The following is a 523,394-nucleotide window of genomic DNA, read 5'->3' as shown; positions in this document are numbered from 1 at the left end:
TTCACCGAGTATGATTCTCCATGACATTGTAAATCCAAAACTAGACCCGAAGACTTCTCTTAGATAGCTCCATGAGAAAATTACTGTTACTTGCGGTGATTCACGTAATCACGAGACCTGCTCTATCCATGAACGGTATAATATGGGATAAAAAGAGCAAGGATTTCGTGTCGATTTACAATATTCCTGCTTTCGCGGCGTGGAATCAGGAGCTACTGAACCGGAGTCGAGAGAAAGAGACGTACAACTTTCAGGGTAAAGTCATCGGGCTCTCCTATTTCAAGGTAAAAATGTTCAACCAAATTTTTTCTAAATTAACATTCACGGGGATTTCTGTATCCGCAAGGTGCCTAACGTTATCACTACGGGGAACGAAACGAAGATCACGGGGGCCATCGGTGACATTTGGAACACCTTGTCGGATTACCTAAATTTCACGTAAGGTGCATCATTTACTGAAACTGAAATTACTCGATCATCGAGGACGCAGATGTTTCAATCAGGTTCGTTTCAGACTGAACCCAACTGTGATCGAAACAACCACTCTGGGATTTAGATACGACAATGGTACATTCACCGATGGTTTGTTGAAGATTATTCTTAATAATGAAACCGATGTGATACCGAGGATGGAAGCCATGGAAGATCGACTCGACGCAGCCCAGTTTTCGGTCCCTTTATGGCGAATCAAGCAAGTCGAAATTGAAAATGTTTTGAAGACTTACACACGACTGATTGCGATTCGTTTGTATCCTTATTGGCACTCGTTAATTAACCCTTTGACTACCACGCTGAAATTACATGTTTTTCTCTGGGCGCCAAATTCAAGATTTCATAGAAATTAATCTTCTATTCTCGATGTTCTAATGAACATTTTTAATTGCTCAATAAGGCACTTGTTGTTTCAAAGTATCTTCTAATTAGCGATTACGTTTAAAATGCACTGAGTATTAATTTTCATTAAACTCTTACAATTGACCAACGTGGCGATCAAAGTGTTAACAGCTTGTATAATTTGCATTCAGTTACCAACTGATCATTCGAAAAGAGAAGGAACACGTATTGACATGGATGCTGAAATTATTTTCCCAAAGAGTCTGGATCGCGACTCTTGCGACGTATTTTCTTCTAAGCTTCTCCAACTACCTAGCCCAAACGATGAATTCGAAGACTCCGGAAACGATGTCCGAGACGACAGCAACCCTCCACGATCACCTCTTCTATAACTTTGGCATAATCTGCGGTCAAAGTAAGAAAAAAAGGAATTAAAACACTTACATTGAAACGAACCAGCAAATGAAGATTTAAAGGAGTACATCACTTACAGGCTACATGCCAACTGGTTTGAGCAAAAGCTCCAAGATCGTGGAACTATGGCTAGGTCTATTCTCTTGTCTACTGAGGACAGCTTTTGGCGCGCTCCTAGTAGTTTACATGACGCAACTTCACAACAGTCCACCTCTCATCGACAGTTTCGAATCCATATTCAATCGTACATCGTACATCCTCCTTGTGTCGAAGGGCTCTCTGCATGGTATGAGATTTCAGGTACAAACATATGGTGCATCATCAATTTTTCGTGTAAGCATGTACTGGACAGTGATGACTTGATGGCTAGACACACCGATTGGTAGCATAATAGCAACGCCTGCTCTCACACGCATTATGATTATTGTGGCTGAGTTGCTCACAACTGCAATTCCATCGCGTGACAAAGGACGTGAACGAAACGTGTTTGGGACAATGTGGGAGTAGGATTGGACAAGTCTGAGAGGCATTGGAGTAACCGTACGCTCAAAATACTAGCCATGAGTAGAACAAAAGTGTATCTCTCCTAGTTATGGAGACCCTACTACTATGTAGACTCTATGGTGGGAATAAGATGGCGCGTAGACCTTCTTTCCTTACTCTTGCCCCGTTTAGTTTGTAGGAGCCTAGCCAACAAGTCATCTCTGAATAGTACCAACCTGATACCATTTCGTTTTTAGTACCGTAACGATGGTAAATATATAAAGTACCGTGAAATGAAACGGGTCGAGCATAGCGACGGTCGTGAGGAGATGTACAAAATGTTATGCTCGACGCAAAAACCGTACGCCATGTTGGAGGGCGAAGACTTGAGACAGTTCGCCGGGTTAGATTTCTGCGAAATAAGCACCTTCGGACTCCCTATAAACCATTTGTCTGTAGTTTCCGCCATTTCAAGGAACTTCACTAACAAAAGATCCATCGACATTGGGTGAGTGATTTACAAAATATTTGAATTTTCCTTCAAGTATGCTATTTTTATTGCACAGGATAATCAAGATGCACGAGGTCGGCATCATACAGCGATTTAAACATCGTTGGACGAGAACGAGTTACAACGAAGAAGCTCCACTGTTGGATGCGGAACCACTCGTTATAAACAAGCTCTATTTAGTTTTCTACATATGCGGCGGTGCAGTGCTCATCTCATTCGCAACCCTAATGTTTGAGACGTTCATGTTTAGTTATAATAACTAACAATATTCGCGCAATTTAATGGAAAATTTCACGGGTTTCTTTGTAGCACTTTACTTAACAAGAAATAATAATCAAATCGAAATCTCAAAGTTATCTCTTGAATCACATTTTCCAGCGATGAAAGCATTTCCAATTGTCGTTTTTAATAAATATAAAACTTTTTCCTCATTACCATAATGGCTAGGGGCTGAGAGAGTGGGGGGATTCCCGGAAACCACTGCACTTAACCAAATCGAATCTTTCACAGATATGTACCTGGATAAGCTCATAGCGTGAAAACTCAACAAAGATACAAGATGCATATCGTTGTAATTGGGGGCCGAGTCGCGTGTTCGTTAAACCTTTTAAAACATCCTAAGGCGATGCCTCTGGAATGCAGTAAGATTGCGTGATTATTCGTAATGTTGTTTAAATACCTACAATGGCGTGCAATTTTGCGTATGCAATCGATGACGAAGCAGAGAAACGATAGAAATTTGTTAATGCTAGAGCGAATAAAATTACATTAATCGTTCGATGCTGTTTAATTTTGCCTTGTAACTTTCCCGATCTAAATTCTTTCAGCCCAACAGTACCGGTTAACTGATATGGCAGGAACGCGGAAATACTATCCCCAACATGTATGATAGATAAAAAATAAAACGGAATATCGATGTCAGGATATTCGTGTCGCGTTAAAACGCAAGGTAACGCGATAATCTCAACAGAATCGCGGTTACCAGCCATTTATCTCGGCCAACGCGGTTTGGTAGGCTTTGCTAATACGAGACCAGACTCTGCCAGTGGCGATTCTGCCAGACTCTTCGCTTCATGAAAGAATTACTGTTAATTGCGGTGATTCACGTGGTCACGAGACCCGTTCAATCCGTGAACGGTGTAATATGGGACAAAAAGATCAACGATTTCGTGCCGATCTTCAGTAATTCTGTTTTCATGGCTATGAATCAGGAGTTACTGAATCGAAGCCGGGAAATGGAGACGCACAACTTTCGAGGGAACGTTGTCAGGTTCACTTATTTCGAGGTAAAGAAAATAAATGAATTCTGTTTTACCGACCGCGTTACGTGAATTTATGATTACGCGGAAATATCATTGTAAAATGGACATTGACGCTATTTGTGTCACTATCGTTCGTAGCATGTATATTTTTGTTTCTCTTCGCCCTTATTACGCTAAATCGCCAATGTTTATTCACGTTTGTGCCCCCGTGATTGATTCGAAATAAATCACTATAAAATTAAGTCGATGCGTAGGTAACAAACGTAACACTTCTTCGTATTTTCAGATAAAGAACCTCATCAACAACGAAAATAACGGGAGGGAAATTAGTGGAGCCATCGGCCAAGTATGGAACACCATATCGGAATTATTAAATTTCACGTAATGAACAACACTTACTGAAATAGAAATTGTTCAAGGGAAGGGGTCTCGAAATGTGTAAATTGTAATCGTTTTAGATTGAAGCCAACCCTCGCCGAAGAACTTACTTTGGGATATCAAACAGACAATGGCACGTACATGAATGGGTTGTTGAAGATTATACAAAATAACGAAACAGACGTGATACCTAGGATAGAAACTCACGGCAGCCAACTCGCGGCTGTTCAATTTTCTATGCCTTTATGGACAACCAGGCGAGTTCAAACTCTGGTGTTTTATCAAGTATCATTATTGAGTGATTGTTCTCATAACGACCACCTCAGAAAACTGTGAAACTTTGTTACAATTTGTGTTTAGCTACAACCTGTACATTCAAGGAGGAATGGAACCCGTTTCCACATGGATGTTAAAATTATTCTCCTGGAAGATTTGGTACGCGATTCTGATACTATATTTTCTGCTCAGCCTCTGCAGCTATCTGACTCAAACAAAGTCAACTGCCAGCCTCAATGACCATCTCTTCTACAACTTTGGCTTAATCTGTAGTCAGAGTAAGAAAAAAAATAAACTTTCACAAATAAGTTCTAAATTATTTACAAATGATAAAAATAATGCTGAATGTTTTTAAATAACAATTTAAAAGTGTAAATTAATTTTACAGGCTTCCTGTCGAGTGGTTCGAACACAAGTACAAAGATAGTGGAATTATGGTTGGGCCTATTTTCGTTGCTAGTACGGACATACTTCAGCGCACTTTTAATAGGTCACTTGACTAAAACCATTCCAACATATCCTTTCCACGACCTGCAATCCTTATTGCATAACAGTTCGTACAACATTGTTGCTGTAAATGGAACTCTTCTCACATTTCAGGTACTAAAACGAATAATAAAATATTCCGTAGTAAAAATATAAACAGTAGATTATAAAGAATGGTTTCCCTCCATGCTACTAGCGTAGCCAGCGGCGAAACAATGAAACACTGTTTCACCGCAAGTGGCGCTACTAGTAAGGACAACTACATTTTGGACCAACGCACTTACCGATACCAATTTTATTTCTAGCTCCTGTACAATGATACATACCAAAAAGAAATTGAAATGAATCGAATAAAAATTGTCGGCAATGATACAGAGTTGTACGCAGTGGTATGCTCGCCCAATGAATTGAACGCGATGCTAGAAACCAAGGATGTAACACTGACTGGCGATCCACATATCTGCCCCTTGCACACTGTAAAAAAACCCATAGCTGTTATACCTATAGTTTCCGGTATCTCGAGGAATTTCACTTACAAAAGATCCATTGACATTGGGTAAATAATTCTAATAAATTAAATTAAAAATAAAATAACTCGTATGATAATTTTTCTGCGAAACATGAAAATTTTTTAGTTGGATCTCATATGTATAATTTTTATTAAGCAGGATACTGAGGTTGCACGAAAGCGGTCTCATGAAGGAGATAATATCTTATTGGATAGACATGAACGACCCCAGAGAAAATAAACCAAACGTAATAGAACCAGTTAATCTAAAACAGACGTATCTAATTGTTACCACATTCTACTGCGGAGTGCTGATCTCTTTTATAATTTTTATATTCGAAATCGTGATATTTTACTATTGCAACGAATAAAATATTTATCTACACTTAATATAAAATATTTGTCTACGTGTCTGTAGCACTATCATCTCTGTGACTTTGCATAAAATTGATGAATAGTCTGTTCCATCTTCTTCAGATGGTCACTATAATATAATCTAAGCTGCATTAAAATCATTCGTGGCGTTATTAACGCCAATTCAGTTACATTATCGTGCAACCCTTAGTACACGTTAGTTGGTGTCACGGATATATGGAAATGCAACTACATATAAAAGATAAAAGGGAAACGTGAGATCGATATCGCCGTATTCGCGTTGCATTAAAAAGCAAGATATCGCGATCATTCCAACAGAATCGCAGCTAGAACCGTTTATTTAAACGAACATTGTTGGTGCCTAATGTTAATGCAAAACTAGTCGCTACTAAGCACGCCTCACTTAAACTCGAAAGTCTAAAACATCTCTGTTTCATGAGATGGTTACTGTTGCTTGTGATGATTCACGTAACACTGAGATCGGTTCAATCCGTGAACGGTGTAATATGGGACAAGAAAACCGAAGATTTCGTGCCGATCTTCAGTATTCCTGTCTTCGCGACGATGAATCAGGAGCTACTGAACCGAAGTCTGAAAATCGAGACGCACAACTTTCAAGGGAACGATGTCAGGTTCACTTATTACGAGGTACAATAACATCAATCATATCCGAAATATTCTATTTCTCTGGTCTACTGAAGATCAAGACATTTTATCATTGACTCTGTTGTGTGAATTTATGACTGCTCAAAATTTTCGTTCTTCGTTCTAATTATCGCGTAGCACGAATAAGAATCTGTATAAGTGGTGGTTTTATTTATTTAAAACTTTAATGGGAGACTCTAGAGGTCAAAATAAGACGAAAATCAAGAATATCAATTTCTTGATTGAAGCTTCATTAAAAAGCTATTAAAAAATTAAATTGAAAAATTTCAAATCGTTCTGGAAAAATTATTATTGGTTGCAGGGGTCCATTACAATCATTTTTTGTCAATAGACATACCACCGAAATCCTACGCACTTTCGAGAAAAAAATTCCTTACCCAAAATGTCTGACCATACATTGATGTTTCCCTGAAATTTTTAGGCGGAAAAAAAAAATGTCAAATCGTTCTGGAAAAATTATTTTCGGTTGCGGGGGTTAATTACAATTATTTGTTATCATTGAACATACCCTCGAAATCCTATCCACTTTCGAGAAAAAAATTCGAGAAGATGTGAAATTTTTCGACAAAATTAAAAAATGTCAAATCGTTCTGGAAAAATTATTTTCGGTTGCGGCGGTCAATTACAATAATTTTTGGTGAATACACATATCCCCGAAATCCTACGCATTTTCGAGAAAAAAATTCGAGAAGGTGTGAAATTTTCCGACGAAACTAAAAAATTTCAAATCGTTCTGGAAAAATTATTATCGGTTGCAGGGGTCAATTACAATCATTTTTTGTCAATAGGCATACCCCCGAAATCCTACGCATTTTCGAGAAAAAAATTCGAGAAGGTGTGAAATTTTTCGACGAAATTAAGAAATTTCAAATCGTTTTAAAAAAATTATTATTGGTTTCAGGGGTCAATTACAATAATTTTTGGTCAATAGACATACCCCCGAAATCTTGCGCATTTTCGAGAAAAAAATTCAGTACGAGCGGAACTTTAAACGTTAATAACTTTTTAACGAAGCCTCGATCAACAAATTAGTATTCTTGATTTTCGTCTTATTTTGACCTCCAGAATCTCCCGTTAAAATTTTAATTTATTCTTTATAACATAATACCAGCCTTTTATATTCTTGGAATACACACTTGTTTAACCTTTTCTAACGAGTTAACTCTGCATTGGAAACTTGGAAGACACGTTTAAAAATAAAAATTTCAACATCACGGGGTCGAGTTTTCAGATAAAAAATATCATCAATAAAGAAAGTAATGGAACGAGAGTTTCCGGGGCCATCGGCGAAATATGGAACACCATGTCGGAATTATTAAATTTCACGTAATGAACAACACTTAATGAAATAAAAATTATTCGAGGGAAGGGGTTTTGAAATGTGTAAATTATAATCGATTTAGGTTGAAGCCAATGATCAGCGAAGTACCAACTTTGGGACATACATTGGGAAAATCATTCATGCCCGGTTTGTTGAGAACGATACAGTTTAATGAAACGGACGTGATACCGAGGCTGGAAACTCGCATAAAACGGCTTCGGGCTGCTCAGTTTTCCCACCCTTTATGGAAAACCAGGCGTGTTGAAACTAGCCTTTTATCAGATGTTATTTATACTGCGATTCGTTCGTGGCTTTTGTTCAATTAAACATGGCACTTATTGTTAGATGAAAACCGAGTTGAATAACGTTCTATATAATTTTCATTCAGCTTGCACATGTACATTCCACTAAATGTAAAATACATTCGTACATGGATGGTGAAAGTATTCTCCCCGAACGTCTGGTACGCGATTTTGGCAACGTATGTTTTATTGAGCCTCTCTAGCTATCTAACACAAACCATGGACTCAAACTTCACGCAGACAAAGTCGAACGTGACCTTCAACGACCACCTCTTCTACAATTTTGGCGTGATCTGCGGTCAAAGTAAGGAGAAACCAATTTTCAGAAAATGCTAATAAAATCTATTAAACAACGATTTAAAGAAAATACTTTAATCTTACAGGTTTCGTGTTAAGTGTTTCTAGCAGAAGCTCCAAGATCGTGGAATTATGCTTGGGCCTATTTTCGTTTCTAGTGAGAGCAGCTTTCGGTGCACTTTTAATAAGCTACTTGACGCAAACGAACACGACGCCCCCTTTTCATGACGTAGAATCCCTATTGTCGGATACTACGTACGATATTGTCACTGAAGAAGGAACTTACGGAGATATGCTGTTTAAGGTAGAAAAATGAATAACACAAAGGTTTATAATTCCTTACCGAAAGTCTAAGTGCCCAAATTTTTCGACGAAATTAAAAAATTTCAAATCGTTCCAAAAAAATTATTATTTGTTGCAGGGGTCAATTACAATCATTTTTGGTCATTAGACATACCACCGAAATTCTAAGCAAATGACCGCGGGCGGTCGCGAGCTTGGTCATTTATGTGGGCACTACTCTACTTGTTAATACCATTTTGTTTCTAGTTTTTTGGGGGCGAACCATATCGCACAGTACGTATACTAAATCGACACAGAAGTTTTGACACTACTAAAGATATGCATGAGATGTTGTGCTCGGGGAAAAAATTAAATGCAATGACGGAAATGGAGGACATGAAAAAGGCTAGCGGTCAATATATCTGCAAACTAAACGAAGTAGGAATGGCCTTATGTCAAACGGATATAGTATCCGGAATTTCATGGAATTTCACTTACAAAAAAACAGTCGACAAGGGGTAAGTAATTTTAATAAATTAAATTTAGACTAACATAATAATGCACCGCTCGACTCGCAAACGTTGCCGAGATTAACAAATATATAAGTAGTACAAACTTGCTTTCTGAACATAAGGATGGAATACCTTCTCTTTTGTAATATTTCTTACACAGGATGATCAAGTTGCATGAAGTTGGTATCATAAACAGAATAAAAGACGTTTGGATAGAATCGAAAAACGTCGAAGAAACTGTGTCAGATGAAGCAGACCCGATTATTTTTGAACAAGTGTATCTAATTATCTTAATATTCGGTTATGGAGTGCTGATCTCTTTTATAATCCTCATATTTGAAGTCTTAACATTTTGTGTTACACGAAGCTGTTGTGTTAAACGAAACTGTTGTATTTAACAAAATGTTTATCTGTAATATTAGGCAGCCATACTCGATCTTTTTTTTAAATCAGGCTTATAATTACTACATGCTACCTCTCAATATATTATCAAAACGTGGATTGAAAAAATGATAAAATTTTTCTAAGGAAATGTGTTAATGCAACCCATAGCCATCCATCAAGTTTAGCAAAAAGAAAATACTGCTATTTCAGATGAATAAAAATAAAAATTTAACTGTTCGATGAAATAAATGTTATAAAATGTTGCTGTACATTGGATTTATTTCTTATCGATTATCAGAATGAAATTTTACCCATCTCTGTCCATGCCATTGCGAATGGCCAAAGGAACAAACAATGCCATGCAACTTACCAATCGTAGAATGCGATAAAGTGGTACAATAGGCCAAAAAATCATTGTTCCCCTTACTAGTCAGTTCTATGGACCCAAACAGATTCGGGATTCTGGGGAAAATATATTACAATCAGTTTTTACAATAACAGAGACTTTAGTTTCAATGTAAAGAAACACTTTCTAATACTTTATAAAATTTTTTACTGACTGTCGTAAAAATGAACCAAGCATCTAACGAAATCATTTATATTTATTAAATGCATCGAAGTGTACGAAAAATATTGGTCTTTTATTCTTAATACTGACCAGACATTTCAATAAAAAATCGGTAAAAATATGTGCACATATGTCAATTGCTTCGATTCGATGGATTAAAAAAAAGCGTTCTCACCGTGTCGATGCATTCTATTTGAATTGTACAATGGCGTCCATGGTGTCTATGGCGCCCATGGTATGGCGCTGGCATCCAAATTTTCATCGCGGTCCTGTAACAAAAAAAACTAACAATATTAAAACACATTTATTGAAACAAACATAACCATGCTATAACCAAGCAACAACTTAAATTAAAATGTCTGACAAAGAATTGTAATTTAATTTAGAGAGCATCGAATGGAGGACGAAAGGACGCGTGAAACTGATGCAACTTTTTTCTCGAAGCAGAACAAATTTACGAGTAAGAGAATATTAATATTCAATGCAAGCATCGATAAAGACGATTAGATGACAATAGGTAAAGAATACACACCAGATATTCGTAAAATCGGTGAGAAACCTCTTCACGAGTTGTGAATCACAACGCTCCACAGAACGAGTAACGAGAAAAAGGAGGGAGGAAGTGCAGTGCACTGTTGCCAGGCGACAAACCAGCATGCTCTGCACCAATGGAACGAGACTTCCGCTCCCGCTGCAAATCACTAAGCCGCGTACACATGTATAATATACGACACAACCAATCACGTTGGAAAGAGCGTGATCAAATGATTTGTGATTCGCAAGTCGCAATTCTAGCCATCTCTGATAAATATAACAGAAATTGTTCGCACTTTTACACTATTTAAACGAATATTATTACGATGACATCGAGAGGAAGATAATATTTTACTTTGAAAAATTCTGATGAAATATAGAATTTTATTTGTAATACTAAATCAAATAAATTTACGTCATACACAGAGAATGTAACGTAATTTAAGTTTTAGTATAAGTATAAAAATATTAAAAATGCTAAATTCATTTATATCATTATGCTAGATAAATTTCAGTACTAAAACGTTCCTAGACAAATGAACCTACTTGCGATGTAATGTCGCGATATTCGTGACAATGAAACATTGCAGTTATTACTTTTATTACTGAAATTACTTTATTCTACACGAGTTTAAAAGTAATTAAACGTTATATAACAATCGACTGCATAAAAATAGACGAAAAATCGTTACATTGCCACGATATTATCTCCACGCGAAAACGTATTTTTAGTTACTAGTTACATCGTATGTATTTCGGCAACTTTTCTGATTCTATATCTATATAACCTAGGATCATAGTCGCTAGATAAACAAGCAGGGTTATACTTTATGATTAAAACAATAAACAATAAGATTAAATAAAAGATATATGCTATTTCGAGCAGAACTTTTAAATATAATACCGCGACTATTTTTAAATATTTAAGAAGTAAAATTAAAAGGACGGTGCCCCTTTTAGAGAGACTACTGAAAAAAATTTGGCAGAACGGCAGTGAAAATACATGATGATTTCAAAGTACAGAAGCGCAATTTGTATCTTTGGAAAGTACATGCAGGTTGGCTTGATTCTTGTCAGTAATTTTATAAACATTTCTAGTTATTGAATAAGCTTCAGTTTCTTTCAGAATAATTCACCTTTGATGTTAAGTCCTATTAACTATCCATGCGATACTTCTCAACAAGTTAGAAACATACAAAAACATTGGAATCCAAAGTTTCGCAAACAAAGAAGAGAAAAGGTTATTAAAATTGAATTGCCAGACAACGACGATGATAATATTGATAGTGAAACATTATCAAAGGAGCAAATGAGGTCAAAAATGAAGAAGCATGGATTTGTACCATGTAGAGAGTGGAAAGAAAGACCTGCATTTATAGCTTGTACACCTGCAATATTTGAATCGTATGTTGTTCCAGAAGGTGATGGGAAATTTTCTAGTATCACTAAAGAGGTATACAATATGTATTTGTCCAATGTATCATTATTACAAAATACTAAATAATTATTATTCTTACTGCCGTGTATGTTCAAATCCAAAGAAATTGTTAGAAAGTTTTATTCTGTTTATTTAGGGGGCAAAACAGAAAATTGAATTTATACAGAAAAAGAGTAGATCTTATATGGCTATTAAAAAGATTAAGTCATACGATGAAAATTTCTCACCCCGTTTATTTGAGATAGAAGCACTGGATATTTATAAAAAGGCACATGAAGCTTTAGTCGCGTAAGTTCTACTTATAAAAACTAATGGACAGAGTAACCTTTAAAATACATATATGTATTATATTAGGTTTGAAATAAAATTTAAGTAATAAATTTATAAATGTTCTCAGCAAAGACCAAGATACAATATTACGGTATGTTACGGAGACTGCATATCCTGTAAGTTTCAGAACATTTAAATTTAGTAGAATTTTTTCCTCGTTCTGTAATACTATGAATATAGTAATATATACCGTACAATTATAGCAAATGATCCATAATATGATGGATAAAACAGTTCACTGGACATATTTGGAATCATTGGAACCAGCACGTTTGGTGTGTGCAAGGTGTACAAATTTGATAACAAAAGAGAATATATTTGCACAAGTTACTGTCCGTTTTCATTCTCAACAGGTTTGGCAATATAAATCTAACTGCTATCGTACATTATAAATATTGTGTTTGAATTATTACATGAAAAATCAATTTTTTAGATTTTGTGCATTTACGATAGATTTGGAAGGTTATTACACGGAAGCGAAATATTGAAAAAAGATGTATTAGATTATGTAGTGTTTGAGAAACATTTGTCTAATGTGTATGGAACTTGGAGGATACATGGAAAAATTGTACCAAGATGGATGCCACCGGAAGAGATAGCAGCAAAGACTTATGTATTGCCGAAAGAAGATGAGAAATTATCTTCAGAGACTGCTGTTGAATCGGTTGCTCAGACAGTTCCTCCTGAAACCTTAGATAAACAAACTAAGAACGAAATCAGATGAGGAAATGGCTCAATGATATATTTAATGTAAAGATTATTATTACTCGTTAAATAAAGTGATATAATAAAGATACGTTTATATCTGAGGCACCCTTAACTATGTCTATCAATTATTATTAAAGACTCGGTGTTTAACCTTACTTATAGAGATATGAATTGCAATGCCAGGTTGAATCTTTCCTTATTTACTAATATAATTTGCTGCCTGGTGTTGATAGACGAAAACGGATAGAAATATGAAATAGTGTAGCTCGTTATTTTTTCAGTCGTGTTCTCAAATTCTTTTCTGTTTTCTCGGGGAATCCCACGCCATATTTGCAGTTGAGTTAAAAAAAAAATCTTTCTATTTAGATCATTAATTTTTATTAAATAAAACTCAAATTAATAGATCGTTAATAGTTGAAAGCTTGTCTATTTGTTATAAATAATACAATCTGAACAATGATAATGATAGAAACTCGTTGCTTAAAATTATAAATCCTTGCAACTCGTTTTACTTTTTGCATATTTTTATCAATTTTGTGAACACGAAAGAGTATAAATGGCAGCAGAGGCACTTTCTCACACTATGCCAGACCACGCGTACGTGAGCTCGTAGAGTTTCGAAGAGTCGACAAAGGAAACTTCTATTTACGATAGAAGTTCTATCTTAACTGAATCACGAACTTGATTACTTGATACCGGTGATTCTTATACTGGTATAATGTTAGGAAAGTTATATCGAAACCGATTACTATCGAAATAACGATATCGATAATTTGCTGAAACTACAATAAATACGGATTATATTAATATTAAAACATTAATTCTCTTACTATTTCATTTAATACGAAATGGCGTTGAATATTATTAAGCAGGTAAATGTATATTTTTTGTCAGTTATGTAAGTGTGTCAATAAATAAAAAAAATGTACCGTTGTTTATGAAAAAATAATTTAATCGGATTATGTATTTAGGTTTCAACGTGCTGTCGTAATTCAGTAATTAACAAAACATTAAGGTCTTACAGTGTATACGAGCCTCCTTATTTAAAGGTTATTTTATCAAATATTATAAATGATATGTATTGTATTTATAATGTGTAATATAATAATATTAAATAATTTATATGTTGTAGTTGAAGGAAAGTGGACCGCCACATTATCCTACATTAAATATACAGATTAAAGGATACGTATTTTCTCTCCTTGAAAGTTATCAAACTTTCATTCATAAAATTGCAAATATATTGGATGTTGATATTATAAATAGGTAACATTATATCACGTATTATTTAAATTTAATATTTTACATTTTAGTAATATCTGTAATTTATTATTTTTATAGTTATCCTGTCCCCTATCAAGAATACAAGATACAAAAATATAAAAAATCAAGCACACAAGTTGAAAGCGAATATATTCTTAAACTGTATGAAAGAGATATGGTAGTATCAAATATAACATCCATAAAATGTCCCATTTTAATTCGATTATTAGAAGCAACTTTACCCGAAGGAGTCCAATTACGCATAGATACGTTCTCCCCTGAAATGGAAAATATACGTTACATTCCTGATAAAGATTTACTTGACATGCAAACTGAATTAGAATCTCTGAAAAAGCCAAAACATTAATATAAAATTTGTATGCGAGATCAGAAATATTTAAATATCACCGATCTATGTTACAGCAGATAAATTATTTAGTAATACAACTGCAAAACAATTTTTATTGTATAAAAATTATGTACAAAATAAATGTATAAAATAAGTTCGTATAAAAAAATTCAAATGTACGTAAATACAGTCTCGCATTCGTTTTCCAGTAATATCGGAATATTTTCTTTATTTATAAAAGTCCAAAGTGTACAACTTTTATTTTAGAACCTTCCTCTGATTTTGAAGGTTCTTTTACTTTATCATTAATATCATCTTCTGTAAAACATAATATTTAGGTATTACGTATTTAAAAAGTTTTTTAATTACGGAACTCTATCACATACTCGATAATGGTTGAAAATCCTTAAGATAATCTTCATTACCAAGGCACAATGGCAGGCTTTCTGCTAATTCACGTTTTGGGTCGGTCAAGTGTACTTGAGTAATCGTAGAACGTTTTTGTTTATGTAATGATTGACCCTGTAAGAGAATACTTAATAAATAAAATTATCAACCAACGAACACAATTGTGTTTATTATTTCGTGTGAATTTTAGCATTTAATATAAATACAAATATACTTACTGTGTCGGGTACAAATATGTGCGTTACTGTATCTGAAAATTTCACCTTTGGTTTTTCGTTTGACGTTAATGTTGTATCCGTAAAAGTAGAGAATGGAGAACAGGACATAGAACTAGAAGTTGGGGTGGATATAACAGGTAGTGGTGGTATATTTGAAGATATCTTAGTTTCTTTACTAACGCTAATATTTGTACTATTTTGCGATGATACTAATTTCGAATGCCTATTATCAAATCTGTTCTGTACACTGTATGTAGAAGGAAACTGTGAAGCACCAAGTTTCATACTATTAGTAGAGGAATGTATATTAATATTATCACAACTTCCATGGAATGAAATGTAATCGAGATCATAATTAAGTCTATATCTAGAAGGCTTAATATTACTATATTTATGATGAACTTGTAGAATGTTAGATGTGGAGTTTTGTCTTTGCAGTAGGTGCGACGTGACATTTCGCGTTCTAATCGACGAAAATTTTTGAATAGATTCATCGATATCTGCTAAGCCAGATGTACTTCTGGATAAAGGAAGATTTTTTCTCGGAAGATTCTGAAAGTAATTTGTAAATGAGTTTGTTAAGGAAGGTGGTGGTGGTGGAATGCTGACATCCCCGACCTTTTTTCCAACCGACTGTTGTAACTTGATGACATTATGACTATCGCCATTAATACTACTTTTTGAAATGCAATTACGAGAATCTTGTACTTGATTATCAAGAAAATTAAACGAAGTCGACATGAAGTTACTATGACTGCTATGAAGATTGGATGTTAATTTGTTCGCAGTGATAGAATCGGGAAGTGTTTTAGGCGTGAAGTCATTCATTGCAACAGATGATTTTATATTTCTTAAAGAAGATGAAGTTATGGTAGAATCAGCTTTACTGGTTATTAAATTAGTAAAAGAACTATCATACGGGCTTGGAATATTTGTACCGAGCGTACTAAAAGATGTTGACATGATATTGTTATCTACATTATCCAACGAAGATCGTAATAGATCGGAAGGAACATCCAATGTTTCATATGTTGGATTGTTAAAAGGGGTTGATGTAAAGCCATTGTCTTGCGTTAAAGTAGTTGTTACTGTATTATCAGATACACTGTCAAGAGAATAATGCATTTCACCAAGTAGACCTTTGTTTAATGTGATATCTACCGAGTTTTCAGTAAGCCGATTAGACACTACGGCCTTTCGTTCGTTCATGGACAAACTTCCAAACGAAGTTGTCATCAAGTCGTCAGAAATATTATTAAAAGACTGTGAACTATTTGTAGAAGTTACTGTCGATGTTGTTGTTGGATTTGTATGAGTTTTGTACAATGGTTTGTTGAACGATGTTGATGCAAAAAACGTATTTAAAAGCGAAAGATGCGACGAATGATTAAAAGAAGTTGTAGTAAGTGCGCTACTGGGTATATTAAAAGATGTTGACACTAGATTGCAATCAGCTTTTTCGCTAGCCGAAATATCCGATGTAAATGAGGAAGGTAACAGGCTTTTGTTAAGGTGATGGGGATCAAGAATTGGTAATGGTGGAATTTGACTATTGGACTCTTTTCTGTAACTATGATTTTTGGAATGCTTTATATCAGTTTGATTTCCTTTGGAGGAATTTTCACTCTCGTCGCTAAAAGATTCCTCCCCTTTGTCGCTCGTCGAATCAGAGCACAATGAACACGATGCTCTAGAGCACGTAGAATCTAAAAAATTTGTATTATAATATTTTTCAGGTAACAGAATGTTTCTGAAACAATGTATTCCATTAATTCTTACGTGAACTATTACAACTGTTCGATCTACTCAGTATACGTTCAGCGTTTTCTTTTGCTGCGGTTGCCATTGCCACATCGTTTACAACTAACGCGTAAAAGTGTATATCCATAAAAAGGTCATGATCGTTTAGATCTATAGCAAGCCTAAAGGCTTTTTCAAACATTTGATACCTACATTATTTACAATTAATATTTTACACGAGATAAATGATTTTTTTTAGAAATGAAGGCATACAATACCGTAATAAATGATGAAAAAATCTTCTTGTTAAATCTCGTATTTCGTCTCCATATTCTTCTTCGATAGTTTGACTTATTGGTTTAATTGGAACATGGAAGCTACCTAGTGCATTCTGTATAAAATCTGAAAAATTAAACTATTTGTATTATTAACAACAGTTGATCAAAGTACAAAACTGAATCTTACTTTCACGTTCTGGTGTTAAGGGTAATTTAAATAAATAATTCACAATTTGATTTAGCGCGTGCATACACGCACGAGGATGGGTATCCCAATTCATAGACAATAATAATGATGTTGCTTGTTCAACTTGACACAAGGATAAATATCTTTTGACTAATACATCGCCAGAGAGAGAATCTCCTTCCAATACTTTTATAACACCTATAGGGCCTCTGTTAATATATTATATAAATATTACTCATTTTTTAATATCTTATTTATTTTATAAATGGTATTGTTATAGTATACCGTTGAAAAGTAAGTAACAATAGAGAATTTCCACGATTGTGCAAATCAATGTAGCAATTCAAATCATTTTTTTTATTCCATTCCATACGCATTAACGCCGGTTGAGTTCTATATTGTAAATAAATTCCATATTTTACAGACACGTTGCTAAGTTAATTATTTCGGAAATGACAAGGAAATAAATATAAGACAATACCTGAAATATGAAGATAAATCAAGAATATTGGCCGGTGTTATTTCTTCGCTTAACGTCTGACTTTTAATACATGACAGAGAAATATCAAAATGTTGAAATTGACCTTTGTCATTTCCGATCATAAATATTATTCCATCACTGTGCCATGATGCTAATGTAGGTATCTTGAAAATGTATATATTACTTTGGGTATTTTAAAAAGTAAAACAAGTAAGAGAAACTTTGTTCTAATCAAGCTTATACTGAATGAAGCCTGAATAAAACTGAGTTTATCTTTTCTCATGTATACATATTTCACTTACAAAACCAGCTTTTACGCTGGTAGTGGTAGCTCTGATTTGATCATAAATTATTACAGAACCATCTATGCAACATAATAGTAACAATTCCTGATTAGGGGAGAATTTCACACAGCTTGTATGTGTAGGTAAAGGCACGGAAATCACTGCTATTCTTTGCAGTTTATCTTGCTGAGAAACTTCGTACGTTCTCCATTCTATAGTCACCTCCCCCTATGACATACTTATGATGTAAAATGCTCGCTTACAAAATTAATGCTATTAGGAATGATCATATAACGTAGAACTATTACCTTTCTTGATACTTTCTGTTCTACAGAATGAATAATATTATCATGACATGCATCAAATATTATACACAAAGGATCAAACTCACTACGTATATAACAAATTAATTCTAATTTTACTCTGGAAAAAAAATACATTGTGCTCAAATACTCTTATTGTACAAACAGGAATTAATACTTTTACTAAATATTAAAACTACAATGTTCAATAAAATCTTAACATTTTGGGAAAGGAATTTTATACCCTATTAGACGATACAGGTGTATATTCGCACGGTCATGCTCTTTGACAACAGGACTCCACGGATAAACTTCATTCATTGTGGATTTCCACCAAATTAATATCTATAATGTTCAAAACTTTGTTATAAATTCTCAAAGGCCTTCTTGATAAACCATGTAGTATAAAAAAAAAACCGAGGAACTTTAATATCTTGCCTATGAGTACAAAGGAACGCGTAAATAAATGAATACATATTTACCAAGTCATCACATTTATTAGTTTGTACTTTTTTATCCAACCTACGCCCATTAGGACCAAACAGATCGATCGTGGATAATTTTGGTTCAAGTTTATTAATTTTATCAAAGACATGTCTCTTTGATCTTGTGAAATGTACAAGGCTTACTTGATTATCGTTATATGTGCAAAGTATATAATTTTTAGTAATTATCACTATAAATGTAAATGATAAGATATTTAAAAATTGTTCAGCATGCAAATACAAATTGTGTGAACATAATTTAGCGTTTACCGTCAGATATATGTTCCGAAAGTTTTCCGACAAGGTACTTATCAAAAGTTATTTTATATATATCACCGGTAGCAACACTGACTTGTATTTGTATTAACAGGGCATTATTCAACATCAACTGGAAAACACAATCATCGTACCATCGGCAATATATAATTGTATTGTCTTTCAATTGTTCCTATAAAATTAGTTCAAGATAAAAAACAAAAATATTCTGAATTTTGATCAGTAGTTTATTAAAATTTTACCTCCAAATATTTTATAGAATCTTTTAATTTATTTCCTTTTTTATTTGTTGGTACATATATCATACCACGTTTTTGACAATACGACCTTTTCCCTTCCTCGTGTAAATTATCAATACGTTTATCATGATACCTATGACAACATTATAAGATATAATTTCCCGGCATTTTTTACGTAGTATGTTACACGAACGGAATTATATATTATTAAAGTTATTCCATGTTTTAAAATACGAATATTCAGTACTATTTAACTTTATTGATATATATATATAAACATTAACGTAATTTATTTATCTCACCGAAATGCACCAAAGTCTGTACTTTTTATATTAATGTTGTCATCGAAACTCCATAAGTTTACTTCACCGAATAATGTAAACATTATAAAAAACAACTACTTCAATTGCATTGAATATCGATCACCAAACTGTATATAAACAAACTCACGTTACACTCGAAAGGTTATGTTGCAATGCATTAGAAAAAAAAACTGCGGTATGTAAATGAAATATGCACGATATACATAAAAACGCGACGGTAATAAGATTTACAATAATCGAGATTTGTTCTTCATCACTTTGTTACGTTGTACTGTATTGTCGATGTCATTTCGATTGCTATTGTTGAGACACAGCGTCATTCAACGTGATGTAAGTAGAAAACAGTAGAAATTCTACACCAGTCACTGGTGACCAGTGTTATCCAGTGTACCAGTGTTACCAGACGGCAGATGGGTGCCGAAAGGACACTATCTCTCTACTTACGCACGCTAATGTAGAACTACATGTAAGTACGTGAGCTTAGATCTCAACGTTTATTTTCTTGAATCCCCGAAACTGTCCGAAGGTCAGAGTTCACGTACATATGATTGTCATCAGTGTGAGTAAGTGGAGGGGCAGTTTCCCCTGGGCGCTGATCTGTTTGGTAACACTGCTCTACCCCCTTTATTTTCTACTGTTGAGTACTGATAAGTTTTGGTCGACCGGTGTACACAAATGAACACGTGTGTGTTTATAGTACATGTTACCCAACTATTTTTTCCCTGAAACGAAATCGTATTTTTTAGTTCCGTACATACTTTAATTTTTGTGAGCTATTTCGAAGATAATACGTATTCCCTAAAATGGTGAGAAACACAAGTACATTTTCAAATTATGAAGACATAAAGGTTATGTTGCCCATAGTACGTGACAGTTTGCGAAACCGTATTCGACATTTTTTCAGTATTCCTTAATTAATAAAACAGAAAATGCTCACGAAGACAGTATCTGGACCTGTGCTTGGGGTTGTCCTAAGAAGAAAAAAGAATCACAACCGGAAAATGACGATTCACGGTAGATAATCTCGATACAGCGTTCGTTGCTCGTTCCCCGTTATTCATGGTTTTTATATGATGTTATAGCGATTCTATGCGATCTAATGACGAGGAAACAGTAGAATACATAGTAACTGGTTCGGTAGATGATACAGTTAAGGTCTGGGAACAAAAAGATAAAAGTTTACAGTTGAAACATAAGTTAACTGGCCATTCTTTAGGAGTGGTGTCTGTTGCAGTAAGTTCGGACGGTTCGAGTAAGTATGTTAGATCCTTGATTACTCGAAATTGATTTCTTTAAATTGAAACCCTCTGTAATTCAAAGCTTTGGTTATTCATCATTAATAATAACATATTTGCAGAGTGTGCATCAAGTTCATTAGACTCTAGTTTGAAGCTATGGGATTTGGAAACAGGAGAGAAAATATCAAGTATAGAAGTTGGTCCTGTGGATATTTGGACAGTAGTATTTTCTCCTGATGATAAATTCATTGTGTCTGGCAGTCATTCTGGAAAAATACATTTATATGGAACTGAGAGTGGAAAACAAGAACAAACTTTAGATACCAGAGGTGGAAAATTTACATTGAGTGTTACCTATGTGAGTATACTCATTTAAATTGTTAATCAGAACTCTGTTATTTGTGCAGGATGTTTGGATATCTTTCAGACCTTTGTCAACCCTTGAGAGAGACAAAAATAAAAAATTACAATATTTTGGTAGAGGCTTTATTGTAAAGTTATTAACAATTAAAAATTCGTCTAAATCACGGCAATTTTCATAAGCTATTCACCAGTGTCCGTGTATATGTATGTGTCGCGTTCCGTATGTGACCGCATTTTTGCCCACTTAATTGTCCGCGGTCGGTCCCGAGCGTGGTCACTTATGTGGGCACTACTGTATTTCGCGCACGCAGCTTTTCGCAAATTGCCATAATTCAGGCGGATCTCGTTAATAATTTCAAGATTTTTGTGTTATTTTCCAAACACCCTCTACAAAGCCCAATGTGGACGAGCGAGATTATTACAGGGAGACATACGATCGTGTGTAAAAAAAAAAAAAAAAAGATCGCTGAATCGAGCCTACGAAAGAAAGCATACAATCCTTTTTGTTTTGCATTATTATATTTTCTACTTTAGAGCCCTGATGGCAAATATATCGCAAGCGGCGCAATAGATGGAATTATCAATATTTTCGATGTTACTTATGGGAAAGTGTTACGCACGCTGGAAGGTATCTACGGAAATTCATCCTAATAGTTTTTACTTATCAAACGTTACATAAATGTATTATTCCAGGTCATGCAATGCCTATCAGATCTCTATGCTTCTCGCCCGATTCTCAGCTGCTTCTTACTGCATCAGATGATGGACATATGAAAATATACGATGTGTGAGTAATATTCTTTTTTTACATCGAATCGGTTAAAAATACAGTTAAAAGATCGATTATACTTTTATTTTTTCCGTACAGGAAAGACGCTAATTTAGCAGGAACTATGTCAGGTCATGCTTCGTGGGTACTCGGCGTTGCTTTTGCTCCAGACGGACAACAATTTGCATCTAGTAGTTCAGATCAAACAGTCAAAGTTTGGGAATTAGCACAACGACAGTGTTTATATACATTTAATGAACATAACGATCAGGTAAAATTTTCATGTCGCATGCAATATTTTCGACGTTTTATAATAATATTATAAAGCAAGCAAAATATACTATAGCGTTCGTACATGTTTTAAAATTGTTTATGAACATTTATAGGTAGTAAAAAGCATAATTCCTTAAACAATTTGTTTTCATTAGGTATGGTCTGTGAAATATAGTCCACAGAGGAACAACATAATTGCATCAGTGTCTGAAGACAAGTCCATTAATCTGTACGAATGTCCAATGTATAATAAATAAATTTTCTTATAAAGATGGATGAATAAATGCTCATATTTATTATTTTTCCTTAAAATATTTTACATTTTGTGAAGTATTATTTTTCTTTGACATGTATACCTTAATAAAACAACTGTATTATTCTTACCTTGATAAAAATATCAAACAAAATAGACATTAGTAGCTATAAATTTTATTGTACTGCAATTATTAATATACAAATTATTAAGATGTCTGCCAAATCTAAAGTATAAAGTAAGAAGATGAATTACACTTAAGATCTAAGTAAAAGGTAAAGATAATTACAGAAGAACCGCGAAAAAGAATCTGGTGTACAGACCAAATCTCGTATAAAGAAAACATAAAACTACCCTGATGTGGTTCCAAGTTGGAAGGGTTAAATCTAATTAACTCGAACTGGAACAGGGTAAAACACTCATAACAAATCTCTGTAAATAATGCGCAATAAAATCTACTCTATATTGCGTCAAACATTTTCCTTCTAATGAGGTTTTAGGTTATTTCGATACATATAGAAGGAAAGATGACGCGATATAGAAGAAAACTTAAGTATTTATTTTGATGCTTTAAATATGCAGCGAATTTCTCAATAAAATTAGAAGAACAGGAACGTATGGAATTAAAATTGATAAATTCCATGCCAAAGTTTTCAATTTTCAGACCTATGAATACATAATTGATCCGTACACACTCCTACCCGTAACCTATATGAATTTTAGAAAGGGTAAACGGTCGAATCCATAGACATTTCTTACATGCAAATTGATTTCACGTAGTACATATGACCAAAATAGAAACTACTTCACCTGTTAATTTTTAAATAGACTAGAAACTTAAAGTAAAGTTTACAAAATTTTGTTTCTTTATATAATGCCAGTTCAGCGTTACTTAGACCGCTACATCGATACAAATGTTACTACCATTTTTTTTTATCGTAACATTCTGTTGCGTCGAAGATGTCCAAGCTTTATCCGAATCTTCATCGTGTTTCTATCAGTCTTTAAAAGTAATTAGACTTTGTATTCGTCGAATGAATACAAATCAGTTACGATGGAAACAAAATACAGATCTCATTCCTTGCAAATTTATCTATTACGAAGATGTACAGCGATATATCTTCTGCGATATATACCGTGAGCCGTAATATATATCACTAAACTTTCTACAGTTTTCATTCACGATCAATATATACAAAATTGAATAAATAATCAAAGGTAATCACTGCTACATACTACAGATTTTAAATTTCTTCCTAATTGTGGAATTTCTCAATATAATGTATGTATATACAACACGCAAAGTGAATAGGAATGATATCAGAATTTCCGGCTACTATTTCACACTTTGTCCGTATCCCTTAAAAAACTTGCATCGCAATGCGACGAACAAATATATCCGAGTGACCATTCTATATTTAAAGTGTAAAAATCAATGAAATACGATGGAGATTTTCAGTGCCATTCGAACAATGAGGTAAAACGAAATCGTTAACTTACTTACTGAGAACTTGTAATGTATACTGTGCGTCGACTCATGATCAACACAGTGTAAAGCAAATATACAATGACTAGCCTGCCTGAAACAAAAAAGCGATGCTACAAAAAAAAAAAAGATTAAAATTAACATTTTTCTAATTGATTCAAACAATCCCTTGATTTTTTTTTTATCCTTTATTTATCAAAACGTTTTCAAAGTTAAATAATTATAAGAAAAGAGGTAGAATAAAAAGAAAAGAAAAGAAACTTTTTGTTTTACCTTTCTCCTTATAATTATTTAATTTTGTATTCTTTTTGTAATAATTATAGATAGTCGAGGGATTATTTGGATCAACTATAGAAATATTAATTTTATTTTTTTCCCACAAGCAAGAATCAATTTTCAACAAAAAGAAAGTTGTTATTTTATAAATATAACGGGCTCTCCTATACTGTCGTTACTCTCGTAGAAGCTGTGACTATGTCGCTGTGACAATCCGTCGCCCCAAACTTGTTTTCGCTCTCGTTCGGTGTAACTTTGGTTGTTTGCGAGGGAATGTCTTGCTTCGGGTTGTAATTGAAAGGCGGTACAATGGCGGAGGCGGGTGTGCGCACGTTACCATTCACATACGTTTGTGCAGAGCTTTCTGCGTTCGCAGAGTCTACTCTTATGAAGGAACCAAGACGTGATATTCGTTTCGTGGGGTCCACCTCTATTGCGGAAGACTCGATGTTTTGTGGTTTCCGTAGAATCACTGACGCGTCTCCTACCTGTACAGAGTCTTTCCTGTACGCTGAAGTATCGCCGGACTTTACGGGTATTTTGCAAGGTGCGTCGTTCGCGTTCATTCCGCTCAGATCGCAAGAGTTCCTGTACTTTGCCTTGCTGGGCGGTACACCCATTACCAACGGTCTCTTCGATTTCGACTTGTACAAGGCCGATTCGGGATGATCGTTTTCCTGCGGTACTCCTTCGAACGTCGAGCTACGGAACAGTCTGAAAGCTGGCGGATTACTCACTGGAGAAGGTGCATCCACGACATTGGCACAACTGCCTGGTTGCACCCACTGTCTGGTGTCCGGTTTCTCGAATCGTTGCTTGTTTTTGCTTTCCTCCACCTTTTTCCAAAGACTCGCGATTTTGCTAGTCGCCTCCTTCGCTAACCTTCTGGTCTGCATTCCTGTCGACGAGTTGGACACGATGCTGGAATTACTATTGGACCTTTGCCCGAGGGGACCTACTTTGCGAAAAATCTTACCGTTTTCGGTTTGTACAGATTGATTGCCAGCTGGAATTTTCGATGTTGCGGCTACTTTTCCGGTAGGCAATCGTTTTGGTGCCACCAGCAACGGCAATGCCTTAGGTGGTTTCTCCGAAGCGACTTTCGCGATTTTCGATTGGTGCACCTGATGGGACTTCGGTGCAATTTTAGGTTTCACCATCGTAGGGTACACCTTGGAAGTGGCACCTTTGATAGGTTTCGCGATTTTTGTCTTTATCGGGGAGGAGGACGAAGAGACCACCATGGGCGCGTTTTCTACTTCCGGCTCGTCTTTAGTGAACGTACCTTGTCGTTCCAAAGGCTTGACATCCGACTTGCTGTCGTTTTGGAAGTTTGAGGAACATGTTGGGGGCGTGCTGTGTCTCTTCACGGATTTGGTAAAGGTCAACGACGACCCTTTCTGAGGAACGGATGCTCTTTTCGCAGCAGCTGATAATTTCTTCGTTCGTTTCTCTCCGTCTATCAAAGAAGGAATTTTAGGATTCGAGCTAGTCTTTGGGGACTCTTTCGTTGCGTTACTTGGACTGTTGTTGTTCTGCCTGAGCGTGGTAGCTCGTGTAGCCCTCACAATGGGCGAGGTGTTGCTGCGACCTATGGGAATTCCACTGACAGGATTCGGTTGTTTCAACGGGGACGACTGTGGAGTCGGCTTTCGCGTTATGGGATTCGAGTAAAGAGCTTTCCTTCTGCCACGAATGGCTTTAGGACTCTCCGGTTCAGATCTGTCCGTCGCGTTTGAATCGTTGCTATGATCCCTCGTCATTCCTGGTTTAATTATCCTTGGTCGCTTAGTTTCCCTAGGTTGTTCCTCAGCGTTATTGGACTCATTTTCACTTTCACTCTCTATAGTATCTACGAACCTAAGGTCCTCCTGTGACCTATTGGTTTCAACTCCGATCGTCTCCTTGTGATTCTGTTCAAGTTCTAGCGCTTCGTCCATCTGCTGACTGCACGCGCCTATCAGTTTCTTCGAAACACCGTTCAGGAATCGCATCCGCAGAGTCCGTTCAGACTCTGACTCATTCGACACCAGACTTATCGTCTCGCAGTCTAACAACGGTTCTTCCCCATTCTCGTTAACTTTGCTCGACTCGTTCAAGGTGTTCAGCACGATAGTAGCGTTCTGCTCCAACATAATCTGAATTTCCTCAGACTGGACAGTGTGCGTCACACTAGACTGACCCTCTTCCGTTGCATTCTCAGCGGCGTTGTTCTCTGCCTCTCTGAATATGGATTCAGAGTCGTCCAACGTCCTCGTACGATACCTTTCACGATTTTTCTTTTGCTCCATGCGTTTCTTTATCAACATTTTGCAGGCGGGCAACTTCGTGAGCGTGGGAATGGCAGACTTAACTGGCGACGTTGCTTCCGTTTCGGGACCTTCTTGCTCGCAAACATCGATCTCTTGCTGATCTTGGCACAGTTCGGGAAAAGGATTCTCCAACACCTGCGTCTGAAATCTGGCTCTGTCCTCTTGTCTTCGTTGCTTGGGAGTCAATTTAGAAAAAGGCGAACACTTCCCACGTGGAATTTTACCTTCCCTTGCGCTACCATTTGCTTGTTTATCCCTTTCTTCTTCCTTTCTGCTCATTTCCGCGGCTATGGTGTACGTTTTGTACCTCTCCTTGGCCAGAGTTCGTTTCTGTTTAGGCGTTAGGTTCCTGTGCAGTCGTTTTTTGGGCGTGGATTCTGCCGAACTGGTAAAGCAGTACTCCGAAGAGATTGGAGTGATCGCCTCGTCGGTGTCGTTGGCACCTTCGTCGATCTTCTCCACGACGTTAGGCTGTGGAGCTTCCTCGGTGCGTAGTTCAACGTCGATGCAACACAACGTGTCGCTGCAGGCGGTCTCCGTGGCCTGCTCCATCGTCGACTCATCCATTTCGCAGACTTCGTTGAACAACGACGGGGGATTAATATTTTCCAAACACTCGTTTAAGCTGTTGTTCGCGCTGGTCTGCATGGCCTCGGCATAACGCATGCAAGTTATGGAGAGGACGTTCGCGACAGGCTTCAGTAGATCGAAAACTGCGTCGCTGCTAGTTAAACTCTGATCCTGGTCTTTGGGATCAGCTATCTCTGATGTGATACTAGCGACGCTCACCATGCTGTTCTCCATATCACCAACGTCCGGTAGCTCGTCCATCATCGACGGTGGCTTCACGCTGTCCAAGTGCGACCCGCTGCACTCGTTCAATAAATTTTCTAGACTCCCAGTGTGAGTCTGAGGCTGATTGAGAGCTCGTTTAGCCACCACACCGAGGGGCAGGGACTTTTTGCGACAGCTTCTGGAATCCGTGAGGGACATGGTCTTTAGCTGCATCGGGGGAAGAGACGTGGAATTGCATCTGTCTCGATTAACAAACGTCTCGTTGTAATCGCCAGAACCCGCGTAACTGGCCGTCAGAGACAACAAACTTCCCATCGTGGATGGAGGCTTGATCGCTTCCAAATCCATGGACGTCATGCTCGTCATTTCTAATTCGTTCTTGTTCATCTCCGCGTCGACAGCTTCGGCCAGCTTGATAGCTTCTCGTTGGATGATTTTAGAGTTCGTCATGTGTCCATTGTCGCTGTTCGTTGTTTCAGACGTGATCGTAGCTTGTTCTTCCGGCACGTCGCTCTTGAACGAGGCGATGATCGGAGCACTTATGCTGATACTCGGAAAAGAGACTTCGTTAGGGGAATCCTCGTTCCACGTGTCGCTTAATATACTCTGTTTCATCGCGCTGGAGTCTCGTTCTCGTATCGCTTCCGTCTGTTGCACCAAAGCTGCAGTTAATCGATCCAACGAGGCGATCATGGCGTCGGGATCTCTCTGACGCCGATACATTTCTTCCTGTTTCCCGTGTTTTGGCGTGTCGGGATGCTTCTGTACTGATTTTTTATTTCCGTCAGTTTCATCTCTCGAAATTCCACCCACTTCGCACGTGTCGTACATTTGATTGTTCTCGCCTGAATAGTTGATTTGATTCGGGCCAGATTCATCGAGGGCTTTGTTGGACTTCCACGTAGCTTTATTGAGTTTGGTATTCTCGATGGTTTTCGTTAGTCTAGGTTGAATGCACAGTTCTAGGAGCGCGTGTTCGGACTGCTCAACCGAATCAATCAATTCGCTGCTTTCAGAGTCTGTTACTTTTGTGTAAGACTGCTGCATAGGGTTCTCTGTGATTTTATCTTTTAAACACTCTGACACTTTGTCAGTTTCGCTATCTTCTGCGATTTTTTCGTCTTCGAGGAAATCATTGTGAATCAAGGACGACATATCTTCGTTCGATTGAGTATCTGATAAATATTGCTGTTGACTGGGCTCCGTGTTAAAAATTACGGTCTCGTGTAATATTGGGCTGTTTCTCAAGTTCGAAGGCAATGAAAAGTTGCAAAGATTATCATCGTCTATTACTGAACTAAGTTGCGCGTTTCTGCTTAGTTTTCCCAGTTCATTGTGCAAAATTTTCGAATGCTCTACTGTGACTAAATTTTCTACCACCTGCAAAATAAAGCGGATGCTCGAATCTTTAAGAATGATTGCTCGTGTTATCAGGATAATAGACGCCTTACCTTTTGATTCAACGTTGTTGTATTCTGGATATAATCACACGCAATATTTATATTTGGCGAACTGTTTGCAACTTTGTTTGTACAAGCATCAGGACTCATTGCTTCTTCGCATGTTATTCGATTTGTGTCTAAACTGTTCATGGTTGATTCTACCAATATATTGCACTCCATTTGATCTAGAGCAACGCTCGTTTGATACCTGGCTAGATTACTTTCATTTCGTGGAAGCTTATCAAAATTATTTCCTATAAATGAATGCCTGTGCCTGGAACAATAAATATAAATGGAAGATAAGTTGCAGTTACTCTTAATTAACGAGCACAACGAAATGTCAAATGAACAGTTGTTACATTAAATTTATTCTATATGAAAATATTCACCTATTATTTTGCATTCCAATATTAATGCAAGCTGTAAGCAAATCTTCATCATCCTCATCTCCATCACTGACTTGATCTAAACATTCGGAAGAGTTGTTTATATTTAATGTACAAGGCATGTGACGTGTATCGCCTTTTAGTTCAAATTCCTTACATCCTGAATCGTTAGAAGCCTTGAGTGCACTGATCACGTACGAATTAACTCCGTTTGTAGAAAAATTTTGATTGAATTTATCGGTTTTTCCAAAAATTTCATTTTGAATGTCATATCTTTCTTCCACGTCTGTAATAATACGGATTTATATATAAGAAAAATATTTATATCATTTTAAACGGCAATTGTATAATAATTCAGAATACAATTCTACCTGATCTAATTTTTGCAGAATTGGATGCCATATTGCTTCTTTCATCGTAATGCAAATTGTTGGAAGATACTTGTGCTAATGTCGTTCTCAAACTATTAACAAAAAACAAACGAGTTTCAATTTTTTTCTTTAAGCAATACAGAATTATTTAAAACATTATCTTCCAATGTGTTTTCATCAAAATTGTAGCACATTTTTATTTAGATAAAATATTTTTATTCAAAATGATGTTACGCCCAACTTTGGGGTTTTCATATAAAAAAAAACAATAAGTAAACAAACCTTGTCGGACTTTTGGTGGAGGAATGTCCAACTTCTTCAATGTCATCACTCTTAATGTTCCCCTCAAAGTAATGCAACGGTTGGTTCCTCTTCTTCTCATCAGAGAGCTTCGTCGTGCATTCCAAACTGAATTCTTCCTTATTTCGCAATTTCCTCTGTTCCTGCACCTTCTTCATCGAACTCCTTTGACGATTATCCTCCTGCAGATCGGAAGCAGATGCAGCTCTGGAGGAGTTCAAAGAGATCCCATGCGGCGTTCCCTCCGTGCAATAAGTCTTCACCGTGTCTTCGTGAATGAGTTCCTGCTCGTTGGTCACAAAGTAATGAGAATGTTGTTTGTCCTCGTCGTCCATACTCCGCTCGGCATAGCGTAGACTGTAGTCGGTTGGTTGATCCAAATCGGTCTCGGCGTAGAACAGATTACCTTCGGTGCAGTGACTGACAGTCGGAGAGATGGCTTTTTGTATCGTGTCCAGTGGATTCAGCACGTTCTTATCGTACATGTTACCGAAACCGACATCTTTCGCGACGGAATCGCTGCTGACGAAGGACAACGACGACGGTGTATCGATCCCGGATTTGGCAATGCACTGGTACTCTGTTTTCGTGCACACGTTCAATTCTGTTTCCTCGGACATGCTAGACTGGCTGCCAGCCTTCGACGAGATGCTCTGAGGCAAATTGTCTTCGACCGAAGAGTGGAGCAAGTTTTGCGAACAGGCGGATTCTTGGTCTGGCGCCGACGACCACGAAATCGTGGAATTAGTGCATCTATAATCGGCAAGACCGTTGAAAGTGTCCGACGACTTCAAACGATCGGGGATCGCGTTCTTATATCGCAGCGTGTACTTTTTCTCGGAGGTCTTTGTATGGCTGTCGCTGGTCGTCCCGGTGTCAAAGCCAACAGCAGAGTGCAACGACGAGGATTGTTGCTTGATCTGGCAATCGGTGGGAGACAGTCCATTCAACACGTGACGATTCACCCTCTCGAACATGGTGTCCGAGTGAGTGCTCGTTATAGACCTCATAGAGTCTCTGCTCTCGCTCCTAGCGACTCCGTTACACTTCACGCCGGACGTGCTAGGTTGATTGTGCAATTGATAGGTGCGCAGAGCTCGCGCGTTTATGCCCAGGAAGCTGTGGTCCACCTTGAACAGGAACTTGTCGTCTTTATTCGTTGGGGACGTGCTGGGCTCGATGTTGTCGCAAGTCTCGGCCAAGTTTTGATCGATCTCCTGCTCCAGCGCCCTTTGCCTGCGGGCGACCAAGGTGGGCAGTGTCGGAAGCCCCAGGCCGCGAGCGGTCGAGTCCAAGTGAACTAGATTGTTGCAACCTGGCCTGGAGCTTAACAGATTCTTCAACGCCGCGCTGGAACCCATCGAAATCATTTTGTGCTTGGAATGCATGAGGCTGCGTAACATGGAGACCGCGCCCAGATCGAACAACAACTGTTGATCCTGTGCACATCGAGCCGAAAGGTTCCAGAGTGCTCCACAAGCATTGCTGACGACTGTCAGACTAGGTGACCGTAATTGTTGCAACAAAACCTGCAGACATCCTCTTTCTCTCACGATGGATCGGTAGTCCTCCCTAACGGCAATGTGGCTGGATACGTTTCTCAATATACCCCCGGCATTCTCGACGATCGCCAACGTCTTGGACGGTGCTTTGTAGCTCAACATGTCTACGAGGAACGCGAGGGCACCGTCCACGGCGCAGATGTCTATTTTATTTGTGCTGCAGTGCGCCGAGAGGTTCCAAAGCGCTGAGAGAATCGACTTTAGCGTCGATTCTTTTCGACCTTCCATCGCTGCTTTCATCAACCCAGTCACGGCTCCGACTTCCCTCAATGTCTGCTTGCTGCTGGTGTCGGCTCGCCACGACAAATTTCTCAAGACACTGGCTGTCACCTGTCTCAAATCGTCGCTTGGACTTCGTAATTGCGAAACCAACGCCTTCATAAATTCGCGGAATGAACAAAGGAGCGCTTTGTTGTTGCCATCTCCGAACGTCAGATTCGTCAATGCCATACCAGCGTATCTGCGCAGAGTAATGCAGTTCTGGTCGTCGCATTCGCTCCCGTGAGCCATGTGATCCATCTCGATGAGCTCTGCCACCGCGTGGAGGCCACCTAGTTGGCACATAGCGTGACGATGGGCCTCGTCGAAGGAAAGCTTCATCAGCGCGGCTATCGTGGGACCTGGATGTCTTTCCAAGTCGTCGGGGACCTGTCCAGTCTCCAAGGACGATCTCAGCGCCTGGCAATAGTCTCTCAACTGTTCCAGAAATCGTAGAACCCTGGCTTCTCGGCGTCCAGCTCTCTCGTCACTTTTGGCATGCACTATGTTATGCAGAGCCCTCGAAGCTCTTTCTCTAGTTTCTGGAGCCTGTCCAGGGGCGTGAATCAGTTGCACCAACAGTGGCAGACACCCCGATTGTCTCATTATGAGACAGTTGTCTATCGAATTGCTCATCGAAAGCAACGTGGCGCTCATGTCCTCCCCGCCTTCGGTGCTTCCCAGCATTCCCAGCAGGTTGTACACCACATCCACTTTGGCTCCTAGCCGTCGATCGCCTTGCATCTCCGCGGAACAGCTGAGCGCTGCGCCAGAATTTGAGGAAAAACTCATCACGCTGGCTACATCCTGCGGAACAGATTATTTTTCACATTAAAATATCTATTCTTCTATATTGTTACAAGACAGGTGGCGATATAAAAAGGATGCACATTACTTTTGTGTTAATTTTACTTGATAATAGCAGTATTTATCAATATTTTTTCATCAACGTGTGTATTCAAGCTTTTCAGCAGTAATGTAACGTATAAGGAAAAGTCCCTTACGTTATGTACAGTGGTTGACGTGCTTTGTTGAGCGGAAAAGCCCATTTGTTGATTGGCCCATATGTCTCTTCTGATGGGCCAAGTCCCTCGATAAGAGGAAGGTAATCTGTGACTCTGTAAAGATGTATCTGACTTATTCTCTTCCTCGCTGCTACCACCTTCATTGTATCGTTTATTCCTCCTTGCATAAATCTGTCCAACATAAAAATTGAAAAAAAATCCCATGAAATTACAATTTATTTTGGAGTTTTAAAACATAAATGGAGATCCTCCATCATCGGACATCAGCATTCTCTTCAACCCCGAATGTGGTGTCCCAAAACTATTCTAAGGTTTAAAAGTTTCACGCCCTTGAAGTTCGTAACGTGCATCGACCCGATACGGTGTTTAAAAAAAAGGGACAAGCGCTTCCTGCCGCACACGTTCGATTTGGATTCTCGATGAGAAAAAAATACTGTGCAAGGTCGTTTCCAATAGATTCGAAAAATAAATACAGTTTCAAAGTGACCGAAACTGTCTTACGTTTCCGCGCGAGCCGCAAAAGGAGCATAAATTCTTGGGGGTAAGGTTTAGGGCGGCAGGGCGAGTTAAAGGGCGGCGAAAGAGAAAGGCGGTGTGATAAGGAGAGAGAAAGAGAGAGAAAGGGAGAGAGAGAAGTAATGTACGTGTGCGTAAGCGTGCAAAGCGGAGGCAGAGAAAGATAGAATGAGCTCTCCGTAAAATCAATACGTGGCTACGCTGGTGGGACGTGTATATAGTCAGGGACTCGTGCTCTACAAGCACGAGGCAACACCAGTGGTATCCAACCATTTCTTTACCGTTGGAGCATGATCTCTCGTAAAAAAAACAAAAAGAAAACAATCATCGAATGTCAGCTAGCCAGAGATCGAACGAAAAATGCAAATACCGATCGGCATGCGTTGGCCCAACGATGGAATTAACGCGCGTACAGCGTTACATAACAATGCAGTAGTTCGTCTGAACACTTGTGTAAACAGAGAGGGATTTGTTGCTCTTTTAATAGATTTGCAAATCGCGCGCTTCGTTTACACGGTTCGAGCCTCCTAATACCACTGGCTGATTCACTTATTAAAATACATCGTTTAGATTTGATTTTATACGAAACTATCGTCACTGAGATGTCACTCGATAGCGATCGTTCGATCGCGTTGACACGAGAAATTGAGACGAATTACCAAATGATACCATCAATAATATTGACCACGCAATCATTCGAGCGTTTGAAATTCTGGATCGTTTTTCAAGCCATGCGAACGTTCAGATATGCGCCATAACAGGGAGTGCGAAAAATCTGCACGATTATCGTCGTAAAAAAAAAAAGAAACACTTCGTTCAGAAGCTACTGGCATTCCTCCGATGACTGCGATGCACCTGTTCTACATTCGGGCTCCATAATAAAACAAAGCCACGTATTCCGTCGTTTAACGGAGATAAATAACGACAGAGAGTGGGTGTTTCGGATCAATTTCGACGTTGGCTTGTTTTTCACGGTGAACGTCCTAAACGGGGAGTACCAGGTAGAAAAAGGGCAACAAGAACGGAACGGCGGGGGATGGAGAGGGATGACAGAAAATCGAAGCGACCGATGAAATTTACCTCGGGGCTCGGCGTGGACGACCTTCGCTCGTCCTCCTCCTTGACTTCCGGCTCCATGGCATCCTCCTTGCTGGTCTCAGCGATCGCAGAGCCTAGGTAGAACCTCGATCTGGAGCTGGCTGCATTGGCGGACGTTGAGGAGCAGGACGATGGCGTTTTCAACGCGTTCCTCGGCGCACAACATCTCGTGGATGTCACCGCCGATGCAACGACGACGGGGTTGAACGCTGCGCCGTCCACGGACGACTCCAGTTCGTGCGCCGCGACGCTGGCCAGGGGCGTAGGTATCTGGATGCCGTGGGGGCGTCGCTGGCCCCTCCAGGAGCCGACACCTTCCACGCCGACGCCTACTGGCTCGTGGGATACGCGACACTCTTCCGAGAGCAATCTTTCTGATCTCTTGTAGCAGGGCTCCGAGTCCTCCTGGAACAATGAAAAGAATAATTATGAAACGCTTGAGGGAACCAAGGATTTACATCGACGAAGGCACAGTCGACGGACAGTAATCGAGCAATTTCATTTTATCTCTCCCGGTGAACGCTTCTGCCTGGATTTTTATTACACCGTTATTGGCAGGCACGAGACATTCAAGTTTAAAATTGTCCTGTATCAAACTTTTTCAATGATATCAGACTTAATTACGCCTTAACTTAAATGGAATAATTTTCCCCGGTAATATGAAATGGAAATCAACCCCGCCGCTGTGAAATTTTTCATGCACATTGGGAAACGAGCCTTTTTATGCAATTACGATTTTTTTATTAATATAAACCTCGAAATCTGTGTGTTTGTGAGTCCCCTGCGACCCAACTGTAAAAGTACTAAAACTTCAGAGTTTCTTGCATAAAAACTAGCGTTAATTTGACACTACCACTTGTTAGTGACAATCAGAATAATTCTCCGGCTATAATTTGTTATGCAACGAAGCGTAGGCAGTGCGTTCTTATCGTATAACATCCACAAGCAGACAAGAATGATGAGTAATGCAGTGTCACTTAGGATTGCCTCCACTAAAAGTACATACTTATCTTGAGAAGCATTCTTTGAATTAATATCTTACTGATATCGTGCGTAATTGACAGTGATTCATCTTTCATTCATATACTTTTTTAAACCAAACACTCAACGCTACAGAATCAAACAATGCACTTGATAATTTTTAACAAGTACTTTGGTATTCTATATATTCTGTCTAACCAGCAAATTCAACAAACTTCTTCCCCTCAATTATCTTGTCTCGGAGGAGTTCGGAGTAATCAACGTGAAATAGAGGTATAATTACGTACTCATGGCTACCAAGTTATTTTAGTTAATCATTTTCCATTTTAAACGTCAGGGCTGTAATTAAACTAACCATCTAATAACAATGATTGATGCGGTATTTCCTTGTTTGTTTAATTCCTGTCAAGAACAATTAACGATTACCTTTTTTTTATAGATGAAAGGGCAAACAAAAAACAAAGACAATAAAATCCACTTCGATTCGCGCCACTCGAGTTTAAATGGGGGAAAAAATTGAAACCAATCGCGCTGCGAAAGAGATTGCGCTCGCGAAATTCCGTGCAGTTCATTCATTTTTATCTCAGTCAATTTAGGTTTCGCCCCTTTTCGCCGCGGTCCGTTCTCTTTCAACAAACCAAAACAAACACGGCCAGAGAAAGGAGTATCGCGGCGGATCCGTTCTGAAAGCCGTGGCAAAACTTCAGACATCTCTCCCTGGCACTTTCTCCCAGGTTCACGGACGTTCCCCGCTGCTTCCCGGTCGTCGTTAAAACACGATCGCGGTTAATACTGGTTCATTAGGCGCGGCACGAAACGTAGCTGCGTGCAACAAGCAATTAACCCAAGGCATTCTACGGAAACAAAAGGTCATCGTTGCGAACCTGCATCGTTCTGTGCAGCAGGCTGCATGCCGCAGGACTCCCGGCAGCATCGTGAAAGGCAAATATTGAATCTGGGCAAAAGTTTCAAAACGTTTCCCGGTACAGATGCCGCAAACGAACGATTTGCAAAGCCCCGGCGAATAAATATCAAGCTTCGTCTATCGCTGTCGTTGCGAAACTAAGAATTATTTCGCAGTAAACGAGCACCACGAAGCACGGAAGGATCTAGGGCGTGTTCTATCGACGAAATGCAGTACTGTCTGGATCAGTACCCGGATAGATGAAACAATTTGTACCCGCATATATGAGAAATTTTCTAATTTCTTATCTTAAAATATTAAAAATTAAAATAATAATTTAATTTTACTACTGTCACTGAAATTTTAGTATCAGTTCAACTGATTTTTTTTTTTAGTTTTTGGAAATATTTCGAGAACTGACTGTACAATTTAAAAAGAATTATAACTAGCATTGACATAGCGAGAAATGGAGAAAATTTGCACGTAACGCTAGAATTAACGAGATCGGTCCGCGGAAAGCATCATCCCTTACTGCATGCATAATTAAAGACATCGCGGATCGTCGAAGCAGGTATTGTTACTTATTTACCACTTTCTCCCGGTTTTCTCCAATACCGAAAAAATGCTGGAATAATGAACGCGAATAACTGCGCGCTACGTTGCACCGAGAATAATAACTCGGAATGCATTTGAATTGTGGGGCAAACGCATTATTCGAGGATAGTAGTCGAAGGTTGCTGGAGTATGGCGTCAGAGAGAGGATTTTGGAGCAAGATTACTCGAGCCAAACTAGATTAAACCAGGATCACTTTCAAATGCTTTGTGTACTTCCAGTCGACCCTCAAAGTTTATTAATTATTGATCAAATCTATTAATTAGAACAGCAAATAGAAGTTGCCATCGATGAACATAGTTTCCGTAGTAGATTCTACAAGGAAGGAAGTTAAATAATTACGATGTTATATTTTGGAGGATTTCAAGAAACTACGATTGAAAAACAGAAAAGATTTTAAATGCCTTAATTGGGTTTCAAGTATTTGTCGAGGAGCACGGGGAACACTAGAACGTACTCGAGCGTTAATGCAATTACAAATGCAAGAGTAATTAATGCACTTGAGAATATTTAATATTGGGTAAACGAAATCCTTGAAATTAATCTTTCCTTTAAAATAAAGTATACGCAAAACTAGTAATAAAGAATTTCATTTTAGACTCGACGTTTTCTGAAAAAAAGCAAATAAATTGTAACTAAACGCAACTGCATTCGTTACGAGATATATTATTTAATTTATAGTTGTATATATTAAGTAACGCGATAACGTTCTCCCATCGTGCTGAATCATTCTTAATTGCCCGATGATTCATAGTACATTCATTCACAAACACTGGCCATAAGTGCGAGGCTTCATTTTCTTGTCTATCTAAATATTTCTGACAATATTTATCTACTATATTAAGAAAATTTTTTAAATAAATTGTCATTTATAAAACGATGGAGATGAGAGACTCAATGATGTCATGCAATTCTCGAACCACGTTAGAGGGAAATCTTGTTTGCAAAAGTACCGCGTTGTACGGGGGTTGGACTTGTACCGCGTTTATCATCTTCTTTCCGCAAGCAAGGATCAAGTTTAAAAAAATAAGCTACAGACGCGAGCAACGGGGCATTTATTTAGCTTTCACCCTGCAACTTCGTTTCCTTTCTCCTGTCAGCTTCTTATCCGGCGATCTTACGCCATCATCGGAACGATAAGCGGTTCCACGTAAATAAATGCAGAGACGGAGAAGGCTTCGTCACGAAGCGTGTCCGTGACGAAGAAGCGACCAGGTAAACCGTTTATCGCGAACGGGCAGCTGTTTTTACCACCATCTTCGACGTGTAAAACTCGAATCCACCGGTAAATCGGATTCTGTGTCGCTCAATCGTGTGCCAGCCGTCGCGTCCATCTCAATGGACGGGGAATTAAGATAAGAGGCTGCATTCAGAAGCGGAAGAAGCTGGGGAACGCGAAACGGAAATTGATTCGACAGTTCGGGTTAAAGTTCGGGTCTGGAGGCTTCGAAAGTGATTAGAACCTGTATTTGACGAGTAAATTACAATATTTTTCCAATATACAAAATGTTCAGCTACCCATGGGACAACAAATTTAAATGGGAGATTCTAGAGTCCAAAATAATACGAAAATTAAGAATTTCTTAACTGAGACTTCATTACTAAGTTATTAAAAAATTTCAAATCATTCTAAAAAAATTATATTTAGTTATAGGGGTCAATTACAAGCATTTTTGGTGAATAGACATACCCTCGAATTCCTAACCAGTTTCGAGAAAAAAATTCGAGAATGTGTGAAGTTTTTCGACAAAATTAAAAAATTTCAAATCGTTCTGGAAAAAATATTTTTAGTTGCAAGAGTCAATTACAATCATTCTTGGTGAATAGACATACCCCCGAATTCCTATCCATTTTCGAGAAAAAAATTCGAGTAGGTGTGAAATTTTGCGACGAAATTAAAAAATTTCAAATCGTTCTGGAAAAATTATTTTCGATTGCAGGGGTCAATTGCAATCATTTTTTGTGAATAGACCTACCCCCAAAATCCTACCCACTTTCTAGAAAAAAATTCAATACGGGCGGAACTTTAACGAAGCCTCCATCGACAAATTAGTATTCTTGATTTTCGTCTTATTTTGGCCTCTAGACATCCCTCTATCTACTACACCTTCTTCCACAAAATGTATAAACATCTAACATGGTTTTGTATAAATTTGTTTGATCGTACTATGAAGATAAATCAGAAAATATTGTATAGACGAACTTCGAGAAATGCATTGTTATAAAGTTGCATTATAAATGCATTAGAAACCACGCGATGAATAATATTTCAACGGTAAATCAAATTCAATATTTATATAGGAATGCACGACGATTCTAATTGACCCAATTTTCTGTTTCCAAATCGGTGGTTCGGAATCCGCGTAAGACCGTAGCCTTTCAGCAAATGATCAATTTTATACGGATTATAGTCAATTGCAATTTCTGCTTTATTATCAAATGAAGAGAGGAAACAATTATTTCGCTTTCGATTAAATTTTATTACCGAATTTCAACGACATCGACGCGTTATTTCGCTTCTGCCGATTTCGGAACACTGGAAGCGATTCTCTGCAAGTCGTATTTTTATTTTCGACACGGCCAAGCAAGGAAGCGTATTTTAGTCACGTGCACTGTACACTCCAACAGAACAGAGAACACCACACGTTCGTCGTTGAACGTTGGTTAAGTTCAGAAAGGAAAATCACTATCATCGATATCGTCGGAAATTAAATATAATTTCCAAAGAATCGTTTTCTAAAATTCCGTAAACTGTTCTTGCAAATATACGAAGTTGCTTGAGATGTAGAAAATAAACGATTGGAAATACAGGGTCAAGCATCCGAAAAGCAAGCAGAAAATCGGTAAATGAATGCTATTCTCGATCGGTGGACCAAAGAATTTTCTAGCGTCTTAAGCGTGAACACTAGCGCGACAGAATTACCCCTCGAGAGGTCTTCTTTGCCCTATTTCGGTCCAATTGTAAGAAATAAAGCGACAAAGCGAGCGAACGTGCTGTGTATTGTGACGAAACAGTGCCATCGTGAGAAGCAATCAACAGTCTCCGCAATACGTCGCGACGGCATGTTAAACTACTTCGCCAGACAGTTTGGAGGCTTGGTTTCTAATGAATAGTTTCCATTTCGCTTCTGAGCAAACATTCCGGCGTCATATTATATCGCAACGTTTAAAATATTTTTACACTTCATATGATTATATCAATTTTATTCTATTCATTATGTAACTTTCTCATTTTCCTCTGTTTCAGCTACAAAGAAACAGAGATAAACTTTCCTCGTTTCTGAGAAGACGCACTTTTACATTCATCGAAAAGTTATACGAAAATTGTACAAGTTTGAACCTAAAAATAATTATAAAAAATTATATTGTATTTATAGATGCAATTTATAAATAATTTAAGAACTTTGTTGTTCGATGGAAAACTCGGGTGAACATTGTACTCGGTAATTTATACAAAGTTGAAGTCGATTAGTATCGAAAAAATACTTTCGACAGTTTGTTCGACACTTGTTAACGAGTACGGCATTAACATATAATAATCATGAGTTGGATTATCTTTATGAACACGATGAAACGAGCATTCCAACGTAATATAATAGTAGTTTATATGCAGAAACCCTTGGGGGATCGTTCTCGTGTGTTTATATGCATAAACAAACTTCAATTAAAGTTAACTTTCAGTTTTAATTCATTTTCTGGAACGAGAAATTGTTTCCTGTTAGGTTGTACTAAAAATAACGTTTCTCCCTGTATAATTACTATTTAAATATATGAATTAAATAACACTTTATTTGACCAAGATGGTGCAATTATCATTTATTTACTTTATAGATCTATAGATCCAATGCCACGTGTTTGGTAGATGCATTGACGTTACGCGAAATTTTAGTCACGTTTTCACAACAAAACGATTGAAAATTTCTTGCATTGATTTTGAAGCATCGAGGAAAACAAACATTAAATAATAAAAACCAGGTCATTCGTCTTGATATATTAATTAAAGAAGTTATGAGATTAAATCTTTCGTAAGTGGGTAAAGACTTAATGTTGTAATGCTGTTAGAAAACAGAGCATGCTAAGCAGTGGTGCGAGAAAGACGAAAGCAACCTTCTGGTCGGTGTTTCGAAAGATGCGATGATAAGAGTGATTCATTATCAGACGGAAATATTAATCGATTCGATTACAAATACATTGCTATCGGCCAAAGATACGTCGAAAATGTGACTTAAGAAAGTCACAGTTATTTGCAGTCTGAGTCAGAACAGGTGAGTTTTATGCAGAAAATTTTCAGTCGGAATCCTATACAATACGCCTAATGAATTTAATTAGATACCATGTATGATAATTGAAGAAATCAAGGCAGGAGAGAGCCAACCCACATTTTGGACGAAATCTTATCGTTTTATCTATCTGTTTTGTACCCCATTTGAAGTTATTAAGGAATCGAGAAAATCCTAAGCCATATTACTTTCATGTAATTTTCATAAAAGCAGAATTCCGATGTAAAACGAAATTTAAATTTAATGGACATGTCGAAACGGCAGAGAGAATATTAAAATAATATTTCACAAATATCGTGGGTACGTTTTAAAAACCAATTTAAAAAGTACTTTAAAAAAAAAAATGTTTATAATTATAAAAACAACCTAGAGAATATCATTGCAAACAAAAAATTGCAACAAATTTAAAATTCTTTTAACAAAAAATTAACGAACATGTAACAGCGATATAGAAAATACTATAAATATGAGTCCGAAAATACTGTAAAAAAATTCGTCGGAAACGAATTTAAAAACTTCTTTACGCAAAAAATTAATGCATATAAACACATGAAAGCAATCTAGGGTAATATGGGAATAGTAATAAAAATGTGAATCTGGAAAAAACTATTCAAATAATATTTGAAAGAAGAAACGTCATATTCAGAGTCAACTGAGATGGCAGTTATAAAAGTAAAAGATACTATAAATATTAATATAAAATTCTAATACAAGACAAACCTAACTGTAAAAAGTACACAACAGTTTACAAATAAAAAAAATACATTTAACAAAAAATTTTTTTAAAATACCTGTTTCATCGAAAATCAAACAGAGCCAGCAAAGCCACAACTATAAACAAATAAATACCTATATCGCACTCTGCACAAGATTTTCCGGATTGACAACCTCGTAAATCTCCATTTGCAAACTATACGTGTAAAACAAGGGTTGACACTGCCCCCGTCCCCCTCCCCCCCTGACCCCCTCTGAATTCTATTTTCATCGATGATCGATGAACACCTTAAAGCAAAACAACAACCTCCGAACGCAGAGAGTCACCTTTCTCGCAGGACATCGATACGTGTTGCAGGACGGGTCGCAGTATCTTGATTCCCTCGTGCAGGACATCCGATAGTCCTTGGACGTGTCCTCGTTGATCTTCCTCTCCTTCTCGTAGACGTCCGTCATACCTCTGTTCTCCATGATCAGCTTCAAACGATTCTTCTCCGTTTTCACTGTCTTCGGGTTCGCCGTGGCGACTTGCATCGCTCGCGGAAGAGGAATCATAGACGCGCCGCGAGTCCTCGGGTCAAAATCCTTCGAGGCGTTCTGCTGCCCTTCGGCCGTCCTCGAATGCTGCTCTCTGTTCTCGCCAGGCATAATTTTTGTCGACGGGCGTGCGCGAATGTCAACAAAACACGACGTCCGACGGTACGACGATACGAGTATGGTCTTTTAACACGAGGCTGTCGGAGTCACGTCGATACGACGGCTCCACGCGTCGCGACGACCGGTGTCCTGGCGTGCCTGACGTTGGCGCACACCGTCAGAAACTCTTCTCCGGGTCTCGACCCTTCTTCATCCACCGCGGGACAGCTTCATCGCGCTCCATCGGGCGTCGAGTGCCGCGGCGCGCATGCGTCAAACCAAAGATTTTCAAAATGTCCCTCTGGCATTTCAGCTCCCTATCTGCCCGCGCGGCGTGTACCTCTTCACGATTTTCTCGTCCCACTTGAATCTGTTGTCAATTTCGAATGAGCCGACCGAAACAATTCGTAGAACGTGTGTGCAGAGGAATCGTTTCTCGAATGTGAGCTCCTTGAAACACGTTCAAACAATAAACGCTTTCGTACGATCTGCGAAATTGTTTAACCGTTGCGGTTAGTAGCCGCTACGAACCGTACAACCTTGAAATTAGGTTTACATCATAAAACGCAACGTCTTCTGTTTCGTCACACTTGCGAGTTTTCAAACTCTGGATCGAATATCTACCCGAAATATCGTGTCAGAAATTTTTGGATTTCTAGGTTATCGAGAATACGCACGTGTACTTAAGAAGAATTCTAGCTTCAGATTCATCGATTTCTTTCGACTTTCTCGTCTTCGTTTTTAATTTTCCTTGTCACATGCTTCAGCGACGCAGGTTCCATTTATAGTTGTACGCCCGTTACTTGTTTGCAGCCCACGTTTTCCCATTCGTTTCGTAAATCGACCGGACGCACCTTTTGCGGTGACAGATAAAGAAGGGAAATCTATTTTCTTTATTAGTCTGACGTCACTGTCTTGCTACTCTAATTTCCCTTCTAACGATGCCTTCCGATTTTCCATTCGAGGGTACCTTCGATATTTGAATTTTTTCACTCGGGGAATCTTGATTCAGCAATAACCGTCCCGGATAATATTCAAATTTATTCGCATCCTTCGTACCTTCCTTCCTCGACACTTTGATATTGCTGTAAAAAATTCTCGATGACTCTTTGCTTTGACATTTCTCGAACTACACTTCGATTCACGCAGATTTCTAAATTCGTGCGAACCTTCGATTCTCGATCATTAAAATATCGTTTCCCTTTCAACCTCGATTACAAAGATCGACTGTCGCGCCGTAAAAACGCGTCGCGTCGAGAGCCTGCGCTCGGAAACGCTTCATGGAATAATCCGTATCGTAATGTCACGTTCGATTCGTTATTTTCTCGGTTGAACGAAGCCGGGAGGACCCGCGGGGGCAAAGGGTCCTCGGTTCAAGGGCTAGGAGAAAGAAGGACGATAACGAGATCGGCTGCACGCCGAAAGCTACGCACAGTTTCCCCGCGGTGTGGAAACCTCGCGTCGATAGGTCGACGGGGGCGATACGTTTCGATGCATGATCGAGTCGTCGTCACTGTTGCTTCGAGACGCATGGAAAGGCCACAAGACGCGAACACGCCACTCACAATCGACTCATTGTTCCACGCAGACCGAAACGTTTCTTGCGGTCACTTTGTTTTTGTTGTTCCCCTTCGTTCGCTCGCGCAAGGATCGACGCGAACGACAAAACACAAAAAAAAAAAGAAAAGAAGAGACGATAGGAGAACGATAGTACTGGAAGGTCGTCAGATAACGAAGCTTCGAGGGACCACGAAGCCGTTTGGGATCGCGTGGTGTTGGTAGCTGAAATAAACTGGCGTAGGTTAGGGGATCGAAGAACAGCTGGGCTCGGCCTGGCTGCTGTACGCCATCACTGACTCACTCGATTCCCTCCCTCTCTTTCTAGCCTGCTCCTTTGTGCGATTCCTCTCCTTCTCTTTCCACTCTCCTTTTATCCTACTTCTCTCTATTCTCCCTCCCTCGCTTGTACCTACTCGCTCGAGCTATCGTATGCACTGTTCCTCGTGCTTTTGGATAAATTGTTTTCTTCTAGAGCGAAGTAAACAGCATGAGTCAGTATCGATTACCGTTTTAAGTAACCCGTTTATAGATTTCAGGACAAATCGAAATAATTGCGTATCGGTATCTGCCAGCCTCGACATTTTGAAATATTTTGAGGTATCTAAAAAACTGTTCGTACAACGATTTGCAACAACTCTGTTACGAGCTGTAGCTCCACCTTGATCTTCCATACGAAATTACTATTGTCCTCGTCTCGCTCTTCTTCCTGTTTCATCATATTAAACTGTTCCCTCTTGCTCGCATGAAATTCCCCCCTATCTGTATCTGTACCAGTCAAAGTAATTAGAGATTCCCCGGCTAAAATTACTTTATTGCTTAGTAAGCTATCCAATTCGTTAAAAGCTTCGATATACTTTATAAAATAAACATTCGGTGCAAATACTGTTACATCAAGTAAACAATATTCCTCCACTATAATATAACATTTGATTAATTTTCCTTGGGTATTTTTGTCTCGTTCCCCGCCGTATAAATTATTCTTTTCCGTCTCTTTCGCTCGTTCTCCCATTGCAAAATTATTCAACCTCTCGTTGAATATTTCCTGCGAAATTGTCCTTTCTTTTCCATGCAAAATGTGCTTTGTTTTAAATAAAATTTGTCTCTTTTCATAGAAAATGCATGACGCGGAAGTTCTCGCTCTCTTTGTTTTTCAAAACTGATTTACTTCTTTTTCGAATTTATAATAATCTAACCTCGCGATTAAAAAACTACAAATTATAAATGAAAGGTGTAATCGATTTATAGAATAGTATAGTAATACACTTTTTTTACATTTACTCTACGATTGTTGCCGTCTTATCTCTTGTATCTAATCAGATTTTCGTGTTTTTTCCCCCCGTTAAAGATTAGTGCTTGGATGTTTCTTGATTAAACAATGGATTGCTCCTCTGTGTATATGTATAATAGAAACTACAAACTAGTTGCATTCAAGATGCTTTTTTAGTATTATCTCTTATCTAGTGGCTCGTAATATATGTGTAGTCTTCCTCTTAAGATAAAACCAGATTTGCCCTTATCAGTGGTTTTGCAACTCTCGAGTGGTATATGTCGTCTGCATTTTACAGACAAAATGGCAAGTTCGAACAATGCAAGTAATAATACAAAGTAAAAGAAATATCAAAATTTTGAAGAATAAAAAAAGAAAACTGCAATTTAAATAATTCTTGCCTCCGATTAAAATGGTATCGATGTTGGAAAGTAATGCGTTCGGTTCTGTTAATTTTTATTTGCCGTTGCATTTTGTGGTTGCACGCGCAGGATGGAAAAAATCAAACCTCGATGCCCCATGGCGTGATACACTTGAGCCATTTCGGAGGGAAGAAGAAGCTCTGATCAATAACATCGCCCCAAAGAGAGGCAACCCCTCTGCAATAACTCCCCTATGGTTGTGGCGCATGCTCACGAATTAAATGCCATCCCTTCTTGCAATTTCACCGTGTTCTCGCCCCCTTCTGCACCGTTAGGGGCGAACGAAAAAAAAAAATAAATACACGGAAGCGCATACGCAAAGGGATGCCGCGTATAAATACGCGGCGTTCATTGATGCTGGGGCGAGCTGCGGTGACCTTGATCGTGAAAATATTACGCCAAAGGGACTAACTATCGCGGCTAAATTTTTGTTATCAATTCTTTTCGACGTTCAGAAAAACTATGGAGCTTGGAAAAGACCTTTCAACATCTATACGGACACGTTTCTTTGTACTTTTGATGGATGATACGAAGCAATTCGCGATGGAGCACAAAAGACTGGCTCTCTGTGATAAAACAAGCGGAACACGAGGGATGAAAATTTTTTGCTTGACCTTTCGTTTTCATGGAAAACGATTTAATAACAAATTTAGATTTTAAATTATTTGAATCCAAGTGATTTAACAATTTAAATATTTTTAATTTGCTTTAATTTGCACGAAGGATAATCCAACCGTTTTATCCTTTGATCCGTTTGTGCATTTTGAGAGCAACCTTTGATGACACTCAAGCATCACTCGCAGCGAAATCAATCCGCGAATATTTTAATTAACACACCTGAACTCGTTTTTTGTCGTCGCGAAATATGAATTTTCAACGATGGTTGGTCGCATATTCCAGTGGGACAGTTTAGCACGGATGCTGCGTATTACCTTGTTCGCCACTTCAGCGTATCATCGTCATTAATGCACCGCACGGCATGTGCATCACTTATAGCATAAGTGCATTAATGCACAATGCACGAGGAGCTTTCAGTAAAATTTAGGAAATAACGAACGAAAAAAAGGGACATGAAAGTGCTCGCCGCGAGTACCAATTTTCAAACTAAATATCGCCTTGCAATTTTTTTTTTTTACTGCGACGGAAATTAAAATTTTTTTCACCGGTAATAATTTTTTCTCAAACCGTTTCATTTTTCGTGACTTTCGCTGTACACGTAATTTATGTTTGCCCCGCGAACCACTTTCCATGCAGATTTACTCTGACAGAAAGAACGTATTAAACTCACCTGCTGAATTATTGCACGATGATTCCGACTCCTCCAAGACAACAGACGACTGGTCAGCTCTCCGGCATGCACGCCTTCGCTGGTGTCCAAGTTTTGACACAATCGCGGACGAAAACGGTAATTACTATAAAATAAATAAAGAAATCTAATTATACAATTCAAACGAGCTTCAATATAAAGACAAATCTCGATTAAAAACCGTTTACTAATGATGATAAAATATATAAACGAGCATATATTTATTTATTCGTATAATATTTATCCTACGATGTGCTTGTTTGGGGTACACAATGTGTATAATATTTGTTTCGACCGCGGCAAGCAACGCGTACAGTTATACGAAAATAATTATTTAAATAAAAATTTATGCGAACGTTCGCTATAAATGTTTGGTGGTCGTGATATTCGGTAGAGTGGAACGACATGCTAGGGATAATTGCACGCATTAAAAGACACTCTTCTGCCGTGGTGAATGGAACTTTGAAGTAAACGCGGAAGCATCTTCAAAGGCACCGTTTAATGCTGTACTCACTTGCATTCAGCCAGGGGAGTTTGTACCGCTTCGTTTTTCTTGCTTTTCTCGCACTGCCGTATCACGTTATCTGTCAGGTGTTTTCCTGAAACACACCGTTTTGTGGAACGTTAGGCCTCCAGTCTTAAAATCGGGACGCATTTAAATAATTATACCAGACGTTCCAAAAGTGTAGGCACAAGCTTCACTTGTACAGCAAAACTCGTACAAAACAGATAAAACTCCTAACAAACATGGATAACCAAACCATAAAAGGTGACAATTTTATTTTAAAAATAATGGTTAAAATTTTATTTGAATAAAATAATAGAAATTTTGTAAACCATAATTTAATAATAAAAATATTGATATTCTGTACAATTTATTTCCAAAACTTTGGAGCTTGTTACACCGCTCTTTTTTTCTACACGTCCAATAATTTTTTCTTCCTTCATTATTCGATGCAGTCAACGCAGAACGGTTGCACGTTTCTCAAAGTTTCGAGTGCACTCGTTCCGCCATTGAAGTTAGCTCCTTTTTACCTAGCAGCGCGCCACGCACAAAAATAACCAAATTCCTTCCGGGGAGAGGGGGGAGGAACGTAAACCGTCAGAAGACGATGAACAGAAAAGTGCAGTGGGTCGTGACGCAAATGGTAAGAACCGGAAAACAGGGCCCATCACCCCCACACGTGTTCACTAGGGTGGACCTTATTTTTTGACCAACAAAATTCGATAAAAAAATATTATTTTTGCTTTAGAAATGGTACGTTTGAATTAAATTTAATTGACGGAAAAAGTGGAAAACTTTCAACGATCTTTCGTGAAATTCCATTTCTGAATGTTTCGTAACGATTTCCTATCGTTCTGCAGTAACATCACAACCCAATCTCCTAACGTGTATCGCATTCAGGGTAATCGTATGTTAAGTGTTTGTTTTATAGAGTGATGATTGATTTCCTGTTTTAATATTCATTCGTCGTAGCCTTTTCTAGACAGAAACCGTAGTGCATTGTATGTTAAACTCGTTAGGATCCTCGCACACGGCGTCAGTGACGAAAGCGCATAAATATGCAGTGCATTCACACGTTCGTGTAATTGAATGCAGTTACAGACGACAACAATACCGGCGTTCTTTAAATAGAACAATTCCCGATGGATGAATTTGCCAATGATACTGTGATTGTTTCACAAACTTTGCTGGCGATAGCAAACTGATAAAAAAATATTATCAACAGTCTTTGTTATACGCTTCTAAATGCACGCGCAAATATTGTATTTATATTAATTTCTGCCAACAAAATTATTTGATACAAGTGGATCAGTTAGAAAGAATATAATCCATAATAATAATAAATATAAATTAAATTGTTAAAAATAAAATATGTTTTTATATTAGAAAATAACAGTTATTGTTCTGCCACCCACATAGAGTTTGAATAATTATGAACAGTACTCTACTATACCTCGCTGTTATTAATTATAATCGACCATAAACGCTCACTTAAATAATCCACGAGAAACGATAGGCTCATATTCAGGCGTGCGTGCAGCACGCTTAATGAAAATTCCTGCGGATCTTTCCTCTTTTCACATCTCTCGTGTTTCCTTGGAAAAACACGATAACCTCTTCAACAAGCTTTCCAGACAAACAACGAACTGCACCGGCTGTTCATCGTTAACGTCGAGAGGCTTGATATTTACGGCAACACAAATTACAGAATCGATGCTGAATTTATTGACCGACCGAATATAACCCCAAAAAAATAATTCGCGACCGCCCGACCAACGCACGAGCCGAAATTCTTTCTGATATTCAAACTTTGACGGCCACATCATCTCGCAACTGTTTCGCGGCTACGAATACGTAAGCCAATTATGCAACGGTCCGAATCTCGTTATGTAAAACTAGAGAAGTATAGTGTTTTGTGTTGGGACCAATCCGGGCGTACAATCGTGCGTGAAACACATTATATTCTCGGTAAAGAATTTTTTTCTCGAAAATCTGTAGGATTTCGTGGGTATGTCTATTCATAAAAAATGATTGTAATTGACTCCTGCAATTAAAAATAATTTTTTCAAAACGATTTGAAACTTGTTAATTTTGTCGAAAATTTCACACCTTCTCGAATTTTTTTCTAGAAAGTGGGTAGGAATTCGAGGGTATGTCTATTCACCAAACATGATTGTAATTAACCCCTACAACTAAACATAATTTTTTTAGAACGATTTGAAATTTTTTAATTTTGTCGAAAATTTCACACCTTCTCGAATTTTTTTCTAGAAAGTGGGTAGGATTTCGAGGGTATGTCTATTCACAAAAAATGATTGTAATTAACCCCTGCAACTAAAAATAATTTTTCCAAAACGATTTGAAATTTTTTTTTCCGTCGAAAAATTTCACACCTTCTCGATTTTTTTTCTCGAAACTGGTTAGGATTTTGAGGGTATGTCTATTCACCGAAAATGATTGTAACTGACCCTCGGAATTGAAAATAATTTTTTTAGAACGATTTGAAATTTTTTAATTTTGTCGAAAATTTCACACCTTCTCGAATTTTTTTCTCGAAATTGGTTAGGATTTCGAGGATATGTATATCCACCGAAAATGATTGTAACTGACCCCTGGAATCGAGAATAATTTTTTTAGAACGATTTGAAATTTTTTTTCTCGCCGAAAAATTTAGGCACCTACCCCCGTTGAGGAGTTATGATTTTTTATACTTTCGGGGAAAAATTTCTCAAGCAAAATTTTTGCAAGCATACTACTGCCTGAAGCTACTGATATTTTGCATTATATGCACTATTCTATGATCATTGCTGACTATGGCTACTATCTAACATATGATTACTACTTTCAATAGTTACTACCATCTACGACGAATGTTACCTAGGACGAATGTTAGCTAGGATTAATACTACCTACGCTCGATGCTGCTCAGGATTCCTACAACCTACGTTCACTAGTACCTATAATTACCTACTACTTGGTAGTTCCACTTCCAATTTCACCCATTGTTAAGTCACCGCCCGTTCCACTTACAAGCACTATGAAACTAGGAAGGTTCCCATGCAATTATCGTGGTTGTATTTATAGAGGGCTCGGTGTATTTAATTCCGAGGGACTAATCCATAGCCGCCTAAATACGTGAGCTGCATTACCGTATAAGAATCCCAGTCGACGGTGTCGTCCACAATAAACTCACTAAAATCAGAAAGGTCTTTGCCCCCGTCCGCTCACCGTGCGCCGTAACAAGATCATTTGTAAATAAATCGTACAACAGGCATCCGACGTGAGTTGGCACCATCATGCAATATCCCTCCACCGACCCAACATTCTTCAGCGATCAAGACTCCCGCGAGAAAAGAAACAAGCATTGCTCAAACACGTTGATTGCGAACACTCCGTGTAAAGAGAATTATTGAACCACAAAACCGACTGGTACACGATGAAACCAGGCGGATCGGTATGCACCTCTTATTGCTATATATCGTGATCAAAGTATTTGGTTATTGTTTCGTTCCGTGAATCGAGCTATTATGCAAAAATGAGAAACATGGTATCGTTTCTAACTAATCGGAATTTATTTTTGCGATCAACGTCGGGGAACAACGATGATATTGTTCGAAACGACCACCTTTCGTATCGATGAATGCGAACGACGAAACCAATTGGCTATTGCGGCGCGCACGGTCTTCGCAGTTATTTCCGAAGCTGCTTTTTTTAGGGTGCTCTCGTCAGTCTATCCGAGTGTCTATTAGAGGTATCGCAGACTGCATAGCAATTTATAGTCGTTCGTAAGTGGGTTAAAATCCGATGGAAGACCACTAAGTGTTTTGCGGAGTTCTATCGAGGTTTAATGGGTCTTTGTTTCTGGAGGAAGGCGTTAAAAAATGGGTTCAAAGGCTACCAAAAATAATACAATTCCATTGAAACGTATCAATCTGTTAGGAAATCAAGAACTGTCTGTCTGAATACTAGGTTGAAACAAAACGGTGCATCGTCATGCATAAGTCGCATGCGATGTGCATCTAATGGAACTACGTTCAATAATTCATGCACAATCGACTACTCAAGGAACTGACGTGAAATTATTGAACATTGCGTACTAATAGTTTTGCTGAATCGGTTATACTATTACGCAATATACTATAATAGATCTAGGCGAATAGATCCAAGTGTAAGTCGATTTGGGCTCAAAATGTGTGCCCACATCTTGTGGCTGGGCCGGTAGACGAGGAAATCGTGCTCGTCGAATGAAACATGCACAAAAGCAAAAGACGTTCGCGACCCAGGTGCAGTGTAGCTTTTACTGTAGCCTGTGACAGATCCGACGAACGCGTTTTTCTCTTAGTCAGTCTCGTTCCCGAACGATGAGCGCTTTGGCATCGCGTGGCACAAGTCCAACCCGTTGGCCCCTCTCGGATCCACCAGACGCCACTTGCCAGACATAGCACAACCGGGTCCCTGAGACGTTTTCTCATTCGTCTAACGCTGATAATACCGAGGAACTATCCGAGAAATGGAAAACGATTGCGTTCCGTCAAACCGCGACGGAAATAGACGCGCGATCCTAGCCCAGAAAAGATTCCTTTGGCGCGACGTTTCAAGCAGGTTCCACCGACGATAAGCGAAAATCTTATCTGTCGGTTGTCTGCTCGAGTATATCATGAAATTAGGATGCTTGAATATTCGAACAGCGATGTTCAAACGGTGAAATATTCGAATTTTCTGCAAAACCAGTGGTTGTAGTAGGCTTGGGACGTTTAAGAAGCATGCTTCCTGTTCTCAGGTGGTGTTGCCTCTAAGCGATTACCTGAACCGTTAAACAGGAAACCCTCTGACGATGTGTTGGTGTTTAACTATTTTTTCCTCTTTCCTATGAATAATTATAAACGAGTAAAATCGTATCGTGGGATCCGTATGAATCGCTCCGAATAAAATAGGAATAAACTAATTTGCAAGTGTACTTAAACGTTTATCGCAAGTTCAATGTACTGGTAATAACTAGTTGAATATTTTAATGTAAAAACTATCAAGAGACTCGAGGTCTTATTCTGTCCCAGTTAAAAATAGTAATTTTGTTCTATTACTTTCACTAGTGACTTCCAATTTTTGTAAAACGTTAATGAATTCATTTTTACAGCGAATATTTTAATGGCTCAGGAAATTCCACTGTGGAATTACTACTTTCACAAATAAATTCATGCACGGATCTTGAGAAGCAAGACCAAGATCGACTGAAATTTATACCTCGTCTATTTAAAATGAAAACGAAATGCAGATTGCAGTAAGATTTTTTTTTACTCATTTTCCTCGCTATTACTTCCTTCGCTGAGAAGTTAGCGGTATACGTATAAGGTTAATGTTTATCACAAGGTCGATGCACTTGCGGTAATGTCGCGGCGCGCGTTTCCAATATGGCGGCGAAAAATTGGCGGCAATACGATCGTTACAGCCCGCATCTTTTTTATTGCACAGAAGCGTCGCTGAGAAAGTCTTGCATTACAGGAAAGAAACATTTGGTCACTGTCGGTAGACATTACTTTTTATCGTGCTATACTTTAAACAAATGCTTAAAAAATTAAAATGTTAAACTTGATGCGCCAAGCTCCTTACCTAGCGGACTGAATAAATCGTGATAAACGATATTTATGAATATTGTTTGTTTACACGTACCCTTCTCATAGTTCTTCTGACCAAGGGAAAAATTGTGATTCACATCTGGAGGGTCGACATTGTCGAACAAGTCGGAGGACAGCTGTCTCTGCAAGCGGATCGTTTCATGAGTCAGTTCTCGAACTTGAATAAGGAGTTCCTGATAATTCGATACCGGAAGCGTCATTGCTGTGCTCTGTGCCCTTCACCGCGCCCTTGGGCCCAGTTTTTACACGAACAGCCATCCGATTTGAATTCTGCGAAAAAAGAAATAGTACTAGTTAGTATTGGGTTCGATCATTGCTCAAGGTACAGTCTCCATTTAGGCTAAATGCATGGAAAATTATTTGAAACGCACGTAGACGCCGGAAGACCATTCTCAGAATCAGAAATTTCGTGAAAAATTATTGATATAAAAATGAATTCTATTATATTGAAAATTTCTAATTGTAGAGAAGTATCTGTATAGATGAAAAATTAATTTTATTATGCCCGTATAATTATTTGTTTCGCGTTGAACGAACAATGGATTGTCTGAATATATTCTACTCGTCTCTGGACGATGATCAATAACTTTGATGCATGAAAAATCGTGTAAATGTAAGTAATATACAGTCACGAGTCGCTTCTATCACGGAGCCACTCAAAACTCGTCTATGCGAGGAACCCTTGCGGTTGAATAACTCCGAATCACGAGTCGTTGCAATCGCAAGACTCTGTTGCGCGTGTGTATGCGCGTGTACGCTTAAGTGTAGCACTTGTTCGGGCTTAAAAGAGCTTTTGTCGACGGGGAGGAAATGCAGCAATCCCTTCCCTTCCCGTCGGCACTTGCACAGCACGTGAAAAGCGTGCACGCGAACAAAGGGAACCCCAAAGTTGCATTCGCGTCAACTGGTTTGTTTGTGCGTCGTCCAACGCATGGCAACCATAATAGGTGATACGTCGTCTTCTTTTCGACCAGTTTTTTGGTATGTCATTGGAACGGGTCGAATGCCGAGCTGGTTCTCGCAAATCAGAAATGGTAAAATATCTAACATTTATTTTTTTTTTTACTTAGTACTTGTTTGAAGTTTTTTTATTATTTTCATGGAGTATGATCATTGGATTGGTGAAACTTTCCCGATGAAAATAAGTCCAAACACGAACTTATTCGAACTATTTTCATTTTGAATTCTTTTCATTTTTTGTGTAAATGGATCGAGTAACTTAATAATAAAAATAGTCCGAATATAGTCGTGTTTGGACTTGTTTTCAACCACGCAAATCAGTCGATAATATTCTCATAAAAAACAACAAATATGAGGGCAATTCCATTTATGGCAAGCGAGAGATATTGTAGAGACCCGACTTCTAACATGTTAGTCAAGCTGTACATGCTCGTATGACCACCAGATTACCGATTTTCTTAACCCTCGCGCGAAATTAGCAAATCAACCCTCTTTAATGCATTATTTACCATGGGGTGACCCAACACCATGGCTGTTGGACTTTCGTTGATTGAATTGGGTGACGCCATTGCTGTGGCCTTTCGTTGCTAACAATCCCTGTCGCGTGTCACAAAATTATAAAAGGTGTTGGGAAATTTGAATAATCATCAGAAGCAACCGGAATATTTTACGAACACTGTAAAATTGCAATATCAATAAAAAAAACTCTCCCTAGGTAAAATGCACGAACTTTGATTTGGACGTCTGGTCGGCTCTGGCGCATTAGATTTCAATTACTTCGTTCTTAATGTGAAAAGTTTGAGTTGTAGGCGAACTCGTGGAGGGAACACAGTTCACAGAAAATAATATCGCGGAATGGTGGCGTAGCGGGTCTGCCAGAGCGCGTCTGTCTCGCTTCGTGGTCCATGGCTGGAACCAGTCTAGATTGCAACAAGAAATGGGTAGAAACTTGACTGAATGCGTCTCTTAAAAAAAAGAAACCATTTCTACCCCTTTAGAAGAAACAAATCAATGCAGATCCCTGCATTCGCACTTCATTAATATAGCAATAATAAAATGAGCTCAGAAGTTTCATTAAAGCCTTTAACCATTCTCGAATCAAACGGTAACGCGTAGAAGGGTTATGACCTCTTTAAGATCCTTGTTTTGTATGGTTAAACTTTTGTCGATATTTGGAAATATACTGAAATTATTATTGCATTTATACATCATTTTTATCGGTCTACTTGGCTGACACGTCGCCAATAAGTTGAGGACGCAGCTATGCAACTATGCAATGTTCAGCTTCTTACAGCGAAACCATTTCAGTGCTAACGTAATGGAATCATGTAAGGGTTCTTCATAATCACATATAAATGCAAATTATTTATACTATACATTCATGAAAAAATGCTGCAAATAAAATATTAATAAATTCATAACATAATTAATTAAAAGGTAAGCTATACAAAATTATTGTTAATATTAAATTTAGTGTCGTGAACAATTTGTTTTCGCTTGTGCCAAGACTGAAGAAAGTAGTCTTTGTTCCCTGTATCCTAAGCTTTATATGAAACTAAAAAAATATTATGTTTAACTGCTAGCTTAGTTATTAGACAATGCGTTACGACTCCAAAATCATTATAGTTTCTCGAAAGCTAGGCCTGACCAGGTCACGCATGCAAAGTGCGTGCGTAAGAGGAGTTAGGTACCCGAAGACTCCATTTTACAAACGTATAATGCTAAAACCGCGCGCTAAAAATATATTTCAGACGTCGTTGTCCCCTTTACTGTATTACGTGGAATTTATTAATGCGGTCAACACTCCATCATACAGACATTACACGTCAATTACATGTCGTTAATAAGCTTTCGCTCCTCGAAGACCTCAAAACGTATAAATTTCCTCCAAATTAAGGACACTTGTGTCTCATTACACAGATCTTGGCAAATATTTGTATCTTTTAAATCCAAAGACTGAAACATAATGATCTACCATGTACATTTTCACTCCGTATATCAATTTAACAAATTTTTTATTTGTTATATCTCTATCGTGCACTGTACGATCGTTAGTCTAGATACTATGTTTTGTTTCAAAGAAAGATGCACTGGCCACGTCGAGTTATTAAAAGCCAGGCTAGGTAAATTTGGAGGTGAGTGTTCCACGAATCCGTTTTTGTTGATTAGCTCATTGTACCTTACTCTATGGGACTGACTACTGCAGATTATGATTTCTGGCAGATGTAACCGCTTTTGTGTACCGGGAATTCAATCGAGGGTGCAACAATGCCACGGTTTCGGAGCCAGGTATCTTTCAGTTTTCCCTTAATTTATTTAATCTATTTTACCCGATCGCATTGGAGTAAAATCATTGAAATGCATTGCAAATTGCTAGAAAATTGTGTTCCATTGCGTGAACAAAAATTCGACACAATTTGACAGAGTCACTCGTGTGGCAAGACGTCTTAATTTGTTGCGAAAGTTATCCATAACGAAGCAGGTCCCGATTTATAATTGGCATCTTTCGAGTAAACCACATAATCAGGAAACATTAATTATGTGCCCATGAAGCTAATTCTTTGAGAGACGCGAGTAATTAAATGTTCGAAAATTGTGCACCACCGTGTAATAAATTTTATAAGCGTTCAATATAATCCACTTATAAATATAATCGCTTGAGTATTATTTTAATACATTTGCCAAGTAATATAAAATTGACTAAGGGTATCGATGCAGCAATTAACAAAATTCAACGGCAAAAATAATTAGAGGATCACCTGTGAATACATCGTAATCTACTTTTACTATACGGTATAAATATCCAATAAAATTCCAACGATTTTAATCTTGAATTTCCAATCCTACCAAACAGCATGTATGGCATATTAATTTGGTTCATTCAAGCTAAGCTCCAGATAGTAATAATTAATGGAAAAATTTAGGAATATGAACAATACCAATTTTCTAGAAGATACTAATTTTATATTATAATTGCCAATTAAGAAGTGAATATACAGTACTTCTTCATTCAGAATTTCCTGCAATTATTTGGGGCAGTATATTTGAATTAATTTGTCACGCAATATTTCGAAATTATACGAGGCATATCGTAATAGGCTTCTTCGAAGTTGTGGCAACTTATCCGAGCTAACAAAAATGTTTTAATAAATGCATTATACATTATAACGATATACAAAAAAAATATTGACTCGACCCACATTCGAAATAACTGATACATCTGTGGACCAATTTATTTTCATACGCATATTTATTAAGACCCTTCTTCCCCTTTTATGTGCCCCATTAACCGGTCAATTTCGTGTCCATAACTCCGAGATTTCCCATAGAGCACCAAAGGAACGTCACCCGCCAGAATCGTAAACGAAGAGTGTATTACAAAACAGTACACGCTATTATTATCCACTCGATACTTTCGACCAATAACAATGCTTTTTATCGGACGATTTCTCTTACAAATGCACGGTAAAACAAACGATGTTGATATTTGGACAACGATCGTCTTAGAACCAAGCAAGTTTACCAGGAACACGAAGATTAGAACCAGTTACCTTTCAGACATCGGCCACGAGGACTGTACGGGATCACCACGTCGCGAAGTATATCCTAAATATTCACCAAGAGACCGTACTTCCCTCCGCACATAACGTTCAACGATTAAAACGCACACTTCGTGTCATAACGGAAGAAATAAGAGAGTCAATAACAATACGACATCAATGAACACACACGGACAGTGAAAGGTGAACGCAAGAAGAACCTTCTCCTCCCGCTGCCGTTCGAAAACTCATGGTGCACGCTCGACGCGGCCACCACGACGCTTCCCCCCCTCCCCAAAACCTTATCCCCACTCCTACGATGGAAGTTAATCGTGGCGGAGAAACCCCTCGTGTCGTTTCTAACTATACAGGGTGGGGTGTAATTCACGTTAGAATCGAGAAGAGGACGAGACACCTGAGAAGTAGCACATGTATCAAATCAATTTGCTGATTTCCAAAATTTTGAAAATTAATAACAAACCCCTTAAAGAGACAAATAATGTTGGGCACAACATTTTCGTTACGTTTAATGTCAATTTATTGTGATTTTAACGAATACAAACACGCGTTAAAATTAACTTAATGTAATTTTAAAGAAAGCCCAAATTGATTACGTGTAATTTCGAAAAATAGAACATTTCGCGACTCTCTATCGAGCACCGTCGGATGGCAATTTGTTTAAACCGTTTCCCACGACCGTTTCCCACGACACAAGCATGCCTTCAATTTTGGTCCTCTCATCATTTTAAATATATTAATCTGCCGGAGAAAGTGCGATATAAATTTCTGAGATACTCTGCATACCTATCTGGGAAATCAACGTCCCTCGATAACCACCATTACGAGCGTGTTGCGCCGTTTAAAATAATTTGAATTAAGTTACTTAATGGAAAAATTGAAAACCGCGGTAGCGAAAGTAAACATTTATTTTCCAGATATTCGTGTTTTAAAAGTTATTTGGAACGCGAACACCTGCTTCGAATCAACTCCGTGGGATTCTTATATTGATTACAGCCGTATATCTGTACAGATACACGGTATACATATAAAGTTAGCGGTTAATGTGGCTTAAGAAATTGTAACTCAACCTTCGATTCTTTTATTTTGTTAATTGGCGAACCGGTGTAAACACGATTGCTGGCGTAGTTTCGATTCGAGAACATGAGGTTTTCAGTACTTTTGTTAAGAAAAATAGTACTTTTAACGACAAGCTATTAACTCGTACATACACCACTAAATTCATTTGAAAATGTATAATCGTACGAATAATTTTTAACTATTTTTTAAAAAGGTAGAACGGTGACCTGAGAATTTCCAAGACCTTCACAGATGTAAAGAACTCTTTCAAGGTTCCTGCAAAAGCTTTTCAACCACATTTGAAGTGATTAGAACCTTTATATGGATAAATTGCTTGGAAACTTACAAGAGGGAGAACTTGAATGCCCATCACTACTTGTATTCCTCATTCCAAACACTGAACACTACTACCAGCGCAGAGAATACACGAATACGATGTTCTGGGAGGTTGTCATAAGCTGGAGATAATTATCTACCACCCTTTAATGGCTCCCCTTGCTATACCCGAGAAAAGGATACAGAGTGAAACACGAAGACGAGTAAACATTAATGTAGCCAATTATGCTTAAGCAATTTCAAAGATGAATGACTTTCCACGACGTTTAATAAACTTTTGCATTTGAATACAATTAAACGACTCTACATTTATAATAATTTGAATTGTCGCTCGGTGAGGAATTGCTTAATTCTCAGACCCTGCTTCTGTAATTCTGTAAATTCTACGTTCAATTTAGGTGAAATGTCAGACAATTTGAACTGGTCTGAAATTGTGATTCAAATAGGAGGTATCATAGTAAACGCACGATGAATATAACATCAGATAGAGGTAGTTTCACTTTCTTGAAAAATAATTCTTTCTCAGGCGGCAGATTAAATTATATGACGCACACTCGCGCAAGGAACGCCGAGCAAAGAGTGAAAACTAGTTCCACTTTCATCTGAATTTTTTCCTTGATATACCGAAGGTCGTAAGTGTACCGAATGACTCATTACGTTTTCACGTTTTAACGTTTGAGGATGCAATCGTAGTAAACTAAGTGCGTGCGTGTATAAAATTGCAGACTGTAAGAACATCGGCGCAAGAAAATCGTGTGAATGTGAAATTGAGGACAACAATGATCAAAGCTGCTCTGCAAACAAAATGAAATAGAACTGTATCAATTTTACGTTTTCGAAATTAAATAACCGTAAAGAAAAATCGATTCGACTCGAGGATTTTGGGCGTTTTTCGTTAAATACGAAAGAGTGTAAACATCATGGAATTCCACAACGGTTAATTATAGTCACAAGGTTTGAGACAAAAACAAAAGATGCCTTGGCGAGAATGTCCACCGGTTTTCGAGGAATACCATAAAAGTACTTACAAAGCTCCATGTGTGACCCGCGTCTGGTTAGTCACGATAAAAGGTGCGCAAGTTTGCCAGACCTTGATGCGTTGCATTCGTAAACACGTGCTAGATGCAATTACTGCAACACATTGCATCTACATAAACGGAGTAAAAAATATGGCGCGAACACCAGAGCGTGTAACTTAAGTAGTTGGTGTTCTTTATCCGATATATTAACTTTACTGGATGAGGCGTGACAAGGTGGTACAACCGTCGGTGAGGGTGATTTCTCCAATATACAGGGTGTCCCATCTTGAAAATTGCCCGAGGCATATATACAGTGTGTTCAACCACCCCTGGAAAAAATTTTAATGGGAGATTCTAGAGGCCAAAATAAGACGAAAATCAAGAATACCAATTTCTTGAAGGAGGCTTCGTTAAAAAGTTATTAACGTTTAAAGTTCCGCCCGTATTGAATTTTTTTCTAGAAAATGGGTAGGATTTCGAGGGTATGTCTATTCACCAAAAATGATTGTAATTGACCCCCGCAACTGAAAATAATTTTTCCAGAACGATTTGAAATTTTTTAATTTTGTAGAAAATTTCTCACCTTCTCGAATTTTTTTCTAGAAAGTGGATAGGAATTCGGGGGTATGTCTATTCACCAAAAATGATCGTAATTAACCCCTGCAATTAAACACAATTTTTTTAGAACGATTTGAAATTTCTTAATTTTGTAGAAAATTTCACACCTTCTCGAATTTTTTTCTAGAAAGTGGGTAGGATTTCGAGGGTATGTCTATTCACCTAAAATGATTGTAATTAACCCCTGCAACTAAACATAATTTTTTTAGAACGATTTGAAATTTTTGAATTTTGTCAAAAATTTCACATCTTCTCGAATTTTTTTCTAGAAAGTGGGTAGGAATTCGGGGGTATGTCTATTCACCAAAAATGATCGTAATTAACCCCTGCAACTAAACATAATTTTTTTAGAACGATTTGAAATTTTTGAATTTTGTCGAAAATTTCACACCTTCTCGAATTTTTTTCTAGAAAGTGGGTAGGAATTCGGGGGTATGTCTATTCACCAAAAATTATCGTAATTAACCCCTGCAACTAATCATAATTTTTTTAGAACGATTTGAAATTTTTTAATTTTGTCGAAAATTTCACACCTTCTCGAATTTTTTTCTAGAAAGTGGGTAGGAATTCGGGGGTATGTCTATTCACCTAAAATGATTGCAATTAACCCCTGCAACCGAAAATAATTTTTTCAGAACGATTCGAAATTTTTGAATTTAATTGTTAATAATTTTTTAACGAAGCCTTCATCAACAAATTGGCCTCTAGAATCCCCCATTAAAATTTTTCCCAGGTGTGGCCGAACACCCTGTATATTATTATCACATAAATCCATCGAGCATAAAATAGGTGATTTCAATTTTTATCATCCAATAATTAAACTGCGTTCTTATGTTTTCTTTCTAACATCAGCGTGTACCAATACAAGTTAATCGTATGGTGGACTTTCTGCGCTCAAGGTCATTTGAAAGACATGTGGTCGTAAGTCGTTGAACTTGTCTTGGTGCCCGGTTGTAATGTCGCGCGAACAAAAACACGTTTCCATTTAAAGAAACCATGACTGTCCTTGAAATATCTTTCAAAAAGGGCCCGCGAAGACGTAAAGAAACTTTATAATATTTTTTCGTATCGTCGAAGGTAACAGAAATATTTAAAAGTAAAGTCTCTTTTTTTTTTTGCTCGAGAAGGGTCGTCTTCGCTAAACTTTTGCTCGACTTATGATACGGAGATCCCGTATCGTTCTCATAATTTCCCTCCTGAGGCAGAGACAGGGGAGAGCACTATTCACGTGCGTGAGCTCTCCTGCGTACAGGAAATAGAAATCCAATACGTTCACGGTAGTGTTGACCGAGAGAGCAAGACTGTTTCACCTTATCCTGAGAACTGAAACGCACACGTCTCACTTTCACGAGCAAAAATATATCCAGGCGTTTCTTAACGACACAATTTTATCCGCGGGATTTTTTCTGACTCGAACTGAGTCTGTCGCGAGCAGAGATTTGTTTTATTAAAATTATATAAACTTAATTACACGTTTCTGTCGATCGTTATTACGATAGAGAACTGTCGAAGGACGCGCGTCTCTGCCAGGAATAATTACACGCGAGCGTGAAGCCGAAGAGAATGCATTCGCGGACCGAAGAATTCACCGTGTCCATATTGTCTGGGTTTGTTATCGCTGGTACTTTAATTACGTGCTTCAAACGAGCGAGGCATCGCGATACGTTTGCGTGTACTGTTCCAGGAACTTGACATTAATAAGCAATTCATTAAATCGGCAGCTTCTCTGGCAGGGCTCGAAATCAATTCATGACCCACATGATCATAAAGTTCTTTCAACTGCAAATACACAAATTGGACGAGATAAAAGAACGCTTCAATTAACTTTCCATGCACGGGGGCATTGTAGCCATTAATTACAAGGCGAAAGCTCCTCTAATTACGCGAATGTATCGATTAGACGATATACGAGCGTTGACGATAAACAAATGCAATAAGAGAACTGTTCTGTTTAAAGAGATACGAACTCACGGACGCGTGACAACGGCTAATAACCGATGTCTGAGCGAACTCACGGGTACATGACATTGGCCAATAATCGGTGAACTCGCGTACGTGTAACAGCATCCAATAACCGATGGCTAAGCGAAGTCACGCATACGTGACGTCTGCCAATAACCACTGGTTAAGAGCAACCACGTATACGTGACAATGGCCATTGACAGAGAGAAGTCATGCTTACGTATGTCGCGTATATTTTTTTCTATAATTAACATTCATCTCGTATTATAATGATAATTTTACCCGACTCTCTAGTCAAGATATACAAGGTCCAACACTCTGCAGAATGAAAATGTAAATAATTGAAGAGCAGGGAAACAACGCCATGATAAATTGATATACTGTGAAGTAAGGTTCGGTGAGGTGCTGGATGTAACTAGATACGGAACTGGAGTTTTGCCATTCTTATTAAAATTTTCTCGTTTGCATTACACGATGGGATTTCACGACGTTTGTACAGAGAGAAAGTCTTCCGCCGCGAAAGATAATGCATTAGATGTCTGATTTCAGCTATTCGCTTAATTGTACGTGTCGCTTTCACACTTTTTGTTTAGGTGAATAACTTCTCCGTTGCGTATGCATTGGTCTTGGTCGGTTCGTTTGTTATCGACGTGCATTTACCGAAAGAGTCTGAGGATTGATTCGATACAATAATTTCGGGGTTAAGACTTAACGAGTCCATTTGTACAGACATTAAACCAGACAAGTTGTCTGTGAATTATTAAGTTAATTAATTGCAAACCACCATTTTGTATCGGAACAATGGACCCCGGTGAAGTAATTTGTTAGCAGATAACAGCAGAATAAAGGTATTGCGCGTCTAGAATGCTTCGTGGTCCATAACTGAAACCAGTCCAGGACTGCACGGAGGAACAGGTAGATATGTTAACTGGACATGCCTCTTGAAAGAGGATCCCTGCCTGTTTCCATCCATGGTTGGATGAATGGGGAGAAAAAAAGTCATGAATCTCGTCGTCTGCAACGTCTAATAATAGCAAGGTTCGATGTTTCTCTTTCTAGGGAGGGAACGAGCTTTTGGTGAATCGATAAAAGCCCTTTACACGTGTGGGAACATTCCTGTTTTCCTACCATTCTAATAACATTTTATGTGAATTAATTTCGAAGGTAGGCCTTTGCTTTTTCGAATGGAACCGATCTATGAAAATCTACGGACCAACCTGTGAAAATGGAGGATCTGTAAACAGTGTCCGTTTGTTGTAACGTCACGGGAAAATGGCTAGAAAGATCGCGATGAAATGCGGAACGTATGTGTGAGATAGCTTGACTTAAGTCTGAGCAATGTGACGTAGCAAAATTCTTACCGCCACGGCGGGTTATGGGGAAGAGAAGCGAAGGCACCAACCATAAATCCATATAAGCTATCTCGTTAATCTTGCAGCAAAAACTGTTGAAACTTAAGTTTAAAATCTTTTTCGTTCGATGTATTCGTGACCCAAAAAATAAAACTAAAAACATCGTACGTCGGGACGTTAGATGAATTAATCGTTGCATCAACAATGGTTATTATGGTAAATAACGTCGCGTAACTTGGCTAGTTCTACGATAAGTAAAAGTAGGCAAGATGTTAAGCTCATGGGAAGGGAAAGTCGGAAACCTCACCCACTATCCCCCAAACCCATCCAATGAAACACATCGCTAAACACGTCACGCCCATAAGTACAAAAGCACCAATCGCATACGAGTCTACAACTAGCAATTTGAAATATTCCAATCAGAAAATTTTATGATTCGCTAAAGATAGTAATGGCGATAATGATAGCAATCAAAGTTACAATGACTTATCATTATTATCTTTAATAATATAAATAATAATGGGTCCAGCAATTGCAATAAAAATAAATAACAGTATCGCTGCACTAAAAGCAGTAATGTAAAAACATTGGAACAGCGATAACAATAATAATAAAAAGGTATGTAGTAATATCAATAGTAATAGTCATTACAACAAGAACAGCTATGGTAATACTATATCGAAGCTGTTAATGGTAATATTGTTAGCAGTCACGGTAAAAGTAACAATGCTAATATTAATAGTAGTAATAGTAACGAGGTAACAATGATACTTCACACGAGCAAATGATAATTAGAAAACGCAGAAAAAAATCTCGTGTGTACGTGGTAGCGTACAGAGCGCCGTGTGCCGTGTTTTGCACTAAATTAGTCTGGCTAGAATAAAAGCTGGCAGCGAAGCGTTACAAATGGCACGTTTCTTCCAATCCACATTGGCAGATTGCCGGCTAATTATTAACCGAGAGATTCTCAATTATGCGTCAGGCCGTTGACCCGTCCATTCGTGAATGTCGCCGCGGTGAAAACTAGAGTTTATCGGACGGACAGTAAGATCGATCGAAGTACGTATGCACTATTCACGTGCAACCAAGTCTAGACAGTTGACTGCGCGCGTTTTATGGTCGTCTTATGCCAAAATCGTATTCCAAGAATATATCTGCACGGACACGGTACACCCTTTATGACTTATGTAGAATTTATTTTCCTGCGGGCGCGACATTTCTATTTCTATGAATTTCGTGCAATTTCGAAAACTGTATTTTCCCAAACTCGAAACGTCGAAACGATCTGATGAATGTTTTCAGAAACTATACGAGCTAACGTTAGTTTCAGTTTACATGCGAAATGAATTGTTAAGAATTATTTGTAAGAATGTCGCGTCGCTGTTATTTCAACTACACCGGTAGCATGACAAGAATATTATTAATATAGTTGGATATATTCAGCAACGCGTCCGTCAACCTTGCTTCGTTTATTTGCTATATTCGACTATTTTTGACTTTCGTTACAGCACCCGCTCCCTCGTATATAATCCCGTCGCTGGTTTCGTTCGTTAATCGTGGAAATTAGTAAAGAAACCGAAGAGGGCGCGCAGCACGATTGAAACATAAATATTCGCCAACTGCGGTAAATCAATTGGTTATTTTAATCAAGTGCAATCGTTTCAATTATTTAGCGCGTAAGCTTAATAAAAAAAAAATGCAACGTCCCCTCCTTCTTTACAGATCGAAAAGCAAGATTTATTTTACACCTACAGACCAGGCGGATTTTACAAGATAAAAAGTTTAGAAATGTTACAAATCGAGCAGACAGAGAAGCACGTTTCACGAAACTTTCTGTTAAAGTTCTGGTGTAAATCCGTTCATTACTCTGCAGTGTATATTTCAAAACAATAATTCGACAAGCAACACGCTTTTGCCCGCTACGAACTCAATTACGTGTAAGACAATGTACAAGTTTCAAAGGTCAAAAGGTCGTTAACTCGCTAGGAACGAACTTTAACCTTTGAAATTAAATTTAATTAACAGTGACTATTTATTACTACGACCCATTAAAAATAAAACACTCGACACTGCCACGCGAGTCGGAATACTAATTAGATCCTTTCAAGTAAATCATATATGTAATTAAGGTCTATTAATTATGTTTTTACGGTGAGAATACTTCAAGAAATGTATGCAAGAAACTATTCAATAATTATGTAGCGTTCGAGTAAAAAGTTCCTTGTAAGTTAACACCGTTAAAGCTGCAAATTGTTCCTTTACTAACTTAATTTTGACCAACAAATGGGCCGCTCGTGCGTGCAACGACAGTAACGCAATCTATCTGTCACAAAATATTTGAAACGCTGTTATACTCTCGCCCTTTTACTGTTATATTCTTTTCTTCTCGATCTATCCATCTTCCTCTCGTATTCTTGTTCTCTTACGTTAGTCTCTAAACGATTCTGTATATACGAGATCACATACAGCGTTATACAAATATTTGAATGAAGAGTGCACGGTTACAATTGTGCTCACCTTACGGATATCCACCACGAGGATTTTTCGAGTCACCGACCTACGTTACACTGGATCATCTTTGGTCTTGAACAGCAAGAAAGCATTTTCTCCTTTCACACGCGTCACGACTTTACGGAGCCCACTCGACGGAAACACAATTCTACGCGTGAATTTCTTCCGACCACGCGAAAGGGAAATTCGTGAGTAAAAATAACGCTGGCAATAGACCGAGAGAGGTGTACAGAAAGAGATCTGCCTCCTGCCGTTGTCGTTCGAAAACTCATGGTGCCCAGCTTGATGCGGTCGTGTGCTTCTCCCCCACTCTGATGGAGTTAATCGTGGTGGAGAAACCCCTCGTGTTGTTCGTATTTCGAACCTGACTCTGCGTGTACACACGGATACACGTGTACATACACCAACGTTCAAAAGTTTGGTGCACGCGTCAGTGAGAAAGACGTTCTTAAATTTCACGCCACCCGGGGTAGGATCGATACTACTCTTCCGTGCACGTTTTTAAATTTACACGTGCACCTAGATGCGAATCAAACATTGTTAACGAGTACGCGCACCGTATAGCCATTTCATTAAAAATAAATAGAACTCTTGCAAACCGACTAACAGATTATCATCTGTTGTGGCCTTTATAAACATAGGAATTACTTCTAAACGTTTCCTTGTCGATAATACTGATTTTAGATACGACTACAACTTTTGACCGATAGTGTATACAAGTACAGCAGTGTCAAACGGAACATAGCCATTATACATATATACATATACATATTCGCGAACCGTGTATACGTACGAACAGAACAGATGCTCTAAGACCTTTTTATGGAGTACTGTAAATAAATGTTGTGCAAAATATATCAATCGAATAACAATCTACCCATTACTACGTAACAAAGTGAAACACTATAAACTGCAAGAATTTTGCGTGATAAAACAAAAATGGTGCACAATCGCTTCGATCGAATCTCTCTATATCGATTTCATCCTCGGCATAGAAACATTTTAAATTTAAAGTGCCATGAAGATATAGCTAAAGATCGTTCAAGCACGCTATGCATATTATCAAAAAATTCACGGAGGTTATTTCCGAGCCAGCAAGGAGTCCCGATTATACGATAAGACATATACACCGTAAAGTACACCGTATTGCGTTACTCGAGTGTACATGGAAAATATTTCACCTGCATCGGCTATCTATATAATTTGATCTACGTAATCGCAATTTCATTTTCCTTCGCTTCTCTAAAATCACATCTTGGGTCTGTGAAAAGTAACAAAAGAACTGAAGTATGGTAGGAAAACGTATTTATAACCTCTTTTCCTGATCGTTTTAATTTGACGAACCAGCACATTTTGTTAATTATAATGGTCTGGGTCGGGTATTCGTACTTGCTGATTCTTGAGGTAGGGTAAAATTTTGCCTGGTATGTCGTGCCTGGCTTTCTTTTCCAATGAAAAGAACCTTCATATTGCTTTCCCTCTCGTTTGGGCGCCCTCTTTGCCCTTCGATACACGCGACTTGTTCTGCAACACACTTCCATGAATAAGTAACATGACAGACAAGGAGACTCTATTAGAATAGTAGGCGGGACCTTAGGGCGCCTCACGCAGCAAACACTCTTATGCATACATACTTGCTCCTTGCAGTATTAAAACCTACGAACAGGAAGTATGTCTACACGAAAACTGCGTATCATTCACAAGATTGATCAAAACTGTTTAAAACGAAATAATTACGTCAGTTGTCAAGTAATAAGTATGCGTACGTAGTCGGTAAATAATTATTTATCGCGAATAAAAACTGTCACGCATTGGTTTTATTCTTTATCCATTGTTTTAATAAAATTTTGCCCATCTCTTTAGATTCCACTCTTAAATGAATTAACTCTCACATTGTTCCGATCACGTATTCAAATATTATTAATCGAAAGTCAACAAAATTGTAAATCACCGACTTCGTTAATTATTTTGTCGGTCCTCGAGTATTAAAATCCGATACTCACAAAATACACTTCCGGTTTCCTGGATCATGCGGTACACGTAGAGGAAACACGTAGAGCACATGTACTTAATAATACGAAATAAAAACGTGACAAAACTTCTGAATTTATCAATCAGCTTACATCAATACCGGAATTGCATAAAATTTATTGATCCTTGTACCATTAATACCTCGATATGTCAATCCTACATAATCCTTTACACGCACGTAAAAAAACTATTAACATATTTATATGTTTTGTATAATTTTAAAAGTATCAGATGATAGCAAATTTTATTAAATTGTTCATTCACGATAAAATAGCTTTACATAAAAATCAAGTAATAAGGATTTCGTAATACTATTCAATAACAAAAGTTAATTTATTATGAAATAATATTAAATAAATCTCAACAAGATCCATGCAACTCTGCTTTATATTTATTTTTATGCATTACTTTAATAAAGACTGTATGATCATCTAAAGACATAGATCATCTCTTCTTCTGTTCATATAAGTTATTTAAACAAAATATTTGTTGAATTATTTACCAGATTTTTTTATATATTATTTGGCTAGAACGACGTAGACGTTTACAAATTGGACGGGATTGTAGTCAGTTCCGGCGCTTCGGTCGTATTCACGCAAGTAATTTCCGGCCACGTTAAAATAGCTTGTTTAGATGAAATTTTGACCGGGACGTCGATTGATTAATTAGACATTATTCGTAAATTCATTCTGGTTTAAATGTGTCGAAAGTAGTGTACTAAACAAAGAACTAACAAAGAATGGACTACTGGTCGATCTGCCTGTTATTCGTCTCGCTGTTTGGTACAATATTACAAACTGGTGGCGTCGAGCTAACCTTTGAACTACCCGACAATGCGAAACAATGTTTTTTTCAGGAAATTGAGAAAAATGCAACGGTTAAGCTCGAATTTCAGGTACGCGACTCCTGTGTCATTCAATGAACTTTTTTTTTTACGTACAGTATGTGGTTAAAAAATGATATTTGTAATTCTGTTTGCCACGACGTAATATAAGTAGCCACGTTCACACTTGTTGGTAACTTGTCGCAATGAATCCAATATGTTTCAAATTGAATAATCGCTAAAAATTGTGCGTGTTTCTTTCATAAATTGCCAATATAAATATGTTTTAAGGTAAATGAATGCCTTTCAGGTCGTGACTGGTGGACAATACGATGTAGATGTAACTTTGGAAGCTCCAAATAAAGAGATCATCTATTCGCAAATAAAAACACAGTTTGATTCGCGGCAATTTACAGCCCCAATGACCGGAGCATATCAAGCTTGTTTCAGCAATGAGTTCTCTACATTTTCACACAAGCTTGTCTACATGGATTTTCAAGTAAATGACCAACTACCGCTTGCTGGTCTTGCAGAACATGTGACTGTTATGACTCAGGTAACATTTTTTTTATATATGACTAAACATTATTAAGACAAATACATTTAAATGTGAATATTTTTTTCCAGATGGAGTCTTCTGCGCATGAGGTGCACGAGAATTTGAAAAAGATTTTAGATATTCAAACACATCATCGATTAAGAGAAGCACAGGGTCGTAAACGTGCAGAGGATTTGAATGGTCACGTACTCATATGGTCTGCTATGGAAACAGTAACAATTTTGATCATATCGGTGGGGCAGGTGATGATTCTAAAGGCTTTCTTCACAGAGAGAAAGGCTTAGTACATTCATTAGTTTATCCGCGAATGACAATGTTTTTTTCGTTCGCAATAAAATAACTTATCCATCCGGACGACACGAAACAACGTTGTACGTAATGATCGAAAACTTCTAACAATCATAGTGCCATGTTAATATTGGCCAGTTGTTTCTTACGTCCGTATTTTATTCTGGACGTTGCAGTACAACTCTGTAAACAAACAGAATATTCTAGTAAGAGAAACTTACAGTTTCCGCGTGTATGAGAATGTTGTGTATGCGCGTTCATGTGTGTATCATTTGAATATTAAGTTATGTGAAAGATAGAAGATTTCAATACGAGCTGTAATAGAGAAAATGAGAACAATTGAACTGTTGTATCTCTTCTCATGGTAAAATCTTAAGTTTTAATTATACTTTGGAACTGACAATATAACAAACATTGTCCTAGAAAATACGCTTTTGTTACCATGAATGTATAACAATAAACTAAAATATTTGTGCGTATTACTCGTTGTATTTACTGTGTACTTCTTCCTTTTTACTTTCTTCCCTTCCTAATTTCCTATCCTTTATTAATAAATTAACAAACGTATTTAAAAAATTTTCTTAAAATGTTCTTGAAGATATTTTTTAAATTTATATACAACAAACGATAAAAGTTTAATGACCTGTGAATATTTAAAACTAATAAAAACAAAACAGAAAGATAAAAGTATGAGCTGTGAAAATTAAAAATTATACCAAATAACTTGGAAAGCTTCAAAAATATGACTAATGAAAATTCTCTTTCTAATCTTGGATTATTGGGCACCTATTATTTCTTAATGTTGAAATACGTGGCACGTATGTGCATTCATTCGACATTCAATGGAGGTAAATTTAAACGCAATTTTTCCGGAAATACGTCAATGTCACTAAGACAGCCGGTACGATAGCCTAATCGTTGCAACCACTTCAAAATACTGAACTATACTCGAAATAAACGACAAGTATAAATAAAAAGTAACAGCTGTTACAACCTACAAGGAAAGAGACGCAGGAAAAATTAGAATAAAATATTACGAACGTTTCGTATTATGGAGGCAAATATCAAATATCTAGTTTTGTAACAATAACAATTTTTTTTAAATTGGGTAGAACATGAACACTTTGATCAGTGTGACAGAATGCCTAGAACATTTTTCATTACAAAGAAATGTTAATGAAAGTATTTTGCGATTAAAAGAATGTATATTATCGGCTATTAAATTTTACTTCAAATCTCTAGATAAATTAAAATTATTCATTCCATTATATAAACTTACAAAGACTCAATGGTATAACTCGAGTTGCTACTAATGTTATGTATTATTTAGGAGCAAAATATTCCAATTGATATAAATACTGGAAAGTTATTAGAATGGTTGATTAGCAGACGGCATTGTAATAAGGATTGGCATACAAAAATCTTACTTATTAGAGAAAAAATTAACAACGCTATACAAGATATGCCTGCACACGATGAAATTGCAAAACTGTTATCCGGTGCTTGTAAGTTAAACTGTGCTTTGTATTTTAGAATGCTGATTATTTAGTTTAAATTTATCTACATTCTTGCAGATATAAATTACTTTCACTGTTTAAAAATAATAGAAATTTTGAAGGAAACTGAAGCAGATACAAAAAATATGTTTGGGAGGTATGGATCACAGAGGATGAAAGACTGGCAGGAAATAGTACATGCATATGAGAAGGATAATTTATATCTTGCAGAGGTTGCACAAATACTTATAAGAAATGTTAATTATGAAGTTCCAAGTACTAAGAAGCAAATTCAAAAATTGGAGCAAATACAAACTGTATGTCTATTTGGCAAATATTATTTGTTCTTATTTTGTTGTAAAAATATAATATGTATTTACAGGACTTGGAAAAGAAAGAAGCAGAATATAAAGAATCAGAAAATACAGCCAGATCAGACTTCAATACATTCTGTAATCGATTAGGTATTTCTGGCAATCAAATTATGCAAGAGCTATCTGAGAGAGTAAAAGTACTTCCAGAAATTTATGAACAGATTGCGAAAAAAACGAAATTATTAGAAAAAGGTGTAGAGTTTTATCGCGATTTTTTAAATTACACTTTGAGTATGGGGAGTGATGGTTGTGTTCCCATGATAAAATATGTAATTGGTATGTTAAAATATAGTTGATGTATGTAATAATGATGTCTCTTATTATATTATATATTACAAATGTATTAGACAATGGAAACACCACCACATATGAATGGGTTTATGGAGTAGCCCCATTATCAATTAACGAGCCACCTTTAAATATATGTTTTTACGACGCTGATATAGAGAAGAGGAGAAAGGAATATGTTGATAATCTTGTACGTACTACCCCGTTTCAACGTTTTCTACGTTATTTAAATTAAAAAAACAAAAAAGCTGGTAATGTTAGAAAACCTTAGTTTGACCATTAACGATCGTTTTATTTCGTAAAATTTTAGAAAACTGTTTACGGCGATACTGACTTAAACGGAGATAATATAGCTTTGGACAATAACGTTCATTTAGAGGTCGGAGGTGAAATTGATTGGGATGATGGAAATGTAGAAGTTGTACCCGAAAATATAGATTGGGGTGATGAAAATATAGAGGAAGTAGTACCTGAAAATATAGATTATAATATTTCTTTGGAAGAATCTGGTATAGTCGTAGAAGCAGCTGGTCACGATGGCGGAATTGCGAACGACACAGAAGCGTACACAATCCTTGATAATCCATCTACCAGAACCGATTTTATCGATCAATTGTACGAGGTATATATGTTTTATTATGTTTCTAATTATATGCACATTGATTTCAGTGATAACTGAGATTCTCTTTTAAACGCTACGATTGTCTTTCAGTTAGAAGCATTCTTTACATTTCGTTTACGCGAGTTGAAAAGCGACGATAGTGTTAATTTTTTAAGCTTCAACAATCAGCTGCAGTTATCATCTTCTGTTTTACAACATTCTACGTTAGAGAGCACACAAGATATGTTAAACAACGTTAAAATTATTTTATCTGAAATTTTGGATACTAAGGTCCAATTATTACACCACATTAAACATTCGAAGAGGTAATTAAATGAAAGAAACGTTATTTCTGCGCATTGCACAAACGAAATTTAACTATCTGTTCATCTTTGCAGACACGTAATCGGTATAGTTAACTCGATAAAAGAAAATTTATGCTTAATTGACAAAATGGTAGTTTTGCAAAAGACTGTGAGACAAAAAAGGGAAAAAACTGCAGAAGAAGCAGATGCTCTTCGTCCTCTTCTGCAGCTTGTTATCCAAAGGACAAAGGAATTGCAAGCAGAGGTATTTATAATATAATTAAAAATATTAAAGGAACAATGTCTTAATGTATAAATATTTTTTCCTTTTCTCTTACTTACAGATAGAACAAGATATTTCGAAAAAATATAAAAACAGAATTGTACATTTAACGGGAGGTATAAGTACTTTGTAAATAGTAGAAATAAAAGAATAGAATGTGTATAATGGAAATATGATTCTACTATGTGGAAAGGCGCGAATGGTATTATGCTGATTTTTAATGTTACAAACAAGTTTTGTACCTTTAATTACGATTATTAAAGTATATATACTCTTGTTATCTTTGGCATATTTACGCAACGGTATTCATTTATTAATCAATTTCCGATTCCATTATTCTGTAATTCTACCATAACAGTAATCACATAACCATAAAAAGATTTTGTACCAATCTCCAAGGCGACGAAGTGCACACAGCCTTTGTCGTTGGACAGGGGAAACGTTTTAAACATTCAGCGAACGAACGATCGCATTCGCATAACCGTTGGGCACATGATCCAGATCCTCCCCAGTTCCCGTGCTCCACAGCTACAATGCAAAAGGGGATAAATATGTATGGTATTATACAATTTATAACAAAATGTAAATATAATGAAACAAACCGCATACGGGCTTATAACCATGGTAACATCTCCAATAATATGGTACAAAGTACTCTGAAAACATTGGGCATTCCGTAGCATCATAGCACCAGTCATGCATTTTACAACACCTACAACAAGGTATTAACTTGTAGTTTAAATTAATTAATCTATATTTCTAAAGCCATCCGATCTGAAATACATTTTTAAAATTGCATTTATTTTATTAACACTCTACTGGCTTCGACTTAAGAAATGCAATAATTGTTTAACAAAGTTTTTTTTTTTTTTTAACATTCAGACTATTAAAATTAAAACTTACCTGTCTATCCCATCTATGACATATCCTGAACCTAAAAAACCACAATAACATCCATATCCTTTATAGGACAAAGGATTGCATCCAGTAGCACAAACTACCATGTTATAAAGATGTATCACACCCCTTTTAAATCTTTTATGAGATAAAGTCTCTTCATTATGTATTCTAAAACAATATAGATCGTATTCCTTACAAAACATGTCTCTTGGAATCAAACAATGCTACATGCAAAATTAATTTCTTTCTGTGTTTTGAAATATTTGTTCAGAATTCATGTCTCTGAATAATTCAACTCCAATTTTATAAAAAATATCAAACTTACAATAATTGATTACTCTTTGTATCGTTGGAGGTAAAATTAACAGAAGGGAATTCATGAACATATACATTTTCCTTCTGCTGTTGCATAGATACTGAATCCCATGGTTTCCCATTTCGTCCTATATGAAGATTTCCTTCTTCCCATTCATGTTCTACGTAATTAAAGGGCGATTCGTCATTGTTTAATTTGTACACTCTGCTACTTTTAATCGATCTTTGAACACTTGGTGCTTTCCTAGCTGTACCGCAAAAGTAATATTATGTATTGTTTATGTTTATTAATAGATATAATTTCTTGACGATCGAATTATTTTTCAATCGATAAAGTAACTTTTAAAAAAATGGTGGCGATCTTCAAACGATTATAGAGAATACTGTAACGATTTTATAATCGGTCGATTTGGTAATTTAAGTGTGCTCGAAAACACGATTTTTTTCCCCGTTTTTTCAACCGTGCATTCCCTCCGTTTCACGCTAGTTGCACCGTGATCCGTAAAAGTGAGACACACTTCCGTTTGCAGTGTGTCACGCGGTACACTTATGATATTGAAAGAACTATTTATTGATTGCCAAAGTTATGGATCTCGTTACATAGACATTACGTTGGAATTTGTTCACGCTTATAATGACAATTTCGTTTCCTTTTTTTCTTACAGTTCAACGAACCCATTCCCAAAGTATTCGTCGTTTCTTTTAACTTCTAAATTTGAAATCATAGTATTGCAAATGGCGCAGTGTTTTGCTAATTAAATGTACTGTTCGCGACTGATATTGTTACATACCACGACCAGCGCAACAAGACAATGTCACGAGTATCGCGAGCGATAAGACGAAGGATCTCCATCGACGTTTCGATCGAGGCATTCCAGAGCCATGAAGAATCGGTGCGATATTTTTATAATTCATCGAGCACGTTCTCATGTCATATCAGCTACGAATCGTTTTGAACTCGTTCGACATAGTCAGAGTTAAAAGTCCTGGTATCGAAGGATCGTCGCCTTTCGTACGAGACATCATCGTTCGTTGCACGAGGCCGATGCAATAGAAAGATCCATCGAGGATCATCGACCGTAGATCATCGTCGATCGCTTCATCGAGCTCGAAGTCCCGTGTCTCGGAACGATATCTTCGTATATTTGATATAAGAAGTATGAAAATTCAAGTAATTACGTTAAAATAATATGTTTTTGGTTGCTCGAGGGAGTTGCATTTTTCACGAATTACGATAACGAATCAAAGTTTCGCGCACTTATACAGCCTGACGGAACGCAGTCTCTGTTTTCCAAAGTCGACGCAGGAGTCTCTTCGCGGCAGGAGAGCGAAACGGGCACTAAACTTATCAAAGGCACCTGGTCCAATGGTTCCCACTATTATTCCTCCTACCACCGTGCGCACACGACCCCAGATTCACTGTTCTGCTGAACCTAAGTGACCCTCGTCCGTCTACCTAATCGAGCCTGCTCCGTAACATTAGAGGAATGGCACCTCGTCTGATCAGAATCATCCAGAGAGCGGCGGAGTTCTTAGCTGCACTCTGAGAAACCTACTGTTACACTTTCGACCATTTCCGTGAAGAAAAGAGGATTCGAGACGCGTTCACCTCTCATCCTACCTCCTCAGCCCCGTTGCTACGGTTTCCCATTGTAGTTTAATGTCCTATCTCGGTGGTCAAGCTCCCCGGGACTTCTATTCGTCCATTTTTAGGATATACCAGAGTTACGCGTGGAATGGAGCCTTTGCCAGTTCCTAAACACGATTAGGACTTTATCTTAATCAACCATCTACTTTCACACGAGTCTTTACGTTTCCTGATAATCATTTACAAAAGAAAGAACGTAATAAATAATTTAGATATCTATTGTCGGCGTGAGATGGAATCTGATCTAAAACTGCAGATACGATCTGAGTTTTTAAGTAGCTCGTGTCTTTCTCGGACAAAGCTCAAAGGGCAGAGGACAGGCCGTAAACGACCGTGTTAAAAATCTCTCTTGAAAACGGTAATTAGGGCAAAAAGATATGTTACAAGCATTCGAGTACAACGAATAAACATCGAATATTTGAGCACGATCGTTTCTATTTAAAATCTAAATTTAATTCGAAATATTTTATTAAAATATTAAAAAAATTATATTCGGGCGCAGAAACATTTGACAAGTAGTCCGAGACCTAATTTCAAGATCTGGCTGATCAAAGTCCAGAAAACGATGTGGAAAACCAAAGTATGAAAGTCTAACTAGCAAGTCTTGATAGATTTTTCTGATCGATGGGGGGAGACTCGAGTCACTGTAGTCTTAGCTGAATCCCTGTTTCTAAACCTAGCCTCGATCGACCAAGTATCAGCCCAAGTATTGAGAACGGCAAATTCAGCGACTGACCGACTGTCCATCGTAGCTTGCAATAGCAAAATAGAAGAATCATACTTGCTGGAATTTACAGTGAGTGGATCTGGTGTGTTGCATCTAGCGGTACTTGACTAGCAGATGTGATACACAGTTATCGAGTTCTGTTAGATAATTCCTTTACATTTTTCTATTTTTCGATGTATGATTCTACTTTTCGCGAACGATTCGAGTCTTTTCTCCCTTTCTTAAGTCGTTAACGGCTCTATCGTATTTTAAGATTGCAAGCAATTAGGCGGAATAAGAATCGTGATTAATCTTCGCTTACGTGCAACGATACCGCGGGAGGGAACAATCTCGACATAAATATTCGCGGAGACGAGATGATGTTAACCGTAACAAGAGATTTCGCTTTCAAGGAACTGGAAACTCGCGTCTTTGCACAATCGATACGCACCAAATAGAACAATGGCCCGTCGCGAAATGAACGCGGGAAATAGTTTCACCCGCGTTAAATATCTTTCGTTCGTGTTGCAGGTGTCGTTTCCTGAATTGCGACAGTTCTCCCGGAATTGATCTGAAATTATTTGACCAACCGCGACGATCGATTCCGACGAAATTCTTCACAGTTTCTTGGAATCGTACTGCACACAATACTCGACAAAACTTTAAAGCACCTTCATTTCTATATTTTGTAACACCAAAGTTTGGTAGAGGAACGCTTATTTTTTATTGAAAAATAATTTAAAAAAAGATTATTTTACTTATTTCGAAAAATTCTAGTTAAACAGTCCTATTGATACAATAAAATGTCTAATTATTGCATTTTCAAGTTGATATTTTTCTTGCGGAGAATAACAGTTTTGTCCGCGGACAAAACTAGCAATTTTCGATGTAAGAATGCGCGCTCAATTTCGACAGTGTCCAAGTAAATAAGCCCTCTTATCCCGACTACAAAATGACGGCTTTGTTCCCCAAGAAAACGACCAACCTTTTTAAGTTGTGCAACTTTAAATGGATAGCTTGCGTGCAAACTAATCGTCTCCTGTTTTCTTGTGATTCACATTCTTCGGAGAGCACTTTCTCACGATGCACACGCCCATGTCTATGAATCTCTAAAACCATTAGACCGTGTGGAAATAAATGTCGATAAAAATACCTCCAATCAGTCTTAGAAAGCGTTACGTAGAATTCAAAATGAAAAAAAAAATACTACTTTAAAGGACAAATTATTTAAAGATTTTTTAGGAAAGAATGTGAATCAGGATGAAATGCATCATCGTTTGAATCATTGTTTTCAAATAATTGACGAATATATCTTTAAATTTTATATCGCGAAATATATTCTAAATTCTAAATTTCTTCGAATTCCTCCTCTGTCGCGATCGCTTAGCTTGAAAGAAGAGTTTGGTTCGTTTAAATATGTAAATTAAACTTTAACAGCCGCGAACAAAAGTAGAACATCTGTGAAGCCGAGTGTATCGTAGCGTAATTTTGCAAAGTGTATCAAGGCTGCACTCTTCTTACCCTGAATTCAGGGTAAGCGTAATGCGACAGAGGATCCTAACGTCACGTTATCGTGGAATCGATTGCATACTTTCACCAAAAGCATTATCAATTTCAAACTTGCCTTCTTTTTGTGAAATAAGACGAATTACAAACAAAACTTGTACATTTTATATACTTTCGAACGCCATAAAAGTGGCAACGTTTTAATCTAAAAATTTTAATTATTACTATCCAAATGGTTTTTCCAAATATTTTTAAAAATTTACCCTATTTCGGTATGACGAAACAAAATTCAGGCGATATTTTTCTATTTATTACCAAGGACTATATTTTTAAAGTTCTACAAAATTTGGTCCATTCTCTGAATTAATTTACTCCCGAATTATGCAATTTTCGTGCATTTACTTTCAATGTCGAGGCACCGTAATGACCACAGCAACATTAACTTTCGTTCTTTTTCAACGCTTTCTCGGCCCTCCGTCTACCAGGGGAGAGGTTGGTTCTTTTCACTTAACTGTTATGTACGTTCTTAGAAAATGTTTCGGTCAGGCAGAGCGACGATTGCTTAGGTATGTGTTAAACATGGAACGAGGAAAAAAGGGTTAGCACGAAACCGGGAACGCGGACTGTAATCTTGCGGTAAAGTGTCTCGGAAAATGGCGGATTTGCAAATTGTTTATGGTAACGAAAGTGCCCTGTTGAAAGTGCAATTTGTTACCATTCTTTATCTTTTAATTTTACTTAAATGATAATAAATTTAATTACTTTTGAACTTTCTAAAGCGAATTTAAAATTTGGAACATTTTTATCTATTCAACGTTTCGATCTATATTTTGAGATTTCCAGAGATATGTTAATAATTAAAAAATCAAGTGTATTCCCCACATAATTTTCCAATCATTATTCTATTTATTCCCACAAATGTTCATCGAACAATGAATATAAATGGCTTGTAAGTATATAATGATAAATTAAATCTTTCCCCGTATAATAGTAATTTACAAAGATACAAAGTTCTTGTTCACGATTAAATGTAGAATATTTCTTGTTCGCTTTGTTTACCATATGCACCAAGAAACTCAGGCTTGGCAGGATGTGAATTTTTCCCGAAAGAAAATGCACAATACGCATCCATGAAATCCGTGGGATCTCGTTATCAAAGAAAATTACCTTATCTGGCCTGCACATCATTCTCTGTCGTAAGAAGTTCAACAATGAACGGAGACAACATTGTCCACTACTTACTTTCATTAAGCCCTACTCTAAAAAATGATTCATTCCAATTTAAGTGGATTCTATTAACAAATAATATTATATTACATTAAATAATTCAAATTGAATTATCTTAATGATCAAAACGGAATTTGTTTCTTCCAGTAAAAGTACCTCTGCGCGCCTACGCGGTGCGCCGCGTAAATTTAAAAAAATTTGTCAGCAATTTCAGGGGTCATCGAGATTCTCAACTCTTAATCTTCCTCGAGTTTACGTAAGTCTATATTTAAATCGTTTCTCTCATTAAGAAATAAAACTCAGCTACTCCAGTTTCGAGATAAAAAGTGTTAAGTTCAACCCATATTTTTATACATTAGTACATTAGAAGTACGTTGTTGAAATAAATTTATTAAATTATTATTCGAAATATTCAATTATCCTTGGTCGATTATACATCATTAATTAAAGAAACGATCGATACTTAATAATTATATTGGTGTACGAATTATTGTATAATGGCATAATGATATTGTATCTATATTAATCGACATTCATATACTACTCGAGCATATGATTAATATAATGTTTTCACATTATATCAATTCATGTAAAGTTAATGAAAATATTTTACATATTTTATAAAAATTATTTATCACATTGAGAAGATTAAGAAAAAATACGAAGTATGTTCATCCTACAACATGGTTGGGAACCAGAGGAACATGAATGCCATACGACTCACTCAATCGTAGAATGTAAATACTCGGATGACAATGTTGCCAACTTGAAGTCGTCGGCAAAGTCGGCAACGAAGTTATCGACCAAGTCCATGGGGGTGGGTCCATAATTATGTCGATGAAATATCCTGTAAATATCCTGTATCAGGATCCTGTAAAAGGAAGTAGAAAATATAACACCCTATTTTTTAAATTATAGAAATTTGAATTTTAATAAAAAGATTTTTGCTGATTTTGGAAATTTTAAGTACGATGATGCTTACATTTTTTGCTCGTGGGCATCGCCAAATATTCCACTTCGGTGATGCACTGAGTCTAATACCGATAACGAGGAGTTTAAATTTAAAATAGAAAAGATAATGAAGTTTATTAGTAGATATTAACATAGATTATCGCGACCGAGAATTGAAATCGGCGAACAAATGATTCTATTTACGCGATCCATAAAACAAGGAGAGCCACGATGCTCGTGAAATAATTTATAATTGCGTAATAAACACTGACTCTATTTTCGCGTTTGCCTAAGATGTAAACAAGAATTTACTCAGGGTCATTGCACCCTTAAAAACAAACTTTCTACGTAGCAAACACTGAAGCTATCGGCCGCATTGCGCGCGGTCAAAAAAGAAAAAAAAAACCTGAAAAGAAAGGGACAGGAGAGAAGAAATACAACAAGCACACGTGTGCTTTACCGAATAATGATATTAAAAAATAAATAAGTAATATTAAATTCGGAATAATATTCCGAAATTTGCGAAAATTAAAGTTTGTTAACTATTTATGCTTCATCAGCATATTCCAACTACACAATTTCTACGTTTTCCTTAATTTGCATCGAAATATGTATGCAAATTGCAATTACGACCAGAATCACGATTAATATCTACCAACGCCATTTCAAAGTATCACGAAATTCAAAATACTTTAATATAAAAATTCGTTAACCATTTTTATGTTTCATCTTAACACTGACCGATTATATAATTTTATATCATACTTGCAACGTAAAAGAACTCGATAAATAAACAAAAATATATGAATATAAATGTTACTTGTTGTAATAATTGAAAGGTTACCAATATTCCGTTTGAAATTTCTTCGAGTCGTTTACCTAACATGGCGTCGTTTACGCGCCAATATAACGTTCCTTGACTTCGTATCGCTGGAAGAGACTGAAACAGAAACGAAATAAAAATGCGTTAAAGTACATGAACGATTATTATAGTTGAGTAACGATTAAATCCAAATTGTATTGCAAGAAATCGTAATTAAATTCAGAGAGACATGTTAATAATTAATACCGGTCGAATGTCGAAGAAAAAGTACGAAACCGATTCAATATTTGTCACGATATTAATTGAATTTATGATCAAAAATATATTAATAGTAGGCGAAAGCACCGATAGAAAGTAAATACGACTAGTAATGGTGATAAAATATCAACAGGATATAAATACGTACCTCGTTGCTCGCGAAACGAAGACAAGTCCAGACATGTCTCAACACGTCCTCCTACTTCAATTTTTCCAGCACCAATGACGACCCCTCGCTGTACCCAGCGACGCTCGTGATTGGAGGGAAGTTCTGCTGCTTGGCAAGAGGCTCGTATTTCGATTCGAAAACCGTTGATTTCAAATTCCAATAAGACACTGTAACAGAATCGAAATAAAAATGCATTAAAATACATGAACGATTATTATAACTGAGTAATGATTAAATGCAAACTATAATTGCAAGAAATCGTAATTAAATTCAGAGAGACATGTTAATAATTAACACCGGTCGAATGTCAGAGAAAAAGTACGAAACAATCGATGTCGATTGAATTTATAATAAAAAATGTGTTAATATTATGCGAAAGTAACGATAGAAAGTAAACGCGAGTAGTAATAATGATAAAATATCAACTGGTAGAGATCTCGTTTGTACCGAAACGGAGACAAGTTTCGACACGTCTTACCACGTTAATTTGCACAGTACGAATGACCAGTGATGGACGTTCGTGAGAATTTGGTCATGCGCACTGGAGCGCGCTTACGCTAATGTTATCTCATTTCGCCGACGAAGTTGGTGTAATGCCAAAAGTTCAATATTTTTGGATATTTATTCAATTTATTAGTCGAAGTCAGTAATATAAGCATAATAAATTGAAATAGAAGGAAAATTAAATAAAGTAGAAATCGCCCTCTAGCGATACATACAGAAACAAGAGGTACCCTATACTTTTATACGAATCAGAAATATCAACATAAAATTTGCCAGTAGTTTCTTGTTCTTTTATCTACATGATTAATGATCAAAATATCTTGCGAGTGACTGTGAATGGCTATGCAATAGTATCAGTTATGATCATTTGGTATCAGTATATTTGAAGTAGTAAGTGTCAGAACATGTAAATAGTGTCAGGTGATTGAAATCATTAGTGATTTTCAGTTTCGTGATGTATTTTTTGTTTGTGGATTCGTTCTGATACTCTTCTGACACAGTAATGTTACTTTTCTACAAATTATATGATTAACGATAGTTATTCATTTTTACACCCTGTTTGACCTTGGTCTATATTTTTTACAAATGCGTTACGTTTGGATAATGTAAATAATTACATAAATTTAGTAGTGTTAACAATGGTCGATAGTTGACATTTAATGTTTCATTTGTTTCAAGCGCTTATCTATTTTAAAATTCGCTTTCTTATTTTCCGTTTATGATATTATGATTGTATCACGATTTAGGAAATAGTTTATTGTAATTGATAGATTATAGTAATTCTCTTAGTTTATTATAAATGACAGGAATATCAACAATGTCAGAAAGAATTCCATCTAATCAACCGCAGCCTATTGTTAAGATAGGTCATTACACACTTGGGCAAACTTTGGGTGTGGGAACATTTGGTAAAGTGAAAAGTGAGTTATTATTATTTTTTACATAAATTTTTGTTAGTCTTTATATCAGGCTAATTGCATTATTTAAGGTATAAGTATTTTGAAATTTAATTGTCCAATTAAAAGATCAATAATGTTTATTTATTTTTCTAGTTGGAGAACATGTTCTAACAAAGCATAAAGTTGCTGTAAAAATTCTGAATCGTCAGAAAATTAAAAGTCTGGATGTAGTTGGAAAAATTCGAAGAGAAATACAAAATCTTAAACTTTTTAGACACCCTCATATTATTAAGTTGTAAGTAAATGATACTATATACCATGATTTTAAACAATTGCCATCTAAATTATACTTTTTAAATCAGGTATCAAGTCATAAGTACACCCACAGACATATTTATGATAATGGAGTATGTATCTGGTGGAGAGCTGTTTGATTATATCGTGAAGCATGGAAAACTTAAAGAATACGAGGCACGAAGATTTTTCCAACAGATTATTTCTGGTGTTGATTATTGCCACAGGCACATGATAGTTCATCGTGACTTGAAACCAGAGAATCTTCTGTTAGATCATAATCTACATGTAAAAATAGCAGATTTCGGTATTTGGATATAGTTGGGATTTTATTGCACATAAAATGAAAGCTTTAATCGAAATGCAAGACATTCGTAAATTTTACTGAAATTTATTTTTTTTTAGTTCATTTATACGTTTGTATTTAACGTCTTACGAAAATTATACTGGAACAGTTTTAAAAATAAATTACGTTTCATGCAGAATACATGAATGTCTTGTATGTTAGATACAGTAAATTGGTACTGTATATTTATATGGAATTTAATACAACTTCAGGTTTATCAAACATGATGATGGATGGAGAGTTCTTACGTACTTCTTGTGGTTCTCCTAATTACGCGGCACCGGAAGTAATTTCGGGTAAACTTTATGCTGGTCCTGAAGTAGATATTTGGTCTTGTGGTATAATACTGTATGCTCTGCTTTGTGGTACTTTACCATTTGACGATGAACATGTACCGACACTTTTTCGCAAAATCAAATGTAAGTAATATTTATGTAATTCTTACTTCTAATATTTTATGTAAAATTCGATATGAAAGGATTTTTGTTTCAGCTGGAATTTTCCCCATTCCAGAATACCTAAATAAAACTGTTGTCAGCCTTTTATGTCATATGTTGCAAGTAGATCCTATGAAAAGGGCCACCATCGAAGATATCAAGTATACCAAATTTTTAACATTTAATTTATATGCCCTGTAACTAATTTAAAATAATTACAAGTGTTGACTTTGTTTTAGAAAACATGAATGGTTCCAAAAGGATTTACCTTCATACTTATTCCCGTCGCCCGTTGAACAAGATTCTTCTGTAATCGATATAGATGCTATAAACGAAGTTTGTGAGAAATTTAATGTAAAGGAAGCAGAAGTTCATTCTGCATTACTAGGGGGAGATCCCCACGACCAATTGGCAATTGCCTATCATCTGATAATAGACAATAAAAGAATTGCGGATGAAGCCGCTAAAGCGGAGTTAAAAGATTTCTATGTGGCATCTAGTCCACCTCCTGTTGCTTTTAGTCCCAATGATTCTAATAATAGCCCTCTAAGACCACATCCAGAGAGAATAGCACGTACGTTTTTGCTGATCATTTACTTTGGTCATGAGTTTCGTAAAGTCTATAGAATTCTTAATACCATATCATTGTAAAAACTCAATATACCTTTCATGCAATTTCAGCATTTCGAGAACGGCAGAGTTCTCAAGGGAGCACATCATCTCAGACACAAGGTAATCGTGGTACTCCCGTAAAACGGGCTAAATGGCATTTAGGAATCCGTTCACAATCTAAACCTAATGACATCATGAATGAAGTCTATCGTGCTATGAAAGCCCTCAATTTTGTAAGTAATTTCCTTTTGTTAATTTTTATACAAACAATTTATTGAGTTAACTGTAATATTATAGTTTTACTAATAAACGCTGTCATTGTCTTAGGAATGGAAAATCATAAATGCTTACAGTGTTAGAGTACGCCAAAGAAATAAATTAGCTGACAAGTATAGCAAAATGTCATTGCAACTTTACCAAGTTGATTATAAAAGTTATTTGCTGGATTTCAAGTCTCTGTCCAGTGAAGAAGGAGAGGATATAGGACGAGGTAAAGAATTGCATTGATATATGGTATTTGATTTTTTTTTTTAAATTAGTTGAAAGCAGGTACATGTTTTTATGGCATGTGTTTTTTCCCCGCAAAGTTCTCAACTGTATTCATTATTTCAGACCCTACGCTTCCACCGCCTCAAGCAACAGGTCACCATACAATGGAATTCTTTGAAATGTGCGCGGCATTAATCACACAATTGGCTCGATAAATTTGTTACACAATACGAGGCGTTGTTTTCCCAGAATTGTGTTAACCAAAACTGCTGTCAAGTTTTATTTTAATTACAACACATACCATACAATACCTAGGATAATGGGTTCTTTTAAAGAAAATACAAATGAATATCAGTTTCTCGAAGAAGTTAAGTACAGGCAAATGAGAAAACAATAAATTTATGAAAAGTGAAATAATATTTTTCTTTTCAGCCTTACCATTTTATTGTCTTGTAAATAAATTTTAGAAATATTATAGGACGTTTTCATTAAAGAATATTATGACGTGTTGCAAAAAAAAAATTTGTATTCGTATTTAAATATGTATCATAACGTTTTGACGATAAATTCCATTACGTATAATCTAGGCACGACTGCCTACAAAATTAAATCTGTCAACAACTCGACGATATTTTTAACTTTCTAATAAGTTATCGATGTAATTAATAAATTCCTATAAAATTCGTTTCACATTATTTCGAGAATAAATTCTATCAGCGATATGTATTGATAACCTATTGTACAGCTTAAATAACTAACGTTTCATCTATACGACACTATTTAGAAGCTTGTTAAAAAGAAGAAGGTAATGCATTTGATGTGCCATATTCCCTTTGTACGGCAAACTGACGAATGCATGCGTGTACATGAAATAAAGTATATTATTTAAAAATGTGTACTGAATTAATGGAAGATTCTAGTTCTTCTATTAAGACGTTAGGTAGCGCTAAAAATATCTTTTTCCCAGGTCCTTGCAAGAGTTTCCACTCTCTTAATTCCATATCTAGTTTGCAAAACTTCAACAAACCATTGGCCTCTGTTTTTATGTCATAGGCTTAAGTAGAATATGCTGGCGACCATTTTCGTGATAGTGCAAGTTCAGAGAGTTTTTCGAGGACTATTTGTACGTAAATAGGTATATCATATATTTGCGTAACTTCTAAAGAACGGGAAAGTGCAACATATTCGGCGTGAGGTGAAACTTATTAAAAAAAAAAAAAATATAGAGGAAGTAAGGGGGCTTGCTTCGAACACATCTGCAATCGTTCAAACAGACACGAAATTTCGTACGGAGGCTCTGATGAAACTCTATTTTCAAAGGCGATTAATGACTATTGGCGAAAGGTTTTTGAACGTATTATTTACGGAGATAGCACGTTCCTTCAATTTGAAGACCGGTTTTAAACGCTGCATTGAACTACACCAGCTTTGAATGCTGTTTATTTTTACTATGCAGACGTTTAAGCCACTTCGAGAACGGTGCTCTTTGATATTGCAGGATCCGCGGAAAAAGAGAGGGACTTGGGGACTTGTTCGGGGATTTGAACCCGGGCCTCCTCCGTCCCATACAAGAGCGCTATTCGCCGCGTCACCGAGGCCCTGTTGCGCTTTTTACTTTTTCCGGGTCCTTCTCTCGCACACATAGAAGAGGCGCTCCCGATTTCACGATATATTGATCAACAAGTATAATTCAACATTACTGATTTTGACGGATTTATTCCCGATTACTTGTAAAACAATGGCTGCTACTTTCGATCAATATGATAAGTCCAGGTAAATAGAGATGCATTTTTATTCGTATAATATCGATCTTTAATTTGAATTCCTCGTGTGCTTTGAAATAATACACATCGCACGATCGATTATTAACCTTTAAAGTTACAATGCGACGACTATAATTTATTAGGCTGATGCAAGTGAAATCGTCTTTAAATCTTTAAAGGCATGTTTTTCCAAAGTAAATGTTTTAGTGTGTATGTATATATATATATATATATATATATTTGGTAATTTAAATTTTGAAGAAGTAACAATTCATGTACATCAACCTAATACTTAATTTTTATATGTTTATTAATTTTGTTAGTAGTAAAAGGAACAATAATTTTATTGAAGATTATGAAAATATATGTTGTTACTATATTTTTAGTTGGTACTTCGGTGCAATGTCACGTCAAGATGCCTCGGATTTACTAATGGGTGAAAAAGAAGGCGGTGTATTTTTAGTACGTGACAGCACATCGATACTTGGAGATTTTGTTCTGTGTGTACGAGAAGACAGCAAGGTTAGCCATTACATAATAAATAAAATTCAGCAGGGCGATCAAATACGTTATCGGATTGGAGATCAAATGTTTCCTGATATTCCCAATCTTTTGGCTTTTTACAAATTACATTACTTGGACACAACGCCATTGATCAGGCCTGCTCCTAAAAAGACACAGAGGGTAATAGCTAAATATGATTTTGAAGGGAATGATCCTGATGATTTACCTTTTAGGAAAGGTTTGTGGACCTTATTTTATGTCTAATTTAAGCAAACTTTATTCCAGTGTTGACTCTTTGAGCATATATGCATATGTTCTAAGCTACTTTGCTTGATGTTTAGTTGCATGAAATAAATTCATAAATTTTCAATCTAAGCTTAAAATTTAATTTACACATGTGGTTGTACCATATGAAATTCATTTGTCAAAATATACACTATTAGCATCTGTAGTTTCCTCTAAATAAGATATTAAATGTTGTATAAATATCTATAAAATTTGGCATTTTTAAGTAATTAAATATAGGAGCTCCAAATGCTAAAAAAGGTGATTGTTCATTGGAGAAAAATTTATTAAGTTTGCTGGGTGTGGCACCCTAATGCAGTTTGAGAACATTGTGACTTTTCTATTATGATGTATAATATGTGCTTGATTTTTTTTGGTATGATATCATCTAAGAACTCTTAGAAAGTATTGATACATTTACTTTATTAATTGAGATTAATTTTCAACCATTTAAATATCGATAATTTCGTGTGGTACAACCTAATATTGTACTTTTGATTTTTCATTTAGTAATGATCAGTAACTTAGTTAAACAATGATATTGTTTAATCTGTTACAGGTGAAATTCTCACAATAATATCAAAAGATGAAGAACAATGGTGGACTGCTAGAAACAGCCTTGGTCAAACGGGTTCAGTTCCGGTTCCGTATGTTCAGAAATATGAAGAGGACAATCATTCGGTTATGGAGAACAATTCACGCCCAGAAAGTGGGGGAAGTTCAACTTTGAATTCCAACTCTGTACAGGTTTCTGCTTCGCAAATGCCTTATCTAGAAAGTGGACAAGGGACCACTCGCAGATCAAACATTCAGCGAACGTTGCCTGCCTTTGCAAAAGTAAAACAAGCAAGGGTACCAAACGCATATGACAAAACTGCCCTGAAACTTGAAGTGGGAGACGTGATAAAAGTAACAAAGACTAACATAAATGGCCAGTGGGAAGGTGAATTACATGGCAAGGTCGGCCACTTTCCGTTTACACACGTTGAGTTTGTAGATAATGAGACTGGAGAAGACAATCAGGAGATTTAACAAAGGTCTTCCAAGTGTGATGAGCAATGAAGTTGACTTGGAGAATTCTACATTGACGATTTAGGTTTATATTAGCAGCTATCCAATGTACCGGTACATAGAATCGGTCTTGTTAAAAATCCTACATAGAATTAATAAACTGGAATTATTTTTATTATATTTTAGTACTTTGTTCGTGCTTTAAACAATTTTCTCCAGTAAATTTCATAAATCATAAACTCATATTGTCAATATGTTCATCCAGTTAAATTCTTCTATTTGAGTTTATGTTGAAACTTAATTTTCACGAGGATATATTTTACACAATGTGTGAAAAGGACGACAGTATTCATCAAAAAGGACGGTAAACATATAGAATATAAAATGTAAGAATATTTTTCTTATTTAATACCATACTAGGTACAAAACGTGTTAAATATCAAATATTGGATATGAATATCAAAATGCTCCTATTATTTCGATAAGTAAATATATTACTTTTCCTGAAGAAATGTTCTTTCAGTAAGCATGTAAAAATATAGTATTGTTACAAACAATTTTTCTGGTAATTATTATCATTTATTAATGTAACTAAAGTACGTGTAATGTTTACATATAGTTTGTTTCCTTCAAGTTAATAGTAATTTTATTTTAATGTCTCTAGTCATAAAGTGACATTAAAAGAATGGTACGATCATAACATTTATTGATCAATACTGTTTTCTTTAAAAATTACAAATCATTCCATTCTTTTTATGGAAATTTTGTACCGGTACATATTGTGCTGCTTAGCCATAGGTTGTGCCACAGGTGGAGCGACATTTTCTACTAGAACATATTGTATTTAACAAAGGAACTGTTAACCGCATTACAATTGTAATTATACACGAAACACATTAACTATATATTAATATGTAATTATATATAAGTTGCGATTACCATATATGTTAAAAAGAGCAGAAACTGTGAATTTACGTTTACAAACGAACTGTATTATTATTATGATTGTAAGTTACGCGAATTACTTGTTAATATGTAATTATACCGTTCGTATTAGCATTTTAGTTTTGTAAAAATAGTAGCAATTTTAAAGTTCCGCTTTATACTATATACGTTAATTTTACCGTAGTCATAGTCATATTTGAGTTAATTAATGTAAATTATATACCATTAATATATAATTATGTAAGTCGACTATAAGCGATTTTTGTAAGAATAATGACTTCAAAAATTTCTTTAAAATTCTGTTTAACGATACAATAAATATAAATGCAGTTATGTATGTATAAATACATTTTAATATATATTTACATATTAGTATATATTTGTATAAATTGTAATTTTATCTTACAGTTCAATCGATCATTTCTCCGATATTTTTATACAGAAACTACTAACTTTAGAGTTCTGCTCGTGATGTTATGTATTAATCGCATTTAAGTATAATTATATGTAAATTGCGTATCGTTATGTATAACCATGTGACATGTAATTTTCTGCTTTGCTAGAAGTGTATGTAAATCGATTTGATTTTCTTTTCTTTTTTTTTTTTTAATCTGGAAAAGATATTTCTATCTTGAAATTTGCTTCGGTAATGAGCGGTATAATTATGGTAGTATACAAATTGTACTATTACATATAATTATCTGAATTATGGTTTATAGAAAATTCTTATAACATGATTAATTTGATTTTTATTACTGAAATTTAGTTATACAAGTTTAGAACTTGAAAGAAATTTTTATTATATGATTTTTTATAGTATATTAAGAAAATTGGAAATTTCTAAATAATTCCATACAAATCATTAATTTTAACAGGTACAATGTAGGTTATCCTCCGTTGTAGAAGAAGGAAATTTTACGTAAGACAAGAAGATACATTTCACACACTTTCGTTTACTATTACGAGGAAATTTATCCAAAATTTTGATACGAAAACTACGAGAAAATGTAGCAAATTGTTCATTATTCGTGTGCGCAATTAAATGCATGCAAACAAGTACTATAACAATTGCGCGAATGTTTACATAAAATTTGTGGCATTTTCGTATAATTTATACTTTAATTTAAAAAAATTGTAGTAATTGAATTTGTAATAAACGAAAATCTAAAATAGATTATATAATTCTGAACATATCCTAATAAAAATCTAAGGCAATGTAATTGTATCAGCCCTTTTAATTCTATGACAATTTTCTATTTAATAAAAGAAATCAAATGAGAAGATGTGTACGAGTCTAATGAAATAAATAAGTTGGCCTTAAATTGTGCAATAAGCTTTTACGAAAGCGAATTTCGCGAATGGTTAGTTTTCTTAACTAAAAATAATTCACCAATGAGAAGAATGAAACACGCGCATGTCAGGTAATTCTTGTTTTTTCCGTTATGTGCCTCGGTATTACTTCCCGCCAATTTCCATTGTTATAGATGGCAAGGCACCAACAAGTGGTGAGGTCAGTTGTGACAGCGACTATTGGCGGCGAAACTTATTGCAATTCAGCTGCTCTTTTATTGATATTAATAAATGAAGTAAACTCTTTATTTCTGTATTTCGTTTGTGAATCGATGCGTTAAACGAACACGAATTTTTTAGTTAATTGCAAGCATTTGATTAAAAAAACGCATCAAAATGTACGTTAAAGTGAGAACAATGGATGGTAAACAGGAGGCACTATTGACTATTTCCAAATTAACGGAGGTGGAAGATTTTAAGGTATTCCTATTGTGCATGTTTAAAAAGTACAAGCGATATTTTTTAATACAGAAAGGAAATCTTAGTCTATATATGTAATCTGCACTCTTATCTTCGATACTTATTGTAGATAATGTTAGTCTTCGTTAATAAGAGAGAAAAATTTATTATATTTATTTACTTGCTTTATTATGCATCTAGAATGATGGTAAGTGTATTATATTTAGTAAACTTTATGTTATATTTCAGCGTCAAATTGAGCAAGAATTTAATGTGAAAGTCAATTTGCAAAGATTGTTTTTTCGAGGAAAGCAATTAGAAAATGGTTATAAGCTTCATGATTATAATATTAATCTGAATGATGTAATTCAGTTAATGACCAGAGTAACTGATGAAACAGAAACAGAAGCTACCTCCAGCAGTAGTAGCAGTAGTAGCAGTAGTAGCAATAATAATAATAATGGTAGTAGTACTAACGGTAGTACTAATAGTACTACTACTAGTTCTAATAGTACTACTACTAGTTCTAATCCCAAAATAGAAGTTATAGATAATTCTAATGAAGATGAAACGCTTGTTGAAACTGAAAGTTTGTATTATAAGATTGGAGATGCTGTAGATTGTCTTGACCAAACTTATGGAGCATGGTTCGAGGCAATAATATTAAAAATATTTAAAAAGGAGGACAAACTTATTTATAATGTACGGTGGGAGTTTGATGACAGTGCTCCAAATTTTAATGTACCTGAATCATCTGTAAGACCACGTGCAAGGCGTCTTATACAGTTTGATGGCTTAAAAATAGGTCAAAAAGTAATGATCAATCATAATGTTGATGATCCAAAAGAAACTGGACTCTGGTATGATTTCACAATATTCAAAACAGATAAAAAGAGGAGAGCTCAGGAACTTGTAGGAACATTGCATATTGGAAGGTAATTTTTATTATTAATTAATTACGAAATTAATCTCAATGGATTTGAAGTCAATGTAAAAAATGCTATGGAAATATTGATAGTATTGAATGAATAAAAGTATTTATTTTTATTTTTACGCAGGGATCAACTGCTCGAGAATCGTAAAGTGAATCCTAAAAGCGAGATTTTCGCAATAGAGGAGCCAAAACTTCTTGGGGAGAGAACACCCGAAGATGAACAGCATATGATTAGTAATGGTACACGAAGACGCGTACAAGCTAACTGTAATGCGTGTTCGGATAATCCTCGCGCGAAGTGTAGGGAATGCGGTTGCAGAGTCTGTGCTGGAAAAGAAGACGAACATAATCTTCTATTATGCGACGAGTGTAACTCTGCGTATCACTTACGATGTTTAAATCCCCCCTTAACATCTATACCGGAAGAAGATTATTGGTATTGCGCGGAATGTAAAAATGACGAAAACGAGATCGTAAAGGTTAATCATCATGCAGTAAAATTTACTTTCACGGGAAATTCTCCGAATTATATAAATGATGATTCTTTTAAAGGCAGGCGACAAACTAAAACAGACGAAAAAAAAGACTACCGAGAATAGTAACAGTAAGCGAGACTGGGGTAAAGGAATGGCGTGCGTGGGAAGGACAAAAGAGTGCAGTATTGTCCCACCAAATCATCGTGGACCCATTCCAGGAGTAGAAGTTGGAATGTGTTGGATATACAGAGTACAGGTGATTAAGAAATTGGAGTAATTGTTAGTTTTAACAATTGTTAGATATATAAACGGAAGATAAATTGTAGGTATCCGAGGTTGGTGTACATAGACCGCACATTGCCGGAATTCACGGACGAGAAACTGACTGCGCATATTCTATTGTGTTGTCTGGTGGTTACGAGGATGATATTGACAATGGCGATGAATTTATGTATACTGGGTCAGGTGGAAGGGATTTGTCAGGTAGGATACTTATTCATAAATTTATATATTGTATTTTAATCGATACGTTGCATTTATGAAGGGAACAAAAGGACGGCCGAGCAAAGTTGTGATCAAACATTGACGAGAATGAATAAAGCGTTAGCTGTAAACTGCAATGCCAAACTCAATGCAACTAATGGTGCTACGGCTGAAGATTGGAGAGGCGGTATACCCGTAAGAGTAGTAAGGAACTTTAAGCTTGCTAAACATAGTAAATACGCACCTGAGGAAGGTAATAGGTAAATCAATGATTATTTTTACTTTAATAAATAATGAGGGTGTGCGGGCATCTGATTATTATTGATTCACACGAGCTAGGGTAAGAATATTTTAAATATAAATACGTAATTGCGAGCTATTAAATAACCATGAAATGATTTCATTGATATCGTCAGATAATATGAGAATTCAGATACTACGTTACTGCGGATCTCTGCTTCTTTCTCTTCTAAATTGTGAACGTATCAGTCAGTATGAGACATGTTCAAATGTCTCGGGTACTTCGAGAAATATCGATGTATCGAAGTATCCGCATATTCTGAAAAAAATAACGATATTTGATAAAATTTCATTGCAGGTACGATGGTATATATAAGGTAGTAAAATATTATCCAGACACAGGGAAAAGTGGTTTTCGTGTATGGAGATACTTATTGAGGAGAGACGATCCTGCACCCGCGCCATGGACCAAAGAGGGTAAAGCACGAATAATCGAATTGGGCTTCAAGCCAATGTACCCGGATGGATATCTAGAGGCGATGGCAAAGAATAAAACAAATAAAAAACGAAATGAGCTCACGGAAGAAAACTCTGTTGCTTCGATAAAGTCGGAGCCACCTAAGAAGAAACGAAAACGCGAGATTTATAAATTAGAGAGCAAAATAGAGAAGTGTATCGATGAGGATGAAGGAAATGCAAAATTATGGGACGAATGTCGTACAGCTTTATCAAACGGGAAGGCTGGGTTTTTGCAACATGTTTCAGAAAGGTATTGTGGCATTTTGTACATATAATAAGTTGTACGTTTCGATTTTTAATACCTTTGTGTTACAGATTCACGTGTCCTTGCTGTTTGGAAGTGGTTTATAATCCAGTTACAACTCCGTGTGCGCACAACATTTGTATCGGTTGTTTGAAGCGCAGTTTTTCGTCTGGTGTGCATTGCTGTCCATCGTGTCGTCATTTGTTAGACAAAAATTATAAAATGGAAGTTAATCAGTCTTTATCATCTTCACTGTTATTGCTTTATCCAGGTTACGGAGGTGGTAGATAACATTAACTTTTTGTAAAACAATGATTCTTTTTAAAAATAATGAATTAATGAATTTGTGCCTTGATCGTATTAAATCATGTTTTTTTGTAATTGACGGCACTAAATTACGAGAAATTTGTTATAATATTTATATATACATAAACACAAAAGTGTGACGCAGATACGCTCACATTGTAGCAAATTTGCCTTTGTAATCCATTGAAGTAACAACTTTATTATCATCATATATTTCTGTTGATAAAATGACTGATAATATTAATAACACCAATATAAGTGTAACAGTTTCATTACAGGGAAATCGGAATTTTTAGGAAATTAAAAATATACACATGATCAATAATTATAGTTCTTATTTTCGTATCGACTCTTCGATTTATATGATTTTTACTCATAGTATAAGTCTTATAAATACATAAGTAAATCCATGTTGGTTAGTTCATACTTATGTATATATAATAATGTGTTCAAATTTAAATCAATTATAATACTTTTAATTTTATATTTCAATAAATGAATTTGTTTCTTGGTAAATGCTGTAACACAATTTTTTATAAAAATAAGTGGTCCTTAGAAGTACTTTTCAAACGCGTTATTTTGGTGCACATTAAAAGTAAATGGTTCTACTATGACCTAAGATTTTTTTTAATCATTTACAGAAAAGGAAAATTTAATCTGTTTTTCCTTGTCTCTGATCAATGGGTGGAACTATTTCACCGATCCACTGAAGATACTTTTCATTCCCATTTTGAATCTGCATGAAGAATATTATATTTAATTGTTTAAAATCTAAATGTATTAAAGTACAAGCGATACTTACAGGCAAAGAAATTACTTCACATACTTCGTATGGATGGTTTTCCCTATTCAGAAAGAATGTAGAATATATAACCCATTAATTGGGGATAATGAAAACTGATTAATGGACTTAACTATAGAGTTTCTACTTACTTTACGTATTTGGTCAAAGAATCCACAGTATCTGTTCTAGTTTTTATCATCTGAAACAAAAATAAAATATTAGAAATATCTATTATAATTTCTTTTATATCATATACACTCGTACCATTAGAAGTTCACTGTCTTCGTTAATTTTATTCTTCCATTCGTATCTGAAAATGAGTGATTATTCCTTTTAAATTGCACCAATTTATTCCGTTTGTATATTTTCCCCCGATGTTACGTACTAAATTACTTAGCGTTCCACAAGAGTGTTCTTACACGAGAAATTTGTTTAATTTTTATTAGTAATTCGTGTATGAAACTTTTATTGGTTATTGTACGTGTAATACTTACACTGATGTGATCGATGGTATGATATTGACGCACGCAGCTAACTTATTTTTCACCAAGCCGCTGTAAAATTGTACAAAGATTGTACTTAGAAAAAAAATTGGTTCGCGGGTTAAATTAATACGTACTGCGCTATTGTTTTGGCATCTTCTTGCGTTGGTACGGTAACGTACACTACAGAGTGAAGTCCCGCAAGACTACTCATATTTCTATAAATCTGTGTACTAACGCTTCTAGATAAACAAAAGAACATAAGTACGCCAAAAATTGATTTGCACGGTAAACGTAACATTTATTCCAATTACGCAGGTATTTCGAATTGTTTAGAACCGGCAGCGCCGTCCAGTAGATTCCAGAATATGCAGATCAGTGATACTGATGTTTGCCACTAGGGGCGCTGAGATCTTAACAGGCACTTTCAATTTAACCGTTACCAGTCGAGAATTATATTTCAAAGAAGAAAGTTGTACACTCCTGGCAGAGAGTGAAAATGTTGAAAGAGGCGTAGTTATTTCGCATTCTCTGGGACAATTTTTAACAGGAAAAGAAACATTGAAAGTACAGTTACCAAAAAAGTATCCATTCAACGCGATACGTTTAGTTTAAACGGTAATAATTTTAGCCATAGAAGGTTAGTTGGCTACGGCGGGAACATAACACAGCATTCAGATAGTATGAATTTTATTATGACTTAAATAAAAGTACAACAGATAAATCTCAAATCTTGAACGAAGCAACGAAATCGGTATAAAAGAAAGTACTGATTCGTGTGCCAATCAATGAAAGTTGAATTTATCGTATTCACTCTATCGAATGCAATCGTGGTGATCATTCGATGACATTATATTTCACGGTGTAATGCCATCGAATACATAAAAATAACACAACGAGCACCAGACGTGTAAAAGTTGGAAAGTTCTTTTGGAGAAATATATGCAGACACACAGGCGACACTGTTTGTACGTCTTATATTTAAATATAATGACAATATATAATACGCAAATTTTTCATAAATTACGGAAGACACGGATTTTTACCTTACCTCGTAAAATCACATAAACATTAAATGTTAATTAATGTTTTCTTTTTTTCGGGACATTTCTTAACTATAGCTCGTTTAACACTCGGTCACAAAACCTACGTGCGGGCATACGTTAAACACAATATGTTTGACGCGCGGTTACATTTATATACCGCGTTCATTTCGCTTAACTTGAATACGTGCGAAATTAGATCCTTATTACATCGTACATATACATTCTTAATATTATAATACTTTTGCGTTCATTCTTATCAATCGCTTACTTCGAGAAATTTACTTACCGATGAACTTAAATTATTTGTTCGTAGTTTACGTTTCGAGCGTCTCGAGGAGCATTCAAATCCCCGCCGTTTAGTCAAATTACTCGGGATTCTTGATTTAATTTGGCAAATAATATTCTCTTGGTATGTATTCTGGCTTTGGACTGCTTGGCTCGATCCCAAGCAGCTCTCCCATAAACGCGATGTAGGTGATCGCTAAACGTAAAGTCTCGATTCTCGAGAGCCGTTTTTCGTACGCGAATGTTGGTACCTAGAGACGCAAAACCCATAAGATTATTCCGAATTTTCACTTTATCACGAAGTAATTTTGTACACGTCCTTCCACGAGAAGAAGGCACAGCGTACTAACATCCCCACTCTTGCTGCAGTCCGCTGATTGGCTGTCACAGATCTTCGTCACCGAATTCGACCAATACCTGTGAGTCAGTCGACTGCAACAGGAGTGGGGATGTAAACACGCTGTGCCTTCTTCTCGTGGAAGGACGATACAACGAACAGTCAACGAAGACAACAAAATGGAAATTACTATTATACGAGCAATAATAAGTAATTTTAAGCTTTTTAAACGGTAGTGATCATTCCAGATTTTGTGGACACTCACTTTTCTGCGTAGCTTGTCGAAAGCTTCGTTCAGATTAAACATCCTACGCCTCTCGCGAATGTTCGCTGCTCTTCTTTGCGAAACGGTCGCTACGCGGCGTCTTGGCTTTTTCGTTGTGGACGATGGAAGGTTTGGCGATCGACCGTTAGGCGTATATCGGCTGAAATCCAAGTTTCTAACAGTGATTGCTTAGCAAATACCATTATAAACGCGAGCACAACGTGTTTATCCTTAATTGTCAATATTTCATCTTCGATGTATCATTTATCGAGAGAAATATTATACAGAATATACAGTTACAAGATTGATCGTACGTTGGCAGCAAAATATGGCGGAAAAATTAACTTCGACATTCATATTTAAGAGTGAAATAGCTTAATTTCGATTAGACCGAGGTTTGGTGACTGAAAGGGCGTAATAACTCCACAAATTTTCTCAAGTTTCTTTTTAAGATATTTAAAACGTGACTAAAAATTGGAATCGTGTAAGTTGGTCTTAAAGACTGATGATTCAGTAATGAACGTATATTTCTTTAAACGAAACTAGATAAAATTAAACTTATAACGTTTAAGGGAGGAGTCTCGTGTGAATGATAGAAAATTGAACCATTCTTCTTAATTGTTTTTAAGGAAATGTTACATCTAACGTTATGATTCATTTTCGCAATTTACTTAGCTATCCTTTGGGAATCCTCTTGGCGATTTTTCTTAAAAATTTGTTTTTCATTTTTAATAAATTTGTTTCACGCTCTACAGAAAAGCAGTCTAATACTTTTTTGTAGGTACCCATGGGCTCTGCGTCAGGAAAAAGTTTCATTGAAATATATTCACTATTCTAGGAGTTATGGTCGTTTGAAAATTGGACCATTTCTATGGGGATTTAATATCGCCGAGAAATTTGTCGACCTGGTGGAATTTTTTTCTCGAAAGTGCATAGGATTTCGGGGTATGTGTATTCACCAAAAATGCTTGTAATTGACCCCTGTAACTAAATATAATTTTTTTAGTATGATTCAAAATTTTTCAATTTCGTCTAAAAATTTCACACCTTCTCGAATTTTTTTCTCGAAAGTGGGTAGGATTTCAGGGGTATGTGTATTCACCAAAAATGATTGTAATTAACTCCCACAACCAAAAATAATTTTTTCAGAATGATTTGAAATAAAAAAAAGAATTGATTTATTTGAGGTCTCACATGAGACTCCACCCTTAATGAAGAGAAGTTAGACAAATTTTGATGTGTGCTATCTTTTTGTCCCACAGTGTAATACAAGGTATCGTTGGTGGTTTTCAATTACCTTTGATGGAGCAGTGCACAGGGTTGCCTGTATAATCCGTGATCGTTGACGTGAGAATGCGAGGGTGGCGGTGCTTGATACAAAACTGAACTGTCCCACACAGGATAGCTTCCGAGTTCGCCGCTGACGTATTGCGACATATCCGCTGTAATCACCTGTTTCATTTACTAGCGTTTATTTTTATTTGCGTCGTGCTTGTTGCATTGCATTTGCATTACATCGCTAAATTTTTTTTTATCCAATTTAAGTAAAAATATTTCAAAAACCATTTATAAACTTAATTTTTTAGCAATTTGTTCTCTGCTACCGCTATTCGGTATATTCTTTGGTGATAATGTATATGTACAATAATTGTAACCGCTATCGAAGCTTTTAACTCTCCCAAATCTATCAGTCTTTGATACTCGAAATATTTAAGGCATTTCGCGTCTTTTATGAATTACAAATCTCGCACAGAACACTTTAAAGTTTTATAACCGTTGAACTATCAGGCTTAGGGCGTAAGTAATACTTTTTTGCGGAGATTAAAAAACAACTTACAAAGAAGTTGTGAGCACCCAAACTTGTGGAAGTATTTGTAAAGAAAGTATTTACTCAAATGTAATGTTAAGATCGACGAAACACTATATTATCACCTCATGTATACCCTTGTTCGACACAGAGTAGCTTTAAAAATCTCGTTTTAATACACGATCCCCGAATCGTCTCGACAACCGTGCAACAGCGATTCAAACAAATAATTCACTTTAAATGGTTTATACCCACTGGTGCTTGATTTCCATTGATCTCCCACAGCGGTTCGGTGTAGCTCATATCCCGCGTTCTGTCCAGCGGCGAACGAGCTCAGGACACTTTGATGTTAACGAGAAACAAAAAAAAAACGAAAGAAGGCTGTTCGTCGCGTCAGATCTACGAAACGAAATCTGCTCGCTGACACTAATGTCGCCTTCGATCTGAGGACGCCGAGGAGATCCACGTCCAGAGATTCTCGGTATCCAGTGACTTTGAACCTGCCCCTTTCGAAACCAACCCCTCGCGACCACATTTATTCGTCGCTCCTGGACGCCTGCGTTCCGGTCCCGCGTCCCGATTGGCGTACCACGTCCTGAAAAGAGCTTCCACGAGCCACCCTCGTTGGACGAGGCCACGAAACGGGCGGAGCTTCGCGAACAACCCCCATGGCTCCTCTTGTTTCGCGAGGGTCGAACGGCGATATCAGGACTATCGACCGTGCTATTTCAAAGATAGACATACTATTTGTTCGAAATTTTTGCGGCCGATATCTCTCCAACGGCTCTCTTTTTAACCCCTCTGTTACGTAATCGATCTGGAACACGATGGAAAAATGTACGCGAAATACAATGGCAGAAATTGGCCAATTTTGTGTCCGTCGAGCAAAGAATCTTCTTTACTCATTTTGCTAGGATCCTCTCTCAATCAATTTTAAATATGGCGATTCGAGGTTCCATTTTAGGGACGAGAACGATTTTTAAATGCTTCCTTTCGTTAGAGACATGATATTATAACCGGAATTATGGATCATACCTGTAGAATGTATCAAACATTAATTTTGGAATTTTAAATATGGCGATTTGGGGCGAGACGAATTTTTTAAAGCTTCCTTTCGTTAAAAACATGACATTACACCTGTACAATGTATCAACTTACATTAATTTTGGAATTCTCTTTTATAAATTCTTCCAAAGAAACTGCTGGTAACATTTACTTTGTCCTCGTGTTTTAGGATAGCAAATTTCTGTAAGAATGGAAAACAATTTATCAGTGATGTAACATCTACACAGACGTTCACTTGCACGAACAACGATAGTTTTAAGAAGGATCAACAGACTCTTTGTCCCTCAGAGATGTACAGTGTACGACACGTGTATTCAATGGAGCGTAACCGCCTGGTTTTATCCTATTAATGTTACAAGGGTGAAAACTAGTACTTTAAAATTAAGTATAGTATTACAGAAGTCTACGTAAGCTTTATTTATTGTATATTTTTGCGTCAGATAATGCAGTGATGCTGTACTATGAGACAAATTGCGAGACAATAAAAGTGAAATTTGTATTATTTATCAAAGATTCTCAATCGCGTGATGATCAATTGCAAATTCAATAGCTATGTTAATCATGGATTTGGAACTAAATTGAACGTTAACACTTTGACGGCCGCTGTCACATATACGTGACTCTGCGAGCTAGCAAACGTTGGCCACTGTCACGTGTGCGTGATCTACCGTATCAGTCACCATTTTATCATACATTAAACTTATTAAGTTTGTTGAGGTTACATTTATATTCCTAGCATCTTCATGTATCTCACTTTGGTGTACGATATCAGTGATACGCGCGGCCATTAAAGTGTCAAGGTTTAAGTGAATTAATGTTTCACGAAAAAGATCGCGGAGATTCGTATTCCGCGTATGTCAGAATTGTACTGTGCCCATTTCGAGACAAATTGCTCCATAACAGGATCGGTGAAAAGACTTGAACGGGAAGGGTAACATATTGTCAAACGTGGGGTGTGCTACCCCAAATTAATTAAATAGATATTAGCCGATTCACTTGACGCGAAATGTCTCCCTCCTAACGCGTATAAACATCGCGCGTTCTCTCTGCGTGTCGAATCGCATTGTGTTTGCTTCGAGAGGCGGGGAATGCATAAACTTATTAATATTCGGCCGTCGGCCAATATTGGGATCATCCCTTTCCCCTGTCATTCTCTACTGCCACTGTATTATTGTTGCAGTTAAATACTTAGGATAGCTTCGCTTTGTATTTTCCTTGCGGAGGTATTCCAGTCGGGAATTGAGATGAAATCGACTATTTTAAATTTCATTTTCTTCGAGCAAAAGGCTTCGACAATGATGGCTGCAAAGCAATTTACTTTGATTCGTAGAAACAAAGAAATTATAGAGGTATAAATACATTTGATACCCATAGTTGTGTTGCAACATACTTAACTTTCGAACACCGTCATTTTTGTATTTATCAAGATTTTAACATTTTCCTCCATTTTTTTGCAGATTAGCAGAAGAGCTAAATTCAGCGTTCGTCTTTAAACCAATATAAAAAATAATAAAAAGAAATCCGTACGCTTGATACAAACTATACAACTTCTCCATTGTTTATTCCAGTCATAGCTTTTAATCAAATCAGGAATCATGTACCGCAATTAAATAGATTTGTGGATAAAATTACATAGCTATCGTCGAACGAAATTATTCTATTTGTAGTGGTAATACAACTTATTATAACGCGTTTGGGAATATTTATTAACAATCACGATAGAGACTTGGTGTTTTTTTTTTTTGTAGAATATGTATTAATACACGTAATATGTAATATACATCTTGCTGGTTTGTACCCACTAACGGTGTCGGTGGATCTTTAATTCGAGTCTGGTAATATGCGCTATATCCATAACTGCAAGCTGACGCTTTGGATCGATGCTCTAAGCGTCGGCGCCGAAATGCTTCATGGCTGAATTTCAAAGCTTCCCCGGAATGAAGGATATTCGACGCAATATGAAACCCAAAGTAACATTTTGGTCCACGATATTCCGTAAAACATCTGAGCGAAGGATAAGCCTCGATTTATGCAATAGAATTCTACACGAGTACACGGTACTATTATCATTGCAATTTTGGAAAACGGAAATAAATAGAATATATCTGCGATGACGTAAAAGGTGTCGAAAGTCAAACTATCGCGATCATCCCCTCGTGCACGTGTTCGTTTGATCTAATTCTGATGTGATTCTAACAATGGACGAACCCTACGCATCGCGGCTTCCTCAACAGGGTCACGCCACTGACGGAAATTATGCAATTTCGTCACAGGGGTTTCTACTTTTATCAACGGCTCGTTGCTTATTACGAGGATTTGTCACGGGGGATTTCCCCAAAATAGGGCATATTTGCTTGCAAACCTGTTCCTTCCAAACAACTCTGACAAACGCCTCGCGTAAACGGTCAGAGGTCAATTTTAGATTTTTCAAAATTCTCTTCGTTTAATCAGCTTCAAATTTATCCATATTATCATTGCTATTATTTGCAGCAATTACTAAACATTACAATAAAATTAAAGATCTTAGACTCTTAATTTTAGCCCATAGATAAACAAAAATATAGATACTGGGCTCATAGTTCGAACCCCTTAGACTATCTTATAATAGATTTTTAAAATATTAAGATATATTAATCATAAATATAGAGCTTCTTCGCTAGGTTAGTTTTGATTCATCAAAGATTCTAGAGTATTGTCAGAGACGAAGTATACGAGTAGATCTTTCACCTAATTTTTTTTTTCGACCCATTTTTATGGGGTCTCGAAACCCCATTATCATTTTCGTGTCATTTACAACGTTACCAACAGATTCAGAAATGAATTTTAATCCCTTCCATAGTCAACTCACATATATTTACAGTGTATCTGAATTTTTGTGAGAACTTGGCACACAATGAAATATTTTTGTCGATTGTTACAGAGAAATAGACTAGTTTCTGAAGAACGTATGTGAATGCATGTCATACTATTTACTATGTAATTAATTGTATAATAAATAACCATGATTCCCAGGTCTCATTATATAGAGCTTGCTAAGAATGGAAAACTCGCCCTATCCTCATCTCAACCACCCTCCATTGATGCGGAATTCTACTATCGTTGGATATTTTCCAAGTTCGACTGTTGTTAGAAACGAATAACATTCTGAGGAGGTTTGCAAGATGTCGCCTGCTGTTCTGTCAGCGATCCAAACGACTGTCCCGCCACAATTTTAATACCGATAGCGCCATCTACGAAGGAGACGCGACACCAATAACAGCGCGTGTTTAAGAAATCAAATTTTAAAATCATTTATTCAAATTACATTTGAACCAGAGTTGAAAACTTTTAGATTCATTCGTGAACATTCATTTATGTTTAATTTTTAAAGACATACGTAAATTAATATCTATAAGCGAACGTTTTAAACTAAATCTAGTTTTAGAATGAATCTGAAAATTTTATTTGTTAGTCATGAATAAACTTTATCCAACTCTGATATGAACCAAGGCAAACTATAATATCCGGAGATTTTTTAAGTATTACAATTGCAGTAATTTTGTACCCTACTGCCCTAATCCCAAGATTTTTAAGTTCAATTTTCAAAAACTTTTAACACTTGTAGAAATTGGAATATTTTCTGCTAGGACAGGTAATACTTGAAATACTTTCATAGGCTGTTACAATATATAAGACATATTTATATAATTCTTTAGACACGATTGTCTTTCCTGTATTAATTTTTAGTGATAGATGTATGCATTACTCGTGGACTCGACAGTCGCAAACGAAGCGATTCTTCGGGCCATGAACTCATCAGTTTGTTGAATCTTTGATCATCGCGAACGGTCCGACCATAGATATTTTTAGTATTCATGATTACATTTGTAAATAACGCGCGGTCTGATATGCTGGACAAACGCAGGTAAGTAGAAAAGCCTAAATCGAGCGAGACACTTGGCAGAAAATTAGAGAGTCGAGAAAAGAAACGTAACAAGTGCGAAGGTTCCGTGATGTCCACGTTCGTATTAACAGAAAGTACCGTAAATTATCGCAAGAAACGGAAATTATACTAAATTAAATTTAATATAAAAAGCAATAAATTTTAATCAAAAATGTTCTCTCATTAAATTTGTTGAACTTTACAGACATAATCGATCAGCTATTTAATTTTTAAGAGAACGAACGATTTCCAATATTTGTTATTATAATACAAACAACTATTTCTTTTCCTGTTAATACGGAAATAATTTATTTGTGTAATTTATTCCTGGTTTCACTGCTGTAAATGCATTTGTGTCCTTGAACACAATACACCACGGCGTGTTTAGCATTTTCATTCTTTTTTCATCGACAATGACATTTTTCCAACGAAACGTCGGACAAACGATAGATTTATGGGACTCGCGTGAAAATGATCCGGTTCAAGCTGTATCAATATTCGTCGGTAAATAATAATAAACGTAATCGTTTGGAAATAAACGCGTCGCGGAATAATTTGCATCGTACGTCATTTTTGTTTGAAACCTTTGCCCGATTATTGTTTCGCGAAACGTTCTGCACGATTAATGTCGTTTATTAAAAAGACTCGAGGATTCTTTATTAAAATCGTCGACTCGCGTCCGTGGCGAGTATTTTTGCCAACGAAGGCCATTTTTTTTTCTTTTTCTCGTCTTCGTGTTCGAAATAGAGGCGCTTCGCAGGTTTGTACTTTCTATTTTTACTTAATTTACATGGGTAATCTAAATATGCCACCGCATCGATGCTAAGTTGATAATTGTTTCGTATCACCAATCACCCTACGACGAAACGCTCGCCGCAGACGCGGTTGTTTCCATTTCATTTTCCCCCCCCCGAGATTACGATATTTGGTTACCCAATTATTTAGTCTCGTTCAGACTTTTCTTTTTTACAAATCTCAACTTACAAAATTGGTATGTTTTTATTATTAAAGATATCACGTAATGTAAAAACATAAGGATCATAAAAAAAAAATTATTTTTGGTTTCGGGGCTCAATTATAATCATTTTTGGTCAATAGACATACCCTCGAAATCCTACCCATTTTCGAGAAAAAAATTCGAGAAGGTGTAAAATTTCTCGACGAAATTAAAAAATTTCAAATCGTTCTGGAAAAATTATATTTAGTTACAGGGGTCAATTACAAGCATTTTTGGTCAATAGATATACCCTCGAAATCCTACCCACTATCGAGAAAAAAATTCGAGACGATGTGAAATTTTTAGACGAAATTGAAAAATTTCAAATCATACTAAAAAAATTATATTTAGTTACAGGGGTCAATTACAAGTATTTTTGGTGGATACACGTACCCTCGAAATCTTACGCACTTTCGAGAAAAAAATTCAGGAATGGGGACAAATTCGACAAAATTAAAAAATTTCAAATCATTCTGGAAAAATTATTTTCTGTTACAGGGGTCAATTACACTCATTTTTGGTGAATACAGATACCTCCGAAATCTTACGCATTTTCTAGAAAAAAATTCAGTAGAGGTAGAACTTTAAACGTTAATAACTTTTTAACGAAGCCTCCATCAACAAATTGATATTCTTGATTTTCTACTTATTTTGGCCTCTAGAATCCCCCATTAAATTTTTTCCCACGGGTGGCCGAACACCCTGTATATAAACAAGGTCTTCGTAGTTCAAGGTTTCTATTCGAAAGTTTGCCTTATTTTACTTATTCTTGGTAGAATTTTTTCTTCTATCAACTGCGTCACTACGCGAATAAAAGTGTATTTTATTTTGCACAACTTCGACGACCTTCAAATTCCGTAAAACATTACGGTGGAAAATAATTTTCGAAATATTTCGATGCTTTAAAATATTCTGATACTTTGACGTCGTTGAGAGCGGTAAAAACATTCTGAAATATCGAGCCAATGCATTTTTTATCGCGACTTTTGTTCCAACTGGCCTAAAACGTCGAGCGTGTCAAGAAAATACAAAAAGCTATCGAGTTTTTCGAGCGAACGTATTACCGGGCACGAACGACGTTGGAATGCACGATACATCGTTATCCAAGAACACAAAATGTCCTTGTAATTTGTAGCATGCACACCACGCTCGTTGTAAATTATATCCTTTTGTTGATAACTTTTTCTAGTAGCTCGCATATGTAGTTTCACGGGCTTGCATTGTTCTTGTTCAATTTTGGTAATGAAACAAGTTGCCGATATGTCTTTACAGATAACAAAGTATCGTTATAGAGATCCGCGATGTACTCGACAGCATTTCGTGAAAGGTTTTTCATGTCTAGAAACCGTTTCGAAGCCTGAATAATAACGGTAGTAGAACCTGTATGAGAGATATAGTTCTCTGTAACAGTTATACAGAATTTTTCGAAACTATTTCAAGGACCAATAAATGTTCACTAATTCAGAATCGTGCATAAAATTATATTGCAATTAAACGAAACTGTTAATTCGCGTTATTAGGTATTTCCAAATTAATTTGATAAAAAATATTTTCAATATGAAACAATGAATATTTTAAATTTGTTATTAACAGTTTAAGATATTATTGCACAGCATAATAAAATTGAGTAACAAACAGTATATTGAAAAACTGAAGCTATATTAACTAAAGCTATTCATAGTTTATTTGCTCAAACGATAACTATGTAGAGCAGGTATTGTTTAATGTATAAAGTACATGTAAAATACACATTTACATATATAGATATTTTTTAATATATACTAATAACGATGAAATATGTTAATATTAATAGTAACGATAAATAAAATAAAAGAACTTGTTTTTATTTTTTTTCAAATTTAGATCAAACAGAGAAGTAGAAGGATCCGAATAAAGCAGCTAATAACATTCCAATGTTATTTATTGGAAACAATGACTCTATACGTATGGGGAAAATATTTGAGGTGTAACTACTTTAGCAAAAGTATACTTTAAAGACAGAATCGATAAAAGTTGACACAAAACTATGATGCAACAAGTTTGTACTTGGGTTTTACCAATACAAACATAGAGCGAACTCGTATAAAGAATGTTCGTTACTTTGAAAAGTGCCATTTCGTTTAATTTTGCCCGCGTTTCGGACGCTTTTGCGACCTTTTGAAATAGCTTCCGGGATAGGAAACGGCCAGCAGGAAGCCAGCGAGTGCTCGAACCATAAAAGAACGAGCAATTTGATCGTTGAATTGGCGATGATCTGTGTGTTTGCCGAACCCAGTGACCGTTTGGAAGAAGCACCGACACGACGCATGCGTTTGCAACCTGGACGAATGTATCGGCGAGTCCGCGAAGTGGAGGGAGGCCCGAGCACGTGTGAAACAGCTGTAGATTTAATCAGTGTATAGAGCAGGTACGAGACGACGCATCAATCGGTAAGCCTCTCCTTCCCAAGGATCCTCGTCGTCGAACTTTAAGCTCCGCGAACGCGATGAAAAGTGAAATTCGAACAGAGAAAGCAAGTGACACCAGTGGACACAACGACGTTTCCGCTCCGATTCGAATTCTACGTTTGTTCGCGCGACAGTCGTCGATCTTTCGATACTACTTCGACGATCGAGCCATCGGGCAGATGACATCGAAAACGAGACGCGAAACGCGGAAACTGATACCGCGAATAGCGAACAGGACGATCACGTGTGCCAAATCGTTCTCACGTGGACGACCATCAGCCGACCGACGAGCGATTCCTCGTCGTGAAAAGATCGTTCGCGACATCCGCTAATTGCCTCGTAGAGGTTTCGCTAATTGTCGGGTTGTTCGACTGACAGTGAATTCAAACGACGGTTAATGGAACGCTGGTTGCATAATGGACGAAACCGATGCTCGGACCCAGAACCGACTGCATCCTATGTCAATGTCAAATTCGTATTCGGGTGTTTCGTAATTCCTGGTACAAATCTGGGTCAGGTAGATTTCATGCAAGTGAGTCGTTCTGGTGAAAAGTCAATTTAAATATCGGTCAGACGCAAATGTAATTTACTAACAAATGATATTTACGAGTTCTGTAACTTCAAATGTACGATCTAAGGAAACGGACATTTTCTTATTAAGTATACGTGTACTCGACTGATATTCAAATTGAATATTTTCAGCCATAGAATCTACTAGACCCAATTTGTATCATGAATTGTTTTATTAATTATCAAAGACCTCGTATATGCCACGTTCGCGTTTGTCGTTACAGGACTCCGATTGGCGCGATGTGCTAGAAAAGGGAATACGGGGTCGACAAAACACTTTTTCGGACGAAGCATGATCGAATTCAACTTGAAGAAGCTGCTCAAGAGCAGAGTACCTGTTCTAAAATGGCTACCCCTCTACAAAACGCGCGACGCATTGGGTGACCTAGTTGCGGGCCTGACAGTGGGCCTGACCTTGATACCGCAGGTACTTTCCAAGGCACATAATTTTATCACCGCGTGCTGTTGCACTGACAATTTGATAGAGCTGTCTCGATCGAATAATTCTAACCCAGAGCCTCGATTACTCAAACTAATTAGGAGACACGATGCTCGAACGATCGATTCTGAGCAGTTTCTCATCCAAGGATCATTCATAATGATCAGTCCTTGTTTTTTAATCTTCCTCATCTACCACCTGATATATCTTTCTTAAGCGTTAATGTATAAACTTAAAACCAGAGAAGGTATAATTTAAAAGTCAAGAGTTAGACCCTCGTTTACGAGTTACGATCTGATGTTGATTCGACGAGAAACGTGGTCTAATCACGAGATACTGTATCTAATTGTGGCTACTTTAATTACAGGCGATCGCGTACGCCGGATTGGCCGGACTGACGCCTCAGTATGGACTTTACAGCGCGTTCGCGGGCAGTTTCGTTTACATTGTTTTTGGTACATGCCGAGAAGTCAATATTGGACCGACCGCGTTGATCTCTCTATTGACATACACATACGCAAGGTGAGAGACTGAACCAGCGAGAAATTGATATTTGGATACGACCGGGTGTGAGCACAGTGATCTAAAACGTCAAAAAGTTGATCAGATTAAAATTAAATACTTTTCTAAAAATACCTTATACAGAGAGTATAATAGCGATCGAGTTTACCTAAATTTTCAGATACATGACACACGGCCATAAGGATAATAATAACGTTATTCATCCCTTATTTGATCTCAAGAGTCACAAAGGGTTTAACAGTTTCGTAATCAAGTTTCCCCTACTTCTTAACTATCAGCTTTCTTATAGTTTGAAGCATTACTTGACAATAGCGTAACTTGTCCCAAACATGTCCCAAAAATAGAATTTTGGCCAGCTTTTCGGTGTTACGGAACACTGTGCGCGTTCCTCGAAGTTGCGCCCGCGAACGAGTGATTTTAATCGCTTAATGCGACAGCTGAATTCAGTCGTATCCATGATTACCAGCAATTGGGACGACGGCCAATGTAATTTAATTGAGGCTGAAAGGATGCTGTTATCCCTTGACGTGATTATCGCGAGAGCGCGCTGCGCCAATCCGAGCAATTGCTAGCTTGCACCGAAACCTTTCATTAGTCTCTCTCTCTCTCTCTCTCTCTCTCAACAAAGTTCAAAGTCCTGCAACTGGAAGACTTCTGTTTCGACTCCACTCGTGTACTGATTTATAATGAATCTTCAGTGTCATTTACGGATTCTAGATCTTTGTAATTCCAGAAAACTGTATCCAAGTTTCGAGGGTAAAGAGTTCGACGGTGAACAACAAAAACCTTAACTCTTATTCGAATGTACCTGTTATACATATAGAACCTGTAACTGAAATAAAACCGAAAAATAATTATAGAGCTGAAATGTTCACTGTTTCGAGAACATAATTGTCTTCAACCCCTAAAACAGTATGGTTACGCTTACTTTTATCGTTCGAATCCTGTTTTCTAGAGGCAATCCAGAGTACGCGGTGCTCCTGTGCTTCCTATCAGGCTGCGTAACGATCATCTTCGGGATACTCCGGTTAGGATTCCTAGTAGAGTTCGTGTCCATTCCGGTGGTATCTGGGTTCACGTCAGCGGCCAGTGTGATCATCGCCTGCAGTCAAATAAAAAGTCTGTTAGGCCTGAAGATACGCGGGGAAAGTTTCGTGGAGATTTGGAAGGAGCTGGCGAACAACATTAGCCAGACCAGGATACCCGATCTGATCTTGTCGTGCTGTTGCATTTTAGTTCTCCTGACCCTGAAGGTAATTCACCGTGGACGTTTAACGCGAACATAACTAATTGCCGGTAAAAAAAAAAGACGCTATGAACGCGTAAAAGAAATCGTGGATGTAGTGGGTCTCGTTCATGCAGCCTTGTCGTATTTCCTTATTCTTTCAGAAACTGAAAGACCTCAAGGTCTCGAACGAAATTTTAAAAAAGTCCATCTGGTTTCTGGGAACCGGTAGAAATGCTCTCGTTGTCATTCTGTGCGCAGTGGTTTCTTACGTCTATGAGAACCAAGGTGGAGCGCCGTTCATCCTCACGGGGCACATCGACGCCGGACTACCGTCCGTTGGGCCGCCATCGTTCTCAAGAATAGCTGGAAACAGAACAGAAACGTTCGTAGACATGTGCAAGAACTTGGGCACCGGCATCGTGATCGTTCCTTTGATATCGATAATCGGGAACATCGCTATCGCCAAAGCGTTCTGTAAGTTAGAGCTGGTCGAGTATTCCAACGCTTGGATGTACATTTAGAACATTAAACGTGTACTTTGAACTAAAGTGTTTAAAACGATATGTATTAATATAAATACATGAACAGTCTAAAAAATAATCTCAAGGATAGTGACCGGAATTTAGGATCATTGGAAGATTTCCACTTCCAGCAGAAGAACGATCCCAAGTATAGAGCTTGGATGTTTCATGTGCAAAAGGTTGTAGGTCTAAGCGTTCGAATACTTTCGTTAGCCACTGTACGCCTCTCGTAGGGAACTAATTAGTGATTTTGTTAAGCGCGGGGCCAATTTCTCGACGCTACCCAAGAAATGTTGACCCTGGGCTTGTGCAACGTGGTCGGTTCGTTTTTTCGTTCGATGCCGGTCACCGGTTCCTTCTCAAGGAGCGCTGTGAACAACGCGTCCGGAGTAAGGACGCCTCTGGGCGGCGTGTACACAGGTAAACGACGTCTTTCGTAACTCCAACTATTACAGAATTACGTAAAACAGAAACTCAACGCAAAGTTAATCTCGCGCCGTAGGTATTCTAGTCATTCTCGCTCTAAGTTTGCTTACTCCATATTTTTACTACATCCCGAGAGCGACGCTTAGCTCGGTGATAATTAGCGCAGTGATATTCATGGTCGAGGTCAAGATTATACAACCGATCTGGAAATGCAGCAGTGAGTAGAATTGATCGAACATAATGAAAATAATTAACGTTCGGTATGGCTCCTGATTGTACCGGTTATTACGAAAGTGGCTTAAGTAATATATTTCCCGCATCGAGATACACGAACGTTTCCGTTTCGCTGTGTTAAAAAATACGATAATTCTTTCCTCGTTCACGCTCGGAGAAAAAAAAACTTGGCAAAAATTCTTAATAATGAAATATAGTTGATACGACACGGTACTGAATGAAAATCTCGGTTATTTTGGCTTCGTGACCAAGGCGACTTTCATAGTAATCGGCTCAATTATTTAAACGATAATGAATCTGTTTAATTTACGATATATCGTTCCAGAACGCGACTTGATTCCAACGTTCACGACGTTCTTCGCGTGCTTGTTCGCTGGAGTCGAGTTGGGGATTTTAATAGGGGTGACCATTGATCTGGCTATATTAATTTATTTCAACGCCAGGCCGACAATATATATCGAATACAGAAATGTAAATACATAACAATGACCGACGAAGGCTTAGAGATTGTAATCGTTAAAAATATCCTATTATTTGTTGTTACCACAGACTCCCACGTCAAGTTACACTCTCGTGCGTCCCAGCGCTGGGCTGCTATTCCCAGCGGTAGATTACCTGAGGATATACTTAATAGAGCACTTGGCCAATGACCACAAGCTGCTGAAAACCTTTAAGAACTCGAAAGTCGTCGTCTTAGATTGCAAGCACATCGATAAAATTGATTTTACTGCGGCGCAAGTACGTGCAAACACCTATAATATCAAATTTTTATCTGGATTTTACGCCCTTCCGTGGACAGAGAACAATTTGCAACCTAAACGCAATGGTTTTTATAATTCACGAAAAATGATACAACGCTCGAGGACGTAAAATCCAGGATTCGAACGGCGTTTCGTCGTTTTCGCTCGTGTTCTTTCACTTGCGACGTATTTCCAGGGATTGAACATGGTGATGAGAGACTTTAAGGAAAAGAATCATCGCTTGATCATGCTACGACCGTCCAAAGAAATCCTGCGAAGCGTTCAATCGCTTTGCGAGGAAACGATCAAAGTGGTCAATAACGACATCGAGCTCGTGGCTGCATTGAAAAAACTTAGCACGGGCAAACGAACTCAAACCATCAGCACGGAAGTCATAGACATGTCGAGTTTGAAAGCTAACGACGGAACAAGGGACGAGCTCACGTGCACGAAACTGTGAAACGATCGTTGCATTTAACAGAATCAGGAAATTAATCGAACGTTCGGATTATATCGAGGATCAAGGAGAATTCCTACGGGTTACTTTGCATTTTTTTTTTTTTTGTCTTATTTCATTTTTTTTCTTCAATACATATCGAAAATCGAGTTATAGGACTATCAACGATGTCGTATAAAATCGTAATGAACATTAACACCTATTTACGATCTATTTATGAACTGTATGATAATTCGTACGATTTTGTAACTTTTTTTTAAAGATATACCGAACCGACCATGCAATGATGTAGTTCATAAGAAAATTACTTGCTTTATTCCTATTTAAGAGTCTATCGACGCGTGCAATTCTCGTTACGAACGAAGGAATAATACTGGTGTTTATAAATGCATATCAGAATATGTTGTATAGTGTATATAACATCTACCAAGTACAGCAAGTTTACGTTTTATTTTGTAAAAACTTGTAAGTTCTCGAAAAATAAACTATATGATATTTCTTAACAATATAAGTAATATTTAAACAAAAATAAATTATCACGCTCGAATGTACGACCGTTATATAAAACGTTTGGCCTCCAAATCAGTCGAGGAACGATAACAAAAAAGAGAAAAAAAGAAATCGAAGTAAAGAAAATTTGCGTGCCGGTATCGCGTTATAAAAAATTAATTTTCAAATTTCTATGACTCGTCAGTATTCAAATCATAATTATAACGATACAGCTACAAGTATTGCGCGAGCTTCCGCTTAATTTTCATTTAGAGAGAAAAGAAAAAAGAAACATTCCCGTAAACGCGAACTAAACCCTAAATTGTCGTAATACTTTCAATCGTAGGAACTTAAAAGAAATGCGATTTTTACACGGCGCGAAATTTATCTCGGAAGCAGCGCTCTTTTATTATTATTATATTACTATTATTATTATTAAAAGTACGCATAGAATCCAAATAACGAGTAACACAGATTTCTAGTGAATGCGGATATTATAAACATCTGAAGAGAATCTAGAAAATAGACTCGCTACTTTCACACTGTTACGAGAGGAAAACGAAACGCGCTAACGCGTAATACTTCCGATAAATGGCAGTTATTATACGGTAAACTTCTTTTAAAGCTTCATTCAACTTTTGACAATCTATGTTTAACGATGCGAAACATTTAGTGCGTAGCACGTGAAAATGTATATGTCCTAAGTAGATCAATTAAAAAACTGACTTTTACGGATATACGTACACACATATAAATATATATATATATGTATATATATACTACATTATAAAGGTAACGATGATAGAAACGTATGAGATATCGTAAAGTGAACGTGCAACGATTTTGTGCTGTGTAATTGCAATAATCTTATCTTGGACACGAGAAATATGTAATTGTTGCTCGTTACTGTTATTGTTGCCTTTACTGGTCTATCGTTCTGCGTACGCCGCGGCTCACGGTTGCCCTGGACGCGAGCTCCTTCGGTGATGCGTGATGGTAAGTCGCATTTTTATGAAACTGAGGTGCGTGGTAATGTTGGGAATTCCCAGTGTGCATGTAAGACACGGGCTTCGCGATCGAGCGCAAAGATGGATTCTGAACGGTATCGATCTTCCGCGAATAATTCACTCCGTAGTACATGCATTCCCGCGGCGATACCATCGGCGGTGTACATTCAGGATCGTTTTTGGATACGTTATCCTTTCTGTTCCCGAACTCCTGATTGTTTTGGAACGCTGAACAGGCGTCCGGCATTCTTTGGTAATTGGCGGCGGTCGCGGCGTGCGGTGTATACTTTTGGTTCACTTGCATGTGTATGCTAGGGGGGCCATTCCTCGCGACGGGGTCCATTGTGACCGCGTACGAAATTGGTACCATTACTTGGCCGTTTTGGGAACAATTCTGATACTCGTTCGTCGCGGCGCCTCGGTAACGATTGTTCTTCGTGTGAACGTCCATGGTGTTTTCTTTCATCCTGACGTTGCTCGACTTGCAACCTTGCATGTTCCCGGGGACGTTAACGGGACAATTTATCGAATCTGACAGAGCGTTCGATGGCAATACTTGGTTGGGATACGTGTTGCAGTTGGTATATGGTGTATTTTGAAACAGAGGAGCGGGATACTGTATCAGCGGATTCCAGCTCTGCATGCATTCCGGCGGTACGTAAAACAGCGGATGCTGCAGGTAACCCGTTTGCGGAATGTTATTGAAATCCGTGCTGCATACGTGCCTGCAGTTCTGAACTTGCATGTTCAGGGGATGCGTAGAATTCATCACGTTTCCGAAGAGTAACATGTCCAGAACCGGTACGTTCCACTGATTATGTTGATTGGTTGCGGGATGATTATGATAACCAGGCGATGGTTGCGAAGAAGTCTGGGTGTTGTGCATGAGAACGTTGGAAGGTTCGTTTTGCATGATGTTTTGATTCGCCACGGTGTAAAAGCTGTTTGGAATTAATGCATTGTGAGAGACGATTGTACTGTCGGGTGTTTTCCTTGGTACCGTTTGCATGTTACTGTATTGATTTAAGTACACCGGAGACAAATTTTGATAGGGTGAACCATTTCCTATTGAAATAGCCGGATTACAATTGTTGTGTGGCGATATATTTTGAGGAGAGACGTGCGACGTCTGATCTGATTTGTGTTGGATCGCATCTACCAGATATAAATCCCTTTCGGAATTCTGAATGTTGCCAGACGTATTACTATATTGAGCATTATTACTATGATGAAAATAACTCTTATTTTGTACGTTTTGATGATTCTCCATTTCTTGAGCATTAAACGGAAATTGTAAGTTGGAGTAAAATGAATTTGTTGGAATTACATCTTGCTGAATGGAATGATCGGTATAGGATGTTGTAGGATGAATTGCGACATTCATTTCTTGAACGTTGTCTGAAAATTTCACCGATTTTGTTTCGGAGTTACTAGCACTTGTTTTATTATTGCTATTATTATTACTAGCATCTTGTTCAGTCTTCGCGAATTGTACTTCAGTTCCATTACAAGAAGCTTGCAATACCTGTGGTTCTTGCGATGTATGAGTAGATGTATTTATAGTAGTAGAATCTTTGGTACTGTTTGAACAAGAATTCAATGACTTTACAGACTGTACAGTATTTACAGTGCTTGAATCCGATGTATCAGTCTTGTTAATATTATTAGCACCATTAACTGTCTTATTCGGATATATAGTTATTTTTGAGTCTTCAAGTTGAGAACGCATGTTTGTGTCTACCGAAGATGTACGATTTATTTTATATTCCTTTCCTGAATTATTATCTGTAACATTCTTTTTATGATCGTCTGCTTTTTCCTTTTCATTTAGATCTTTGAAAGACGGTTGCAAGATGTCCGAAGAACGTCTATAAACGTTAGAATCTTTCTTGAATTTTTGCGTATACCCTTGGTCATCTTTCGTATATCTATCGGTAGTAGTCTTTAAATGAGATAAATTCTGATAACTTCTTTTGCTTGATATAGATCTCGTTGATTTTTGTAAACTTTTATCATTTATACCACTTTCCGAAACGTTAAAATTGTCGGAATTCTTTCCTGAAGTGCCTTGATTCGTTTGTACATTATTCACTTGTTTACTTGCAACATTCTGTTGATTTTCACATTTTTTCTTTGATACGTTTTCACTTGAATCGGATATACTAATATTATTGTTAGAACCAGAAATACTTTTAACGGAATTCTCTTCTACCGGTTTGGTTGAATTTCTTAAATAACGTTGTTGTAGGTTTATTAACGACTTATTCCTATTATATTGAACATTGTATGATTGAGAGCGTATTACTTGAACTCTGTGACACTTCTTTGTCTCATTTATTTCGCTATCTTTTTTATCTGATTCGTTTCTAGACGATGTCATGTTCGTGGTAAGAAATTTATTTTTCTCATCTAATCTTTCCACAAAGGATTTGTTTCTGCTATTACTATCGTTAAGCATAGAAAAATGTTGTTTATAAAATTGTTGCTCCTTTGTTTGTGGTCTCTTTCCCCCGTTTAATTGCCTATTATATCCGTCAACCTTACCACATTTATCAATAAATTTAGAACCGATTCCTACAGCTATCTTTTTTGAATTTGTTACAGAGGCTGAAGTTTTATTATCACTACTACACGAATTCAACAAATCATCTTTATCTTTGCTACCCTGTTTTAAAATGGTGCAAGGTTCTTTTAAAGAATTTCCTGCAAGTAAAAAGATATTTCTTTAATACAGTTTTCGTTTAGCAATGTTAAAGATAGTAACATTGCTAACATTAACAAGTTCAATTCTCACCTATTTGTTTTTTAATCTTTTGATCGCTTAATTTTTTAGCGCTAATCTTTGTAGTCGGCCTTTGTATACTTTTCTTTACTTCGGATGTAGGTTGAGTTTTGGATTTTGCATTATTGTTATTGTTGTCATGACACTGTTTCAAACTAACTTGACTACCTATGTCGCTATCCAACTTCGAAGAGTCAGGAATATTATGAGGTACAGTACTCCTAATTATATGAACAATGTATGTACAAGATACACAATACAACATAATATTTCTTACAACTTAAATTATTTAATTACCTACCATTCGCTATTAGGTTCGTTATATGACTTGTTTGGTTTACTTTTTTTTTCTTCGTTAAGTCTAAATTGTTCTAATTGAACTGTAACAATATTCTCAGCTAAATTTGTGCTTGTTTTCTCTTGTTCATCCACTTTTTTCATAGCCACAGACTGAGAATTTGAAATCAATGTACTAATTACATTAGCATCTTTATTCCAAGTATTCTCCATACTGTTTTCTTGTCTTTCAGATTCAGAAAAACCAACTGTTAATGTTGGATGATGTGTAGTTTTATTTATACTAGTACCACTATCATCTAAATTTTTGTTTGTAATAAGATCATTCTTTTGTAGCTCTGGACTGTTTGTAATACTGACTGTTGAAACAACTTTAATGATTTTTTTTGTTCCTTCATTTATTTTACTTTCAAGTGGATTATTTACTGATTCTTTTCCAACTGGAATTGTTTTGGTGCTATAATACAAAGACAAATACAAAATATTAGAAAACAAACTTATAGATAGTTCTCTTTCTAATATTTTATGTTTTCTTTGGTTATGAAAGATTCTATTGTAAATTAATAGATTTTATTACTAAAATTATGCTTCCATTTCCATGAGAAATAACACTTTAACAATATTTAACAACATATCTACGACTAATGATAATGAAGTACATTTGTCACTTAAGCGTATATAAAATTTTATTAAAATATTTATAATAAAAGGAATAGATGTTAAAATAATAATGTCAAATAATATAGGGATAGATAGAGAGAAATAAACCAAAACATGTAAAACAGAATCAAACGTACTGGCCTGATAACTGAGAATTACTTTTCAGCCACTGCAAATTATGCATCTTGCCAATTATGGCCATCTGCTCTATATTGTTTGGTTTTCTTAAATCTTTATCAGTGGAATCCATTTTACCTATTACAAATGTTGTTACTTAAACTAAGTATACTTTTTGATACAACGTAACTGCTTAATGGTACTCTGAACAAAAATCAAATTAGAGGGTTACATGCTTAACAAAGTTCAAAGAGTATAAGGATGTTGGGTAAAATATTACATTGATTACAATTAAATACAATCAACTTCATCCCTAAACATAAAATGATAAGATAATATTAGAAATTTAAAAGGGAATAATTATCGTTAACTCTTTGAGTAGTTAACAAATTATGAACAAAATGCAATGAAAATAACAATTACTTAATTCTTTTAACAGAATTCATGGACCCTTTTTGTGCAATGTTTCTCAGAATAATGTTCTTAAATCTTGGTTAAATCAATATTTTTCAATTAGTATTGAAAATCCCAACTTGCTCGTATCAAATAAGGTGAAAACCTTAGAACTAACTATTTTATTCTATAGATTTGTCTTATTCATGGAAAAAGATCAAATTTTATACTCATATTTTATTAATATGTAATTTCTTTGTCATCTTTTGCCTGAAGTTCTTCTGCTTGAACATGCAAATATCATGTTACATCACCAGAAACAAACAGTGTATCCAATTTAGAAATAAAATTGCTTTTCATATATATTAATACTTTATCGCTATCTTCTGTTACAGAAACTGCTGATAACATCATCAAAGTTTACGGTAATGTCAGCTAATATTCTCTTACGTATATCTAAGCATACTTCTCGATTTCTTTATTTGTCTTTTATGCAATGTAAATGGCAAACTTTGAGGAAATGCATATTCCTTTTAATTTTATGTTTGCAAGACATAGTGACAAGTTGAGGACACTGAGTCGAAAGATTTATGTTAATCTAACTACCTAACCAACTAACAGTTATCATAATGCCAAAGTATCAAAAAGATCAGGTTAATATTTTTTGCACATAATGTATGGAACGAAAATAAATGTTTAAAATTTCTACGTGAAAATTCGCACACCAGATATTTATCTACGATCCTCTTGGAGTCTTTGGACCACAGGTTAAGAACCATTGACTTAAGCCAACTAACATATCTTTAATACACATAGTGTTTAATTAACACAAGGACTCAAAACAATTACAATAAAGTACGTTCACGATGTAAGTAATACTGGATGAATGCGACGTAAAATTGTGCGTAGCATTTAGTTCAACAATGATTATATAGTTATATATAAGATCGATAATTTATCTAGTTACCGTACATTTAAATTTCTGATGGTGACGCAAATGTTAAACCGGGATCTTTCGCAGAAACAAGTTTTTCTCTTTCGATACACAGAAATTAGAAACAATGCCCGACCATCGTAAAGGTCGCCATAATACTGACTGACAGTAGAATGCGCAAATGCAAACGGAAGAAAATTCTTCAAATTAAACTAAATAAAATTAATTTTCACGCACCTTATTTATACGTTGGACATTATTTGGAGGATTTTTAAGCACAATGAACTAAACACCGATCAACCGAGGATATACTGTTTTACGTCTGTGGCACGTTTATGAAATTTAAACAACGCACCCTTTAATGATCATTTTGAAATGCTGCGTACTTATTGGTTGTTACTCGACGAAGCTGCCTGAACCGGGTTCGTCGTTCGTCCGTTCTAAATTACCGACTGCACTGCAGAATTGCAGTCCCTCTATTGACAAACTTGCGAACTGCACTTTCCCTCGAATTGTCTCAAACGAAATGCCGGTTCCTAAGGTCAGTTTATGGTGAGATCGTGTACGGCGCGTATATTGGTTCTTCCTTCTTGTTGAAGATAAAGTTACGCGTCGTATCGTCGACTTTCGTTCGCAACTTTTGCGTACACGAATTATTAAAAGTACGGTACAGTGTAACGTTTGTAACAGGTTATGCCAGCCGACGTGTGTGATCGATATTTCCGCAAAGAAACTGACACGTAGGAATGAAAGTCTTCAAGATAATTTTGATGGTATGTCCTGTAATCTATAATAGTATACACTTGAACGAACATTTGTTATCGTATTTTTACTGTCAAATAATTATCTCTTTTGCAAGAACCGTTTAATGCTAGAAATTAATTACAATATAAATAGGTATAAAATATCATTGTCCGTTTGATAGCTTAATGCTTTTTTAATGCGTACGTACACGATAGCTATCAATGAGATGGGTCAAGTAGCTATTGTTCTTTAATAAAGTTAATCGACATAAACGGCGTTTGAAGGATATTGAGAAATATCGTGCTCTAATAGACGAAATGTCCAATGATTCGTAAAACAACAAAAAGGCACCTTCGCTCTCTGTAGCCTTAAACGCCGATGAAATTATTATAGAACTTGTGCGTTTATATTATGCAATTGCGATACGAAGGCTAATGTATTACTAATTTGTATTTAAATGATAATTTTTGTCGCGCCAAATAGGTTTTAAACGACAGAAAACAATTTTAACGATAGTTACGAAATAATTGGTTTTTGTGAGATTATAATTTTTGCGTTTGGGACGTTGTCCCGCCTATTTGAATTATAATTTATTCAACGATTATTCTTCTTCACGCGAAAAGAACGATAAACCTGTTTTCGTCCACAATCTGTATTATTAAACGTTTTTGAATCCACGAGGCGTTAAGATTATTTGTATAAATTCGTATTGAATTTATATTGTTCGCGACCCGGGCAAAAAGTATGAAGGCTAGCAGCGACTTTTCCTCACCGACGTGAGATAAATTTCGCGTTCGGTCCGCGTATATAAGCGGCTAAAAGGCTTTGGTCACTTTCAGTTCTTTACTGTAACGTGAAACGTGAATACCGTAAATTTATACAGGTGTACTTATTGTTTCTTCTTTTATTTATCAATTCATGGACTGACGAACTGAAAATACGTACGCGTGGGCAACCGTTGCGCTACGGTGAAAGTTGAACTTTCACAGGTAAAAATATTTTTTTGCGCTTTTAATCGGCGAAAATGTTCTTAATCAATAAAGCGAATTTTTTCAAAATTACATGTACTTCTATCGTTAAAAAGTTGAGGGTGTTTTGTAACGAAAATTATCGCAGTATTAAATTTTATATTCTTTTTGGAGGTACTTGATATAAAATGGCCTTCGAAATGATAGATCGAAGGAAGTGGCGATCGAAAGGTAGCCAGTTCAATAAATTTGTTAGAAAACGAATACCGATTGTTGACTGGTTGCCAAAATATAATTCCGACAAATTTTTAAATGATGCTATCGCTGGCATTACCGTCGGACTTACTGTTATGCCCCAAGGACTTGCTTATGCGACACTGGCTGGATTAGAACCGCAGGTGGAAAATGTTCTATAAAAAATTCTTAATTTAAAATTTTTTGTTACATCGTTGCGTACGATTTGCAAAAGTAGAAAATTACATTAAATACCTAAAATACAATATAACGCACTTTACAGTACGGTCTCTATTCCGCGTTTATGGGGGCCATGGTGTATATAATATTTGGATCGTGTAAAGATATCACGATTGGACCAACTGCACTTATGGCACTCATGACTCACGAATATGTTCAAGGTAGAAATGCGGATTTTGCAATATTGCTTACATTTTTGTGTGGTTGCTTGCAATTGTTAATGGCTTCTCTACGTTTAGGTAATATATTGCGTGTTTGTTTAAATTTCATGGTAAATAATTTATTTTTAAATAGCTATTTACCTGAGTAAAATTATTTCACAGGAGTATTAATAGATTTTATATCAATACCGGTTACAGTCGGTTTTACTTCTGCAACGTCTGTCATAATTGTAGTTTCTCAACTCAAGGGCCTTTTGGGATTAAAGATCTCTTCTCAAGGATTCTTAGATACTTTAACAAAGGTGTTTGGTAACATTCATAGGATTAGCGTATGGGATACAGGGATGAGTTTCTCTTGCATTGCTATTTTACTAATGTTTAGGGTAATGTATACACATATAATTCTTTTTTAGTTGCAGTTTAGTTAATTATAGCATTAGAATGTATTGTATTAATTGTCTAGAAAATGAAAGATATCAAATTTGCCTCCAATGGTGAAAAATCAAACAAATACCAGAGGATATTAAAGAAAATGATATGGTTAATATCAACAGCACGAAATGCTATCATTGTTATTGTTTGTTCTGCTATTGCCTATAAGTTCAACTCTGTTGAATCTGGTTCTCCATTCATTCTTACCGGTCCAGTCAGATCCGGTCTTCCACCTATAGGTTTACCTCCATTTTATACGCAAGTTAAGAACGAAACTCTAAGTTTCACTGAAATGTGTTCAGAATTAGGTGCGTCCATAGCATTAGTACCCATAATTGGGGTTCTTGGAAACGTAGCAATTGCAAAAGCTTTTGCAAACGGTGGCAAAGTAGATGCCACTCAAGAACTAATTACGTTAGGAATTTGTAATGTTCTTGGGTCTTGCGCAAGTGCAATGCCAGTTACTGGTTCTTTTAGCAGGTCTGCTGTGAATCATGCAAGTGGTGTAAAAACACCAATGGGTGGTTTGTACACAGGAATATTAATATTACTATCATTGAGCCTGCTTACACCATATTTTTTCTTTATACCAAAAGGTAAACATAATTACTGTTTCCCTTATGTGTACATAGCGCATTGAAATCATGTATATTTACATGTTTGTATTCTCTCTGTAGCTTCTCTGTCAGCAGTTATTATCTGTGCAGTAATATATATGATTGAATATCAAGTTGTAAAGCTCATATGGAGAACCAGTAAAAAAGATTTGATTCCAATGTCCGTCACATTTTTATTCTGTCTTGGTATCGGTGTGGAATATGGAATCTTGTTAGGTGTTGGAACAAATCTTATATTTTTATTATATCCTTCTGCGCGTCCAACAATACATGTTGATAAGTGTACGGTAAGTAGTAAATTAAATTGTTTGTGTGTAATATATATCTTTGAATAAATGTGCCTTTTTTTTTGCATATTTTAGACTATTTCTGGGGCCGATTATCTTTCAGTAACGCCAGGAAATAGTCTTTATTTCCCTGCTGTAGATTTTATTAAAAAATCCGTTGGCAATGCTGGAATAAAACAAGGCTCGAGTCAAGTTCCAGTTGTAGTTGATTGTAGATATATATTGGGGGCAGATTTTACCGCTGCTAAAGTAAATATTTCAATTTCGATGATGTTCGAGAGATACACGCAATAATTATATCATATTTTTGCATTATAGGGAATAGCGACGTTAATAGACGAATTTAATAATCGAAAACAAGGTCTTTATTTTTATAATCCGCGATCAGACGTTATCGCAGTACTGAAAGGTGCATGCGGAGAAGAGTTTCAATACATTTCCACCCAAGAGGAATTATCGTACTTGTTATCGACGCATCAAGGTTATTATCTAAATAAAATTTTATTCTATGCATGCTTTAATTTTTTCAATTATTTCTTCATTTTCAGACAAAACGTCGCAACAACTTTTAGAAATAACACGTGACAAATCTCACGAGCCTTTAATGCTAGGAAATGGAAATCGAAATGGACGTTCGTGCCATGAACTTAGCGAAGTTACAACCACACTGTTGCACGCAACAGCTAGTTAGGAAAATGGGAGACAATTTCATCACGATTTAAAGGTTCTGTTCCGATCTTTTCAAACTCTTGCACTCTTAGTTCGAGTTAAGACTTTGACAAGAATTTTTCAAGTATTTGCTATATTTTATTGCAGTTGTTCGTATCAACTGAAGATTTTATTTTTGCATTTTATTTAAGTAGATATATTGTTATAGAATTTCATTCAGTACTTTTCAGTATTAAGTAACTTAATATCTGTAACGTTGAGGATCAATATTTATTGAGCATGAGTTACTAGAAAAATCATTAGTCACATAATACAGTTATGAGTGTGTAATACATGACAGCTTTTATATCAATTGAAAATGTAAATATATATATATATATATATATACATATATATAAATATTGTTATATGTCTTGTTTTCTATGTTTGTTGTGCCAATTAGAAATAAATAATATGGTATACCGTGAATTTAGTTGTGTAATTATTTATGAATATCACTTCTCATTTTTTGTTGTAACAAAAGATAGCTGTTATCTCAAAGCTAACAGTTTTATTTATGTTTAGAACGTAGTTACAATATCATTCCAGCATAAATGAATAAGTTAAAAGAGAACGTTTATGTACAATACGATAACAGCAAAGTCACACGTACGAAATATTTTAACGTTGGCAATTTTTGTTCTTATTTTGTAACTATTTCGATGCCTCCCGTTCTAATTTTTCCTTTCTTTCAGCAGTATATTATGTACATTCTTATATAAACGTTTATAAATTACAGTCTTCTTTTTAACGTGATATAATTACAGAAATATAATTACGTGTAATGAAAAATATATTGCACAATTCATCGAATAGGTGTGACAGTCCATCACCGAAATATCTATCTACATAACTAAAACGGGCACACGTTTATCGCATATTATCGACAATATTAATTACAACATAAATTAGATTTTCAATTTTACTGATAATGCTCGTAAGTATTGCACTGTAGTTACGTGTTCATTCAATTACGATAAATGCATCAAACTTAACAGTGTTAGTTTTGTTGTTTGTTTACACCGAACGCGATATGAGAAACGTACGAAACACGCGAAGATTCGGACGAAATTCACGCATTTAAATATATTTTATCGCGTGCGTATATAAAATCCGTTTTAATAAAGTCCCGATACTACGTCAGTGACCTTTCCGCGATTCCCAATCACGGACGAAGTCGTGTTCCTCCTTCCAATCGGATTCTCTTTAATTTGTTGATTTCCCGAATATTTGCCGGCATTGAATCGACTCTTCCCCAAACCGAACGTGTCGTAAGTTCGTCCAGCAAAGATTCCCGAATCCTTGGACCGATTTGAAAACTTACTTCCCATATTCTCGTTCTGGCTGAACGAGTTGTGCCTCACTCCGTTCTTCGTCAGTATCACAGGGGTACAATCAACGTCCAAATCACTGTTCTTTCTACCAGAGTTCAGCTCGTTCTGACAATTCCATTCGTGATTTCTCTGCTCCTCGTACAACTCGTCGTTTCTCAGTTGTTTATTGTTGTTGTTCCCAGAATAAAACTCATCGTTCCTCAAGTGTTTACTCCTGGACTCCTCCTTTCTTCCTTTAGTTTCCAGCTCGGAGCAACTCCTTGACTCCTCGAGTCGGCTCGATTTCGACCTGATCAGTTGCCTTTCTTCCCTGGACTTCTTCGTTTTCGACTGGTACTTGCTCGAGTTCCATTGATTCTTCTCTTCCGTGATAACGATATCGACCATCGAGTCCAGGCCCTCGTCGATTCTGTCCAAAGATTTGGTCAGAAGGCTGGGCGATTTCGGGGCTTCGATGGACCTCGGTTTTTGCGTTACGAGCGGATCCAGGTTGAAATCGGTCACGTAAAACAATCCACTGTCGCTTCCGCCTCGCGACGAGCATTGATCCTTTTTGCTGACGTGCGACACGTGATGGAAGGACTCGGATCTGCGCATTCTGGTCCGGGAGCCTTCGTCGCCTAAGAATTGCTGTTCCTGTTTGTTCAGGTTCTCCGAGCTGCCCGGTCGACCGTAGCTCTGGAGACTTCGATGCTCGTCGAACGAGTTCAAGCTCTCGAACTTCCTGATGTGACTCTCCACTCTGCTTCTGCCGGATCGTCTCGATCGCGGACTCGAGGCGCTCGATTCGAGGTAATCGTGACTGGCGGATCTGCGTAGCAGCTTCCTTTTCTCCACTTCGCTCCTGTGTTTCGTGCTGTGCCTCTGAACGAATCCGTCGGTCGCCCTGTAATTCGACTTGGATTCGTTCGTCGCCCTGTTCTCGAAGCTTCTGACCGACTTCTTGTCCTTGGCCTCGCTGTCGTTGAAGCGTCGAAGGTTGTCGAGCCCTTTCTTCGATTTATTATTACCCACGTTCTCCGTTTCTTTCGCGGACGATTTCTGAAAGCGATCGATCTCGGTATTTGGGATCTGTTCCTCGTAAGATTGACCCTTTCCGTTGTACTTCAACCGCGAAGCGCTGAGAAGCGAGTCGCTGCCATCGCCCAAGGTCTCCTCCTCTATGTCCTCGTCGTGAGAATTGTACGTTTCTTCGTGATCGACGAAGTCGCCGTGTCTCACCGCCATTATGGCCGACAGACAAGGCGGCGATCTTCTGGGCGGTTGAGGATAGAGAATAGTCGGTACGATGGCGTCCTCGACGTCCGGTCCTTTCACGACTATCTTCACGCTGCCTTCCACGGATGATTTCGAAACTCTTCGCCTCGAGTCCACGCTGTAGTCTCGATCGTTGCCAAAGTAAGTCACCTGCTCGCCTTTTATCACGTTCTGAGACACGTTCGAGTCCGTGTTGGACTTGGTGACCTTCTTGCTCGTTTGCTGATCTCTCTTCAGCACTTTGTCGAACAGATACGTGTAGGAGTTGTTGTACAGCTTGGCTTTGGACGCGTGATCGTTGCAGGATAGATCCTGACTCTCGACGTGCTCTATTCGACTCTGTTCCCGATTCTTGTCCCCGAATTCCTCCTCCGCGTCCTTCACGATGATCCTCAGCTCCTCGATCACGTCGTCTATCGTGGTCTCCTGATCGTTGTCCGGCGACATGTTCAGCTTCTGATGGTTACCGCGCATTTGGTGCTTCGTGTTCTCGGGGCTGCTCGATCTCTCCGACGAGCTGATACCCTCGTCCTCTGCGTTCGAGGACACCTTTGGCGATTGCTTCGCCCCGAGAACAGCCACCTTCTCGCGATCCTCCAGGTTGTAATTGTTCAGCTTCTCCAGCTGCAACTGCTGCAGCTCCGTTTGCAGTGCCGATACCTTTTTGCTGAGGATCCTACATGTTTCCTCGGCACGTACCACTCTTCGCTGCAGGACATCCACGTCCACGCAGTTGTGGGTCCATCTCTGAACCTCCTTATGCAGAAGATCGTTCAACGCGTCCTCCTCCCTACCGTCCAATTCTTTCAGCCATTCTTGAAGGACCTGCGGCTCTAGTCCAGCTTCGCAGGCTTCAGCCTGCTCGCACACGAAACACGGAATTTACCAAACTGAACGTTTCGTTAAGTTTTACCCACGTATTTTGAACACACTCACTTGAATATATAATCTGGTTTGCGTTCGCGGTGCAGATTTCAGGAAGGCGTTCAGGAACGACACTCCTGCGACTCTCAGTGCAATCGCTGCTCTGGGAGCCAGAAGCGCCCCAGCCAGGAACCGGAAACGTCCGCCCTCGCCGTACTTTAGCCTCAACGTGGACACTGCCTCCGAGACGGCCGCGTGACCACCCGGAGCTTGACACACCTTCGTCAGTAACTGCAAAACAGAAACAGTTCCGAGGATGTTGCGAGGTATCGTGTATACACATCGTCGATGGTTCGTAGAGAGACGTTATTATAAAATTAATATTTAATTGGGTTGATAGAAATTTAAACGATTTCGAAGAAAATATATCGTACAAGTTACAATTTTTTGAAATCGTCTTCAACATATTAAGTACTTTTAAATCTCTATGTAACGCGCATGTGTGTACCACCGGCGGTACACTGGGCTTGTATGGAAAGCTTGACGTGCACCACCGGTGGTACACGCGGCTGGGAACGTATCAAATGACGTCAAACAGTTCCAACGCTTATTTGCTTATCACGATCTGGTTTCCGCATGGACGCCAACTGTAGTTTAATCTATTCGCCTCGGGTAAACGGTGTGTCTTCTTATCGGTTCTAGCGTCCGTTTTTTTTTTTAGATCTTACTTTTCGAGGAATATCTCCGACAGTTCCATAACGCTTGATATTTCAACTTACGCCACTAGTGTCACCGTGCAGGCGTACAAATGTCTGCCTCGAAAGCGACAACTTAAAAAGATGTAAACACAAATGTTATTGAATCCCTGAAATGGAATGGATTTTATTGAAATTTCATTGCAGAAGTTTCCAAAGCAATACGCAGAGTTTAGAGATTAAAATAGAACTTGTACGTACAGTAGAGGACAAAAGTTATTGTTTTATGATTTTGTTCATCCAAAATCAGCTCACGTTGAACATTTTTTATCGTATATCCGACTAAAGATACATTTTTTGTCGTGTATAGAAAATATATAAGTATTCGAGGCGCCTTATAATTTTGTTCGATACTGTATATACAATTCTAGTTGGCAACCAAAGCTCGTCGACAGTTACCTGCTCAGCGGGAAGATAACAATCTCTTTCTACTCATTATATTCTTCCAACGTTGTACTTTTCTGAGATCACGTGCCGTGGAAGTAATTATCCAGTTCGGTTAGTCAACATCTGATCGTAGCCGCGATACTCGCAAGGTGCATTTCCTCGGGGGGGCAGGAAATAAAAAGCAGACGTGTGGGGAGCGCGCGTGAGTTTGCAAATGAAGCCAGCCGAATAACGTTCGGATTTACGATAAAAGCTGGTTCCGACGACAGACGGTCTCGAAATAACGGGTCCCAAGGCCCTCTTAGTGGGCCGGGTTTGCTGGAAACGCGGCTTCACGATTACGTATCTCGATGTATCAGGGACGCGAGAAGGGAGTAACTCACGAAATACAAGAAAATTGACCCAGTATTCTTCGACAACATTTTAGATAAAAAGATAATAATTCTAATAATAGTAAACTAATATTTCCATGCATCATCACCGATGAGCAGCATGGCCTCTTTGTCGGTCTATCAACAGTGATCTAACCTTGTAGAGTATCGTCACTATGTATCCGGTTGTATTGATAAAGACCTACAAGTCGACACAGTGTACACTGATTTCAGAAAAGCCTTTGATTCTATCAATCATTCGATCTTGATTTCCAAATTAAAGGCGTTGATCAAAAACAGCCACATGCTTTCTCGGCTATCTGGTTTCTTATCGGGAAGAGTTCAGATAATTAAATTCCAAAACAATTACTCAGGAGAAATCTCTGGTTCTCATTTGGGGCATTTCATATAAAACACATATCAATAACATTGAAAGATTGCAGTGGTTATCAGATGCCTTTCGACTCGCATAATTACGATGACTCACTTGATAATAAAAATTTGCAAACATTGCATAATAGAAGAAAAATTATCGATATCGATTCATGAGTACATCAATCAAAGATCATATTTCATGTCGGGCAATTATTCAATCGTTCCCCTTGTATGCACCATGAAAATATTTACGGAAACACGCTCTATATTATTCTGTAAACCACTGCGCGACACATGGGTTTCACAATTGTGCAAATAGAATGATTATTCATGCCAACTCCTTGCATGCAAAAACAGATACAATCGAACAATCTTTAAGAAGCTTGAAACCGCGAATAAACGGAGAAAGATTCAACCAGAATAAATGTTATAGATGATTCGATGCAGAGACCGAGAATTAATTTGTACGACTGATAGAAACGAGACGGAAATTACCAATTTCAAGTCCCGAAGCTGCAAGAAATCGTACAAGAATCAATTGCAAAAAAATATTCGCCGGACACTCCGAGAATATTTCCGACTTTTCCAGCGATTCTCGAGATAAAGTTCCGACTTACGCGCGTTGAATTAATATTTCTATTCGCGATAAGAACGTAATAGAAACGCGATAAGATATCGAGGTTTATAGACACAACGCGGTTGTTTCCGATTCCATCGTCCGAGTTGAACCCAGGACTGAAACGAGTCGTTGATCCAGGACGGTTATCTATTAATATTAACGTGTACGCGATAAAAGTACGATAAGACGACAACGGAAGATGCAACAGGATCTTATTGGACGAGCATGATCCGAGGCGTGCGATTCCAAGCCGTGGATCTTTTTTGATTAACAGTACCGCGACGCTCGGAACGGAAGTGACGATTGTTACCTGGAGAGCTAGAACTCGGGACCGGTTCAAGCTACTAGTCAGGCAGACTGCCAGAGCAAGAAGACCGGGTTGAGCTTGCACCAGGAGCCTCGGTGCATCGGTGCATCGTTCGGCGCATGCAGCCAGACACTCGACGCAACCCAACTCGTCCAGCGCAGCTCTTCTGGTGCCGACTCTTGGACCGGTGTGACCGGAAGAGGGTGGTGAACTTTGAGCCAGCTGAACACCCCGAAGTGTCTCCAATAATAAGATGATCCCATCGGCGGGCGGCGACGCGAACTCCTGGACGAAGCTGGAAAACGATTTCGTCATTTAAATAGGAAAAATTTTCAAAATTTCAGTCAACATTATTTTTCAAACATCAAATACATCGTCCCTTTACCTTCACAGTCAGTTAACTCTGTTCTGTTCGTTATTAGTGTGGATGTTAGATAATACCAGTCTGGATAGATACATGTTTTGTGATTAGAGGACTCTGAAAATACAGGGTGAGGCATTTTAAACAGGTCACCTGAATAACTCGCTTGTTTTTGAAGATAGGAGAAAATGCATTAGACCAAACTTATTTGGTATCGGGGGGCTCATAATCTGGTATTACCAATTTTTTTGTAGGTGGAGGCGTCAAGGAGATATGAAGGTCAACTTTGTTTTTTTAAATGGAACAGTATATTTTATTACTTACATTCTGATAGAGTGTTTCAAGGCGAATACAATGACCTATTATTAAGGTCATTCAAGGTCACCCAAAGTCAACTGCAATAGAAAATAAATTGTGTCAGAGTACATTTCGAATACTTGTGTATCACGTGTGTGTATTGCGTGACACGGGTCACAAAAGATAAACAAACATTCAATCACATTGTACGCTTATCCGTATCCTCAAACATTATTGGTAATTTTACTACCGACTAGAGCACAGCTTCGTAACATTTATTCAGTCTAAGTGTTTAGTTTTCTAAAATGCGTTACACGATAGCAGAGAAAGTAGAAATGGTTCTTATTTATGGTGAATGTCATAGAATTATGAGGGAAGCGGTACGTGTGTATAGTGAAAGATTTCCCGATCGTAATAATAGACCTTCACTTTCTGTCTTTACAAACATTATAAAAAAGTTCCAAGAAACTGGAACTGTGGATAACAAAACACGTAATCTTGCCAAACGAGCAACTGATGATGGAAACTCGATAAATATTGTAGCAGCTGTAATACAAGATCCACATGTTAGTACAAGACAACTGGAACGCGAAAGTGGCATCAGTCAACGAAGTATTTTACGAATATTACACATTAACAAATTTCATCCGTTCCACATATCACTTCATCAACAATTAACTGAAAATGATTATACAAAACGTTTACAATTTTGTGAATGGGGCTTACAAAAACTACAAGACGATGAAATGTTCTTGAGTAAATTGTTATTTACCGATGAGGCCACATTTACAAACCATGGAGCAATTAACCGTCACAACATGCACTACTGGTCGGTAGATAATCCACGATGGTTGAGAGAAGTCGACAAACAGAGACCTTGGTCTGTAAACGTCTGGTGCGGTCTTCTTCATAATAAAATAATTGGTCCATATTTTATTGATGGCACGCTAAATAGTAGTAAGTACCTGAGAATCTTAGAAGACGTTTTGCCAGAATTGTTAGAAGACACTTCACTGGACATACGACAATCCATGTGGTTCCAGCAAGACGGATGCCCTGCTCATTCAGCACGCAATGTTACAGAATTTCTAAATAGAAAATTTGGAGATTCTTGGGTAGGTCGATCAGGAAGTAACAAATGGCCGGCACGATCCCCAGACCTGACACCTCTCGATTTTTATTTGTGGGGAAAATTAAAGGCAGAAGTGTACCGCGAAAAACCAACTACCAAACTTGACATGCAAGAACGTATAAGAAGAGCTTGCTCTGTAATAGATACAAATGAAATTTGCCAGGCAGTGTCATCAGTATTGCAACGATTTAGACTATGTATCCATGTTCAAGGTCGCCATTTTGAACACTTGTAATAGCAGTATCAAAGTATCCAAGTGTTCGAAGAGTGCTTTGACACAATTTATTTTCTATTGCAGTTGACTTTGGGTGACCTTGAATGACCTTAATAATAGGTCATTGTATTCGCCTTGAAACACTCTATCAGAATGTAAGTAATAAAATATACTGTTCCATTTAAAAAAACAAAGTTGACCTTCATATCTCCTTGACGCCTCCACCTACAAAAAAATTGGTAATACCAGATTATGAGCCCCCCGATACCAAATAAGTTTGGTCTAATGCATTTTCTCCTATCTTCAAAAACAAGCGAGTTATTCAGGTGACCTGTTTAAAATGCCTCACCCTGTATATGTTTTATACACTTCTGCACGATGCATGATTTTGCATATATCTTTCAGCAATCCTTATTTCCTTATTTAAAATTTATATTTCTCCTTCTGTTTTTACCCTTTGTTGCTTTATCTCGATCGTACCGGTTAAGGGGTTAGAAATGCGAATGATTCCTGCAATCTAACATGGCTATCTCTGCGTATGTTCATCTACGCGTGTATTTATTCAAGCTGGAGAATTTCTGCAAATAAACTGTGTTTATTTTCATGTATTATTTATATCCGTTTGGTATTAATATGTGATTGCGTGGGTATTATGCTCTTATAGCTTCGAGATTCTTTACAAGCCTGTCATCCATCAGGTCTTTAGGTGTAATGATATCATTTATTCAGTCGTTGATCATAAATATATTCGATAATAGTTTTCTATTTCTATGTTTGGTGCGTGGGCGTTGGATGGGGTTTGACTCATGCAATAATAGTAATAAAAAATAATATCCAGAACGTCTTCTTAAATTTGGAATAAAACGTAAACACGTAGCCCATCGAGCATTTATCGTTTATCAGATTCTATTTCCAATCGTTACGTAGGTCTTCCCGCGTAAAAATTTGTTTACACATTTGAGAATACATCGAAGATAACAAGCGTGGAAAATTATTGACATACTTAAATCGAAATAAAATTCGTTGAGCCACGAGTTACAAAATATTACGTGTTATGTGATAAAAATATACGCAAAAGAATAATAACATTTTTTTATATATTTCCGACTGTCAAATTTGAATATAATAAATCGTTATTAAAGCTTGACAATAAGCCAAGAAAGATTTTCGATACTGTCGATGTTATCGGTAGAAAATAAGAGAGAAAACAAGTTGTTTCTTGATAATGTCATAATCTGATGTGTATGAAACTGATTTTTGTACACAAGACAACGTTGATTATAATATACTGGAATGTTTAGTGTTAATACATATCAATTTTGGATAGTCTTACAAATTTCTTGGTTAAAGTGAACGTTATCTCCAAGGAAAATAACAGGTTTTCTGTTTAGAAAATTAGGCTGATTGCAACGTTGACTCGATAACAGTTTGAAATGAATTATCGCTTCTATATTTTTAGAAATACTTGATAAACGCTTGCTTTATCAAACGACTAAATATACAATCATAATTTAATTTTGGCACAAGTAAGATTAAGCATGACAAATAGAGTATAAAGAAATAAACATTAGAAAACAACGGTACTTAGAAAAAATTTTAAGTATTTTGTAAAATCTGATGTTTACGTCCATATTGAATAGTTGCAAAATGCTTATATAAATTACAATTATGTGCAAATAAGTACACAGTAGCTACATAATACAAATTTATACGTACATTAAGTGGTAGGTTTAATTAACGAATAATATTACAGCCCTAACAACTACTATATTTTAACACAGCTTCAAATATCCCATAAACTCATTCTATACCCACTTTAATAAACAGTAAATGATAAGTTTAATTGACGAGAAATTTTATGGTTTCGCACAATTACTATGTTTTAACACACCTGAGTTAGAAACTAAATTTTATACATGTACAATAAAGTATAATCTTTTAAAGTATATTTCTCTAATCTCATTTAGTTGTGCTTATTCTAACGTATCTAATATATTGCTCCAATTACCGAACTTTATCTTATTTTAGCATATCGATTTCGTATGTTTTCTTCTTTCCATTAGTAATAACAAATATTCAAGAAATGTACGTATTTTTATCTTTGTGGGTATTTTAATGTACGCGGGACAATACATAGTCAATATATTAGGGGACAGGTGGCGCTGAGAAGTGTGGTCGAGAATAATAATCGATAAATCGCAGTTTTATGTTTGTTCGCGCCAAATTCAAAAGTATATTTTGTATCACGTTATTTGAAGGATTAACTCTCTCCTGAGTTTCTAATAATAAGCATAATAGTCTCAGCGACTTTAGGGATAGCCAGAATACGAACGAAAATTCATTAATTGATTTAATTCGATTATTCGACGCGCTTGGTGGTATCAATGATTAATTTTCATCCAGTTCCGCGGCGTGTATGCATTTGTAGTATTTCATGCTCGATTGCTGATCGTCCAGCGTGCTACCATGGGATATCACTTTACCAGATATCGTATTTATCGATCGTTCTTTTAAAAAAAAAAACTATACAACTCGCTAGTTTCCCTCTTAAGCCGCTTCGAGCTGGTGGGAAGACGTGTGACGGTCTTAAAGTAGACAGGTGCAAGGACAGTAAATACATATTACGAACGCGAAAGACTGACAGGTCCACGGACGAGTTTGATTCGAAGCTGCGAGTTGCGTTCTCTTTTAAGATCGAACGAAAGTCACTCGTAATAGACGACAGCTATCTTAGATCGTGTCACGTTTAGCTTCCTCGCGACGACTGAGAATGAAAGCAATATCGTAGAATATTTATGGAATATTTGTAAACGTTTCCAAACTATATTATTCACTCCACCGAAACGCAATCGCGGTGGTCATTCAAACGATATTATTTCGATTGTCTTTCGTAGTTTTCATTTTATTTAAATGTAAATATTTTTTAAAACCCACGAATAATAACTTGATTGGACGTTTCCTTTTATCCGGAAGACAATGGACATAATTACCGCCATAGAAATTCCGAGTCTCGAATACCGACCGCCGTCGCGAGTTTATCTTTATTTTTAATTCGCGGCACGGACAAACAGCCATAAATCATGTGCGGCACGCACCCACGGGTTTCCAAAAAGGAAAACGAAGATAAGAAAATGCTATTCAGAAAGATTCGCGTCTAGACCCGGCGACACTATAAACACCGTGTATAAGCGCCGTACGCAAGTTGAATGCATGCAAATGAGTATGAAAACATTTTCTATGTACACGGCTGTATGTGCTCGTCGCCTATTTACCCGAGAGTAAACAACAGAGAAAGAGAAAGAGAGAGAGAGAGAGTTCTCTTCTAACAATAGACACATTATGTTACCCGGGCGTATTATGCATACCGTGTGAGGTTTCGTGATACTCACGTGTGTATACGTGCGCGAAATACACCGTGGTATTACGATTCAACAGCGTGAACACCGTAGGTCGCCTTTGTTGGCGCACCTTAAAAATACGCGACGGCCACTCCGTTTGGATATCGGGAGAAAATGAAAGCTTGTGCAGGGACGACAATGACGGCCGAGTGTATGAAAGGAGCGAAGCATAACCGGAGACCACCCTGTAGAACGCGCTCCGAACGATGCCTTTAACCCTCATGCCAATAACTTTTCTCATATTTCGTTTGAACATTCATTGAAACTCGTTGTAATATCGTAAAGCAGCTTTGCATCGTTCTTTGGATAATTCTACGTTTGATTTGCGTTTTGAAAATAAAGAAAAAGGAAGATGGGAACAAACGTGAGTGGTGAAGATGTGTGTCGATGAAACGTTAGAGTATGGTGGTTATTTAACAGTGAAAATTAATATTTGCACTTTATATGAAACAAAAGATCAAGCAACTACGAGAGGATAAAAGTAACTGGACCCCGGTTAACGTGTTATTATTTATTAACTACTGTATAAAATATTATTCGATAAACGATGGATGAGTCGCACGTATCGTGCAGGACAGTTGCAAGAGGAAAAAGAATTTGTTTCAAGGAGGATGACTCTGCTATTGAAAACACGCTTTTCTGGAGACGTCATGCGATGCCTCGTCCGGCAATGGGTGCATTATATTACACCCTGCATTATGCAGACTACGGTGTACACGTAAGAATGCTTTCGGCGGACGGGGCATGAATATCAAGTGTTCCTTATTGCCTGGTGTGTGGGGCACACCCTAAAATTCAAGACGATGGACGACGATGAACAGAAGAAAACGAAAGGACTCGACGACGTTGGACGTTTCTCTCGCACGCGATGCTTCCGACCTTACATGGATTGCATAATTTACATTTTTATTCCATTTCCATACACGATAACGTACTTTGTTCGGAGAGAGATTTACATTTCGTATAAAATTGGAACAATTTCAAACGAGTGATCGATAATAACGATAAATTTGTTACTCGAGTCTAAAAATCAGGATTCGCTATTTAAAAATTATTTGGAAGAGTTCATCCTGCCTGAAAGCAGATTTCTTTCAAGAAAGGTTAAATGCACTTGTTTCTCGATGGACGAATTAAATTTTATTTTAAATATAATAAAAATAATTCATTAAAAACCAAGAAAATGTAAAGATGGATCATTATGGAATTAACTGGTTTTAAAATTTATATCCAATTCTGTACAAAAAAATTTATACAATATATGCCATAGACAGATGCCTATATTCATGCTTTATAGACAGGTGTTTGACACGATCTGCGCGTAACATTTGTAACTCATTCAATTTTGTATTAAATGCTTCATAAAAATTTGTGATTGTACTCCAAACATGTATGAATATGTATCCCAAACGAAAACTTCATAGATCTATTAATTCCCTCATAATTAATTCTCAAGAATCATCTGACTCATTTATAATTTCTAATTAAAATTGTAAGAAACATATAACACATTGTACATTTCTTTGAGAGTCTATCGTTTTAATTCCATCGCTACAAAAATAAATGCACCGTGATTGTTTGTAGCCGTGGCGTTAATCGAAGAATCCAGCGCGTAGGATAATGGCGTTTCGCGGTTTCCGGCGCAAGGACAAGCAGAAACGCGAGTGCGTCCGTGGAACCAATCGCGATGCATTACCCGGCCCCGTGTAAGAGGCAGGAACGGGATCTGATATCGCGCGAAGAAAAAATGAGACTTCCTTGGTTTCCATTAAGTAGGAAGCAGTTACGCATTCGCTGTTACGCGAACCGGAAGCATCGCGGGGTATCGTGTGGGGTTCGGTGGCCGGTCGAGGCTTCTTTCGAGCGGTTAATATTTCTCCGCGTGGAAAAAGAAACATAGAACGAGCCTGCTTTATATAAAATGCATCGCGTTAACGTTCCCCTCGAACGTGTTTTTCCATATCCGACGAAGCAATTAGGCGGTTCAAAGTTCAGTTTAATTAAAAGTTTTGTTACCTCCCTCAGACTGTTATTCCTTTGGATAGTTACGGTAGATTTTCAGCGGAAACACCGAGACATTTTCAATAAAACTGTACCTATTTTGCAAGTCTTCTCTTAAGACTGATTGGAACAAAAATCTTAAGGCGTCTCGTTGTTTTATTCGCTGGAACAACGATTGCGAGCATTCTATTAGAAATAGGAGAAGAATAGTTAGCGCGAACTGCCTAATAAATCCTTCACGATTCGCTGTCACCGATCGTACGAGCCTCGGTTTGTAACGTCTTCCATTAAGGACTCGTTTCGTGCATACCAACGATCTCAGATTTCGTGAATGAACGCAGGGATCTTTTGAAAGCGCGACAGATCGAAAGAAAGGCCTTTTAAAGGAACGATGACCGACAAAATACACCCGTGACACGGAACATCAATGAAAACGAAGCCTGATTCGCATAACAAGGGCCCCAAGAGACACGTGAGTCGTTCCGCGCCGGCGTGGAGGCAGAATTGCAGACCGAATGAACATAAATTGCATGTTCTTCCTGCGTACTTCCTTTCACCGGTTCGTTTTGTGACGAGCGACATTTTGATAAGTTGCCTCGGACTCATAATGTTCTCGTTTAATCAGCCCGATACCCGGGTATGCAATTAAACATCACACGTTGATTTAATAGTTGATAATAACTCGTACTGCCGCGGCGGTTTCTTTCTTTCGTTTTTCGTTCCCCGAACAGATTACTGTTTAATAACGCATCACTTTTCATTAACGACTTAGTACGGAGGCTCGTGCGAATTCCTAAACGCTCTTGATCCTCGAAACCATTCTCAACGAAAGTTTTGCCGCATCAACGGCGAATTTCGTCGAGAGAAAGCAGCATTCTTTTTAAATATTTCACAATCTCCTACGATTAACTGCGATTTCTACGAACTATTATTTCAGCTTTTTTAACCTCTATCTTAGTTGGTTCGATCGTTATCTTTTTACGCGCTTCATTTTTCGAAATCGATCGTGGAATAACGAAGTCTCCTTGCAGAATCGAACATATTTCGATCTATTGCGATAAAACATTTATCCAAAGCGTGAATAACGAATATAAGTCGCAGACGATCTTCTGGACCGGTAGAAAAGAGTCAACGTTGATTTAATCGATCCAGACAGGCAATTATTAGGATCGACTCGTAAATAAATTGATCTCGTCGGTCGGGACAGACGCGTAAAGGTCCGCGGCAAAAACGCCGATCTAAACGCTCCGAGATCCCGACAAATGATACACGGCTCGATCGTGGAAATCAAGAATGCGCCTCATCCAGATCGATTTGCACATTGAGCACGCCGTGCCGGCCGGGTACAGTTATCCGTAATATCGGTATTCGTTTATCCGAGGCCGCTACTTACAGGTTATCCGGTTGCCTCGTTCGAATTATAAGCGATTCTCGTATGTGGGACAATCGCGTCGGCCAGATGGCCGCCTCGAGAGGATGGCGCCGAGATCGCGGAGAATTTGTAACGTCCGCTGAATGAATCGCTGACGAGACAGTTAGAAAAAAATTCTCAAACATTTAGAGTCGTCCTTAATCATCTGCGACGTGTAACGGGACTCGTCTTACACTGTACGACGTGAGATCGACTACTGGACAATCGCGCCAAGCACCGATATTAATGGAACTGATATTCAATAAACTCACGCGTACGCTTAGGGGTGATAAATAACACTGGTCAACCACCAATGTGTATTGTTCATCCAAGTATCAAATACATTTTCAGCAACTTTTTCAACAGTATTAAAATTTGTACATATTCTTCATTAAAATACGCGTTGTTTGCATTTCGAAACATTGAAATCCTCCAGTCCGTTCGGAAGTTATGATTTTTTAAACATACGCGTGAAATTTCGAACTTATGGAAAAAAGAATTTTTTTTCTCGAAAATGGGTAGGAATTCGGGGGTATGTCTATTCACCAAAAATGATTATAATTAACTCCTGAAACCGAAAATAATTTTTTTAGAATGATTTGAAATTTTTCAATTTTGCCGAAAAATTTGTCCACCTATTGAATTTTTTTCTCGAAATTGCGTAGGAATTCGCGGGTATGTCTATTCACCAAAAATGATTATAATTAATCCCTGAAACCGAAAATAATTTTTTTAGAATGATTTGAAATTTTTCAATTTTGCCGAAAAATTTATCCACCTATTGAATTTTTTTCTCGAAATTGCGTAGGAATTCGCAGGTATGTCTATTGACCAAAAATGATTGTAATTGACCCCCGCAGCCGTAAATAATTTTTTTAGAACGATTCGAAACTTTTCGTTTTCGCCGAAAAATTTAGGGATCTGCTCGAATTTTTTTCTCGAAAATGGGTAGAATTTCGGGGGTATGTCTATTGACCAAAAATGATTCTAATTGACCCCTGCAACTAAAAATAATTTCTTCAGAACGATTTGAAATTTTTTTTATGTACACTCAAAGAGGACCACACACCTCGTGGTTGAAACGTCGTAAAAGTTTTAATATGATCTAATAATAGTATTAATTTCCGTTAAACATTTTTCAAAACTGAAGCAGTATTCTTGCAGGGAAGAAAAAACACTTGGAATAAATTAATAAACGAGGGGCAACGATAAAATCTTCGATAGTCCGTTAAGAATGTGGCCAGTTATAATATACATATCTCGTCTATTTAGACACGATCGTGCGCAAAATAAAAATGGACCGATGCCCGTTAATGTATCTTCAACGCTTTCTCATTTAACGCGAGAAGGTTTAACGACCACCAAGCTAATCTGTTGTCGTATCGAACAAGAATTTTTACGAGCCGTACGAGATTCACGTATCTCGATGTTCGAACGTCGAAAAAAATGCGTAAAAAGTAACTGTAAATCCCTGTCCGTTCGAGCTCTTCTTCCTGTTCGATTAATATCGAAGCCTTTCGAGTCGTTCTTGTTGTTAGTTCCAGCGAGAGAGCGCGAATTCAGTTTATTCTAATTATTGTTCACGGTTAATCAAGTTCTTCGGGGTATCGGCTGCATCGTTGAAAAGTTTCCTTCGAAAGCGAATCTTTTCCTTTCCTCTTGTTCGGGGAACGGCTCTCGAAACAATTTTTAATCGAATTTATCGGGCAATGAGAACATTCCACGAATCTAATTGCATAATAATGACAAATCTAGCTTATTATATAGTACACCTATGTCAATTATTTTCATTACTATAAAGTGTAGAAAAATTGATAAAGGTTTTAATGATTCCAAGGTGTCTCTCTGGAGGTTTTTTAAGGTCATTATATTATAGGTCGTTGAACTCGTCTCGATGTCGACTACATCCATAGTAGTTAATAAAATAAATTTATGTGACTGGGAGAACTCTTTTTATCTCCATCGAATCGATGCCTTCGAATCATTCAACCCTTTGTCATTCTTTTCTATCGTCCATAGTAATAGAAATAAATTAGATGTTCGATTTAAGAGGAACACCTTGAATACGCTTTCCTTGATACCCTATAAATAATTTCATTTAAAAAAGTTAAGATCAATATCTTTTATCATTTATATCTAAAGATCCCAATAGTAGTTTAGAAAAGTTTAACATGCTTGTATCGACGAATGATCTCGATCCTGTTCTTAGTTAATCTCAAGACAGGTTAGGGGTTCACAAACCTTGGAAATGCCAGCCTCAGGTCCGCCCTAAGCTTGTTCAGAAGCTCGCTGACCGACGTGAATTGTCTCAAGGTCATCTCGCCGCTTCCGGAAGCGTAACCGGAACTCGAACTGGTTGTGGACGGCAGGGTACCTTGCAATTCTTGAACGCTTCCTAATGGACGCCTTCCCCATCGTCTCAACGCGATCGCGTAGTCCTCAGCGTTGTACGTAGGCGGTCTTAATCGTTCCTGAAAAGACGATCGAGATATCAATATATTGGAATATAAAAACGAAAGGAATCTTCAGTCTTCGTTGTCTTAGAACAGTCTAAGAACGCGTAATAAAAATAGTTAAACTTTACAGACATGCAGTTCCGAAGCTATTACAGTTTTATTAATTATTAAGCGATTGTTAGAAGCGGCAAAGCTTCCTCTTTAAAATGGCTTTTGGTTTTTGACGATCGGACTTTCCGTTTTCGAGATATCGTAATTTATGTAAAAGGTAATTTCTTTAATTCGATTCACTCACTGTCCGTCTCGCGTATAATAGCCTATTCATGCGTATTAAAAATAGTAAAACTTTAGACGCGTGCAGTTCCGAAACTATTAGTGTTTTATTAATTATCAAGGCATTGTTAGAAGCGGCAAAGCTTCCTCTTTGAAATGGCTTTTGGTTTTTGACGATCGGACTTTCCGTTTTCGAGATATCGTAATTTATGTAAAAGGTAATTTTTTTAATTCAACTATATCTGTCTTCGTCTAGCGGAGTCGGACCTCTTTGTCGCACGTGCGTGGTACTGACCTAGCCCGCGTACGTGACTGTCGTGACCCAGTTTCGGCGTAGTATTTCCAAGAATTTACTACGCACTGTTTACTATCCGCGCGCGCGAGATCAATGAACTCGCGCGAGCGCAACAAGAAACGTAAACAAACCATATCTCCGAAACTAGCCACCGCATCGAGTTTAAACTAAAATCGCTATATCTTCGGAACTAATGAAGCTATCGACTCGTACGAACGCTCGTTTTAAAGGGCATTTCATCCACTATCCGATGATCATCTCAGCTATTACTATTTACGTTGTCTTCTATGTTTATTTTAACATTTACTTTGACTCTACGCGCCCAAAGAGGTTTCTGCAATTCCTATCGATTATACAACCGGTGCGCGATAAAACTGGATTCTAAATTGTGTATTTAATTGAAAATGAATTCATTATGTTCGTAAATAATTGTTTCCTCCGGGGCTAATTACGCAATCGATTTGAATGAAGAGTCATTTTAAAGGATTTTTCATCCTCTATCCGACGAATGTATCAACTATTATCATTTACGCTGTCTTCTATGTTTAAAATAGAAGTACCTTGCCTTGTAAAAGGGACTAAGGAAGACCGGTCATTCGAAGCCAATTATTTTTTAATATCAAGCTTAATGAGAAATGGCCTGCACGGTTTTCTTGAACTGAAAAATCTATATGCCCGATCAATTTACGCCGAGGGTTGTGTAGCTTTCTAAGCGGTCAATCAAGGATACCGCGAATATTCGAAATAAAGTCACTCGGTCAATTGCGGTTTACTTGGCGCGGTAAATCGGTCGGATCTAACGAGAAACCGAGTTTCTATTTCGTGGTCACTCCATCTTGGTGCACGAATTTCACGTGAGATAACATATATCGGTATAAATATTATGGACCTTAATAAACCTACGAATTTTTCGCTTTTTCGGACATCCAAACAATGGGGTAGTAACGTGAGGTAGCATTACTTTTGTTTAAAATAAGAAACTGGTTAAACGCAGCGTATAAACATAAATATGTCGAAGCAGGGTTTTAGCAATCTTTTTTCAAATAACTCGATTGTTCTTCTCCACCCCATATGTAGACCTGGGTGCCACGATCTTTAGACTGGGATCTAGCAGGATGACCGAGGTCGTTGACAGTCACAATCAATCACTGGCTCGTTCGTTGCTGGTATCGACGCTGATGGGCCATCATCGTTTGATGTATACGGGTCTCGCTAGTAACGGCGATAAAGTAATTAGAGTTCCTTTCCGGGATGTGTGCGCCATATCGCGTACACGTACGTACGTAAATCGTCTAATGGGGAGCGTGATAAAGTAGAGGTGTGTATAGATCAATCATGTTTCGTTTCATTTTTCTGATTCCAGGCGAACGCGAAACGGGATCTCCGGGGCAAGAAATCGTTAGGGCGAAGGGTTTAGCCGTAATCGTTGCAATTATACAGGTAATTAGGCCCCGCGACAAAACAAAACAAACTTACGCGCAACCTAGATCCGCGATTACGCCTTCTTGGCTCTGTTTGGTGGTTTGTCATCGCGTTTTTCGTTTCACAATAATTATAATTAACAAGTAATGCCTGCAGATCGAAAAATTCAAGTCTAAGCTTAATCGAATTTCCACCGTGCGATGTGAGTTTGTTTCGTCCCCCACTAAATACTAGAATAATAAATAAACTGATTTTTGGTACAAAAACCATAATGTTTTTTCTGTTTTATTGACATTGGTTTCGTTTGGAATATTTTTTACACCCGCTGGGGATTCGAATCTAAAAACGACGATTCAACGTCGGCGTAAATGCACGGGTTTCAGGGTTAACGCGATGCACCGTGATCTCTGGTTGATATTAATCATATTATCCGTGATAAATCGCCTCCCTCGCAGTTTCACGACGCGTACAAATACCGGCGAAGCGATTACGAACTGCAGAATTCCATGCATCCAACCGGCGCATGTTAATGCATGTACGGGCATTAAAACCGTGGCTCGGTTAAATGCAAAGTAACCGATTGTTTCGACGATTCAAACGCCAGAGCAAATAATCAGAGGCACGACGTTGCGCATACTTCGCGAAATCGCGGTTTATTAATTGACTCGTTCCGTGGCACGCGATACGCGCGATAAATTATTAAAATTTATCCGATAGATCGTTTCATCTATCCTTGCGCTCGAATTCTAAAGCAGATCCTTAACTCTCAGTCCAGGAAAAAAGGTCGATGTACATTATTTACGCAATTTTTCCTGCCACGACACCGGAACGTTTCGTTATCGACGCGCGAGGATCGAGTTTATACATAGAGATTCGTTTAATAATTTGATCGAGAGCTTCCGTAATTTTCAACTCCCTTTTAGAACTGGAACTGGCCTGCGGACGATGATCGTGACAAAAAATAGTACACGCAGAGGCGAATGTATAATGCAACGATTTTCGCGGCAATTACGAGTCATAGATCGAGAACTGGCCGGGATTATGATAGAAAACAAGTCGATTTCGCGATCTTAACTACCCATAATCATCTTCCATTCACACATTTCTGGCCCGTTTATCGAACCTCGGAACAGCGTCGCTGTTCTCACGGCGTCGCTGGAATAAAACGACCGACCAACCTCCGCACGCCTACCTGTACTCTATATATTGACTGAATGTTGAAAGATATGCTAATCGAAAACATCCTGCCTGCGCTTGAATGCGCACGACGAGACGGTTGCCTTACTGCCGCCTGAGTTACACGATTTGCCCTTTTTCCTCGCGTTTTAAAGATCCCCCCCTATCAGCGACCAGCGATTTCTTCGTCGCTGCCCAGCTCGCGGAAGGTGTACTGACCTTTTCCGGTTGTGGCCCCCAGGGTTTCACCACCAGCAGTTCCTCCTCCGCGTTTGGCGCCATTTCCGATTCGCTGAAACAAGACAAACGTCGTGAGTCTCGCGAAACAATTTCAAATCGTTCTAAAAAAATTATTGTTGGTTCCGAGGATCAATTACAAACATTTTTGGTGAATAGACATACCCTCGAAATCCTAATCAGTTTCGAGAAAAAAAATTCAGTAAGTGGACTTTTTCGTCGAAATTAAAAAATTTCAAATCATTGTAAAAAAATTATTTTCGGTTCCGAGGATCAATTACAATCATTTTTGGTGAATAGACATACCCTCGAAATCCTAACCAGTTTCGAGAAAAAAAATTCAGTAAGTGGACTTTTTCGTCGAAATTAAAAAATTTCAAATCATTGTAAAAAAATTATTTTCGGTTCCGAGGATCAATTACAATCATTTTTGGTGAATAGACATACCCTCGAAATCCTAACCAGTTTCGAGAAAAAAAATTCAGTAAGTGGACTTTTTTGTCGAAATTAAAAAATTTCAAATCATTGTAAAAAAATTATTTTTGGTTGCGGGGGTCAATTACAATCATTTTTGGTGAATAGGCATACCCCCGAAATCCTGCGCATTTTCGAGAAAAAAATTCAGTAGTGGAAAGAAGAATATTTTTTTGTTTTTAAAAGTCACATCAAAAAATTTAATTTCGTATTGCTAGTCGTTCATATTAATAAATACTGTCGGAGTATAAATGCTTTAGGAGCATAATCTATAAGCAAAAATACGAAAGAACCATATGAAGTTTGTTTGCAAATGCTTTGTATAATATTGATTACCAAAAACGAGTTGCATTTTGTGGAAAGAAATCCTCTACTCTTGTCAGAGATTTTATGAACAGATGATCATTAGAATACATTAAGTAATACATCAAATAACATTGATTTAACTAATTGGTTAAGAAAACATTGCGTAGAAAGGGACCATGAGTTCCGTTAGGCTACCAAAAGAGGGGCCGTGGAAAGAAACGTGGAAAACCATTAACGATCATGTGTATTGGACAGCTGGTAACATTCAAGGTCCAGTGACCTCGTTAGATCGCTGGGTGAGAGCGAGGATGACAAACATGAATGAATGTGGAAAGAACGAATAGACTGACTTGACAATAATAAATCATATACGATGTTAGTCATTCTCTTTTTACGTACTACAGTTTTGTGCTATGTAGTATAATACAGAATGTGAATTGTATCTTTGTACGTGCAAACATTTCGCGAAAACTCGAGGACAATGTTAAAAATCCACATTTTATGATAGATCTATATGTTAGATCGTGAGAATTTGCAAATTAAGGAAAAATCAATCGAACATCACACTTTTTGAAAGAATGTTTGGTTCCTGATCAAGGTCCAAAATTCAACAATTTTTAACATCGACCTTTTCAGCTTCGTTCCTTTCTCGACCCTCGAGATCAGGTACGATGCACCCCTCGCTCGTAAGCCCTGCACTTGACCATGAATATCAACCGATTAAAAAAAGAAAAAAACACGTCTACGATGCAGTTAATTGGGAAGTTGCGCGCGTCAGGTGTTCAACCACGTTGTGGAACGACTGTCGAGAATTTCCTCGTTGGAATTTTCAAACGGTACCTCGCTCACTTGTTTCGTTCCGCCGCAACGGAGACGAGCTCGACGTGGCTCCAGGGTTTCGTTTCGATCGTATTGGTATCGCGCAACACGACGGCCTAAATTTCGGTTCCACTAGATTTCTGTCGGATTGCACGATCCACGGTCGCTGTCGATGAAATTAATTGCAACGAGCCAGAGCCCGTGTCTGCAAAACATTCGAAAATGAAACACTATCGTGTCTACACACGAGCTTTTAGATTATCAATGATAAATGAACTGAAGCAAGGCACTTGCTCGGGTGATCGAACATGTTCCAATTTATTTCACTTCTTTTTAATGTTGACACTACAAAAGTCGTAGATACTATTTTGTAGCAATTTATATTCAATTCGATTAATTTAATGCTGTGAATATATACGACTAATAAATTGTTTCTTTTGATTGGAATTATCAAAGTGTTAATTATAAAGCGTCAAAGTGGTTGATTAAATTTCGTAAATTTAATGTTTTAAGAGCACGTGCCGCGTTTGACCCTGCCTTGTCACATCCCTGATGAGAAACATCGCGAATAACAAGCGAAATCCCTATCTCCCTCGCAACGAGTTTGCTCAATCCGGGCGTCCGATCATGCGGCCCCGCTTAAACAGCGCCAATTAGCCTAAAGAGTTTACAATAACAATTCCATTAATTAATGACTTTCACACCTCGTTGTGGGATACGCGCGCTGATTAGACGCGGCGCACTATATTGTACAACGTTACGATGGAATATTCATGCACGTTCGAGAGGGGGATGGGATGCAAATGAGTGTAAAACGCAAACGAGCAACCAGAAATGTTCGGCCAGAACGAGTAATGGCTGCGTAACATTGTAATTAATAGCCGCGCGTTGGAAAACTTGGAATTCCTTTGGAAAGAGAACAGGCAACGTGGTCTTTAACTATGGTCGTTGCTTTACAAAATATTCTTTCTGTTCGTCCAACTGTTGCGTCAGGTTTCCAATTACAACTTCCCCTTTCTTACTTTCCGACCCATAAGGAAGGAAAGTATCGTAATCGAGAAATATTTCGAAACAAATCCTTTTGTTGCTCTTTTTGATTATAAATTTTCTTTAACGATACGCACATAAATGCTATGCAAAGGTCAGTATTTCTCTAGGAAACATCGAACAAAAGGTTTACAAGAAATAAGGATTGTATTTGCTAAAAGAACATTTAAAAACTTGCGTTAATATTTATTATATATTTTGAGATATTTATAGCGTTAGAACCGTATCACCTAAAATCTTTATTTTTTCATTATTCGAATACGATCTTGGGACGTTGTTCCTTTTTCGTTAAGAAACTTTTCAACGACCAATGATCCCCGTTGTTGTAGAATCTTGCTTCGCCGATTAAGTAAGTGAGAAACCACTCAATAATCTCTGAAACGCGACACATGTCCGGAACGATTACCTTGTGAAAGTCCAGGATTGAAAACCAATTTCTAGCGATCGGATTATAATGCTTTCGAGTCATTATCGCTGATAGCTGTACTTACAAGCGGAATTACCTGAATCGGCACGATATTCGAGGCAAGCCGTAAGGTCATGATGCGCCTGGAACATTACCAGGATATTTCTGATCGAGGAGTAGCCAGCCCCCTTTCGATCAGTCGATACAAGATGATACGCCTGGTTCGTGACCGTGGCGATCGTGACTCCTATTATTACCGTGATTCACTCGCGAAACGAACCCGTCCGCGTCTTGTGTCCTCGCGGTGCGCGTCTTTCGCCGAGCGAGATCGTTGCATTTACGTCGCATCGGACCGTGAAGCCCTCGGATCCATCGAGAAAGAAATTTTGTCAGGGCGATATTATCTAAATAACAGGCTGCGCGTGCCCGATCCTATCGTCCGGCCAGACGGCCTTAAATACTTCCATTATATTACACGGGGGCCAGAAAATAAATTTATCCAAAAGAAACTGGAACGAGGATGTAGGCTTTGCACATTTTTGGACGTTGAAACCGATCGTGATCAACCATAGATGGATAAATACTATTTTAACCCTTAAATGGATTCTTAATCTAAACTGAATTATATTACTTAATGTTGATTTTTGAGGTCTCCTCCTTGCTATAAATACCATATTGCATTAAACATTTTATGAGCTAAAAGTTGTGCTCTTGCACTGTACTTTTGAATTTAGAATTATTTAAAATTGAGCTTCGAGAGATGGGCAGTTGCCTACTTTTTGCACATTAATTTTCAAAGAAACATTCCAATTCGAAAAATGACTGAAACTATAATTCCTCAGGTGTTGTTCCATCCTTCGTTCACAACGTTGTAGAGGTTCGAAGTTTCCCCCCGAGAATCGATGATTTTCCTATCGTATGAGAAAATGATCGAACGCGGTTTGATTTACGGAAGGCCGAAAGTAAATTACGAATCAGTTTTGCAAAGACACCGTCAGAAACCGCGTCTGATATGCAACGAATCGCGGTGAATCCGGCTGCCCTCATCACCATTAATCTCGAGGAACGTTGCCGCGTCCGAGCGACCGGTCACGGGGCGATTCTTCGCGTGTCAAAGAGGGCCGCCTCGCGGAAACGTCAGCCGATGCATACGGAACGCAAGTTGGGAACGCGTACTCGTCAGATCCGCGATCTTGAGCGCGGGCATAACGTAGTAGCGAGGAGGGTATCCGCGGACTAGGTAGATACTTACTCCGAGGAGGACAGCAGAGGCATTGACCCGCGCGCGAGCGGTTAGTCAGCCGCACACACGCGTCTACGTGAGGACGCCGGCCTACACCGGCACACGCGGCTCTGGTGTCCTTTAAGGAATTCTAGCTCTCCGCGAGCTGATCCCGCCGGATGATGGAAAATTGGAGAAAGTGCTGTGGGGTAATCCGACTCGCGCTGCTAAATCGCTGCTCGCCGCTCGACGCGGTTTGGGTTCAACGACATCCGTCTTAAACGGGTTCAAGTTCGCGTCGAGATGTCGCGCGTTCCACAGTGTGCCAATGTTGGCTTTAATGGCCTCCAAACCTGGCGAACTGCGACGCGCCATTCGAGAATCGGGTCAAGTTGCGAAGGTGCAAGCGTTTACTGAATCATTCTCGGAGCACCGTTCTTTCGCCATTTTGCCGACGTCCTTGCGGCGATTTTGCGTTTTGCGAGTCGCAGAGACTTGAATTAACGTCCATGATTCTTATTTCTATCGTTCTGATACGTCGAACGACGAATCTCGTTTATTTGAACCGATCCGGGGGACCGTGCAGTTCGGATAACTGAATTATTTGATCGATAGAGGTTCACCTTTCCTTAATTAGGAACTCATTACTTTACTCGGTAGTTTCAACGACATCGATCTTACTCGAAAGTTCGAAAGTATTAGAGTTTATTTACGGCGAGCAGCGTATGACGCAATGTCGGTCACTGGTAAGCGACGTAACCTTAATAGAAAGACTAGCGACGGTCACTGATGACCAACATGGCGCTCAACCCGTTAATGCGTTGGGTTGGCAAAAAAGTAATGTCAGGATTTCATGCAAGGTACGCGGTTATTTTTAAATAGCTTAACACGTTGTCTGCTCCTCGAATGACAAGTAAATTGTTTTCTTAATAACCAAACGAATTATATACCGAGCAAAAAAAAATAAAACTTATTCTTGGTTAAATCGTAGACCAATCTGACGTTTGGCAGTTTGATAAGAATAATTCAACGTTAGAGATCATTGCTCTTTTAATTATTTAATCGAAAATTAAAATGCACGATTACGAAGTACATACGTACTTACTCCTGACAAGACCACGCCTCTAAAGTTGCGTTATGATAATACTACAGATGCCTCCAATAATTTACATTAATTCGTTCCGGGTTTACAATTTCAGAACAAAAGAGTTATGACTTTCCTGGCAATTCTACCAGAGAAACCTGAACGAAGCGCCAATTAATTTTTGAAACTCTTTTTACTTCGAATCTCTAAACCCGGAATGAATTTATATAATTTATTGGATGCACAATTGTGCTTCCATAATACTATAATAGAACTCTGGAATTAATGATTAAAAGTGCAATGGTATTTAATATTTTATTTTTCTTCTCGTGGGTATATCAGATTGATTAGAATACGTTAATACAGAATTGTTTTAAAAAAGTGACGATTATTCTTATGTATCATTCAATGCTCTAAACCTTATTTGAAATTACAGGATAGCACGTCCACGAGATGCCAGGCTACAATAGACAACAACGGAGACTGGACAATATACTGATAAGATTGCGTGGTGATGCAAAGGTAAACAAAAAAAATTGCAAGTGATTTTTATTAATTATCTTGAACTGTTCTTGTCGAGACCGTAGATACGGTTTGGAGTTCGCGGTATCGGGTTCTAAAGTTTCGATCGTCGGTATAGAAACAATTTGCTGTGTACACAAGAAGTCCGCGTGCACCGTGCAAGAACAGAGCGCACGTTCTGGCCGTGAATAGGTAATGCAATGCGTGGAGGCGCCATGACTCGTTGGCTGCCGGTGTCCTCCCGCTTTGCCGCGGGTTTCGTACCGCGAAAAATCCCTCGATCGTCGAGGCTGCGTCGTTGATCTTCGAGCAGGCCATTAGTGGGATATGCAAGAGCATGGAATTTCTGCCGTTCCGCGGGCTACATCGCCAGTATGTCTTTATGATAGCGCGCTTCGAATCGATTGCGTTTCTTCTATCGTTACGATCGAGCTCTCGATCCGAAATTCTCCCAAATACACCATCACACTTCGACCTCCTTTTTAAAATTTAAATATTTTTACCGCTCGAATCGTTTAAAGGGAAACCTGGAGCTTTGGGAAAGCATGAAAGTGAAATTATCGCTGAATATCTGAATATTATAGTTGCACACAGGTGAAATAATTAAATTATCGATAAATAAATTGCAAAGAGATTTCAAATCGTGGAAAAGAAAAGTAAGCCTTCCGAGTCCTGTTTCTATTCTCGTGTTTTTTTATCAATTTAATGAGGAAGTCAGTCTGTCGAACAATTTTTTAAGAAACATCGAACGTACGATTATATATTTATCGTTCACATTATGTTTTTAGATAGATTCTATTAGATCGACGAAGAACAGTAAAATGAAAACAGAATGTGTTCGCGCGAACATATCTTGTTACATGAAATTGATAAATCCGTATACACCCATTGCTTAATTTAATACAGACATAGTCAATAAAACAGTTTTAGAGGTACTTAATAACGCCATTAAGACGGCTATGAAAATATAGCTTCAGGTCGATATGATCAGTCGACCGTAGTAGCTGAACACGTACAGTTACTCACAAAATTGAGCGTACACGTAGGTTGGCGACTATTGGCGGGAAAATAAACAAAAACGTGCATTTTCAGAAGTAGAAACACGATATCCCCTTTATTTGGATATTTTAACTTTCAGAAATTTTACTAAATTTAACTATTTATCTATAGTTAGCACTAAACGTAAAGACACTCTTGTTTCATCGTAGAAATTGTTTGCTCGATTCATAAAGACACATCCTTTGTTAATTTTGGTATACTGGTTTTCAGATCAGTTTTAATTTGCCGCGCAATGCTCATCCGTTTCACTCATTATTTTTTTCTCTCACGTCCTACTTTATTATGCAGTGTTTCACTGTATTCATAATTATTAATAATTTTCTGTACTGTAGAATGAGTCCTATCGTTTGACAAATCTTAACGAATTTGCCTTCGTAGTACAATTTTACAACTTTTCGTACGGGAATATCGGTCTCTGATCTTTAATATATCAACGCAGTGACGTGACATAGATACGGCTGAACAAATTCCAAATCGAACAAATGTATAACAAGTTTTGCAAAGCTCAATTTTTTGGAAGTAACTGTGACTCAATTCTGTGACGATTTAATAGCTCGATAACGAGATACAAGTGATCGCCATTTTCCTGATATCTCCAACGGAAGTTGAGTGGAAAAGTTCGACTTTTGAATAGCTCACGGACGCGTGATCTAGCCAGAGTGTCTATCGTGCACGAAAATACGGGCGACTTTATGGTAATATCGAGGAAACGTGGCTTTCGAGGTTTGTTACGTAACACAGTACGGGCAATTATCAGAGCGCAATAGGAGAGCGTAAAAGGAAGGAATAATCCCGTGTGAAACCGTAAGCTCGACGAGCGTGGAGCGAGTCGTTTCGAGTAATTACATCGTGAAATGAAATGCATTCGGCGCACGGTATCTGTTCCTCAGGGCTATTACGGCGAAGGTCGCACGAACTGGGGGAAGTACAGTTGTATCCATAGAGGAGGCGAGCACATTGTAAGCATCACGGTGCTCGTAATGCTTTCCCGTCGGCTGTTTGCTCGGGGTATCGGTTATCTTCAGCACGGGGATGAAGAAGAGAATGCCCGCGCGGTGAACGAGCGCGATCAACGAAAAGGCGCCACGGACTCGGCGCGGTTGCCTATCCCGCTTTGAATCCGCTTGAAAAATGGCGTCGATCGAAACCTCGGATCGTCGATCTTGACGACCATTAGCGGACTACACGAGAGCTGGTAGAAATTTTTCCGCCATGGCCTCGGAGTTCTCCGCACGGTGGAATGCTAACCGACGCCCGGAAGTGTAGTTGATCTTCCATACCTGATCTTCCAGCGACCGAGAAAGAAGTCAATTCGCATTCCCCTTTGCTGGCGGAAAAACGCTTTCAGATATCTGCCGAGGCGCTTCGTACCTCTGTCTCCCTTTATTTCTCTCTCTCGACAATTTTCCTAGTCAATTAACGGGGCCCATTCAATTGTAATTCACTGTTAATAAGCGGGCACGATGTTACGAAATCTCTAGAGGCTTTAAAGCCGTTGCGTCGAGACCCAAAACTAGCTTTAAACGTTTCGATTGAGGGGGCATTGCTGCGCCTACACTGTCATTTTTTCGCTATTTTTTCTAATTTTTTTTTAACGATAGGTAGGCTGTTTTGTTCTGAAATTTTACAGATATGTTTATTTATTTTTTTCATTGAAAAATATTAAAAATTGTGGTAGTTGTAACTTCTCGCTTAAATAAACGCATTTAGACTTACTAGATCTAGCAGACCTATTGACTTCAAATTTGAAAAGAATGTTCAGCAAACACGTCTTTATCGCTGGGAGTAGAGATTTTAAAGAGCATTGAGTTCTACTATTTTTTCTTAATATACTAAAGACAAAAGAAAGGTTAAAAAATAGAAATTCGAAACTTGAAGCTTATAAGATGAATAAATATATCTGCAAAATCTCAGTGCAAAATAGCCTACCTGCCTTTAAAAAAAATCACAAAAAATGCCAAAGAAATCACAGTCTAGCCAACAATACCCCCTTAACTTGTAATTCCTGTATTATTCGTAGGTCGTAAACTAGGGTATGCTATTAATTATGATCTCGGGTAAATTTCACATCAGCAGAACATTTAATTTTTGGTACAATTTACATTCCAATGAAAAAATATTTTTTAGTAAGGTCAAATGCAACCTTATTAATATGTTTCGTTGGCAACATGGATTCACCCAAGCCCAAAGCGGATTCGTCGAGTTTCGTACGTGTTTAATTGCACCGTAGAAACGCCTTACCAAAGAACGAAGAACAGTGAAAAGTAAGAAAGGATTCCAGAACAATTACCGAGGCCATAGTCCACAAAAGCAGACATAATACCGAGCGAAGAGTCGACGCACGGGTTTGCCAACGGTTGTGAGATTTTTCCATAAAGAATGGACGAAACGTTCGTTCCACGAAACGCAATAATTAAGTAAACTGTACATACAACTACGGACGGTGGAATAGCATTCTCTTAGGATACGAAAATGTGCACAGAAGTGTTCTTCGCGCAGCAAGAAAAGAACGAGCAGATCCTTCCTGGATGATAATTAGCCCGGCAACAACTCTCTTTGGCGTAAAAGGCTAATCTACGATTAACCCAGCCATTTTTTCTACCCGAGGCAGAACGCTCGCGCCGGAGCCGTGGTAATTGTTTCCATTTTTTTGCCTGCCATTATCTACAAATTTAGATCTTCGTGTACCCACCGTTTGCCACACTGCGATTTCCACTTTCTCGAACTTCGTCGTCCACGTTTCGTACCCAGAAGCGACACGAAAAGGATGATAATTCGACCGATTAATCTTTCGCAACCAAAACCTAATACGGAATTAACGAATCGTGGAAATAAACAACACGCGTTCGCGAAAGAATAACAAAGAAAATATCAAGATCTAATGTTATACGGGATAAGATAAGTCGACTTAGCTCGATTATTTTTTGATGTTTATAAAATGTTTCGATGTGCAATCTCCGTGTAGAACACGCGTTGAAAACGAGGGTCCTAATTCCTTTCAACGTCAGCTTGAAAGCGTTCGCGGACGAGTCTCGAGCGACGCGAGAAAATAATGGCCCGAGGCATTGAAATTCTAACCGGAGATGTGCAATATCTTTATAAAATGCTCGATGCCGACGGTATCTCGTGATTCGTCTGGTGGCTGCGTTTCACGAGGCCGTCACGTATCGTGATCCGTGGGAAAAAATCTCGATGACCTCGATCTAGGGTGAACACGCGTCGAGAAGATGCGCCCAGCATTGTACGTGCAAAGAAGGTTGCGTGTATTGATTACAGTATTCCGCGAATCGCTACCGTGGTCGAGACAGGTGGAAAAAAATAAAACTGAAAAATGAAAGACGAGGGAGGAAAAGGGGGGGGGGAGAGAGAAAGAGAGAGAGAGAGACGAGCTACCGCGGTCCAGGATAATAAATGTGAGATTGGATCTCGCCCCGGTCATCTTGTTGGCTTCGACTCGCTCGAGCGAGCAACGATCGAGATTATTTGAATATCGTCCCGTAAATGCTCGGTCGGCCAACTGAAAATGATGGTCGTAAACACACGGTTGACGATTATAAACAAGCAGGACGGGCTTTCGCGAGGATAACACTGCCAATCAAAGCCCCACGACCATGGAAAGTAGCGCATCCACGGACTAGAGAGCAAAATCTACTTTTTCCACTCGCGTTCCTTTTATTCCTCGGACGAGGAAAAGTTTCGAAGATCCGATAGCGATTATGCGCACCGGATGGAATCGAAAGTGCCTGCACTGAAACCATATTTGCATCTGTGCCGGCCTCGCGGCACCTAAATTCGAACGATATCGCGGTGAAATTTACTCTCTTCGAAAACATTCCGATACAATTTCCCGCTTCTTACGAGCGATTCGATACTTTATAGAGCGCGATACGCGTCGCGAACAATCCGTTTCCGTCTGCCAGCGGTCTTTACGAGAACAGTCGCGACGCTAATATCTCGCTTTCCAAAATTTCTCTCGAATAAAAAGCAACGTCGAATTGAGTACCTCGATGTTGTTTTTTCTTTTTCTTTGCACGAGTTGAAACACTTTCGTAGAATCTCCCGACGCTCGGAGCACGATCGCGGCAGAACCGGGAAGGCGATACTTTCCTCGTCGGTCATTTTCATACGCGCGTAGAAAATGCGTAGACCCGGGCTGATTGTTGGTCGTTATCGCATTAAACATGACGCGCGAGCGTCTGCGTACCGCGAAATAATACGTTCTTCGTCAACAGCGCGCAACAAAGACACGCGAGGAATTACGGCTCGACTATAGTTAGGCTCCGTCTAAACATAGAGAGCAGAGCGCTAACTGGATTTTTGCACGGGTAATATCGACCAGTCAACGGTGAACCCGCGTAAACACTGGTCGCGATAAATTATGCATACGAGAAAAAACCCTGGTCTGCGCCTCCTTTTGAATATTCCCGATTCGTCAAGCTCCAACGTACAATGGCCCACGAAAGTATTCGAACTCTTGGATCTGCAACTTTTAGTACATCGAACGTGTATGTTGAACTAAAGTGTTTGATACAATTGGTATCTACAGGGTGTTCCCCCACCCGGTGTTTTCAAATCAAATCGAGAAAGCTTGTACAACGATGTTCGGATTAACTATGATCCGAGTAACTATGATAGGACTTTTTCGGCGAAAAAAAAAATTTCAAATCGTTCTGAAAAAATTATTTTTAGCTGCAGGGGTCAATTATAATCATTTTTGGTGAATAGATATACCCCTGAAATCCTACTCATTTTCGAGAAAAAAATTCGAGAAGGTGTGAAATTTTTCGACGAAAAAAAAAATGTCAAATTGTTCTAAAAAAATTATCTTCGGTTGCAGGGATCAATTATAATCATTTTTGGTGAATAGACATATGCCCGAAATCCTACTCATTTTCGAGAAAAAAATTCGAGAAAGTGTGAAATTTTTCGACGAAAAAAAATATTTCAAATCGTTCTGAAAAAATTATTTCTAGCTGCAGGGGTTAATTACAATCATTTTTGGTGAATAGACATACCCCGGAAATCCTACGCATTTTTGAAAAAAAAATTCTTTTCTTCAAATAGGTATAATGTGCGGCGAGAGATCTTCAACACACATTTGCATTTTTAACATACACGTTTAATATGGTAAAAGTCGTAGATATAAGCGTTAGAATAGGTTTATTTATATGCAGGCTAATGCACGGTTGCCGCGTGGCCATTAATACTGAATATTAGGAACGACGAGGCCAACGATTACTCTCATCCTTGATACAACCTGATAAGTTACGGTCGATGCTATCTATCTTAACCTATCGATAACTGCGTGTACCGTAATAGTAATTTGTCACTATATAGTCACCCACGGAAGCAACTGTGCTAAGTAGCCGCGAAAGCTCTCAGAGCGGAAACAATGTGCGCTTTCGCGTTAAAAGTTGGTCGAAGGCGTGGCTCGTTTAGAATATACATCAACCGTGTCCTATGAATCACGAGTCTCCTCGAAGTATGTAAATAATCCTGCCAGTGTTTTCATTTGCAACCGGCATTGCAACGTGGTTCCACCGGCTCGTTAGAATGAGACTTGTCATAGCGTTCCTTGGAGGGGTTAGAGCCACGAGTTCCCATTGAAAAGTTCGGGCCACGATTGTCTAAGATTTGATTTATAATTGTGATCCAGTCACGGTTAGGTCGTGGTCCGTTCCAACATTATTCAATGCTCCTTAAATGGCGTGCTCGCAGCAGCATTCCACTCCCGGTTGCTTTAAAAAGTACTGAATAACATTTGAATGAATTGTCTCCGTAACGCGAGCGGTTTAGTGCCCAATTGCCTTTCGCAAAAGTTTGTGTTATTTTAACTCTTGGAGAAATTTACACAAGCGTCGCAATATTTGCAAATTTATTCCACATCTTGAATATAAAGAAACGGTTTCGATTTGGATATACAAATATTCTTTTCTAAAATAAATTGATCGCCTGTAAGTTTTTTAAATTAAATGATCTAGAGGGATCAATTTTTTAATTTTCAACTGTTGATAGAAGAAGCCTCCAACATTTTTTAAAATGGAAAGTGAATGTCAATGCACGTGTTTCTAAATTTTTAGTGACACTCAGTGTATTTAAAATAAAATGGCGATCCTGTTCTTATCTTCAGCGTCGTCTCGTGAATGAATGTCGGGATTGTGAAAATCCCTTCGTTTTCCCAGAACGGGTACCGTAATCCTTTCTCGAACCTAGAGATTCGTGTGTGGACGGTACCCACAGGAAATTGAAGTCGTTAATGCTCGACCAAGAGACGAGATACGCCCATTGGTCGTGGCTTCTTTCCACGCGTGCACGCTACTTTCTACCCGAGGGGCCGAAATGCGTTTCGCTGGAATTACAGGCGGAAGACGTCGCCATTTTTTTCGAGGCTATCGTCGATCAAAGAGGATGGCCCATCGTAGGGATTATCGTTATTAACCCATTAAGACGCGTGAAATTACTGCTTTCCACCCTGTCGTATGTCCCCGCGGTCGTGTATCATGGGAATTTCTAACGGAAGGCGGTCTCCCGTTTTCCACAAAAAGAGACCGACCGGCTGGATAATAATTTTTTCCCCTCCCAGGGTCGTAAAACGACGCTACGATGTCCGTGACGATTTCCTAAACGAGTCAAGGCGAATTTAGACAAATTCTAAACACATCCAACGACACGCGAATATCTCCCCGTTATCGAGATGCACAATGGCGGATAAAAGAAAGTTTAAAGCTGGCAGTTGTAAATGATGCGCTTGCAAACATTTATTTTCCAATAAGATGACTCTAAAGTACGCTTAAAAAATGGTACATTAAACCAAAGAAACTATAAGCTGTGATAGATAATAAAGGACACACAAAAAATATTAAGAACAGTAGGCGTGCGAATGTAGAAAATATAATCAGAGAAACTTACTTTTGTCCACATAAATTTATCACCGACTTCATTGTTTCAAACAAAACACGCGTGTTTTCGTTCCCCCCCCCGTGCAATTCCTTTGTTCCTGCCACTGCATATGGTGTGCATAATGTATGGAAAAATTGATTACTGTTTTAAAATATAGTTTCTTCTTGCAAAATTATGACGTCTTTGTATACCGTCTCGTATTTAAACTTTCTTTTGTCCGCCATTGTACATACGGCAGCAGTCGATCAAGGCTTCCCAAGCCTCTATCTAATTCCTATTAGAATTGTGTTTATTTTTTCGTTGAATGAGTATAATAAATACATCGTACAAAGTAAAGAAGCGTATCGTATCGGCTTTATTTCAGCGACGAACGGGAACTAATAAGTTCGAGAAACACCCTGACCAAGGAAACATCGTCTCGCTCGTTTAACTATCCGACGTTCGGAATGCTTTTTCCGTATTACGCGTTACTCGTTAACGCTAATTAACCTCTATCGCGGCAACACGATCGCCATTATTGATATCGTAATTCGCAGAGAAAATTGCGCGGCTCGCTACGCGCCTCTGTTACTTTTCCCCGCTTCCTTTTCCTCTTTTCACAATATAAGATAAATATTACAAATTTTGTTGCAATCGATACCGCGATCGCGCCCCATCAAACGTGTTTTCCCATCCATACCCGATACTTAACGTTTCCAAGGTGTTCCCTCGATAATACCACGGCGGTATTAATTGCCATTATCTGCCGGATTATCGCCGTCCCGTTATGCAACCGTACGAATATTATTGCTAATACGCGCCAGTTAATATCACCCCACCGTTTTTCGCGATTAATCCCGCTCGTATCGCTTTTTCTAATTGCCGGGGTTATCGTTCAATATTTATCGAACGTCGTTCCGTGCATTTTGTAACCAGAAAACCGGTCTGCGACGCGAGGTTTCGTACTAAGGTGTCCGCGCGTTAACTCATAAGGATAACGAGACTTTACTTTCCTGATAAATTCGTCATCCTTTGATCAGGTCACTACCGTCGACGCGCAGGGTGCATAATAAATGTGCCTTGACTATCGTGGAAAAATTCTATCCTCGCAAAATTGTCCTTCATCGCAAAAGTAATCGTGGATCGCAATCTGATCGTTTCCTCGAAAACTGGTTAAAACCTTTTATTACCACCTAGGCTGATCCTAACATTTCCATATCAAGTGAAACGCAAAATTAGCATGCGATCTCGCGTGCCAATTTTTTTTTATGAGAAATGAAAGTTGATCGAAATGATTCTTCCTAAAACTGTACATTTTAAGCTCCGTACAGGTGCTCGTACAGGATCATAAAAGTAAAAAATACGCTATCAGCATCAAGTGTGAAATATCAACAAGTTATCTTTGTACTTTACATCGTTGTTTATTATAGTTCAAAGTGTTATCAAATTACGATTCAAATAAGCAGTTTTTTGGAGGATTTTGAGTGCTGTGGGTCGTTTTTCATTCCGAGCCTTTCAAACAATTTTATGTAGGGTCAGTTGCCCTAATGTGAAATATTTTTTTTAATACACACATTTCACTTGCTTGTAGAACTTTGATAAAAGCTTAAATGTTATGAATTTACAGGAAATTCTATGCTCTTGTCTTTTTCTTCTCTGATATAGGTTTCATTACCGTTATTTTTTAGGCTTCGACTCGTATAAACGATATTCGTTGCTTGGAAAAATGCAAATTTGTCCAGGTTTCGGACGTTTTTGCGCAGTTTGCAACGCGGTGTCGCGCGAGGCGTGTTGGTACAACGGTTCAGCGTCCACTGGTTCGCGAAAGACATCGATTCCGTCGACCGGAGCCATTCGGTTTGTCCCGGCCTGGCAGCTAGTGTCCATTGTGAGATCGTGTGCCGTTATGAATCTCTAGTTATAAAACGGATCCTCCGTCTGCCGTGGTACCATCTCTCTCCGTAATGCTTATAACTGTATCCTTTCCACCGGGCACACGTGCACCGCGTCGCCGCCGCACGGTTGGAAGAAAGGGGACCAAAAACGAAAAAACGAAGGAGAAGGATGAAGAGAACGAATCCGGAATGACGGTTCGGGGACCCAGAGAAATCTAATTTACGGCTCTCTATAAAATGTCCTCCAGCGTGGCGCGACTGTTGCACCGTTACGTGCTTCGATTCGCGGCGTTTTGCACGACGTGGCGTTTATTTCCGCAGTGCGCTTCTTGCGCGATTAGCCTCGGATAAATAGAGGAAATTCATGCGAGCACGCGACCGGGGAATCTTCCCCGGGAGTTTGACGGATTCTTCGATTTCGACGACGCAACGACAGGTGCTGGAGTTATTAGGCCTTCGTCTGAATTATCGTCTACTCGTCGGAAGCTCGCGCGAAACCCAACTGTTGCGTTCGTTCTCAGCCTCTCCATCGTCCATGGAATATTTTTATTTATTTACGGGACGAACGAGGCTGAGAATAACAGGTGTTAGAGAACGGTCTAAACAGATCAAATGTGTCTAAACAAAATGAGAATAGAATTCACAGAGCGTTTAAACGAAGGACAAGAGACACCAAAAACCATAGAATGACGAGAAAATTTAAGAATCTGATATTTCTTTTCACGATCCAAAAAATTATAATAAAATTTACAACCGTCAGTTTCACTTTTCCAACCAAAGTATTGTCCTCGCGTGTAACGCTGCTATATTCTAATGGACGAGCTGCGAGCACGATCAAAAACCCACTTACGAGAACTCCGGTTATACGAACGAAAAGATCAAACTAGCGGGGATAATCGGTGGACTCCTATTATACGAACCTGCTTGATTATAAGAACCTTTTCTGTTGGGTTCATATAAATAGTGTTCAGCCGTAATTGAAAAGTTTAAAGTAGACGACCGGTGGTCTACTATTACGCGAACTGCCTGTCGAGTTTCGCTGTAATTCTATTGGGATCTTGGAAGAAAGGAAAAAATAATAGTTCTAGCCAGGATCCTACGAGTTTCTGTTTGTGGCTGTCGTCGCGTAAATCGCAACGGGTCGTGAGAACGTTTGCCACCGGGGACAAGGGGAACCGATTTTGCGTACAAAATCGACACTTCCGCCGGCGCGGCGGTGTACGAATCCTTTGTTCGCCGACGAAAGACAAAGGAACGCGAGCGCTACCGTGGCTGGGATATTCGTGCTGTGGACACAGCTTTAGGAACTCCGTCGTTGGAATGCCGTGGTCGCCGTGTGTAACGGGCATGGAATGCGCGAGAGGAAATCGTGCGAGCTCGCTGAAATTCACGTTCGACCGGCTGAAATTCAGCCACGACAGCCTGATTTCCCATGCAGGACGTGGACCGCGGCATTGCTACACGTGCTTACACCCACGTGACGCGTTTACACACCGGGCGACAACTTATGGATCCCGCGATCGTGCTCAGCTGGCCTCCGGTGATTTATCTTTATACGCTCGGTCAGCAAGATCACCGCGATGACATCGATCTTGGCGACGTCTTACCATTTCTATAGATTCTCTGAGTTTTTTTTTATTATTAATGGGCCTCGTTCGAGCCTATAGGGTCAGTTGCCCCAATGTGGAATACTTTGTTTTATACACGTTAAATAGTATGAATTTATAGGAAATTTTATGCTCTTTCGACTGGTCACAGTCAAATTTTAAGTATAATAACGGTTTAGGAAATATTTACTGATTTTAACGAGGTCCCCATTTTCTATATTACGCTCATAATGGTAAATGGCTCGTAATTAGTAAAGATATCCATCCGAATCCAATCGGGAGGATGTGCTTCGAATATGGCTCCATCAGGAGCACTATTTTTCAATGAATTTTTCATGTTTTTACGAGGAAATCTGTTTTTTTTTTTAATAAATTCAGAAGTGCATCAGAAGCATTTGTTTAACAAATCGAAATAATGTTGTTCTAGGAACCTAGTATATCCATTTCGCCTTCAGAAATATATTGCAGCGTAAAATAGCGTGATATTACTTCGCATACAAATACTCGTTTAATTTTGCACCAACAAGATCGCAGAATAATAATCGTCGAGTTTGTCGACCCTCGAGTTAATCGAATACGACTCCCAAGTCTGTACATTTTAATTCAAATCTAGATTCACCACCGTAATACCGTAGCAGCGAATGCTGTACCTTTAATTTGTTAGTAGAATAAATCTTGTTAAAGACCTAAACCTTCATTTTCTAGCGCCCATTATAGAAATCCAAGCAATTTCCGAGACAAGGAGCAGTCCATAAATTACGCGCGGTTTTTTACCGGGACTTTTTACCCTTCTTCACCCTGTCTAAGAAATCGTAAGTTTCTTCATACCCCCTGGAACCTTTTTCTACGCGTTACGTAATATTTCCCTCTTGTTGTAAATTGAATTCTCCTAACAATTTTTTCTTTTTACAGTATTGTTATTAATAATAAACGAGCAACAAGGGGCTAAAGAATACTTATTGTAAAAAAGTAAAATATATTTAATTACATAGTATAAAATTTATGTTAATTTTATTCATGCTATGAAAGCAATGCTCGAAAGTTATGTGAGTTATAATATATTGGGTTGTTCGGTAATTTCGTTTTTCTTCTTTGTAAAAAGAAACAATTTTCTTGTAATATATGAACGTTTTATCGAATTATATATCGGCCATTTTGGTCCAACACCTTCTGCCATCTTCCTGGTACCAGCATGATTCCACACTCATAAAATTTCTAATCTCTGTTTACTAAAAACTGATCCAAATGATTTTTGACATCGTCACTTTAAGTAAATGTTTTGTTAAAACATCTCTTTTCTGAACAACATTCTTTAATGCAGCTTCTGATTTTCCATATTTGACGGTACACCAAAGTAATATAATTGCACAGAATCAAACAAAATTTCGAGAATACGGTTTAGAATAAAATTGGCTGGTTAAAGATACAATTGACGTCTCTGTTCGTAAGAAAACGAAACTACTTTTCTAACCCAATTGTTCAACAATATGTGTTGTAACTTAATATCGATAGAAAAATTATATAGAACGTAAGTCTAAAATATTGGTGTTAGGCGAGTGGTGGGGTGAAATTTGGCGCGGGAACCGATGACAAACGGAAACGGTACTCTTTGGCATTGTTGCGCAACAGCTTGTACAATGAATCGTTTATGCGGTAGCGGCGAGTTAGCGTGAACGAATCGTTATCTCATTGCCGGTTCTTGATCGTTTACGAGCCGATTTAATGGGCCGTTCGCAGACCGCTCGGTCTGTTACTGCAAAACGATCATCGTCTGTGCTTCTTGCGTTTCGACTCGGCTACCCTCGCCGACGATCCCGGAAGCTGCCCGGGTGAATAACGTCTCGTAAAAACGGAGAACTACTGCCATCGTTCGCGTCGTATCGTTTCGCATCGACGCAAGAACAATACGATGTTCGATTCGTGGCTGCAACAATGTGCGGAGAGTAAACAAGGAAACGAACGTTTTTACAGACGGTGGTAATTTCACGGCCAATTTTCGTGTTCGTGCGCGTTCGGTTCCGCGTGAAACATTCAAATCGCAATCGGAGAAATCATCTGTGACCGGGGCTTCCACCGTTCTGCGCGTCTTCTCTGCGTAAATTGCACGCGAATTCTTGCAAATCCTTTTTCCATCGTGCTGCGGGCACTTATTCCCCGTCAGAAATGTCTCTACTTCCTCTTGATTTATTCACAGTTTGTCGAAAACAGTTTTATTTTAGCCGAGAATCGGGATCAGCCTTCGATTTGTCTTCGTCCGAGTTAGTAAATATTTACTGTCCAAGTTAAAGTGAAAATTACAATAGTCAACCTATTACTACGCTGTTTGAAACACTGTAATCATAGCGACCTCGAGATTGAATGCCCGCTAAAAGACAATTTTCACGAAGAGAAACCAGCCAACCTCGTCGTGTCTTTAAAACAAATCAGCTGGATAATAACTATGGAATCAATACGGTTTTAAAACGCGACGAACAAACTTTCTCTGTCAATTTCATATTATAATTATAGCAACGTTTACAAATGCAATACGAGAACTGAATATATTTTATCATTTATCAGCCAAAGAACTAGCCTGGTTACCATCAAAAGATGTTACTGACAAAAATCTACAATTAAAATTAAAATTACGCACGGTTCAAGGTTTAATAATTGTCTCTATTTGATTTAGCGCCATAACGAAGCTACTAATCTTTCGAATAGACTAACGCCTGATAAATCATTCCTAAACGGTCGTCGTGTTAACGCGTGAACTACTTAGGCTCGATCCACAACGTGTTTGAAATATTTTCGTTTAATTGAATCATTTCTGTTGACGGACAGACACGACGGTAGAAAGTTGCCAGTTTGCGACTTTCTTCTAATTAATCCATTTGACTGTCCCTGTTTCCCGACTGTTTTTTCGCCGCGTGGTTGGAAACACGGAAATAAATGGCGGGGCGCGTTTTAATAATGCAATCTGCACACGCTCGCGATCGCGTCTGAAACGGTAACGACGAACAGAATCGAAAATAAGCGTTCCCCGGCGATGGAGAAAAATGTAAAAACGCTGGCTGGTAATTGGACGCCGGTAATTAACGAATGATAATGACCATAATGATTACACCGATGACGACGATAATAGTACCGTCGCGTATTATGCTTGCGCCAGGAAAGTTTACGCGTAAATCGCATCGTTTCTCACATTTTTTTTTAGTCAATCGACTAATTTATGGTTACCGTATCTTCCATATATATATTTTTTTTTTTCTTCTTTTTTTCACTGTTTATATCATCTGGGAACCTGTTCATGTGCCAACGTCTGGGTTACGAGCAAACATTCGCGCGCCAGGAAATAAGAGGATGAAGAAAAGTGTACCGCGCTGGATCAATACGCGCGCTTTCACGATGACAGAGCAATACGCGCTCGTACTCGGATAAGTGATGCGCTATTCGACTCGGATAAATGAAAGGATCGACGAAACACGAGATAAAAGTATATACTACGAATAACAAATTGTATATCTAATATTCTCCGTCGTGTGTAACGTGTACAGGGAAAAGTTTATTGGAATATTGATATATGCAACATATTTCAATATCATCCAAATTGATCATGATTCCGAATAATTATACAAAAAGAAATTTATTTCATAATTATGGAAGAATTTTTGCCAAGTTGCAAGAAGTAAACAATAAAACAAAATTTACATTTTCAAGAAGTATCATTATCATAATAAAATGAGCAACAATTAACTGGTTAAAGATACAGTGGATAAAATTCATAAAACTTCAATGGATCCTGAAGGAGAAAATTAAAAAATCTTCGTTGTTTAATATTTCAAGGCAACTGTTACGTGAAAAGCATAAACATTTATTATCTTACATTTCTGCAAATTTTCCTTGTGAAAATCAGTGCAAACGTGACTCCATCGAGACTATTTCTAATTACACGTGTCTGGTGCACGTTATCCTGTCGATCAAAGTACGCGAGTTCGATCAAAAGTGATAGTGTTTCTGCACGTTCTCTTCTAAAACGCTTAAGCAATTAATAATACTCTCGCGAGGACACAACGAAGGTGTTTGTCGACGGAGTTTCAGAACAAAGACACTAAACGCACAAAAATGGACAATGTTCGATCGCCACTTACCCGAAGATTAATGCAGCTGCACTCATTGTTTATCGCGTCGACTTATTGCCGACGTTAAAACGTTCCGATTATCATTTACAATCATTCCTGATCGATCCACGACCCCGGTGATCACGCATGGGCGATAAATCATCGCCTTAACCGCGTCTCGCAAAGCGCCAGCGAGTCGTTAGAACCGAAACGATCGTTAGTTTTTCACGGCAATCAAAGGAAAGGACTTTCTTGTTAACTTTCCACGAAGAGGAGCAGCTCCCGGTGAAACTTTTACACGCGAACGCGAATAATAGAGAAAGAAATTGTCGCGTGCCGTGCGGTCTCTCCGTACCGTCACGGTCTGTATATTCTAATTTATTTTTTGTTCGAGAACATCCTAGTCCAAACGATCGGTTCGTTTGTCACTGATATACGGCCGCGATACGTTGCAGATTTTCGATGATTCGATAAGCAATTGGCCGTGGCTGGCGAAACGTCACGGAGAAGTGGCCAACCGTTGGAACGATAACGTCTCGGATCGTTAAACTCGAAGAATTAAGCGAGCAGAAACGGTTAATTCTAGGAGATGTCCCTGATCTACTTTCTATCGCGGTACGCAATGAAACCATCAATTCCTTTCCAACGTTCGGCAAAAATCTACAGAAGCGCATTAAACGGTAATACGATATTAATATAAGGTTAGCTTTTATATCTGAGATTAGTTTCTGTAAAGTCTTTTTACAAATCGTTTAATTATTAGCCTGGTTTACGAGGGCTCCGATTTCGAATGAAAAACAAACGAGATGAATAAGAAAATCTTGAAATCTGCCAGAGATGGTTATCGAAGCGTACTGTTGGACGCATAAAATTACTTGCAGAATCTTGGAAAATACACACAGCTTTATCGTATAAATATTTCATGAACCGTTGATTTTATAGAAAAGGTAGTTGTTATTAAATTGGGAGGACAAATAATGTTTTAAATATTGGTCCAAAGTGCGCATACTTATTGTGACCTGAATGAATAAAAAGTTGAAAAGGGAAATGGATGCATTATCATTTATTTCGATCTGGTAAATTCGTTCGCAAGGAAGTTGAACAAGTTTCAAGTTTCTCTACAAAATCGACTTGATATTAAAAGTAGCAAAGACATTTAAATATCCGGTTATTATCAGAACACCTACATGTGTTTCAACCTGTCGGGAGTGTCAGGGTCATCCGGATTTAGAAGATTATATTACGATTGCTACGCGTTTCTCTTTCAACAACATAGCATCGTTGCCACTTTCTAACGACGGTTTAATCTATACGATTCCTATCTACGAGTTTACTTATCTGTAATTACAAGCAATATGAGAAGAATAATTAATATTCGTTCATTAGTCTGAGAGTAGAACGGTTTGCATCATTGCATCTAATATAGCTACGGTAATCGAGTATTAATAGGGATTTGGTATTCCTACGGTGCCGGTTAGAAGCATAAGAAACATGGAATATTTATGGATTTTCTATATGTATATTAAAGAAATGATACATTTTATAAACTGACTTTGGTTGGACAAAATTATAAAACAATAACAAAACAAGTTCTTTTAAAAAGCCTCAATAGCCGATTGATACCATATTTTTTTTTTAGGATAAGGCTGTAAGATCCCAATTATACAATTTTAAGTTTGAATATTATTCATGCACGTGTTCTATAACGTTATTTCATGGAAAGGAGTTTAACAGAACTTGGTCTGCTAATCTCGTATTGGCGAGGAATTTTCGAACTTAAAAAATCGTTATTCTATGTTTTCAATTTACTTTTTCTTCTTTTGAGTATAATATAAAGATATGGGAAGTGTTTTGCATTTACGTCGAGTACTGTACGACCGTTGGGGCCCGATCAACCTGACTAGTTTCGCCGACTCTCGCGGTCGTTTCTCTTCAGGGCCTTTTTCTAGGTCTTAATCTGCGGCCACCGGCCCTTTTAATCGATCGTTCGTCGACTGACAGAATCGAAGCCGCGCAAACCTCCTCCGATTAACGTGGAGAGCGGTGTACCGGCCACGGAAACGGTTTATTAGCATCAGAAGGCATTAAATCGCTCGGTACATCGGGTACAACGTAAATTGGTACCGAGTTACAAGTTGCGTTTAACGAGTCCCCCGTTCGAAGCGGTCCCGTCGTGTCTTGAGAAACGGATTACGCAGCACGTAGCAGGGGGGCGGCCGAGGTAAGAAGCGGTCGCGCGTATTTACGTAAATTGGCGCGTACGCCGAGTAATAAAATCATTACGCTGAAACGGAAAATCTACGGACGCGAAACGCGAGCACCGTTACGTCCGTCAAGAATGGAAATCGAACGGCTGATTTACTTAACGCCGGAATGCCCAACCGTTCCACCCATTATCGCTGACTTTACTCATCGGGGAAAGGTACACAAGCACCATTTGCTACATGTTGTGTCGCCGGTTTGTTTCTTCCTTGGCCTCCGTCGTTCGCAAGGCGTAGCACAGAAGCGGTTAAATCGTTCCGTAACTCTTCCCGTGAATCGAATTCTATAAATTCGATGCACAGCGAAACCTCCGTTCAACCGTGACTCCGTCTTATCCAAGGTATCTCGAAATTCGCGAGTCTCGGTTATTGGAACTGATAATTCTTTGTTTCTATTATTAATCGAAAGATATAAAAAATTGGGAAAAATTTTAAAGATTCTAGAGGCCAAAACTAGACGAAAATCAAGAATACCCATTTAATGATTGAGGCTTCGTTAACAAGTTATTAATGTTTAAAGACCCATACTGACCGGAAAATTTTTCGGCGAAAAAAAACATTTCCAATCGTTCTAAAAAAATTATTGTTGGCTGCATGGGTCAATTACAATCATTTTTGGTGAATAGACATATCCCCGAAATCCCACCCACTTTCGAGAAAAAAATTCGAGTAGGTGTGAAATTTTTGACAAAACTAAAAGATTTCAAATCGTTCTAAAAAAATTATTGTTGGCTGCAGGGGTCAATAACAATCATTTTTGGTGAATAGATACACCCCCGAAATCCCACCCACTTTCGAGAAAAAAATTCGAGTATGTGTGAAATTTGTTGACAAAATTAAAAAATTTCAAATCGTTCTAAAAAAATTATTGTTGGCTGCAGGGGTCAATTACAATCATTTTTGCTAAATAAACATACCCCCGAAATCCTATGCAATTTCGAGAAAAAAATTCGAAAAGGTGCAGAAGTTTTATTAATCATTTTTATTTTGTCCTCTAGAATCTCTCATTAAAATTTTTCTCAGGAGATAATATAAGAGTAATTGTTGTACACAGAATCGAATAAAAATGACGATCAATTGTTACGTACCCGTCAGGTTGTCACATTTGGTCCCGAATCTGTGACAACCTGAGAATACTGAATTCTTTACGAAATCGTGTCCATGAAAGACGAAGAGAATTATCATTTTAAAAGTTAACGACACGCCCTATATGGCGCGAGTTTGTCAAATTGCCTTCCGTTTGCATACGTATTATTTATTGACGAGACTTATGTAAAGCGTCTGTCGAGTCGACGCTATTATGTTTGTAGTCTGATTCGCAAAATGGCCCTGACACGGATCGTCGTCGAAAATTTCGCTGCATAATTAATTCTCTGCTCTGAAAAAAAAAAAAACGCGGATACTCTCTATTCGGAGCCACGAGAAACGAGAGTGATCGCTTAACGAAACGCCTAATTTATTATGCTCGACTGCTCGTGTGCCATTAATTTCTCCGGGCCTAAATAATTACGCGGGTTCACGTTACTGGTTCACACGACTTTTGCACACGAACGCCCACGCCGCTTATGCAATTTCTCCTTCGTTGTATTATAAATCAACAACAGCGAACCTAATGGTGAAATTCTCGATCGATCGAAACAGAAATTTCGGTTAGATCGTGACGGAAAAATCAATAATATTACATTAACCCACGGGACTTGCAAACAACGTTCAATGCAACCTGTTTCTTTAATGCTGGAAAAAAAACTATGCCAAGTGTCCGATAACTGGAACGTGTCTGATTACTTGGACAGCTACTTTAGATATACAGTGAAATTTCAATAATTGCTGAAAAATGCTAAACATTCCTGTACCTAGGGTAACTGTCCGAATAATTGAAAATACTAGTGATCGGATAATTGCAAAATTTTGTTCTCAATATGAAGGAAACACGTTGTATTTGACAAGGTTTTTTAGAACAAGATATTGTTAATTCTATACGAATTAACTTCAAATTTAATGGTACAGTGTTGAAGTCAATTATTACATCTTGTTCGATCGATATTTTTCTCACAATCTTATAGAATTTATTTATAAAAAAAATAATCAATATTTCTACCTATTACATACGGTAGTATATACTATATACTTCGACACTTGTTCAAACTCTGGCTGTTATTTACAACTATGTAAATCCTCTGTTGTTTAATCCATACTAGACTTTGTTAATACCTTGTTTCTGCTCGAAATCGACAAAAATTCGTATTTTTATTTAAAACTGAAGATGATCGAGAACATACCGATACATCTGATAGACGTTTATCACACTAGCTAAAGTGTCGAACGTGTGCAGGAAACGGCGTGTTCACGTGTATTGTAACCCCCCCAGTAACGCGACTCCTCCGATCCGTGCGTCGTTTCACCGTGGTTTCTTTGTCTCACGAAATATTTCATAATTATTATTCGCCGCGGACAGGTCGTGGAAGAATAATAGTCCCGATTCCACGGCTTGTTTTCCGAACTCGTTTCGCGACGTCGAGGGTTTTCATTGAGAGAACAATGGCTCCTGCTTAGCCGTCGCGCTCCGTGCATGCAAGTACGCAACCAGCCGCAGGAATAATAAACCGCGGGCGCAATCGTACGCGAGAAAAAGCGTCAAGCGATTTTATATAAAATGCCATGTCGTTCTATAATTGTTCTAATTGCCACGAAAGTAGCGATCCGCGAGGATTTTTCATTAACTGTGTTCATTAACAGAAACGGTGCACGCGTGCAAACTCAACCCTGAACGCGAAACTCGGATTCATTCTGGCTTCTGTGCACCTTTTTGCACTCCACTATGCGTGCGAATTAAATTGAATAAATGTGAATAACGGATTTCAACAATGATCACGCTCGAGAAGCACCGAATAATCGAACTAACCGTTAATACCGAATGCAAAATTAAGTTTCAGGCACTGCTTATCGGAATTTATTTACGTGTAGATAACCTCGGTTCGTAGAGGATATAGCTTTCGCTGAAAGATTATCGATGTGGTACACGCATGCATGATGAGGCTCCAGCTCATTTCGTACGTAATGTGAGAAAGTATTCAAACACTGTGTTCGCCAAAAGTAGATTGGACCCTCGATATCCTGATTTTCATCCTGGGGACTTCTTTGCAAGAATACTTGAGAAGCATAATGGATAAATAACTTTCATTGTTACCGATTGTTATTTATTAGAAACGAAAACATGGCGATTCTGAAAGGGATAGTTTGCACGAGTGTAAAGTTAAACTCAATTATTTTAATTTCTGAATAAAACGTGTGGAATAACAGCCAGCCATCATATTAACATATGAAAATGTTTTCATCTCAGAAACTGTTGAGTTTCAATCTGTTTACTGAGGCTCTTTTACTCGGTATGGTATTGTCTACCGTGTAAATTCTGAATAATTTTTTGGAGCACACTGTTTAGTGGGGGTAGGGAGGCTTAAATGAATAAGACAGAGCTTGGACCAAGATAGACTTCGGAAGAGAAAGTCTGAATGGTGTGAAGAAAACAACTGTGAGGACGAAGTTATCAGGTAATTTATGATGGAAAAAAGCTGATTATCCAACGTTACTTTTAACAGTTCCGGAGAAGATTATATTTGAAAGTATTATTACCACATACGATGTGTTTGAAACACGTAGATTTGTTGACTATTAAAAAGCGTCTCTTCTAACATTGATTGCTCATGTTTTTATTAAAATCCGTATGCTAATAGTTACGTTAAAATGTGATTTTTCTTCTAATTAGGATATACATTCGTATCATTATGTCACTCAAATTCCACATAAATTAATATATAGTGTTTGTGACCAAATTAACGTGTTTCATAAATCTAGTAGCATGAGTCACTCTCATACATCATTTGCGATATTACGTTTAGATAATTATGAGGGTCCTCTTCAGGAGAATCTTTATCGAGTGTACTATAAAATGAAGATAAGATTGTACAAGTGGCAACAGTAAATTAATATGCGATAAATGACATAAGTATAAGCTACTGACTAATACGAGGCAAATTTAAAAAAATTAATTCGATATACATGTCTATACGGAGTACAAATCATTTATTTTTGTTAGAAAAATTTAAAAAATATCCTTCATTCCGAAACACCATTCACATCTATGGACACGTACTGCAACTTTATTTTTATTATTATTATTGATAATATTATACATTACGCGAGTAAAACTGAGCCCGATCGAGGTATGATTACGTCACCAAACCATTGCCTTCGTTAATTTATTGTCACCACTTCTACAATCCTATCTTCTTCCACTTAATAAAATTAAGAATAGAAACGTAAAATCTATTTTTGAATATAATTACTTTGTTTTCTACGGTAATGTTCCTAATATCTTCCTAATGGGTTTGCTACCTTGATAAACGATGTCTAGAAATGTTAATTTCATTTCTATATTACCGAACATTTTTGTTCGGTAAAGATTGACGTCATGGATCATGTATGGGGGGGAAAAAGCAAAGAGAGCAAAAGGCATTGGTGTTACCTGTGTTCCCTGTTCAGCCACACGTGTACCACGTTCAGTTGTACCGGCGCATGATTTGAGGGACACATAAAAAATTGAATACGTTCACGAACTGGCACGAGGAATACAATCGACGATCATTTTCGAAAACGAAACGAACTGTCACTAGTCTCGTAACACCGAGGCTTGACGAGATAGGGAACGGACATTCGTCGGGCCGATCCGCTCCTCAAGACGACCGGAGGTTTACTGACACCGGCGCCTCCACCTGCTCGTAATGTAAGCCAGGTTTCAGTTTATCCTGTGATGCGTCACGTAGAGGGGCAGAAAGGACAAACCCGAGGAACTCGTGGTCGATAATCGGCTGTTTTCTTGCCTGTATGCATGTAGAATGAGCACGAAACGGACATCATGTTGTAGAACTAGCCTCTGGAATATTCAATCCTCGCCAGTGACGCGAGACGACAGCAACAGTTATTGCACGATCGCGATCTTGCCACGGAAATTACCGTTTCGATCCAACCGATTCCCAGCAGCCATTTTTAATCAAATATTTGTAACAATAAAGTTTAAGAGATAATTAATACAATCCAATTTAGGAATGGAAAATGCTTGTACCAAAGTCGACGAGTGCTGCTTTGAATCGTCTTATAAATTTCAAGATATTTATATTTAAGAGTACGATTATTTTATTTAGGATATTTCAAAAATTAGGTTTGGAAGTTTGAATTTTGAGACAGTAGCGATTTAGAAATAAACAATTTTTCAAATTACTCTTCGTTTTGTATTAGATTATTTAGATAGTAACGTACGTGGCCGCTGGGCGTTGCGAGCAGCCACGAATTCTGGCGGCACCTATCGTATAGATCATTAACGAATGTTATTATAATTATTTTAGCAACAATAAGTTCCTTGAAATTGCAATACATTGATTTATAATTTATAGTAAATGCTACCTCCAACATTCTGAATTGACGAGAATTTATCGTATCAGGAGCTATGGTCCTTTGAAAATTGGACCATTTTTATGGGGTTTTTCTCAGTTTACGGGGGTTAAGGAACAACTTTTCGAACATTATTAGGATATCTAAATATTCTTTACTAAAATATGCATTGTTTGCATTTTGAAACCCAGGAACTGGAGGTTATCCCCGTGTCTGTGATACCGTATGGCGAAAAGAGTTACAAGTTACTGTACCTATCGAAAGTAAGGCTATCCTGTCGGTAATCGCACACATGGCAACCGCAACATCTCGTCGATAAGTTGGTCTCTTGGTCGGTATCATAGGAACGTTCTCGATCCTTCCTATGGTCCGTCACGATACTCCACGTTTTATGGATCAAGTAGAACAGATACAGGGATTTCTTTCGTCGGCAAGACTGCGATCTGGTATTCCCCATTTTGTCTTCTGTTCTTTTCACTAACGAAAGATGTTTTTCTATCACCACTGAATCTTCCGGTCACAAAAACTCGAGTGTTCTCAACGCGGAATACAATAATTCTATTCACAATTACTTCTCAGTGTCCTTAGATCAAAGTCTAGTACACTCGGGAAGCTTCGCTTCTCAACTATATTTAAACGTAATTTTCACGACATTTTCATAATTTTCACGAAAATTTCCTGCTCCTTATCGTTCGATTTCCTCCAACGATAACCCTATCCCCGATTCATACCGTACAAGCGCAGCAGCGTTCGCATAGTTCATTTCCCGCTGTAAGATCCATGTTTCGTTATCGGTCAGATATCTCTTCGCGATACGCCCACATTCCTCAGACAATGAGGAATTTTTCGCGCGCGATGTCTCACCGATATCGCGGTATCTGCATTGTCTTTGCCCCCCAGTGATTGTGTTTAGAGTTGCGTAATTACGGGCCGTGGCGACGTCTTGGCGGAAGGGACGTTTATAAAATAGCTGCGCGCCGGCACTTCCTCGAAAGGCGAAAGGATTAAAGCGCGCCTTTACGACGCGTGTTTATTAAGATATCGCGGCACGCAAATCCATAAATTGTCCTTAAGCTTTCTACAGGCGACTGTTTTATCGTTCACCGCGCTGCACAGTTCTCTCGAGGATTAGGCACTGATTTGCAATAGTTAGTCTCTATCGTTCGACATCTCGATTTCCTTTCGATGTTTGCTCGATGCAAATGACCGTCCACGTCTCTGCAGTGTCTCTCACAACATATCACCGATAGTAATTAACCTTGCATCGTTACGATACGACGTTATCCACGCGTTCCTCGTCATTATCGATGTAAACTCGGCCGATTCAGGGACGTCTCACCGATGCTATCGCGTCGTTCTTCGTCGTACGGTTCGCTGTTGAACTTACATGTCACTGTCGCTGGCGTCCCGAGAATTCCCACACTCGTGTTTCTCGCGTAACGCGACTGTCTGAGCGGTCGAACGGAAAAGAACGAGCTCCCTCGAAACGCTCCTGCGCGCATCCTGTCGCGTATAGTCCGTTCATCGCGTTAGATCCTTTGTGTCGCGGACGGTTCTTCCAGACAAACTAACGGCGTGAATCTCAAACGACGAACCGATTCGTCAGAATCCGCGATACCACGATTTGTCGCGGCACTGTTGCCCGTTCGATCTCTTCCCGGGAACTAAACAGGTCGGATTCGTCGTACGGCCGGAAACGGGACGACACGGACCGGTAATCGCGGGATTAGCCGCGTGCGAACGGCGGAAAAAAAAATGTACCAGACGGCTGGTAGAGAACCCAGTGATCCACTGACACGTGAAAAACTCTTGAAACCGTTATTACGCCGCGTTACGAGCACGTCTACTCGGAGAGTATTTTTCCCCAGTTTAAGGCAGACGGCTTCTTGCTGGATCTCGTTCGCGGAACTGTTGCTCGTTCGTTTATTTTCGATTTAATTTAGCAGTCACCTTTCAAACACTGGCTTTTCGACCGCGACGACCGTGTTTACGCGCTGGGATTAACGTACACTGGTATGCCAAAACACGCTACGTGCCTTTTCTTAAGTATATCGCTGTTCCCGTCGACGCGTCCCGATGTTTTCCAACGAGAGATTCGCGAGTCGGTTAGAAAATCCAGTGAAATCACCACGCCCAAGTCCGTTGATAATCCTCGCTGGCGAGACGCGGCAATTTCACTTTCTTCAAAGTCTCCGTCACGCGTGAATACCTCGAGGCGGACGGCTCGTTTAATTATCGACGGAATAAACCGCGCGCGATCACGATCTACGGTCCGACTGAATCTCCCGGCGACAACGGGGCCCGGAGCGCGCGAAATTCCTGCGTGAACGCGAACCCCTTGGGTGTATCTGGAGGTCGGTAAAAACGCGTGTACGAGAACCTCGAGAGGCATTCACCGGGCGGGTTTCAACAGCCGACTACCAACTCTCGTGAATGTCCCGAGGTGCACGTGCGAGCATCGCCTCTCTCCAGCACAGAGACCGGACTCTTCTTTTCTACATCTTGCCTATCGCGGCCGGCTTTGAGACTTCCGAGGAGACTCAGACTGTGGGTCGAGCCACGACCTACCGTTGCCCTGTGCCTCGCACCGAATATGCCAATCGACAGGAGAGGGGATGAATTCAGTGGGTCAGGTTTGACTATCTGGATCACGCACTCCACCAAGTCACTCTTCTGCTGTGAATTACCAAAAAATTCGATTTTCCTGGTTTTTTTTTTTGCATTTTCTTGGAGGATATAGTCTTAGACATACAGTACTGGACATAAGTATTGGCGCAGCATGGTTGTTGTGGTACAAATGCTTATAACTAGACAAAATATAAACAAATATAACAAAAATATAAGAAATACTTAAAGTAAGATACGAATTAGTATATTTAGGGGTTGAGACAGCCCTCTGCGAAGCTTCCGTTTCATTAATTCTATTAATAAAAATGTGAATTTGCATAAAGATCCGCAGTCTACTTATAACTAACAAATTGACTTGAGGGAAAAATTCTCAGACATATTCGTTTATTATCTATTTTAGTTTATTACATGAACAATAATATAAATGCATTGATTAAAAAAATAATAGCAAAAATGTATTTATTAAACATTTTATGGGTGATTCTATAAAAAAGTTAGTTGATTCGATGCTCAAACGATTAAAGGAAGTTCCTTTATGAACTTGTGTCCAGCACTGTAAGTATTTGTTCAAGTTCTTGTGTAGTTTTTTTCTTGTACTTACAAGTTGTAAACAAGGCTCGAACCACCAACGTAACATTGAACGGTTTGAGGATAAAATTGAAAGACTCGTTCGAACAAAAACTGCTTTGGAGGCTTGAGATTAGTACCGAGTGTTGGAGAAAAATTGCAAAATTACATTATGGAAAAACGGAGGTATGCGGTTTGACCCGTGTATGCAGTTTTACCCTACTTTCCCCGACGCGAAGACCTCTGGATGGATGAACAGACGGACAATACAGAAGACTAGCTATTACCCGCGATAAGAAATAAATTAGCATTCATTATATGACATTAGCAGCTATACAGGGTGTGCTATCTAACTTGATCGTCTTAAACATTTCGTTGATGATAAAAGTAAATGTATTATATATCCCACGTAATACGTGCCATCTACGGAATAAGTATACTAAATTTTTATTTAGTGTACGACGCAGATGTTGCAGAAAAAGAGACCACGAGCTGGCTTTAGTTGGACAAATTATAAGACGCTTAGGCTACTTTCGATTCTTACTGTTTCTCTTGATAGCTGTACAACTGCGAAAACTTGGCAGTCGTTTACAATATTACTGTGTTCGATTAAAAGAAAACGAAGTAATGGAGAAATGTTAGATGAACGCTGATCGAATAATACTGTTGTGGTCAGAATAGTACAGTATCGACATTATAAAAAATATTATATATTTTTAAATATTATATAAAAACAATTCCTAAAGGAGCCAATTGTTTTGTTATTGTTTCATAATTCTTTTTTAATTTTTATATTGTTTGTCCTTTGATTCCAAGATTTTACTTATTGTATGCAATATATAGGATGTATAAAATGGAGCATATATTTGTTTTAAAAAAATGCACAAGTATTCGAGGTGTCTTATATTTTTGTCCAATACTGTATGTCGATTAGCAGAGTGTAGACCCAAATAGGAAACTGTCATGGCTTTCTAAAGCTATTACGAGCAACGCAGACCGGATAAGTCTGCGTTTTATTTTACAGACTGCGTTTGAATCGCCTCAGTCATCGAGGTAAAAGGTGAAATTCCAGGCAAGCCTTCTTCGTAAAACCTCGTTCAAGCATTAATAAGACGGTTCGCAAAATAGATACTTCCTTCGCCTGTAATCTGCATCCTGCACGAGTTCGTTCGCTTTATTCGAATCGTTTTAAAATACCCGCGCGCGCGAAAGAGAGAAAGAGAGAGAGAGAGAGAAAGATATTATTTCGCGATCTTGGCGCGTATACGGCTGAAACGCGTTAGCGAAACTTTTTGTATCCGCCAACATTTTGCCGTGTATAATATCCGTTAGGTCGGTTCACTCATTTCACTGTGATCTCATAATGAAAGGTAATCAAGTACCGCTGCGGATTGGATTCGCGAGAAGTGTGGTTTTCACGTCTGAAAATGGATCTTTGTACTGTAACAAGCACACGAGAAGACCCGTTTAATCAGCGGACCAGGAAAACTAAAGAAAAATGCTCTTTTCGCTGAACAGTTTGTTGTTACACTTTATCGTTCGTACAAAGGCCGCGATCATCAATCTCCGTCATCTTGCTTTCACAATTCCATAGACGAACGCGTGCTAACGTACCGTTTAATCGATGAAGGAATAGACTTTCAATATCTTACTGTAAATTATCGTTCAATATCTTACTGTAAATTATCATTTAAAAAAAAAAAACAAGTTCATACAAATTTGATCACGTATCTCTTATATAAGTAATTGTCAAATACTTTGTTAGTTTCATTTCACAAATAATATACAAAATTAACTTCGTTTCGTATTCAGTTTAATTATTCTTCGAATAATTTTTTTATTCCAATTGCTCGGTTCGAATAGCTCGACAGAAGAATCACCTTTATGTTACAACTGACTTAGTAAAAGGTTGTTTTAAGTTTGTTAATTCCATCCAAGGGAGAATACAATAACCTAATCTTTCGTTGTTTATCACCGATCGTTCTTTAGTAATATCGAAAGACTCGTCGACCTATCGTTAACCCAAAGAAGGTTCAACGAACCCACTAATCACTCTTGGTTTCCAACGATGATTTCTTTTCCACGAACTCCAAGAACGAATAATAATTTTCATAAATCGAAGACGGAGACCTTTTCGTGCAACGTATTTGTACAGTGTGATTCCATCTAAGAAAGACAACGTCATTCGTCATATAGCACAATTACGGTAAAAGTGTGCAACCGACCACACCGGTGGGTCCTCTTTCCCATCCCACTCGAAACATAAACGCGTACTAATAGCAGCGGTAAATCTTCCTTTGGAGCCAACAGGCTTTGGCTTTTAACATCGTGTTTTACCGCGAAGAAGTTTAATCTCGACACCGACCAATTAGAGGTCGTAGTTCGTCTATAATCAGTGGGTCAGATCTCGCCAGGTACAAATTAACGCATCGATCATACGACCCATTTATTTTGAAAATGATGCAACTCCATCTTTGGAAAAAATTGACGAATACATAATTTAATGCCAATTTTATATTTATAGACCTTTTTAGATTTAAAATCTCGAAGCATTTGCTCTTTTGAAGCAATTGAAATTTATTATTATTTACTTTGAATTTATTTTGAAAGTGGTCCATTTCCAGTAACAATTCGTTAACATTTTTTCCTGATTAGTATCATTTAGATTCAACCGTTTCTCGTTCATTTAAAAAATTGTAGTTGGTATTGATTTCACAATCCCTGGATCGCGTCGGTTGTTTGTTTGGCGAATCTCTCTCAGCCAAAACGGATTCGGTGTACGGAACATGGTGCAAGCGATCGTACTCGTGCATCATTCTGTGGAAAAGAAACCAACGTTGTTTCCGCCTTCTTGTGCAGCATCGTGAACAAGGAAATGCCACGAACGACACGTTAATATCAGGTCGCTGAATAAATACTCTCTGATTTTGGATTCCAAACGGGCACGCCTTTTCTGGGTGTAGAAATTTTTTAATGGAGATAAATTACAGTACAATGTACTAGATAGAGTAACCATAATGTGTACGTGAAATTATTTCAAGCCAGAGTTAACAAGATTTGGACATTCTTTGAATTTTATCGAAGATTCAAATAAAGAAGAAATAATTTCTTACGTATCATTTGAAACCTACCAAAATCAAATAGTCTTTCTAATGGTAAACAAGAGCTTCCAATATATTGTTTTTGAAAAAAATAATTAACATAAAAAGTTAAAAATAGTAAATTTTTTAGATAATTTTAGCAGTACTTTACACTCAATTTGATAATGAAATTGAAAATGAACTTATAAGATACTCGGTGCGTTGAATTGTTTTAATCGATAAAAGTTTGATAATCAGCAGTAATAATACCGCTATGAATTACGGACTCTTATGAATTATTAATTCAATGTAAACTCGGGTAATTGTATAAATGGATTTTCATTGAAACAAACCGTATCTATTCATGATTTTTTACGTGCTATTTTCCATTTAGCTCGTCTGCAAAGCAGAAAATAGAAAATAAAAGTAACAAAACAGGAAGAAGATACTTGCTTAATAGTTATATCTTATGGCATATTATTTCCATTGAATCGCTGATCAAACTCAACAATTTTAATTTCTTGCGTGCACAATTACAGTAGTTTTTAGAGCAGGACTTCGTCTTTAATACGAGACAGAGAAGGCATTAAAAAAAAAAAGAGGAAGCAAATCGTTTTACCTCGTTGAGCTACATTCGAATTCAAATTATGAATAACTTTAAGTTTAAAGTTCTTTTAAAGAATTTTTTTTCTCGAAAATGCGCAGGATTTCGGTGGTATATCTATTCACCAAAAATGATTGTAATTGGTCCCCACAACCGAAAATAATTTTTCCAGAACGATTTGAAATTTTTTTTTTCCATCGAAAAATTTTACATCTTCTCGAATTTTTTTCTAGAAAGTGGGTAGGAATTCGGGGGTATGTGTAATGACCAAAAATGATTGTAATTGACCCCTACAACTGAAAATAATTTTTCCAGAACGATTTGAAATTTTTTTTTTCCGTCGAAAAATTTCACACCTTCTCGAATTTTTTTCTAGAAAGTGGGTAGGAATTCGGGGGTATGTGTAATGACCAAAAGTGATTATAATTGACCCCCGCAACCGAAGATAATTTTTTTAGAACGATTTGAAATTTTTGAATTTAATTGTTAATAACTTTTTAACGAAGCTTTAGTCAAGAAATTGGTATTCTTGATTTTCGTCTTATTTTGGCCTCTAGAATCTCGCATTAAAGTTTTTCCCAGGGGTGGCCGAACACCCTATAGTATATCTGTTTCTAAACGCTAGTTTCTCGATAATTTTTACTCGAAACGTTACGTATCGTTCGCGATATCGTGCAAGTAATAATAAAACGGTCGAACGAACGCGATGCACGGGATTACCAGAGTCAAAGAACTCTTGATTCCACGTTGCATTATAGTAACCTTTGCGTAATAGTGTCATGAATGAAAGCGCAATCCTTTCACGCGAGGCACTGACCTTTTCGCGAAGATGGAATATCGCGGATGGTTTCGAGGCGAGTGGGAAACATGGCCGCTGGTTAAATACGCGAGTTAGGATGGGTCTGGCCGGCGACGATACCAGTGGGTCAGATTCACGCTTGACCTGGACCGAACGGATACTTGTAACCATGTATCAAACGGGCAAGAATACCGCTCCTTCCGGATGCTTGCGCAATGTCGGGGAACAAGGAAGCTACGAAAGAAATGATAATTATTAGAGTGTACAGGAACAAATCGTCGTCGATGCGAGGTGGCCAGTGGACCGTGCCGTGATTCAATCGGAGATTTTGCTTTCGAATCGTTAAAGCGATCGCTTCTGTTGTTGATTCGCCGGAATGATTACCGGACTCCCCTTTATGACGCCGTCGGATCAATCGCCTTTCACGTCGATCGGTCTCGAACGACCGGTTCGAGGCGTTTCGCGCGATCTCGGCACCTTACTCTTGGCTACTCTGGATCATTATGCGATGAGAATATACTGGGTGTACAGTTGCATTCAAAATTCAGTGGACAGATAGCAGAAACAGGTACGAATTAAATTTAATCAAGCAGATAACACCGACGGACAAGTCCCACGCCAAGACCTCATTGTCGCATTACGCCATATCGAACAACAATCATGGAATAAAATACAAAGTGTTCGGCCATCTTGGGGACAAAATTTAATGGGAGATTCTAGAGGCCAAAATAACACGAAAATCAAGAGTACCAATTTGTTGATCGAGGCTTCGTTAAAAAGTTATTAACGCTTAAAGTTCCGCCAGTAGAACAGTGATACTCATTCAGCACGAGACAGCCTTACAGTTTTCTGAGTGAGAACCACTATCACGCCTACGCAGCTGTTCGCAGATTGCCGCTCCACAGGCGCAACTTTAAACGTTAATAACTTTTTAACGAAGCCTCGATCAACGAATTGATATCCTTGATTTTCCTCTTAGTTTTCCCTCTAGAATCTCCCTATAAAAATTAATTGAATCTAAACTGCCGCGTGAATGGTCTTCCTCCCGATATAGAATCATTTCGCGAATGCATCCTCGCGCTAAATGGCTTACGAACTCGTCGGTATATTTTTCTTTCGACGTTGCTTTACATATTCTCTTCCTCGAAGTTGCTGGAAGATCGCGCGCAAGGAAACGCGAAACATTAATTTCCATCGAGGCGTGAAAAGTCGAGTTCAGCGAAGAAAATAAAGGCGATAAGTTACACTCGAAGCATGGTAAAATTTTCACGGGAAATGTTTAATATTTATTTAAAATAATAATTAATTGTAATTATTATGAATATGCGTTTTAAGTACTTGGTAAGTAGCACGTAAAGCGATAAACGCAATATCATTATAAGTGATCATAAATCGAAACTAGTGCTTAGCTTTAATCGTTAAATATTTCAATTTTTCAAATAACAATAACATTGTTGAAATCGAATCAACAACAAAAAGAGAACGTTTCGCAACACGATTGAAAATGCTGATTGGGTATTCTTCGAGAAAGGTGATAAAACATGTTTTCCCGATAAGTACCAACAGATGCAATTACAGTTATCTACAGTTAGGGTCACTAAAAAAAGGTTAGGTCTCGACGATCTAGTTTGCCATGTTAGATAGATGCACGAACGCATCTCAACTTGTTCGCTGGATGGACGTACATATCTAGCGTATCCACTGTACACGGCAATGGCCGAGCCTACACCCATCTTAGATGGTATTATATACCGTTATATTATATATTACCGAGGAAACATTTTGCCTATGCTTATGCCTATTCCCGCCCTACGGAATACGTGTTCATTCATTGAAGTTACATCAACGGACGTTTCATTGTTCATTGTCGTGTCCATTGTATCAAGTGAACGTCATTTGTAAAACACCTGAGCGACAAGATGTCTAGGCTGGCTAATTTATAATCTTATTATGACTCGTTGAAAAGCTTTGAATTGTTCAATTACAGCAACCTCCTTTATCGACGTAATGAGGAATTAATTAATTCGTTTGCTTTCGTAGATCCTAATTTTGAGAATCAGGACTCGATGTATCATATGGTTCATAACTAATTTGAATAATATAATAAAGTATCTTGACTGTAGAACCATACGACCGTACAATGATTGACTGTAAATAGTTTGTTATAAAAGCTTTTGTCGATATTGTATCAGGAGCAAAATTCGTGAATTTGCTGACGTTACCGACGTCAGTGAACGGGTTAAATATGATTCGCGGAGTCGTTGTCCTTAAGTGCAGAGTGCGCTGTAAACCTACTCATTGTTTACGTGATCAGTACTTCGATTCGGTAGAACACAACCTCGTGTTAAATCGGTCGTGTAAAGAACACCTAATTAGCCATTAAACTATTGTTTACAAAAGCTATATTTATTCCAAAACGTGTCATTTAGATGAGGTGAGTGCTACGGATTGGAAAGTGTCGACAAATTCGCGATATTGTATCTTCACAATCTCACAATTGCCAAAATTGTAATTCACAATTTTGATACTTATTAAATGCTCTGTCGAAAGAAGGATCAATTTTAGATCAGTTTCTGAATTAAGATGATCTTGACTATCATTTTATGTATCCAGAAAGTAAAAGAATAGAGTTTATTCGTTTAGCAGAAGAACAGAAATTCTTCGATCGATAATCGAATAGAATCATTGGTCGTCTCTCGCACGCACTCTATGCGTAAAAAATGTAACTTTGTGAATCATAATTACGTGCAATCATCGAAATGAATAATGTGAACGAATGCAAGAATCTTGTCATCCATCAGTATGATTCTACAGTCAAGGTATTTACGATGTTCTAGTACATAAGCTCAGTATCTTCGTTCTTTTTTTGTATCCGCGGTCTCTACCTGAGGTGTCCCTATTCCTTTTCGATATACAAGCTTCGCGAGACATCGGAATCTCTCCCTCCCTCCTACCTAATTCGCGAGCGATGCAGGGGGCCTCGCGGGGTCGCCATTACTATTGTAAACATTGACGGGGTAAGACGTGTCCGGACGCGACTAGGCCTATTGGCGTTTCGCGATCGTGGTGTGTATTTCTAACCTGCTATTTCCTCATTATTACTACTCTCGTTTACTTTCTAACGATGCTTTCGCTTAAAATTAATACATTTCTGCAATAAATTGAGTCGGAATCGTGAGAAAAGTTGAATCGTATTTCGCACGTTTACTTCGCTATCCAACCGGCGTCAATTCTTTATTTCCCTCTAAACGAAATGATGCATCTTATACATATTATTTCAAGTTCAGATATTCCTTAATTATGTTTCCTGTAACGCAGTTGCTTTTAATTTGCGTTTTATTTCTGTTAAAGTCTTTGAAATTCGAAGTCAACGAATTTCTTTTCAAAATGGAAGCTTCGAGAAAGATCGGGGGGTACCACCACCCACCACCTGATTCGCGAGCGCTGCTGGGTAGAATGAGGGGACGCCATTACGATTGTAACAATTGGCGAGATAAGACGTGTCGAGATCTGCCGGTGTTTCGCTACCAAGAAGGTAGATATTTCTAACCAGTTGCTATTTTATCTTTATTACTACACGCGTTTAGTCTCTAACGGTGCTTTTGTGTAATATTAATACGTTTCTACTACAAATTGAATCGAAATTGTCGCAAAAACTGAATCGGGTTTCACGCGTCTTCGATATTTAACCGTCGTCGATTCATTATATCTCCCTAAACGAAATTATGCATCTCATACACATTATTTCAAGTTCAGATATTCTTTAATTATGTTTCCTGTAACGCAGTTGCTTTTAATTTGCGTTTTATTTCTGTTAAAGTCTTTGAAATTCGAAGTCAACGAATTTCTTTTCAAAATGGAAGCTTCGAGAAAGATCGGGGGGTTCCGCCACCCACCACCTAATTCGCGAGCGCTGCGGGGTAGATCGAGGGGACGCCATTACGATTGTAACAATTGGCGAGATAAGACGTGTCAAGACGTGCCGGTGTTTCGCTACCAACAAGGTACATTTTTCTAACCTGTTGATATTTCAACATTATTACTACACGCGTTTAGTCTCTAACGGTGCTTTCGTGTAATATTAATACGTTTCTACTACAAATTGAATCGGAATTGTCGCAAAAACTGAATCGGGTTTCACGCGTCTTCGATATTTAACCGTCGTCGATTCATTATATCTCCCTAAACGAAATTATGCATCTCATACACATTATTTCAAGTTCAAATATTCTTTAATTATGTTTCCTGTAACGCAGTTGCTTTTAATTTGCGTTTTATTTCTGTTAAAGTCTTTGAAATTCGAAGTCAACGAACTTCTTTTCAAAATGGAAGCTTCGAGAAAGATCGGAGGGTTCCGCCACCCACCACCTAATTCGCGAGCGCTGCGGGGTAGATCGAGGGGACGCCATTACGATTGTAACAATTGGCGAGATAAGACGTGTCAAGACGTGCCGGTGTTTCGCTACCAACAAGGTACATTTTTCTAACCTGTTGATATTTCAACATTATTACTACACGCGTTTAGTCTCTAACGGTGCTTTCGTGTAATATTAATACGTTTCTACTACAAATTGAATCGAAATTGTCGCAAAAACTGAATCGGGTTTTGCGCGTCTTCGATATTTAACCGTCGCCGATTCAATATATCTCCCTAAACGAAATTATACATCTCATTCGCATTATTTCAAATTCAGTGATTCTTTAATTATGTTTCCTGCAATGCAGTTGCTTTTAATTTGCGTTTTATTTCTGTTAAAGTCTTTGAAATTCGAAGTCAACGAATTTCTTTTCAAAATGGAAGCTTCGAGAAAGATCGGGGGGTTCCGCCACCCACCACCTAATTCGCGAGCGCTGCGGGGTAGATCGAGGGGACGCCATTACTATTTTAAAAATTGGCGAGATAAGACGTGTCGAGACCTGTCGAGACTTGTCGGTGTTTCGCTACCAAGAAGGTTCGTATTTGTAACCTGTTGATATTTCAACATTATTACTACACGCGATTAGACTCTAACGGTGCTTTCGTGTAATATTAATACGTTTCTATTACAAATTAAATCGGAATTGTGGCAAAAACTGAATCGGGTTTCGCGCGTCTTCGATATTTAACCGGCATCGATTCATTATATCTCCCTAAACGAAATGACGTGTCTTGTATATTAATTATTGTTTAATTACGATTAGATATGATTTCTGCAATACATTTGAGTTTAATTTATATTTTATTTCTGTGGCAGTCTCTGATTGAAAAACGACGCCATGGAATATTGGCGCGTATACGACACCATGATAGATGGCAGATAATTCGATTTTCGGAGGGAATATTCGTAACGTTTAACCTATTATAATGGCGCGTAAACGACGTCATGGTAGGTGGCAGACAAATCGACTTTCGAAGGGAATATTGGTAACCTTTAACCTATTATAACGAAAATTAACATACTTATTAATATTTATATATTTTTATCTATTTATCAAGTTATTTGTTGATACATAATTTTATAATTTGTCCGTGTTAAGATGAATCATGAACATGATTAATGAAACTTTTTTTTTTTCGATATACATATATCAAAACACTTTCGATAGTGTAATACTTAGGAATGGCTAACGGTAGACATTAATTTTAAATTGGAATGGGTTATATTTAACTGTATTCTGGCCGCGAGTACTATTTATTAAATTAATTGTTTATAAATCTGTCTTTATGAATTGTTGTAATTGTAATTGGCATACACTTTCGATGCAAGTTTAAGAAAACATAGAAACTACGTAGTTGGAATATGCTATTAAAGCATAAATAATTAATGAACTTTAATTTTTGCAAATTTCACAATATTTATAAAAATTACGATATATTCAAACATTCGATTAATTAAATATGATCATTCCTACAACTCTAACTGTGAAAGTTAGTGATATAATGTTTATAAATTGAATAATTACTGTAAAGTAATTATTTTTGTGTATAATATTTTATCGTTGAAAATTATTTCGTTTGAGAATATTTCGCCTTCGTGGCAGTAACCTTTTACGGTTAGTCGTAATAAATTATATATCAGTACTAAGTGAAGCAGCATTTCTGTTGACGAACATTGAAAGAAAAAAGAAAACAAGTAGGGAAAGCACAGTTGTGCTCGTTCTATCTTTCCTCTCCTATCTCTTTCTTTTCCACTTGTTTTTTCCAGGAAATTTGGTGGCCGCGAGCAATGCGGCCGGTAGCTTCGGTGTTTGTGCGTAGCAACAGTTTGTTTTTCGGGGCAAGTGACCCTGAGTCGTTTACGTGTTAGGTTTCGCGATAATAGAATCAGTGTTTCTTACGCAGTTTTAAATTACTTCCAGAGCATCGCGGCTCTCCTTGTTTTCTGAATCGCGAAAATAGAGTCATTTGTTCGCCGATTTCAATCTTCGGTCGCGGTTATCTAATTTAATATTTTCTAATAAAATTAATTATTTTCTAAATTTGAAATTTAAACTCCTCGTTACCGGAATTAGAGTCAGTGCGTCATTGAAAACTATTGCGCGATGCTCCACGAGCAAACAATGTAAGTATAAATTTATACTTTGTAACTTTTAATTAAAAATCTCTACAGTTTTAAGAATAGATTCTAATTGTTTTCTTACAGTTTTCTTACAGCTTCTGAACTTGATCCTGGACTCGACAACAGTCTCTGAACCTGAAGTTAACCAGCAGGACCATGCTGATGGATGATTTCGAGGACTTCTAGTCATCATTGGTGAGTCGCATGTTGTTTGTGTTCCTCTGGTCTCCCATCCATGTTGTAGGATGAAAGATCCGAATCAACACGGGTGACCAGTTGTAAACTTACTATTTTTGACGAGTTAAGTGACCACGGGTATGAAAATTACCCGTGAATAGTAACCAACTATTATATTTTTTAGAGCAGATTTTAGGGTCTTCTTGCACTCGGGTTTCTTAATATTATTAATGAATATTAGACATTATGATTATTATAACATTTTTACAAATATATATAACACAATTTTTATAAAATATAACACAATATTTATAAAATATATGAAATATTTTTATTAATTTTATATGAAATATTTTTATTAATTTTATATGAGTTATATGATTTAAATAGAAAATTAATTAATATAATGTGAAAACATTATATTTATCATATCATCGAGTTTTTTTTTACAATAATATTTACAAATTCAACATTAATATAAATTATTAAATATTGTTCGTTTACTTAATCAATACATCATATGATGTATTTAACGTGCAAGAAGGCATTTCGCGACAGGTCGATTTTTGAGTCAAAGTAAAATGCATTTTATACTAGTTTCATCTTTTAAAAAATTTACTTTGACGACAGAATCGACCAAGGATGATTTAATATTTTGAATAACAATTTACTAAATTCATTTAAATTTTTAAAGTAAATTATTTCATCATATATGATCTTAATTAAAGTTTTTCATTTTAAATAATTAAATTTCAATTTATAATAATTTTATTGAATAATAGTAATTTTCCATATTAACGTATTTTATTATTGATATATCACATATTACAAGTCGAGTCATTTTAATTACAAATTAAATACGAAATACCAATTAGATATTAACCAGTCTTTTTAGTCAGGATTTTCAGGATAGTTTTCCGTGTTCGTTGCCAAAGTTCATGCACATGCCCAGGTGCTATTTGCATGAGCGAAGGCAACGGGGCACGATGAATTTATTTATAATAACACGACATATTGGCGACTGACATTGGTAGTGAATCGTGCGCGACGTACTGTCCACATGTGTGTGTGTGGTTAGGTTGTGGAAGTGCGTCGTTTCAGATGTTTTTATAATTATAATTCACATACAGAATTTTATAACATTATTTTTATCAATTTTATCAATAATAATATCAATTTTCAATTTATCATTTATTTAAAAACTATTGATCTTAATGGATTTAAATCTTAATATTTTTCAATTTTCAATGATACATCCATACAGTAGATTTTATTAAAGACTATATTCTATATATCAAAACGTTCTATACAAATATTTATGTATAATATAAGTACGCAAAGATCACTAGCCCTTGTCAGTCAGCTACAAAAACTGGTACGTACAAAATTAGAGTGTGAATGAGGTTGTGTCCGGGTGTCGGAGGAACCCCGGGGAGTCCTCTCTAGTTTAGGTCGCGCCCGGACATTCTGAATGAGAACCGTGGAGTGTTTGTTTGCACGATTGAGTTTTGCAAATTTTTAAATATAGGGTTAGGTAGGTAGGTAACTTTCTGGTATGTGTGTTAATTGTAAGCAGGTAAGGGCAGGGCAGGGCTGTCCACATTAGTAATTCGGGTAGGCACATTTTCGCGTGGCAGTTCTGTTCCTGTAGTTACGATTTCGAGAGTAGAAATCTTGGTAATTCAAACGGTGTATGCTGTTTGTTTTATCTTCATTTTCGACTCCTCGAATCGCGCGACTCTTAAAGTCGCTCTCTCGCGCTCGCGGTCGCGATTAGGTCCCTTTCGAAACGCTCGTCCCGCTCGAGATGACCGCGTTGCTCTTTCAACAATTCGTATGTTGTTGGAAGACTACGTATTGCACGAAATCTCGAGCCCAGTCTTACGTAAGTTTCAGGCATCGGCAGGACCGCCGAAGAAAGAAGAGGCTCTATATGAGCTGAAGAGGCCCTGACGAAATGTCTCAAGAGGGGCTGCAACAAATGGCTTTTCATCTTCATCCTTGGATGAGAATGGAAAGTCATTCCTCTTACTACTTTGTCACTTAACTCGTCTGTAATTGTAGTTAGTTTATTTTTCTGGCTGGTTCACGTATGCATGTACCTGATGGTACATGATTGCACCATACATGCCAGCCATCCCTCCCCTGTGTTCTGTTGGCCGGCTCACGTATGCATGTACCTGGTACATGATTGCACCATACATGCCAGCCATCAGGGCAACTCGCGGTTATGATGTACTTAGAGTTGCGAATATCCAATAATCGCGTTTGCTTGTAGAGTTACGAATTGTTATTTTTCGCGTTTCCTTTTCAGGGTAGTGTTGCGACTTGATACGATTCGCGATTGTATTTTCTGCAAACTTAGATACCGATTTGCTAAAAAATAGCGTTGCGAGTTATTGTTAAACGCGATTGCTCGTAGAGTTGCGAATTACTATTTTTCGCGTTTGCTTTTCTAGTGTTGCGAACAATCACGATTCGCGTTGCTTTTTTACTCTTTTATACATATAATGGACCTCAACCGCGTTTGCAATTTTCATACTATAAATTAGCGTTGCGATCTTGATTAATCGTGCGACTTTTTATTTAGCGTTGCGATATTTTCAATGCCTAAATTCTACCCCAATTGTAATACTGCTAGTAGTTAGTTTATTTTGTGGCCAGTACATGTGTATATACATGTACCAATAACCCCAGATTAAAGTTAGAGTTGCGAATAATATACAATGTTCGCGTTTGCTCGTAGAGTTGCGAACAAATATTTATCGCGTTGATATACCAGTGTTGCGAATAAATACGATTCGCGATTGTTTTTATGCAAACCTAGGACCCGGGCGTTTGCTTTAAAAATAGCGTTGCGAATTTTTAGTAAACGCGATTGCTATTAGAGTTGCGAATTACTATTTTTCGCGTTTGCTTTTCAGGGTAGTGTTGCGAATAATCACCATTCGCGGTTGTTTTTATTGTTACAAATCGCGTCTGGAATTTTTCTATTATATATTAGCGTTGCGATTGTTGATTCATCGCGTTGTTTCACCCGTAGCGTTGCGTTATTTAAAATGTCTAGCTTCATCCCCATATGTGCCACTATATTGTAGTTAATAGCAGCTTGAAATAGTTAGTTTATTTATTGCATGTATATTTGCAGGAACTACGAACACCGGCAGCACCTGGTCCAGCATTTTTGGGCAGAACGCGATTTTTATTAGCGTTGCGAGACATAAATATATTTCTATTAAACATAGAGTTGCGAATATACAATAATCGCGTTTGGTTGTAGAGTTGCGAATTCCTATTTTTCGCGTTTTCTTTTCAGGGTAGCGTTGCGAATTCCATACGCGATTGCATTTATTATTATTTAAAATAGCGTTGCGAATGCACTGATCGGTTTGCTCTTAGCGTTGCGAATTACTATTTTTCGCGTTTACTTTTCAGGGTAGTGTTGCGAATAATCATCATACGCGATTGCTTTTATTATTATAAATCGCGTTTGGAATTTTTCTATTATAAATTAGCGTTGCGATCTTGATTTGTCGCGGTTTTATTAATTAGCGTTGCGATCTATTGCCCAGAATCTGATGCTGGCCACTGCTCCAAGATCATCATGAAGAAGCTACGATTCTACAAAGCCTCGAATGGCTCAGCTTCTCTATTAAAATTAGTGTTGCGTATTATTTAATATGGGTGCACGCGATTTGATTTATAAAACGACCCCGTGTGGTTTATTTTACGAATGATAAGCACCCCTCGCGTCTTTTTTACCTTTTATAAATTAGCGTTGCGAAGGAAAGAATGGTCCACTCACGCGTTGTTTGAATTTCTAAGTGGACAATGTATTCTATATGAAATTTATATCTTTTTTTTTATATATTCGTCAATGGAAATACTGCTTGAAAGCTTTGTTGTTTATGTAAAGATCAAATGTTTTATTCTTCATAATGTGTAAATATCTCTAATTTTTGTGCATACATTTTTATCACAGATTTGTGATACATTTAAAAAAGCTCTATTATGATTAAATAGATAATATTAAATAAGTCGATCGTAGATTGAATTCATGATTCTAATATACATATTCTAATATTATAGAATACATAGAATACATATTCTAATATCATATAATATACATATTCTAGTATACATATATCACTAATTATTCATTATTAGAGTCGTTAATTATTACGAGATATAGTGACTTCTCTAGCCGGAATATTTATTTATAGATAGTGTATTTTTTTTTATAAATATTCAGAATTCTTTGTATTGATCAAAGTTTGCTCGCGATAATTGTTTCAATCAATGGAAAATTAAATGCTTGCATCGAAAGGGCATGCCAATTGCAATTTGATATTTCATATTGAGAGTTAATATCCGGGTGTTCGTTATTGCTATATTTTGTACAAACTTAACTTAGTTTTGAATACAGTAAAATATAATTATCTTTGTCTTGAAAAATCTTTTTCAATATCTACGACATCGTTTTCTTGATCGTGTAATATTTAAAGTATATATTCTTATAAATATCTATCGCTATATATCAAGAATGAAATTTAATTTACGTATTTAGTAAAAAGAAAATTCTTTAATTACTCAATTTTTGCTACTGCCAAAATTTTACTTGAAAATTGGAACGAATAATAGAATCTAAAGTAATGAATAGATAAAAAATTCAATTTATTCGGTCTTAACACAGACGAATTTAACTTTTCATTAAAATTCGATTACGTAACATTTATGTTTTTAAACTTTGAGCGTGAAAGGTCTAATTCAAATGTTAATTTTCTAATATCTATTTTACCATGATCGATGAACATTGTTCTATCTTGACGATACATGATTATTGTTTCCTGTGTCCACTAATATATTTTCATTTCAGCTACTAATCCTTTGAAAAGTTCTTTTCACAGATTATACGAGCATATTTCGATTGATAATATAAAATACGGAAAATGGGAAAACCCGATATGAATTGGAAATAACAATTGTTAAAAGTCACTGTAAGATACGAGGTTCAAACTTAATCGTACTCAGGGAAATATCTATTTTATACAATCTATTTATTGCCTGAGTTTATGTTTCAGGGAATCATCGTGGGATTCCCAGATATCAAGAAGAAAATATCTCTTCGTATTTGTTTGTTTTATGTGAGTTATGTTTCTTCTATTTGAGTGTCTGTTTCAGGGAAACATCGTGGGATTAACGAAGACATGAAGAATAATATATCTTCTCATATTTCTGCAGATTGTGTTAGAACTTAAGTATAAATGTGTAGGCAGGTTATTATTATTAGTGGCCACTATAGGTACGTAGGTTATAAAATATAGACGCGACCGCTGCAGCGTCTTGTTAGATACTAGCAAAGTATAAACGTACGTTCCAATAACGACCAATGAATATTAAGGTACATATTAGGATTCCACTGTACAGTGGAACAGTTTTTTAGTGTCTCGTTAGACACTGTCACACATACACACGAATACATATTGATATTTATGTATCTACTTCGCCCAAAAAAAAACATGTGGTGGTTCAGCTCACATGTATCGACGTTTCGTTTGGTTTTTACACATCTTACACACTAATACATAATGATATTCATGCATCATTTATGTATCTACTGGGTTCATAGAAAACATGTGGTGGTTCATCTCACGTGTATCGACGTTTCGTTTGGTTTTTACACATCTTACACACTAATACATAGTGATATTCATATATCATTTATGTATCTACTTCGTTCATAGGAAACATGTGGTGGATTGTCTCACATGTGTCGACGTTTCGTTTGGTTTTTATACATCATACGAACTAATACATAATGATATTTATGTATCATTTATGTATCTAGTTCGTTCATAGAAAACATGTGGTGGTGCATCTCACATGTATCGACGTTTTGTTAGGTTTTTGGCCTTTTTATCAGGCGATTCTTCTCAAAACTCTCTTCTTGTCGTTCGTTTCTAACGACAGTCGAATTTCGATAGCTTTTCTCCTAGGAGAAAGTATCCTAACATGTTAGGTTTCCTCACCAAAGGAGGGTGGTTGGGGTGAGGCTAGGGCGGGTCTCCATTCGCAGCAACCTCCACGTGGTGAGACCTGGGTCATATTATTTATTATGTAATTAATATAATTATTAATTACATAACAAATAATATGAGCTAATGGCTGCGATCTTCCGCGTGTAGCGTAGTATAATTATAGCTTCTTCGTCAGATTTAATTCCTATAGTCGATAGCGTCATAGTTTAATTTCATTTTGAATCAATAATTGGATTTGACCCAAAAATAGTAATGAGTGATTCATTCCATTAATCAATCTAATCATGTACCTCATCTGTGGTGCTCTACCTTACCAATCGGAGAGCTTGGAATTTAGTTCCCGGCGTTTCAATGAAATTTAAATTAACGTTGTTTTGTTTATTACTAAGCACCAAGATACACAAGTTATTAAATAGTTAGTCGTTGTAATAAAGTTCTTAAAAAACACGAACGATTTCACCGCCATCTACGACAGAACGTCCAAGCTTGTCGAGTTTTCTTGGAAAGACTTGACGAAACTTGGACGTTCTGCCGTAGATGGCGGTGCGATCCTTCGTATATCATTGCATATATTTTTATTATAAAAATAAGCTAAGTTTGTTAATTAGACCGACGTATACAATCTCTAGTTAATACATATAACGCTTAGAAATAGTCTAATCAGTTTACTTGCCGATTCAACCGAATATACCACACTCGTTTTAATTATAAACGATCATTGAAAATTATGGAAGTTAGAGTTTTTTTTATTCTACGTTTATTATTTTAATGTCTTGCTATTTGATCGGTTCCCTTTCCTGCTCTGGTTGGTCAGGTTTCACCTCAGCTCGAGACGCTGCGTGGCGAAGGAATAGTAAAAACCTTGAACCAATGTCTATTCTGTTTATTTAGCGCGTTGTAAGCTGACATTACTCAAAATATTTATAATCGTCGATAAAAATGTGTCTAGCAGAGTTATTAGCGAAGCGTTACGGCGCCCACGTCGTAATAATCGGATGTTTGTACGTATTTGTGCGCATAGCTTATGTTACACGCTCGCTTATTTACATTAACATACATATGTATAAAGTTACTTGTGCCGCTTACGCTGGCCGAGAGAACGTGTGACACGTATCAACGCGTTGGTGATTGAGGAGGCGTACGTACCGCTCGTTTCTCTATTTATTCTGCCAGTGACACACAAATCGAATGAACAAAAGTAAATAAATCATGCGATTTTTTACGCGGTTAAACAAAAATCGATTCACAATTTTCTCGTTCATTGTCCTATCTCGACTTCGTTCCAAGAACGCGATAATTATTCATATTAATCGATATCGTTTCGCAAAGTTCGAAAGGGTTCTGAAAATAATTGCTTCGAATCGTTACACAAAAATTCTATTTCGAGCCTTCGATTGAAATTTTACACATATGCATACAACTTCATTGCAGTAGCCATCAGCTTGTCGCGTAGAGGCAAAACACCCCCGATCGCGATGTTTAGGCGGCGGCACATCCTTTGAGTACACTAGCCAGCGAATCGCCCTATACAATGAATCATATCAACGGGCCTTTGATCTCTGCTGACTACCTCGAACGCTTGTACTTTCTTTTTCTTTTCGCTCAATATCCTTTTCTATGTTCAACGCTACCAGCAGAAAGAAAAAAAAACAGTGTCACGTCTTCCGTATATGGAACGATCGAGCCCAGTGACTTTTACGCGCGGAGAAACTGTACCGCGTGTTGTTTCATCTTCCAAAAATTTCAAAGTTTTGCCATTTCTTTTACTTTGCTACTGACTATAGGCAAACTCATACTAATTGAGAGTCTTTCGCGTTTGTTCATTTTAAATAAATTGGATGGAATCATGGATCTGAGACGATCTTTTTTTAAAAATAACGGTGTTTGACTATGTTTCATTACGACAATAAAATTTTAAAATGCCACTGTCACGTGTATTACCAAACCTTGTAAAAATTGCAAAAGGACTTGTAGTTTGTTCGCAAAAAATCCCCTCAGAGAAGCTTAAAAAAACATGCTTAGTAACCCCTAACTAAATTATTTTACTCGACGTTGATTTTTACCAAATTGGTAAATGGAAATCAACTTTCATTTAAAGTATTTAAAAAATAATAAAGTAATGGAGGATTACATAAATTTTCAAATAATTACATTTACATACAGTGCTGTGGTGGTACAAATGCTTGTAACTACTAAACAAATTGGTTTAGACGAAAATCTTTTTCACATATTTATATATTATGTATTTTAGTTTGTTACATAACAGAAGCAAAAATATATAAACATTGATTCATAGAAATGTATTTATTAGATATTTTATTACGAAAGTATAGTATAGAAAGTAAGCAAACAATTTTTTCAATATTTTTTTTATACCAAATCGCATGCTGTACTAATAATTATGTCCACCACTGTATCTTACACGATATTAGTTTAAACTTGCCCTGATAATCCGCTTAAGGGTCAGACGATCGTTACTGCATCGTTTCACCTTTCGATCAAATATCAGCGCAAATATTTTTTGTTTTTCCCGCTGTGGCATGTGCAACGTGGTACAGTCTTTCGAAAGAAAAACAGTCGCGGTAAAGATCCGACGCGACGAAAAGTTTCCTGCTTCGAGCCTCGGACTGTACACCGGCCGTACATAATCTTATCTTTGCCCCTGCCCACATGTCAAGTCTTTCTGCTGGTCGCGCTCGCGCGTTTCTTAATATACTCGCACGAATTCATTTCCACCGAACGGCGCCGCGCGTCCGCGAAGCCACGCGTTTTTCCCCCACGCGAGCGCACCTTTTCGCGCATCCGATACGCGTATGCACGGGAGCGCACATACACGTATGCGCGTTCACAGCCGCGTGGCCATCGCGTCGATAGATACGCGCTCGCCGGCGTATGCGTGGATTATTTTCGCTTATGCCGCGGCGTACGCAATCTCAGAAGTGGTTCTCCCGTTGACAGGTTTCAAGCGAGTTTTCGCCGGCCTCCAACGCCCGATCGAGAGTGCTTCGAGATCGACGATCGACCGCGCACGGCCGCCTCGATCCTCCTGTTCAAAGGGAACAGAAGTGTCGCGATCGGTACAGTGACGAACGTGTTCTTATGCAACCGGTGGCGTACGGGTTTCACGAACATCGAACATCCATATCGGTTGCACGCGCCGCGGGTGAATGATGAATGATTCTCGCGACGAGGACGATCGCACGGTTCCGTGTGCTTGGAACAGCGGTAACGGCGTGCGATACGCGCGCGTTAACCACGGGAAACGGACGAGTACGTCGATCACCGGATGACACCGCGAAGAATGCGCCAGGTTCAGGACGAGAGATCGGTCGTCGGCGGCCGAGCGTAGTGGAAAATTGATAACGATGACGAGACTGGACGGGAATAAACGATAGGATGCGCGTTTCGTCGAGGAATCGTTACGGCGACGTGTGGCGCGGACGTGGACGCGGAACTTGTTACGCTCGCGTGAATTATCAGCCGTGCTCTGTCGCGAACGATCGGTTCGGCGCGGTTTGACGACACGAGTACCGGACGTTGACGGTGCCGCGGCTACGATTCTGGTTTTACGTTCGACGATAGAAAGTTCACCGTTCACCCGGAGTCGTCCGGAAACTGACAAAGGAAACGTGTAGGTGAATTCGTGGTACCTGAGAGGAATGATCCCGTAAGTGGTGGGACGAGTCGTAAATTCGTCTGACGTCCGCGGGGAGACGCGCGACGTCAGAACACGCGCGTTAAGGGGGTATTCTAAATTAGACGTCAAATTTTTTATGCGCTTCGCTTTGTTTTTGTTTTGGGTTCTGGCGCATGTTTTTGGTCCATTTTAAGAAGTATACATTCTTTTTTTTTCTTGTAAATATATTGAAAATCGTTTCGGTGAAGCCTCTTCCATCGAATTAAATTGAATATTAAATGATTTAGTAGTTTAATAATGTATAACTTGGTTCTTTTGGAGTTAAGGTATTACAAACCACCAAGAGCTTCTACATATGTTTATGTCTTTTCGCAAAATTTTAAAATAAATATCAAGAAAGCTGCTGGTAGATAAAATTTTTAAAATATTTCCAAGCTGGTTCGTCGGTACGTTTTATAGCTTTATCTCGTGGGTGTAAGAAAAGAAAATGGTAAAATAAATTGTAGTAAACAGTTCATTTTCGTAAATAGTATACACTCGCTCACTGTGTAGGCTGTTCTTAAGTAAAATAAACAATACAAATTCTGCTAAGTAATTCTAAATACATTAAAGGAACCCGAACGTTTCGATCGTAACTAAAGAATATACTATACCATAATGAAATTTTTATCAAATGTTCAGGTAAATAGAGTGCATATACTTCCTACATATTTGGACCAAACACGATTGTCATTTATATTTCTTTCTTCTTTGTCATTTTTAATCTAAGAACAAACATTATTCTTTTGAATAATTTTTTATAATTTTGGCTTAATGATGGTGTCGTTAGAAAATGAAACGGGTGGGGGGGAAGTAAAATTTTTGGAAGGTTCTAAACTAGAATACCTCGCTGTAATCTGTTTAAATTTCGAGATCATCGACAGATATTGCACCGAATCGGGCCAAGCTCCGCGGGACAGAGTGGTTTAGTTGGACGAGGCGAGGGGATTGTCGAACACTATGGTAAATAGAAAGACGTACGCGACAATCGCCGGAATTTTTCATCGTTCGTTCGTTGGTGAGGTTTAGCTAGGAGTCTATAAATACGAGAGGCGAGCGGAGAGGCACGGGAGGCGGTCGAAACTGTTCAACGAAATGCTCATGATCGAAAAGGGTCCTCTCGATACGAAAGGAACCAACGAGGAACTGGACGACGAGCACTCGTCGGCCACCAGCAACAACGTTTTATCGTTGAACAAGTTACTCGTAAACTCGACGGTTCCTGCGGCTGCCGTAGCGATAAAGCTGTGCGAGGATTCCGTGGACGAGGCTGGAAGGAACAACGTCGAGAAACAGAAGCGCGGTATTCTTAGCAATTTCCAGAGGAGAACTTTCAGCAGGATCAGCTTCAAGGGAGAGTCTGGCCCTTTACTGAGCAGGTGGATTTATTTTCTTTTTCTTCCATGTAAATTCACGTCCTTTCACGGAAACGGATTATTTGAATTTGTTCAAGTACAGAGAAACAGTACCAAAAAATTGTATATTTCGCTTAAAATTCCTTAAAAGTCTACAAGTTGTTTTAGTGATTCAGAAACGGGAGTTTGAAAGAGTTTCGATCATTGTTTCGAATCGTTTTAGCGAATACTTATGAAGGGAAGTATTTAGTAGTTCTTGTTTACTTAGTTACCTAGTAAATTTATTTAAAATCCTTGACAAAGCATAAGCAACGCCCACTAAGATAATGGTTCATTTGTCCAAAAACAATTTATGGTAATTGCTTTAGCACAAGATATGTTTATGGCTAATTGTCAATTTTCTCTTGCCGATAATAAGAGTATAAAACTGCGAGTCCTGTAACGGGCGTGAAGCATAGTGTTTGTGGATTTCGTTGGTTGAAAATCTAGACGATTTCGACTCTTTTATAGAATGAACAGTTTCAAATTTATCCATCTCTTGTAAGTATCTGCACGATTGTTGTAACAATCAGGAAGGAGGAAAAAGAAAATTCGAAATGCGTTACTTTTTTTCAATGTAACGTTATCCAAATTAAATCCAAGTTAAAAAAATCGAGACGCTTCGTTAAAGTTATTCTGTCGAATGAAAAATTAAAAAATTCCAATGTCACTTTCTTTTGTGTTCGAAAAGATAAGAAATTTCTTTGAATTTGATTTGAAATTTTTAAATTTAAATCGTAGTCATTTTATTATATATTATTATTTTACTAAAAATGCACAGTCGGACGATAACGGGGTATTATCAGAGATTATTATGCCATAAAAATTGATAAACACGTAGAAACGTTTCCTTTGGACGATCGATTTCGATGACAAATAACAAAACGAAATTAATACCTTTCTTTTATTTTATTTAATGTCCGTTTACATTTCTGAAGAAATTAATCATCGTTTCAAAGATCTCTTCCATCAAGTTAAATTCAATTAAATTTTAAAATTAAATTGAGTGATCTAGTATTTAAATAATATATAACTTGGTCCTTCTATAGTTACTAGTATTCTATAATGAATAGAAAACAAGTATTACAAACCACCAAGAGCTTCTACATATATTTATGTGTTCCACAAATTTAAAATCTCAAGATATTATTTTCAGTTTTGCATCGAAAACGTGCACCGAATTGATATACATATTAACATTATACACGTTGTATTCTTTTAAATGGATGTTTGAAAGGGATCCAATTAAGATCGCTGTTAGGTAGATCGATGAAAATCCGCGTGAGGGTTCGCGATAATTCTGTCAAAGGCGCCCGCGAGACTTTCGACGGCGCCGTAAAAAATACGCGGTTCGTATTCGCGAAAACTGGATCACAATACTCGTGACCACGCGAAAATAGCACCGTACTGTTCCCGTTACCCTGCCGCGATCGGCAGAAATCTTGCTTTTCGTTACAAGAATAGAAGCGCCTAATTGCGGAAGACGCCTCTGCGAGAAGCAAGGATTCCCGACGCCGGCGTCGGTCCATGTCCGCGCGATGAAGATCTTTTCGTTTCGCCAGACGCGTGACTGACGCTTGTCTCACGCGTCTCATCTCGTATTTCCTCTCTAGACTCTTCGATTTTTGCAATAAGTCGATGGCTAAAAAATAGTTTTTAAAAATAACGATGTTTGACTATGTTTGATTGTGACTATAAAATTTTTTAAATGTCAGTGACACATGTATAAACAAACTTTGTAAATTTAATTGCAAAAGGTCTTGTGGTATATTCAGAAAAAATTCTCCAAGAAAAGCCTAAAAAAAGCGTGCTTAAACGTCCATATTCGGTTTCGATCGGACAAAAATATAAGAAATACTTCAAGTAAGGTACGAATTATTAAATTTAGGGATCGAGACAACCCTTTACGAGGGTCCCATTTAATTTTATTAACAAAAATATGTCTAATCGTAGTATTACAAATTCCCATTTGTTCTAGCTCAGAGAATTTTGTGTTCATTCCGGAAGGCTTAATTATCGTTGTTATCGCACACGTCCTATCTTTTTGCCCGGTATATGCGCGATCGCAAGGCCAGCTACGAATCACGAAACACGTTAGCTGTTTAGTGTCTAGTTTAAAACTTTTTTACGCTACCGGTAGCTACCTTGGAAAAGTCTCGATCGACGTCGAACGAATATCGACGCGAAGTTTAGGCTGTGCGTCGTTTGTCATCTGTTGAGCACTGAATCGACCTCCGATTCACGCTCAACACGGGGTTCATGGTAGAGGAAACATTCTTTTCTTCAATTCTCATTTCTACGCGCCAGTCCCCTAACTGCACATTTGGGGAAAGTTGATCTGCTCGTTGACAAACAGTAGCAACTTTCCCCAACGTCCTCAAGTCCTTCGTTCCGACGTGACACGCACCCCCTTCTTCCAAGAACATCGTTGCAAGTGTGCTTGGAAGGTAGAAGACAAGAGTCGAATCAAACAGCATTGTTGGATGACCAATAGGCCAAACATCGATACGTCATCGTCTGTTAGTTACTAGGTCTAAGGGTCCTCCTCCCCTACTATTGCTAAGACATATTGTATATCCCCTGCGGGTGTTAACGCCTTGTCCAAGAGTCAAATTCCATTGCAATTTCCGTTATTCTTCATAGTTGAGTTTGGCGTGAGTTCAACGTAAATGAATAAACTCTCATAATACAAAAGAGCATTACTTGACCACTCGGATTCCAACAGAATTATCACTTCTCTCTCACATTCTCACATCGCCTGCACATCAAGAGCTAAAAGAGGAAATATCCAGATATAGGAACGCCCGACATGGAAAACCAAATAACCTCACAGGAGGTAAGGGATGCAGCGAGAAAATGTAAGAACAAGAAAGCCCCTGGACTTGACAGAGATTGTCAAGAAGCTAATCATCGTCCAAATATTCAACAAGTGCCTCAAAGACTCGGTCTTTCCTAAGATCTGAAAGTCGGCACATTTCAGAATAATCCTTAAGAACAAGGACAGGGATCAAGGGAATATAAACTGTTATCGACCCACAGCACTTGTCTCATACCGCGTGCCGCAACATCATCGAGGCTCCATCTCTAGCAAATTAAAGGAATCTGACCGATTCGCGAGCGGTGCCAACCTGGCGTCGCAAAGACAAAAGGAAAATTGCTCGCCAAGGGTCGAAATTGGATCGCTTCAGTATCGGTCGAGACACTGTTCGCCAACGAGCCTCGTTAATTGAAAGGCCCCCCCTCGGACCCCGCGACCGTCAGCGCCCCTTTTCTTCTTTCACGTCGCCTTGGATCTTTTTTCAATGATTTCACCCGGTGACGCGATCCTCGTTATAAATAGGCCCGCAAAGTGCGTAAATCAGAGTTTCGTCGTGCCCTAAGTCGCTCCAGAAATCGTAATTCCTCGTCACGTTCGAGAAAAAAAATAATCGACGACGTGGAGGCAATCGATCTAGAGATCGACGGGTTTTAACGGGATCGCGGGTTCTGCGCGAAGAAATTTACGCGAGTCGAGGAGCTGGTGCAGAGAACGTCGTCGACGTGTGTTACGCAAAGTCTCCCGTTCCCGATTCAGGGGTAAAACGTATTGGTCAGAAGTGTCGTTGTAAACGATCGCGCGATGGTTGTCGTCGCTGGTCGCAGTGTTTAGAGAAAATCGTGCGGTTTCGTGTGCCAGCGAGGAGGGTGTCGACTCGGTCAGTGTTCCGTCGCGAGCGTCGTTAGAAGACGCAGCAAGATCGTCGATAAACGGATGTGGTGCAAAAGGCTGATCTGGATTTTCCAGTGGCTATGGACACGTTGTGATATTTGGCTCTGACGATATGAGTTCTTTATTCGTCGTGCTTTGAGAGCGACCGCTAGAGCAGCGGCCTCGGGCGAGAAAGCTTAAACTTAGACGCCGAAATTCCGGTGTAAGTCGAACCGAAATACATCGCGTTCTAAAAGCTGCTAACATCGAACCGTTTTGTTCGAACGATTGTTCCTTTTTTTATTTTGAGTAGCGACGCGGATCGGTTGGGCCCGTAATGGAGTAAAATCCAACGCGCGACCAGCCCAGGCATTTATTTTTCTAATTTCGTGTTCCGACGCGACGACTCGTTTGATCGGGCGATCGGTGCGTGTACATGTCAGCCATGTGTAGGAATTGTGAAAGAAATCGTTAGTGGATTTTCAAGTGAACAGGCTCCGCCGGCTCGCGACCAAGATCCACGGTCCATGGAGAACGTAGGGAAGTGAGAAAAATGGATGGATCGACATCGAAGACGCTCTCGCCGAGTTCCTCAGGGTCTGGGAAGGTCCACTTGGGGGAAGGAATGGCGTTCTCCGGTTTGCGAAGAGCGCTTTCTCAAGTGTCGATGTTGGTCGTAAAAGCGACGACCTCTGGAGAAACGGCGTGGAGGGAAGAGTTGCATAAGTATGCCGTTTTTCCGACATTTTTCCCAACCCCGCGACGATCACGAGTACCGCTGTTAGGAAACGCGTACGCTCGAACGATCGATCAACGATGCGTTTGATAGAATCTCACAGTGTTCGTGTAAAGCACAAAGAGTCTAATCGAGAACTTACACAAAGTATCATTGGTGGAAATAGTCCACAATGATCATCGTTGTTCGATGCCATCGTTTCGAAATCAAGATGGAAGAGTTTTCTTCGCTCAAGGACGACTTCCAACTATCGAGTTAACGTCTCGTTTTGTCTCGACGAGGCATTCTTTAAACAACAATCTCTCTCTCTCTCTCTCGACGGTTTATGTCATTGAGTTTATTGCAGCTAGTTATCATAATCGCAGGCACTTTCTCGTCTGGTACTGAATCGTACCGTTTTGCTCGCCCGTGTGGGCCGTGCTTTCGAAATACTGCGTAAAGTGTGTTTCTTAACCGGTGGTTCAACTAATCAATTACACGTGAAACGTTAACATTTTGCGCTCGACGGGCGCCGCGCGGGGACAAGATTATGACATCATTGCTTTTATCGGATAGAGACGCGAATGCGGCCATTGCAGGATCGTATTTATTATTTACAAAGGCGGCGGAACACCATAGCGATCGGGGTTTGGTAAACGAACATCGTAAATTCGTTTTCCGTTTCGTTCGATGCCGAAGACAGTTTGTTTTCATGGCGAAATCGAAGATCACAGGTTCTATAAACGGAAAGCACGTATCTTTTTCTTTTTACCATGTTGCAGAGGACGTCTAGACCAACTCGAATCACGCGTTACACGATATTTTTACTAACTCGTATTCGCAGTACTGGAAATGTGGAAACGTTTAGCTTTTTGGATGATTACGAGTATCCAACAGTATCGAAGAATTGCAAGAAGGAATGAAATTTCTGTAAATAGTGTCAATGTTCATTTATTTTATTGCAGTATCACTCTATATAATTTTAGTTCCACGTTTGCATGTAGCAATCTTGGGTCAATTACACTTGTGGATAAAATTATAAGACAGCCCACTCGAGTGTTACTATGTATAATGTAATAGTAGATACTTAACAAAGAAGAAGAGCGAATCTATACAATTTTTTCCCAGCAAAAGGATATTTCGAAATTAAAGAAACGCAAAATTATAAGACATTGCTCCGACAAGTCAGCTGCAAAAAGTCATTTTGCGAAGCTATACGTGCACTGTCTTAGAAACCTTTCGCGAGAGTGAATTTATTATTATCGGAAGAAGAATAATACCAAGTGCCACGTGGCAGATGATTAAACGAGAACGAAAAGAACAGAAACTCTACAATCGAAAGTAAAAGAAGAACATTTCAAACAGACGTCGCTCAAAATGAATGAGCGTCAGTGTGATATACAGAATTTCGTGCATAATCCTAAAAATTGTGAAGAAAAGAAGAGACCGAGAAGTCCAACAACTTTTGCTTCAAGAAACGAGAGAAAAGTTTAAGAAAATTGTAGCAGAATATGGTTTAAACGTGCCAGTAGATAAAATTATAAACAAAAATAAGATTAATATTGAAAATATACCAAAGTTGGCTGTACGAAGGTGACAAACAGTGGAATAACATTAATGACAAACTTTGCTGAAATTTACATAGAACAATTATTGTATACAAAAATGTTTTACTCATTTTCAAAGTTAGTGTCTTATAATTTTGTCCAAGTACAATTGTATTATTCCAAGTATATTACTTAAAAATATATGACAATTTTCTCCAATAAATATTTTACAATTTCTAGTACAGTGAATCGAGTAATATGTTAGTTAAAAAATTTTTAGGAATTTCTATAGTACTATTCAACCATAACAAGTAAGACTAAACATTAAGACTTAATTTAGTATTTTAAATTTAATTCGGATTATTTTTCATTATGTATACATCAATAATAAATATATATACTATATTAAAATTTTTTATATTTCTTTTATGTATCCATCGAAATATCATCGATATACGGGATCCATTTTAAGAAAGTCGTGACCCGCCGGTGAGTCACGCAACTTCTAACGCATGTGTGCTGTATTTTCCATAATCTTAATGGCGATAAACAATTCAGAAATTACATTATTACGATCGTATGTCCCGATATCGGATGTCTTCTATTATTACCTGAGTTCCTGTTATTGCGGTTTCGAACTCGTAACAGCAAAGCATTCCCTAATCGAACGATTAAAGTAAACAAATGTAGGCCGGAATAGAACGCAATCACAGACTCTCGATGGCCATCGGAATCAACTTCCTGCCGACGCTGTACGTCAAAGCGCGGATGCTACGAGGCCTCCCATCGGCCTGCGCGTTAAAACGGGCACGGTTTCTTGCAAAAGCGGAGACCCGACCGGGGTCCTCTTCCCTACGGTTGTCCAGCTCCGTTGGTGGCATAACAGGTGTGGAAGTCTTAATCTATTTTCATCGCGGGTCAATATGTCAGGGTTGAACGACGCGAAACCACACGAATTTAGAACGTCGTCTGCCAGCGGAACAAACCAAGCCAACACCGAACACCGCGGTCTAGGTCCGTTCGAGAGAAAACTAATAACGAAACAGGACGTTCTCCCACGTATTTCCACCTTTTCCTCTTCGAGAACGAAAAGTCCGAAAGGTGGACGTTCGCTTCTCTCGCAAACTCTTTCGGGACTGTTCGATCCGGATATATTCGGACGAATTAAAACGCGCGAACGGAGAAGATAAACACAAAGTTCAATAGCTCCAGGAAGCGTTCGCGATCAAGCTATTTTTAATCCTCGACAGTGAGGAGGGTGGGGGGTGGGAAATTAACGCGGATAGAAAGCTGGCAGAATGACAACATCAAAGCCGCCCCCGTGGACTTTTTAGCCTTTTCGCGGGACTTTTCGATCCGTTCGCTCGGTGTAACAAAACAAACGTTTGGTCGTGTTCGCGCGCGGAAGACAAATATACGATATCCCCCCGGTTTCACGTTGATGGCTGCAACGGAGCGTCGTCGTGCGTCGGAACTCTGGTTGACGTCGTGGAGACGCGCGGGGGAAGGTGGACAAGTACCACGGGTACAAAGTCGATCCACGGGCGTGGAAAGACAAGTTCAAAGAGATCGCGGGACATTCTTGGACCGTGGTAACAATTTTAGCGCCTCCTTGTACCAACCGTGTATTGTAATAATCCGTGACTGCGCAACATCGTCCGTGTATACAGCCCGACTGCATCTAAACTCGATCGTCTAGCTTTACGAATTTTCGGCGTCCCTCATGGCCGAACTTATTTCTGGCGGGTTCCGATCAGACGGGAATATATGTGTCGTCTGGCAACCGCCACTGGAATTTCCACCGTCGTCATCCGGAAGTTCTACAGGCCCTGGCCGTCGAATTAGGACCGCTACGATAATAATTAAATTCGAAACAAATTCGTACCTTCGTGACTCCGAAATTATATTAAACGATCTTTAAATGAAAATTCCGTCTTGAAATTCTCATATTTTTAGAGTCTTTTGCATTATTCTATAACATTGATTCGTTCTTTATTTTATCTTATTTTTTATATTGATTTCGAGGATTTTATTAATGTCTTGCACACTTGGGTTCGAAGTTTCTTTGTACGATTCTGACTGCTGAGAATTAAATAAATTCAAAGTTCCACACCTTTGTTAATGTTCGTAAAAAGCGACTGCAACAGGAAGGAAATAACTAAAGCCTAAATCTTCTTCCCCTTGTTCCGTGATTCGATTTTAATTTGGTCGATGTCCAAAACATAAAATCTCTTCTTAATCCTTACGCTACAATGGACGACTGTTGTCGCTGTTTATGTGCTGTCAGTACTGTCACACACGATAGTGAACAAAAGTTTGAAACGACTATCTTATTCATAGAGAATCGTACAATATTATAGATACTAAATAATTTTATTATAATGATTATTATAATAAAATCGTAATTTTATTATAATACAATATTTTCGTCGAGCCTTCGAAGAGATACGCGCCATTTTGGTCCCATTAGTCTCCGTAGGTTCTCCTTGTAGTATTAATAACAGCATCGAGACGTCATTCTTATTATAAAATCTCGTAACTTCGGCCACTCTGATGCTTTTAATTTTTTTTTTTTCTGGAGCCGGATAACGCGTACACTTGGGAGTAAATTTTTCGATCCAAGACCGGAAGGAAACGTTGGCAATCGGATTTTGTTCATTCGCCGTAAGCAACCGAAACTCTCGTCTATACTTTACAAATGTACTTGCCAAATTGCCTCGTTCTATATTACTGAATTTCGATTCCATACATTCGTCTATTTCTCGTGTCTAATGCGAGTCCATTAATTTGGCTCGTTTATGTGTACTTATTCGAGATGAACTCAATCTTCTCGAAGATCGATTTTTCTTTCTTCCGTTCCATCGTCGAATATAAAGCTTTGTAAACAGTAACGGAAACTTTTGTACTTAAAATTCCTCTGTGAGCTTTGTTATCAGTCTTCGCTTGCATCATCGTTATCAGTCTTTAACGGCGTAGCGAAATTCAACGAACGAGATTCGCTAACAGCCGTAGTCTGCACCATGTCAATGAAGACTTTTTGCAGATACGAAATTGGAATCGATGTATTTTTAGCGATCGGCTTACTGTTATTTTTAGCGGGTTCAACGGCTAGTTTGCTGTATTCGGAATAGATTCGAGATCACTTGGAAGACCACGCACCTTCTAATCTACGGATAACTGAGACGATTCTTTCTTGAGTAATTGACGTCAATGTCCCGAATGATACTGATAAAATACGCGTGCGGGATCAAATTTCATCCATTAATGGAAATCAATAATCTATTTTTGGAACAACACTGGGAATATACAGGGCGTCTCTTTTATCTTTTTATTTCTTAGAAGACATTCTTTTTGGCATTACTCAAAGTTCATGTCATGTTAGACCATCGTGTTTCTGGCTTCGATGCTCTGTCATTCGACTCTTCTCCCATTTCCAATAATTTCCTTTGCTTGACTATTACCTGTTGCTTCTTGTCAAACCCTCTTTTTCGTTCCTTACTCTTAGATGATGATTCAGGTTCGGTGTCTAATTTTTAAATTCCCTTGGTCTCTCACGATCAGGCAATCACCTTGTGGAACTAACAATGGATGCTATCTCTTTGCAAATTGTTTAAAATCAACAGTGATCGAGTGATCTAACGTTCAAATATTTATTTTTAATTAGAAAAGAGTGAATTTCTAAGACAAGAGCACAATTTTCCCCGGAAGATTCGAGGCCAAGTTTAACGCGTTTCGCGCCATCGCGATCCCGCGGATTTCCTTTCGCGATAGTCTTCGTCGAACACCATGCGAATTTAACGCGAAACTGGATTACCAGGTCTTTTGTGCGAATTAATATCAATCGACCACAACCTCCAAAGAGCTGTTCGGTAAATATTTATATATTGCAGAGCACGTCAGTGACCTAAATAAAACGAGATCGACCAAATATTTGGACGGCTCGAGTTTCCCTAAACTTATTTTCACATTCAGGAAAAAGCTTTTACCGAGAACCACTTCGCGGAGAATTAAATTCGGTTGTGATTGGAGGCGTCCCGCTGCGTAGAATTTATGGTGATTCGTGAAGTATTATCGAGCTTGGTAACGCGATATCCCAGCCTGTTTGCTGTGTTTTCCAAACCAGAGAAAATTTGACACGCAGATTACGTTAACCATTAAACTGCACGTGCACGCGCGGATCAGATCAAATCGAAGACGCGTTTCGCTCCTCGCGTGTTTGTCGATTTTCCGGCGAACTGCTCTCGATCGGTCCGATCCTAGCTCAAACGAAAACCGTTCGACCCATAAATTATGGTCCTTTGGCATTGAGGTCCGTATATTTCCGAACAGCAGATACGAACGTTTTGAACGACCTTTAAAGAACCAGTGGATCGCGATTTTCGATCGACGCAGAACGCGATAAAGTAAAAAAGCACAGTACGGTAAAGGAAAGAAACGAAATTTCGACCAAACGATCGAACACAACTCTTTCAAACTCTCGTGCAACGTATGAGCAAACGTATCGATAAATGTTGCAGTTAATAATAGAAATAAAATAGTTTCTTTTTAAATTTTTATTCAAAATAGTTGCGTTCTTATAGAAATTTCGCGCGCTACGTTTTCGTTTGCTAAGCGCGAGGTGTTAACCAGTTAAGTGTGTTTGACGACTATATCCGTAATGGAGATATGGCAGAATTTTGTGTCATGACTACTATATCCGTCATGCGTAAAATTTTGTTACAATTTGATATTTAAATTGTAATTTTGGCGAAAACTAAATTATATTCGTGAATTTTAATATGTTTAAAATGTTTAGAGGTCAAAACGAAATGAAACAAACAAATAACAATTATAAATAATTAATATAGAAAAACCGCATATACTATGAATTAGTTTTCGTAAATGTATCGTTGTCTTTTATTAGTCATCACAGAAGCAATTACGGATTCATATATTCATTATGCATTGTGCCATGCTTTGCTCAACACCATTTTCTAACAGCAAGTTAAAGTAAGAAATTGATTTTTCATGTTTTTCTTTCGTTCATATGCAAAATATTTATGTTAATTTAAGTAAATAAATAAATGTGAGTAATGAAATAAAGAAAATAAAAGTCATTTTATTACTACCTAATTTCATATTACACATACTCTGTGTTTGACGACTATACCCGTCATCGCTTGATTGTCGCGACACACATTGGTGCGCACTTTGCAAAGAGATTGCCACAGTTAACTGGTTAATTGACTCGATTGCTTTCAGGTATCGACAAACCAGGTTCAGCTCTAGAAGGATACGCAAGAGGGTAGTTTTCAAACACGGCGATTGCAATGTCGTACAAGGAAATGTCGCCAAGCGACGGCGCCGTTACCTTCAGGTAATTTTAAAGTATTTCTAAAAGCGTACGACCGTGCTGGTTCGCCTCTTCGAAACGTATACATCGTTCAAGGCGATTTCAGAAGTCTTCGTTTTTAGCTGCGGACGATTACGCTTTGAGATTTCGCGTTTTGCGTGTTTACCTCTCCTTCGGAAATCGTTGAAACAATTCCCGGCGTACGGAACAAGAAGACGAAACTCGTCTGTTTTTATAAGCAATAAACCATTCCCCAAATTGCTTCGATCTGTAGCGTGCGTTTCTGATCTGTAACCGGTGGGTCTCGATACTTCGAATACAATTTCGTCGCATTCGCTCGGCTTCGAGCAACTAAAATTATCCTCTTTCTTTCACGTAAAATTAACTTTTGGTGTCTGACTTCGCCCAGACGTTCGCAAATCTTTGTTACCGAATTTCCTAGATCGTAATTTAATAAAGCTCGCAAATGAAATTACTCTTCTTGAATTTTTACAATTACACTTTGACGAATAAATTCTTTGAACGCGGTCAAGTTCTCCATTACGTTTCACGAATAGTGAAGCTTGAAATATTTCAATAGCCATTGGAGGGAGACTCGGCTTCATAAATAATACTTTTTAGGACATTTTCACGACGCTGGTGGACGCACAATGGCGCTGGACACTTTTGGTGTTCTCCATGAATTTTCTCCTCTCCTGGCTGGGTTTCGCTCTGATATGGTGGCTGATAGCGTACAGTCACGGGGACCTAAATCCGGACAACTACACCAATCCGAACTTAACGTTCACCCCGTGCATCGTGGACATTCGTGGCTTCACCAGCTCCTTCCTCTTCTCGATCGAAACGCAACACACCATAGGGTGATTATTCACACTTATCTTAACATTTTTGACGAGTCAAAAGTGACTCCGGCACAGTACCAGGAGAGTTAAATTACCATTATACGCGTTATTCAGACATCGATACACGATTTTGCAACAAATTGTTTGTTTCACAATGAAATTAAATGAGAGTAAATCTGTTTAGGTATGGATCGAAGCATCCGACAGACGAGTGCCCGGAGGCAGTGTTCGTCATATGCATCCAATCGATGACAGGAGTGATCCTGCAGGCGTTCATGGTTGGTATAGTGTTCGCGAAACTGTCTCGACCGAAGAAGAGGACGCAGACGTTGCTGTTCTCGAGGAACGCTGTGATTTGCCAGAGGGACGGTGAGCCATGTTTGATGTTCCGTGTCGGTGACATGAGGAAGAGCCACATCATCGAGGCTCACGTCAGGGCTCAGATGATCAAAAGAAAGGTGACTATCGCAAAGTACCCTCCATGACGATTACTTTATCAATAATTACGATCGCTATGATTACTAAAAGTTTCGAAACAGTACAGAAGAGTTCGTAAATATTTCAGGTGACCAGAGAAGGAGAACTTTTGCCGTTCTTCCAGACGGAGCTGAAAGTAGGCGGCGATGGCGAGGAGGACAAAATATTCTTTATCTGGCCAACAACGATCGTTCACAAGATCGACGAACAATCACCGCTTTATCATATATCGGCCAGCGATATGCTGAGGGAACGATTCGAAATCGTGGTAATATTGGAAGGTAAAGAGGAGACAAGATGAATCAGAAAAGTGTTAAATTAATTTTTATTAGTGTTTCTCGAGACGTAGAATTTAATTTTGATATTACGTTTTTAATAGAATATGCAATTGTCTTTACAAACTACCCGTACATGGTGATTAAATTTTCGTGTGTGTAGAAATCATCGTTGAACCTTTTTTTTCGTGTCTTGGTTAATTCCTATTGGTACAAAAGTATAGCGTATTTTTGTTTTTTCTCGTTAGAAAAACTTTGACTGGTTTCAGGTGTGATCGAGTCGACAGGCATGACCACACAAGCGAGAAGCTCCTATTTGCCGTCTGAAATCTTGTGGGGGCACAGGTTCGAGCATATAATCACGTTTAAGAAAGAAACTGGCGAGTACGAAGTAAATTACACTCTTTTTAACAACACCTACGAGGTCGACACACCGTTGTGTTCAGCGGCTGATCTGGACAAAATCAGAGCGATACAGCGCGCTAAGGGAGGTACGAGTACAATTAATTCATCAGTCCCGAGAATCGATCGATCGATCCTCAAGAAATCTCTAACTCTTTCGAACAACCGCTCGCTATTCGTAAAAAGTGAACTCTATTTTAACGAGGATCGTGCAGTCGGAGAAATGTAATTGACCTCGATTAACATGAATCAAGTTTATTGAATCTGTGGCGAACCGTTCGAGACACGAGCCACATTGCGCGCAAATACACTTATGAATTTAACTGTCGCCGATACTCGATTCATAATAAATAGTTTTAGATCATTCGACGCGAAAACAATTTCCACGGATTACTTTCGATCGATGATAGTTTCTAAAAATCGTCAGGAATTTTAGTAAACAAACGTTCCATTAAATATTACAGATTCTCCTTTATTAGATTAATATCCTTTAATTTGAAGATACAACGCAACGATAAAAATAAAATTCCTGCTCGATCGTAGAGTTAACCGAGTGGTAATTTTTTACGTATTAACATCTGGTGTATTTTTATTAAGCGATTCCTGTTCCTGGTATGATTTCAGAGCGTATGAGCTCAGGCGGGTTCACTCATTATCGCGACGCGTCCAGCAGTTCTTTGACCACCGGATCCGGTTCAAGCTTGGCGTCGTCCACCGGTGGGCTGCAGATGAAAGTCCCGATGACGCCACTGGCTCCGATTCCAGTTATGATCACCAGTCCCGACGGTTCTCTGAGGCGCGAGAGCATGCAAAGTATGCAAACGGATGCGAAGCAGCCGATATTTTACACGCAGAACGAGGTACGTGTAGTCGCGGGCTTCTTATTTCCCGAAGAGACCGTTTCTCGTTCTCGAGAACAGGTACACTTTAGACTTTCTTCCCGGCGTTTCCAATCCAGTTTAGATCCGCGGAATGAAACGAAACGGAATCGAGCAAAACTGGTAGCAAATAAACGACATTGCCTGCAACGGTGGTTACCAATCACCGGCGCTTTGAACTTAAAACAGAGTTGTACGGAATTAAAATTGAATTACTTCAGGAATTATAATTGCAAAATTTATATGCATTAGGAGCAAGTTCTTCTTTCAACTCGGTGAGAATAACAAGGAAAATCGTGTGTTGCAGTTGATGGACAGCGAGCCTCAGTCCACGAGTCAGATGCAAGAGGACGCGAGAAATCAAGAAGACTATAACCGCGTGTTGGAGGACATAAACGCGACGTTGAGGAAAAATCGCGCTCACATGAAGGAAGACAGGAAGATGCACAGAGAGCCGTCTAAGTGCACGTTAGACTCTAGAAAGAGCGAGTCCAGGTCTAACATAGACATAATCAGAAGATCTAGCTCGAGAACGATGATAGATCAAGGCCCGGTGATCAATCCTCCACCGAGATCAGCGTCTCGACAGCATTTAGATCCCAGGTATAGGAAAGAGATATTCCGAGTGACGCCACAAAGCCATATTCTATTAAGAAAATATAAAAAACGTGCTGCTGGGATCCTAAAGCCTTATCTACCAAAAAATTGATCCGTTCAATCGCGCTCAATCCACGTTTCGTCTGCCCCAGGCACACAAAGTTTTCAGAATCCTCGGAAGCGTATCACGAACCTCCGCCTCATCCTCATCCAGGCTCGAGGAGATCCAGCTTGGGCGACAGCCATAAGCCCAAAGAGCCCCACAAGAAGACGAGCTTCATCCTCGGCGACGACGATCACGTGATTTCGATCTCAGAGGTGCCCGCGTCCCGACACGATCCCGAAGAGTTGGACGCTGATTCGTCCAAGGCGAATCATCATCCTCAGACCAGGGATTCCCAGGAGCAAGTGTAGGTGAGCAAACGAATCTTGTTGAAGCTTGAAATTCATCGAATTCATACTATCACGATCTGGAGATCACGTTTAATCGCACCAAGGAGCAAAGACTCAGGATTACTCTCTCGGTACTTAAACAACACCTTTTCTTTTTGATCCTTTTCATAGTCTATAATATCCCAGCAACTCCAAGGGCAGTTTACTTCATCGACGACAAGATAAACGAAGGTCGAGGTATCCGGTAAATTGCTTCAGATCGAGAAGGATCAATTACTCCCCAGTCGAATTGCAACAGATCGCCCTCTCGAAACGACTCGCCTTCATCGTAGATTGGGGCTTCTAAATTGTTCTAACTGGGGCACAAAGACGTCACGCGGAGTAGTTTTCATGCATACGCGACTGGGTGGCTTACGTTCATCTAATCGAGCCGCATCCGGTTCGGTTCTAATTCTCGACACGGCTCCGCGTTTCGTTTCCTCGTTTCATCGATCCTCTTCGATCGTCTTCGAACGACACTTTCCGTTCGGCAGAGTAACTCGAAGCAAACTAGACTCGCCGTTAACTAGAAAGAATCTCAATGATTCTGAGTCATTCCCGTTCCCGATCAACGTTCCGTTATTTTTATACGGAGCGTATAAATAGAACCGCCTCGAGTTTAGAACAACTTTCACGGCGACCGTCGATCTATAAATCTCGAATATCGACGTTTTTAGAATGCAACGTCGAATTAATACGACGTGGAACGGGTCTCCCGTCGAATCGGACGCGAATTGTCCGACCCGTGCTATAATTTAAACCAATAAAACGCGTCACGCTGGTTACCAGCTCGATTGTAGTTGTTTTTATGCAAAACACGATGACGCATTGATATGCAACGCGTCAGATGGGTCAGCTGTTTCGAGTCGCTCGAATCGGCAAGCAACGACAAGAGTCAAGGGTTTGGCCTTTAAAACGATTTAGCAATCGTTCGGTGGTTAAACTCCATCGGTCACTTTTTATATCGAAGACTTGTTTATTTTCTATCCGCGTTGCGCAAAGCTTACACGGGTTGGAAAGTCAGACCTTTGGCACGCTTCGTCGATTTAAACGTGTGCCTGCAGGATGTGGTTAAACGATTCCGGAAATTGTCGGTTAAATGACAGGGCAGAATAATTCTTAATGATAACGAGCTGAAAGGAATTATCTCTTTCGTTCAATTTCAGCGACCGACTGTTCTATTTTTGTGACCGAAACGACGCCTCTGGTCGATCATGCGTTAACAATATCCCAAAAATGTTGTTACAAAGAAGGGAATATGTTGCTTTGCAAACCCGGCACTGTCCTCCTTGGTTTCTGTTTTAATTTTGTCGCGTATATGATTAATTTCAACCCTTGCTTTATGAGCAATTTTACAACGAGTTTGATGCAGCACATTTTTCTCTAAATAAACTCTAAACAACTTTTGGCTTGTTTTAACAATCTTTGCAATTTTTTCTTTATGCCAAAATTGCTTTGAATTTTGAATTTGGACGTTTTGATGTTTCCTGCTCTGTAACTTTTGTTGATAAACACAAGGAAGAGCAGAGAAATGCTTCAGTTTGTTGTCCTATAGCTACAAATTAACGTTTAATCGATCGTTCGTAGCATCTAGTGAGTTCTGGGGTCTTTTAGTGATAGCACGCGTTCGCTATCTTTTTGTCCAGGAGTGTACGGGTTCGTACTGGGTACGTGGAGGTATTCCACGTAGTGATGCAATGGGTTGAAGGGCAGATGGATGAGTAGAGGATTAAGTGGATCCAGAGAGCTGCAGGTTAGACGACACGACAGGATGAGTTTAGTGGCGGGAAGTGCCCTCGTTATCACGCCAGTCAATTGTTTAATCTCAGCCCGGCCTCTTCCCCCCTTCGTCGCCGCTTCTTCGGTTAGGTTTCCACATACACACGAGCCATGACACCACGCGAAACACGCTAAACCGGCTATCAAGTGTCGCGAGCACGTAGATTCCTGACCCGTGTCCTTGTTTTCGTGCCACTTTGCACCTGTTTCTAGCTTTGCAAGTTCATCGAGCGTGAAAACCAGGGGATTGTTCCAAACGTGACTGTTAGAAACTGTTCTATAAAGGTTTCGACCGAAACAGTCGCGAAGAAAAGCGGAAAGATTCCAATCGATATCAATTAATGAAATGGGAGCTTCGTACAGGGTTGTCTCAACCCCTAAATATAATAATTCGTATCTTACTGTAGCTTTTTGAGAATCAAAATCTTTCAGAAATGCATGTTATTTATATTTTGAGTCGTTGTGTGAGCAACATAGTAACGTGAAAAATAGCCCAAGTTTCTAAATTAATCGTCAACAGTATTTTGAAATCATACTTTCGCGACCGTAGTTCCGCGTTCTGAGAGTCTCTCGACCGATATACAAGAATCTCCGCAATTCCATCGTCGCTCGAACGGTCTTCCCAGTCAAAGTAAACTCCTCGAGAAGAGAGAACACAAATCTTTCTACCTCGTTATTTTTTTTAACGACAGGGAACATTTTCCAGCGTTTTTTTAGTGTCAATGGCCTTCGTCGAGCGAGGTTTGTCGGGCGCAATTCTGCGCCATGATCTTTCTGTCGCTTTCACGTTATCGCGATTCTCTCCATTTCTTATTCAAAACAGCCATTGTCTGGACGACAATGAGCATGTCTAGAATGACAGCCGACGCGCGAGGATAGACGGCGAAGCGTATCGCCTTGCAACGCGAATTACGACATCCTCCTCTGTGTCTGTCCTCGGTCTGATATGCTGATTATACTTACACTATCTTGCGAATAATAATTCATGTGCTTCTATTTTCACCTCGAGTCGTCGTCAAACTCTTCCTAAATATTAAATAAAAAGGCATTTTTTTGCTATTAATAATCCTACTTATCAAAAACGTGGTCCATCGATAATAACAACATTCGTTTTGAAATAAAATATCAAGGTGAATTTAAAAATGAATTCCTGTGTGTCAATGAAACTTCAATCTATGAGAAATGGGTTAGGCGATGAATCGTTTCACATTTATTAACACACGTTGTAAAACAACTATTTTATCTTGCCAATAAAACGTGAAAGAGACATAAATTTCATCGTGACTTTGAATTTTATTTTCGGTGGATGCGTATCGTTGTGCGGCAGGAATGTTGAAAAGAATCTTCACACGAATTCATGAATGAGCTTCGCGGACGTAATTAACGAGATGGACGCGTGTCATTACGACTGACTCAACGTTAGTCAGCGGATAAAAAATCGTCGTCGCGAATCGTGGAAAAGAAAAAAACAATATTGCTGTTCTTCGCGTCGCTTTCATCTCGTAATGAATCAGCTGTCCGAGAAATCCGAACGTGTACACGTTCTCATTAAGCCATGCGTCATACACAGAAAGGAACACGAAGTATCTTAAATTCAACCAGTGATGTCCTTGTGATGTTCGCAAGGTACAATGTGTATAAAAAAAAAAGCATCGACGCGTTCAGTATTCTTTGAATATCTTTGTCTAGCAACGCCTTAAAAGTTACTAATTTTAAGCAAATAACGTGGACGTGTATCTTAGAAATATTTTCCTAAATTCGAACGAATTTACAATAATACAAAGGCAATAAGTTTTTAATTGTTGTACTTTTGCGACTCACTGTGTATTATAATACTTTAATACGCATTTTTTTTTTACCCACTGTAGAAGAAAATTAATTGCAACCTTATTCGAGGTTTCAAAATACCTTGCGTATCTAAGATTTCGATCGATCGTAATAAATATTCTAAATATAGCCAAGATGTACATAGTTGTCTCTAGATAACGAAGGACGGTCACGAAAGTATTCGATTTTCCAAAAATTTGTAATTCCGTTCAGGATTTCGGACGATTTTGTTTATTCGACGATTGCAAGGTCCCCGAAATTAATTACAACGTCGACCATTTTGACGGTTCCGACCGCTTCGACGATCGTTAGTCGTCAAAGTGCTCATCGAAACGTCGCGGTCTCCGTCCTCGTTGACGTAATTGGTTATTATCACGGTGAAGTGTGTCTCCTATTAGTAGATACCAGTGTACACACTGGGTCTTAGTGCGCATTAGCGTGTCCAGCGATGCACACAAACGACGCATCGTGAACGCACGTGGTTTGCTCGCGAGGTAATCGCAGGACGAAAAATAAATTAACGAGCACGTTCGTGCGTTCTAGAATTAAATAATGGGTGTGAAACGCACGTGGGAAACGGTGGACGAAAATTTTAGTGGGTCGTAGATGATTTTGAATCGTTTTATCAATTTGTAGACGTTGAAGACACTTTCAGCGTTGTAGCGTTTCGATCTCTCGTAAAAGAACATGCATATGTTGGTACTCGATTATTTCCTACGAATTTTCTAGCAACAACGAATCACTTAATTGTTTAATAGGAAATGTAATTTTCTAGCAGGACAACGCTAGATCGTGCGTGCCAATGTAAACGTGACAAAAATTATCGATCTTTGGCTAAAACCTTTGTTGTATTCCACACGCGTGTTACTCACTCGGAACTTCTCGAAGAAGGCGACTCGTTGCACGAACCGTGTACCCAACTGAAGCGTCGTTTACATGGCATCGAAACACAGCTACCAACGGTGGTAAACGAAAAACACCACTGTAAAACCGGTTCGGTCCAGGGAGCAAAACAACCTTTTGGTTCAATTGCCGCTCGTTCCAAATTGTTTTAACGGAGGAAAATTAAATTCAATAGAGGATTGCAAAAACAACATGGCGCGGTTTATTGCCGAAAAAGATCAAACGTTCTTTGGGAAAGGAATTATTAAGGCACCCGATAGAATATTACCAAAATTTTATTACGAACTTTGCAAGCAATATAAATAACTTCTACCTCTTCAGGTTCGTGATTATTAATTTAGCTTCTTCGTTACGTAAACGATTTAATTCTGTATCCCTACTATGAGAAATAGCAATTTTCACGTTGCTTTCTAAGAGATTCCATCCTGATTTATTTGACGTGGTTGCGACAAATATGTAATTCTGATTTTGGAGGCTTGTTTGCGTGGCACTTCCACGAAGAGCCAAGTATGCAAATCTTAGACACATAAAATATAATAACTGAAAGAAGTTGCAGGATAACGACTGACGACACGCAATATCTGAGACATCTAGAACTATACTTCCGCCTCGCTATATACATACACACCTGTTTACAGCGTATATGTCAACGATCGAGAAACATTATGCATTCTCTTCAATTGCAAATCACAGTTTACATTATTTCGTGTTAACATTTTCATAATTCGAGTCACGCTACGGTCTAGATGCAACTACTCGGACGGATACGTAACGTCGATCGGTATCGTTCGAATTATTCGGACAGTAATTAAATAATTCGTGAAAACCGCCGGTGGATCATCAGGACTCAACGACGGTAGAATCCGCCGGATAAGAGGTTCGGGGACGCGTACGTGACTCGATCGACGATTCTCGATCTCGTTGAGAAGTAGGAGGAAAAGGCTAAGTAAGAGAGAAAAGAGGAGGGATAAAGGCGGGCGAGGAAGGTGCGTTGACGTCACTGGACAAACTCGCCGCTCGGTAAGCTCGTTGGCAACGCGATCGCAGTTTCACGATGTTTCAACGTCGACGTTGACTCTCCCGGCCATTTTTCGATCGTTGGCCGCGCGAACCACGGCGATTCGGCAGCGAGAAATCGGTCGGCCGTGCTCGAATCATCGCACGAACGGCGCGAGCGTGATCGGTCGCGGCGGGAAATTTGAAATTCGAAAAGCGACGTAACTCGATCGAACGACATCTGTGCAAGCGTCCCGTGGACCACGTGGTGTGCGTCGACAATGTCGACGACGCGAGCTTGAAATCACGCGTCCGGAAGACGCGTGGTCGCGTCTTGTTCCGAAACGTGAACCGGAAAGGAACGTTGAACCAGAACGAGGCGAGGTCTTCCCATGGATTTTCGCAGCGATCGTTGGCATCACTGACGCGTTCGAAAGGTAAACGTCGATGACGTGAGAGAATGCGTTAATTGATCGGCGCGATCGTCCTATCGGCGACGGTTCACGTGATCCACGGCGGAAAGACAATGAAACGGTCGGTCAGATGATCAGTGATTAATGGCTGGCAGGACGCGAATTTTCCAACATCCGATCGCGTGTCGACCTCGTTTCTTCTCTGCGAATCTGACCAGCGGTCTCGTACACGACAGTCTTCGGTATAATGAAAACTGGATACGTTCCGATTTACGGTACGACGCGTGGCTGGACGATCCACGATCTCTGAACAGGACTCGATCGAGACACGCTCCCCGGCGATCTTTAATCTCCGTACAACCTTTGATTGCGATCTAAGACCAAGATTGGGAGATCGTTGTCCTTTTCTTATTGAATCGGTAATAATTGGAAGTACAATCGACGCGGAAAGTAAGTTGGTAATTAATTTAACGCGAGAAATGTAAATGCACAACTGACTTCGAAGGGCAGTTTGTTATCCATGGCTTCTAATTACTTCTTTGGGTCCTCTTTGCATATTTAGTAGCGGTTTGTCAACGACTTTGTTATCTACTCCTTAACTTATGAATAATAATTCGTTATTTTCTACAAGAACTATCTTGAATGAAAATAATAAAAAATAATGTGTAGAATTTTTAGAAACTATTGTATTTGTGTTGAGTTCTGATGGATTCGTATGAACCGGTAGAGACCTTTTTCAATCAACGATAAACATTCTATTACACCGTAGTTTCCATATGCTTGGCATATACAGACCCAGTTAATGAAATAGAACTCGGCGTTTGTTTATGAAAACTAAACCAGAACGAAGCGATTATCGCGTGTAGAGATTGCACGAAGGAAATGCATACGATTAATTGGTGCAGCCTTATTCCCAGTTGGAATAACGATCGCGAATAAAAAGGAAAAATTGGTTTTCGGCAGAAGATTTATTTCTTCTATCTGTACTTATATATTTCCAATCAAACTTTTCGCGTGTTTGTATTCTACCTCGAGATCATGCAAATTTTACGTAAGCTCCAGTTCGGTTGTCTCGTAACATTTGTTCTTAGAAGAAGAATACAGTCACGTTTCGCTACATGGTCGAGTGCAGGACTCGAATTTTTTTTTTATCCGAATATTTAGAAACGGTAGAACATTTTTTAACGCCAAATAAACACAATAGAACTGTCGTCGAAGTATTTAAAAAAGATTCAAGGTGTCTCGTGGCCATTGAAATTTAGATTACAGACGAACGTGCAATTAAAATATTTAACGAGTCCAAAGAAATTAACTTTTGCTCGAGTTTTCGGCCGTAGAGCGTCGCGAGTGGAAACTTGAACGCGCGCAGAAGGTAATAAATTCGAATAATGGCGGGCTCGCGCATAACGTGATTAACGTGCTATCCGGTGAACGGATACGGATCATCTGTAGCTCAGCATGCGAATTCGAACGTTAAGAACCGCATCGAGCCAACCTAACCCGACGCGGCGTGATGCTCACGTGCGCAGATTTCTGCATTCTCCCTACCGGAAACGTCCCTCTTCTCTCTGGATCGCTATGCAACGACCACGCATACGATTAAACGCGCAATTACAGCCGCACGACGGGACTCGCGATACTCATCGATAGAGTTATTTCGATTTTCAGCCATCTCGAATAATCGATAGACTTTGTATTCTTTAAATTCAGAAAAAAATTTAACGTCCTCGAGAGTAATACTTTGGATACCGCGTGGGTCATATACGTCCCACGTTTGGTGAAATATTTTATAAAATTATGCAGCGATTGACGCTCCACGTGGCGGATCGTTCAATTTTGTCGACGTTTCAAGGTTTTGTTATTCGTCGTCAGCAATACTATAAAATTTCAGCCCATCGGGCTACGCTTCATGTAAAACTTATGTTTCTCGTTTAGTTTATGACAACTATCGACAACGTCGAAGAATCGATCGCTGCAAAACGTGAGTCTCCTAATTCAAATAATTTCCCAGAAATTTTTATCTTCAGAAATAATGTATCCACTCGACTTATTGATTCTTACCGTTGAAACTCACTGAAAGAACCACCGATTTTACTTAAGTTTGTTTGTTCAGAGCAATTCGACGAATATTTCGAAATACCAAGTACCAAGAAGGTAACGATCTTACCATCGAGTCAAATGTGCCCGCGCAAAGTAACCGTAGCGCGAAAGTTTGAACTCGCTTTGAAAGAAATGGCGGCGAACATCCGGCGAAACTCACGTATAATCGTCGTCTACGTTTCGTAGCCTGGCACACGTGCCTGTAACGCGTGTTCGCACGTATGTAGCACCGTGTATCAGCATTATCCCCGCCATAAGAGGTAAACGCCATGGCATCCGTTGGCACAATCTCGTGCAACGGGCGAGAATCTGAAACAGTTGCGATTGCGACGCGCTTACGTACGCTGTTCCTCCTGGAAAACGCGGGAAAATATCCGATCCCTGCACGAGACGAGTCTGCTCAGTGAGAATCAATCTCCAGTTAGTTCGATACCTGTTTCGAGTCAAAATTTATTGCAACCAGAGAATTTGACTTTCAAAAGCGAATCTTGGGATTACTTTTGGGATTCTACGTCGATTATTCGAGGTTTTAAATATTTTTTAATGTCCCAAGACTCACATTTTCAATTTCTTGACAAATTTAAGATCTTTACGTGGTCTTTCCTTTCTTTTAACGCCTAGCTTTCGTAAACGATGATCGAGGAAATTACACATGTTCGTGATCGCTTACATTTCGATCGGGGAAGTTCGTATAACCGTTAAAATTCGAAACGAGACAAACAAAACTCCCGTTCGTCTCTGATTTGAATAACGAGTTTGAAGTCCTTATGAAAAATTATATATTCTTCTTTCTCTTAGGACGAATGGAACGGATACGAAGACTTGACGGTGACGAGTGCGCGATAAGAGAATATTTACGACGGAACGAAGGGAATTAGAAAACGGAAAACCTAATTTATGTTACTCGATAAGAAATGTTTATCGATGCTCATTCCTTTCGTATCCACCGAGAAGTCGACGATAAGCATTTTGCCTATCCACGATAATAGTTACAGTATTGTTCTTGCGACGATATAAATGACTCACGAGTTCGGTCAATATGGTAATTATACAACGGATACAAAAAAAATCAATGACAAGAAAGAAATCTCAACGAAATTCTCTTCTTGTTAGCCGTGTTACGTACATCGCGCAATGATTCAGAAATTACGTATCGCTGTAATCTGTAAAATCTACAAAATAATTATGCAATAATACGTCGAAATCCTAATCTGACTAACGTCATACTTCCAAGTATACTTAATTTCTTTTTCATAGTCGATGTTTCGTTCCTCTCTCAATCTTACCAGCGATCACGGGAACCATTGAGAAGTTTTTATTTTAATCGCCGTTCGTTTGAACGAGTGCTTGGCCTTCGAACAAAATTTATTCCGAGAAGAACGTCGAACAATAAAATAAAATTTTGTTTAAATGACGATTAATACGCTCTGCTGTTTCTGCGATACGTGATTTGTAATTTATTTATCCTGTTTCTATATTTGTTTTTTCTCTTTTTGGTTCGTTCTCTAACTGTTACTTTCTGCATCAAAGACTATCGAATCACGGACGACTCGACGCGACTCGGTCCCAAAATAATTTAATTTGAAAGAAGAATATTAATATTTTCTCGATAATCGGTTGAAATCGTACGTTTGCTAATTGTTTCTGACGTAACAAAATAAAAAAATCGCAATAAGTGTCGTCTAAATGTGACAATCGATCGGTCGTAGGAACGATGGGATTCCAAGAACGGAAGGGCGGTGCGAATGCCGGAGGAAAGTGAGAGGAAACGAAGAAACGATGGCAGAAAAGAGAAGTTTGCTCTTCGTGGCCAACAGCCGTGAGTCATCATCGTCCGATGACATCCGATTTCATTCATCCTCGAAGCTAGAAAGCTGGGGAACCCTTTCTTGATTCGCGACCAAGAGTGACTGAGAGGAACGCTTCCGGAACAACGACGAAGAGAAAGGATACGTGATGAACGAGTACTCGATACATTGACGACAGACGTCGGCTAGCGAAGTTTAAGAGACAGAAGAGAATCGACCAGGTGGAGGACCCGAGCCTGATGGATTCGTAAAGTAAAGAAGATCAAAGCGACATGGAGGAGCCGCAGAAGCTCTTTCGTCTTCCGGGCACCATCGAGGAGGAGGAAGAAAAGGATACAGAGGTTCAAGGACATCGAATGGTCCCGGAGAACCCGATGGGAGCCGACTCACCCTTGCTCGGACAGAGAAACACTGGGACCTTGTCCAGTCTACCGAGAAACGTGACCCTCGTTAGGGTCAGCACCCAAAGCAGTAGCATCGGTGGCGTCGGACGACAAGATTCCACCAGGTGAGTTTCTTTCCACTTTATTCGCCTTCCACGATCGAATACGTAACATAAAATTGTAACATAAATCGTAGTCTCGCCCCTTCGTATAGCTTTAAGGATTCGAGGAAGAAGTAATTGATTCTCATGTCTCCTACAATAGTGAATATATTTCAATGAAACTTTTTTCTGAAGTGGAGCTCATGGGTACCTACAAAAAAGTATTAGACAACTTTTCTGTGGGGCGTCAAACAAAATTACTAAAAATGAAAAACGAATTTTTAAGAAAAATCGACAGGGGGTAGGTGCCTAAATTATCGGCGAAAAAAAAAAATTTCAAATCGTTCTACAAAAATTATTTTCAGTTACTAGGTTCAATTATAATCATTTTTGGTGAATAGATATACCCTCGAAATCCTACGCATTTTCGAGAAAAAAATTCGAGTAGATGCTGATATTTTTCAGCGAAATTAAAAAATTTTAAATCATTCTGAAAAAATTATTTATGGTTGCAGGGGTCAATTGCAATCATTTTTGGTGAATAGACATACCCCCGAAATCCTACGCCCTTTCGAGGAAAAAAATCATTACCGAAAATATAATGTCTGACTAGAAATGATTCCCCTGAAATTGCATGTGTATGTTTAAAAAATCATACCTCCCGAACAGATTGGTGGATTTTGATGTTTCAGAATGCAAGGTGCGCGTATTTTGTTGAAGAATATTTAGATATTCTAAGAATGTCCGAGAAGTTGCGCTTTAACCTCTGAAAGTGAGAAGAACCCCATAAAAATGGGCCGAAAAAATGCATTGGATGCAAGGTCTACTTGCATATCTCCTCTGTGATAGTATGAGCGACCCATTGACTCGCACGAGTCGATTCTATTAGCCTTAACTCGCAAGGGGGCCACATGGTGCGTAACACATCAATTTCAATGAATATTCGTCGATGGATAAGGAATCGGGTGTTTTTATTTTATTAATTTGACGACTTTATTCGCCAAATGGAGACGAAGAAGGTGTACCATGCACGATGAAAGGGCGTGGTTCAGCAAATAAAAGCAATAAAAGGTACAGGAGAATTGATCAAAGATCAAATTAAAAGTAATCGAAGTTAATATTATTATGTTATGAAAAACATAGAAATAGTGTTGAGTTTATTATTACTGGCTCGAGCAATCTCGATATAACCACGCGCCAATTACCAAACAAAACAGTTTGCATCGTAAGAATCACGCATCCCGTTTCAAGGCAGCGTGCCTCGGAAAGCGTAGATCATTCTCGGCTGTAAACGGTTACGTTTTGTTTGAGGGATTCATTGTCGACATCTTCTGGCGCCAGGTGCTGTTTACGACTCTAAACACACGGGCAAATATCAATGGCTGGAGATTTCGACGGCGTATCGCCGGCAGGAAAAACTCACCGTGTATAATCTTTCAATTTTACTCTCAAACACGAAAATATTGCCCTCTGGTAAATAAAAAATACGTCATAGACAATGGCTGAATTAGAATTATCGTGAGACCAAAAATACACAATCTGTCAACTCAAATTGAGTACTAATTGTCTTCTAATTAATTCGCGTAACAGAGGTTCTACACAAATCTCATAATCTTCGACGAGCTAGAGAACTTTCTCCTTTATCTAGTTTCTTTCTCCCGCAGTCCATCGCTGTAACAATTCCACTCGATCACAAGAGCTACAGCCATTTTTATAATTATTATCCATCCGCGACATTTACAGCCGTTGCTTTTAATACCAGACAGGTGCAATTTATCGGACAGCGTTCCATAAACGTTCAAGCGATGCAATATATTTCTCAGACGCCGCGAGGCCGTCCGATTAACGGAGTCCCTATCCGTTATATTTACACTGGTCTGTTTACCCTTTACCTGTAATTCATATTTAGCAAACGTACCGTCGTCATTTATCAGAGGCTCGAGACGCGTTATACATGCGGGACGCGTAACGTATTTGCAAAATTTACAAATGAATCGACCGACTTCGGACGAGGTTAGCCGCCATCTTGTATCTTGAGGAGACATTCCGGCCTCAAAAGTAAATTTCTAAGTCTTTTTCAGGAATTTTTTACAAAAAAATCGTAAGACCTTTTCACGTGATTTTTGACACACACATTCGTTACCATTTTACGCGTACAGGTTAATTTTTTCAACCGAAAACAATTGAAATTGTGCAAGTTATTTAACTCCTCGTCTTTCGTGGTTCCTATTATCGGTTAACCTTACGGTCGATAACGATCGAGAATGTTACGCGATTCTCTGGTCTAGCTTGTTCAACTCGAAAGGTCGCCGGTGGCAGATTAATCCGTGCAACTGGCGTTAATCGCGGAAACTCGGGGTGTATCAGATTTCGCGCTTCCTGGACGAAATACGACACCGCGCAGATCTTCGCGATTCTCTCGCGAATCCTTCCGCTCGAACGCAACTCTTTTAATAACGAGCCTCAAAGTCTGACACTGGCCTGAATTCTATTTACGTGACTCAAAAAAAAAAAATCACTGCTTCCTTTATCAAATTCGACGATACAATTGACTAGCCATGGTGGTCACTGATGACCGACACTCGAGCTTACGTTTTTTTAATAATTTCATTGGAGATGCTGTGGAATACCAAGCACGTGTGCCACTGAATTACCGAGTATTTTTACTTTTATAATTTGAAAAGATATTCACCAACTTTGGAAGCCATACGAACGAAATTTGAAAAACTTTCACCGTATCGTCACCAATTACGTATATAAATCCAATTATCAGCTGCATGTCTAATCTGTCGTATTTATTTGCAGGGATTAAACATGCAACAGATACACTTAAGTTATTCGTGACGTTATTGGCTATAGAAGCTCTCGTGAAAAAATATAAGTTCAGTATCCCGTGTCAAAGTTATTTAATCTCGTAACATTATCGCGTTGTCGGTAATAAAATTATTGCCTAATGCAATATTCTTCATTAACGAGGATAACCATGGTAACAGTATCGAAAACTTGTTTACATTTTTTAAAAATTCACATATTCAATGATACGTTCTCCAAATTTTTGTTTTGAAATTTTCAAAAATAACATCTTACATTATATTCGAAAATCTAACATTATTTCGTTAGTCACTGACACAATTAACACAGTGTTATTAATAGAACGAAAGAAACGAATGAATATCTCTGAGAGGACCAAATTTTCAGGCTGAATCGACAATTTTGAAGTTTTGCGCGACGGTTCAGTCGCGTAAAAATGAAAAATCTTCGTGCGCCTCAACCTCGCGACTCGTCCGATCTCGTTAGTTTAATTAAAAGCTCGTTATCGAAGCCGACGGCATTGCAGTCGCAATAAGACGCGACAGTGAGCTTTTGCACCCGACGATATTAACGCGTTTAATCCGCGGCGGGAGAGCATCTCGAAAGTGACGCCGAAATTCGGAAGTGTCACGTTATGTCCGGCCGAGGAAAAGTGAACTCCGCTTCCGGCGGGAGGACGAGGATCGTCTCGTCTCGAAACAGATCGAACGCTGCTCGACGTCGCGAGAAACGAGACAGCTGGTTGGTGTTATTCAAAGAGGTAGAATACGTCCTTTGTAAATCAGTTTAAAAAAAAATTTATAAATAATCGTTTCAAGGTTTGTTTAAAAATCATGGGAAAAATATGGAGCGCGATGGATGTAGAAATAAATTAGGAATATTTGGGTATGTTTTTCTACCTGTTGGTTGATGAAATCGAACGATTGTTTGAAATAATACCGTGAAAGGATAATTCGCGACTGGCTATACAAACACGAGATCGTCGAGTTTTCGAGCTCCCGTTCTTTAAAATTAGTACCGTTCTCAATTGACGCCTACGAACGACACACACGATATCTCTTCCACTATGGAATAGCGCCATTATAATGCGCATGGAATAAATTACTGGCGGCTAATGCGATTCAGCGTTTTACCGGTGTTGATCGAGCCCTTCCGGCTCGAATTTCTTTCCACGATGAATCCTGAACGTTTTCAAGGAAGCTCCAATTCGTTGACAATGGATCGAGTTAGCCGTTCGAAAAGGGACGGATGAGTTGGGTGTGAAAAAATAGTCGGTGCAACGAAACTGGCACTTGTCGCGGAATCGAAGGGCTGAAATCGTGGGAATTTCTGTTGCGAATCAAACAAACTTTCACTTTATAACACGTTAGAAGGTACTTTATTGTTTTCTCTTAGATCTTTTACAAAAAATTATATTAATTTTTGATAATAATTTTCGATCCACCAACTGTTATTTGCATAAAAGTTTCTAAGTATTCTTTACTCGTTCAACCACCAATACATTGGTTGTATTTATGCTGTATTTCTATAAACAATTAAAATTTTTGCTAAACTATTTGTTCTTTAAGTCACGAAAAATTCGTTATAGATGGAAACAAGTGTTCATTCGTTACTCGTTGAATAAAAGTAAAAGTTTCAATCATAGAATGGAATATTTAGTAACTTTGATCGTTTGGTCGCAAACAAGATACGAAGCAGTAAGATATTCGTCGTTTTAGCACTTCTGTAAGTGTGTTTCGTCGATTCTCTGTTTACTATTCTAATTTGATGGACGACCATCGAGGATTGGAATAAAACCTTCGATGTCGACCACATCGGTCGTTTTGCTTGAACTTTTGCTTTCGCGAGCGGAGGATCCGCTTTCATCGGCTGGCGAAATGTGCACGTTTACGTGCAATCAGCGATTTCACGCAGGTTCGCGAATTACTGTACCGATAAGGAGATGGCTTGTCGTTGATAAGAAATGCCACCGACTTTCAGTCAGTCAAACGAAGTCGGTGGTACATCGCCGGGTCTGCTGAAGCTCGTCAACGAACGCGAAAATTAAAATAACATCGATATGCCAGAGTGTACAAAAAGAAATAAAAACTGGAACGGTGTTTATTAGAATGTGTGTCTTGCTCTTCTCGCTCTACTTAGATTTTTGCAAGAAAATTAAATAACGATATCAATTCAATACCCATTTGTCGAGTCGTAAAATTCGTGGTATTAAAGTATTGAGTCTCGATCCTCCGGATAAGCAAAGTTTACACAGTCTTAGTGAAAAGTTTCGACCAGATGCTGAAACCATAAGAACTACATTTTTATATAACGTGTCTCGCGATAAGAGATGCTTCGACAATGCGCTTGTTTCGCGAAGAACATCGACGAAACAAGGACAGAACGCAACGCTGAATTCTCTTTCCGTGAGTAAGTCTTTTAATCATCGAGCAAAGAGAGCACGCCAAGTTCGCATTGGACGCGCTAATCGTTCGCAGATCGCTGTAATAAAGATAGAGGAAATGAGTTTCGCGATCGCTTATATGGCGTTGAGCGACAGCGAAGATACGTCGGACGAATCAAAAATAATATGGCGAATCGAGTCGCGAGGAAGCGCGAAGCGTTACGCGCAAAATAAATCGAAGGATTGACCGGGAGAATATCCTTCGGAAAACGAATCTCGAAACGCGAACCAAAACGGTGATATTTTTGGCACGCGGTTTCAAATAAAAAAAAATAAACTTAGGCGGGGAAGGACGATGGATCAGGATATTAGGATGCTCGACGTCTCGGTGGAGAAATTCCAAGATAAGAATCCCTGACAGAGGACACGGTTTCTCCCTCGCAGCGTTCCGCGTGACGCAACGAGCCCATTTTCTCGCAAATGAAAAGAGCAAACGTTATTGTTAGTAACTGATAAGTGGAGACCACTGGTCAGGTATTGGCTCGTACATATAAGACGTCTTCATTGCTCGGTGACCAGTAGATCCTCTACTAGCAAACTCGGCAGCTCCCGTTTTGCCATCCACGATCAGTTGTTTAGCCAGCCTCGAAGGCGCCTAACATCTTCGCGAGGATTACGAGACATCGAAGATTTCGCCTTTGATTTCACGACGAAATCACGAAAGAAGTTCGAATCTCCGAGAAACGATCGAGATCAGTGTTACCGCGAGTTTTTTCTTTTTTTTAAAGACGAATCGATCGATGATCCAAGTGCGTTGGATCCTTCTGGGTAAGTTTGCTCAGTTGCCGTCGCAGATGCGGCAAAATTAAATCGTCGGCGTTCGAAGAGGATCATCAAAGAGAAAAAAAGATCGTCGATAAAAATGTATTCTTTTTTCGACGGGGCCGCGATCGTCGCGATAAGCGTGTGAAAGATCGATTACGATAACCGAAAGACCCGGTGAAGTGTGATAATTAATGACGGTGGAATAACGACGTCTTTCTACTCAGCTACCGAGTTTCAACGTTTCGGTAATTCGCATCGAGTAGCCCACTTCTGCAACGATTATGATTACCGACGGAGAAAGATAAAGGCTCCTATCGATCTTGGATCTTATTAGAATTATCGGCATTTAATTAGAGAGGAAGTTCACCCGGGGATCTCTAAATTCGTCGAATATTTTTCGAAATAGGACTTTACTCGATGAAACGAGAAATTGAGCACTAGAAAGTGAAAACAACAGCCAAAAAGTACTTTCGAGTTGCAAATCGAAGATGAATCGAGTAAAAGACAATTAAATACTCGCGAACGAATTGAACTTTAAAGGATAGGAACAACATGGACGCTGATACTCCGAAGAGCCCGGTTTTAAAATCGCCATCGTCGGATCGGGGGGACAAGCAAACTCTATTGCCACCCGCGTCACCCACGACTCCCATAATCGTTCAACTATCGAAGAGTCCAAATGCGTCGTTCAGAAGCAGGTAAATGGTATTTCAGCAACTATTTGTCGATAGGAATTGCGCAGTAACTTCCTCGCTAATAAATGGAATTGTGGGATTAATCATTATTCATTAATGCTGGAAATTAATGTTCTTTGCGCGTCCGTCGTATGGATTGACATTCGTTTGGATCAGCTTCTGCCTCCGTTCTCTTAATTATAGCGAACATGTTGATTCGATGAACGATTAATTCTCGATCGGTCAACCTTACGCGTCCTTTCGACTTCCATATAGTTTTCTCGCTGGACGGAAACGAATTTTCGATTTTCGTGACAGCTACGAGGAAAGAGTGAAATATTTTAGTTTCACGGCCAAACGTTCGCTGATAACGTTGTCAGACATTGCGGCTAAAACAAACAGTATATTTAAAACGTTATCAATTTTTTTGTTCGGGTCATCGGCAATAAAATTTCATGTTGTCGGACACTGTGACCAAAACAACACGTATATTTATTATGTTAATAATCTGTAATACGTAAAAGTGAAACATCATGATTTATAAATGCGAACGGTCTTACGAAAGGGCACTTTTGCAAAGATAGGAAACATTAAGATAATCGTAAGAAGAGTACAACAAATATACATCGATAGCTTCAATTTATAGTATTTTGTTAATTTTTATTATTGTTATCGATAAAATGGTTGCTCATAGAAAAATCGAAACAATTGAATTCTTTTCCACCTATCTAATCAACGATACCTTGAGAAGAAGGAATTGGACGTTTGGTTCTTTCGTACATTTAATGTTTGATTTAAAGTTTAGCGTAGAGAATTCGCAAGAAAGACTTAGCAACTGACAAATTGCAAAAACTCTGAAGTTTTACAGATATAAAGAATATATTATCACGTTAAAATAATTTTAGAGGTAAAAACATCCCTTTCTTCGTCCATTACCACGCAGTTTTTCATTAATTATTAATTCATTTTAACCATGTAATTTTATGCAATATTTGTCGTACGTATTATGCAGATTCAAGCAATTGCGAAACTTCACTTCACTAGGAATTGTATTACTATTCGTCACTTCGTATTGCCACCTGTATAGTGGTTTTTGCCATATTTGTCACATAATTATAAAAAATGATGTATGCAAGCAGGTACTAGGTCTATTAATCTTGCTTGCTATTTCTCAAATAGAGAAGCCTGCATCGTAGTTTCCGTCTATTTTAATTTCCTCTTTCAAGTCATCGCATCGAATCCTTTTTCATCGCAATTTTGATGCAAGGGGAATTATTTGCAATATTATACAATTTTCTTGTATTACACAATGAAGCAACAACCGGAGGAAAATATATTTCTGTTATATCAAACTCGGTCTTTTAATGTTTCTATTTAAAAATTGAGCCAGTTTGTTTACATTCACTGATTCACGCCAACGATACTGCAATAATCGTTCCAGCAGTAAATCAGGATATTCCTATTTTCGTCCACTGTGCTCTACAGATATATTTTGTCGAAACTTCTATTACGAACTATCCTTATCAATGGCTGTCTGATAACGAAGAAGCTCGAAACCGTTGGATATCTTGACGAACTGTTTGTCGAGATCGTGCAAAATCGCGTACAATATGACTTCGTGCGTAGTTATTCGAACGAAAACAACCCGATCGGAACGCGAAAAAGTAAATCGTTTCGAGGATCGTTGCCGCGATCGATAATAAAATCACGCAGTTCGCCGGGTGTCGACGGCTCGCCGGTTGATCCACGAGTGACAATAAATAAATTGGTAGATAACAGTTGCTCGGTTATCGTTCCAAGTCAAAATGGCGACTTCCTTTTTGCCGTACAAAAGGAAGGCGAGCCCGAGGAGTCTCAGCCGGATCATCGAACCGGTCGCAGCTACGACACGCGGTGCTCCTCGCGGATCGGTGAAATTCGTCGCGCGTATCGATCGATGTTTATCGCTGGTCGATCGACACGATCTTCGAATTAGGCGTTATTCGCGTCGTTTGATCGCGTTTCTTCGTGCCGCGAGCAAAGCAACGTTGACAGCGGACGCATGTGGCAACAGTGGTGCGCCGATAAAGCTGTTGATTGAATCCTCTTAATGTCGCCGGAGCCATTTTTGCTCGTAGACATCGTGTGACGGCTATGGCCAAGAGAAACGAACGTGCCGAGCAGTACGTTTCGCGGAGCTAACGCGATCCTCCATCGATGCCACCACGGTCCACGATGAACGTGATATCGAAAGGAATTGGGTCAGTTTGAAATCGTCTCGTCGAGGGGACAGAAAATTGCCGCGATTTCGAGATGCTTCTGGTTGTCATGGAAAGGTTCAAGAACGATGTCGTACAATGCGAAGAGATCCATCGTGAGTATCTTCCTCGAAATAATTACCAAGCTGTCGGATAACTATTCCCGTCCGGCGCGGTTAATCGCTCGACAGGTATTTTTTCGCGTTTCGTTGTTTCCGGAGAACGTGACGTTCGAACGAGGATCGATAACGATCGTTCGCGTTCGAATCGAGCAAGATCTTCGTCGAGGTTTCGATCGGTACGAATCGTAAGAATTTTTACCGTAAATCGTTGCTCTGCTCGGACACGTGGAAATCTTGACAGCGGTTTCTCACGGCGCGAACGATTCGTTACGAAAAAGGAAGCAACAAGCTGACGATCGACGCTCGAAGAACAATGCGATCTTTGAAATTTGTTATTCAAATTCTCTCTGATCTCTCGTTGGAATACATTAAGACGCGTGTACAGAAGTCGCGTTAAGCCGCGAGAAGGCCTCGGTGACAATTCCTTGCGACACGCGTCGCGAGCGTTCAATGGCGTAATTTATTCTTACGAATTGTGCGAGAGAAAAAAAATATTGCATCTCCGAACGACGGAAGATGTAACGAGAATTAACACGCTGACAGATTGCTCTTTGGTGTTTCTACTCGCGTCGGACGCGTGTGAATTATAATTAGCGTCAGTTTGCATAAACTGAAAACTGGCAGTGATTGCGGTACGACTTATGGTAATGAGTTTTTGATCAAACGTAGTAACGACAATCCAATTGTAAAAGGCATACATGAAAAGATACAAATCGGTGATTTTTAACGTTGTTCCTTTGCACTTGCGAAGATCGTCTTCGAGACCGATGAAATTCTATGACAATACTCACGATGAATGGTCAAGCATTCACTATAATAAGTGGTCGGAATAAAGAAGGTTTATCGCGTCAAACGATCATTGAGGAAAGTAATCGCTCGACAAATTCTATTATGGTACAATTTGAGTTAAGTATTTCGTTTTATGGCACGAAACAACAATGGAAATTCTGAAGTGTGGGAGATATTTTCAAATAATAATAACAACATAGATAGTGAGTGTCAAATGTTTCTCTTTCCCACATGTCAACAACGGTACAGATAATAATACAAATCTGACGATTGTTATCGTCTATTTAGACGTACTCGCGCTGGTGTCACGGATCATTAACCACAGATTTCAATTAGTCCGCTATCAATCAAAAAATGAAAAGTTCTATCAGTGCATTCTGACATTTCTGACGTTCCAAAGTCCGATCCATAGCGAAACGTTGAGCCACTATTCGATAACGCTGCAGTTTTACATTCCCAAGCTTTCCAATCATTATAGTTAGTCATTTTAAGGCGAAAAATAAAACAGCCAATCGTTGATAAGTGCAGATTGTTATGCTGTTGTGGTAAAATCTGGGGGAGGAGGAGCAACTTTTAAAATAAAATGGTTCACGCGTAACGATAGTCCCGTATTTAAGAGAAAGATAATATTAATTATTTTAATCGTACATAATTGCTTTTGCAGTTGATATATCCATTTTCATTAACCATCCACTCTTGTCCCTGACTTGTAAACGTAATCGATTACCTTCGTATATTAATGCACAAGTTATTTTTTAACACTTTAAGGATCCGTGCGACGCAGCAGATCAAAGAAACATTTTTAACGACTCGACGAAATTAGATTATCGGAACCACGTCGATCGTTTGCCAACTGAAGACGTTATAAAATTTCAGGAGCCGGTACAGGGCAGGTCCAACGCGCAAGCTGCGTCGTCGAGCCGTACTGAAGAACGGGGACTGCAACGTTCTGCAATCCCGGATCTCCAGACGTTCGTTACGCTTCCTCCAGGACATCTTCACGACTCTGGTGGACACCCAATGGCGATGGACGTTACTCTGCTTCAGCCTGAGCTTCGTGCTCTCCTGGCTGGGGTTCGCGGTGATCTGGTGGCTGATCGCCTTCACCCACGGTGACTTCGAGGAACGCCACCTGCCTCCGTCACAGATCGAGAACAACTGGACGCCCTGCATCTACAACATCTTCTCCTTCACTAGCTGCTTCCTGTTCAGTATCGAGACCCAGCACACGATCGGTTACGGCAGTCGTTCGACCACCGAAGAGTGCCCCGAGGCGATATTCGTGATGTGCATCCAGAGCATAGCCGGCGTGATGATACAGGCGTTCATGGTCGGCATCGTGTTCGCGAAGATGAGCAGACCGAAGCAGAGGACGCAGACGTTGCTGTTCTCGAGGAACGCCGTGGTCTGCCAGAGGGACGGCGAGCTGTGCTTCATGTTCCGGGTGGGCGACATGAGGAAAAAGAGCCACATCATCGGGGCCGCGGTACGAGCGCAGCTGATCAGGTCCAGGACCACCAAAGAGGGCGAGATACTGTCGCAGAACCAACGGGAACTGGCCATAGGCACCGACGGCCAGGACGGGAACCTCTTCTTCATCTGGCCGACCACCATCGTTCACAAGATCAACCAGGAGTCCCCGTTCTACAACATGTCCGCCGAGGACATGCTGACGGACAGGTTCGAGGTCGTGGCCATCCTCGAGGGTACCATCGAGTCCACCGGGCAAACCACCCAGGCCAGATCCAGCTACCTGCCGCAAGAGATCCTCTGGGGCCACAGATTCGAACCAATGGTCGCCTACTCGAAGGAGAGGCAGGGTTACGAAGTGGATTACTCGCTGTTCAATAGCACCACGCAAGTCGATACGCCTTTGTGCTCGGGCAGAGAGCTCGCCGAGTTTTACAAGGTGCAGGAGGAACTTTGTCATGGGAACGGTAAGCCTCCCGAACCTATCACCGCGACTAGTGGACGACTTAGCATCGACGGGTACCTAGCTAGAGCGTTAAGTTGCCGATTCGCTGACAGAAAGAAGATAGCAAACGCTTGCAATCCGAGGCGGATCAGTTGATCGTTATCCAATCCGATCCTAAATTAGTTGGAATTATCTCTAGTTAGCAACCGCGATAATCTACGGTGGCGTGCATACGTATACTTACGAACACTTGTTTCTTATCGTATAGGAAGGATAGAAATAAATTTCCATTGTGGTAACTCTTATTGTACTTAAACTTTATTTCTATAGTGTTCGTAAGTATTGTATCTATATAAAACGAAGTTGGTATGACATAACACATTCGCGCGTTCGTAAGTATACGTCCGCCATTATACGCAACTGTTAGGGACGTTTTTAGTTAATTCTCCCCCGCTTTCGATAGTTTGCCCATCAAAACCCTGTCCCAGTAGCGTGTTTAACGCCATCGAAATTAGTATAACCGTGCATCGGATAATTCTAAACGACATCGATGTTTTGCCAGATTGACATGTCCGGGAGCAATTAATAACTTCCGTCGCGCATCCGTCAGCACCATGTCGAATAATAACACGTTAGAAAACAAACCACTAACGACACGGCAAGGTTAACCACTCGCACTAATTGTAACACACACGCGAATCGGACTAATCGATCGGACTAGTATCCCGTGCACGCCTCGTTCCTGCTTCCTTGTGCTTGAAAATGCTTTTGCTTTGCCGCCTTGATTTCGTAGCTCTGCGAACCGCTTTCGTTCATGTCTGACTATTGGTGCTGGATATACCGTAGATGGAGGCCTGCGGAAAATTCCTAGCGAGCCGAAATCTGTGCCGGTGATATCGAACGTCGTCAGCCAATCCGACGCCACGGAGTTCCTTGTCCCTCAAGGATCATCGAAACTTCACATTGACATTCCATCGATCGACGACTGCCCGGGAGTCTAAGCGAATATCGGGAGATCAGGCGAGGAAGTAAACGAGGAACGAACGAAAAAAGATACCAAAATAGATTCTCGCAGTATTCGATGTCGAGGCGAGAGAGGATAAGCCAGAAGAATCCTATTTTTTTTTTTTTGTCCAAGAGATACCAAAGAATCACAGATCTGCGTCGAACGTGACAAATTTTCTATGAACTTTCCGAGGCTGACGAGTTCCGAGAGCACGACGAAGGAATTAAAGAAGCTCGACTTCGATCTGCCTGTTTCGTGCTTGTGTCTGTCCTTCGTGTTGTCCCGACGTGCTCTTGCCGAAGATCGTTTCACGACACGATAACGATGCAATAGGGAAGTAGCTGGTAAAGGGTTATCGACTTACAAATACAAGACATCGTACTGTTGGGTGATTTAGATAGCCAGTACAAGCTCAAGATCCAAATTCAAGCATGCATTCCCCACTATATTCCCCCCCAGGACGATTAACATTCAAAGAACTAATTCGATATTCATTGTTGTTTAAAAGATACTTCCGAGCCCTTCCTAAAATCGTTATAGAGATCGGTAACATCCACTGGTCGAACAACCAGCGCTAAAGCGTATTTTCCAAAAAAGAAAACCTCTCCCTCCCCCTAAGCAATAGACTACTTTCCAGGTGTGATAGTCGACGAGGATTTCGTAGGGGAGTCCTGCACAGACACTCAGTGCCACTGTGGTCATCGTCCAGCGATCGCGTCGAGTCACTATCAAACGCATCCTCTGGTGTACGTGGACAGCGTCAGAAGCGAGAATAGCGTCGACGAAACGGCAGGCTTTCGGAATGCTTTAAGACCTCCAGCCCCGTCTCGAGAGCACGGCCAGTACAAAATCCTAGATTTAGATAGCGACGACATTCAAGTGTTGAGCGAGGTGGAGCTGCAACAGCTACCGGAAGCAGTGAACAAGGAGATCCTGAAGAACAGCCAGGAGATCGTCTACGAGGGACTGGAAACGACCGAAGGGAATCCGCTTTTGAGACCAGTCGGTGGTCGTCGGAGCGTGATCAGACATCCGTTATTGGACGAGGAAAGAAAATCGTGGAACAGCTCCAAGAGGAGCCATTATCATAGAAACATTCTGAGAAGCTTGGAGGAGGACAGAAGGTCCCTGGACGGGTCCAGGAAGAGTTTGAGCGGATCGAGGAGGTATCTTCTGGTGCCTCTGGACAGCAGAAACTCGGAACCGGGTAACAGGGAGAATTTAATTGCCATCAGACGACACACAGGGAGCAGGGAATGCTTGAACGTCGCGAGGAAGAACCTGAAAGGATCGAAAGAGACTCCCGAGACCAGAGGGAAAGTGAACTCGAACGAAGACAGATTGACGATCGAGACGGAGAAGTTCTCGAAACAGACGTCTCCTCGTCTGCAGGGGACCGCTATATCCGAAGATAACAGGACGTCGTTGTCGGACCCTAATCTGTCACCGAACGAATACGTTTCTTCTGTAAAGTGTCGCCAATCGCCTGGTCCGGTGTCGCCGATCTCGCCGACGTCGGATCTCTCCCCGGAGTCGGGATTCTACGAGGGAGGACAGTGGAACTCCAGCCCAGAGTACATCAGGAAGGATCTCCGGCTTCCCAATGTGTCTGTGATCACGAAAAATAGAAGAAGCTACGAGAACGCGCAGCTACAGGACGTTAACGAGGCCTTGTCCAGGCCCAATAGTGAAAACAGTTCGCTAGACAGTGAAGAATCGACGAAGAATCTAGCGAACGACAATATTCCTCAGAAATACGGGGAGAAGAACGTCGTTACTAAACAGGCAATCTCTTATACAAGTGTCTGATACGAATAGATAATTCTATGTGCCTTTCTCACGAACGTATCGCTTCCAAGTGCCAGTGCAAACGTGTTACACGGTCGAGACTAGCGTTCACATCCGAAACACGGTATTCTTAATCGATCGTTGCTCGATCCTCGACTACTTACATCGGAGAAGTTAGAACGAAACAGTGGAATCACTGATTCTAGTCAAATTTTATTCGATGAATCTTAAACGGAAGGAAGAATCGTCAGAAAATTGTTGGGTAAAGTCAGTGATTCTACCGGATACGGCATCTTCTTGTTTGGAAGAACGCCTGGAGGTGTAGTTTTGAGCGCGATGGTTCCAATGGTAGAGTTAAGGCGTCGAATCGCGAGCGGATGTGTTATCTGTTACAACAAAACTGAGAACTAAAAACATCAGCGTTTGATATCTCGAAAATTGTACGAATCAGGAGGCTTACATTTTGCTATTTAGTGCTTTGACATTGTCAACGGATGTCATGAGCTAAAAGAGAAATATAAGATTGTGAAATCTTTAAGGGACCGAAGGGAAGCAGAACCCAGTGTTCCTCCATCGCGTGAACATTTTCCAAGTTTATCGAGCTGTTCTTTCCGTATGAAATTTGTTAACAACGATAAGCTCCGTCGATACTCGCGCGCATCTACCATCTCTTCGTTTCATTAGCTAAGAGTAAATTTAAATAGGTAAATTATTAAACGAAACGAAAGTTCCCTGAAACTTGTATGTATTTTATTCACGGTGAACCGAACATTTGGAAAAAATACTCTGCGACCGCTTCCAAAACGACTGTGTCGAGAAACCATAATCATGGAGGTAAGTAAACAGGAGCATCGACGAACGTAACAGACATTTATGCGCGATCAAGACGCATTGTTTCAGAATGCACTGCAGGTGTATGGAAATTTATATTATTCTCCGACTCGCCACGATTGTATTAAATTGTAAATCGCTGTGAAACCGCAGGTCGGTTCGCGCGAAGCTACCACGCCGTAATTTAGAGAAATTGTACATGCGATTTTCTTCCTTCTTTGATATATAATTTCGAAGACGAAGCACGCAGCGCTTTTCTTTTTCCATCGTATTAACCCTCCAATTGTTTTACGAAATAAAATTTCACGAATAAAATTTCGATATTCACAGTTGGTCCACTCATTAGATTTAAACGCGAAAATCGTCATTGGGCGTAAACGAGAGTACATTTAGTATGCGACGAAACTTGAATGTGACTGATTGCGAGGTCGCTGTCATCTCGATCCTTTCCGTGCTTTAATAAATAAATTTATTACGCTTTTTTCAAAACCATGTCGGCGACGAAGGAGAGAAACACGCCTCGAAACCTGTGGATTGTATCTTTAGGACGCAAGTAGTCATCTAACAATAGTGCCTTATTTTTTTTTTTTCTTTCTATTCGTGCGAGAAAGGAAGGAACGCGTGCGTTCACGGTCAAAAATAAATTAACATTGATATTTATTGCTTCCAGAATATTGTAATTACTAGCTGGACATTTGTATATAACGTAATAATTAAAAATACCGTTGATAGAACGTCGATCGATACAAACGACAGCTATAATAATTCCCGCTTTTAAGCGACAACATCCGTTGGTTTTTATTTCGAATTAAGATCGAGTCACGCTTGTATCATTCGACGAAAAAAAGTGGAGAGATAGCTACAGCAAATAAATCTCGGTTGCCAAAACTTTATATGTAAAATAGCAATCTTTATACTTGTCGTTACATATATTAATAACAGTATCATCTGTGAATTGGCAAAGACGATCTTGTTCACACTATTTTTAATTGATGTTTCAATCATTTTTGATGAAAGTAGACAATATGTAAACATTTCAATTTAAAAGAAGCTATCGTTACGCAGTGGAATAATTTAAGGGGGTTATTCTACTTTGAAACCGTAAAGTAGAATAGCCTCTTCGTGTATTAAAATGGCGATGTAACTATTCCCTGTACAGGTAAGTGCTAATTTCTTTTGTCGAATCTTTAATTTGAAACCTTTCAGTGGAATACCCGTTAAAATAAAATTTCTATTTTGTCAGTGAGAATTTACAATCCAGATTCAAGAATGAAGCGTAGGAAGATTATAATAAAAAATTGCTACACCTTCAAGAAAGATTGTTAGCGCTCAAACTGTACGAAACTGTTTTTTCATTCCAATAAAATTTACAACAGCGAGAAAACTACAAAAATAAAGAATAATCTTGTTAAATCGTTTATAAACAAGCCGATAGTTTCGAAAAACTGTTATCAAAGAATAGAAACAACCCTTTAATTTTCACCCTGTAGAAACTCGAAGGCTCCACGACGCGCGCTTTACGATCTCTTCGATGATTCGTTCTCGACTATCTTCGCAGCGTATTTAAATATTCATGGAAATCCGGCGTATAAACAAACGAAAACGGCGCGATAACCTTTTTTCGTAAAGTCCACGGTAAGAATTCCGATTCCGGGAGCAGCCGTGTGTTTTTCTTAGACCGAAACGCGCCTCGATGCTCCACTTTGAACATTATGCCAGCCAATTATTGCGAAACGCTGACTTGGCAAACGATACTAACAGCATAAACGGGCCGGTACGAGGACGACATTAGCAGTGCGAAAGTATCGACATTATGCCAAGCACGAAGGGTAAGTGATAGGAAAAGAAACACGTAACCAAACCAGTCTTTTTAAAGCACTCGTTATCGAGCGTCGTCGGCTCAATTCTCGAGAACAAAAGGACGATTGGACCTATCTCGAGCGTGACGATCGGGTTTAAAGTTCGGTTTAATTATAATTTTACAATCGACATGAAATATAATTTCGATGATTCGTCGATGACGCTCGATATTAATTAAATGCTACTGTTGGGACTTCTTTTTGCCTCGAAACGCGCGCAGATCCATTCGGCGAGGATGCGTCGCTCCTTTACCCGGACAATCGCAATGGAAGATGTCATGGATTCGCTGGGACGCATTTCGAAACTCCAATAATTAAAGGTGTTATCAGCCAGCTGAGACGATGGCCAACGGATCTGTTTTACGCGTTTCTGGCAGCGTGCTTGGTAATCGGAAGCCTGGTCTTGTTGATCTTCTTCACGATGGTTATTTGCCTTCCCGCCGCCATTGGTAACAGGTGTCGGTATGAACGATAATATCTCACGATAATATTTGCAGCGAGCAACTTCTTTTCCACTTCGACTGACAGCCGATTGAATTATAGAATTTTTTTTTTGTCAAGGTCTTCTGCAAATTCGGTCGAAAAGATAAGCTTTTTTTTCGTATATTTTTTGGACGTTCTGCTCATTTTTTTTATTCATATTTCGAGAGTATACGCAAATTTATGGCGATAACAATTGTAGAAGTTATTTATAATAATGTTTGTCCAGTTTGTATGATAAAACAGGTTGACACTTTTTTTTTTGGTGATCAAGAGTTAAATAAAAATCCTATCGAATCTTTTCGTAACTTCACCATTTACGAGACATTTGCTTGAATATTTATCAATGTGATAACAATAAAAAAAAGTTCACTCGAGCGTGTGCCCTACTTAACTGTGTTACCAAGCGTCAGCCATTGTTGTGTCCCAATAATGTATATCTGCTTACCTTTACGAGAAATACTCAAAGTGGCCACCTTCACCTTCACCTCATTGCAAGATTACAATCGTCGTGGAATAAGGTTTCTCAATATTTCAAAAATTCCAGTTTATCAGATTTGCCGGCAACCTTGTTGCGCACATTGGCGAAGTATTTCAACGCTGGCAATGAGTGTTGTATAAATAATATACGTGCGACCCCGGATTTAAAAAGCCAGTGAATTTAATTGAATGGAAATCATTTGTTCTAGAATTACATACGTGGCTATTTAAGTGAAAAGTGACGATGCGCCATCGTGCATAAACCGTGTCGTATGTCCAGTGAAACTTTGTTCAATTACACAAGTAATTAACATAAAATTTATTTATCTCCCGTTGAAGGAAACGAGGAGTTATCGATAATTGTATTCGAGCAGTTTAGTGGAATTAATTATACTTGCAACAGCAAAAAGCAACAGCGTCGTAAACAAAGGCATATCGACAGATACGAGTTACATGTTTTTATGGACGGATAAAAACACTGGAAAATATGAAATAAGAATGAATATGGAACGATTAAGCAAATATAATATACAAGTTTGTTTCGTCAATTCTTATATAACGTATAAGTTTTTAAATATATTTAATTTCCCAAAAAAGTATTCAAACCGTGCGGAAATTTTATTACGAAACTTCTGAAATTAAAAGTTTACCTAAATTCTGGCTTTTATTATATTTGTAAATTACAAATATTTCTTCTCGTATCTTTTGCCTCTTAAGATTCCATTGTGTTTGCTTAATCAAGATAAAAATTAAAATAACCTTTACGCGACTAGTATAAATGTACGATACTAATTTCTAATACTAATTTCAGATTGGAGGAAATTTCGATCATCGACATGAAATCATCGCCAAACGTTTATTTCTTCAAATTGGAGAACCACAATTGGTCCACCAGGGAGTTTTGTTACATCGAGACAGCCGCGCGAAGGCATCCGGATTTGGATGTAAAAATTTAATTGAACACATAAAACTCATCCAGTTTCTACGCTGACGAATAATAAAAATAAATTACTTAGGTCTATTTGATAAACTTACTGAAAGAGCAGCCTTTTAAGGAAAACTCGACCGAATCGATAGCAAATAAAACAAGACAGGAGCCCAAACTAAATGGTTCTATCGCGAGCAGCCATCTTTCAAAATTGACTCCGGAAGAGCAATTTGAGGAACAGCTCGTGTTTGGAAAATCGAATATAAAAAGGATCAACGTGCCGATCGACAAGTTCTTTAGACGGTAAGAATTTTTAAGAAAAAATTAAGAAAAATAAGACAAAACTAAAAAATTTCTAATCATTCTGAAAAAATTATTTTCGATCGCAAGGGTCAATTACAATCATTTTTGGTCAATGGACATACCCTCGAAATCCTAACCATTTTCGAGAAAAAAATTCAGTAGGTGCCTAAATTTTTTGGCGAAAAAAAAAATTTCAAATCTTTCTGAAAAAATTATTTTCGGCTTTGGGGGTTAATTACAATCATTTTTGTTGGATAGACATACCCCCGAATTCCTACGTATTTTCGAGAAAAAAATTCAGGAAGGTGGACAAATTTTTCGGCGAAAAAAAAAATTTCAAATCGTTCGAAAAAAATTATGTTTAGTTGCGGGGGTCAATTACAATCATTTTTGGTGAATACAAATACCCCCGAAATCCTACGCGCTTTCGAGAAAAAAATTCCTAACCGAAAATATAATGTCTGACCATAAATGATCGATTGGAGGATTTTAATGTTTCAAAATGCAAACAACGCGTGTTTTAGCGAAGAATATTTAGAGATTCTATGAACGTTCAAAAAATTGTTCGTTATAGGTAATACATGTTATTTTTATTTAGTACGAAATTGTCACATATCGCCAAACATTTGAACGACGAGGTTTTAGAAATGGCGGCGAAAGCACAGCTGCTTTGGACCGTACCAGGAATAGCTCTAAAACCGGAAATGTATTGCGCTTTGGACACCATGAAACGATTTCTTTGCAAGTGAGTGTAATTTTGATCTGGCTTTATTTGATAAAATCTGTAAAATTATGCGTCTACAGCAGAAACAAAGACGAATGTATATTAGACGCGCTTGCTACGATCGAACTGGAAACCGACATTCAGCTAACGGGAGTTCCGTGCCAGGCGTTCATGGGATTCCTCGTGCAGGAAATATCGAGGAACGACTTTAACGGGAGATACACGTTAATGGAAGCAGTGAGAACGTATTGTCCAAGGTGAAATATCAAACGAATTCAATCGATTCAATTGTAAGTGAAAGTCCCGTCCTGTTTCAGATTGTACTATTGCCCGGAAATCAGAATTCTCGACACGAAAACGAAATGCTCGGCCGAGTCTTTGGACTGTCCTATCGTTTACTCGAACGTCATAGCGGAGGACAATCTAAATCCTGGAAGCTTCGTAACATGACGAACGGCGTATCAATGTTTTATTACAGATTGTATAAATGTAGATTTTATAATACAATACAAATATTGTGTACAATGTTTTGAAGCGGTCTGTCCCGTCTGGGCTTTCGAATCTCTAGAAATTTCGTTCGTACATGTTTTTATTTAAACGTTCTCAGCTCGTAGAGACGGAGTACGCCCAACCATATCCAGATTTCTCCAACTAAATACGAAAATTTCAAACATGTGATCCATTGGGTACCGAAATTATTTCTTTGCATATGTTTTAATTTTTTTTAATTTTAATAAACCTTTTTTATGAATGTCGATAGAGTGTTAAGCGGCAAGAAATATTTTCCAACTCTGTTCCATACGAATTTTAAATAATGGAACGTACGTATTAACAACGCTGATCCTGCCGCGTAAGATAGAGCAGTTGGTAACGAACAATTGGAAACGAACAGCCAAACGACTACGATGGCGGCACTGACATCATACACCAGGTCGGTTGAGTAAAGAATTAACGATGGGAGACTCCAACGAGGCCTTTTCTACAATAATTAATAAATTAATGAAAAGAAACCGTACTTCTTCTTGTACAATTAAATTAATTCTTTCATATTATACTAGAATAAACGCCATGTTGGTCATTCGTATTTTTTTTATATTTTCATAAATATAGTGATTCTAAAAACTGAATAAAATTGTAGCTCCTTTCTGGACGAAGATTTTTCTTTCGTACAAAAATTGAGGAACCTTCTTTCAGAATTAATAAATAAAATATTAGCTCCTTTAAGAAATCGCAAGAATTCGCTGCTTTCGATCTCTTTTAGAAACGAATAACTCCGTAAACTCAAAAGTATCTCACCGATACGAGGGAATAGGCTAGCATACCAGTTGTCAGGAAGGAAATCAAAGAATAGGGTACAGAGTAACCTAAGCTCAAAGTGACAACAGCCTTCTGCTTGTAGCCTTTGACTATCTGACCGCTTTCCAGGATACTGTATTCGGTCTGACCGTAACGAACGCTATAATAGCTCAATACTAGCACGCAAGTTAACAATAACAGCGCTTGGCAAACTCGCAGCACTTCATTTTCGGCAGTAATCTTATTAGCAAGTCTTTCGTTTTTCGTCGTCGCGTCGAACGGGGTCTCCTCAATTTTTTTCATCGAAAATTCATAGTCGATCGCCTGGAAAAAGAGTAACGAACAAGAAAATTATTTTTATTAGCTGTACGAATAGATCCATTAATTTTTTCGACTCACTGTCCGGTTTCCCTCGCGTGTCGTTTGAATTTTCTCAACAGACGTGTTCATTGTGAGTTATTTTTTTATGAGAACCGAAAACGGACAGGACTTAAGCTCTCTGAAGTGAAACGTGATCATAAACGTTTCGCCGTTATTCAAATTGTTTGCGGATGACGGACCACGCGAACGTGGATTTGTAAATTGCACTGTATAACCTGGCAAAAGAGATTTCGGCGGACGGAAAAATGATCAAGTGTTCTACATGAATCGCGTGGAAATTTAGAAAATGGCACGTCGTTGCAAACGCTCCCTTCTATCCAGTATGGCGGTGATCATCGGTAGCAGTAAATATTCGGTGAGCGTTTGTAACTCGCGTGTTTTTGCGCGTCGATTTTCGCCATTAAATACCCGAGTTTTGTTTAAAAAACAATCAAGAAAACATTTTTTTTTCCACTGTTGAAAATGAATATAGACGAGCCGGAAAAATTGAATTACCTGGCGAACTTCGAGAAACCCTTGTAAAAATAATTACGAGCACTCGTCCTTCGACGTCGTTCGCCTAAATCGAAACACCGCGCGTACTCGTAAAACGATAACAACGAAAAATACGACTGTTCGGCCGATTAACCTTAACGTGAATTTTGATTAATTTGTTATCGATCATTTAATGCAAGATCAATGAACAATGAGATTTCGAAGCAAACGGAAAACTAGCGAACATAACGGAGTTTTAGTTAGTTTTCTTCAGCATCGAGTAAAATAAATTTTTAATTAAGCAGAATTTCAAAGCGTATAATGATCATTTTTATAGCGGATCGGACGGCTGGCGTGCACCCTTTGCGATCACTATGTCATGGGAAACTCGATCTACGTCATCATGCTGGGCCTCATTGGAACCGTTAGTCAATCGTAATACTCATTAATTCTTTCTGCATAATAGAATATCGGACGAATTCATGAATCTGCAATATGTACAGTGAGTCGGAAAATTATTGGCACAGACGTATATCTAAAAAAGAAAGCGTCGATCGAATGATTTGCAAGAGTACTCGCACTCTTAGCTAACAAAATAATACGAATGGCTAACAATATTTATTGTGAACAAAGAAAAAAAAGAAGTTAAATACCTTTGTGTAAATAAAAATATAGGTTTCCATTTAAAAAAAAAAACAAAGTTATTCAAAGATTTATGAAGCTTTAAAATAAAGCTCCTCGTATCGAAATAATCATTGTGCTGACTTATGTTTAATCAGTAGGTGATCACGGCGTTCGACATCGTTCGAATAATGAATTATAAGATGCCAACCAGACCAACGACGCAATGCAGAAACAAGGAAACGGGTACGAACTTGCATTACATTATGGCGATCGAGTTAATTAAGCAACTTTCAACTTCTAAACAACGATTACAATCTCTAGCCTTTAATTACCAATTTAAAACTTTCAACTTCCAATTCAGCGCTTTCTGTTTAACAAGTTGAAATCAAAAATTATACCAACTTTTCTACCAATATCGGTATCTAGTTTTTTTTTTAAAGCAATTACTAGTACTTTTCGTTAGTTCCCTCGGACGTGGAAAGAGATCTGAAATTAATGACTTCTATCCTGGGAATAGAACATTACACTTTAATCATGCTAGGAGCGATCACGGTAAGCAACTCGAGCGAAGTTTCTTTCTAAATTTAACGTTTTCGAATGATATCTTTCTAGGAATATCCGATGTTGCACACACCCTGGCTATTAATGCAGCTGTGCGTCATTATCGTAGAAGTGATTGTATTCTGCGTGAGGATGTTTCTGGACGGGCTTCACATGAAACGCGACGAAATATTGCTTTCTGTTCTGACCGTGCATAACTGGCTTCAAGTGTTCTGTTTGTTTCACAGACAGGCGCGGCAATCTCGTTGAAAATACATTTTTCAAACGTACATGCAATTCTGTCGTTAAATGTATCGTGAAGTATATTGTATATTGATATAATAAAAGAAACGTACATCGCGTCGTGCGCTTGAAATTGCCGATTGTACGTTAACTATTGTTCTTTTGTTGCTTCTTACGACTCGCGATTTACAAAGAACGTGGACAGAATAACCAAAAAAAAAAAAGCTCTATCATGAACGGATGAATACTAAAAGTAAGCAACGATGGTGTTTAAATTAAAGAATAATTTCAGTCGTTCTTGTGCAAAAAACCAGAAGGAAACTGAGAGAGAGGCGCGTAAACCTTTCCTCAAGGTATAAACGGATCGTCCGAATTTTTATAAACAAATATCGTATTTTCGAAAAATGTTAACTGTATTAATGTTGTCGTAGACAGAAGCTCTATACGTAGCGTTAATGTGTTTCGCAACACACTGTTTGAGTTCAATTACTTTTGAAGCTGGAAATCGTGCTCCCCACGCGAACACAGTGACCAAATCGGCAGCCTTTAACGCTCTTTTCCGGCGAAGTTTTAGTAATCACACTTAAATAATAAATATATTGCATTAATATAACTACAGAAAATTCTGAATAAACAAGTATGTTATTTACAGATCTGAAGATTGTAATACCCGTGACGAATGTAATCACAGGACTAATAACCACGATAATGATGATTGTGGGTGATAAGCATGGCATTCCTTATCTTTATTTGCCGTGGTTGGTGAATACCATGAAAGGAATAGCTCTCTGCGAAGGACCAGCGCTTTTAAACTTGGCCAAATTACTTCTACCTAACATTTCGTTTCCCGCAGGAACTTTCATACTTACAACTTTCCTTCTATATGGTAAAAACATGACGTTTAAATTAACCTGTTGAATGCTGAACAAATTTTTAAATCGTGAACATTTAAAAATTAAGGAAAAATCATCATTTAACTTCTGTTATTCGTATTCTAATTATGTTTGTTTCTTGAACGACCATAGAAGTTTATAGAGCAGAATATTTCCGTTTTAGTGGAAGAATTATGCATTTGGAACAACGCTTTCGCGAATTTTCAACGATGCTGGAAGGATTACCATTACCGAAAGCAATGCATCGCGACGAAAATGAAAAAGAAATTGCTCGCAACGCGCAAAAAAAAGGTACTTTGCCAAGGCGATGCGGAAGATAAATTAAATGTTACCGTAGAAAAGTTAAAAGCTCAACAGAGACCCGACGAGTTTCGCGGCAAATCTAATAGCCAAATCTCCACGGATTCCGGTGTGAAACCTATTAAAAGTATCCTTGAAGATAACAGTAATTTTTATAAAACACAATTATGGGATGTCTCTGGATAAATAGCAACAGTTGCTAAAATTTATCATATTTTTTAAACGCTTAAAAGCAACATTTGTGTAGCATTATATACTGATATTTATTTTCCATTTCATTTGTTGCACTCCTAGCTTTTATATTGGCAACATATTTTTCTACTTTAATATATGTATATTGAAATACTTTTATTTTGAATATGAATTTTGTGCAGCTATTTTCTATCAAGTATTCTCCACAAATTGAATATGTACATATATTTTGTTGAAATAACAATTGAAAATTTCATTGGAAGTTGCAAAAGAATTATTTCAGGAGTTCGATATATCGAATCAACTTTTTACTGCGAGTACGCATTTTGAATCTAATAGAGACAAAGATAATAATACACAAAAAAAACAATCGTGTTACTGATTATACGCACTATTTTCTATAATGCAACTAATGTACATATGTGGCTTAAAAGTTAATCGAATCGAAATGGTTAGATTTATAAAATGAACGCGTCCCGCCTTGCAGCGAGAAATGGCGGTAAAACGAGTGCGCATGCGCGCCAGATGTTTCGTTCACATCGATGCTCACCGCTTCGCTGTGCTCTTGTGTGCTTGACGCTCGCACAAGTTACACGCGTGCCGGTAATAAACCGTTGTTTGGCATAACGGTCGTTTCTGTTCGATCTTCCTTGGTCCTTTGTACATAAACTGAATCGTAACTATTGAAGCAAAGGTTGTGATACACGAAATTTTAGGCATAACTCTCGAAAGGAATAGTGAAAGTGTATCTATTACTAAGAAAGCGTCAAACCTCGAGTTATTCGAACGCAATAAAGGTACGTACGTTTCGTTCACATTCCACGTGCATTATTATTCTCCGCGATCTTGTCGTTGTATAGTCGTTGAATGTGCCCTTTGGAATAAAGATGTCAAGAAACGAGACGTTTCGCAAGTCGCGAAATAAGGTTGCTCTTGTTCGAACGGTTTTAACAGGTAATATCGTTCGTAACACGGTTTATTTTTGTACGTACATTCTCGAGTTCCAATGAATTCACGCGTCTACTACCTTTGTTGTTTACCACCACAAAAAATATAATCTGTTGAATCCGTGAACAGACGTGACCTGTTAATCGTGCGTGTGTGAAGATGTGTTGTGAACACGGTGTATAGCACGTCCCGCGTTACATATACTCTAACGACCGATCACGTGCCCCGTATTTAGGTATTCATATCGCACAAGATGTTGTTGTGTGCGTGTTTGCCCATCGAGATCCATATTTTTGCAAAGTTTGTTGCGAAACATAACCTTTTAATGATAGATAATTACCATTACCAACTACAATTTTAAACGTATTACCTTATAACCAACAGAAGTGAAAGTATCCATTGTTCCTTAATAAAATATTTATTTGTGTTATTGTACGTAGGGAAAGTTGAAAGTCAGGGATATTTCTATTATTTATACGTAGCTCTTCTTTTTATTGCATTTATGATACATTAATTTCGATATAACAAATAACAAGGGTCAGGTAAAAAATATGACAAGAAAATATTATCAGAAAAATGCATTTCGTTTAAATAAACATTCGGAGAAAAGTTTTGCAAGCATATTTATAATTTCTTTTCTTTAATCAACAAAACTTAGTCTCCGAATATGATAGATACTCTTTTTCGATGCATCTATGTTTTCCTTAAATATTAATGGACGAATCACAATTCACAATCCTTTGTATATGATACATTTTTATAGGCATAAGTCCTTCTTTTCGCTGTAACAAGTCGTAGCAAAAGCTATATTCTTCTTGCGGACACGCATATCGTTGCTTACATTGGCTCGAACAAGTTTACTGCTATATTATGCATATTACAAACATGCTTATTTCTCTAATTATAAGGCGATCGAATTATACTAAAGGCATCTATATTATATTCTGCTCTGTATTTACATTATCAAGCAAAATCTTAACAAATATCTCTTTAGCTTCTACGATACGTAAGAATACTTCAAATCCAACTTGACAAAATCTTACGTAAACTTATAAAAACAGATGGTCTTACGAGATTGTTAAAAATATATCTAAATATACAGACTAGAACAAGTAAGTTTTGTTAATTTTGCATTATTCGACTAACTCTGATGCAAATCAAAACTCAGACAAATGCGTATATTGTTCTGCACTGTTCTAGATATCGTAATATGCTTCTTCGGTCAAAAGTAAAAAGCTTACCTCTCTTCTAAATGATATTTCGTATTCATGCATCTGTAAATATTTTACTTTCATCGTAAAGATCCATATGAAGAGAAGGTCATCGGGTTGTGCAAAGATTCAGGTACAACAGAAGCATATGAAAACTTGTAGAAAATGTACAAAACTTGAAAATATGAGAAACTTGAAAGTAAAAAATTGAATCCATAGAGGTTTTGTATGGCTTACGAATAAAACCGTCGTACGATCCTTCTTCGCATATGGCTCTTTACTCGATCGTTTATGTTTTCTTTGTCAGAGACTAGAAATTACATGGTAAATTGTATAAAACGTTGCGTTTAGAACAATGGACAAAAATTGTACTCCTTGCCGTACCTTATACGAATTCGCGATTGTTTCGATAAGGTTGACAAATAGTATGCAACGTACGTTACCTGCTGGAAAATGCAAAAACAGTGCCTTCAAGGTGGTCGTTTTAAATTGTCATTTCATTCGCGGGGAAAAATACCCTCAAATAATTTGTCTCAATGTCGAACCCTGTGCCAAAATTACATACGTTGCTCGAGCATCGATGTTCCTAAATCTCTTTTAAGTTTTTAAGATATGATTTATCCGTTTCATTAATCGGTACGATTTAACTTTCTTGCTTTCCTTAAGTTAGTTCGCCTTAAATTTAGAACAAAGAGAAACATCGCGTTAGAAACATTTTCTTTCTCTCCGTTAAAGCACCCGGAAAGGGCCGTCGACATCAAAACGCTCTATCATAACTTTTGTAAACGACCTTAGACCTCGAAGGCCTCCCACTGCTACGCTATCATAGCGGCGATGGGACTGAAGCGCATTATTTTGCTGAGCAAAATCCACGCCACCGAGGCGAGGGCGCAAAGCGTGACGCCACCCCATCCGAAGTCCATACTCCAGGAGCTGTTGAATCGTCTAGCCTTCAGGATGCTACGTGGTGCCGGTCCACCAATCACACCATCCTCAGGGCCGTCCAGTATTCGCGCTCCGCGATCCTGGGCCCTCTTGAAATGAATTATCGTCAGAGTGAACAACGCGAACGTGGCTGCAACCAATTAATCCGTGTTAGAAACGTCCTTCAAATTATTTAATGTTTTTAAAAAAATACTTTGATTATTTCTATCTGAAAGTCTCTTATCGACCGTAAGAAATGTTTGTCTTTGAAACCACGAGTGCGCGGAATGTTGACTCTGATGGAACAGAAAAGCTCCGTTTATGCGCGGGAAATTATTCAAATCGCATCAAACTCATTTCAATACAACTTTGAACTTTAAATTACAATTGAATGCGGTGTTCGATTAAGTAATGCAACTCGTTTGTTTTGTTTTGTGGTTGACTTTACGAGCGATTAGAAATCTTCGCGGTTACCAAGTTTGTCTAAAATTGTAGATTTCTTAAATAATGATCAACGTCGACAAACTTACCCGCCAAAAGGTACATCACACCGGTAACGAGAACCGCCGATATTTGATGCCTGCACAATCCAAAAAATCCAATCAAAACGGCGGTGCTCAGAATAATCAAGCAAACTAGAGAACAGGATATACTCAAATTCTGCATCCCTGAAAAGAAAAAGGAACAGTCCTCGTTCAAGTAGCTTTTCGTATAGTTTGCGAGGTTCTTGACAAACTTCTTCGTAATGTCAGGACATTCCAAACCAAAAACTTTATGTATGCCATAAATTAATTTTGTTCGTAAGGATTCTCTTCGACTGCTTAAAGCTCTGGACACTTCGTACCACCTAACGGGCAAAGTAAACCCATCTACGCGCCACAGTTCAAACTTTGTTTCAGGCAGGGATTCGAAACGAAATGGAAAATAATTTTATCGTATTAAGCAAGTTCGTTTTGAAATTTATACAGAAAGTTCAAATTCTTCTGATATAATTCAAGTTTTACACCGTTTGCTAATGCTGAAAATAACGTTTTTAATTACAGTTTTAATGTAATTGCTCGCGACATACATTACGGTTTTTGATCTAGAACAAGTATTTCGAGGTTTTACTTTTAATTTGATTTTTATTACCGTTACAATATTTCACGCAAACGGAACGCATTGAATGGCGGGAATCGAAATACGAGAAAAAGGACGTAGGTTGTACTCACGATTTTGCCAGGCGGCGCGTATCTCCTCATGTGCTTCGTCGGGCGTCAAGTAGTTAATGCACCTCCCTTGCGGAAAACCTACCTGACCCAGTAGTCGTATTTCTTCCTCTAAAACGTGAGAAAAACGAAATCAGAGCAAGTAATACAAATTTTCAATCGTTTATTTTTCTCCGTCATTTTGTTACTTTTAAACAGTCTCCGCGAGCGTGTTTTCAGTGACCTCGTAGCGTCGCTATTAATTTTAAGTTCAGTTTCTATAATTAAATTTATCAAAAATACTTGTTAGTTTAATTGCGACCTTTGAGACGAATTTATGTCAATCTATTTCTTTGGAGCATGACTAATCGCTATGAAAAGTTTTATACAGTATTGTTTGCGACATTAAATTAATTTCGAACCGTTAAGATTATATTTAGTTTACAGAAATTACGTATGATTAATTGATTTTTTTTTTTAAATTAACCGGTTGAGTGCGGCGAAGCGCTATTGCGCTTCTCTTGTCCTGCGCATAATAACTGCGCATTGTATTCCGCACTTTTAACATACACAGGGTGTTCTGCCACTCCTGGGAAAAATTTTAATGAGGGATTCTAGAGGCTAAAATAAGACGAAAATCAAGAATACGAATTTGTTGATGGAGGCTTTGTTAAAAAGTTATTAACATTTAAAGTTCCGCCCTTACTGAATTTTTTTCTCGAAAATGCGCAGGAATTCGGGGGTATGTCTATTCACTCAAAATAATTGTAATTGACCCCCGCAACCAAAAATAATTTTTCCAGAACGATTTGAAATTTTTTTTTTCCGTCGAAAAATTTCACACCTTCTCGAATTTTTTTTTAGAAAGTGGGTAAGAATTCCGGGGTATGTGTAATGACCAAAAATGATTGTAATTGACCCCCGGAACCGAAAATAATTTTTCCAGAACGATTTGAAATTTTTTAATTTAATTGTTAATAACTTTTTAACGAAGCCTTCAACAACGAATTGATATTCTTGATTTTCGTCTTATTTTGGCCTCTACAATCTCCCATTAAAATTTTCCCCAAGGGTGACCGTACACCCTGTATGCAAGAAAATTCTTCAGCACTCAAACGTGTTAAATAACGTATACGCAGAAAGTACAGCTTCCAAGCAGATGTTTTGGTTGACCTTAATTTAACGATGATCGTTTGCAGGTAGCTTTTACGTATGACCGATTAACTCGCTACTTCTGATGAGTAGTCAGATTTACTTGGGCCACGAACGCGGAATAGTTCGAGCGTGAGATTCGATATCAGATTCCGAATACTATCGGCTCGCTGAAGAGGATGAACTTGAACATGGATTTCCGTGAAATGTCAGGAAGAGTAATAGGAACCGTCAAGGCCGCGGAAACTTAGGAAATTGAGTAATAATAAATTTCGAGGCAGAAATAGATCGGACTCAAGTTCACTGGGTCTAGGTTACTCTCCTCGAAACTTGCACGCTCGTTAGAAAATTGAATAGCTTCGATGCTCATCCGTAATAATTAATACACGAGTGCGCGGTTGTTTTGCAGTGTCGTCGAAAGGACATTTTTCGAGAGGAAACGTACGCGGAGTTTTCATATACAATATTACGATAGATACTTTTTTTAATTTTAAGAACTCGTAAAGGGAGTTTAAAATTTTATTAACTTTATAAAATGTTAATTTTCTTTAACATAGAAATATCTGTGACTAAAGATGACTATAGTTTTGTCAGTTTTGTGTTGCGTTTGGGGGGCAGCAGATCGCGTCGCTAGTCGCAAAATTTCGAGATTTATGCGTTTAGGCTTATTAGCGGATTTTCGTTGGAAGGTCGAGCAATTCCCGAGGCGTGTACGTAGTATGTTTTAGACAGCGTTCCGTGCTTGGCGTGACCAGGAACCATCAAACGAAGTTCCCCCTAAAAAAAATATACGGATTGTTCAAACGCACACGTGACTCTAATTATTCAAACGTTTTCGAAGGTCGGAACTGTCTCGCGAAAACGAGTCGCCATATTGGTCGACGCGATGAGCTTTTCTTCGCGGTTGCAAAGCTCGAACGAAAGAGATTTAAGGTCTCCAGTCTCGAGACATTTTAATAAATCCGTCGAAAGGAAGTTAAATGAGAACGCGGAAGATTGAAATAGTAGTTGAGGTTCTCGTTTCTCCCAGAGCTCTCGATGAAGCGAGAAAATTGAACAATCGGAATGCACAATCAAACCGTGATTGCACGCCTACGCGTACAAAGATGCGGATTTCCAGGAACAGCGAGACTCTTCGAGGAAAAAATCAAACTTTCTGTGCTCTTTTTTTCTTTCATTTAGACCGCATGAAATATACATTGGAAACTCAATGCCAGTAGTATTATACCGTTGTGTATTTGTGTTTTTTTTATCTTACGCTCTCCGTGTTTTCCCAGGATTGGCCTTTTCCGAGACCAAATGGCTTTGGTCGTTCTCGTTAGGAATAATATCACGTTTGTTCGTTGGTGGGGCGAGCGTGCATTTTTTTTTCTCAATATGTTCGAGATTACACTCGTCATGTTTCGCAAAATCGAAGTAAATAAGGATATATCGTGAGCGAGAAACGTCACAGCTAGAGTACTTACGTCCTATGTCCTCACGTTTAAAAATAACACACGATCGTTCTCGTCCTGACATTTTAACGTAATAAAACAAACACGCGGTCCCGATTAAAGGCCTTTATACATTTACCAGTCGCGAGGCATACGTGTTTATTCCGTTTGTTGAACGCAATTAGAATGGTCGCGGTGCTAAAAAATTGTACAAAGTAACGTGTACTCGTATTTTCACAAATTGTAACATAATTTACGCGAATACGCCTCGTATCACAAACTGAAAAGGGACGTGTCGAAAGCAATTTTAATGTGTGAGACCAGTGCTGGCGTATATTGAAAATAATCCTTGCGTTAAGTTTTAAGAAAAGACAATTTAAACATCTGTAAAGTACACAAAAATAGTTTGGTAAACTTTAAAACGATATAACTCTTGAGCTATTAGGCTTATAAGTACCTTCGTAATTTTTTTCAATTGTCATTCTTAAAATTGCTTTTGATTAAACGATCACACTAACGACAAAATAGAACGTAGTTACGTACATAAAATTCTACAAACAAATCCGACTCGTTAGTCTCGATCACTATAGAGAAAAATACCGCGTCTAATTAAAAGAAAAAACATGGCTGCCATCGTACCAGTATTCCAGAATATTTGGATGAAAATATGTATCCCCTAGAGTAAACATTTTTCGGTACAATTTGTAAGAAAAAAAAACATATAATTCCATTTTTTAAAGGAAACAAATTTTATGTAGAAAAATAACTGAATAACGAGCGCTTCGAGACCATTCATGTTTTAATACCACTGTTAATTAACGTCTAGCCTTGACACTTTTACGCGTTTTGCTGTCAGCCGTATTATTTGTTGCACATATCGGTTTTGGTTACGCGGAAATTATGAATTGGTGGTACGATCGAATCAAAGGATCAAACCGCGAGAATTTTTGGCACGAAATTTCGTCGAAGGAACATGCAAGATGTTCACGGTCACGGCATACCTGGACAGACAGTACAATGTTTCAGATCCTAATCGACTGGTCGATAGCTTGGTCAGAGTCAAGGTAGTATCCACATATAGAATGCATTCATACAACATCGCGCCGTTCTAGATACACCGGTCTGATTATGTGGAAATGGTGTGCACACGTGTCATTGGAAGCTCGCACGATGCTAGCAGGGACTTGTACCCAAATGGAAAATACTATATTTACATATACTCGGCGGCAGTTTATCCGGTTTACAGGTTTCGCTATAATTTTCAAGACGAACTTTCTATAAGAACCACTACCATCTTGGACGATACCAAAGAAATGCAAAAAAACAACTAAAGAATAACAGAAAATAGAAAATCAATGTATAGAATTAAAAAAAAAAGTTTAACTCACGTTTGACTATTATCAAATAATGATTCAGCCGTATCAACGATGACGGATTCGAGAGTTAATACTTTGGTAAACTTGTGAATCAACTATGTTGTAATCGATGTATTATACAGATTATGAGAAATGTGTGGTATGTGTAAGTGATGGACGACGTGGTTCCTGATTGGTGTTTACAAAGATGTGATCGCTATAACAGTGAAAGTCGAGAGAGAGAATTTGTTATTAATATCGTTTCACATTTTCAGCACTCGGGAAACGATAGTTTTTATTGCCCCCTGAGAGCCGGAAGTTCCGTTCGCCGAAAAGGCGTCGATGATCGAACGGGATCAAAGTTTGAAATAACAGTAAAGCTGCTTCGGAATCTCGCATTTTATGCGCGGCGTTTGCGCGAAGGAAAATGATAGAAGAGTTGGAACGTTACACGGATCGTTTACAACGGCCACTTACCTGTAAGCGAGACGCACATGATCCAAATACCGCCATACATTGGCACGAGAAAGGTCGGTCGCCTGCCAGAATGATGATTTCTATGGCCAGATGCGGATCCAAGCATCGCCACCTGCCCGTCCAAGTACCACGTGAGAGTAACGTTCGCGTGGGTCAAAATCTCCTTATCCCAGCCCACTTCCTCCCAATGGTCCGACATTATTGCACCGCACAACAATCCAGTCGCTGGAACAGAGAAAACGAGGATTCATCGTAGCTAGCTGCCGCCATTACGTTTTCTTTATATCGCTGTTCGACACTCTTGTCTACTTTGTGGCAAAGTGTCCTTGTTATTCCGGATCTCTGTGAGATGGTGATCGACCCCCACGGCGATATACATGACAATGGAAGCAGCGTCGGCTAAAGTTACGTAATCGTCGAGTGTTGTTTCGAAATTGTAGAGCTTCGCGCGAGAGGATCTTCGTGGAGGAAAGAACTGCAGGAACGTTATTCAAGAATTCCTGCTCTCTCGAGATGTTCGTCGTCAAATCTGCGATGAAAGTTCGGTGTTTCAATGTTTACGAAGCACTTGGATCGCGTGGACCGTGTGGATCTAGAAATATCCAGGAGAATGGGGAAAGAAGAATCACCTAATAAGGAAACTCTGAGAGAAGTAATAACCCCTCGGTTCCACGATGCAATTTTAATCTCACACGACAGGATATGGCTTTCTATTTTTACTTATTTTTAGAGAATTTATGTTGTAGAAGAAGCAACATTGCTGGAACGAGGCGCAGAGTATGTGGACGACTCGGAGAACGCTTGAAAAAATACAATTTTAAAGCTATTGAAAAAAAGCTTAGAGTTTCCTGAAGAAATTGTTACAGACACGGTAAAGACTTTAACCATGTTCTCTTCTAGAATCACTATCAAACTCCTGATCTTTGAAAACTTATATAGGCATTTTTATATCAGCAAAATTGAACGATGTGCATAGTCTGTAAACACATATCGTAAAAACTCTAAAAACTGAAGGTTCGTGGACGAAATAAGTTAGGAAAAATCTTGACAACTATACGAGATTGAAAACCTTAACGCTAATAGTGCTAAAAAATGATTCAGAAGAAACTCTCGGTTAACGATGCAGTTGTTCTTTTTGCCGTGTCATGGTAATTGCATTGTGCAAGAAATCTGGTAACAAGAGCACTCGAGTATAATAGAGCATAGGAGTGCTTCTTTCGAGCGATCGTGTCACCCAGTGAAAAAGTAAACGATGCAACGAGTTCAACCGGTGGTTGCTGACCGTGCTGTTAGAAGTTTCGAGTTGCTAAAGAAAAGACTGCAAGAAGCGTAGTAACAACAACATTGAAGAGGCTCGATCGAAACGTGGACAACGACCGAGAATGAGATTCGGAGGAATGATGCTTTATATAATCTTATCAGTCGTTGGGAAGAAAAAAGCAATCGTTTGCCAGATAAACGTTGCAAAGGAATATGAAAAATCGGTGCGAGATCGTGGTTGTTTATCTAAATGGTTCGCTCGTTTGAACGAAGGCTGGAGAGATACAAGACCACGAGGATAGATTTTATCTGCATACATTGTTGACGCGATGGGACGGAAAATGTATACGTTTCAACGACGTTCCAAAGGACTGCGATTCGTTTTAAACGTGCAATGGGAGCAGCGTTGTCCACGTGCTCTCCGGGACATCGATTCCGTCCTCCTCGGTTGTCATCCGCTTTGCGGAAGCTTCCAATACAACAATTAATTGGTGGACCGATAGGAATGGGCATCGATTGTCTATTAACACGACGAAACCAAGCACCACACACTCGTCCAACATCTATCGACAAAGTTCCTTCCGAACGACTGATCGTTAACGGTACATTAATCAAATACAAAGTCGAAACATTCGTCGCTGCTTTTGTTTCGTTCTCCAAAATAAAGTCGAAAGGCACGATCTCTTCGAACACTGTGCGACCGTTCGAATCAGCTGATCGCCTAGCAAAGAGTCCTCCCCATACATAAACAAATTAAAATACAACGAGGGGTAGAAAATTCTTTTCCGGAACAGACCACCTCTCCTTTTTGTTCCGCGCGAACGAACGCGACATCCGATCGGAGCGATCGTTTATTACGTAACGTTGTCCGTAAATCGCGTGCCGGTCGAAACAACGACACGGGAAACAATAACACCACCGAGGATGGAAAGAAAAAAAAATGAAAGTTCGTCGGAAGTTTTGCGTCGAGGATGACGATTACCTGCGAAAGTGAGGGCAAGCGTGGCAACGAGGAAAATGAGACGCGGACCAGGGGCCCTGGGTACACGGGTAGGCTCCATCCATGCAGGTGGTGCCCAGGGCGACCGCTGGCAGCCCACTGAATCCCGCACACCGCACCGACAGTCGCCAGTTACGCACTGACCAATCGACACCCCCGAAGACCGTCTGTTTTCGGCGAGTCTCCGCCACGGCGAGGGGGCAAACGACCAGGACGCCCTCTCCGTTCTGCGTCGAAGCGCACGAAAATCGACCGACGTACCACCCACCCAACCGACCACCCCACCCGGATGCTGCGGACAACCCGCCTCTGCTTCTCTCCAACCCTTTATACGTCTTTCGTTTCTTTTTCCTTCTTTCGTTTCTGCGTTCCTCGGTACCCGCTACCTTCGTCAAATTGCTCTTTATGGCCCTCGAGGATGATTAGACGCGCCTAACGGTCCTTAATTCCTTCTTCTCGCAGACTATACCGCGATCGAGTCTGATTCTCGCGTACATCCGATGCAAACGATCTAGTTTCCCAGCACTCGGTTACGAGTCTCTGATATTTCGAGTAGGTAGGTTCTCCGCTTTCCAAAGCAACTTCCTTGCGTATGCTATCCGATCGAATGGCTAAGATTCTTTGATCGAATAGCTGGATCAAGTTTCATATATCTATCGACGATCTTCTTGCATCCCATTGTCCTCCAACGAATCATTTGCAATTGTTTGCATCGAAATGCCTCGTTATTTGAAGTGTATTGCTCGGAATACTCGTTCGGTTAACAGTCGTTAACACCTTATCTGCGGATGACGCCATCTGCCGATACATTGGTTACTGTTTTTTTTTTTGTTACGAGCGACGCTATCTGGCGTCAAATTGAATACCGTTTTTAATTATAGTAGTGTTACATACTCGAGGTTGCAGTTGATACTTTAGTGCGTTGAAAAGTGATAAAATAAACCTGATATTTATTATTAAACATGGCTATCAAAAAGTGTGATGGAAACTCGGGGAAAATATTTAGCGTAGACGTAGAGATTGATAGTGATATGGACACTGATAACGACGCTGTCGACGAAGACAAATGTTTTAGGAGATTTAGAAGAACTGTGCGCAGTAAGTCGTGGATTATTTTTAACAGCTCTGAAGAAGAAAACAACTAGTTGATAAAACAGAAAATAAAACAGTTTGGGGGATAATTGGTCCACATCAATATTAGTAATTTTATGTGAACTAAACAAAGCTTAAATTATAGAATTTATACAAAATTAATATATATTTTTGTTCCGGTCTTAGCAATAAGAAATGAAGATTGTAATTCCGTCGATGGGGTGTTAAGTTTACACGACGCGCGGAGTACTCTGTATTTTATTCTCGATCGACGTTGACGCGAGCGTATAGCGTGCAGGAGGAACGCTCTGCTGCGTTAAATGTGACTCGCGTGGAAGACGCAACACATATCATGCGTGGGTGGAATATTCTGTACACATAATTGCATCGTGACGTTGAAGCATCAGGCTTCACCGTAGGTGGATGATCAAAGAGTGTGTGTATTTGTATCTATGAACTTACACCAAAAATAATCCATAGTAATTTGTTATAACTATTCGCAAACATCAAAGTAAACAGAAACTAACGACTTTCTGTGATACAAATTCGAATAAGCGCGAAACTATGAGTACCGAAATAATAAATCTTGTGGAAAGCATTGGTGGCTAATGGCGAAGAGGCGAACTAGCTTTACGGTTGTCGGGTTAAAGAACGACAAAGCGGAACTGCATAACAAAAACAGTGTTTCCCGTTGCAGATGGCTGACGTTGCAGAGAGTGCAGCATTCACCGACCCAGCGACCGCGATATCCCACGGGAAACGGCATCTGTTAGTGCGTGATTACACCATGGCGGTGACAGCGTTAGCGCAAGCCTGCCAGCTACTCGCTGAAAAACACGGGGACACCGCGGACGAACTCGGTGAACCCTATCTGCTCTACGGTCGTGCTCTCCTCGGTTTGGCGAGAGAGGAGGCGGGGGTGTTGGGCGGTGGAGTGCCGGGCACAGAGGACGCGGATGAAGACGACGAGGAGGACGAGGAGGAAGCGGAAGACGAGAAACTCAGCAACGTAGACGAGAAGGAAGACGAAGAGAACGAGGAGCCAGCGAGCAAAACAACGGCCGACGAGGCGAAAAAAGAGGAAGGTAGCTCCGAGAGCAAAACCGACAAATCGAAAGCTACCTCGGAGTCCGGGAAGACGGAACCGGAGAAGAAGGAGGAGAAGGATGAGAAAAGTGAGAAGAAAGCGACAGAGTCCGGTACCAACGAGAAGGAGGTGACGGAAAAATCGGACTCTAACAAAACCGACGATAGCAAAATAGCGGAACAGAAACAGAAGGAGGAAGAGAAAGCAGCGGCTGGCTCCAGCAAGGAAACGAATCACGCTAACGGGCCGTCCTGCTCGAGCGAACAGAATGGCGAGCTGAAGGAAAACGGGGAAAACGATTCCGAGGACATTGGAAAGGAGGACGACGAGGACGAAGTTAATAATTTACAGGTATACAAGTACACGTTGCAAACGAGAAATTTGATTAATATCTGCTTGTAACTTCTCTTATTTTATTTTTACTGTAATCTTAAATTAATCTTTCCCTGACAAACGTGGCGTCAATTTCATCTAACGTAAAAGACTCGTAAAAGTTTCATCGCTCAGGGACGTCTTCTGTATAACGAACAACTGACATTCGGAGTTAAGAGTTGAACTGAGACTAAAGTGTTTGTTCTGAAATTAAAGGTGGCCTGGGAAGTCCTGGAATTAGCGAAGCTGGTACTTTTAAAACGTGGACAGCCCGGTTGGAAATTACTGGCCGACGCTTATCGACTCCTGGGCGAGGTGGCCATGGAGGGTGGAAACTTTCAGGGCGCTCTGAACGATCTGCATCGATGTTTGGAGCTGTTGCAGCAAATCGAGCCCCGCGAGCCGAGGGCGATAGCAGAGATTCATTATCAGCTCGCGTTGGCTCATTCTTTGGGTAATGAGTTCGACGCCAGCATCGAGGAGTTCAACAAGGCCACCGAGCTGCTGGAGACGCGCATCAAAGAGCTGGAGGAGCTGAAAGAGCCGCCCAAGACCGAGGATTCCTTTTACACGGTCGAGGGCGAGATACAGGAGCTGAAGGAACTACTACCAGAGATCCGAGAAAAGATCTCAGACATGAAGGATTTCAAACAAGAGGCTTGCAAGCTGGTCATAGAGGGTATTAAAAGCAAAGTGGCTGGTGGCTGTTCGAACGGTGCCGGTCCAAGCGGTAGCAGCGATTCCCCGTCCACGCCGAAAGTTCAAAAGCCAGCTAGCAACATATCCCATCTGGTGCGTAAAAAGAGAAAAGCCGAGGAGCCAGACGTAGATGTTGCCGCGCCCAGCAAAAAGCCGACGCCAGAGAAGGCTGTTTGAATATTCCACTTGGTTCGGTGCGTTTGGGACACTTAATCGTTGCTTTGATTCGCGCGGTGAAAATTAAAACTGTACCACAGATGGAATTTTTTTAGAGTTGGACCAAGGTAAGATAACAATATTCAATCTAACGAGAACGATTCGACTCGAATACCGTCAAAGATACCATTGATTATGATTCACATATGTGTTGTATTTCATTATTTTCGTTGTTTTTACGATATTACATTTTATGACATTTATTTATTGTACCTTCCGAGGTCTTGATAGCGAACGAGATGTGCTAATTACCGTCTACACTGCGATTGTTTTTAAAACACTTATTCTCTAGAATACGATAAAATATTAAGGAATAAGGTTGTTCTTGTACAAGTCTGATTAATAAACGTTAAATGATGGTTTTTTTCTAACTGTTCAAAATGGATACAGTTCGGACCCCCAATAAATTCAATACTGACGTATCAAATCGCAACACATTATCCATATATTTTCCAAATTACAATATTCTACAAATATTTTTTATTCAATTTTTAACGTTTACGATCACATTTCTGGACGGATTGTTAATTCAAGTTTAAAAAAAGACGTGTGCATAAGAGGACAGAGCATTCAGCTGAAAATCAAGTACATAAAAAAAACAATTTTAATGGGAGATTCTAGAGGCCAAAGTAAGACGAAAATCAAGAATATCAATTTCTTGATTGAGGCTTCGTTAAGAAGTTATTAATATTTAAAGTTCCGCCGGTACTGAATTTTTTTCTCGAAAATGGTTATGATTTCGGGGGTATGTCTATTCACCAAAAATGCTTATAATTAACCCCCGGACCTAAAAATAATTTTTTCAGAATGATTAGAAATTTTTTAATTTAACTTTTTAATAACATTTTAACGAAGCCTCAATCAAGAAATTGAGTACATAGAATCTCCCATTAAAATTTTTTCCAGGTGACTGAACACCCTTAAGGACCTCTGAATTATTTGGAAAATTACTAGTATTTGATTTTCAGCTAAATGTCCTCCTTAATATATTTATTCACCCAAAAGTTCTTCGATGTCGTCTTCTTTGTCAGAGCTTTCTTCTCGTTGAATTTTCATTTTGTAACCGAGCGATTCCAACACACTCGCATTGTAATAATAATTTAAATTAATTCCAGGTACCAAACGCTTCAGTTCTTCTATTGCAGCGCGTGCTTTATCATTATCGCCGATGTTGATATAGTACTGCGTTATGGTCGCAAACAGATCGCCACGGCGCACTGACTGTTCCAAATCAGGCCCTTGAGAATCTAGCAACTGACGAACCTGTTGCATCGCTGTTCCCGTTTCGCCTCTATCAAATAATCTGTAACAATATTTTGCAATGTCTCGTTAACAAGGTTATTTTGTAGTTTTCAGCCGCTGCGTGTGATATCGTTACGTACTTCTTGATATCCAGATAGCGCCTAATCGTCGCTATTCTATTGTTTACGAGGTCAACTGCTCTTTTATGAATATCAGGATCCCTCGGAGTGATCACTTTTGAGAGACACCTACTGGCTTGATTCAGAGCATCGAGTGCCTTCTCGTAATTTTGAAATTCGTCTATTTCCACTTGAGCGCAGGCAACATAGAAATTAGCCAACAGATCCATCGCTTTTCCTTTCGAGTAAAAATTGATAATATTTTTCAAGACGTCCGGTTGATTCTGCCAATCCAGCGATTGCAGATAATTCCCAGCCATAATATAAATCTCCCTTTGTCTAGAAACTTGGGCGAAGAAGCAGATCTTTTCCGTATCGCCAGACTTCAGTAACGCTTTCATGGCTCTCAATTTGTTTCCAGCTTGCGTGAACTTCTTCGTCGCCAAGTGATAATTACCTTGCTCGAAAGCAATTTCACCGATTCTCTCCAATATAGAGATACGAATTTTTTCGCGCTCCGCGTCGTTGTCGATCTTTTCCAACGTCATCTTCTCCGCGAGGTCTTCGACCAGCAGAATATTATGCTGTTGCATCAATTCCAGTGCCTCCAAGTATTTCTTTCCCGTGGCGAGTAAATCGACGGCTTTCTCGATCTGATCGTTTTGAACAAAATAGTCGGCGCACTTCTCTATCAAAGCGGGATCAGAATCTGCATTGACATCCATAATGATCAATTGCAGAGCACTGTACTGCTTGGTCTTGAACGCGATATCCAGAGCTTTATGCAACAATCCAGCTTTATGGTACAGTAAAACCGCTTTATCCGGTTGGTCATTTTCTTCGTAGTATTTTGCAACGTCTATTTGCGATTGCCTCGGTGCCAATACAGCCAACGGCCACAATTCTTCGTACATGTCGTGTTCTTTGCATAACCTGATTGCGTTTGTATAAGCTTTAGCAATGGTATAAAAATGAATAGCTTGCGTCACGTTATTTTTTGATTCATAATGTGCAGCCAGATGGTACGCAGAGGCAGCGTGGTTTGTTCGGGACACCAAATCGCTGACTTCGTCCTCCTTGCCAAAATAACAAAGCAATCTTGTCATTGCTAAAGTATTCTTGGCTTGTTCGTACAAACGCAAGGCTCCCTCCATGTCGCCCGTTGATTCTATGTATTGTGCATGCCAATTTTTTATTTCTGGATCCTCAGAATTATTCAGATACGTCAACAATTCTCTGGGTCTCACGAGCAGCATCCTCGGTACCTCGAACCTGTGACAATCCGCTTTAGTGTACATATCGATAGCCTCTGCTATTTTGTCTTCCTGTTCGAGTGTTTTTGCATAATTGTAGTAACTTGTTTTCTCGCAAATTTTATTCTCGTTAGTTGCTAATTCTATGGCTTCCTTAAATTTGTTGCGTGCCTCGAGAAGCTTGCCTAACAGATCCAACCTTTTCGCTTCGCGGAAGAGATGTTCAGCGTCGCTGTACAGACCAAGTTCCACGGCCAATATGCCCACTTTAGCTTCCAGGTTTAAACTGTCATCTTGCATAGCTGCTCTAAGAGCTCTCGCTGCTCTAGCTTGCTTCATGTGGCCTAGACACAAAAGGGCCATGTTCAACTGCTTCGTCTTCACGCACATTCTCGCCAAACTTTTCCAGATGCCTTCGTTTTTAATAGACTTTATCGCTTTGAATGCCTCGTCCATGTTGGCGACGCTGATATGAAAACTAAAGTCCAAAACAGCTTTCTTCGTGACTGGATCGCACACGCCTAATTCCTCGAAGTCCCTCATAAGCAATTTTTGTACTTTGCTATTTCTGTCCGCTACCTTTTCAGAATTCAGAATGATTATGTGCGGTGTCTGCACCCCCAACACTCTACAATTGTCATCCTCGATCGGTTTTATATCCTGCACGACTATTCCATGATCCGACGTAGCAAACATCGATACCAAAACCACAGTGGCGTTCGAAACGCTGTAATCATTATTCTCATCGTTTTGTTTTAAGGAATTCTTGGAATCTCGTGTCTCCAGTCTTTGAGCACGACATACCAGAAGCCTAGGGTCTTCCAAGTCCCAACAGTGAGCAGTGACCAATCTTCCTTTACATTTTGCGGTTAGAGCGGCATCGTCCTCGTCGATGTCGTCGGATATTGCGAAATCGAATTCGAGTATTTGATCGCTTTCTATATCCCAGACATATAGGATTGAACTAGGCATCAAGTTAGTCATAGCGACGGTGATGGACACGCAACGGCAATCCGCGTTACATCTAGCCTCGATAATCTCGGCGAAGTCGCTGATCGCTTCGTAAGTCGCCATTGCTCTTGTGTGCAACTTAGCCTCACGCTTGCTCAGATCCCAAATTTTTAATATACCGTTCAAAGATGCAACTGTTAGATACGGTCCGGTAAGATCCATTGTGATCGGTTCACCTTCTTCCGGCAATGTAGGTAAAATCTGAGTAATTGTGCTCTCTACCGATCGCAGTTGTATGACCACAGGCGTCAAAATGATCAATGTGTGGCCATAAATTAATAGCTTCTCCGTGTCGCAATTGAAACTGCTAATCACAGTAGTGCTTATGGTGGTCTCGTTGTTAATTCTATAAACCGCGATTTGTCTACCCGAGGAAACAACAACGTAGTCTTTGTTAACGGCGACGAGTTGCACTTGTATGTCGGTTTTTAAAATGTAAGTTGACTCTTCGATCTCTAATAAGATTTGAGTAGGGGCGAGTTGACTGGCGCAAATGCCATCATTGTATGCAGCACACATTGGTTGTTGGTGCAACACGAATACATTAGTGACACAGTTAACTGCAAGCAGCGGGTTTCTTAATAAAGCAGCACCCCATGTAAGTTGTTTTACCGTACCGTGAATGCTACAACATTCTGGTACAGCTGGCCAGCCACTCTCGTCGCTGTCTAATTCAACTTTGCGTTTCCATAAATAAATTGTTCCCAAATTTGTTCCAGCAGCCAAAGTGCCTGTGAAACATTAGCAGTGTAATGATATATACGCGTGTACCGTTCCGTGAACGAGATCAAGTATCAACAGTACCATTGTTTTTACAAAAAGATATGCTGGTACAAATTTCCTGCGGCATAGCGATACTTCCGGTCGATGATTCTGGCGGAGACAATACGTAGGTATCGCTAGTGTGAAGATTCCAACAACGAACGCCCAATTCTCCGGTAAGAATTGCCAAAGTATTTCCAACGGTCCAACACAGTGCTGGACTAGCACGTGATATATCGCATCTGCTGCTAAGTCTCACCTAAAAAGGAAACGTTAAGATTGAACAATGCAGAGCTATTGCGTTGGGAATGCATAAACAAAGAATATTATCAAATTACTTTTGTTAATTCTGTGAGTTGTCCGGTAATGGGATCTGCTTGGAAATGCCCTATGTTCAAACCCTCTGTCATAATAATAATAGAATCTCTAGTTTGATGATGCAGTAGAAACTGCAATGCCGTGCCACTCATACTGAGTACCTCCGTACATTGTCCCTGATTATCAACAAAATATATTATGCCGCTGGTAGTTCCGACATAAAAAGCATGATTATCCCTTTGTGTTACGATAGCTGTCGGAGCAGCAGTTCTGGGACGCCAAGAACTAAACATATCTAATGCTCTTTCATCCCCTGAAACCGCGGCTTTCGCTAAACCACTGAAAGCAATTGGTATTATTCAATTACTTTCATCCGATAGAAAGTAAATATGCTTTGTGCATACCTTATATCTATCGTTGATTTTGGCAAAATGGTTTTAAAAATTATTTGCACGAAAGAATCTTTCAATTCGTGATGAAACGTCATTAGCAATTGACCTCTCGAGTCAATTTTCCAACCAATTATTGACCCGGCCGTGTCCGCGGATACCAATCTTCCACCATGCTGGCTCCATTGTAGAATATTAATGGGATCGCGATGTGGAGTAACTACTACGTTGAATTCGTTACTTCCAGTATCGCCTGGCCATACCTTCAGAATCATTCGTATAAGTTTAAATTACTATGCTTTTATGTTAACAAAATTATTATTGTAAACAATTATTGACCCGCAGTTCTCCGCTTTCCCATCCTGCGGCAAGCCAGCGCCTTTCTGGGTGCCATCCGATAGCAGTAACTTGAGCCACAGAATGTCTTGGCGATTCCACATCCTGAATAGGCTCTCCTTGATCATCATAAATTGTCACAAAACCACCCTTATCCTGAGAATACGAGGCGACTGCTAATAACGGATAATTGGTATGCCAAATCACGTGAGTGCTTATCGAAGCTGTTTCTGGATTTTGTACACGTGTGTCAAAATACAGTGACATTCTCTGAATGCTTTGTTCTCACTGCTAACGTTGAAGTTGTCATACAAATAACTTACAATATACCTCCTAAAGAACACTTAAACTTAATAGTTTCATTTAAATCTAATCTAATATCACTGGAGAAAAGACACTAAATGCAAACTCTTGTAATCTCGACTGCAAATTGAAAATAAGTTTTATAGTATTTGTCAGAGTTTTCTAGTTTTAAACGTCATTTAAAAATTCATTATATACATTTATGTATAAATTAGCACCTCGATATCTGTCAAGAATTACTGTTAAATAAGATAAAATATTTGTCAAGCGTTTGACAGTTTTACAATTTGGTTGACATGTCTGTTGCCATAGCAATATGGTACAGTGCAGTATTACTAGGGACGTAATAGATGACGTTGTCGAGCTAGGGAATTATCTTAGCGTGTTGGTATTGGAGAATGAAACTTACTATCTTACACTAGTGTCGTACAGTCGTGTAGGAATAAATAGTATTTCTCGTTGCATAACGCGTTGTTATTCTGAGCCTTACCTCTTGGTATCTCGACAAATTAAAAAAATATTTCTACATTTATAAAGTAAGTTCAGAAATTGGATCAGATTTTAGAACATGGCCGCATTTCAGTGCCCTCTTGTTTTAGACCGCGTAGTCAATCTAATATGATTCTCATTCGAAGACTGTTAACACACACCAATTTTGAAAAGATTTATTTTAAAAATAAATTTACACTGAAGATTGAAAGAAGTACACAGTCTTATTACTCGTGTAGTATTTATTTAATAAAGTGATCATTCATACAATTACAAAAAATTATATTTTACAAACTATAGTTTAGGGTTTGCTATTCTATTAACTCGAGTTAAAACTTCTTCATGTTAAGTACTTGATCCTCCAGTTCAGCTATCTTCTATAGTTAAACAAATAATAATCCATTAATACCGTCACTTTACATTAACTGTTGCGTTATTTTAAAAATAAAATTAACATGACATACTACCCTGAGATACTCGTGGGTCTGAGTCTCTGTTGTTGCTTCTGTTTCTGCCAATAGAGTTCTATATCGCTTTTCTAACACTGCAACAATATTATCCAGTTCGTTTTGTTTTATCGTGTTTAGAGATGTACACAATTCATTTTTTTGCTCTTGAAATTGTAGTTGCAAGGCTTTTATTTCCATATCTTTGTTCTATGAAATAAATACAAAGTAGTATCCTGTATCAATAACAATTTTAATACGATTACCTTAATTACATGCGTTATTCTTTTCTCGTAATTATTTTCAAGCTTTTCTTTCGACTTTCCAAGCTTTACAACAGCTTTCTTTAGCACAGAGACCTTGGATATGAGATTTTGAGTTTGTTTCTGTGTCTCGTAATCTATTTCATTTCTTAATTTATTAAATTCTTCTTTCATCATTGTGTATTGCTCGACTAATGTTGTTTGTAATGTTTCTTCCTAAGAAAAATTATATTCAATAATATATTTAGTTCGAAAATATGTATACGCAATCGTACATCTCTAATCTTCCTTTCTAGTTTGATTTCTAAATCATGAATCTTATTGGTCAGTAATACAATTTCTTCTTTTCTTCCTATATCTTTTTGCGACAATTCCAAATCAGTCTTCTCAAGGAGTTCTTGTTTCGCGTGCAACTCTTTGCTGTTTTCTCTCGTAAACGTATCGAACTGTTCATATATCACTTCGATCTTATCCATCCATTCTCTTTCCATTTGTTTAATTTGCTCATCCTTCAAAATATTTTTTATATTTCTCATTTTACAAATGAAACTTTTGCTTCTTACCTTACCATGGATGATTTCCTCCAGCTTTTCAGTTATCATAGCTACACTGTTATCTAACGCCTCATTTTTCAATCGAGCCTCTTCTAATTCGCGTTTCAATGCAGTAAACTGTTCCATAACTGTGTAGTGATATTCGTGCACAACTTCTTTATAATTTTCCTCGATAGAATTTTTCATGTTTTGCGTTTCTATCAGCCTTCAACAATTTTTAATCATTTAAACCCTTGTTGCTTCTTTTAAATTATATCTAATGATATACTAACTTAGCTTTTAAAGCAGCGACATCAGAAGTTAATTGATTGATACTTGCACACAAAGGATTATCCATGTTGTTGCTAAAATGCCTCGGGTATTCTAACAATTGATTCTTTAGATATTCATTTTGTATCTGCAGCTCTGCAATAAGAGTACTCAGTGTATCGATACGCTGCTCGTAAATTTTTATCTGACTTTTCTTTATTGCATTCTGATTACGAAAACGAACAGTTGGCGAAACATTAGTAACATCCAAACACTGACTCATATTCGCGATATCCATCATACGATGTTTCATCAATGCTTTGCTCCGTTGATGCTGGATGCACTTTGCACTCGGTTTTAAACAACTATGAAGTGGTCTCACAGCATAGTCTGATAGGTCACTTACGGACGAACTAATACAGACCTATATTACATATTAATTACTTTATTAACGTGACAAAGTTTATAAATCGTAATATAGGTACCATATGATACGACTTAGGCAATGGCATTAGAAGCCCATTGGGTGGAGGTCTGCTAAATATTCCTTTGATACAATTCGACTTCACTTGTCTACATAATTCCAGGAGATATTCATTTCTTAAACGACGCTGCGAGGTTGCAGCGTTTAATTTATCAAGCCAAACCTTACATAACTGAGCACTTTCCGCGGATGTCAACTCTAATACATAAGGTCTGACACGAGCTAGGATCTCCTTAAAACATTCGTCTAATTTCAAAGCCTCTTGTTCATTGTACTCTCTAATTTTTGGCATGATCTTTATTCAACTGACTTTGAGAACGATATTATTCGAAATAAATTTAAAAAAGCCATTTTTTCTGAAATTTTTTCCTCAACAACTACCTTCTTTTGTTTTTCACGGTGTATACGAGATAGCCGTGAATTATAAAAGAAATGGTAAAAAACGAATACAGTCAACCGAGAAAAAGAAAATCATATTGATAGTTATTATTTATTTATTACTACTATTTTCAGCTAAACTTCGCCTACTTCGATCTTCTACTACGTTTAGAGATAGCAATATATTACATCGATAATATGTTTTTAAAAGAAGTATTTAGTTAGTTCGTAAATTTAGTGATAAAAAAGACTGAATGAAATATAATGCGTATCGCGTAAAATCTTCGTACAATGGATCATACTATGCGCACAACAAACGTAGATAGAAGCAAATGTGATATATACAATAGCCAAGAAGTATGGTTATCGAGCTTAATTATGTTACAATCCTTTCATAGCCAGTATCACAGAATAGCTCGCCGAATGACAAAGCTCAGGCGATAAGGACATAGTTACTAGTTCCTTCGCTACCAAGCAAGTATTAAAATAATCGATCTTTCTCTTATAAAATTATATCCCGTGCGTATCATACACTATTACTTCTTAATCTTTTCAATATATCTACTCGTAAGATAAAGTTGTACATAACGCTAATTTTTCTCATACTTTGTTTATCAGCCTATCGTTTCGTATTCATGATTTTTTATCAGAATTGGTCATTGAGATTTAAAGCAGAAAGCCCCGCGAAATACTTTGTCCAAATATTAAACTCGACTGTTCAATTTAATTTGATTTTCTGCAGTTTGTTTCAATTCTACGAGTTTCTCTTTCATGGGTTGGATATTTGTACCTAACCATTCGTCGATTGTTGTTGGAAAGAAAATACTTTCCATTTGGAATCTTAAATATCCTTCTAAGGAAGATAATTCCAACAATAATCTGTAAAAAATATTCTCGATAGTATGTGAGTTTTGTTTGAATCACTCTAGGGATAATTAAACATACTCTGTGAAAGCAGGCACTAAATTCTCTAACTGCATCGGATTTGTGTAATTATTGCTGACTTGCCACGGATTCATCCATGTTGATATTCTGTAACATCATAGACGCGTAATAATAAAATAATTATCAGAGGTGGCAATATAGAAACTCACACTTACTGTTCGCTAGCAACGATAGTATGGAATTTAGCTCTAAAATTTAAGAACCACTCTACACCCACTGCAACTTGCCAACCAGGAAAGAGTAAATTACTGGGTATCGGTGCGGGTCTTGGCTGTGGCGTTATGTGCAGTGGGTGATCTATATATCCTAAGCTTTTAGCCACTTGACTGTGTACTTGTTCAGAATAACCATGAAGCCAAACTTTCAAACACAATACTAGCGATGGTATCGACGTAGGCAATAATTCACATAATGTTGCATAATGGTCGTACCTAAAATTAAGAGTCATTAATACCATTTATTTAAGTACAAACTATACAGATAATTACCTTGACCAACCGGTAAAGGCTGTTCCTCGAAATTCATGGACTTTATTCACGTTTATATTTAATTCTTCTAACCATTTCTCATGGTTACTAACATGGTGCCTTATAACTGGTACATGCTGTAAAGATCCAGTAGCACCTTTAAATGCAGTAGCTGCCCAAATGCGGGGAAAGACCGCGGTATACTTATCCCATAGTCCTAGCAAACAATTTTAATACTATGTCATTTTCTGACATTCAGACGTATTAACATGTTCACTGTCTGTGAGCCGTATATGGGTCATATCACCATGCTATTGGATACGCCGCTGGGAAACCAGACAGTGAACGCGTTAATATTTATAACACCAAGTAGAAGAAACCTTACCAGGAGGTAAAGCAAAATTATCTCTAGGATTGTAGTGCCAAATCATAGGTTCTACATATTTTCCAATATAATGATCTGAAAATGATATGATATATATATTTATGAAACCATATACAACTAGTAATAATGCTAATAAATTATCAAAATACCATTCAAGACCTGTAAATCTATAGATCTTAACATATCATCCCATATGATAATTTTTAAGTAGGGATACGTCTCTTGTACATATTGTGCAATGGCTGAGACATGTTCCAGGTATAGCGATGGTTTTCCATATTTGTTAGCAGCAGCACGTTTTGTACAAACCGAGCAAAGCCCTAAGTGCCAAACTTCATCCGCACCTATGTGTAAATATTGTATGTCCGGATGAAAGCTAACTATCTGCCTAATCAAGGACTTTACCAAAGGCAATGTTCTAGGATTAGATGGGCAAATAGAACTTGGAAAATTCTCAACTTCCCTCAAGGACTTCCATTCATTATGTTTCAACACAAACTGCAATTGATTCAATATTAGGCAACAATATTTAAATGTACAATTTCATTTTGATTTTGTATACCTCCATATGGCCAAATGTTTGCACCAAAGGAACAATTGCTAAACCACAGTCTGCTGCTATTTGCAAAATATGTTTAGCCTCATGAGCTGTGTATCCAATGGACAAATTGTTCAATCCATTGCTTCCTATATGAGCAAGCTCTCGATTGTATGGGAATGTGTCTTCCCATTCTAGAAGAAGTCCAGTAGCACCCCATGTTCTCAAAAGAGGGAATAGCTGTAATACAAATCACAGATACTTTATAATTCATACTTATTCGTTAACTGACACCTTTATCAAATATATACTTGTGCCAATAATTGCTCAATGCAATGTAGAAACTTTCCGCCTTACTGCGCACACGATATTTCGTTGTAAAACGTAAGAATCTATAGAAGTTTCTCATAAATAAAAAAATCGTGTGATTGTATAAATTCGATGAGAAACACAGATATCGAGGACATATTTAACACATAATAGAAGAACGGTGTATCATGTCATTAAACGTATAATTCGATGACGCTACTGTCAAATAAAAGATACAGTGTACAAACAATGCGGTTGTTTATTCGAGCAACAGACCTTTTCGAAGTAACACACCCGCGGCGGAGCACCCTTGAGGTCCAAGTGAACTAGTCTGCAAAGAAAAGATCATATTTCTGTAACGAAACATAGATCCGAACAACCGTTTTTCCGAAATTTATGTCAACCAATCGATCGGTTACCTGTGTAAGCCAAACGTCAAGCCGTCCATCTTTTCTCCATTACTACAACGTTAATTGAGGGGAATACAATATAAGATTGCTACGATCGTTTTGCACACGGAAAATTGCAGTAAACATTTTCCTCTATCTCTTATTATAATACTGAAACTATAATTATTCGTGTTAGAAACTTATCCGAGAATTTGGTTTTAACGCGCGGGATAAGATTTAAATTTGAACGCGCATTCTCACCGTTTCTATAAAAAAATTTACCTAAAAATATCGTCGGTGAATAGAATCCAACGAAGAATTTACGATACCGTATGTTTTTTAAAGTAAATGTCAATATTTATGCCACATAAATATGGTTGTATCGGACGCAATAAACGATTATCTACTCTATAAAAATTCTCTTGCGATAGAGCGTATAGGATAGGATAAAATCAATAGAAAAAGTAATTTTTCCACGAAATATAACTTTATTTCTTTATACGTTATTTCAGCCTTATATAAAACGTTACAATTGCACGTGTAATATTAACCTTCAGACAAAGTTTTATTGGTCGTGCCACGATGCATCGTTAGAATAGACACAATAGTAATTGCAATCAGTTGCAATGCGTACAATCAATAAATATGTCAGGACGATGACAGTATTTAGGATATCTGTTTTTCTCGTTTTTCTTCGTACAATGCTCTCGTACGTTATCGAACCTGTTGCAGGTTACACATTGTTTTTTTTATTCAAGAATAATTACATTTAGAAATCTCTTAGTAGGATCCTAACGATTTGACAGAGGATTGTATATTTTCGTTAATATACGCAGACGTATACGAAAGATCGTTCATTTTAAACACTGATTAACACAATACATATTAGGCGTCTGCTGAATTTCATTCTCGGGTAGCGTTTTAACACGAGAAAGGTTATAAGAAACTACGTGTTTTGGGGAAATGTGAACGGAAAATTTTTTCGACGAACACAATACAGAAATTTGTTACAAAATAGAGCGCTAAAGTAATACGGTGGTAGACACACAATTAAGAACTAAAAGTGCAATTGAAACGCTTGGCACATTCTGTAGAATCCGCTGTACGGAAAGTTACATAGAAATTATTGTATGGGACAAGATTGATTCTTTAACGGGGGGAACTACGCGTCTTACTTCTTTTCGTTCGTTCGAACGTCGTTAAATCCTAAATCGTCACGTTAAAACGAAAAGTAAAACGGGCAACTAGACAAAGAAAGTTGTCGGACAGTGATTTTCTTTATTATACACAGTCGCGCGAAACAATTCGCCTTGTTCGGATAATGTCATTATTCCTACGTTAATTCATTTGTACAAAAGTGATTCACCAAAGGACGGTTGACACGACGAATCGCGCGAGGAAAGTTGTTTTAATCGAACGAGTACGCAACGTCTAATGCATTACTTGTAATACAGTTTTGAGACAAAAATGAATTAAGAAAAAAAAACGCTCTTGATCGTGTAATCCATCCTTTGTATCTCATGTATACAAGTGTCAGGGCAGGAATATAACAACAGTCAGCGATATACAAAAATGCGATCGGTCGTTTAAAAAAATTGAGCTAATCTTACAACTACGCTTATGGTACTTTAGGACACGAACAAGAAAAATCAATCTCCGTGTGCGTCGGCCTAAATGTCGTCGAACGTAAAACACGATGGTGGAAATAAAGATGAAATTATAGCAAACACGATGTTTACATCCTTATACTTTCCGAAATGTTCATTAATTAAAAGTTCGAACATCACGACAAACATCTATGCTAACAGAGCGACATCCGGTCAATCTTAACTATTTTTAACAATGAGTAATTTCTAGTTTTATCTTTTTACTTGAACAATCAAAGCGTAACGGTATAGTCATTCGGTAACTCGCTCTTCTAACTTTAAACGTACTTCCGTCTGAATCACTTTCCAACGATTTATTACTTCGGACAGGAGTTCGAAATTTTTGTTTTGAGGCCTTTGTTTCTGTGTGTGTGTGTTTTTTTTCTTTTTTATTTTGTCGCGCATATCACACGCGTTCAACCGATAAGCGAATTTCTGTAAGTCGGATGAAATTTACGAGACCAGTTTTCAAAACGAAATCATCTGTTTACATATCTCTTAGGATGCTAAAGAACTTAAGTCTACCGCCCATGATTCGTCGTGATAAATAAATTAATTACATGATCTAACGTTTACACCTTGTTGTTTCGACCGTACTCCAAAATTTGTTTATGATAAAAAAGAAGATACCTGAAAAGGAAACGTTATTTCACTGCATCCTTCGTAATAATACTAACTGGCGCACTATAACCAGTGCCGCGGACTCACCCCTCGCTAGTTAAGACGTCTTTTAATCTTGCTCTTGTAATCAAATGATCGTCACATTTAAACCATTGATCTCTTTGTTGCCGTATAAAGGCAGTGTAATGTCCAGTTTCCAAAGAACCCTCATGGTTTATCACCGCAAACAATGAATATCTATTGTCACTGAATGCCATGTCTTCTCCGTTCTTTGGTAGTCCATCTATCATCGCACTGTTATTGTTGCCGTTTCGTCTATGCGACATAAAAGGTGTCATGTCTAATTGTTCTGGAAACGAGATGAATGTGGAAATCTTCTTGTCCTGTATGCTAGAGTGCTCGAATCGTTTCAAGTGAAAACTGGCCACGATAGGGAGTTGTTTCATCGTCAATTGCTTGGTACTCTCTTGATAGGTTTGACAATTGCTGCACTTTATTTTCGCGCTAGATCCCAAATGCTCTGCACGCGTGAACCTTTCCAGGCAATCTAACAATGAGGTAGGGGGGCCAGAACTATCGGAACCTGACGCGCTAGCAGCCGGACCCAGATCCAACGATATATCCCAGAACGGGTCTATCGTGGTCGATACTCCGCTAAAAAGATTATCAGATACCGTACAGACCTTTCCAGAATACGATATGAATTTATTTAATTATATTATGAATTTATGTCGTACTTGCACGCCTGACAAACCACGTCGCTTTGAAGACCACCGGTAAAGATCTGATCGATGATACAATTACAATGATGCGGATTATCTTTTACTAAAATCGGCGCTGCTTCGCAATGTCTATGCAACACGTCGAGCGTGGCTATAAAGAATTCGTGGGCATCCTGCTGTTCGTAACCTGCTAAATGTCTGGCATGCGTCCATATCAAATGTAGAAGCTTGTGAAGCGTCAATGGTGCTTTGCTACCAGAATAAAATTCCTGAAAAAGATGGGACACTTCGCACACCAGGCAGCGGGAGGGTTGTGGGCAGTGATGGCGATCAGCAAGGAAATAATCTCGTAATAGTGGCGTGTGTATGAGCGCCTGCACAATGCAGTTCATGAAACATGTACTTCCAAGGTTTATAAGTCCTCTTAGACCTAAAAGTATTACATACAAATTAATATACACTTTTAATTTATATTTGTAATTCCAGATTTGCATGTAAAGTAGCCTGTTGTAACTTTTACCTATAGTAGAATTTTCTACAACGCGTCTTCTGCGCGGATGTTTCCTCAGTAACTCTGCCTCTATTTGCGTTGGTTCCCATGCTCGATAAAATTCTCCAAAGCTTAGAGACTTTGCAGACTCGCTCCACTGAGCTTTGGCAACTGCCAATAATTCTCTATCGTATACATAATCGCCGCATTGGAAGCACAAAATATTTCCATAACAAAGATCAACAGCTACAACATAAAATTTATTTAAAAAATATGTTTTGCAAGTACATTGTACAGATTTCTGAATATAATTACCTAAAAAGTGCTTTTTGGTCTTCGCATGTTCCTGTATATGACCTTTCACGTAGCAACCAAAGAATATACAGTGAAGACAAGAATGAAGGCGGTCTTTGTATGTTTTACATGTGTGACATAAACAGCTTACAGCCTAAAAAGTATAAGAACCATTTATCAATTGCACCCTGTATACAAGTTAAAAATATAAGCGTACAAGTAAATTACTACAGATTAGATAAAAGTTTACTGGAGGAAAGCTATAGGAATAAAATAGATATATATGGAACATAGGAATAAAATATGATACAAAGGTTTATTTAATGCAGATTATTATTGTATCGGATCATACATTTTTGGAAATATTCATCAAATCAACGGTACCAGCAGAATCATAAATCTGTTGTACCGTTATTTTAAACTTTGTACCGGCAGAGTAATCGTACACGGCGGCCATTTTTAAATCCGTTTATACGCACGAGTCATCCATGAAAGTAGAATCGAAACAAATAAATTATATCTACGACGTCTTTCCAATTATATATTGCAATTGTTGCAACCGACTGCGTAATTTCATTTTATACTTTGGAACTTATTTCGAATCGTACAGATTCGTGTTTTAGTAATCGATATCTAGGGAATGTTTACGTGCATCGAAGAAATGAGAAAGAAACAAAACAATAAGGAGAAAGAAAATGAAAAGTAACACGGAATGAATTACGAACGGACAATCGAATATTGCGAAATATTCATCAAGTTCGTTTAATGTTTTCAAACAACGTCAAAAAGTTTGACCGTCGAAACCGACCGTTACGGCAACTCGAAGACAAAGAATAAGTTTTAAAAGGAATGTCCCAGTGAAAAAGCAAGTCCATTGACGGATCTATAAAACATGAATGGGTCGCAAAAGTAGCACATCGTCGCTTCCTAAAGATTTGTAAATAGTATAGACGCATTCAGGGACCGGGTTGTCGTTCTAACTAGGATTTGCATGCTCCGTGATTCAAGATCGTAAGCGCGACCAGAAAACGACAAAGAAAGAAAATGATCTCTCGACTTCCGAGATTGTGAAGGTCCTTGGTGTCGCGGCGATTTGTTATTTTTCTCGAATTACCGTTTTTATCGCGTATCCGGTGGACACAATACCGTAACGAGACCACCGGATAGCAAGGCGGGGACAAAAAAACGGCCGGATCGAAGGCATGGGACGGCACAGGCGAAAGCGAGAGAAGAGACAAAGACAGAACCTTGACCACGGATCACGCAAGAAAAAGATAGTCGCACCTTTCTTACGCGTGCCTCGGTCGACGTGCTGGTCACGAAATAGGAGTGTATCACTTTGTACGGCTGGATACCCTTGGCTGCTTTGAAATTATTTAAGTGTATGCAGCCATGGTCGCTCATCTCAGGCTGGCGCGAGCGACGCTGCCCTGCCTCCTCCTCGCCCCGGTGATAAGTCTGCACGTACTTCGACGCTCGCCGGCCCTCTTTGACCACCGACCAGATGACGACGACAATGACCACAACGAACCGTGCGTTGACCACCGACGACACGACGCAGAGTACGAGCCGTCGACGACGGGCACGAACGCTACGTGGAGCGATCGGTTGACGGCGACGATGGAGGCTGCTCTGTGCGGGGCGTAGCACGCTGGCCTTGGTAGGAGCGCGCGTGTCGTTGACATGGAAAACCGCGTGAACCTTGGGAAAAAAGCGCAAGGGTTGTCCGTGCAGTGTCGTAGCCAGTCGATCGCTGTCACACCGTACCGATCTGTCCCCGTTTGTTGGAGAGAGACAGACCACAGAGTAGGAAGAAGAAAGGCGAACGAATTGATACAGAGGTGCGCACGACCAAGCGGACGATCCTTATTTTAACACCCACGAGACGAGGGGGAAGTCTACCGATGCTCTTGGCGTCGACCTCTTCAAGGGAAAACACCGTTTTGACTTCTCGTGACCACGTTTTCAACACCCGGGTGCTCACGGACACCAGCCGGTCACTGCAGGCGCCGCCGGTACGAGCCAGCCCCTCTCTACCCCCTCTACTAACAGTAGAACGTTTGCAGGGTCGACGCCATCGTAGGGCGCCCAGGGTTCCATCGATAATTCCCGTTTTACTTCCAACCTACGGAGGAATCGCGAAAAATCGTGTTCCTCGAATACCGCGGACCGAAAGTTTAGAGAAAGTCGTACCAGTAGGTTGAGAAAGTCACGATGATTTTGTAAAAATGCTTCGAGTCGCGCTTTCAATTGTCAAAATTGGAAACAATCGACTATCGAAACAAGAAATTTCTGCCAATCGCGGCTCGAGTTGCTTCACGTAGCACCGCACGATTGGCTGCGAAATTCTTTTCTTATTCAAACGATTACGAGGCATTCGCAGTCTCGAACTACCGTTTTCGTCGCGTATATCGTAAAACGGAAGATCGATTCGCGAAATTATGGAATTGAAGAGAATCGAAGAAAGCAAGTGAAACGAGAGTAAATATATGGTATATGCATTGTCTTCAATGACGAATTGAAAATTTATCGCTACAACGATACATGCAATCGTACAAAAATAAAGAAAACTACAGAACGTTAATAATACCTACAATACATGTTTCAGGTTACAAGAATTTAATACGGCCCTGGAACCCCGGCTTTCCTAACCCCCCTCATCCAGAAGTAACAGCTGCGCACGGTGTATGTAAGTACATCCCTTCGGAATCGCTTTCTCAGGAGATCACAAAAGCGTAAACGCTAACTGATGATTTCTTTGTTGTGTGACCCATTGCTTAATGCTATTCTCTACAGCTTCATCGATTATTAAAAATGATTCGTTAGATTTTGATCAACGAATCCATCACCTAACCTCGAAAATAGCGAACAATTTCGTATACCTATTCACGTTTGTTTTTGCTAGAATGAATATTATTTCTTGACGTAAAATTGTACTTTCTGTGCATCGTGATATTTAGTAAAATAAGATTACATACGAGCATATCGATATATTATATTGTTCTAGTAACTTATGACTTTGTCTTGCGTTTGTTTGTTGTCATACATTGTTGCAACTTTTCGGAACATGTTGACAACATAGCAAAAGCAAAACATATTTGTGCTGTCATCTGTGTTGCTACAATCTTTTCATACTCGGAATGAAGATGCGGCAGAACGTCCAAGTTTGTCGAAAAATAGTACGCTTTCTTCGACGCTAGAGGGTGTCCCGATAATCGGTATCCTACTTATTTGTGGCGACACCTCTCGTAGGGCCACTCTCGCGTAAGCGCTGACTAGGTATACATCGTCTGTGCCTGTATTATACGCTTTTTAACCGACTATCCCGAGTGTGCTCGTCAAGCTTGGAGATTCTATCGTAGGTAGCGGTGCAATCGTTCGTATAGCAGTGTATTCTTTTGTTTTTATTATACAAGCAAGCTTTGAACTAAATTTTATTAAATAGACCGACAAATATAATCTTAAGTCTATCCTTTTCAATTTTGATAACGCTTAACGCATCTTGACGAGTGATATCAAAATATCGTTCGGTTATTCAAGAAATTCCTTTCCCTTTTCGTTGCAATTCAAATCGACGATAGAGTACTAGAGTACTAGACTAGATACAGTTCTATCAACTTTTTATTACTATTTTATGTTTGCCTTTGGAGGATGCATGCCTTTTCCTCCCAAAAAAACAATGAGGTTGATCACTTTGGCCTGTGAACACATCACTGAACGTGCCCAATACCCACCGTGATTCCTAGATTAATCTCAGGTGTACAGCGTTATTTCCGAGAAGTTTTGTAATCTTCTGAGCCTCTCCCTAGGCGTTCGTTGACTCGCGGTTCAGGGTTAGGCCTCGGCTCTGTTTCTACCATGTAATAATGTGCGTGCACCTCGCTTCGCCGCAAAACTGGGACGCTGCGTGCTGAAAGTGGAGACACAATTGTGGGAAGAGGCTGAAAGCGAGATTGTCCAGCCTATTCGACGGCTCCGTGCGTCTCCGAGCTTCCTTTTTCAAACGGTGTTGCATCCTAATCGCGTCGGACATGGAGCAGATGGCGACACCGATAATGGGTGTTCCTCTTTTTTTTTCTCGATTAATAAATGCACCTGGACACACGGAGTCTGTATAAAACATTCATTTGGCGTTACCGCGGTACACGGGTCTCGTTCGGTTCTTACGCTGCTCTAAGCTCGAGACCAAAGCGATTTAAAAATAACTTAAAGGGTTTAGAAACGCGTGAGTTACAAAATTATTGGCACGCGTAAAAAAAATGGTAGGAATACGAAGGGTAAAATAAAGCAATGAAAGATTCTTTTACCCTTTTTATTTTAACAATACGATGGACTTACAAAGCTATGAATAAGAAAACGATAATATTCTATATAGTTGTACAAAGAGGTGGGACAGTTTTTAATCCACCTAACCTCAAAGAATTGACCGGGTTATGGTTAGAGTTTGGCGGCGCGGCGGTTAGGGTCCTTGGCTTGTAGAAACACGAGACGAGTCGAATTAATAAAGACAGAACGTATGTCGATTATAAAGCCTTCTGTTTCCGAGAATAATTATTAAAGGAATACATTATGTATCAATTAATAGCGATTACGTATAAACGAAGGTGATCGAATAGTCGTTTCAGTTAACCTCGAAGACGATGGTCTTGAACATTTCTTCAGCAGAATGTGTACGCGCGTTGCAATTTATACGTGTTATTCTGTTTACTCGATAGGCGTGTTAATATGCCACCGCTTGAATTATAATGTAACAAAGGTGCTCTTGTGCTAAAGTGTAATCAATTGGTATTCGTAACAGCGTGTTAACGAAACGAGCATTCTCGGGTTGATTCGACGAGAAAGGAAACAATAATCGTAGCTAACAAATGCCGCGAAATAGAGGAAAACCGTGTTTACCAGCGCCTAGACGAATGACTCATAACCTGCGTTTTCCGACGGGTCGTAGTATACGGTTTCAGTTCATCGTCGCGAATAAGGCCATATGCATTAAACCTATTCGTACGTGTTACATACAGCGTATACACTAATTATACATACATACATTTACATATAGCGCAATATTCACGGTTCGTGTGGTAAGACGACGAGAACAAGGTACTACATTGATCTTCGGTCTGTTTTCTTTTCTCAAGGGTTGAATTACGATCAAATAAATATCCTTCTACTCGCTTTATCTTTGAACAATTATCGTCGCGACGATATCGCGGGGCCAATAGGTCACGGAGCTAATCCCTTGATGTGAAGTTACTTGTACATGCAATACTCGGGGATAAGAATATATTATATATTAGTCATGTGTTGGACATCATTGTGAAACTTGACGTAAAAAATTTAGGACGAGTCACACTCGTCATTGTACGGTAAGAGGTTAACGACAGACGGTGGTTTTTTGTGGAACAAATTCTCCGTAGCCAGCATTATCGTTGCTATTGAGGCGCCCTCTGTCGAGTTCTCTCTATCTTGTCGAACTATGACAGTTTTTCCGACGATGGGTGCTTTCGCCGCGGTGACAAACGATCCTTTCAACCGACACGTTGAACCGAGGTCGGTTTTTTCCCCCCTCCATTACCTCTTTCTCCGATTACACTTGGAATCGCGCGATCGATTTGAAATCGACTTAATTCGCCCAACAGATTTAATAGTCTCCAATGGCGTCGTTAGTTCGAGATCAATTAAGCGGGAGCACGTCTGTTTCTCGTGGCCAATGCGCCCAAGATGCCAAAGAGGAATTTTTCGTCAAGAGGAGGAAGTCATTTTATCGTTTTCAAAAAATACATTATAATTATTGCAATATTGTTTTATTTTATATGTACAATAAATACACGAAAATATTTCGTTTTTTTTTTTTTTTTTTACAGACACAACGTCCGTCGACTTAAACGAAACTTAAATACGAAACTAGACTTCTCACGACGACGTTTCGAAAACTTACACAGAGTTAAGTTCGGGGATTGTTTGTGCAGTTTCGATGGTCAATGTTCCAAATTGACCGGCCCTGCGTCCAGATACAAATTCCATTGAACATTTATAATATAAATACACAAAACGACAATTGGGTTCTTGGTAATTCGCTAATAAAAATGAATTGCACCGATCGGTTCAATGCAGAGTTGTGCTGATTCGATCATATCGTATTTCAATTATGCAGTTTAATTACACCGTGATCCAATGGGATAGCAATCGATTTACGTGACTCGAACTTTACAGCTAATTCGATACCTGATTATTTTGAAATTTAGTATAATTGAGTAGAATTTAGTTGAAATGTAATGTAATCGATGATGCTTGAATCGCAGTTCACAACGTTGAAGGATCGTGATTAATTTATTTGTATGTTTGTTTTACGAATGTATGCTTGTTTCTTATCTATACGGCGCATCTTTCTCTTTCCATTCATAATATGCGATTTGTATTTATTCAATTATCTCTCGATCAATTTGTAATTTAATTACGTTCCTTTTGTAATCGTACTCCAATTGCAATTACGAATTACCGGAGCAATTCGATCGTAATTCTGCCCGATTCTGGTCCAATGTCACGCAGATACCAAATTATCAATAGAAAGAGCATATCGCCATTATATTACGTAACATGAACTTATGACTTCTACAATCTTAAATATTGTATTATATCGTTCATTGATTTTCGACTATCTTAAATTAATTACGTCTCTGCACTTCAACGTATTAATTACAATAATTCTTTTCGGTATAGTTCGCATGATTGTACGCGTGCAATAATATAAATAATTCGTTAGAAATCAGGGACTTATACCGGTATCTTTCTGTTAATACTTTTTTTTATTAAATCTTCGTAAATACCGATATATTTGCCGGTAATTTTGTCAATTTCTCTATTTCATTACGATTCTTAAGATTTATTTTAAGTAGAAACCTAAAACCGGTACTATTTCCTTATCGTAACTATAATATAGTAATTGTTGCAATATCGTAACCAAATTAATTACGATTAATCAGTTCCACCTTTTGTCAATTGTATTCTAAAATGTTTCCGCGTTTAGTTTATCGCGTACTAGGATCGCAGATTAATAAAGGGCTCGTGGAATATAAAGAAATAAAGATCGGTGTTCGAGTTTAGTGATCGATAATTTTCACAATCGAGATACTGGAATAATAACGATATTCATTTCGATTTTCGGTATTATAACAGCATCGATACTTTTTATTAGCATAATACCGATTTTCATATCGGTATCAAGTCTCTGTTAGAAACTAATAAACGTGTACACTATATTAAAGAAGCAACGCTACAACTAAAACTATGCACCTGTATAACTTGTTCTTTAACTTTTTTAACGTCCACAAGCGTATATCACGAACGAAAAAATTGTTATCGAGGATGGCGAGCTGGTTGCTTAACAGAGAACTATTTAATCGCCGTGTTGCAAAAATTTCCCAACGAAAAAATTAAACGTGATTGATTTTCAAAATATAGTCAAGCGTGTGTCGATATGATTAATTAAAAAGCTGCTCGACCAGCCTCGGTCTCCCCTGCATAGTTCTATGACGTACTTTTCGAGACTCCGAGTAACCGTTTGACACTGAACATACACTCGCGTCGGCATTTTTTATACGTTTATCAAATTAATCAAACAAATTCGTAGCGAAAGCAAACATAATAAATTTTGATAACGGAAATATACAGGGTGATTATTCCTGGGAAAAATTTTAATGGGGGATTTTAGAAGCCAGAATAAGACGAAAATCAAGAATACCAATTTGTTGATGGAGGTTTTGTTAAAAAGTTATTAACGTTTAAAGTTCCGCCCATACTGAATTTTTTTCTTGAAAATACGCAGGATTTCGAGGGTAATTATAATAACCAAAAATGATTGCAATTGACCCCCGCAACCGAAAATAATTTTTCCAGAACGTTTTGAAATTTTTTAATTTTGTTGAAAATCATCCATTCTCGAATTTTTTTCTAGAAAGTGGGTAGGATTTCGGGGGTATGTCTATTCACCAAAAATGATTGTAATTCACTCCCGCAATCGAAAATAAATTTTCCAGAACGATTTGAAATTTTATAATTTAATTGTTAATAACTTTTTAACGAGGCCTCCATCAACAAATTGGTATTCTTGATTTTCGTCGTATTTTGGCCTTTAGAATATCCCATTAAAATTTTTCCCAAGGGTCGCCGAACACCCTTTATCAATTACCGATACCGTAAATATTTTTGTTTCATCGATGTTGGAAATCAGGTTTAATTTAAAACAAATCCATCTTCCATCGATATTGAAAATTCTAATGCAACTTATTGTTTCGAACACGTCGGAAATAATTTCCACAAATACTACAAATCAAAATGTATTACAAGCTACTGAGTGAATCGAACCGATATAAAAATGCGACGATACGCAATTTTTTTATCTCAAAGAATGCCAAGAACGTGAAAAACACCAAAGCGTCGAATCGACGAGGGATCTCGTTCGAAGAAAATAATATGTAATTGCAAAGTCTCGAAGAAAGAGACGCGAGCGTGCACGTGCGTCATCCGAGCGAATCCTCGAAGAGAAACGAAATAGTCTTTGGTATACCCGATCGTACGAATACTGTGTTTACGTTTACGAAAGAGAACAAGAACGGAACAAGAGGAGAGAAAAAAAGACATTATTGAATGGCTATAGCCAACAGAATACCTAATCCCGTAGCTACGGCCAGGTTAATCCTGTTAGCAGTGGAGGCGGGTATATCGGGCTGTTCGGGCGCGCTACCGTTCGTGAAGTACTGATAACTCTTGACACCAGCCTTCGACCTGACCACCCTATAGTTCGGCACGTTGACGTTGACGCGGTTGTTCAGTATATTCGGTAAGGAATTGGTCACGCAATAGACGTTACCCTCCTCGTCGAACGCGAACGTGTCCGGCCACTGCATCCTCTCGTGATCCCTGGAGATGATCCTCTTCCCGGTGTTGAAGGACGCTGATTGTTCCGTGTCCCACGTGCCGACAGCGTCGTCGGCCAACAGGCCAAAGTACAGCATCCCCGACGCGGACATCATCATACCGTCCGTCTGCGAGCTCTTCCTTCCCAGTTCCGTCACGTGGCTGTCGATGTCGGTGACGTTGCTCTTCAGCACGGACGTCGGTATCGAGTACAAGTGGAAAGACGACAAGGGCGAGTAGTAAACCTCTCTGTCCTCCGTGCTGGCAGGCGACAAAGCGATCCCGTCCACGGCTATGGACATGTTGACCGGCATCTTGTGCACCATGAACCTGACGGCCTCCGGCTTCGCCTTCATCGAGTCGTGTCTGACCTTCCAGGAGGTGTTGTTCAGCAAAGAGTAGACGATGATGCCCGGGTCCTTCTGATCGCTGTCGGTTATGTACGCCATCCCGCCGTCCTCGTGGTCCAGGACGATGTCGTTCAGGTAAGCGGTCCCGTGACGCGCCACGTGCTGCGGGAACTCGTAGCTACGCAGTACCTCGCCGTTGTTCTCGATGTCCAGGATCACCAGCCGCGGCGGACAGGTGGTCTTCACCTCCACCGACAACGGGGACATCCGTCCGGAATCGAGGACCCACATACGTCCGATCGGATCGATCTCCATGCTCTGGACGAACTGGAAGGCGCTGCAGTCGTCGATCTTCTGCATGTCCCATGTCGGGTAGGCCTGCAGGTTCGGCGCCGTGTTGAGACCCTCGGGGCTGGCCGACGTGACGGCCAGGGTGACGGGCACCCCGTCCTTCCACCGTGGTATCGTCATGTACATCTTACCCTTCCAGAACTTGACGCCAGCCACGAAGTTGTTCGCCGGCACGTAGTCGCCGTGGGCGACCGCGAACTGTCGCAGCTCGTCCGACGGCCACACCACGTCGATGGCGTTCCATTGGAAGATCACTTGGAACGGCTCGTGGCACATGGTCACCGCGACCAGGAGCAACAGAACCGTCAGGCTCTTCATCGTCCAGATTCTTTATCCAGCCGGTGCTTGCTCCCAAACACTTTTTCTTCCTCACTCTCACCGGTTTTGTCTTTGTCACTTTCAGGCGTTCAGGAAGACGGGGATACGGTTGGAAACCGATATCCGGAACAAGGGACGTCCACGACCCCGGCAAGCGTCGCCGGGTATACACGGAAGAGCGTCTATTCTCGTCGACGAACCTGCGTAACGTGTTCCACGGATGATATTCGTCCGTGCCAACTGTGTTGATCGGCCACCGGCGGGTTTACTTGGTCGCCGGGTACAACTCGCGCGTCCGCGTCTCACGACTATTCCAACAGCCGACCCGTCACGCGGAGACGATCGCGATTTGACTGACGAAGACGCGGAGCGTCGCTTAGAGAGGCGTCGTCGTCCCCTCCCCACCTAACCGTCGCCACACGTATTTTACCACACGGTGGATTCGCGTGCACGTGCACGTGGGTTTAGGCGTGTGCGCCGGATCCTACGCGGCCAACATCGCCGAGTATATGTATACTTACATGCAACAGAACCACCCAGTGTCCCCACCCCGTCGTCACGCGAAACTCGGCTCGCTACTTAACCGTGATGCATCGTGGTAAATGTAAATTAACATTCTTCTTTGAATCACTGCGAATCGCGGTAACAAATAGCGTGTCTTTCTTTTCTTGGTAAACGCTATGACATTTACGTTTTCATATATTTTTAGGGGCGTAAAATGTATCTCAGCTATCTACGACTTTGTTTGTTTATTATTGTATGCGTATAACACTTTCTCTAGAATGTTTGCAACCAGAGTTCGCATTGTTGGTACCCAGTTTGCGTTAGTCAGATATTTTTTCAGTGTAATATATAATCGACGGTTTTACTTTCATCGTTCGTAAATTGGCGCGGATTAGCGATTAGAACGAGCGTTCTTCTGAGAATCGAAAGATATATTCCAGGTACGGTCATTGTAGGGCTAAACGAAAGATGTTAAGGTTGAAATAGCGCGAAGGGGATAAAAGATGTTGTATGGCCGGATCTGTATGAAAAGAGAACTCTGAAAGGGGTGAGGTTGCTACAGGGCTTAGAAAAGGCAGTTACGTCTTACTTTATCTTTCCCCCTCGGAGAATGATCCCGAAAAATCGATTCAACGGACCGCTTCTACGTATCACGCTCTGCACAATTGCGTTGTCCGCGATGCTCGACGTGTCTGCATCCTCCGTGGAAAAAAAGGAGCCGCGTCGGAGATCGTGCGACGACATTTGATGGACTTCCTGCGATAAGGGAGGCTCCGTGTTTTAGAAAACTTTTGTTACGCAGTACTGAACGATATCAGAGTTCGATTCAATATTGTCTCCCTCGAAATAACTTCTTTGGGAAGCCTCACTTCCAATCTTTCAATCCTCGTAGCAGTGTACAGCCTTCAGCTGATCGGATACAGCCGCTCCAATGTTTTCGAGTGTCCCAAAATGACGTTCTTTGAGGTGATTTTTCAATCTCGGGAAGAGGAAAAACTCACAAGGACTCAGGTCAGGCGAGCAAGGAGGCTGAGAAGCCACAGGAATGTTTTTACTGGCCAAAAACTCATTTACTGAAATTACGAGGCGCATTGTCGCGATGCAACGCCCAGTTGTTCTTCACACACATGACCCTTTTTCGAAGTTTTTCTAAAACCTCTCGGTAAAAGTGTTGGCCTTGAGGCACAAACTGTTTGTGGACGAAAAAGCAAATCAGCATGACTTTTGACTCATGTTTAGAACGCACTAGAGAGAACTGTTTTACGAAAACAATTGCTACGGGCAAACAAACGACTCTAGCGGGTAAAAACTTGTATCGAAGAAGTATCACACGTTCACCTATCGTCTCTCCGAGTCCCGCCTCATTACTTAATTTTCACACCTCGTATCTGCTGTCGACCAGTGTGTAATTCATAAAGAAAGACACGCTGCTTAAAGTAACGCGTGAGGCGGTTTGTATAATTTCGAAAATGTAATATCGTTGACCTTGAGGACCATTCTTGACCAGCAGTGTCATTAACCAGCTTTATCCAGTGGAATACTCGCATTATATAATTGCAGAAACGTAACGCGGCTGCGCGACACGAACGATGATGGATGAAAAGAACCATGAATAAAAATTAGCCTACGGGCATCTGAAAGCATTCTACATAACCGTGATGTCAAAACGGCCGGGCGCCTATTACAGGCACCGTCGCCTATACACGTACTTTATTACTGTTATAACATTATGTTGTAGGTCACATGATCGTGAGTCAACAGTTATGATGCGCCGGGCAGAATTTGCGGCGTCAGTGAAACTTTTCCGTCACGGATCGCGTTGTTGGACGCCCTTCGGAAGTGCCCTAATTTTCCCGTCTCCGATTAATCGTATCGCAGCGAGTACGGATTGCTCGCAACTTTCGCGCCCCCCACTGAGCTAGCCAACGTCCAATCAATTTTAGACAATTTATATTTAGTTTCATATTATTTAGAATTTAACGCTACAGTTTTGTTTCTCGAGGATCGAAAAGGATCGCCGGGTCGGTAATTAAGAAGGTTCTGCGAACGTAAAATGTACACCGAGGTCTCGCGACAACGTGTTAGTTTGTTAGGTTGTCGCATGGAGAAGTAGACTAACTGGATGACCGGAATTACAGATTTATGTTAATTGGCAGCTTATTAATATTGCCGGTGCGAATTGGTCGCGGTTGTCCCGTAGATGCTGCGCCATTTTCAGTGGTTAGAAGCGTTTGACGAACGTGCAAGCATGTCGGGGCTAATTGACACCCTTCTTCCTCCATCTCCGAACGTCGCGATCGAGTTCTCATTTGTTAATTAGACAGCACACAAGGACATTGTGTCGGTATCCGCGACGTAACGGGTTCCCCTAATATGTACAGTGAAACCTCGTTGTCATTTATATTCCATATCGCATATGTTATGTTTATTAACTGTACGTGATCATCGGTGTGGAGCGTTGCTTTGCTGGGGGGTAGGAACTAGTGGACTCATTGGTAGGCTTTCTAGCAGGCTCTGGCTTAGACGATTGGGATATTGGGAAGTCGTTCGAGGAATGTGTTAGGTGTACAAATGAATAATCCAATTTTCTCTACCGAATTGAATACTTTTGAAGGTTATGTTGAGCCTTTCGCTAAACTATCTTTTGTTTTAACTAGCTATATGTCAACACTATATGAGGGCAAAAGAGCGGAAAAATCTATTGACTTTACTTGATTTTATAATTGCTTATCAGTTTGACGGCCGCTGTCACGTATACGTGACTTTGCGAGCTAGCAGACGTTGGCCACTGTCACGTGTGCGTGATCTATTGTATCAGTCACCATTTCATCATACATTCAACAATATTCCTAGCATCTTCATGTATCTCACTTTGGTCTACAATATCACGGTCTTCGCGTGGTACGTGCGGCCATTAAAGTGTTAAGATAATTTGGATTATTCATTTGTACACCCAATAAAGTGGGCGATGTCAAAAATCACTTGAATCAGTTTTTTTATAAATAAAGATCAGAAATGAAATCATGCTGCCACCAGGAAGATGGCAAAAGGTGATCAAAATGACCAGGACATAATTCAATAAAATATTTATATATTATAAGAAATTTGTTCCTTTTCACGAAGAAGACAAACGAAATTACTTTCTGAACAATCCAATAGTTTGAACTTGTTCATAGTTCCTTCAGAACATTTAGAATAGCTATAAAAGCTGAACTTTTATAAACGAAAGTGTCAATGTTAACTTAAAACAGAAGAAAAATGTAGAATTAAAAATTTTACTATATAACAATAGTTCAAGTCTCGGTTTCCTTAGTTATGGCTCCGAGAATAATATATTTTTACTCTGATTATGGTCGTAGAAGATTTCTCGCGCACGTGCTGACCAATTCTCTCTCCTTGGTGAATTTTTATAGATACTTGAACGTCTGCCAAAACGTTATAGTACTCCTTTCACGCGCGGTGTCGTTTCGCATTCAAAAATACGATGCTGATCGTCGCTTCGATACATGGGCACTAGAGGCCTTCGATCATCCATCAACCACCGAAAACAGTATTTTGGAATATCGCATCAATCCGACCGCGTAATATTATTCTATCTCGTTGAACGTTCGTTCGTGAAACGGTGCAATTATGTAATGACCCGCGCGCACACTTCGTACGCCCGACCTTCGCGTTTTCTGCACTGTAATTACAACAAATAATAGTCTGCGATTGCAACAATCTCGCTTTGATATCGGTGCCACACGAGCGACACAAAACGACGAGCAAAGATTCGAAAGTAAAGTTGAAACAATACATATCTGTTTAGACTACCCGTTATTTGAAATATACAAAATGAAAGAATTTCTAAAACGTTTACTTTCCAAGTAGACCAAATTTTCAGATACTTTTCGTTCCTCGTTATTGCCGACAATTTAGAATACAAGAGTTCGTCATAGTTTCGTATCGATCTTGTACAAATTTGTATTCCAAACATGCTTTTGCAACTTCCTGTACATATCGTTAGTAGTTCGAAGCCGAGACTTTGCATAAACGCAGGAAAAACATAAAACGCTGATCATCGTTGTTTTCTCTCGGTCGCGTTTCTCATGCGTTTCCCAATGCCTGACTTATTGCTAGAGTAAATATTGAGTCGCGGTAGCCTTCGAGAAATGCAAACCACAGGCGCGTTCGGCGGAGCGGTCGTCCTTTTCGTGAGTTTGTCATAGCACCCAGGCCTTAATGGAAACGTCCATGAATTCAACGGACGGATCCTTCGACGAATCCGTCACGATCTCGCGGTTTCTTTCCGCGGCGACGTAGTCCGCAGGTGCATCGTCGGATTTTTCTTTCACGCTCGTACGTGCAAGGACTACGGGATCGCGGTTGTGTCACCCCCTTAGGGGCTCTCTCAGATTATCGGTTTTCCACGTAAGGTAGTTGGACCCAGTAGATCTCTTTTGAAACTGTGCAAGATTTACCGAGGAACCTTAAGATAAATTTTAAGCTATATTTATTGTTACAATTTTTTGGGGGCTTTATGGAAAAGATAGCAAAGTAAAGGGAGAGTAAGACATCCTAACAGACTCTGTCTTAGACACTGGAATATTGAAAGGTCGATCGAGCGCTTGCGAGAAGAACGGTCCCTCTAGCGGCCAGTACGGGAGGCTATGGGACCCCACAAAATCATTCCTTCAGAGTGAAAACACCCCTTTTGTGTATTTTAATTTAGAGTGTATGAGAACTCTTGGAACTAAGTTTAAAGCTTTGAAATTAGTGGGCGATATCCGGGTACCCTATCCCAAATTTGTTTCTTTTTTAAAACGCTGATATAATACATAAATCGCTGATTCGGACCATCGTAAATCATCAGAGATACACTAGCTGCACTCGATATTTTCAATATTCTGAAAACTCGCCGACGATAATATATTAATGGAATCGTATCGTTGCGAAATATCGCTAATGGTATCGATTAATTAACCATGTATCCAAAGTCATGAATAAATGTACGCGGTGAGTCTGTCGGTAGGATTGAAAATGATCGGTGGCCTTGTCATGTTTTTACACCGACGCGGCGAAAACATCCACAGCAAAAAAAAGCAACCGTGGCTGCGTTCGTAGTTGAAAATTCCACGCGTGGCATACTTTTTTCCCCCTCCCTGCCTACTGCTTCTCGTTTTCCATTGGTTTTATTTTTCCAATGAACCGCGGCCAGACAATGCATAATTCGTCGATTCCTGTTACTCATTGCTCACTTCCGTTTTGCTCATCTTTTTACAAGCAGGTTGCAATCAGCGATAACCTTCGTGTGCTTTCACTTCGTAACATTTCTGCAAGAGGATCGTCCCGATCGCGAGGGATTCGTTTCCTTTTTATTAAGCGGAATGAAAATGCAACTGCTCGTACACGCGATTCGGTAATGGCTGGAAGTAACGGTTCACGCCTTTCTGCATTTTCCATCTATTTTCAGCTCTTGGACATACATACATACGTATGGAATTAATCGACCGACCGTGGCGTGCACTTTTATAACTCGCAGTTAACGCAAATCGCTATTTACCGAATCAATTGTTTTCTCATCTTGCGCAATATCAATTGCACTTCATAAGCGCGCGCGCATACGATCGAAACGACAACCATACATCTTTTCCTGGTTCAAGAAAATTATTGTTTTTGTAAAAATTGTTACACAAATCGCGAGAATATTTAACAAACTAATATACACTCTAATAATGGACCCAATCTCCGCCATTGGTGATCATCGATTATTACGAGATGTTCAACTTACGAATCACGTCGAAAGTTCGTTTTAAGAATCATTACTGTACAGTAGGGAACGGTCAGTAATGGTATAGTAGTTAAAAGGGACTTTTCATTACTATTTTTAAAGACTAATTCACTTATAAAGCTAGAGACCTCGATGTACTAGATTAGGTTAGTATTAGGTTACTCGGATATTGCATATTAGTGAGAAATTGTTACTTGCAAGTAATCCAAAATGGCGGGATCTTAGCCTCAAATCTTAAAACTTTTCAAACATGAAAACTCGAGGCTATTCTTGGAATTCATTGAACATCATCCGCGTAAAATATTTTTTCCTGGTTCAAGATTATTTTTTTTGTAAAAATTGTTACACAAATCGCGAGAATATTTAACAAACTAATATGCACTCTAATAATGGGGCCCAATCTCCGTCATTGGTGATCATCGATTATTACGAAATGTTCAACTTACGAATCACGTAGAAATTAATGGTATAATAGTTAAAAGCGACTTTTCATTACAATTTTTAAAGACTAATTCGCTTATAATGTTAGAGACCTCGATGTATTAGGTTAGGTTAGGTACATACTTTGCTCGAATATTGCATATTAGCGAAAAGTTGTTAGCAGTGATCGATAATGGCGGCATCTTCGCCTCGAATCTTAAAACTTTCAAACACGAAAACTCGGGGCTATTCTTGGACTTGGTTGAACATCGCCATCCGCGTAATGGACCATATTGTTTCATTAGAGACCAAGGTTGTAGTCGCGAGTCGCGTACCAATGTCAGACCAGCCCCGACAGCTGCAACGCGAATTTTCCACGAGATTCAAGGTCGAAAACGAAATGACGTAAGAATTTTTCCATGAACCGCGAAACCTAATTCTGTCGGGGGGTCGCGTGCTAGCCGTACACGAGAGAAATGGGATGTGGCGCGGTAAATAAGCCGGTACGATTTAACAAGCGTAACCGTGCGAACAGACATACGGACGAAGGTTCGCGTCCTGTGTGTCCGTTCCCCAGTGACCTACTAAAATCCAACGAACGTCGGGCGTGGATGGAAATAGAACGTTTGATGCAGGGAAAAGAGGGCTAGGCGGGCCTCTCGGATTAGAAACGAAAGGAGGAAACAAAGAAAAGGGAACGATAACGCTTCCATTCTCTGGACGAGGCGCGGAATCCTCGATGCACGATTGAAATTGGATGAACGTGGATCTTCCGTATCGTACAGCTATCCTGCCTTTCGTTAATGGATATTGCGGACTCCAGACATCGCGTGATCCTATATCTGGAGGGTACTCCGATGATCAAAAGATGATATTCGTCATGGGTGGCTCCTAATCTCCGAGTTTCAGGGCTGGGCCACTTTTGTTCACGAACGACGAATAAAAATGTTAGACACGATGTATGGACGTCGATTTAACATATCCACTCGTTTACGAACGAATTTACGAATTAAACCTGAACGACAGCGAAGACGTCGAGGTTGTGTAATGATTAGGTGCCCCGTACATGCGTACGCGCGTGTGATCGAGATTATCATCGTCTAAAAGTTTCTAAAGAGATTAACATACCGTTTAAAGAATAAATAAACACCGGTTTCGTAAAAACGGATGCATGTATATTCGGATATTAGCCAAACGTTCAGCAGCTTGCCAAGCATTTAACTACTCGGTGAGCTCGCTGGTCTCGCACGTATGCATACACGCATGTCACCAGCTACAATTACTGGTCGAGAGGCCAGTCTTCTGTCTTGACGTTGTCTTCGACACGCGACCAACTACGTATCAGACTGCCAATTCGAGACACGCGAGATAATATTCTTTACATCTTTTATTTGATCGCCGCGTAACTGCTTCGATCGGATCCACCAGATTCTTGCGCTGAAAACGATACTAAACACGAACATATTTGAACCATTGTAATTGGTATGGGCAAGGTCGTGGCTGTGTATTTTGGCACCTGTGACAATAATAATACATGACTGCATTTGCCAATTAACTTTGAGATAAATACATTGCACACTACCGTCATCGTTCGATCATTTGTTAGACAGGATTCTTCTAAATTTTAATGAAAAGGAGGGACTTCATTCCCTTTGCAATATTTCAGGGTCTGTTAACCCTAATATGGTAACATATACTCTAAATCATGAGAAAAATGGCTTCGATAGGCTGGACCAATGACTACTCGGACCTGTATGCCCACTTTATCGTTGCAAAGACTTATAGTACAACAAATACACATCATAATGTTAGATAATGTGAAAATATTTAGTTATCTTTTATTTTTGCGAGACGTTAAATACTTTTTAATACGGCTAATACAAATACTGGGTCCGACTTCTGTCGTTCGTTCTCGACTCAGGGTTTTATGTCCTAACCCTTCTTCTTAGTTACTAGAACGATTTGGTCAGCTCGTGAGATCACCGGATGCCGGATATTTTCTTACGATTTTAAAATATTGAAGCTAATCGGCCGGATGCCGGATCTAAACAGCTTACATTATAAAATAGGAACTATATGACGACAGCCTTATTATTAACTAGTAACTAGGACAGTATAGGTTAAAAATGCCAGTCTAAATTGCAACGAGTATTCGTATCATTGGCGTAACACTTGGACCAAATTCTTGAATAGGTATTTTTAAGAAAGTTCACTCCTTTTTCGACTGTCTACCAGCATCTTTCTGTCCTGCAGTCCCCGTAGAATGTGATCTATATTTTGGTCCAAGTATCCACAAACACAGGGGGCACTTGAAATGATATTTTACCAGGCAGGCTGACAGATTGTAATGGCTAGAGATGTTTATGCATTTATGGGAAATCTTAATTTTCAAACAGCTATAGAATTTAGTTAATATGCAAGAATATAAGAAATACTTCAAGTAAGGTACGAATTATTATATCTAGGGGCTGAGACAACCCTCTACAAAGCTCCAATGTCATCAAATTTATTAATAAAAATATGAATTTGCATGAAGATCCGCAGTCTAGTAATGACCAGTCAGTGGTTTGTTTTAGAATATTCTTAACCTCGTGGCATCCAGCGGATAAAAAGGGGAACTATAGTGTAATTTGTAGAATTTGAAATAATAAAATTGTACGAAAGAGGGGTCCCATCACATTTCTCAGATCTTTGTTTAATGACACTTCTGATGATTAGGCATTGGCCATTAGCCATTAGCTCATCAGCCCATTGGCCATTAGTCACTAGCCACTAGCCCATTGATCATTGCCATTTGCGTTAACGATTGGCTAATGGCTGATGATCAATGACCAATGGCCAATGCAGGGTGGTTGCAGAAACGTGTGTCGGGTCCCTCAAAACTGCATAGAAAGGAAAGCATCTCTCGTCTACGTTTCCACACATTAGCCAAACCAAATGGCTCCCAATTGTAAAATGATTCCTATCGCCTCCCTGTTAGTAGCTTTGCCGCAAGTTTGAACAAAATCATCCTTTGCCAAACTGCCTTAAACGCATGTTGCCTGATTTCTATAGGAAAATGATGGTTCCGCGCAGCAAAGGGAAGCCCAGTCGATGGGAAATTTTTGTTGCGTAACGTGTACGCACCCGACGCCAACTTCTGACAAACTTGCCGACGGTACGCGAACCAAACGCGTTCACAAACGTTTACCATGTTAACTGTCCGATTGAATCATTACCGCTTCGTAGCCCAAAGCGACAGAGGATTTCGACGCTTCTAGGGATATTCACGGTTCGTCGGGGAACGCACTCCGTCTAATCCAATTGAACGACGTTTCACGGAAGACCACATAGCCAGGCGAAAAATATTCAGTGAACCCCCCGGGGGGTTACGACGCGCGTCTGACCCTCGTGTTATCGATAACGATGTAAGCGAATTAAGCGTCCTCCCGATTACGAATGACGTTTCTTGCAAATTGAATAACATTTTAATCTACGATTCGTCGCCGGTACGCTTCCCCGACGAACTCCATTTCGCATCCACTTCCGACTACGCTAACGGGGTTAAGTCCAAACTCGCCTAACGAAGATCAAAATGGCGCAAAGTCTTATGCTGATAGTATTAGCTTATGCAACGAGTCCGTTTCAACGAGTCCAGTCAGGCTCACATCGTTAAGGCTATTTTTGTTGTTAGTAGTATGGTTTCACAGAAGCTGTAGCGAGTTTGGCATAGTCTTCTTCTGGACTATCCACTTCTTGGTCTTGTTATTATATGCATTTTTCTAAACTTCGAACTAAATAAACTTTAACTAATAATTAACTCAAACACTTAAACGAAACGAAAGAATGCTCAACGTAAACTAACGAGTACTTTGCAAGGATTTCTATTTAGATTTTCTCGCACAACCTTTCCGTCTGATCACCCCTTTTCAATTCTCTTCTTTTTCTAAAAGTTTCGGTAACCAGACAACCAACTCGGCTACCTTCAAAGGCCACGTTCAAACGTCAACGCCAACCAGACGTACGTTTGCGTTTCCCGATGACATTCTTTGCATCGATTAAATTTAAGGATCGATAAGGGGCAATATAACTTTATTACCACAAACTGAAGTAACATTCAATTAGAACAACAACTGTTTAATGGATTCCGACAAGTATATTGGCATGAAGGAATCTTGTATTGTGTTAAGTATGTTGGTTGTTGTATTCCATTCTTGGATGGAGGTTGGAGTATGTAGCTGGAGTAGTTAGTATGGTTCACAGAAGCTGTAGTGAGTTTATCATAGTCTTCTTCTGGACTATCCACTTCTTGATATACTCCCTTGTTGCTAGTGATACTAACATAAGTATATTGCCACGAAAGAATCTTGTATTATGTTATACATGTTGGTTGTTATATTCCATTCTTGGATGGAGGTTGGAGTAGTTAGTAGTATGGTTTCACAGAAGCTGTAGCGACTTTGTCATAGTCTTCTTCTGGACTATCCACTTCTTAATATACTCCTTTGTTGATAGTGATACTAACATAAGTATATTATCATGAAGGAATCTTGTATTCCATTCTTGGATGGAGATTGAAGTATGTAGCTCAGTTTAGAGGTGTGGACACAGTTATGGCCGGCACTGTAGGACCTAGAAACGCATTTACAGTGAGCAATGGGTCCCCTATGCTAGCCAGCACGATGGCCAAACGAAATCCTAGATCGACGGTTACCATAACGACTAACAGTCCTCCCTTTATTATTTTCCTCCGCCATGCTCCTGCGTGCACAATAGTACCCCTGCGAAACCCCCGTGTCCCTTCTGTTCCGAGCGATCGCAGGGCGAGTTTCTTCATTCAGAACCCGTGGCGTTTTATTTTTCTGGGGGCTTTTCTAGCGTGCCCCTGTTCGCCACAATTCGACGAGGGCAACAGAGAGAACTAAAAATGTCAATCCTCCGACCGGTAATAATATTCGAATCTACAGGGTGTGTCGCTCGATTCGACTATCTTCAATACCTCTTTTCCATATTAATTGCAACTAATTTAAACCCAAAGTAAAAGACTGAAACTTCTAAACATTACAAATTAAGTCCCCGTTCTAATACCGGATACGAATATTAAAATCTCGGAATGTTTGTCGCCAGTTTACGAGGAAGAAAAATGATTTCATAGCCTTGGTCTAAGCGAGTCCGCCTTAACAATGGTCGTTCCGCAGGTATCTTACGTGGCTTTTTTTTTTTACTTCAGCTTTTGCTCGTATAAGGGAACGACATAGAGTTTTACGCAACGCCCCCGACACGTTCAAACACGCTCGAGCGTGTTGCGACTTAGAAAGGATAATACGCGCGCGATTGTTTGTGGAAACATTTCTAAGATTATGAGAGTCGTTCGTGCCGCGGCGAGGAAAAAAGTCCGAAGATCATGATAGCCGAGACCTTGAAGACGAAACGCGAGTCGCCGGTTTAGAGGCGACCGTCCGCGTTTGCCCTGAACGTAATGGCGCTGGCGTCACTACGCGTGGGTACTCAGCGATCTCTTACGCAATTTCATCCATTTTAATCGCTTCGAATCTGTCTCTTCATTGATTCCTGTATTTTACAGAGTGGCAAGACAATCCTGAAATGAGACTCGAAGCTACTCTAGTTGTACGAGAATACATAACCTCAACTTTCGTTTTCGAAAGATTGCCTTTATTTAAAGTAATAAAGAAATACATTTTTCCATTTCTCCTTCGTTCCAGTTTCGATCATAATTTTTATATAATGTTTTGAAGCTCTGCTCGCCACATATGTATATGTGGTGACTTTGTTTCAACGTAAAAGGTGGAGATGATTGTATTCTCGGATGCGTTCCGGGTCTCATCGCGAAACGGTAACTTTCCCACGGAGAAAATCTGTTATTTTCGTAAGTGCGTCCTGACAGAGAACGAGGGAAACGAATTGTGCAATGGATTTTCATTTCACGTAACGTCGTAACGCCGTAACGAAGCGACGGAGTTACGAGCATCGATGGTTTGATTTCATTTCACCGTCATCCCAGCCAATAATAATTTTCGAGCCCTTCTATAAGATTAAAAATAATAATTTAATGTCGAAAATTCCATATCGATATAATCGGAACGTTTTAACTGCCATTGGAAACTAATTGATCCGACAACTGCCACTCGATACGCGAATAGAAATGCACAGATACTTTCTCGCGGCGTGAAAGACTAAAGCAAAGAGTAGCAAATTGATTTCTCTGTCATTCGTCGAAAGGTGGACACGGTTACGCTTGGGTAAATGAAACTCGTTATGCATTGTTGGCTACATCCTCTTACAACATGATCGATCTTAGTCACGGCTTCGTTATTTATACAATTCTGTGAATCACTCGATGTATGCAATTCGTTCCGATGGATTCAGCTTCAAATTTTATCCGCGAGTAAACGGAGAAGAAATGTTCGACTGGTCGGTGAATTAGCTCCTGCACATTGCTTCTAGAACCGTAGAAGCGAGCGTCATGATTCTCACGTTAATACCCGCTTCACAGCCGCTTCACAGCAGCATAATTAAACACGGGGCAAGATATTCAGTAGTCGGACGTCAGAGGTGTATCCGTGGATGCTCAACCGATAATGCGTTTAATGCGCCGCAAATGCCCCCCGCGTTTCCGGGCACAGACAATGACCATTAGGTGTCCCGATGCGTGACGCATGCTCAAAGGATTGTAACATAATCGAGGTCCAAACGCGCGAGGCCTCGAACGAGAGTGGGTCACCGGCAGTACAACACGCCGATTTAAGTCGTCAAGATCGTAGAATTAAATCGTCGCTTAAGAATTTTTCTTGAACGAAACGGAGGCACTTTAAACAAACCAAAGTTAGTCATCGATGATAATCCGCAAGGTGAACGTTCCAATTTGTACTCATGTCCCGATTTCTACTTGCATCGTTCCTTTTTTCACAGTAGGACCTCGAGTAATCGACTTAATCAGGGGGCACACAGCACCGATAAATCGAGACTCGAATGGAAATAGCTAAAAACGTGTTTTCAAAACCAAAGTGTCCCCTTTGTGACTAATTTTTCCTTCTTCTGTACTTCCATCCTTTTGGACTCATTTTGAGCAATGATTACATCCGCCTCGAAGATCCCTGTATTATTTTTAGGTTACCATTTTTGTACGTTGCGTCCACTTACTCGCGACGTTCTTATTCGCTAAATTTTACATACAATTAATAATGAATGCGATGTTAGGAATTGGATTTTTAGGTTTTATTGTTTAAACAGATTGAAAGTCATACATTTACACTTCGGTAACAATAATTGTTACTGTACCAACAGTAACATATGAGTATCGCAATTATTTTCACCCGCGCCACCAGATGGACCAAGTTCCTTGTGTATGCCAGAGATGCCAGACGGAGCGCCGGATCAGTGATGCCAGATCGAGCACCGGGTGCACTACTCACACATGCCAGATCACGCGTACGTGAGCTCGTGGAGTTTCGGAGAGTCGACAAAGGCAAACTGACACATGCCCCCTTTCTCGATTCTCCGAAGCTGCCCGAAGTAATTTCGGACCGTCTCGTGGGAGTCGAGAGAGGAAAGCTCATTTGCCTTCTCGCACTTGAACAACTAACATTCGACCTCACGTCGACGGCATACGATTCCAAGTCGACTGGCCAGCCTCTGTTGGCCTCTCCTGACCTCCGCTTATATTTCTGACGACGTATAACGATTACTACTTGCTATTAGTTGCCCCTGCTGGTCTTTGCTTGCCACTGCTTGCTACTGCTGGCCTCCACTGGCCTCCGCTGACCACTGCTGACCACCACTGATGCTTCCGACAACGTATAACGATTACTACTTGTTACTGCTTGCCCCTGCTGTCCCCTGCTGACCCCTGCTGACCACTCCTGGTACTTCGTGCAACGTATAACGACTACGACTGGCTACTGCTAGCCTCTCCCTGCCTCTGCTGGCCACTGCTGACCACCGCTTATATTTCTGACAACGCACAACGATTACTAATGACTTCTGCCAACATTCGCTGGACTCTGCTGACCTTTCCTGGTATTTCTGACAACGTATAACGATTACGACTGGCTACTGCTTGCCACTGCTGGACTCTGCTGTTCACGGCTAGCCTCCGCTGACCTCTGCTGACCACCCCTGATGCTTCTGACAACGTATAACTATTACTACTTGTTACTGCTGGTCTCTGCATGCCTCTGCATCCCTCTGCTGGCCTCTGTTGGCCCCTGCCGACCACTGCTGACCACTGCTGACCTTTGTTATCAACTTCTGACATGATGTATAAGTATTAAAGCCTTGTATAATGTAAATCTATGGCAATAAATGATATAATTTAACAGAATTCTACGTGTTCTCATCATTTTTACCTTTCTTTTCCTCTCCAAACCATTGCCTTAGTTTTAAGAGACCGTTTTTCCGGTTAAAATTGGATTCCCAAAGTGTCAGCCCTCGTACTTGCTGCCAAAATCAAAAATTAAAAGTCCTGAAACAATTGGAAAGTCCTGAAACAGCTGGAAAGCCCTGAAACGACTTTTAATTTTGGAAATCCCGAATCAGCTGGAAAGTCCTGAAACAGCCGGGAAGTCCTGAAACAGCTGGAAAGTCCTGAAACGACTTTTAATTTTGGAAATCCCGAATCAGCTGGAAAGCCCTGAAACAGCTGGAAAGCCCTGAAACATCCGGGAAGCCCTGAAACAGCTGGAAAGTCCTGAAACGACTTTTAATTTTGGAAACCCTGGAACAGCTGGAAAGTCCTGAAACAACTGGAAAGTCCTGAAACAGCTGGGAAGTCTTGGAATTTCTTGAAAATTTCTTGGAAACGCCGAAAATTCTTGGAAACCCTGAATTTTTAGCAAAGTTCTGATTTTCAGGACTTCCGAGGTGTTTTAGAACTTCCTAGTGGGTTCAGGGAAACCAAGGAGTTTCAGGGAGTCTTATAACTAAGGTAATGACTTGGAGAGGAAAAGAAAGGTAAAAAATGATGAGAAAACATAGAATTCTTTGTAATTATATCATTTATTGCCATAGATTTACATTATACAATGTTTTGATACATATATATCATGGTAGAAGTTGTTAACAAGGGTCAGCAGGGGTCAGCAGTGGTCAGCAGGGGTCAGCAGGGGTCTGCAGGGGTCAGTAGGGGTCTGTAGGGGACAGCAGAGGGATGCAGAGACCAGCAGGGGCCAGCAGGGGCAAGCAGTAGCAAGTTGTAATCGTTATATGTTGTCAGAAGTATCAGGTGTGGTCAGCAGTGGTCAGCAGTGGTCAGCAGTGGTCAGCAGGGGTCTGCAGGGGTCTGCAGAGGTCAGTAGGGGACAGCAGAGGGATGCAGAGACCAGCAGGGGCCAGCAGGGGCAAGCAGTAGGAAGTTGTAATCGTTATATGTTGTCAGAAGTATCAGGTGTGGTCAGCAGTGGTCAGCAGGGCCCAGCAGAGGCAGGCAGAAGCCAGCAGATGTTGGCAGAGGTTAGCAGAGGCCAGGAGAAGCCAGCAGAGGCTGCGAGAGGCTGGCAGTAGCCAGGCAGTAATGGTTCTACGTTGCCAGATGTAGCAGAAGTGATATCTGACATGATATACATATGTACGCTCTTATATAGGAATAATAGAAATGAATTTATTTTTGTTCAATAATTCAAATATGATCAGGGGGTCTTAAAACGTGTATTTCCGTAAGAAAAATTTCACAAAATTTTGTTCATTATAGTATCTTGCTTATGGACTACATACATAGGTCGAAAAATAAAATATACCCGGCCAGTCGAGACTTGGAATCGTATGCCGTCGACGTGAGGTCGAATTTTAGCTGTTCAAGCGCGAGAAGGCAAATGAGCCTTCCTCTCTCGACTCCCACGAGACGGTCCGAAATTACTTCGGGCAGCTTCGGAGAATCGAGAAAGGGGGCATGTGTCAGTTTGCCTTTGTCGACACTCCGAAACTCCACGAGCTCGCGTACGCGTGATCTGGCATAGTGTGAGTAGTGCACCCGGTGCTCGATCTGGCACCTCTGCGTCAAGTTATAGTTACTTCGCGTTTGTCGGGCTCGCTGTGAAAGTGTTTGGTGAAAATTGGATACGTGGTTTCGAAACGATGGTGGCCGAGGAAAAACCCACAGAGTCATTGAAAGAAAATCAAGTTAATGACGCCACGATACCGAAGGGACAAAAGTCGTATTCGCTAGAAAGTATCCTTTTCAAAGTAAATTTCCATACGTGTTGATAGTTCTGTAAATCCCATATGTCGTTTCCTAACCTTTATTTGTCATACGGTGTCCTTCGTAATTGAACGGGCTCAATTATGGTTCGAGATCGTAATGAGAAAATGATTTTTACAATTGGTCGCAATGCCATAGAACATTTCGTTAATCGTAGTGATTCTTTATTTACATTTGTACCTGGTATTCACCTTTCTTGCCATATTAGTCGAACGCGATTGTAAACAATCGTTATTTTGTACTACCTTTTTTGTATGTTCGAAAGCTATGCAATTGTATGATCGCTTAAATACCAAACAGTTTTAAAAATAATAAAGGAAGCACAGCAGCAACATGGGTTGAGACACGGGGATTACCAGCGGTACCGTGGATACTGCTCCAGGAGATTAAGGCGCTTAAGAAAAGTCTTAAAAATTCCACAAGGAGACAGGCGTCATTTTAAGAGGAAAGACATAATGCCTGTAATGGTTAACGACGATAAATTCTTACAAGTTCCATTGGTAATGGCCGAACGTGCATGGAGTTACGCGATGCAATTGCGTCAAGAGTCTAATACAGAACCGAGAAAAAAGTTTCATTTGATATCTAGACTGAGAAAAGCTGCTATGTACTCTCTACAGTTACAAGAATTAATAGAGGTAAGATAAACTAAATGTTTACATCTACTAGACTCTTTATGATAAACAATTTCACAGAATGTCAATTGCGACGCGAGAACTAAACTGGAGGCTCAAGCGTACGTGGCCTGGATTCACGGTTCCTTACATTTTGAGTTACAACTATGGAAGAAAGCGATGGAGAATCTGAAAAAGGCCCAAGTTGTATATGGAAAGCTGGCCTCTGCACTGCCGGAATCCGAACAAATAATGTACAACACGCGAGTCGAGGAGCTTGCTCCTAGCCTTAGATATTGTGCCTATAATATTGGTGATACCACTGCCATAGATGACTTGATGCAAATGAGGGGTCAGTTGAGCAGCGAGCTGTTGGCCAGCTTAGACTCGCTGATAGCGCAAACGCGAGAAAAGCAGGCGAATACGGAGGAGGTGACCTGGCGCGGCAAGTCGTGCGGTATGGTGCCGCCAAGAGCCGCCGGCCTTCTAATCGCGGACTCGAGATTGAATCAAACGTTAGAGAAAGCAGCCACGAATCAAGCTAAAATCGATCTGTTGGAGGCACATCTGATAGACTGCAAAGACGCGATCTCGGCTGTACGGGATTTTTTCAAGACCGAGCTCAAAAACAAAGACAACGACAAACTCACACCTTCTCAACATTTAATTACCTATCTGCAATATATCAGGTTGTCGCGTACCCTTGAGAGAAACCTGGCGTTGATCAAAGTGGCGGAAGAGTCTGCCAAGGCGAAACCGCAAGATATCGTTAGACTGTACGAGGCAGCTCTCCACAACCTCGTCGAAATCTCGCAGTTGCAAGACGACGAAGAGTTTGTGCACGAGCAGGAAGCTAAGACCAAGGTCTATAGAGCCTTTAAATGTTACTATTTGGCCCAATCGCTGGCCAACCTCCATCGGTGGCGAGAAGCGATGGCTCTGTATCAAAGGTCTGCGCAATATGTAAAGGATGCGCTCGAGTACGGGAAAATGCTTCCAGAATCGTTGAGGGAATCCCTCCACAAGCTTGAGATTTCCATAGAGGGTGCCAAGTACGCGGCGCATGCGCACAGCGTGTTAGAAGAGGGACAAGAAGAAGAGCCGGGAACCAATAAGTACACTAAAACGAAGAAACCTTTGTACGAACGTCTGCACGAATACAGAGAGGATCCTGCGCTTCTCACGAAGCAACCTAATGTCTATAAATTACCACCATCTACACAGCCTATCCCTTGCAAACCGCTCTTCTTCGATCTGGCCTTCAACATGGTCGAGTTTCCGGATTTGAGCGAGAAACTCGGTGATCAGTCTAAGGATGGTGGCCAAGCTGGTCTTACAGGATTCGTTAAAGGTTTATGGGGTTGGGGAAATAAATAAAACAAGGACATCGTAACCATAAGGCACTGGACTCTGAATATTATCGTACATTCCGCGATAATGTATTTTTACCGGTACTTAAACACCTCAACGGAAATCAAGTTTTCACTTATATCACTTGTATAATTCGCTTATATAATATTGAGTAACGGAAATAAAAATATTAATATATATATATTCGATGTTATATTTATTTGTAATATTAATTTATCCCAATTATTTTTTACGTTGTTCATCAAAGGGCAAAGTAGTTTTGAAACGCGCAGGCGTCGCTATTAAGCTACGGCCAATCAGCGTGCCTAGCCATCAAGTCATCATTGTATAGTATTTAATACCTTATATTTTTACCTGGGTGTGTTGTTCTCCAGGTGGAAATTCCGAGGTTTATGGCAGGGCTGAGTAACTGGTCCCTAGATGGTTGGAATAATGAATATTCATTTTGGAAAAATCTTGCTTAAATCTTGCCTAACAGAGAATATGAGCAGATACGGTTTTGAAACCCTGTTTTAAATGAAAATGGTTATTTCCAAGTTCCTATCAATCTATAGAATATTCGTACCAAACAACGAACTTTTTCGTAAAGATGCAAAAATTAGCGTAACGACTACGAATGTTCAACACTTGTTTAAACTTTGGCGGTTATTTGCAACTACGTAAAAGCAGAGACGAGATATACTAGTAGACGGATTGCGCAGGATTTCGCTTGCCGGTTTTCGACCAATGCTTTTTTTTTTTTAAACAGAAACATTGAATTGTTCGAATCACAAAATTTAAATATATTTTATATCGTGCAAGAATTTTATATATGAATTTTTATATGAACTTAAAGCAACGTATCTTTTAAAATAAAAAATATATCGTAGAAATAGCAGGTTAACCTTGATCATTCGGAAATCAACTCGTGTTATCGTCACTTGTTTAGAACACGTTTGTATTAAAAACTTGCAATCATGTTGAAATACTCGACTGCCATGGACGCTGAATTGAAAGAATTGGCTGTCGCGCTTTTCGAAATCGACGCGTTAAAATTTGGAGATTTTGTCACTAAAATTGGCCTGAAAACTCCGGTATACTTTGATTTGCGAGTGATAGTTTCACATCCAAAAATAATGGTAAGTTTATTACATGTGTACCTTTGAATGAATTACTATATACAGGCTGTTTAAGAAATATGTGTAAATATTCAAAGACCTGAAAAACATATTTTCCAGCAATTGTGCAACATTTTCTTTAATCATCCATAACTTAAAAAGCAATTATTTTATTGTAGATTCAGCTCCTTAAGTATTTACATGTATTTCTCGAGCATCCTATATACATTTTTTATTATTAATTTATTCTATGCTTGCCTTTGTACCTTGCACAGGCTCGATTGGCTAAGGTATTATGGAAACTCTCAGAAAATTGTTCAGACATATCGCAAATCTGTGGTGTACCTTATACAGCCTTGCCATTGGCCACTTTGATCTCTGTCAATTCGAATATACCTATGTTGATCAAAAGAAAGGAAGTCAAGGCGTACGGTACAATGAAGATGATAGAAGGTCAATTCAAACCAGGAGATAATTGCGTGATTATCGAGGATGTAGTCACAAGCGGTAGCAGTATTTTAGAAACAGTGCAAGTTTTAAGAAAAGAAGGCTTGGAGGTAAAGGATTCTTTTGTGGTAATTGATAGGGAACAGGGTGGCAGGAAGAACATAGAGAATCATGGAATCAGGGTGAAAAGTTTGTATACAATTACAGGACTTTTGGCATATCTTCTAGAAAGTAATAAAATTACACCAAAGATAGTAAAAGATGTTACAGACTATTTGTTAAGGTTCCAAGCACCCACTATTTGTGTTCAAGGTAAATGGATTCTTAGATTGATAAATTAATTTTTTACCAAATACCATTGGATTAACTTAATTTATTAAAAAAATTTCAGATAAACGATTAAAAACCCCGTTCCATATCCGTGCGTCTAACGCTAAAAATGCAATAGGCATAAAACTTTTCAATTTGATGGAAATGAAACAGTCTACCTTGTGTTTAGCGGCAGACCTGACCAAAGCAAATGATATTTTAGAGTTGGCAAATTTAGTCGGGCCGCACATCGTGGTGCTCAAGACACACGTAGACATAGTAGAAGATTTCGACAATCATTTCGTGAAACGTTTAAAAGAACTGGCTAAGAAGTACGACTTTTTGTTGATGGAAGATCGAAAGTTCGCCGACATCGGCAACACGGTATCTTTACAGTATCAAAAGGGTATATATAAAATAGCGGAATGGGCGGATATCGTTACAGTACACGCGGTTGCTGGCCAAAGTATCGTGGATGGTTTGAAAAATGGTTTGAAAGATATCGACGAGCCGCGTGGTATTTTTATGTTAGCTGAAATGTCTTCCAAGGGAGCTCTGACGAATGGCGATTACGCGCAGAATGCGATATCGATTGCACAAAATTCGGACATGGTGTGCGGCATCGTTTGCCAGTCGAATATCTTTATGAATTTAGGGCTCATTCAATTGACGCCCGGTGTAAAGCTTTCAAACAGTTCCGACGACTTGGGACAGCAATATAACACTCCAGAATCCGTTGTTAATTCTGGAGCGGATTTGGCTGTTGTCGGTAGAGGTATTACAGAGGCAGAAAACATATTGGCTACCACGTTGGAATACAAAGAGGAACTTTGGGCGGCTTACAAGAAACGAACGGCATGAATATAAGTAATTCGATTGCTTTATAGTGGGATCTATATAAAAATAAGAGGAAAATATATATTTTTTATATTTGAATATGTGCGCAATAATTAAAAGTTCGTGAATAATTAGGTAACAAATTTGGAAATATAGTAAATAGAGTAGTTCGTAAATGTACAAAGTTTTCGATGTATACGCATCGTACAACCGCACACTAATCTAACCACACTCTTGTACAAAATGTTTAAAATATATCCAGGTATTTTAACCGAATGCACACTTTTGATATCGTATTTTGTAGCTCGCGTAAATGCTATCATTGTCGTATGTATGTACTTTCTACTCATTCTGTAGTATGCGGTTAGATTAACCCCTTTGCGATCCCGTGAATTACTACATCTTAAAGAGATGTATATATATATATATATATATAATTTTTAAAAATGGAAATGCATATTTTTTGTTGCGCATATCGGTTCCAGTTGTAATTAATTTACACCGCCTATTACAAAATAATAAAAAAAATGTATCAGCTCGCGAAGGGCTAGAGATAAGTTTAAGATCACAAGCAAGTACTACATTTCACTGAAGGTTTGTACGGGCGTGACCAATATTCTTACTTTCATGCTTCCTTGCTTTTCGTAAGTTCTTCGACTAGTTTCCGAAATACCTGCGCTACCTGACTGTCCGGTAGCATTACTAAAACACTCTGCCCGGTTTCCGCTAATTTACCGACTTGCGGGTCTATGGGCACTTTAGCGAGGAACGGTACGTTCACCATTTTCGAAAGAGCTATTCCTCCGCCGGCGGAAAAAATATTTGTACATTCCTGAAATTATTAATTCTTGTACAGACAATAAAAAGTTTCTTTTATATTAAAAAAAAAAGAAGAAGTTTTCCACGAACCGAGCATGACGGACAGACAAAACCACTCATATTCTCGATAATACCAAATATATGAATACCAGTTTTTCTACAAAATGTTATTTCTCTCAAAACATCGTCTACCGCGACTGCTTGCGGAGTGGTTACTATAAGTGCACCATCGCATTTAACATTCCTGCAGAAGATAACTTGATTATTATTTAAAACTGTATCGTTTACCAATCATCGTATATCATTTATGTTTGTGAAATTTACTCTTGTAATGTGCATCCAAACAAAACATACAAGCTTATCAATCACATGACTTATCTAACTAAGAGTTATGTTTCCTTTAGGCATCACATGATTGTTAATCATAGTCACATGTGCAAAGAAACACAATACTCTTGGCATTATAGATTCGTAGAACAAAAACAGACTTTTTAATAATCAATGTCACAAACATATAAACGATATAAGAAACAAATAAATTTACTTTAAATTTTCCATCACTGTGATATGCTCGTCCGAGGTTCCCGGTGGTGTATCGATGATCAAATAATCAATATTTTGCCAAACAACATCGGTTAAAAATTGTTTAATCATGCCGGTTTTCTTCGGACCCCTCCAAACAACGCTGTCATCTTGATTCTTTAATAAAAACCCTATCGACATAACAGCTAATTTTTGTTCCTTGTCCGCAAACACCGGCACCCATCTACAATATACAAATAACGATAATAAAAAAAGGAGGAACAAGTAAAACTTCGCTTTAACTAAAATTAAACGTATTTTGAACCGAGTCGTGGCTCATCGTCGGTATCAAATATAAAAATGAAACGATCATGTGATAGATTGATAAAACTTTTAATGTACAATTTTTATGTTAATGGGAAATTTTTCATGGAAATTGTCTCAAATACCCATCCGAAGATTGATGAACATCTTTGCCTTCTAAATTTAACAGGTAAGGCACACTGGGTCCGCATAGATCGACGTCCAATAAACCAACCTATAATAATTTTGACGTGTTAGTAATTTAACCTAAAAAAAATACTATACGACGATGAAAAACTCACACGAAATCCGGACTCCTTGAGCGCGAGTGCTAATTGCGTACTGATGGTTGATTTTCCAACACCACCTTTGCCGGATAGCACTAGCAAAACATGCTTGACACCTTCCAACATTACGGAAATAAATGGGAAAGAGCTACCGGCAATGTAACCTCTACGATGGTCGGTCACGTTCTGATTGTTCTCTATTTTCAAACGTTTTCGTAACTTTGACTCGAAACAACATTTGCACGAACATTTTAATCACGGATTGGCTCGTTAAAAAATTCTTTCAAATTTACGTAAATTTACATAAATTTTCCTCATTTTTAATTGCCATTTCCACGCGATACATTTACTTTTGCAACATTCTAAATAGATCCCATGGTAGTGCAAATATGTTTTTAGCGTTAACGTTCAGTTTTTCGTAGAAACATTTTCGCAAGAAGAAAAATAAATAGAAAATATAGTTCGGCCTTAGGAAAGAATGATCAAAGTTTACCGCCGCGCCATTTTACCGACATCTATAGGTAAACCATCGAAGAATTCAATTTGAAATTATTAAATTTTAGATTTCTAAAATTTCTTTTAAACAAAAGGAACATGTTCACCAGTTTGATAATCACTCTTTTAACAAATTAATATTTCACCGTAAATGTAGGACTATTCTATCTTTCGTACCTTCACTTGCACGTAGCAATCAATAAATGCTTGTATCCATTAGCAACAGTGACTAAAAATGGTAAACACTACATTGTGCATTGTATTCTCTATTTTCTTTTTCCATATATTTCCTCCGTGATCGAAAAATAAATTTCCTTATTTGTTCAATCTTTGACGTTAATTACGCTCTTTTATTTAACTCGCTAAACGTGGTGTTTAAATACAGAAAATTCATTTTATTTCTGTTTTAAATATACAGATCAAATCTATTGAAAGAAATGTAAAGATATTATTTAATATCATATGAATTGTAATAGTTACTGTCTGTCTCCAGTGACCAAGCGTTTAACGTGTTAATTAAATTTACTCGATACTAATCAAACAGATACTATCAAGAGCAAAGCCAGCCTCTTCCGAGGGAATAAAACGATCCGCGACAGAGAAGAAGATCCCCAAACTAGAGGAGTTTTTGGAGAAACGTGATTACACAGGGGCTCTGACGCTCCTAGAGTTCAACAGCAGCTCTGAGAATAGTTTGAACTCCGAGTTATGGATGGGTTATTGTGCCTTTCACCTGGGGGACTACAAACGTGCGGCTACGATCTACGAGAATTTACGAAAAAAGGATCAAACGCTCGTGGAGTTGCCGTCGAACTTAGCATGCTGTTATTTCTATCTTGGAATGTATCCTGAATCACAAAAGGTTCTGGAGGAAGCTCCGGACAGTAAATTGAAGAACAGACTCATGTTTCACTTGGCACACAAAATGGGCAACGAATCGAAATTAACGGAGTACCATCATATGCTGCAGGATGTCATAGAAGATCAACTTAGCCTGGCATCTATTCATTATCTTAGAGCTCACTATCAAGAAGCTATTGATGTATATAAAAAGATTTTGCTGGAAAACAGGTTACTATTAAATTTTCTTCGTTTTGTTTCACAAACAATTCAACTTTGTTTCATGAACGTTTGCTCAGGGATTCGGATAGCGATGATTTAAGTAGTGTTGACGAAAATGTTGTTAACGATAGAAATTCAGATGTGCACATGATCAGAGAGTTGAAAGACACCAGGTACCTCCTTCCTCCTTATCCTAACTTCCATAATTCCCAAACTTCGAATAAGAACATTTTAAAATATGCAAGATCTTTCTGCAGGACTTATTACTTTAAAAAAGTTTTAATCGTGTCCTATCTTTTGCAGAGAGTATTTCGCATTGAACGTATACGTTGCATTGTGTTATTACAAATTGGACTACTATGACGTGGCCCAAGAAGTCCTCCAAGTTTATCTACAAAAGTATCCCGATAGCGCGATCGCGATCAATCTGAAAGCATGCAATCGTTTTCGTCTGTACAATGGCAGCGCCGCACAGAACGAAATGAAACAGCTGATAGAAAAAATGTCCAGTTCCTTCAGCTTTGGCCACGATCTCATACACCACAATACTGTTGTACATAGCATTTTTAAGATATACCTAATCTAGTACAGTGATAAATAGTTACGAAAGTTACCTTCTAGGTATTCAAAGGTGGCGAGGGCGCGTTACAAATTTTGCCGAATTTAGTGGACGTTATACCAGAGGCTCGACTGAATTTAGTGATTTACTATTTGAAACAGGACGACGTTCAAGAGGCGTTCAAATTGATCAAAGATCTCGAACCATCTGTTCCGCAGGAATACATTCTGAAAGGGATCGTTAACGCGGTGATGGGTCAAGAAACTAATTCTGTAAGCTCTCGATAAAATGTGGCGACGAATAATTGAAACAATCACCGGTGAAACTGTTTTCAGCGTGATAATATAAAAACAGCCCAGCAATATTTCCAATTGATCGGTTCCTCCGCGTCTGAATGCGACACCATACCTGGCAGACAATGTATGGCATCCTGTTTTTTTCTCTATCGTCAATTCGAGGAAGTTCTGGTGTACCTGAACTCGATCAAAACTTACTTTTCCAACGAGGACAACTTTAACTTTAATTATGCTCAAGCGCAAGCTGCCGCGGGTTATTTCAAGGAGGCGGAGGAAGCTTTCTTGATCATACGGAATGAAAAATACAAGAACGATTACATCTACATCAGCCTTCTGGCGCACTGTTGTAAGTCTTTAACGTTAATCTTTATTTTTTCGATCTTAATCGTTTTTTTTTTGCTTCAGATATAATGAACAAGAAACCTCAGCTGGCTTGGGACTTGTATCTAAAAATGGACACGACCACAGAGTCGTTCAACTTGCTGCAATTAATCGCGAACGATTGCTACAAAGTAGGCGAGTTTTGGTACGCAGCGAAGGCCTTTGATATGTTGGAACGTATGGATTCTAGCCCAGAGAATTGGGAAGGGAAACGCGGTGCTTGCTGCGGTACATTTCAATACATTGTAGCTGGAAAACAACCCAAGTAAGTCTCTTTCCTCCAATTAATTCATTTTGTAATAGCTTCCCGTGTACAGTGTCTCATGTTTGCGTTTTATATGTTTTTAGAGAACTTTTGTCGGACGTTATACAGCTTCTTAAGAACACGTCGAACTCGCAAGTGGAGCAGATCATCCGAGTGATGCGTAAATGGGGCAAAGACAACCGGATTAATTGCTAATGACACCAATCAAATGTATATAGACACGATATCATCATTTTGTTCACGAATAGACAAAATAAAAACTATTTTCATTAAAAACGAAAACGCAAGGACGGATGTTTCTCCATGTAAAATATCATCGCACGGCATTCATGATTTAATATAAAATAGATATATTTAAACTGTGATACACTCATTTTATAGTAATATAATAATAATATTAATAATAATCATCGTAATAGCAATAATAATTAATTTTAACAAACACAATCGGTGAATTGTAAAAAACACCATAGTCGATGGCGTACACCATCACATTCGCATACTTGCACATTTTTCGATAAAAAATTCGACATTCTTCAGAACGGAATGGATTCTTGGACGATCGCAGGGAATCCGGTCCCGTCGATCCTCGCGATTCCCCAAAAAACATTCCGATGGAATGGCTGCTGAAGTTCAGCGAAAGAAACAAAGAAGAACATTCAGCTCGGACGCCATCGGCGCCTTGAAGATTGAGCAGACAAGAGAATGTCAGGGAATTCTCTAACAACTCTTGAAAATATAAATACTTCTACGTTGAAACCATTCAAAATAAATCCACCCATTGGTAGTCCATCGATGGTACAAAGTAAAATAACGTCGCAAAGTTTCAGCACCTGATTTTCCTCGATTCGTCTTCTGGCTAGAGTTCTGCTACGATACGAAAACATTCAATCGTCTCCTTCGACGAAACAACGATCTCAGGTAAATTTTGAAAAAGTTTGACCACCGATGGGCGAATAATGGCCGTGAGAGCGTTAAGAAATCTCAACTTATGGGGTCTCACCATTTCATACAGAAGGCAGTAAAAAAAGTCCTCCTCCTTTCCAGCGGTCGACAGTCCTTGTGTGTCTTAACATTGCTCAGAGAAGGAGTGCCTTGGTACCGAATCAATCGCTATGTTTTTCGATATAAAAATAGCACCAAAAAAGTGTCTCGCGATGCCCATTCACCGGGCACACGAAAGAATTTCGATTTTTTCCCATTGTCCGTGTCGTGTCCACGCGAATTTCCACACGGCACTCATTCTCCGACATTTTGACGCGCGCTATACGATAAGTGGCTAATACATATAATAGTCCACCGGATAAAACAGTTTTACGAGTTCACATACAGTAATTCTCGATTCGTTTACATACCCATAGCTCTTTTTTTTTTTTTCTTTTTTTTTCTTTGTAAAACTAAACGGAAAAGAACGTGGTTCCCCGGTTCTCCATACATACGATGACGACGACGATGATATCTGTTGTCCGTTGAACGTCGATATTATCGCTAAAAACGTAGCTTACTTTTTTTTCCACTATGCTAAATGTGTATGTAAATACAGTAATGATAGAGTGAAAATCATCTTTTCTCCTCTCGTCCCCTCTCGTCTTATCAAACAGTCGTCATACGGAGGTATATGTCCCTTTCACGCTATCCTCGCACACTCTTTCCTATCACACTGTTTTTCTCTCCTCCGTCTTAAAAAAGACCAACGATTCTGTGCTTCCACTTTCCCACGCGTCGATACAATACGAGGAAAGTACTCCATTTTCGTAATTACTTCTTTTTGCAGATTTTTCTGTTATTCTTTTTACTTTTTGGCAATCTGCTGCCGGTCGATCCGTGACCGTAGCATGGGCGGCGTAATCTACCGTATAATGTTAAGTTTAAAACTTGATGCTTGCGTCGACGAATGTCGGAAAAAACTGATTCTCTACCATAATGCAACGTTCTGTCGTCTTTACGAGCTACGACAGTTACTTGTCAAGGCAAACGTTCGACGACAACACTTAAAAAAAACATCGTCGAACTTTGACCTTTGATACAGGGTCCCAAATACCAAATGGTAAAAGTCCGCTTCGTTGCAGGATTCTCGATATTACCACGAATCCCTAAAAAAATTCTCCGATTCCCCCGGGTGGTATCTCCGCGGGACTTCTACGACGTGATGTCTGGACCCCAAAAACATCTAAATTCAAAACTTTTTTTTAAACATCTACGTGCTATTAGCTCTTTGCAGCTTTCTGTGAAAGCAAAGCTGGTGCACTCAGGTTTGTCTCGTAACAATTGCACAATCGTCTTTACACCGACTTTACTTATGTCCGTCGAGAGAGCATAGTTGCTGGACTGCAAAGAGTCTTTTCTCTCTGTAGATGCTACAGTCCTCGTAAAGGCTTTCGCTCGAGGATACTTCATTGCCCTTTAAACAGAGCCTATTTAAAACGAAAGCACTTCCTCGTCAACGTTAAAACAGACTCAACTCGGACGTTGCATTCGTTTCTTATGTTATTCGCGCGTCGCACAAACGGGCTGTTAAGAACTTATTCGTACTACTATAGCGAAGCACGTTAAAGCGCCACCTAGAGTTCTTCCGACTCACTACTATTGCACCGCGTGTCTTTTGTCTGTAACGAAGTTTTGAACCCCTAAATTCCCACAAATTCGTACAAAAGAGAATAACTTTTCAACGTCGAAAATAATAAAAAATTACTCTATCTCAGCTTATATTTTAAATATTGAAAATTAGCGCCTGACAAATACGAGCACAAGACACCACGCGATACGCTCGGGCAATGGCCGCTTATCCACAGCAAAGTATGGATAAGTTTTTAGCAGCTCGATGTACTTACGTACAATCGCTACCGCGAACATCTTCGTAAGAACTTAGAACGGTAAATTACACGGTAAACTTTAATAGTAAGAAAAAACGTCTACTTAAAGAACCATATACACAGAGTATTTAATAGCGACGACCTTTGCGGAGAAACTAGCTTCCACCGGTTCCGATCGTGTCAGGGGGGGGTGGAAATTAATTTCGTCGACTATTGTTAATCCCTACGAGTAACCGGGAAAGGTCGAAGACAGTGAGAACCGTGGAATTCGAAATTGGCGACCCGTGCACGCTTCGAACTCCACGGACCACGCGCGAAGAACGTCGTTTGGCATTTAAATATGGCGTTGTTCAGTGCTCGGGATTTGCGAAGCATCGACGAACGTTTCGCAAATATTCGAAACCGGAAGCCGTAGCGCGATCGACGCGATCCACGTGACGCGACTCGGTACGGCACTGTGCATCGATCGGAGCCAAACAGTCGGAGCAAATTTTATTCACGAACAACGAATTAAGATTTTCGACTCGCGCGTAAACCAGCTTTCGCGCGCAAGTTTCGCTCGCCTGAACGAATCGAAATTTCACGAAAGAACAACTTCTTAACAATAGGCTTAAGACTAATTCGCGATCGTTCGCGGTGGGCCCGAATCGGTCGGTGTTAACCCTGTGCTGACAGCTATTCTTTGCTCTAATCACAACGTGGAAACCTCTAAGAAGGTCGAAGATTCATCACATAGTATCCGGTTAACCTAGGGTAATAAATTGGTTCGAGCAAAGGGTCGACACTTTACGGATCGCCATCTTTGTAACTCTAAAGAACCAACGTGTCAAAACGTTCCTGGTCGTGTCGATCGCACACGCGCTTCCCGCGACGACAGCTCGCTGACGTCTCTCGGTGCAAAAGTCATTTTGTCATCGTCGTTATTTCGTGTACTCGTTACAACGGTAGGCAGTTCGTAGTAAAAGACAGTGAAGAGGGCAATTCATAAGACACAAGCGAATATACACACACGTTTGCTAGTTTACGAACACACCGTGTATCCCGATTAAAGAGAAGCGGTACATGCTATTTGGGTCGTTAAGGGAGGCACGATAAAGAACTTTCATTAATACTGGTTAATGCGGACGATGATTTCGATCATGTGCGTTAGGAACTAAATGCCAAAGGTGAACCGAGGGTTTTAGACAAATTTACCTCGTGGATCTTCGTAAAATAGAAACAAATAAGCAACGGTGGAAAATTTACGCATCTTCGGTAGTTGCCAGTCAATTGTTCGGAACGAGTAATACGTGCAAAAGCTCGAAGACAAATCGTAGATTAATAGGAATCTACTTGGTCGTAATAGCAATCGAGTAGTTATTCCAAAGAGTGACCATAGAAAGAAAATTACTCTACGTTTCCATTTCGTTCTCGAAAAGAAAGAATACAGGTAGCTCGTTGGTCTACGCTCGTCACGAAGTCTAATATATACATTCGAATTGAAATCGGGGTTTTCAGCAGATAGGCTTCCCTTTCGACTAACTACTCGATTAAAAAAAAAAATGTTAAATGCTGAGAATGGCGGTAAACGATCAGTCGTACGAAGAAATCGATCGTCCAACGATTAATATAGCACTGACGATGTAAATCATCGCTCCATTACGGTTCGTTTTCTAATTAAAGTAAAATATAACAAAAAGGAAAACTGAAGAGAAGGTCGCAGCGCGATCGAAACTGTTCCCAGTTACGAAACCATTCGACGCAACGTGAACGTTTTCTCTTGCCCGATACGCTGTCGGTGTTTTAAATAATACTAAAGTTAAACGAATCGCACACGTAGATCACACTCTACACGCGCTCGCCGAAAGGTTCCATTTAGCCTACCTTCAGTCTACGTCAAACTTGGTCTTTAATTGATTTCATTGTTCGCACGGTCCGTGGCACGCGCATGAGGAACGTTGTGATTAAACATAGTCTCGTTTGCATTTCAATTTCTCTTTGCTTTTGAGCGTCCTTCTGTAACTGCGGGTGAGACTGTGAGTAGCCACGCTACTCAACGCTACCTTTGTGTATGCCACGGTACTTGTTTCCTAATTTCTGTCCCTGAAACCCATCGTTCAAACATTTCAGCATGCATTTCCGTATCTCCTTAATTATATCAGCCGTTTATTTTTAAAGTGGCCTAAGTCCATTTATCTTCAAATGCGTCCTGATATTAAAAATTTGTGATCTATGATTTCCACATTATTTTCCAAAGTTTGGACAATTTTTAACCACATTAAAGCTACTTTAATGTTTCTATTTTGCCCGGCGCACCATGTCGCTGTAAGCTATAATGTGTCTTTCGCTTCTTAAATTTTTAACATGTTTTAGGATGCAATAGTTTCATCCTAAACGTGCATGTAAACATAAAATATCTTGATTCAAGTATAAATGGAGTTAGGCCACTTTCAAACAGCACGGTTCAATTATTGAACTAACTCTGAAAACTTATGCGTCAAGAATGATCGTATTTGCTCGGAATATAAGCAGCCTGAAATGCTTTACTGATAAATATCATGAAGTTGTACATGTAACCATGGTAACCGGAAAAAAATTGAAAAAAAATGGAGTTAGGCCACTTTCAAAATAAACGGCTCATATTATTGCTTTCTCTAATGTAACAAACTAGCCGATCAACGAGCAACGCAAAGTTTTGTTTCTTTAAATCAATCTGTTTGGTAGTCAAACACATTTCTATCGTGAAGTTTTCTTTGCGGGGAGCTTTGATACTTTTAGGAAACTCACCCTGGCCCAGGATAATAATAGGGAGGTGGTCGTTCGTATTCTGTACTCAGCGGCGGAGGAGCCGCGGCGGCAGGCTGGTACCTAGGAGGACCACCATTAGGGAAGTTCCAATTTCTGCAATCAACACCGATCCTGTTAATAAGTCCCAAAAAACGTGTCTCCATCGTAAAATTTAGACTCTATCCTCCGTCGGACGGTATCGAGCAAGGAACAATAACACGAAAACAAAAAAACGAGATACAAGTGAAAATTCTCGAACATCGAACGGAAGTGTCTTTGCCACAGCCGTTTAATGCCTTAGCGAACAAACGAATGACGAAGCTGCTGAAGCGAAAACAAAGTTAACTTCGTGTCTGTAGACTTCCTTCGTTCAACAACGGTGACTCGAACTCGAGACTCGAATACATGCTATCTCAAAGTATTCCGTCGTCTTAACGCAATTTCTATATGCGACGGGGCGTCGATGTCGCGCGTGATCGTTCCACGAGCTTGTAGAAACCCAATCGGCAACAAAGCTCTAGGCGAAGCTATTTTGCCTGCGACGCAAAACGAATCGAATCAAACATAAATAGTACACAAGTAAATAAGAAATTATAGGAAACCAAGGAAAACGAAGTACGGAGACATATTTAACAATCGGTCTTACGACTTACGTGCAGAGGTGTATCGAGAGACGCGGGAAGTTGCCCCCCCGCAAGGTTCCCACTCACCTGGAAATAACCGGGAGAAAAAGCGTGACCAACGGGGTTGCATGAGTTGTACGGATGGGATCAAGCGATAGTAACGATAGTCTAAACCTGATCCACCCGTTTAAATCATTTATTGGCAATACTAAAACGAAACACATCTGATGTTAAAAAAAAAAGAGAAAAAAAACGTTTTACGAATTTAAGCTTTTAATGGAAATAGAAAGTCTGTTCTCAGTATGGTCTCTTGTGAATACCAATAGAATTTAATGAAATCACCTGATAAAAGGAACAATTAAATGTAATCGTTTGGGTATAGAAATACATATGGAACTTGATCCCATCCTCGATTAAGTTTCAGCGTGTTTAGAGAGACGTAGGAGCGAAATAGAGAAAGAATATTCGCGGAATGAGTGGGAACCCTGCTCACCAATGAAGCGAAAGACAAATTAAATGGCGGCGGACTGATTGGTGGTAAGATCAGGTCCCGGGTGTGACAGAAACCGAGCGACAGTACCGTCAAAACAGAAAACAATTGCGTAAAGTGTCACAGAAAGCTGAATTTTAAAAGATTTACGCTCCGGAATTAATGCAAGACTTACTGTGCTTTTATCGATACGCTAAAGACTTTACTGTGAGGTTCTGTTTCGGAGGGGATGGTAGGTTTGTGGCATCGCCACTTTGGGTCGGAACTGCAAAACAAACCAGAGATGAACTAGTGGACCGGAGAAACGATAGGAAATTCCAGAATCGTTTAAGAGCGCTATCGACACCGCGCTGTTCGGTCGGTGCTCGCTCACGAGAACTCAACTCAAGAGGCATTTGCAATCCTCGAGAGCGCGGTTTACGCTCCGCTAGATCAACAACAGTTTCTCTCAAAGAATGAGAGACAATGGTAAAAATAAGGCGATTGGAAAGAAAACGGTTTCGTAAAAGGACAAGATAACTCTTCATCGAACAAGAAAGAAAGAATCGTTTCGTTCAAATTGTCACGCGTAGTCTTCAATGGATAGTTGCTACATTAGTAGTACATTCGACTATACACTTAACCATCGCGCAGCGGACTCCGGTTCTATCCTGACCCATAGAATCTGTTCACTTTAGAATCCTTCTACAGGGAATTAACGAAATTCAGATTCGTCCGCCGTTCGAGGATTAACTGTACAAATACTCGTACTCGTACTTTAATTTTTGTTTAACTGCCTTTCAACGTGTATCACCAACTTAGAACGTATATCATCTTCTGACTCAAGTAATTCTAAGGGTACGTCTAAAAATTAGGCAGGACAATTTAGTGCATTATCTTTGCGAGACAAAGTCTAATAAAAAACAATATTCTATAGAAAAGTTTGATGTAATTGTACCAAATATGCAGCAACGAAGCGGAAGCTGATTTTATTCGGACAAGAGATCTCAGAACTCGTGGAGTCTCGTTCAGAAACTTATATTTCGATCTTGAATTATTCTGTCCCTTAAGTGGTCTCCGTTTCGTGGATCACGAGCAACTCGTTTGTGTACTTACTTCGGTGCTAAATCAGAGTATCTGGATTCGTTGTGGGACGTGCTCTGATGCGCGTCAGAGATCCTCTCACGATCGTTGTATCCAACCGCCGGACCGTCGTAGCTGTCGACGTACGCCGACGTGTGATGTCTGTTGTGAGCTACGTATTTCTTGTCCTGACTGCTGCAACCAAAAGACAGGCTTTAGTCGCGTAAACTGCGGCCCGCGTTGGTACTCGTCATGCGAGTTAGAGAATCAGTGTACTGTTTTGCTAGAAGCTGTTTCTGCGTGTTACGTGTGTCATTAATGTTCCTAGATAGCTTTGCGCGCGTCAAAGATCAGCCTCCACGCCATTGAGCTCAAGTTACTGTTTTACGCGTGTAAGAAAGAGAATTCAGAAGCTGTTCTTTGTTAACACTTTGAACGTTCCGTGCATCAACGATTCCACATATGTATCAATACGATATAATTTATATTTGTCGCGGCGTTTAAAATGTTAACAGCGCTGGGAAGGTGGTGTACGAGCGTTAGTATACCGATTAACACCTTCTAGACTGATGGGTGTACGGAGACATTGTTCCAAAGTCTCATCTACCGACTTTAAAATGTAGTCAAGAAGACGTTAAAAGCGTAAATAAATTAGCGGAGAATTGGCTACAATCTATACAGATATACGTCCAAGTTTAAGCGATATTGTAGGATCTTTTTGGTAGAGAAATATGGTACAGATTGACCCAAGTCTTTCAGAATGTTCTCTACAACTATTCCATACATATGAAACACTCCTGATCCCACAATATCTCTTTGAGGGTGCTGGTCGCATCAGAGTTGAAGGATGTTTCGTGCAATCAGAGGAAATGACAATTCTAATGGGATCTGTCTATGCGACTTCTTCGGATACTCTACGTCTCAATGGCCATGAAGTATGCTTGGAGCCTGGGTACAAAGGAAATCAAGTGGTGCGATACACTGCCTGAAATTTACATAAAATCTTGTACTTATTGCACGTCTACGGCAGGCCAAGTGGCTAAAATATTACTGGCTTTATGGAAATATTCCGGCAATGTAGTCACGACGTGATATCACAGCGTCAGGGGCAGATGTATACATGCGACACAACCAACAGAAGTTCAACATGCGAGCAACTTGGCTTTCGTCGTTGTATACTTACTGAGCAAGGGGTATGTTATCCCTGTCTGCGTACGCGTCATACAAATATTCACTGGAATGGAGCGTGTTAGCGGTTAGATTCCAACAACCATTCCACACATTAGACAGCTACTTTTAACTTAATATAAACTACTGTATCGAGAGTGGGGTAAGGATTCGGTTGTCCGTATTAACTTTTCCATTGTCAAAATTACACACTTGACGTAATTTTAAATTTCGATCAAAAGAACAATGTATCGGACGACTGAATCCTTGCCGCAAGAACATACACTGCGGAGCATACTTGAAATTTGTCACGATGTAATCGACATATTAATAATATTCGCTGGATTTATCCGTATCAATCTATTTAATTCTTAACGAATAATACTACGTAATACGAAATGATCATCAACGAAAAAATAATTGTTGTTGCGTAGTAATGACTATGCTGGGTGCTACAGTAGTCACTTTTCTTGGGTCTTGTTCAGGCAATAATATTATTACTAATATTTGAAACTTTGAGACTCTGGAAGAATCTAGTGGTGCCCCTATAGTTATGTTCCGCAGTGTATCGGCGCCAGACGTTTTAGCGTTCTCATTTATGATACGTTGTGCGATCCCACGAGATGCGTACAATCGAGACACGATGAATTATTAATTAATAGCACACGGATACACTGAATAGACGAAAACTGAAAGTAAATAAGGCAGTGCGCCGCGTTTATTAAGGGTATACGAGAGAGACTGTTCGGGAAGACTGGCGATGCGACTTCGATGTTCGTTAACGAAACAGTAGTATGACTCATGCCGTTTAGAAAATGAAAGGTATTGCAAGCGCGAGTAAGTGCATGCTATGGGTGTATGGAAGCTCGATTAACTACCAGATCGAGATAGAAGATTCAACACTTTCTACGTGAAAGGAGCTCAGAATTTGCTGGCGAAGAAATTAATAAAAGCGATTGTTTCGGAGTGAACGTGACGAGTAATTGGACAGAGTGTCCTTTTGTTCTCTGAATTCCCTTCGTCTTCGAATAAAAAAACTTTGTTCCTTTTTCTCGACGTGGAATCACCCCCCCCCCCTGCCCGATGATATACAATCTTCTTTAAATCTTTATTTTTTTTAATTTCACGAGTGATATCGAATGATCTCTATTTCATGACAAAGGAGACGTTTTCTTTTCTTTTTTTTTTAACGGTCGACATGCACCAGATATCTAATTATGTCGTGGGAACATCTAGTAACATTTGGTTCGTCTTGGGAATTAAGCGACGCGGAAATGAGAGAAACTTACGCATCGACCAGGGGTCCTGGATATGGGTCCGACTTCTGATACAGCGCGCTCAGTTTCACGCAGAGCACTATGGTCGGGATGAAGAGGATCAAGCACCAGCCGACGCTCACCCAGAAACCGTTCTGTGCATCGTTGACAAAGAAACAAACATAACATTTTGCATCGTATCGGACGCCGTAGAGGAGAATTTGTTCAATGATACGCTTACAAATGGATCCAGAATTTTGTTGCAGCCGGCGACCAGCGTGGCGTTGTACGCGTTCGAAACGGGACCACATTTTCCAACCCGGGACATTGCATTCTCGATCGTGTTCTCGAGGAAGTCGTCGACTTGACGGAGGAAAGCATTTCCGAACCTGGTTGCTAGCTAGAAAAAAGCAAACGAAATATTATCCTTAACGTGATTCGATCCTCGAATCGCGAAAACTTTGATAAAGAGCAAGATTACATGTTGAACGTATTCCGGCCCGTCTTTGTTCAGGAACTTCTGTGCCTTTGTGACTTCGTCGACGAGGTCGTGGATGGCTTCCGCCATCGAGCTGTGATTGAACTTTATGTTCTCCTGGAGCGTCAACGCTTTTTCGCTCAATTGCTCGCTGAGCGTCGCCATAGGCACCACCAGGTCTTTATGGTAGAGCTCCAGGTCCACCGCGTTCTTCTCCAGGCTCTCGCGAATGTCCTTCTGGTCCTCGGGCAATTTGGTCGCGACTTCCCGCAGCTGCCTCGCCAGATGCTCCAGATTTATGTTGGTGATGTTCTCGGCGAGTATCTCGGCGTACTGATAGAAATGTATATCGCTCAGACCGCTCTGCGCTAGATCCTTCAGCTTCAACTTGGCGCTCTCCGTGAGTATCACTACGTCCGGGGACAGATTAATCTTGTGACGCAATTGTTGGATAGTGTTGTTGATGTCGTAGCGTCCAGCGTAATCGCGCAGCGTCGCGATGTCGAAGAGATTCTTCAACCTCAACACCTTGTACAGCGTCTCGTTCAGGTGGCAGTTTCTGTGACAAAAGTAAACACTATTTCACCGACGCTCTAAACACACCAGCGAATAAAATTATAAGACACCCCTGATAGCTACACCCGTGATCACCAAGTCATAATTTTCAGAGACATCGTCTTATAATTCAATCCACCGGCGTGATTCAACTCCTTGCTTCACTTACGTAACTATGTAGCTCATGTTCACGTCCGCGTTGGGGTTCTTGGGGTACAGGACCTTCTTGATCTGAACATAGTCGTCGATCAACGCGAACATCCTGTTGTCTTTGGGATTCTTCAGAGGCTCGCAGATTGCTCGTTGGAGCAGAACACCGGTGACCATGTGCGCCACAGTGATTAACATCAAGACGCTCGTCAGAAGGAAAATAATCCATACGGCCCTAAATAAATCCACATATCGCTTACTACCCTCTAACTTCCTACTCGCTACCGTAACGATCCCATTAAGGGAGCATTCTTGGTCTGGAAATTTGAGGAAGGATGCTTACATCATCAAGAAACGTGCTCCGGATCCTTTATTGCAGCAATCGTCGCCGTAACCGTCGGGACGTTTCCCGCAAATTCCGCAAAATAGGCCAAAGGTCAAACACATCAAAACGGTCAACACAATTCCAGATATACCAAGACCCAGATAGTACCTAAACGACCAAGTAACGTTGTTGGCAACAGGAATCGGTGGTACAAACTATCACACCCTAATCAAGAAATTTACCTGTACGGTGAGTACTGATCTATGTGGGTCTGAGCAACGTCCAGGCGAGGCATGTAAACCCCGTCTATGAGAAGGCTTGTCCTGTCGAGGAGAGCAGTTATGTTCTCTGCGATACTAGACGCGAAGTTTCCGAACCTTCTGATGCTCGCGCTGACCACCGGAATGGTCTGATTCACCGCGTGCTGGATGTCCTTCTGTATCTTCAGGAACGACTCCTTACCCTGGCTGACCTCCGACACGATGTTGCCTCTCATCAGCATGGTGATGTTGTGCAAGGCAGAGGTGACGTTCGGCAACTGAAAGAAATCGTGGAAATTGATTGCAGGCCTGTCTGGCGCGCGAACGATCTCACATCGTCGGAAAAACTTGTGAACATTTTCCATTAAAAAGAATGCAGTAGAATCAAAGGTGTCTCGTTATGGAAGTTCCAGTGTCATGCTCTAAGGCTTTCTAAGTAAACATTTTCCTACGCACGAATAAATCGGAAAGGTCATAACATTGCGGCGTGAGAAGTGCGTTGAAATGTATGAATTCTTTTCTTTTACTTTTTCTTTCAAAATTGTTTACAGTATGCACGATTCGGTAACAATTCGATCGAATGCAGAATGTGCTGAGCTGAACACAAAGTGCAGGAGAAAGTATTCTCTAGACGCGTTTACGCAGATGCAGAGCAAACAAAATCTGTGCCTTATATATTAATTAAACGGTGCAAAGTGGAGGACTGTTTCATTCGTATTCGATGCTCATCCCGGTTAAATGAATTCCTGTCAACCGAGGGCCAAACAGCTGAACTTCGTGCTTCCTTTCGTCAGTGATCCGTATAGACTGGATGCGATACGAGGCTCCTAACAATAAGCCTAACGAGTATTTTTATTCCTCGTGCATCCAGTGATCTCACGCGGAATTACGTCATAAACAGCGACGTGCATAATTGTCCAGGTCGTTGAATTTTCGCAGTATAATTGCCCGCAACGCGTTAACAGGGATATGTGAAAAGTGACTCGTAAACCCAGAAACAGAAACTTCGATGGCTGGTTTCGCACAGTTACAGGAACCTTTGCTTACAAGCCTTGTACCGCGTCTAGTATTAGGATGGATGCAATTAAAGTCCACCTCTAATGTATATAGAGATCAATGACCGAAAAGTAGAAAGTGTAGCATGAACTTGATCATTTGCTCCCTTAGATGGCAAAAATCACCACCGCCAATTGCACTTTTGCGTAGCTCGTTGCTGAAAATAAAATAAAAATGCAACTATCCTTTCCCCGTATCGCGTGAACTATACATGTCGTTTCACCCTTTCGCCCGCTCTAAACATCACACTTAACAGACGTTTTCAATAAACGACACCACACATATCGAACGATACACAGAATTCGAAAATCGACATGCTTTAGCTTACAACTTACAGACTGAAGCTATTGTGGCGAGCATGGAATCAGACAAATGTATACAGTAATTCTGTTCGTAAACCAATGGTTGCACATTTATAAGGCCAAATAAAAAGCGGCTTATAATTATTGTCTTTTCTCTTAACTGAGAATTCACATTTAAACATAAATGACTCATGTTATACATAGAACGATAATAATTTTCTCAAAATCTACGTTCCCTCGTCAGAAATTTTTACGTTATACTTCATAGGCTGCTTCATTTTGCGGAATAAAGATATGACAGCATTATTTGCAATAAAAAAAAAAAAAAGAAGAAATGAATAAATTGTATGAGTTTTAGGAAAATATGCCCCCTGGTGTTTTGCAACAATATTTTTGCACACCCTGTATATGCTTTCTTATCAAGCGATAAAGTCATACCTTCGGGAAGTATCGGTCCATGTACTGCATGCGTGTAAACGAGAACCAAACGAATTATTAGACAGACAAATGACCGAGGTCGATGCTGGAAACAGAAAATAGCAAAGTACAAAATACCTTGTCGAAGTCTACTTGAACCGACATTTGGTTCACTTTGTAATCGTTCAGGACCTGCTTGCAATTCTGGGTCTTGCACGCCGACAGCGTATGGAGAAGATTCTTTTTAACGCCTCGTACAACTGAAACGAAGACAACGATAAATGATCATCGGTCCAAAATCGTTCCAACATTATGCTAGAATATAGTTTAGAGTTTTGGAATTTTCCTCCTGCCTTTTTCTAGTAATTCTTTAGACTTCTCTATATTCATTCTGCAACTGCTCTACCCCAATCCTTACTCTATCAATTTCTATTAGAATATTCTACTCTTTCTCACGTAAAAACGAAGAGGATCGATCAGTGTTTCGAGTATGAAACACCGAATCTATCAAGGGACGATATGATCGTGAACACGAGGCGAAAGTTTTAAAGCAAGTACCGATGTCCAACTGGCTAGCATTCGTCCGTAGATCACGCGTGATGGTTTGCATGGTCTTCAGGTCTTCCTTGATGGACTCCAAACCAGCCACGATGTCGCTTAGATTGGTCAGCGAGACTGCGTGGGAGTATTCCGCGAGTTGTTCGGTGACTATTCTACCGCTTGCTTGTAGAATGTTGTTCAGATTGATCTCCAATTCATCGAAATTAGTATTCAACGCGTTGTCGACCTCTTTCTTTGTGGCGAACAGATACAGTTTCATATCCGTCAGACTGGTTTTGATATTGCTGGGTAGCTTTCTTGTGCCCTCTTGCATGTACTCGTTCGTGACGAACGCGCAAACAACACCGAACCTGCAATCCACATCAAGCGACGCGGTTACGCCAGCAAACGCAGCTAAGATAAATCATAAATAAACTGGGATGCTTTCTTAATCGTCGAGCAATTACTCATAGCGATATTTTTGTCGATTATCAAGTCCGTGCAACCTAAATTCAGTATTAAACGATTGTTACCCGTATCTCGAAAGTTACACTTGTTATTATAATCCAAGCCACGAGCTCAGGATGTGAGCGTAGAATTATTATTTTCTCGATAAATATCCTATTTTGGTAATTTTGTATTCCATGATAAGAATTCTAATTAGCATTTCCTATATTAATTATGACGAACTATAAGAATATACTTACAATATAATTGTAGCAACCCCTATGAGTACCATGCTGAGTATCACCTTCTTGCAATGATCGTGCTTCCTGTCGAACGGTTGACTCTTAGCACCGCAATGGCCAGCGCACCTGCAGCAGCAGAAAAACAACCCCACGCAAGGTAAAATCGCCGCCAGGAGAATGCCAATTAGGGTTAGGCCTGCCAATCCACCGTAATGGGACACGATGATCTTCCAATCGGCCCAGGTATACAGGAACGCTGGTATCAGTCCGTCTCCCACAGTGAGCATACCTGGGGGGCACAGAAAATTCGTGTTGACCAACCCCTTGCACCATAATATCGTGTAATACTCGTGACAATGTGCTTTACAGGGTAAACATACGAAAAGTACGTATCAGACTCGTGGTATGGTACCATCGATCATAAATAAAGGATTTTTAAAGGCATTTGTATTCTCAGTTATGCTTTACAAAATCATCACGAAGAGGCATACTTTTAGTTAAATTTAGTTAATGTACAGGAACGAGATGATCGAGCGCTTGTGAGAGAGCTGCCCCTCTGGCGGCGAGTACGGGAGGTACAAGTGGACTTTAATGCCACTGTTTCCTTACGTAGCAACGTGGTGAAATTAAAAGAATCGAAATTTATCAGTAACCGGGCACATAAATCCATAAATGGTGAACGATTTGGACAGTTTACTCCAACCTGATAAAAGTATCGACAGATTCTCTCAACTTAATGATTCTTAAGATGGGCATACGTTTTATTAAGATGTAAAAAAAGCTCCCTCTTCGGTTGGAAGGAAGTTTCAACATAGGATTCACGTTGATTTAAAGAGTCATTAATGCGAATGTAACGAACAATTGGAAGTAGGCGGGAAATGGGATGCGTCGAACGGGCATTAAAGAACATATTTTTCATCTGGAATTCCGATAGCGGTTTTTGGGGCGAGAACAACAGGGGGAAACGAGGACACGGACGGATGTAGGGCGTAGGTCAGGAGGAAGGGTTGCCGGGTCGAAGGGTGAACGTAACGGGAACGTACGAGGAAAATTTATTTGCTAGTTGGTCCTGGGAAAAATGGATCAAACGTCGTCGACCGGTCGCGGCGGATTAAGACCCCTGGACCGCTGCATTGATTTTCTGATGCACCACACTGCGCTCTTCTTAGGACGCACATAAATTCGCTACCGTAGTCTGTCGAACCCAGAAACTCATCGACTAACGAAATAACAATTTTCAGCAAGATAATATATCGTTGTTCATCACGAAAGCTTCAAAATAAGCCTTCCAAACTGTTCGGTTATTGAGTCTCGCGTGAATCTAGTCTCGAAGGAGAAACATACGCTTCAAAAGTACTCGTGCGGACCATCAATTGTACCAAACGAAGTGTTATAAGCTGTTCTCAGTTCCAAACGCATTTTCGAAACGGTGGTATTAATTTTTATTATTTATTTGAATAACATTTGCTTCGATATATTTGTTCCATTCTGCATGGTTATTTTTTATTTTTAATTTGAAAATATGATTTAAACCCGTAATAATTTTTAATTTTAAGAGTCCCATTGAATCTACGTCTCCGGATAAGAGTGCTCTTGTAAACAATTGATTTTGAATGTTTCATCGATCGTTTTCAGAGCGCAGTATTTAGGAAGAATGTTGCACGATGCACGTGGCACGATCGATTATCGCGATTTAAATAAACTCGCGAAATTGCTACGGGCCGTTCGCATGCAAAGGGAATTCCGCCGATACGGTAGAAACTAGTTCCTGGCATCGCAAACTTTCGTTTCTAGCGCAACCTGCACCGCCGCGCCCGGTGCATCGAGCGTGCATCCACGTGCACCGACGGATTTATTGCGGCTGTACAGGTCTTGGCAAAAGCTCCGCGGAACACGGAGTTCAATGTTCCGACAGCGGTGCATCCGAACCTAACTGTATCTGTCATACGAAACGATAGTTTTCGCGATGCATTAAATTGCATCGGACAAGGCACACCGGGTGCACGACGCGACGCGTGCATAAACCATAATCGAGGCAAATTCTTTCCCTTGAACGTTGGTTCAAGAAGTCTGTCCATAGACTTGGATCCGCGAATTAATTTTGCACGTGTTTGCACAAAAAATGTGCATTTTAGATGAATTTAACCAGTGCAACGTCGAAAGCTCGAGGAAAATGTGAAAATTTTTTTAAATGAGACTTCTAATCGGCGAAAGACCCGAAAAAACGAGGCGACTCCTGACTCGAGTGATTAATCCCTCTTTTCATTCTGCCAGCGGATAATTTCTATTCGCATCACCTACTTCGCTTAAAAAAATTTAATCACTCGCCGGGGGAACGTTTTCGACGTTTCCATAGTCTGAAAAATTCATTTATGAAAATGCAAAAGTATTCGTTCCAACGTGAAAAAATTGTATTCGCATGGGACGTGGAGGTAACAAATATTTTATAAACATACTCGAAAAACGATTTGTACAGCGAGTAGATTGTTAGTAGACTTTAAGTACAAGCGCAGGAATCAAGAAAATAAATTGCAAACTAAATATTACGCTAACTACAGTAAAATTACGATTATCCGGCGATTGTAAAGGATTTTTTCTCGAATTTTTCTACAAAAAATGATTGCAATTAACCCCCGCAACCGAAAATATTTTTTTAGAACGATTTGAAACTTTTTAATTACGCCGAAAAATTTGTTCACCCATTGAATATTTTTCTCGAAACTGCGTAGGATTTCGGGGGTATATGTATTCACCAAAAATGATTGCAATTGACCCCCTCGAGCGAAAATAATTTTCCCAGGACGATTTGGAACTTTTTAATTTCGCCGAAAAATTTGCCCATCTATTGAATTTTTTTTCTCGAAAATGCGTAGGATTTTGGGGGTATGTCTGTTCACCAAAAATGATTGTAATTGACCCCTGGAAGTGAAAATAATTTTTTTAGAATGATTTGAAATTATTTAATTTTGTCGAAAAATGTCACACCTTCTCGAATTTTTTTCTAGAAAGTGGGTAGGATTTCGGGGGTATGTCTATTCACCAAAAATGATTGTTATTGACCCCTGCAGCCAACAATAATTTTTTTAGAACGATTTGAAATTTTTTAGTTTTGTCAAAAATTTCACACCTTCTCGAATTTTTTTCTAGAAAGTGGGTAGGATTTCGGAGGTATGTCTATTGACAAAAAATGATTGTAATTGACCACTGGAAGCGAAAATATTTTTTCCAGGACGATTTGAAATTTTTTAATTTTGCCAAAAAAATTTTTCTTAAAAGTCCGTTTTCGATTTTTAATAAATTTATTTGACGCTGTACGGAAATGTAGATTAATACTTTTTTGTAGGTGGCCATGAGCTTCATATTTTTACGGGGATTCTTCGCCAAACTCGTGCTCAATATGATTTCCATCGAACTGTTCTAATGTTTATTAACATATTTCGTATCTTATAACAGTTTTTTCGAATTCCAAGGATTACCTCTACCCTTCGTCAACATCGACGAGCTTTCATCGCGTCTGTCTTTCGTCGAAATTGTAGGACTCGAGCGTAATTAAGGAAAGAAATTAGTCATTTGCAGGATCAAAGGAACTTCGAAAGCCAATTCTGCCCGACGAAATTCGAGTAACGGCAGTGGACGGGCCAATCAGAAACGGAGGCCATCGTCAATCACGTTCCACGAACCGAGGGACGGAGCTAGTTAGCGATAGTCGGTGATAATAGCGAGCAGAAAGATCGTCGTTAGCGCTTTTATATGCGCGTTTGACACGGAGGGGAAGCCCAGTAAAGTGTTCTTGCAACGGTTCTCCCCGGAATACTCGCAGACGTATTCCTCGACCTGAACATTCTGAGGGAAAGGAACGAACACGGAGATTTTTAATTGATTTTAAAAGTTCACGAATTAAAATTAAGGCAAACAAAGAATTCAATATCTTCGAAACCTACAATTCCTTTCATCCACCAAGTCGCAACAGCAGTTACTTGTTTGACCAAGGTTTCAAATCGTTTGAACACGGATCGTACATTAAGATCGATACCTACGCAAACATCGATATACTAAATATACACGTATCGATAGTATCGAACAAGTCTTAAGTCCTATCGTTTCAACAGAGTTTTAACAAAAGTATGTGCAATTTTTATCAATCTAAAGTCAAGTAATGCTATATGGAGAAACCGTCGCTATTTTTTCACGGTGTTTTATCGAAATCGTGTTACGAGAGGTTTCGAGTCAACTTGAATTTAAAGCTGAGCGCGATGCATTCGACGAGAACCGTAGAAATTCGTTAAATCCGGACGATACTGGAAGAAATTTTAAGTAAGATGGATTTCACGTGTATGACCATATCTGTTAAAAGACCGCGAACGTCAGAGCGATAAGATATTATTAACATAATCGTGCTGGAGGTCAATGACTCCGGGAAATCGATCGAAACCCTGGACGATAGCGAGTCTGTTGTACCGTTGCACCGGTGCACCGATGCAACGAGCGCTCACCTGACTGTAATGCCCTTCTTTAATTATTCAAAGGGCTTTCTTCCGACTCGAATCCTTTGACCTACGTTACCCTTCAAGTTTCCCGACATTTTTATATTTATTAATTGCACGATTCGAAAGTTCCATCGACAAAAGTTACCAAACCACCAGGTGCAATATCTTTTCCCTCTTCGACGGAACAAAGTATTTCAGAGCAGAGAACAAGCCTATCGGTGATCTAATTAATTCAATAAGATATAGATAAACGATGTCGAATTAGTTTTCAACCTCGAACGCAACGATCGTGTCGTTAAATAGAAACTGCTTTAGGCGACCGTAGTTACGTCTTGCACGGCTAATCGAAAAAAAAAAAAACAAATTTTCCTTGCAGTCCACGGGCACCTGACTCCACGCATTATGAAATAACCACCGTCCAGTGTAACCGTGGCTTTGTAACACGAGAAAACCTCGACCTCCGTGCTCGGTCGATTTCCGGTTTGCAACGATGCGCGTGGATTAAGAGCCACGTTTGCAGAAGACGATCTTGTTTCTGACGCAACGCTCGAGTGGATCGTTACGCGGGATTACACGCGAACGTTCGACGTTGCAAACAATTTCGTAATTTGTAACGTTCCATTTATCCGGCGATCAAACGATCCTTGAAATTTTCGTTTCTAACAACCTCAAAATTATTAAACAGTCTGAGAATTTTCATACTAGACAGAGTGTTTCTTAAATGTGAAAATTGTATCCCTGCTGCTAGAGAAATCGTTTATTTTTGTTTCTACCACCCTCAAAATTATTAAACAGTCTGAGAATGTTAATATCAAACAGCTGGAATATTTGCAAATCTGAAAATTAGTTTAAATGTTCGAAAATTTAAATAATCGGTAACGAGATCGAATGCGTACAAATTTGAAAGGTTCAATGTTAAATAGTTTGAATTATAAGAAAATCAGAAAATAATTCTGAGAATTTTAATATTAAACAGAGTGTTTCTTAAATGTGAAAATTGTATCCCTGCTGCTAGAGAAATCGTTTTTTTGTTTCTACCACCCTCAAAATTATTAAACAGTCTGAGAATGTTAATATTAAACATCTGGAATATTTGCAAATCTGAGAATTAGTTTAAATGTTTGAAAATTTAAATAATCGGTAACGCGATCGAATGCGTACAAATTTGAAAGGTTCAATGTTAAATAGCTTGAATTATAAGAAAATCAGAAAATAATTCTGAGAATTTTAATATTAAACAGGGTGTTTCTTGAACGTGAAAATTGTATCCCTTGATTCTGTTAGAGAAATCGTTTTTTTTTTTCGTTTTCTCGACGCGTTTTTTGGATTTCTTTACTCCCCCAGTTTCGGCGAAAAGCAACGATTGTATTCGAGTGCATTTCTATCAGGCTCCGTTGCACCATTAGCTCCGGTGCATTCATCGATCGTTGTCTCCCCGTGGAAGCGATCGCAGGTCTATTGTTTACATTGTTGGATACAATTCCTCACTACGTCAAACGAGAATGTCCCTATCGCGAAGTTTATGGAGCGTTATCGAGCACCGATAAATTTCGCATTAAATGATTATCCCGTTGCTTGCGGTCGATCGGTATGCAGAATTAACTCCGGTCTAATTGGAATCGACGAGCGTAGGAGTAGCCAAGTCCGTGATATTCGTTTTTTCTACGTCTGTACGCTCGCGATACGCCCCGAATCGGTCCAACGATCGCAAAAACCAATTGCCGCTTCATTTGCGAAACGAAACGAAACGAAAGTCGAATCCTTCCTATTATTATCGTTTCAGGTTGCGGAAATTGCAAACCAGTTATGAAAAGCCTTAACTTGATCCGAATAATATCATATTTGATACGGTATACAGGTAAATATACATTGGCGGATAAAAGTCAACGATTGCTGGTGAACTAATCGCCAGAGGTATAAGAACGATACAGAACCGTAATTGATAATCGATAATCGATATCGATTGGAGCCTGCTCCATTCATGGACAGTCATAACGTCAATTCGATTCTTCGTAACTGTTTCGGTGAAAAAACGTTTGTTACGACGGTAATTGATAGTTATTTTTGGAAACTTTTCGATTCCTATTTCAGATCTACGAGAATCTTGCTACCACTGTGCAGGTAAATGTCAATTGGTAGACTAATTATAATGTACTCCCGTTATAAATAGCTGACACAGATGCTTAAATTCGGACAAGGTCGTACAATAACCGCGTACAAACATACTTAATTATGCTTTAACCTCTTCTAATTTAAACCCCTGCTCGACATCGAGAGGTTAATATTCTCGTCGCGTTCGATTTGTAAGCGTGGAAACATCGCCGGGAATCGTTGCGTTTGTTAATTCTGCCCGTCTCCGATACGTACAGTCTGACCATAAATTTTCATATTAAGGGCCGTGGAAACATTTTTAAAATGTCCCAAATTACGGTTCAAAATTCCATACTACCAGAAAAGGAACGAAGCAACGCGGAACGGAGCTCGCTTTCAGCAAACGCGAAGATACTGTTCGCGACCAAAGGGCTGGATGACACTTATTTATTTCCATTATGCTCTTGTCAGACGGCGGACTACTCAGGGATCCGTCCTTTCACTTATTCACGACGATTCGCATTCACGTCCCGTCTATCCTGCTGCATACACTTCACGGGCACAATAGCAGGAAATTAATACGTACCCCCGTAGTAGACGAAGGGATACGCCGTGTCCTCGCATGAAGATAAGTATTGGAGGTCGTTATTCGTACAATGAACACCCGAGGAAACCACGGAGATAACGATGCAACTCAATACGTCGAAATCAGACGATTTTTCATCAAACTTCTGCAAATTTTTACCATGGAATTCGGTTACGGGGATGATTCTCAAAATGAACACCACACGTGATTCGCAAATTGAACACTTCTATCCCCCTTTGGAGCCAGTGAAGAACGAAAGACGACATTGTCACAGTAATGATTCTTAAAATGGATACCACGTGTGATTCGTAAATTGAGCTCTTCTATCCCCCCTTTGGAGCCAGTGAAAAACTAAAGACGATATTCTCGCGCTAATGATTCTTAAAATGAACACCACATGTGATTCGTAACTTGAACACCACATGTGATTCGTAAATTGAACACTTCTATCCTCTCCTTGAAGCCAGTGAAGCATGAAAGACGATATTGTCACAGTAATGATTCTTAAATTGAACACCACATGTGATTCGTAAATTGAACACTTCTATCCTCCCCTTGAAACCAGTGAAGCATGAAAGACGATGTTCTCGCATTAATGATTCTTAAAATGAACACCACATGTGATTCGTAAATTGAACACTTCTATCCCCCCTTTGGAGCCAGTGAAGAACGAAAGACGATATTCTCAAACTAATGATTCTTAAAATGAACACCACATGTGATTCGTAAATTGAACACTTCTATCCCCCCTTTGGAGTCACTGAAGAACGAAAGACGATATTCTCGAACTATTGATTCTTAAATTGAACACCACATGTGACTCGTAAATTGAAAAATTAAAAAAATAATACTTTAGCGTCCACTAAATATTTTACAGTCCGTTCGGGGTTTTTGTTTAGAATAAAACTAGCACGTCAACGGGGGAATGGACGTGTCCCCGTGTGCAGCCGCACAAATATTTCTTTCCCTATTTACCAGGCACGTTCGCGCATGCTGAAACAATTCGTAGCTTTTCCGCTTTGAAAAGGGAACCTCTTCGAGTCTTCCGGTACATAGAGTTCCGCTTTGCGCGCGGAAGAAAGGGCAAAGAGGATGAGCCAAGGGGATGCTCGGCTAAACACCCCTGCAGATTAAAGCACGCAGTCTTTTCAAAACATTTTTCACGCCGATGAATTCGGCCGTTTACGATTCACCGTAGAAATTATTAATCTACGTAATGTACGGTAACCTTTAATGACGCTGCAATCCACGTGTCACAAGTGCCGCAAGAAGACACTTGTCTGTCGCGGCTACCTCAAAGATCTGATTTGAACTCAATACTTCCGGGGAGAGTTAGAAAGAAACGGAATGAAAGCATCCGTATACAAAATTACAGTTCATAAAGGAATTAAAAGCAAAGGGTTATCAGAGGTCTTATCAAGCGTATTGGCTTGTACAAATTAACTTCTCTTGGAACGTTGAATATCGCAAGAATACAAGGACGATTCAAGTTTCATTCAGCCGGGGTGAAACGATTTCATATAACCGAGGACTACCGTGCACGCGAGTTCCGCGCGCATAAAACGCGTTCACCTTGAGTTATTAAATCCGTAAAGGAGACGGTCGTTCAATGCAGCACGACAGTTTACACTCGGTGAAACAAAATGTCCACGAAAAGCGTCGTATGAAAAGCGGTGGCGTTCGCGCGATCCAAGAATCCAAGGTTCTTCAAACAAACTTGAACCCTGAGTGAAAGAAAAGCTCGACGCGCACGCCTTCACGCTCGTCTCCCTTTTCTCTGTTTGCCGGTTCTACATCCGTGCGTGCTGAAATAATCGACAGCCCTTCTCTCCTTTCAAAGAGATCGTCCTCGAGGCTCTTCCTCTACGCCAAAGTCGCGCCGGAACGAAGGAAAGGGACGGAGGACGCCTCTTCTTTATGGTCGAATCTCTATGGTAATTTAACCGGCGTGTACAGTCCAGTTAAAAATTCGACGACCCGTTAATCGTAACATACGAGACCGTATCAAAAGGCAAGATTCCCTTGGCAATAATTTTAAAAAAATTCGAAAACACTACAAAACTCTTTTAACAATTTTATTACTTCAAATTGCATTTCATACGTTTAATTTTTTAATTCTTTTATGAATTGTAGTTTCGTATACTAATCCTGTCTAATATAATAAGTCTTATAATATTAGACTATAAATTCGTTGCCAAAAATTTATTGAAATTTGAGTCTCGGAGGATTCTGTTGTTCTCGGATGAAAATCCATTTCCTCCGTGAAACCTGTAGTATACGGATTCCGAGAACTGTTCTGAAAACGTCCGCGGAATAATCTCGAAGCGATCGGCGGATTTCGCCGTTTATTGTCTCGCTTGCAATTTTTTCTCGCCCCGTTTTAACGCGGAACGTCGTTTCGAGCTTCCCTCCGAGCGATGCGTCGAATTTATGGCTGGATATAAAAAACGTGGCTCAACGGCGACAAACGTTCCTCTCTGGACGCCTCTGTGTCCCGGTGCATTCACCGGAATTTCTATTTTTCATACGGTGAGGGAGGAAGGGGGAGGGGGAAAGACGACGGGCAGACGCTGCCGGGTCGTAGACTGGGAAAGAAAAAAACGCGAGCGAAGGGTTACCACGGCGGGGTGAAAAAGGGCGAAGAAGAACGCGAGAGCGTCGTAAATGATAAGCCGGAAACAATGGCTGACGCGTTCCTCGTCCTGAGTTCCGCAGGACTCCGCGAGACGTCGTCGAAAAATCGCGAGAAGAAAAGAATAAAACGGGATGAGAAAATGTTTCGTCGACGAATCGTTAGATTATTATTTTTTTTTATGATCAAAACTCTGGCTTTGGAAACATTGCCCTGAAATGTTGACGCGTCGCTACATGTGGACGGGGCGTTGCTTTTTCGTGGAACTCCTCCCACCGAGACTACTCTCTCGTCGACGCGACTGTAGCGAACGGACGAGCAAATGAATAAGTGTCTAAAGAAAACTACCGGCAATAAAGACAATGGTCTTAATGAAGAGAGTCCGCCTAACTGTACTCTCGTGCACCATCGCACATCTGTCGCGGTCAGAAACTTTACACGCTGCTTATTAAACGAATGTGAGAATACGTGAGTCAGTCGCGTACCAGACACAATGGGAGCGTAGTGCGTGGGTGTGCGTGATACCGGGTGCAAAGGGGATCAGAAAAGTAACGATTCGAGTGTACGTTTGCGGACTGAGTGCTGTTTTCCTCCGCGTGAGTCACGTTTAGGGTCATTTCGAGAGTGACGCACCGCGTTTCGTGTTTTGTTTGCATCGAGCACTGGAAAAAGGTAAATTCAAAGCGTTCGAATTTTTATAACTTATTTATTAAGAACGGTGTTGATGGAAAGTCCAAATTTCTCATTTTTCAGCTTGTAGCTGTAGCAAGATCAACTGATAATATTTGCTAAGAACATCAACCGTTCTAAAAAAGAGTAATGAAATGCTGGAACACGAGTCATTTTCAAAGCGTCCATTAGTCATCAAGCACGAAGAATTCCGTGACTAAACTCTCAACGGATGAAGGATGTCGTATGGAAAGGTTTACCACATCCTTCCTATGTTTGGGCCTCCAAAGGCTTCTAAATCCAATCAAAATGGCCACTGTTGTTTTTTGTCACGAACAGGTCGTGACACTATCAATGACACCCTCTGTTACAATCACCACCCCTCTCGCAAAAGAATTTGTTGCTCGTGGAAAGATTATACCTTAAAGGACGTAATACATATTCAAAGATTTTCGAATCGAGCTGATAGCGATATTCAATTAAAAATTTTTGAATAGAACTCGATGTTCGGGAGTTTGAAAAATGGCGGCAAACGCGATACACAGTGTTCGGGGTGATCGTTTAATGGTTGATCAAGAGGCGCGTTGAACCCCGGATTTCCAGCGGAGATTGCACAGACTGCAGTCGGGTGGATCGCTAAGAGGGGGAAGCGCATCGAAGACACACGTGTGCGGACTGTCGTCCATGCACTAGGCTTGTATGCACCTGCGAGACACATGTCGTACACATCGAGACACATGGCTTCGCGGGCGAAGAAGATGGACGCCATCTTTCTTTCGCAACAAAATTTCCTGATATTTTTATCGCGAAACCGACCCGCCACGTTCATTCTCACGCTCGGAATTCTCTAGCCATTTTTCCGCGAATAAAAAATTACCGTACTTTCGAATTTTCGTAAACATCGAAATAAAATACCATTTAATTTATTATCGGCGAAGGAAATATTTTTTATCTCGTTAAATTTGAAAAGTAAAACCGAGTTAACATGGTTCGCGATCCCGTTTCGACGATCAGAAACCAATATTTTATCCCGGTGCTCGACATCAAGTTCTATTTTGACGGACCTTTATCGCGACACACGGCACATACGCCAAGTGTCACGTTTATTTATTGTTTATTGCGCGCACACGAATGCACTCGATATGGGGTGTCGATCGGGGGTGCAGTAAAACGAGAATAGAACGGATCGATGGTGTTTTCATTAGAGCAACGATAATACGGGCGCCGTGACTTTTTGCAAAACGATTTTTCCGGCAGTTTTTGCACCGTCTATTAATTACAGAGGAATTTCGTTCGAACGTTACGAAAAAATTGGTTGAAAGTTCATCGCCAAACGACGAATATAACGATTATAATTCGAACATTTGCCATGACTTAATCGTTTAAGCAGGCTTACGTAAAATGTTTTTTGGTCAATTTTATTTTAGTCTTCGCCGGTGTATCTGTGAAAACAGATAAGATTTAGTACCAACCGTGTCGAAATGTAAATATTCAACGCAAGGATGTACGTGTGCATAAATAAACTCCCTCTTGGTTTATTCCTTCTTGTACAGCGAACGTGTAATTTAAAAGTGCATGGTTTATTCGACCACAATTCATCGATATCTACGATGCTCGTAAAATGAGTCTGACTTGTCGTAAGTTCTCCGTGTCAAATTTCAAGATGGCGGAGCTAGGGTAACTCCGAAGTCTAAGATATTAAGATCAACGCGTTCTACCACTTCACGGTGGTCTGGAAAATGGTAATTTTTGGCCAGAGAACAAGATTTTGTCGGGAACTTTGTTTATATTTTACGTGCCGCGCGAAACGAGAGATCTTTTCGAATTTCAACATCGTCGAGGCGATTCTGACGCGAGTGCAGCGAACCCTGGCGGAACGTGGGTGACAATCGAATAGAGCTAGGACCACGGAGAAGCCGGACCATCGTTTTGTCGCGTGGATTACGACGGGGCGACGATGGAATCGTAGGACCTGTCCTGTACCAAAGTGCAGCCAGAAAGGATGGAGTTGCGCCGAAAGTAACGAAGCGAAGTCGCGGTGACAAAGAGAGACGTTAATGAGCCAGACGGCGGACGGAATTGAATTCGATGCCGTGCAAAGCGCACAAATGGAACCAACTCCCCTCCCCCCCTTCCACGACCATTCACCATGGAATTCTACTAAATGTTTCCTGGCTTCTGTGTCGGACGTCGCTAGATTACGATCCATCCGAGCTCCTTCGAGGCTGTCGGAACAATCGACGCCATCGCGTCTCGAATCGGAAAACAGAATCTGTTCGTGAGTGGTCGTTATCACGAGGAGGCAGAGAATTAAAAAAATTTTTTTTCAATCTGTTACGTGTCCTGTAACATACACAATAGTTCTATAGCATAGTTGAAAATCATCGAAATCGGTGGGGAAGACCCCTATTGCAAACAATTAGCATTTATTTAGAACAGGGGATTCCCCATCGATTTCGATGATTTTTAAATATGTTATAGAACTCAAAAAATTTTAATGGGAGATTCTAGAGAACCAAAATAAGACGAAAAATCAAGAATACCAATTTGTTGATTGAGGCTTCGTTAAAAAGTTATTAACGTTTAAAGTTCCGTTCGTGATGAATTTTTTTCTCGAAAATGCACAGGATTTCGGGGGTATGTCTATTCACCAAAAATAATTGTAATTGACCCCCGCAAACGAAAATAATTTTTCCGGAACGATTTGAAATTTTTTAATTTTGTCGAAAAATTTCACACCTTCTCGAATTTTTTTCTAGAAAGTGGGTAGGATTTCGGAGGTATGTCTATTGACCAAAAATGATTGTAATTGACCCCCGTAAACGAAAATAATTTTTCCGGAACGATTTGAAATTTTTTAATTTTGTCGAAAAATTTCACACCTTCTCGAATTTTTTTCTCGAAAGTGGATAGGATTTCGGAGGTATGTCTGTTGACCAAAAATTATTGTAATTGACCCCTGGAAGCGAAAATAATTTTTCCGGAACGATTTGAAATTTTTTAATTTTGTCGAAAAGTGTCACACCTTCTCGAATTTTTTTCTCGAAAGTGAATAGGATTTCGGGGGTATGTCTGTTGACCAAAAATGATTGTAATTGACCCCTGCAAACGAAAATAATTTTTCCGGAACGATTTGAAATTTTTTAATTTTGTCGAAAAATTTCACACCTTCTCGAATTTTTTTCTCGAAAGTGGGTAGGATTTCGGGGGTATGTCTGTTGACCAAAAATGATTGTAATTGACCCCTGGAAGCGAAAATAATTTTTCCAAAGTGATTTGAAACTTTTCAATTTCGCCGAATTTGTCCAGCTTTAGAATATTTTTATTTTTATGAGAAACGCAAATATTAATATATTTTTTTCTCTCAAATTATTTTAGATAGTTCCAGAAATATGTGAAAATCGTTTGTACCATGAAAATTGATCAACGAGTGAGAATATACAATGTTCTGACTGAAAATACTCGCTGGAGTATGAATACTTTAAGCACTCATAGTAATTAACTATTGATTACGGTGGGTAAATGACGTTGCAACCAGAAACGGGTATACATCGTAATTTATTAGGAGATATTTCTAAAGAATAAACGTCATTAACCCAACGTAATCAATATCTAAATACGATGTCCCTATTATATCCGCTGAATCATTCCACATGAATGACTGGGTCATCCCTACTTCTATTCTAGCGAGAGTATTTGAGATTCATTGGAATTTCTAGTGTAAGAATGAGTTGTACGCTAACGAATCCAAATTTCATTAGAAATTACACTACAGTTTTCACAGAATCCCGAACATAAAATTTCTACGGTAAAAATTCTTGTACAGGGAGATCGAATACGAGAGTTTTTAATACAAAGATTAGTCTGGATCCTCGACTCAATATTATTAGATATCGTTGAAGTTTTTTGTACATAAACTCCAGTTTCTTTGTAACGTTTACAATGGAAATGTATCGCCATTTTGTCGGAGGTCTAATTTAGTTGTTGATTCGAATCGAGTACTACTCGACATACTTATAAAGAAATATGGATCAAGTGTAAAAAAATCTCCGACAGTAAAAGTGGATCAAACATCTCTTAGAATCCTTAATATAAAAATAGGTCAACTTGTTGGAGTCCGCGGCGCGAAAACGGGTCGTCGCGTCATGGAAACGCGCAAATCCATAATCTTCGAATCTAAAGAACTCGAAACCACGTTAAAACGAGAACGATATCACACGAAACCCCTTTAAAATTTGAATTACACTTCTCAATAAAGAATTCCACGTTATGATGTTCGTTATCATTCGACCATCACGATTCTCTCAGAATTTCGTAATCTTTACGATAGTTGCAAAATATAAAAAAAATACCATTGTTCCCGAGTACAAGGAAACATTCACTTAATCCTATCAATCTTATCTTAACTACGTGTAATTTTCTAGTGTTGACCATTTCATTCTGCTGTTATTATATTTTGCTCTTGCTGGAAACTTTTTGTACAAAACTTCGAATAAAAAAAAAAATACTGAAACTTTAGAATATTTCATATCTTCCAAGCCAATAGATTCTCTGACTTGTGAAAAGGAACAAAGACGCTACGAGGCGATAAAAAACGAAGAAACGAACCAAAGCAACACTCGCCAGCCTCATGAAACAATAACTGGTAATAAGACGCAATTGTTCTTGGCGCGGAAGTAATAGAGGCATTTCTGCGAGGCCAATGAAACTCCCGATCCATCTGTCCGCACCAAAATGATAAAAGCTACGTCATCGGTTGCCTACGAATTAAATTTTTACTGTTAGCCATGTTGTTAACCTCGCGACTGCATCGATTATACAAAGAGAAACAAAAACAATTGCAACAAATGCCATGCACGGTGTTATTAAAACTATTTTATAATTAAATATACAGGGTGTTCAAACAACCCTGGGAAAAATTTTAACGCCAGATTCTAGGTACCAAAATAAGGCGAAAATCAAGAATATTAATTTATTGATGGAGGCTTTGTTAAAAAGTTATTAACGTTTAAAGTTCCGCCAGTTTTGAATTTTTTTCTCGAAAATGCGCAGGAATTCGCGGGTATGTTTATCCACCAAAAACGATTGTAATTGACCCCCGCAACCGAAAATAATTTTTCTGGAACGATTTGAAATTTTTTAATTTTTTCGAAAAATTTCACACCTTCTCGAATTTTTTTCTAGAAAGTGGGTAGGAATTCGGGGGTATGTCTATTCACCAAAAATGTTTGTAATTGCCCCCCGCATCTAAAACAAATTTTTTCAGAACGATTTGAAATTTTTTAATTTTTTCGAAAAATTTCACATATTCTTGATTTTCGTCTTATTAAAATTTTTCCCAGGATTGGCCGAACACCCTATATGAATAAAAATATGTTGTTAAAGGAAGGAATATAAACATACCAATTTAAATTTCATTATACATAATTTTCTTCGTGATTACATTTATTCTTGAATAAAAAAAAAAAGTCTTGGTATTTTTACCGCGAACGACTGTATCGATCTGATCGCCTTGAAAAAGCACGTCAGAAATGAATATAGCTCCTTAAATGTGAATTCAACCTGGATTTCCGGTTCGGAACTGCTTTCTATCCAAGCGGTTCCAAGAGTAATTCAAGCTGTTCTACCTTAAAGTGCCGAGGGAAACGTCGATTGAGAGCTACTGCTGTCAGCCGTAAATAAACAGATCATCGACACCTCCTTTCATTGTCGATCCTCTTCCGAATCGGAAGGACGGTTACCAAGGAGGGGAAAAAGTGTTGCAGAAGAACGGATAGAAGGCTTGGGTGTGAGTATACGATGGTAGACGCCGTGTTCTGGCAGAGCCTAACAGTTAGACGATGACGAACACTCGCTATCAACTTCCTGCTAGAATTGATATAGATGCAACGGGCCCTGCTCCTACGTTAATGAAAGGGTCATTGATCTGGATAGTTCAGCATGTTATCGCGTTTTTTAATGAACCGTTTCGCGTGGGAATTCGTTAATGTGCTGCTGCTATGAAAATACAGCGATACGCGTGAAATTTCTTCAACGATATTTTCACTCGAGCCACCAATACGATACGAGCTGAATAATTTTTGAAAATTCGACGATATTACGTAACACGGGGCCCCAGAATTCACTTAACACTTTATTATTTTCATATATCGAAATTTTCTAATTTGGATATCATGGATAACAGATCTGACATTTTTCATCTGTCATTTTCATCATATATTGCAATTAGTACTATACCCGGCGATTCCTCATCCAAAAATTAGTTAAAAATGAAGAATAACTGTTTTTTTTGGGGGTTAGGTCTCGGAGATGATCGATCTTGAAAATATAATACGTGGACAATGCGTGCACCTAATCGACAAACTTTTTAATGGCTTCTTCGCGCCTGTACGTTTCCTTCTAATTATCAAACGTTCACAAATCTTTCACAATTTATTTTCGCACGAAGGATAACCTTACTTTTGTTCAACGAAGACCCGATAACAGCTTTCACTAGATAAAACCGAGTACACGGATCTTTCGGTCAACGAATTTTACCGTTTCATTCCGAATGTTAAGGTTATCCGACCGGTACGATCGTCAGAGTCAAACGAAAATGAATGAAACTTCCTTTCGGGACACGATCCCGTTTCCAAGATTCTACTTCGCTGCTCGCGCGTAATGTGGTCCCGCGCGCAGAGCGCTGGGTGCAAGTGAGAAAAAATACAGAAAAATCCCCGACAACGCGTTCGAAAGTATATATGTACCTCGCGACGACAAGGATACCGAGTAAATGTGTCCTCGACGTCGATTCCGAGCTAGAATTCGTCCATCGCGTAAACGATACTTCTCAAACGTGTTCCTTCGTTTTTTTGACAACGATCTGTTTACCAACAAGCGACCGGCCATTTTCGAGTGCGCAGGGCGTAACCAAGGCCGCGAAAAACCTGTCCCTAACCCTAACCAAGAACCGAGCGATGCCGTGCACACGGCGTACAGAGGCGAACAGCCTCGAGACTCACCCTCCGGATACGCTTGCTTGCTCTGCACGAAGTCGATGAACGCGTTGGTCACGTTGTACAGCTGGCCCATGCCCTTGGGATAGAACTTCGTGCTGGCTTTGTAGTCCACCGCGGAGGTGTCCACCACCGAATAGTTGAGAGCCTGCGAGGCCATAATTCCGTTCAGCTGCCGGTCCAGATCATCGCTGATCACGCGCATCCGATTGGTGAGTGTCTCCTGGCAGGTGACGGGGCGCGGCACAAGAACAAACAGCAGACATAGAATCGCGAAACCATAATGCACCACGGCACAGAGCCGATCACCACCAAATCCCACATGAACCATAATAGCGACCTGCGCCCGAGACGCGTCGCTACGGACTGCTGGCCGTTCGTTTTACGAGACGCGCGGAACCGGACTATCCCCACTCCGCCGCCATGCTGCTACGAGTCTCTCGGTCCTGGTCCGCTCGTTCCTATCGTCCGACCACCTACAGTGCGGGACAAAACGATAGCCCAATCAACATTTTTTTTCTTTTTAAAGATGCAGTGGCAACTGTACGTATACACTACCACTAAATGTTATTCGTCTAAATATCATGAACGCGTTGCACTAAAAGATTTTGTGTAGAAAAGTTGCACGATCAACGGAGGTACGCGTATGTTTACTTTAGTTATAGGTGGAAGCGAAACTATGGAACATCGAACTGTGAATAAAAAATAATTCACCTTTATCCTATTTATAAATGTTATAGCTAACGAGTAATTTCATTTTTTTCGCGACGTGTGGCAGATGTAACCTTATCACAGCTTTCCGCAAACAGTAATGTTTATCAACACTACGATCACGATCCAGAAATTTCTATCGTGCTCGTCATTCGGTGTTGTGGTTACCTTTGGCGTGTGTGCGTGATTGTCAAACAGATAAAAGCCGGAAATAATATTTTTTAACAACGAAAAAGTTGACATTCTTTTAGTTTATACGCTGCAATAAGAGATAGACTCTATTAACGGAATGAAATTTCTTCGTTAGCTATAAGATTGAAACGTTACATTAATGTCAACGATCATCGCTTTGATGCTTACATTAGTTATCTATAAATTGTGAGATAAATTCTTCGCTTATCTTACTTCCTGGATTAAATTTTGATCTATCGACGAATATTCTCTTGTACAAGGAAGACGTTCTTTAGCAAAGGGTTGTTTTTCCCGTACCGACGCGATTGGTCGAAGCTGGCGGAGGGACGGGCCAATCGGGGAACAGGATTTCCCGCGCTATTTTGAAACGCGTCCTTGTTCCTTCAGGGCGTACGATTGCATTCAAATTAGATCGCAGTGTCGCGGGCACGGATGCGATTGTTTTTGTTGTAATTGCAGCGTCGAAAGGAGGATAGATGGTAAATTAGTGTGAGAAATATGACGAAAGATGCGGCGGCGGTTCTTGCGTCATTTAATTGACTTGATGCAACGCTAGAGGAGATCTGGAGAGAATCCTTGCGCTAAAACTACTCTCAAGCGTCACGCTTATTCCTTAAACGTCTTCGCTTTCACTCCCCGCTTTTGAATTCGAAGTCACTGCCACGTTAATGAAAATAAAAATCCGTCGAGTTGTTAACAAAAAATTACAATACCATAGATATTGAAATAATTTGAATTCATAGTAATAATTATTCCAACGACTAAAAAAATTCGTTTAATTCTTTCGGAAAGAATCGAATGGCTACGGGGAATTTCGACGTAATTGATAAGAAAAGGTTACAAGACGATTACGCGATATTTTATTCAGAGATTCTGTTCGATAAATAGATACGTTATGTTTAATCTCGTTTTTCCGAGAAGGCTACCGGTTACGTGGCCTGTTAGAACTATCAGATATGTGTTACGAGTCGTTTTAAACTAACGTATCTATCTATTGTGTATGTATTCGTCGAAAAAATAACTCTTTCCCCTTGCATTTAAACGTTAGATCAATTAGGCCAGGTATTTACACAACTTGCAAATGATAGAAAGAAAAAGAAATCTCGCAAGGACGCGTATTCAACGATCTAATCCCTCCGCCATATTGTAAAAAAGCGGGAAACACCTTTAATTGCAGCGCCTTATAATTTCTTTTGAATCGCAACACTATCGATCTACGAAGCTAGTTTAGTCAAAAATGATTAACGATATATCTGCGACAGTTTCCAAGCAGTAGCCCCTTAATCGAGAGTTCGATCGCTCGATATATTTCTTCGCGTCATTTCATACCAGTCGGTTCAAGCTTTCACGGAGGGGTCCACTTTTAAAAACCAGTTTGATCGAACTCGAACGAGGGGGGGAGGGGTGGGGAAATGGAGAGATTTCCAGTAAAAAGTAATCGTAATTAAGAAGAAAGTCCCGCAGAATCCGCGAATCGAGCTATTCTCGAACAATCTGGCGCATCGTTTTCCAAAATAGGGGGCGTCGTAATATAATTACTTTTTATTCGAAGAGAAAAATTTGCAAAGATTCGTATAGCATCATCAAGGAGGACCTAAGAGCGTTTTATAATGCCTCGATTGATCGTCGCGACTTTTAAGCGCTGAAATTTTACTTTCCACGGGACGTTTTTGTCATCGAATTAAAAAGTGTCGCTCGAACGGACTGGTTTGGCCAACCGAGATTCCACCGTTCCTCGTCGTCGCGTTCGCCCGACACGTAACGAACCGCGGATCCAGGTCGCGACATCGAAAACTGCATTTCGATCGGCCGTTGCCTCTGTTTTCAACTGACCCAAAAACCGATGCCTAGCGACCGCTTAGAACGAGCATCCGAATTCGGCGGAAAAACATGGCCAAAAGTGGCGTAAAGTCTAATACACGATAACGCGATCCAAGTTAAAGCCTCGACTGTCACACGTTTCCTATCTACGCGAATGTCCTCGACGTTAATTTAAATTTTAGCGTGAAAGACAGATGTAAAGCAAGTGTGCCTAACACGGGAACACCTGCCTCGTATGTTTTGAATATCTCGAGTCTTTAAGGTCTCGAAAGAGTTGCGTTAAGAATATCGATATAGTCGTACAATAAAATCTTGAAAGCAGGAAACATTACTGGTAATAAAATTTTATTATTAAATAAATTAAACAAGTATACACATTATAATGTATATTAAATTAAAGTACAGGCTTGTTCTGTGATAAATCATATGTTACAACGATAAATTAACTTCATTTATACTTTATTTAATTATCTTTCTTTCGATCAATGGTATAGTAAAAATTGGATAAATATCAATAGGTATTATACTTTTCTATGAATCCACCGATTCTATTGTAACTGTTATCGAAACTCTCGACACTCTCGAGACTATCGAGACCTTAAAGAAGCGATTCGAAGCGCTTCGGTTGCCATCGCTGGGGAAGAATGCTAGCCGTGAAATTGAGGAGACTTATTCCACTCTACGCGAGACGGGAAACAGGCGTGTTATACGTGCAATTAAAATTACTGGTGTCGACGCGCGGCATATGAAACGAAACGACTCGGGGACCGCATCTGAAAATAGTCCGGAGTGGTTACAGGCATAGCGGTTTAAAATTGGCGTAAAACTAGGCTACGTTTCGCCTGACCCTTCGGGAACACGCTAGCGCACACTGGGCCAGATTTCAAATTTAACGGTTCAAATGAATTTTGTGAAAAAAAAATAAATCGAAAACGAATAAAAATTCTCTGCTCTATCGCCCATAGTTTGACAAAATTAAACGGAACAATCTGACCAATGAACTGGTTTGCCTTTCGTTTGGAAGCAATTGTTATCATAAGTATAATCCCTCAATCTTTCACGATAAAGCTTCGTCGTTTAAATTTTCGTGATTTTTTAAAGAACCGTAGTACATCCTTCTATTGTAATAATTTGTAAAATACTTACAAAGGATAAAGTATACAATTTTTCTATTATGCATTGTCTGGAATACTCGTTTCTATAAAATAACACGAAAAATATTCTAGTGCCTCGTTGTAGCGCCTTAATAATTGTATCTTACTAACTATCGATAGTTTCTTATCGCGCGGGGAACCTGCTTTCTCTTCCAATGGACAATAAATATTAACATTACGTAACTCTTTGCTTACATTGTTATAAAACTCAAACTGTGTACACCGTAGGCCACGTGCCTATTCGAGGGAATTAAAACATCGACGAGGAGACAAGATGGAGGGAGACTTAGGATGCATAACTTCCGCGTTTAATGGGCTTGGGTAATTCCTTGGCAGCCGTGGCGTCGTCCGATGGAACTTTTGGCATCTCCGGAGCCGACGTCAGACTCGAGTCCTCTTCAGCGTTCAACCAAAAGTTCCGTCTGAAAAAACACGAATGAAAAAGAAATTCGCGTTGGAATGAATTTCGGTTGCCATCAAGAATAGCGTGATGTAATTTCCAATGCAAAATCAGCGTTAAAAATGCTAAAGCAACTTCGAAAAATGATAAATTGTAAAGATAAAGCCGCTAGGAAAGTGTGTTATGTACTCGTCGATTGAGATAAGGATACCACCGTATCCAACAACGATTGTGCAACGAGACGTCGCCAAATATTTCGCGTCGAACGATTCCGCGTGCTCTTTCGCGTTAACGTAATCAAAAAACTACCTGTCTGTCGACGAAACGTTCTCGTTCTCTTCCGAGACAGTTTCGCGTACGTCGTTATCACTTTGTACGCCATCGTTCGTTTCGTTTCTCGTCAGATTCTTCGTACCGTTTTCAATTTTATCGACTTTCGTGTTCACCGCCGAATCATCGATAATAGATTTGTCAACAGATTCCTTGACACTCGCTTTGTGCCTTTGTTCGACGTCATGGTCTACCAAATGGTATCTGCGAGTCGTGGCCTGATCGTCTATCTTATCAGGGTATCTATGTAACACATTCTTTTCGTAGTAGAATTGCCCAGGCCTTCTGATAATGTGCTTGTTATCGTTCATCCAAGACACCAACGGCTTTGGAACTTCCGTGGTGACTTGGTTTTCTATACCATCGATCTTGCTTCTGTCTTGATTCATCGTTTCCGTTGTTTCCGTTACGATAGTCACGCTATGAACCTTCGACGGTTTCGCGTGATTCTGATAAGAATCGGCTGACGTATGGAGTTGATCTTGAAATGGTCTGCTCGTAGCTCCATACACGAGAGGAGTCGAATGAAACCTATCGCCAGTCTGAGTATGAGGTCTGCTAGAGCCTTGGTAGCCTGAGACGTCAAGTTCATGATCAGATCCTTTCTGATAAACTGGAGTAACTGACCATCCACCAAAATCAGGCTGAGTAGGCCTTCTACTCGATTGGGTCTGATAAGGAGGTCTGGTAGAGCCTTGGTAGCCTGAGACTTCAAGCTCATGAGCCAGGGCAGGTCCTCCATGAGGAATTTTCGAGTACAAATTGTCAGGATTATCAACAATACTGGTAGGAGGTCTGTAAGTGACCTCAGATACTTTCTGATAAACTGGAGTCACTGGCCATCCACCAAAATCAGGCTGAGTAGGCCTTGCACTCGATTGGGTCTGATAAGGAGGTCTGGTAGAGCCTTGGTAGCCTGAGACTTCAAGCTCATGAGCCAGGACAGGTCCTCCATGAGGAATTTTCGAGTACAAATTGTCAGGATTATCAACAATACTGGTAGGAGGTCTGTAAGTGATCTCAGATCCTTTCTGATAAACTGGAGTCACTGGCCATCCACCAAAATCAGGCTGAATAGGCCTTCTACTCGGTTGTGGTTGATAAGGAGGTCTGCTAGAGCCTTGGTAGCTACCACCTGATCCATATCTATCATTTTGAGAGTTCCATTGATCAGAATCCTTCGACAGATGATCGATCAACGGATTATTAGGTCCGTGTTGGTAGCCTTGCGAGTTCCAGTGGCCTGGATCGTTCAATTGATCGACCAAATGCTGTTGCTGTTGCAGCCTCTGCCAATCAGTGAGCTCCTGATTCCCCAGGGTGTTGTAAACAATTTTAGACGAATCGTGTTGAGGTCTTTGGGTCGTTCTTTCGAAACTCGTGTAGTAGGTGTATAAAGTTGGCCTAGGACTGGTTGCGGGGTGTCGTTCGAAGAGGACGTCGCCGAACTGAGGAACAGGCTGGAATCTGTGACTCAAAGGATTTGGATTGTAGGGATCGTTGAAAGCGTGAGGAACGTAAGGACGACTGGTGAACGTAGCTGCTGACGGATACGTCGTGGGCAGAGGTTTCGCAGGTGGAAAGGCTGGAACAGACTGCAGAGAATTCTGTAGAGTGGGTCTGTTGTTGAGGACGATATAAATTGGTTTTGGATCGTTGTTTTGTCGCATCGGGGAATCCATCTTTATGTCCGACCCGTAAATAGCGTCGTTCACATAAATGGGCGCGTGCACAGCGTTATTTTGCACGACAATGCTGACGTTGTCTGGACGACCCAGTGGTCTCTTCACGACGATCCTGTTTTGCTGATGGATGGCTGGCTTCGATGGACTCATTTTTAGAGATATCTTTTTCTGCTGCTCGACGATTGAGGGAGTGGTGATTTTAGGAGTAGTCGCTTGGGTAGTTTTCCTCTTCAGTAAGCTGAGGAGTCTGGATCTCTCGAACGATCCCTCCTCCCAGAACTCCAAGCTCAACTGACCGATCGTCGGATCGTTGCAAGCCACACGCTGATTCCTCAGAGTGTCCTGGGTGAGAAAGACGAAAGGTTGTATGGTCTCGATGTCGTCCATGGTCGTGCAAAGTATTTGGGCCAGGCTGACGCGTCTGAGTTGCTGCAACTGGCCGGCCGTGAAGCTGTTCCCGTGGCCAGAGTTCTCGTACCAGAACCTGTCGCCTCTGCGCAGGTTGCTGAACTGCTGGCCGATGATACAAGCGAAGGTCGGGCCCACCAAACCGCCGCTGACCGATTTCTCCGCAAGCCCCGCCGTGAACAGGTCGATGTCTTCCACGAACGAGTAGACCAGTTTGAATTTTCCAGCCGTGGACGATGGCATCACTCTGTCCAGGTCCTCGAAGCTCTTTATCGGCGACAGGCCACAAGGTTCTCGCCATTTAACGTAAGGAGGTATACCGTGATCCCTGCCTCGTTGGATGTTGATGGAGGCTAGGTCCATTCCAAAGGAGAAGCTGGGCGTCTGGAACAGGTGGTTGGTCAACTCCTCGGTTATATGCTCGTCCCTTTTCTGGGAGGGCTGATTGATCAAGCCCAACAGCAGACGGTCCACCGAGCCTACTGTTTCTAAGTTCGCGGGGTTACTGAACTCTTTGTGTATGGTAACATCTGTAAAAGAGAAATTTAGTCAATGTTCCTCGAAAATCCCTTTGCACCGAGCTTTAATAAACTCTGTATTATACACTCACTATTGAAGATTGGTTGATGATTGCTATCGAACCGGACAAAGCTATGCTGCACCAGGGAATGACCGAAGCGATAGGCTGCGCTGGAGAATTCATTCGCAACTGTTGGATTCAACGCGGGGTCGTACGATTCGTAGTAGCCCTTCTTGAGAACTTCCAGTCCAAATATTTTCATCACGTCTTGGCCTGCAATTGTTCAAACTCGTTCAGCATTTTTTCATTCGGAATAATCGATAGCCACGATAAGGAACAAGGGATTGGAGCACGAATAACAATTAGCGTTAAGTAACGTTTACCAAGAACAATCGGCAGGAATTCTCGATAAGTGATGTGCTGGACAATGGCGCCTACGATCCTCCGAGACTCCTGGAACAGTTTCTCGTCGCCCCAGTGAGGATTCAGCGCGGCAAGTTTCGTGGCTAATCTGTTGTGCAGCCTGAGGAAGACGACGTGCAACGACGTCAGGGCCGGTTGCTCGCCGAGACGGCCGTCGCCCGCTCTGAAGCAGCTAGTCGACAACGATCCCCGCCTGCAGAGATCGGAATCCTGTCTGGGCAACAGCGGCCTTTGCGACTCGATCTTCCCGTATTGCAGCAAACCTGCGAACACGAAGCACCGTTTCTCCGTTGGGAGCGTCGGTTTTGCCGGGAACGACCGCGTCTCCCTGTTGTTCGATAGTTCGTGGATGGCTCGAGCAGTTTCTAGATCGCTTTATTATTCAGCAGTTTCGTAGCCTCTGATCTCCCGTCGGGATAAATCATGTCTCACCGTTACGGAACAATCGCAGACCGTCCGTGTGAAAAGCGTGGCTGCTGTACACCGTCGAAGCGTCCAGATAGCTGGTCACCTGCGACAATTGCTCCCTGGGACCGAATTTGCAGTCCTCGCTGGGGGCGGAACCGCTTCGTAAAAATTCTAAACACTTCACGCCCAGGGGACTGAAGAAACTGTCTTGGGAGCTCACGACGATCGGTAGGCACTCAGGATGCTACGAAAATCAATTCTATGAAAGGACATGCCACCGATTACGATAGTCGAACAGTCTTTTCTCATAGATACCATAAATTCCGGCGGTTGGAAACCGGCGCCAAAGTTCAGGCAACATTGCGGAACGGTGCCATTGAACCCTCTGCTCTGCCCAGTTGCTTGTAAAAACATACAATTCTTTTGTTAAAAACAAGGAAAATAAATTCATAGGGTATAATGGTGATTCGTTATAAATAAAAAGAATTTTTTATAATTATTTTTACTAAGTGTTGTTTATTATACTGTGTTTGTACTATTTATGAAGCAGTTTGGTTTTTGATTGACAATTTTCAACATAGTCCTTTGTCCACCATTAAAGAAGCAGTTGTGTCCTATTTATGAAGTAGTTTTGTTTTTCATGAATTCTATCCATTTATTTTTACCAAGTGTTGTTTACTATACTGTGATTCTACTATTTATAAAGTAGTTTAGTTTTTGATTGACAATTTTCAACATAGTCCTACCAATTAAAGAAACCACCATTAAAGAAACAGTTGTGTCCTATTTATGAAGTAGTTTTGTTTTTCATGAATTCTATCCATTTATTTTTACCAAGTATTGTTTCCTATACTGTGTTTCTACTATGTATAAAGTAGTTTGATTTTTGATTGACAATTTTCAACATAGTCCTACCATTAAAGAAACCACCATTAAAGAAGCAGTTGTGTCCTATTTATGAATCAGTTTTTTTTTTTTTTTTCCTTTATCCACCATTGAAAGAACAGTATACCAACCGGTCATATCGTGATCCACGAACTGGCCCCACTGCATCAGCATGTGAGTGATGGATGTTAAAGGTATGTCCTTGTCCTCGTGGATCACGGCGGTCACTTGTCGCGCACTAGGAAGCGGTCTTCCGCTCACCGATCTTCTGACGCTCTGGATCCCGTCGCCGTACACCGCTGGCAGAAATCTGAAAGAAATTGCTTATAAGATAAAGTTAACAGATCGATCCTCTGATTTTACGACGGATCACCTTTGCATGGCGGACATGGCGGATCCCCACCAGAGGTTTCGAAGATTGTTGCAGCTTCCGTCGGACGTTCTGTACCTCAGACTGGCCGGTGGACAATCGGGAACCCCCCTGTTCGGGCACTGACGTTGCAGAGGGTTGTTTTTACTTCGACGCGACAGAAGCAACTCCCCCGCAGCGCCTGGGAATCTTGAAGACACGAATATTTATAGATTTTGTAAAATATATCATAAATTTCTTCTTTCGATTCGTTGGAAGCTTTCTTTGCTAAGCTACCGATACGAAGAAGAAAGAATTAGAATTTACTTACAAAAGTTTTTTATTTACTTCTTCCTATTCTAGTAAAATACGTTGTCGAACGTATAGATAAACATATAAATGTGCCAAGCGTCTTATATTTTCGTCTATAATTTTTATCGACATTGAGCCAGGTGAACTTACTTTTTCTTGAACATTGTGGCGCCCTGAAGCACAGCAAACCCATATTGCGCTAGTGTTCTTGCCTCTTCAGTCTGATCGTTGAACGCTGCTACGTACCTTGCCGGGTTATCCGAGTCGAGATAAATACCTGTCGTCAAACTTCAAACCTTTAGATCTCTACCTCCCTCACAATTTACACATTTCTTTTTCATTCCTCGACCGCACACCGCTCGGACGACTCACGCATACGAACAGGCGGATCGTAAGATCGTTTCCTGAGACGACAATTAATGCCAAGCAACTTGCCTTTATTGTTGTTCAAAATTTATTACCTCAACTTACAAAACGCATTACTTTTTAAAGTCACGCGGCCACGACATTAAAACTAACGAAGTTCCGTGGGCCATTAAGAAATAAATGATACACGCTCGACGCGATCGAATAAATAGGAACACAACTTAATATCGATACGCATACTTTATTCACTTAACAACGAAGGTTATCATTGTATCTTACAAGAGTTTACCATAAAATTAAGTTAATACTTTGTCGCCTCGCCGGTTACGAAAATATTTGTACACGTTTATAATAACTTATTTCGAATACACCACGCGTACAGATGATGGTGAGATCATCTTGTATGATCGTTGAAACATGTGATTTATAAAAACGAGTAAAGAGTATCCAAGATGTAACCCCTAGGGGGACCAGATTTACGCATCTATTTTACAAGAGAAACTACCATACTTCACTATATTTGTGTTCTATCACACTGTAACAAATTTCTATCGAGACACTTAAGGTAACAATGGAGGAATAATATTCAATGTTAAAACCCACCCATCGAGTAGAGCGTGGGTTCCGTAACCAAGTACAAATTCTTCATGGCCTCCAGCCCGAAATTGGCCGCCTCCAACAAGTCCTCCTCGCTCGGTTTAATTTTCTCCCCGTCCCGACGATTCTCGCTTTTCAACGACTTCGTCTCGTATCCGTTATTCCCCGCGGTCGTTCCCGAAGAAACTTCACTCGAATTCTCTCTCGACGGGGGACTCGAATTACTCTGTCCTCCCTCGGGCTCGTCCAGCATCGAAAATTCATTCCCAGCGCCTTTCGACGGTTTTCCAGCCCCGAGTGCCTCTCGAGTCGTATTTTCCGCGTTTCCTCCCGTTATAGAATCGTTCGAAATCAGTTTTCGTACTTGATTCAAGATGGCCGCGTATCGACTCGCGTCCTCCGGAGCCAACAGCGTTTCTACGGTCATGGAACCATCGTTTCTCGTCGAATTTCCTCTTAATCGTTCGTGCATCGAGAACGACGAACCACTCGTCGAATTCTTCGTTGCATCGAGCGTTTCGTGGCTTCTCGTTGATCCCGACACCGTGGAGAACAGGACGAAGAGGATTCTGGAAAATGATGCTCGATATTAGGGTTCGATCAGAAGAGAATAGGATAACGGAGACACGATGTATCTAATTGTCGCGAAATAGATCGAAAGCTTCAGTTCTGTATGGTTATTTTCTTGATTCACCCAGCAAACAGTCGAAATAAATAAGATTGATTATTTAACTATTATTAGAGTTTAATTTTATGGAATAGCAAGAATTTTTCTTAAATATCTCGAGAACTAAATTAAAAAGAGTAACATCTACTCTGTATAGGGAAAAGTTGCCCAGAATATTGATATTCACAACATATTTCAATATCATTCGAATCGGTGAGGAGGTCAAAAATCATCCAAGTTCGAATCAAGTTCAAAAATATAAATTTTCTGGGAATTTTCACTGCCGTGCTACCCGTAGATTGCCCCAGCGTGGAGCTCCATAGGCCACGGGGCACGATTGGGGGCAAATTAATAGCAATCGAACCAATCGTCGCGCTCTTGCGCTCTTGGCGTCCATTGATTCGAAGACATATGCTGAATAACGTGTAAAAATATAAATTTTCTGGGAATTTTCACTACGGTACTACCCGTAGATTGTCTCAGTGAGGAGCTCCATAGGCCACAGGGCACGATCAGGAGCAAACTAGGGGCAATCGATCGAATCGTCGCGCTCTTGGCGTCCATTGATTCCCGGTTACGCGACTTAAATTCTCTCCGGGGACAAGGAAGATCGACAATTGAAATTTCACGTTTTCCCGACCGTGACATTAACTTTCTCACGGGATAATGAACGACAAAGCGATGGGAATGGCGCGCGTCGTGTACCGTTCGACGCAGCACGCGCGGCCCGGTGCATTTGCATTCCGTCGCGTTAGTTGTATTTAATTGCGCCGATCGCAAGAGCAACTGTCCCGATTCTCATCACGACGGAATCAAACTGGATCATCGATCACCGATGCGTACACTCGCATTCGTAATATGTAAATACCCGTTATCGACGTTTTCCACTCAATTACTCGCTGTGAATACCGATCTTGGGCCACGCAACAGAGCTCCGGAGTATATTTACGACTTGAAAGTTAAACGAGGCATTAATTTATTTAAAAAATAATTATTTCAAATAATCGGTAGCTCATGAATGTTGCGTTTCAATAGATTTTAGGTACTTTTCGAAATACTGCTCGTTCGAGAAAATGAATATCATCGAATAGGAATAATTGCAGTAAGCGTGAAACAGTGTTACTAATATTAATTCTTCCCTTCGTTTAAAAATTATTTAAGAATAAATATGGAAGTAAAACGTAGTGGTGGCTCGAAGGACAGGATTTGAAGATGAAAGGCAGTCGATGATAATTTATTGAAACGCTGGGAACAACGAGACGAGGCAAGTAATATGACCAAGTGACACGAATCCTTTGGTTCGAATGCCAAGAGGTGTAACGGGACAGTCGAGCGCGGGATGCTGCCACGAAACGAAACAATCAAATTCTTTTTTTAACTGCAGTTTGTTTGGTCGAAGAAAGCTTTTCTGCAATTACACACACACATGAATCTTTATTTATATATACGGTTATATGATTATAAAAATGAAACAAAGTTCAGATTTCAAATTGCAAGGAGTACTTGGAAACAAGCAAACAATTGAAAGCTTTGTGTCAAAGTTGAGATGAATTATGAACAATAACAGTGATAACGTGACTGTCGGATGTCGACAATGTTTAATAACGTCTACCATAAATAAATAATAAATTACGAAGAAACCTGGAGAGCGTGCTGTGGTTTTTCTGCAAAAACTTTGAGAATCGATGTCAACAACATTCGACAGCATCAATTCGCAATGCACCAGACGCAATCCGCGGAAGCAGAGGTTACCAAAGAGTCCAGTGGCCCTTAACCCTTTTAAGCTCGCGGTTCAAGAAGAAGATTCTCAATCTTGATGAGTTCATGACACAGTTTCGATACACTTAGCTCCTGGTCACAAATAAATATGTCAACGATGTTAAAATCTAAAAAAACATTACGCTTCGTCAGAGTATTCACGTTTCTCGAAATCAAAATTTCTCCATAGCTGTGCCCATTGCCGAGTAATAAAAAAATAAAATCCATGAAACATCGAACGGAAATTAAAATTAACATCGTGTTTACGCCTCTTTTACAGCCTAAAATAGTACAATCTCAACGAAAGGGTTCTCCGAAGAAATTTGTTTGTTTCACATCGAATAATCGAGTCTTCATGGCGAAAGGTTGAATAAAAATCCGGAAACTCACAAAATGGACGGTTGCATGGCTACCGGAAGCTTCCTCCGAGCGGCGCCGCGAGTCTAGCCACCGGAAAGAACACCAAAAAGGCCCAAGGAACGCGTAACACGCGACATGCGGTCTGCTCGAGGACGGTTCACCAAGTACTAAGCCTCCTGGTGGCTGGTCGACCGGTCTTATCCAGGCACCGCTTCTTTTTTCTGCTTTTTGACGCGGATCGAACTGCTCCCGCGCGACTTTTTCTCAGATTTTTACTGTTACTCGACTGCCCCGCGGCCGTCGCCACTTTGATTTCGACGATGATGAGAGAACTCGCATAATAAGCATCCAAGAGCAAAGGATAGACGTCAAGAGAAATCCGGTTCCTCCGTTTAATTCGACGTCGTGCTCGATTCCTGTTAGAACGGTCGCTTCGATAGAAACCTAGCCGCCATTATGGTAATCTCCGACCAAGGGGATCCCGCGATCTTTCATTTTCGATCGTTTGTCTCGCGATGATTGCTTCGTTAACAGCTCGATCTCGTCATCCGTGTACAGTTACTCGATACGTCGATCGCATAGCAAACAGTTTTTTCACTTATCGACCGAGTAATTCGATACAGTTACTCCCCCATTCATATTCCTACTCTGCAATGCTGATTCACTGCAAGTGAAAAGAAACTTCTTATGAATTATTTCCCATTTATTGTTCCACAAATCTTTACTTCACTCTGTTACTTCTATTTACGAGGTAGTTTTGCTTTTTTATGAATTATTTCCCATTTATTTTGTACCAAATGTCGTTCACTAAACTGCGTTACTTATATTTACGAAGTAGTTCTGTTCTTTTATGAATTCCCTCTCATTTATTTTGTACCAAATGTTTTCTATTATACAGGGTGTTCGGTCATCCATGGGAAAAATTTGAATGGCCAATTCTAGAGGCCAAAATAAGATGAAAATGAAGAATACCAATTTGTTGATCGAGGCTTCGTTAAAAAGTTATTAATATTTTAAGTTCCGCCTGTAGAACGGCAATCTGCGAACAGCTGCGCGCGCAGCAGGCGGAACTTTGAACGTTGATAACTTTTTAACGAAGCCTCAAACAATAAATTAGTATTCTTGATTTTCGTCTTATTTTGGCCTCTAGAATCCCCCATTAAAATTTTTCCCAGGGATGGCCTATGTAATGTTTCTTGCACGCAAGCTTTACTTACAGATTAATTGTTAAAAAGTGTGTTCTCCGTCGCGAGTGAAGTCCGTCGACACGCGTGTGGTTTGGAAACGAAAGATACGCGTTTAAACATTGGCGTAGATTGCAGCTCTCGAGGTTGACTGAAATGAAAAAAATGAGAAACAATTAATTTATTGTGGCAAAAATTCCGAAATTTTGTCATTTTCTTCTTAATGAAAGATTTCGTTACAATTGATTTTGAAGTTTCAGAGAAATCGAACGTACAGTTTTCGAGGTTCGATCCAGTTGAGAGTTTCGGGAGTGTTGCATTTAGAGTTTTCAAGTTTGAAGAATTGTTACTCACGATACCAATCGATCCCAGGTTCGTACAGAATTCCTTCGGTTTCCTTGTGGTTGTCGGCTCTATTCTATCATTCCAGCGAGCTGTTCTGGCCTCCTTCGAAGCGTCAGAACCGCGGCGGTTGGCGGCGTGCACACGTTCCTCGACCTGTTCTTTCGCAAGTGTTATAGCTCGTGGGCCAATTGTCACGCTCGTATTATCCATTTTGAGTAAGGTTTGGAAACCTTCATCGAAAACACAAGCTGCACAATACCGTGTATGATTCCAAAACCTATTTTTACTTTAGTCAATTTACCAATTACGGGAACTACCCCTAGCGCGACATCAAAAAAGATTTCTAATAAGATTTGAAAGAAAAATATTTAAAATTTAACACTGGATGCACCAAATAAACATTATCACAAGTTTCCCTAGAATCGAGCAAAGATATCGATTTTATTCTGTTTCAATTAAACCATTGGGGGAGAAATAAGTATGGCCCCCCACCTGTATTTTTGAAAACGAAAAATTAATTTTTTTATTATTTTGACAGCTCCCATTAAATTGAATAACGTTTGCTCGAACCATTTTCTATTTCTATTCTGCATAGTTGAAGAGTCACGGAATTTAAGGAACCGAAATAAACGAAAAATATTCAATATGGCGTCCTTGGACATCCAAGCACTTATTAACACTGGATAACATCGAAGGATTTGGGAATCGATTCTTTAAAGTGAACTGAACGTCTCTACGAAGCAATCGCCATTAAATAAGTTAATGTATTTATCTGTAAAATGGTTAGTAGACGTGTAGAATGATAAATGTATGTACCTTTTCAGTGTCTGGCAGCTTTCTCTTGTGCTTGCAAGCTGGCGATAGCCTTGCCGGACCCGTACATCACTTTCGCGCGTACTTGTACTCTTCTCGTGGTCGTGCAGGAGCTTCCAGACGCGGAGGACCCGCTTCCGGTTCCGCCACCGGAAGTCGAGCTCAACTGCAGCGCGGTGCCTGCATAATTCGCACCCCTGCAGCTTGTACAGCCCTCCGACATTGTCCTTTTACGAATTTCCTTCCGGTTCCAAGCGTCCCTTAAACGGAACTTCATCCTTAAATCGACGCAGCGACGATTCAAACTACAGTGGTGCCCAAATAATAATTTTAACGCCAGATTCTAGGGACCAAATAAGACGAAAATCAAGAATATCAATTTCTTCACTGAGGCTTCGTTAATAAGTTATTAAAAAATTTCAAATCCTTCTGGAAAAATTATTTTCGGTTACAGGGGTTAATTACAACCATTTTTCGTCATTGGATATACCCCTGAAATCCTACTCACTTTCGAGAAAAAAATTCGAGTAGGTGCCTAAATTTTTCAGCGAAAAAATAAAATTTCAAATCCGTCTGAAAAAATTATATTTAGTTACAGGGGTCTATTACAACCATTTTTGGTGAATAGACATACCCCCAAAATGCTACCCACTTTCTAGAAAAAAAATTCGAGAGGTGATGTTTTTCGACAAAATTAAAAAATTTCGAATCATTCTGGAAAAATTACATTTAGTTACAGGGGTAAATTACAAGCATTTTTGGTGAATAGACATATCCCGAAATCCTACGCGCTTTCGAGAAAAAAATTCCTTACCGAGAATGTAATCTGAAATGGTTCCCCAAAATTTCATGCAAATCTTTAAAATGTCATAACTCCTGAACGGATCGGACGATTTTAATGTTTCAAAATGCAAACAACGCGTATTTTAGTGGAGAAAATGTAGAAATTTCAATAATATTCGAAAAATTGTTCTTTGACCCCACAAAATGAGAAAAATCCAATAAAAATGGTTCAATTTTCAAAGAGCCACAACTCCTATAATAGTGAATGGATTTAATTGAAATTTATTTCTGAAGTGGAGCTCATGGATACCTACAAAAAAGTGTTAGATAACTTTTCTGTAGGGCGTCAAATAAAATTACTAAAAATGAAAAACGAATTTCTAAGAAAAATCGACAGGGGGTAGGTGCCTAAATTTCTCGGCGAAATTGAAAAGATTCAAATCGTTCCGAAAAAATTATTTTCAGTTGTGGGTGTCAATTACAATCATTTTCGGTCAATAGACATACCCCAAAAATCCTGCGCATTTCAGAGTAAAAAATTCGAGAAAGTGTGAAACTTTTCGACAAAATTAAAAAATTTCCAATCGTTCTAAAAAAATTATTTCTAGTTGCAGGGGAGAAGTACAATCATTTTCGGTGAATACACACACCCACGAAATCCTACCCACTTTCTAGAAAAAAATTCATAACGAGCGGAACATTAATCATTAATAACTTTTTAACGAAGCTTCCATCAACAAATTAGTATTCTTGATTTTCGTCTTATTTTGGCCTCCAGAATCTCCCATTAAAATTTTTCCCAGGATTGTATCTCACTTGCGCTCAATCCAGAGCTTGGTCACTTATGTGGGCACTACTGTACATCTAAATTAGTCTTATTATACTCAAATTTTATCAAACTTGCACCCTATAATTTACAATTCTTTTTTATCAAATTCTAGTATAAATATATTTAAAAAAGTACTACATTTCAAAGGGAAGATTTTCCTTTTTTTTAAATTCTTTCTTAAAGAACATAATTTCGAAAATATATTTCCTTGGACTCCTAAAAATAAGTTCTCTTCAAATCGATGTTTTTTATAATATATCTATAATCCCCAGGAATCCTTCAGATTTGTCGATTTCATAACTCGCAGCTTTCGAATTGTTTATTATGTTTATCGATTGATTTCGCTAACACCTTGCCTTCAGCCGCCAATTAAATCGGCAGTCGTCGTTCGTAGCTCACCGGGCAAAGTCAGAATCATAATTATTTACTCGGTAAGTATATTTAAGCCGCCACGTTCGATATCCACTCAGGGCCCCGTCGTCCGAAAGCCATCTATCAATAACGTCCACGCGTTAGAAGTTAATTGCCCGGGAAGAACGCGAATTAATCTTTTGCAACGTCTTCAGATTATTAATTGACACCGCGTAATCTTTCCGCAATCTTTTGGTCGCGTTTCTTATTCGTTAAAGGAACAGCCATTAATCACTAATGCCCCGTTCACGCTTACGGAATGCTTTCTAAATCGCCACCAGCTTTAACCCATTAAAACATCTGTCTTTTATTTACAGGATATTCAGACAAATATGTTATCCAACACACGACGTTGTTATAATTTCTTTCGCGACTTAAAATCTGATTTCTCAGACTATTTCTATACTATGGTCGATTCAGTGAATTTTAGAGAAAAATTATTTTTCCTGTTCAACCCCTAACACATAAAATGCAACTGCATAAAATGAAAATATTTATGCAAGAAAGTCGCTGCTTTTTATTATTCGATGTTGTCTGTATAGTACAAGCGATAGTTGAAAAATTTGAACAGATCGAATTTTCTCAATGAAACATTCGCATTTTGTTTGGACCATATGGTACAGTTAGTTCGTTTTAAATGGAATAATAATATTTTAGAAGCGATTAATAATACAACAGAATTGTTTGACGTAAAAGTTATCCTGGTAGAGGACATTTCAAGGTCAACATAATTTTTTTTTTATTACATCTTTGTATGCACAATAGAATGCTATAAAGCGAATCGAACAATGTATGAAATAAGGTCGTTCGGTGTCATGGAAAGTCGTAAATTAAATGGCCCCAATGAACCAGGTCAAGCAACGCATACCACGGCTCTTCGGCTCGTCGGAATTTACTCGATCGTGCCACAGACACAAAACAGCCTACCAAGTGTAACATAATGTCGTTTAATGCCGCGGAATCTCGTAAATTAATTCTATTCACGCTCGTGAATATCATTCGTCGAAAATAAGAATAATTCCAGCGGCTCCCAATTCGGTTTCCCTCAAACACGACCTCCATTGTTCAATATGCAACTTTCTAATCGCCTAAAAAATTCTGTCCCGACATTTTTCAATGCGTTAACCGTTATTATTCGCTGCTCCACTATAACGGAAATTAATTTAAATGCATTCTGCGTGTATCGTTTATATTTGATATTTTTTTAAAGGGTCAATTTTTTTTTTATGTTTCAACTGTGGTCCAGAGTGATCTTCATATGTGTATTCTTAGAAAATCGACTCTCGTCTAGGTCCTCTTTATGTTATTTTTAATTTTACATTGCATAGAGTTAGTATAAGCATGTCGTTTATAAATGTTTGTATTTGAGATTTAACATTTGTATTTAGATTTAAGAATTTTTTAAACGTAGATCTGGGTTAGGTCTGGGTTAGACCTGATGAAAAATAATTAAAAAATTTTTGAAACGTAGATCTGGGTTAGGTCTGGGTTAGACCTCATGAAAAATAATTTAAAAATTTATGAAACGTAGACTTGGGTTAGGTCTGGGTTAGACCTAGTAAAAAATAATTTTATAATTTTTGAAACGTAGATCTGGGTTAGGTCTGGGTTAGACCTCATAAAAAATAATTAAAAAATTTTTGAAACGTAAATCTGGGTTAGGTCTGGGTTAGACCTAGTAAAAAATAATTTTATAATTTTTGAAACGTAGACCTGGGTTAGGTCTGGGTTAGACCTGATAAAATATAATTAAAAAATCTTTGAAACGTAGACCTGGGTTAGGTCTGGGTTAGACCTAGTAAAAAATAATTCTATAATTTTTGAAACGTAGACATTAGTTTGTTCTATTTTTTTACCATTGCTGGTGGCACGGACGAAGCGAACGAACAACGGTGTGGACGAAGCATTATAATGTACCGAGCACGGATCTGATCCGTGCGCCGTTCACCATAAATCCGGGAAAATCTGGGTTAATTATACTAATGGCGGTATAAGGCGAGCTTTTCTACCGGCGACCTTACCGGAAAAAGGCGAGACCGGGTAACTTCCCCGGCACGAACCCCGTTAAAGCGAATTTTACGGCGCGGAACAAGAACAATGTCCCTAATGGAACGATATTCCTCGATTCCCTGGCCACGACTCGACTCGAAGGGGGGAAAAAGTAGGAAAATATCGAACCGAGAAAGTGTGTTTAACGAGAAGATAATAACGGGGCAATTTTTCTCCTCCTCGGCGATCTTTTCGATGATGGACGAAGAAACCGATTTTTCAACGACGATGGAAGAATCGGTAAGCGGGCAAATAATTTGACGAGAGACTGTAATTGTTTCCGGTTAGAGCTGCCTCGAATATAAACGTCGAAAGTTCCACTTTTATTAGAAATTTACCAGCGAAGAAAATTTAATTCTTCCAACTTTTGGCTTCCCCAAATTACACGTTTATTTTCTGTTAAGACAATTGTTTTACTAAAAAGAAAGAAAAATATTTTTCTTTTTTAGTGATAAGCTATAATAAAAATACTCTATTTCCAAATGGAACACTGGTACACAAGGATGAAACAGAAACAGAGTTTTCTCTAAATTCACGGTCGAAGTTAAAAAAAAAAAAAATACTAACACTTAGGTATCCAAACCATCACCAGATTCCATTCATCTTTTACATATTTTCTATACACTCTACGTTTAAAAAAATTGTATCCGTCGATACTACAGACAATACAAAACTAACTGCAAACTAACTAACTAACTGACAAATTAACTAACTAACTGACAAAGTAACTAACTAACTGCAAACTGAGTGGATGCAAAAGAGTGGAGCCTCTAAAATGGAGGACAATCAACCCAAGACTTGCCATCTGCACAAACAAAATCGACAAATGATTCGTGTCACGTTCCACCATCCATAGCAATCCCCAATTCCACTAATTTTTAAAATATTTTCCATGCTACGTTTAAAAAAAATTGTATTCATTGCTCAAAAGAGTGGAGCCTCTAAAATGGAGGACAAGCAAGACTTGCCATTTGCACAAACAAAATTGGCAAATGATTCGTGTCACGTTCCACCGTCCATAGCAATCCCCCCATTCCACTAATTTTAAAAATATTTTCCATGCTTTCTACATTTAAAAAAAATTGTATCCATCGCCCAAAAGAGTGGAGCCTCTAAAATGGAGGACTTGCCATCTGCACAAACAAAATTGACAAATAATTCGTGCCACGATCCACCGTCCATAGCAATCCCCAATTCCACTAATTTTAAAAATATTTTCCATGCTTTCTACATTTAAAAAAAATTGTATCCATCGCCCAAAATCGTCCAAAAGAGTGGAGCCTCTAAAATGGAGGACTTGCCATCTGCACAAACAAAATTGACAAATAATTCGTGTCACGTTCCACCGTCCATAGCAATCCCCCCGTTCCATTGATTTTAAAAATATTTTCCATGCTACGTTTAAAAAAATCGTACGTTTTACGGAGGTAGGCGTGTTCGATGTTGACGTCGAATGTTCCTCGACAGAAAATTGCGAAAAATGATAGAAGAAGAGGGGGTAGGAAATGTTCAATTAGGAACGTACACAGTGACGACGTGTTATCCAGTGAAGGGCCTCGTCATCCTTCGCCTCGCGCTCTCTATGCCAGGCCTGGATACTCTATGGTAGCTCACTGCGGGTTTACAATCGGCGACGACGGCCACGTCCGTGCCGGTTGTGCACGTCGAACAAACTGATCGGTCGCGACGGCCTCGTGGTAAGCCGCGCCACGGCCGCTCGTCTCTCTTTTCTTCTTCGTCGGGGTCTTGCCCGGCGAGGCGGTCTCCTTCGTCGTCGTTGTCCTCCGCGCGACGTGTCCCCGCAGGAGGGGACACCCGCTCCAAGTGGCCCACACTCTTCTTGGTCGCTCTGACTCACGATCCTTGCGTACAGTCGTTCATGATAACGCCCGCGAACTCCTCGAATCCCTCGATCCTGTTTTCAAGAGGACAACCAGGACTCGAAACGCCGACTACCACGCCACGAATCCTGAATCCTCTTCGTGCTCTTCTCTACGGGGGTTCACTTGTCACGCAACGTCGACGTACTTTTGGAAATTATTTCCACGTCCTTACGTAGTCCTTAGCGACTACAGTTAGTCTGGAGCGACTGAAAAATTGTAATGGTATAGTAGAGGTCGTAAATTAAACTCTTCGAGGGTTGGGACCATCTCCTGCTGCGGCACTTAGGCCAGTACATGACATCTCGCTTGAGGGTGCTTTTCTGAATGTCTTTCTAGGTCCGTGACTGCACTATCTTCTTTCAGTTTTAACGTAAGCAGGCATATTAACACTTTAATGGCCGCACGTATCACGCGAAGACGTATCACGTTGTCCGTCATCACTAGACTGCGGATGTTTATGCATTTATGGGAAATTTTAATCCTCAAAATACCAGAACGCATTTAATATGCAAAAATATAAGGAATACTTAAAGTAAGATACGAATTATTATATTTAGGGGTTGAGACAGCCCTCTGCGAAGCTTCCGTTTCATTAATTCTATTAATAAAAATGTGAATTTGCATAAAGATCCGCGGTCTAGTCATCACTGATATTGTAGAGCAAAGTGAGATAGATGAAGATGTTAGGAGTATTATTATAATTATTGTAACCTCAACAAACATAATAAATTTAATGTACAATGAAATGGTGACTGATACAGTAGATCACACAGACGTGACAGTGGCCAACGTTTGCTAGCTCGCAAAGTCACGTATACGTGACAGCGGCCGTCAAAGTGTTAAGGATTGGTCTTCACATGATATTTATAACTATTTTACTACTTCGTACAACTACCTAAAGAAGACTCGTACGAAGCATGGAGCATCAAGAACAACGAGAAAAGAATAGCTGTCTTTTTCTAAGCCGTCGAAGTGTTAAGACCTTTACCTGTTACGATACCTCGAAAAATGGCTTTCTAAAAATGGCAACACTGGATAGAACATTTCTTCGTACGGCCCTGACTATGGTCGGAGGCCCTTAGCTATTCTTATTTCTGTCAATTCACTTGTTTCGGCTGAAACGTGTAAACTTTGACACCTACTCGAGTTTAGGACCTCGCTATATCGTGGCCCGAACTATACCAGCCGCGTTAGGGGGTAAAAATCAGTAAAAAAGTCTCTATTATGCTGTTCAAAGTTACACAAATATCGGTGACCTTGAAATCTGAGAAAATGTGACCTTGACCATCAGCAATGGAGATATTTATGGTGCCCTGTATACCTGTATACAAATTACTAACATTAATATTAAATATTTGACAAATTTTAATCGGTATACAGATTCAATGATGATGATCGTACATCTGTAATTATTAATCATAAATGTCTGATACATTGCCGCAAAAGAGTCCACGATTTGCGTTCAAGTTATAATATCGCGTTAATAAATATTCATAACTATAACAATTTTAACTGTTGTTTGCAATTTCCAATCACTTCTTGTTCTTTTGCATTCGTAGAACAATTATTTATAATATTTCTAGATTACACACTGCGTACAATGTTATATGCATCGATTGCACGTAATCGTACGAATTTTCAACTCTCCAGCGTGCACCGAATCTATCCTGCATATGCTTTGCATATACTTAGCGTGCTCGCTGGATATCATAACTGCATAAACTTCCGCAGTCTACCGATTACATTTATTGGCGAAAAAAAAGTTGCTCTACATCGAGACTGGTGGTCCAATCGCTTGGCTATTACGTTCAGTTCGTTTCCTTCATTCATGGAGTTCACAGAGCTCCATCATATAGTCTCGTTTGCAATTACAATCTTCAAATTAAAGAAAAATCCTAAAAGAAAAAAAAATAGCAATTTTAGTACAAATTGAGAAACCTAATACTGGCAGAAAATATAAACAAACGCCTCAGCTACGAAACAGATCGAATACATATAGTCTCATTTGTAATTACAATCTTGAAATTAAAGAAAAATCCTAAAAAAAAATATTAGTAATTTTAGTACAAATTGAGGAACCTAATAATTTCCAACCTGATTTATTTAGAGTTCTTTGTTTCTCTCGAAGGAGGTGGAATTACTATACTGGCAGAAAATATAAACAAACGCAGATCGAATACATATAGTCTCATTTGTAATTACAATCTTGAAATTAAAGAAAAATCCTAAAAGAAAAAAAAATATTAGTAATTTTAGTACAAATTGAGAAACCTAATAATTTCCAACCTGATTTATTTGGAGTTCTTTGTTCCTCCCGAAGGATGTTAGGAACCCTTCGAGGAACGATTCGTTGGGGGAGTGGAGGTGGAATGATCGTTTGAGGAAAAGCAGAGTGATAGCAAAGCTGACTGTACCGGTGATATGAGGACATTGGCGAAGGAAGGAGAGGGCATGCTGTAGCCCATAGATCGATACGCGTACCCAACTGCGAAATCTAACCTTCGATCGGTAAAAATTCGTCCGGCGAATGGCCGGACCTTGTGCCCCGTATAATTCTTTCGCAACACGCTTGTACACGTGCGCTCGATCGCTCGTGCGAGTGCCTCGCAGATCCGTGTAAAATCGAGCCCCCCTGACGATCCGTGGGGTACGCGGTACCGGATCTCTGCGATCCTCTTTCCTCCAACGCATCTCTCCGAAAAATCTCCAAAATGGCCACCAGAACTGGTCAAATTTGAAACGATACCTTTCCAGTCACCGTTGTCTGAAAATAAAAATAATAGCGATTTTAAGCAACGAGTTATTTCATTACTTTATTTAAAATTGACCAAAAGAAATAATAATTTACAGAACATTGTCTCTATATTAGTTTTAGATCGAGACGATGTTTTGCTTTTCCCTGACCAAAGCGTGCTCCGTTTTCTTTTCTTTAAATAATATTGAGAAACGCGATTGAAATAATTATCATTCGATTACAGAACATTGTCTCTATATCAGTTTTAGACGATTTTGCTTTTCCCTGACCGAGCGTGCTCCGTTTTCCGTTGCTTCGTCGCGAGTGGCAATTAACTCCTATCACGCGCGATGTATTTACGTGAAAGAACACGCTTTTTCTATACGTTCTATCTTATCATAGTAACAGTACATAAATATTGCGCTGGGATAATAAATGAGAAATTATTGCGTCGTTAAGTCTAACATTTTTTCCAGTAATCAAGTACGATTTCTGTTGCAATTTGCACAGGGAATAAATTGAAGATAATATCCGTCACTGAGAGAACAAGAATCGTAATCTTTTGTTTCCAAAGGAAGTCGAATGTGTCGTTTTAGTTTGATCGAATTTCGCGAACAAATTATTACCTGTTCGTTCGCGTGGCTCGAATAAATGGCAGCGAAGAAACGTCATCGAGAAGGAACCAGACGGTCCAGTTCCCCGTCGATATCTGGAGCGACAAAGTCGGATGAATCGATCCCATTGACACCGGATTTGCCAGGAGCCTCTAGCCTCGTTCTAGAAACTGACCTACTGGTTCCCACTAACGTCTGCGGTCCTGTGTTTCAGCGTCCACCGGATCCAGGAGCGAAACACGCGACGTTATAACAAATTACAATGTAACGCAGAACGAACCACGTAACTAGATCCGTTTAATTCGTTCTACATCGCTGTCAGCTTATTATTATCGCTTCAGGACAATTTTCGATTACAGTGACCCACCGATGATGTTACAGGAAGGATAACAAATTTTTATTGTGCAAGTTCTGTCATCCATTGTTCTTCAATCAAGTCACTATTAGTATAGAAGATATTTTTGGTAACATACTCTAGATTCAACCCTCTGTATTCCAAGAACTAATTTTAATGAGAGTAATTGGCTACTTAAATGCAACTTTGCGACGCCATTTTGAAGAATATTAAAATTACCCTTTTCCAGAGAAATTTATAGATATTCGTAGTTTAAAATTTCTTCATTTTCTGGTACTATAGATAAATCTTAAATCTAGTTGTGATAGATGTCGATATTTTTGGTAACACACTCTAGACCCAACCCTTTGAGCTCCAAGAACTAATTTTAATAAAAGCAACTGGCAACTTTGCGACGCCATTTTGAAGAATATTAAAATTGCCCTTTTTCAGAGAAATTTATACATATTCGTAGTTTAAAATTTCTTCATTTTCTGGTACTATAGATAAATCTTAAATCTAGTTGTGATAGATGTCGATATTTTTGGTAACATAGTCTAGACCTAACCCTTTGAGCTCCAAGAACTAATTTTAATGAGAACAACTGGGTACTTAAATGCAACTTTGCGACGCCATTTTGAAGAATATTAAAATTGCCCTTTTCCAGAGAAATTTATAGATATTCGTAGTTTAAAATTTCTTCATTTTCTGGTACTACAGATAAATCTCAAATCTAGTTGCGATAGATGTCGCTGTTGGCGACGCCATTGGAGTGCAAAGGGTTAAATATCGTTTTCTCCGTTTCCTCGACTCGAAACAGTATGCTCTTCCCTATTTTCAATTCTTTAATTTTGTCCTCGTCCTTCCTAAACGATGTCAGGTTCCCGATTTTCTCGATCTTCTACGTTCCCGATTGCTTCAGAGGCGGACACGCGTGACCGGCTTCACGATCCCAGTCCTTCGAGCGTTTTCTGAGAGAAGGAGAGCAAGTATCAATCAAATTATTACGGCAATCTGGTTCCCGTGACAGGCTCCCGAGCACAATGCAACGTGTCGCAATCGTACGACGCGTGAACATGGATCCCAGATGCGTCGAGCGAGATGCATTTTTGTCAGCGGACGCGTTTTATGGCTTCACGACCGTCGTTATTAGCGATCGTGGTCGGCTATTGAGAAACTAGGCTATTCCACGACGAGCATCGAACGCATCGGACAAGTTGTTACTGAAAACGGATTTTTCAGCGGTTCGCCCGGGAAAGGGAGAGGGGAGGAGAATTGTTTCGAACTATAGTTGAAAGAAGTTTGGATTTTAAGTAGGCTAACGGATGTTTCTAAACTCGATATAGACATTATCGATATTAGAATATCATTCGAACGCTAATAATAATACATTATTACAACAGTTTATTACGTTATCGGACAAAAACACCCCTTCAAAATTTATCTGCCAAGAATCATGTTTTCTGTACCAAATTTGTTTCCACGTAATAGTTTTGTAAATTACAATGTTGTATCTTACGTTTCGAACGTGGAATTTGAAAAATAATTAGTTTCATCCCTCGAGTGGACCTAACAGAGCTAAGGTGATCGGTGATTCCATTTTCCTAGCCCTCTTGGCAATAGACCTCGTGATTTCGTTTACTAATTTCACAATTACAGAGGGAAGTTGTTAGATCTACCAACGAATCCAACATTTTTAATTATTATTCAGAAATAAAAATCCCTCAAATCTGGTATTTGTAAGTTTCCATTTCTTTAATCTTCTTCTTGGGAGCCATCATTGATTTATGAGCAAATTCACAAACTAATCTCTTGGATAGATTTATTCTTACCACTAGAACTACCGACAATTATAGTGTGTTTATTTGTACCAAAGAAATTGAAACGATAGATACGCGAATAAATATATAATGCAATGGAAATAAGTGTTTATTCTCTTATAGAAAATTACGATAAATTTTCAAAAATTCAGTCGAGTTTTTACAAGTTTTATTAGAAATTACGAATGGGTGATTTTGACTGGTTTGGTAGTTCTAGTGTTATTAGTACCATCATCGTATTGTGTGACCTTTTTAAGTTTTCCAGTCTTCTCGTGACACGAATTACTGTTTGGGGGGCTACGAACTATCGCGTTTAAATAACACGAAAGTGTTCACGGTGATTTGAATAAGGCAAATAGCTGCCAAAATTTCCAAGAAAAAGTTTCAAAGTGGACGAGGCGAACGAAAGACCGAGTCGAATCGAGCGTTTCACGGTGTCCCGCTATCGGTATCGTCAGTGGGTCAGTTAACAACGGGGTCAGCCGGGGGCGAATCCGGACTGCGGGTCAGCCAATCGCCTCGTGGCGGCTACGTCCTCTTGACAATGACTATTAACTGTATATGTGCCCATAAAACCAAATTTACCGGAGATTGAGACTACGTAACCAACGGGTTTCTCACCCTCCACGAAACTCCGTTGATACGGGCGCCATTTAACAGACTGAAAATTTAATAATACCGCCTGGACAGCTCGTTTCTTTTACACACATTTGTTACCTATAACCACGACACTTTTACTCATATTTTATTTTATCGAATAAAGTTGCAATTTATATTGCAATCTATTCCAGTAAAATGGTTCCTACGTCACCCTCGATACGATGCTTCTCGTAAAAAATCTGAAAAGAAATACATTTTCATAGTTATATATTTTGTTTCCATTAAAATGTTGCGAATAAAAATACTTGAAAGATGACGTACCCCTAAATTTGGAAATATTTTTTCATTCAGGAAGCTGTAAACAAAAATGGTAATTTCTTTGAATTATAATAATAATAAAGTGAAAGTACGATCGACATAATATTCAAGCGTGCGTGTACTCTGGCCAACGAAATTATTGATTTTATCACGATCAATGGATACGATAGAGCGAAAAGCAGATTTTTCGTTTAAAGGAAAATCGTCTGAACGTACCATTTTGCATCGAAGTCGAGTTTCATCGGTGTAATTGGAAACGTGGTTCGATTCAACAATGAACTGGACACTGGTGTGCGTATGGGTACTGCACTTCCGGCTCGAGTCGCATAGCGGTTTGCACTTTATCGCAAAACGATTGCGAGCGTGATTAACCACTAGTAAGCAAATCCCTCGGCCTTTTGTTCTTTCCGATCTTATCTTATAGAAGGAATTAAGTTGTACAGAATACACGTCCAAGCGAAATGGATGTTTGTTTGAAGAGTTACGCGCACTTGGATCGTTTGGAAACCACAATTTTGGTCATTTTGCACTTTATATAATCAGCAAAAACTATTTTCTACGCGTTATGCCTAGAATTCTACAATCTTTGTATATTTGTTTAATAAATACAGAGCAAATAACATTACTTTTATCGATATTAAAGAAGCAAATGTCTTCCCCTCTTGGAATGTTATTTTACATAATTTCTAATGACATTTTTATTTAAAATTGTACAAATGTCGACACTTTGACATATTTATTTACTATCCTAGTTTATTACAGTACCAATACTATTGTCTACCCTTAAGATACTCAAATAAAGTACACTATAATATATTATAAATTCAGGGTATTTGGCCAACCTTGGGAAAATTTTAATGAGAGATTCTAGAGACCAAAATAAGACGAAAATCAAGAATACCAATTTGTTGATGGACGCTTCGTTAAGAAGTTACTAATTTTTAAAGTTCCATACCGACTGCAAAATTTTTCGGCGAACAAAAAAAATTTCAAATCATTCTGGAAAAAATATTTTTAGTTCCAGGGGTCAATTGCAATCATTTTTGGTGAACAGACATATCCACGAAATCCTAACCATTTTTGAGAAAAAAATTTAATAAGTGGAGAATTTTTTCGACAAAATTAAAAACTTTCGAATCATTCTGGAAAAATTATTTTTGGCTGCAGGGGCCAATTGCAATCATTTTTGGTGAAGAGACATATCCCCGAAATCCTAACCATTTTCGAGAAAAAAATTCAGTAAGTGGAGAGTTTTTTCGACAAAATTAAAAATTTTCAAATCATTCTGGAAAAAATATTTTTAGTTGCAGGGGTCGATTGCAATCATTTTTGGTGAATAGACATATCCACGAAATCCTAACCATTTTTGAGAAAAAAATTCAGGAAGTGGAGAATTTTTTCGACAAAATTAAAAACTTTCGAATCATTCTGGAAAAATTATTTTTGGCTGCAGGGGTCAATTGCAATTATTTTTGGTGAATAGACGTACCCCCGAAATCCTCACCATTTTCGAGAAAAAAATTCAGTAAGTGGAGAATTTTTTTGACAAAATTAAAAACTTTCGAATCATTCTGGAAAAATTATTTTTGGCTGCAGGGGTCAATTGCAATCATTTTTGGTGAAGAGACGTACCCCTGAAATCCTACTCACTTCCGAGAAAAAAATTCGTGTAGGTCGACAAATTTTGTGAATAATTTTATTTTAATAACTTTTTAACGAAGCTTCAATCAACAAATTGATATTCTTGATTTTCGTCTTATTTGGGCCTATAGAATCTCTCATTAAAATTTTTCCAAGATTGGTCGAACATCCGGTATATTAGAATATTGCAAATGCTAAAATATTTGTTATTATTTTGGGAATACTATTGTCCACCCTTGAAATGGTCAAATAAAGTACACTATAATATACTATAAATATATTTGTACATTGTAAATGCTAAAATATTTTTTATTGTTTTGCAAATTGCTTTAATTATATCACTACTGCTGTTACGTAATAAACCAGGGTATGGAATGAACAAATATGCCAAAGAAAAACGATTTTTTTTAGTAGCAATAAGCATTTGTACGTTTGCACATTCCGTGCCAATACTGATCCGATCGATGCTTGCGAATGTCACCGTTCCTGATCGAAAACTAGGAGATTGCCTGACCTACGAGAGGCACCTTTTCCCAGATCGTGTGCCCCCGTGGTTTTTCATTACCACGGATTCTCCTCCTGGGAGCTAGCCGGAAGACCCCAGAGCGCACAATTTACGCCGGGTGGGAGATAAATAAGGAGTAGGTGGCACGACGAGATGAGACGAGAAACAAGTCGGAAGTGGGTCAGCGGGACTGTCGGTCGTGAGGGTCCGGGTTCGTTTCTCCTTTCCTCGAGAAGCCGTTTGCCAGCTCCGACCGACGAAACAAAACCTGCAAGTACAAATCCTCGCGCGAATCAAGGCGACGTGTACATCGATTCCGCTAAAAAGAAAAAAGAAAAAAAGAAAAAAAGCACCAGGAAAAAGGAACGACGCGTCTTCGATCGCCGCGAACGTCGAAAATAATCTGCTTCCGGTTTTTCGATCATTCTCATTTATATTTTATACATACATAGATTTCTTTGTATATTTACAAGTAGTTCGTTTCTTATTTATTTCTCTTCATTATTTTTTTCTGTTTTGGAGTGGGGGGATAGTGGGGAGGAACATCTAGGCTTCTCGCATACTTCGTCGTGTTTTCCTCCCGCGGTAACGCTTAACTGCTAATGATTATTTTACACTCAACATCGATAGACACTCAGATAGAACTAATAAATTTCTCTAACGTTTCGTTAAATTTTTTCTTCCCCCGTCATTTTTTCTCTGCTCTCGCATTCTCTCTTTCTTTCTCTCTCACACACTCTCCCTGTCGGTCTCCTCTCCGGCGGAGATGCAGACCACGTATGTTTTGCAAAACACGAGAACGCATACTGATCGCACGTTCGTCACCGATCGGTACGCGCCCCGGCAAAATATAGTAGAAATCTCTTACTTATCTGCTCGATAAAAAAATATGTGCATCGTATATCTTCGTTTAAACTTAGGTGGGGCCCCTCGCACAATGTTACTGTCCAATCGTTGCGTCGAATTTTCGGAGGACGGATCGTCGCGTTGACGCTAAACAAATTCTTCTCGTTAATTTCACCGTCAACTGCCTCGTTTTAGAACTCTAAATTTCTTAAATTTCTTCAGCGAATTCACTTGAAAGCGAAAAATCCAGAAGAACAAAAGCCAATAAGAATCGAACGTACCACGTGAACTTAAACAGAGGGTTCCGTTGCAAATGGCGTCGCTTGAAAGCAAGAGTTATCGTATTCCTCGACAATAATTTCAAAGACTCTTTGCAAACTAAATTGTACAGTGCATTTTAGTCCTCGAGAAAACCCTCGACAGAAAAGAAAAAGGTTGGGACGAACGTGCGCGATCCTCGTTCCGTAAAAATACAAATGTACAAATGCAACGTTTCCAAAAAAGAATCTCAAGCCAAGAGAACGCGAAAGAGAGCGAACAATCTCGTGACAAAAATATACCCGGGCTCCTCGCGTGTCGATAATGGACGCAAGAAGAACGCGCGAAGACGACCGAGAATAAAAATAATCGTAGTAATACTCTTTCGTTTACTCTACGCAACAGTCTATAAGCCTCTTTCATCTGGATCACATCTTCACGCTTTAGTTTTCACGCTCTATTCGTCGGTAGCTCGGTGTCCCCTAAACACCTCGAGCGACTTTGCTTAATATTTAGGACGCTTCTCGATTTTTCGTCGACAATCATCTAGCGGATCTCCGGTGAAAATAGGACGATCTCGACGTACTATGGAAAAGAATCGCTCGATTCCGGGATGACAATGGAGCCCCCAACGAGAACGGTGGCTCTTTTAGGTCCGGGGTAATCCGCTTCGAGGACCGTGGCCCGTTTTTCTCTTTCTTTCCCGAGCCTGACGACGAGACTCGACCATTAACGAGACCATCGGCGCTGAATCGTTAAATCGAAACATATAAATATAAAATCTTGCTCGAGATTCTGTTCTTGGTTCGTTCGGCGCTTCGATCCTCGTCGATCGCGAGTAACGATCCGTAATGGAAGAAAAACGAAGAGAACGCGTAACTCAGAAGGGTTACGAGGAATCGATCGAACGCGATGAGATCTCTGCAACTTTCGAGCGAAAAAAATACCACTGAGATCGTTGTCTAAAATGTAACGGTGTACCATGAGTATTATCCATATCCCTCGCTGGTCGTACAGCGGTTGGCGGATCGAAACTCGGGGTTTGGAATGTACGGGTCACGTGGACACGGTAATTCACACTCTCGAGCGACAATGTTGAGGCTGTTACGCAACCAGCGGATAATTACGTTGTTCGAATCCGGCGCGACGATTGTGTGTGCTCGAGAGCGGGAATTACCGTGCCGTGTTCTTTGATCCTCGACGCACGGATCGTTCTTGCATACCTCTATCTAATTACGTGTAATTTACTTAGAGCCTCGACATAGAATTGAAAACTTCTCGCGTAAGCCGCTGCAAGCGCTTCCCTTATGTACACGTAAACGCGTTCCGTGTCGCGCCAATGGCGGACACCCGTCTATCGTTTCAACAGAAATATCTACAATCCTCCACTCGGCGTACAAACGACCGTGAACAAAGAAAATGCAGAGAACTTCGTCGAGGCTTCGACGAGAAGCTCGAACGAAGCCGCTGTTTTGGCTGCTATTGCCGATTTACTTACGAGACGGAGAGTTTCATTACGCATTATCGTCGGGACAGTTCCGGTCTCTTCCCCGAGAGATCGTTTCTACATAATCTTCTGCTGTTTTTTTTTTCTTCTTTTTGTTTTCATTTTTTTGTTGTTTACTTATGCTATAAATATGCGGTGTGCTTGCTGCTGTGCTCGAGAGCCGCGAGCACGTCCTGCTTCTGTCTCACGTAAAGTCTGCCCTTTTTCCAGGGATTCTGTAGCTGCAGCAGCTTGAAGTCGTCCCTGAGGCAACGTTCCCTGGCGCCGATCACCGCTACCAAACAGAAATTCGGCAGCTCGTCGGACGTGTAGATGGGACCCTCCTGGCCCTTGAGGACCATCGCCATGTTCAGCTGCTTCACGACCAGATTCACCACCTCTCTGGCCGTGGTCCTCGGCGTGACGTGTAATTTCAGACTGGTACCGGATGCCAGGCCAGTCTCGTAGGCCGCGTAAACCTGCAAAGATCCGTTCGTTAGAATTGGAAGAGTACACGTCCAACCGAACAGACAAACTTTCTGTTGTAAAATCAGCGTTTGCAGCGACATTCAGCTGGCAGCGACAACGCGTTGCTCGGTGCGTCTTGGCTGTTACTTGTGAACGAGAAGTGAAATTAATGGATGTTAGTTTGCGAGCAACGAAATCGATGAACCACTTATCAAGATGATCGTACAACGCTCGATCTCATTGAGATTGACTTGTCGAAGTAACAGTTGAGTAATTCAGACTCTGACATGCTTCGTTAAAGTTGGTACCAGGTCTGGGACTGTTCGAATGTTCGAATTCTAATAAATTCGATTTGCAAGTAGCCAGTATTGATATTCGAGTACGCGAAAGTTAAACGAATAGTCCCAAATCCTGATCGATACACAGAAAGCGCGTTTCGGAAAGCGTATCTGAGCGAAAGAAGCGCTGAAACGTAGCGGTTGGCGGCTTACTCGTGTGTCTGCTACATCGGTCTGCACTAGAAGACCAAGTGAGCTGTTTTTAACTACAATCGGGTTAGACTTGTGTTCCCTACAAGGAAAAATATCATTTTCAATGGGTAGTTCTGGAACATAACAAGCTTTTACCCTAAGAAAGCTTGCGCAATGTAGAACAATCTCCCGTTTAACATAAAGCGACCGAGACAGTTTGTGTCGGAGTGAGTCTCAAGATTGGTACCAAGTTTATATTTATACCTTCCAAACTAACCTACTAAACGCAACAGACCAGTCTCGAGAGTCACTGTTAGCCTCTCTTCGATACGAATTACATCCTATTGAGATTGACGTTTGAAGACACCGCCAGAAGTTACCTGGAGAATGCCAGGCGGAGGTGCTGGCATCATCGTGGTCTCGTTCTTCTCCTCCTCCAGCTGGCTCTCCAGCGTCCCGGTCGCCATGGCCGCGACACTGGCGGTAGGCTTGGTTGATTTCCCTTTGGTGTGTACAGCTTTGATGCAGGCGGTCGAATTGGGGGTGGAGTATTCGTCGCTACTCAAAGAGTGCAAACTGTCGGAGTTGGTGTTACTGACGCTGAGGAGGCTAGTAGCGTTCGTCATGCCCGTCGACACGCTCAAAAGCGAGCCGCCATAAATGATGGGCTTTATGCTGAGCAACGGGCTGCTACTAGCCGACGCGGACGTGATCGTCGCTGACCTGTTTCGGGGACTGTGTTTGTATTTCGTTAGAATCAACGTGTCCTCGGATTTGGACGGCGGCAGCCTCGTGTTCTGCAACGGTACCAGATGGTTGTTACTGCTGGCGCTGGTCGCGCTGCTTAGATTGCTGGTGCTGCTTATCGGTATACAGGACTTTGGGGGTTCCGAGCCGGTCGAAACGTTCGAGGTGTTGCTGCCTTTGCGTATGTACTGCCCGCTGGGCAACTGTTGCTCGCTTTTGCTGAACTCCGTCGTGAGCAGATTCGACGAGGAATTGGTCACGTTCGGTCCCGGCCAGCTGCCACGTCCTGGACTGGACTTGACGAGCTTCGGATCGCGCGGCGGCAATTGCAACAAACTCCTCTTTAGGCTGTTGCTGTTATTGTTGCTTTTGTTCCTGTCGAGACTGAGCAGGTGCTTCATCGAAATTCCGAGCGCCTGCGAGGTACCCTGCAATCACAAATCACAGAATCGTTTAACGTCGGAGCGAGCAATGCTTCGCTTGTGCTTTATTCCACAGAAGGGATCGAACTTACGGTTTGTTGCGACGATCCGCGATCCCTCGCGAACGTGATCACATCTATGAGCCATCTAGCGCCTTTCCACACGGTGTTTACCTGCGACTGAAGATCCTGCAATCTGGCCAGCTTGTCCTTCGCCACGCTCAGCTCCAGAGAACTGAAAGCTTCGCGGTGGCTGTGCTGAGCTTGCGCCGTGTCCAGTTCCAGGATGCAACTTAGCCTCGAGTATCTATTGATTACGTCCTTCTGATACGTGTTCAAGTGCACCATCTCGAACACTTGAATGGGCAACGATAGAAGATCGCCCCTTTGCAGAAGGATTTCTCTGGTTCCAGGTACGCAACAAGCGGTCTCCGCTGGAGGCACGGCGATCAGGAAGGACACGTCGTGGGTCAGATCGATCACCTCGGCGTCGTACAGTCGATGACACAGGGAATCCTCGGGGCTGATCTCCATATAATTGAACAATCGTCTCGCGGTAGCAGCGACGAGATCCACGAACAGCTTTTGTTGCTCCGTACCTTGCGACTCGTTCGTTACGTTCTCCTTCTCCTCGGAGTCCTTGGCCGAAACGTCCGAAGCGTGAATACGTGTTATCCTTTTCAGATAATCCCACTCTTCGCTGTGACCAGAGTAACGATAAAATATTGATTAAACGAGCAGATATTTCATTTTATAACGCAGGGTAAACGATCCTGATACTTACGCGGATACGTGCGGATTGTCGCGGATCTTGCAGTGAGGTAAAACGTTAGGCGACTTTGCTGGTACCACGACCTGGATCAGATCTACGCTACTTTGCATCTTTATGTAACCAAGGTACAGCCCCTTCGATAGTTTAATACTGCTGACTTGGTGATAGGTCATCTGTTCCTGTATACTGGCTATCAAGATGTCCGCCACGTTGCTGTCCTCGTGAGTAATTACCTTTTTCGTCACTTTGCTGAGTGGCAGCCATCTGCTGTTCAATACTGAGATCAACTTTGGGGATTTTATGTAATTTACCGTGGAGAATACTAGGGTGCCCTGGATGTCTCGAACAGGTTTATGGTACAGTTGCCCGAGGTCCTGTATGCACAGTGCTGCCTATAATGGTAAACATTATTGATATTACACCTCTTTGGCGATTTTACAAAAACATTTCACGTGAAAATATGAAACTACGTGCCTGCATTTGCGCAGCAGCTTGCAACAGCTTTATCCTGAAGTGGTTCGTCGAGCTGCTGTGGCTCTTCTCCATGTCCTGGCGGAGAGTCTTCACGTCGTCCCAAGTGCAGGCCACTTTCATCAGCCAATGGAAATCGTTGTAAATACAGCTAGGGTAAGTCTCGTCTACCTCGATCACGGGCAGGAAATCCTCGTTCGTCACGAGCACCTTGTCCTCGTGATAGAGCAGACAGGCGAGGAACACACCGCGCCTGAGATTCTTTTGAAATTTACTCGTCGCCGTGAACAGCTGCTTTATCGTCGTTTTCTTCTTATGGTTACGCCTCTGTACCGCCGGCGTTTCTTGCGTGTACTCCGGCCGTCTTATGTCCGTGAACAGAGTATTTAATTGCTCCAATCGACCCGCGAACCTTGGCACCCTGCCGTCGATGTCCCTCCAACCTAAAACGATGATCGTTCATCCCTCAGACACTTTCATTCTCAGAGACTCGGCAGTAAATTGAATTTGACGCTACTGCTTAAGGCAAATTTAGTCACGGTGGAAGTTGTCATTTGGCTTTAGCCTATGTACAGTAATGCATGGTTAGCTTCTAACATTTTGGAAACTGCTCCACATTATTTGGATTCATTTTAATTGGAGGAATCTCAGAAATGGGTACAGAAAGTAAAAATACTTTTTATTGTATGTTCATCAATCTCCTTGCAGCATCTCTATGCATTGTGTCTCTTTTCTATCCTACTTGAGGTTTCGAGACGTTAAGGGGAAGGTATCAGAAGGGTTGAATCGTAGAAAGTTAACAGTCCAACGTCACCAGTACCAATGGGGATACATAGTGGTCATACAAGCGTACAAATTTACTGATTTATAAGAACATAAAAAGCGACTTTACTGCTAGGAGTAACGTGAGCAGGCGTGGAGTTCCTGAACCTGCTGTAGCCCTTCAGGTTCCCAGCGGCCGCTCGAAAATGGTACTTCTGTCCCTGGATCAGATCGTCGATTCTGCACTCCCTCTGTTTCATGTCCAGGACCTCTCTCTCGCCGCAGATCACCGAGAAGTCGTCCTTGACGCTCCACTGGACCTTGAACTTGGTGCAGATGGGCGAGTCGTGGGAATCCGGCTCCTGGAATCTCACCGTGACAGAGTTCGTGCCCGTGACGTCCACCGCGACCAGGAACGGTATATCGGGCGGTCCTGAGAAACATAGAAGGTTCCAACGTTCTGCTGGTACGAGCTGGGTCGGGTCCAGGTATCCCCGGAGGACTTACTCGCTTGATCGAACCCGAGCAACATCTTCCTGAGTGCTCTGGCTCTCCTTTCCCACAGGGCCAGCTGCTTGTCCTCCGCGCTACCGCCGCATCCCGTGAGATTGTTGTGCTGGGACGAGAAACTTGACCTGTGGCTGGTCGGCGGCTCCAGAAGGGTGGTGCCGCCGCTACCGGAAGTACTGCCACCCAGCTCTTGGACTCTGTGCTCCGCTTCCGACAGCAACGAGGCCAAATGGCTGCCCAGGGATTCCGGAGATTTGACTGGAATCGTTCAGACAATACTCGAGACGCGTTTCATCGTGTTTCTGTGCATCCTCGGTAGCAAAACTATTTTGTTAAATTTAAAGAACGTTTCTGTGGATAGTTGTGCTTGTCTTGGTGTATGAAAAAGGTTTTCAAACTGTTCAGAGGACAGTTTCGACGAAAGAAACGAGAGATGGGGAATTCAGAACGGGAAGAAAACATGTAATCGGCTCGATTGTGCCATAGAAATCAACGTGGCTTGTGGAGCGGAGAAAAATACACGCGACAGGGATCCTGGCTAATTGGGGCGATTCAGTCGTTCCAATGTTTATGAATGCAAAATCCTGCGGCGAATTGCATCCGGGATGGATGGTTACACACCTCAATCATTTCGCCCACAATTCTGTCCATGGCAGATATCGATTCTCGCTTTCCATCGACACGCATAATCTCGGGGCGAATTATTTCGATAACTTTTCATGCATCGACGCCAATGGTCGATTCTTTTCTGTAAATTTGATTTAATATGAAAGGGAATAAATTCTCACGACCTTTCACAGGGGTTTATTTGTAATAAAAAAACACGATTTAGTTGTTCTTTTTTAGACGTTGCGTTTAGAATTCTAAGATGGAGAAGAGACTAGAAAAGTAGCATTTTGAATCGTCGAAACGGACAGTGGTCAATGAATTATCAGATGAAATTTTTACCAGAGAATTTAATCGACAGATTAGATTCGAAACGCTTAATGGACCGCCATAAGCTTAAAAGCTTCATCTCGCGGGCAAGGATCGTAATTCTAATCGAATCGCACGGGGAATCATCGCAGTGGCGTTTCGTTACGGCACGATCACGAACATCGTTGATCGATTTTGCAGTGACTGAAAATTTCCAATCGCTCGTATCGTACCGCCATTACACAAATCACTCTCGGTACGTTGCATCAATTAATTACTAGCTTCGCAAATATTTGGAGTCCCGTTAACCGATGAGCAATGTACTAATTCTATCTCCACTTCTTACTCGACTTGGCTCAACAAGATTTTTATGAAATTTTCTCTGTTAAGATCAAATATCTACAATTGGAAAACTTGTGAAGGAATACTTTTCAATTTTATTTAATTTTACTTGATTTAAACAGTAATTCAAGATCAATTGTATGGAGAATTTAGTTTATAATTATGTTTATATTTATAATAGTTTTATATAATTTTGTAACATGGTTTAGTAATTCTATGCCCATTTCTTACTTGACTTGGCTCAAAAAGATTTTTAAGAAATTTTCTCTGTTAAGAACAGATATCTACACTTGGACTTCAACCAGTGAAAGAATAGTTTATAATTTTATTTAATTTTACTTGATTAAACAGTAATTCAAAATCAATTGTATGGTGAATTTAGAATAATTTATAGTTATGATTGTTTTATACAATTTTGTAACATAGTTTAACAACAGTAACATTTATTTATTTTTTTATTCAAGGCACTGGAAAATATTAAGAAACACAAAGATTCGTATGTGTGATGGTAAAAATTGCTATCGATAGCAATACTTTCATTGTGTTTAATAACAGCCGTGTTAAGGGATCCGTTAAAATGGCGGAGAAGAAGACCAGGCGGGAAGTTCTTTTCGCGCTTCTCGCTTTAGTTTCGCCGCGTTCGAAACGCAATAAAGTCCCTATGGCATTTTTATTACACACTGCGGAATCCTAATTGGAATCCCATCCCGTTCGACTATTTTTCCTTTCCTTCTTGGCCCGATCGGATCTCGTTTTTTTTACCACCGACCCGAAACCACGTGTAATTTACCCCGAAAATCGTACATCCGAGTTCCGACGCGACTTTTTCGCCCGCGGAAATTTATTTCTCGACCGTAACACACGCCATCGCTAGAAACGAGCCAGCAGTTATTTCCACGGGTACGCAAAATTGTCGACGTTCGAACAATTCGTCTAGTCAAACGTTTTTCCCGTGCCTTTTATAGCCACTGTACAAGCGACGAATTTGCGTGGCTATTGTTTGGCAAAACGGTGGTTGTGAGTAGAGAGAAAAAAACAGCTACGATTTGTTTGATTTTCTGCGTGTCGAAGTTTTCCAGTGGCACGCGCGACCATTGTTACGAAACGAACGATTTCTGATTATTGCTAAAAATTCAAACGAAATACTGAAATATTCAAACTTGCGTTTGTAATATTTAACTGGTGTTCAGGCTCGATTAATGCAACGAAAGTTCCACTGCGTTTCGATGAATGTTTTCGTTAGAATTTCGAACGAACTCGTGTCATAGGTGAAATGCAGAAAATGGAATTCGGGGGAATACTTACACTGATTACCCTCTTGTGCACCGAACGCGACCAGCATTTTTGCAAGCGGCCTATTGTTGCTGAGAACCGCGACATCCAGAGCTGAGAGGCCGTCGCTGTTCACGCTGAAAATTTAATTCAGCCACACGTTACTCGAGATCGTGTCCTTTCTATTTTATTTCGTATTACATGACATATCAATTTCAATAAAAAATTATCTCTTCGTTCCGTTTCTATCAAGAGTTCTACAATTTTTACACTAACTTGGTAAATTTATGTCGGTTACTAGTGACTATTATGGTAATGAATGTGTTAACTTTATTGTTAAGTATTGTTGATATTAATGTATCACTTAAATATGTAAAAATAAAGAGAGTCTGATAATAATTTCTTGATCCACTGAACCTAATAACGTCCAATAATTGACGGATATTGAACTCATGTAGACGTGACAGCGGCCGATACCTGATTACTATCGAAGCCACGTATACGACAGCTCTGGATGAGAACGATGTATCGATGATTTCTGTCGATACATCGATGCTTCTACCATAGACGAGGTATACGAGCAGACCTTACATCCAATGCATTTTTCCAGCACTTTTCACTGGCAAAGAATTTTTTTCTCGAAAATGGGTGGGACTTCGTGGGCATGTCTATTCACCAAAAATAATTATATTCGACCCCTACAACTAACTATAATTTTTTCACGACGATTTGAAATTTTTTTTTGACGAAAAATTTCTACACTTATACGAATTTTTTTCTCGAAAGTGGGCAGGATTTCGAGAGTATGTCTATTCACCAAAAATGATTGTAATCGACCCCAGTAACCAAAAATAATTTTTCCAAAACGATTTGAAATTTTCTAATTTTGTCGACTTTGACCACCTACTCGAATTTTTTTCTCGAAAATGCGTAAGATTTCGGAGGTATGTCTATTGACCAAAAATGATTGTAATCGACCTCTGCAACCAAAAATAATTTTTCTAAAGCGATTTGAAATTTTTCAATTTTGTCGACTTTGACCACCTACTCGAATTTTTTTCTCGAAAATGCGTAAGATTTCGAGGGTATGTCTACTCATCAAAAATTATTGTAATCGACCCCAGTAAGTAAAAATAATTTTTTCAGAACGATTTGATATTTCTTTTTTTACCGAAAAATTTTTGCATTCACTGAATTTTTTTCTCGAAAGTGCGTATGATTTCGAGGGCATGTCTATTGACCAAAAATGCTTGTAATCGACTCCCGCAACCAAAAATAATTTTAGAAGTGATCTACGTCCGATCAAGTTACTCCATACGCTCGTCATTGTTTATTCCTGTACGTTCAACGTTTCTTACAATTGTCTAGTTGCTTCTATAAACAATTAGCTTGGGTCTGCTCCGTTTGATTTATAAACAATTAGCTTTGGTCTGGTCCGTTTGATTATTGACAGGAGGGTTAAATCGCCGAGAACAAGGAAAACTCCGAACGGCTGCGCACCTTCGTACGTAGAAACGAACAATGGCGCTCATTTCCGCGACGTAATCGCGGCAATTTCGCCCTTGGATAAACCCGTGCTTTTGCTAGCTGCCATTAGTTAACCGGGACAAAGAGAGAAGCGGATAAACGGATTATCGCGGCAGCGAATGGACGTTCAGCGACGGTTACGATGCACCGGTTGCGACGGAAACGTCGATTCAGGGATCCAGATTCGAGTGGACGTTTGATGTCATCGATACGCCCGTTGGACTTTGATCCCGATGTGGTCTGTGGAGGCGCATTCCGAGCTTTGCCTCCCTGGGGGCAGATTTACGGAGATCAAAGGTCGATATTCGTCGACGGAATTGCCTTCGACTGTGTTCGCGCCTCGACACAGTCGGTACCACAAACTTTCGACGAACGTTTTTTCAGGGTCCAACCGGATCTGGACAAAGTCCAGGTTACCCCCCCCCGGTGCCAGGATGGTTTAAATTTCACGCAGTTCGCGGAAAGAATATTTCTCTTGGAAAGTCGCGTCGACGGTGAACGACAAAAGTTCGAACTTTCCCACCGCCGATGCAGCAGCAAGTTGGAAAGAAACTTTTGACTTCGATATTTCATACTTTTGGAGAAGTGTTATGGCAGAAGCTCTGTTATTGCACCGAAAGTGGCGTTGGGAAATTCAAGGCAATCCATTCATTGAGCGACCCTCCACTTGTCGACACTACTGTGTCATAATATGAAACGGCTATGAGCATCGAAGCATCTTTTAACTGAATTTTAAAATACACTTTCGGCAATGCAAAAGTAAATTTCACGCTATTAAATATCTATGCTCTACCGTCTGCCACGTATTTTAAAATTATTAATTTTTTAAGAAACATAATGTACACAGTCTTTGCTTAGACTGAATTACGAGGAACATGATTTATAATTAAATACAAAGGAAATATACAGTGGGTATGAGACGAGAAATTTCTGATAGGGAAATGTGGGGCAAGATGGGATATAATAATTATATCCTCTCAAAATACATATTTAGATAGAATTTTGAGAAATATAGTCTTCGTCTGATGAAAACATGACACTGATTTTTGTGGAATATCTAAGAAAAATGTTCAAAAATCTCACCTGTTCACGTCCACGTCAGTCGACTCCAAAATGGATCTAGCTTTGTCCAGGTGGCCATGTTCCACAGCCGCGAAGAGGGCTAAAAAACAAAAACAAAACAGAAATACTATAGAAAATTGTAAAGATTAAAAAGTACTTCTTGTTGGGGCATCGAGTGTCGCTGAATCTGTAAGACATAAATATTTCAAGCTCCTCATTTCATGAAACGTTTTAATACGCATACAGAGAGTTATAATAACAATATCATAATAGGTTGGCGAAGAAAATAAATGAGAATTCAAGAAATCATTGTAAACCTACAGCAAAAATAATAGTACCTTTTGCGCTGAGGATATATAAGAAATATATGATATATAAACATTACAATTAATTAATAAGAAAATAAAGACGTTGAAAGTACCAGTTTAGAAATGTGAAAATAAAATGTATCATACGGTAAGAAACTTTCTTTCGAATACGTACGATTTAAAAATAATTTGAAAAATGTGTAAAACACCTGCAAGAACAAATTGCAATTTTGTGCTCGTTAAATACGAGGCAATCTGCGTTGATCTTTATTTATACGATATCAGAGGCAAAATTGGCGCAAGTAGGATGAGTAAAGAAAATAAATGTTAAATAAATAAAATACCATGCAGGTGTATGTTGAGGGACTGTGCTGACAAAGGATTGATATGCACCGACGCAATGTTGTTCGCTTGTTGATGTGGCTGCTGCTTTTTCTTCCCGAATCCTTCCAGGAACTCCATCCCTTGCAAAGAGTACAACTCTGTGCGAACATAAACAAAAGGAACTGAATAACAGGTAAACAAAAGGGGTAACCCTGCGGCGAGAGTATCGCGGAAAATAAATAAAAAGGAAGAAGAATGATTTATGATATAGCTCTTCCCACCGATCCTGCAATTCATTATGAAAATAGATTTCGATATATTTTTCACGATTTTCGCAATCAAAAAAAGGAATCTTGACGTGAAAATTTGCTCGTGGGAAGCTTCGTTTCAGAGAAAATTCCTAATTGCGCTGGTCTTTACGATCATAGATAACACTTGCGTTGTTCTACGTTTTAAATAATTAAAATTGGTTCGATAATATCATACAGCAATAAATGTTTAAAGACACCAGTGTGATTTCTCATTAAATTGGCTCAAGTTTGACAATACGAGTCGAGAATGAACGTATGCATACTGATATTTAAATTTAATTTTCTCGAGAACGAAGCCTTCCACGCGATTTCGTTATTCTTTGCCCCCGTCTCGTGTCTACCCAATTTGCAACCATGAATTATAAAATACCCGGTGCAACGGTTCGAAACATTTGCAAAGCCTGGATAATTATCGCAGAAATGAAAATAACGTAGCAGTTGGGGAAAAATTCTTTTTTGCTCGCCATATTGGAAACGTGGTTTCTCGACGGACTGACAATCCGAAATGAAAATCTCTGGCCGTACTTGAGCCGGAAGTGGTCGTCACTAGGACCCTGTTCTGCCCAACGGATTCGTTGTCCCTCGAGTCCTTGATGGACTTCTTTCTTCCGACAGACGCCTTGCTCCGGAAGCTACCGCCGCGCGCGTTCGCCCACAAGCTCGCGATATTGTTCACCGTCCTGATCCTGCAGGACTTGGACGAGCAAACGGACGTTTTCCTGATCAGATCCGGGGACTCTCGTTCCTTGGGCAGCTTCTCGTCCCTGCAGCTACGACGATCGAAACCGGTCAGGTCATTGACGATCGAGTCCAAGCTCGCTGCCCTCTCTTCGTCCTGCAGGACCACGTCGTTCACGGACAGGCTTCTCGCCTTGGTGGCGACGATCAACGAGCAAGAAGCGTTTCTGTCGCAGGGGGACTCCGTTTCGAAGACCTCGCTGCTACGAACGCAACGACAGTTCCGTTCGCAGGATCCTCTGGAGTCCACCACCAGCGTCAATCCAGGATCCTGGGACGATTTCTCCACTGGCGAGTCGATTTTCGCCCCCTTCGCGTCGCGATCGCAGTCCTCGAACAGGAAACTCGACATGGAAGTGTCCAGGGAGCTGTCCAGACAGAAGGTGGGATTCTCGTAGAACAGACTAGGCGTGGGATCCTTTTTCTCGTAGGACTCCGACGCGTTGTTCCGCCAACGAAACACGTTCGTCGACGTCGGAGGATCGTCGCTCCTCTTCGGTTTCTCCGTGTCCTTGCGGTTCTTTCTCATGATCCTGTCGGTGAGGCACAGCTTGCTCTTCAGCTCTTTGCTGATTCCTCGGGACTCCAGCTCGTTCAACGAGAGCATGTCCTTCTCGTCGTTCGTTTCCCGTTTCTCGTCCCTCCGCAAAGGACTCGAGGACTCGTCGAGCTGCGGCAACTTGGTCGCGCGTTTCGCGGCTCGTTGGTCCCGCACGGACGTCGGCGACAAATCGAAACCGGCGTTCAAACGCAGGGTGGCGCGGCTACGCAGCTTCGACATGAGCTTCAACGACGCCCGGAAGGACCTCGATCTCTTCAGCGTCGACATCCGGTCGCCCGACGACCGCCTCGAGAGCAATTCCATCTTTGGGCTGGACCTGGACGTTTTGCGAAATTTCATCGGGAGCAGCCTTTTCGTTTACAAGCCAACTCTCTGTTCCGTGTTTCGAACTTTCGACCAACCACGCGGGGGAACTCGATTTAAAAACCGATTAAATTGTCCAGGCCGGTATTTCGGTATTTCGGAATTTTTTAACTTTGATCAATAAAATTTATCTACACTGTAAAAATATATTATCTTCTTATCTCTTTGGCAAAGACTTTAGTCCCTCGAGACCCTCCAAGGCACTTCTTTGGCTCCATAAAGCTGAAAAATTACGGATCACTTTTGTAGACAAACAAGGATCAAGAACGATCCTATCGTCGAGTTATCGACGGTCCTTCCTTCGGGAAAACACGACGAGCCTGTTCGAGATGATCAACGGTGTTACGCGACGCGTTACATTTTATGCTGGCTCCTGGAGTCAGGGATCGAACGATACTTTTTCTAAATAAGAGCTACCTGGCTAGCTTTCAGCGTTTAAATTATTTCTCTTATATTTATGAGTTAAGTTGAACATTTTGATTCTGGTATAAAAAATTTAATTTTTATAGTTATCTTATGGTCTGGAGAGGCTCTGGAATTTTCAAGTTAACAAAAGTCGAGGTCACTTTTTATTGTTATTGTTATATTAAAATCTAGAAGTTTCGTTCGACCTTCCACTGGAGCATATAACGATCGAGACCTTGATAAATTCCCTTTGATAACTGACATAACCGTCCGCTCGGATTAGAAGAAGGCATAAAGCCTTAAAAACGATATCCTTCGCTTCCCATCAAGGTTAATAGTCTTCTTTACGACGTAGTTAGAAACGGCGACACGGATAATTTTACACTTTCATAAATCCGAACGAAAAGCGATCAGAAACGGGAACTCCAAAAATAAAAAAGAACGTGTGAGATCGCATGGACTCTTGAATATCAACTGCAATAAATCCGAAAGAATCGAACCCCTAGGATCTAATATCCATCTCTAATTCCACATTCAGCAAAGACTACCCTCTTGAAACGACCAATATAATTCACTCGGGGGGAAAAACGACGCCATCTTTCTTATGTTTCCAATTGCAATTCATAGCTTTGAAGAATGACGAACGAGAGTTAAGACAATATAAGCTCGTATCAAGCAATATCTCTGATGATCAACTGAAATTCTTGCAAATAATGGAGAGCTTATGCATGGCTAAGCTAATGTTACAACTTGATTCTATTACATTCGTAGTACAATATTTGTACACTTTGTTTTGTAGTGAAATATCGTACCTCGACAACAATTTCGACCAAGCTTCGCTTTCATTGCTCCGACAGTAGCATATAGAATTTTAAAGTGGCCATATAGTCATGACACGTAGTCCCACTCGAAACAGTTTATATGCAAACCTAGTTCCTGCTCTACAAACCAGCGCAAACACCGATTTGAAAGTGTTATGACACAGACCGACCGGGCTTCTCGTGTCGCTAATCTCCGAGAGTGGGAACCTCGTAAGAGTTTCGTCGATGACGAATCGAGCACCGAGCATGATCGCGTAGAAACGAAATCTTCGAATTGATAGCGCGGGAGGGGCTGGTTGCCCCCGAGTAAAACGATTTTATTATTTACTTAGGACGCACGACGCTACGGTGATTTCAGCGCGCCAGCCCACAATTGCCCATTACGAAGAAGTGGTCTGAACGTCGCCTCTTCCTCCTCGAGACGAGCGTGACAATTTGTTAGCCCAATCAAATTTATTGCCGGCGTCCGTAGTCGGTTCTCGCTGGATCGGCCAAGATCGACACCGGTATTCGCGCCAAAATGGCCGCCAATGGTCGATTTTAAAAAGTTTATGTATTTTTCCACGAGCGTTTTTTGTCCAAAGTTAACAGATCCCATTCTAATCGTTTGAGGTTAGGTCTGGGTTAAGTACTGACCCACCTTAATAATTATATTGAAAAACATTGCAACTTGGGACTTTATAGTATTCATTTTTCCATCGAATTCGATATGTTTCGTCTGTGCATAATAAGTTATTTTGTTTTTACAAAATAAAAGAAAGGAGGAAAGGTCTGCTAGTGGACTCATAAACGACTGGGATATTGGGAAGTCGTTCGAGCGCTTGTGAGAGCGCGACCCCTCTGGTGGCGACGCCACAAAGTTTACAAAGGAACTGATGGCACGCTATTGTATTTGTTCTGATTTTTGAGAGATCAAAAGTTGTACAAAGCTTCTATTTTTGAGACAATGAAATTTGGGACATCGGCAAAGCTTGGGTTTGGTAGATCGATAGATATTTGTGTTTTCAGTGGCAACCTTTCGTACCCACGTTCTGGGAAACCTTTGCTCGTTTAAAAAATGTAGAAGTGCTTTTAGAATGCTGTACTTGAAAAGGATCAAAAGGATCGAAATACGTGTGTATGCGGTTGCAAAGTTTGCCAGCTCTCGAGGAATTCTGCCGGAGAGTTGGAAGGCGAATGCAATAAAGGGGGACGAAAGCTACGTAAAAGATTTCGTGTACGAGGAAAGGAGGCGTTGAATGTTGCGGGAAAGTGTCTTTTCGAAACGTTCTTACCACTATAGCGTCAGGTTTTGCAAGGAGCCAGCGAGTTCCACCGTTGGCGATCATTTAAGAAAATGTTGGCGTAGGTTGCTCTAAACGAATCGCCAATGTGTATTGCTGTACGGGAAGAGCTCTTTGAGAACTTGGGTTTCCTTGGCAATGTAAACGCCGGTGAATTTATTAATCGAACGGTATACGTTATCGCGTCAAACAAAGGTGTGAATGCGAAACGCGGGAACACGTATGAGTAATTGGAACCGTACGTCAATGTGTCGTATGGTTGGATAATTACAGAAACGAGTAAAAGCGAGAGCAAGTTCAACACGGCCAAGATAAATGATATTATAAATACATCAACGATTAGATAGTCGGACAGGTTCGAGGGCTGGGCAAACACGAACGTGCCAGCGCAGATGGTCAAATTGCATAAAAAGTATCAATGTATAATTTTAATAAACGGTCGAGAATGCGGGGATGGCAGCTTTATTAAAAAGTACAAACTACCGAGTGTCGTTTCTTTGGCTACTTAAACGATTCTATCTATATTTTTAATATCTGCGTAATGTATAATACATTAACTATTTTATGAACGATTTTGTTTAATATTTTTGTTCAACGAATATATTTTCATTTTTTTAGTTACGAATTAAAAGTTAGTTGAACGTTGGTCAGTGTTGCGTTTAAAAAGGGCATCCGCCCTTTTCTCCCTACGCTCTAGCTTATTAGTCTATCAACCCTTAATAACGCGTAATCGTTTCTGAGCTACGACTAATGCGACTCCATTATTACTTTAAATAGCTGGAGGACCAAGGAATCGTCTACTTCCTGCGTCTATTAATAATATTCTACGCACGGTATTTTTCATGATCAACGGTCAAACTGTAGCAATGTTTTTTGTTAATACAAATATACAGGGTGTTCGACCACCCCTGGGAAAAATTTTAATGGGACATTCTAGAGACCAAAATAAGACGAAAATCAAGAATATTAAATTTTTGACTGAGGCTTCAATAATAAGTTATTAAACAATTAAATTAAAAAATTTCAAATCGTTCTAAGAAAATTATTTTTAGTTGCAGGGGTGAAGTACAATTTTTTTTGGTGATTAGACATACCCCCAAATTCCTACGCACTTTTGAGAAAAAAATTCGAGATAGTGTGAAATTTTTCGACAAAATTACAAAATTTCCGATCGTTCTAAAAAAATTATTTTTAGTTGCTGGGGTCCAGTAAAAGCATTTTTGGTGATTAGACATAACCCCGAAATCCTACCCAGTTTCGAGAAAAAAATTCGAGTAGATGCTGAAATATTCGAGAAAATTAAAAAATTTCCAATCGTTCTAAAAAAATTATTTTTAGTTTCAGGGGTCCAGTACAAGCATTTTTGGTGATTAGACATAACCCCGAAATCCTACCCAGTTTCGAGAAAAAAATTCGAGTAGATGCTGAAATATTCGACAAAATTAGAAAATTTCCAATCGTTTTAAAAAAATTATGTTTAGTTGCAAGGGTCCAGTACAAGCATTTTTGGTGATTAGACATACCCCAAAAATCCTGCGCATTTTCGAGAAAAAAATTCAGTACAGACGGAACTTTAAACATTAGTAACTTCTTAACAAAGCCTACATCAACAAATTGGTATTCTTGACTTTCGTCCTATTTTGGCCTCTAGAATCTGCCATTACAATTTTTCCCAGGGATGGGGGTACACCCTGTATATGTGATAATTTGCATTGCACTGTTCTTATACAAGATGAGACACATTTCATTTGTCTACCTGAAATATTTTAAGGATGTTCGTTTTTTTAAACTCGATATCCCAAGTTCATCTGAAGCAGGATTGTTCAAACTATCATAGAGAATAAAATTTAAGGCGCTCGAGATGTCTGAATATATACCGCATGGAGGTGTCACAACATAATGATTCGGTGATTCAGTAATTTACAGTAATTTCCGCTTTAAAGTGACAAAATAGGGACCGGTTCACTTGAAATCAGAGTACGTAGCGATTCTTGGAGCAAACAGCGAGCGAGTCATTTCATCGTTCTTCAAAACGGAAGCCCTGATCCGATATTTATTAATCTAACGATACGAATATACGTACATCATAATTAAAAAAAAATCATATGTTAATATAACCGCCAACACGAAGGGTTTCGATACAAACACGTGAAATCAATGTTTATAAATCTGGCGTTAATAATATTTGAATGATTTTGATGTCTCTCTGCAAATTTCAAAAGTATGAAAGATAAATGTTTTCCGTCCGGGATATTAAAATTAATTAATCGTCGGGAGAAAACGTGTGCGATGGCGTGGAAATTATTTCGACGAAATACACACCGTATTTCAAAAACCGCTGCGCGGCGGTTAAAGTTTCATTCGTAAAACCAACATTTCATCGTGGAACAACCTGATACCCAGCGCTTTTATCCTCAAACGTACAGCTTTCGATTGTTGCTATCATCCTTTCAAATCTTTCCCCTCTCACTTTATCGTCAACGTTAATAACCTGCCGGCAATTTCTCGACGAAAAGAAGGCGAACGCGAGAAACAAAAGAAAAGCAAAGGATGCACGCGACTGCATCCTGCTTTAACGCCCATTGTGCTAATAACCGCTAACAAAGCTTCCGTTTCCCCATTCCCATCCGCGATTAGCGTCTCAGGATTGTTGCGCCCGCTAGAGATCGTATCGACGCCCAATGCGTGGCTAGATTTTCTATAACGGATCCATTATCCCTTGCACCTGCCTTTTCCAAACTGGTGTCCATTAAAAAAAGATGTAGTAGGTGGCCGGGGAGGAAGGAGATCGGTGATATATCAAGTACCGCGTGGTTAACCTTAAAACTGCTTTATTTCGAGCTGCGACACGGGACACGACCGAACTGGCCATCGCTGGCGTCTGATCGCAGCGCCCTCACCTCGATCTACCGAACCAACGCTAATTTCCGTTACTACGCTAGTCATACACCATAAAGAAAAGAAAATAACAAAAACTACATCGTGTAATAATTTAATTTTACTAAGCTTTCAACCCAAATGACAAATTAATAATTTTACTTGATTCTCTTCCAATTTGATATTTCAAAGATCCTTTAATGATTCCAATTTGTAATTTAATCACTTTCAATTACTAATTTTGCAGTCGGTTCTCGCAGAGTTCCTGCAACCCATCATACATCGATCAAAGTAATCGTATTAATCGCAAAACGTATCGATTTATTTTTAACGATCAGCAAATATAACAAACGCGTGCAAACACGTTGGAACACGGTAACCGAAGTCCAATAAACGTAACAGAATGAAAATTGGCAGCCCTGGCGCGGAAAGACCGGCTCCGTTCTCTCGATCGGTTATAAACGGCGTGCAGATTTTTAACGAAAGAAAGTTGAGGCGCAAGTTGTAACATGGCCGCGGACAAATGGCAATTACAGTGGCTCTGCCTTCTGTCGTCGATCGTTATTTGTTTCCTTTTTACGACGCTGCCGCCCGTTATCTCTTCGACAAACAAAAATCCGTTTTCTACTGTACGACGATACCGTTCGCCGTTATTGTTAATGTATCATTGTTCCGTGACGAGCGCGTCTCCGCCGCGATCCGTGAACCTGCAGTTAATAAATTGCCGAGGGAAAATGGTGGAACGCGCGCCAACTGGAAAACTATTTGCTCGATGCGAGATTTCCCATTACGAAACTGTTGGAAAAATTTAGCAATTCACAGTCCAGGAAAGGGAATTATTTAACAAACAAAATTACTGCGCGTTGAATGTTAAGTTCGATTAAAAAATGGTAAAAAAGAATTGTGTAAGTTATTTACCTGTGAATACAGGGTACAACTAAATATGGCGCGTTGGATTTAAAAACTAATAAATGAACAAAGGACGATACAGAACTTCCTCGAATTGCAGTATAGAAAATTATTGAATATAAACAGTGGATATTGCTCCACATAAAAATGGCACGTTAGATTTAAAAGTAATAAGTAAATACGATGCACAACTTCCTTGGCCAGCAGAGGCATTATTATGGCGCAGAAAATTATTCCTGTAAATACTCAACTCTAAATAAAAATGGCACTTTAGATCCACGTTAGATAAAGATATGGTAAATAAATGGTAACAAAGGCAATAAATAAGGACGATGAAGTGTACCTCAATTAATAGAAGCGTTATTTAATACAGAAAATAATTACACGACGAATACTTGATACCAATCCGACTGAGAATGGCGCATTAGATTTTCATTAGATTTTAAAATTGTACACGAATGTTAACGCGTAATAGAGGCAATAAATTAGGATGGCGGAGAACTTCCTCGACCGATGGAAGCATTATTTAACACAGAGGATTGTTACACAACCATGAATAGTAAATATTAATTTAATTGCGAAATGGCGTATTCGTTTTTCATCGAGTTTCGAACTGTTAGAAGAAATTGGTAACAAGCGATGGAGACGACAAGTTAAGACGACGAAGAACTTCCTCGACTGCTGGCTAATGCAATTATACGATCTATTAAAGCGATATAACCAATAGTTCGAGGCTTGTACACTTTATGCAGGGCGACCTGTTCGAAACAAACCACTCATCCCCTCCATTTTTGATCAATCAAACAAATGTTTTCTCACACCTGAACTAAATTTTAAACCAATTGTAACAAATACTTTCGATTTGAACAATTTTATACATTATTTGAAACGACGTGCTCCAAACGAAACGGTTCACTTAATTATCTCTTTTAGTTACGACGATACAAACAACGGTTTCTTCTCAATTAAAGAAAATTACATGGAAGCTGAAATGGCACTCTCGAATTAAACATAGGTATCGATTATACAGGGTGCCCCACGTGACACTTTTCACGATTTTTCAAGTACTTGCGATGATCTGAGAAAAAAATATTTTAGATGAAAGCTGATCAGTTTTTGATTGGCTATACATTGCAATAAAAAAAAGTTCAAAATTTGTTTTTATATAATAATAAAATATATTATACAATAATAATAAAACAAATTTCGAACTTTTTGTTATTGCAATGTATATGCAATCAAAAACTGATCAACTTTTGTCTGAAATATTTTTTTGTCAGATTATTGCAAGTACTTGAAAAATCGTGAAATAGTTGCGTGGGGCATCCCGTATGAGTCTTCCTCGGTAAAAGGATTTTTAAACGTAATAATTATATAAAAATACATAATTAAGAACTGAAAGAAATCTTTTTACTGTGGAGAACTCGTATTAAAATTGAAGGCGTTATAATAAATAATAAAAAATGATCAGTGTCCTGTACGTTCTTTTTCATAGACAGGGGATTTTGCGATTGTATTTTGCAGTATTTCCATCGATCATTTTCCTAATTACCTCGAAATGCTCACTGGGATAGCTTCATTACCAGAGACTATAATGGGGTAATTAGGGTCTGAGGGAGAGCCTGGAGCCGACTATAATGTACGCCTTTGAGGTATTGTCCTTATCAGCGCTCTGTCAACGATAAACTACAATCTACTTCCATCCCGGGTCTCTGACACTGCCTAACGCCTTCTTCCGCCGCGAAGTGCTTCGAACCTGCTCAAAAAACCATACTAAATGAAGATCGTTTGCAAGGAAAATTACTTCCAGTCAACGAAGTACCAAAAGACTGTTATTTAACCGGTACAATTCTTATCGTACTGTTGCATTTGCTACAACGAGAGAAGTAAAAAAGAAACGAGACAGTAACCGTCGAGCAAAAGGAGGAAGAAACGTTGTTCTCGATAGAACGAAATGCTGATATTCTTGGCGAAAGAAAATGACTGAAACTCGCAAGGAAAGCGTCCATGAACGATCTACTTATGGTTATGCAACCTTCCATGCATGGAGGTTTACCTCGCAAGGACGCACGTGCGTCCGTTCACTACCGTTCGAATACCATCGAGAGCAAGTCGACCGTTGGAAGTCGAGATAGTGCTCATCGTGTTTTCCTAGAAGGAGAAGGAGCTGTTCATGTCTGGAAACAGCCATTTCTGCCATAACGCGATTGCGAAGTCTGAACAAGCTTGCAAAACTTGCTTTCCAACAATTGAGTTCCAAGAGAAATTGCCTGAGACGCTATTAGCATGAAAAACACGACAAAGTGGTATTACGTTCGGTCGAACTTTTCCAATGTTTAAAATTCCAGTCGAATTTGAGTTAAATTAATATTGAGATAAATATAAAATTCGAGTCGAATTTTAATAACTTTAAATTTACTTCCTTTAATCCACGTTATCCAATTTTTAAGTTTTTAACAGTTGTCCTTGGCTGTTTGAAAATTGGTAAATGTGATTAATATTAAATTTTCAATATCCAAAAATTTGAGTTGAATTTTACTAACTTTAAATTTACTTCCTTTTAGAATCCACGTTATTATCCAATTTTTAAGTTTTTAACAGTTGTTTTTGACTGTTTGAAAATTGGTAAATGTGATTAATATTAAATTTCCAATATCCAAAAATTCGAGTTGAGTTTGAATAACTTTAAATTTACGTCCTTTTAGAATCCACATTGTTATCCAATTTTTAAGTTTTTAACAGTTGTCTGACTGTTTGAAATGTACGGTACGAGCATTCTAGAAATTAAAAAAATACATAGTTGAAATATTTGCGAGTAGAATAAAAGCGTTACGAACGAAATGGAATGAAAGTCAATCGTTGTTGGAAATTTTGAAACGAAAAGTATAATGGCAAAAATGACTGTTCCAGGGCGAGAAATACCTATGATCGAAGATTACCTGTATGTCGAATGTTCCATTTACGACTCCGCGACGTTTATCGACTTTCTGACAAAACGACGATTCCCCCGTCTATATTTACATCGACGTTATTCATTTCCTTGGCTTCGTTAATGTAATTCGACTCCCTTATAATCTCTAACCGATATCAGTTCGTGATATTTATATTGTGTCGATGATTCTTAAATTGCCTTCGGAGTCTGAACTTTTTCCCACTTAAAATACATATCGACGAACGTACGATCACATCGAGAAACAGTTCACCGTTTCTTGTCGTCTTTTACTAATCAAAACATTCTTTCAAATCACAGTCGACGAGTCGACAAAAAAAAAAAACAAAAAAAAACCCGCGAAACTCGCGCCCTTCGCAAACGATCGATTTCTCGCGCGTTATCGACCGAGGAGTGTTGTTTGGAGGCAAGCGTCCCCTGTTCGAAACTTAACCTGTCACTTTCGTCGCACATTTCTCGCACTCGCGACTTTACGATCCCTCGCCGTTCAACGTGATCCTTTTTACGAGCTGTCGACGAGCGTGTCTCGTACACACGATCGATCCTCGCAACGCCAGTCGACACTCTTTTCCTCGAACCTCTCCATGCCTCTCCGTTTCCTCGCGGTTCGCGATTTTCGTTCTCTACGCCGCCACGTTTCCCCGCCGCGCCGTTTCTCACAGTGTCCAGCCACGGAACAACGTACTCTCATGACACGCGAACGTCGCGTAATTTTTCACAGCCGTAATCGACGAAGATCCGTCGATGGAAACACGATTCCGTGCGGAGAGCGACAACAGCGATGTGGCATTGCTGGCGGATACACATGGAACGCGACCCTCGGCGGTGCGTCCGAACAAACAGCTGCCGTCTATCCCCTCCACCTGGACGCCCCCATCGTTCCAGCCAGCGATAGGTTCGATCGCGTTACGAGTAAACAAACAAGAAACTCATCGCCACAGAAATTCGCAAATTTCCTTTTCACACATACTCTGAGCAAATAACAATTTCTGGTGCACCCCTCGTATCAATTAACATAATTTTTGTCTCTTATTTTATAATTATACAACGTTAATTTTTTTAAACCACAATTTAAGAAATTACTTATTTTAATCTGTTTTTTTTTTTATAATTGTTTAACAAAAGTAATCATGACAATTGTAATTTATAATCGTTCGATGATTGATTATATTTCATTTCACTGAAAATTAGAATATTTGAACTGGTTATCAGGTAATTGCACCCTAATCGATGGGACGTTTTTCTAACCTAGATAACGTAAAGAGATATCGACTGTTATCTCCATAATTAAATATTATCACCGTTTTAGAATCAAATCTAACCCTCTTGTTCCGTAGATAACGTCGAATGTAAAATCGAATAATTACTGAACGCTTAACGAACAATTTATAAACATTGAAATTTCAAATTTTTAAATCGATCGATATTTCTGAGTTTATGTTCAACTCGACGCCGTCACTAGTTCCGGTATTCGCGGTTCGAAGGTAGGTAACCTTCTCCAGGACTACTTTTTATCAATGAATGGAGTTCCGATTGATAATCGAACGATTTTTACTCGGTGGAAAGTAAATTTTGAGATTTCACGAACGAGCTCGAAAATGTTAAGACCATCGTTCGTTTTGTATTCATGAAACTTGCATTTTAAGTCATGGCATTTTACCAAATCTCGATCACCGTATTTGCATTGGTTATCTATAGATTTGTTTACCGTTAGAGAAAATTGGAAATTCAAATGGCGAGTCGAGGAAGCCAAACTATTACATCATGCGATTTTCTTTTCCTCGTGTTTTCATGTATTAATACATATAACGCGAGAGAAAGGTCTTGTTGCATTTCTATCGTATTAAATAACCATAGGTTTCAATGTTCGATTTTTCCTAGAGTTCACCATTTTCTATCGTTACGTTAAACACTTGTTCCTTGTATTTTCCGTTAACTATAACTCCACATTATTTGTTTTACTTTAACACTAAATTTGACGGATGTTTGATTCCACATGTAAAATTGCAGAACGCGTAAATATTATTTTTTAACAACTCATGTTGAATTTGATCGATGCAATGGCACGAATACATATTCTAATTAAAAAAAAAATCGCACTGTAAGGTAATCTAGTGTTAAATTACCAACTACGATATGAAAATATTTTTCCTATCTCGTACGCTTAATCATAATTAATATTTCCATAAATGGCCAGGTATCGATATTTTCGAAGCGCGAATAGATTTCTAATTTTTCAGTATTTTCGATATCATAATACATAATATACTGTTTAACATGTGCCAACTACCTATTGGCGAGTTACTTTGAAAGATCGACAGAAAATGAATTTTATGCATAGAAATTAAACGTTTCGTATTTCCATGCAAATAAAACCTGTACGCGTTCCCGTTTCCGTGCTCGTCGATGTTTTCTCTACGTTTTCCCAATACTTTTAATAGACTCGATTGCCGTTAAAACATTTTCACTCGGCAATAGTCGCTGGTTGCAATCATCTTTCCAGCAAGATTCTGCCTACGACAGGTACTGTTACTTTTGCTCGCGCAATAACGACACCCAGCAGTTTTCACGAGTGGGGCCCATTAACGTCCCACGAGTCACGCCAAGATGGTAACTTTTCTTACGGGCGGAAAATGAGGGTTCGAGAGGCCAGCAACCATGATTTCTACACGTCTCGCCAAGTATACCTGGATCGTGGGCAGGTACATATATCCTCCGGTGCACAAAGCTGAGCCTCGAATGACACGTTTCCGGTGACTCGTGTAACACGTGGCGCGATCGTTCGCGGACTTTTTAAAGAAGCCACTCGCGTGTCAATAGTCGTCCATTGTATCCAAGCAACCTCGCGAGGAATGTTGACACCGGTTTTCAAAGAAAACGCGAACACTGAAAAGTCCACCTGAACGAATTACCTCGTAAATACGATCGCGTTACACCGCTGTCCGACCATTCCGGTCGACCAAACGCGAAACAAAGACACGCAGTGGTATTTTCATTATCATTCTCTGACAAAAGTATAATATAAATTCTCTCGAATAAATGGCGTCTGAAAAATTCCGAGTTTCAACGGGGAAATACAATTATTCGATTTATTTTTTTATTCGTTAAGTATTTTCAAGGTTAACTTTGTTTCTTTAGAATGGTAAAGTATAGTTTTGTTAGCAGATTTGTTATAGAGGATATTCGGCCATCCCTGGGGAAAAATTTCACGGGAGATTCTAGACTTCTAACTTCGTTAAAAAGTTATTAAAAAATTAAATTAAAAAATTTCGAATCGTTCTAGAAAAATTATATTTAGTTACAGGGGTCAATGACAATCATTTTTGATGAATAGACATATACCGGAATTCCTACGCACTTTCGAGAAAAAAATTCGAGAAGGTGTGACATTTTTCGACAAAATTAAAAAATTTACAATCGTTCTAGAAAAATTATATTTTGTTATAGGAGTCAATTAGAACCATTTTTGGTGAATAGATATATACTGGAATTCCTACTCACTTTCGAGAAAAAAATTCGAGTAGGTGTGTGAAATTTTTTGAAAAAATTAAGATTTCAAATCGTTCTGAAAAAATTATTTTCGGCTGCGGGGGTAAATTACAATCATTTTTGGTGAATGGACATACCCCCGAAATCCTGCGCATTTTCGAGAAAAAAATTCAGAACGAGCGGAAAATTAATCATTAATAACTTTTTAACGAAGCTTTCATCAACAAATTGGTATTCTTGATTTATGTCTTATTTTGGCTTCTAGAATCTCCCATTAAAATTTTTATGAAATAGATTCCAAAATATTGTTGAATAATTTGCAATATTATTTTCAATTAGAAACAATTCTAAGAAAACTAAAATTTTACTGTGTATATCTCTATGTAAAATTGTATGTTTTTGTAAGACTCCTATTTCTCAAGTCCATAAGATTATAGCAATTTTAATTTGAATTTTTCTCATGAAAGCTTAAGAGAACAATTTTTTGGAAAACCTTGATTTACGAAGGGATGAAAATGATTTGTAAAAAGTTGAGTATCTGTAAATATCCCGACGTGATAAACTAGAAGACCAGAATCAGGGAAAGTTGCTCGCCTCGTTAGGTGAAACTTCGCGAGAAAAGCTGTTCATTGTTCGATGAGGATTTCATTTCCACTCTTTTGGATGCATAAAGAACAATGCACGGTTCTGTTCGCGTGTGAGAGAACGCGTCCCTGTGAATCAATTTCCATGATGATTCTAATCGAAAAGAAGACTTCCACTCGTTGCAAACCTATACTCGAGTTTGAATAACAGAATTTTGAGAAAAATGCAAATCCTTGGCAGACCTTGTCATCTGTTCGTTAAACGTTCAATAAAAATTAAATTTTATAAATAACATTTGTGTCTGTCGATCACCAACGAGTTTTTAATTAAGTATCTTTTCTTTTTTACTTATAAAAATCGATATCGTGTTCCTCGTTTCTGTTGGTTAATTGCGAGAACATGCTGCAATTAAGGTCCCTCGAACGAAGGATTCCAAAAATATGGTGGAACGCGAGACAATGTGGGTGTACACGGGCGCGATTTACGAAATATATTTCCCAGTGGCGCGCTGGAAAATGCACACCGCTGCCAGGAAATTGCAAGTTCGTCGACGTGGACATCCTGTAACGTATTTACGTGATAAAGGCGGCCACGCCCATGGATCTAAATCTTCACAATATACGTTACGTAACCAGCCACACACGTGATTTTATCGAAAATCTTTAGAAACCTTTCGATTCTCTGCGAACCTGAAACCCAGATACTCTTCGAAACCATTTCCAACACGAATAATATTATAATTTAATTTGAAAAAAATAAGGTTACCCTTCGAATAATTTTAAAAGCGTTCAACAAATAAAAAATAAATAAGAAACTAAGAAACATTTACATTTAACGCGTTGTACTCGAGACACTTGGGTTTAAAGTTTTCAAATGAATAATGAGCTACGAATTTTCGTTCGAACCGGGATTAATATCGATTTAAAAAGCTCGTTTAACAAAGAGCCGAAACGTAATATGTATTTGATATCACAAAGACTACGATAATTGAAAAACGGCGCGCGGTAAATTCGAAATAATTCACGTTCGGTTGTTTCTCATCGGTAAATTTAATTAAAATTTCTTATTCCGCGTTCGTGATGTTTTCCCGCAGCTCGACGAGCAACCTGATCGCGTTACCGCGGAAGAAGACGTAACCCCGCGCCTCGGCATATTAATTGCCGTGAGATCTAATTATGTTAAGTATTGTTCATTAAACGAGAGATTTAAGCGTGAAAATTTTAACTCCGCCTTAGAATTTTTTTCCCCGCCTCTTAACAGACAGTAATCAATTTCCCGATAGAAAGTAAACTTTCCACGCGAGGAAGTTTACGTTGAATTTATAAGATAACAAAATACAGTGTATTACCATTCAATATTTATATGGTATATACACTGTACTGAGTAAAAAAGCTTTAGTAAACATAGATCGAAAGATCAACCGTTTTTGAGATATAAACATTTCTGTTTGCTAGGATCATGATCGACTTGCAATTAATTTCTTATTTAAACTTCTTGGTGAATACATTACCTCAGTACTTTTTTTTTGAACACCCTGTATATTATCTTCCAAGTAAATAATATTACATCGAGTCGGTTGTTCGAATAAAAGTTTATTCAGTTCGCGAAAGTGAGAAAAAATATGTTAAACGGACGATAAGTTTTTGGTCCCCCTCGACTCGTTTCGTCCGCCATTTTGTGCAATCCGCGAGGAATTCTGCCGGACATTATGCAGTCGGATAAATATGGAATCGCGGACGATTCTGGAAAAATCAAGGCGTAGAAATAAGTGGAAGGTGGTCGAAGAAAGGGAAAGAGAGAGGGATGAAGGGAGCAAGGGAGGATAATGCGTTTTCCCCAACTAGAAAGGTAACTTATGCGCGAGTAGCTCGTGTCTGCATTATGCGCTCGCATTCAACACTTCTCGGAAGCGTTAATATTTCCAGCGTGAAATATGCGCCGACATTGTTCAGGCTCGAACAAAATATAATTAATCGAACAGTAGCTTCGGATGTGCTAAAATATTAAAAAGTTTAATATCATTTAATGTATAATAGATCAATAACACGGAATAATTTGTAAATTCTATTTCCCTCAGATTGTTTAATAAACTTTATTAAGATATTACACGATATAAAACCTAATAACGTTTCCTCCAACGCGTGACGTTTAATAAATGACTAATTTTTTATTAATTCAAGATCTTATTTTTAGTGAAATTAAATCAGTATTTTAAAGGATAAGCATAATGACTGTGCTTTCAGTCATTATACATGGACGAAATTGAACGATATTGCAAAACTGTCTCCGTTTCGAATTATGCGAGCGAACAGATGGGATCCGTGGAACGTGAATAATTTGGTCTCCGCGCGTTGTAAAATATAATTCCCTTTGTCCGTGGAACGTTGGCCAATATTTTTACCTGTCGAGTCGCGAAATATCGCGAATAATCGCCTCCCGGACGTATTTCGCGATTTTTCTAACAAAAAAAACGGTAACGAAGGTTCGATTACAGCGAGTCGAGAACGCGTTGGACGAGGCAAAGTTTCAAGGAGCACTGAAAAAAAACTTCTGACACAGAATTTGCATTAGTTCGTAAACATATTTCCATCCGTTTCGCGGATTGTCGCGGAAACAAAAAGTACCGCAGCCCGTAATTTCCCGTCGAATGGAATTGGAACGCAACTTGTTCGTAATAATATTATTACGGCTTGAAATTTACAGGGTTTATACGTGTTTGCAATTGCTTTCGAAACAATCGCCAACTATGGGGATTCGTACGACGAAAACTTTCGGCATTGTTCAAGTTGTTTCGTTACGAACAAATTATAGTAATACCTCTGCGTCACTTCGAATGATCGAATACGCGTTTCATGGAAAACTTGCATTCCAGAATGATACGAACACTGTGGCTAAATAAACTGCAATCTCACCGCGTCGAGATGTCAAGACCTCTTTGACAAATTTATTATCCAATCTTTTATTTAAAGAAAATTGAAATAACAAAACTGGAAGTTGTTTAGAAGTATTCAGAATATAAGAAATTAACGTGCAAGAGTCAGACATTATTGGGTCAATAGTAATCCTCGCAAGACTGAAGGGAATAAACTACTTGCTTATCTCAAGCTTGCTCAAGGCGGAAGATGTGCATTAATTATAATACTAATTAATTATAATATGGACCATCACATCAATACCAACGAGAAAAGTACCTAAAGAGGATCCTCAAGGATGGAGTGAACATGTCTTGTTCTAATACAGTGTAAATTTGTTGAAGCATATTATATAACCTACTATAATTTGTTAAATTTGTAATTTATATACAGTTGTTACTCGCATTCGTACACTATAATGGTGATCCACTATAAATTGAAAGGAAACAACTTGTGTGTTATGGGTTTTCTTACGAATTCTTTCAATTTAATTTTTACCAAATATTGTTTATTAATACTGTGTTATTTCTACTAATGGAGTAGTTTTTTTTAACATTATCACAGTGTACAATTTATTATTATTTTTAATAATATTAACAGTATGAAATTAATTATTATTTTAAATAGTATAAACACAGTATTAGAAATCAACAATACGTGGTTTTTTTCCTCAAGCGGTAACCCATCCCTGTTGTACTGCACGCGGACCAATGATGCTGCACTTTGATGATCGGACAAGAGTTGATGTTTTCAACACGCTACGATCGCTGATAACTATTGTTGTTAATTTTAACCCTTAAATGTCTCGATATATGAAAATTTATACCAGTTTTGGCAGCTCAATTCGTAAGAAACAAGCTTCTTTTCATTTCTAGTAAATTATCATTACAGAGCACGAATATATATCAAAGAAAACAAGATGGCGACAGTTTCTTTGCTAGAATCGGAATGTTTACCACTATGGTCGTTTTAAATCGTGCTTTTTTCGTTTCGTATTAGACGAAATCGACTGGCAGGATAATTTCCACGCTCCTAGGTAATCCTGAACTCGAGGCTGTCCGGATCGTCCGCGTGACAAGCTTGATCTTAAAATACGCGTGGCAGGTATATTTTCGCGATCTCGCGCCGTGTCGTTCGTTGCTCCTGACAGATGAACCGACGTCAATTCGTACGCGGAATCTAATGGACGATGTTTCGATAAACGAACGTTCCGATGACGTACGAAATCGATTCGACCGAGATCGGGCTGCAGAGGCTCGTCGAACGCGCAGAAATGCGTTTCTCAGTTAGCTAATGCACCATTCAACGATCATTTCGTAGAATCTTTCTAAACCTGCCGCTGAAATCTTTCAAATTTGGCGCCATTTGCGCTCAGTCGGTAACCGAATAATAAAAAAAATCTTTCGATCTATACAAAATTCTACGAATGTAAATATGTATGTTACCAACGTACGTGGCAACAAATTACTTTTTTACAACTTTTTTACGCTGTTCAAATGGAAAGCTAATTATTATATAGACATTTTCCACAATAAAAAATTACTTTCCATTTGAACGTTAAGAGCCACAGGAAACTTTTTGGCCAATCTAGTATTCGTAGAGGGGCATTTGTTACGTTTAAAAACGACACGATTCAGTTACCAATGTTACGTTTCGTAATTCGTCCGTTTCGCGGGTTATCGTCAATTCTTTTTTACGATGTCGATCATTCGACGGTAATGGTTTTTCCCAGCTTTTACACTGATGTGTACTCGTCATTAAACGTAGGTGTGTCCCACGACATACGGCCTGGTCGATAAAGCTTCCGCGCGGCTATTCGTTTCCGCGTTGTCGATTATAAAATGCACCGTGCATCGGGCGAATTTAGCGCATGCGAACTCGTAGTCGCAACTGTTACGCGATATTTTCTGTTAAAAGCAGCCGCGATCTATTACGATGTTCCCGTGACAACAAGCACCTCGATATTATACAATTTCTACGCAAATACGCGGATAATAACTGTTTATTCTCGTTAGTTAATCAAGCTAATATTTACCTTTTAATTGCAAATCGAAGGCTTCCCCGCGCCGTGTCGACGTTTCGTATCCTCGATATTACGAGCTATAACGTCACGATCCTTCTCCCGTACTCCAACATAATCACTCACGCGTTCACTTGTTTCGTAGAATCGACCGATTTAAAACCGTATCGCAGAACAACGACCAACAGTCTTTTAAATAAATATTAATTCTCAGGTGTAAACTCTGACAGAATACTAATCACCGGTTCATCGGTTCCACGAATGTATCACGCTCGCGATGACGCAGCGAACAGCCACGTACATAATGCATTTTTTATGCGACTGCTGTCTTGATTCACTCTCGTTATGCAGTAATTATCATGCTTCTGCTATGCCGATCACAATTGTCTTCTGCGTCAACAAAATGGAGTTACTTTAACGTTCAGTCGATCGTTGATGGTACTAAATATCGTTAAGATAATCTCAAACGTTTATATCAATTATATTAATACGTTTCTATTTATATTTTAATTATTACATTTACTATATGCACGTTTCATTTTAAATATGTATTTAGTGAAATTGTTAAATGAAATAAGATTTTTTACAGTATTTTCATACTTGCTTAAAGATAAATATTTACTCTTTCGTAACACTTTCATTTGCACGTTAAAGAAAAATGGCGACAGTTACTGAGCTCAGAATCGATAATTTAGGAGATTTAAATATTATACCGTGACAAAAGTGATGCAAAGATTGTTGTAAACAAATTCTGAAAATTTGACAATTTTTCCAACATCAATATATTTGAAATTATCTTAATTACATTTTAACGGTTCGGTTTGGTCGACGAAAGAATTCTCCACGTTCGAGCAAACGGTTTTAAATAGTCGTAACGATTGATTATCATTTTCCCTCAACCTTAAAATACATTTCTGCTGGCTGTTACTGGGAAACAGTGGTTCGAGAGCGAGTTTCGAGAAAAACAGTTCCCGGAAGGTATCTTTCGACGTCTACACATGCTTGGATCGCGAAGTTTTGGCGCGTAGCGTGATTTTCGGACACAGCTTCTATTATTTGACCGATCTATCAACGTCGATCCCGGGCACAGCATTTATTAGCGATGTTATTTCGAACAGTTCGCGCGCTCCCACGAAAACGAATCGATCGACGAAAGTCACCGCGCGTGGGATTACTTCCGCGAATGAAAATTCAACAAACTCTGCCCCGATGGAGCGATGACGACCAATATTATCGCGGGAAATCCATCAAAAGATCAATCTACCGTGTACCAAGGATCAATCCTATCGACGAAATTCAGCCGTCGTGATTCGTGTTCGATTTTTTAATTGCCACCGACGCTATACCGTTCGATCTTATTAAAATTTTCGCCTCCCGTTGCCGGTTCGATCTTCCAATTATCTGGTTCGACGTTGTTTCGTACGAATTTTTCATTTCTCTTCGATTCGATCATACTTGAACTCTCAAATTACGTAGATTTTTATTTAATGCTCGATCCTTTGTGTGCTTTGATATTTTTTCGTTACACGTGCCATTGTTATCTTTTTTGTTTCGTTTCGCGTTGGTCGCGTGGTCGTCTTGTATACGGTGTCAAAATATCACCGGTGACAATACGACATTTTTCACTCGATTGCGAATGGAGGAACGCGGGAGCTTCGAATGGGTCCTTACGACAGCGAGGAAGGACACCGACTGAAAGGAAGGCTTGCAACAGATGCATAGTACTGTTGGGCATCGGGCCATGACATCGGGGCAGGTGAGTTCGAATTTCGCTAAGCTCAGGGCCGTACGACGCCTTCGAAGGACAAAGGACGACTAAGGGCAACCATACAACGAACGCGTGATTCCGTAAAAATTAAATCCCCAAATGGAAACAAAGTGAAAACAAGAATAGAAAATCTATCGAGAAATATGCTATACAAATTAGACATTAAAATACAAACTATGACGTTCAAATGAAAATATAAATGTCAAACGAGTCGAAAAATTCGTTGAAAGATAAAATTGCAAATTAAACGTTAAAATAGAAAATCCATGGAAAATTTATGTTTCTTCTTAGATATTTCTGATCGATTAACAACTGTAATTAAATAGAATTTGTTTAATTCCCGCGCGATTAATTATTTATCCGTAAAAAGGAGGAATTCGGTAATAAGTGAGTAAAATTGCACCCTCGATGCATTTAATTTAATTCAATACTCGAATGTAAATTTAATTTATTCTACAAATTATCATTTCTATTAATTTAAATTGTTAATTGTAGAAGAACATATGTATTTATTCGGTTATAATTGGTAACGTTAATTCGTAGTAATTAGTGATTTATAGGTTGCTGATTATATATGTATTTTATTGTATTCAAAACGATAATACGATATCATGATTACCGAGTATGAACTATAAGCAATTTTACGAAGTGTTTTTTATTCGTATAATTTGATCCCTAAGGACCCTAATATAATATTTGTTATTACATCGAAGAAGAATTAAAACAAAGGGTTGACATAGTTCTGGATACATTGCCAGCCAAAGACCGTGTTTCTATTAAAAATCCATCGAGTCGAAATTCAACGAAGAAGATTGCTATGCACCAAGAGCGAAATTTGCACAGTAGGCGACGTTCGACAAAGGATTAACAAAAATTGGCACAAATTTGTATGGTACGTTGTTACCACAACAAAATGGATTATCGAAAAGCGGATAAAAGAGTCGTGAAGGCCACCTGCTTCTTACTTTACCACGTACCGGGTGACCCATACGAACTTCCCAACTTATCCTACTCCAATTTATTTCGATTACTGCGTACCTACGGATAACAACGGTTCAAGTTTGTTAAAAAGTTCCTGTCCCCTCCCCTGAGTGCCATATAATCGACGCTGGGAAGATTTACAAGCGATCGAGGACTGCGAGAAACGAGAAAATAAAGTTCCCATCGCGTGCGCCAATTCTCCACGTGTTTTACCAGCCTAGTTTACAGCCATCGAAAGGTAAAACGTTGGAAATCTTTTTCACCGGAGCCAAGCACACATTGATTTTACACAGAAAGTACCAACGATCCAAAAACTGATTATAAATTGAAATTGTGAAATCGTCTGATTTTGGTTTTGTAAATGCACGTATCGTGGTCACGAATTTTGGAGTTCCTTCAGGACACCCGGTACATCGATACCTGTAGTACAGGTGCCGCCCTTTTCCGGACTGTTTTTCTCCTAGTCTGTCACAGGAAGAAGGGTGGACGAGACCCTCGTAACGGAAAGTTTCAGGCTGCTCGCGTAATTGAATGCAGAATTTGAAAAGAACGGAAGACGAAAGATTATGGGAATGTGCAGTCGGATCTACGCGATCTACAATGTATATTTGAGATACTTATAACCACCATATCCCACGAATAGGTGTTATTAGCGATGGTATTGATTTATCAAGCAATTTTGGAAACAGTGAGATTTTGATTTGTCTGCTTAACCCCTTCGAAAACTGTGAATTTATTTACACAACGATGACACTATACAAAAGATATGATTTTCTCTCTTAGGCACGTCTTCCAACTCATATTTATTTTAATACTCTCTCTCTCGATCCTTGATTCATACTACCTGTTATAAACAACGTTCACTTCGCCATACTCACTTACAAAAATAAACACTAGGCCACGACATACAAATAAAGTTCACTTTTTTATCTATGATAACCATACTATCACAAAAACTCTATTCAGATTTTCATATATTATTATCATTTTCTCTAAAATACAATTCCAGTGAAATATAGCTCTTCAGTTTCGTAACGAAGGATGAATTTCAATATTTGTCACGGTAAAGAAAGGAAGGAAACAAGCTTGGATATTAGGGATTTAGTGATTACTTACCGGAAGGATGGAAAATCCCATAAAGAGATTGGAAAGATTATTCTATAGAAGGTTGGAAATATTATTGAAAGATATGAAGATGGAGGAGGAATAAAAAATAAATTGGGTCGCGGTAGGGAAGAAAGTTATTAATCTCGCCGGAGGAGCATTTTATAGTTCGAAAAGTTAAGGAGAATTCTGAAAAAGATCTTCAAGAAACATTTTAAAAATTTATGTTTGAAAACTGTGCAACGATCGGAGTTTACAAAAAATTTTCGAGTCTCTACAATGTTGGCGTAACATTTTTTTAAACTATCTCTAATTGTTCTAGTACTTCCTATATATTTTAATATTTAAACTTTAATGCACGAAAGTCAGCAGACTGGAAAGAAAATTCGTTTCATCGTACAGATAAGCCTTTAACGATGATAACTTGAACCAAGATCTTAGAAGTACACCTACACTTTTATAGAGTTTTTAACCGATTCTACGACCCATAAAAACACCAATTTACATAAATCTCAGTTTCAATGACCGTAAACGACATAACGTTTTCTTAAACTTTACACTCCTGGCGTGGAAATATCGCAGTTCGTATAATTCCGCGGGATAACATCGGTTTCTCGGTTGCATGCGACCAAACGCAACGATGAGACCATAAATTATAATTTAATAAAGGATACACGGGTTACAAAGAAAATCTGCGATGTTTATGGCCGCCTTTGTTGCTTAACAACGTCTTCAAAATGCAATTCGAAACGTTCGGCGCGTTAATTTTTCGACGATGCGCCGAGCTGCGATATAACTCTGCCTCCAGGAGCGTGGTTTATATATTCACCGGTTGTTTATAGCGCGTTAAAACGTCGCAATTCGTTTCGGAACGAACAACCGTTTTCCATTGCATAATATCTCGCGAAAAGAATTACGAGGAAAAGCAGCCGTAAAGAGCAATCGTAAAGTTACGCTGTTTCACGGGGAACGATTAAAAATTGAACGAAAACGTATTTCTATATCGTCGATGCGAACAATGTCTTCGAAAGTTTTAATAAACATTGGAATGTTTCGAACAAATCTCGAGGACGTTAAACTATATCAAAGAATGTCTTCGAACGACTTCAAACTTGTCGAAATGTGCAATTATAAGATACTAATAAGGAATAAAATGAGAGATTATGACAGTATAATCGATGTAAGAGTGGAATATAAGTGGTAAAATACTTTTGTACGATTTTACTCCTAATCTTCAAACATTTTCAAACTTATTAAGACACGAGATTTGCCTTTTAGTGTAATTTCTAAAGTATCGAATATTTTTGTATGAAAAAAATTGTGGATGTTCCTCGAATATGGATCTAAAGATACGCGTGGAAGTTTGATGCAAAAATATTTTACCGTTTCCTCCAAAAAATTCCAAAGAATCGCTGAAATATTACAAGAGAAAAAGTAACTTTACCGAACGAACGATGATGACAATGATGTTTCCATCGCTTCCCGCGATTCTCTTGCGAGAGTATGTTCCCACAGACTATCGCGTGCAATAGAGAATAAGATTGTGCTCCTCAGCGTGGCTGCTTCCGGCGCAGATAATACCGCGTGCAGGAAGATATAAACGCTTTTCACGATAACAGTCTACATTCTACGCGTTCTTCTGACCTCTTCGTGCCTACTCCACATTTTAATACAGGCAAACATTAACCCTAACACGACTTCATACTATTTTTCAATATAATTGAGGGGTCGCAGGCGCCTCCAGATAAAATCTTAGAATGTTATTTGCTACTTTCGAAACTTAACTTTAAAATTTCAAAGGACTCGAGATACGCGAAGAATATTTATTTTTTATCAAAGGGAGAGACCAGATCAAAGGGGGTCAAATTTTAGTGGAACGAATGGAATGCTCGTAACGAGGTACTTCTCGATGGTGTTTCGTATGCTTTGACGTCCGTACAATTTACATGTTTTGCAACCAAATCCTTCCAAATCCTGCTTTGATGGCTGTCGATATCTCCATCAACTTCGTTCGACCCTCTTTGCAATGCAACTTTTTCACAAGACTCTCCGAGCTCGATTATTATTCCTCATATTTTTCCAACAAGCAAGACTTCGAAATAATAATTAAAATTTTTAATTTATTTATTTATTCGATCGTTATGTGTTTGATGTAGGTTTTAATGTTTTAACAATAGTTTGCTAAAATTGCAGATCAGGCTTTCGAATGTGAATGGTAAAAATTGAGAAAAATGGCCCCTGATAAATACTATAAACGTTTAAGTTTCTTTCTAGACTAGAATCGACCGCTACGATGAACGACACATATTTGCCAGCAGAATGTTCTACGACTAGGATTTTCAAACCTCGGAGCGAAGAACGAAACGAGACTCGGAGCTGAGTAATTACGGAGGAGCTGGAAAGCGGAGAGCTTAATTGAACGCGTGTGATTTCGAGGGGCTGCAAACGGGCAATGAAGACGGAGAGAAAGAAAAGAAACGAGGGTAAAGAAACCAGCGCCGAGTCCTCCGAAAATTTTCCTTTAATCTCAATCTGAACTTTAATCGACGCTGTGAGCGACGTCGGTGCCTTGAATCCCGTGTGTATTTTTACTCAAGAGAGGATGGAACCTGATTTTCCGGAAAATCTGAGCAAAATTTCGCCTCCCTTCTTCGCGATCGATCGACACACATGTAGAATCATGTTCCCTTTAAGTGACAAAATAATCGTTACATTAGAAGTAATAGAAAATTTTAATAGTTTCGTTTCAGCCCTGATTACGGCTAATGTGGAACAAATTTAATTACGTTCGTCACGATAAACTATTTTAAAATTCATATTATACATCGAATTCTTTTATTTCTCGCTTAGTTTGCATTTGCAGCGAAATTGGATGAGCACACGCGATGAATTTAATTACCGTTGTGATCGTGATTTGTATTCAATCTCGACTACACTTTCACTGGACGCTCAGCGATTCAACGACTAACGACACAGTTAAATCACTTTCTTCGGGTCTACGTACAGCTGTCCGTAGAATTTCTTTTTACCTCTAAACGTACCAAGATAGCGAAACTTCAATTTACGAATGCCATAAAATGTTGCACAGACTTTTCCCTATTGCGTTCCTGCATATATTTCCGGGATTTTATGCACGCTTCTTGGATGAAAACCGGTGGATCGACTCGATATTTAAACGGTGGTTTATGAAAGAATTTTACAAAATCTCCCATATTTGAAGCAAGGATAATAAAAAAATCATCGTTGTTTCTTAAAAGTTATTTTAAAGCAATTTATGTTAAAAAATTAGAAGAATTTTCGATGCTAAATTTCACAATTTTTTGTTTTAACGATTCCAAATAAATATTTAGAAAAATTGAATGGAATCGCGATGAATTTCGTACAATTATCCACATTTACGCAGCTGTTGAAAGGTTAAACGCGTGGTCGATTATTCGAAATATTAATTGTAAGGAAATGTATTATGCATTAGTATCTATTATTCGATTATCGAAAGAAATTTATTAACCGTATATAATATAATGAGTTTCGAATCACACACTTCTGCGTGTATCATAAATAATGCATCGTCGATAACGTGTACTGTACGTTCCAAGAAAAAAGTATGCTCACTCTACTAACGATCGAGCCGGAGTTAAACCGCGAAACGAATGAATTTTTATTTGATCGTTCCAATAAAGATTTAACGCGAATTAAAATTAAAGTAAAATCAATTTTATTCCTCTGAACTTTCCAAGATATTGAATAAACTGGATATCGCTCTTGGATATCGTTCTGGGCATAACTTTCAACAGAGGAGTTTTTCCATTTTTTAACATCTTTTTCCCACATGTTACTAGAAACGTTAACTTTCATTTGTTTTTACATGAAATTTTACTTCTCACATAGGATGATTCTGTGTATGAATATAACAATTTCATGTTTATATAAAATAAACAATAAACAACACTGGGGGGAAAAGATGGCGCTGGACGATTCTCACTGTATATAAATTTTGTTAAAATTCAAAGTAAAAATATGTAAATGATACTATTACAAAGTGTAGGGTTTTCCAAAAAGAGCGTTAGAACTTTGCATTTCAGATTTTATTTTATTCGAATTCAATGTTATTTGAATAACAATCATGATTGCGCTTAGTGGAGTAAATATAATAAATAATCAATTTGAGATGACTCTGACACACATATGAGGCTGTATTTCACTAATAACACGAATTATATTGTGGTTTGTTGGAACAAACAACACTCAACATGATCCCACAAGAAAAAGTCTAATGACTTCAAGTTGCAAGATATTGATGATCAGTTGGCTCATAAATACTATAAATCCAATTTTTGTATCTTACTTGAATGTTTGTTTTGAGATTGTTGACTGTGGTTTGTTGGATCAAACAAGACTCAACATGATCTCACAAGAAAATTTTTTGAGAACTGTATAATCGATTTTGGACCCTCTGCAACACTTTCCCTTACACTATCAAGATTCTCATAATTTCTTGCACTACTTTGACACGTTTGAGTGTGTTTGTCGACGATTAAACCAGAAAAAGGTAAACGTAATCGTGAGTCCTGTTTCTTCCAACAATTTTGCTAATAAATTCGAACGATTTCAACGCGTGTATCTTTCCATAATGATTTGAAACGATCCAGCGAGCAACAAGCATGGCAGCCATGACAATTGAAAGTTCTATCGCTCTCGTTGGAAAACTCGATGCAAAATGACGCAAAGTACACGATGTATAAGTCGAAGAGAGAGAAGAAGAAGAAGGAGGATGATAAAAAGAAAATAAACGTACCCTCTAGAAATACATCCAGGCCGGACTAAAGCGCCCAGGGGCGTTTCCATGAAGAGCGAAAGCCGATCTTGCACGCTTTCCGACGGGCGAATTAGAGGAAATAACGGAGCCCCGGCGCGTGAAAATTTCTTCCTGAAAACACGCCGGTAAAACGCAGAAGGCGCGTCGTTGCACCAAATGTAGAAACCGGTTTACCACTCTCTCTCTTTCTCTTTCTTTGAGATGCACCAAGGTCCTCTACCTTTGCACCGTGTGTCCCTCAAACCTCTCCGTCCATTTTCGTCGTGTCTCGTCCTTCCACTGGCCGCTCTCGATATCTCGCGAAACGATACTGTTTTTTTTTCTCGACCGCATCCCTGCGGCGCACCGGCTTTTTCACGGCTGAAAACTTCACCCTCCGCTGTCAGACATCCTCACGCGTCCCCCGGAACCCGCGATTTCATTCTTAAACGCGATCGTTTCGCGCCACCTTACGCGAAAACTCGTGACACGATATCCCCCTAATCGTCGATTCCCGTAAAATTTGATTCTCCATTTAAAAAAATTGAAATAAGCCACGATATAGAATTACAAATATCGTCGATAACTATGGGGGGATTTGGAGCGCTTTGAATCGATTCGAGTCTGTAAAACGACGAAAAATTCGAAGCCTCAAAACGACTTCAAGTTTCAAAGACTAACAGTGGTTTATTCTGTGCGAACATGTAAATGTTCAGTTTTTTATTACAATAATAACGAATTCTTCCTTTCCAACACTGTGAACAATTTATTCAAGACCCTATAGTTTGTACAACCATGCAAAATTGAGTCACAAATAAAATGATGCGAATAGAATGGTATAAAAAATTTAGAAAAATATTACTACATTTTAGTTTCTAAGAAACTTCACGAAGACCCTGTTACTATCGCCTGGAATATGCTCGACACTCGTTTGACGATTTGTTATCACTTATTTCACTCATTCGAAGGGATCTCCAAAATGGCGAATCGAAATGGTTAAAAGACGCGTGGAGGATTTTCCTACGATTTTTATCCGTGGGTTTTACGCCCGGAGGGAATGTACTCGATGTCGCTGGAGCGACACCTGTTTCCTATGAATGTATCTCTTTGTGACGCAAAGTTATGGCAACGGTTAGGTCGTAACGTCCTACGCGGTTCCGGTGGTCGAGCTGACTGAACAATTCCCGTGACGTCCCTGACGAGATTCTCGAAGTGATTGCACTCTTTGCGACTCTTTTCGCCATTTAAACTTTCCGGTGGTCCCTGGAGCGGCGGAATAGCACGCGGAACACGCGGTGAACATTTTACGCGAACAAATTACTACATACGTTTAGTCGATGGTTGACTAACAAACCCAATTATCGTTGCAACTCTACGATTTCTATTTCATCGATGGTCTCTGAGGCACAAATTATAGGAAATTGCATAATTACGAACTGTTAATACTGTTATACTCTGGATAGTAAGACACGAAGGGCCAAGGTTCAGAATCAAGTAGTTCACAACAAGATATAATGTTTATTTCTCACGAATACACAGTATAATCAGTGAAAAGACGTATGTATGTATGTATGTATGTTATTACGAGAATTATATTCGCGTCGCGTGCTTGCACTTTCACACGTCACTGCATGTTTATCGTTACTCAATTTCGAACGATCCCGTTCCATAAACAAATGCCTAATAAATGGGCAATTCGTGACAAAATCAGGCAAATTCTATTCACGAACAACGAGTACAAGTTTCATCTACAATATTTAATTTATTAGTAAATTAACTTATTATTAGTTTACAAATGCATCCAAAGTTTTAATTCAATGTTTGAGGATAAAATTTGCTCAACTCTGTTTGCTATAAGGACGATGAATGTACCCTTTTTTAATCATATACTCCCCAACGTAGTTAAAATTCCTTAGTTATTTCGAAATATTAGATCACTCGATAACAGTGACAAATATTCTAATCAACGAACGATTTCTTCTCTATTTTGAATTCTACGATCTCTGGGAGATCGAAACTGTCCACCTACAATTCCGATCGTTCCACGATTATCAGGGTTCTAAACGCTGCGGCCGGGAGACGCTAAAGCGATTAACCTGCGAAATCCTGGGACAAGGAACGCGTCGATCGATCGAGAAGCCAACGCACTCTCGAGGATTCGCGACGATCCACGCGGTCCTGTTATCGCGTTTACGAAGATTCGATTCGTCGATCGAGTTAACGACGCTCCACCGAGTTTACCAGAAATCCTGGCCAGCGGAGGGCGATGGTTCAATGGTGCACCGTGGTCGAACGGCTCGACCGGCGTTTCAATTTTTCCGCCAATCTTCCCGTACGCTCCGACGCCATGACGTTCCCGCGATCCGCACGAAAAAAACGTCGTTCAAGGATCTGTTCGTCCCAACGTCCATCGGGACCACGACGACCCGCACCATTTGACACTTCGTACACGCGCGATCGATTGGAAAACGCTGAGATCCGGCGTTACGATTCACCATGCACCGATTCCACGCTCGCCGGCCACTGTCGATGGATCATCGACGAGAGCGAAGATCCTCGCGGCGGAGAAACAACCGAACACGCGAACGATCGTGGACTGAAAGGCTCCTTAGACAAGCGACTCGGTGTAGCCAACCGCGTGATCGGACACGAGGACGTAAACAAAGCGTGGAAGACGATTGGCTGGGACCCTACCTGACCATTCAGGTATGTCAGATTCTCCGCGAAGGCACCGTGACTATCGTTCGAATCCCGGGAACCTTCGTGGGTTGTTATTATTGACGGTTCGAAATCTCGACGATCGAGTTTTTTTTTCTGGGGAGGAGAGGCCACTTGGAACACGATTCCGTAGATCGAAACGAAAATTTTGATGTATTTTGCGACTATTGGAAATCTTGGATACCCTGAAAAGCAGTTTCCCATTCTATTTTTCTTAATTTTGTATACTCATTTCAAAGAGAATATAGTTTATACACCCTGGGATTTATCAGTACGAATATTATACGATTTCCAACTACAAAATTATTACATTTCTTTTAATAAAATGAAGTCACCCAAAACTTTAAATAGAATATTGATAAAACACCTGAATGAGGTATAATGGTACAAAAAAATTTTAATGGGAGATTCTAGAGGCTAATATAAGACGAAAATTAAGAATAGCAATTTGTTGATTGAGGCTTCGTTAAAAAGTTATTAACGTTTAAAGTTCCATATAGACCGGAAGATTTTTCGACGAAATTAAAAAATTTCAAATCGTTCCAAAAAATTATTTTTAGCTAGAGGAGTCAATTACAATAATTTTTGGTGGATAGATATACCCCCGAATTCCTGCGCACTTTCGAGAAAAAAATTCGAGTAGGTGTGAAATTTTTCGACAAAATTAAAAAATTTCAAATCGTTCTAGAAAAATTATTTTTAGCTAGAGGAGTCAATTTCAATGATTTTTGGTCAATAGACATAACTCCGAATTTCTACGCATTTTGGAGAAAAAAATTCGAGTAGGTGTGAAATTTTTCGACAAAATTAAAAGATTTCAAATCGTTCTAGAAAAATTATTTTTCGTTGCAGAGGGCAATTTCAATCATTTTTGGTCAATAGACATAACTCCGAATTCCTACGCATTTTCGAGAAAAAAATTCGAGTAGGTGTGAAATTTTTCGACAAAATTAAAAGATTTCAAATAGTTCTGGAAAAATTATTTTTCGTTGCATAGGTCAATTTCAATAATTTTTGGTCAATAGACATAACCCCGAATTCCTACGCATTTTCGAGAAAAAAATTCCTTGGCGAAAATTTAATTTCGGGCCATGTTTGCCCGAAACTTCATGCGAATCTTTAAAGCATCATAACTCCTGAACGGATTGGACGATTTTAATTTTTGAAAATGCTAACTACGCGTATTTTGGTGAAAAATACGTGGGAATCGTAAAAATATTCGGAAAGTTCTTCCTTAACCCCGTAAAATGAGAAAAGCCCCATAAAAATGGTCCAATTTTCAAACAACCATAACTCCTACAATAGGGAATATATTTCAATGAAACTTTTTTCTGAAGTAGAGCTCATGGGTGCTTACAATAAAGTATTACACAACTTTTTTATAGGGCGTCAAACAAAGTTTCTAAAAATGAAAAACGTATTCTTAAGAAAAATCGACCGGGAGTAGCTGCTGAAATTTGTCGACGAAAAAAAAAATTTCTAATCAGTTTAAAAAAATTATTTTCGTTTGCAGGAGTCTATTGCAATAATTTTTGGTGAATAGACATACCCCTGAAATCCTATGCATTTTCGAGAAAAAAATTCGTGTAGGTGGACAAATTTTATTAATACTTTTGTTAATAACTTTTTAACGAAGCCTCAGTCAACAAATTTCGACTTTTTTCAAAGTCAAGTTTCGACAATAATGTTTCACCAGACAAGACAATTGCCCTGCTATACTCGAGGATTCACAATCAATAATTCTCAGAACAATAACAAATGCACCACGGTATGTTTGAAACGAAGAAATCCGGAAGAATCTCAAAGTGAACTCCCGATGAAATCACCAGTCGCTGCAACAGTCGTAAGAGAATGGACAATCGCGTTAAATACTTGGCAAAAAAACAACTCGTATATGAAACCAGTCTGCCTCGAGGATTGCACAGGAAGCGTCCCAAGGACCTTCTGTTTTAACGAGACACCAAGTCTCAACAGATCTCCACGCTAAATATCTTTTTCGTACCCTGGCAAATGTGGATCGATACCTTCCATTCTGTCACAGCGACAGACAACTTTCATCGGAACATGGAAGAAGAAACATCATACTAGAAAGCAGGTGCAATTATCGCTGAACAGTAGGAGATTGTGTCGTCAAGTTTCTTCGGAACTTGGACCAGAGTTGCTTGTTTCCAAACCACGAAATATACTGAACGTTCCGAGGCAACGAACGATACTCGTTGTAAAGTTAAACAACCAACAACAGACGTCAGAACTCATTGGATGCCAGAAGCAGAGAGATTTAGTATCATCGTGTTTGGATAAAATAGTAATCGAACAATACAATATTTTTCCCCCAACGATAATGTTTCCCCGAACCGAATCGTGAACACGTGTACACAGGTACGTGGACGATGTAAATCGGATTTCAAGCGTTTGACAGTCGGGGCTTCCGCGTGGACTGTCAACGATTCACGCGTCGAATCGCGATGACCGTCGATCGTCCACGAGAGGAAGCTTATATAGCTTCTGTTACTTTCACCTCATTGTTCGAGAGCTGGATATCCAGTCACGTACTCGGAACACGTCGCGAGGACGGGCCCCTCGGGATTCACTCCGTAGTCTCCACGGTGTCACGTGCTCGGCGGAAAATTCGCGGTTTCGACGCCACGATCGGCGAAGGTACGGCGATTCGAGCACCGGTCGGGGTAGTCGTGGACACGCAGGGGAGGGGGACGTCGCGATCTCGCGTTTTACGTGCACACAATAGCCGGGACCACGTGAAAGGCCCCCCGAACGTCACGAAATTCACGAGTGCCCCGCGTACCTTTCTTCGCCGGAGCGTTGCTCCGTTCTTGCCGCGAAAGCGGGCCCAACCGGTTTACCTGTCCACGAACCTCGACTCGCGTCTAAACGAGCCACGCGATTGGCCGACACCTGGCCGGGGTCAGGACCGTGTCTACGACCGTCCAGCTTCCTCCGACTGCACGGTGGTCCGCCTCGAATTTAATTACATTTTGATAAAACGCTTATTTTCTATATAATAGTAGTCTTGACGTAAATGGTCCAGTAGATCTATATATGGATATTTGTAAAGCATTTGACACCGTCGGTTGCAATATTTTAATAAACAAATTATCTTCCTTTGGTATTAACCGAATTATGCTTGCTTGGTTATCAAGCTACCTAAGAGGTAGGACTCTTCCTCAGGGGTCTCATTTGGGTCCTTCGTTATTCATCATATTTATTAATGATACAGCCACGGTTTTCAACCATTGTCGTTTTCTACTATTTCCGGACGACATTAAAATGTTTCTTAATCCCTGCCTTACGAATTAATTTCCAACTGTAGGTGCCAAAAGCGACTCCAAGGTCTGGCCCGGTACACTTATCACGTCTCTGAAACGTCTTATTCGTGTTTGGACCGGTAGACTTATCACGTCTCTGAGACGTCATTGTAAGCTAAGGGGTTAATATTAAATCCTCCGATGATGCAATCAGGCTGCAGCAAGACGTTACAAATCTCAACAACTGGCGCGAGACCAATCGTTTGAGCTTGAATATACAGAAGTGTAAAATTCTGCGTTTTCATCGCAAGATAACATTATATATCGTTGCTCGATCAGTGGTACTTTTTTGGAAGATGTCACTAGCATAAGAAATCTTGGAGTTACATTCACTTCCGACTTTTATCAAACAAATTACATTATTAGCTTCCAGGTCTCTTGGATTCATTAATAGAATGTTAATACGGTTTATGAACCCTGACATACTAAAAATCCTCTTTAACGATCTAGTTCTTCCAAACCTTGAATATTGTTTACCTATTGGAACCCATAGAATTCACCGTAAATTCCTACCCATCGTATCCTATGAGCTTGGCAGACCCATTCCAATTACTTATCATCACTATGATATAATTTTCTATGACATAACATATGATATATCCTTCCGAACAACACCACTCTTGAAATTTATAGGGGATGAAGGAGAGAGAGTGTGGATTGTAAATATAAAATTCTAGCTCCGGTGAGTGAAATGTTGTTTCGCGAACATAAGCATCTTCGTTGTGCATATAGTGTTTCAATCTGTGAGTCTGATAACGAGCATATCTATGTATAAGGTGTCCCACAGAAAACGGGTTTTACCTTGTCAGTTTCACAAACCTATCCTAATATCTCGAGAACTATTTAATTCCCTTTCCTCCATCCCCTAGAAATTCCAGTTTCTTTTCCAAATACGGCCAAACCCCCAAATTTCGCGACTCTGAAAGAGATATCTCACATGGGTCTAAACAGAGTTCGCTGGTCGAGGGTTAACAATATTGTCCGAGATGTTTCCTAATATTTTCCACCGTTTTTTCCTAATTTACCCGTAAATGTTTAATTAAATACGGACAGTTCTCCGAACTAACCATCGCGTAGCTATGTTCCGTGGAAAAAGAACCCTCGGGGTGTAATAGGAGTAAGGAAATATTACTACGAAGCCGCCTAAGGGTCGAATTTCCGACAATGTAAACACAGCCATACGCTGGCTCGACTCGTATAACGCCTGTGTACTCTCGTTCTTTTAATTTTTCAAGAAAAATAACACGAAACGCAGGAATTAACAATCTCTTCTCGTCGTAAGAAATTAAGCGTGTATTTCTTATTTTATCACCGGCGTCCCTAAAATTTGGAGAACCGTGTTTATGTGCTCGAGGCAGCTGCGAGGGAACGATTCACCCCTGCTGCGTATTTCCATTTTTTAACAATTCAAATTTCGTAATACGCGGAACAAGGAAACACCTCCGACAGAAGTATTTTCTCCGCAGTGTTTAACAGCTGGTAATAAAATGTTTCACGTTGGAAAATGTTTCTGCACTTTATTTGCCCCATCCGAACGAGAGATATTAAATTTATATTCATCTGTGAAAACAACATCGTTCCAGCGTTATATTGCTTCCCGCAAATAAAATTCTTTGGAAAAAAATTCTCTCTGCGTTGGTTCTCTCATTTTCAGGAAAATTTCTAAATACAAATTCCTAAACACGTGCATTCGTTTAATAACCGACGACGTTCGAGTTTCTTTCGCGGAATCATCGCGCGGAGAGTATTTTTCCGCGTCGAGGACAAAGTTAGCCCGCGTATTCCCGGAAACGTCTACCGTCAAAGGTGTCCTGGCAACTTGAACTTCCATTTTGCGTCGCAATAAATAGATTCATTAATGCGCATAAAATGATTACATCGCGGCACAGAACCCTCGAATCTACCCTCTGTCCCCGAGCGCAATAATAGCGTCGCGTTTCTGCAATTTAACTTCGAACTACCGGCGTTCCCATTGGCCGGGAACTTCTCATCGTGAAATTGCTCCTCGAGGACACACGCGAGAATCGGATTGAACTCGGCGGGGGAAGCGAGCCACGAAATCAACCGATGTCAATTCACCGCGTTCGAACAAAAAACCCCCGAAAAAAATGCCGATATTTAATTCTTTATTTCCGTGCAAACACGATCGAATTTGTCGATCGAAATCTGGGACGGTATTTCGGCCTGGCGTTGCTCCGTTTCGCGAGACCTCGAACGTTCCGTGTAGCCTGGGGGGATAAATCCTCAAAGAGCATAAGTCAAACTAGAATTTCAATCGTTTCCAATGCGGCGGTATGATCGATTGGCACCCGAGGTGGATCCATTTCAGCGGGGGGGTGGGGAAACCGTTGGACTCGCGCCAAGGAAGATAGGGAACTGCTCTTACCGAGAACTGCTCTGTGCCCCTTCACCCTTCTGCCGATGTTGGGCGAGACCAGGCTCAGTCTGTCGCTTCTGGCGCCTAACAGGGGGCTGGGACTCCTCCTGGGCGGCGGCTGATCGACGAAAATCCCGTAGCTGCTGCCAGCGTGCACTGTGTTGCTGCCACCGACGGTTCCCACGCCTCCTACGATACCCCATTCCGCCACGCTGTCGATCGAGCTGCTCCTTGGCAGACAGGAGCTGGTCGTGCTGCACTCTCGCCTGTCAATCAGTAACATCGTCTCACAGATATTTGGTCCAAGACTGGCACGCGACTGCTTGCGTAAATTTCGTCGACGAGACTGTCGCGAGATCCCAGGGGGAAATGGAACTTTCACGGAAATTCGGAGGGGGTTACGATCTGTTGTTGTCATCCGTTTCGTAATCAAGGGTGGACCGTTTAACTCTTTCGCCCCAATTGTTCGTGCGAGCTACACGTTGTATAAATACATGCTTCGAAAATCGTTTGGTATGAATATTTCCCCATTTTCCTTTTTCATCAAATTTTTCTGAATACGAATTCCTCAGAGATCATATCACGCTTTTTAATATTACTGAATTTCATTGTAACGATGATATAAGTGTTATAATGAATGTCAATTTAATTTTGAATCATACTTGGTTTCTGGGGGAAAATGATAATGTAGTAGTTTATCTGTTTACTTTTTCTATTTTTATCAATTTCTAATTGGCAATGATTCGTTAACCCTAACCATTATTTATTGTATATTCTATAATCTAGTAACTTTATGAATCACATTTGGCTGCTGGAGCAAAATGGTAATATAGTAGTTTACATGTTTACTTTTTCTATTTTTATCAATTTCTAATTGGCAATGATTTGTTAACCCCAACCATTATTGTATATTCTATAATCCAGTAAATTTATGGTCTTGTTAAGAATCTGTATTACTTGTTTGGTACAAAAAGAAAATGGAATATGTCAGTCTATTAAATTATAATTTTTATAAATTTCTACAATGTCAGAATCATTGATACTTTTAGTAGGAAAGGTTCAAGCTTTATAATTTGAATTATATCTGGCTGGTGCTGAAAAATGATAACTTAGTAAACTGTAATTTATATTGTTGTCACTATTCAGGGAAAACAATATTTCTATTTCTTGTCTTGTATTTGGAAGATTCGAAACATTGAAACTGAAGCAAGCGTTAATAATCTGTTATTCTATATTCAACAGACTTCCGAATAGCGTGATCAAATGTTGTACATTATAGTTAAGAAACTCAATATGTTCTTCGTGTTTTGATAAAAAAGAAAAACTTTCGTTCGGAAACATTTCTTTATGCAACGTGTGGTTTACAAGAAAAATTACGGTAAAATAGTTAGATGGCTCACCCTGTATACACGGATCATTATCTTGTCTCGAGCAGGTGGCCTGTAACGGAAACGCGAACGAAATTAATACTTCTGTTATTGATAAGTATTTCGTCACGACCGGATTGATTTTGGGGGTACGGAATCTGTGTCTGACATTATCCTCTTTTTGCTGAACCGAATTATCGAATCGCTATTACGTATAGAATATACATTCTCGTTCGTTTAAATATAGAAAATTCAAAGACATGCAACGTGTACTGTAGCGAGCGTAAGAAAAACTTTTTCTATATTTTACTCGATCGTTCTTGGAACGGTGAGAGAAACATGAAATGTTACTCGCCGCTCGTGGCGTCGAACCGGTGATTTCCGGTCGCTATTTCCGTACCGACAAAAGAATATTAAACGACGTTTAATGTCGCGTACGGGAGGAGCGTTCGTAGGCAAACTATCAACAACGCAAACGGGACATTCTATGCACTGCAATTGCGATTCTTTCCCATTTCGAGGACGCTCGTTTCATGCAAATATATACCTGTTTCTTATTCTACGACCGAACAACTCTCGTCTCGCTCTTTTATTCGTCCCCGGTGCAACGAGGAACGGTGAGTAATGTTAATAATTTAAAGAAACTGATTTGAATCCCCAGCGCCGGCGAATTACCCCTCAACAGCGTTACCGTTGCCTCTGCTCGCGTTTTTCTTCCCCCGAGGGATCTTTCTCGGAGCAGGGAACCTTTAGTACCAGGTCGTCCCGTAAGTTCCTGTCATTCGACAGTCTCAGATTGACGAGGGTGACGCTCGTAAGAGTAAAAACAAAATTTGTCTGTTTAGGGGATTTCTGAATTTTTAAACGTATCAAAAATTCATAGACCTTCATAGGTTTGCAGACACTTTCTCGATCGTGTGGCTGAATATTTTCCTGAAGCATCGAATAACTGCAGATGAGAAATGAATTTTATACAACCTCTGCCATATAAAAAAAAAATTACTACGCTATTCCGTGCATTAGAAAAATATGTTGTTGATTCCTTACTTTCACACACATACAGGTTGATCGGTCATCCCTGGGAAAAATTTTAATGGGAGATTCTAGAGGCCAAAATAAGACCAAAATCAAGAATATCAATTTCTTGGCTGAGGCTTCGTTAAAAAATTTTAAATCATTCTGAAAAAATTATTATCATTTGCGGGGGTTAATTACAATCATTTTTGGTGAATACACATACCCTCGAAATCCTACCCACATTCGAGAAAAAAATTCAGAAAGTGCAACAATTTTTCGGCAAAAAAAAAATTTCAAATCGTTTTGGAAAAATTATTTTTAGTTACTGGGGTCGATTACAATAATTTTTGGTGAGTAGGCATACCCTCGAAATCCTACCCACATTCGAGAAAAAAATTAAAGTAGGTGGAGAAAGTCGACAAAATTAAAAAATTTCAAATCGTTTTGGAAAAATTATTTTTAGTTACTGGGGTCGATTGCAATCATTTTTGGTGAATAGGCATACCCTCGAAATCCTACCCACTTTTAAGGAAATAAATTCTTTACCGAAAATCTAACCTCAGACCAGAAATGTTTCCCCAAAATTTCACAACGCAATAATTATTCAAATTATTTAAACAGAATAAAGTATACTTAAAATTTCGTGCCTCGAATCCTTCTTATTTTTCAGTTTATTGTATCTCGACTATTAATTTTGTTTGTCCAGTAAATTTGTATCTGTTTGATCTCCATCAGAAATTCCTCAGAGAGAAAGAAATACACGGAACGGAAGTCGAGGCACGTTAGCGTTCGTGACATTCAAATCGGTCGACAAAAGCGCAGGAACTTTTAATACTCTCTTTTCCCCTTCCGCGATGAATGAGAGAAAGATTAAAAGGAAGCTTTGGGCTGCTCGCGACAACTAGCGTGTACTAATTAATTCGGATGCTTTTGGCTCTGTGAGGGCACGGATGAACACTCTATTTCCAATCTTGGCCCTCTCGGAATTAAAAAACGACCACCTTTGCATACGATGGACGACCAGATTGGGCTTCCAGATTACACGATGCTGTTCCCGCTCTCCCTATGCGCGCGTCCATTTTGATTTCCCGGATATCAAAGCCACCGGAAGGAACTAACCGCGAATGCTGACGCGTTGTGTCTTTGCGGGGCTTCGAAGCTTTCGTTTCACGTTTTCGAGTTGCTGTTTTTCACGAACGAGAACGAGATAAAGCCCTATCGTTCGATCGTATTATTTGTTTATTTATTAAATATATGTATTCGCGAACGTAATCACACGATTCAACCAACAATAAAAAGTCTTGCAGGGACTTTAATATTTTAGAAAATTTCGAAATTTTATCTCTTTGCTTCTATAGTTTAATGCTAAAATTAATTTTTTTCGTTTATAGGTCATTCCGAAGGTGATTCGAAATAGATGAGATTGCATAATTGTCTTTCTTAATTGATCTGTTTGCCAATCTCTTAAAGCCAAAGGGTAGAGGAAATTGATGCAATAAACACTGTTGCAGCACTGTTTCTTGAAATTTAATTAAAACCGAGAAATTTACTGAAAGCGAAGCTAATCGATATGGCCTCAATGTTACTAATCCCTTGGTCTTCGTCGGAAGAGATTATTTACGTAATAAAATTACTTTGTTATATTATATTCGTGTCAAAAGAGGACCAAATACACTGTGCAGAGTGGCGAGAAAGAAATAAACAATGTTTCTCGTTCCGTAAACAAAATTAAAAAGAAATTAGATGTATCGCCAGCGTTTCAACCGTATCTCATCTATGATCATGATCTATACCAGGAAGTTATTTTTCACCGGTGTGTGTGGTGGTAATATATGTTTTGACACAGCTTCGACGCGGTTCGTTGCGCATCGTTGTACCAGGAAAACGCGTGAACTATAAATAATTTTTAACGCCAGCCAAGGGGAGATAATTGCTTCTCCTCTTGGCAGGGGGATAAGGTTTCAGAGTTGATGGCCAAGGAAAGGTCAGACACACGAGAAGATAACGGTAACTATGATAAAAAAAAAAGAAAAAAAAAAAAAAACCACCTACTCAGCCAAGCTAAATTCGACTATACATTTCCATCGCGCTGCTCGATGTTACCGCGAGATTAAATCGGCTGTTTCCTTGCTAATCGAACAGAAGTTCTGTGTCGGGAATAATAATTAGACTGTTCACCAAAGAACCACTCCTTAAAAAACAAAAAAAAATTGATTCGGATATTCATAAAATTGTTATTTAAATTATTTGTTGGGAGTATCATAAAATTAACGATGGACAGAGTGTTCTCTAAAGATGATTTTTAATGTTCTTAATGCATTTTAACAATGTTAATTCAAATGAAATATTTGATATTTAACTAAATACTTCTTTGTAGTATTGCTTTGAAATATAGTGCAGAGAAGCGAACCTTAAAGAGCACTCGAAGGAAGAAAAAGTGGAAGTAGTATAGGTCGTGTATTGGTCGGACGAGATTACAAAAATAATTCCAACGAACAGTAATATTTCTTTTAAATTATTATTTTTATATTGCAATTCTGGCTCACGCGTCTTTCAGTAAGTATCAGTATTTTATTGTTCATAATGGTTAGATTATTTTCTATTTTGAAATGATTAATTTATTACTCTTTCTACGGATGGTCTGAAACTTAAAATCCTGCCACGTTCGGAAGTAGTAATAAAATCTTCACTATATTATTCTTTTTTCATAACAAAATATGAACAATTTACTATCATAATGCTTGAGAAATCCTTAGTATATAGAGTTTCAAGTAGAAAGAGTAAATGATAGTCAGACGCGGCGAGGTAATCTAAAATAAATGAATTTTCAAATTTAATTTGATCTCGAACACGTAGGATTTACACAAAGAAATATTATTCTTCAGGTTTTACTTGTTTTTTTTTTCACGTAGAATCACCCTCGTTCCACCCTGCTTTGTATAATTGAGAAATTTAACTATTATTATGCCTTCACGATTCAGTTGCTTTTAAAATAACTTAAAAACTTGACTAAATAAAGTATTCTTTTCTTCGTAAGTGCTATCAACAGTCCGATAAAATGGAGCCAAAGGAAGCTGCAAGTTTCGTGAAATACGACGAAAGTTCGAGCCGAGATCGCGTATTACCAACTCATGGCATTCACGCTGGACAAAGTACCTTTGCATTTGTTGAATCGTTACTCGGTATCGGGGAACCCGGTAAACTTGGTAGCAAATGTTTGCAGCAGCAAAACTTCTGACAATTACCCGCGCATTCTTACTTTTCAACTCCGACCCTTCACTTTTTACCAGTTAACATCCATTCACGCTCTTCGAGCGCAGCAGAAAAATTTAAATTAGCAATTTAAGCACTAATTTTTATTACTCCTGGAGTAATTGATACATTCGTGACATTTCTCATTAACTGCATTTAATGTTGCAATTTCATAAATAAAAATTTTCAAGACAAAGTGAAATATAGTTCTCCAAATGTTAGTTTGGATCCAGTTAATGTTACGAAATTTGGTTAAGAGAAGCTTTGGAAAAAGTAAATGGAGAATGAATCTTGTTCCAGAAAGTCTTTCGTTGGCCATGATGGCTGATGGGTCTGTGTTCGTGGAACTAACGCGACGGCAAACCTAACAGAGAGTTTACTGGTGGCACCATGGGGGGGTAAATATGTACATCCTGGTCTAGAAAACGGCAATATTTTCGGGGCTCTCTGTAATATCCGCTCGGTCTTCGCTGGAACCCGCCATCTCTGTTCGGCGTAACCGGGTCGTATCCATTTGCAAATTGAACTTCTACGTCCGACGAATCGTTTCGCGCGAATAAAGCACACACACACGACGCTCACTGACCTCCCCCTCCTTGTTCCTATATATATCCGGCTCGCAACCTCTATGTTTTCCCGCCGTCTGTCACGCAATAGATCTTTGTTCCCGTTTCAACGGCGCTCGCTGACGGGATGGATGTACGGATTTTAAAATAATGCCTATCGATCCATCGCAGACGGGCGTATTTCTTGTTTCTTGACGATATAATACCAATTTTCAACGGGGAACCACCCTCGATGGCTTAAAGTTTGCAAAACGGAAGCCTCAATTTGTCTCTCGATTTAAATATTGGATCCGTATCTGTTGCTTCTTGACTAGAGCATTTCGATAGTTTGATATCAATAAGGGGGAACCACGAATACGAATTTAGTGTCCAGCGCCATCTGGTGTACGCCATCTTGTGAACCCAGATGGCGCTTCATAGGTTAGACGTATTTTTCGTTTGCGAGAAAATCTCGTTTGAACTTTTCAGCCATTTTGGTCGTTGAATTATACCTGGATGGATCTTCTCTCGAATCAATTACTTTAAAAGTATCAAAGATGCCCGCACGACTGCTTTGAGTCAACTTCTCGTGTTCTCATTGCGGTGCTCATCTCTGTTCCTGCAATGTTCACTTTCACGTTGTCAGAAACACTTCAATTTGTCTTTTTTGTTATCCAACAACTTGAAAGCCAGTTGCATGAAAATCCACACCCTCGAACGAGATATAGAAGTACAAGAAATCGAGAATGAGAAGTTGATTGCTTAGTTTGAGAGTTAACAGAGAGTTGAGAGTCTGCACGATTTTATAAAATAACGTCTTAACGTGTTTTCTGGACTAAATTGCGATTGTCGATTACCCAAAATGGCCAAGGCGGGGGGAGGGCAATATCTCGTATCCCCGGGTGTTTTACGGGAGAGGCGGTAACCGTGACATACCTTTCCCATGAGAGCCTTCGCGGTATCTCGTCGCTCGGCGTGAAGCTCGGCCTCTGGTTCAAAAGTCTCGCCAGTCTGGTCAAAGGTTGAGAACCACCGATGCTGGAGGTACTGAGTCTACCGCTTCTCGTCGAATGTTCCTTCGAGGATTCTCTGTTTGCCGGCCCGGAGTCCGAGACGCGACGTTCTAGAAGGGAAAAAGAAGAAATAAACGAGGAAAAACGAGAGTCAACGCGCGAACGGATTTCTCCTCCAATTTCAGAGCCACGCGTTTCGGTCTCAAGCCAGAGAAACGTGGCAAAAAACGAAATACACACTGACACTTACAAATTACAAAATATAACTCAAATTATAAATAACAAAATAAATGTAACAAAACACAATTCGTAGACGTTTAGACACTTTGACCAAAGTTTGAATTTCAACTGATGTACTTTCTTTTTAGTAAACTGTTTAAAGCGATATATTTCTATCAGTAGATGAATAATATTCTGTCGGAATAAATAATAAAATAAATATTTACTGCTATAAAAAATGGAATTTTTATATAAATGTTAGGATATAAACATTGCTTTGACTCTTTCGATATCGCCAGTTTCGTTTCACAACACCGAGCCACCGTCTTCTTCTTTTCCAGACCGGACGTTTAACGAAGATCCATGTTTATACAGAGAATACAGACTCGAAGAGGGAATCGAAGACGTATGACTTGGAGACGAAGTCTGTGTTACCGGATAAACCTCTGTCTTACCTATCGTGTCATCGGTGAAGGATATTCTCGGCGCGAGTAGCTTGGTGCAATGGGAAGCTGTACTCCCACGCTTCCCGGAACCTGCACTTTCTGCGGGCGATGGAACGGACAGACCGCTTGACACTGCTGAAACCATCCAAAGAATACCCTGTGGCTTCAGAAAAGCGTTACAGTCGAACGAAAATTAACCCATGAACTTTCCACCATTCGGCTGCTCACTTAGCCCTCGGTGAAATTTGTTTTGGGACTCGTAAAAATTACAATTATAAATAATAATAATCCAGACAGTTACAACCACTTGCAATGTTAATTATAAATTATAAAATAAATAATTTCTCTTTTTTTTTTGTTGCTTTTAGTCTTAAGATTTTGTCTGACCTTAACATCTGAAAATAGTTTATAGATGATACTAAGGTCGTAATAATTTCTTCAGTATGTAAGTACTTATTATAATATAATAAAATTTCCTCGTTTAAAAGCCAGATCTACAACCGATAATTAAATTATTTATATCTCAACTGAAGGAGTGTCTTTTATATTGTACACTAATGTTTAAGATATAAATTAAAATAAAAAATTATGTTTGATTTAACTGACCATTGTAGCGGGCATCGATCTGTGCCTGAAGGATGCTCAAACCAGGTGCAACGATGGCTGGCAGAGTCCTGGAACGTAAGAGGGGCGCTGGACGCCCGCCAGGACCTCGCGCTGATCTCGTTTCCGGTTTGCATTCTACCGCCGGGATACTGAAACACACGGAAAATGTATTATTACGAGTTTTTTTCGAACGCATCACCGGTCGTTCAGACGTTAATTTCGATCAGCTTGTTCGCGAATATTTTCTGGAAGAAAAATCAATGGCGATGACCCAAAGTGACCCATCGTACCAACGAACCACTATCACGAGATCGGAATTACGGAAGTTCATCTGTTCCTCGAGCACTTTGTCCTCCTAGCAAAAGCAACTACTTCCTTTTATCCACCTTCGACAATTACAAACGATGTGCAGAGAACCAACGAACGACGCCATGACACTTACTAGTCATAACTATCATAACTAAGTCTAAACTAAACTAGTATAAAACTAGTATTTGTATTTTCTGAAACTTTTTCTAGCGTCAAATACATATTTTTCACTGCCATTTATCTTATTCAACGTCTAATTAAAATTTCCAAAATACAAATAAAGTAGTATTGAACCACGATTGGAAGTTGCTCGATATTTAAAAATGTCGAATTACAAAGCCTCTTTTTTGTTTCAAGTTTGCATTTAATTCGTACGAACGATTCCGGTTTCACGTTTTCCAGAGAAAAATTGTATTTGCGCGCATAAACGGAACCTCAAAGAGAAAGCTGTATTCCAGAGAACATTTAAACTCTTGAATATTCCTTTGCTTTTATAGTCTGTTATTGAGTGTAAATACAAGACGGACAAAAGAAAAGTGTCCGACATAATTCTCTCGCTCGTTGAAAAGACTCGTTCGCGTGTTTTAGAGTACGTTTCCTTCGATCAAAGGTTAGTTACTATTGCAACATTTTATTCACTGGTTCGTGGAATGAACCGGTAGCTGAGATCGTTCCTTTTATATTCTTATCGATTTTAACGAGATCGATACCTTGTATAAATTTTCGACGAGAGAGAGAAAAAACTTTTCGTCGACTATCGAGTTGCCCCGCAGCGTCGGTGAGAACTAGAAGATTTACGCAAAGTCCGTGACACGTGTAGAATCCTTTCGCATAATTCATCATTCCGACCATGGAAATCAAGTTTTGCATGAAATATTCATTTTTCTATATCGCGAATGCGGGGAAGCCGGTGAGATATAAAAATATGTATAAATCACGAATGAATTATGTAGGGCGTGGCGAAAGTTCTTGGTGCCACCCGATATATGGGGGGAAAGTGTGGATTACAATTTGTAATAGTATTTGTCTCTAAGAAGATCGATATAACGATCAACGCCAGCGTAGTTATCAGTTATGATCTAGTCGAGTTTGCATGCGACAACGCGAGTAGAAGACACGAATAATGGTCGGACACGTCGGTGTTTAATTCGATCAAATATTTGCACGATTGATTTTTAAACACTTAAACAACATAAACGCTCTGGTGATTAACCATTTGACCTAGAATACGCCTACGTTAGGAATCGTTGACACAAACGTTTGGAAATAATAACGCAAGTAGAAAACACGAAGAATGGTCAGACACGTTGTGTGGCAGGACAACAGTGTTTAAAAATTAGTTCGTGCAAACATTTAAATTAAACTTTAACCATTCGAACCAGAATATTAACGCCTACGTTAGAAATCATTGGCATAAACGTTTGGAAATAGTAACGCAAGTAGAAAACACGTGGAATGGTCAGACGCTCGAACCAAATCACAGTGAATCATACATGTACTCGAATAAATCAATTTTTTTTCAAATGGAGACTCGTATCAAAAATTGTTTTGCATTTTTTATTTGTTTTTACACGAAAAATCACACTTTACAACGTGTGTCATAAACTCATATATGTGATATTAACTGTCTTTAATGGTTGAGTTGTATTTTATAGAATATCATAGTGTATTGTTTAACACGAATTTTACATATTTTACTGTAACAATAATAACAATATCGTCTCTATATAGTTACACAAAATAACAGAGGACAATATCAATTAGAAATAAAATCAATATGGCCGTCGGGGTGTAAGAGTTTCCAAATTGAATTTTTACAAGTTCTATCGTACAACCCCGTTTTATTTGATCCATCGATGGCCCATTTAAGTCGAATCCTGGGTCTGCGACTATTATGTCCACCTCTATCTCGCGCGGGGTGTCTCGAAACAAAATTTGAAACGTCTATCCCGAGAGACGGGGTTCGAAAATAGAATCGTATCGACTAAAATGTCGCTTCGGCGAACATGAGAAATTGACATGAAAGAGATGTATACACTCCGGTTCGGCTGGGAAATTTCCGCGGGAGTGGAAACGGTCGCGAAAGAAGCGCGCCGGTTCCTTTGAAAATTGGCGAAGCGACAGACAAGTATTGTTCGAGACTCTGTTTGTTGTTTTTTCCGAGGTACGACGCAAGCAGCTGGAAACCATCTTGAGGAAGACATACGAGCATCTCAGGAGTTGTATCGATCCGTGGAACTTGTCGGAGGATTAAAACTGCACCCGGTACGACGATCATCCGTCTCGGGTAAGAAACAGAATCCACTTCGGACGTGTTCCAACGTAATAACTCTTGATCGAATTTTACGCGGTTCTGCGACACCCGCGGCTAACTTGGAATTGTTTAATGGACAGAAAACCTGTCTCGCGAGGCTCCGTCCTTCGAACTTCGCTAACTCTTCTCCTGAGCAAGTTGGATCCTCCTCCACCTCTTTGGGTGGTGGGGGAACGTGTTTTCGACCGTTACACCGAAAAAGTCCACTTCTGGTCTTCGATATTGTAAAATGTTTGAAACTCGTTGGAACTCCCGCGCGTTTTGAATCCTATTAAACGCCACGGGTCCTCTGTATTAAGTCCGTCGTTCGAGCACAATGGAAATCAAGCGGCGGGAACCGCAGTTCTGAAACGCACGTTTCCGTTCAGAATGAAATTCAGATCCAATATCGAGCATTCCTCGACCCAAAATGCTGATGAAAGTAATCCAGTATTCGAACCCGGTTCTTCGTCGTTGCAATTTATCGGGCACCATGTGGCGGGAATTTCATCCCGAGCGATCGGTTCGGCTTGCGTCGCGATCGAAGCGTGGTAACGTTGTTACATGACGCTCGTTAATTTCGAATTAAATCGAAAACCTTCCAAGCTACCGTTGTATTAAATATTTTCTCCAATCTCGAAAAGTGTGTCTCGTCTTCTCGTGGTTCGCGAAACCGCGAGGTTCGTTTGTTCGAGACGTATCAGCCCCCCTGGTAATCTGACCAAATTGAAACAGCCAAACGTTAGGAAGAACGTTAAATTCGAAGGAGCAGAGGAGCGAAAAAATGTCGTGGAACAACGAGAGCCGTGTATCTCGTTTCGTCTTCCGCATCGACGCGTTTCGATTCAGCCCCCATTCTTCCGCTTCGAGTCTCGTCCCTTTAACGTAGTCGTTGAAAACTGGACGAGGGGAATAATTGTTCCTAAAACCACGTTTACAGCGAGGCAACATCAAGCGCCATTTGGTCCGCCAAAACATTTTCAATATGGCGTCTCGTACGAACATTCGTATTACGTTTTAATTTCATGAGTACATTCGTTACTGTTAACGAGTCGTCCAAACTCGAGTCACTTTGAGATAAGTGAGAGAAACTTGCTCCTTGCAGCTGCTGCATCCATTGCAATTAGCTTGATCAATTTGTCTCTGGTGCCTCGCTTATATTGCTTATATGTTATTCCAGTATTGTTGCAACACAATGCTTGATATTTTTTACCTGTATCGATGCTTATGTCACTTTCTTGGCAACATTGATGATTCCAAAATCTCGTTCGGATAAGCTACGTCTACGCTGAAGCAACATTTTCAATATGGCGTCTCCATACGAATATTCTGTTCACGCTAAAGCAATGTAATTCGAACATTTTAGGTTTCGTTTTACTGTCATGGCTACATTTGTTACTGCTAATGAGTCGTCCACACTTGAGTCACTTTGAAATACGTGAAAAAAACTTGCTCCGTGCAATTATCTTGATCAATTTGTCTCTGGTTATTCCAGTCTTCCCACAACACGATGCTTGATATTTCCTGTATGCATCGATGCTTATGTCACTTTCTTGGCCCCACAGTGGTCTCGAATATCTCGTTAGCAGCGAAAACTTAAGAGAAGAGGATTCTTCCGTTTGGTTCTCAGCTTGCCAGCGTGGCGCGTTTCCAGGAGATTGTCGGGCGCGTAAATTTTCATGCCACGGGGATGATCCAGCTCGTATTTCATCGCACACATGATTTCCCGGCGAGAAAAATCTCCGTTCTACGTGCTCCGGGGGCCGAGGCTCGTCGGCAACAAAACTGATCGCCGCTGACGAGGGATTCGATTTGTACAGTCTCGCGTTCGATTTCGAATATCAAAAACCTCGTTCGGATATATCGGATGGATTTATGAGTATCTTACGCCCGCCAGAACACTCGTTCGATCGTCGTAGGGCGGAGACGGGTGAAAAGGTCGGGGGGCGGCGATGCACCGGAGGAACACGAAAACTCTATTTCCACGGAACAACGGGACGTTTCTTCAACGTCGCTGTGGTCTCTTTATTTCGACCTTTTGAGCACGCGGGCAGCATACGGAAACGTAAAGTAAAGAATCTCGTGGGAAAAGTAACATTTATTGAAAATGGTAAAGGTTAATTCGATTAACATTCTCAATTTTGAAATATTTTATGATAAAACGACTCTAAAGAGACGTCGATGTAATTTGTATCGTGACTATGACAAGTTTCGAGTTTCATATTCGAGAAATAAAGAACTTGATTCGACTTATCGTAATAAATTTCACAGTTCTTCGCGATCGTAACCAGAATTTATCTGGATCCATAAAATTGCAAGGATATAATAACGAATTTATGGTAGAATGTTTCGCAGGTTTTCAGTAAAAAGTTACGAAGGATTAATTTATTCCTTTCCTTCGAGGAATTCTGAACAGTTTCAAGTATCTTTTAAAATTCTATTATTAATACCGGTCAAAGGAAAATTAGCTTCTTAAATGGATAGATCGTATAACAGAAGTTATTTTCATTTCTCAAGATGGGTTCGGAATATTAATTTCGTAATCAGGGACGTGTTTTAACCCCAATTAACGCTTATTTTCTGCTAATCAAACATTTCTTCGACAGTTTTAAACTGTCGTGGCTGTTAACGCGGCCCTTCGACTCCAAAATAGACCGCGCTGTGTAATCCGTTTGATTTGGGTCACGCGAATAGAATGGCGACTCTTCGTTGTTGATGAACTGCGGGGAAACTAATCCGACACCATTGCTGGATCGAGTCCACCATACGGACAGGGTCCTGTTGGATTGTTCGATCCTGCTTTCCAGAATGTTGTTCAAAGCAAAGGACAACAGCTTCCGGAACATCGCGTAGGTTCCTGTTTTGGTTGATCCTTCTTGATCAATGTAAAGCAGAGTAGCCGACAAAGGATCCTAATTATGGGATCGGAGATCCTCGACTCACGCAAAAGGAATCGTTAACATCGTTGTAACAACGACCAAGTTTACGTAGAAATTGTAGAACTTGTTAATTATTAAGCGATTCGCGTTTCTACCGGGGCATCCGTGGGTTTTGTTCATTTAATAACAGCTAAACGAGAATCGAACATGTCGAGACACAAGCGTTTATTCGGTATTGCGCGTCTTCCGAATCAAAGGAAGCCTGGTTTCCTTTGGCTAATTAAGTCGAGAGAAACACTCGAGCAGCGTATGCCCGAAAGTTCGTGTCTTTTTTCCGCTGTCTGATGTAATTAACACGAATTTCGTAGTCTAATTGCGTCATTAGTAGTCGTTATACGAGTAACCCGCGCGACATTTTAATGAGAACAAGCAAGAAACAAACGTTCCAACAGCGTTTGTGAATACCCCTCGTATTCGGTGCGGGTTTTGGTAAAAATTCATTTCACCAATCCCGGAATAAGCTTCTCCGCGGACGAGACGCCGCCATTTTGACGACCAGCGAATCGAACGATCGGTCAACGAGCTACATAATAGTTCTTTAGCTATTTGGTATACATATATCAAAGGTATTAATCTTTTTATCCCACATTTTTATTAAGTTAAAATAGTCTTTAAGGCGTTCGATTATTTGCTAGGTTAAGAAGAAAAATAGAATGGCACGAACGAAGGAATAAAATCTTCGTTTTTTTTCGATCGATCAGATTAGCCAGATGGAATATTTTAGCCGAGGAGGATCGTTGAAATGGAAACAGATTTTAAAGCAAGATATTATGGAATTGTCAATCGACTTTCCTTCCCTTGAATCGTCTCGAGGATAAGAAACTTGGATTACATAAGAAACGTTTGGAAATGAGGTAATTAAGGACCTTCGATAAACTTGGAAAACTGGGAAAATCTAGGAAATATTCTGAGATCTCTGTCAACTTATCGATCAAAAGGTATTTGGAGTGATACATATTTCCTTTAAATTTTTTAATTTGTCTTCAAAATTATCGTGTATTCTAATTAAAAATACATTCTTGGAACTAGATACTTATACTAGTATACTTATGGATCAAAATAATAAAGGTATTAGGGGCGATACATATTTCCTTTAAATTTTCAAATTTGTCAGCGTTCAAAGTTATCGTGCATTCTAATTAAAAATACATTCTAGGAACCCTTTGATAACGAATAAAAATTCTAATCTATGCCCCACTTTTATATCTGTTCTCTGCAAAAATATGCATTTGCACGAACATCGGCAGCCCACACGCTACAACCATCGTGTTGACACGAAGGTGTCAATATTTGCATGTAACCAGCAGTGGTTGAAACTTTTATCCGTTGTTTTTTATTTTGTATAAACTTTTCAGAGTCTATAATCTCGTTTACATAAATACACGTAAACAAACCAACAAACTGTTCTACAGGGAAAACACGTTTTCGATATAAAAGAGAAAGTTTTGTAAAACATTGTTTTACTCAGGGGATTATTCTCTTTGATTAAATTAGTATCGAGTAGTGTTAGTGTCTCTGTTAATTTGATCAGAAATTCCAAAATATTCACTTCGATCTTGCAAAATGGAGGACGCTAGAGCGACATGGAGATGTTAAAGGAATTTAAATAGAAGGGATGGAATTAGAAGGGTGCATAGGCCAGTTCCCTTCCCGCAACAGAGTGCACCGTCAATTGAATCTTTTTTTCCTCCGCGGAGGATCCTTCGAGGAATCACCCTCGTCAAAGAGCAACCATGGCGTCTCTGAAGTTTCGCTTCGTTCATTACTTCCTCGTTAGAGTGGGCTTGATCTAATTCCAAGAATTTCTCGAGCATAGCTCCCCTCGGTCTTCCACGTTGGTCTGCCCGCCGTAAGGTCACCGGTGTCGAATCAAGAGAAGCGAAATGCCACCGTCTAAAGACGTCGCGACGTCGAAGCTGCAATTGCCCCCGTCCGAGCGTGGTTTAAGGGCGTCGTACAAAGTCCCGAGGCGTCGAAAAGCTGGCCAAAATTCAATTTGTCGAAGCGACCGATATGCCTCGAACGAGTTACATCGTTAAATAACGTCGTATCGTTTCGAAATATGGGAAGCAATAAAAATGTACAGGAAAAAAAAGCTTTTAAATGGAGCATTTCCGTCCGAACGATTTTTTATTGGTTTTTTTTAGAAATTCTCGTCAAAGGAGGATATTTTTTTATTTCTCGTTCACTTTCAATCCATACTGGTATCTACGATTTTTTTTTTTCGTAGAAAAATATTCAAAATTGTGGTCACTTGATTCCCCAAGTATAGATCTCTTTGTAAAATAATTAAATTCGCTTGAAGACGCTTCGGATTGGATGTTTCGAGGAGATAGGTCGGTGACGATTTTTTGCGTCGAATCCACGACCGTCAAAGGAGAAATTTAGTGATATTGCGACATGTTACACGCTTCGTAGCCCACCCTATAACAGGGAGCAGAGTTCAAACTCGTTCAGGTGCCGCAAGAGCACTTGGCAATGAACCTGACCTCGTGAACAAGATCAATCGAAGCAATCTTGTTCCACTCTTGTCGCGAGCTTATTGCCAGTGTCCCTTCTTCCCTCATAATTTCACCACATGACGTAAAACCGATAAAATACTCGATTAATTTAACATTGGAATATTCTATTAAAATATCGCGATTCTTATTTTCCCTTACTAACGAGCATTCGAAATGTAAATCTTCATTGGTTTAACGAGATCGATGCAAATTTATTTATTCCCATCCACCGCCATGATTTTTTATACTAAACTGCCTGGTGGTCCACATATGTTGCTCATCCTCCATTGTTCGTACATTACTATAAATATTCAAGTATTTCAATAGAATTCTTATTACAATTCTTATTTCATTCGACTATTAATGCCAACCCTTTGAAAAGATGACGAAGAACCGTTTCGAGAGTCATAATTTATACTATGAGCGATCAGAGACTGTATTATTGTCCTTATCGTCCACCGACAGTTAATCTATGGAATACATAACAAACGCGTTAAATTATTTCTACGTTTCGCGCCACCAGAAACAGCGCTCGTGCTACAATATTCTGCTCTAAAACGCGATTTCTGCTCCCGTCGATTATCGTCAAAGTCTCTGGTTAATAGCGTTCGACAGTTGATCGGATTTAGTGGCATAATTGAGAAGTCGAGCGGGACTCGGTCACCGTTATTGCTAAAATTATATAGCAGAAATTGATAGAGCAGCGAGACGTCCACAAAATCCAAGAAACATTCACGAAATCCATGTGCACGTGTGTTTCGTGGCAGGTTTAATTCCCTTAAATCTTTAGAAAATATGTGTAATATGTAAAGGATATAACTATGTTCCTTTCTGATGCCATTGTATTTCCATTTAACAAAGCACGTTGGGAACAGAAAAGAAAATTATGATCGAATACTATATTGGAAATCGTAATGTAAATTTTCGTTCTGAAAAAATTATTTTCAGTTGCGGGGATCAGTTACAATGACTTTTGGTGAATAGACGTACCCCAAAAATCCTAACCATTTTCGAGAAAAAAATTCATTACTGAAGATACAATGTCTGACCATGACTGTCTGTTACCCTGAAGATTGAAAACTTTCAAATCATACTAAAAAAATTATATTTAGTTACAGGGGTATATTACAACCATTTCTGGTGAATAGACATACCCCTGAAATCGTACCCATTTTCGAGAAAAAAAATTCGAGTAGGTACTGAACCTTTTAGACGAATTTAAAAAATTTCAAATCGTAATAAAATAATTATATTTAGTTACAGGGGTCAGTTACAACCATTTTTGGTGAATAGACATACCCCTGAAATCCTACCCACTTTCGAGAAAAAAATTCGAGTAGGTACTGAAATTTTTAGACGAATTTAAAAAATTTCAAATCGTACTAAAAAAATTATATTTAGTTACAGGGGTCTATTACAACCATTTTTGGTGAATAGACATACCCCCAAAATGCTACCCACTTTCTAGAAAAAAAATTCGAGAGGTGAAGTTTTTCGACAAAATTAAAAAATTTCGAATCATTCTGGAAAAATTATTTCCGGTTGCGGGGATCAATTACAATCATTTTTAGTGAATAGACATATCCCCGAAATCCTGCGCATTATCGAGAAAAAAATTTATTACTGGTGGAACTTTAAACGTTAATAACTTTTTAACGACGCCTCCATTAATTAATTAGTATTCTTGATTTTCGTCTCATTTTGGCCTCTAGAATCTCCTATTAGAATTTTTACCCTGTAGGTACACCCTGTATAGGTATACTTATAGTTCAGAAACTATCGATGTTTCGACTCATGTTTATTGAGACCTTTTTGCTTGTTTTGGTGGGCAATATATCCCCGTCACTGAAGTTTTACAACAACTATCCGAAATACCAAACCTGGTGCCAAATTCGTATGTATAGAGAGTGACCCATTTAAATCGACCTACTTGAATAACTTCGAAACTGATGGTGATACCGAAAAATGTTTCGAAGAAAAATTGCACGGTTTTAGGGGGCACGTGATCCGATACGAGTTAGATTTTTCCATATATTGTTTATATTTTTTAAGGCATCTGAAATATCTCGCTTTCTTATGATAGAAAAAATTGATCGAAAATAATATTTATCAAAGTGCAGAAATATGGAGCTTAAAAATATTTAAAAACAACTATAATTATAAACTTATATTTAATAAAATTATTGAACAAATATAGAACTACTTAAAATCGTAATAAAATCAAAAGGAAATTTCACAAAATATTAAGATACATTTAAATTCAATATTTTAATATATTTTATACATCGAAAGGAAGTTTCCAGGACGTTGGAATAATTATTACATATTTTGGCTGATTTCTGAACATTCGTTAACGTTTTCCCGTTCATGAAAATTATTCCGCAGATATCTAAGACTCGATATCTAGGCTGTGCGCGTGCTTAATTGCGAAATAATAGGCATTATTCCGTTCGTGTCTATAACAAGGATCGATTCAATGGGGACGCGAGTAGAATTGCTCGAAAGTTTAACGAGCGAAAATTATCGTCTATGAACGCGTCGAACAATACGTAGCCGCGGAGATGGGAAATGAAATACTCGCCACGGACGCGGGCGGAAATTTATGAACGGTGGCCGAACGCCATCCGCGTCAGCGTTTTTCGTGGATGAAAAAATCCACGTCGGTACTTGGGCGTTGGTCGGCATTTTCAACGGTGACATTATTTTTCTCCCGATACACAGCCTTCTCAATTACGGTCCGCTCGGAATCGCCGAATGAAGAGGCCCCACCAGAAACGCGCGCTTTTTGCCTCCGGGGAATTTTTCACGCGCGGAATCCCATTGTTATCGATCAACCGGGTTTGGCTCGCGGATTCCAACGCCAGCGACGCGACGCCGGCATTTCGAGCTCGTTCGAGCTTGCCAAACACGCCGAATTACCGAATCACCGAATTCGCGTTGCGACGACGGGGGAGACTACCTGCCCGACGAGTTTCCATCGTTTTCGTCTCGTCGCGCCGGAAAATGCGCGTTTACTGCGCCACGATCTCTCTCCCCGCGATGCCCGGACTGGGTCACGGTTCTTTTTACTTTGTTCTTCTATCGATCTCGTTTGTCTCGTTAAAGGGGGTTACAAGGATTCGTGATTATTAATGAAGAGGAACTTGTTTCTTAATTAATTTCCTGCCATTTTTATTCTTATCAAATCTTTACTTCTTCCTGTTTACTCCTATTCAACGAAGTAATTTTTTGTTTCTTCTGATTTTCCATTTATTTTTACTAAATGCTGTGTTTAATTACACTGGTATTTGTTCTATTGTTTAAATAGTTTGATTTTCCTTAAATATTAACGACACCGTACCCTCCAATTAAGAGTCGATAGAGAGTGATAAATAATATAAACAGTATACGACGTTGTCTTTTTCACCCCCAAGCGGTAACCCATCTTGTACTGCACGCGGCCTAATGATGCTGCACTTTGGTGACCACACGAAGATCAATGTTTCTAACGTGGCAAGACCTTCCACAAGTTTTATTGTTAATTTAAACCCCCAAGTATCTCAATGTAGGAAAAAATGATATACGGTTTCAATTCATAAGAAACAAGTTTTTCTTCTTTTATAGTGAATCATCATTATAGCGTACTAATACGAGTGGGAGTAACTATTTAATGCTTATACAGGGTGTTCGACCACTCTTAGGAAAAATTTTAATTGGGAGATTATAGAAGCCAAAATAAGACGAAAATCAAGGATACTAATTCCTTGATTGAGGCTTCATTAAAAAGTAATTAAAAGATTAAATTAAAAAATTTCAAATCGTTCTAAAAAAATTATTTTCAGTTGCGGGGGTCAATTACAATCATTTTTGGTGAACAGACATACCCCCGAAATCCTACGCAGTTTCGAGAAAAAAATTCATTACCGATCATGTCTGACCATACCGTTGATATGTTTCACTGAAATTTCATGCGAATCTTTAAAACGTCATAACTTCTGAACGGATTGGAGGATTTTAACGTATAAAAAAGCAAACAACGCGTATTTTAATGGAGAATATGTGGAAATTGCAAAAATATTCGAAAAGTTGTTCCTTCACCCCGTAAGGTGAGAAAACCCCCCATAAAAATGGTCCAATTTTCAAACACCCATAATTCCTGCAATAGTGAATATATTTCAACGAAACTTTTTTCTGAAGTAGACCTCATGGGCGCCTACAAAAAAGTATTAAACAACTTTTCTGTAGGACGTCAAACAAAATGACTAAAAATCAAAAACGATTTTCTATGAAAACTCGACAGGGGGTAGCTGTTGAAATTTTTCGTCGAAAAATAAAATTTCTAATCATTCTAAAAAAAATATTTTCGGTTGCAGGAGTCTGTTGCAATAATTATTGGTGAATAGACACACCCTCGAAATTCCACGCATTTTCGAGAAAAAAATTCGAGCAGGTGGACAAAGTCGACAAAATTACAAAATTTCAAAGCGTTTTTGAGAAATACTCAAATTTTACATTTAACTAAGAATTGAAATTGATCGATCTATGTAACACACGACCAAAAACTTTCTTTTGCGACAACATGAGTTCCACGAATTAATTTACAGAAAATGTAATCCATGTTAATATTTAGCCTACTTGAAATTTCGAAGCTGAAGGTTTAGGTTGCCGTTTTTTAATCGCCTCGTAGATCGAGGTTCGCGAAAGAGGGGGTCTGACTTATCAGTGGAATTAGTAGCTCGCGTAAGTAGTGGTAGCGCGTCTGTGATCAGCCACAACGATCCCAGATAAGGGATGGATCGTTCGGTTGTCTTTCAACCACGATCAATAATCTTAACGGCTGTATAAATAGCGACTATTGATTTCCCAGGCTGCAGACGAAGTCTTCTCCGATGGTATTCTGTCATGATGTCAATATTTCAGAACCTCGCGAAAATAAGTATGTCTCGTAACACTAGATTCGCGGAATTCGTCGATTCGACAGGTTTCAGATTCCATATGCATACTTAGAGAACTCATAAATATCACATCCTAATAAATTATGTCAAAGTTGATCGATGCAACGACATGAATACATAATAGTGACCCACGAAATTGATCACAATGTAATATCGTTGCATTCTTACGAATTATGTCTCTCTCTTTGTAATTAATTTGCATATAGATATATTGTACATAACAAAGATATTAAACGAAGTAAAAAATCAGGTCATCATAACAAAGTAAGTCTGTTATTTACTTGTTCCTTTGTTATGTAACACGTTAAGTTACGATAAAGTGAAGACATTAAATGAATAAATAAATTCATTATTTATGGTCACTCGACAAGGATCCTCGATGGTCTGTTAATCAACAACCCACGTGAAAACCAAAAGTAACGCTTGATATTTTTCCACCGTTATCGGATTTTCGAAATTGCCAATCAGAAATCGGATTTAATAATTTAACGTCCGTTGTCGAAGCAGACGCATCGATCCACTGGAAATCGTGAAAAAATTCACTGTAATTTCAAACAATTCTGCGAAGATTTTTACTGAAAATCCGTCACTCTCGGACCCGATGAACATGAATTAACTGCAAAATGGTTTCTGGCTAATGGGCAAACACAATGGCGGATTAACTTTTAAACAGAAATTCTGACAATAATGTATCTCGTTTCGACATTAAAATTTTCAAAATTAAATATATAATACAGCGAATCCTCGATTATCCAACTGTTGGATCTTTTTTTTCTTAAATTGTTCACGATACCAATGTCCAAAACAAAAGTTGAACGGTCTCGAGCATTTTATTTCGCAGCACGAACAAACGTAGTTTTTATTTTCTTTTTTAAAACTTTTCATTCGGTTTTCAGGTATCGTTGCGAAATAATCGATCATCCTGAACAATCAACCGTAGAACACGAGACCAGCCAGATGCTGAAACTCGTTCGAAACTGTGCAATTTTCGGGCAGAAGGATTTTCTGATTGGCAAAATTCGTGTTCCGAGTTTCCACAATGGGCCGGGATACTGAATGGCGAAAAAGTCTGTCGAACGAACAGATCAATTGATCTCCCTTCGAGCTCCCTTGATACTATCCGCAGCGTGTCAGCAATCGATTCGATCATTTTCTTCTTTTTCTTCGTTCCCTCGCTCGCTAACGACACCCTGTATACTTTTCCAAAGACGATTCTCCGTTTCTCTTCTATTTTCTTCCGCGGGCTCGTTTATCTCCTCGTTTCTTCCTTATTTACGATACTCTGCGCTCGCCACTTCATTTTCTTCCTCATTTGAAACAGCGAACCACTAGAAATTGGCGAACACACGTGTTTTCCGATTTCTGATGATTCGTTGCAAAAGAAATTAGAATATTTTCCGACGACATTTTCAGAAAATTACTCACGCGATTGTTTGACAATTGCTTTAAAATCCAACGTTGATATCAGCAATTTTATAATTTGGAATCAAAACGATCCAAACAAGTATAATTGATTTATTTAACGATGCTTCTATAAACGCAATAAATCAAACTCGAATGAAATTATAGACGAAGGAATAGTATTAACTTTAATCGGGTCATATGCTCCAACATGATAGGAAGATTGATCTGGATTATCTCAGGATAACCAAATATTCCCGTTAATCGATGTTTGGATAATCGATCGCTGGGGTTATCAGTGTTCAGATAATCGAGATTTTAGCATACAACGAAAATGTGTCGTTTCTAAATCCCAGGCGAGTATTTTTCATAGAATTCTAGAGCCTCCGTAAAGCCTTTCTATTTTTTCCTTCGCTTTGAAAGCTGATCCCGTTCGTTCGCTTCTGGAAGCTTATCCAGCATCTGTTTGCCTCTTGATTTTCGACGTCCTTCGAGGATGCTCAACGAAACGGCAGAATCGATAACGCGGATTATCTGATAAGGATGCTACATCCATATCACAGAGACTGTAGGATCCGTCGTGCAACCGTTACCTTCCACAATATTGGTGCAGACGGCTCCTCGAAGCGACATATTATGAAAAATACTCGGCTCGGGTCAATGACCTAATAATTTGCAAACAATTGAACACAGAACCGTACCGACCTGTACCAGTTTGCAAATTATCAGGATCTGAGATCGCGAATGATAGTTCGAGTTTCAGGATCCCCTGAAAATTGCACGTAGAAATAAACTTGGCAAAGGCTCTACCGTCTAACGAATGCACCATTCGTATTAGAATTCCCACGAAGATCGTTCGCGCGATATGCAAATCGCCTGGAAGCACGAAACGTAAAATCTTTTAGGTCGGACGAGCTCGTACGTTTTTAAGGTGTTACATCGGCGCACTTTCCTCGTTTTATAAGCTACCGCGGATCGCAGTGGCCGAGCTATTCCAGCTGTAACGAGTGTATTGACGAAAGTTCTCCGCCTCTCGAGACGCGCACCTTGCTCTATTTTCCATGATCTTCTACGAGGCACGCGAGCACCGAACACGACTTTTTAGTGTCCTTCTTTCGCGGTAGAAACGATGTTCCACGTTTTACGCGTAGGCTATAAAACCCGTGCAAGGTTTATGGTTTCGAGTACTCGAGACACTGTGTTTTATACCAGATAAAAAGCACACTGATAACGGAAGTTAGGGAATTCATAAATCTCGTGTAAAAAAGCTTGCTTGTTTACCCTTTAGGGAGGATTGAGTCACTACTCGATCAAATTTAATGGAGCGTTCCATCAAAATTGATTTACCGCCGGAACAAACAATTCTTTCTGTAACTGGGTCGTTCGAATCACGTTTGCTCGTGATTAAAAATTTTCTCTCGCAATTTATTCGCAGAGAATCGTCACGAATTCGCGCGGGTTCCGTAATGAAAGTGACCGGTTCGTTTACGCCTGGACGATGAGCGTGAAAAGAAAAAGTTCTTCCCGGTCGCAATTTATTTTTATTACCGGAGGAGTCGTGTACCCCGTCCGTGGCACGTTCCAAGCCCCCTCCGCGACGTGACGCGGAAACTTTTCAAAGGAATTTTTTCCCCCACGAAAAACTCGCTTCCCGTTTCTCCCCCCGCGGCGGTTGATTTCCGTTTTCATTCATCTTTTTAAGCGACTTCCGGCCCCGTTCCCGCGCTCTTTGTCCCAATTTCCACGGCTTTTTCTTTCTCCAATTTTCTGCTGGTTTTCCCCCCTCCCCCTCTGATACTAGGTCAGTGAAATCGCTTCTTAAGAGGCCCGTAAACGTCGGCGAGACGCTTTAACGTTGCGCCCATCGCCCACCATGCAATTTTCCGACGAAATAAAATTTACAGACTCACAGTGGCGAGAAAACAATAGGGACAATAAAAAGAAAATTATTCCTTTATTACGATTATAATGGTCCCCGCAGAATGTAGTGCATACTAGCGGGGTTCTATTCTTTGCGAAAAAATGTATTGAAAGTGTGGAATTACTTTTTTTTATATTGACCTTTGTTCTCGAGAAAATCGACTTTGAAAATTTTTGGGGCACGTCGTCATTTGCTTTACATACTCGATATTTGTACACGCTGATGGTTGTATAATATTATCTACTTTCTGTTTACATTATTATAATTCATTAGAATTAAAAGTTAAACGAGACTATCGCCAATGTTTATAAAAATCAACCTTGAATAGAGTTATACATTTTTATTCTTCGAGAAAAAATGAATAGAAGGTGTGGAATGAAATTTTGTGATATCGACCTTCGTTCAGGAGAAAATCGACTTTGAAAATTTTTGGGGCACGCAATTTTTCGTCATTTGCTCTACCTATTCGATATTTGCAAACGCTGATGACTGTATAATACTATCTACTTTCTGTTTACATTACTACACGATAATTCATTAAGCTTAGTTAAACGAGACTATCGCTAATGTTTATAAAAATCGCCCTCGAATGGAGTTACAAATTTCAGGCTTATATCTGTCACAATTAAAATGTAATTAAAATCATCGAAGGACGAGTCTGAAATTTTGTTTGCAAAGGGCGGACTCCAAAGAATAGCGTGACTGTATCTCGAAGGACCTTTTCTCGTACCACCGTAAATAACAAAGGATTTCGGTGATCCTTGTATAATCGGAGGATCGTCTAGCCAGCCCGGAGGATCAAACTTACGAAGGCTTTTCGAGTCCCAGAAATGCTCCGGGGTGGGTCGCGTGAACTTTGACCGGCTCGGTAGACGACCATAATTGCAACCCCTGTCGCGATCACGAAGTTGCTCCTAATTTCAGGGATGCTTATAATTTCGTCCGCGAGTCGCCGCCTCGGCCAAGTTTCCCGCGGAATTTCGGAGATAAGGGTGTTAAAGGGAATTACCGTACTGTTGAGAAACGTTGTTACGTGCTATAGAATTTGCTGGACAGACGGAGAATTCTGTACCTACGATTCGAAAGGATCCACGATCGTCGACGACGGTTATGTTAATTACGACACGACGAAAATCCGTACAGTTCTTAATTCGAAAACGGAGGAACCTACGTCGTGTAAACTAATTGGGGGGACAAAAGTTCAAGAAAATATAATTCGAAGAAAACCAGCAGTCTCGAGAAATTACGTCCGTTGCAATATCAGCGTGAAAACAGCGCCATTTCGAGCCCCGTTGTTGCTAATATTTTACAACACGGCCAACGATCGATCCCCGCAACTAATCCTCCCTTGGAAGAAAAAATCCCCGGATTTCGCGAGGATTTACGGTCACCCTTTACGGTGGAAAACTCGTTCCGGTTATTTTCGCGTTTCGCTCTGCGCTTTTCCGCGGCCGAATTAAATTTGTCGGCGAAAGAGAAATTTCGAAAGATTGAAAGGGTACGTACGAATGGAGGAAAGCAAAAGAAGAGGGAGGAAAAAAAAAATGGTAACCCAAAGTCGTCGACGGTGGTTGATGGAAACTCATGCGAGCGAGCTTTTTTTAACGTCGCTGCGCTCGATGGGAGTTAATCAAAAACAGCCAGACTCCGAATTAAATTCTACTCCATCGATCCGACCTATCTAATTCGCGTTTGGAGAGGCTCTACTTCTCGAAAAAAAAAAATACTTTCTCGTTACATTCGTCGCGGGGAAATTTATAACAAAGTCAGGGGGACTGAAATGTTTTCGCGATGGGAGAAATTAAATGGCGCAAAGTGCGTTGGTCGTACCGGTAATGAGACAATTTTAAATTTATATCTCTATGCAGATGCGGTGGCCGCAAGAAGTTATTCAAATGCCCTGATATACGACGCTTCTTTTATGGAGATTAACCAGCGCGATACCGGGAAGCTGACAAAGGAACAAAAACGCGTCGTTTGCATATGGAAACGCCCATTTTAAACGATAGAAATTTTTTCCATACTCCGTCGAAGTTCACGGATCTCCGATAAATGCGCTTTATTATATGGATTAAACGTTTCTTTTTTTTTTTTTTAAGCTATATCGCCAGCGTACGAATGACGCGCAGCTATTGTGTTAACGACGGCCCACGCTCGGCCGTAACTTTATTATTAAAACGGTTATCGCCAACACGAATCGTTAAAAGCGTAATCGCCCCTCTTTAGAAGGACCCCTTTGCGCAAAGAGGGGCGTATCAAGTTGCGTGGAAAAGAGAGGGACGGATCGAATCATCGTTCGCTGGCCGATAAAAAAAAAAAAAAAACGGAAGAATCTCGCGACGTACATACAATTAACACGTCTCTTAAGAACGATCCGTCCCCCTCCTTCGTACTCGAGCCTGGGCTTCGTGTCAGCTAGTTCCTTAATTGATCCTTCGATTCCCATCTCCGATTCCGACCTGTTCTGCAGACAATAGGGTCGCGTCGACTTGCTGAAGCGAGAGACTTTATTAACGACGGCAAGCCGAGAGGCGCGTGGATAAACTTTTACAAAAGCGAGGCCGGAACCGGGTCACCAGTTGGATATACAAAGGGTGGATGAAGACAGACGGGGCGTAGGGAGTCTATTCGCGCGGGTAGAAAAGCTGTATGGTTTTTCTGGAGCAGCGGCGCCAGAGGGGAATACACCAGACTCGAGAATCATCCAAAATAAATTATTTAAAAACTATGGGTGAAATAATATTAGGCATCCTCTAGCTAATGGTACCTACTGCAGAGGTTCTATAAACAACAACAAGAGTTATGATAAATTTTCACGTAGTCGATTTAAAATTGCTCGAGAATGTAAAAACACCACTCTTTTCTCATTTTCTCATTGAAAATTATAACTTATCGAAGAAACAAAGTTAGTACTATGCTTCGAGTATCTTTGAGATTTTTTTAAATTGTTTAAGAATTCTAAGAGATATGTTTAAACAACGGACTAGTGTTTGTTCGTGTTTTGGTCCAGTTCCAAGCGTTGCTCCGAAACGTGCCCGATTTCGTGCGGAATGACCTTATTCGAAGCAACTCGACAAACATTTTCGAAACATGTACCAACGTGGTTAAGTGTACGCTCGAATAATTCTGGAACGCGGTTAGATACACATTCAAATGGTGTTCCAATGCGTTGGAAATTTGATTTATTCGGATAGTGTACACCTAACGATGTCGGAACATCTGTCGATATGTTTACAGAACCGCAACGAATATCTTTTAACGCTTTGACTGCCGTGTTGGTCGTACAATGGTACAAATTGGCCAAATCAGCGTTAAGAAGTTCTTGATGGGAACGAGACGAAGTTCTCTAGTTCAATTTCTTCTAGTTGATATCGTTGAATTTCTATTTTGATCTCTTCATTGGTGATTTTCTCTCTAGGAAAACTTGCATTGGTAAATGTTGGGTTTCAATCCACTTGTCGATTTGTCCATCTCTTGTTAGATCTAGATGATCCCCATATATGATTGTGACCATTGAAATCCTCTAGAATGATGCATGATCAAGATAACTGGCCAAATCATTTAATTCTTGAGTGGAAACAGGTTTAGAATTCAAAATTCAACTACTGTTTCTAAATCAGTTCCATTTTCAACAAATATGAAACTCAGAACTCTTTTAGCTTTGAGAATGTTGGTTCTTAAAATTGGTCTCTTGCAAACATTCGGTGACTCTTCTATGATGAAGATGGCAAGATTTTATTTGTGAGAATAAATACCATTTATTTTCATTGTATGGTATCTGTTGTGTATTCACCGAGGTATTTGGTAATATCTAAAACTTTATTATAGTATTGAGGCACTTAAAACTAACTTTGCCCGATGATGTTTCATTACACGGTTGTTGCACATCTTTACAATCTTTTTGCACACACACACAGTACATTCAGTTTTTAAACTCCATTTCCATTCGCACCGATAAACCTTGTTACCTTTGTAACTTAAAATTAAAGTGTCTAAATACTTCATTCAGGGAATTCTTCAGAAACTTCAACTATTTCTAGATCTAATTTAAAAACTGACTCGGTATGGACTCTACTTAAATTCAATCTTTTAATCATGCCTGACTAGTTCCATTCGTATTTATCGCTAGCAAGCTAAGCATCTCTACTTTAAATGTGCCTAAATGTACCATTCTTTTGCCAGAATAGCTCTCCAAGGCAACTTCGCTATCAAAATTCTAGAATTAGAACCGTCTAATTCCTATTCTACATCTTTACTTTCGATTAACTTAATGGTAATTGGCTCCATGCTCCCATCGCTTACACAATTTTGTATTACCAAACTCGTCAACTTCTCGAACAAAATACAGAGACTGACTCTTTGCGCAAACATTGGCCAAATGCCTTAACTTGTTACAATTTCTATAATTTATATTGCTTATACTTACAAGCTTTAAAATCATCAGCAAAACCAGCACATGCAGACCATTTCTCAGAGTCTCTACCGATGCCTGCATCCACTGCTTTTGCTGCTTTTGGTACAATACAGGAACGCCAATTTAGCCATTGTCCTCTTAAAATTCAATCTGTATTGTGCTCGAACATTGACCATTCGACTTGCAAAGCCATTCTAGACACTCTATTTGCACAAAATTACGCGCAATATGAAACACCGCCACGTGGTCACGTAACCTCAACCGAACGCTTTCTAAAAATCACGTTTCTATTCGTCGTCAGTTTATGTCGTTTGTTATGTCATCGTAATTTATGTGAATTACATTCGCTGAGATATTCGATACTACATAAAACTTTATTATAGTATTAAAATACTTAAAAATTAACTTTCCACGATAATGATCCGCTACGCAGCTGCTGCACATCCCTACGGCCTATCTGCGCACGCATCCACGCACGGTATAGTCGATCGATAAACGTATCGATACATCGCAGTGTAGCAAATTTAAATTAAATTCTATATTTTTAAATATCAGTGCGTTCCTTATAATAAGATAGTCTTTGGAAAATAAAGGAAATGATGATTAAGAATTCCATGGATCATATTCTTTCTATCGTTTCCTTCTTCTATAACATGTTAGTTTCGATTTAAACAAAAGATTGTCTCTTCATGTATCGAATGTGATATTATCTTATTCCTTAGTAAAAAAATATTAAAATCAGATTTTTACGCCCCCCAAAAAAGTCCCTGAAGCCGTGTTATTCATAACGATTAAAACATATTTGAATTCCAGATTTTCGATTTACTTTCGTACAGTAAATCATTCTCTGCTCGCTCGTAATACCCAATCCCATTCACCCTGTGTGTAACACGGTTGCGAGTCCTGCGTATACATACATACTTCAATGGGACAACACTCGCGAGGCGCAGAAACGGAATGAAACGTGCGCTGACACGGATTTCCCGATTTTCATTATACCACGAAGCGATCGGCTAAAGCGTGATCCGGTTTCGTGTTTGCAAGACAGCTGCGTGTATCGGTCCACTGATAGCCGCCATCCAGTCGGTTCGGTGATTTTTATTCACGCCTCGCGAATATATTCAAACAATTCGATTGTTTGCCCGTTAAATCGTACAAGGCTATCGTTTACGTTCCGCCAATCGTTTTTTCGTTAAATACAAATATTTTAAGTTCGATTACGAAACAAACGGAGCGTTTAATCATATCGTCCCGTCGAATGCACAGTGGCGGACACAAAATATGACACTTTGCACATTTCAAAAATTGAAATCAATTCGTGGAACAGTTTTTCTCGAACAATTTTTTTAAACAGCGATCGAGGTATACGGTCCCTTAAAATTGCGTGGTTTCGACCACCACAATCCGGATAAGGGTTGAAAGAGCAAAAGCCAGCGCAGGAAAGAGGGTGTGGGGGAGAAATAAGGGTTTATCGAGCCAAATTGCCCGGAATTGCATATTTAAAACGACAATCTCGCCTAACGACGTCGTCTTTTAATTCTAACGATAACTTTCGAATAATACGAGGCGTCGCGACGTCGCCGTGGAACGTTGACAAAATGGCTTCATAATCGGGCCGTGAAACGGTGTCGCAATTAATCGAGACGTTATCTGGATCTTGCACAAACAGAGCTACTTCTTCCAAGCCTCGAAGGATTATTTTAGAGGCCGTTGGGTTTTATCTGCTACGTTTTAGCGTGGTTCTCGAGGCTCTTTAGCCCCTGGAATGACCCACAGACCGCGACAAAAAAATATTATGGACGATAAAGAAACGGTTAGTAATGGCGGCGCTGTGTCTATCAACGGAACGACTCCAAATTCGGGGTGAAAAATTAACTTGTTAATGGGTGTCGTAAACCACGCCGAGAATGCGTCGTTAAAGCCGCAGAAATCACGTTCCACGGTCTTTTTAGCCGCGTAAAACGACAGAATCTTGATTTTCGGAGGCGCACGCTGGCGCCTTAAGAATAGCACCAAGGTGATCTCCGATCAGATTTGTAATGGTTTCCTGAGTGCACTCCGAAAAACCTGTGATCGCCTTAAAAATGTGAATGAGCCGAATGTAGGCCAGCTGGATCACAGAACCGGAGTGGGATTGGCTCGGTGCTTCCTTTATTCGCGAGGAAGGTCTTCGAAAAGTACCGAACGTGGACCTTCTTATCTCTATCCGTGTCTCGACATTAAAGTAGAAGTTGTTCAGTATCGTTTTTTTCAACTAAAATTGACAAACCACGTCGAGTCTTCCATTTTCAATTTTCAATTTGGATACTCGTTCGCGCCATGCTGTCACGGTTTTTCGACACGCAATCCCTCAACCTTTGAACGATAGAATTAAATTGTCCAAGGTTTCTCGCGTACCGTCGCCACTCATCTGCTCGTTATTTACCTACATTACGCAATAATTTCATCTGTTTGTAACGAGCGGTCTTCAGCGTCGCGTAACAATAATTCACCATTAACAAAATCAAGGTTGTTTGCATACTTCGCCGGTGTAATTTTCGTAATTGCAGCGTTGCGCGATCGTAACGATCAGCATTTCAATTCGTCGTTGATTCTACGCGAAATCGTTAAATTAATATTGTTCGCCGGCGCTTATTGTACGCGGAGAAAAGAAAAGAAAAGAAAAAAACATATTTTCATTCGTGCATCGGGAATTGTAATTCTAATTTCGCTGTTAACGAGCTCCTCCTACGTTCGAAGGCTGTGCGCGATCCGTGTTTCTTATTTTTAATGTCGCGATAAACAATTTTTCGAAATAGAATCGGTATAATCGTGAATAACAGCGAGATTAAGAGATTCGAGATGTTTTTCCTTCCAGAAATGAAAATCTCCGTCGTTCATTAATATCGTATACGCGTGTTACGGTTCAGAAATACTCTCTTATTCTTACTTGTCACGTTCCCGTTGAAACTTTCCTCCTTAATAAGAAAAGTCGAACATCGCTCGTTTCGTTTTTGTTCGCGATCTCGATGAGAGATTACTTTGTATTCGCGCGGATATCTCCATTAGCTAACTAAATTTGTAGCCGCTTCGGAACTATTCGTTGTCCCCCTGTTGATTGCAACAACAACATTTCATCGAAGGGAAATATGTATAATAAAAATATATTTCGTTGCAAATCTTACTTTACAACACTGGAACCATACAAAGTGTTCAAAATGACGCAATTTCTGATAAAAATAGTAAAAGATCTACTCGACTGAATGTTGTCAAGTGCAAATGCAAATGAATAAATAAGGAATAGAAATGATAAGGTCCCGGACGAAGGGAGCTTGGAACTTGGTAGCAGGGTAGAATCAAATTTAAATAAAGACTCGCGGGTCTTTGTGAAATGCATAGAAAGTGGATTACATAAATAAGTAAGAGTCTCGGGGGCAGAGGTAACGAAAGAGCAACTAGAATATTGAAACGATATTACACGATCAGACCGACGAAAAGTATAGGGGAGAGCCAAGACTTGAATTGCAGTTAGGAATATCTCGGATCGTTCAAAAGAAGCCTGTCCATCGAGTGTTGTAATATTCAAACGCATTAAACGTCGCGTGGCAAGAGTGTCAGCCTGTCCATTCAGCAGGCAGGGAAAATGGAACTGTCGTTTTCCCCATTTCCTGGTGTCGTCCGACATTCTTTAATCCGCTCGAAAAGGGAGAACGCATTTAAGGGACACGACAAGATGAATCATTTCTTTATCGCGTGGAAATTACGCGAACGTCCCTTTTAGGTCCCCCGGGTATAATACCAACCTTCGATTCCAAATTCTGACAATTTTTATTTCCTTCGAAACGTACGAAAACACATAATTCATTGGGGTTGTGGTAGCTAGTAATTTTAAATTGTCTCTTTCAATAATTTTATCGTAATCCAGTGATCTATATATGAATGAGAACGGTAGAAGACACGTGTGTAAATCACAGACAAACAGATTCCGAATGTTATATTAATAACTCCAAATATAGACGTAAAATCAATGATCGAAAATATGATGCAGCTAACAACGTGTAATTATAAATTAATTCGTACAAAAGAGGCATTTAAATATTATCGTGCATATTTTGGAACCGAAGAGTATCGAATCTGTTTATTTTCGGTGTCGAATCATTGATTATTAGAAAACGACGATCGATCGTGCCCGCCGGTGAGAAATAATGGAAACGTCGGCCGTCTTTAATTCTTACTATTTTCGCGAAGTCACTGCTTAAAGCGAGATAAATTCTTTTTCTTCGTCCGGGAGGAAATCCGCCCGGGAGGAAAGAATTCAATCGGGTCGTTCCGAGCGGGTTTACTTAACTGAAAGCGCGATTAGATTCGAGATCAATGGTGACTCGAATGACGGTTCCTTCTCCTTGAAGAAAATGGCGCGAAGGCCTTCGAGATACGAGCGTCGCGGAATATCGCGCTGCACGCTGTTTATCGTAACGATACGCCATCTTCGAACGGCTTACGAGTACCGGATTATACAGAGTGTTTGGCCAACCTTGGGAAAAATTTTAATGAGAGATTCTACAGGCCAACATAAAACGAAATTTTTCGATTGGGGCTAATTTAAAAAATTTTAAATCATTCTGAAAAAATTATTTTTGGTTTGGGGTGTCAATTATAAACGTTTTTGGTGAATAGATATACCCCAAGAATCCTACGCATTTTCGAGAAAAAAATTCAGAAATGTGGGCACATTTTTTGACGAATATGAAAAGTTTTAAATCGTTCTGGAAAAATTATTTTTGGTTGCAAGGGGCGATTACAATCATTTTTGATCATTACACATATGCCAAAAATCCTACGCATTTTCGAGAAAAAAATTCAGTACCGATGAAACTTTAAATGTTAATAACTTCTTAACGAAGTCTCCATCCACAAATTGGTATCCTTGACTTTCGTCCTATTTTGGCCTCTAGAATCCCCCATTAGAATTTTTCCCAGGGTTTACCTAACATCCTGTATACTTGAAACAAAAAAAGAAAAAAAAAGTAGCCATTTGAGACGTTAAAAGGAACGTTCATTTGTATTACCAATAATTACACGCTTTAAAACAATTTGTTTTCATTCTCTTTCTATACGTTTCGTAGGATAAATCTAGTTTCTACTTTCCAGAGTGGAAAACGAATGGGTGGACCGAAGGGAAAACAACGAGAATACAATGTCGAGTATTTTGTATAAATTAAGTTTCAGTCCACCGTTTTTGCCCCTTCGTGAACAACATTTTGACTGCCCTGGCACCCGTTTGGATATCAACGAGGTCGCAGTGTCGTTCCGTGATTTTACAAGGCCGGATATTTCCCTGGCCAGAGCAGCGAAGCGGACAGCTTTTCGAATATCAAAGAAAATTAACAGGACGAAGCTTGTCAGGGAGCCGGGCGTGGATCTTTCTCTCGGAACTATTTACGTTCCGCGAGAAAACACGCGAAATATAGGATATTTCGAGCGAACGTCAGCCATCGTGCACGTTTCGTCAGATTTACGAACGCTTCCACGCGACGCTGCGAAAGCTCAACCGGACCGTGACGAGATCCTTCCCGACGCGGCAATTTCAGACTTTCGCGCGCGACGCCGTATTAGCGCGTCGTACTTATAAATAAAAGATTCGAAAAACAAATCGCCCCCGGGGCTAATTTCCGCCGAGCGTCGACGGCGCGTTAAAAGAGTCGAACCCGTCGCTATAGCGATTCCCAAGGCCTCCCTGATCCGTGACTGTGCTCAATCTTCCTCTCCCAAGGTGGCTCCCTTCAGGGTCGAAACGTACAATCGTAACTACTTCCACGAAGTCTGAGAATAACCCCCCGGTCGTCGGGAATAATCGATTAACGGGAAGGGAAGTTTCAAGTTCAATATTGCGGGAACTTAAAGTTCCACGTTATTTATAGACCCTCGCGATCAGATTAATCTGTCTGCGTGGTAGGGCGAAGAAAAAAAAATAAATAAAATCGCTTTGACCACCGTGTAGATACGTATCGCACGCGGCGACAAACTTTTTTGCCACTTTCGAACACAATGGGCGAATAATGCTCTCCTTTCTACGCGGAACAAAGAGATTTGATTTTCTAGAGGCCATTCAGACGCGCGTCCATCTTTCATAAATACGTTGTTTTGATACCCTTCTCGACGACCCAGCTACAACGACGGTAATCTCGTGAATGCAGTCGCGGTGATTTTCGTGTCTCCGTCGAACGGAGATTTCTTCCCGCCCCGGGAAAAGAAAATACTGTCCCGTTGCGCAACAACTCGATTACTATGCACCGTCGAACGGTGGAAAATTTGTTTTCTGTCACGGACGAAAATTGCTTCTTAGGAATAATTCGATTATTAATTCATGATCTTCGCCGGCACGAAAGAACACCTCTACTTACGACACGAAAGAACGGAAAATCGATTTCCCGTCTGGGTGGATCTTTTTTACTTTCTTTTTGCTGGCGATCCTGGTGGGGATGGTTCGAGGATTGATTGCAAAATGTTTCATAAGGACAGAAATCTTAGGAAACATTTATTTACAAATTTTTAATGAATCCTTCGGGAAAGAGATTATTGATAGAATTAATCAGTGGTTATTACAATGTAAATAATAAATTAAATAAGTATAAGTACAATTTGACTTGATATTTAGAAATGTAGGTGCAAAGAAGCGTCATTGTACGCGAGCATCAACGAATCAAGTAGAAATAACGAATAATGATCAGACATCGAAGAACTCGTCTATAATTTCGAAATTATACCTTGTGAAGTACCTAGCTTTGTATGAAAATATAGTAATCTACATTTTATACCTGTTTCTGATCGAAGAAAATTGGAAAAGAACAGCATTGTGCATGAACACCAAGGAATCAAGTAGAAATTACGAATAATGATCAGACATCGAAGAACTCGTCTATAATTTCGAAATTTTACCTTGTCAAGTACGTAGTCTTGCATGAAAATATAGTAATCTACATTTTATACCCGTTTTTGATCGAAGAAAATTGCAGAAGAACAGCATCGTGCATAAGCATCGAGGAATCAAGTAGAAATAACGAATAATGGTCAGACGTCGAACAAATCGTCTACAATTTTGAAATTTTATTTTCTCAGATGTGTAGCTTTGTGTGAAAATATAGTGTTCCACATTTTATACCTATTTTTAATCGAAAAATAATCCTACATCAATCGAGTGTTTAAAAAAAACATTTAATGGTTCATATATTTCTTAAGACTCTTTGTATTAAGTGGTTCAGGAAGTAACGGAGAATCTTTAAATTAAATTTGAGGAGCTTACAACATACTGATTATAAAATGTAGGAAAAATTTTCTACAAAGATACTTATGGAAATTGTAAAAACATCGCCCTTGAATCGATATAAATTTCCATTTATATGAGTGAATTTTGGTTTATCTTTAAATGTACATTAAAATTTTCACGAAAAAGGCCGGAAAACGAATTTACGAAAGTAACGTAACAGCTTGTGCAGAGTCGATTAGGAAAACAGGGAACGCGAGTGTGTAATCATCATTGTTCGTGGAAGGGGCCAGAGGTGTTTGCAGCTAAATTACGCGAGTCCTTGGGTGGACAGAAAAGACTGGGAAAACGGATTTAACGACGCGTCGGGGCAGCGACAATTTCAAGGGTGGGGGTTCAACCGAGCGTGACAGTTTGCAGGTTTACGTACATCGACGGGTGACAAAACGGATCACGTACGGTCACGCACACGTGTGGACGCGTAATGTTTGCCTGTTTAGAGCGACGCTCGCCACACCGACAACGATTCTCGCTGTGTAAAATAGCCTCGAGGTATGTTTCGCAGAACGGATGGCGTTCATTAAACGACGCACCTCGTCCCCCGATGTCTTGTATCCGATCTCTACGTGTTCTCGCAAATGAACCCAAGACAAACAGCGCTCCTTCGGAACGTTTTTGCCGCTGTTGATTCATCTCCCCGCGACGTGGCGTTACGTTATCCCGAGCCCCTAATCTCCGAGCACAATGGAACGCGAATGGATTCACGGCACGGAAACAAGACGGAGGGAATTATTCGTTAATTACACGGGGAATCCTGACCGTACCATTTCGATTTCAACGATCTTTCGCGATCCAAACCAGACGATAAATAATATAATAAGCGTGTGTTACCCCCCGGACCACGTACACCACTAATTTATTCGATAAATAATACCCGCGCTCTCGTTAATGACATACGCCATAGCGTATTCGCATAATTAATTCAGAAAACAAGGACGCCACGTGTAAATGTTACGCGATAACGTTCGCCTCCATTGCGCTCCCCTTATTCTTCGCTACTCGCGTGTATTTGTTCCCCGTCCTCGCTACGTACCGGTAAACCATGAAAATCTACCAAGGAATAACGATAACCGTAAAAGTTAAAAATAAATAGAAACCGTAATACCGATAATGGTTTTTTAACTTTATTATAGATATCAAACCTTAACTGGTATCGTTGGGTACTCGAAATATTTATTTATAACCAATATTATGCATTTTATTCCGTGTAACGGTTTACATAAAGTAAGAACAATTGCGCGTAGAAGTTGGCTGCTTTTTATTTTTTAATAATTTTGAGGGTCTACCACAAATACAGGATATTGGTTAAGGGTGAAATGCAATTACATTTTGATCTTTTTTTTTTATGAAAGTGTCTGATTTATGTAAAATGCGAACATAGTTAAGAAAATGGCTGTTCCACTTCACATATTCCCAACGATACTCGAACGAATCTTTTTCTTAAACGCAAGAGTTGTTTGTTAAATCCAATTTAATTTGATTACTGATCCGATATACCGTATATTTTGAGGCTAGATGAGTATAATAAAATTTAAGTTACAACCAATAGCACTGTATCGATTGTGCTTGTCCACTCAACTTCGTCCCAACTATATCTGCACCGTTTCTAAATTATACAGTCTCGAGAGCCGTTTGCTTCGTTTAATTAAAATTCAACATTGGACATTCTTAGAAAGTCCTCCTCGATCCATTGTTTTATTCTTTCGTTGGCGTGGAAACAGAACGTGAGAGAAAAGAGCATAAACTATCGGTTGTTCGTGAATTTCTAAAAAGATTATGACGAAACAAACTATACTCTCAACCTCTTTTCTATTATTTCTGCTTCGATTCAGGCAAGTTTCTAGAATATTTTCGCAAAAATTAACGACCTCGTTGAAAATTGTCTCCAATTAATCTAATTAATTGCATACGTGACCCCAGAGTCGATGAAACGTGTCCAAATTCGCTTGACTCTATAATTCTACTAATTAATAATTACTTTAATTGAAAACATCTAGAACTCTTTTTTATTTTATTTTATTCTCAATTTAGAGAAAACAAATCTCTTCGAGGAGGGAAGAGATTTCTTTGCCCGTGTTTTTACTGTCCCTTACAAGAGACGTAAAACGCCGTGACATAATTCAGCCCCGATGACGTAATTTATTATGTCGGGGAACGAATGCGCCGGAACGATAAATATTCATCGAAATTACAATCGACCCAGTCTTTCTTCATTATTTGCGCTGTCGTCGCGATCGCCGTTACAGGCCAACCGGAAAATAGATTACGTCAAACAATTTAAATCATTCGAATCGAACGCGCTCTTTCGCGACTAAGGCGAACGAACGGGTCGCGAAAACCATGCTTAGCGTCCAGCGACGAAAAGTTTCATTATCGTGATGAAATGTCGCGCGTTGATTTATCATCGACCGAACGACGTGTTTTTAATTTTTTTTCTTATTGCTCGCTTGCAAGTCGTTTCTTGCATTTCAGCTGGAACGAAATTAAAGTAACAATCAGCGAAATTTAATTTACGCGTTACCCTTTGGACCGTTCACGGAATTAACGAACACAACGTGGATTACACAGAACGCAAATAAAAATTTGATAAAACAATTTCACCATAAATTTAAGCACCACGAAGATAACAATAGACAGTTTTAGAATTCGTTCGTATTTGCGAACAATATGTATTTAATTGTAGATTGATATTCTGTTTAAAAATAAAAATTAATGAAAAGTTTTATGAGTCCATTTTAATCCGTAATTATTTCTTTATATATGATGTTTGAGTCTCATTAAAAGTTTCAAGAACCACGAAGACGCGAAGAGTAATTAAGACTTTCAAGACCAATCGAAACTTGAAAATCAATCGAGGCAGGTCAAATAAGATCTACCGATATCTGCATCGATTTATCGAGACTTTGAACGACTTCTGCTCGAAGCGATTCGAATCTACACTCGAAAGTTTTGAATCTGTTTCGAGAAACAGATACGAACGTACAATACTGGTACTCGACGCTTAAAATTAATTAATGTCAACACGTAAGAGAACTTTTATCAAGGGACATCATTTTTTATTAGTCATTTTGTCGTAGCACAATGTTTTAGCGATGGATTCTACGCAAGAAAACAATAAGAAAAGACTATTTAATTTCATCTTTGATTTACAGCAAGTTTTAAGTTTACCGTAAATATACAGACTGTTTACGAATTTATCTCGCGGATTCCGGCACGGTTAAAGCAGATTCAACGGTGAATAGAATACACTACCGAGACGGCAGAATTTCTCACAAAATATGCATAATCTTGCGGGGCAGAAACCAGCCTGATTGCTTATTTCTTGAGTAAATAGCCGGCCAATTTACACGCCGGAAGCCAACGGCAGCGAAGTTAACGTAACTTCTCCGGCCTCATAATTACGCGCGCCAGGTTATGTGTAATCGAACCTGCAAACTTCGGTTCGAAGTATACACGTCGTCGCCAAACTTCGCTCGAATTCATTTCACCGAGATTGAAGTTAAGAAGAGAACGAACGCGAATTAAATTCTACCGTCCCGCAGGTGAATCAGAAACAGGGGGAAAAATAATCAAAACTTTTTTTGCTACAGTTTTTTAGAATATTTAAAACATACTCTGATGGAAATAATAATGGAATACTCTAATCCCTTTCTCGTTCGATAACTGCCAATCGTTGTTCCGACAAAGCCATTGTTCCGTCGCTATAAAACTTCTTTTATTTTCTAATAAAACATTATTCGATACTGTTCCCGCTACACGGACATTTTCCAATTTGTTACCCGCTAAAAAAAAGTTATTGCAATACGCGTGATAAATGGTAATATCATTTATTATAAATAATTATGTATGTTCTCATTTTTATAACGTTCTTTAATTTTAAGTTTGCTTCAAATGTGTCTAGTTAGAAATGGTAACTATGGTCGGTGATAATGCATCAAGTTTTAATTAATTTTCTAACTAACTGTATTTTCAGAACAGTATTTTCTAATGTTACAGTGTCCCACCATGGTAATTCATAAAGCTGAGCGTACAGAACGACGCGCAAAAGAGATCTGCTTGAAATCGAATAATCTTTCTATATTATCGTAATTTCCAATTGGCAATAAATGGATATTAACGCGTCACTGTATCTTACTCATCAGAAAGCGCCATTTTCACGTTTTAAATAATGCATGTGCCTCCTATGCTCACCACCAGAGGAGCCGCGCTCTCACAAGCGCCTACAGCAAAGCAGCGCCACAATTTAGTGTCCCGGACGGTGAATTGAACAACTAGGAAGCCTAGGTCACCAATTATGGCGCTGTTAGGCTGTTTGATAGTTAAAGCTCCTCATTTCATAGACACACCATGTTCAACTCTCTTTCATCAAATTGTTAGATGGTACCAAAATCCTCAGATATCAGATATAAATCCTACTGGACCTATGTCATCTGTCATCAGTGGAGCCTGATCAATAAACATCTAACTCTTCCCTCATCACACTGTCTTAGTCCCAACCTGACATTACTCTTTGCCTACACTCTCAACATTTCAAGGCAGGTCAAAAGGAAAGAAGGGGGCCTGCTAGTGGGGCTCAAACAGTAAGGCTTTCTAACAGGCCCTGCCTCAGACGACTGGAATATGGGGAAGTCGGTCGAGGATTGTATTATATAGCAATCGAGGGGTCGTGAGAGCGCTTGTGAGAGCGCGACACCTCTGGTGGCGAGCATGGGAGGCGACACCACATCCAGCATCGTCCCGTGGAAAATTCCTTGACGCGGTTTGGTCGTCGCGAAGTAACGTTTACGAGCCACGCGGGAGCCAACCTACTGTCGCGAAATGAAACGCGTTCGAATCGTTTCTAACAGAGTGTCATCTTCGTTCCATTCCCCACGATTATCCCCAGGGTACCGGGAAACGAAAGAGTTGTCGTTCCTGTTTAGAATTTATAGCCTCTCGAAGGCCACGTCGCGGACCTCTTTCTTCCAACCACGATATTTTCCAGCGAGAATCGCACGCACGAGCCACTCCGTTACATTTTTCGAGAACCCCTTGGTATCGGGGCCACGGAAAAGGAAAGATATAATCCGCGGAAACGGAACGTTCAACTTCGTGAATCCGAGCTCTCTGTATTTCCGTGGCTCGTTTATATCGACGTCACTCAGCGCGAAAATATTTTCAACGCGCTGGCGATTCGAGGGCTGGAAATAACCCGGGTGAAAATAAATTTAACGCCTGCTGGCGTCCTGAGAGAGTGTGGAGGGGGAGCAAAGTGCCAGTTCGAGCGAGACACTCGGACCACCGAAATCATCAATCAGAGTCTTTATCTCGATAGGGAACAGCTGTTGTGTTGCTCGAGAAGAAAGGAACCACTAAAGAATTTTTCGACGAGGGTTGCATATCAAACCTGTCGTCCATCAACTATATTGTGTATCACGTGCACCGTGGACGAAGTTGGATCTTTAAAACGTGAAGTATGATCGAAGGGTTAACTTTACTTCAACGACAATTGCTTCATCGATAGTGGGTTTACCATTTAACTTAAATTGAAACCATTTAATTTGTCTACATAAATAAATTGGGTCGTAAAATATATTTTTACAGGTTGATTTTTCGAGTCATTTTTGCAATAATAAATTTTGTACATTTCCGAGTGGAAATTGCAATCTCTACGATAGCAGGCCTTTGAAAAGATCTATGTCTGTGTACCGTTCTTGTGATCGTGACAATACAGCGACAATGGCAATCACGGTTAACCGGCTTTGACGATAATCTTGAGAAAAAGCGGGGAAGTCAAAGAGCAGCAATTCATCTCTCGGAACGCCAGCGACGTACTACGTTTCTCAAAGAAAGAAACTTCTGGAATTACGGGACGTCAAGAATAATTGGGTTAACTATATACATTAGAGGACGTGCCATTGTGAAATAAAATACTATAGAAGTAGTAGGAGGACCTCGTAAGAGTCTCCAATTACTCCAGTTAGTCGATAGGATGTAAAACTCAACATGTAAAATATCGGTTATCTTTGGTATTTTGTAAACATTTAAAAAAATCTTTTATACGAAACTCAGAAATAAATTTTACAGGTCAAAATTAAACAAATATATCCTCTATCTTTGACAAAAATAAAAATCTCATTAACTGCAAATACTAATTATGAAAATACCGTTCCGTTTACGTAATGGCTATCCTCGATGGGAATAAAATCGAGGAGAATTTTAGAAGCCACAGTTTCTTCAGATTGAACGATAAAAAGAAGCTAACTTGATCGTCGAATCTTGGAAGAAATTATTTCATCGATTCCCATCCTCGAAGTTCGCTGTATTCATAGAACCTTTATAAGAAACTGCGTTATTTCCATCGAGAATTGAACCGTTCGCGTATTATCTCTGGCGTCCGCCACAGTTTTACCCTTTCGAGAAATATGGCGAAGCTCGGATAGAAGCAAAAGGGCACGAACCAATTCAACCAACTATTTGTTCTTGCCACATTCACTCCTCGCGAGTCCAGGCCACGACAGAATTTGTACCGCGACCGAAAAGACAGTGATTTCTCTCGCGAAAGTAATTTAAAAATCGCGAAATGAAATTCCTGTCCGCGACGCGTCGCTTTTAAGCAAATCGACCGTGAAAACCCATGGGATACGCGCGCAATGGAACATGATTTGGTTGGAACGAAAGATTATTGCACTCGTTGTTTCTAAAAAAGTATAATACTGAAATACTACTCGAAGTTTTGAAAAAGTATAATACTAGGTCCATTGCTAAGTAATAAATTTGTAAAAATAACATCTAAATATACCAAAATACGAGAGTAGGGAGATTCTAGAGGCAAAAATAAGACGAAAAGCAAGATTATCAATTTCTTGACGGAAGCTTCGTTAAAAAGTTATTAAAAAATTTCAAATCATTCTGAAAAAATTATTTTCGATTGAGTGGAGCAATTACAATCATTTCTTGTGAATAGACATACCCCCGAAATCCGAACCATTTTCGAGAAAAAAATTCATTACTGAAAATATAATGTCTGACCATAAGTGTCTATTACCCTGGAAATTGAAAAGCTTCAAATCATTCTGAAAAAATTATTCTCGCTTGCGGGGGGCAAGTACAATCCTTTTTGATGGATAGACACACCCCCGTAATCCTACGAATTTTCCAGAAAAAAATTCGAGCAAGTGATGAAATATTTCAGCTAAAAAAAAATTTCAAATCGATCTGGAAAAATTATTCTCGGTTGCAGGGGTCAATTGCAATCGTTTTTGGTGAGGAGACACACCCTCGAATTCCTGCTCATTTTCGAGAAAAAAATTCAACACAGGTAAACATTCTCGAAGTATTAGAGCTACTTGCAAAACGAAGGATATTACAGAGAAAATAATATATTATATTTAAATATATGTAAATATAACCCTTGAAGGTGTTAGAACTGTTTATGTTAGATAATACTGTGCCAAAATTCTGTAACAAGTGGAAATGTCGAGAAATAGTCAGCCACGTTCGACAAGTTCCATTTAACGGAACACCGTCCCAAAAAAAAAAAATTCTATTCCACGTTTTCGATTTATACGGGGGTATCAATTCCCACCCCTGGCCGTGGCACGAATTTCGCTGCGCGCTGCGTAACGTCAAAAATAAAACATTAGATTGGAAAGCAAATCGATCGCTGCAATCCTATCGGCGCTTTGTCAACTGCACAATATTCGTCGAACGCAATAGGAGGATTAATGTTGGTAATGCTTGTAAATTAAATTCTATTTCCTCGATTTTATTTGACGCGCGGGAAATTCCCAGTCAAAATTTCGCTAGCTCGGAACAAGAAGCACTTTGCATTTAATTTATCCAACTCGTTGAAATTTAATAATCGCGCAGTTGGAACGATTGGAAAATTTACCGTTTTCGTTCCCAGCGAATAAAGAAATATATTAAATTAACGAGCTTTCGAACGGTCCGTTTACGCGCTCAAATAATATAAAAATTATAATATTATAAAATTGTTTAATCCAACTTTAACAGTAAATATTCTTTTCAACGTGTTACTTATTTTCTTTATTAACGATTCGTGTCGTTGGAGTTTGATCAAACGAAAAGTATAGTAATGGAGAATATTTGATCGATATCGCGAGTCTGCATGCGATCATATACGACTTACTTTCGAGCGTTGCGTAAAATTTTCTGGTCAGAAGAATTCTAGATTATCTGATTACGCTATCTACGTGGGACTATGTGGTATCTGTCTTGTAACAGTCAGCTTGGAATGGTCTAAAAGGAACGTAAGTTTCCGTTTTCATGCATGGCTGCGAAAAAGCACCGCATTTCCGCATCCTCTATATGCAACGAGCATTTCCTGCATGCAACAGTCTTCCAGAAACGGTTATTTTCTTCTCGGTTTCTCGTTTCCGATTACCCCGTTCGAGTCTCGGTACGAAACATACGAAACATCATGTGAATTCAAAATCGAGCTCAGAAGCGGTGCTCCCAAACGTTATTAAATCTTTAAAAAGTCCCGTGTTTATTTCACGATTTGAAATTCGTTAATTTCGTCGAGAAAATTTTTCCGCCTAACCTCTGTGGATTTTTCTCTAAAATTTGTTCTCCATTTGTAATAAATTTATATCTCCTTTGTAATATTGCAACTGCTGACTCCTTTTACGGTGAAATCTAATTTCGAAGAGTTTGATGCGGTATTAAAACCACGTAGATTGTGAATTTATACTCTAAAGGTAATGTATTATAGTTATTCATATAGCAGGTTCGCTACGTAAAAGGTAATATAATTTAGTATTTTATATAAGACTTGCAATCTAAAAGTAATATAGTGTTTTACACATTTATAGCGTAATATGGTAATTTTCTAACGTACTGACGAAAAGATCTTCGAGTTTGATACAAAGATGGCACGTGCATACACACGATGGAAATTAGAGGACCCCCAAATTACTTTAATTTAACTCTTTCGCTACTAATAACATTCCCACGAAATTATAATATGCATTTGGGTACAGGAATTATTATACTCGACATTTTTTACACAGACCTAGATAAAATTCATTTGAAATAGCAATTTAAAAATAATCATTTCATATAATGTTAATTGGTATTTCATGAATAATGTATTTCAGTTGATCTTAGGTTCTTTGATATATTAATAGTATAAAAAATTGAATTACTGCTTATTTTGAATAATCGCGACAAGCGTGGAATGGTGTTATTAATATTAATATTCGTTACTTTAATTTTCACTATACTTTCTAAGCAAATTGGTATAATTTTCGAATTTTTTGGACCATTTCACCCCTATTTGGTTTCGATAGAAATTGGGTCGAGAAATTATGGAAATATATGTATGTATATATATACACACAATTTGAGATAATGAAATAACAATATTGGATAAATGAAGCACTGCTGGTTTCAATAACGAAATACACGCTGGAACGAAATAGAAGCTTCGCGTTAAATTAAATTCCAATTGATTGTTCAAATTACACTTATTCGATATAGATGTTACTTCACGTTTCGATTTTCATGCGTTTTATGCGTTACAAATGTGAAAGAAATACTATCTATTGACCAAACATTGTTCGATATAAATTTTAATTCGATCGGTTATAATTGCAATCGAGTGAAAGCTCAATTCGAGATTCATTCCATTCTCTGGCGACAATTGGAAAATTAGATCGGTGTTCCGATCTTCGAACGGTTGTTTAGAATCCAATATCAAGTTTCCTTTTCTTCGTCGATTAAGCGCGTTAGTAACAGTCGTCGAATCGCGTGGAAGTTACTGCGAAGACGACCCATACATTAACTCACTTAACACCCTCTTTTTCCCGGAACGAAGTGCCCGTAGAAGGCGATCGCTATTCGGGTTAATTAGTAATCGGGGTCATGACATCGTTTACAAGGGATGGAAATAAAGTAGCGGCGTGGGATATACAGGGTGTACGGCCATCCGTAAGAAAAATTGTAACGGGAGATTCTAGAGGTCAAAATAGGACGAAAACCAAGAATATCAAAATGTTAACAGAGGCTTCGTTAAAAAGTTATTAAAAAATGAAATTAAAAAATTTCAAATCAATCTGAAAAAATTATTTTCGGCTGAGGAGATCAATTACAATCAATTTTGGTGAATACACATAACCCCGAAATCCTACCCACTTGCGAGAAAAAAATTCATTACTGAAAATATAATGGTCTGTCACCCTGAAAATTGAGAAGTTTCAAATCATTCTGGAAAAATTATTTTCGATTGTGGGGGTCAATTACAATCATTTTTGGCCATTACACATACCCCCGAAATCCTACGCGTTTTCAAGAAAAAAATTCGAGAAGATGCCTAAATTTTTCGGCGAAAAAAAAAATTTCAAATCGTTTTAGAAAAATTATTTTCGAGTGCGGGGGTTAATCACAATCATTTTTTATGAATATACATACCCTCAAAATCCTGCGCATTTTCGAGAAAAAAATTCAGTACGGATGAAACTTTAAATGTTAATAACTTCTTAATGAAGCCTCAGTCAAGAAATTGATATTCTTCATTTTTGTCTTATTTTGGCCTCTAGAATCTGCCTTTAAAATTTTTCCCAGGGTTGGCCGAACACCCAGTATACGCGTCACGGAATTTCCGTGTTTCCTTTCGCGACGGACTAATCTGCCAGATATCCGACCATTATGAACAGAACCTACGTGAACTAGAGCTTCTGTTACAGAGAATTATATTACAGTTACACACGCGTGGAACATCTAATGTCGCGCGTGTAACCTAACCGCGTGCTCTGAATTTCTAATCCACCACGGTAATTCCCCCCTAAACTGGTCTTCCATTTTGTTCGTCCAAAGATACAAAGTCGTCTCCGTATGTAGTTCGAATGGAAACAAACGAGATCGATTGTTAACATTCGACGATCGCGTGTATAAACACTTTAATCCGAGCGTTTACATCGCGTTCACTCCAAAATTAATAATTCATCCTGGTTACGCTGAATGAACACACTTGATCGTCGCGTTTGTAAATACACCGTCGTGTTTAACATTTATTCGGCCAAAATCTGAACGAAACCTGTTTATTTATGTAAATATAGTTGTTGTTAAGGATCATATGCGATTCGACCCGGTTATCCGAAATGTTTGTCACCCGTTCCATTCGTACAGAGTTCTGGTATCGATCTAAATGTTTTTTCTGATCGTCTGTACGTCCGCTTCGATTTTCATTCAAGTTCCCTGACGAGGAAAATTCGCGACTCGGTTCACAAAAAATGCCCGACAGACGCCCGCGGGAAAAGCGAACGTCTGTCAACGAGTTTTCGGATCGACTTGGGAAAGCGGCGCTTTTCAGGAGTCGGCGCGAGGAATCGCTCGCCCGTTTCACGGCGTTGATTAGATTTTCAAGTTTTAGATCAACGTGTGTGCGCGCGTCCCGTTGACGTACGTATCGCGCAACAGAGATTTCCACGTTTGATCGAGAGAAACGCGTAGCGCGAGCAACACTATCCGCGGTACTCCAATTACAGAACGAACCTCGCCCCGCTTGATTAGTGGAATGAAAATTCTCGCTCGACGATTACGCAATCCATCCACGATGGATAATTAATGCAACTGATTAATAATATTCGTAATGGTATAATGCCAGTGTCGTTGCGCCGGGCTTACGGTATTTGCGAAAGCTTATTAACGTCTAAATTGCTTGACATATTTACGGAGGTGCTGCTTTATTTCGATCGTCGTGTCGCCCAGTGTTTACCGTGCATATATTTGAACTCGAAACGGAAATCATTTTAACTAATCAATTTTGTTAAAGGGAATACAAGATATTATATCACCCAAAACATACGTTGTTGAACAAAGAGAAACAAGTTTACCAATTCCTGACAAAAATTGTGTTTTAAACGATTACTGTTCTCCTCTCAGGTTTAATTCTCTAACAAATTAGTATATTATTATCGTTTCTTTTTACAAATTGTAATACTTATAAATATACCACTTTTACGAGTGTTTCTCCATATTACAATTTTGAATTACCCGCGTTGCATTGTGACGGCCATCGATAATATTCTTATTTTAATAGGAGATTCTAGAGGCCAAAATAAGACGAAAATCTAGGATACTAATTTGTTGATTGAGGCTTCGTTAAAAAGTTATAGAAACATTTCTGGCCACAGAGTATATTTTCGGTAAAGAATTTTTTTCTCGAAAGTGCGTAGGATTTCGGGAATATGTTTATTGATAAAAAAGGATTGTAATTGATCCCCGCAACCGAAAATAATTTTTCTAGAATGATTTGAAATTTTTTAATTTTGTCGAAAAATTTCACACCTTCTCGAATTTTTTTCTCGAAAGTGGAGAGCATTTTGAGGGTATGTCTATTCACCAAAAATAGTTGTAATTGACTCCTGTAACTGGATATAATTTTTTTAGTATGATTTGAAATTTTTTAATTTTCTGGACTTTGTCCACCTTCTCGAATTTTTTTCTCGAAAATGCGTGGAGTTTCGAGGGTATGTCTATTGACCCAAAGTGATCGTAATAGACCCCTGTAAGTAAATATAATTTTTTTAGAACGATTTGAAATTTTTTAATTTTCTCGACTTTGTCCACCTTCTCGAATTTTTTTCTCAAAACTGGTTAGGATTTCGAGAGTATGTCTATTAACCCAAAATGATCGTAATAGACCCCTGCAACTAGAAATAATTTTTCCAGAACGATTTGAAAATTTTCAATTTCACGGAAAAATTTAAACACCTACCGCTTATCGATTTTTCTTAAGAAGTCGTTTTTGATTTTTAGTACTTTTGTTTGACTCCCTACAGAAAAGTTGTCTAATACTTTTTTGTAGGTACCTATGGGCTCTGCTTCAGAAATAAATTTCAATCAAAACCATTCGCTATTGTAGGAGTTGTGGCTCTTTGAAAATTGGATATTTTTTATTTGGGTTTTTCGCATTTTCCGCTGTCAAGGATGAACTTTTCGAATATTTTTGCAATTTCCACATATACTCCATTAAAATACGCGTCGTTTGCTTTTTTAAACATTAAAATACTCCAATCCGTTCAGAAGTTATGACGTTTTAAAGATTCGCATGAAATTTCAGTGAAACATATCAACGGTATGGTCAGACATGATCGGTAATGAATTTTTTTCTCGAAACTGCGTAGGATTTCGGGGGTATATCTATTGACCAAAAATGATTGTAATTGACCCCCGCAACTGAAAATAATTTTTTTAGAACGATTTGAAATTTTTTAATTTAATCTTTTAATTACTTTTTAATGAAGCCTCAATCAAGGAATTAGTATCCTTGATTTTCGTCTTATTTTGGCTTCTATAATCTCTCAATTAACATTTTTCTCAGGGGTGGCCGAAAATATTTAGTAAATATTTTTTTTAAATTGCAATAAAACAAACGAATGATTACAGTATTCCATATTAAAATTTTAAACTTCCCGCGTTGCATTGTGGCTGTCATCGATATAATAGTCAATTCTTCCATATCGAAAGTGGTACAATTCAGTAAATATTTTCCCAAAGCTTGCAACGAAACGAAAGAAGGGTGTGTTTCTGTTTCTTCCCGTCTGTTTTCCGGCGAATTCATTTCATTAAGCTTCGCCGCGGCCGTCGAATTAGAGAATGTACGTGGAAGTTAGTCGAGCCCTTCCGCGTACGAGTTCATGAATAATTCAAGACGCTCGTGTCAGAAATTATTAATATTACCAGCGAAAGACAAATATCGGCCAGCAGCGTTGTTTGTTACGTTCACAATAATGAATTCATGACGGACGATCATCTTGATCCTTTGTCGAAAGATAATCCCCAGTTTTCTTTAAGGATTTCACCCTCCACGGACGAATCGCGAACGAAAAATGGTTGGGTAAAATGCTTGTACAGAAAGTTTCAGGATGTTTGGAATTTCCGGATTCCCAAGCTTCCCTCGCAAGTTTCTATTCACCGAATGCGCCCGAGCAACAGGGTAAACATAACATCTTGGCTTTTCCAGATGTCTCCATGGAGCCAGCCAACACAGAGCCATAAATGCAAACAAACAAGGACGCGCGTATATAGTAATACTCAGACACTGAATACGAGAAATTTTACTCCCACGCACTCGTTGTCGCCCACGCGCGATTCCCACGAAACCATAACCGCGCATGGCGTCGAAACCGGCGTTTGTCAGGAATTTTCCGACGTCCGCGAATTTCACCGCCATTTTCAACGTTCAACGGCGCCGCGTTTGTATATCGAGACACAGAAAATGAAACGCCAGTTGGAAACAGTTCGGCGGAACCGAGCCAGGAGTTTACAGTCTCGTTAGGGTTACAGAGCGAACTCCGAAGTTGGTTTACGACTCAAGAAACAAGATGGCTGAAGCGCACGTTGGTCGTCGTCGTCGGTACACTACAATGACCCCGATAATAATGGTAAACCGAAAACGAGCGAAACTTATGCCGCACGAAAAGTCAATAGAAACGTAATCCCAAAGTTCCACAGAATTTTCAAACTGTTAAAATAATTTCTACGAGATGTATATAAAGAAAAAGGCTGGAAACAATTTTGTTCGCAATAATAAAACTTATTTGAATCGATAGACAACGATACTCTGTTTAGAAACTGAGAAAGTAAAAAATAACTGTTAAAACAGAGGTAATCGAAACTTTTTAACTGTTTTATTATTCGCATCCGAGACTCGTTGTTGCCGTAACGTGCTTAAAGTATATTTCGCGGATGTTCCCAACGAAAAATTGCCACTTTCGCGAGCGGATCCAGAGAAACTATTTTCGAGAATGATTTCCCCGTTCCATCGAGTAGAATTTCCTTAGAAAAGGGCACCGTGTTAAATTTCCACCGGCTACTTCTTCAACGAGCGCGCTAGTTTGCCGCGAAAGTTTCTTTCCCTCCGGTTGGAAAGAAAGCGACTTTGTTTTCTGCTCTTCCACGCCCTGATAGCTTCGCCGAATGATCACGCGAGTTCCTGGTCTTGATTGAGCTCCCCTAACTTCACCGACGAGCTCGAGTCAAAGGAAACGCCGCGTAAATAATTGGCAAAGAAACGTTCTCCGGAATGGGCCTCGCGGTTGGACGAAATTTTAATATTTATTTTAATATTTTAAATTTTCGTTCCCTGACAGAAGAGAAAAGAAAATCGACGAAACGAAAGGAAATTTGCAAGAAAATAATTTTTCATCTAACCGTTTTAAAAATAATATCGATTTGTGGGATTCTTCCGATTCAAACGAGTCCAAACGCCACGCAAATCAAGGGTCCTTGTTTGTACCAACGTGTAGTGAACTTTTAACGTTTAATTTAGTATCGTTGAATATTAGTAAAATAATATTTGACACCTCGTTATTTTTACTTTGTACCAAATCCATCGTTCGTCGTCCAAGTTGTGCAGACCCATTGTTTCCCGTGGTGTACGTCGCTAAACGATGGAAAGAAGAACACAGAAATTAGTGGGAGGTACCAGGTACTCACTTTTTCTCTTTCCGTTGTTGCTTCTTTTTCTTAAAGGCTTTCTTTACCCTCAGAAGCAAAAAAGCGGCGCGATCGATGGTAAGGCTAGGTGAAGCCTTGTCGCCGCTCGACATCCTGCGACCTAGTAGTCCCAACACCTGCAACAAACAAGCAAGAACCTTTTATTGACCCTTTTGGCTCCGTTTCAAGACTATCTGGGCGTTGCATTTCGTTCCAGCCAAATTTATGACAATTCGTTTCCTTTGACAACCATTAAAACGAAGAAGAAAGCTATTATTTAGAGAGTTCAGTCGTAAAGTGTGTTTGGCCATCCCTTGGAAAAATTTTAACCAAAGATTCTAGAGGCCAAAATAAGACGAAAATCAAGAATATTAATTTATTGATGGAGGCTTCGTTAAAAAGATATTAACGTTTAAAGTTTCGCCCTTACCGAATTTTTTTCTTGAAAATGCGCAGGATTTCGGGAGTATGTCTATTCACCAAAAATGATTGCAATTGACCCCTGTAACTAAATATAATTTTTTCAGGACGATTTGAAATTTTTTAATTTTGTCGAAAAATTTCACACCTTCTCGAATTTTTTTCTGGAAACTGAGTACGATTTCGCGGATATGTCTATTCACCAAAAATAATTGTAATTGACCCCTGTAACTAAATATAATTTTTTCAGAACGATTTGAAATTTTTTAATTTTGTCGAAAAACCACACATTCTCGAATTTTTTTCTCGAAAGTGGGTAACATTTTAGGGATATGTCTATTCACCAAAAATGATTGTAATTGAATCCCGCAACCAAAAATAATTTTTCGAGACTCATTTGAAAGTTTTTAATAACTTTTTAACGAAGCCTCTGCCGAACTGTATATTTCACGAAACCAGAATTTCACCGAAAGCCATCGACGTGAAGTTGTACGAAAGTTTTCGATGAAATTTATTTGTGTATTGATGAGACCGGAGGATTCTCTTTTACGTAAAATTAATACATCAAAATGGCCGCCTCGTGCCTGGTAACTTTCCGCTAATTTCTTTGCAACGTCTTGACGCAATTTTCATTAGAAACTACGGTGGGGGGGAGCTTTCAAAATGTCACAACTTTTGTCAAACACGGAGATCTAAAACCAGCGAGAGAGGATGCTACGTTTATAGCGAAGATTAGTTCGGAATTATCAACGTGAAAGGCAAAGGGGGCTGTAATAAGGCCTCCTATCTTGATGAAAGGAAACTTTTTCTCGATGAAAACGTATACAAAGTAAACGTAGTCGTGAAATTCATTTTGTTAATTATGTTGCCCTTAAACAACTCGTCGCGAGACTGGCGACTGTGTTTTCATTCCAGTCATGCCCCCGTAGCTACCAACTTCCTGCCACCTAGAATTTCGTTCGGTTAAATCCGCCTCGGGGGCCGCGCGACGATTCGCCATTCGTGCACAACCATGATCTCGTTATTCCGTAGAATTCGACGAATTTTGCGAAAGCAGAAACAGCTTTTGTAAACGAAATCCACGTCCATTTCTATATGAAATTTTATTCAACAGCCCACTCGAAGTAAAAACTACAACCTCGGTGACTTTCGTTAAAATGAATTTTATCCCAACCTAAATTCTATGCAATCATTTGTACACAACGAAAACTGTTTTTACTCACAAAAATAATTACTACCGGATATCAAACATTTTTCAAGAACGAAAAATAAACAAAATAAATAAAACGATCGTTCAACGTTTGCTTGGGAGGGCTTGTTTAGCGCGTCGATTGCTAGAATTTCTTTTAATTGCTTGGTTCTGAAACGATCGAGCTCATTTGAAACGAAACCTAGCGTATTTATTAAAACCACCGACGAATGTAAAATGTCGTAGAATAAACGGCGAAACTGAAGGGCGGGCCGAATATAATAAATTGAAAAGAGCCGTTTCCGGTGGCGGATGTAACAGTTTCGCGGGGTAGAAAAATAATAACGCGACCTCGACCGCGGGGATCGTTGTTGTTATTTTCGATTCGTTACGTACGCTTGACGCGTTTCCTCAGCCCTCGTTTCCGTCTCGATTTACACGTTTCGACGTCGAGTGGATCGCATGCTTGGCAAATGTTCATGGCATTTTCGCGAAACGTTCAATCCCCGAACGATTCCCACGTTCGCCGGCGTTCACTGACGTTTCATCAGTCTGTTAATTAGCGTGGATTTACCAGGAAGCGAAATATATTGTTAGCACGCCAGGCGCGGGGATTATTGTCAGTCACAGGTTAAAGTAATCTCGTTTCCGCGCTACGAATTCCGACCGGCACTTTAAACCGTCCCCAGACGGAATCATTAATTCCACTGTCAACGCGTGCACTGACAATATTTGCAAATCTGAACGTTTCCTGCAAGGACGAAGAATCGAGCCACGCGTGACGAAGCACCCGCCCCGTTAATTCGTGAAATTTGCATCCATGGTTCATTAGTTCCTGTTAAAATTAACGGAGGCGAATTCCATTCCAACAAAGAACCACTGAATCACAGGATGCAATATTCAAAGTCCTTTGCAGGAAACAGAAAGAAGCTGTTGCAAAATTTATCATACTCTTTTTTATTCCATGTTCTTTGGACGAGATTATACGAGATTAAACAATTTTAATGGGAGATTCTAGAGGACAAAATTATTAAAAAATCAAATTAAAAAATTTCTAATCATTCTGGAAAAATTATTTTCACTTGCAGGGGTTAATTACAATCATTTTTGGTGAATAGACTTACCCCCAAAATCCTACGCACTTTTGAGAAAAAAATTCGAGTAGATTCTGGAGTTCTAGGAGCGATATGTGTTAAATTTCAATATAACGAAGAATTAAATTGATTAAAAAATGTGACACCTGGACCTGGACAATGCTTTAAAAATCTAAATAAAAACGTAAGATCAACTACTATTTTACGACCTCGAAATTGATCGAGCGTACGTCGATCATCCAGTCGATCAAACCTGACGCACTGCCTCGATGATTCGCGTCTGTTTGATGGAATTAATGCGCTTGTCTATGCCAAGCTTCGTTCCATTAACGTAGAACGGGGAGATTCTACGAAATTTTGCAGCCAGATTGCAACACCGTCGCTGATGCGATTAAGGGAATCCTCCGGTGTCGGAACAGGCTGAACATTACCTGTGAAAACTGACCAATCGGTTCGAAATTAATCCGATTACGCCAAACAGAACGATACCGAGTGATACATCTTGCCTGCTGTAATTCAAAGATAAGAATTTGAATGAATCGTCTTGAAACTACCATAAATTTAGAAATCGAAACCTCTCTTTTACAAAGACACCCTTAAATCTCTTTGCAAGTAAACAGATTACAAACTGAAATATTATTTATCCGTAACGTGGAAAGGAGTCTCGAGAACTTTTATATTTTTTTCCATTCGTTATATCGTATTCATCGAGCAACGATCGCGGATTGAACTATTCGTGGGATTATTTAAGGCTGTATCCTTGACAGCGTATCTCGACGTTAAATTGGTAGGTCTGTAATCCCAATTACCTTAATTTTGTGTGCTCGATAACCAGATTGACCTTCCAAACTAATTGCCACGAAGGGTAGAAAAACCTCGATGTAAACATGTCGCGAGAGCACCCGCCGTTCGTCGCGGGATGCAAGCGACGAAGAAGCCCCCGTTTCCTCGTAATGGAAATTGTACTCGAGTTATTTCTGTTTACCTTGGCCCGTTTGAATTATCCGGCACGCGACCGGCCCGCGTCGACGAGGCGACTCGGCTTATTCCGAAGAAATCCTATTTGTAAACACGACGAGGCTCGACAATTCATTTTCTTAAAAGGACAATGCGCTCCGATCCTTCGTTCGCCGGTTCTATTCGCAAGAGACATCGCCGCTAAGTGAGCGCCATTTTCCCTTCTACCTGGCGACCTTGAGCAGACCTTGCACGCTTTATCTCGCAAATTAATTACGAACGATCTCGTCGACCTTAGTTCGCAGCAAACTAAAATCAATTTTTTTAAATTTCTTTTCCCTTATACCGTAAATATTTTATATAGATCTTGCCTGGCAATAGTTGTGCAACATTTATCGAACAAAACTTTATTAATAATGTCTACAATTTTAAGAGGACGTTTAGTCATGGAATAAACAATGCTCGTTTGTTTGGCTTCCAAACAATTTGACTACCGTGAATTTCCATATAACAGACCCGTAGCATGGACGGTGTTTGATTAGTATAGCCTCGTAAATAAGTTACTTGCCCTCCGGGTTAATTCCATTAGAGCGATTGACCAAAATACTGTCGTAATGCTGCACACAGAAACCGAAGGGCTCGAATTACCCGTGCAACATGCATTTCGAACGAATTTTCAAAAATTGCTCCAATTCGACGACGGGAATGAAAAATATTTTATTCCGTTTTCGATTTTCCAACGTGGACTCCACGCATCCCCTTGTATCGTGATTGCGGGGTCGTTACGTATATGTATAACCATACATATGTATACATACGTGTGGGCAGAGCGATATCATGCACTGGGGGTTTCCACGACACAAACTCAAATTGAAAATCAGCACTCCAATCATGTTATTGCGCAATTTGAATCCGTTCCGTCCGCGATACCGGGTTACAGATCAAGGTAACGCGCGACATACTTGCAACCCCTTGCCTCGCGATTTCATTTCAAACTGTGCGTGGCAAAAGCGACACCGAGGTTTGGCCCTCTCTGAGACGTCTTATTCATTGTAAGCTGAGGGGTTAAAGTTGCCACCAGAAAAACTAACCCCTAATCCGACCATGTGGCGCTGCTTCGCTAGGGTAGGATCTCGTAAAAGGACAGAAAAGGAAAGGAGGGGGCCTGCTAGTGAGCTCATCGAGTGAGGCTTTCTAGCAGGCTCTGCCTTAAACGACTGGGATATTAGAAAGTCGGTTGAGGATTGTGTTGCGTCGCGTAACAGCAATTCAGCGTTTACATTAACGCTACAAGCCATTAGTCAAATGGCTTTACTATCAATGTAAACTAATGTTTTCCCCGATACCCGAACGTAAAATGCAAGAAGTACCAACGCACCAATCCTGAACGAGAAAGGTTCCGATTGGATGCGGCTGGCTTCTTGCATTAGGATACAAGACGCGACATTTGGCATACAATCGAGAGACAACACAAGAACGAGAGAGAGAGAGAGAGATTCCAAGGAGCTACAGCCTTCAACAAACCCCAACATCCTGCATATCAAAAGACGTGCAGGAAAAGCTACCAGCAGCGCCACGAATCGAGCGCTTGTGAGAGCGCGACCCCTCTGGCGGCGACCATGAGCGGCGACGCCACAATCGAAATGTAATTTGATTAGACTTGCAACAATTGCTTCTGAAAAGTAATTGCAGAGTAATTAAGTTGCGATTACACGATCAAACCGTATTATTAGAATGTAATTACACTGTAATTCCAACGCATTTACATTGCAGAAATAATCGCGGCAAATGTGATCGAATTTGTCCGACGCTGGCTAAAACTCATCGATTGACAAATAAGTATGTTTATATACAATATTTATATGGTATATAGGATACACTGTACCGAGTAAAAAAAGCTTTAGCGAACATAGATCGAAAGGTCAACCTTCTCTGAGATATAAACATTTTTTACCCTGTATATTCATATTAGTCTTTGAATAAGCTATTATTGGGACACATTGAACTATTTATTGGGATAATTTCTTTTTATTTAAGGCGTCGACGAATCTAGTGTTAGAATCGCGAGTAAAGTAGGGTAAAAATTGAATTCGTTAGCCCGGGACACGGAGCAACTCCCACGACAAGCAATCAAGATAGGAAAATACCGAAACGAGCTCTTGTCGCGATTCGAACCCGAATGGAAACTGGCGGTTAATTGCGGGCGAACTTTCTAGAGGGCGGATACGAAACCGAAGGGAACACGCGCTAACAGCAGTTTCTACACGCCGTATCTCACCGAACCGTCTATTAGCATACGTGTTCCTGTATTAAATTACCAAATATTATCTTTAAGTAGAGTCGATGGTTTCCGTTTTCGCGTGCCCGCCAAGGAGTTCGTCCTGGCGGTCGGTGGTCGGGCTCGCGCTTCGGATCGATAAGAGATAATGATTAATGCCGCCCGATATTGTACGCCGTGGCGTTTAATTAGCCTCGCTATCAAAGCTGTCGCTATATAACATTAACCGATCGACTGAGAGACACCGCGCTTGTAAAAGCAGGGGAGGGCGACTGTAACGCGACTCCGATAAAGCCTAATTGCACCCGATATTTTGACCCATGGAAATTTGGACATTGACAGCCCTTTAACAGCGTGCTCGCGAAAATGGAACCGTTTCTCGCGTAATCGAGAATGGGTTGATCTTTAAAAATAACCAATCTTACGGCAACTCGACGAACACACGAGTCAAATTGGAAACAATCTCGATCAACTGCAGTCAACATTGAAACACAAATTTGTACATCAAGACTTACATCAAGACTGCAGCGATTGTTGCAACGTCCCAAACTAAACAAACATCTGTCTCAAATTCTACGACCGTAACAGTAAATCCTCGATCCTCCTCGATGATCCCGTTTCTCGTAATTAGTCGATACTTCGAATAGAGAAATACGTCCACGGTATGCAACTTGAATCTCGAGCATCCTCGAATGACGCACGACGGATAATAATATTAAAAATTATGAAGTAGACCAAAGATATTTCCAGAGCATCAAAAGTAGTAATAATGAATGAAACATTGTTGGAGCAACTTCTTCGCGCAGCTTCCAAAGAAAATTTCGCAACTAAAACGTTGTTTTCTTTCCGGGGGGGAGTTCATCGAATTAAACAACTTGTCCCCCTGGGCGAGCACGAAAACCGCAGAAGTGAAAATCCAATACCGGTCGTCTGTAATACAATTTTCCGCGTGTATTGTTCCCGCCCTAGAAATACGACAATAAATAACGAACTATTAACGCGAAAGAAAAATCCATATTTAAATGTTCAAACGCGGACCGTTTCGCTCAACAATTTTACCAGCTCGTAATCCTCAATTTTCATCGCGATGATTAAATCTCCCGGCAATTTTTTTAATATTTCTCCTACGCGGTTGATCGAATTAAATCGAGCCTGAAAATTAACTTCGAAGGCTTAAACATCGTCGTAGCTGTCGAACGGGGAATTTTGTAAAAACCGTAATAAAGTTGTGCCAGGAATTTTATTTTGGTTACATGTAACCGTTATCGATTAGCATAAAGCAAATTACAGAACTTTTGCATGCATTTTAATAGCGAAAATAAAATAAATGTAAACTGTTTGATGGTAAACTAAAAAGTTTCTGTTATCATGAAATTTAATTACAGATGCTAATCTTTGTATCATAAATTTTAAAATATATTTTCCAAGAGTTACGTCTGTGCATTTTACTTCCTAACGACCGCCATCGCACGGTGCCGTAATCATACGAATGGCTCATTAAACGAAACAGAACGTAAAGCACGAAAGAAACGGAAAATATTAATTAAAATATTCTTTCCTAGGAATTAATATTCCGCTGAATATACATTTTTCCGTGGTCCGAGCGTCGCGTGCAGTTTTACAAGCCGCGCGCGAAATTGATACTCGACCAAAATGAATAAATAATATTCCATTCGCTATTGAATTTGCGCACGCGCGCGGTGCCTCTGAAAGTCACTGGAAGAAAGTGATTCCCGTTGGATAGCAGCTTTCAAAGGGAACTTCTTTTTAAGCTCTTATTAATCCACCGTCTTCGAAGTTATGAACCGAGTCCCGGCATAGTTTCAGTCTCTGCGAGGGACTTTGTGCTCGGCCCTTCCCGCTGATTCGTTCAACAGCGAGCAGGAAAGCTCGCGCGAAGGTAGGCGCAAAAAAAGCACCGCGACGCCAAAGGAAATTGCACCTGGAGCGTTAAAGCACCGACTGAAATTTCTATTTCTGCCCTGAGACAGTGTGCTCTCGATTCGATAGGAATTTAGTGCCAAAGAAATGAAACAAACGAGAAACACCTTCCTATAAACGGTTCAAAGATTTAAAAGTCTCTGTGAAATTTTGTACGACACAAGTGAAATATATAAAATATATGAAACATATGAAACAAATGAAGCAAATGAAACACTTTTCAATAACGATTCAGACATTTGAAATTCTGTATGATATTTAGTATGACACAAATGAAACATATGAAACAAGTGAAATAAATGAAACATGTGAAACAAATGAAGCAAATGAAACACCTTTCAATAACGATTCAGACATTTAAAATTCTGTATAAAATTTGGTATGAAACAAATGAAACAGGTTTCAATAACGATTCAGACATTTAAAATTCTATATGAAACAAGCGACAAATACATCAGTTCCATGACATAGAGCGTGAAATTTGAAACTCACGACGCTCGATCAATGGATGAAGTGAAGGTCGAGTAAGTTTTTAATTTTGATTAATATTCGCGTATAGAAAAATTTTGTTCATGAAACGATCGGGATTTTGCCTGTCTGCTCTTCCGCCGAGGGAACAATTAAATTACACCCGGTTGACTTAAACTCTTTTCGGGCCGGGAACCGATGCAGCAAAGTGCATCCATTATTGAAAAGCGATCCTGGCTGAATGCAATGATTACAAGAACACCGTCAAGTTTACCCCGATTCAAGGATCAATAGGCACCACGCCTATTCTGCGGGCACACAATAGCAAAGGTCACGGTTTATCTCGGCCATGCTAATTAACGAATCGAACTTCTATAGCCACGCTGATCGCTCGAAGAGATAATTCTTTCGCGAACTTTCCGACCGCCGCTGGAAAACTTCTCCGTTCGTTTCGTCACGAGATCCCCCGAATAAATCGGGGGAAAAAGAAACTTTCGCAGCCGTTCGTAATCCCGCTCGAACTACCGCGCTACGATATAACGTTAATTCAGGAAAATAGAAATCGGATTGCTTTAACCATCCCGATACATTAGGGACACCTGTCCTTTCAATAGAAGGCTTCCTTCGGGTCTTCGATTATTCCGATCGAATATTTAGTTCCGTTCGACGCGAAGAATCGAGGACGACGTGAATTTCTTATCGCAAGAATGGAGTCTTATCCACGGGAGGATTTATTTTTCCGAGGGAACTTCTTTGTCAGAGGACATCTTTATTCCTACGAAACGTTTCTGTTCTTGTTAGGCGCGGGGCGAAATGTTACGACCATCAACAATTTTTAAAAATTTGAATGAACATTCTCTCTATCGTTTTTAACAAAGAACAAAATTAAAACTTTTTATATCACGATTCCAATTTTCCAAACATTTTAGTCGGGTTGTTTTCGTTTAAAAAAATTTGTGAATAATTATTTTCTACGATTTAAATATTATCAAAGCGCATTGTGAGATGCCCGTCTATGATTTTACCGAACTAAAATAGTTCGCTGAAGGTTACGGTAGGTCATAGAAAATAATAGAGTAACATTTCCTACGTTATAGTGGATGCTTGAAACGATGACCATAATCACCGATGCAATATCGCGATCTATTATATAATCCACCGTGTCACGTGCACGTCTTATAATTTCCAGATTTATTTCAGCACATGATGCAACCATCCTCCGCCTCGTATTTTCCGGTATTATCGGTCCTTCTTCGGAAACGAAAGAATCGACCGGTCTAAAATCCGTTAAAGGACCGCCATATTGGCCACCCACGTCCTATTCATCGACTCGAAACAGTATTGTCAAATACAGTTCTTGCACTCGATGCATAATGCACAAGACATCCTCCATATCGACGACAGAACGAGCCAGATATATCGTCGATCTGGACCACTCGGGAACCACAAATTATTCATTATGTCAATCATTCCCTTGCACTCGAAAAGGACTGAAATTAATGCAAAGTAACAATCATCGTCCAACGACAACAAAAGAGTAGAAAAAGAAGAGATCGTTAAAGGACTTAATGAAGCAACGAGGTTCGACAAACGCCATTTTAATATTTCCGTCAAGCTTGCAAGAACCCAGAGAAAAATTCAAATCAACCTAGAACACACAATTTAATGGAAGAGATAAATAAATTCAAGAAAAGTTACAACACAGTCGTAAACTCACAGAATCATAAAAAAAAAATATGATTTGCTCCATGGAGGAAGACAAATCTGTCCGAGTTTGAACTTTGACATAAAAATTATTCGAATTCCCTTTCCATAATAAATGGAACTAGTCTGCAATCACGCATACTCTGCGACATTAACGAAACGATGCACATTTATTTACGCGCGAGACACGAACTTTTCAAACAGATCGAAAAATGGAAGTTAAAACGGCGGGAAATTTGAGTCGCGAGGAATAGAGATTTGGAACAACTTAATTTTTATCGTTTTATCGTTATTATTGTATGATTTTATTTGTTATCGTTTCATTGCCGGACGAAATCGAATCGAGAACGAACAGCTCTCGAAGCACCGTATAAGTCGAGTCTCGTTTTATCGCCGCAAAGCAGCCGACATTTGATCATTCCTTTAAACCCGGAGTAGGCGAATCTGTTGAATCGTGCATTGTCGCCGCTCCTTTGAAGCGAAACGAAGGCTCTTTTGGATGCAACGCGTTTGACCCCGAAGCTATTCGTCGAAGATATTCGTCGAGAAAAACGGAGGCTCAATTTTCACTCTCTGGTAAGAAGACCGTAACTTTCTAAAGTAGCTTATTCGTTTCAAAATGTTTCCTTAAATTCGTTACTATTTTCTACGTCTGCATTACAACGAGCAATGTACCTCCTTGATCTTAAGCGTTCGCGATAAGTAGATTTAAGAGGATTTTCATCGCTGCCGGACATAACTTCTCTAATTGGATATCGTAAAAGGTGGATTATCGACCTGGATGTAAAACGATCGTTCCGCAAAGAACGTGGACATCGCAAGAATACGAGTACTAAAGAAAAGCTCCGGAGGCAAATTAATTGACAAGCTTGCTGTTAGCATTTTCTATAGACCGTCAATTAGGAATTTACTACGTATTTCCATAAATGTTTGGTCGATAGACGACCAAGGTACAAGAAATGTTCTCCGGCGTTTAAACAAGGGAAAGTCATTGTCCTTTGCGTTACAAGAGACGAATAATTCCGTAATATATCACAGGTTGTGAATAATTTGAAGCACAGAACCGTTCTCGTCTTACAAAATGCAATTCCATTCACGATCTTCAATTTCCAAATCCACCTTTTATTCGCCTCGAATTCGGATTGGTCAACCTTGTCTTCCGCCTTCGAGGACCAAACCTTACATTTGTGTCATGAATAATAGATCTTCTGTCGCAAACTACCTCAAACTTGCGGCAGTGTATGCTCGCCGATAAACGTATATTTTATCCGCATCTGTTACACCTTTTTTTACGATCGTTTCCCACCTGCGTGGCGCCACTACACGCGCCATTTTTCGTTTTTCCAATACGAAATTATTTCTCTCGAAATCTCGTCTTTTCCGTCTTTGTTTTTAACGATGCATTCTGCAGCTTCTTTTGAAAATTTTTTACGATAAATAGGCTTTGTTATAAGTTTCAAGTATTTTGTAGGAACGATAGGCAAAGAAAATGTCAGGGCGCTGACACGGGACTAAAAACGGGACCAGAGAAGCTCGACCCCTTGGATCGTCATTTCCAAGCGGCGAGCTTTCATCGATCCAACGATATACCGTCCCCTTCATATTTAATAGTTTATTGCGTGCTCGTTCGACATTTCCAGCAACAGTTTACGGGGGAGACATTAATATTTCAACAACGGGGAACAATGAAGGCCTTGATGCCTCGGTTAATGGGCTTTCAAAACGAGACACTTAGGTCGTCCGGCTACAAACGGGACACCGTAATGTCTTCTCTGTTTTAAATAATAGGAGTGTCGCTTATGAAAGTTGTATGACTTCCGGACGGACACAATATGGCGGTCATTGTTCATCATGGCGTGAGGCGTAAAGAGATCTGTGATCGAAATTCGATGGTCGTTTCTGAATCTTCGTAAACGAGAGTTAGTTTAGAAATTAATTAGAAACTTTTAGTCGTTGTTCCTGAATAAAATTTGTGTGTTCGGCCATACCTGGACAAAATTTTAATGAAAGATTCTAGGGGCCAAAATAAGACGAAAATCAAGAATACCAATTTGTCGATGGAGGCTTCCTTAAAAAGTTATTAACGTTTAAAGTTCCGCCTGTGAACTGAAGAACAGCTGCGCGCGCATGGCAGTGGTTCTCACTCACAAAACTTTAAACGTTACTAACTTTTTAACGAAGCCTCGATCAACAAATTGATATTCTTGATTTTCGTCTCATTTTGGCCCCCAAAATCTCCTATTAATTCTTTAAAATACATATTCGCCATATATGTATGTCTCAGTTTCGTGAGCAGCGAGCCCGAATAAAAATCTTTTGTCCAAACAAATCCATATCGACGCTGTCGTATTTGTCCCCGATTACGTCAATTTTAAACCACCGAGACTGTAATTTAGCCAGGTATATTGAAACCTCGACGCAGAGGAACTGCAGTCTTCTGTACGATTGCTGCAACGTACTGGTAAATACGTTGAACCGTGCCGTTAAAAGGCTCTCGAGTAGAAAAATCCGGGTCGAGTTGAATTTTTCTAAAAGCTGCGTCAGTACTACATCCGACAGTCGTGAAATTATCGCGAGTTAACGCTTTCGCGAAGCCAGTTGTACCGCTTGGCGAAGTCACCGCCGACGACATTTTCCTACAGCGAAATTGTATCGAACGCGACCGGCTCAAAGACGGATTTCCTCCGCGAGTATCGAGGTCGGTCTTTTCCCTGGTCGGGGGGGTGGTAAATTATAGCGCAACATGGCGTTCGAGGGTGTTAAAATTTCTCCTTCGTCAATGAGATTTCGAACCGGAAACCTCTAAATAACAAGCTTCGCTACGGTGTATTAAACAGAGAAATTCGCGCGACCAACGATCGATCCAAGTCAACAGTCATTAACAAGAAGATAAATTGAATGAAAATTATTTTAGTACGGATAACGATGATTAAATTTCTTCCAGAAGCCAAAATATAATTTGAGTTGGGTCTGGGTTGCGGTAAGAAGAATATGGCGTACGATGAAGTTAATTATTCTAGTATCGAGAGTCAGTAACTAGAAAATAAATTAGTGATTAAATTTCTTCCAGAAGCCAAAATATAATTTGAGTTGGGTTTGGGTTATGGTAAGAAGAATATGGCGTACGATGAAGTTAGTTATTCCGGTATGGAGGCGTCTTAAGTGTCAGTTCACGACGAAATCCATGAATCGAGAGTCCAGAGAAGGTCCTTGGAGCAGTTTGGTCAACATTCATCATGGCGACCTTACCTCGACTTGGTTTCCGACGAAGTGAGGATTAAGGGTGAGCGACTGGCGTAAACAGAGGCTGATTTACGAAGATTTGCCAGCCACGACGGTGCGGATCTTACGCGCGCGCGGCTTTCCGGCTTCGTGGCACGGCCATCTTGCGTGTAAACAATTAGAAGGATGGACGTGCCGGATCGTCGGAGGAATGCGGATTATTCCGACGGGGGAAACTCGATGAGATTCTCGCCCGCCCCGTACAATTTCTTTATAACCTTATAAAACGTAAAAAAAAGCAAGTTGAACCTTGAATGCCCGCGTCTCGATTCGAAGTCTAGAAACCGTGCGCCGGGGATCATTATTTATACATTAGAGACGAAGATTCGAGAAGAGACGTATTTTACTCGGTAAAGTTCCAACGATTATTAAGGCGTTTATGAACAGGATCCGTGGCAAATGGAAATGGGGAATTCAACGTTAAGAGACCTTCGAATTGATCGAGCCGGTTCCGGCGGATCACGGAAATTACCCGACTCTGATCGTTCTTCCCGCGCAGAGAGTCAACCCTCTCCGCCCGGCGATGTAACAAATGGCTAACAATCGTTCGAGATAAAGTGGACGCTCGCGCGCTCCGACGGATCGGCAAGAAACAAAACGATGCTACGATCCGCCACGAAAAAGCGTTAAACGCGTCGGGAACAACGATCGTAAATATTTCAACGAAGAACGAATCTTCAAAGAGTAACGAGTAACAAGTACCCCGTTGCAGCATCGAATTTGTCGATCTTACCGACGCATTTACTGCCACTTGTGGCTAAAAGAACATTAATTCCGAAGATCGGATGTTGGAAATAAATCTAGATGGTACCAACAAGTTTGTTGAGAGCGGAGTTTCGTTTTCCGCGGGCAATTCGAGGCGTTTGGTGCGACGGTGGACGCGTCGAGTGTAATTTGACGAGATTATCGATATAATTATGAGAGAATCGAGGACGCGCAGGAACAATATCGGGTGACGTTGATCTACGGTTGCTTAACTGGCGCGGGGCTCGTCCGTTTCGCAATCCGATTAATAAGTGCACGCGGATTGGCCGAAATCACGGGCGACGGGGATGGAAGTCGGCGCGAAGCTCGAATTACTTAAATAATCGAATTGTTTCACGGGAAGCCGTTTAATCGGCGGCGAATCATTCGGGGAATTTCGCGTTCCGGTCGAAGCCCCGCCGCGTCCTCGAACATTGTGGACCGCGGAAACTATTCAGGACGAGTTTCGCCGGCAACCATATCGAACCACGATGGAAATTAACGGAATACTTGCCAGGACAGAGCACCCGGACGCAAGGAGCTGACATACGCGAAGACATTCCATCCTGGATCGCGAATCTCAACTTATTCCGAAAGGAACGAACTCGATCAACGGGGAAAAAAATCCGAAAAAATATCGATCTTCTCGTGATACACAACGATAACAATAGCGTATCTTCATTGTACTAAACTTCTGAACGTTGAGAAACTATTAAAAAAGCTACATCTACAGTGACTTATTTGCTTCTTCTTCACAGTCTTTTTCGTCGCTGTTATTCTAACAATCAATGCCAGGTTTTACTGTTTTATTTGTCAGACTGAATTGTCACTCGAGTTGTTCGTGTTTTGAATTTGATTTCAGAAAAATAATTCAATCTTGTCGAATGAGCTTTTTATGAAAATTAATTACGCGAAAGGCGAAAGAAACAACATAAAGCATCGAGAGATAAAGTTCAGAGAGAACAATTCCAAAAAAGGAACAGTTTTATTAAGAATTGTCATTGGTAATGCTCGTCGACGAAAGCGGTAGCGTTTGAAGAAGTTGAAGGTTGATAAGAAGCGAATCCCAAAGAAGGGGGAGAATGAATTATAGCAGCGAGAAGTGGCTGTAGGAGAAAGAACCATGATATTTGAATGTATGATAAATGGGACAAGATAAATCATTGTCGTGTCTGGTGGAAAAGAATTCATCGCGGCGATGATCACGGTTTGTAAGAAGAAGCGTAAATAAAAAGGCGTCGTTGTGGAGAGAATTTTATACAAATTAAAATGTTTCGAACGAAAGACAAATGATTTCAAGTATCGCGTAACTTGAAGCAACTTTTTCCCCTATCGATGATCATTGCAAATTGCTTGAAATAAAAATTGGATTATCAAACTCCCGGATAGAAATTATAGGTTTCGATTGTTGGTCCTTCAATGAATTATTTTTATTCGCCTATCCGTTGGAGGACGTGGCTAACGAAGGTTTCTGTAATAGGCTGCTCTATAATTCGCGAACACGCTATAACGATGCATATTTCATGAGTTAAATTCGCTCGCCAATAGAACGAAAATAGCTTTCAATATTCCGAGTTAAGCACTTTCAACGAGTCCGTTAATAAGAATCTTAGTGGAAAGAAGCTCAAGCACGCGCTAATTAATTATTAATCAATCGACGTTGCTGGAACGATGACCTACACATGCTTCACCTGTAATTTCGCGCTGATTATTAATGTAATCCGTCACACGTCTGCGAATAGCGACATAAAAATTTTACTAAAACGGTAGTTATTCTTGAATAATTTATTCCATAATTTCAACAATTCGCTATTAACTGTTTGGATCTGCTATTCCTATATCCTGTTACCCATCTGCCTATAATCGACACATTACGAGTTTCGTCAACGACCAACATGGCGTCCCTTCCCATAAATGAATAAATCAAATTTTCTATAATTTAAATGTACTCTATAATTCCAATAATCCACTATTAATTCTTTGGATCTGCTATTCGTATATCCAGTCATCTATATATTTATAATCGACACATTAAGAGTTTCATCAACGACCAACTGCAACGCCCAACATGGCGTCCCTTCCCATAAACGAATAAAACAAATTTTCTATAATTTAAATGTATTCTATAATTCCAATAATCCACTATTAATTCTTTGGATCTGCTATTCGTATATCCAGTCATCTATACGTCTTCTCATATTTACAATCGACACATTAAGAGTTTCATCAACGACCAACTGCAACGCCCAACATGGCGTCCCTTCCCACAAACGAATAAGTCAAATTTTCTATAATTTCAACGCTTCATTACCAATTCTTTGAATCTGCTATTCTTATATCCTGCCATCTATACGTCCGCATATATTTATAACCGACCCATTACGAGTTTCGTCAACAACCAACTGCAACGTCCAACATGGCGGCCCGTTCCCATAAATGAATAAATCAAATCACGATACGCGACAGGTGTAAAATAAAGTATCCGAACCAGCAGAGCCTGTAATTTCCCATGCTTTACGAGGAATTTCAGCCGACGTGGCTGGTCGGTCGTCAGACGGTGGTTATTACATCCGAACTTCGTCGAATAAAGTTCTCGGGCGAAAATGCGGTTCTTTCCCTCAGCCATCGTCTCTAGCGTCGGAGCAGCTGTTAGCGAGGAAAGCAGAGTCTCGTTCGGCGTATTTAACTCCCCGAGTACGTGTTCAAGCGTTCGCAGCCGGCCAAGCAATCTCAGAAATTTCACTTTTCGCTCTTCCCCTTCCACCCGAACGGCCGTTAACAATCCGTGGAATCAAAATTACACGCGGTCCGCCTTTCGAAAGCACTCCGACGTTTGAGAGACGACGCCGCGGGGGATCAAAGGCAGCTGTCGATGCTAAAAATTGCAGAACCAGACCTGTCCGAATCGTTGACCGACGATTCTTTATTTGCTGTCTATTTTTGGAGGAGCGATCTCTTCGCCGGGACGTAAATATGACGCGTATCAACCCTTGGACGACGGATCCGGTTAACCCCTCGAGTCAACGCGCTCGTATTTATAACAGAGATCTCGATTACGCGTTTTCAATTCGTGTAATTCGATTCAATTATTGTCAATTACATTGTAACTGGTTAATTATTTTTTTGAATATCATACAAAATAATAATTAATGTAAACACCATTGTAACACGTTCCTGAGCATCGTAAATGTGTTTTTTGTAAAGGGACCAATCTTTTGGCAACCGTCGAAGAGAAAAGGAGATCTCTTATGTTTTTTTAAACGAAAATTTTAGCTCTCTTCAAACCGAATAACGTTTGCTCGAATCGTGTTTTTTTATCCTGCATAGTGGCTGCAGCGAAAAATTGAAATTTGCGTTTCAAATATGCGATTTTAAACTTTGTTTATATCTAGGCAGGTGCTTGTGGAATGTTAAAGGTTTCCTCGAACATTTCGTCGACAATGTTACAACAGATTATTTCAGTGGTTGCTAGCCTTCGTCGTGAATGTGACGTTTAAAACGGCTAACTTTAGCGAGAGCTTCGATATATGTTTCTAATCTTAGGCTAATGCAATCGCAGTTATCGAAGGTCTTTAAACGATACTTGAAAATTGATCAGGATAATTTTCTGATTGTCTACCGAAATATTCAATGTATACGAAGTAAACAATAATATTCATTTCTCTGAAGAAAGCTCGTTATACATACGTTTCCCCAAAAGTTCTCCATCTTTTCCTTCCACGTTTATTCAAAACTTTCTCATTCGTTTAAGAGTTTTTCGTTCCCGGTGATATCAGTCGGCGCTCGAAATTTTCGCTGGTAATTGATCGATCCTGCTCGACTGCCATAGCGAACAGTTATAACTTCCACGCAATAAAAGTCTCTTCAAAACGGGGCAAGTTTCTCGAAGAGGAAAGATCGTTTAATGTTTCTAATTTCATCGATGCTCGTTAAATTTCCAAGACCGCCGTAGGATCAACCAATCGGAAAAGCGACGCGGACAATTCCATTTTCCATGGCTAACTACTTTTCTCTATTCTTAGACGAGCGATAAAGTTTCACGAGTCGAACGTACATACACGATTCGCGTACGAAGACGGAAACCAGGAGACACTCGCTAAGTCGATTGCTTTTCTTAGAAAGAATAATGTTTGGTCGTTGCCTTCGTTCTTCGATCGAAACACTGTTTCTCGCGAAAAGAAGACATAGACGGAAGAACCTCTCGATAGGACAAATTCTCAGAAAAATGGTTGTAACAGTCCCCTGCAACTAGAAATAATTTTTTCAAAACGATTTGAAATTTTTTAATTTTCTCGATAAGATCCATTTATTGAATTTTTTTCTCGAAAGTGGGTAGGATTTCGAGGGTATGTTTATTCACCAAAAATGATTGCAATCGACCCCTGCAACTAAAAATAATTTTTCCAAAACGATTTGAAATTTTTTAATTTTCTCGACTTTGTCCATCTAGTCGAATTTTTTTCTCGAAAATGCGTGGAGTTTCGCGGGTATGTTTATTCACCAAAAATGATTGCAATCGACCCCTGCAACCAAAAATAATTTTTTCAAAACGATTTGAAATTTTATAATTTCAACTTCACACTTTTGCAGGGATGAAAAATTTCAGACAATTATGTGTAATTAATATAATGCCAGCATTTCCATAATATGCCAATTATAGGGAACTTTTATAACAAAAAACAATAATACCGAATTATCAAATTTTATGACAAGTATAAAAACTTGCAACGAATATAAGAATTTTAATTTTCGATCGATGAAATTGAATCTTTTGGAATTCGAACAAGTATAATTAATGACACATTGTTTCTCCAGTCCTCGTCAATGAGTTTGAATAGAAACGACTGGATTCGTACCCTCCCCCGCCCCCCCTCACAGCCACATACAAATCAATTTTCATTGAAAGACCCTCGACACGAATCAGTTTAGATCCACGCACAGCGAGTATTTGGAAAGCACACCGATCTCCCTGGTGTTCCATTGGGGTAGAGCAAAGCGGTTTGTCCTCCGCTTTTAAAGCTATCCCGAACGAGTTTCGGAACGCCTTTGATCGTTGTTAAAATTTCAAGCGGACTTAGCCCGCCAGTCTCCATTGTTCCCTCGATAGAGAAATAGAAACTCTCGTTGAAAAATATTAAGGAATCGCGAACCCGACGCTTTCGTCCTTTCGCCCAGAAATTCATCGCGGTTGCTCGACAATACCCCACCGGAAATGCAAGTTTCCAGCTTTTAGAGGAAAAGTTGAGCTTATTCGACAGGTTTGTTTCACGGAGAGTCTCACTTTGTCCCCGTCTCGATGACTGTTTTCGCGTTCGAAGTTGCAGATAAAGTGGAACATGCTAAATTCGATGGTCGTTTGGCTCAATCAACGCGGAATTCTTGGCAAACTGGGTTAGCTTAAAAAGCTCCGCGGTTTCGCTTTGAAATAAAGTGGACGCTGTTCGAACGGGGGCCCGAAAATCGCGAGAATAGCGCTTTGGAGCGACATTAAATAAACGTCTGATACTCTCTCGGCGAGCGAGCGCGAAAGGATTCGAACGCAGGATTGCAAAAATATTCGGTGAAATCCACGATGCATTCTAATTTCGTACGCGGGAGTGACGGTTGCTGTTCGAGAATTTACAATTTCAATTCGTTGTCTTTCCATCAAACGATCGATTTGGAAACAGAAGAAACGTAAGATCCTCGAAATCCGAGTGACGTTTGGATTTCTTTGGCCATCGTTTGCAATTTAAAATATTTTTTTGCAATATTCAGCGCTCCTACATTGAGCTTCGGTTTCTAGCGATCCCTAAACAAAATTAACGAGAAGTTAATCGGGGAAATTAATTGCCAGCGAAACGGACGAGCGTCGAGTAAATTTTGGCCCGGATTGCAGCGCACGAAACCGGAAGGAAACTGGAATTTCCGTCGCCGGAGGGTCCTCGAGAAAAATCTTGGTAACCTTCGCGCGACTTCTCTTTTTCCAGCGAATCTTTACGCCGATGGCAATGAAAGAGGACGCGTTTCCCGTTCGTCCTCGCTTCATTTTCCCAGACGCAAAGGCGTGCGGGCGGCGAGCGAGGAAACTAGCTTTCCAGCAAGCTGCTGGCGCGTTGCCAAACGAAGGGGACGATGTTCTTTGTTTGACAGACGGTCTCATTTTCCGCTGACAGGTGGCTATTGAAGAATTCACGACAACAGACCGTGACATAGAAAGAACAAAGACCCGGGGGAGGGAACCTTGAACATAATGACATAACGCGTTGCACTTCTGCATAATTGAAAATCACGGGAGACCGGAAACTCGGTGCGACCGTGACATTCGATCGTTCGGATACTCCGCGACGGTGCTATCTGGAGGTCCACGAACCGATAGAAATTTTCATTTTATTTACTTTATACGCACAGTGGTCGGTAATCGGAATCTGGCGGTTCGTTTGCTAAAAAATCACTATCCTCGTATCGATGTTTAACGAACATTGGTTTTAAAAAAAGGGATTAATAAAATTGGTTGAAAATTGTGATAAAGACGAGCATTCGAAGTCTTGCATTTTATAAATGTCATTTTGCTGTTAAAAAATGTGCTTTTTTTGTCCATATTGTCCTGGAAGACCTAATCGATGCAGTTTATAAAAGTTATTTTTCCTTCTTATAATTCACATAATATATTTTGTATAGGCTCGTTAAAATATGTTTAATTATATCATTTATTAAATTGATGAAAGTTTATAATATGACACTCGCCTCTGTAAATAGCTGATATCATTTTTATTGTTTATGTATGATATTGTCTCTATTGTAGAATAATAAAATCAATTACTACAAAGATCGTGGATTATTCGGTTTATTTCAAATCGTGAACCGCCAGATTCCGGTTTCCGACTATCTGTCTTTTTAATTCTTTAATATTGCGATAGTAATTAACTATCTTTATGGAAATTCAAGTTTTTACCAGTAGAATTAATGAAATAGTTCTGTAGAGGGTTGTTTAAATAAGCAATCTAGTTATTAGACTAAAATGAATCTTTCGATTCGACCTGAACCACTGTGTCTTTTACATGAGAAATTACAAGCTTTAATTAGCTAAACTGCTGATAGAATTTACATTCATAAAATGAGGGATGAAAACACCTATAAACGCTATAGAAGTTTTGTAATGATTTTCATCTCGATGACGTTAAAATTAAAGGTGGGTCCAGACACGTTTCCCAATTTAAAGAATTCCGCGTTTGAACCTTATCTCGAAAAGTTAGGAAATACTGTTGACTCGATCATCGAATTATTTTCGCCAATCTCTCAGTTAAAATCGATGGTGTTCGTTTCCTGATAACGTGTGGGAATAAATTTCCGTAAAGTGTGTCAGAGAAATAAAGTTTCACCGGGAACTTTCTGCATTCTGCATCGTCCACCCATCGAAATTGTCACCGCCGAGGAGCTTTGAAGCTCGCTCGTGCGAGGCTTCAATTAATCGCGAGAGTAGAACCCTTAATCGATCCTACTTTGCATTATCCGCCCCTCTCTTGCGAAACATTCACCGCCCCGAGCGTTCCATCGCGAAACCGCTGATACGAATAAAATTTCCTTAAACGCGAGAAAAGCCTCGCTCTCCAGGGTTTTAAACAGGGGATTGAAAACAGTCGTAATATCGATCTGATCGATCCGAGGAATACCGTCGCGCGAAAGTTTTCCGTAATTAAACGTCTTCCTTGATGGTGTCGCTACGATTCTATGACGTTATTTCGCTTCATTCGCGGGGTAAATAAGAAATGTCGTAACGAAATGATCGTTTCCAACCCCTCTAAACGTTATGGACTTCCAAGGCTCCTCCCGCCATTATCCGCGACAAGGATGGGGGAATTTCTTTTCCGCCCGGGAGAGAAACAGCCGTCACAGTTAATAAAAAAATTACTTCGTTTCGAACTTTCTTACGATTCTTGTCAATGGTTTCGTCGAAACAATAACAAACAAATAAAGTAAAGTGGAAGGCACGGAGGGGACCGTTCTACGAGTCTCAGCGAGACAAGACGTTACGAATATCAACCCTCCGTTTATGACGTTGGTATAGACGATTTGTTTTACAATCTGAATTCGTTCTGAGAGAAGATTTCTAATGAAAACTAGTTACTCGGTGTTTGAGGACAATTCTCGAGCTTGGAAAGGTTTCATCCCTTGGAACTTAGACACTGATAAAAGGCATACGTGTTCGACGGTGTATTAAAAGGAGAAAAATATCGGGGCGCCAGGGATCTTGATGGCATCCCTTGTGAGCAAATTAGAGTGATCTCTGACATCCGTAACCGAAACGTTTTCCACGAGATCGAAGACCGTCTTTGGGGACGGAATGGAAGGCAAAGACGCGACGGAACGATAAATTACGAGCGATTGTTGCAACGTCCCGACCTTGGACCAAGATTATTACTCCCACGGAAGAAAGTCCCACCCCCCCGGTTCGGCTGTTGTGACGAAATTCGTGTCGCGGCGGAACCCGGAGGCTCGATATCGAACGATCCTTTCCACTCGAGCGTCTCGGGAAACGAACATTTTTCCGGAGGACTCGGGGGCCAATCCTGGGAACGATTCCAACGAATTTGCGGCCGCGTTCGTTGCTAGAAAATGCACGTCAAATACCGGGGCGAAATTGCGAAATAAAATAACGCACGGTTAACCTTCCGCGAGTCGTTCTAAAAGGAAACAAGCAAGAATATGTACGTCGAACTCCTAGGCAAAATTATGAAATAAAACGAGACAAATAAATGATTTCTTTTGTTTAAATTAAACCTAACGCGTTATAAAATAAATGAGAATGAATATCCATGCTATTTTTAATCTATTAAAAAATTAGAATTATTATGTATACAGGGTGTACGGCCGACCTTGGGAAAAATTGTAATGGGAGATTCTAGAGGTGAAAATAGGACGAAAATCAAGAATACCAATTTGTTGATGGAGGCTTCGTTAAAAAGTTATTAACATTTAAAGTTCCGCTCGTTCTGAATTTTTTTCTCGAAAATGGGCAGGATTTCGGGGGTATATCTGTTCACCAAAAATTATTGTAATCGACCCCCGCAACCGAACATAATTTTTGCAGAACGATTTGAAACTTTTCTTTCTCGTCGAAAAATTTAGGTATCTTCTCGAATTTTTTTCTTGAAAACGCGTAGGAATTCGAGGGTACGTCTGTTCACCAAAAGTGATCGTAATTGACCCCTGCAACCGAAAATAATTTTTTTAGAATGATTTGAAAAATTTTTTTTTTTTGCCAAAAAAAGCAGCTACCTGAATTTTTTCCTCGAAAGTGGGTAGGATTTCGGGGGTATGTCTATTCACTAAAAATGATTGTAATTGATCCCCGCAACCGAACATAATTTTTCCAGAACGATTTGATATTGTTTAATAACTTACTAACGAAGCCTAAGTCAAGAAATTGATATTCTTGATCCTCGTCTTATTTTGGTCCCCAGAATCTCCCATTAAAATTTTTCCCAGGGGTGGCCAAACACCCTGTACATCGATCTCGATCGTAAGCACTGCTCTACGTAACGATCTGACCTCACTGTCGAAATCCGATCAGTAACATCGAACCCGTACAGCCGCGTTTGCCTCGTTATCGGCGGTAAGACGAGGAAAATCAATTAACGATGCAATTAAGACGATGAGCAGAGCCAGAGTAACATTAGACGCGACGTACGTCGCGAATTTCGCAATTCAACCGAGAGAAATGAATTCGTTCTGCTATCGGGAAGAGATCAAACGCGACGATAACGGAACGGCACCGGTTATACGCACGCCGTTTCAAATTGTGCACGTTTGTTCGATAACAGTGTCGTTTCATCACGATAACAGTCCATTACCTTTAATCAGATTGTCAATTATCGCGTATAGCGTTTGCATAACGTGCATTAACGATACTAATCGGGGCTACGTCGAACGTGCCGTTGAATTTCTTTTCTCCTTTTCGCCCATCGGCGACGCTATTACGCGGAGTGGTGGGGGAAAAACGGGGTCTTAAAGAGAAGAAGCGTTGTCCTTTTTATCCGCGTATTTGCACCGATTACGGATCACTTCGAAAGAAGAACGATGGTTTTTCCACTAACGAACGGAGCGAACGATGTGTGCGCGAACGTTGAGCTGTTCATTAACCGCCATCGTTCATCTTCGTTCGAAACGTTTGCATTCTGTTCAGAGAAAAGACACGTCGATAAATACTTGTAAATATTTTTTTACATTTTTCTACTTTTGAATTTGTGTCACATCATTTAATTCAATGTTACTTGATTTGGTCATCTGGCAATGCACCTTATTTTACAAAAGGCCTAAAGCCACTAAGCCGTACTTAATTAGTCTCGAAACTATTTACCAAATAACTCGGTTCCGCGAATCATGTGGGAGCCAACAGTGTTTGTGCATCACGGGAACAGTGATGTATAGAAAGTAACGTTTTAACGAGGAAAGAGCGAAGAAAAAAAGCTACACGTCAGAATGAAAATAGAGTCGCGGTTTGGGCAAAAAGAAAACTCGGTAGAAAGTTTCCCCAAGGCGAACACGCAACCGCCTTTTCTGCTCTGGCACTTTCGCATTTTTATGAATTTATTCCTCGAAAACGGAGGAGCAGCGTTCCTTGCTACATTTCAAATTAGCTACGTTTCCGCTTCGATGCTATTTCGAATCGGAACTGATCTTCCCGCGAATACGTAAACATTGGCCGAACTTTGCGTTAAAGCAGAAATTTAATTAAACTTGCAACACTGTAAATAAAATCGTCGAATTTCTAAGCGAGATTAATTGTTTGATCAACCACGGGTTAGCTACGGTTCAAATTGCACAACTTCTCGTTAAGATTCGCCGCTTCGCGAGTCGGCTCGTCTCAACTCGGGGAATCCCGACGAAACAAGCGTGCCGATTTGCTTCGTAATTCACGTGTCGCCCAATTTTTCGCACGAAGGAGCTCGTCGAAGGATCCTCGCGAGCCCTCCAAGAAACCAGGGCACACGTTCGAGGTTTCGAGGACTCCATTAGCCCCGGAATACGATTCCCGGTTATATCGAGAGCAATAAAATCGACGGTCCCGCGGATTATCGCTGAGGCGTGGCCAGAAGAAGCTCGAGTGGATAATAAGGTGCACCCGGTGGAACCGTCGATTCTCACAATTTAACCACTCGAAACTTGGTTGCATCGAGGACCGTTCCAACGATGAAATAGAAACACACACGACGATACGCGCGGGCAACTCGACTGATTGGTTTCATCGAACTGGGCTAGACAAACCGAGAATACCGGCCTTTCGTTTGCAAAGCAAATATCTAAAATTCATTGCAGATTAAATGGTCGAATGTTTACTGGAAAATTTCGACGGCCCCGGGCCGAGATATTTCGAGATAAATACAGTCACTGCCGCTTCCTATCACGGGCACAAATGAAAGGAAATATTTTTCAGCCCCTCCAACTGGTTTTTCTAACGAAACTGTACAACTTTTTAATTACACACTCTCCGATATAATGTCATATGCACTCGTGGTCGTACACTGTAATGGTTATTCGCTGTAAATGGAAAGAAACTTGTTTTTTATGAGAATCTTTTCATACTATTTTTACCGAATATTGTTTTTATTACACCGAGTGTTGCTTCTATTTATGAAATTATTTTGTTTGTTTAATATTCACAAAGAAATAATGCCAACAATACGCGGTGGTTCCAAGCGGTCATCCATCTTGGTACCAACCGCGCCCAACGTTGCTTAACTTCGGTGATCGGACGAGAACCGGTGCTTTCAACGTGGTACCATCGTTGGCAAATTTTGTGGTTAATTTATTACGTATCAGTATCAGAAACAACGGCTGGATTCGTGAAAAAACAAGTATTTTTATTCCGTTGTACGAGCACGAGTGACTATGGACATTCTCCGATAAAATAGAGGGATGTGAAAGGAATAAATTGAAATTGAAGACATTTGTACAATTACCGGGGGACACGGAGAGGACACGCTTTGATGATTGAAAGGAATCGAAGAACCCGGATAAAAAGAATGGATGAAAATAGCGTGAGTCAGCGTGAAGCTTAAACGAAACCGATAAGAGTCGTCGTTGAGCAATTCGCTCGAAACGAATGCATTAAAAAGATCTGAAGAACACTCGCGAATAAAACGGGACCCGTTCTCGAGTTGGCTACCGACGGAAATGTAAAACAAAATGCACTTGGTCACGCTAAAAGACCAATTGAAAGAAAATTGAATTCCAAGATAAATCATGCCTCGATTCGACGGAGAAGATAAGTCTCTGAAGGAGACTTGTTCTAGCAAAATATTGTCCTCTGCGATCTAGAGGGTGATTTCCGTCGCGGTAATTAATCGGAGGGTGCACGTTCGAATAATCGATGAATTTTATACGAACGCAAAGAAAATTCACTGCAGTCACGAATCGAACGTTATTTTTTGTTCCTTTAACTAGCGTATAAATAGAAAAAAAAACGGTTTATATTATGTCAGAGTTGGGTAAAATTTAGAGAAAAAAAATATCGGACGTACTGTTGTATTTAAATATTAAAAAACGAAAATTGTCAACGAAACAAAATGCTTTGATCTTTGCACGTTATGTGTACTGCTAGACACGACCAAATAAAATAACGGTGTCTAGAAAGATACGAGGAAAATAATTCGAAGACTGAAGGAAACGATTAGAAACGACCGGAAAGATTCGACTGGGCTTGGCTCGAGTAACGAGGTAAAATCCGATGAAACGGAAACAGAGAAAGGAGATAAAAAAACGGGGAAGGTTGGGGTCCGACAAATCTTGAGAAATGGCGGCGACTATAAAGATAGGAATAGTTGCGCGAAGTAGCAAAGAGCGCGTGTAACGAAACGCGACAAGACAAATCGACTTAAACGTGAAAGGTATCCGGGGGAAAGCCTGAAAGCCTCGAGAACCGAATTTATCGTTTCTGAGTAGCAATCGAGAGCTTGCATCCGCTTATTTTTAATATCGGGAGAAAACAAACGACGGGAACGCGGCTGAATAATTCATCGGGGGAAAAAACTTGTCTCTGATTTGTCCAAGTGAAACTACTCGAAGGAGCCTCGAAATAAGAGGAAGCTCGACTGGAACGAAGTAGCAGAACCGGATGACTTCCGGTTACCGTCGGAGCTCCGGACATTCGCTGCAAATTATTCAACGAACTGGCAGCAATTAAAAAAAACAAAAAAAAAAGCACGCCACGGTTAAAATCGTAATATCATCGTTACTGTTAATACAACTGTGATATTGCTATAAGAGAAAATATGATCTTCCGGGCCAGTATCGTGTTAAATATTATTCAAACTATTCAGTTAGCTCGTTTACCACATTTTATTAAATACAACCGAATGATCGAACGCGTAAAAAACCACATCCTTTCGACCGATCTGTTCCGAGAATGGTTAAAAAAAAAGTATGGAATATCGTAAATTAGAAAAGTGCAATATTTGCTGAACGAAAGTATGTGCAAACGTTTCCCAAAGTTTTTCATCTCTGTTCTTATCCATATTAATTGGAAAGGATAAATACATCATTCATGATATTTTAATACGAAACGTCACAAAATCCTTTAAAAATATTAATTCATGATTGATGCGCATTACGATTAAAAATTCTGTTATCGTATGAATAATTAATCACTGCCGTTACTTTTTAAGCACACGATGCCCCTTCCTTGGTAAGACGATTATATTTTACGAACCCCCACGATACATTTTTGTCACTTTATCACCCATCTACGTTATTAGTCGGCTATTAAATACTAAATGTTTTGTGCAAGTTGCCCAAGTTACCGTCGTACGACTCTGGAAATTTTATTAGCTCGCGCAATAAGTCTTCACTATAAACTTTTAACAAATAATAAATAAAAATCATCGATGCTCGCTTTCAGAGAAGAAATTGTTTCCCTATTAATTGTTCAGCGACAGGACAAAAATAATTGGTTGTTTGCCCCGATCATTGTATTCGCCAAGTCTCGTCTAATTTTTACTGAAAAAAGCTTCGTTGTAAAGGAATAAAATGGCACATAATCGATCAAGTATGTTCTATCGGAATTAGCAATATTTAATCGTACGAAGAAACGCGACTTATTACACACACACACTGCAATCGAATAATCCATACAGCAATAGTTACACCATGAATTTTATACGATGTACTTTCCGAGCTATCATCTTCCTCGACGGAATCTTCACTCTTTTTTTTTTATTATACGCTCCGAGAGTGAACTGACAAGAAAATCTTCCCCGGAACTCCGCGGCTGGATAAAACGCGAGAACTTCCGGCAACGAGGCGGAGAAATTTATCATCGACCGACGTCGGATCGACAGGGATTTACAGCCTCGAGGACGATGGAACGGAAGTGCCTCGAAAAAGACTAGAAACTGTGAAACGTCAGAAACGATGATGTTACCGCAACGTACGCAACATCGAAACCTATGATAACATACCGTTTCCTCGAGCTTGGGACGATCGAGACGAGTACAGAGAGCAACCCTGGATCAAAGACGCGGTCTAACGTATGTTGCCTCTAAATACGAACCGTTTACAGATATCAAACGCGGAGCAATTTCGTCCGCGACCTGGAAACATCGACGGAAGTCATGCGCGGCCCCTTAAATCATCTTTTTCCGGAAACTACTCGACCCCCGACGCCGCTACGTTTCAACTCTGTTTACTCGAAGTTAAGAACCACTCTGGATCGAATTTAAAAAGAAGAAATCAGGAACTGTCGAGAACAGAGCTTTCCCTCGAGTTTGCGTCTGTTAATAATAGGGAACAGTTTGAAATTCAGCGTATCCTCTAGTGTTATTTTTACCGATGTACCTCTGTAGGGGTACGGAGAGATTTAAACCGGTTTCAATAAATTCGAATCGATTCTCGCGTATTTTCGATACAGACCATCAGTGTCGTCCGCGTGAAAAACAGCAGCTCTTGTGCATTTTCCGCGGCCTCCACGTACGGTTAAGTGTTCAGTGTCCCTTCGTCCACGGCAGAGTTCACGGTCGGTTACGGTCGGGTGTTGCGAGTAAACGAATAAACGTGACTGGATCGCGATGTCGTCGCCGCGGAACTTAGCGTTTCCTTTCGACGTGCATCCCTTATCGTCCAAAGTGAATACGACCGTCGCGTGTTTGGTAATCAAAGGTATAACCCGCGTGGCGCGCGCGTATACGATGCGCGCGTCGCGATGCTCGGCCACCGACTGTCGACTGCGTCGCGACGACGGTACGTCCCGACGCCCGAACACGACCGAGGACGACCGAGGTCGCCGAAACGACGCCCGGTGTCGACGACGAAGACACGTAAACGCGACCAACCATTCTTGCGGTTCACCTGAACTTTCTTTGTTTATTTGTATGCAAGATTACCCCTTCACGAACAAATACAGAATGTCGTGAACTTAGACGCGACGAGGAACGAGAAAAATATTATATCCAATGGAATAGTAGGCCCAACTTGGTACGACTGACCCAATTAACGTGTGTTTACATTCAAACAATTATTATTATTAGTATTGCAAGTGTACGTTCACCGTAGCCGAAAATTTCAATATCTCCTCGATTTTTTTCCCCTCGAAAGTGGGTTGGATTTCAGGGGTATGTGTATTGAACTCCCCGTAACCAAAAACAATTTTTCCAGAACGATTTGAAATTTCTTTTTTCGACGAAAAATTTTAGAACCTACTCGATTTTTTTTCTCGAAAGTGCGTAGGATTTTGGGGGTATGTCTATGCACCAAAAACAATTCCAATTGCCCCCTGCAACCGAAAATAATTTTTCCAGAATGATTTGAAACTTTTAAATTTCCAGGGTAACGGACAGTTATGGTCAGACATTATATTTTCAGTAATGAATTTTTTTCTCGAAAATGGATAGAATTTTGGGGGTATGTCTGTTCACCAAAAGTAATTGTAATTGACCCCTGCAACCGAACATAATTTTTCCAGAACGATTTGAAATTTTTCATTTTCGTCGAAAAATTTAGGCATCTTCTCGAATTTTTTTCTCGATAACGCGTAGGAATTCGGGGGTATGTGTAATGGCCAAAAATGATTGTAATCGAGCCCTGCAACCGAGAATAATTTTTTTAGAATGATTTGAAAAATTTGTTTTCGCCACAAAAGATCAGCACATACATGAATTTTTTTCTCGAAAATGGGTAGGATTTCGGGGGCATGTGTATTCACCAAAAATGATTGTAATTGACCCCTGCAATCGAACATAATTTTTCCAGAACGATTTGAAATTTTTCTTTTTCATCGAAAAATTTATGCATGTTCTCGAATTTTTTTCTTGAAAACGCGTTGGAATTCGGGGGTATGTGTAATGGCCAACAATGATTGTAATCGAGCCCTGCAACCGAGAATAATTTTTTTAGAATGATTAGTAACTTAGTAACTTAGTAACGAAGCCTCAGTCAAGAAATTGATATTCTTGACTTTCGTCTTATTTTGGCCTCTAGAATCTCCCAGGGATGGCCGAGCACCCTGTATACCAGCCCAACCAACCATTGCGCGTCAACCTCTTTGAATTCAGAGCCGAAGCTTGTCGGTTGAATTCCCCTATGAAAGGACGCCATTGAAATCGAGACGATCCCTAAACCGAGTAATTATCTCGTTTGTAGTTTCAGACCTAGTCCTTCGAATCGACAATAGATAAGCTTCCGGTAACGTAGTAATTTGCCTAATGTCTCTGTTAATCCGATCCATTTTGCCACGGGCATAATCACTTCTATTTTAAACGCGACACGCGAGTATTTCAACCACTGTTGATCGATCGGTCCTCTATCTTTCGAAAAGTATTTCTTAAACGGAATAACTTCCGCTTCTGGATTCGAACATTCGCGCGTTAGCGGAGCATCCGGTCGCTCCCCGCTGTTTCATTGTTCTCGCTCGGTTGGCTTTGTGTGGTTTCAATCTTCAATTAAATAAACCATTTTTATTCATTCCAAATCGCGTGCAACGCGACCCTTCTAACAGTATTGCAAACAAAACCGAAACTATTCAAAATGGTTGACTATTTGGATATATGGACGCATGGACTAAATAAATGTTCGAGTTTAACTGATATTAAATATCGTTATTCGATCATTATTACTCAAATAAGAAAGTATACATATGTTTTCACGATCAATAACGAATTTACAATCTATCTGCCTTTTGACACATAACGCAATTAAAGTAGAAAATTTTATTTACGAACAACGTACAAGAACTTTAGATTTATTCGTGGACAAGTTTTTTCCAACGATTAGCCAAGCAGTAAGGTTCGTAGTTTATCTTGCGGACGTTATCGTAGCTTTTAATACCGTACGAAGTAATAGCGTTGTCATTGGAATTTAATTCGAGGCTAACGGCAGTTCGTTGCATCGATCCCTAGACTTCTCAACGATCCAACGATTTGTCGCAATGCGGCTGATCGAGTGTCCAGGTGCCTACAACGTTCAATCTCGTTCCCGAAACCGGCCACGATCGCGACGATTGATTCACTGGCCCATGAAACGCTCTAATTAACTCGTTTCGGTGTCGGGAAAAGTGCCAGGGATCTATTTCTTTCGGGGTATTCGAAAAGAACACCGAACACGCGCGTATCGAATGGACGGACACAATCTTCCAAGGAATCGTATATCCGTAACGATCGATCATCGTCCGCGTAAAACATCGAGACAAACAAGGGAATAAAAAAAATTGGAATCCAGCAAAACGTATTCAGGCGGTACAAACTATCGAGCAATATAATTTTTCTTGGGTAACTTTACTGTCACCGAGGGGCCAAAAAAGAAACATTAGTTCCAAAGATTAGACGTTAAAGAAAGTGAATTCCATTCCAGTCGTTTATGAACAAATTAATCGAGTCAAGGGGCATCGCGAATAAACGATCGCTTTCTTCGTCGTAGAAATTCCGCTGAATGGATCCCGCCGTGATCGCCAGGTACGCGAGAACTTTCAATCACCTGTACGCTTTGATCGTAATCACGCTTTCACTTACAATCGCGGACGGGTCGAACAATCACGATTTCTGCGAAACGCTATCGACGGAACTATAACTTCCGTCGGCGTAACCTGATGGACACATTCGCGCGTTGACCTATTTCCCAAGTCAGGGCGCATAGTCCGATCAGATACACGGCTCTGCTACTGATTGACCGATCTACAGTCGGAGCCAAAATACTATCCGAGTTTTGGCCAAAAAAGTAATTCCATTCTCGCGAACGAAAGGGTAAATATAAAGGGTGATTTCGGTAATAAAACGTTTCGTCAGCTTCTCTATCGAATCGATACTCAGGGGTTTCTTTTTAACATAATCGTGCATTCGAGCGACGAATATATTTGCCCGTACGATATAACGAACCGATGATCCGAGCTATTGTTTGATCGCAATCTAAATTAAAGCTATTACACCGTGAACTTCCAATATGGCGTCGAACAGCTTATTCATTGTTGGCTGAAGTTCATTAGCAGCCATGAGGTATTTCTGACAATATCTTGATGCACGCCGTGCAACGTCACCGCGGGCACCCTGATCTATCAATTTGTCTTCCCGTCGTAGCGCTTCTCCCCTATCCAAATTTCACGATCTCGATCACGACAAGCTTATTCTGGGAATTTCTTTGCGTTTCGACAGGCTGTTCGTTAATTGACGATACAACACCTCTGGGAAAATTTTAATGGAAGATTCTAGAGGCCAAAATAAGACGAAAATCAAGAATACCAATTTCTCGAGGTTTCGTTAAAAAGTTATTAAAATTGAAATTAAAAAATTTTAAATTGTTCTGGAAAAATTATTTTAGGTTGCAGGGATCGATTACGATCATTTTTGGTCATTACACATATCCCCGAAATCCTACTCAGTTTCCAGAAAAAAATTCAGCAGTGGTGCAAATTTTTCGACAAAATTAAAAAATTTCAAATCGTTCTGAAAAAATTATTTTTAATTGCGGGAGTCGATTACAATCATTTTTGGTGAATAGACATACCCCCGAAATCTTACCCACTTTCGAGAAAAAAATTCAATAAGTGGACTAATTTTTCGTCGAAATTCAAAAATTTCAAATCATTGTAAAAAAATTATTTTCGGTTGTGGGGGTCGATTACGATCATATTTGGTCAATAGACATACCCCCGAAATCCTACCCACTTTCGAGAAAAAAATTCAATAAGTGGACAAATTTTTCGACGAGATTCAAAAATTTCAAATCATTGTAAAAAAATTATCTTCGGTTGCGGGGGTCGATTACGATCATTTTTTGTCATTACACATACCCCAGAAATCCTATGCATTTTCGAGAAAAAAATTCCTTACCGAAAATCTAATGCGAGGCCTGAAATGGTTCCCCGGTATTTCATTCGAATCTTTAAAACACCATAACTCCTGAACGGATTGGACGATTTTAATGTTCCAAGATGCAAACAACGCGTATTCTAGTGAAGAATATGTAGAAATTGCAAAAATATTCGAAAAGTTGATTCTTGACCCCGCAAAACGAGAAAAACCCCGTAAAAATGGTGCAATTTTCAAACAGCCGTAACTCCTACAATAGTGAATATATTTCAGTGAAACTTTTTTCTAAAACAGAGACCATGGGTACCTACAAAAAAGTATTAGACAATTTTTCTATAGGACGTCAAACAAAATGACTAAAAATCAAAAACGAATTTCTATGAAAAATCGACAGGGGGGTGCTGCTGAAATTTTTCGACGAAAAAAAAAAATGCGATATTTTGAAACTTAAATGGTAATGTTTTTTCTGAAAAGGCAGGTCATAGTATAATATATTACATTAACAATGATTTCTTTTATTTTGTTGCAAATAAAATTATACATTTCACTAAATACACAAAAGACTAGAGTAAATAAACAGTACTTCTGCAATGAATTACAATTCACTGTAATACAGTGTATGTAGTATGTACTATAATTCTATGATGCATCGTCGTATGATGTGACAAGATAATAAAAATTTTCTGTATAAAAATGTGCGATTAATCCGCGAAGTATTATAATTGAACACATTACTGTTTATTTTAAACTAGAACGCTATTGAGAACTGAAAACACTATTGCAAATTATCTTAATCTGAATATCCATATAATGGCCCTTCTAAATACGCTCTGTCCATGTCCAGCGAATTTCTACGAAGACGTCTTCCGACAGGTTCTAAATCATTATAACATCTATCAAAAACTTTCATCACCGCTGCTCGTGCTTCATCCTCGGTAACTTTTCGTACAGCAAGTATCGAATCTAAAGCCTTCTTCTTAACACAAATCTAAATAAGAAACATTGTAAATGTGGATAAACAGTACAGACTATTTATCGTTACACCCAGACCATTTTCATACAAAATCTCAACTATCAAACTATCAAAACACCATTAAACAATTCGAATATTCGTAAGACCTGTTTAATCGAAATTGGCATGCGAGTAGATGTAAACAAACGAAACGACGATTCGGTAAATCGGAAGGCAAATTTTTGATATTCATACAATAAGAACCCAATGCATTCCTAGACTCAAACCAGGTATATTACATCTTTGTTCACAGAGTACTATTAAAAAGTACAAGAAAAGTTTTTAAAAAAATTGATATATACCAACATCTCTGTACCAGATTCTAAAAGATTCGTGTTTGCTACAAATATATTTTACCTGGTGTGCTTCTTTAAAATTAAAGAACGAAGCAACTCCCTGTGTCCAAGCACTAAGAAAACTGCAATGCATCAAATTTGCTGCCCTTATCTCTGAGCAAGCCAAGTGCTCTAGATTGGTGAAATCGAAATTATTACAGCAAGCATCGAACATATGGACCATTTCGTGGCTCAAAACACCTTGAACTATCCCTTTAGAATTATTTTGACAAACGACGATCTAAAATACATAAATTATTGCACTTCAATTATTGTATTTATAAAAATTATAATACAATAATCACCTGATTTAGTACTGGATCGTATCCACCTGTCACCGACGTGTCACACAGTTCGCACGAAATATGTCGACGAATATCAATTTCACTGTAATTATAATTTTTACATATATTAAAATGTACATGTGTATTACAAAATTTTTTTGCTCGTTACGGACATTTACTTTAATTTACATCGGTGAACTGCGTAAGGTAGAAGAAAACTTTTTTAAACAAAACTTAGTCACTGTCTTTAAACGAGATCTATTACATAACAAATGATTTATTAATTTTTTAAACGATCGAATAAAAATTACGAACAACAATTGATATTCTTCTTCAAATCTCTTATTCTTACGTGAAGCCACAGTCAATGGTTCAAATAATGAATAACAATATAAATAATGCTTTTTTAATACAAATGAAACGTTTGTAATTAAATCAACAATTTTAAAACAATTTTAATGGGAGATTCTAGAGATCAAACTAAGACGAAAATCAAGAATACCAATTTGTTGATTGAGGCTTCGTTAAAAAGTTATTAACGTTTAAAGTTCCCGCCCGTACAGAATTTTTTTCTAGAAAGTGGGTAGGATTTCGGGGGTATGTCTATTCACCAAAAATACTTGTAATCGACCCCTGTAACTAAATATAATTTTTTCAAAACGATTTGAAAGTTTTTAATTTAATTTGTTTAATAACTTTTTAATGAAGCCTCAGTCAAGAAATTGCTATTCTTGGTTTTCGTCTTTTTTGGTCTCTAGAATCTTCCATTAAAATTTTTTCCCAGGGTTGGCCTAAAAAGTGCTAAATTAAAAAATATCGATCTACGTGATACGTGCGACTGTCAAAGTGTTAATCTATACTTATACTATAATTATAAATAAGCATTAGTAATAAACTAATAAAGCATTGTCAACCCCAAACATAATATTTTCTTTTTATACATAAATCATAAGAATTCAGACAATAAAATAACACATTTAATCTACAAATTATAACTGGCTAATATTTACAAAAAATAAACATATTATGTATTACATACCATCCTGCACTCTTTAATGCTGCCATCATAAGTTTAACAAGAGGACCTAAAATGTATACAATGCTTAAACTATTTTGACTAAACATCATTTAATTATTTAAAACATTGTATAAGTTCACTTTAAATTGTTTAAATTGTATGGTACATATATTTTTATATAATATGACAGCTTGTATCGAAACAAATTTAATTGTGTCGTGCACTATATCCTTCGGAATCATATAAAGTCAGGAATAAAAGAAATAATTCGAAATATTCGTAAATACAATCATACAAAATACTCGAACAATTTCTTTCATTCATAGTGTACCACATAGTTGAATTTGTCTCGATATACACTTTCGTATTATACGAAGAAATATGTAGCGTACAATTTAAACAATTTAAAGTTAGCTTCGTATCTCGTAAATTATCGCAAATTAAATTGTCATTTTCTCGGTTCGTTTTGTAATTTTTCTTTTCGAAATTGTAGGTAGGTTATTTTGTATCCAGATTATCCAAATATGTTTATTTTTCTTAGAAGTATGTACAGTACTTTTTCCATAAAAAAATATTAAAAATTGTGATTTGGGTTAGGTCTGGATTAGGTTATGCTATAATTATCATGTTATCAAGATTTCTGGTGCGTATCTTCTCAATCGACGTACTTGCGATCGCAAATTCCAACAGCCGTGATATACCGACTTCCACGAAACTTCCTTCGTTATCAACGACCGGTATGAACGAGCACTGCTTTAGTTCCTTTCTTGTTCATCTTCTTCAGAAACGAAATAAATGTAGGCACACTTTTATAAAACACAATACTTTCACTTGAAACGTATACTACTTGTTTGCTTTTGCCAATGATTGAAATTAAACACAGCCCAAATGTAAAAACAAAAAAAGAAACGATCGAGAACGTTGTTTGCCTCTACGGTAAAGCGTCATTACACGTAGGAATATTCAAACCTCTTCATCAACATTTTTCACGAATTAAAACAAACGATTTTGTACAAATATTTTCATTATAAAAATTATGTTGTATTATAATATAAATATTATTATTATTATTATTAATAAGTGTACAAATTATTATGTACACAGGATATTTAAAAAATATATAACCAAACTTTGGTATCCTATTTATATTAAGGATGAAGAACCACTATAAGAACATGTGGCCAAACACATCACTTTTTCCAGTCATAAACATTATTTGTTTAGGACAGTGTTTGGTAAAAACAGACTATGGCAATGCATATCTCTCATTCATACTTTATACACTATTGAACATGTTAAAAAATGAGAATATGATTTTGGAATACTTTCGTATCAGCTACACATTCATACGATTTTTTTTTACCATTATGATAAGTAGGATAAACTCCTATTCATCATCGAAGTATAACCTTAAAATTGTGCATACTTTTAATTCGTGCACTTTCTTCATCGTGCTTTTTGTAGTTGTAATAAATTGACTTACGTAAACACGTAATCAATAAATACTTAAATTGATAAACTAAAAATGCGTTGAACGAAATATACCGGTTGGAAATTAGAAAACAAAGAAGGTAATAAAGAAAAAGGTATAAACATAATTACAAAATTCGTACTCTCTGTCACACACTTGTAAACAGCTGATTCGCACTTGAGCCTGGACAATACTTCTCGTTCGTCTACGCGTAACAATTTATTAAACCAACTACGGGATTTCTGTCCTCTCCTTTCCGGATAAAGATCCAAATTTGCGAACTCTTCATCGGTATTTGTACTTGGAACTGATTGTTTTTCCTTTTCCTCTTTCGTAATCGCCATAATTATATGAATAATTATGGTTTATATCGCCGATTAAAAAAACACAAAATTAATATAGAAATAACTGTATCTCACATCACGTTTTCACTGCTACTAGAATCAACCGAAGACCAAGCAGTATGCTTGAAGCGTCACCTCGTACTATTTCTTTCTTACAACCCTCACCAGATGGCGGGACAAATATTTCACCATATAGGGATTTCTTAATCCCTAGAGGATCACTATCGCAGATGAAGCATACGAGTATACCTTACACCTTATGGACTTTTGTGGCCCAATCTGACTACCATACCGACCAGAAAATTCGGAGGTGATTTTAGCGGCCTCTTCTTATGTATGGCGGTCAGTTGAGAAACTCACTGAATTAGTGTAACAGGCAGACCAGTTGTGTACAAATGCATATGAGTTGAAAAGTACGAATTATTCGCGATTCCTTGACTAGTTAATGTTGTAAATAATTTGCTAAAATCAGCCTAACCCAAATCTAACCCAGCCCTAACCAGCTGTAGTGTGTGCATAAATGCATGTGAGTTGACTATACCACAGACGAGACCATTACCATTTTCGTGTCACTCGCAACGTTATCAACAGATTTAGAAATTAACACAAGAGGAAGTGAGACAGAAAATAAAATTACATAAATTTTATTATTTTTTAACGGAATGAAAGCTGTATGATCCAGAATTGAGCATCGATCGATTAATTTCATTGGAATCGATTGAGATTATTTAAAGATTTCAAAATTAATAAAATACGTAATGATCACATTGATAAATACACCGCAAATCCTCTATTTTTTATTTTAAATTGTAATATATTATTTATTTAAAAAATAACTCGGCAGAAACGTATTTGCAACTCGAAATCAGTGTTATTAGACCGCACACCAGAACGAACAAGGTATGTGGAACTATAAGAAGAACGCAGCCATTAGCTCATATTATTTGCTATGTAATTAATAATTATATTAATTACATAGTAAATAATATGACCCAGGTCTCACCGCGAGGAGGTTGCTGCGACTGGAGACCCACCCTAGCCTCGCCCCAACCACCCTTCCTTTGGCGAGGAATTCGAATACCTATCCAAGAGAGAAGCTATCGAAAAGTTGGAAACGAGCTAGAAAAGGAGAGTTCTTAAAAGAACTGCCCAATCAAGAGACGAAGAACCCAACAAAATGTCAATACATGTGAGATGATACACATGTTTTCTAAAAACGAAATTGAAATGTGCAACTGCACGCACGAACTCTGACTGATGAAGAGATCAGAAACCTAACAAAATGTTGATACATGTGAGATAATTCAGCACATGTTTTCTAGAAACGAAATTGGAATGTGCAACTGCACGTACGAATTCTGACGAAGAGATCGAAAACCTAACAAAATGTTGATACAGTACCAATATGTACTTTATTATTAATTGTTCCTACTTAAATAGATACTTTTATTATGACAGTGTCTAATAAGACACTGAAGGCCTTGCATATTAGAATACTAATATGTTCCTTAATATTAATTATTCCCACTTAAATTTACGCACACGCTTCAATAGTATTCAATAAAACGCTGGAGAACGCTTATATCTATATACATTTGTACTTATATTCTAATGCACTCTGTGGAAACGAAGAAATACGAGGAAACATTTTCTTCTTGATGTCTTCATCAATACCACGATGTTTTTCTAAAACATACACTCATATACAATAAATATAACCGATATAAAACGAAGATATGACAAAATATTTTCTTCTTGGTGTCTTGATTAATCCCACGATGTTTCCCTGAAACATAAATCAGACAATAAATAAAATTGTATGAAATATTTGTCTAAGAACGATCAAGATGGAATCCGTGTACCATTTCCAATTCCATTCTTCGATGATTATATATCCTATAACAAGAACTTGTTCAAAGAATTAATAGCTGAAATGAAAGTGTATTAATGAACACAGAAAAAAATAATTATATACCGTCAAGATAGACTAATGGCAATCGATTATACGAGTAAAAATTAATATTGAAAAGTTAAATTCGTCTCAGTGTTAAGATAAATACGAAATATTCATTTATCAAATAAAAAATTTTTCAAGACGTATACATTGCAATAATTATATTTTACTGCATTCAAAACTAAATTAGGTTCGTACAGAAAAAGCAATAGCGAACGAAAATGTCGATTCTACGCGGAAATTAACTCTCAATATGAAATATCGAATTGCAATTTGCATACTCTTTTGATACAAGCATTCTATTCTCCATCAATTAAAACACTGATCGCGAACAAACTTTGATTTATGCAAAGAATACAAAATATTTATAAAAAAATCCACTATTTATAAATAACAATTGGGTCGAAAAGATTATTATATCCCGTAAAAATTATCAACTCTAATAATGAATAATTAGTGATATATATATTGGAATCATAAATTTAATCTGTGATAAAAATATATTCATAAAAATTGCAGGTTTTAACATGTTCTGAAAAAGGAAATAATTGGTCTATTTATCCCAGTACTTTCAAGCAGTGTTTTCATTGGCAAACATATAAAGAAAAGGATATATTTCACATAGTTAGGGTCAATTTTCCACTCATAAATTCAAAAAACAACCCGTGAGTGGATTTCTTTCGCAACGCTAATTTATAAAATATAAAAGTATACGCGAATGGTGCTTGTTATTCGTAAAATGAACCATACAGGGTTCCTTTATTAATTAAATCGCGTGCACCCATATTCAATCATGCGCAACACTAATTTTAATAATGACGTTGAGCCATTCGAGGCTTTGCCGAATCCCAGCTTGCTTCTCGATGATCCTGGTGCAGTGGCCAGCGTTCTGGCCAGCTTTTGGGCATTGAATCGCAACTCTAATTGATTAAAAACGCGACAAGTCAAGATCGCAACGCTAATTTATAATATAAAAATTCCAAACGCGATTTATAACAATATAAGTAACCGCGAATGGTGATTATTCGCAACGCTACCCTGAAAAGTAAACGCGAAAAATAGTAATTCGCAACGCTAAGAGCAAACCGATCAGTTCATTCGCAACACTATTCTTAAATAACGATAAAAGCAATCGCGTATGGAATTCGCAACGCTACCCTGAAAAGAAAACGCGAAAAATAGGAATTCGCAACTCTACGAGCAAACGCGAGTATTGTATATTCGCAACTCTATCTTTAATGTAAATATATGTATGTTTCGCAACGCTAATGCAAATCGCGTTGCCCAAAAACGCTGGACCAGGAGCTGGCGTCTTCGGTTGTAGGTATAAACATACATGCACGAAATAAACTAACTACATCAAGCTACTTCAAACTACAATAGAGTGGCACATGTGGGGATGAATTTAGACGTTTTAAATATCGCAACACTACGGGGCAACAACGCGATAAATCAACAATCGCAACGCTAATTTATAATAGAAAAATTCCAAACGCGACTTGTAACAATAAAAGCAATCGCGAACGGT

General features: G+C 39.2%; 37 protein-coding genes and 1 pseudogene across 76 annotated transcripts; 19 read left to right on the top strand and 19 right to left on the bottom strand.

Moving 5' to 3' along the window:
* The first annotated feature begins 4,985 nt into the window (after nucleotides 1-4,985).
* On the top strand, nucleotides 4,986-9,305 carry LOC122396564. Its single transcript, XM_043395093.1, has 9 exons — nucleotides 4,986-5,200; nucleotides 5,313-5,429; nucleotides 5,968-6,175; nucleotides 7,425-7,519; nucleotides 7,597-7,770; nucleotides 7,903-8,120; nucleotides 8,200-8,417; nucleotides 8,663-8,913; nucleotides 9,068-9,305. The coding sequence occupies exons 1-9, from the start codon at nucleotides 4,986-4,988 to the stop codon at nucleotides 9,303-9,305; spliced, it is 1,734 nt and encodes a 577-aa protein (XP_043251028.1).
* Nucleotides 9,306-10,923: 1,618 nt separating this feature from the next.
* Nucleotides 10,924-12,885, top strand: LOC122396282 (probable 39S ribosomal protein L45, mitochondrial). Its single transcript, XM_043394523.1, has 7 exons — nucleotides 10,924-11,139; nucleotides 11,354-11,450; nucleotides 11,520-11,846; nucleotides 11,968-12,119; nucleotides 12,229-12,277; nucleotides 12,365-12,514; nucleotides 12,595-12,885. The coding sequence occupies exons 2-7, from the start codon at nucleotides 11,397-11,399 to the stop codon at nucleotides 12,883-12,885; spliced, it is 1,023 nt and encodes a 340-aa protein (XP_043250458.1). The 5' UTR covers nucleotides 10,924-11,139; nucleotides 11,354-11,396.
* A 582-nt stretch (nucleotides 12,886-13,467) lies between these two features.
* On the top strand, nucleotides 13,468-14,578 carry LOC122396278 (probable 28S ribosomal protein S10, mitochondrial). The gene is made up of 4 exons (XM_043394517.1): nucleotides 13,468-13,741; nucleotides 13,841-13,918; nucleotides 14,002-14,135; nucleotides 14,211-14,578. The coding sequence occupies exons 1-4, from the start codon at nucleotides 13,718-13,720 to the stop codon at nucleotides 14,497-14,499; spliced, it is 525 nt and encodes a 174-aa protein (XP_043250452.1). The 5' UTR covers nucleotides 13,468-13,717; the 3' UTR covers nucleotides 14,500-14,578.
* A 63-nt stretch (nucleotides 14,579-14,641) lies between these two features.
* Nucleotides 14,642-20,162, bottom strand: LOC122396276 (WD repeat-containing and planar cell polarity effector protein fritz). 2 transcript variants are annotated; one of them, XM_043394513.1, is made up of 15 exons: nucleotides 20,147-20,162; nucleotides 19,383-19,512; nucleotides 19,135-19,312; nucleotides 18,862-19,055; nucleotides 18,624-18,724; nucleotides 18,386-18,500; nucleotides 18,096-18,305; nucleotides 17,794-17,957; nucleotides 17,598-17,705; nucleotides 17,313-17,521; nucleotides 17,126-17,249; nucleotides 16,887-17,056; nucleotides 15,108-16,813; nucleotides 14,868-15,003; nucleotides 14,642-14,799 (listed from the first exon to the last, which is right to left on the bottom strand). In XM_043394513.1, exons 2-15 carry the CDS (start codon nucleotides 19,443-19,445, stop codon nucleotides 14,714-14,716), a joined length of 3,564 nt encoding a protein of 1,187 aa, XP_043250448.1. In that variant the 5' UTR covers nucleotides 19,446-19,512; nucleotides 20,147-20,162; the 3' UTR covers nucleotides 14,642-14,713. The 2 variants fall into 2 exon arrangements, with proteins under 2 accessions (XP_043250448.1, XP_043250447.1); XM_043394512.1 differs by lacking the exon at nucleotides 20,147-20,162 and adding an exon at nucleotides 19,682-19,809.
* Nucleotides 19,915-22,625, top strand: LOC122396277 (WD repeat-containing protein 61). Of its 2 annotated transcripts, XM_043394514.1 has the most exons (9): nucleotides 19,915-20,032; nucleotides 20,449-20,508; nucleotides 20,607-20,716; nucleotides 20,785-20,954; nucleotides 21,060-21,298; nucleotides 21,838-21,931; nucleotides 21,997-22,090; nucleotides 22,172-22,343; nucleotides 22,501-22,625. In XM_043394514.1, the coding sequence occupies exons 2-9, from the start codon at nucleotides 20,506-20,508 to the stop codon at nucleotides 22,600-22,602; spliced, it is 984 nt and encodes a 327-aa protein (XP_043250449.1). In that variant the 5' UTR covers nucleotides 19,915-20,032; nucleotides 20,449-20,505; the 3' UTR covers nucleotides 22,603-22,625. The 2 variants fall into 2 exon arrangements, with proteins under 2 accessions (XP_043250449.1, XP_043250450.1); XM_043394515.1 differs by lacking the exons at nucleotides 19,915-20,032; nucleotides 20,449-20,508 and adding an exon at nucleotides 20,316-20,447 and having other exon boundaries at nucleotides 20,629-20,716; nucleotides 20,919-20,954.
* A 1,836-nt stretch (nucleotides 22,626-24,461) lies between these two features.
* On the bottom strand, nucleotides 24,462-81,222 carry LOC122396064. 4 transcript variants are annotated; one of them, XM_043394173.1, is made up of 13 exons: nucleotides 80,953-81,222; nucleotides 80,695-80,841; nucleotides 53,281-53,516; nucleotides 47,623-47,707; nucleotides 47,091-47,214; nucleotides 34,408-34,830; nucleotides 32,791-32,982; nucleotides 29,949-32,593; nucleotides 29,667-29,758; nucleotides 29,453-29,581; nucleotides 29,299-29,374; nucleotides 28,919-29,183; nucleotides 24,462-28,847 (listed from the first exon to the last, which is right to left on the bottom strand). In XM_043394173.1, exons 3-13 carry the CDS (start codon nucleotides 53,444-53,446, stop codon nucleotides 24,525-24,527), a joined length of 8,520 nt encoding a protein of 2,839 aa, XP_043250108.1. In that variant the 5' UTR covers nucleotides 53,447-53,516; nucleotides 80,695-80,841; nucleotides 80,953-81,222; the 3' UTR covers nucleotides 24,462-24,524. The 4 variants fall into 4 exon arrangements, with proteins under 4 accessions (XP_043250108.1, XP_043250105.1, XP_043250106.1 ...); XM_043394170.1 differs by having other exon boundaries at nucleotides 29,299-29,581; XM_043394171.1 differs by lacking the exons at nucleotides 80,695-80,841; nucleotides 80,953-81,222 and adding an exon at nucleotides 66,627-66,711 and having other exon boundaries at nucleotides 29,299-29,581.
* On the top strand, nucleotides 69,242-70,800 carry LOC122396066 (transmembrane emp24 domain-containing protein 7-like). Its single transcript, XM_043394177.1, has 3 exons — nucleotides 69,242-69,546; nucleotides 69,785-70,030; nucleotides 70,102-70,800. The coding sequence occupies exons 1-3, from the start codon at nucleotides 69,391-69,393 to the stop codon at nucleotides 70,315-70,317; spliced, it is 618 nt and encodes a 205-aa protein (XP_043250112.1). The 5' UTR covers nucleotides 69,242-69,390; the 3' UTR covers nucleotides 70,318-70,800.
* On the top strand, nucleotides 71,233-73,869 carry LOC122396065 (CDK5 regulatory subunit-associated protein 3). 2 transcript variants are annotated; one of them, XM_043394175.1, is made up of 9 exons: nucleotides 71,233-71,378; nucleotides 71,652-71,826; nucleotides 71,896-72,134; nucleotides 72,200-72,467; nucleotides 72,539-72,669; nucleotides 72,790-73,101; nucleotides 73,192-73,406; nucleotides 73,479-73,650; nucleotides 73,730-73,869. In XM_043394175.1, the coding sequence occupies exons 1-9, from the start codon at nucleotides 71,373-71,375 to the stop codon at nucleotides 73,799-73,801; spliced, it is 1,590 nt and encodes a 529-aa protein (XP_043250110.1). In that variant the 5' UTR covers nucleotides 71,233-71,372; the 3' UTR covers nucleotides 73,802-73,869. The 2 variants fall into 2 exon arrangements, with proteins under 2 accessions (XP_043250110.1, XP_043250111.1); XM_043394176.1 differs by lacking the exon at nucleotides 71,233-71,378 and having other exon boundaries at nucleotides 71,703-71,826; nucleotides 71,929-72,134; nucleotides 73,730-73,801.
* LOC122396563 (phospholipase A2 A2-actitoxin-Ucs2a) lies at nucleotides 74,026-75,562 on the bottom strand. The gene is made up of 5 exons (XM_043395092.1): nucleotides 75,547-75,562; nucleotides 74,894-75,131; nucleotides 74,572-74,736; nucleotides 74,271-74,380; nucleotides 74,026-74,196 (listed from the first exon to the last, which is right to left on the bottom strand). Exons 1-5 carry the CDS (start codon nucleotides 75,560-75,562, stop codon nucleotides 74,030-74,032), a joined length of 696 nt encoding a protein of 231 aa, XP_043251027.1. The 3' UTR covers nucleotides 74,026-74,029.
* A 1,802-nt stretch (nucleotides 81,223-83,024) lies between the features above and the next one.
* Nucleotides 83,025-86,161, top strand: LOC122396104 (5'-AMP-activated protein kinase catalytic subunit alpha-2). The gene is made up of 10 exons (XM_043394230.1): nucleotides 83,025-83,174; nucleotides 83,465-83,595; nucleotides 83,728-83,869; nucleotides 83,937-84,175; nucleotides 84,427-84,633; nucleotides 84,707-84,812; nucleotides 84,891-85,225; nucleotides 85,333-85,496; nucleotides 85,591-85,753; nucleotides 85,876-86,161. The coding sequence occupies exons 2-10, from the start codon at nucleotides 83,475-83,477 to the stop codon at nucleotides 85,965-85,967; spliced, it is 1,569 nt and encodes a 522-aa protein (XP_043250165.1). The 5' UTR covers nucleotides 83,025-83,174; nucleotides 83,465-83,474; the 3' UTR covers nucleotides 85,968-86,161.
* Nucleotides 86,162-86,761: 600 nt separating this feature from the next.
* On the top strand, nucleotides 86,762-90,347 carry LOC122396105 (adapter molecule Crk). Of its 2 annotated transcripts, none has more exons than XM_043394231.1 (4): nucleotides 86,762-86,875; nucleotides 87,251-87,525; nucleotides 87,902-88,257; nucleotides 88,864-90,347. In XM_043394231.1, the coding sequence occupies exons 2-4, from the start codon at nucleotides 87,491-87,493 to the stop codon at nucleotides 89,334-89,336; spliced, it is 864 nt and encodes a 287-aa protein (XP_043250166.1). In that variant the 5' UTR covers nucleotides 86,762-86,875; nucleotides 87,251-87,490; the 3' UTR covers nucleotides 89,337-90,347. The 2 variants fall into 2 exon arrangements, with proteins under 2 accessions (XP_043250166.1, XP_043250167.1); XM_043394232.1 differs by having other exon boundaries at nucleotides 86,819-86,887.
* Nucleotides 90,348-91,760: 1,413 nt separating this feature from the next.
* LOC122396103 (E3 ubiquitin-protein ligase UHRF1-like) lies at nucleotides 91,761-95,483 on the top strand. Of its 2 annotated transcripts, XM_043394229.1 has the most exons (9): nucleotides 91,761-92,030; nucleotides 92,259-92,472; nucleotides 92,551-92,944; nucleotides 93,068-93,422; nucleotides 93,496-93,675; nucleotides 93,746-93,902; nucleotides 93,964-94,162; nucleotides 94,501-94,911; nucleotides 94,977-95,483. In XM_043394229.1, the coding sequence occupies exons 1-9, from the start codon at nucleotides 91,947-91,949 to the stop codon at nucleotides 95,194-95,196; spliced, it is 2,214 nt and encodes a 737-aa protein (XP_043250164.1). In that variant the 5' UTR covers nucleotides 91,761-91,946; the 3' UTR covers nucleotides 95,197-95,483. The 2 variants fall into 2 exon arrangements, with proteins under 2 accessions (XP_043250164.1, XP_043250163.1); XM_043394228.1 differs by having other exon boundaries at nucleotides 92,259-92,944.
* Nucleotides 95,484-95,667: 184 nt separating this feature from the next.
* Nucleotides 95,668-96,836, bottom strand: LOC122396102 (protein CutA homolog). Its single transcript, XM_043394227.1, has 6 exons — nucleotides 96,615-96,836; nucleotides 96,490-96,549; nucleotides 96,260-96,305; nucleotides 96,145-96,194; nucleotides 96,014-96,056; nucleotides 95,668-95,947 (listed from the first exon to the last, which is right to left on the bottom strand). The coding sequence occupies exons 1-6, from the start codon at nucleotides 96,776-96,778 to the stop codon at nucleotides 95,864-95,866; spliced, it is 447 nt and encodes a 148-aa protein (XP_043250162.1). The 5' UTR covers nucleotides 96,779-96,836; the 3' UTR covers nucleotides 95,668-95,863.
* Nucleotides 96,837-97,413: 577 nt separating this feature from the next.
* On the bottom strand, nucleotides 97,414-100,949 carry LOC122396325 (protein Fer3-like). 2 transcript variants are annotated; one of them, XM_043394615.1, is made up of 4 exons: nucleotides 100,473-100,949; nucleotides 99,708-99,862; nucleotides 98,411-98,570; nucleotides 97,414-98,059 (listed from the first exon to the last, which is right to left on the bottom strand). In XM_043394615.1, the coding sequence occupies exons 1-4, from the start codon at nucleotides 100,518-100,520 to the stop codon at nucleotides 97,907-97,909; spliced, it is 516 nt and encodes a 171-aa protein (XP_043250550.1). In that variant the 5' UTR covers nucleotides 100,521-100,949; the 3' UTR covers nucleotides 97,414-97,906. The 2 variants fall into 2 exon arrangements, with proteins under 2 accessions (XP_043250550.1, XP_043250551.1); XM_043394616.1 differs by having other exon boundaries at nucleotides 99,708-99,852.
* Nucleotides 100,950-105,654: 4,705 nt separating this feature from the next.
* Nucleotides 105,655-114,365, top strand: LOC122396477 (sodium-independent sulfate anion transporter-like). Of its 4 annotated transcripts, none has more exons than XM_043394932.1 (11): nucleotides 105,655-105,964; nucleotides 108,065-109,148; nucleotides 109,443-109,645; nucleotides 110,025-110,179; nucleotides 111,135-111,432; nucleotides 111,569-111,881; nucleotides 112,187-112,348; nucleotides 112,431-112,571; nucleotides 112,914-113,059; nucleotides 113,138-113,326; nucleotides 113,525-114,365. In XM_043394932.1, exons 2-11 carry the CDS (start codon nucleotides 109,046-109,048, stop codon nucleotides 113,786-113,788), a joined length of 1,974 nt encoding a protein of 657 aa, XP_043250867.1. In that variant the 5' UTR covers nucleotides 105,655-105,964; nucleotides 108,065-109,045; the 3' UTR covers nucleotides 113,789-114,365. The 4 variants fall into 4 exon arrangements, with proteins under 4 accessions (XP_043250867.1, XP_043250869.1, XP_043250868.1 ...); XM_043394934.1 differs by having other exon boundaries at nucleotides 105,656-105,964; nucleotides 108,065-108,608; XM_043394933.1 differs by having other exon boundaries at nucleotides 105,656-105,964; nucleotides 108,065-108,630.
* LOC122396473 (signal transducer and activator of transcription B-like) lies at nucleotides 110,165-120,831 on the bottom strand. 5 transcript variants are annotated; one of them, XM_043394919.1, is made up of 5 exons: nucleotides 120,702-120,784; nucleotides 119,158-119,275; nucleotides 118,365-118,817; nucleotides 118,076-118,284; nucleotides 114,652-117,984 (listed from the first exon to the last, which is right to left on the bottom strand). In XM_043394919.1, the coding sequence occupies exons 2-5, from the start codon at nucleotides 119,268-119,270 to the stop codon at nucleotides 115,196-115,198; spliced, it is 3,564 nt and encodes a 1,187-aa protein (XP_043250854.1). In that variant the 5' UTR covers nucleotides 119,271-119,275; nucleotides 120,702-120,784; the 3' UTR covers nucleotides 114,652-115,195. The 5 variants fall into 5 exon arrangements, 3 of the variants coding, with proteins under 3 accessions (XP_043250854.1, XP_043250853.1, XP_043250855.1); XM_043394918.1 differs by lacking the exon at nucleotides 120,702-120,784 and adding an exon at nucleotides 120,503-120,680; XM_043394920.1 differs by lacking the exon at nucleotides 120,702-120,784 and adding an exon at nucleotides 120,256-120,493.
* A 21-nt stretch (nucleotides 120,832-120,852) lies between these two features.
* LOC122396478 (sodium-independent sulfate anion transporter-like) lies at nucleotides 120,853-125,029 on the top strand. Of its 2 annotated transcripts, none has more exons than XM_043394937.1 (9): nucleotides 120,853-121,237; nucleotides 122,351-122,574; nucleotides 122,694-122,889; nucleotides 122,974-123,194; nucleotides 123,275-123,839; nucleotides 123,921-124,147; nucleotides 124,223-124,396; nucleotides 124,466-124,628; nucleotides 124,696-125,029. In XM_043394937.1, the coding sequence occupies exons 2-9, from the start codon at nucleotides 122,365-122,367 to the stop codon at nucleotides 124,836-124,838; spliced, it is 1,899 nt and encodes a 632-aa protein (XP_043250872.1). In that variant the 5' UTR covers nucleotides 120,853-121,237; nucleotides 122,351-122,364; the 3' UTR covers nucleotides 124,839-125,029. The 2 variants fall into 2 exon arrangements, with proteins under 2 accessions (XP_043250872.1, XP_043250871.1); XM_043394936.1 differs by lacking the exon at nucleotides 120,853-121,237 and adding an exon at nucleotides 121,990-122,197 and having other exon boundaries at nucleotides 124,696-125,025.
* A 152-nt stretch (nucleotides 125,030-125,181) lies between these two features.
* LOC122396474 lies at nucleotides 125,182-252,129 on the bottom strand. 3 transcript variants are annotated; one of them, XM_043394924.1, is made up of 6 exons: nucleotides 251,818-252,129; nucleotides 145,777-145,849; nucleotides 142,177-142,406; nucleotides 131,128-131,419; nucleotides 128,383-128,601; nucleotides 125,182-128,304 (listed from the first exon to the last, which is right to left on the bottom strand). In XM_043394924.1, the coding sequence occupies exons 2-6, from the start codon at nucleotides 145,837-145,839 to the stop codon at nucleotides 125,974-125,976; spliced, it is 3,135 nt and encodes a 1,044-aa protein (XP_043250859.1). In that variant the 5' UTR covers nucleotides 145,840-145,849; nucleotides 251,818-252,129; the 3' UTR covers nucleotides 125,182-125,973. The 3 variants fall into 3 exon arrangements, with proteins under 3 accessions (XP_043250859.1, XP_043250857.1, XP_043250858.1); XM_043394922.1 differs by lacking the exon at nucleotides 251,818-252,129 and adding an exon at nucleotides 175,172-175,374; XM_043394923.1 differs by lacking the exon at nucleotides 251,818-252,129 and adding an exon at nucleotides 173,995-174,202.
* Nucleotides 200,840-217,556, top strand: LOC122396476 (G protein-activated inward rectifier potassium channel 3-like). Of its 3 annotated transcripts, none has more exons than XM_043394929.1 (10): nucleotides 200,840-200,920; nucleotides 211,611-211,725; nucleotides 212,323-212,561; nucleotides 212,728-213,001; nucleotides 213,109-213,301; nucleotides 213,565-213,786; nucleotides 214,322-214,557; nucleotides 214,883-215,178; nucleotides 215,325-215,586; nucleotides 217,251-217,555. In XM_043394929.1, the coding sequence occupies exons 1-9, from the start codon at nucleotides 200,892-200,894 to the stop codon at nucleotides 215,584-215,586; spliced, it is 1,866 nt and encodes a 621-aa protein (XP_043250864.1). In that variant the 5' UTR covers nucleotides 200,840-200,891; the 3' UTR covers nucleotides 217,251-217,555. The 3 variants fall into 3 exon arrangements, with proteins under 3 accessions (XP_043250864.1, XP_043250865.1, XP_043250863.1); XM_043394930.1 differs by lacking the exon at nucleotides 200,840-200,920 and adding an exon at nucleotides 202,573-204,330 and having other exon boundaries at nucleotides 217,251-217,556; XM_043394928.1 differs by lacking the exon at nucleotides 200,840-200,920 and adding an exon at nucleotides 204,372-204,833.
* LOC122396475 lies at nucleotides 225,452-242,679 on the top strand. Of its 3 annotated transcripts, none has more exons than XM_043394925.1 (3): nucleotides 225,452-225,938; nucleotides 236,632-237,692; nucleotides 239,314-242,679. In XM_043394925.1, exons 1-3 carry the CDS (start codon nucleotides 225,703-225,705, stop codon nucleotides 240,483-240,485), a joined length of 2,469 nt encoding a protein of 822 aa, XP_043250860.1. In that variant the 5' UTR covers nucleotides 225,452-225,702; the 3' UTR covers nucleotides 240,486-242,679. The 3 variants fall into 3 exon arrangements, with proteins under 3 accessions (XP_043250860.1, XP_043250861.1, XP_043250862.1); XM_043394926.1 differs by lacking the exon at nucleotides 225,452-225,938 and adding an exon at nucleotides 230,321-232,631; XM_043394927.1 differs by lacking the exon at nucleotides 225,452-225,938 and adding an exon at nucleotides 234,464-234,960.
* On the top strand, nucleotides 242,819-249,599 carry LOC122396480. Of its 5 annotated transcripts, none has more exons than XM_043394945.1 (9): nucleotides 242,819-243,124; nucleotides 243,376-243,615; nucleotides 244,910-245,058; nucleotides 245,131-245,345; nucleotides 245,944-246,090; nucleotides 246,150-246,326; nucleotides 246,387-246,755; nucleotides 246,830-247,000; nucleotides 249,003-249,599. In XM_043394945.1, the coding sequence occupies exons 1-7, from the start codon at nucleotides 243,109-243,111 to the stop codon at nucleotides 246,517-246,519; spliced, it is 1,077 nt and encodes a 358-aa protein (XP_043250880.1). In that variant the 5' UTR covers nucleotides 242,819-243,108; the 3' UTR covers nucleotides 246,520-246,755; nucleotides 246,830-247,000; nucleotides 249,003-249,599. The 5 variants fall into 5 exon arrangements, with proteins under 5 accessions (XP_043250880.1, XP_043250879.1, XP_043250877.1 ...); XM_043394944.1 differs by having other exon boundaries at nucleotides 243,376-243,616; nucleotides 244,926-245,058; nucleotides 246,153-246,326; XM_043394942.1 differs by having other exon boundaries at nucleotides 243,376-243,616; nucleotides 244,926-245,058.
* LOC122396561 lies at nucleotides 249,667-251,006 on the top strand. The gene is made up of 4 exons (XM_043395089.1): nucleotides 249,667-249,980; nucleotides 250,059-250,200; nucleotides 250,280-250,513; nucleotides 250,684-251,006. The coding sequence occupies exons 1-4, from the start codon at nucleotides 249,891-249,893 to the stop codon at nucleotides 251,004-251,006; spliced, it is 789 nt and encodes a 262-aa protein (XP_043251024.1). The 5' UTR covers nucleotides 249,667-249,890.
* LOC122396479 (nuclear autoantigenic sperm protein) lies at nucleotides 251,342-265,992 on the top strand. 3 transcript variants are annotated; one of them, XM_043394938.1, is made up of 3 exons: nucleotides 251,342-251,809; nucleotides 263,749-264,489; nucleotides 264,727-265,992. In XM_043394938.1, the coding sequence occupies exons 2-3, from the start codon at nucleotides 263,749-263,751 to the stop codon at nucleotides 265,384-265,386; spliced, it is 1,401 nt and encodes a 466-aa protein (XP_043250873.1). In that variant the 5' UTR covers nucleotides 251,342-251,809; the 3' UTR covers nucleotides 265,387-265,992. The 3 variants fall into 3 exon arrangements, with proteins under 3 accessions (XP_043250873.1, XP_043250874.1, XP_043250875.1); XM_043394939.1 differs by lacking the exon at nucleotides 251,342-251,809 and adding an exon at nucleotides 262,858-263,057; XM_043394940.1 differs by lacking the exon at nucleotides 251,342-251,809 and adding an exon at nucleotides 263,283-263,470.
* On the bottom strand, nucleotides 253,983-262,475 carry LOC122396481. The gene is made up of 5 exons (XM_043394947.1): nucleotides 261,942-262,475; nucleotides 259,700-259,924; nucleotides 255,307-255,414; nucleotides 254,626-254,763; nucleotides 253,983-254,246 (listed from the first exon to the last, which is right to left on the bottom strand). The coding sequence occupies exons 1-5, from the start codon at nucleotides 262,018-262,020 to the stop codon at nucleotides 253,987-253,989; spliced, it is 810 nt and encodes a 269-aa protein (XP_043250882.1). The 5' UTR covers nucleotides 262,021-262,475; the 3' UTR covers nucleotides 253,983-253,986.
* Nucleotides 265,993-266,350: 358 nt separating the features above from the next.
* LOC122396467 (intraflagellar transport protein 140 homolog) lies at nucleotides 266,351-271,122 on the bottom strand. The gene is made up of 6 exons (XM_043394913.1): nucleotides 270,859-271,122; nucleotides 270,535-270,782; nucleotides 270,151-270,469; nucleotides 269,855-270,071; nucleotides 266,808-269,781; nucleotides 266,351-266,728 (listed from the first exon to the last, which is right to left on the bottom strand). The coding sequence occupies exons 1-6, from the start codon at nucleotides 271,120-271,122 to the stop codon at nucleotides 266,416-266,418; spliced, it is 4,335 nt and encodes a 1,444-aa protein (XP_043250848.1). The 3' UTR covers nucleotides 266,351-266,415.
* A 755-nt stretch (nucleotides 271,123-271,877) lies between these two features.
* On the bottom strand, nucleotides 271,878-273,555 carry LOC122396471 (protein GRIP-like). Its single transcript, XM_043394917.1, has 5 exons — nucleotides 273,183-273,555; nucleotides 272,632-273,115; nucleotides 272,360-272,572; nucleotides 272,115-272,303; nucleotides 271,878-272,024 (listed from the first exon to the last, which is right to left on the bottom strand). The coding sequence occupies exons 1-5, from the start codon at nucleotides 273,470-273,472 to the stop codon at nucleotides 271,977-271,979; spliced, it is 1,224 nt and encodes a 407-aa protein (XP_043250852.1). The 5' UTR covers nucleotides 273,473-273,555; the 3' UTR covers nucleotides 271,878-271,976.
* Nucleotides 273,556-273,937: 382 nt separating this feature from the next.
* On the bottom strand, nucleotides 273,938-277,204 carry LOC122396469 (hexosaminidase D-like). The gene is made up of 9 exons (XM_043394915.1): nucleotides 277,085-277,204; nucleotides 276,942-276,996; nucleotides 276,381-276,596; nucleotides 275,968-276,316; nucleotides 275,819-275,893; nucleotides 275,455-275,650; nucleotides 275,122-275,397; nucleotides 274,967-275,053; nucleotides 273,938-274,900 (listed from the first exon to the last, which is right to left on the bottom strand). The coding sequence occupies exons 1-9, from the start codon at nucleotides 277,111-277,113 to the stop codon at nucleotides 274,726-274,728; spliced, it is 1,458 nt and encodes a 485-aa protein (XP_043250850.1). The 5' UTR covers nucleotides 277,114-277,204; the 3' UTR covers nucleotides 273,938-274,725.
* Nucleotides 277,205-278,388: 1,184 nt separating this feature from the next.
* On the bottom strand, nucleotides 278,389-283,493 carry LOC122396468 (ubiquitin carboxyl-terminal hydrolase 22). The gene is made up of 7 exons (XM_043394914.1): nucleotides 282,595-283,493; nucleotides 282,112-282,528; nucleotides 280,849-280,981; nucleotides 280,564-280,779; nucleotides 280,059-280,473; nucleotides 279,409-279,975; nucleotides 278,389-279,330 (listed from the first exon to the last, which is right to left on the bottom strand). Exons 2-7 carry the CDS (start codon nucleotides 282,229-282,231, stop codon nucleotides 279,273-279,275), a joined length of 1,509 nt encoding a protein of 502 aa, XP_043250849.1. The 5' UTR covers nucleotides 282,232-282,528; nucleotides 282,595-283,493; the 3' UTR covers nucleotides 278,389-279,272.
* A 5,372-nt stretch (nucleotides 283,494-288,865) lies between these two features.
* LOC122396470 (protein yellow-like) lies at nucleotides 288,866-291,208 on the bottom strand. Its single transcript, XM_043394916.1, has one exon. It carries the CDS (start codon nucleotides 290,754-290,756, stop codon nucleotides 289,461-289,463), a length of 1,296 nt encoding a protein of 431 aa, XP_043250851.1. The 5' UTR covers nucleotides 290,757-291,208; the 3' UTR covers nucleotides 288,866-289,460.
* A 16,217-nt stretch (nucleotides 291,209-307,425) lies between these two features.
* On the top strand, nucleotides 307,426-309,780 carry LOC122396164 (signal recognition particle subunit SRP68). Its single transcript, XM_043394325.1, has 3 exons — nucleotides 307,426-307,612; nucleotides 307,943-308,280; nucleotides 308,338-309,780. The coding sequence occupies exons 1-3, from the start codon at nucleotides 307,519-307,521 to the stop codon at nucleotides 309,631-309,633; spliced, it is 1,728 nt and encodes a 575-aa protein (XP_043250260.1). The 5' UTR covers nucleotides 307,426-307,518; the 3' UTR covers nucleotides 309,634-309,780.
* A 560-nt stretch (nucleotides 309,781-310,340) lies between these two features.
* On the top strand, nucleotides 310,341-312,365 carry LOC122396069 (uridine 5'-monophosphate synthase). Its single transcript, XM_043394183.1, has 3 exons — nucleotides 310,341-310,745; nucleotides 311,000-311,483; nucleotides 311,563-312,365. The coding sequence occupies exons 1-3, from the start codon at nucleotides 310,584-310,586 to the stop codon at nucleotides 312,339-312,341; spliced, it is 1,425 nt and encodes a 474-aa protein (XP_043250118.1). The 5' UTR covers nucleotides 310,341-310,583; the 3' UTR covers nucleotides 312,342-312,365.
* A 325-nt stretch (nucleotides 312,366-312,690) lies between these two features.
* On the bottom strand, nucleotides 312,691-314,544 carry LOC122396070 (cytosolic Fe-S cluster assembly factor NUBP2 homolog). The gene is made up of 6 exons (XM_043394184.1): nucleotides 314,264-314,544; nucleotides 314,108-314,196; nucleotides 313,681-313,902; nucleotides 313,227-313,380; nucleotides 312,941-313,149; nucleotides 312,691-312,822 (listed from the first exon to the last, which is right to left on the bottom strand). Exons 1-5 carry the CDS (start codon nucleotides 314,372-314,374, stop codon nucleotides 312,943-312,945), a joined length of 783 nt encoding a protein of 260 aa, XP_043250119.1. The 5' UTR covers nucleotides 314,375-314,544; the 3' UTR covers nucleotides 312,691-312,822; nucleotides 312,941-312,942.
* A 434-nt stretch (nucleotides 314,545-314,978) lies between these two features.
* Nucleotides 314,979-317,537, top strand: LOC122396560 (intraflagellar transport protein 56). Its single transcript, XM_043395088.1, has 7 exons — nucleotides 314,979-315,002; nucleotides 315,288-315,814; nucleotides 316,109-316,358; nucleotides 316,427-316,636; nucleotides 316,700-317,006; nucleotides 317,066-317,306; nucleotides 317,390-317,537. The coding sequence occupies exons 1-7, from the start codon at nucleotides 314,979-314,981 to the stop codon at nucleotides 317,499-317,501; spliced, it is 1,671 nt and encodes a 556-aa protein (XP_043251023.1). The 3' UTR covers nucleotides 317,502-317,537.
* Nucleotides 317,538-319,092: 1,555 nt separating this feature from the next.
* LOC122396226 (prominin-like protein) lies at nucleotides 319,093-350,065 on the bottom strand. Of its 8 annotated transcripts, XM_043394424.1 has the most exons (17): nucleotides 349,722-350,065; nucleotides 332,274-332,544; nucleotides 331,585-331,937; nucleotides 331,165-331,286; nucleotides 331,048-331,071; nucleotides 330,643-330,651; nucleotides 329,234-329,529; nucleotides 329,010-329,159; nucleotides 328,686-328,901; nucleotides 327,965-328,520; nucleotides 327,725-327,883; nucleotides 327,517-327,638; nucleotides 326,244-326,294; nucleotides 325,094-325,255; nucleotides 324,174-324,263; nucleotides 322,886-322,999; nucleotides 319,093-322,201 (listed from the first exon to the last, which is right to left on the bottom strand). In XM_043394424.1, the coding sequence occupies exons 1-17, from the start codon at nucleotides 350,044-350,046 to the stop codon at nucleotides 322,189-322,191; spliced, it is 3,033 nt and encodes a 1,010-aa protein (XP_043250359.1). In that variant the 5' UTR covers nucleotides 350,047-350,065; the 3' UTR covers nucleotides 319,093-322,188. The 8 variants fall into 8 exon arrangements, 7 of the variants coding, with proteins under 7 accessions (XP_043250359.1, XP_043250356.1, XP_043250357.1 ...); XM_043394421.1 differs by lacking the exon at nucleotides 330,643-330,651; XM_043394422.1 differs by lacking the exon at nucleotides 330,643-330,651 and having other exon boundaries at nucleotides 325,094-325,252.
* Nucleotides 350,066-353,798: 3,733 nt separating this feature from the next.
* LOC122396559 lies at nucleotides 353,799-360,748 on the bottom strand. Its single transcript, XM_043395087.1, has 10 exons — nucleotides 360,283-360,748; nucleotides 359,464-359,590; nucleotides 359,026-359,211; nucleotides 358,784-358,962; nucleotides 358,083-358,168; nucleotides 357,792-358,011; nucleotides 357,320-357,622; nucleotides 357,027-357,209; nucleotides 354,303-356,946; nucleotides 353,799-354,015 (listed from the first exon to the last, which is right to left on the bottom strand). The coding sequence occupies exons 1-10, from the start codon at nucleotides 360,746-360,748 to the stop codon at nucleotides 353,880-353,882; spliced, it is 4,530 nt and encodes a 1,509-aa protein (XP_043251022.1). The 3' UTR covers nucleotides 353,799-353,879.
* Nucleotides 360,749-382,622: 21,874 nt separating this feature from the next.
* On the bottom strand, nucleotides 382,623-511,327 carry LOC122396185. Of its 4 annotated transcripts, XM_043394362.1 has the most exons (16): nucleotides 511,067-511,327; nucleotides 482,101-482,237; nucleotides 438,642-438,790; nucleotides 438,045-438,170; nucleotides 437,294-437,480; nucleotides 430,186-430,442; nucleotides 392,906-393,043; nucleotides 392,275-392,353; nucleotides 389,698-389,801; nucleotides 387,133-387,393; nucleotides 386,756-387,058; nucleotides 385,867-386,306; nucleotides 385,405-385,784; nucleotides 384,714-385,320; nucleotides 383,833-384,627; nucleotides 382,623-382,993 (listed from the first exon to the last, which is right to left on the bottom strand). In XM_043394362.1, exons 1-16 carry the CDS (start codon nucleotides 511,067-511,069, stop codon nucleotides 382,658-382,660), a joined length of 4,302 nt encoding a protein of 1,433 aa, XP_043250297.1. In that variant the 5' UTR covers nucleotides 511,070-511,327; the 3' UTR covers nucleotides 382,623-382,657. The 4 variants fall into 4 exon arrangements, 3 of the variants coding, with proteins under 3 accessions (XP_043250297.1, XP_043250298.1, XP_043250296.1); XM_043394363.1 differs by lacking the exon at nucleotides 392,906-393,043; XR_006259017.1 differs by lacking the exons at nucleotides 430,186-430,442; nucleotides 437,294-437,480; nucleotides 438,045-438,170; ... (1 more) ...; nucleotides 482,101-482,237; nucleotides 511,067-511,327 and adding exons at nucleotides 383,474-383,552; nucleotides 393,722-395,081; nucleotides 404,094-404,896 and having other exon boundaries at nucleotides 382,943-382,993.
* LOC122396650 lies at nucleotides 507,831-507,949 on the bottom strand (annotated as a pseudogene).
* A 4,729-nt stretch (nucleotides 511,328-516,056) lies between the features above and the next one.
* Nucleotides 516,057-519,994, bottom strand: LOC122396244 (mitochondrial inner membrane protease ATP23 homolog). The gene is made up of 5 exons (XM_043394463.1): nucleotides 519,711-519,994; nucleotides 518,119-518,164; nucleotides 517,101-517,182; nucleotides 516,818-517,036; nucleotides 516,057-516,436 (listed from the first exon to the last, which is right to left on the bottom strand). Exons 1-5 carry the CDS (start codon nucleotides 519,910-519,912, stop codon nucleotides 516,239-516,241), a joined length of 747 nt encoding a protein of 248 aa, XP_043250398.1. The 5' UTR covers nucleotides 519,913-519,994; the 3' UTR covers nucleotides 516,057-516,238.
* Between the last annotated feature and the right edge of the window lie 3,400 nt (nucleotides 519,995-523,394).

This window comes from Colletes gigas, unplaced genomic scaffold (genome assembly GCF_013123115.1).
Source record: "Colletes gigas isolate AHSC1104 unplaced genomic scaffold, ASM1312311v1 Colletes_gigas_Sc00007, whole genome shotgun sequence".
NCBI lineage: Eukaryota > Metazoa > Arthropoda > Insecta > Hymenoptera > Colletidae > Colletes > Colletes gigas.
Note: the sequence above shows the minus strand (reverse complement) of the source record. Positions and strands in the feature narration are given on the sequence as shown.

What these genes read in the sequence shown, in the direction of transcription:
- LOC122396564 (XM_043395093.1), top strand. Translation starts at nt 4,986, where the DNA reads ATGAATCGAATAAAAATTGTCGGCAATGATACAGAGTTGTACGCAGTG. An exon ending in TCGGAATTATTAAATTTCAC is followed by an intron (nt 7,520 to 7,596) that starts GTAATGAACAAC and finishes TAATCGATTTAG; the next exon opens with GTTGAAGCCAATGATCAGCG. An exon ending in ACGGAGATATGCTGTTTAAG is followed by an intron (nt 8,418 to 8,662) that starts GTAGAAAAATGA and finishes TTTTGTTTCTAG; the next exon opens with TTTTTTGGGGGCGAACCATA.
- LOC122396282 (XM_043394523.1), top strand. Translation starts at nt 11,397, where the DNA reads ATGATGATTTCAAAGTACAGAAGCGCAATTTGTATCTTTGGAAAGTAC. An exon ending in TCTTTGGAAAGTACATGCAG is followed by an intron (nt 11,451 to 11,519) that starts GTTGGCTTGATT and finishes AGTTTCTTTCAG; the next exon opens with AATAATTCACCTTTGATGTT. An exon ending in TCCGTTTTCATTCTCAACAG is followed by an intron (nt 12,515 to 12,594) that starts GTTTGGCAATAT and finishes TCAATTTTTTAG; the next exon opens with ATTTTGTGCATTTACGATAG.
- LOC122396278 (XM_043394517.1), top strand. Translation starts at nt 13,718, where the DNA reads ATGGCGTTGAATATTATTAAGCAG. An exon ending in CGTTGAATATTATTAAGCAG is followed by an intron (nt 13,742 to 13,840) that starts GTAAATGTATAT and finishes TTATGTATTTAG; the next exon opens with GTTTCAACGTGCTGTCGTAA. An exon ending in GATGTTGATATTATAAATAG is followed by an intron (nt 14,136 to 14,210) that starts GTAACATTATAT and finishes TTATTTTTATAG; the next exon opens with TTATCCTGTCCCCTATCAAG.
- LOC122396276 (XM_043394512.1), bottom strand. Translation starts at nt 19,764, where the DNA reads ATGTTTACATTATTCGGTGAAGTAAACTTATGGAGTTTCGATGACAAC. An exon ending in TTCGGAACATATATCTGACG is followed by an intron (nt 19,056 to 19,134) that starts GTAAACGCTAAA and finishes TTACATTTATAG; the next exon opens with TGATAATTACTAAAAATTAT. An exon ending in GAACAGTTGTAATAGTTCAC is followed by an intron (nt 16,814 to 16,886) that starts GTAAGAATTAAT and finishes CAAATTTTTTAG; the next exon opens with ATTCTACGTGCTCTAGAGCA.
- LOC122396277 (XM_043394514.1), top strand. An exon ending in AGTAAGTTCGGACGGTTCGA is followed by an intron (nt 20,955 to 21,059) that starts GTAAGTATGTTA and finishes ACATATTTGCAG; the next exon opens with AGTGTGCATCAAGTTCATTA. An exon ending in CATATGAAAATATACGATGT is followed by an intron (nt 22,091 to 22,171) that starts GTGAGTAATATT and finishes TTTTCCGTACAG; the next exon opens with GAAAGACGCTAATTTAGCAG.
- LOC122396064 (XM_043394170.1), bottom strand. Translation starts at nt 53,446, where the DNA reads ATGACGCTTCCGGTATCGAATTATCAGGAACTCCTTATTCAAGTTCGA. An exon ending in ATCGTGCAATAATTCAGCAG is followed by an intron (nt 34,831 to 47,090) that starts GTGAGTTTAATA and finishes TCATTGTTCCAG; the next exon opens with GAGGACTCGGAGCCCTGCTA. An exon ending in CGTCCACGCCGAGCCCCGAG is followed by an intron (nt 32,983 to 34,407) that starts GTAAATTTCATC and finishes TATGTTGGACAG; the next exon opens with ATTTATGCAAGGAGGAATAA.
- LOC122396066 (XM_043394177.1), top strand. Translation starts at nt 69,391, where the DNA reads ATGGACTACTGGTCGATCTGCCTGTTATTCGTCTCGCTGTTTGGTACA. An exon ending in CGGTTAAGCTCGAATTTCAG is followed by an intron (nt 69,547 to 69,784) that starts GTACGCGACTCC and finishes AATGCCTTTCAG; the next exon opens with GTCGTGACTGGTGGACAATA. An exon ending in ATGTGACTGTTATGACTCAG is followed by an intron (nt 70,031 to 70,101) that starts GTAACATTTTTT and finishes ATTTTTTTCCAG; the next exon opens with ATGGAGTCTTCTGCGCATGA.
- LOC122396065 (XM_043394175.1), top strand. An exon ending in AAAACTGTTATCCGGTGCTT is followed by an intron (nt 71,827 to 71,895) that starts GTAAGTTAAACT and finishes ACATTCTTGCAG; the next exon opens with ATATAAATTACTTTCACTGT. An exon ending in CATGATAAAATATGTAATTG is followed by an intron (nt 72,468 to 72,538) that starts GTATGTTAAAAT and finishes CAAATGTATTAG; the next exon opens with ACAATGGAAACACCACCACA.
- LOC122396563 (XM_043395092.1), bottom strand. An exon ending in ACAAAGAGTAATCAATTATT is followed by an intron (nt 74,737 to 74,893) that starts GTAAGTTTGATA and finishes ATATTGTTTTAG; the next exon opens with AATACATAATGAAGAGACTT. An exon ending in TGGTTATAAGCCCGTATGCG is followed by an intron (nt 74,197 to 74,270) that starts GTTTGTTTCATT and finishes TTTGCATTGTAG; the next exon opens with CTGTGGAGCACGGGAACTGG.
- LOC122396104 (XM_043394230.1), top strand. Translation starts at nt 83,475, where the DNA reads ATGACAGGAATATCAACAATGTCAGAAAGAATTCCATCTAATCAACCG. An exon ending in GCCACCATCGAAGATATCAA is followed by an intron (nt 84,813 to 84,890) that starts GTATACCAAATT and finishes ACTTTGTTTTAG; the next exon opens with AAAACATGAATGGTTCCAAA. An exon ending in AGGAGAGGATATAGGACGAG is followed by an intron (nt 85,754 to 85,875) that starts GTAAAGAATTGC and finishes TCATTATTTCAG; the next exon opens with ACCCTACGCTTCCACCGCCT.
- LOC122396105 (XM_043394231.1), top strand. Translation starts at nt 87,491, where the DNA reads ATGGCTGCTACTTTCGATCAATATGATAAGTCCAG. An exon ending in GATCAATATGATAAGTCCAG is followed by an intron (nt 87,526 to 87,901) that starts GTAAATAGAGAT and finishes CTATATTTTTAG; the next exon opens with TTGGTACTTCGGTGCAATGT. An exon ending in TGATTTACCTTTTAGGAAAG is followed by an intron (nt 88,258 to 88,863) that starts GTTTGTGGACCT and finishes AATCTGTTACAG; the next exon opens with GTGAAATTCTCACAATAATA.
- LOC122396103 (XM_043394228.1), top strand. Translation starts at nt 91,947, where the DNA reads ATGTACGTTAAAGTGAGAACAATGGATGGTAAACAGGAGGCACTATTG. An exon ending in CGGAGGTGGAAGATTTTAAG is followed by an intron (nt 92,031 to 92,258) that starts GTATTCCTATTG and finishes GTTATATTTCAG; the next exon opens with CGTCAAATTGAGCAAGAATT. An exon ending in GCACCTGAGGAAGGTAATAG is followed by an intron (nt 94,163 to 94,500) that starts GTAAATCAATGA and finishes ATTTCATTGCAG; the next exon opens with GTACGATGGTATATATAAGG.
- LOC122396102 (XM_043394227.1), bottom strand. Translation starts at nt 96,778, where the DNA reads ATGTTACGTTTACCGTGCAAATCAATTTTTGGCGTACTTATGTTCTTT. An exon ending in GATGCCAAAACAATAGCGCA is followed by an intron (nt 96,550 to 96,614) that starts GTACGTATTAAT and finishes ACAATTTTACAG; the next exon opens with CGGCTTGGTGAAAAATAAGT. An exon ending in GTGAAGTAATTTCTTTGCCT is followed by an intron (nt 95,948 to 96,013) that starts GTAAGTATCGCT and finishes TTCTTCATGCAG; the next exon opens with ATTCAAAATGGGAATGAAAA.
- LOC122396325 (XM_043394615.1), bottom strand. Translation starts at nt 100,520, where the DNA reads ATGAGCTACACCGAACCGCTGTGGGAGATCAATGGAAATCAAGCACCA. An exon ending in TCAATGGAAATCAAGCACCA is followed by an intron (nt 99,863 to 100,472) that starts GTGGGTATAAAC and finishes TAAATGAAACAG; the next exon opens with GTGATTACAGCGGATATGTC. An exon ending in TGTGCACTGCTCCATCAAAG is followed by an intron (nt 98,571 to 99,707) that starts GTAATTGAAAAC and finishes CTTGGATTTCAG; the next exon opens with CCGATATACGCCTAACGGTC.
- LOC122396477 (XM_043394932.1), top strand. Translation starts at nt 109,046, where the DNA reads ATGGAACGCTGGTTGCATAATGGACGAAACCGATGCTCGGACCCAGAA. An exon ending in TAGTTCTCCTGACCCTGAAG is followed by an intron (nt 111,433 to 111,568) that starts GTAATTCACCGT and finishes TTATTCTTTCAG; the next exon opens with AAACTGAAAGACCTCAAGGT. An exon ending in ACCGATCTGGAAATGCAGCA is followed by an intron (nt 112,572 to 112,913) that starts GTGAGTAGAATT and finishes ATATCGTTCCAG; the next exon opens with AACGCGACTTGATTCCAACG.
- LOC122396473 (XM_043394919.1), bottom strand. Translation starts at nt 119,270, where the DNA reads ATGGATTCCACTGATAAAGATTTAAGAAAACCAAACAATATAGAGCAG. An exon ending in AACGAACCTAATAGCGAATG is followed by an intron (nt 118,285 to 118,364) that starts GTAGGTAATTAA and finishes TCATATAATTAG; the next exon opens with GAGTACTGTACCTCATAATA. An exon ending in AAAGATTAAAAAACAAATAG is followed by an intron (nt 117,985 to 118,075) that starts GTGAGAATTGAA and finishes TTTTACTTGCAG; the next exon opens with GAAATTCTTTAAAAGAACCT.
- LOC122396478 (XM_043394937.1), top strand. Translation starts at nt 122,365, where the DNA reads ATGGCCTTCGAAATGATAGATCGAAGGAAGTGGCGATCGAAAGGTAGC. An exon ending in TTTTTTCTTTATACCAAAAG is followed by an intron (nt 123,840 to 123,920) that starts GTAAACATAATT and finishes TTCTCTCTGTAG; the next exon opens with CTTCTCTGTCAGCAGTTATT. An exon ending in TACATGTTGATAAGTGTACG is followed by an intron (nt 124,148 to 124,222) that starts GTAAGTAGTAAA and finishes TGCATATTTTAG; the next exon opens with ACTATTTCTGGGGCCGATTA.
- LOC122396474 (XM_043394922.1), bottom strand. Translation starts at nt 175,374, where the DNA reads ATGGGGAATACCAGATCGCAGTCTTGCCGACGAAAGAAATCCCTGTAT. An exon ending in CCCGAGTTCTAGCTCTCCAG is followed by an intron (nt 128,602 to 131,127) that starts GTAACAATCGTC and finishes TCTGTTTTGCAG; the next exon opens with TTACTGACGAAGGTGTGTCA. An exon ending in AAACCAGATTATATATTCAA is followed by an intron (nt 128,305 to 128,382) that starts GTGAGTGTGTTC and finishes GTGTGCGAGCAG; the next exon opens with GCTGAAGCCTGCGAAGCTGG.
- LOC122396476 (XM_043394928.1), top strand. Translation starts at nt 204,661, where the DNA reads ATGGATGGATCGACATCGAAGACGCTCTCGCCGAGTTCCTCAGGGTCT. An exon ending in CTCAGATGATCAAAAGAAAG is followed by an intron (nt 213,002 to 213,108) that starts GTGACTATCGCA and finishes TAAATATTTCAG; the next exon opens with GTGACCAGAGAAGGAGAACT. An exon ending in TATTTTACACGCAGAACGAG is followed by an intron (nt 214,558 to 214,882) that starts GTACGTGTAGTC and finishes CGTGTGTTGCAG; the next exon opens with TTGATGGACAGCGAGCCTCA.
- LOC122396475 (XM_043394925.1), top strand. Translation starts at nt 225,703, where the DNA reads ATGGAGGAGCCGCAGAAGCTCTTTCGTCTTCCGGGCACCATCGAGGAG. An exon ending in GGACGACAAGATTCCACCAG is followed by an intron (nt 225,939 to 236,631) that starts GTGAGTTTCTTT and finishes ATAAAATTTCAG; the next exon opens with GAGCCGGTACAGGGCAGGTC. An exon ending in GGAACTTTGTCATGGGAACG is followed by an intron (nt 237,693 to 239,313) that starts GTAAGCCTCCCG and finishes ACTACTTTCCAG; the next exon opens with GTGTGATAGTCGACGAGGAT.
- LOC122396480 (XM_043394945.1), top strand. An exon ending in GAAGGCATCCGGATTTGGAT is followed by an intron (nt 245,059 to 245,130) that starts GTAAAAATTTAA and finishes TAAATTACTTAG; the next exon opens with GTCTATTTGATAAACTTACT. An exon ending in ATCGACAAGTTCTTTAGACG is followed by an intron (nt 245,346 to 245,943) that starts GTAAGAATTTTT and finishes ATTTTTATTTAG; the next exon opens with TACGAAATTGTCACATATCG.
- LOC122396561 (XM_043395089.1), top strand. Translation starts at nt 249,891, where the DNA reads ATGGTGTTTAAATTAAAGAATAATTTCAGTCGTTCTTGTGCAAAAAAC. An exon ending in CGCGTAAACCTTTCCTCAAG is followed by an intron (nt 249,981 to 250,058) that starts GTATAAACGGAT and finishes ATGTTGTCGTAG; the next exon opens with ACAGAAGCTCTATACGTAGC. An exon ending in TACAACTTTCCTTCTATATG is followed by an intron (nt 250,514 to 250,683) that starts GTAAAAACATGA and finishes TTTCCGTTTTAG; the next exon opens with TGGAAGAATTATGCATTTGG.
- LOC122396481 (XM_043394947.1), bottom strand. Translation starts at nt 262,020, where the DNA reads ATGGAGCCTACCCGTGTACCCAGGGCCCCTGGTCCGCGTCTCATTTTC. An exon ending in GCTTGCCCTCACTTTCGCAG is followed by an intron (nt 259,925 to 261,941) that starts GTAATCGTCATC and finishes TCTCTGTTCCAG; the next exon opens with CGACTGGATTGTTGTGCGGT. An exon ending in CATGTGCGTCTCGCTTACAG is followed by an intron (nt 255,415 to 259,699) that starts GTAAGTGGCCGT and finishes CTCACGTTTTAG; the next exon opens with AGGAAGAAATACGACTACTG.
- LOC122396479 (XM_043394938.1), top strand. Translation starts at nt 263,749, where the DNA reads ATGGCTGACGTTGCAGAGAGTGCAGCATTCACCGACCCAGCGACCGCG. An exon ending in ACGAAGTTAATAATTTACAG is followed by an intron (nt 264,490 to 264,726) that starts GTATACAAGTAC and finishes CTGAAATTAAAG; the next exon opens with GTGGCCTGGGAAGTCCTGGA.
- LOC122396467 (XM_043394913.1), bottom strand. Translation starts at nt 271,122, where the DNA reads ATGTCACTGTATTTTGACACACGTGTACAAAATCCAGAAACAGCTTCG. An exon ending in GGGAAAGCGGAGAACTGCGG is followed by an intron (nt 270,783 to 270,858) that starts GTCAATAATTGT and finishes ATGATTCTGAAG; the next exon opens with GTATGGCCAGGCGATACTGG. An exon ending in ATCTTTTTGTAAAAACAATG is followed by an intron (nt 269,782 to 269,854) that starts GTACTGTTGATA and finishes AATGTTTCACAG; the next exon opens with GCACTTTGGCTGCTGGAACA.
- LOC122396471 (XM_043394917.1), bottom strand. Translation starts at nt 273,472, where the DNA reads ATGAAACATCGTATGATGGATATCGCGAATATGAGTCAGTGTTTGGAT. An exon ending in TAGAAAGGAAGATTAGAGAT is followed by an intron (nt 272,573 to 272,631) that starts GTACGATTGCGT and finishes AATTTTTCTTAG; the next exon opens with GAAGAAACATTACAAACAAC. An exon ending in AGACCCACGAGTATCTCAGG is followed by an intron (nt 272,025 to 272,114) that starts GTAGTATGTCAT and finishes GTTTAACTATAG; the next exon opens with AAGATAGCTGAACTGGAGGA.
- LOC122396469 (XM_043394915.1), bottom strand. Translation starts at nt 277,113, where the DNA reads ATGGACGGCTTGACGTTTGGCTTACACAG. An exon ending in GGGTGTGTTACTTCGAAAAG is followed by an intron (nt 276,597 to 276,941) that starts GTCTGTTGCTCG and finishes TTTGTATTACAG; the next exon opens with CTATTCCCTCTTTTGAGAAC. An exon ending in TTAGTGCCTGCTTTCACAGA is followed by an intron (nt 274,901 to 274,966) that starts GTATGTTTAATT and finishes TATTTTTTACAG; the next exon opens with ATTATTGTTGGAATTATCTT.
- LOC122396468 (XM_043394914.1), bottom strand. Translation starts at nt 282,231, where the DNA reads ATGAGCGACCATGGCTGCATACACTTAAATAATTTCAAAGCAGCCAAG. An exon ending in GACCAAAAAGCACTTTTTAG is followed by an intron (nt 280,780 to 280,848) that starts GTAATTATATTC and finishes TTTATGTTGTAG; the next exon opens with CTGTTGATCTTTGTTATGGA. An exon ending in TGTAGAAAATTCTACTATAG is followed by an intron (nt 280,474 to 280,563) that starts GTAAAAGTTACA and finishes TAATACTTTTAG; the next exon opens with GTCTAAGAGGACTTATAAAC.
- LOC122396470 (XM_043394916.1), bottom strand. Translation starts at nt 290,756, where the DNA reads ATGAAGAGCCTGACGGTTCTGTTGCTCCTGGTCGCGGTGACCATGTGC.
- LOC122396164 (XM_043394325.1), top strand. Translation starts at nt 307,519, where the DNA reads ATGGTGGCCGAGGAAAAACCCACAGAGTCATTGAAAGAAAATCAAGTT. An exon ending in AAAGTCGTATTCGCTAGAAA is followed by an intron (nt 307,613 to 307,942) that starts GTATCCTTTTCA and finishes AATACCAAACAG; the next exon opens with TTTTAAAAATAATAAAGGAA. An exon ending in AGTTACAAGAATTAATAGAG is followed by an intron (nt 308,281 to 308,337) that starts GTAAGATAAACT and finishes ACAATTTCACAG; the next exon opens with AATGTCAATTGCGACGCGAG.
- LOC122396069 (XM_043394183.1), top strand. Translation starts at nt 310,584, where the DNA reads ATGTTGAAATACTCGACTGCCATGGACGCTGAATTGAAAGAATTGGCT. An exon ending in TTTCACATCCAAAAATAATG is followed by an intron (nt 310,746 to 310,999) that starts GTAAGTTTATTA and finishes TACCTTGCACAG; the next exon opens with GCTCGATTGGCTAAGGTATT. An exon ending in ACCCACTATTTGTGTTCAAG is followed by an intron (nt 311,484 to 311,562) that starts GTAAATGGATTC and finishes AAAAAATTTCAG; the next exon opens with ATAAACGATTAAAAACCCCG.
- LOC122396070 (XM_043394184.1), bottom strand. Translation starts at nt 314,374, where the DNA reads ATGTTGGAAGGTGTCAAGCATGTTTTGCTAGTGCTATCCGGCAAAGGT. An exon ending in TCAAGGAGTCCGGATTTCGT is followed by an intron (nt 314,197 to 314,263) that starts GTGAGTTTTTCA and finishes AAATTATTATAG; the next exon opens with GTTGGTTTATTGGACGTCGA. An exon ending in ACAGTGATGGAAAATTTAAA is followed by an intron (nt 313,381 to 313,680) that starts GTAAATTTATTT and finishes TATCTTCTGCAG; the next exon opens with GAATGTTAAATGCGATGGTG.
- LOC122396560 (XM_043395088.1), top strand. Translation starts at nt 314,979, where the DNA reads ATGGTAAACACTACATTGTGCATT. An exon ending in AAGATTTTGCTGGAAAACAG is followed by an intron (nt 315,815 to 316,108) that starts GTTACTATTAAA and finishes TATCTTTTGCAG; the next exon opens with AGAGTATTTCGCATTGAACG. An exon ending in GTAGCTGGAAAACAACCCAA is followed by an intron (nt 317,307 to 317,389) that starts GTAAGTCTCTTT and finishes ATATGTTTTTAG; the next exon opens with AGAACTTTTGTCGGACGTTA.
- LOC122396226 (XM_043394424.1), bottom strand. Translation starts at nt 350,046, where the DNA reads ATGGTTCATGTGGGATTTGGTGGTGATCGGCTCTGTGCCGTGGTGCAT. An exon ending in ACAAAATTCTGGATCCATTT is followed by an intron (nt 327,639 to 327,724) that starts GTAAGCGTATCA and finishes AACGATGCACAG; the next exon opens with AACGGTTTCTGGGTGAGCGT. An exon ending in CCAGGACCCCTGGTCGATGC is followed by an intron (nt 326,295 to 327,516) that starts GTAAGTTTCTCT and finishes GCTCCATTCCAG; the next exon opens with TGAATATTTGTATGACGCGT.
- LOC122396559 (XM_043395087.1), bottom strand. Translation starts at nt 360,748, where the DNA reads ATGCACGAACGATTAAGAGGAAATTCGACGAGAAACGATGGTTCCATG. An exon ending in ATTCCTGCCGATTGTTCTTG is followed by an intron (nt 357,210 to 357,319) that starts GTAAACGTTACT and finishes GAACAATTGCAG; the next exon opens with GCCAAGACGTGATGAAAATA. An exon ending in AACGTTTCGTCGACAGACAG is followed by an intron (nt 354,016 to 354,302) that starts GTAGTTTTTTGA and finishes GTGTTTTTTCAG; the next exon opens with ACGGAACTTTTGGTTGAACG.
- LOC122396185 (XM_043394361.1), bottom strand. Translation starts at nt 394,835, where the DNA reads ATGAAATTTCGCAAAACGTCCAGGTCCAGCCCAAAGATGGAATTGCTC. An exon ending in GCGGATCGTCGCAACAAACC is followed by an intron (nt 384,628 to 384,713) that starts GTAAGTTCGATC and finishes TTGTGATTGCAG; the next exon opens with GGTACCTCGCAGGCGCTCGG. An exon ending in CTCCGCCTGGCATTCTCCAG is followed by an intron (nt 382,994 to 383,832) that starts GTAACTTCTGGC and finishes GGATCTTTGCAG; the next exon opens with GTTTACGCGGCCTACGAGAC.
- LOC122396244 (XM_043394463.1), bottom strand. Translation starts at nt 519,912, where the DNA reads ATGGCGATTACGAAAGAGGAAAAGGAAAAACAATCAGTTCCAAGTACA. An exon ending in TTACAAGTGTGTGACAGAGA is followed by an intron (nt 518,165 to 519,710) that starts GTACGAATTTTG and finishes TATACATTTTAG; the next exon opens with GTCCTCTTGTTAAACTTATG. An exon ending in ACGATCCAGTACTAAATCAG is followed by an intron (nt 517,037 to 517,100) that starts GTGATTATTGTA and finishes TATGTATTTTAG; the next exon opens with ATCGTCGTTTGTCAAAATAA.